The sequence below is a fragment of the Atractosteus spatula genome, chromosome 6, assembly GCF_055471065.1.
Source record: "Atractosteus spatula isolate fAtrSpa1 chromosome 6, fAtrSpa1.hap1, whole genome shotgun sequence".
Lineage (NCBI taxonomy): Eukaryota > Metazoa > Chordata > Actinopteri > Semionotiformes > Lepisosteidae > Atractosteus > Atractosteus spatula.
In genome coordinates, this window is record NC_142711.1 from 13760976 (window position 1) to 14216193 (window position 455218).

General features: G+C 41.4%; 8 protein-coding genes and 4 non-coding genes across 29 annotated transcripts; 5 read left to right on the top strand and 7 right to left on the bottom strand.

The window, feature by feature from the left end:
* Positions 1-11237: 11237 nt before the first annotated feature.
* Positions 11238-27872, bottom strand: ube2v2 (ubiquitin-conjugating enzyme E2 variant 2). Its single transcript, XM_088918564.1, has 4 exons — positions 27802-27872; positions 21943-22091; positions 15544-15669; positions 11238-12845 (listed from the first exon to the last, which is right to left on the bottom strand). Exons 1-4 carry the CDS (start codon positions 27815-27817, stop codon positions 12699-12701), a joined length of 438 nt encoding a protein of 145 aa, XP_088774690.1. The 5' UTR covers positions 27818-27872; the 3' UTR covers positions 11238-12698.
* A 2886-nt stretch (positions 27873-30758) lies between these two features.
* On the top strand, positions 30759-30831 carry trnaa-agc (transfer RNA alanine (anticodon AGC)). Its single transcript has one exon. It is a non-coding gene; the product is annotated as a tRNA-Ala (tRNA).
* A 676-nt stretch (positions 30832-31507) lies between these two features.
* Positions 31508-31595, top strand: trnay-gua (transfer RNA tyrosine (anticodon GUA)). The gene is given in 2 exon segments: positions 31508-31544; positions 31560-31595. It is a non-coding gene; the product is annotated as a tRNA-Tyr (tRNA).
* A 165-nt stretch (positions 31596-31760) lies between these two features.
* trnaa-agc (transfer RNA alanine (anticodon AGC)) lies at positions 31761-31833 on the bottom strand. Its single transcript has one exon. It is a non-coding gene; the product is annotated as a tRNA-Ala (tRNA).
* Positions 31834-32018: 185 nt separating this feature from the next.
* trnay-gua (transfer RNA tyrosine (anticodon GUA)) lies at positions 32019-32106 on the bottom strand. Its single transcript is given in 2 exon segments — positions 32019-32054; positions 32070-32106. It is a non-coding gene; the product is annotated as a tRNA-Tyr (tRNA).
* Positions 32107-34849: 2743 nt separating this feature from the next.
* mcm4 (minichromosome maintenance complex component 4) lies at positions 34850-47426 on the bottom strand. Its single transcript, XM_088918175.1, has 17 exons — positions 47375-47426; positions 46585-46657; positions 44862-45023; positions 44394-44557; positions 44202-44303; positions 43692-43787; positions 43492-43587; positions 43014-43152; positions 42579-42799; positions 42252-42372; positions 41553-41812; positions 39407-39772; positions 38365-38492; positions 37936-38143; positions 37284-37512; positions 36188-36321; positions 34850-35427 (listed from the first exon to the last, which is right to left on the bottom strand). The coding sequence occupies exons 2-17, from the start codon at positions 46649-46651 to the stop codon at positions 35335-35337; spliced, it is 2586 nt and encodes an 861-aa protein (XP_088774301.1). The 5' UTR covers positions 46652-46657; positions 47375-47426; the 3' UTR covers positions 34850-35334.
* Positions 47427-48199: 773 nt separating this feature from the next.
* Positions 48200-115583, top strand: prkdc (protein kinase, DNA-activated, catalytic subunit). The gene is made up of 86 exons (XM_088919280.1): positions 48200-48380; positions 48873-48949; positions 49056-49160; positions 49670-49744; positions 50512-50620; positions 51867-51979; positions 52999-53098; positions 53559-53614; positions 53700-53730; positions 54012-54169; positions 54860-55006; positions 55761-55925; positions 57018-57186; positions 58385-58434; positions 59341-59478; positions 60158-60307; positions 60478-60593; positions 61412-61571; positions 61891-61977; positions 62173-62292; positions 62804-62963; positions 63338-63444; positions 64467-64557; positions 64981-65144; positions 66699-66851; positions 67053-67160; positions 68471-68697; positions 69166-69260; positions 69353-69452; positions 69738-69871; positions 70034-70288; positions 70392-70618; positions 71174-71382; positions 72093-72225; positions 72610-72768; positions 73372-73575; positions 73857-74045; positions 74323-74427; positions 74653-74820; positions 75523-75650; positions 76425-76632; positions 76997-77178; positions 78540-78708; positions 79394-79459; positions 79668-79740; positions 80311-80459; positions 80919-81056; positions 81541-81660; positions 82298-82441; positions 82730-82881; positions 83382-83513; positions 83744-83855; positions 83935-84059; positions 84736-84885; positions 85488-85661; positions 85781-85879; positions 87966-88176; positions 88419-88608; positions 89360-89578; positions 91213-91328; positions 91848-91979; positions 93206-93385; positions 94070-94278; positions 94730-94868; positions 95264-95452; positions 95901-96125; positions 96531-96639; positions 96737-96839; positions 97638-97824; positions 98474-98648; positions 99915-100105; positions 101368-101548; positions 101871-102031; positions 102131-102342; positions 103031-103118; positions 103206-103349; positions 104100-104313; positions 106034-106101; positions 108700-108920; positions 109281-109373; positions 109732-109815; positions 110803-110874; positions 111638-111839; positions 112531-112719; positions 113348-113487; positions 114635-115583. Exons 1-86 carry the CDS (start codon positions 48227-48229, stop codon positions 114837-114839), a joined length of 12438 nt encoding a protein of 4145 aa, XP_088775406.1. The 5' UTR covers positions 48200-48226; the 3' UTR covers positions 114840-115583.
* Positions 115584-121593: 6010 nt separating this feature from the next.
* On the top strand, positions 121594-123330 carry cebpd (CCAAT enhancer binding protein delta). The gene has a single exon (XM_088918180.1). It carries the CDS (start codon positions 121991-121993, stop codon positions 122888-122890), a length of 900 nt encoding a protein of 299 aa, XP_088774306.1. The 5' UTR covers positions 121594-121990; the 3' UTR covers positions 122891-123330.
* A 2111-nt stretch (positions 123331-125441) lies between these two features.
* spidr (scaffold protein involved in DNA repair) lies at positions 125442-242708 on the bottom strand. Of its 3 annotated transcripts, none has more exons than XM_088918178.1 (20): positions 242551-242708; positions 241795-241959; positions 241191-241260; positions 239179-239358; positions 238706-238860; positions 218190-218416; positions 211519-211619; positions 204212-204431; positions 177700-177910; positions 176463-176698; positions 158945-159106; positions 147532-147619; positions 144945-145088; positions 142531-142590; positions 139833-140034; positions 138846-139004; positions 136158-136251; positions 134363-134477; positions 129214-129267; positions 125442-126286 (listed from the first exon to the last, which is right to left on the bottom strand). In XM_088918178.1, exons 1-20 carry the CDS (start codon positions 242566-242568, stop codon positions 126164-126166), a joined length of 2784 nt encoding a protein of 927 aa, XP_088774304.1. In that variant the 5' UTR covers positions 242569-242708; the 3' UTR covers positions 125442-126163. The 3 variants fall into 3 exon arrangements, with proteins under 3 accessions (XP_088774304.1, XP_088774303.1, XP_088774305.1); XM_088918177.1 differs by having other exon boundaries at positions 176463-176701; XM_088918179.1 differs by lacking the exon at positions 129214-129267 and having other exon boundaries at positions 176463-176701.
* A 3910-nt stretch (positions 242709-246618) lies between these two features.
* LOC148831856 (ethanolaminephosphotransferase 1-like) lies at positions 246619-265489 on the top strand. Of its 2 annotated transcripts, none has more exons than XM_088919296.1 (10): positions 246619-246931; positions 249181-249249; positions 251075-251183; positions 253021-253095; positions 253780-254045; positions 257051-257159; positions 259521-259569; positions 260151-260331; positions 260599-260781; positions 263585-265489. In XM_088919296.1, the coding sequence occupies exons 1-10, from the start codon at positions 246875-246877 to the stop codon at positions 263657-263659; spliced, it is 1173 nt and encodes a 390-aa protein (XP_088775422.1). In that variant the 5' UTR covers positions 246619-246874; the 3' UTR covers positions 263660-265489. The 2 variants fall into 2 exon arrangements, with proteins under 2 accessions (XP_088775422.1, XP_088775423.1); XM_088919297.1 differs by lacking the exon at positions 246619-246931 and adding an exon at positions 247953-248165.
* Positions 265490-267044: 1555 nt separating this feature from the next.
* On the bottom strand, positions 267045-320877 carry mapre2 (microtubule-associated protein, RP/EB family, member 2). 5 transcript variants are annotated; one of them, XM_088919300.1, is made up of 8 exons: positions 320780-320877; positions 308896-308951; positions 283722-283849; positions 277915-278060; positions 277108-277321; positions 273691-273830; positions 272912-273070; positions 267045-268309 (listed from the first exon to the last, which is right to left on the bottom strand). In XM_088919300.1, exons 3-8 carry the CDS (start codon positions 283840-283842, stop codon positions 268223-268225), a joined length of 867 nt encoding a protein of 288 aa, XP_088775426.1. In that variant the 5' UTR covers positions 283843-283849; positions 308896-308951; positions 320780-320877; the 3' UTR covers positions 267045-268222. The 5 variants fall into 5 exon arrangements, with proteins under 5 accessions (XP_088775426.1, XP_088775427.1, XP_088775428.1 ...); XM_088919301.1 differs by lacking the exon at positions 320780-320877 and adding an exon at positions 319530-319622; XM_088919302.1 differs by lacking the exon at positions 320780-320877 and adding an exon at positions 318765-318952.
* Positions 320878-328415: 7538 nt separating this feature from the next.
* On the bottom strand, positions 328416-443501 carry dtna (dystrobrevin, alpha). 11 transcript variants are annotated; one of them, XM_088918687.1, is made up of 23 exons: positions 417676-417853; positions 391604-391671; positions 389315-389395; positions 385336-385549; positions 384021-384106; positions 380679-380833; positions 378738-378843; positions 377599-377765; positions 375168-375292; positions 371498-371581; positions 366593-366673; positions 361090-361182; positions 358848-358935; positions 357463-357563; positions 356644-356757; positions 350771-350867; positions 347481-347501; positions 345005-345164; positions 341709-341798; positions 336767-336935; positions 336004-336136; positions 334807-334845; positions 328416-333415 (listed from the first exon to the last, which is right to left on the bottom strand). In XM_088918687.1, the coding sequence occupies exons 1-22, from the start codon at positions 417690-417692 to the stop codon at positions 334828-334830; spliced, it is 2268 nt and encodes a 755-aa protein (XP_088774813.1). In that variant the 5' UTR covers positions 417693-417853; the 3' UTR covers positions 328416-333415; positions 334807-334827. The 11 variants fall into 11 exon arrangements, with proteins under 11 accessions (XP_088774813.1, XP_088774809.1, XP_088774806.1 ...); XM_088918683.1 differs by lacking the exons at positions 334807-334845; positions 417676-417853 and adding an exon at positions 443365-443501; XM_088918680.1 differs by lacking the exon at positions 334807-334845.
* Positions 443502-455218: the final 11717 nt, after the last annotated feature.

Below are 455218 nucleotides of genomic sequence, written 5' to 3' on the forward strand. Positions count from 1 at the left end.
ATATGATAAAGTCAAACTGCTGGTGCAATGAATCTAGATATTGTTGATTTTTTACTTTGCTGCATTAATGCTGCTGGCTTACTGTGACCCCAAAGAGTCGTATGAATTTAATTTAGAATGTTGCAGCACCTTTCAATGTAAGTGAAATGTTTAGGTTAATTGAGTATTGCAAGATTTGAACCTATACTCAGTTTGCAACTAGCATTTAAAATACTTTAGTATCATTGTAAATGCACTTACCATACAGGGAATATTAGCAGATATCGGCAGGATGCCATTTGTTTTTACTTGTATAATGGAGCCTATGCTTTAAAGCCAGAAAGGTCAGACAGAAGGGAAATGCAGAAGTATATGACAGAGTCTCCACTTTTCCACATAACACATTTAAAATAAAAAAAATGTAGAATATCAATGCTTTCTATTTAAGATAAGAGTTAAACTTATGAAATTAGAAACAACGATTATCTAAAAATAAAAGAAATGAAATTTTAGTGATGGAGGTTGCATTTACACAACTAACTCCTATTTCAATGAAAGGTAAAGTGTGCTGCATTGACAAAGACAGATTATGGAGAAAAGACCTGATAAACTCAATATTAGCTTACTCAAGGTTTTTGTCATGTAATGAATGTCCAGTAAATTATATATACATTATCCAGGCAGGAACCCCTCTGAGAAGCTACAGACAGGAGCACAGCAATTCTGACACTGAAGAGAGAGTTAATAAACCTTAGCTATACTATCCCAGAGAAAAAAATTCTAAGCAAATAATGAGATCAGCTACAGTACCTTCTCCCTGGAAATGAGTGACTAATCAATGAGATAAACGCATAATAGTCCCTATAGGAAAATTGCTCTAAATTGGAGCTGCCTTAATTTTACATTTTAGTGCAGCACATCCAGTGATGCTATTCAACCTGAAATGTGTAAATCTGTTTTTATCAAAGAGTGTGAAAAAAATGTTTACCTATAAAGTGTCTTTCAAACATTTTCACACAGATGCAACAATGAAACATTTTGATGAATTACAGACATGTTTTCAAAGTTGTCTCTCTATTTCTGTATATGTTTAGAAATATAATGTTAATGGATTTTCCATATTAATTAAATATTTTAGGTGTCATTTAAATGTATTGATCATAACTGACTGTGACACTCAAGTGACTTTGTTGTATCAGCACTAAAGCACCCTCACCTCATCAGTGAGCAAGTGGATTGGGCACAGGTGATGAGGCGATTTCACTTGTTGAATGTCGAGTCTGGTCTAAAAAACAAGAAAGAAAAACCACGAACCCTCGTATCAAGAAATTAACATCTTTGTGCCATCGATATGTAAGATGCTGGAGCAAATCACCTCAACAGAACTCTTTGGCAGTCGTCTTTAGAGTTGAATCAAAGTTTTGTGTACACCACCCTCATGGACATCAGTGAGTGTGGGGCAGATGTGCAGAAATATACAGTAACTTGCATACACCAGTCCAATCACTGGGGAGGTCTTAGTGTAGTAGTGTGAGAAGGAGTGTCTAGCTTTTACAAAACTCCACAGTGATTGATGGCAATATGACAGATCTACCTCTCCTCAGATAGCTTGTGAGACATGAGCAAGAAAGAAAATACTGGGCACGGAGGTTTTATGCTAAAGCTCTTCGATATACAAAGGCAAATACCTACTCTAACAAACCAGTACCATCTATCACCATAAATTCCTTTATATAGCACATTATTCTAGATTAATGTGGGAATGTGACTCCCAACGTTTCACCAATTATCCAATTAATTAACTAATTCAGCACATGTGAATTGTATTGTATTTACACAATAGAGGCTTAAACAGTCTTCAGTGGCACTGATAGCTGGTGTGTGGCTGCTGTCGTATCATCCAGGTGGGGCTGCACACTGGTGTGCACACAAGTGTAAGGATTTTTTTTAAGGAATAAGGAATTCATAATGTTTGCTTGCCACAGGCAACCTGACTGAAGACCATCAGTGGTGTTTAGCTATAGACCTTCATGGGAATGAACTGGAGTCAGTTACAGACCTGCATGGATTAATCTGTCACATGGTGGTACAGGTGTAGCACCAGGGAGTTGGGCTGAAACTGAAACTGAAAAAGCAGGGAAATAACTGATGTTACAGAGACTGAAAAGAAAGTGTCAGAGCTTCCTTAGTTTATTTCTGGGTGGTGCGTCTGGAGCTGACTTTGTTACTCTTCCCTTGTACATAGTCTGTGCAACTTTGCGAAACATTTTTGTCATATACAGTCCTTAGGAAAATAGTTCCATGCTGTTGAAATGGATTCAGTTGGATCTTTCAGTAAAGGGCAGAATGATATACTTGGATCAGTAAACAGCTAGCTACTAGTGACCAACCGATGTGGGCACAATAGATTCCTTGTGACGTTTTTACGTTCTTATGTATCTGCAAAGCATCATCCAATCTGTGCAACTATATTCACTCTTATGGTGACGAAATGTGGTGGTCATCTAACATGGAATGTTTTCTTAATTTTGGATGGGAGCCAGTCCTGTCAACACGTTACATACATTAAGTTATACAGAAGTATTTTTCTGATAAAGCTATTTAAATTGTGAATGTTTTGTTCTTACTTTCTTTGTTCTTGATTTTATATGTAAGGAGTGTTTTGCCTTAAGCTGGCTCTGGATTGAAAGGGTTCTTTCCATTTCTTTCATTTAAAGAAATTCACAGCCTGGCTGGATGCTGATGAAATGGGAACTTAACACAATTAGAACACATTACTCTCTTTGCTAACATTCTGCTGCTTTGTTCTAAGCTGGTCATTATATGCTTCTTTATTATTCTGAAATGGATTGCCTGCTACCTGGAAAAGAGTTTTTAAGACAAAAGCAGCTGCAAGGAGCAACAGAAAAAAATCTAACATACAAAGCATTAATAAAACCTTTGCAAACTAGGGGAACATGTTATAAGGTGTCCCTTTTCTTCAGAAAAGTGCTAAATGAATAACAGCAGGTTTGCACTTAATGTGGCAGTCTTTGTTTATCTGGTGCGTTAACCTTTCTTGGAATTTGAGTTCATTTGGCTTCATTGTAAACTTTTATTGTTATTTCAATGGTGCACCGGCTGAACTCTATTTACACAAAACCTTCCTGAACGTCATTTCAATGACTGATATTTTGTGTGTATTTCTGTATATATATATATGTTGAGACAGACTGCCTCCAGTCACAGTTACTGTAAAAGTACCCAAAAAGATTTTTCTAATGAGTTTTAGTTTATTTACTTAATACTTTGAAGTCTCAGCAATTTAGCTTCAAGACGAATTGACTTCGGTAGTTTAAGGTGTGTGGAATGCACAGTGGCACAGAGATTAGCATTTACTGCCTCACAGCACTGGGGACATGGGCTAATATCCTGGGGCTATCTGTGTGGAATTTGTATGTTCTCATCATGTACAGGTATGTGTGGGTTTCCTCCCACAGTCTAAAAACATACTAGTGATTTCTGGGTGGTTAGAAAATGGATGGTTGGATTTTAAGGTACTCTTATCAAATGCATACAAGAAATATCTGCAAAATATATGCTTTACATATTATCGGCAAATGCTTTATGCTTTATATAATATCGGCAAAATATATGTTTGGACAGTGATGTACCCGAATATACCCGAATATATCTTTAAAAATGAGAATTTGCAAACTGGTTTGATAAAGGACTATTGTTACTACCACTGCATTATTAGTGCATTCAACCTCTGGTTTACTTATAGCATCCCTGTTTGGCCAAAGCATTATGTGAAAATTATCTGTACCTGTTAGCAGGTTACTAAACTTTATTTTGTTTGGGGTTGTTTTTAAAGTTTAGTTTACAGTGGCTGGCCCTCTTTATGAAATTAAAGACGATAACAGGTATTATTATAATAATAATGGCTTGACATGCATTCTTTACTTAGAAAAAGTCCCCTCTAATTTCCTCAGTGAAACAATGTTATTTAGTTCAATGACTAAATGAGAATCTTATGCATACCTATGCCAAAGGTGATGTTTAAGAAAAAATGAAAGATCAAGCTAGTTTCAGCACAGAGGTCTGCTTCGTGGCATTAGAGTGAACAAAGTAGCAGCAAGAGTATTATTTAATAACAGAGGCTTGTACTCATTTGTTGCCCAGTCTAACATTGCTTACATTTCCAAATGCCTTTTTATAAATTAGTCACACTTGTTTCAGTTCACCTGAATTTTGTGGTTTCGTGGTTTCCACACAATTATTAAAATCAGTAATTTTACTCAAGTTCTTTAAATAGAATGGTTTCAAAAGAATTTAAAATGCCATTGCTAGCACACTCTTTTACAGATGCACTACAGAAAGCACACTGACAGGTTTCATCACAGTGTGGTATGGCAACTGCAGTATTGCAAACCGCAAAGCCCTACAGTGTGAGGTGAAAACTGCCCAGTCCATCACTGGGGCTGCCCTCCCATCCATCCAGGAGATTTATGACAGACAGTGCTTGAGGAAAGCTCTAAGCATCATCAAAGACCCACACACCCCAGCTACAGACTGTTCAACCCATCTACCATCTGGAGCATTCGGGCCTGGACTACCAGACTCAGAGACAGTTTTTACCCCCACGCTATCAAACTATTAAACTCCCAGCCTCTCTCACCTACGATCTGAACCCTTACACTGCCTTCTCTCTTAGTCAGAACTCAAACACACATTGAAATCTACCTCTACCTCACATGTCAAGAAGTTCGCTCTCCATAATTTTATTTCATTCTGTTGACGTACAGTATGATTTTGCACAACTGATGTTGTTTTGCACATTATCCGTTGTTGTTTTGCACATTGCCTGTTGTCTCTGTCTTTCTTTTCTTATTGAATTGTACGGTTGTTTTTTGTACTACTTACCATCTGAGAGCTACAGTAACTACAGTAAATAGCATTTCGTTATACCACATACCTGTGTATGAGTATAATGACAATAAACTTGAACTTGAACTTGAATCAGCTATATTGCCATATTTGAGGTACCAGTGCTCAATGCTAGCTTTTGAACATTTTCAGGAGTACCATACTACACACATCTCTGCAGAAACACTGAATGACTTAGAACAGAGGACAGATTACTCCACTCAGCTCAGTCTGGAGCCCTGTGGGTCACTGAAGGGCAAGAGGGCCTTGTACCAGAAATACTGACTGACCTTCAGATCTGCAAAGCAAGTCTCACACAGCACAATTCAAAATCTTTCATGAGACCTTTTCTAATAACACCTGGGGGCACAGATTACTATGGTACAAAAATATGTGAAGTTACATTATAGAGAAATAAATGATCTGTGGTGTGAATTGACATTGCATGACTCAGAGAAAATCATAAAGGTCCAGTGATGACACCTTGTGGATGTTCTAGAAATGTGTGTGGAATTTAAAATTCACTTAGGGCCCAGAAGGCTAATTCTTTTTTCATGTGCTTTACTTACTGTGATATTTGGGGAGATGCAAAACGCTCGCCAGTCCGGCCCGATTAATTCCATGATTGTTGAGTAGCTGTTGTCAACTTATGCTCTAGTCAGCATATGCTCTTAGAATCAAGTGCTCTAGTTCCACGTACCTATGGTGAATGACAAAGAGAGGAAGAATCATTCCAAACTACTTGTTATTAGAGATGAATACAGAATAAAGTGAGGATAATGCTGTAGTATACAGTCTGCCCTGGCAGATCAGCATAGAAGTTAGAAACAGCACAGTGCTTCTAAAGGCATTAGAAGCAAACACTGTGCAGCATTTGCATGAATCACAGTCCAGATTTTCTCATTCGTACCACAACTCTTTAAGTGGATCCCAGCAATACAAAATAAATGACAGACAAAATAAAACAAAACCATATGAAACTTATGATGGAAAAGTAATAATGCATCTGCAGAACTACTATAAATAATCAGCAAACAATCAGGAAGTAAGAGCACTATTTGAAAAAAAACAAATCTAAGTGACAGTCTATCCATGCACAAAGCCATTATAGTCTTCTCTTTTCTTACAAAGAGCTCAAAGCTTCCTTCCTCAGTCGCTGAGTAAGGACAGAGTTAGGGTGCAAAGCTGAGAAAATGCCAAGGTTCTGCAACAAGAAGACTTACATGTCTGTTAAATGAAGGAGAAACGGTCAAAAGAATGTGAAGTTTAATTATTGCAACATCCATATTTTTATTTCTAGTGAATTTTGTAATATTTAAAGACAAAAATACAAAACTCTTTGGGGGGGGGATACAAATGACTTCATCAAAGACTAATTTAATTTTGAGAATTTGATACCACAGAGGTTTAATATGTTTTCTATGCCATCTCTGTTTTTGTTCTGTACTGTAACTTCACTATTTGAAATATGAAACCCTGTAGTTTCTGTAGTTAGTGCTTAAGGCGGAAAGATAATTGTATTAGGGTATTCTGAGTTGGTTTAAGTTAAAATAAAAAATGGCAACATTCCCTAAAGATTAATGGGATTTTTTTGGTTGACAACACAATCCAAGCCAATATTTTTGGTTGACAACACAATCCAAGCTTTGACAACAAAAATCCCGACGCATTTCTAGTAACCTTTTTAACTAACTGAATCAGTACCTGATGTATGAGCTGCTTAAATATTAAACAGCAAAAACTATCAAGAATGCCTGACTGTCTTTGATTTACAAAATGAGGCAAAAGTAAAATCTACTTTACGTTTTAAATGTTTATGTTTAAATAGTGATGACAACATGGGGCATAACATAATATTTTCCATTCCCCTTTGCTCAGGACAGAGGCATGAAGAAACAGTATTGTATTTCTACATGTTATATTCCTAGATTACCAGTAGCATGGTCTATGTCAGTTTTCCAGTTTATCACCAGCACTGTCTTTGTCTCATTTCTGGCTTATTGCCAGCATTGTCTTTGTCAGATTTCTAGATTGTCACGGGCACCATCTTTGTCCGTTTTCTATTTTAATGTCTTTGTTCACCCGATTCACCCAATGCTGTATATTTTTTGGAAGACAGGGTTTTTGAGCAACATTTAAAAATTCAGATTTACCCTAAAACCTGACTAGCTTTCTTTTGTCATTGAGAATCCAAGAATGTGAGTATCTGAAGCAGAGTAAGACATTACAACACTAAAAGTTGGAATGGAATGCACAGTGTATTATCTTTTCAATGCACATAATCAGTGAGACAATTAAACTACAAAAAAATGTCTCTTTATAGACTTTGACCTTTTAACTACACTGGGTTTGTATACTGCCCAGAAAAGCAAAGAATTTCAGTTCCTTTTTAGAAGTTCACGAAACAAAAAAAAGCCTATTATGCTCTATTGGGATATATGCTTCACAGAAAATACCAAACATGCTTATTAACATATTTTTCAGTCTAAGAACAAACATTCCATTAACAGGAGGCAAGGGCTATGCAATTTATACTACTGTATATGCACATACTGCATACCCAAACAAGTGAAAAGTTTTACAGAAAGTAAACATATAGCTAAATGGCAAAATAAAAGAAAAAGTATGTTACACAACTTTGTGTACACTCGTGTTAGAAAGGATCAGGGCTTTTTGAAATCATTCCTAGTAATAACACATTATTCAAAGCAATACCATTGCTCTAAGAAGGAAAATGAATGAACTTTGTCAGTTTTCTAGATAATAACTAGCGCAGTCTTTGTCCAATTTCTAGATTATAACTAGCACAGTTTATGTCGATTTTCTAGATTATTGCTAGCACATAATCTATGATGATTTTGTACAATTAATTATCTTTTCACACACATTGGCACTCTGAAGGAAATTGTGAGAAGAGGCACTTTCACAAAGGGTACAATTAACAGATGCAGACAAATTGGTAGCTCCACAGATTGAAATGGCCAAGGCAGAAAGGGGTCAATTTCCTTGAGAAGGCAGAGAGTAAAGGTTTACTTTCCGAAACCTTGAGTTAACAGCCAACTTTAATTCCTCGTCAAATACTTCCATATAACAAGGAAACTAGAGAGATGCCAGTGAGACACAAGTGAGGTGGGAAGAGCTGCTGAGTAAATGGGGTACATTTGCAAAGGGATAATCATCATCATTCAATACCTTAAGACAAGAAAGAAAAGACGAAGGGCTGTTTTTAACATCATAATGACTCTGAACTCAACTTAAACAACATAAATCAGACCAAACAATGGGTTTTGAATGTGATCTCCACAGTGATGTTAACCCCTTTAAAATGTCAGGGGATGACAGAATAGTAGGGATGTACTTAGTTGTGCCATGTTAGATTTCCCAGAATGTGTCAATTATTTCTCCCCTAACGTTGTTTTAGGTGGGACTGCAAAAACATTAGCAGAAAGGGAACAGGTTTTTGGAGATTTGCCAGTCATTTTCGTCATCACATACAAAGTGGCAGAGCAGAACTGTATCCTGGCAAGGGGCTTTCTGAACAGAAGGACAAATTCTAAAAAAGTCTTTAATTTTATACATAAAACTATTATAGCAGAATTAAGAGTGCATTAACAATTCTAGGTTTGCTACCCCAGATGTGGCGACTTCACTACAAACCTCAACTGTAAAAGCACAAGTCCAGCTCACCAGTTTATCGGTTTTACATTAGGGCTGTAGAGAACAGAGATATCAAAAAACGTTCTCCAAGAGTGTATTCAGGATGGTAATTAACTTCCAGAGAATTACCCACCGCAAGAGACACCTTGTATATTGTAAAACCTTCAACACATCAACATGTTGAGCAAAGCAGCAGGACAAAATACAAACCTCTAAATCTCTAAAAGAATATTTACCTCTATTTTAAATTTAAAACAATTTCATTAACATAACCCAAACCTTTATCAAATATTTTAACCTGTGAATGTTTGTACCCAATCATATGAATATTCTTAGTCTTAATTCACAACATGCATTTGTCTCCTGATGGGTGATAAAAGTAGTCATTAAATGACTAGGTGAAAATGAATATAAATGTGTTTATTTTATTAACACCTTTCCTTGCCAAGTCTCCCAAATTTCCATCTCTTTAACCGCTCCCTACATATTTTCATTTGCTTACTTTTATCTGCCCCCTTGTTCTCCTACTCACCTGCAGAGGACTCCAAAGGGAAAAACGGTCTTCTCCTCTTGTCATACTGGACTTATCCTGTCATTGGTCCATTCATCCACTTTCCAACAGTACAGGGTCAGGGTCTCAGGGGAGCCGGAGCTTATCCCAGCTAGCAATGGGCACAAGGCAGGGTATACCCTGGACAGGATGCCAGTCCATCACAGGGCTCACACAGGCACAGACAGACAGACAGAAAAACTCAGTCACACCAGGGAAAACTTTCCCAGAAGCCAATTAATCTGCCAGCATGTCTTTGGATTGTGGGAGGAAGCTGGTGCTCTATCATTGTTCGTTAGCACTAAATGAGTACTGATTGGGTCCTGGTGATGAGCTGATTTACCCTGCTGAATGTTAAGCCTGGTGTAAATCAAGAAAAAATACACCCTACTTACTATGAGACATTCCCTTTCATCACTTCAAGTCAGAGTAACATCTCAGGTAGACTTCCCAGCAGAACTACATCCTCTTCAGTTATGAAGGAAGGTTCTGCATAGCCAAGTGTGACAGCGAGTGTGCAGATGTGCAGAACTGTATGCTGATAGTGTACAACAGAGCAGTCGATGCATGTAATGCCTGAGTGTGATGGTGTGGGCAGGAGTGTGTGTTCCTTACAAAACTCCATTTGTAGTTATAAGACTGCACAGCCAAGTCAACACAATGATATCTGAAAACTATTTAAAAAAATTGTCATTCTGGTGGTCTCAGCATTTTATGTCTAGCTTATAAAATTAGACTAGGCACTGTCTAATATCACCTCAAGACTGTTCAACAACAATTTGGGTGAAAATTATTCCCAGTGCTGGGTCTAGTTGTGAGACAGCTTAATAACCTAATGATGATGTGCTGTTGCGGGAATCCTGCTTCATACAAGTAATACAGTAATTTGGTGTTTGTGCTTGGCCTAAGGGGCAAAGCTACTATTCGTGGGATCATGACGGAATGCCTCAAAGTCACCATCCCTCCTTAGATTCAATATAAATGTAGAACAGGCACACAGCACTTATAAATATCTTTTTTCTAATACATTATGTTGCATAGAGGTACTTTTCAACTTCAGATGGTTAGCCCAAAGTACTTACGTAGCAAGCAAAGTCTTATTTCTGTCCAGACATTTTTGAGGCGGTCGAGCAAAGAACCCGGGAGACTTTGCATCGTTAAAGCAGTCACTGAAGAAGCTCCAATTCAGCTGCATTTTGTGGTCGCTCTCCCAAGAGCTTTGGTAAAGAGGGTTTTGAATCCCACCGTTCACACAAGCTCGCATGTCCTTCTACAAGCAGAGGATGAGAACAACAGGAGCCCCTGAGCAGCTGACCCAGAAAATGCTGTCGGAATGCTCGATATCCCAGGGTTCCACAGCTGAACTGTGGGGGTTGATGTCATTAATCGACCACAAACAATTCCCTTAGCGGAGATCTACCACTGTTTGAGCCAAATATCCCCAGGTTATTATATAATAGTGCTGTATATCACACAACAGTGATCCCAGTGACTTGCCTGCAGCTGGAGAACTGCCCCACTGCTAGTGAGATCCACATAATTAATACCAGGCACTGTATGTCTCTCAAAAAAGAGCAATAATGCTGTGTCGACACAAGGTAATCAGAGTCGATTAAAATTGGGGGAAATTTTGGACTGCAAAATAATTTTACAAATCTACTAAAAAATGTGAGTTATCAACCATTTAATCATTTACTACTGGGTAGCAATAAAAAAAAAAACACAGACTCAAAGTGCACATTCAGAGCCTTGGTAAGGATGAGAAAAGATTTTGAACAATTTATTTGAAATTAATTTGGCCCCAAAGTTAAAATTGTGATACACTGCACAGGAACACAAATAAAATGTAATACTATTAAAATTCTAATCCCGGCATTAAAAAGCAAATATAAAATTCAAAATAAAAACCAAAAGGTAGAACTTTAAAGCTAATTTAGGAATTGTGGTTGTTATAATGCTCTCTCCCAGAAATGATGAAAATGGGGTGACTCAACCAACATGAAGTTAAATGCCAACATTACATGGAAATCATTAAATTGACACCCACCTAATCTGGTTTGATGGTGTGCTTTAACCTCTTTTTCACATTCCAAAGCTCAGTGAATTTATGGCACGTTGTCTTTTAAAAAAAAACTATTACTGGTTTCAGTAACTACAGAAAGCTTTATTTTCCTCCCCAGGATTCAAGAGCAATGACCATTGTTTCAAGGATTCCAGGCACCTCACTGGTTTAGTGATTCACTCAACAGGGGGAACAATATCGCTAAGACGTATCAAACTGTAATGTATAGTCATATTTGCCCAGGCATTTCAAACAATAAGTCAATAAATGATTACCTAACATTAGCCATGGAAGCAGGGGAAAACAGCATTTCTTCAAACATTTACTACGATCTCTCTCTTGCCTTTTTTCAGAGACAGTGATTTTCATCATTAAACAGAAAATGCCAAAAGTCCTCAAGATGTTAAAATTGTTAACAGCACATAAAGACAACAAAACAGCAGTTTTTATAGGTCCTTGAAAACATTTTTGTTCTGTTTTAGAAAAAGGGTTTCTCTTACTAGACAACAAATTTCCTAACTTGAAACTCACATATTATTTTCTCCTGGCTAATGGTAATGCCTGTGCACAAATACTCATTTAAAATTGTTTATATTTGTTACAGATTGCCCACCTACCTGGAGTTAAACGTTTAAAGATTTAGATATCTACAGTACCGGATCAAATGGCTCTAAAGCTTTGTAGCTGAATTGACTCCCCTTTGTGCAATGCAAAATTATTTTGCAAGCCTCTTTCTAAAAGAAATATAAACTGTTTAAACCTGTTTTGAAGGGAAAAAAGGAAAAGTCCATACTTAAATCTCAGAGACTGGTTTTAATCTCAGAAAATCACATTTCCATACACCTATTGTCTTATTTTTTTCACTAAAAGTTAAATGCAAGTTTATTTTTTTTTAGTAGAACAAAGACTGTAAACAAATATCTGCAATGTCTGTTACATGTCACATATAAGAGCTGCTTTACAGAAATGATCGGTTTTTGTCATAAATACAGGTATCAAAAACAACCCTTAACACTCTGTGACACTACTAGTAGTCTACACCCACACTTGGAACTAATATTCATGAACAAAATTTGCAACATGAGTCAGTGTACCTGCTAGATTTCACTAACATAGAACTTAATTGCAGCTCTTTTAATAAGATGGGTTTTTTAAAGCATGCCATTATATACACATCCTATTTTTCTTATTGAGACCAGTATTTTTAACTTAACATATAGCTCTGCAATAACCTGACCTTTTTGTGTCATGCTTCTCTCCAAAATAAAAAGCCCAACTTTCACAATTCAAGCTTATGATCCAAAACAGTGTCTTGAATAAAGAAGAAAATAATTTTGTGCAGTTCTATTCTTTTTTTTATTATTATTTTAAACCGTGCCTCACATAATGGGCCAACATTTTGTTTTTACTTGACTAACAGAAATGTCCCAATCCTGCATCTGCCGATGAATTTCATTGTGTGGGTGGTAAGCATTGTGAAAATTTACAAGACATTTTAGGAGAATAAGGTTTAAGACAGAGGGTCGTAAGAATCTATTAGAATTAATTGCTGTAGGTCTGTCCTTCTGGCGGCTGTGGAAGCTTCATATTCTCTTTGGACATCATTAGACGCCGCAGCTCTTGAAGAACAACTTTAATGCTATAGGAATTTTGCCATTTAGCTAGAATTGGTATGCTACGAGCATCCACCTGCAATGGAAAGAAGAGAATATCAATCGCCAAATGAAATGCTTCAAAAACGTCAAATTAGTTGAGTGATTTTACAATAGAATTTAAATTTAAATTAATCTCTACTAATCTAGTTAAATCTCTCCTGTTTATCAAAGGTACTTTCCCTTGCTTCATAAAAGAAGCAGACAGATTGGGATATCAATGGAAAATATGATAGAGAGATAAAAAAACTAAATGAAAAAGTACACTTAAAATAAGTGAAAAGATAAGATAAAATAAGAATCTTAAAATAAGATTCAGAAAGCACATATAGTATACATAGTCTTCATATAATAGTGTGATATTCAGCTGAAAAAACATCATTCATGCTTTAACAGACATTCAGCAAATAACAGACACCTCTTCCCCTCCAGAGTTTTACTCTGTTAAACTGTTTCTTTTATCTTTTCCTCTGAGTTTCAAAGTAAAAGGTAGTCGCTTATCCATTCCACTTCAAAGTGACAAGTATTATATACTATAGCATGAGACCTCCTATATTACAATGCATGCATTAAACAATCATACACAAACAAGTGAACTACTTGCACCTACTGCAGGTGCTACAATATAACTGCATGTTTGACGTTGGGTTTCAGGCTGCCTCTAGTGTCGATGCTGCTGTAACAGCAGGCTGTGTCTGCGCTGCCTTCACCACTACTTTTACATGAACAGACTCTTACACTGATGAAAGTGGATAGTCAGCCAGGGTAGACTAATGGACAACTGTGTTGCAATACACATGAACAGAGCATTGCCAATGCATTAACTACAATATTTAAGTCAGTAATTTAGATATGTATTACATACTTTCACCATTTAAAATGTCTTAATGTCTTCATGACCTATTCCAGCCTATGAGGTAGCACAGAGCCCTATGCACAAGTACAGCAAATTAAACAGTACTTTTGGCAGATCCTCTGCTGAACACAATGAGGTAAAACTGCTAAAAGCAAAATAGTTTCCCAGCATCTGTCCATATACAGTGGTGTGAAAAAGTGTTTGCCCCCTTCCTGATTTCTTATTTTTTTGCATGTTTGTCACACTGAAATGTTTCAGATCATCAAACAAATTGAAATATTAGACAAACATAACACAAGTAAACACAAAATGCAGTTTTTAAATGAAGGTTTTTATTATTAAGGGAAAAAAAATCCAAACCTACATGGCCCTGTGTGAAAAAGTGATTGCCCCCTAAACCTAATAACTGGCTGGGCCACCCTTAGCAGCAACAACTGCAATCAAGCGTTTGCGATAACTGGCAATGAGTCTTTTACAGTGCTGTGGAGGAATTTTGGCCCACTCATCTTTGCAGAATTGTTGTAATTCAGCCACATTGGAGGGTTTTCAAGCCTTAACCGCTTTTTTAAGGTCATGACACAACATCTCAATGGGATTCAGGTCAGGACTTTGACTAGGCCACTCCAAAGTCTTCATTTTGTTTTTCTTAAGCCATTCAGAGGTGGACTTGCTGGTTTGTTTTGGATCATTGTCCTGCTGCAGAACCCAAGTGCGCTTCAGCTTGAGGTCACGAACAGATGGCCGGACATTCTCCTTCAGGATTTTTTGGTAGACAGCAGAATTCATGGTTCCATTTACCACAGCAAGTCTTCCAGGTCCTGAAGCAGCAAAACAGCCCCAGACCATCACACTACCACCACCATATTTTACTGTTGGTATGATGTTCCTTTTCTGAAATGCTGTGTTACTTTTATGCCAGATGTAATGGGACACACACCTTCCAAAAAGTTCAACTTTTGTCTCATCAGTCCACAGAGTATTTTCCCAAAAGTCTTGGGGATCATCAAGATGTTTTCTGGCAAAACTGAGACGAGCCTTTATGTTCTTTTTGGAACTCTGCCATGCAGGCCATTTTTGCCCAGTCTCTTTCTTATGGTGGAGTCATGAACACTGACCTTAACTGAGGCAAGTGAAGCCTGCAGTTCTTTGGATGTTGTTGTGGGTTTTTTTGTGACCTCTTGGATGAGTCGTCGCTGCGCTCTTGGGGTAATTTTGGTCAGCCGGCCACTCCTGGGAAGGTTCACCACTGTTCCATGTTTTCGCCATTTGTGGATAATGGCTCTCACTGTGGTTCGCTGGAGTCCCAAAGCTTTAGAAATGGCTTTATAACCTTTTCCAGACTGATAAATCTCAATTACTCTGTTTCTCATTTGTTCCTGAATTTCTTTGGATCGCAGCATGATGTCTAGCTTTTGAGGATCTTTTGGTCTACTTCACTTTGTCAGGAAGGTCCTATTTAAGTGATTTCTTGATTGAGAACAGGTGTGGCAGTAATCAGGCCTGGGTGTGGCTAGAGAAATTAAACTCAGCTTTCCAAAGATGTGATAAACCACAGTTGATTTATGTTTTAACAGGGGGGGGCAATCAGTTTTTCACACAGGGCCATGTAGGTTTGGATTTTTTTTTTCCCTTAATAATAAAAACTTTCATTTAAAAACTGCATTTTGTGTTTACTTGTATTATCTTTGTCTAATATTTCAATTTTTTTGATGATCTGAAACATTTCAGTGTGACAAACATGCAAAAAAATAAGAAATCAGGAAGGGGGCAAACACTTTTTCACACCACTGTACATGTGACCAGTCAAACAGTTTCCTTGCAAATACTTATTGAATCTTACATTTATGCTTTCTACTAATATAAAGAAATGTACACTTACCGTCCCATTGGAATTATTTATCCCATTCATACTAATTTTTGTTACAAATCTAACAGTTGGTGGTACTTCTGGATATTTAGGTCCACACTCTACTTTGAGACTGTATATTCTGTTTTCATAGTTAGTCTAGAGAAAAAAAGACAATATTGGGAGATTTAGGCACAGCTGTTCCCAAAGAAACACATTTTAATTCACATAGAACAAGAATATCATATGTTGCAAACTGCAATGAGCTTACACAAGTAAGCAAAGTGTTACACTAATACAGCATGGTTAAAAATACTCATCTCACAATGTAAAAACTATAGATGACAACAGTGTTTTCTTAGCCAACAAAACAGCATCAAAAACATTTGGATTTGAAATTTATTTTAGCGTACGTCCTGTTTGAGCACATAACCTTAACCAGATATCTTTTCGATACCTGCTCAACAGGTCAATGTCAAGTTTTTTTTTTCTCAATATGACTCTGGCTCATCAATCATGTGTCATACAAAGATAAGGGGCAAAATAACCCCCAGCTTTATCAAAGCCGAAGCTAACTTCAACCAATTGTAAACTGAAAAGGCCACTGAAGCTTCGGTTCAAGCAACCTCAAAGCCACTTCTAACATAGTAATAATAAATTGCATTAATATAGCACCTTTCATTCTAAAAAGATCCCAAGAGCTTTACATGTAGGAGGGGACCCCCTTTATTCACCACCCACCTGGGAGATGCACAGCAGCCATTCTGCGCAACACATTTGAAAGACAAGTGAGAAATTGCTTATCAAATGTATCAAGGGAGAACTGCCAAAGCAGGCCACACTGTTCAAGCCCAGAGTGGAATTTAGCGAGAAAACCAGGCTTCAAAAAGTGATCTTCAATGACCGAACAGTTAGAACCTCTCATCTCATCTCATCAGAGAGGTACAGTATATAGCAGAATACCCCTGTCCGTATACCGGGGTATTGTTTTTCTGAAATTCTGCTCCAGGAAAGAATAGTGACACCTACAGGTCCACTATAACCATGTAAAGCATAACATGTTTTGTCTTGGAGGCTGCACATCCCAGTACTGATCATATACAGTCTTGCTGGGTTCGGAGACGTGATGAGCTTGGCTTAGAGCTGCTGAAAGAAGCTAATCCATCACATTTACCTATCAAATCTAATTGAGACTCACGTGTAAGGTATTCCTTGTTATTGTTCATTCCTTTCTACACATCCATGAGCCCAAAAGGCTACTTTTATACTACAAAATACAGATCAGGTTTAAGTGTTATCTGAAAACCAAGCAGCTGAAATTTAAATAGATCTCCAATATAGGACTATTTTTGCATAAGTAAGTTAACAATGAAAACTTTTTTGCTTTTATGTAGCAATGTTTACTATAACTTCATAAGGACTGATCTTACTGAAATTAGAGTTTTTTTTTCCTCTTACAGCCATTGATTCCAGTGGCAACTGAACTTAATGGAGGGCAGCACTGTGATGATGTGGCATGTTGCCTTGAATGTTTTGTTGGGTATTTTCTGCAATCTTTCCAGAATCCACCCTCAACATGTTTACAGCAGAAAAAGCAGGCTGGATTCCTAATTTTCATCTGTTTGTTCAGAAAACAAACTCAGCTTTTGAGAGGATACAAGTATTTCTGGATGTGTACAGTAGCATTTACGGTAGAAGAGGCTGACTGGTATCCATCCTCAGTCACTCATTTAATGATATTTGACCTAGTGTAGATGTCTTAATATTAAAAAATATCAAATCACCAAGTTTTATTTCTTAAGTGCAGTGACTGTTGCTCACAGATAAAGTACTTAAACAACACAATCAAAATACTGCCTTTAAATTTTACACGCTTAGTAATAATTGTTTAAAATAATTTATGCTATTGGTGACATTGACAAACTGCAGTATATATGCCAGAAATTATACTGCAGCCTACAATGGGACCTGTGTTGCATTACTTGCTTTGCTATACAGCTGGACAGCTAACACCCACAGACTGGTGGAGATTTTCATAAGAAACTGCTTACATGCAGTATTGCAAATGTGTGCAAAATGTTTCCACTAATAAAATCTGCAAACTGCTTTACAAAATACACTACCAAGTATACTCTTGTTGTAGCATTTCAAACTGTCTAAACATTAGAAAATTCTCCCGAGCCTTTATCAGTCTCTAAAATTTGAAAATCTTACCAAATCTCAAAAACCTGACATTGTGATTTTAGTAAGCAATTATTGTGGACTTACTATCTTCTGTAGTATACTATATTTTAGACTATTACACTATAAAATATCTTCTATATGCACAAAAGGCAGCATTTTGTAAGATTATTTTACCGTTATTCCTAAAATACCATGCACTTGTAAGCTTGCGTTAATTAAAACAATTAATAGTAAAAAGGGCAATCTTTTTGTGACAAAAAATGTAAATCACAAACCTGACCTCTCCCAATACTTCTGAAATGCCTTCTTCATTTAAAAACTAATTTGGCAGAGTACCTACTTCCAGCTTATATACTTTATAAACTCCAGTTTAACATGAATGATATAAATCACAGATGAGCAGATTTGCTAATTTCTTGTTCCTTCAGAAGTTTTCTTGATGATACAGTTTTGGTGATGATAAACCATTTGTTTTGATTGCTCTATAACTTTGTTTTCTCACCCACAAACGTTTTGATGGCCTTGTCCTGAAATTGGCAAATTAAATTTTACCATAACAGATCAATCTTTCAGTCTTTTCAATTAACAACAATGAATTTTGTCTCATGTTCCATCATAAGCTCAGCTGTATTGTCTGTTCCTATCAACATCTCATTCAAGCATTTGATTGCAACTTGTATCATGCCAAACTAGCCTGGAAAACAGCCCAAGGAAAATGGCAAGACCAAAAATGGCTATTAATAATTGCATTAAAAAACAGGTGTGTGGTCTAACACTGAAATCATTTTACAAACAAGGGGACCCACACCTGTTGTTAATTATGTGCTTTTCTTAAAAGAAAATGCTTAACGAAAACATTTTTCATTTTTGGTCCTAGTAATCCATATGCAAATTCTGCTTGCTCTCCGAGCTAGTAGTTATGTTTTGGAAGGTAAGACAAAGTATAATTGTTGTGCTTAGAAAATTTAAAACTGACTACGTCATTAGCAAATTAAATTAACTGCTTATTTTTTAAGGTTTTGAAGCACTTTGCTTATTGCTGTTAAAGGCGCTATATATAATTATTGCAAACCAGATATGCACTGAAACAAAAACAAGCTGACAAACTGTATTAAAGTCAAATCATTTTTTTTTCTATGACTAGCTGTTTCTATCAGTATAAACTACCACAATAAAGGAACTCTACCCAAGGGATCTCTGTCTGGTCTAATTACAGTCGGTCTGTCATGAGGAGAATCAGTACTGGTGATTTTCCTTCCACTGAGCCACCACATGACTGTCATGCTCTCAGCTTTCCTGCTGGTGTGGCTCACAAAGCCTCCATTTCCCAGATGCCTGCACACCTTATGACACAATATACTGGGCCTGCAAGAGGTGCCACTGCAGACTTTGGTCCCTTGTTTTTTTTGGTCATCTGGCATACCTGCTATTCCCAGTAATGAAGTAATGAAGGGCATATTGTCAGCAGTTATTCCAATTTATGAGAAAAATCACAAATCAAGCAAAAATGTCCCAGTTAGAAACAGACAAAAATCAATGCCTGTGGCTGAACCTCACTTTCACAGGTTAGAAGCCACTTAAAAGAAATATAGGTTTATACATTGTTACTATATAAGGTGAAATGGTGTAAAGTCAGCTTTCCTTACGCAGGAAAAATTCAGAGGTAATTAATCAAATTACTGAATGCAGGCAGCCTACTTTGTGCTAATTAGCAAGCATTCTGTACATAGGTGATCAGTCAAAACACATTCACGCACAATCCTGAACAAACTAGATGAATGTATAAGGAAAAAACTTTGGCAAGTATTTCTTCCTGCACTAATAAAAAAAAAATCCCCTCAAATGGCTCTTAAGAAACATTTTACAGCAGAGAGATACAAAAATAGTACAAACTTGATGGAAATGCAGGCTTCAAAACCACTTAACCTTTTTCACAACAGCAAATGGTACCCAACCGCAAAAGCCAGACAGTATAATTTCACACATCAGCCTTTTCTAATATCAAACTAACAGAATGTGAAAGAATGACATTTCTTGCAAACTGAATGGCTATAAGTAAGTGTACAACCCATCAGCAACTACAATCAGTTGATTGCAGCCCTTCAACAAGTGGCATCCACATAATGAAGAATGGAACATGAAAACTAAATAAACAGTGTTGGCCAATCCCTTTCACGTAGTTCTAATAAACCACAATGCAGCTTTCTGTGCAACAGCACACAACTCCACCACAGGCCATTTACAATTAAGGAGTCCACATCTGGAGGTTTCAATTGTGTTCTAGGTGGTAATTACAAACCTGATCTCAATTTCAACAATGCCGTGAGGTAACTCAAAGTCACTTCAAAGCCAACTAGTTGACTTACTGTCCTATGTCCTTTTGATTGCTTAAAAAAAACAGAGGCCCTTATTATTGACCTCCAGGAATCTTCATGTGCACAGGAATCAAAAAGCCGCCTCTTAATACATTCTGCTACAGTATGAGACACAGTTAGGAGACCAAACAATGGAAACGCCTGTGTAAAAGACAGGTATCGGACAAGTAGAGTGGATATCAAAAGTTTACACAAGTTTCCGTAGTGTAATGGTTATCATGTTCGCCTCACATCCGAAAAGTCCCCAGTTCGAAACCGGGCAGTAACATCTCCGTTTAGGGGCGGTGTGGTGGCTCTGTGGCTCAGGATCTGCGCCTGTGCCTGGAAGGTTGCCGGTTCGTATCCCACGGCCGGCAGAGGAATCCTACTCCGTTGGGCCCCTGAGCAAGGCCCTTCACCCCAACTGCTCCAGGGGCGCCGTGTAAATGACTGACCCTGCGCTCTGACCCCAAGCTTCTCTCCCTGTCTGTGTGTCTCATGGAGAGCAAGTTGGGGTATGTGAAAAGACATATTCCTAATACAAGAAATTGTATCTGGCCAATAAAGTGATCTAAATTTACACTCTTATTGAAATTTCAGATTTTGTTGATTTAAAGGCTGAAATTAAGACAAATCAAGTCAGACCTTTTTTCACCTTTAATAAGGTCTTGTAACCAACAATATTTAAGTGGAAAAACAAATAGATCATTTTTTGGAAAAACAATTAAAAATAAAAAACAATGCCCAAGTGAGCATGTTCGATAACCAGGTTGACTGTAAATATGACTGGCATGTTTACAAAAAAAGATTTTGGTGGATTTAAAAGAGGGGTGATTGCTGAGGCACGTTTGTAAGAAATTTTAGTATCCAAGACAGCTCAACTTGCTGATGTTTCACAAACAGCAGTCACTGAAATTATGTCAGCATGAAACTCCAAAATGACAAAATCAGCAAAGGGCAACAGCAGGCAGAAGTGCATACTCCGGGCTCGTGATAGCTGTGCCTGAATTAAAAGCGCACTCTCAAACAATGTTAAGTAACTCTCTTAACTCCTGAAACACTACAGTACTGTCTTCTTTGTTGGCAATGTTTGTCTATCTGTGTTGTATTGCACTGTGCCTGAAAAACTAATTTCCCCCAGGGATAATAAAGCTTGAATTGAAAATAAAACAGGCAAGCAACTGCATATCAATTTACTGCAAATTTCAATCTGAGATGCGAGCAAACAGTTTAATGAAAAACAGTCCACAGAAGAACTCGAACGAGATACCACAGGACAGAAGAATGGACGTATGGTGCCAAGTGCCGATGTACCTAAAGTACTCTACAGTCCCGAGTGCTTGGATCAAACAGAGAACGGTTCTGGTGGCTCCATAATTCCATGGTTTGGGTGCGCTCATTCTCTTAGAAGTCAAGGTCAATACTAATCACTGCTTAATATTCCTGAGTGATCATCTCCATCCCATATTGCAGCTTCTTTCCTGCTGGGAGGGGTGTTTTCCAGGATGAATATGCTCCCATCCACAGCGCACATTTGGTTTCCCAGTGGTTTGAGGAGCGCGATTTCTCAGGCATCAGATCCGAACACAATTAAGGATTAATGAGATATGCTCAAACAATACCCACCTCCAGCAACGAGGCATGAGTAGTTTTTCTTGTGAAACAATGGTGCTGCATCCACCCTGCAGAATTCCTGACGCTGGTTGACACGCAAGCTGTACATGGTAACGCAAAGCCCTATAAAGTGTCTCCATTTTTTGTCCATTATGTGTATGTCAAGCTCTTACATGACCCTGCTTAAGGTGCTGGATAATTCAAGATTATCTATTTTGAATATATCTGCAAACTTTAAATGAAATTAAATCTCTCAGTGTTCTAACTCTTCAACACTTACCCTTGCCGGTCCAATGATCATGCCTGTCCATCTTGTGAGTGTCATGTCTTCATCATCTTCAAGACCCCAGCTGACAGTACCATCTCCTACTCCTTTCTGTCCCTCTTCAAGCTCTTCCAACAAGCGGAAATTACGAGGAACTTTGACTCCTACAGAAACAATACAACAATACATCCACTTAAATACTACAAGACGAAAATGAAGAATGCAAGCCTGACAACAGATACCAATAATACAATGCAGAAAATTATTCCTCTAAAACAGCAAATTTATAAATGCACAACTCGGTAAGTAAATGAAAAAAAATGGCATCAGTGTTACACCTGCTGATGAAGTTCTGATTAAAACTATTTTCCATTTCCTACTACTTCACTGGTTTGTCATATAACTGACTTGCAAGAGACAGCATTACAGTGCAAGACTAACTGCACTGAGACACTATGCCATCATCACAGCACTGCAGTCAATTACATGAATTTTTAAATAAGGTGAACTAACTAAACTAACAACTAACAAAAAAGCAAACAGCAAAAGTGCAAGGCTTCAGCAATTTTACATTAAAAATGCAGGAAATGCGAGTGCTGCATGAAATAGTGAAATTAAAACTTTAAAGCAGTAAAAGGAATGCTACAAAGTGTTATCTATTATCTTCACAGTACTACAAGCTAAATTCATTGTATTGGCACTCCATAAATTAAATGCTTTCAACCACTGAGTTGATAGACTAGCCTGTAATAATTGAAGAAATGTGAGAATGTTTTAAGCACCAGAGAAAGAAACACATTTTACATTATCTACTGTTAGGAATGAATTTCGTGGCTTGCCTATCACCGGTTCTATCACAATGGAACATGTACTGGCAACTTCCATGTTAAAAAGTAAAAACGTTACTTTTCAGTGTGTAAATAACCTCTGCCTGTTCCTTTGCAACTCCCATGCTGATACAGCTACACACTGTATTGACCATATTTGACAAACATTACTATTCAACTTTATTACAGACCTGAGATAACCTGCGGATGTGCATTGAAGACAATGACACATGATTTACAGACCAGCTGGTGTACATATCCTTGTTTACCTTAATACGAATATCAGTTTCACTCTTGACAAGGTTTATTCTCTAACCTTTTGAAGAATAAAATGTTGTAATCCAGTTCATTTATGCATTTAAACATCATACAGCTATAAAAGTTGAAATTCAACAAAATTAATGCTACTATAAATGGCACAAAATAAAATGCATCGAAACACTTTTGCATTGACTTTTAAACTAAATTTTAGATTATTAGCATTAAAAAGGGGACAGGAGTAATCAAAATCCTGTACAAAACAGCCTACATAATCTTCTAAAACATTAAAATTTAAATAATGGGAAACAAATTTCAGTCCTTGACAAGTTCAAAATGTTCTCGTAGTTCTATTTTATAAAGCAAGCACCTAGAAATAAACAGAATGATGAATTTATGAAGCTGTGAAAACATTTCATTCTTAAAATGCAGGTGATGGAACATAAGGTGCCAGATGTAATCATCCATCTAAAGAACAAAAAAAAACATAACAGAAATATTTACAGACTGGATAAAGTGGCTTGGTTTAAAAATCTAAAAGTGTTATACTGTAATCTTCATGGTTCTGCACAGAGAACTCCTAACTGTCATAAATAATTTAGGCCCCAAAAACACAACGGTGACTTTTACTGAAATTGCTGTACTCAGAATTGTGTAAAGCCTCCTCTGACAGGGATGATACCAGCAAGTATCTTCTGCAGTGTGCTGTGAGGTTCTGGCACTTTTGAGTCAGAAATCATGACCATTCCTCCAGGTTGCTCTAGGTCTAGATCCTCTGTTTCTATATAAGAACTGCCTTCTTGAGCTTCGACCCACAACCGTTCATCTGGACTGATGTCTGGGGATCGAGACGGTCTGCTGAGAACAGCACCAGGTGTTTGACCAAAATCTCCTCCTCTACATGCTGGGGTTTCCACAGATGGAAAACCGCCCCAGAACATTACGTGCCTGCCTTGAGATTTCACAGAGGGCTTGAGTATGTTCCCAACATGAACTTCATCTTTTCAATGCCAAGCATGTCCAAAAATATCTTCATTTTGTCTGACCATAAGGCATGGTTTCCACTGTCATTCAGATGTAGTCTGTCAAATTCAAGTTGCCTTTATTGTGAAGCACTTCAGAAGAGGGGTCTCCCTTGCAACCTGACCATTAGTGCAACTGTCCTATAGGCAGCATTAAATGGCAGTGTTCACTACTTTTCATCTTTAAGTTGTCAGTTTGTGTAGGAGATCTCCAGCTGTTGCCTTTGGATTTACAGTTGCCCCCCTAGTCACTGCCTGGAATGACAAGATACACTTGTGTCCCTTCCTGGCAGATTTGACACTATAATAATCTTACGTTTCCTAAAAAACAAACACTACACTAAAAACTGGGACATTTAATCTTTTGAAGAATCTTTTATAGCCATTTTCCAGCGTCTGCAGGTCAATAGCCAATTGTCCACTGTCTTTCAGTATCAAGATTCCATGATAGTGAGTAACCTTCAAGCCAAGTTCACAGATTGTACCAAATCAGGGGGATCAGTTAACAATTAGAAACTAGCAAATCTTAAAAGCTCCAAAGAACACCGAAAGATTCAGACAAAATTCAAGTAACCTGGCAGATATTCAATACCAACTAGTGCAGTTTTACATGCAGGTAGCATAAACTGCAAATATAAAATGGGAAACACTGAGACTGAAATAGAGTGAGGTGATTATGCTGACACATCATTTTCATCTCGTAGACAAGATGGGGAAGCAATAAAAAAGGCAAACAGAACATTTGGACACACCGTGTACAAGTGCAGAATTTAAATCCAGGGACGCTGCACTAAAATTGTCAAATGAACTAGAAGGACCTCATTTAAAACAGTGTTCAATTTTGGTTAAAAAGATGGACCAGAGGACACTATATATCAAAAAGTGTTAAAAAAATGGGAAAAAAACAAAAGCAGGAGTAACTTCTTCACTCCAGGTGTTGTGAGGTCTATGGAAAAATCTGCCCAGTCATGTTGCTGAAGGCAATACCCTGGTTTCTGTCACGAAACCTGTAAGGCTTGTGAATCAAACAACCATATGGGTTCCTCTCATTTGTAAAATATGCACACAAAAAAAGTCGACATCTAATGCACAGGTCATGTTTCTAACAATACATTAACCCATCTGCAGAATTATTCTGTCTATTAGACAAATTATTGTACAGCTACTGGAAACTGAAATGCACTTATAATAGAAACTAAGGACCAAGGTGGCCCTCTGGAAGCTTGCGTTTGGCTATCTTGATCTAACCCTGCCTTGAAAACAGTTTTCTTAAGGTGTGTCACTCTCTCCCTTAACCTGCGTCTCATCTCTCCGAAAATACATTTACACCTTGCAAAACCATGATCAATCATGTGTGTGCAGCCTAAGCAAATTTGACATTTCCCACATTTCCTGTGAAGTGCAAAAGTTAAGAATAAACAGTTTACCGCAATTCTCAAAGCTAAAGGCAAATAAATGTGGCCAAAGTGTCTCAATACACTTGCTTTTCATTTTAAAAAAGTGTTTTCCTCAATCTGAACATAAAAGACCAAACCCTGATCTTGTCTTCACATGCACTACTGCAGTATAAAAAGGGCTCTGATATTCACGTTACGAGTTTGTGGGAACTGAAGGAAGTCCTCTAAAGACTGCCCCTTGAAAAGAACACAGTTGTAGATGCATGCTGAAACGAGAATGTTGCAACCCTCTACCTGAACGTAGAGAATCTGAGAAGCTCATATAAGGAACTGCTATTTTTAGACGATTAGAAAGTAGAAAGCAGTAGTCCTGGCTTGTTAATGCAGACTCTCTAATTGACCTTGACAAATCTTAAGTGCATACCGCTCACTGGTACTAATGTCCAAACAACTTAAGAAACTCAAAGATAAAACACTTAGATAAATTCGAATAACGCCTGCTAATTATATGTAGCAGAGCATCTTTGCTTGATGACCTCCACCTACCCACCTGCTAGCATCTCTGTAATGCATGCACGTAGCCATCAATACTTTCGAACATAAACCAAACATCTTCAACATGCGATACAAAACTAGACAGATCTAGCTTTGTGAACTCCTGTCTTCCGTTTCACCTGAGCGCAGCGCTACTTGGAAATAAACAATTCTGCAACTCGGGGCACAGAACGCCCATAATTCTGTGGATATTACCCCGACAGACCAAAATGTCTAGCGGGATGACTGAACCACCAAAAAAGCAAGAATGTGTGAAGTCAGTTGTAACCGTTTTATTTATTCAGTATTCACTCAGGAATGGATGGTTTCTCTGTTCTGCAAAGTGCTTTAATACTGTTAAAGGCTAGAATAACCTTTTTTGCACTACTTTATGCAATATCCATACCACTTTAACTCTTCATGATGAGTACAAGAATAATGTATACAAGACTTTTAAAAGGGCTGCGTTTTTTACATGATAGGCGCATAGCTCAAAGCACCGCAGTGTTTACTGTTACTTTAACGACATTTTGATTATGTTTATCTGCTGAGGGGACTACATTGACTTTCAGAACGAAATAAAAACATCTCCTTTGCTCTTGTGCAGTGCACTTCTATGTTACGTATCCATGCAGTGTTTCCGAAAACAGATTTCTCTAAGGGGGGGGGGGGGCAACATCTTGTTTCGACAGTCATTCATCACTGAAAAGTATGAGTAAAATTGCTTTTATGTAACACTGGGCTGCACGGATCAGTGTAAGTGGAATCAAACGCATACCAATCACAGGAATTTAAGGTGCACCTTCTCACCTGTCGCTAATAAATCAATTACATAAGACTATTTAAATTGGATGCACCATTTCGCGCACGCATTCCAAGTATCATCGGGCTCACGGATCTAATTAAAAGGGGATTTATTTCTGTAGCACTTCCAAGGTTGCAAAACAATCGAATCTTTTACCGAAGCACGTCAGTGGCAAAATATGCTCACATTAACTCTACGAACACCGAACAACCTTAACCCTCGCAGGCACACCCACACTGAATGCAGAACGCAACACTTCCTGTACCATTTCTGAGTTTCTTGCTGTCCGCGGAGAATAAAATCGTCTCATCTGTCTCTTGCTCCTATTGAATGTGTTGTTTTTTGCAGGAGAGGTAGCGTGTTATCTTGTTCCTTTTTTTAAAAAATGAATGATTTCGGCCAGGCCTAAAGCAAATACAACTGCCACGGGAATAGCCAGTTTTAACTCGAAATCACTAACACACACGTCAAAGACGCCCTGTATTCGTCATTTAAAGACAGTTCTGCTCTCACGGTTGGCGTTACCGTGGTTAGGGGAAATCTGGACACACGCCCTCGTTAAAATACTTATTCGGCAATATACGTTTCAGCGTCAGGCCCGAGGAAATGCTACTTCCTGAACAAAACACAAGAGCCCGCAGCAGAGCACACACGGGCATGCACGCGTGGAGATTCTGAAGGAAATACCCAGTGAAACACGAATTATATATGTTTTGCTCAGTCCTCTTCCCTGCATTGCTACGCCAATCGGGCCTACAACCTTCCCCAATACCGATCCCCCCCCCCCAGTTCTGATCAACATTCACAGCATGATGAGTGACTGTGCATCGACAGACCTTCCTTCCTCTCTTGTTCGACAAGCAGAAATCCCGCAGTAACGCAACTCTCTCCCCCTCGCTCGACTTCGTCCCTCTTCCCGCTTAAGTCAAATTACGCGTTTCCCCCCGACCTGCTCGCGTCTGCGCGCCCACCCCGCGAGTAAGAATAATCGCATTTTTTGTCTCTAAAATAGCCCAGATTCTCACACAAACCTGTGGAGGCCGCCATCTTGTCCAGCCGAATCCAGAACCACACAAATCCGTGACATCACAGTCACCTGGCGCGCGCGTCACCACTGCACCGAGCCGCCGCCGCCGCCGCCGCTCACGTGACCTCTCGGTGCTTGTTGGTTTTTGTGTTTTTGTGGGTCATTCATCGAGTTAGTTTGAATGTGTCCAACGATTGAAAGATTTAGTTGTTTTACAGATACATCAACTTCAAAAACGGAAACCTACTCGAATCATGACTGGAATCCTTTATTACTACCATAGTTAGCTTTATTTATGTTCTCTTCTTTCATGTTTTATTAAATTACCCCCATTTTTACACGAATAAAGTATTTTGAATTGAAGTTATTGCGTTTATAAGATGTAAATTAATCAAACGGAAAACACTTCCTGTTACCATGTAACCCCCTCCCTAGTTTTTGGAGTTGTTGCAAAAGAAAACAGTATTGTGCTCACTGAGCGGTTAAAAGGCACTTCTGTTGTTTCGTATGTGATTTCATTATCTGCTTTTCATGTGTTACAGCGTGACAAAAGGAGTTGTGGGGCAAATGCATAGGGGCTATATACTTTATGCATATAATGGATTTTTTGTGGGTGGGGTTTCTCTTTGGGTCTGCTTTTCTCCTTTAATCAAGGTCTCCAAGCTTTTCCAGTGCAAGTCTGGCTGGTGACAATCAACAATGTTTCAATGACACACTGTCGCCTAGATGTCCATCAATCACCACACAGAGGTGACACATTAGGGTTGCTAGAGAGTCTGGACCAAAGGTGGTGCAGGGGCACAGAGGAAGCACAAAGGACAAGGGAAGGGACACTGTACCTCGACACCTGGTCAACTCCATAATTAGCCCCCACTCATAAGGTCAAACTACCATACAACACACACATACACACTCACTCACACTCTGTGCTGGTCTGGGAGTACATGGGTGGTTCTGGGGAGATACATCAAACCTGCTGTGGGGAGAAGGATTCAAACTTTCTTTTTCCCTGTGTTTTGGCTGAAGTTTCTGAAACGTTTATTTAAAAAAAAAGACTTGTTGGTTTTAAGCTGACGGCCGTGAAGGTGTAAAATAAACAGAGACATTCGGGAATATCAAAAACTTGATATGAAGGGTTCCATCATTTAAGTGTCAAAGGATTATTTTAACATGAACATTTTGTGGAATTTCTACCTCTGGTGCTGGGCTTTCTTGTGATCTTTTCCCTTTTTCTTTTACTAGGCTCATTCTTTCCTCTCCTATAAAAACGGGGTTGAGGGGGAACTGCAGTCTCTTCCTGTTTTGCCACATGTCCATCAACAGATGCCCTCCTCCTCTCTCTTAGGCCTTTCACATTTAAAGAACTTTATTGGCACGACCAATCCATTACAATTAACACAACATTTACAGACATTACAGACTTTAATAAGCATATTATTGGTATTGCATACAGTATATCATATAAAACATTGTTATGAGACAAGCTCACTGTCAGTTCCTCAGGCTTTGATGGGGCACAACATACTTGGGTTGCAGCTCTATTGAGTTTCCACACCCAGTAGGATCAGAAGAGTGTTTATCTAATCCCAGAGTATTTCTCCCAGTGCAGCAGAAAGTGTACCTGTGTCTTGGGTTTTCCCTGCTGGCAGCAGGAGCGCAGCCTGTCCTCTCTGGGCAGTCAGGTCTGCCTATGTCCAGTTTCTATGTCAAGGCTACAGTCGCTGAGCCTGTCCTTTCTGGGCAGTCATGTCTGTCTTTGCCTCCCAGTTTCTACAGCAGGGCTGTGGTCACTGAGCCGATCATTTCTGGACAGCCAGGTCTGCCTGTGTCCAGTTTCAATTGTCCTCAGTCTGGTCATAACACATAGCACCTTCCTTTTCTTGTCGTCTGACCAGTCCAAAACAATCATTGTCTTTGGAACTGACTCAAGCCTTCCAGCCTGTGAAAACTTTCTAACCCAAACCTTGTTAAAAAGAACTATTGCCTAATTATCTTTTTTAAAAGGAAGGGGGTAAATGAGTAAAGAGGATGGGGTTTAAGTGTGACTTTAATACTTTTTTTTTAAATGTAGAAAGGAATATTGGTAAATGTTTACATTCATTTTTAACATTGCTTGTTTTGTAATGTAGAATTTGTTTCATTTGTGAAATTTGGTTAATGATTAAATTAGGGGTATTTCATACTATGTCTTTATTAAGAGCACCTTTCAGGGTTACAGTGTTTTAAGAGAAGAAAGCAAACTCTATGAATTAGGGCACATAATATTAAGTTTTGCAGATTCACTATACTGTGAGACAAAATTGTCTGAACAGACTCAAAATTCGACTTTTCATTTATACAAAGTCAGCAATACAGTAGCTATTTTGCCCTAAATGTAACCAGCAGGGTTAACCAGTATTTCCCATGAAGTCTGCGTAAAGCGGCTCTCCGATATTGAAACACTTCCAGCCTGTAGACTTTCCGACCACAATCAAGCCCTCAAGTTCAAATACGAATATAGCACCACCCTTAACGAATAATAAAAAACCTTCTGTTGAAGTTGAAAGAAGGGCACTCTGAACTGGGGGTTGAAATGTATGGCTGTCCAGAACCCACACTTTTTAGATCATTATAACACGTCTAATCGTTCGTCGTTGTAATGGGTCACAAGGCAAGATTGCTTTTTATCGCCCCTGCTGTTTGACATTGCTCTACAGTCTCTAGCAATTAGCTATAATCCTAGTATATAATGTATTAACACAGCAGCCTGTATATCGATGTGTCCTGGCGATGTGCTCCTGTTTATTTCTGATTTTATATCTTGCCTATGTCATCTGAATTGTAAGACCTGAGATGACTTCTGCAAAGCAAATGTAACCAAGTGCTACGGTTTAAAGCCTCTCAAAACTTTAAGTATGCAACTTTATATATATAAATGGTTGTACGTTTTTAATGATACATCACAAATCACCAAGAAGAGCAGGGGAATTAGCTCAAATGGTAGAGCGCTCGCTTAGCATGCGAGAGGTAGCGGGATCGATGCCCGCATTCTCCAAACTTTTGCTTATGGATAGAAATATGCTCAGGGCACATGGAGTAAAAGGAAGACAGTTCCCCGAGTGTTAGAATTAGTAACCATTTTCTTGTTTTTCGGCAAAGGCGAAACGAAATTTCGCCGAAGGCGCAGCTCGGGAAAGACTCCTTCACCCCCTCCCCTGCGATTTTTCACCCAACGCCACGAACGTGCAGTTGGGATGTTTGTGTGCTGTGCTTTCGTTCGTGTTTGAAGTCTGGAGCTCTTTAGTTGTGAACAATAACAGCGGGGAACTCATCAAGATGTCAGAGAGAGAGGGCTAGAGGAACGAAGGGTGAACAAAACCCTGTGTTATAACCCCCATGTGTGTGTTAACGGCGTGTTATTGACAATCATTTGCAAGGGTAATCATATTCCTGGTAATTTAATGTAACAAAAACACGTTCTGGAGAAGGCGAACCGTACCACTAAAAAAAAAATTCACATAAAGTGGATGAATGTCCGGTATTAGACGGGGCTGTATAGTCAGACTGCTGGATAAGTAATAAATGCTTAAGGAAATACCTTGACTAAACACATTCTCCTCGTACGTAATTTATTAAAGACGTTGTTGTGGCGGTAGTCTGTCCTCTCACTGGAACCTTGCAGACCGGAAGCGCGCAATTACTTCCTGTGCAGGGCAAGAGCGTGTTGTGCCCCTTCGATAGCTCAGTTGGTAGAGCGGAGGACTGTAGTGGTAAAACCCGGTTATCCTTAGGTCGCTGGTTCGAATCCGGCTCGAAGGAGGTGAATTCCTTTTTTTTCTTCGCTTCAATTCGAGCTGCATTTTATGTACATTAGAATGTATACATTTCACTGAAACAATGATACAGTATTTAATGATATTCCCATCATGGTGATATTCCGAATGATACTGCCAACGTTGTCGTAAAAAAAGTAAATGCATAACTTGGAGAATGCGGGCATCGATCCCGCTACCTCTCGCATGCTAAGCGAGCGCTCTACCATTTGAGCTAATTCCCCTTCCCAGGCATCACTTTAAAAAAATACTTCATTAGAGACTATAAAATTATTTTTTTTAAAATCAATTCGTTGATTCATAACTAGTTAACAACAATTCATCTAAGAGGGATGATTTGGATTGTAAAAAAAAACTGTAGAGGGGACATTTTGAATTTCGATCCTGATGAAGGAGAGCAAAACGTCTGTCCTTCGAGCCGGATTCGAACCAGCGACCTAAGGATAACCAGGTTTTACCACTACAGTCCTCCGCTCTACCAACTGAGCTATCGAAGGGGCACAACACACTTCTGCTCAAGTATGTATAAATAAGTACATACATAAATAGTCTGAGTATGTATAAATATTACGGATTTCATTCGCCCTAGTACGCGAATCAAGAAATGGGTGTTTAATTCATCACATTCAAAAGGGTTTAAAAGTTTGTTGCCCAATTCAATTTTAAATGATTTTTTTAAACTAAGGACCACGTAAGGTTTTTTTTTTGGGGGGGGAAGTGTTTAATCCGATGAACGTTGCGAGGAACAGAGTCTTCCACCAAACGTAATATAGTAAATGAGAAACGACTCGACTCATTTTTTCCAGAAAATGTGTGTCAGCAAAAATAGACAAGATAGCACCCGAAGCCGGTCCAACTGTCTACCTATCCCTTAGCAGATAGCCGCTTCTCCACGAAGTACAGCGCACAAGTCGAGGTACAGATATCGGATATTGGGGTACCACCCCTGATGGTGTTTTCCAGTAATATTTTTTAACCTTGTTCACGGAAATGTATTGCTTTTGTACTGCTTTCATTGGTGAAGAGACACCAGTTTCCAAATTACCGCTGGTACAACACGACAGCCCATATTCCTATTTTAAGGAATTAGTTTCAAGATCGATAGAATTTAACATTAAAAAACAAAATTGAAAGCACGAGCATAATAATATAATGATCATAGACTTTACATTTCTATTCATTTTTAAAGTACAAAGCAGAAGGTGTTTCCCATTTCTTAAATATACGATTAAAAGTGTTCAAATACCATGTATTCATTGTTGGTTATTTTGTAAATATGTGAAGCATTTTAAAAATAAATTCTCCTTGATAGTAAACAAGCCGATCCACCTGCTAGCTTGAACAGCTCTCAGACCCGTGATTGGCTAAACCCCAGAAAAGGTCGGGCCGCGATTGGGTGAAGAGTGAGAATCGACACTCTGATTGGGTAAAGCGCCACAGCGGAAGTTCCGGGAACATGTAGATGCATAGGTGATGGATGTTCTTCTTGGTCCAATACTGTAGCCCCGGTTATCCGTGTGTGCTGTATGGACACGCTTGATATACAGTAACACATCCATTGGTTTCCAATTACTAATCAATCTAAGAGAAGTCCCACTGAGGTCAACACTGAATTGCATGTCACGACAGGAGTGCGCGCATCATCGACCACATCGCGATACACATTGCGACTGGCGCATCACTGTCATGGCGCCACTGTCGCAACATTAAGCCCATATATCGCGATATGACATACCCCCGACAAAACGCCCACCACCATGTCGCAACATGGAGTCCACATATCGCGATATGACAAACACCCCCACGCCCATGTCGCGACATGAAGCCCGCATATCGCGATATGACATCCCCCCGGCAAAAATGCCCCTCACCGTGTCGCGACATGAAAGGTTCTATATCGCGATATGACCGGCACGACCAAAACGCCCAACCCCCATATCGCGACATAGAGTCCATAAATTGCGATATGACAATAACTGTCAAGCCCATGTCGCGACATGAAAGGCCCTGTATCGCGATATGACATACCCCGACAAAATGCATGGACATGGAATCCATATGTTGCGATAGGACATACCCTGACAGGTTATGCTGACCCCATGTTGAGACACAAAGTCCATATATCGCGACACGTCCTATCTGGGTATATCATGTCCTGATATGAGACCTTTGTTGTGACAGCAGTGCCAGGGTGGCATGGAAGCAAGGCGCCAGTCGTGATATACACCACCGCGACATATATGGGGTCCCCTATCATGACATGCTGCGGAGGTCTTGTCGCTAAAGTATCCCACAGTTATGCATTTGGCAACAGCGTGTCACGGTAGGGAAAGGAAAGGAAAACGTGCCTAACGAATGAGACCGGTTTGGTTTCCTACGACATTGTAGGGGGGCTGAGTGACGTCACGACCCTGAAACGTATATCTCGGAAACGAAAGCAGCACAAACTCTACTTTTAACAGCACAAACCGGGAAATTTGGCCAGGACGCCGGGGTAACACCCCAGCTCTTTTCAAGAAACACTCTGGGATAGTGATGCACAGGTTGACTCACACCCACGGGTCGGGCGGGCTCGGGTTAAAAAAAAAATTAGATTGGGTCGGACCGGTGCGGCTTCGTTTCTCACAACCGCGGGTCAAAAAAACAAGCCGACCCGCGCATGACTACTCTGGGATTTTTTCATGACCAGAGAACGTCAGGCCATCGGTTTTACGTCTCATCCGTAGGACGGCGCCTTTCCTTTCAAATGTGAGAACGAGCTGCTTAATAAATATCGAGTAGGGAGCTGCGTCAGCATGCGTTTATTCCATGCTGAAAAGGAAAGACACACCGTTTCGGCTGTGGAGCTTTCTTCCGGTCAGAAAAAGATTAAAAATGTTATGTTGCACATTAAGGGCGCCTCCTCGGCGGCCGCCTAGTTCACCTAAGAACTTATTGAATTACTGTGTATGTTGACTGTATTGATTCGCAACATCATCCAAATACTGGTTTTACCCACCATGATAAATGAACAGTTCGATTAATATGCATATATGTGAAAAACTAGTAGTAATAGTAGTAGAACCAAATCAATAAAGTTTTAATGAACGAGGAGTATTCCTCAACACAAGCCACTATTGTACTCACAGATACATAAAAGCATTTAACGCAATTCATTTCGCACTTGGCGGATGTTCAGAATGAGTCTAATCACAGCAGAATTTATAATTGCTCACCTGTTTTCAGTATGAGAAGCCAAACTTTCTTGGAAAAGTTTTATTTAATTTTATTTTTAACCTATGATTCATTTAACAACACAGACTTATTACATTAATAGAAGTGAAACACCAGAAAAGTTAAACACGTTGAAGACAATAAGGAAAGAGCATTGTAATATAATAACATTTGTTCCCCTAATCACACTTTACAGAGGATGACTGGGCTTCAAGAAAGAAAACATTTTTTCCAAGGGGGGGGGGGGGGGAGGAAAACATGGAATTCAGCTATCCTGCAAACAAGAATTTTATTCCTTATGACAAATGCAAGTGAAATACAAAAATGTATTTTATTTACAACATCTTTCTTGCTGTATATTCACAACGGTGGCCAAGCTAGACATGAAAAGACAATCCGCAACGATTCCGAAACTATTTGGAAAAACAAAATTGAGACAGGTCAAAATTTGTATTTGTAATTGGTTAGAAAAAGCAGTAACCATTACTGCTGCGTGTGGCAAAACTAAACATTTAGAGCAGTCGGACAGTTTTTCCGGTGACAGTCAAAAAGTCCTCATCAGCCAAAGCACGAAGGGCTTCGTCAAACATATCTTTGGTAATGGCCTGCAAGAGAAATGAGAAGATAAGATTTTTATTGTCCCCTGAGGGAATTTTTTTATGGACACCCAGGACTCCCTGTACATTTAAATAGAATGCAAAAAAAAAAGAAAAACATTGCACATGACTCTATTGCACATGTACAGTATAAAACATACTATGTAACATTTATAACACATCACAAAATATATTGCACTCAAGTGGGTTGGAAAGAGTCAAAATTGTGTTTATCCTTGACATTTGGATCTCAAACTCTGATGACCAAGTTTCTTTGTTTCTTCCAAATTGTGAAGGACTGCTGAAACCCGCTGACTTGTTTCTCATCTTACGCATTCACATTTCCTTTTTGTTAATGTGTTCAACATGATGTTTAATGGATGGTTTGTTGTTTTATGCCTTTTACCTGCCTGCAAAGCACACTTCCCATCTGGGGCAACAAAGGAAGTACTTTTCTTGAAGGACAAATAACCTTAGATCCCATTTGGTTTTGATTGCTTAAACAGACCCTCAGCAGACGGGTAGAGGTTAAAATTGTCTAGTGCACAATCTTTGGCAGTGTGACATCACGCGTCTCCTCGTCTTGAAAATCTGGCTCAGTGGCCCCCCGTTCCCCTTTTAGGAGTGAGCTCCCACTCTCTGGATGTTCCCTTATTTTGTTTCTTGCATTATCGAATAGTCTTAAACTCTGAAAGCCTTAATGGAAGGGAAACGGTGTGCTGTGTGAATAATCAAGGCATAAGCAGTTCCAGCAGTTAGAGTAACTTACAACATCAGACTGTCCACGGAGATCATCAAACAGCTGCTGGTATTTCATGGCTGGGGTCTTGCCCTTGGACTGGATGAGCTTCTTCAAAACCTGAGCAAGCTCCTCCTTGCGTTTCCGGGCTGTCGCACTCATCCCTTCCAGGGAAGAGCAAAAAGAAAAGTTAAGAGGTCCAACAAGCTTAAATTTCTCTTTACCAAGACGTGGACATGTTAAAGGATCGTTCCATGATATTTCTGTATACACTCATACCCTGAGCAGACGAACCTTCGCTAATGGGAACATAAAGAATTTGTAACTTGCAATCCGTTACAAGAACGGACTTTTCCCTCATCTGAACGCCCGAGTTCGGAAGTGACCGACTTTGGCCGAGAGCCTTCTGCGGACATTTGAATTTGGCGCCACCGAACAGCTGCTTCTGCGCGGGCGCAAGGCATTATGGTTAAGGGTGCCACGAGGCTGCAGCACTTTATTTACCATTGCAATTAAAGCTTGTGCTCTCATTTTCAAAGTGTTTCTTCTGTTTGTTTTGTAGTTGTTTATTATGGGCCCTAAAACATATTTTATTTAATTCTGAGTAGGTTTTTTTGTTTTCCTGTCAATTTCTTTAGCGTAATAGTTGACAACACTATGAACATCGATTGGATAACAGATTGGATAGCGATCTTACTATGAAAGAATGAAAAATCTAAATATCATTAATTATTTTACAACTATAGGTGGCATATTTGAGTAGAACTGTGTTGTTCACTGAGCTTGCTTTAATGGTCTGTATGGTATTATACATTTAGGGTGGTTTTTGAGTGAATTTATCTTCGGTTTGGAATGGGGTAGAATTTTCCTCATAAGAAATAATGGAATTTTTATTTTCGATTTATGATCTCCCACCCTCCGAACAGATTTTCAAGAACGAATTAGGTTTGGAAACCGAGGTATGAGTGAATTTAGTTTAGAGAGAAAAAAAATCAGACAAAAAGCAAGGCAAAAGAAAACGCCTAAAAACTTAGCTTAACTACTGGATAAAAGAAAACAAATCAGAACCTGGCCTTTTCTTACTCTGGTGTTTTACGGGTTCCTACCAATGGCCTTAAAGCCGTACCTGTAGTCAGAATGGAGATGTCCACAAAGCCGGTCCTGGGGTCCGTGGCCGACTGCTTCAGAGCCTCACGGTGAAGCCTCTTGGCCTCCTCCACGTCGATGGTTTCCACCACCTCCGAGAAGCGCACCTTGGCGTGGGCTTCGGCCAGCCTGATCAGGGACTCCAGCTGGCGAGGGTAGGCCGAGACCATGCCCCTGCCGCTGCCTATCTTCCTCATGTCCACGTAGGCCTGCAAAAGAACACAGGCCTGCTTTCAACTGCGACGGACGGAGTCAAGAAAAAGGCATAGGAACTTGGAAACAAGAATTCGACTGGGCCTCCCAAGTTGCTCAACCGGCAAAGACGCTCGGTCATGTCTCTAGCCGACCGCGACAAGCATTTCCCAGACAGCCGATTGGCCAAGTGTTGCTGGGGGCAGGAGAGGGGATTGTGGGACATGCCTGTCCTCCAATCAGTGCTGTTCCTCTGGTTAAGGACTAGAGTATCTGGGAGGTGTTAAATGACTGACTCAAAGGCAGCTGGGTAGGCAGACTTCTCCAACATTTCCTAATTCTCTCCTGCATGCGGTCGCAGGGATGTGACTAACACTCCAAATGCAGGTGGGTAAAACAAAAATAGTTCTGAATGGTGGGGAAAAAAACCTAAGATTTACCTCAATGAGGGCCTGGCTGGCTTCCTCGCTGAGCCGCGGGTTAATATACGTGCGTGCGTAGGCAATGTAGTCTTTCAGCACTGCCATGTCCATGAACTCTTCCTCGATTTGCTCTTCGGTCTGGTAGTACAGCGACACCAAGTGGTGAGCCAGACGCCGGTCATAGGCATCGTCTTGGGGATCGAGCATCAGGAAGATGAGATCAAACCTGGCAAATGCATGCGCAATAGGGACAGGCTTCTGGTGAGTGCTGAACAGACATGCAGCTGTTAATCTTGGTGGTTTTGATATGCGTACAGATCAAAATGCTGAACACTGAAAAGTACTGTGCCATGCTATAAAGATAATTAAGCCAAAAGGGCAGAACTTTTTTTATTAAGGACTTCAAATGGACAGTCATCTCAACAATAGGGAGGCTTTCAAACATACCTTGATAACAGTGTGTGTGGGAGCTGGATGTTCTCAATAGTGGTCTTTTTGGGATTCCACTGAGACTCTACTGGATTAGCTGCAGCAAGGACTGATGTCCGGGCATTCAGTTGACAAATAATCCCAGCCTAGCAGAACAAAAACACACCAGTTTAATATTTTCCTAAATACCGGAACTTCATGGATAGTTACAGCTCCCATCAAGTTGCATTTTCACAGGTAAAGTAAGTGTGTCTTAGGCACCTTTTAAAACAGCTGCCACTAGGGTTAAAATCAAAGACCGTAACAAGAACAAAAACACGTGGATGTTAAGTGGGAAGGGTAATCTATACAGTAAAATCAACACCCAGGCTGTCTGGAAAAATATAACAGGCCATTATGAACAAGCTTCTAGAAAAAACTGATCGGTCCTAAGGCTAGCCAGCAGCTGTAACACTCTGCAGCTCACTGAAGCTCAGCAGGTATGAGCCTGATCAGTACCTGGATGGGAGACCTTCTGGGAAAAACTGAGGTTCCTGCAAGAATAGAAGTCAGTGGGACCAGTAGGGGGCGCTCACCTTGCAATCTGTGTGGGTCCTAATGCCCCAGTACAGTGACAGTGTATCACTGTGTATCCTTTTTTACAGTATTATGTATCACTCCTGTACAAGACTATTGTCCTTCAGATGAGAGGTAAAACCAAGGTCCTGACTCTGTGATCATTAAAAATTCCAGGTTGTTTCTCGAAAAGAGTAGGGGTGTTACCCCAGTGTCCTGGCCAAATTTCCCATTGGTCCTTACTAATCATGGCCTCCTAATAATCCCCATCTCTGAACTGGCTTCATCACTCTGTTCTCCTCCCCACTGATAGCTGGTGTGTGGTGAGTGTACTGGTGCACTATGGCTGCCGTCACATCACCCAGGTGGGGCTGCACACTAGTGGTGGTGAAGGGGAGTCCCCATTACCTGTAGAGCGCTTTGAGTGGAGTGTCCAGAAAAGCGCTATATAAGTGTGAGGAACAATTGCTCTCCATCAGAGAGGTGCACAGCTCGTGGCAGGTACCTTGGCGATGGAGAGAGTCTGCTGCTCCATCACCTCGTGCAGCACCGAGCGCGTGTTGTCGCTCATCTTGTCGAACTCGTCGATGCAGCAGATGCCGTTGTCGCTCAGCACGAGGGCGCCGGTCTGCAGCACCAGCTGGCGGGTCTCGGGGTCCTTGGTGACGTAGGCCGTGAGCCCCACTGCGCTGGAGCCCTTGCCCGAGGTGTACTGCCCGCGGGGCACCAGGTTGAAGACGTACTGCAGCAGCTGGGACTTGCTGGTGCCGGGGTCTCCACACAGCAGGATGTTGACCTCGGCGCGGAAGTTCCCTCTCCCGGTGTGGCTGAAGTCCTTGCGGGTGCCTCCAAACAGCTGCAGGAGAATTCCCTGGAAACAAACGATAATAAATACTCCTTACACTCACGGAATGCTTTTCCAGACTCCCCCCTAAAGAGCTTTACCAAAGTGCGCTCTCTGTTGTTGGTTTTTCAAAGGCAACTTCACATACGTCTTCAAACAGTTCACTGCAATCCACCTAGATCTGTGCTGCTTTTGGCCTTGATTCAATTCCAGCCTATCCTGTATAATTAAAGGCCGAGTACCATATTCTATTCACAGCGCACAGCTAACATCGTGGCCTCTGTTAAACACTCAGGACTTTACGAAAACTTCATTCCTCTAACTGCAGACATTGGGCTTAGCGTCATTCAGCTCACAGCTGGAGCATGTGAAGTTTGATTTTTTTCCCCCATATTTAAGCCTGGGTTATTCAGTGTCATGAGTCTCGGCTGGCTTTTAACTGGGGAAAATGAAAGCTGAAAAGATTGTTTCCACTCCTCCATGAACCTCGTAAATTACAGAGGTCCAAGGAGCAATACACCAAAAAAAAAACGGATCGCAAAAGAATGTAATTGTTTACCCACCTCCAAACAGAACAAAATAAGCAAAGGTCATGCTAGGAGGATTAACCATGTGGGAGCCTGAGTGACCACATCTTCAAGCCACTATCCTCTGACACAAGCTATTAACTGAGTCTTAAAAGCAACATGAGCACGAGAACAAACTCTTCCACATAGTGAAGAATTATTAGTAGTTTAGTTTGCACATCCTTGGCAGACTGCTGCATTTCACACTCACAAACCCCAGGATAGCTAGGAGCAAAACCACTGCCAGTGAAAACTGCTTCCTATCACATCCTCCAATTCTTCATGGGATCAGGCATTTGTAATATGGGGATGCGGAAATCATGAAGTGTCAACAATTTTTTAAAGCTTCCCACAGGGGGGAGAAGATTTAACATCCAGCTGAGGATTTTGACCGCAGCTCTGAAACAGAAATCCAGGGTGCATGCAGGTGCCTCTGTACAGGAGAGGGTCTCTGAATAAGTTCTAGGCCAGTGATCTCCAACCCTGGGAGACCTTGGTCTCTGCTGATTTTAGTTCCAACTCAGCTGTTAACGGATACATTTAATTGATGTACGTGATTACTTTAGAATTCAGTTGACCTATTTCTGCACACCTTCCTTGATTTAAAAATAGCCTACTTTTACATATTTATTGAGGGTTTATACCCTTATATCTCCCTAAACAGCTCTTATTAGAGAACAGTTTATGATGAACAGACAGGAGAGAATGGCAATGTATCAAATGCTCCAATTTAATCCGATTGTTTTTTTTTTTTACTTCTGATCCACCTGGTTACTTTTCTGCAAATATACCCCAACAAACAAAGCTCTAAAACTCAGAAACCAATACAGCGCCGACATCTTAAAAATGTACTGCTGAAGCAGCAAACGAAAATGAAACAGCCTGCGATGACACCATCTGCTTGGACAAAAAGCAGGATTTCCCAGGGGCTAGACGAACCGAAGGGCTTCCTTGTTCGTAACCCGTAAGGTCTTATTGCCAGTTTTAGTGGCTGCCAAGCTTTAGTAGTTTAGAGTCATTTGAATTCACAGGGACAGCACTGTGACAATGGCCCTCATTCTCTCTTTTACCAATTTGTAAAAGGAGTGAGAAAAAAAACACCAAGCGCAAAGGTTGGTCTGCAACCAGCTGGAACAGAAGCTAGACGAGACCGGGGATATCCCCAAGAGCGACGCTGGGTAACCACTGCTCTCAGAAAAGGCTTCTCGGGCCAGCCCCTCTGCCCGCGAGCGGCTCCCCACCTTCTTGATGTCCTCGTGCTCGTAGATGCTGGGGGCCAGGGCGGAGGAGAGCCGCTCGTAGACGTCGGGCTTGGCTGCCAGCTCCTTCAGCGTCTGCACCCGCTCCTCGGTGAAGAGCTTCTGCTCCAGCTCCTCGCCCAGCCCGTGCAGCCGCTTCTCGTCCGTCTTGCGGAAGTGGATGGCGTCGATGTGCGTCTTGTACACCGACTTCACGTTGCTCTGCCGCGGGTTCAGCCGCATGGGGACGGCCCTGTAAATGCCTGGGGAGGGCCGCGCAGGAGGACGACAAGGTCACGGAACCGCGAGACAGGGGGGCACTTCTCTACACAAAGAGTGGTGGGAGTGTGGAACATGTTGTTGAAGCGGATAACCTGGCCTCTTCCAGGAAACAGCTGGATGAAGCTCTTGGATCAATCAACAACTAACTAGCAAATGGTCTCCTCTTTGTTGTAAATCACTCTTTAAGTTCTAATAGTTTTTACTTACAAAGCCACCAAATTAAACTCCTCGTGGTTACAGACATTCTGCTTTTGCCATTCTCACAATAACAAACACCTTATAAATTTGCTTATATAAATGTGTATTTCTAAGAAGACATAAAAGGCATAGACAAACCAACAGTCTCTGGCATTCTGAAATAGGCTTACTAGGGAATCGAAGGCGTTAACAATCGAAACAATTTTAAAGAGGCCCCCCCACCTGTGATGTTCACTCTGTCTCCGGGCTGCACTTTGTCCACTAAGTCATTGTGAGCGTACAGCACAGTGGTGTGGGGCGTCTGTCCGGCTGGCATGTCCTCAGGGGACTCCTGCAGCTTGATCTGCAATCGGGGACACAAGGTTTTGGGGTTCTGGTTGAAGAGAAAGCCTATGCCGACGAACACACTGCTCCCTAGAGCAGCACGCCTCCGAGATTAAACAGGAATGGACGGACTTGGTCACGACAGAACGCGGGCATGTGACTAAGGACCTGGGCACGAAGGCACCGGAGGCAGTCGGGCATCGCCAGCCCGAAGGCACCTCTTACCATCTGCTTGTCCGAGAAGACGGAGCGATTGTGGATCAGCGCCAAGCTGTGGGTGGTGTTGCAGTTGCGGCACACGGCGGGCTCGGCGATGCGCCCGCGGTCCACCTCCACCCGCGTGCTGAAGGCGCACACCTGGCACCTGAAGAAAGCCTCCTGCATCTCGGGGATCAGCTGGGAGGTGCGGATCACCATACCGCTGATCGTGATCAGCTGGTCGATATCTAGAAGCAACACAGAAACCCCGTCAAAGCCCCTGGAGAAGAAGATCACTTCCCACAGCGTTTTTTTTTTAAACAGACTCTGACAAAGCAATCGCTTCAGATGTGAAGAGACGTGCACAACTTGATGTTTTGTTAATACGGAATCATCGGGTTTTTCTTGAACGACAAGCCAAGTTTTCAGCTGTAGCTGTGCGCTGTGAAGCGAGCCTCTTACCCTCTGGATTGAGACTCCTCATGTTCTTGGTTTTCTGAGCGTTGTAGGGCCGCACCTGAATCTGGTATTCCAAAATGGAGTCCGGGAAGCGCTCAAAGAAGGTCTCGTTCACAGCCATGTCAAAAGTAGGAATCACTTCCTGTGTCAAAGGGGTTAAACAATCTCGATCAATTCCAACCTTTTTTTTTTATAGTGCTGATCTCAAATCTCAATATTCCCCTTTTTAAACTGCTGATCTCCAAGGCAAACTGGCAAAACCCTAGCACTGTTTTAGAAACATACGGATCTTAAAAGCAGGTAGCTAAATCCGTTCAAAAAACTAAAACAAAGGTCATCTTATAAACCTGTGGCTACTGCAGAAGGTGAGCAAGAACTAGGAAATTTAATTCCGCCCAGAGACAATCATTCTGTTACTACAAGAAGAACAAGGGGCGTCCAAAGAGCAGTGGGGGCTCCATGCGCAGGGGGAGGGGGTTACCTGTGGATAGCAGACCAGCTGCCTGTACAAGTCCGCATCAAAGGACTGCAGGTGCGCACAGTTCACATTCAGCACCGGCTCTCCCACCACGTTGATCTTTGAGGGGAAAGAAAAACACAAAGCGCACAAGCCATCAGGTTGCAGGGCATCCACAGCGGACATCGAACGACAGCTCCCGCTCTCGTCCGTTCGGGTCTCACCTCTTCCAGTTTCTGCATGTAGAGGGGCTCATTTAAATCCAGGCCTGCATTTTCATCCTCTCGGGATGTCGGGTCAATAAAGCGCTGCAGGAACCTCTAAGATCACAACAAAACACTTCCGTCAAAACCGCAATCTGACGCTTTGATGAAGCCGTTTTTTACAGAAAAAAAACTCCAAGACAGATCAACACAGAAAAAGTCAGCAAAGATTTAGTGCGTTGTTGCTCATTTAACACTGGGCCTATTTCATGATACTAGCACACCAGGTACCGAGAGGTACAGAGTGGTGAGGATGTCTTCGAAAAAGTGAAACATTAGTTTTCTGACATTCATAATAAAAAATCAATCATTTTCTTCTTCCAATTTAGAACAGTTCACCTACATTAATTAGAATTAAACCTCTGTCTTTAACTATGTAATCTAAACATTAGATGTTTTGAAGTAAAATTGCCTATCTGGCAAAGACAGGAACTTGGCACATTTTTATGAGCTTTTTAAATATGCTCCTACCTTAAACTTCTCCTTGCACGTTGCTACGTTAACATCGGTGCCCCAGATCACCAGTTTCGGCCCGACCGACTGATCGCTGACCTCTGCATCCCCACCTGCCAGCTGGAAGAGAGAAGAGCCCCTGAGATCTCACGAGCGTCCCCCGCGCGGCGTTTCATCAGAGAGAGGGGGGAGCACCAGGCCGACACCCACCTGCTCCGAATGCAGATCCACCTGACGGGCCTTCCTGACAGAGCCCAGATCGGGGCGCTGCTTGGCAGGGGTCCCCCGGATTCCGCTGCGAGGGGTGCCCTCCACTCTGGAGCTGGGGGTGCCGTAGGTGAGGGGGGAGCTCATGTCAATCTCGCTGGGCGGGGCTGCAGGACACGGATCAAACTCAATGCAAAAGGCAACCTTTTCACGCATGGCTGAGGTGACTAAAGAAACCGAGCTGCACCACTGCGTAAGGGAGGGATCAAACAGGTGACCGTAAAGTGACTTTGCTGAACCTGCTTCACCATCAGACCACACACACAAAAAAGAAACAGAATGCAGGTGTCCCGAGTCTGTCAGCAGACTGAAAATAAGGCATGTTGACTTGCATTAGGCTCCCTGCTCTCTGGGAATCCCAAGAACGGCAGTGTTCTTCGAAACGAGGAGTAGCTGTAAGGTCAGGCGTACCAGACTGTCGTGACCGCGGGGGGCTCGAGAAGAGCGGCGCGTTGTTCTCGGCCGGGCTGCCCATCTCCGTGGCCGGGGAGGAGGGCATGGCCAGCAGGTCCGAGGAGGCCTCTTCGGTCCGCCGGCGCTGCGAGGGGGGGGATCGGGGGTCCCCGCTGCGAGCTGAGCACAAAAGGATCACTTCCTACAGCAGCTGGACTCCACACAACACTAAACACCACAAGGCACACCTGCAGCTTCCTGCCTGGGACCAGGCCAGAATCATGTCACACTTAGAGGGCAACTGCAGTCCCGGTTTCTCAGACCGCTTCGTAAATCTCGCGAACAAAATCCCTTCATACGACATTGCAAAAAAAAAAATAACAACTCCAAATTAAGCACAGGATTGTGAACTTTGTGAAGCTACTGTAAATCGCTATGCTGTCGTGCCACGGGTGCAAGTTCACACATATTGTGATGTGGCCCTTCCTGCTCACTAGTCGCTGTTAGGACTAAAGTAATGCGTATGAGTGAGTAACCACAGGTTGTGTCGCAAACATTTCACCACAGAAGTGTTCCAGCCTGATCTGCATGCGGAGTTAACAAGTAGGATTTGTCTCAAAACTGAAAGCAATATTTCTATTGGATTAAAAGAGATGTATTCACAAGCCTGCTTGTTTACAATGTCATAAGGCCGCAACACATCACTGGAAGCTTCGTTGCCTCGTTCTGAAATACAATGACAGCAATATGCACTGTGCATACCTGGAAATTTAGCCTATTTTGGAATGTTAACTGGAGGCTGCACACGTACATTTTACTATCATAGTGGCTTGAAATGCACTCATCAATGCTGATTCTAACCCAGAAATATAAAAATAGCGTTGCAGTTCCCCTTAGTGTGATTATAGAGACAGTACTGATGAGGCAGTCACTGAGGCTGTTACAGGGCTCTTGGGTCCAGGGCTCAGGTCTGGGCTAGGTCTCTGCTTCAGTCTCCCAGCATCATGCCGACAGGCTGGTTGGCTGTGCTCATTTGCCCAGTCCTCTTCCCCCAGTCACCAGCCCTGTCTGGCCATCCCTAACACAGATCAGGCCTCTTCCTGGAGAGCCCGTGTCTCTTTAAAGCGCCAGCGCCTGAAGAGCTGGTATAACCTTAAACAAGTCCCATTAAGCCAGTAAGGAGCGGATGAAGGTGTATTGAGAGGCGAGCTGGAGTGACACAGCAGCCCTGCAGGACCAGGACTGCCCACTCCTGGCTCCCAAGAACTCCAGAGAGAGCTGATGATGAAGCGATGAGGACAGCTCGGTTTAACAAACACTCATGCATTTGATCCACCCAGAGACACGAAAAGGTAAAAGGTTATATACCTTGTATACAACTGTGAAGAAACTGAACACTAAAGCCTGCCTGGCATGAGTGTGGAAGGTCGATGCCCAAGGTTTAGAAATGGCATTTTAGCAATGGTGTACCTGCCCTGCAATTACCCCAGAACACTGAGCAAGGGCACAGATTTCACATCAGAAAACCACACAACGACAGCAAGGTCTGCAGTTCTTTTGTCTCTTTCAAGGAATTAACGCATGGCATAAAAATAAGTGATTTTCACGCTGCCACTGGAGGTCACTGCGGACCCGGCAAGATTGAATTCTAACTAAAGATTAAAATCAAACTAAAAAAAAAACCTAATCCTTCAGCAAGAAAAAAAAAGGAACAGGCTACTCCCCCAACCCAGTAACTCACGAGTCGGCGGATTGCTGCCTCGTCCGCGCTTGCCTCGGCGACTCGGGGTGGACGCTGGTGATGACATCCTTAACTACCGGCAGAAAAAAGAAACAAGCACACGACCTCGTTGAGCTGTAAGATCTCAACACATCCTGCAGCGCCAAGCGAGCACCACACAATATGTACACGGCAGTCCGGTTACCCCCGAGAGCAAAATAATCAATCCTTAAAGCGTTTACATAAATACAATTGGGTACTTTCACCTTTTAATTAAAAAAAAATCAAGAAAAAAAAAGAATAAAGGTCAAATTATACTTAACATTACAGTAAAAGTTCAAAAAGGTTTAATTTTTTAAATTATAACTTTTAAAAAACCACATGCATTCTATCATTTCACAGTATTTCAAATCCACAAAGCGGAACCAAGATGGCTTTCCCTAAAATTATATCCTGAGCTACCGATTGAGAATTCTGGTAAGCAATCGCTTCAGACTCCTGTAATCAGTGTCTTGCCAGCTATATAAATTATATCAAGCAGACACTAAAAGCATTTTTCCGTGCTCCGCTTGACCAACTTCTCCGGCAGCAATGGCCCTGAACCGGACTGATTCTGCAACAACAGGCAGTCCCACATGGACTCCGACTTAAACTTTCGCATTTTCCTAATATAAAGTAATATAAAGCCAGTATACTTCTAACTAATATCAATACCTACACTAAGAAATTACGGCGTAATAACCCAAACAATCCTTATGTTGATTCTCTTTTAATCCAGAAAACAAGATATATCTAAAAATAAAAGCCTCACCTTTCTCAGTACAGCCTGTCTTCTGCAAAACCCAAAGCATCAGAGTTGGCGCGAAACCCCCCAGCTGACAGGATTTCGCGCGGTTTTTACACCAATAGCACTATACCACCAAGGTCAGGGTCTCTGCATGTTTTTTGCGGGGGGGGGGTACGATGTTTCCGACTGCGTGGCGTTTAGATGTTTTAAAATAAAACATCAAAAAATGAATATATATATAAATTATAAAACTTCATTAACACAACGGAAAATATAAAATATTTAGAAAAATATCAAAAGTCTCAGAATAATCAAACAGTTATAAATAAGCACCCCTACTCCTGGCTTTAGCTTGCAAAAGCCGACCATTCCGCGGCAAAAATGGAATATACCATTAGCATTATTTTATCGGCGTCTATGAATTATAAAATATACTTTTCAGTAACAGATAATGTCTTTAAATAGAGAGTTTTACTAAAAACAAATGATGATTGTATCTTTTTAAATGTTACGACTTTTAGATATGTAGATCAGTGCACCCCCATTTTTCCATTGTTTTGGTTTCTTGGTAACTGCTGACACCAAAGATTGAACCAATAATTCGGGGGAGGGGTTAAGACACAACTAAATAGTTTTATTCATGGAACTGGGTCTTAAAAATTCGCGGAGAATTTATTATAAGAAATTTAAAAATATTGTGAAGGGACCCGACACATTTACTGAGGTATGTCAGAAACGTTCGTGTGAAAGTACTCGAATTCCCTTCATGAGAGTTGGTCCATTCCCGGAAGTTAATCCGCACACGTGATTGGATTACGCTGTTGACGGCAGTTGCGCTCCTGCAGCTTCTGCAGGTGGGCTTATGCAGTTGTAGGCATGGCTGGTAGCGGCGGCGGGATTCAGGGCTATCTGCAGAAACTGCACTCGCTCTGCGGTGCAGGAGAAACAAAGCAAACTGCCCTTGAGTGCCACAACGTAATTGGTAATCTGGGGCAGGAGTGCCTGGTTGTAAGAAATGAAAACGAGCTGGGTGGGTATTAAATGAACAAAAGTCACGTCCTATTTTCACGACCTTAATATTTAATAAAGTTTAACTGTCTATAATAGTGTGCCTTATTTAACAGAAATAAATAGATTATCGAGCTGCAGCAAAGGTTTTGTGGGGACCAATCCACTATTGTATATGAAGAGTAGGAAGGGATTCTCGCCTCTTTGAACTACAATGGCTTCAGGGGCTCTAATAATAACAACAGGAAGCCATCAGTGATGCGCAGAAATGTCGTAGATTTTATGTTTTATGTCAGTAATTACACCTTATGCTATTAATTTTATTTAATGATTTTCATCAATTTCCCTACGGGATTAATAAAGTATTATCTATCTATCTAATCTAGTGATGTCTTGCGCTGATACATAAATTGCGATGCATTAAAATTAAATATCAGGTTCTACACCTTAAACAACTGAGGAATGAACTTGCACGTTTCAAGAAAAAAAAAACTTCATTTTTTCTCCTCCAAAGTTTTACGGACATCATTGCTATTTTCTAAAGAAGACGGGTTGTTGAGTTTTCTTCGGAAATCCCTCAACAGCGAAGATGTAAGTTACTCAGTTTCCCCACGCACCGGTTATACAGATGTTTACTGATTGCAAGATTGTGCTCAATGAGGGTTTACTGTTGGACAAATACCTTTGCTTTTCCCAGTTTCGCGACGTGAGAGAGGAGGTTTTGAAACTTCTGTCCACGTTCCTCCAGAGGATCACACAGAGTGTCAAAGGGTGGGAGAGGAACTATGCCGTGGATATCAAGGTGGTATAAACTGGCAAAATTCTTTCTTTACCCAAATGTATCTTAAACATCTATAAAGACATGTAAATGTGAGCATGGCACCTCAAAAGCAGAAGAATATGTCTTTGATGAAGTGGAAAAAGACTGCTTTGGCTTACTGTGTTTAGAAGCATTGTATTATTTGCACTGCATGCAGTTCCTGGAATGATGAATGATGCAGGAGACTTCAGCTGTAGAGTAGAGCTCTCCATTCCTTCTGCTCGAGAGCCCAATCCAATGTTTCACTGGTGGCCCTTAAGGTGTTTTGCACGTAAGCTTTGAGCTCACATTTACCGGAAACTTGTTTAATAAATGTCTGTTTTATCAAGTAGTGAGCCATTGATCCACTCTTTAATATCTGAAAGTTATTATTGTCGTAAATATGGAGTTTTGTTCAATCTGATCTAATTCGACAAACTTTCAGCTGCTTCTGTTGATCATACAGTGGAATAAATGTCTTACTTTATTTCTGTTTCTCCCTGATTTACCAGGAAACCTGTCTTGTTGTGTACACTAAGGACAAGGCTGCAAAATGCAGAGTTCCAGCTTTGAGTCTTCTGATCCAGGTAGACATATATCTGGAACAAGAGTGAAACACTGTAAAGTATAACTAATACAAAATTTTATTTTTTTGATATTTTTAAAAAAACATTTATAGATCATACATTCCTTCTAATCTAACTGGGCTTATGATTCCACATTCAAACAAATACACGCTCTCTGTAGCAGCAAAGTTTGGTGGTCTTGAGGAGCTAGAGAGAAACTTCCAACACCCTCCGCAGTGCCAATAATCCCCAGATCTAAATTTTGTTACAAGTTGGGGGACCCATTGAATATGTGCAGTTCAGTCTCGCACACCACCCTTAGCGCAGCCTCAAGTGCAGGAGATCCTGCTGGAAGCCCTGGGTAAAAATGTCAGCACCTTGAGGATCATGTAGCATGTCGTACTGGATGCCTAGAAGCCTTTTCAACTGGCTGTTTGAAGACCATGATCAGCATTAAGAAGTGGAAAAGGTGTGTAGAAGGGTCTAGTTTTCATTGCAGACGTACCATCAAACACAGCCCAACCCAGTGGTCAGCTGGTATGTTTCAAGACAAGTTCCTTGGGCCCAAGTAGTTTAAATGCACATGAGCACCCAAAAGAGTGATAGAACTCTTCCAAAAAGTTTCCTTTTTTTTTAGGTGTGGAAAAGAGATGCACTGAAGTTTAGTGTATCGCCAACATGTTTCAGGGTTACAGTTTAATTGTTCCAAAAGGCAGCTTATAAGTTTTTCTTTGGAAACCTTTGTGCTTTGTAGTTACAGAGGCCTGTGTGTTTCTTGTTTTGTGTAGTTGCTTCATGGTACCAAGAGTTCCGGCGTGGCTCAAGACTTCAGAGTTGGAGACATGTTCAATAAATTCTATGGAGAGCTCTCTCAGAAGAGTCGCATACCAGACACAGGTGGGTCAGAGAGCCCATCGACCCTTTCAGCACTGTACATGACATTCATTTAGACGAGTGGATTTCTGGAAAATAACTCCCTGACATATACGGTGGAAGATGATCTCAAAATGGTAGCGGACTGAGACATGATTTTTCGTGAAGTAGTTTCTTCCTTACAAGATGATGTTTAAATAAAGCTTAAGTAATTAGTGATTAGTGGAGACCATTGTGACGTATTTTGAATTAAGGGTACATTGGGTGCAGTCTGTCATGTAGCCCTTTATTTCTCCATGAACATAATCTAATTTTTACTTAGAAATACTTCTATGATGTTTCAGGAATATTTTATCTGATATTTTACAAAGATGATAGTGAATCCTACAATACTGGTGGGGAAATGGTTGGAGTTGTGATAAGGAAGTAAATTTAAATAGGGTTGTACTACTATTGTCTTAATTAATGTGCTCCCAGCGTAAAAAAAGCCAAATAGGTTTTATTAAGCCATGTTTAGTTTACAGTTCTATTTTAGGTATGCACTAAATTAACACAGCCCAGATTAAGAATCAGGACTCCAATTAAAAATAATAGCAAATGTGCCCGTTCACTACATTGAGAGCTGTTAAAAACACAACTGTGGCACCTGCAGGGTGTTTGCTTTGGAAAAAAAATGTATAAGGATGCAATAGCAATCTCTCTTGGGCTTCAAACTTGGGAAAGACACTCCCTTAAAACAAAAAAGGAATAATGACATAAATGAGCAAGACCCCCATCCTAATCCAGTCAGAAAGCACCACAATCAGAAAGGAACCCCATTTCCTACTTGGAAGGAGGAATGTAAGTGAAGGGTATTGCCCATATTTGACCATGAGAGTGTCCTTAGCTCTCCCATGTAGCGCATTTGACAGTCTTTGTCCTGAGAACCATGAGGCAAACTTCTGATTAAGCCACATTGTCCACCCATCCTGTATGGTTTACAGTACAGGGTCATCGGGGAGCCAAATCACAGGACACACCAGAGCTGGTTAACCTACCTGTAGGTCTTTGGACTGCAAGAGGAAACTGGAGCACCAGGAGGAAACCCACACAAACATGGGGAGAACATACAAACTCCACACAGACAGCACCCTGGGTCTGGAATTGAACTCGGGGCCCCAGCACTGCAAGGCAGCAATGCTAACCACTGCATCGCTGTGCCACCCAAGCCACGTTGTGAAAATATATATATATTTTTTTTTTATTTGTCTTCTGCATGCCCTCACTGCAGTGCTGGGAAACATCTATGAGCTGCTGGGAGTGCTGGCAGAGGTCCAGCCAAGTGACATGACTGATAACTCGGAGAAGCTGTATCGCGCCTATCTGGGAGAGCTCAAATCCCAGGTAGGATGACTCCAGTTCAGTGACGGCGCTTCTGTTTCAGTTTTATTTTTCAGTTATTTATACACAACATACTGAAACACCAAGGAAAAACTCACCGACATAATTCTTTGCAGAAACATGAAACCTTATTTGATAAACTGCTGTTTGAATTAATTCGAGAAAAAAAATGCAACAGCAATGTGTGAAGTTTCTGATGTAGCAAGCTAGCAGAAACCTCAAAACTGAACTCCCCATCTTTTCCCCTTTTGTGATGATTCTAAATCTAAAATAACATTTCTTTTATTGCAATTATAAGTGTAAGCAATTATAATTAATATTAATTATAATTAATTTTACTGACTAATTCTGGCATTGGAAGGTGAATTTCTAATTTCTAAAAAGACATTCCCCTACCGACCAGCAGGGGGCGTCCACCCTGCAGTCTGTGTGGGTCCTAATGTCCCGGTATGGTGGTGAAGACCCTATGGTTGTGGGCACCGTCTTTCGGATGAGACATTAAACCGAGGTCCTGACTCTCAGTGGTCATTAAAGATCCCTGGGCATTTCTCGATAAGAGTTATAAGAGTCCGGGCCAAATTTCTCCCCTCGGCCTTTACTGTGGCCTCCAAATTGTCCCCATGAATGATTGGCTTGCACCTGCCCTGCGATGGACTGTCCAGGGTGTACCCTGCCTTGCGCTCGTTGCTTGCCAGGTAGGCTCCGGCTTCCTGTGACACTATATGGTATAAAGTGGTTTGGCAAATGACATGACATTCCCCTACCTTGTTTTACAGTGTTAGTCAACATACAAAGGTGTGCAATGAAATTATTAACTGTATTATAGTGGTACGGCTTTAAAGCTAACTCTGGGGCTGAGGAAGAGCTCAGGAATAAGTGCTGTCATGGCTAATGCTTCTAAGACAATACAAAGACCTAAGAAAATGGTGCTGTCTGAGATATTCTAAAAAATGCTGCATGTCTTGCTTTAATGAGAATCGAAGAATATATTTTTAGATCTATTCCTAAACTTCATTTTTTAGATGACTTCCACTACAAGAGAACCGAAACTGCCTTTGGTTGCTGGATGTTTAAAGGGGATGACTGCGCTTCTGGTAAACTTTACTAAATCGATGTCTGAAGGTTTGTATTCTTATGTGTTTTAATCACCAACTTACACTGCTCTCCAGATGTATTGGGAAAGTAAAGTCCAGGCTTATTTTTGCTTTACAGTCAAAGATGATCTTTGATTGTCTTTGTGATCATGAGATTAATACGATTAATATACATTCTGTCTTTGGGTAATTATTTGCACACATTTGCTCACATTAGAACAAAAACAAACTTTAGAATCAACCCAGTGACTCCACGTGACCATAGATATCCACATTAAATATATTTTACAGACAGAAACTTGTTGCGTCACAGAACTGTTCATGTTGATGGGCACATAGAAATTATAATTGGATGACTATGAAACAAAAACAACAGTAGTGTAAAATATACAAACACTGTATGTATTCTAAATAATTAGCCTTTTCATTGTACGTTTTGAATTGCGTTTAATGAATTAATCATGATTGTAATGTTTTAATTCGTGTAGATCCAAAAACCTCGAAGGAAATATTTGATTATGCCCTGAAGTCTATCAGTCCACAGGTACGCATCTGTTTGTTGTAGTGGTTTACTAATCTTACAATGTATCTAAATATACTAACACCTCTTTCTTTTTATTTTTAAACAGACTGAATTTAAGAGATACGCTGTTCTGTTTGGTAAGATTCTGTTGTACGTTTTGAATAAATTGAATTAATGCTCCCTCTTATAGCCGGTCTGCGGGTAAATGTCTGTTTTAATATTACAGTACATGGTAAAACACTGAGCCACAAGCAAACCTTTTGTGCCATATAGTGCTTCATGCCAAATCACAGCATTTTGCAAAGAACGCATAACTAAATTACTGTGAAAATGTTAACATAATACAATATTTTAAATACATGTGTGGCGGATTACAATCCGTCGTTGCCTCACAACTAGTTTTTCTTTTTGTTTGTAGCTGGATTGAAACTGTTTGCACGACATGCCGAACAGTTCAGTAGCTGCCTCATAGACAACTACCGGTCAATATTTGAGGTCATGTCCAAGTGGTGTGGACACACCAATGCAGAGTTGAAAAGGGCAGGCCACTCTGCCCTGGAGTCCTTTCTGAAACAGGTAACCTGTTATTCTTCCCAGGTGCGTGCTGTGAATGAGAAGGTAGGAATAGATGTCGTGTATAGGGGTGGCACGGTGGTACAGAGTTTAGCATTGCTGCCTGGCAATGGACTGGGGCCCTTGGTTTATTTCGGGAATGGGGGCTCTATCTGGGTGGAGGTTGTAAATTCGCCCTGTGTTCGCATGGGTGTCCTCTGAGCACTCCACTCCCACAGCCCGGAGACATACTGGTATGTTAATTGGCTTCTGAGAAAATTGGCCCTGTTGTGAGTGTGCCTGCCATGCAGTGGACTGGCGTCCCATCCAGGGTGTATCCTGCCTTGCGCTTGTTGCTTGCAGGGATAGGCTCCGGCTCCTCCACAGCCCTGTATTGGGATTATGGGGATTAGGAAATGGATAGATGCCATGCCTAGAGACTCAAGTAGGTGGCAGCATCAGCACGCGCAGGCTGCAAAGGAACAGATAAAGGTTTATTCCATACCGAAAAGAAAAGAGACACAATGTTTCGGCTGGAGCCGTCAGGTGTCTGTTTTCTTGGTGGCATGGAATAAACCTTTACCTGTTCCGTTGCATGCCTGGAGGATGGAAAGAAGCAGTGCTGTATGGTTGTGTGGCATGACGTCACTGTACTTGTATGGCAGCAGAATGAGCTGGCTGTGTAAAAGGCCCTGAACGGTGCCTTTTCTGCAGGTGGCAGTTCTGGTGGCTGAGAATGCCGAGCTGCACAAGAGCAAGCTGAAGTTCTTCATGCAGCAGTTCTGCAGCATCATCAAGACCACCGATTCGACAAACAAGGAGCTCTCCATCGCCATCCGGGGATACGGACTCTTCGCCGCCGTACGTTTCTTCTTGTGTCTGTTGGAAAGTTTTCGTTTGGACGGGGGGCGAAGTCCGTTTTTTCTTAGGCTTTGTGAAGTTGCTGAGATATATACCGTGAGGCATTAAAATACGATCAGCGCTGTTCTGTCCAAAATAATTTGTGGAGTCTCTCTGTGTATTTGCTTAGGTTGTTAATAAAGTCAGAGATCAAAAGACTCATCACCCTTTATTTCAAAATGTGTTCATCCTGGGTAGCTGTAAAATGGGTAAATCTGCTTTTCTTTATCATTTTTGTAATGTTAAGAAAATAACGTTCTTTTTGTACATGCGAAAGTTTCCTATTTTATTAGCCTACAATAACGTATTAAAGTATGGACCATCATAACCATGTGATCTCTTATATACTGTATGTATATATATATTGGTTTTTAGTTTATTGTATACTGTAATTTGTCCTTATTTCATAGTTGACATTGGACTGTTTCCTGCTGAAGTGCTTAAAAACATGCAAATCTGGACTGGAAATTGGAGTAATTTCAATACTCCTAAAAATGTAATTTACAAAGTTTTACCTATAATAACTTAGTAATGATCATTAATCACAACGGTATGTGATTAAAATCAGCAGAAAGTATGTTTTTAAAGTCAGGTAATGGACAGGGGAGTAAGGCTCTGTTTTCCATCCGATTTGTAACCTTTCTTGCGTTTATTACCGTCCCGATTTCAGTGCTGCGCTGTGTTTAATACCGCTTTATTTTTCCTGGCGTCTCAGCCCTGTAAGGCGGTGTGCCCTCAGGATGTGGATTTCATGTACACCGAGCTCATCCAGCGCTGCAAGCAGATGTACCTGACCGAGACCGACACCGAGGACGACAACGTCTACCAGCTGCCCAGTTTCCTGGACTCCATCGCCAGCGTCCTCTTCCACCTTGACAGGGTACCTCTGGAAGCCTGCGCCGCTGTGTCTAGCTGTGTTTCTTTCTAGCTGCGGTGAAAGCACCTCCTCCGCTGGTGCTCATGTGTGTTTCTGGATGAAGTGCAGTTCAGGGATCACCACTGTGACTTCACTCTAATCATACAGTACTTCGAAGGTCAAAGACGTTTTGTACTGTTCTGCTCATCTCACTCTTTTTCCCTGTTTTATGCAGAAACCCATTTCGTGGAAAGCTTCTACAATGTTTTGGGGGGTTTAATCGTGCTAGATATGGGCAAATAGTTTAGGTTTAGGGATGGGTAGGGTTTAATCCTGCTAGATCTGTATTTTGAAGGGCAAATAGTGGTGTTTTGGGACAAGGATGTGGCTTGTGAATGACCCGACATTAAGTCATTTAATTTGATTGTGAAATATCATAGATTAAGGGCGACAGGGTGGTGCAGTGGTTGGCATTGCTGTGTAGCAGCGCTGGGGCCCTGGGTTCATTTCCGGTTGTGTGATCTTGCTGTGTTCGTGTGGGCTTCCTCTGGGTTCTCCGGTTTCCTCCCACTGTCCAAAGACATAGTGGTAGGTTACTTGGCTTTTGGGAAACTTGGCCATGGTATGCGTGTCTCTCTCTCTGTGTGTGTCTACGTGTCCCCTGTGATGGACTGTCATCCCGTAAAGAGTGTATCCTGCCTTGTACCTGTTGTTTGCCGTGTGAGGCTCTAGCTCCCCCGCAACCCTGCACTGGGTTAAGCGGTTTAGAAGATGGATGGATTGATGTAGTAGGTTAGCTATGGCAGCACTTCATATTGACAGGCTCACAGACAGTTTACCTTGAGCTCCTGTGATCCATTTTGTAAGGATTCTAACCAAAGTGAAGATTGGTAAAAGATCAACTTGGTTTCTTCTCACCCAAATTAAACTTTATTGATAACCTTAGGTGAAGATTAAAGTGAATTGAGCATGTATTGAAAGTCCTGATTGTGCTGAAGTGTTTTTCATACTGTAGCTGTGTAAATAAATGAGTAGTTTTAAGGATAGCATTTGCTCCCTCGCGGTGTCTTCTGTACATTTCCCGTCTCCGTTCACCGTGGCTGTGCCCTGTCCTAGATCCCGGAGGTGTACACGCCAGTGCTGGAGAGGCTGCTGGTGGTGCAGATCGACAGCTTCCCACAGTACAGCCAGAGGATGCAGCCGGCCTGCTGCCGCGCCATCGTCAAGGTGTTTGTTGCCATGGCGGGGAAGGGGCCGGCCCTCTGGAGCTTCATCAGCACCGTGGGTGAGTGTGACCACAGAGAAGCTCCTCACTTCACTGCCCCGAGCCCCTCTGGTCACCCAGCGTGCTACAGCTCGCTTGCTCGGTAACCGCTACGAGCTGGCAGCCGTAACATATCTTGTCTGGTGCGTCTGCGCAAGAATTTGCCCGCCCTTGGCGACATCTTGGTATTGGAAGCTTCTGCGTGGAAAAGCGAAACCGTGTAAGGCAGGGGGAGACCTGTACCTGAAAAAAAGACAGTGAAAATGTGTCAGGAGTCTGATCCCGGAAGCTAATAGGGGCTTTCCCTGAATAGCATTGGGGATGGGGGCCCTTCAGGGGAGAGCTATATCTGTGCTGCCGTTGGTTTTGGTGAACCATTAGGTGGCACTCTTACCCCCTGAACCACAATTCCCAAAACTCAATGCCCCAGGATGGTGGCTGCAGCTGATATGCTGTAGGGGGGGCTGTCCCTCAGATGAGGGACATTCAGTGAAGTATTTTCTCTCGCTTCTCTGCCTACTGTAAACTACAGTGCACTAGAACTGCTAGTGCGTAATAAAAGTGTGTCTCCTCCTATACTTAAAGTGCTTTGGAATGAGAAGTGCTCTATACAATAGGTGCAAAAAATTAAGTGTTGTTTATATTAGTTTCAGACTGGTATGGTGGGGCAGTGACTAGTATTGCTGTCTCACAGCGCTGGGGCCCTGGGTTCAGTTCTTGGGGTGCTCTCTGCTTGGCGTTTCCATGATCTTCTTGTGTTCCCATGGGTGGTGGTCAGTTAATTGGCTTTTGGGAAACCTGACCCTTGAGTGTGTGCCACTCTGACACTGAATAAGCGGTTATTGGAAGAGGCGTGATAGGAAATATTTTCTGTATGTATAGGAGAATATATTGACTCCTGGAGAAGGATCCACAGCTGAAACGTTGTGTCTCTTCTCTTTTGGAAGATATCTTTACTTGTTCCTTTGCAGCCGGCACATGCTAACACAGCTGCCTACTGTACATGAACTTCAACCCATAGGAGAATATATGTTTGGTTAACAAGTTCGTGTTTGTACAGACGTATTTCACAGTTGAGTTTCTTTAGCGCACAACTCCTTTTTAGAGTTACATTCAGCTTGTAAGAACCTGTTTGTTTACCATACTGTAAGTATCGTTATGAAAATGTACATTTTGTTTTCTGGCACAGGATTTGTTTGGCATGTGGTTTGTTTTTCAGTGCATCAGGGTGTGATCCGTGTGTGTTCAAAACCCGTACTCCTTACTGAGGTGAGGTCACGCTCAATCTCTTTAAAACAGAACATTGTGTCTTAGTCTTTTTTTAATATTATGTTTGTAACCTCAAGAGGCAGAACTTACGTTGTACTATTTGTGCTGATTGGAGGAGGTTAACCCTCCTGCCATATATTCTCTGTGTACCTTCTTATTAAAAATTCTATCCTTACAAAGTCTTTTAAAGCTGTCATTTTGATACATAAATCACACTAAAAAGTCCCAGTTACTCAAGCTTTTTAATTTTTTACCTCCTAACCAGAGGTTCAGGTTTTTGTTTTATAGTACTGTATATCTTTTTGATTTTAATTGGGGCGGTGCGGTGGCTCTGTGGCTAAGGATCTGCACCTGTGGCTGGAAGGTTGCCGGTTAGTATCCTGCAGCCGGCAGAGGAATCCTACTCCGTTGGGCCCCTGAGCAAGGCCCTTAACCCCAACTGCTCCAGGGGCGCCGTATAAATGGCTGACCCTGCGCTCCGACCCCAAGCTTCTCTCCCTGTCTGTGTGTCTCATGGAGAGCAAGCTGGGGTATGCGAAAAGATGAATTCCTAATGCAAGAAATTGTATATGGCCAATAAAGTGATTTATCTTAATGAGGGCTGCCTCATTGAATGCAAATGCTTAAATTCTGGTTTTAGCATATGGACGTTTTAAACGTTTTACAGGTATATATGAATGTAATTGGTCATTGCATTGATCCCAATCCCACAGGACAATATGGGGAACCATATCACAGAAATCCTGTTAATGTTGGGTCTGACTGCATGTTTTACTCATCTTCGGCTCGTGTTTCGGCAGATTAGAAAAGGCTTGCTCGTGTTTTGAAATGGCATGTTTGCGGGAGCGCGCCCCAGTCGCGCTGTGGGGTGCGGCCTGCTCTTGACCGACTGCTTGTGCTCTGAAGGAGGAGGGCGCTGCTCAGGGCGCTGAGGAGGACCGCTCGGCCGGCGCCGGCCAGGTTCGCACAGGGAAGTGGAAGGTGCCCTCCTACCGGGACTATCTGGACCTCTTCAGGAGTCTCCTGGACTGTGACCTGTTGAAGGTAGGGCCGTGCGAGTGGACACTTGTGTAAGTGTCGAGGATTGTCAACAGGTCATTGTTATTAACCTTATGGATAAGATTAGAGAGTACGCTCCCCACACACCAGCTCTCAGTGGGGAGGAGAGCAGAGTGATGAAGCCAGTTCATAGGGATTATTAGGAGGCCATGATTGTTCCTGTAAAAGCCAATGAGAACTTTGGCCAGGACACCAGGGTAACACCCCTACTCTTTTCGTGAAACACCCTGGGTTAGGGTTAGCGTTAGGGTTACATTTAATGACCTTGGAGAGTCAGGACCTCATCTTTTATGTCTCATCTGAAGGATGGTGCCTTTTTACACTATAGTGTCCCCTTCGCTATACTGGGGCATTAGGACCCACATAGATGACAGGGTGAGCGCCCCCTACTGGTCCCACTAACACCTCTTCCAGCAGCAACCTTAGCTTTCCCAGGAGGTCTCCCATCCAGGTGCTGACTAGGCTCACACCTGCTTAACTTCAGTGCCAGTTGGCATTTGAGTATTCACCTGTTCTTTGCCCATATAAGACAACAAGGGTGATGCCGATCTTAAATCAGACCTAGTTTTGTACATGAATTATTCTTCTTCCATGTTAAAAAAAAGAGGATTTTCTGGAGATTTATGGATTTTCTAAGAAGCCCTTTTTTGTTGTTGTGGTGCAGGACTTTGGCTTTCTCGAGGGGGTGTTTGAATCACAGAGTGCCTCCCTGCAGTCCCTCAACCGCCTGCTTTACGACGAGCTCGTCAAATCTGTTCTGAAAATCATTGAAAAACTGGATCTGTCTGTTCAGAAGCAGAACCCCGATGAACCGGTAAGGCTTTTAATGAACTTTTTTCGCGTGAAGTGTTCGTGTATTCTAATTTCTGACTTGATCTCGGGTGTAATCCGTGTCTGTTTTCCTGGGTGTATCGTGTGTAGTGGATGGTGCTTGTTCTTGGCTTATACCCAGTAAGGATTTTGACCACTGCATTCTCCTCGCAGGAAGAGAGTGATGTCAGCTCCGGCGTGGTCATTCCCTCCTCTGACCCAACGGCTCACCTCCTGCCCAGCAAACCTAAAGACTTCACTGCTTTTATCAACCTGGTGGAGTTCTGCAGGTAGATGGCCCGCTCAGCCAAAATCAGTCATGAGCATTTTCTCTGAAACAGTAGGCTATTGCAGATTAGTTGTAATGTATACTATCAGCTTTCCTTCCTTTCACAATATTTTACATGAAATATACAAAATCTATGGGTGGATGAAAATGTTCAGTTAATTTTCCAGAGAGGTATTTTCAGGTAGATTATATAGCATTCAGGGTAATCCAAATCCATTAACGAACAACAGTCTTGATTCACCAAGTGCAGGGGGAGTGAAAATAAGTGTAAACAGATCTCGGAGCTTGACAACAGTGAAGGAGGATGAAGAGGCTGTTCCTGGACATGTTACTGTGTGATGGGTTATCATATCTAAGGATCAGAAGGAGTACACCTTTGTCGAGACCTTTTGACTTGTGACTGAATCTCCTCATGGTAACAGAGCACGGGGCTGAAGGAGTAACTAGGTTTCACTGTAATTGTGAGTCTTCAATAACTGCATTAGGTGGAGGTGTATGTATTCTGTGGTGATTCAAAGTAACACAGAAAACGTGTAAGGATTTTGGTGCATGAAATTAGTATAGCTTAGGGATTTTGACCTGGCACGGAAAAGCCCCAACTTGTACAAAGAAATGAAACCTGTCTTATAAACATTCATATGATTCCTGGCAGTGTGGCCCAAGCGTTTACAAACCTGTCTTAACAAAAATGCGTAAATGATGGGCTCACTTTTCAAGGCTTAAACATCGATGCAGGATGTGTGTTGCACTACAGAAAGAACGGTTTTGGCGCGAGTCAGTCAGCAGCAATGTCTCGTGGGCTTTGTTTTCTTCCCGCAGCGAGCTGCTTTTGAAGAAGCACATCGAGTTCTTCGAGCAGTGGGTCTACCCACTCGGGCACGAGATCATTCTCCAGTCCACCAGATTCCCTCTGGTCAGTGGGTTCTACAAGCTGCTCTCTGTCGCCATGAAGATTGCGAAGAAGATCAAGTATTTCAAGGTATTTCCGTCACGCTTCATTGGTTAGTTCCAACAGGATAACATGGCCAGAAGAACCAAATCACTGAGACGCATATCGGATTATTGGCCTGTTTGTTGGAAGGATCTGTAAATCTTGTGCTGATTTGATGAGACTGCTGTTAATGCTGAGGAGGTAACAAACTGAGGGGGATAGAAGTGAACCGACTACTTGTATTTCATGCTGTATCCTGATAAATGTGTGAGGTGAATATATATATATATATTCTACTATGGTACACATTACACCTCTTGGGGATTGCTGGTTGTAATTAATGCTTTCCCTGTTTTGTGCCTGGCAGGGAGTGAGCCCCAAAAGCTTTCAACCGAACCCCCAGGACCCTGAGAAGTATGCTTGCTTCGCCCTCTTTGCAAAGTTTGGAAAGGAGGTAAGTCGGCCAATATTCAACCTTTTTCTGTTTTGTTTTCCCAGTCATGGTTTGGAAGTAGCGAACGTACAGTCCTGTTTAATGTTTACCCTCAGTCGGGGGGGGGGTGCTTCTAATGTGATGAAGCAGAGAAGTGAGGCAGGGTATGGGCGGGTTTTGAAGGCCAGCTCAGTGCGCGTTGTGACTCTCCTCCAGGTCTCGGTGAGGATGAAGCAGTACAAAGACGAGCTGCTCGCGTCCTGCCTGACCTTTGTGCTCTCCCTTCATCATGATATTGTGGCTCTCGACATCAAGGCCTACGTTCCTGCCCTGCAGGTGGGGGCTTTTTCTGCTAATGAAGCTTTCAGAAGTCAAGGGTTGGTATTGAGGTGGAAAAGGCAAAGATATCAAGTTCAAGTTTATTGCCATTATACTCATACACAGGTATATCGTATGACGAAATGCTATTTAGCTAGCTCTCATACGGTAAGTAGTACAAAAAACAACAATACAATTGTTTAAGAAAAGGAAGACGGAGATAACAGTGTGTAAGTTGTTATATACAAGTTTTTTCATGTAAGTTGTTTATAAGCATATAAGTTGTTTCTGATGGCTGATCTTGGATATAAGCGGCCATGTTCCTAAACCACGCTTGGTACACGCTTGTAACATCAGATCTTAGTAATTGCAAGACCCATTGGGGTTTTTTTCCCTAGAAGTAGGTATTAAAAATGTGTAACTCTGAAATGAATATGTTTTTGTTGTTTTTTTATGCAGTGAATATAGAGGTTTTGTGATCACCAGGAAAGAGGGTATTGGCTCATGGCTGTTTTTGTCTCCCACCCAGACGGCCCTGAAGCTGGGCCTGAGTCACACACCCCTAGCCAGCGCCGCCCTGGATGCCCTGGAAGAGTGGTCGTCGTGCATCTCCCAGCCTCTCATCCAGCCGCTTTACAGGGATGTGCTGCCCTGCCTGGACGGCTACCTGAAGACAGCCGCTTCCCACGGTGATCCAGCAGGGCCCCCGGTGTCAGCCAGGGCAGCGCCTCGCCTTCGGCTTTCTGTTGCGGAAGCTTTTTGTTGAAGTATCGTCGCTTCCCTGTGCTGCTCTTGCACTGGACTTGACTGCTCCAAAAGTCCCACTAATTGCTTAAGCTTCTAGTGTAATGTCCTAGGTCATGGTATAAGTAAACCTAAAGGGTGTTAAGACCTGCTTAACAGGTTTTGTTTCGTAAAATAATTCTTTTTTTTTTTGCGCCTTTTCCGTGACATTGAAATATGAATGTGTGAGATCATGAAGGAACCTCTGGTATCTCACCTCTGTGGGACCTGTGGCCCTGACAGACGGTGTGTAGGTAACTGAGAAGCTCTGTGATTGCAGGCAGTGACCAGAATACCTGGGAGGTGATGTGTCTGTCCAGTGGTGCGGAGAAAGGATATGGCAGAGTTCTTCTGAGGCTCCTGAAGAGATCCAAGCACCTTTCGATGGTAATGGTTGCACTGTAACAAATGGGAGAAAGACATTACATACTGTGTTTGGTAAATGTGCTGCAGTTACTGCTCCATTAGCAGTAATTTAATAGTTGGGAAACATTCAGTTTTTGTTTTCATCTGTCATTGTCTTTTGCAAATCAGTATATACGCAAATAATATACTGTGAAGTGTGATCAAGTTTGCTAGCTAGTATGTTTTTCTGGCCAGTGTCTGGCTTTGTCCATTGATGTAACCTTGGCTGTGATGGTACTTTTCCAAGATGGCAGATGTCCTGAAACCATATTGCATCGACGTTGCTTTTTGTTTTTAGAGCTGTTTTTGAAATGGTCACTAAAATGTAACCCATGAGAGTAGAATCTTCCACTGTTTGTTTTGGAGGGATTGTTGAAAGTTAGAGGCCAGTTATAGAAAGGGAGTAATTAGCAAAGCAGGGCTGTCTTTGGGGGAAATGCAGAGTTTCTGAAGCAAGCGAATAATATAAATATCATTCCCATGTGTAAACTGATGATCATGACTGTATTTGTAAATACGGGAATACAGATTCAGATGGGGTGGCATAGCGGTGCAGTGGTTTGTATTGCCCGGGCCCTGGGTTCTGGTCCGGACCTGGCATTCTGTCTGTGTGGAGTTTGTATGTTCTCCCCAGGTTTGCTCTGGTTTCCTTCCACAGTCCAAAGACATACAGGTAAGTTAATTGGCTTCTGGGAAAATCAGTCCTGGTTTGAGCCTGGGAATTTCTGTGTTTATGTCTGTGCTAGCCCTGAGATCGTGGTGTCCCCTCCAAAGCGTATCCTACCATTCTCCCCTCGCTTGGCCGGATAGGCGCCCCTGGGGCCCTGATCTAACCTCCAAGAGCTGGTGGGAAAAAATACTTCTGCTTAATGTATTTATTAAGCGAAGCCTGAATTAAAGACTCTTGCAGCAAGCCTCCGAGATTCTCAGCCATTCTTGTGTCAGCGCTGCTCTCTTGATCCAGTAACAGGATCCGAAATGACACTTTGCTCTGCTCCTCACAGGCTGAAGACTCGCCCAGCGCTGTAGTGAGGCGCAGAGTTGTGAGGCTGCTTGGGCACCTGGGTGGGCAGCTCAACAGGAGCCTCGTTACAGGTGAGTTACTTTTACCTGATTCTGCCGCCTGTCTCTCTGCACCCATTAAAACAGGTGTGACTGATGGCTCTCACTTTCACCCCTTTCAAAGGTGGAATTTTTGCAAGTGTTCTCCCCACGTCTGTGTGAGTTTCCTCCGGATGCTCCAGTTTCCACCCATAGTTCAAAGACGTACTGGTAGGCTAGTTGGACCTGCTATGAGGAGCATAAGTGTCTTTGTCAGTCTGCCCTGCAACAGACTGATGTCGTGTCCAGGGTGTACCCTGCCTTCAGCCCCTTTTCCTTCCTGAGATAATCCCCATCTCACCTGCTACCCTGAATTGAAGGATGCAGAAAATGGATGGATTATTCAGTATTTTGTATTTCATGGGGGAGAGGATAACTGTTTTCACAGTACATAGTAAAATATTCTTGTTGTTTTAGCTGCTTCTGCTGAAGAAATGATGAAGAAGTTCGTGGCATGGGATTCAGAGAAGCGCCTCACTTTTGCAGTGCCATTCGCAGATATGAAACCGGTCATCTACCTGGACGCTTTCCTACCTCGCATCACGGAACTGGCTCTCTCCACAAGCGACCGGCAGACAAAAGTACGGTATTACTCTTGGCTTCACCCTCAGGGATTAGAGAGCAAGGGAACACACTGCAAGTGTTGCCTTTCACTCAGCTTGAGCACTGTCTGTTCTGCGTGTCCATGCGTGGCCGTTTTGGTCAATTGATACACAACCTTATAATACACAACTGTAATGCTGCTGAAATTCAAAAGGAAAGTATTTGAGGGTTCCTGGCTTCCTTCATGAAAAATTGCATTTTAGCTTGCGTTATAATAAGAACAAAACTCTCTTTTTTATGGCTAATGACAAAACTTGTTTTTTGTCAAGTCGGTAGCTGCGTCAGCACGCAAAGGAAAAACTTCATTCCGTGCTGAAAGGTAAAGAGCAGAAACGCAAAGTTTCGGCTGTGGAGCCTTCTTCAGTTGCGAGGCAAAGAGGGAAAGTTGCAAAGGAGTTGCGTAGGAAAACAAACGTCAGAGTGGGTAAGAAGGGGCAGGGCGCAGCAGGGAAATGGGCATATTGTGAGTGTCCAAACTAAAGGAGAACAGGAGGAGTGGTGTGGGAAGGTGAAATCTGCAGGTGGAGAGATTTTAGAAGAAGATGAGTCAGTCATTGAAAGGAGAGGGGAGGTGTGATCCAAGTTTGAGGATAATTTTAGTTTCGGATGTTTCAAAACCCCTCTGGGGTTGTTTGTCATTTTTATTTGGTTGGGAGTTCTGCAACCCTCCGGTTAAAAGTCATTGACTTCCTGTGTAATGAAATTAAAAACGAACGAGCTAAATGAATCCATATATAAGTGATCTTGTAATATAGCAAACTGATTGTGAGCGAGTCTTCTAAAAGGCCGAAACTTCACAGGCTGCAACTTGAGATTTATAGTTCCCCAACAGAAAGCCCCGCAGGCAACAAAAACGTTTCACACCTGAGAAGATCATTTTTGTCCAGATGGTTTGGTAAAATATTCCAGAATTACCGCTCAATCCTAAAACCTGTTTTTTAGTGAAGCCATCTGTAATACGGTATTATATTTGATATTCCTTGAGTATTTTTTATATTTCTGTTAAAGGTGACAAAAGTACCTATTTCAATGCTCAAATCGTTTACCCTAATATCTATTTTATATCCTTCATTTCCTTCTAAAGGTTCCTAGTTTTATTTCTGTTTTCTAGTATATGAACCTGAAAAAGCATTTAATATCTCTGTTAAACTATTACCATTTTCTGCATTAAAGATCTTGTTTTACAATTGTAAGTTTTAAACAAGCAAAAACCTTGGAATTCATGAAACAACTAAGAAAATTCGTTTTTATGTTTTGGTTCAAATTTAATTGAATTTAACTGGAGAGAGTTTTGTTTATTCAAAATGAATGACTCACTAAATGGCCTCCCCTTGTTTGTTGGCTTTCCTATGTTCTTCTGTATCTCAGTTTTAGGGTGCTGTTTTTTAGGCACGTCACAGATTCTCTTAAAGATGAGACTTCATTTGCAGGCACTACATGCAGGTATTTGGTGGCTGTATGAAGATAGGATGTAAGAAGCCTATATAACGTGGTTGTGCTGGGTGACATGCAGTACCTCTGGTGCTCCACAGGTGGCAGCCTGCGAGCTCCTGCACAGCGTGGTTGTCTGTATGCTGGGGAAGGGCTCTCAGATCCCTGAGGGAGGGAAGTCCTCTCCTCCCATGTACAAGCTGCACAAGCGCATCTTCCCTGTACTGCTGCAGCTGGCCTGTGATGTCGACCAGGTAACTTACACTGAGCGAACTCAGCTGGTTTCTGTTCGAAATTAACAGCACAGTGCTATGTTAAAAATGCCCCCCTCCATCCCTTGCTTCAGCTGTGCATGATGTGTTTCATACAAGAGCTTTCAGTAATCCTGGTCAGAATGGGGATGTGCAAGTATATGTTCGAAGGTATCTGGGTGTCTCATGTGCGTTCTGCTCCAGGTGACAAGGCAGCTATACGAGCCCCTGGTCATGCAACTCATTCACTGGTTCACCAACAACAGGAAGTTTGAGAGCCAGGACACAGTGGCTATTCTGGAGGCCATTCTGGTAAGAAATTGTCTGGTGTTGAATACGACCACATTTCTTTGATTGACCTGTCAGTGTTTTGTGTGTGATGCAAAACGTGAATGCAGCGAATCCTCAGTTTAATGCACTAACTGTCGGAAAGGGGTGTCCATTATTGCTAAATATCCATTAAATCACAAATGTTGTTTTTTCAGTCCCAAAATATGCTATTATGTAAGAAGAAAACATACGCTATATTTTTTCTATATAATTGCTATATATCCTCTCTAGGTGTGTTAATACCTATCTGCACTATCAATATATTACTGCACTGTAAAGTTTATATAAATACATTGTATTGTATGGTATTACAGTACGTTATTCTCTCACTTTACCAGATTAACAGTGGAAAAAGGGATGTCCAGTATTGCCAGCTGTTCATTAAATTACTCTTGCGATATGTTAAGCTAAAAAAAAAAACGCTTTATTGGCAAGAAAAGGTGTCAGAAGTAAACCAAGCTTTAGTGCAATGGTAATAGAAAACTGGGAGCTCATTCATTATATTATTGATAACCCTCAGTCTCTGTCAGTTGCTGACAGATACAGGTGTCATGTCTGTGTAAGGTGTCAGCATTTGTACACGGAGTTCCTCTCCCTGCTGATTTCACGTCCTGGCGTCTAGTGCTGTATGCTCAAGTATTTTCTGGGAGCGGACCCAGAAGAGACAAGTCTTGTCGGCATTGTACATTTGGGATAATTTGCATTCATTTTGGATCAATTTATCCAATTTCTGACGGAACAGTTCCGTGTCTTCCGTAGGTTGACTTAAATCTTCACCCTATGTTCTTCTATTCACTCAACCGTGATGTTTAGAAAATATCCAAAGCCATCCATCACCGCATTCAAAATTCAGTTTTATTGTTTTGCCAGTGTATCGGCTGCAGATCACAACACAGCACTACCGACGTGCCTTTTTCGGACATAACCCCACTTTACCAGAGTTCGTCTATTAAATCCAAGAAGTCTGTTAAAGCAAGGAATTAGTGTAATGATGTGTCATTTGTCTTTGTGACTGGGTATTTTAATTTGTACTATTCTGTTTGTCTTGCACTTATCTGTATTGTAGGTTTGCACCCTATTTATGTGGCCCTGAATAATTGTGCCATCTAAGAAAATGAGACCAGGCATGTTGCATTTCAGTCCAGTTCTAAAGTGTTTCAGATTGCTACCACTTCCTTCTGAATTAGACACTTCTCCTTTGTAGTATTACCCCATATGTTATGCGAGACATTTTTGCACATTTTTTCTGGAGAGTGTTGCATTTTAATAAGCTCTCCTTGATTCACTGAAAGGATGGCATAGTGGATCCAGTGGACAGCACTTTGCGGGACTTCTGTGGTCAGTGCATTCAGGAGTTTCTGAAGTGGTCAATCAAGCAGACGACCCCAAAACAACAGGAGAAGAGCCCAGCGAACACCAAGTCTCTGTTCAAACGGCTCTATAGCCTTGCCCTGCATCCCAATGTCTTCAAGAGGCTGGGAGCTGCCCTGGCCTTTAATAACATCTACAAGCAGTTCAGGTTAAAACTAGCTCGTTTCCTACATTTCCTGTTTGGGAAAACGTCACATTACTGTATCTACTGATCTTTAGATCGTATGTTTTGTTTACTTTAATTGCCTTTGTTCATAGTTATTCTTAACTGGGGCTATAAAGATACAGTAATTCTGACTTATCGGATGGCAAATTTAATGGTAATAACCTTGAAAAAGAATAGATGCAATACAGTCGCTGTGAAAATGTGAGCTAATGGGGTAACCTTCAATGTTTATTTTCTCTAAAACAAGTACCAAAAAGTAGGGTTTGGGATTTTAGGAGAAACAAGACTGCCATGCCACTGTGCGGCCTTAACCTCTTACAAATATCAAATATATTTTCATATATTTCATTAAGTCATTTTTCATCATGACTTAATTTCAGCAGGGCACAAATTTAAGACATTGTTGAAGGTAAATGTCTTTAATTTTACAGCTTATCTGTTTCTTTGCAGAGAGGAGAGTTCTTTGGTGGACATGTTTGTCTTCGAAGCTCTGGTTATATTTGTGGAAAGCCTGGCTCTCGCGCATTCGGATGAGAAGTCTTTAGGTCAGTTGTTTTCCTGGTTTACTGTCTACGTGTTTCTGCTGAGCTGTGATAATATGTCTCATTTTACTGACCTGAATCTGTCCCTCCCCCAGGGACATTACAACAGTGCAGTGGTGCCATTGACCACCTGAAGAGAATCATCAAGCATAAGGCTGCAACGCTTAATAAGAGCTCAAGGAGACGTGTGCCCAGGTTTGCTGGTTTATTAGTCTTGTGAGCAGTGTGGTTAAATATTCTTTTATCCAGTGATGTATTAGACATTCCGCTAAACCACAACGAAGTTCTTGGGCAAGAATTAGTTTCTTATTTTTTATGTCAATAAAAAAATCTTTTGAAGTATTGTGCGATTACTAAAGCCCATTAAAAGATTAAAGGGAAAATATTAGCATGTAAAGTGAGTACTGTTACTTCTGCAATTTCCAAGATCGGGTTTGAAGTCTTTGCTCGTTACCTTGTGGCTTTTTCTTGTATTGCCAGGGGTTTCCCTCCAGACAAGCCCGTGAGTTTGACTGACGTAGTCATGTGGCTGCTGGTACAGTGCGGACGTCCTCAAACAGAGTGCAGGCACAAGTGCATGGAACTGTTTTATGAATTTGTGCCCTTGTTGCCAGGTAACTAACATGCTGCAGACGAGTGTGGTTTTATCATGCGCCGTTGGTGTCTCTCGGCACTGGACTTGTGGTTTTGACTGCAGACAATGTGCGGGAAATTTCCGCGGAAGCAATACGCAGTTCCCTCTTCATCCCTCGAAACCCGCTTCCCCGTTTGTGCAGGAGGCAAAAACCCCGCGGCGTGGCTGGAAGACATCCTCAAGGACGAGGGGGTGGGGTTCCTGATCCGCAGGTTCGAGGGCGCGGGGCGTTGTGACGGAGACTCGTCGGGCCTCCTCTCTCAGGCGACCCTGCGGGACCTGCAGGGCTCCTTCAGCGTCCGAGCCGCCCTGCAGTGGATGGACCTGCTGCTGGCCGCCCTCGACTGCTACAACACCTTCATCGGGCTGCACTTCGTCAAGCCCCAGCAGATACTGGGTGAGCAAAGCGCTTTCTCATCTCCTTCCGCTCTGTGTCCGCTTTCCTGGAGGTGCCGCTGCCATGATGTGTCCTTCTCCCTCGTCCCCCCCCCACCCCCCAGGCACGCAAGAGAAGTCCAGCTTCTTGAAAGCCATTGGGTTCTTCATAGCGGAGCTGACCATGCAGGACATCTCGGCTGCCGAGCGCTGTTTCTCGTCGGGGCCTAAGGGATCCCTGTTCAGCCCAAGGGAGAGGGAAGATTATAACTACTGTAAGGGGACAATCATAGTGCGCTTGATGGAATTTGTCACCATGGTCCTTGACAATTGTTCGCAGGATTTCTGGAAGGTAAAGAACAGATACAGGCAAATTCACCCAAATTATTTAGGTTTAAGGTAGTTTTGCCCCTAGCCCCCACCCCCAGATTTTCTCCCAGGGCACAAAAGATTTAAACATTTTTGGGGGCTTTGTTTTTCTCTTCACTAAAACAGGGGCTCTCCCTCCGTTCCCAAAGAACCCCATCACAACAGGTTGTGTGGGTCATCACTAAACCACAATCTCTAAAGACATGGGACAATCTAATTTAGATGGCAGTGGGAGCAGCAACTATTTTTATCATCAGTGCACCTCAAGGAACTTAATTATCCTCATAGAAAACACATTCGCTTTTCATTAATCAGTAGCTGACAAAAGTCTTTAGGGTAACCTGTAAGATTTAGATAGAGGAGGCTCCTCAAGACCAGCATTCTTTAAAATACGAATGCGTTTCTTGAAAGTAACTTATTGATAAACAGGAATGGAATCAGGAGATTTTTTTCTCGCTATGCAAACTATGCTCAATGTGTTTGCCTTCAAAATAGAATAAGTGTTCCAACCGTAGTTCACAGGTGTTTGCCTTTTCAGATTCTGGAAAGGGATATCCTACACCTGACCTTTTTTGAGCTCATAGCCACCACAGTATGTGAGCCGTCAAGGATTGGGTTTAACATGGCAGACGTGGAGGTGATGACTAATCTCCCAGAGGTCTGTGTGCGCATCCTGAAGGCTCTGCTGAAGTCTCCCTACAAAGCCCAGCTGGAACAGAGCATCGGGAGGAGAGTCTCCCAACAAAAGTTAGTGACATTTACTCCATCTTTTTAAGGACCTCAAAGAAGAAGAAAAAAGTGAATTGAGTCACGCTGAAAATGTTGAACTTTTATAATAATTTTGGTTCTGTGACTTTCACTTCAGAAGTTTTTTTTCTTTTTTTTTTCCTCCTAGGAATAAATAGAACCATATGGTATTAAATCTTTTGTACCATAAATCCAAAGCTTGGTTATAAACATGCTGCTTTAATGTAACAGGAATTTTTAGTTCATTTTTACAACAGATCAATTTTATTTATGATTACATTTATGACACAACCGACATTTATGAGGCTGTTTTTGTCATTTCTGAAATCCAAACTGTAGCAGATGAATACTCATCCCTGAAATTTCAGATGTGTTTAGGGTGATGTCACTGTGTTCTTTACATGTAAAAAACATGCTATCAGCAACATGGATTTGGACACTTCAGGCTAAAAGAACGTTTTAATTTGACCACTATTATTTGTAAATTTTTATCCTCAGTAATATGCTTATTCACAATCATATATTTCTGTTTTGCTCATAACTTAAGAAAGTGTGAGAATAAGTACAGACAGTATGATCTTTGAACCTGTAGCAGTTTTTAGTATTGTGTATGCTGTTGTTGCACACATGAAATTCTCTGCTTGATATGAGTCTCAGACCAGTTCTGTGTATATTTGAGTTCAAAGCTGATTTTTTCCGTCTTCCCCAAGTGTGGAGCAGCTGTGTGCTGTGGACCTGTACAGTTCTGAGGCCCGGTCTGAGCACGCCAGGCTGGCCTTGGTCCTCTCTGGCTGCAAGCAGCTTCACAGAGCTGGGCTGCTCAATTCCACCCTTCAGAGCCAGGTAAAGGTCCTCTTTGGAAACTACATTGTGCCCATGAAGGGAAGGGGGGGGTTTCATAGCAGCGTTCTTTATTGCAGTAAATGTTTTAGCACATTTAGTACTTAGATGGTTGATTTAATAGATAACGCTATGCAGTATGCAGTACCTTTAGGGGGATCTGGAAGTGTGGCCATCTGAGCAAAGAATTATTTTGCTTATTGCATGACCGACTCACCCTTAAATCATCCCAATAGGGAGCAGTGAATAGATTTTTTGTCCTTGGCCTGTTTCAGAATTATATCTGTAACCTCGGTCTAATATTTCATGGGTGATGTGCCAGGGCTGTATTTCTGTCAGCAGTTAGGCTGTCAGGAACCAGACTGTGCCATTTGTGCCTTCGAGCAGGCAGCCAGTTTTGGCCTGTCCCTGGGGTCCAAGCTGCTCTCGGTGGTGTACAAGGGGATCGCTCCAGGAGACGAGAAGAAGTCCCTCCCGTCCATGGACGTCAGCAGCCGCAGGCTGGCAGATGGGCTCCTCCAGCTGGCCTTTTCACTGGGAGGGCAGGTGGGGGTCTTCCTGTTACCTACTGCTCCCTGCCTTACGTTGGCCGTGTACTCATTTGTTTCATCCAAATATGAAGACAGCACGTAGACCCCACTCTCACTCAGACACTTTTTATTGTCCCGTCATGGATATCATACTCGATGTTTTCACACAAAGGAAGGTTATTGTCAGAAGCCTAATCCACTGTGTTGGCACCCGATGAGCTCCTCTTTACGGCTGCTGCATTTTCGTTAGTGGAGATTGTTTCTTATGTTAGAATGTGTTCTGTTCTTTTGGGATATATTTTAAGAAATGCTGTTAATATTCAGTATGATTGTCCACTACGTCTAAATTATTTTTCCAGTTTATGCAATATGTTATCAGGAACTTTGGCTGTTCCTGCTTACAATCAGCATATTTCCTGTTTAAAATGGCAAGTCTTTTCTTTTAACTGGTATTTCTCTGAGAATCTCAGGTCTCAGTATACTGTAATACCCTAAGTACAAACTGTAAGTATGTCTTAATTCTAATCTACTATGTAGAACAAATAGGACTTAGAAGGTTATTATGTGCATTACTAAGCTATATAAACTAATGCTGAATGCTGATTTGGATTCCTTTCAGAGTGAGCAATTGGTTAGCCTCCTATTGAATACCATCATGCTGTCGGTGCCACTCTCCGGAACATCAGATAAGAACTTCATCAGCTTTTCTCACGGAGAGTACTTCTACAGCCTCTTCCAGCAGACCATCAACATCGAGCTGCTCGAAAGTCTCGACTCCACTGTGCCTCAGCTTATGTCACTAGCAGCAGAAAATCCCAAAATGGTGAGATCCATTGTGTGAAATCAAGGCGTAAACACCAAAACACCAAAATCTTTTCTTTGCGCTGTGAGGTTCTCAAAGCTGAATTTTCATACTCGGTTTTTATCGAAAAGAGGGATTGCATTTCTAAACAGAACGGAGGGCAGATGGGCTCCTCCCTGTTGAAGACATTGCTTTTGAAATTCGCACTAGAAAAATACTGATGGTCTGACTTTCCAGAGTGAGGGTGGGGGAGCTCGTTTATGCGCGCTCTGTGATGTTCTGTCTGTTGCGCGGCTGAGCAGGTGAGCGCTGTCCTGAACGGCATGCTGGACCAGAGTTTTCGGGATCGCTCCGTGAGGGAAAGCCAAGGCCGCCAGCTGGTGAAGAGGGTGACGCAGGCCTGGAGCTCCCTGGGCTCCTGGTGGAGCAGCCCTGCCTCCACATCAGAAAGCAAAATGGCCACCCTGACTCTGCTGTCCAAAGTGCTGCAGGTACTGACTCCCGTGAACTGTATAACACAACCCGTGTTCAGCTGACACCCCTTGAAAAATATGCACTGATATTCAGCTGTTAAGAGGTAGAATAAGGAGTCATTTGTAATACTGTATCTGAATATTTCTTTCACTGCTTCTTTCACCAAAGTTTATCAAATCACTTACACATCTAACCTAACTTTTCTAGAATTGTAGAACTATGGTAAAGTTTTTAGAACTGTACTTTTGATTGCATTGTGGCTATTATTTTATTGTTGTTGTTTTTTTTGCACAGATCGATTCCTCTGTCTGTTTTAACGTGAACCATGAAGCTTTTGAAGCAGTGTTCACCACCTACACTGCCTTAATCACTGACTCTGCATTACCTTTAAATCTCAAGGTACAACATTCTGTTCTTTTGTCCTGTTCAGTTGTCATTGCTCTGGTGATTTTTATTTCTTGTTTTCAAATCTTGAAAGAGGGAAAAAAAAACAATAGAGTAAAAACCCAAGATAACCCTGCAACTTCATTTAGATCTGCGACTCTTGAAACCCATCGTTTAATGCACAGGAGTATCTACAATGTGCTCTCCACAAAATGTTATGATATTTATTATTTAATACAGAATCATGGTTTGATCATCCTCCCTTTCTTCACCAACCTGCCCGAGAGCACCCTGGCTGAACTTCAGAGAGCCCTGGAAGTGCTAGTCGCCTCTCACTTCCCCATTTCCTCTGATGAGTTCCCCAAGGGCACCCTGCGCTACAACAACTATGTCGACACAATTAAAAAGGTAACTCCTGTGCAACTGTTATGGGATCCTTTCCATTTCATCTGGATTAACAAAGAAGCAGCCTGCACTAATGTTTTGAAGTATTTTGAGGAAGAGACTTAAATCCAATCCCCAGTCATTCCCCCACCACACTGTCAGTCATGGAATCCCGTGATGGAAATTAAGAACCTGCAGTCCTGTTTGGATGATGTGAGGACAACAACATTGAATGCTTACAAAGACATGCATGTTCTCCTTTATGGAAAGATTGTTGCGTTTTAGTCATGCAATCAATCGCGAAAATGATTATGATTCAGGCAAAAATACCTCAATGTTGTATTCATAGCATCTGTGTGTAAATCTAATCGAATCGTTTTTCTTGGTCATTTGGAGCGGGGGTGTCCAATTCTGGTCCTGATATTAGGGCGTTGTGTCTGTAGGTCTTCACTCCTGCTCAACTAATGAGCCAAACCACCTGGTTCATAGTTACCTGGCCCACTTTAACAGATTCTCCTAGCACTTCAGTTGCTGCCGTTTTAAAGACACCTAGAAAACTTGCCGACATTTTGACCCTCCTTGACCAGGATTAAACATCCCAGATCTAGATCTTTTTCATTTGTTAGCACTTTATATGACCAGTATTTTAAGTCTGTAACTACTCACCGATGTGACCACTCATCTAGTGAATCTTACTTTTTACTGTTATTGTTTCTTCATATTTAGTTTTTAGATGCTTTGGAGCTGTCCCAGAATCCAATGCTTTTGAAGTTAATGGCGGAAATACTTTGCCGGGATAAGAAGCACGTCACAGAAGAACTTTTCCAGGCCTGTTTTAAGAGAATTGCAAGGAGGTGATGTCTGACGTATACTCAAATATCTCGCGAAGTCGCCTTTTGAATTTAACAAGCTATTACCAACATTTTGTAAGATATCTGTTTTAACACATCACAGACAGAGCAGCCAGATTCAGGCTCTGGCCTGAGAGGTGCCTGGGAGGCCATAGGAGTCACAGAGAGCCAGCAGAGCTCTGGCCCTCTAATTACACTCTAACCTCAATGACGCTCAGGTCAGTTGTACCCCATTTCCCGGGAAAGCCCAGTCACAATGAGCTAATGACATGACCTGGGCTCAGACCTGCAACCACAGAGCTCAGGAGAGCTCAACTACCGATTGCGGCATTCAAGAGGCCACCCGGAATATTCTTAATTCATATGACTTTTCACTGAGAGTAGGAATCCAGAATGTCCTTAATCTGTAACTTGTATTATCAGAGTATTCAGTGGCACATTACAGTAAACCAAAAGGTATTACTCTTATTATTTAAGGATACAGTTTAAAGTACCAGATTTTAAAACCTTTACAGATGTTGCTTTAAATGTCTTCAGTTTTTTATATATCTGAGCTTCAGCACAGAATCGCTGTGATGTCAAGGAAGTCTTGGGAAAAGCCACAGATCGGAAAAATCTGGGGGGGGATCGAGATGTAGTTTTCTTTTTTTCTGGACCTTCTAAATGATAGAGGCCATCTGCTGATGAACGTTTTGCTGCGCATCTCGGGCATTCTCGGCCCCCAGAACGCTGCCCTGATCGTGCCTGTCCTGAGGGTCTTGTTTTGTGCGCGTCCAGGTCCGGCTGCGAGCGGCAGGTGCTACTGCTGGAGACCGTGTACGAGATGTTCCAGGCCGGAGAGCTGGCCTCCGGCGCCATGCGTCAGGCAGCGCTGGACCGCGTGCTGCTGACCCTCATCCTGCACTGCAGCTCGGATGCGCTGCACGGCTTCTTCTGCAAGACCATCGCCAGCGTCATGGAAACGCTGCAGGCCAGGTTCACAAAGGTACAGAGAGCTACCCCAGCTTTGTTGTGCCAATCCAAATCGCAGTACATCTATTGAATGGCCTATTTTGTGGAGACCGTATTGTGTTGTGTAGCTGGGTGAATGTATTATGCAGTATGTCACTTTTTGTTTCCACCCTTTTTGTGAAGAAGGCTCACTTTTATTTCAGTGCAGTCTGTTTCAGATTTACAACTGTTATCGTTTGGCAGTGGGTTATAATTCCTATTAAAAGCAGTCATCTCGCATCTTGGAAGCCTGTTGTGGTATTGTTTCATTTGAATGGCCTACAACCAACATCCACTCAAGAACACCCCAGAATGTTTGCTCTGCTTTGATTAATCAGTGAGTGATTTCCACTTTCCAGTTAAATGAGGCGATGTTCGAGAGCCAGCTCATAAAGAAGAATGGCTGTTACAAGCTGCTGGAGGTTCTGTACTCACGCCTGCCAAAGGAAGAGGTTTACTCCAAGGAATCCAAGATCAACCAGGCCTTCTGTGGCCCCAGCAGAGCAGCTGAAGGGAATGAACTCTCAAAGACCCTCCTGAAGTAAGGATCGCAGTTTGCAGCAAATCGGCAAAAGGCTTCCAAGACAAAATCTTTTAAAGTTGTTTGAACGTTTTGTTGCCAGTGGAAGATAAGAGGCAGGTGTTGTCTAGTGTCATGACTGATAAACTCCTATTTTTTTTTGTCTTGCCGGCCTTTGGGTAGAGCAAATGACAAACTCGCCCTAGTGTCGCAGTGACATGCGATAACCTGCACGATCGTGACACTTTCACTAATCGTTTCACTATTAGACTTTATCTTATTAGAAAATTATGAATTAAATGCATCTATAAATGTTCAGTGGAATCTGGTGTTTGTGTTCATAAACACATAATATTTTTTTATCAGTTTCTGCAGTTAGACTAGGTAATTGCAGATGTAGGTAATGAGTGATTTTAGTGTCTATGATGCATTTGTAATTTCACATAACAAATAGTATGATCTAGGTTTTTTAGCTAAAATATTAAACTATAGTACTATTGCTTATACTATTCATTTATTAATAAGTAGTATTTATGAAGCATATTGTATATTCTTCAAAAGTTAAGAAAAACTATGTGAATGCCTAGCGTGAAGTTCTTCTGGGAAAGTTCTGGAAAGCAGTACCAACATTTCTTGCCACTAGGGGGCAGTATTGCTTTAACCCAATCTCTAATCGGCGTTTCTCATCCAGACCTTATGAGTGCCTGCGGACATTAATGGATGGGACACGATTTTAGAAAAGTCACATATGAGACAAAATAAAAAAAATAATTAAATCTTGTTTCTCTCATTTTGTGGAGTAACCAAAGTGTCATGTTGCATGTCTTGTGGTTACACACAAAACCGAGGCCATGCCCTAAGACTGTTCACACATTTCTTTCAAGTTTGATGTGCACAACTAAAATGGAAAACAGCTTAGACTGACTGAGGAAGAGCTATGTTTCACTGTCATGAAAAATTCCAGGTTGTTTCGCAAAAGGAATAGAGGTGCTACCCTGGCGTCCTGCCCAAATATCCCTTTGGCCTTTACCAGTCATGGCCTCCTAATAATCCCCATCTCTGAACTGGCTTCATTACTCCGTTCTCCTCCCCACTGAGAGCTGGTGTGTGGTGAGTGTACTGGTGCACTATGGCTGCTGTTGCATCATCCAGGTGGGGCTGCACATTAGTGGTGGTGGAGGGAAGTCCCCATTACTTGTAAAGTGCTTTGAGTTGAGTTTCTAGAAAAGGGCTATATAAATGTAAGGAATTATTGTTGTTATTATAATTCCATCATTTTCCATGGACTGAATGCTCAGTTTTTGAGCCTTCCATTGTTTACTGAGATCACAGGGAGTTGTATACACAGTACCCTGAGTATCGAGTACCATTGTGTTGCACAGGTCCTGCTTTGAGGCCTACACTGAGAACATGGCGGGAGAGACGCAGCTGCTGGAGGAAAGGAGACAGTACCACTGTGCCGCGTACAACTGTGCCATCGCCGTCATCAGCTGTAGCTTCAACGAGACCAAGTTCTACCAGGGCTTCCTCTTTACCGAGAAGCCAGAGAAGGTAGGACTGCTCTTCCAGCCTTGTGAGATAGGACATTAAGATTCACCCTTCGCTGTTGATTCCTTAAAGTTGCTGTTGTAACATCCAGTTTGAAATTGTTGTGCTAGACCCGAGTTAGAATTGATACATAGAAAAAGATTTAGTTTGGCTGTTGCTTATTCTAAGTGACGTTACTTTCATTCCTGCAGATTAGTATGTTACTGGATCAGGTGAGGTGAGGAACAGCTGCAGTATCGCACCTGGGATTTAAACTCGCAACCTTCCGATTACAAGTCCAGAACCCTGACCTCTAGGCCACACGCTTGCCCTTGAAACTTGAAGTTTTTGCTGTAGAAAAGTGAGAGAAGAATTCAGCTGAAACCAGCAGACGCAGTTGAATCGTTACAGGCATATACTCCTGTTCCTGTCCATCCATATTTGTAAATACAGAATATTTTGTATTAGAATCTCGTGTGTAACAGGTAGAACCCCTGTCCTGTTATTTACTTATTTGCCATTGTAAATGACAAAGCCAAGATGTGCTTTGTCATTTTTCATACTACTGCCCTGTCTAAACATTTGTGAATAGAACAAATTTAAAATGCAATATTCGTTGCATAAAAATGTATGATAAACATTTCATGATAAAGTGCTGCAAGTAAAATTAGGTTAATTAGGAAGATTCCTTTATCCTTTATATTTTCAGAATCAGTTTATTTTCGAGAACATCATAGATGCACAGCAGACCTACAGATTCCCTGTAGAGATAGAGGTAAGACTTTTTATTTTCAATATATATACGCAGTGCTGTCTTAATTAAATATCTGGGTAGTGTAATCAGAATGGGGAAATTCCTTTAATTAAGATGTCAATCTGTTAAGGTGTTCTGAACTGGGCTGGGCATATTTTACATCTTTAATAAGCTATATGTTGATGTTTTTTAATATAGAAATGTTATTAAGTGAAGTCTTTTACTTTAGGTTGCTCTTGAACGGAAAGCAAAGTATGTAGCTATTCGGAAAGAGGCAAGGGAGGCTGGTGATCGGGACGCAGGTGAGAATTGTTTTTTAGATACTTGAGTGATCTTTTAAGCAGTCACCAAATGTTGTTTTTTTCCCCAACAAAAATTTGACATCAAAGCCAATAAAGATTACTTGAAGTGCACTACTTGTTGTTGGGAATAATTATTTGATTTGAATTTGACACTGTTCACGTGGGTGTCCTCTGGGTGCTTCGGTTTCCTCCCACTGTCGAAAGACATACTGGTAGGTTAATTGGCTTCTGGGGAAAATTACCCTACTGTGTGTGTGTCAGTGTGTGTTTCCCTGTGATGGACTGGTGTCCCGTCCAGAGTGTATCCTGGCTTGTGTCCATTGCTTGCCAGGATCCTGAATTGGATGAAGCGGTTAGAAAATGGAGGGATGATTTATAAGATAATCTACAAGATGCTGCACAAATGGATGGATTGTTTATATGTTAATCTACAGGAACAACTACAAACTTTGAAACATTCATTTGAAAGTTAAAATACTCTTAATTACTCTGTAAAAGTGTGCCTTTCATTTCATGGATTCCATCTCAGGCGTTTCATGAGAGTCCTGGATCTCGTCTTGTCTTTCACAGAGGAGCCCCATTACTTGTCATCACAGTCCTACATGGCAGACAGCAGTCTCAGTGAGGAGATGAGCCAGTTCGATTTCTCCACGGGAGTCCAGAGCTTCAGCTACGGCTCTCAGGACCCCAGCACGAGGCCCGTGCCGAGCCGGAGGAGGGCGAGTCTACTTCCCCTTTCAGCTTCCTCTGTCACACAGTCTTGTTCTTGTTTGTCTTTCAGTCCCTTTTCTAACGATGCTTAATGTCCACCTTAGCCTAGTCTCGTCCTTATATTCCTGTCCTCAAAGCAGACCCTCTATTAAAATGTTGCTTTTACTTTAGTTGCACATGATTCTGAAGAACTCCAGAGCATTGTAGTTCTTCAAGATTTATCGTGCTTTTGCAGTTAAACCGTGCCTACTTGCAGGTTTGTGAAGGGGACCTGCCGTGGCCTGTCTCTGAAAGGCTTGTTACTGATTTGTTCCCCGTTTCATTCATTGTAATGAAGCCTCAACAAAGTCCCATTAAAGAGCTTGTATAAACTGCATTTATAAATTGATAAATAATGGCATATTAGCTTCAGCCCCAGGGGAGAAGTGTTGCTTTAGCAGTCAGCATGTGCATGTGTCTATCATTAGGACGGAGCAGAAGCGGCTCTGCAAGATGACGTTGTGGTACTGGAGATGGATGAGCTCAACCAGCATGAATGTATGGCCTCCATGACCGTCCTCATCAACCACATGCAGAGGAACAACATTACTCCTGAAGTGGAAGAGGTCTGGACAGGACGCTTACTGCTTGACTAGACTAGGAAGCGTTTGATGAAATATCTTCGCAGTTCAACATCCCATACTGGAAAACAGCCACAAGGAGCGTTGTGGTTCAAGGGAAAAATATAGCAAAAATGAAGAAGCAGCACCTGTTTTGAATTAGCCATTTGTTGGTCTCCCTCTTTCAATCAAACTGTGCTCTTATAGTTACACAGTGAGACCCACAGTTACCACTGTAGGGTTGGCATCAATGGCAGGAGTGAAGCTATTCCCTCACTGTCACTCAGGTAATCCCAGTCACAGTTGGCTGATGGCACCAGACTTTAATTGGAGATTTGGGTTGTACGACTCCATCAAATGGGAACAAGCGCCGTTGTTGGCAAAGCTTCTACAGAGCCCTGAAACAATGAGTTTCTGTTGGAGATTTAGTGTGATTAAGCTACTATAAACAACTTAAGTCAAAGTTGAAACTTCTCAATGTTCGTTTCAGGGCACGGTACCAAGTGACCTTCCGCCTTGGATGAAATTTCTTCAGGGGAAGCTGGGGAACCCCTCCACTCAGTTAAACATCCGTCTCTTCATTGCAAAACTGATCGTGAACAAGGAGGAGGTGAGGAGCAGAAAGTTTGTAAGACTCAAAGAGCTCCTACAGCCCAGGGGAATCTTCACGTTGGTCTCCTGTCATATTCTGAAATTAAGAACATGAAGAGAGGGGCCTGCCAACAGCGTAAGAATCGAGATTATAGCTGTGGCAGAGAGGCTCAATATTAAAAGCTAAGAGGTAGAAAAACTGGCAAGATTTAGAAAGGAAGGATAAAAAATAGAGCATTCAACAAACCAAATATTTGGGTTCATCTGGAATGGTGTTGGAACTGGTTTTAACAAAAAAAAACTAAAAATTGAACCAACAAAGAGCAGGTTGGTTACATTGAATGGGTGACGGTTGATATCAGGCGACTAAAGTATCTTTAAAGAGAAAACTGTACAAAAACTGCCTCAAAGACAATGACGTACAAGGCTGTGTTTTCCCAGAGAAGTCCTTGGATGTACAGTAGCTTTTAGAAACTTGCATACTGCAGAATGAGTCTGCCACATCTGGCTAACAAATGTCCTGTAGTAATTGCACACTGATGAGAGAAGAGAAGGATATCTGGAATGATCAGTGGTAATGTGTGTTGTTCCTAAGAACAGAGCTCTTAAGCTCTATATTATCCAGTCATGCCTGCTTACATTTTTTTTGGTGACAGGTCTTCCGTCCATATGCCAAACACTGGCTGGGGCCGCTTCTGCAGCTGGTAGTCTCTGGGAATAATGGGGGTGAAGGGATTCACTTCATGGTGGTGGAGATCGTTGTTACGGTTCTCTCCTGGGCCAGCGTCGCCACCCCCAAGGTACTCGAGGATATAACTGTGTTTACCCACCTTTCTGTTTCAAACCTAGTATTATTCTGTAAATCTGGGCTAACAAACAAAAAGCAAAAATATATTGCCAGTTTCATTATAAGTTACTCACTTGTCTATCAGGAAAGTGCCAAGTGGCAGCATATTTTGATCTGTAGTGTTAGTATGCATGTTCACCTCGGTAATGTCAAGGTGAAATGCTGTGCATTGTCAACAGCAGTGCAGAAGACATGGAACCGTGAACAGAACTTGTTCCGTTTCACTTTTTTTCCCACTAAGGGCGATACCAGAGATGAAGTTCTGGCTAATCGGCTGCTGGAGTTTTTAATGAGGAACGCCTTCCATGAAAAGAGAGCCGTCTTCAGACACAATCTTGAAATCATTAAAACGGTTGTGGAGTGCTGGAAGGACAGCCTCATGGTTCCTTATAGGTATGAATATGCAATTATGAGTCATCTTATTGCTTTCTGAAGGCACTTCATCTTTTAATTTAGATAAAAAAAATGCAATTCACTGTACTGTTGTGAATGTTGTACATGATGTTTATTTTTTATAGCTGTATTTCTTGTTTTTTGGTACTCAGTATTTAGGTTGTTATCCAGCCTAGTGTGTTTTTGTTTGCCTTTTTACATGTTTTCTTCATACCTGTAACAAAGTACAGCATAACTATAAATCCCTTTCAGATTAGCAGCATAGATGCTTGAAAGCACATTCACACTGTTGATGGCTTTTTCACACAACGTACATTTGCCACATGTCTGTTAAACACGTTGGACTCCTTTTACTGTTGTTTTCCTTGTATTTGTATTTAAATACTAAAATTGATTTTCAACAAAGCTGTAGTGTCTGCCTAATTCAACAGTCTCTTGCACTAGATAGCTCTGTTTGGGTGAAATGCTCGCATCTTGAATCGGCATTTTCCATCTTTCAGCCTGATATTCGATCGGTTTGCTGGGTCTGATCCCAACAGCAAGGACAATTCCGTGGGAATTCAGTTGCTTGGCATTGTGCTGGCAAATAATCTGCCGCCGTACGACCCCAGCTGTGGAATTGAACATGAAAGGTAATGTGGACACTTCTGTCTTCATCTCCATTTCTGGCAACAAAGGAGTAAATGAAAAATGATGCCATTATAGATAGCATTTCAAGTGATCTAAAATGCTTCATTCTACAAAAGAATAATCACAAACTACTAATATACATTTTGTTTAGAATTTGTATCTTTTATTAAGCAGGTACAGTGTCTTATTGCATCACGATTGTGATTACATTTGAAAGGCTCTTTCTTTACAGATATTTCAAGTCCTTGGCCAACAACATCTCCTTCGTAAGGTATAAAGACATACACGCGGCTGCTGCAGAAGTCATTGGGCTTGTTATGCAGTATATGGCTGAGAAGGAGAAGGTACGTGGAAGCCCTTAAATATTTATCATCCATTTTCTTCTCCACTTTGAGGAAGATTAACCACGTGTCTAATTATCAGCAATCGGAGGGCCCCATATTTGACTTCACGGCACATCACCTGAAGAAGCTGCAGAACGAGAAGGAAGATAAGTTTGTTGTGTGTCTAAGTAAAGTTGTGAAACACTTTCCACCATTTATGGACAGGTAAGAGGTTCATAGTCGTTTTACATGGTTGTTGTTTACGGAAAGTTTTTTTGTAAAGCTTTGAGACCTCTTTATGCAGTTCCACACAAGACGTTTCCATGGCCGAAACTGAAAAGGAATTCTCAGGGCCTTGACAAGAAGGATTATGTAATATTGTCTAACAAGTATGGCATATTTTACTTCTAACTTGGGTTGCCACTTGAGAACAGTTCCTTCAATCCATTACCATTGTGCCAAAGTTTGTGTACAGTATATCTTCAGGAAGCTTGGAAAGAAAATACTTGCCCTAAATCTGAACTAAAAAAATAGATGTAAAATGCAAAAGGAATTTTGAACAGGAGCATATATATTGCATTACCCATGTTGTGTTTTAAATAAACCTGTGTAATCTCCATTTGCACAGTTAGCAGTCCTTTGTTACCACCTAATTGTCCTTTTTAAGTCCTTTTTCTGAATCTCAGTATTTGAAGAAGGATGTTTACTTTCTTTCATTTTTGAAGTGCATGTTTTTATAAGTGTGAGAAGTTAGACAGGTTTAAAGTAATGTATAGCAATGGTTTTTCAATATCCTAATATAGGCTACTTAAGTTGTGATTCAGATTTGAGGTTCAGTTCATTACTGTATCAGTTAAAGCTTTCACATTGATGTCTAATTTTCACATCTGGGTTTTGAAAGGTTCGTGAATGCAGTTTTTTTCCTGTTGCCCAAAATGCACGGCGTGCTGAAGACGCACTGTCTGGAGTGCATCCTGAGCCGAGCTGAAGAGATCCCTGATGTATACTTGCAGCTCAAGAGCAAGGATTTCTCTCAGGTCATGAGCCATCGGTGAGCTGCCTGTGCTTGAAATACTGTATGAACTGGGGCTGGAGGAAACGCTTGGGTTTTGTCCTGTATTTGCAACTTTTTTTTCCATAATATTGACAACAGTCTTTTACCATTTGATTTTTTAATGGCACATTAAAGAAAGCATTTCAATGAAAAACGTACAAATATATTGACACCCAGAATCTGAAATAACCTTTTTTCTCGTTTTAGTTTAATAAATGCACTTGAGTAAATCCCTGTCACAGTCAATAAGGACATGACCCAGGCTCGAATCCACGATCATAGAGCTCAGCCCGTTCTCGGGTAAATCCCTGAGGTAGTGACATAGCCCAGACTTGAATCCACGATCGTAGAGATCAGCCTGCACCTGGGAAAATCCCAGTCTCCATCAGTATCATGACTCAGGTTCAAACCCTTGATAATAGAGCACTGACTGTGCCCAGCTGAATGAGCACCCTTACCAGCTGAGTCAGGAGACTCCTCAAACGACACTTGAAATAGTCTGAAGAATTCCATATAGTGTCAAAATGTGTTTTATATATGTGCTGTATAACTTTGCTTATTACTTACAGGCAAATACAGTATGTTTGTTCTTTTCACAGGGATGAGGCAAGGCAGAGAGTGTGTTTGGATATTATACACAAGATCATGGCTAAGCTGAAACCTGTTGAAATGCGAGAGATGTTAGGTGCAGTAACATCATTCATTACACACCCCTCTCCAGTGTGCAGAGAGAGGATGTACGACATCCTAATGTGGATTCATGACAACTACAGGTGAACCTCATCTCTTGACTTTTCACCACTATTGAAGTAATACTGTCTTAGCTGGCTGGTGGTGCATTTTAAGAAAGTACAATGTTGAATTTGTTTGAAATGTGGTCTGATGTTTTCAGGGACTCCGAGAGCCAGGCAGACAGCGACTCTTTGGAAATGTTAAATGTTTCAAAGGAGACACTGCTTCAGGGGCTTGTGGATGAAAACCAAGGTCTCCAGTAAGTTATGCCCTTGAGAAGCTTTTCTCTGGATGATAACAGGAGACTGCGTGATTGTCATCTTCACAAACAGTATTTTCAGTCACACTTTAATTCATTGACGTGGTAGTTTGGTTTCCCATGTATATAACCAGGAGGGCTGCTTTGATCATTAGTTAGAATTGAAGTCAGTGACAATTAAAATATTGCAGGAAACAGAGTAAGATGTCATCGAGTAGCCGAGTCTACTTGCAAGACTGCAGGATGCTGTATAGCAGTGGTTCTCAAACTGTGGTACGCGTACCGGCAGTGGTACGTGGGGTGCCGCCAGGTGGTACGCCAAATGACCCTGGAACTGTGTAGTGTGCGCTGAAAAATTTTGACGGGTTTTCATATTTTGTATTTTAATACGTGTCGAATACGCAGCCTACGTACTACGATACAGTGCTCGCTAATACTTCAGTGGACACAAGAGATACTCTGTAATTCTATACCACTCTATAGGAATGCGTGCTACGGATGCAAGTGACCAATTGTATTTAAAAAAAGCTACTTTATCTCCCGCAAATAGGGAGAAAGGAGAATGTGCGTGATTTTGGAACAATGCCAACATTGTAAACACAGGAATGCATAGAAATACGTGCTACGAACGCAGGTAATCTTGTGAGCACACGAAAGCGTGATAACAGAAAAATATTTAAGAACTGTTCTAATTTGAGAAAAATACACCGAGCGTCTCTGTTTCGCTCCCATGCGCATGAAATAAAAACTTTAAATAAATACGGAAATAAAAACGGAAACGCGGAAAAATGCAAGCTTGCGGATTGCTAAAGCAGGTAAGCCACACTATTTTTGAAGAACCTTATTTACCGTTGGCAAAAGAGCTGACACGTATTATGTGTAGAGAAAAAGCTGCTAAACAGCTCGACCTGCTGCCCCCCTCCCCCTGAAAGACACAGTCACTCATAGAATTATTGAAATGAAGGATTATATCAAAAGTACACTGATGGAGCGCGTTAAGATGAGCAGATGTTTTTCACTGTAATTAGATGAGTCTGTAGTCGATTTGGCCAATTTGCTCGTTTACGTTAGATACGAGTTTGAGGGCATGTCCCATGAAGACTTTCTGTTCTGTAAACCGCTACCAACAGGAACTACAGGAGAGCATATATTTCAACTTCTGAATGAATTTATCGAAGAGAATGGCCTCGACTTGATAAAATGCGTCTGAGTTTGTACAGACGGTGCTAGAGCAATGACAAGCCGACATAACGGTGTAGTTGCACGAATTGGATAGGTTGCTCCAGAAATTAATGTACGCATTACAACATCCACCGCGAGACCTTTGCCGTCAAGAAAATGCCTGACGATTTAATATCTGTTAGACTCTGTTGTGAATTGTATCAAGGCTCGAAAAATTAATTCACATCTCCTTTGCTCAACTAAACAGGCTCACCCCTCTCACTGAAATGGTGCTTTTTTATTAGTTGTTGTTAATGTTTTTTTTCTGTAAAACACTTTGAGAAGCCACCTTTAAAGGCGCTATATCAAATAAAGTTTATTATTATAATATTTATTATATGTATGTGCGAGTGTGTGTGCATGCGCGCTCATGTTGGTCATTGAGAATTTCTGGGGTTCCTATGAGATGATGACTTCTAGGTGGTACTTGGATGCTTTGGTTGGATTAGGGGTGGTACTTGGTCCAAAAAGTTTGAGAACCACTGCTGTATAGAATGCAGCGATGTCTAAATATTTACAGTTTTGCAGTAACCCTTGCCTTCAAGGGATAACTAGAACATAGACGTCTGATATTTCATTTAATTCTTTAATTTCTCATATCTCTAGTGGAATCTAAATTGCCCAAAGGAAAAGGTAAGAATGTTATCTGTAATCCAAGTATAGATTAAGACACTCTGGGTTTTGTTTGGGGACAAAAGAGCACTGGCAAGGATAAAGCCGAGAACAAGGCCGTACTTTATAAAAGTAGCTGACTCAGGGAGTGCTCCTTGAAGATTCAAAGGGGGTGCGTCAGTCAACAAGCAGAATAGGATTAAAACAGGTTTCCCAGGGGGGTTATAATCCGAGCTCTCGGTCCTCTCTGCAGGCTTTACGTTAGGAACTTCTGGAGCCACGAAACCCGTCTGCCTACAACAACCCTGGAGCGAATGTTGGTGATCCTGCGTTCCCTGTACTCCAGCAAGATAGAGGCTCAGTACCTCAGCCTGGCCACCAACCTGCTGCTGGAGATGACCAGCCGCAGCCCCGACTACAGTCGCGCCATATTCGAGTACCCCCTTTCTGAGTGCAAGTTCCACGTAAGCACAGGACCTCCCTACTGTTGGGCTCCCCCTCCCCCCCCCCCAGTTTGGGCTGTACTGTGGAGTAGTGGCTAAGCGCTGTGGAGAGCCGATGGCATTTGTGTCCTTTCCAGCCGTGTTCCCTTCAAAATTCACAAATTCCATGCTCCATGTGTACGCCATCTAGTTTCACATTCACAGTGGCAGATCCAGGGTTTGCTGTGTCCTAACAATGTGGGATCTCTCCCCCCCCCTCTTAGGATTACATCATCGATTCCTCCTGGCATCACCGGAACACAGTCCTCACCCCAATGTTCGTGGAAACCCAGGCCTCCCAGGGCAGCTCCCGTTACCAGCCTCGGGGTGGCTCCGCCTCGGCTCAGGGGTCCCTGGGGGGCCAGCTGAGGGCCACTCAGTCTGCGCTGGAGTTCACTCCCACACAGGACCCTGGTGAGCAAGCCGGCCTGCTGCAGCAAGGATAAATACTAAAGAAACGCAGCGCTGCTATCATGTGATAATGTTTATCACAGCACGGTTATAGCAGACAAGACGGTAAATTACTGAGACTCTGATCACTTCCTTCCCACTCCACCAACACACTCTCCTGCTCCTGCAAATTCTCTTTCTTCTTGTCTCTTTGCTTATATTTTCCACGAGACACTCAAGAAATGAGACTGTGGTAGCCTTGGGGACCACAAAGGAGTTTTTTGCTGTTGTTGTTTAATGGTTGTTTTATTTCTCAGCACAACACCGAGTCGCATGACTCTGATAACAGGTCTGTGCACAGCGCACAACTACCGCTTTCCTGGCGGAAACTGAATAAGGCATACTCTGTGAGGCCCTGCTGCACATTCGTGTCAGCTCTGTTAACCGAGCTGTGCCGTTGCGACAGAGACTGCCGCAGGTCGGGTGAAATAGATCCTCAAGATGCTGCGGAAGTGGGGGACAACATGTACTTCTTCCCCAAACAGGCGGCTTTAGTGGTCACTCGAAGGTGGTCCCTTAAAATTCTGCGCGACTAAGCAGAATCACACATATAGAACTGGCGTATGTTGAGGTTCTACTGGATAGAAGCATAATTTTAATTTTAAAAAAATCCTCCTTATATATTCATCGTTAAGCTCCATGGGTAACGGAGATAAAGGTTCTCTTGCCCGTTGCTGTGGAAGCTGCTGGCTGACGGGGCGCTGTGCTGTTTCAGGCAGGCGCGCCTCGTTTAACTGGCTGACTGGGAGCAGCGTGGACACTCTGTCGGAGTACGCGCTGCCTGCCGCCTCGGACTCCCTGTCCTCCTCCCTGCTCGTGTTTGGGAAGTGGGGCGAAAAGCAGCAGCGGCGGGGCCCCAAGAAACCGGTAGGGGCCGACTTCGGCAAGAAGCGCCTGGCCCTGCCGGGAGACGAGGTGGACAGCAGGAAGAAAGGTATTGTCCCCAGGGGGCTGGGCGGACCCCACCGACGTGTGACAGACATGGCTGTTCCTTCTGAATTACCGGTTAACCGTTTTGCGTCGCGGGCAACGTGCATGTCATGTCATATTTACCAAACCGCTTTATACCAGTACGGTGTTGCGGGAAGCTGGAGCCTACCTGGCAAGCAACGAGCGCAAGGCAGGGTACAGCCTGGACGGGGCGCCAGTTCATCACAGGGAAAGAGCAAGCCAATCATACATGGGGACAATTTGGAGGCCACAGTAAAGGCTGAGGGGGGGAAATTTGGCCCGGACACCTGGATAACTCCCTACTCTTATCAAGAAATGGCCGGGGTTCTTTAATGACCACTGAGAGTCAGGACCTCGGTTTAACATCTCATCCGAAAGACAGTGCATTTCACAACTAAACAGTCAAAATAACATTTTAAAACCGCCCCCCCCCAACAAAGCCTTTGTTTTTTAAACAAAGCAGGATAAGTCATTCCAGACAGCGATTAAAAAAAGATGCATAAATGAGTGTTTTTGAGTATTAGATTATTGCATACATTTTTTCAATAAAAAATAATGAAGTCATTTTCACATTTGAGACATTCCACTTGTTTTCTACACAGTATCTTTGTGAAACACTTGAGAAAGATGTGACCGATCAGTTAGTTTAAGTAAGAGCTCAATTTGAAAAAAGAATCAGATGGATTTCATTCATTTAGCAAATTCAGAAATTTGCCTTCTATGCATTTTTAGATGTGCTGTTAGTGTCATTTTGGAGGTTAAAATTATTATCCCTGATTTTTGAAAGAATGATTTTTATGGCTTTATGGGCAAACAGCTCACTGAATGTTCTTAACAGTTTTAAGAGAGTAAACGTATTTGTGAACTACAATCAGATCTGAAATTCCTGGAGTTATAGATTTGGGCTCTTCTTTATAGAAATTCCAGCTTGCTTTGTTAGCAGGAAAATATTGTATAAATCACTTTCTGTGTAAATACAGAGCAGATTTCAGAATAAAAGCAATAAAACTAAAAATATTACAGTGAAACAATACGATATACTTCATTAGGGAAAGAGTTGTCTCACTAGTACTGAGAGCAGTTGACAAGGACCAAGAATCTATTGAGTAAAGGAACAGCAGCTCTAAATGCAGACTGCAGCAGCTCTTGTTGCATAGGGAAGGTGCTTTTGACTGCAGGGGTTACATATATTAACTTTTGACTACTTCTGCTCCATAGAGAAAAAATTACCCAGAGATATTCTCAGTGTAGAAAATATGATTTCTAGCGAGGAAAACATGCTAGGAAGGTACCGTAGGTTAAAAATGTTACAAATGTTGCTCTTTTATTTTTTCATCTACTAAATTGTGACATATGTTCTTATACAACTCAACGTGTCCTAAAGACGTTTAAACACTTTTGTCATAGAGACCAGTAATATATAGTACATCAGGTGGGTAGCTGCGTCAGCATGCGTAGGCTGCAAAGGAACAAGTAATAGGTTTATTCCATGCTGAAAAAAAGAAGAAAGAGAACACAATTTCGGCCGTGGAGCCTTCTTCAGGTGTATAGTACATGACTAGTTTATGAACAGTTTAATCACTGATGAAAGTTTATCACGCCTGTTGGCTCTCACAGCAGTGAACGACCAACGGGCTGACATCCTCAGACTGAGGAGGAGGTTCCTAAAAGACCAGGAAAAAGTTAGCCTGCAGTTTGCCAGGAAGGGCATCCAAGCACAGCGACAAGAGAAGGTAATTGTACAAAAGCATGGGTATTTCTGAGATACTCGCCCATTATTTGCTTGGTCAACTCTCTTTGGGAAGAAACACAGGAAGCATAGTTCGTCTGAAGTTGTCAGGCAAATTCCGTTTTTCTAAGAATGCACAAATATACTTGTTGGTGCATAATAAATTATTGTAAATAATTGTTTTCCTCAATGTTTTTTTATCATCAAAAACCAAAAGAACATTGAAAACTAGTTTGCTTTGCAATTGGTATGTGTTCTTAGCCAAAGAGTAAACCTCTGGCTGAACTCAAGTCAAATTCGTTCATAAAAACATACATGGAATCCTAATGTTCTGTTCTTTTCCAGTCTCCAGAAAATGGTATTAGCTCTAACGTTCCCCATGGCTCCATGTCTGGTCCCTTGTTATTTTGTATTAATATCCTTGCCCTGTAGAACATTACGGCTCATAGTTCAGTGAGTGAAAGGCTCTGTCCTGCCAGCCCAGGTGTCCTCTGTGCCTGTGACTGATGAGTGTAACTTGCAGGAGCGGGCGGCCGAGCGGACGTTGAGGCGGGAGGCCCAGGTGACGCTGTACCGCAGATACAGACACGGAGACCTGCCGGACATACAGATTCCGTACAGCAGCCTGATTGCGCCCCTGCAAGCCCTGGCCCAGGTCTGTGACCTCTCGCCCGGAACCCAGCACAGCCTCCAGGCTGCTTCAGGATCCTCTGTAAAGAGAGTTGAAACCAGAATGTTTGTTTGTTTGTGTGTTTGTGTGTGTGTTTGTTTGTGTGTTTGTTTGTGTGTTTGTTTGTTTGTGTGTTTGTTTGTGTGTTTGTTTGTGTGTGTGTTTGTTTGTGTGTTTGTTTGTTTGTGTGTTTGTTTGTGTGTTTGTGTGTGTGTGTGTTTGTGTGTGTGTGTGTGTGTGTGTGTGTGTTGTGTGTGTGTGTGTGATAACCACCCGAGAGCTGGACGCAAGACCCAGATTTGTCTTGTTTTGTACTCCCAGCAAAAGCAAATTTCTTGCACAGGATCGTTGGATATAATTTGTGGCTAGCTTTACCATAATAACCAAACTTTGACCTTTCTTAATGTTGAGTAAATCTTTTTTTTCTAAGGATGGAATTACTAATCCTATCCACATTTCTCCCAGTATGGAGATGCCAAATGGTTATCAGCTCTTTTTATAGCTACATCCTTCGTACCCCATACCAACACTGTACACAGTAGAAATAATTCAACGTAATGTATCCTGTGAGCCCCACAAATATCTCTTTTTATGCCAGTACTTGTGGATAGGTAGTGGCAATCATTAAAGACATGATCTGGATTGGAATCAAAAAAGGCAAGAATAAAAGGTACACCCTGTACTCTAAACAAGTATGTGCACTTATTGTACTAATCAGGATCCCTCATTGGGTTTTTTTAGACACTGTGGTGAATATTTCATTGTGTGAGAAGGAAAACGCTGTAAGGTTTGCAACATTTTCACAGTGAAGCAGCAAGAGGTGCCCTTCCTTATCCAGTCCCTTGCAAAAGTATTCAACCCTTGCACAGTTTTCGCATTTTGTTGCTTTAAACAAGTTAAAATCTAAAAACAAGAATACGTAATATGAAAGAGAAATGTGATGATTGCTTAATGTGAACACAAAGATGTTTAAAAAGCCAATGTTGCCTCCACCACATACTGAATTCATGTGTCCAAGTACTTATGCAATCAACCTATTTCAGTTTTTCACTTACTGTAACCCCTTAGAAGCCTTTGGCTTGAGCAGTCAGGTTTTGCATAAAATCTGCAATTTCACAAAATGGGACATGGTAGGAAGGGTGCAAGTCACTTGATACTCAGGCAAGACACCATGTGTAGGACATGATTGTCGCTGTGATCCTGTTTTGCAGAGAGACTCCACTCTTGCCAAGCAGCTCCTCAGCACCCTGTTTTGTGGAATCTTGGCTCAAATGGAAGGGTCTAAGAACGAAGCAGAGAAGAGAAGGATCACCAAAGAGCTTCTACAGGACATGAACCACTTTCTGAACAAAAGCACATTATATTTCCCTCCCTTTGTTACATGTGTTCAGGTAGGAGTAAAACTATAATAATAGTACAATGCATTTAAGCAGCACAGGTTGTGGCAAACGTAATATGACTTACTGAAAAATAGCATCCCAGAACTGTGTGGGTAGCTCTGTAGCTGTTGAAAGAGAAGAATTTAGAGATGCATCTAGAAAATGTAGGGATGTCATGAAAACCCACAGTTCTTACTGTGATATATAATTGTGTTCCCCACATATCATTGAATTTCTTTTTGTACAAAAGGCTGGATTTTGGTCTTGCACAGTTTTCCCATTGGTGCTTTAAATTCTTTTTCAGAAAAGGAAACGTTTTTTTCTTTCCCATTCATGTGTGTTTCTGCCAACACAAGCACGGCATTAGCAGAGCTTGTTATCCCGAGTGTATCCAGGCAGATTTTGTAGTTCGAATGCGTCCGACTTGCCTGTCTGTGCGCTGGAGTCACTGTACTGCCAGTTTGCATCAGTACAGTTTGCGATGGACCAAAAGGCAAGTCTGAAGGCTGAGGAGGTGCCTGACTCATGGCGTTTATTTGGGTTGTTGCCACCGTGTCTTTACTCGGGTGTCTTGAAGCAGGCGATTAGTATACAATAAGAGATGTCTGAACAGCAGCGTATTCTTATTCTTTACTGTGGTTCCTATGTGGCCTTTGAGCAGTCGGTATTAAGACGGAAAAACCCGTCTGTCTCTAGGACATGAGTTACCAGTACAAGGAGCTTCTGAAGGTGGATCCAGGCGCCGTGAGCTCCAGCTGCCTGGCCAGTCTGCAGCAGCCGATGGGCATCCTGCTGTTGGAGGAGAGCCTGATCAGGGGGAGTGTCCTCGATGAGCCCCCCCCCAAGAGAGCCCGAGGACACAGGGAGCTGCCCCCTGACACCGAGCGCTGGATCCATCTGGCCAAGTGAGTTCACTGTAGGCCAGCTGGAGGACATTTTCCCCCTGGTCTTCTCTGTCATTTTGAGGTTCAGAGCCACGTGACATTGCACACAGTAACTTTTTTCAGTTACTGTTAAAACTGGACATCTATCACAGCATACATTACTTTATCTTAAAAAAATCCTTTTCTTCGTTTAAACTTGAGAAAGGGCAGTAGACCTCTTTCTACGACTTTAATTTGCCATTTCCAGTTCCCATTTCTCATGATTGTCTTAGACATGGTGGCTGGATATTTATAACACTGTTTAAAAATGTTTTAGTGACTTTAGCCGACCATTTTTAATCCTCAACTAATTTAGTAAAATATAAAATCACATCTCCTTGATATTCTGAACAGATTTATAGTGTGTGCTATCTACAGAGGAAAAATACAGCACAGAAATTAAAAACAAATCTATGAAATTGTTGTTTTTCAGGCTCTACAAGTCTCTAGGAGACTATGATGTCCTTAGGGGAATCTTCAGTGGCAGGATTGGAGCCAAACCTGTTACCAGCCTGGCACTTCAGGCAGAAGCAAAAAATGATTATTCTCAGGCTGTGAAGCTATATAATGAGGTAACAATTGATAACATAATTTAATCAACTTTTTTAGAAATGCTGACTGTTGTAACAGCTCTGTAAATATCCTATGCATTATTTTTCACTTTTGCTGGTTTACTTTCTTCCTTCAATTCCTAATTCATTCAAGTATGTTTCTACAGTTCTGGCCAACCCCTAAATTTGTATCCAGGTCTCTCAGCCTGCAAGTTTTTCACTTTGTAGTAAATCAAAACATTGGAAAGTTACTTGGGTAGCTCTGTGGCTATCGAGTGATTGATAAGAACCAGAAAGTAATTCTAGTTGCATCTCAGGGGTAATGTTTTTTTGTGCGTCACTAACAAGGACGTTTAACTCCATTTTGTTTTTCCGTTGTTAATTTAACATTCCTAAGTGCAGATTGTATTCGATAGGCTTTGAACACTGAGGAGTGGATGGATGAAGGGCCTACTGACACTGAGAAGGACTTCTGGGAGATTGCCGCTCTGGAGTGTTACAATCACCTGTCTGAATGGAAGTCCCTGCAGTACTGTGCTACCGTCAACATCGACGACAGCTCTCCGGTGGACCTGGAGAAGATGTGGAGCGATCCTTTCTATCAGGTCAATATGGAAGGGTCTACAGGGATGAGGAATGTCACGGGGTGGAGAGATTTTTTGCTGGAGAAGCCTTAACAGATGAAACATTGTGTTCTTTCTTATTTTTGCTTTCCAGCATGAAATTCACCTCTACTTGCTAATTCCTACTTTGCAACCAACTCACGCTGAGGCAGTTGCTTGCTCAAACCTCTGTATATTCTAGACAGATCAGAATGCGGCATTTTGTAGTCATTTGGGTTGCTGAATCTGTGAAAGTTATTGAAAATCAGTCTTATTCTTGACTGATGTTTTCAACATTTTACTGTGGCGATGACAAGTCTGGCAGTATAGCTACCTGGCCATCTGCTTCAGAAGGACGCGGCGCCTTGGCTAAGCAGGTGTGATGCCAGTCCTGTGTCCTTTCAAGTGGTGGTTTCTGGCGCTCTGTCTGACTGGACTGCTCGTCTCCCAGGAGGCCTACTTGCCGTACATGGTGCGCGGCATGGTGAAGCAGCTGCAGCTGGGGGAGCAGGACCAGTCCCTGCTGACCTTTGTGGACAACGCCATGAAGGTGGAGGAGAGGAAGAGCATCATGGAGACCAACTACAGCCAGGAGCTCAGCCTGCTTTACATCCTGCAGGACGACTACGACAGGGCCAGGTTCTACAGCAACAACAGCATGCAGGTCTTCATCCAGGTGAGCTCAGCCGGGGGGGCGGGGTCGGTGCGAACCGCCGGGGGGGCGGGGTCGGTGCGAACCGCCGGGGGGGCGGGGGCGGGGGCGGTGCGAACCGCCGGGGGGGCGGGGTCAGTGCAAACCTCTGGCAGTTTCTTTGCATCACAATGCATCTTTATGATCTGTTGTGCGTGAATATTAACAGTTCGATGGCTGGTGGTGAGACGAAAAAAACGTGTGAAAGTTTCTGTTCATGGAGGAACTCTTTGCATTTTTTTTCTTTTTTACCGTTATGATTTTAAAAATTGATGTTATGGTGACTGTTATGACTTAACAGCCAAACATAAAAATCTAAAAGTGGAGCTTTGTCCAGAAATGATCTTACTTTTCTTCAAAGCGAAACTTTATTCTTTTTTTTTTATGAAGAACTATTCGAACATTGATGCGCTGCTTTATGGAAGCCGTCTTGCCAAACTGCAGTCAGTACAGGCTTTAACAGAGATCCAGGACTTCCTCAATTTTATCACAAAAGATGGTAAGGGATGTTTTTCCAAAAATTGTCTAATTCCGTTCACTTTTTAGATATTGTATATCATCTGTTGTCTACTTATCTGTAATGTTTTATTTTCCAGTTTCCACTGTATCTCTTAACACCTTGATAAGAACTTGGACTCATCGATACCCTGACGACAGAATGGATCCAATGAACGTGTGGGATGATGTCATCACAAATCGGTAAACATATTCCACTATGTTGTAGTCATCAACACAACATTTATGTGCAGAAATGTTGTCACGAAAATGGTGGGTCATTAAATATAATAAAATCAGATTGTAATGTAAGCGTTCAATGCAACTAAATGATACAAATTAATAATTTCACCACTTAAAGTAAGGGATTACCGAGTCCGGAAGACATATGATTCCTGTCCTCTCTTACTTTCTTCCTTCCTGTATTTGAGTATCTGTGGTCTGTTCCTATGGAGGCGAGCGTAGGGATTTCACTAGGCCAAGTGGTTGTTGGCCTAGTCACTGTTGACTGCTTTAATATGTCAGTCTTAACCATTTATTGTGAAGTTAATGAACACGGGTAAATTCTAGGAACACCCTTGGATCATCTGGTCTAGGGTACCACAGAATGCATTGTTTCAGACCTTCTGAGTGATCAACGTGGGAAGTACACGTCGCTAAACCCCAAGTGAAACTCAGCTGCTTCCCTCCAGCCACAACATTAAATTCCCTTGTTTTCTAGCCTGACTGGTGGTAGTTATTGGTAAAAATTGTAGTAATATTAGTTTAGTTATTTTTGGTTTTGTCATACAGGTAATTCCTTTGTACAAGGCATTGAGCAAAACCTGTAAGTATTAAATGGAATGTGTCAAAGGTGTTGGGAGGGGAGATAAGCTAATTTAGGGAAACAGGCAATGAAAGCAATGCTTCTACTTGTCATGGTTTGTAGCTCATTTGCCAAATTCCTTTTTGAGTTCTGTGAAAAGCCCTAACCTGACGCTGAGTAACCCTCATGTTTTATAGATGTTTTTTCCTGGATAAGATCTCCGAGAAGCTTGTCAGCTCAGTTGCTGGTGACAGTATGGAAGTGGAGGAGGATGGAGACAAGGGAATAAAGACGGAAGCTGGAGAATGGGAAGACCCCGATTTTCTAATTAAAGACTGTAAAATCAGTATGAAACTGAAAATGGCCGAAAGTGCAAGGAAACAGGTGAAAACCCAAGAGTTGAAAACTCACTTTTTAGTGCAACCATCATAATTGTGATTTGAAATATTCGTGATTCAGCGACATTGTCTTGCTCAGAGTTGCCTTGTATGTTAAGATTGACGAGGTGGCCTTGAAGGACAAGATACAGAAAGTATTTGTCAAGTTGCTGCGATCTGTATTGAGCCGCCATGAGCAGCAGGTGTGCATTCCACAAGGTTGTGACACATCTGAAGCCCAGTCCCATCCCATTCTTACAATATGGTCCCCGTCAGGATAGTGGTGTGTGAGAATGAACTGCACATTCTGGTATTTCCACTGTTCTTTTTAATAGGACTCCAGTGTGCTCCTTATCCTCATGCTAAACCACCCCATCCTGCCATTGAATATGTTTGTTCCTTGAGAGCATAAGACTGCTAACAGTGGGAGCCTATTCTGCCCATCTATATAATTTTACTAGTAGTCATTCTTAAATAATTTACTAATTCTTAGTAAATCATCTGTCATTTGAAATGCCTGATCTTACCACCTTTAAGCATATTTCATATTTTGTTCGATTTCATTTAGATGAATAATGTAATATGTCTCTGCATTTCCTTTGAAAAATGTTAACAGCTCTTACAAAGGTGTGCTGTTTCTGCTGTTGGCATTGCAGAGGAACTTCTCTGTGGCCACCAAGCTGCTGAAGGCACTGCACAAAGAGTGTAAGGCGCGCAGCCACTGGAATCTCCGATGGGCTCACAGCTTCTGTCGCTTCAAGCACCGCTCCAGCCAGGCACAGGACAGCGCGGAGCAGATCCTCAACGTCCTCAAAACTGTCGACGTGTTAGGTATGGCCATGAGAACGAGTCTAACAGGGCTCCACTCCAGGGGTGCAGTTCCTTTGAGTCCCCTTGAGATGTTGATCATCCATAAGAACACAAGGAAGGTTATAAAGAGGCCCGTTTGGTAGCCAGTAGGTAATAGATCTGAGAATCTGCAGGTGTTTTGGAAGCTAGGACATGGGCTTCAACAGCATTGTTGGGTACACCCACAACCATTTAGGTACAGAAGTGCCTCCGGTTTTAAATATACTTTCATGTAGTTTCCACTCATGTGCCCTGATTCGAGGCTTGCTTCCGATTCTGAAGTCAGTACAGTAAACTTTAACTTTAACGGACTTTGGATTTAATGGACAGGCTCTGGTGAAGGGGGCTTTGTAAGAAAAGGGGGCATCCGTGTGTTGGAATCGCGATCTGCAGTCAATACACTGGCCAAACACATGAAACTGAATTTCCAAAGCGGTGACGGATGGTATAGAGAATTAAAGAACCTGTGGTGAAGCTTTGAGTTCACCCACTGAAGAGAGAGAAGCGTTACGTAAGAAATGTAATAAATTAATCCAAGATGAAGGCATCATAATATCCCAGCTGTACAATATGTTCAAGGCTGGTTCAAGGAAAGGAGCTCAGTGTTACTGTGTACAAATGCTGAAAGCTCACGCAGATATGACACCTATAGTTGTCAGGAAGCCACTGAGACTTAGGGTCCTCAAAGATATAACAGCTGGCAATACCCCTTTCCCCCTATTAATCTGGGTGCTCCACAAAGATCAATGAATTGGACAGCCAGTGTTTAAATGATATATAGTGTCCTTTAAGGGCAGACAGACCACAACCAGTGGGATCTCGATCACAGTACAAGCTTATTTTTATTTGAGCACAGGAAAAGAGTTCACAAAATGCCAATTACTGTATATATCATGTTTTTGTGCCTGATTTTCCACCTTTTCTCAGTTTTAAATGTTGAAAAAGAGATTGTCTCATATTTTTCTTAATTATTGTATTTCAGTCTTTTATAAAAACACATTCACTGTACATTTAGTATTTCTGCAAAAATATTTTATGTATCACGGTGAATAAATGTGTTTTAAAACTTAGGTGCAACATTTTTTTCACTTTTAAAAGGGCATATCTCAGTTCTTGTATCTGTACTTATCATATACAAGCCAGCATTGTAGATCAGTATATCCAGTAATCCTGTCTTTTTGACACAGATGTGTAGTGACTTCTGAGAGTTTAATTGAATTTAATTTCTTTTTGCCCCGCTTTCAACAGAGGACAGCAAAACTGATCCCGAGAAAGAGACGGCTCAAAATTTCAGGAACCAAAAGTTACTTTTGGGCACTACCTACCATATCATGGCCAGTGCGGTCAGCAGAGACCCCAGTGTGCTGGAGAAGATCGGGCCGGAGAAAGCAGGAAGGCTCCTGAAGCTGTCCGGAGCCTCATCGTCCAATCTTCACCAGGTAGGGAGTGCTTATGTCCAGGCATGGGTGCCTTTCATCTCTTTTTAGGAATGTGCTGTAAGGAGATGTCCATAGACTAATTAAAAAGAAAAAGGTAAGATGTAAACTGTAAATATCAAAGGCTGGCACCTCTGACAACACTGTAGCCTGTCTGAAAAAGGCATAGCAGCACCTCTGCTTTCTGCAGTGCCTGAAGAAATGCATTATGGGGAAGTAGCTATTCAGGAACGTTTACCACAGCACCATAAAAAGCGTCTTCACTAGCAGCATCACTGTATGGTATGGTAATACTACCTTACGTGACAAGGTTGCTCTACAGAGGGTTGTGGCGACAGCACGGAAGATTACAGGATGTGACCTGCCATCAATCTGTGAGAGCCACACCATCTGCTGTCGCAAATAAGCCCAGTCCATCAGTCAGGATCCCAACCATTCCGGCCACAAACTGTTCTCCCCCCTGCGCTTTGGCAAGCGGTACCACGCTGTTAAAGCAAGGACCACTAGACTCAGGAACAGCTTCTATTCTCCTGTAGTATGCATCCTCAACAGCTAACTGTTCAATGTCTCAGAATTCAACACACCTCTGCAGTCTGCACTTTGACGTTCTGCCACGTATTTATTATTCTGTTTGTATTTATCTCACTATTCGTTTATTGTCTGTACAGTACATTCTGTCACTATTTCTCATTTTCTGTTCTGTAATGTACTGTGTCTTTTGTGTGCTGTTTTTAGTTGTACTATGTTTGTCTCCTGTACTGTCATGTCCTGAGAGAACGGAGTGAACAACAATCCCATTGTACATGTTCTTATGGCAAATAAACTCCTCTATCTATCTATCTATCTCTATCTGTCTTCTTGTGTGGTGGGTGGTGCTGCTTCCTCACAGCAGTTGAGTTCTGGGAATAACTCCAGCCCACGGCACTTTCTGTGCGGTGTTTATTTGGCATTTCTAATTTGTCACCTTGAAATGTGTATGGGCATGTCCTACAATAGACTGGTGCCCTGTCCTGCACCTTTTGCCTGCTTTGTTAGACGTTTTTATTGAAAATGGAAGGATGGATGAATAACTTATACAGAGACGTTCTCAAAGGTATTTTACACATTTCAGTCCTGCGAAGATAATATATAACATGCATATTAACATACATAACTTCACAAGAAACCCCCCAAAATTCTAATGGCAAACAGCTGTGAACACAATAGTGCATGTGAATATAGAGAGGTGGTTGACTGAATCTAAACCTGGCTGAATCATTCCGCAGGTAACAGTGGGATTCCACAAAAGGGCTCTGGGGCTCATGCAGAGCGCCGTGAAGAAAGTCGAAGACGAAGTGCAGTCCCGTTCAGCCGCCCATGTGGACACCGCTGGAGCCATTGAGGCCCACATGACCCTGGCCAACTTCTGTGACAAACGCCTGAGGGAGGAGGAGGAAAATGACCAAGGTGAATTGACTGTCTACGCTCCAGAACAATAACAGAGTTGCATAAAACTACAAGAGCTGAAAACAGCCATCAGCCTAAAGCTCTTGTCCTGAACTCCACAATATAGGACTGTTAGAAGAATATTGGACCAATGGGTACTACAGAACTCCTCATATTACTCTTTAATCAAATGGATCTGTGATTATTAATTATACCTTCTTTCGAAGGGAAGGCTTTTTTAGTTTTTTTTTTAATTTTAATTCTGTTCTTAGATGGTTGACAGTGATTGTTGTGTTACTGCAAGTTATCAAGGTCACTCATCTATTATTTTTTATTTTTTTAGTTTCTGAATTCTCTGAGCTACCCACATTTCCTGCCATTGTGGTGGAGCAGGTGTTAAAAGCCTTAAAGCTGAACTCCAGCGAAGCTCGACTGAAGTTCCCCAGACTGCTGCAGATCGTCGAGTTGTATTCTGCCGAGACGTTGGACCTCATGATCAAAGAGGTCTGCATATTGGAATTCTTTAATGCAGGTTTACATTTTTTTAAAGCCTGTCTTAACTCTTCATAGTATTCACCATACAGCGTGATGCCTGATTTCCAGATGTCGTCAGTGCCCTGTTGGCAGCTGATCGGCTGGATCAGTCAGATGATGGCGCTCTTGGACAAGAAGGAGGCTGTGGCTGTGCAGCACGTCATCCAAGGGCTTGCCGAGTCCTACCCCCAGGCCATCGTCTACCCCTTCATGATCAGCAGCGAGACCTACCAGTTTGAGGACTCCGCCACCGGCCACAGAAACAAGGAGTTTGTCACAAGGTAGCCTAGTAACGCGTCTCTCCTGGGAACGCTGCACGGCTCTTTGTACTGTGTTCTGCAAGGGAGCACAATCCCTCTTCACTCGGGCACACTGCTATAAAATAATGAACAAACCACTGTTTGTCGCTGCTTGTTGGTGCTGTTCGTGTCACTTGCCTGCCACTTGCACTAATGAAAAGAGCATAAGGATGACAAATGAGTCGGTCTATTGGCCCATCTAGCCCATAATTGATCTTGGGATCTTAGCCAGATAATTTTTCCTGAATACTGCCTTCAGCTGCATGGCTGGGTAGCTTATTCCATACACTCACGACATGTAGATGAAGACCCCTCTAGTACTCCACTAATTCGTGTTTCTCTGAATGCCTACCTCCTGCAATTTTAGAATGAATCTTTTATGGGGAACAAGAACCTGACAATCTAAACCATAGTCTATGCCATGTCACATTTTTTCAACACTGTGGAACCTGCATTCAAATTTTTTAAATATCCATTGCTTTCATTTGAGCCCCTAAAATTATGTAAATTTAGAAACTGTTATGTTTTAAAAGCTAGCTTGAAGGATTAAAAAGGACAAATAATGAAAATGTATTCACAGTTTCTTAAACTACATTTAGAGGGATTTATGTTTTTTGTGGAGAAGAGACGTGTTGCTGATATCCTTTTACTTCTTTGTGTCAATCCCAAGGTTGAAGGACCAACTGGACAAAGGAGGAGTTGTCAAAGATTTTGTAGAAGCCTTGCAGCAGCTCTCAAATCCTGAAATGCTCTTTAAGGTATTGAAGACTTCTTCAGCTCAAGTTATTTCAGCACAGTGAAATGTTAGTCATTAAATATTTAATGTAACTTTTATGTTTTGGCAGGATTGGTTAGAGGATGCAAGAAATACATTAAGTAAACCAAAGACGGACAAAAAGGATGCTAAGAAAATGTATGAAGAGTTTATTTCTGTGCTTGGGAATGCAAAGGCAGCAGGAATTGGACCTTTTCGCAAGAAGTTTGTCGAGGTACTTGCTGTTTCTTCAGTTCTGGAAGTGCTTTCTGAGGAAAGAGAAAACATTTTGAAGATAAAGGAAACAATATTGATTTAAGTAACTGAAACAGATGGCGATCCTTCTCAAAACTAATGTTTTGGAAAAATGTCACCTTTTTGATATTAATGAAGTAAAAAATATCTGTGGAAAACACTGTATTAGAACTCCCGTGCATAAACTGTATATGTTGTACGTTTAATTGGGGAATCTGACGTTTATACTTTATGAAAAGTGAATGTGTATGCTTTTGTAAGCTTGATTCATTGTCAGGATAGAATAAAAGACACATTCAAGACATGAATTTACATACTTAACAAAAGGAAAGCTGGGATAATTAACTTTTGAAGTTGCTAAAATGCAGGACCATGGTTTGAGTAGGGAGCTATTTCAATGTGTGGGCTGCAAAAGAACAATTTGATATTAATTTCAGACTGAAGTAGAAAGAACCATGTCTCAGCTGTTGAGGCTTCTTCAGGCGTGGACACTTTTGCGTTTTGTTTTTTTCTTTTCAATATAGAATTAACCTCTGCTTTAGATCATGCGTTCGGTTTTTACATTAGTAAAATGCAAACCAGCTGCACTATAAGAACAGTTTTTGTAAATGAGCGCTACCAGCCGCAACCGAAGGGTTTCGCAGTGTCCACTTGGCCACGTCAGTTACACTTTTAGCTGTAGTTACTGGTTAAATCCTGCTCTCATGGCGTGGTGGTGTGTATTTTACAGAAACATGCCAAACGTATTGAAGAGATTGAAAAGGAACTGGGTAAGGATGGCTCCAAGTTGTGGGATAAGAGGAAAGATGAAAAGTTTTGGCAAAAACTGACAACATCGATCAGATCAATGGGTGCGATTGCGCTTCCGGGAAACCTGAAGGAGTACTCGTCCTGGCTGAGCAACTTCAGGCCAGAGACCCTGCGGAACGAGCTGGAGGTCCCAGGTATGTATGTGCACTCCCTCCGTGCTTGTGTGGAGGCTTGCAGACGGCGAACTCCTCAACACCACAGATCTGAGTTCCTGGAAGAGCTCCAGAGGACGCAGATGCATGTTGATGCACGTGTGTAAGTATAGTATATAGTGGGCAGTGCGGTGGCTCTGTGACTAAGGATCTGTGCCTGTGCCTGGAAGGTTGCCAGTTCGTATACTGCCTCCGGCAGAGGAATCCTACTCTGTTGGGCCCCTGAGCGAGGCCCTTAACCTAAGCTGCTCCAGGGGCGCCGTATAAATGGCTGACCCTGCGCTCTGACCCCCAGCTTCTCTCCCTGTCTGTGTGTCTCATGGAGAGCAAGCTGGGGTATGTGAAAAGACAAATTCTTAATACAAGAAATTGTATATGGCCAGTGCAGCGATCTTATCGCTTATCTTATCTAGTGTGTGAACATAAGAAAGGTTACAAATGAACGAAGGCAGTTCAGCTCATGAAGCCTGTTGGGTATAATTAGTAAGTAATTGATGCAAGGATTTCATCCAGCCATTCCTTGGAAATAGCCATGTTAACAGCTTCTCCAACATGACTGTGCAACTTGTTCCAGACTCCCGCAGCCCAAAGTTGTGTACATGGTGCCTTCCACAACTATTTGAACAGCTGATCGTGAGATTAATATGAATGATAAGCATAATACTCATTGTATTTGATGGTAATTACATGCATGCATTTAATCATATTAGAACACAAATTTTGTTTGATAAGGTAAGTCAGAATGTGGTTGAATATCCCTAAAAAATCCACCATTAAACTCTGTTGAGAACTTTTGAGGTGCTTTGCCAAGTCTCTTTCTTTGTTGCAGCTACTTTGAACTGTATTTTTAAGTATCAGCTGATTTTATTTGAATATGTCTAAATACTAAGTCCTTAATTTATAGATATAAACTAGAAACGGTATAAGTTTAAGTTTAATGTTACTCTGGTGTGTTCTGGCTTCAGGTTTTTCTTCAGCATTTCAAATGCGTGCTCAATTGGGTTTAAATCTGCAGATGATTATCTTTCTGTACAGTCTCTCCTCCAGTGTAGAACTGTTCCTCTGGTAACTGCCCTCTTCATAACATCACTCCAGATTCCTACAAGTGCTAATCCCTGGCAGAGACGTGATGGATTATTAAAAGAGAACTACAGTTTAATCATTTTGAATGTATGGCCGGACTATAAGAAGAGTGCTTAAAACATACCTTGAGTTCTGGTCATACAGTGCTCTGTGCTCCCAGATACAATAACGTTACAAGCACAAATAAATACACAGTAAAATATATGATAAATCCGTAACAATATTGCTATATATAATACTGTATATTTAAAGTGTATTCCACACTCTTAATATGTACAGAATTGGCACTGCCAAACTCTGTAGGACAGACCAGCAAACAGGCATTATGTTCTTCATTATGAGCGTTTGTGTACTTTACAGCACGTAGTCAGGAGTGCAGAACATTTTGTTTAACGTGTCTGTGCTTTGTAAATGTGTCGTCTTGGTAAACAAAATACTTGTTAATCCCTTGAACTACTTTTATACCACATTTTTAAGTGTCTAAAGATAGTTAAAGGAATTATGTGATAGTTGTCACTTATTATAGGTTATCTGTTAAGGTTTTAACTAAGTGCTTCAGTTGTGTGCTTTGCAGCTTTGCTTTGCTGTTGGTTTCAATACTTTAATCGACACCTTTCAGGGCAGTATGATGGCAGATCCAAACCTTTGCCAGAGTATCACGTGAAGATCACTGGTTTTGATGAAAGGGTATGTGCATTTTATCATCTTTCTGAGGTGACTCAACTCTTCTTTATATATGTTGTAGTGTTTGCCGATTATAAAAATATAATGGTAACATCTATGTGATGATAAAAATATCATTGAAAATAAAGTGATGAATGTCAATAATTTATTGTCATTAATCATTTAGAAGCGTTGCTTCGGTTACCTATGGATAACAACTTTTGTTTTCTTAAGAACAATTTGTAGGATACCATAAGGCCCTGGAGATTTTTAGAGTTTTTTAATCTTGAGTGCATTTAGTAACAAAATTACTTCTGCCTTTTCTGTGCTGATACTGTTTAATACAGAACTTTGTCTTTATTGACTTCTTCGTATTGAACACCTGAGCGAAATAGTCATTTAGTACTTATCAGCCATAGGCCCATTTTAACACCTTTAAACTCTGTCCCATTCCTTCAAAGTCTGCTTTCCTGAATCTGATTTTTTTTTATTTGGACTTAACCTGGACAGTTTCAAAGAATACTTGAGAGTAAAGTATGTTATTTTCAGCAATTTCCTGATGGTGCTTTCATCTCTGCTGGCCATCATTCTGTCTTCATTGTTTGAAAAGAGGAATCAGTCCAGGCATTTCCTCTTGTGTGTGCTCCAGCAAGCGGAGTAAGAGAGCAGTCATTAGCCATGTCTTCCACTTTTTCTGCTGCTGATAGGTTTTTCGGAGTATGACGTGAGGAAAGTTTAAATTTCCCATAAAGACCACTACTTTTGCACAAAAGGTCTTAATTTTGTTAAAGACTGCTGGATTATAATTAATATATACATTTGGTGTTCTATAGCATACTCCTAACATTGCACCCTTAGAATGCTTTGATGAAACTGAGCCCTATAGATTTAGCCATGTTTCTGTGATGATGATAACACCTTAATTGACCATTAACATGGTAGCTTCTGTTGTGTACGTTGGGTTTACCTGCTTGCTATAGACTGGGCAGCTATTTTGTGTTGCGTGTTAAGACCAAGTGAATAATAGTGTTGGCAGTTTTGTTAATCAAGCTGAGTTTTCACTGATTCCTGGTTCCCTATAGGACTAAGCATTACAAATGTAACAGCTTCTGTCTGTCCATGCATTGTGTCATTCTGTTTTTAATACACCTATAGTTGCACTTGTAGTAGTTATAAGGACTTACATGACTTATTGAAGAGAAGAGATAGCTGATGTAATGCCTTCGATTTTCAATAGTCATATCGAGCACTCCATTGATTCTGACTTATTCATATGCAGCATGTGCTGCAAAAATTATACTTTACACAAAAACGGGCTGCACTGAAGCAGTCAGCCAAGGCTTGCTGCTTGCTGTTTGTCTTGGGTTGAGCACCTGAGAGGTTGATGGTGAATGTTTTTCATACGGTTGCCACACCTCAGATTTGACCAAATATGTACTCTTTTTTGTTTCTTCAATGTCTGTGTGGGTGGAATTTTCAAATATCTTAGTATCTTCCCTTATTTTTTCTCCCCAAAGGTTTGCAAGTTGAAATGCTCACACAAATATCACCTGCAAACCCCACCCTGTTGACTTGAGTGAAAATGTAGATGTTCATGCACAGTTCCTCAAGATTTAACAGACACTTATACGAATATCTTCAGGAACAACCAAACCCCTGCCATCTCCCCCAATGTCCTCTTTCATGATGTCTTGCCTATTGTCTGTACCTATTGTTACAAACGAGGGGGTTACGAAAATGGTGAATAACAAACGGGAACTAACCGAGTGGACTAGTCAGTAAGTAAAATAAATTATCAGAGCCCCCAACCTGTGAGGAATTCTCCAAGAATATACCCGAGTGGTTGGTATAGTTAGAGGCACGTGAATTCCTTATTCTCTGCCACAGCTTTGGTTAAAAAAGTAATAATTCAGGCACACTTGGTTAAACCAATATTTATTAATAATGACAATACAAACACTCCACACAATATAAACCCACAACATACTGCAAACCCTAGACTGCTATGATGCATTTGACTCTTAAATAATGCCTACAGAGGACAAAATAAGAGATAAGCTGCCTTCTAACATAAATGCAGTACCACATACGATTATCTCTCTCTCTCTCTGCAAACACAGATGCCACAAAATAAATGGGAGTCTATCTCCCCGTTCTATAATGCACCCACAAAGCAGGAAAGGCTGTTGAACTGAGGGATTCTTCCCTAAAAACACAGAACAGCAAGCTCTTTTTTTCAGATTATCATGAAGTAGGGACTCTTGCCTGGCACAAGCTTCAAGTTTTTTCTCTTCTCTTCTCTTTTTCTCCTGTCTTGATGTGATATTTTGGTGTCTTGTTGGACTGTTCATTGACACACAATCATTTACCCAGAACTAAGGTGAACCAGAGGATTCTTTTGACCATTCTTTCTCAAACCCAGCACAACTAAGTAAACGCCCCTTGATGTGAGGCTCTAGGAAGTGGAAATATTGACACCTCTTAATGTCACCCATTGGGTCTAGATTCTCAGAGACGCCTCCACTGTCATTTTCCTCACCCTGTGCCAGTATCTGTACGTTGCCATTGGCGATGTACATGTCAGTGGCGCACACCACAGCGCATCTCTTGTTTGGTGTTCAGGTCCAATCGTTGCATTCCATTCGGAAACCCAAGCGCCTGATTATCCGAGGCAGTGACGAGAGGGACTATCCCTTCCTGGTGAAGGGGGGTGAGGACTTGCGACAGGACCAGCGCATCGAGCAGCTGTTCGGTGTCATGAACATCATCCTCTCGCAGGATGCGGCCTGCTCCCAGAGGAACCTGGGCCTCAGGACCTACCAGGTGATCCCCATGACAACCAGGTACTGTTTCAGCCCACTGTGACATTACAGGCTGTAGCACTTGTTTGAAATGCTATATAGAATATTGTTTTACAAGCATGTTGAAAAGGAAAAAAATTCACATTGAAAACAAAATCCCTAGGAAGCTGTTGTTAAATAGAATGATTGTGAATAGCATTTGTTTTTATTTTCATGGTATTTAAGGATAACATTTCAAATATGACAAGGAGAGAATTAAGGGGAGAATTACATTCTTTTTTGGCTGTTTAACAGCAAGTGTGCCCAATATAGGAAACGTATGCACATTCTCCATTTTAGTATATTCAAACCTGTGTTTAGCTGATAAAATCAGTGGGAAAAATTGCACTTTTTTCTGCTTAGGATTGGTTTGATTGAATGGCTGGAAAACACTTGCACATTAAAGGATTTCCTTGACAGCAGAAGGACTGAACCTGAAAAAAAAAGCTCTCCAAGGTAACACAAACTCTTTAGGTAACACAGCTCTTCAACGGTGCTCACACCTGAAGAAGGCTCCACGGCCGAAACGTTGCATTTTCTTTCTTCTCTCTTCAGCATGGAATAAACCTGTTACTTATTCCAAGGTAACACAAATCCTGGTAGGCTTAGAATTGTGAAATTCTAAAGCAATATATAAAAGTATAAAAGCCAATGCAGTTTGCTATTTTGTGTTTGTAGTGTCTATATTTTGTGGAATATAGAGCTGTATAAAATCTGTTCTATTTGCATCTCAGAGTAGATTAAGTTTAAATGTTAAATCCTTTGAATGTGTTTGTAGATCATTGATGTATTTGATATGATAAATCTCTTTCAGTCCTGGGGACATGTATAGTGCTTGGCTGGACAAAATATCAAGAAGGCCTAGGGGACTACCAGAGCAGTATCACGAAGTGTACAAGTAAGTATTCTCCCAGTGTCTGATTACTGGAATGTATTAACTCATTGTGTTAACTCTTGCAAATATTATGCTCAGTTTTATTTAGTAGTGTCTTTCCTCTCACAGATCCTAATACTTATTTAAACTTGAAAACTGGAAAAGCTTTTGGCATATTTAACATTTTTAAATTAACTGGTGGTTTCTGTGTCTTGGAAAATGAAGCCTATTTGAGCCTTGCTAAAGAGACACAAGCACATCTACTCTGTTTATTTACAAGACTCTTTAGGTTACTTTTTAAAGACAAAAGTCACAGCCTGACAGCTTTATTTTTAGTTGGCTCAGGCAGGGTCCATATGATATAAATGTTAATATGTTTGTAGTGTACCAGCAGTCAACCCTTTCTTACGTATTGTGGTTTGGCAAAATACATTGTTAAAACTGTCAGCTACAAATTGTATAACTTGCTCCTTTTGATGTAGATGTTCTTTTTAAGGCTATTAAATAAACATCTTTTTTTCATGATGTTTGATGTTTAACTGACAATTTGAATTTTGGGTGTTAATCAATGAACATCTTACACTAAACAAGGAACGTCCCAATCCTATTGTTTTCGTGTTCCCGATACAAAGCAGGAGAACAGGAGTTTTGGAACGTGGTCTTTCAATCATAGTCCTCCGTAGAATAGAGGTGTTTTTTGTGCTATTGGGTGTATTTTGAGATATTGTCTGATTCCAGCGTCCTCACTTTCCTTGGTTTGTTTTATGCGGTAGACCCTGCCCTTCCGCAGTTTCTGTGGGCTGCCCTGTCAGCTACAGGAGCTGCCAGTATGTCTGAACTTCCTGCTGCCCTTGTGGTCAAGTGCGGCTTCTCCCAACGGTGGTTTTGTAAGATTCCCCCCAATGTAACTAGGCAGCGAACGCTTGTTTTTTTCTCTCTTTCCGTTCCGAACTCTAGTGACATCGCAGCTGGTGTTGTCACGGCAACTGTTTGATCTAATTTCCTTTACAGGAAGGCAAGCAGAACAGAGACAGTTGCAAACTTCCAAAGCATTGAACAACTTGTACCACAAGACCTCCTTAGGTGGGTATTTTAAGTCAGTCCATCAGCGTGCATTCTCTGAGCTCAAAGACGAGTGATTTTGCTTTTACAGACACGACAGGAATCCACATGGCAATCGAAGTAGTGGGCCAAAAGTTACATCCCATAAATGTCTCTTCCCCTAGACAAGTGGCAGAGAGTGTGATGTATTCATCCCTTATTGTGATGAGAGTCTATGAATTAAAGCAGTTCATGTTTTCTTCTTTTAAATCCACAAAAGGCAATTTGCGCAATATATTGGCCAGCACACCTCAAAAAAAAAACTTTACAGCTTGTTGGGGTCACTAGCACAGCAAAGCATACTGCCAGTTTGGGGGGAAAAAGGTAACAGCTTAAATTTGAGCATTTCCATATAATAACACTGTGACAAATAAGAGGAGGCCATGCATCTCATCCAGCCTCGTTTGCTTGTTGATAACGAACTGATCTAAGGAACTCATCCGTCTGTTCCTTGAAAGAAGCCAGGGTATCAGTTTCGGCATAGCAGTGTAGCCTGATCCCGACCCCCACAACCCTGGAAGAAAGTGTCTTCTGCTTTCAGTTTCAAAATGCACCATATAGTCGTCTTAGTCCAGTACTCATGGCTGGCAGAACACACACCAGTCCCAAGCCAAAAGTGTGGAAATGAGCTCATGATGCTCTGCGGTTTGAATGATCTTCAAGTCCAGTAGAGCGACTTCTGATCTGCTCTAACTGGCTCAGATCATCTCCTATCCCTCACGTTGCCACCTGTCCCTGTGTTCAGGAGAGCCTTCATATCGCTGAGCACCACCCCCGAGTCCTTCCTGTCTCTGCGCAACCACTTCGCCAGCACCCACGCGCTCATATGCGTCAGCCACTGGATTCTGGGCATCGGCGACCGCCACCTCTCCAACTTCATGGTAAACACGGAGACGGGAGGCATGGTGGGCATTGACTTCGGACACGCCTTCGGTTCCGCAACACAGGTGCGTTTTCGATGACGGGCGGTGGGACACGGAACACAGCCTGGGACTGGACCAAGATTAGGAACGGAATAGGGCCCATTGTGAGAAGAATGTTGTCGAAATGTGACAAAGTAAAATGGGCGTGCCCTCTAACTAGAGCCTTCCTTAGAAAGCTTACATGTACAGTAGCTGAGAATTACTTTGAATTACAGTGTACATTGAATCCCCACTAAGTTGTATCTGAACCTTGAAATAGTTGCAAATGAAGCAGTAATTTATGTATTAATTAGGTTCATTGGCAGTAATGGCTTATACTGAAAGGCATTCAAAATGCAGCAAATGCTGTTAGATGCTACACTCTTTGGGGGCTTTGTTAAAGCCTCTCAGAATATTTTTGTTTTGTTTTATGAAACGTCTGTTCCAAGGGCATTAATGCCTTAGCTGTGTTACTGATGAAAACTCTCGTGCTGTTTTTCAATAGTTTGTCCTTTTGTGGTCACCTCTGCATGCAAACCAGCAGAGACGCTAAAGCTGTTGAGCAATGGTTGCAGCTGTTTTCCTCTGAATTCAGACTTCTCGTTACAGAGTTACTGTGGATGAATTCAGTGTTTGCTCCAGTAATGGCATAAAGAGGCTAAGTAGTGTCCTGATTGTTATAATGGCATATATAAGAGGCACCGTGACTGCAGCTGACCAGTGCTTGTCCACACAGTTTCTGCCAGTGCCCGAGCTCATGCCGTTCCGCCTGACACGCCAGTTCCTGAATCTCATGCTCCCCATGGGGGCGTCGGGCCTGATCTCCAGCGTCATGGCCCACGCTCTACAGGCGTACCGGGCAGAACCAGATCTTCTGCTCAACACTATGGACGTCTTCGTGAAGGAGCCGTCTTTAGACTGGAAGGTAAAGAGAGGTTAAGCTCATCCCTGCAGGTTACACGCTCTTTTCATATTGGTGATTATTTTATAATCATCTGGTGTGCCTTGGAAGGCTTGAGGCGGCAGCAGTGTGTTGCAAATTGAAAAGGTATGGCAAGCACCGTTTGTCTTATCTACCAGAAGATAACAAAACTTGTTGCAAATTGATACACCCGACATCCACTAGAAAAAAGGCCAAACCTGGAGGAATAACACTGGAGCTATGATTCAAGTCCAGTTACAAGGCTGAAAGATTAGAACAGTTAAGGACTGACTTTGGTTCCTGGATCCTCTTATCACTACGCAAATACTTGAGGAGAGGCCAGTTGAAATGTGCTTATTCGGGTAAGTATATAATAGTCATTGAAAGTTTTGTGTTTGGTTCCTTGTGACACATAGAACTATCAGAAATAACACATTTATTTCTGTATTGCCATGCTTCCTTTATACCACTCGCTTCACTTGCAGCGTCAGTAATACATTACAGTGATTGCATTGCCCTTGCTCTAGTAACCCAGCTACCTTGACAGGTTTTATATGGATTTGCTCACTTGCGTCCCTTGTGCATGACGTCAGGGAGTCAACAGAGGTGCAGTTAACTGCTTTGTTTCCAGAACTTTGAGCTAAAGCAGCTGAAGAAAGGAGGCACCTGGAAGGAGACTGTGAACACCAAAGAGATCGACTGGTACCCCAGGCAGAAGGTCCAGTTTGCCCAAAGGAAGCTGGAAGGAGCAAATCCTGCTGCCATAACCAGGTACTGCACCGCAGCATCACTGCCACGACCTGTGTTGCATGTCAACAGATCTTCCCAGGATCAGCACTCTGCTTCTGTCATAACTCCACATCTTAAGTATGAGGTCCGTTATGTCCACCATTATACAGAGAGGGTGCTCGTTGAACAGCAAATGACAAGAAAGATGGAGTTTTCCAGTTAAATAAAAGACATTGTGATGTTGACTTAACGTGCATGCCTGTCAAGCCAACAGACCTGTTCTCTGACATCTAGTCATTTCTTGAAGGAGGCCAGCATATTAGCCTCAACATCATGGCTATATAGCTGGGTTCAAATTCCAACTAAACCTTTTGCTAAAGAAGTAGTCCCCTTATCTCAGGTTTAAGCACACTTTCTATATAGTTTTACTTGTGCAATCTGTTCTCTTGATTCACTGGTCATTCTGAAGAAATCCATTGGCTTGGTTCTGTCAGTGCCTTTCAGATTTTTAAATAATTGGGTCAAGTCTCCAGTAGTCTTCTCTGTTCAAGACCAGAACATTTCAGTTCCTTCAGTGTATCAGTGTAGGTATTGAAGTAACTGCATATCAAGTTCTTAATGTTTACACCCCTCTGATTTTAGACATGAGGATATTAATATTGTTAATTCTAAATTCGTATTAATACTGCCTGCATCAGTTAAATTAATACCACTACAACTATTAGCCACACAAAATGGGTTGTGTGTTCGATTTGGCCTGATAAAGGTCCTTCTGTCTTCTGAGTTTCACAAGGCTGTTTTACATAGTTGTTAAAAGCATATAGTATGAATAAAATACATTTCAACACAACTGTGATTTATGTTAAAGCAGTAGCACCTCCCACTGTTGTAGGTTAATCTAAATTTGACACAGGAAAAAAATCCACACTGTAGTCTAGATGAGAAAATTAATATAACGGCATAATCAATAGGAGTACCCCATCAGTTTCTGTGATGTGTGTATCACGTATGCAGATTGAGATTAACAATCTAAAAAAAGTTACCCAAATTACATCCTGAGCTCCAGAAGATGCTTTTTGTAACAGCGGACTGCAGGCAGGCATGCCCCTTTGCTGCTTTCAGGCCCTGTTGTCTAATGGCTGAAGCTGACCCAGCTTTGCCCTCGATCTTGTTTTGTCCCTCGTTGCAGCGATGAGCTGAAGCTGGGCTTTGAGAAGGAGTCCTGGTGCAGGGGCGCGTTAGCCATGGCCCAGGGACAGCCGGGCCTCAATGTCCGTGCGTCGCAGGCGGCAGAGGGCCTGGCGGTCGAGATCCAGGTCGAGTGCCTCCTAGATCAGGCCACCGACCCCAACATCCTGGGCCGAGTCTACATGGGCTGGGAGCCCTGGATATAACACAGAGAAGCAGCCGCTGCCCCCCTCGGGGCCCAGCTCCAACCCTCTGTCCACTACAGAAGAACCCAGCAGGCTGCCGTCGGTCTTTCTGTAGCGGCTGGTTGACACGGAGTAACGCTTAGTACCTGGTTGTTCTGTAGTAGTCTAGAATGTAGTTGCATCGTTCAAATATTTGTGCCTAATACACACAGAAATGTTGTACCTTATAAACTGACACATGACATACAATAAAAGGCAGAGATGTGATAGTGCCTTTAACATGAGGACTGTACACTGTCAAGAGCAAGAAGGTGGAGCCCTTGAAGATCATCTTTTCATTTTCCTCTTGTTTGCCTTTAATGTTGCCATCAATACACATTTTGTATGAAGACGTAAAGGGTATGTAACAAGTAGCTAACTTGTTAGTTTTCTTTGTAATGCAATGGGATTACCCAGAAGATTGATTGTTTTTTTTACAATTGGCAGGCACTAAAATGACACTCTATGTGTAACAGTCCAGTTTTGCAGAGAATGTTGTTCACTTTCTTTGCTACTGCTTCCAAGCAACAGTTTTACCATTTTGTGTCAGACAGGATGTTTCTTCAAAATGTTTTGATAGGTAACATGTCATGCCCTCACAAAATAAATATACATCAGTGGTGTCATAGAAATGATGTCTTGAAATGTCCATTTTCTTGTGTTTAAATCACTGTAAAAGTTATTCTTTGTCAGTGTACTACTAATTAAATAAATTCTTTTTGTAAGACATTCGTAATCTTTATTTTTTCTACGCCTGTCATTTTCATCAAAATGCTGTTAACAGGAATGGTTTCCTGTCCACTTAGACCGGTTTGTGCTTCTAATTTAAAAAATAATAAATCATGGTTATTCTTTTCTGCTGAATAAACAAAATATTATTGCTTGCTTAGAGGCAGTCCTGGGCTTTTAAATTGCAACATCATTAGACGTCAGTTGGTAAACTGAAAGTTTAAATGCCATTTATCTCCTTCCCCTTTTAAGAGATTTTGAAATCCTTGAACAGATGGTTCATACTGCGATAGCCTGCTAAATTAGGGGGATTGTCTGGTCATACTTTTGAATTTACGGCGACAATACAGAGATTAAAGAAAGTGAATTAAGAACTACTTATGTGTTTCAGAAGTCATGAAGTTGTTACCTCCCCATTCTAGTCCTACATACATTATTTCAGTTAAGTGGGAATTTCTGGGATGCGTGTTACTCTTTGTACTAGATGAAGTACTAAAGACGCTTTGTACTAAACCCAACATTCATCAAATTGTGTAAAAAGAACCCTTCAGTTTCCTGCAAGTCTTTTTCCTCTTACATCTGTCTTTGTAATTACACTTCTCTAGCAGAAACACATAGACCACTACACGATGTATTATGGGAAAATCTTTGACCTTCATGAGTAATGACACGTGTGGAGGCCCGATCTCAGCTGCAAACCTGTAGCAGTGTTCTGGAGTGATTTTCTTGTGGTCTTCATGGACAACATACGTTTGCAAACATAAGATGGGGGTTTTACCCATCAGAATTTTTATAGACGTACCTCTTCCATTAAGAACCTCTTCAAGCCATTTCTCAAAAGGTCTTCAAACGACAACAAAGGCATCGGGAAAGGGCAATCTTTTTGTGTGGGGGTGCTATCAAAATTACACAGGCACACCACTTGTGCAGATGAGGATTTGTCATCTACTGGGCAAGACGCAGGCCAGTATTCCCCTTCCCTAGCAAGCTGCCACTGCACCAGCAGCACAAGGCCATGTGCTCCGCTTGAATGCTGTCGTGTCGGTATGAGGCCGCAGCGATGTGCGGCGTGTGTTTGCTGGTCGTGATCACTACTGTGCTCCTCACTCACTCCAAGTGCACTTGTGTAGGATCTTGGCACTCCTGCCCGGTCCATCACACTTGTACTGGGCCAATGACTGGCCCACTAGACACGGCATTATTAATAACCGTACATCAGCAATACAAAATGGGTTGTATGCTTGATTAGGCCTGATAAAGGTCATTCTGAGTTTCACAAGACTGTTTTACATAGTAGTTAAAAGCATATAGTGTGAATTAAATACAATTCAACACAACCGAGCATTACATTACAGCAGTAGCGCCTCCCGCTGTTGTAGATTAATGTAGGTTTGCCACAGAAAAAAGTGATTCTGCATATCTGTGCCGCCCTCACAGAGGGCCAGCAGAGTGGGCCTACATCAAGGAGGTCATCATCGCAGAATACGACTAGGTCCCAGTGCTGATGAGTCCAGCAACATATTCCAGCCTCAAACTGCGTGGTGGCATGAAGGTAATATTCTGTGTACATTGATTCAATAATAGTTCCTTTCCTGATATTCAGCTTGCTTGCCTGTGAGCCTGTCACCTCATCACCTGTGTCCAATCACGCTCACTAAATGAGGTGGGCAACAGTCATTTCAGTATTATGGCCATCCATTAAAAATCAAAATGAATTTATTGTTACACAAGAATGTGTGTATTTGTCTTCTAAAAAAAAAAAACATGCAAGCAAAGAGTGACATCTCGTCTGATGAGCAGTGAACAATGCTGTTAATGAGACCGAGGCAACTAAAAAAAATCTGACAAGAAACGTCAACCATCAGCTGGAGACATTCACACGTCTGACAGTTTGGGATTGTACAGACGACATGTCATGTACCCGTGTCAGGCTGAAAGCAAATGTACATTCTTTGCTGGGGAAAACACTGTAAAAAAAACAACAACCTGGTGCTCATTTTAATCTGGCAGAGCTGCTTGCACACGCATGCCCACGTCCACCCCTTGCTGAGACTGGTTTGCGACAGCAATTGGAAAGCGCTCTGCCTTTAAGATTACTCAGCAAAACTGTGCCGTCAGCTGCTGAAGGGCCTTGTTTACTTCGCTGGAAAGTTTCCCGCAGTTTCTGCGAGTCTGGTAAGCTCATCTGGGACACCACGCCTCCCTGCTCTATTGGTGAAAGACAGAGCCCACCCCTCACTGTACTAAGGCTGCAGCACCCCTCACCCAGAGGGGCTGTTACATAACCTGCAGTCCTGCTCCACAGGCTTGCGGAAATCAAGACCCCCTCATGAAAATTCTTCATCTCACTGTTGAATTCTTCAGCGGTGACTTGTTTTGGATTATTGATTTATTTAGCCTTGAGGCCTTGTCTTTTTTTTTTTTGCTTTTCTTTAAAGTCACTTTGCAGTGACCAAAAAAAAAAAGGCAGTTTCCCTCATCTACAATTGAAATGTGGGTCAGACACAGGGTACAATTATGTCTCTCGTTTCTTTAATGTAGGTGGTCATTCAATCGTTCTCATTGAAAATGGACGTACATGAATTTAGGAGGGTCAGTGTCCTCAGTTTACGGGCCAGGCATGTAAGTTCTCAGTAACTTTCTTTTGACACCAGATTTCTCTCTTCCTGTGCACTGTCATTTCCCTTTTGAAGTCAATGCAATAGCTCTAGAGGAAGAAAACCAAGAAGAAACCAGAAGTGATTTGATTGAGTTCACATCAGGTGAATACAAATGCTTACCTGTAATGTGAGACTGATGATGTCATTAAGTGACACTAGGGGCTGTAATATTGAATGGGATGTAAATAGGTGAAAAACGAACCCGCTTGAAAAGAAACCACACAATAGACCGGCACACTTTTTTCTCAGGCAATTTCTGGATTTCCTGAGGAACGGTTAGGTACTATTAGCTTCATCTAGCTTATTTTGTTGTTGATTCAAATAACTGGTCACTAAAACTGTAGAGTTACCACTGTGCAGCCTTTTGATGGACAAATAGGGGGTTCTCTCTTCTATATGTGCCAGGATTTCTAAAACAGAACCCTTATACGGTGACAACAGACATTGAGCTTAAGGAGGTGCTGCCCCGTGCATGACTGGGATTAAACTAGGGTCCTACCTGCTTGCTCACTAAAGACCCCCCAGAGTTCTTAAGAGTAGGGGCTTAACGAACTTGCTATAGTTTTTTTTAACAAACAAGCAGTGATGGGTACAGACAGGGCACACAATATAGTGAGAGGCTTTGATAACATTCCTCACAAATGATTAATTCTCAAATGGCAGGCTGCAGACATTCAAGATAATTGCATCACAAATTGGTTAATGGACGGGAAACGGTCCAGATGAGGGGTGAATGCACAAATCAGTGTGATGCAATAAGTGGAAAACCACTGGGATCTGTACTAGGGCCACTGCTCTTTCTACTTTACACCTATGATCTAGATTCTGTCATGGCTGTAAACTAGACAAGATGACAAAAACTAGATGCTGCAAAAAAAAATGTGAGGAGTTTCAGAGTTTCATAAGAAATTCAGAGCTTGGAAACGACAGATGATATTGTAGAGAAGTACAAGGTGTTGCATGTAGGCTGAGAAAAACATTCACTAGAAATATAAATTGCACTACTCGTGCTTAAAGAAGGAGGATAAAAGGACAGTTTACGTGTTCATGTACTGTATCTTCCAAGCAAATAAAGCAATATAATGTCAAATAAACGTTAGTATATGTTGTTAGAAGTCTAGAATTTAGATATTAAGTTGAAATTGCACAGTCTACTAGTAATACTTCATCTAGAACACTGTGTACAACTTTTTTTAATAAAATAGATACCGCCGCTCTTGAATCAGTTCGGAAAAGAGAAACCAGATCACTTGGCTCAAAGGAATGAACTTGCAGGAAAAACAAACGGAATATTATAGCTTTGAACACAGAAGACTATGTGGAGCCGATTCAAATATTCAGATTCTTCGAAGGCATCAAGAAAGTCAACCCGATGATTCTTCAGAAGCGATGATAAAACACAGACTAGAGGACACATGTAACAACTATAGGGAAGAGCACTGAAAACTGTGAACAGGAGACACGTCTTTACACAAAGGGTCGTGGGGGTCTGGAACAAGCTGCACACATGCTATTGAGGCTAATAGCCTGCCTTCTTTCAAGAGATGACGGATTGAGATCTTCGGATCAATTAGCTATTTAAACAAAAACTAATTAGGTGAGGTAAATGGCCGCCTCTCGTTTGTAACCATTGATATATTTTCATGGGAGTTAACCCCGGTGTCCTGTCTAAATTCCACCCTGGGCTTGCACAGTCTGACCTCCCTGAAATTCCCTTTTACTGTCTCATTTCTCCACCTCAACTTGTAACCGATGTGGATTCTGTACTTCCCTGGCGTGACTGGATTCCCTTCCACCCATAAAGCATTATGGGATCATTTGGGATGAAAATGGCATATCAATATAAGGAATTATTAATTCAAAAGGCACCTCTTTAGGGAACAACTGACTCCTCCAAAGGCTCAACTGGAATGCCTCAGCAACACGAAAACAAATTATGCAAAAGAAAATAGACATTTGCTCTTTAATCTAATGCAATTTTAAAATAATACATGTATATAAATTGCTGTAAGTCTATCATAATCAGACAACTTATCAAGATGTAACGTATTTTCTTTAGAACTATCGCTATATATGTTTTACTGGTATTTCACAAGTATTCAGTCTTTTTTAATTAAATATTCACCTGGACGATTTTCCCCCCTGTCAATTGCTCTTTACTTTTTGAAACACAAGAGGGCGCAAGAGAATGCCTTTCGATGCCAAAATACAGCGTTTCGTTTCCTAAGCCATGGGAAAGCGTGGATTTGAGTGTTGCCTTTTAAAACACGCAGCGCACATTTTCTACACGTATGTACATCATGAATATTTTAATAGGCAACAAAATCCCAAATGTATTGCACGCAGGTTAATATAATTCGCAGATGGGTACACGTGCAATGCAAATATGTTAAATCGATTTCACTGCTACCAGTAATTCTGCATTTAGATTTCGGCGAGTCATGAGCGGCTCCAGTACTGTAATCAACTTGCACCAGCGATGGTTAACTAAAGTCCAGTGTGGCACACTGGTCTTCTTCACATTTCTTGCATTTTATTTGTTTAAATGACTTCATACACACAACGCAGCAAGGACGTTCCTCTGCGTGCGCTGTTAACAGCGCTGTAGACGAGTACGAGTACAAGTCCAAGCTTCAGTTACGCAGTAAAATTGAACCATTGAAATGGTTCACCACTGAAAATGACTGACGCCATCTGTCCTCAGTACCCAATTCAAGTGGGCACATGAAATGAGAAAAAAAAACAAAAATGCCGTGTATTATGAAGGTCTTTTTTAAGGATCGAACACAGGCTCGTATGATGAGAACATGAAACTTCCACAAGGGCAGTGCATGGCTTTATTAAACATGACAGCTGTGCGGGGCTCATCTGAACTCAAAGAACTGTCAGCAAAGCTCGACATAACTCCAGAAGCGACGAGGTGAAAACGAGAATCCCCGGCGAACCTTCTAGCTCCGTGCAATATTACTATATGTCGCCCAGACTACCTTCATTAAAGACCTGGGGCAAGTAGTGAAATTGCACAGCGTCAGAAGAAAGGATAAAACGTTAGGCTTATACAAGCCATAACAAATTGGGAAAAGGTGGCCAAAAAAAAAAAAGTTCCCTTTTGGGGGGTTAAAAAAGAAAGGCTGCCCCCGTTCGGGCCAGCCGCTCGCCGTGAAGTGAGCGCCGGAGTGCGAGGAGCGGCGCCGGACCCCGCGCTGCCCCGGCAGGGGGGAGGAGCGAGCCCACCCCGCTCTCCTCAAATAGGAACTGGTCACTGCCGGCTCCCTCGGGGGGGAGGTGAGGCCGTGACGTCAGGCAGCGAGATAGATAAACACTGTGTGCGCACTTGGAAAGTTTCAGACAAGTGACAAGTGCTGCAGAGTGCTGGTCGGTCGTGGCTCGCTCGCTGCTCCTGTGACTGACTGCGCGATTCTGACCTTGGAAGTTAAAACCCCACGCCGCCTGCAAGCAGGGCGCCGAACGGACTGCTTACAGCTGAGCAAGGAGGAAAACTTTTCCTGGACAGTTTTCTGCACAGGTGTAACCCCTTATAATTAAAAAAGGGGGGTGGGGGGGTAACAAACCTGATCATTTATTGCGCGACTTTTTTTTTGTCAGTGCACGACTTTGTTGGGTTTTTTTTTATTGAGCGCACCTTTCCATTTTGCGAGGACTTGTTGCAAAACAAACCCCAAAAAAAAGACAGGTCAGCGCTCGACTAAGCCCAGACAAGAGAGCGAGATTAAAACTACGTTCATGAGTGTGATATACAGCCTGGATTCTCAGTGCGTCTCGCCACCATGCCCTATGAACTGGGCAATGGAGCCTGCCAACTTCTACGACAGTAAGGTTAGCGCCGCTCAGGGGATCTGCAAGCCCGGCCGCGGCGAGGAGAGCAGCCTGGCGGAGCTCAGCACCGCTCCGGCCATGTACGACGACGAGAGTGCCATCGACTTCAGCTCTTACATCGACTCCATGCCCTCCGTGCCAAACCTGGAGCTGTACAACGACGAGCTCTTCGCGGACCTCTTCAACAGCAGCGTGAAGCAGGAGAAAGCGGACTTCAACTACCTGCACGCTAACGCTGCGCCCGGCAACCTGCACGTCTCCTCCTCCTCCGCCGCCGCCGCCGCCTCCGTCTCCCCTGCCGCCGGCGTGGGCAGCCAGAAGGACTTCGGGGGCAAGCAGGATGGCAGCTTCCAGAAGGGGGTGTTCAGCGCCCCCATCAAACAGGAGTCGGACTGGAGTGACAGCGACATGTCCTCGTCCCTGCCCTCGCAGATCGAGACCTGCGCGCAGACCGCCGTGAGCCTGCACACGGGGCAGCCCACGCCGCCGACCACTCCGGAGCCCTCGTCGGTCCACCCCGCCTCCCGAAAGAGCGGCAAGGACAAGGGGAAAAAGGCTGTGGACAGGTACAGCCCGGAGTACCGCCAGAGGCGGGAGCGGAATAACATCGCCGTGCGGAAGAGCCGGGACAAAGCGAAGCAGCGCAATTTGGAAATGCAGCAGAAGATGATCGAGCTGAGCGCGGAGAATGAACGCTTGCACAAAACCATCGAGCAGCTCACCCGAGAGCTGACCAGCCTCCGAAATTTCTTCAAGCACCTTCCCAATTCCTCTTTCGTGGGCTCCACGAGTGCCGAGTGTCGGTGACAAGAACAAACTTGATCAAATGTTTAACGGACTTGATAAAAAGAAAAGACCTGATACCTCAAAGAGACTGCAAAGGAATTTGAACGAACCAGCTGTAGCAAAACTGTACTGTAAGCAGATAAACCAAACCAGCTATATATCTAAAGGGTTAAAAAGGGTTACAGAATGTTTCTATCTTAATTCAAATACAGAAATGTGATAAAACTGCCATAGTCCCTTTTATAAAGAAGCTGAACTATTTTCTATATTAAGTTATTTTATGTTTTTATATACATTTAAATGTATTAAAATAGTTCTACAGTTACGGTACATTTTTACAATTCCAAACTTTGTATTGTTGGCGTACAAAAAAAAAGCCTGAGCATGTTTGATTTTTTTATATATATATAAAGCTTGTAAATAATTTTGGATTTTTTTAAAATAAAATCTTTTTGAAACAACTCCTGGATTAAGAATGGGTGACTTGTGGGCGTGGTGCCACTAGGGCGAGCGGTAATAAGTGACAGCTGAGTTAATGACTGCCCTCGCCAGTAAAAACCAACAGAGTTGTTCTCAGTTGTAAATACGAGAGAACAAAAGGTCATAAGGTCTCTGCAGCAAGCTGTGTGAGCTGCGATTCTCACTCTGACTTAGCAGAAGTACAGTTTAGAGATGGAGTGTGTAAAATTCTCAAGAATGAATGTTGCCGTGACACCAATGAGAGAAGAATGAGTGGCTTGTAAAATATCCTTAGTCAGAAGCTAAGGTACAGTTTAATTTCTGAGAAAAGGTTGAAAAGGGATGAATACTTCCAGATATCTTCCTCAAACACTTTCTTAAAAATGACTTCTGGAGTTTACAGCTTCATGGATTAGAAGACAATGGATATAAGAATGTGATGCTGTTAGGCTACTTGTCTAAGGTATTAAGTACAATCTGAAATGTTGGCCTCAGTAAAATAATGGTACTTTAAAAGCTGTGAAGCATGTGCAAGTACTCAGGTGGTAATAATCATGTTTTAAACTCTGAAAGAACCAGGTACATTGGAAGAACTGGAATAAACAATACTTCCACTTGAACTGAACAATACAATTCAATTCCATGTTACTTTGATAGGGTTATTGTTACTGTAGTATGCTGTTTAAAATGGCATTAAAATTATGATTTGGAATTCTTACAGAGCATTCAATACCTCTCGCAAATACATAGTCAGAATGTAAAATGTATACAAACTGCAGTGTAGTTTTAGGGTAACCTTTAATATTCATTCAGTCGTCTACAACCAAACCTCAAAATGCAATTCAACAGACCCACAAACAGCAAAATTAATGTTTACACATTGCTGTGCACTGCAGATAAGGAGAAGCATTCAACTACACATACAGTAGAGTCTTGCACAGAATATTGAGCTGGGTGGTTTAAGTACTTAAGTTAAACATTATTGACTTCAAGACTCACATTTCTCTCCACAGAGCCAGCAAATCATTCAAAATGCTATAAAGATGGAAAGCAATAAAGATAATAATATGGAGATTTCTTAGTAAAGTGCTAGCATATTATCAAGTCTTAAAATCATGGACGTTTAATGGTCAGAATAAACTAACAGTGATGCTTATTTATTTCACTGGGTGAACGATGTAAACATTCAAAGTGCTCACAGGAGAGCTGAAATTGTGAGCTGAGCATCTCTTTCAGGGGTTATGGACTTACAGTACTCTCCACAGATTCTCCAAGAACAGACTCAGTGCATGTTGCTGGCAGACAAACTGACAACTAGCAGCTGCCAGATGAAACCCAATGACAAATCCCAGCTCCAAAATTCCTGCTGCCTGCATATTGGCATTCTTTGATCTGGAGAAAATCGATCAGAGAAGAGGAGGAATAACGAATAATGTCCTTACACTTATATAGCACTTTTCTGGACACTCCACTCAAAAGCGCTTTACAGGTACAGTAATGGGGACTCGTCTCCACCACCAGTGTGCAGCCCCACCTGGATGATGTGACAGCAGCCATAGTGCACCAATACTTTCACTACACACCAGCTCTCAGTGGGGAGGAGAACAGAGTGATGAAGCCAGTTCAGAGATGGGGATTATTAGGAGGCCATGACTGGTAAAGGCCAATGGGAAATTTGGCCAGGACACCAGGGTAACACCCCTACTCTTTCTGAGAAACACCCTGGGAGTTTTAATGACCACAGAGAGTCAGGACCTCAGTTTATATGTCTCATTCGAACGACGGTGCCTTTTTACAGTATAGTGTCTTCGTCACTACACTGGGCATTAGGATCCACACAGACTGCAGAGTGAGTGCCCCCTGCTGGCCCCATTAACATCTGTTCCAGCAGCAACCTTAGTTTTTCCCATCTAGGTACTGACCAGACTCACACCTGCTGAGCTTCCGTGGGTTGCCAGATGTGAGTTGAAGGGTGATATATTTGCTGGCACAAGATGTGCCAGCAGGTTATACACAAATTGTGCTAACAGGTTGTTCCTATGATATTGTTCCTAATAAATATTGCTATAAAACCAGGTTTAATTCATTTAATTAAAACACACCAAACATGAAGAGATACAAACATGTTTTATTTAAACTACTGTTTGCTAAAGCTACAAACCATGTTTTAAAGAAATACAGTACAATTCTCATGGAATATAAAAAAGAGTTATTTACACCTATTTGAAATTGCATTCTTTTCAATTCTTTACTGCACTACATCAGGGCTTTCCAATTCAGGTCCCCTGAACCCCCACATCTGAACCCCAATTTTGTTCCAGATTAAACTCTGACACAATACACTGGACCCAATACTTGAATGTAAGTTTATCAATTGCAATGCAAGGATTTCATCTAGTGGGAGTTAATAAGAACTTAACAATAAAGGAAACCACCAACATGTTTGCGTTAGTATTTAAGTGTCCGGACACATAACAGAGAATCAAGCTGGAACTTGGTCTGGTGGGCCTGCGATCTGAAGATCATGCTGTGCTGCACAGCCATGAGCGGGGCTGATGTCTCCTCTCCCGGTGCCGAATATGAGTGAGGTCGGTGCTCATCTAGACAGCAGGATGTTTTTACCTACAGAGCCTCAATTTATCCAGTGGCTTACCCTGGATGGGTTTTATTTCAGGACCACCTGCAAAGCTACATTTATATTATATAAACCCAAGTGCCATCAAACTGGCAAACAAACTTAATGACCAAACATGAACACTGAGGTAGTCTTAGGAGCCATAGGAGGGTATTTCTGAGCCTCTGAGACGTTCTGCCTTCTGGAGAAGGCCCTTTGGTTCAGCTTCCGCAGAAACTAATTTCTTCCAGTCCAATCCAGGCGGACGGTTTCTTTGTGACAATACGAACGTAACCAGTGAGGGGGCCCACGTCCTTCCCCAGCACACTCTCCACCTTGTAGCCCTGCAACAACACCACAGGGCCCAGTTAAAACCCTCACAGCAACGTGCACGGCCTTCGGAAAGGCAAGGAGATTCAGACAGCACACATATTGGCTTAAAATTGCTGCTTGTAGGAATTAATGTTTAAGTATAGGGATGTGGTAGCTCATTATTTATATTTTGTTTGAACTAATATGCACATTCTAAATTAACAGCTACATTTGCTACTCAATAAGGTGAAAAAGGAATCAATAAAATTTACCAGTTTCATTGATATATATATATAAAATGTTAGCATTTATTAAGCTAAGATCATTGAACACACTGTTCCAAGGAAAGACTGATGGTGCCAATACTGCCATGTAGTTTATTTCTGCTATCTCATATACAAGCTCTTCAAAGTTAATTATCAACAGCCAAATTGTGAGCTATTAACATTATTCACGAGCTTTAGAAGATCTCTGAAGAAGCCACAGATGCTGGTGTTTAAATCTTTTTAATTACGTCTAATTTTCATACTTGTAAGCATATTATTGAAGCCTAACTATTTAAGCCTAACACTAGCATGTTGCAAAGGAAATTACAGTACAATTCAGCATATACTGCAAATATGCAATTAATATCCTGTTCAATATATATTAAATCATTACTTTAACAGGCAACCAGTCTTTTGGAATCATTACCTCAGGGAGGTGAATGCTCTTGTTCATGGATCTAAAGAACAATGTGCATTATTTTTAACATGGCAGATGGGCACAGCTTGCTGAAGGAAGCACTGATCAGCATCCATTTTCAAGTGAGAGTAAAGAAAAGTACTCTGAGCGACAAAAGAAACCCATTAGACCTGCAGCTAACTTATGAAGTAATTACCAGGAAAATTATCATCTTTTCTGTAGCAGGTGCACAGACACGACAGAGGTAAATCTACTAAGCCCGATTAGCATTTCTCATCAAGAGGGCTGATCAACGTGGGGTCAGCAGGTGAATGTCATCCATGAGAAAAGCCGCAAACAAACGCCATCTGAGGTGACTTAGTCTATCTTCCATCATACCGAAAGCACAAAGGCATTCTTTTTTTCCATGAGTCTGACATTTGGATTCCTATGTGTTTCAGTTTTTTTTTTTCCCAAAGCTTTGACGTTTAGCAGGTTCAATCGCCACATCACCTCCGGCTAATCATCTCTCTTTATAATGAGGCGATTTAGTACTTATGCTGCAACACTCAAGGTCACCTCTGTGTATCATGGTCTGTCAATTAATTAACTTGATACCAAAAGCAATTAATCACTACTTAAAGTCCATAAACATTATTTTTATAAAACACACTTGCATAGACACAGCGAGTCTTCTCTTGATATAAACTCCATTCAAGCACATGAGTCAATGTTCTTGCTCAGATTTAGACATAATTATGGGAAAGATTAAAGTCAGCAACTCATAGTAAAGATTAACAAAACTGAAATCTTTGTGGATTAATTATTGTTACAGTTAATCAGATAAGCTTCACCTTATATCTGCCAATATTTCTTATCACAGTAACTATAGAAGAGAAGTCTACCACTGATAACAGGGGAAAATGTTCCAGTGATTAGAGTAACACAGCTATATCTGAGAGTTAAGTCCACACAGCTCATCTCTCAATTCAGTTTGTGAGGTAAAAACAAACAAAATCAACGTCTCTGAAGAATTCTAGTCATGGCATTACAAAGCAAGGCTTCCTCTACGCTCCTGTGAGAGCAGGAGAGACCTGTGTTAGAATGCTTCTCATAGCTCGAACACTTAAAATTACCTCTACCTACAGTCATTCTTCATTTCTTAACCACTACAATACACCTACACGACACATTCATTAAGCACAATGAAATGAAAAGACACAGAACTCCTTATGGCTCTCTAAATTACAATGTTCGAGCATTTGTTTTTCAGTTTACAGTGTGTTAATAAAGGAAAAATACATTCTGATATACTGTGTCTTGATTTCAGACTGTTACACCACAAAAATGTGTTACTTTGGTAAGGATGTGTAGACTTTCTATAGGCACTGTATATCTAGTGTACATTTTAAATACGTTGGATTGCTCTGCTAAAGCTGGCCAATTCAATAACAATCACTTATCAGTTGTCATAAACAGAGCCTGTTCCTATTATTTTCAAAACAGAACACAATAATGTCACCACTTAGCATGTTGATCCAGGCCAAAAGATGCTTCACTTTTTCTCTTGCAAAACAGAACTCTCTTTAAATCCCCAAAATGCTAAAATGAAGAACAAAACATTTCTAAATGTACATGGGGTCTACTTTGACATGAATCTGATAATCGTCCTGCAAATCAGGAGCATACTGGAGCAAAGTTCTGTGAAATCCCTGTTAAATCTATAAATTCTATGTTGGTTAGACAGATTATCACTGCGGTACCTGGAGAACATTCACAAAAACGAAATCAGTATTGCAGCCCTTTCCAACTGTTTCTGAAATTTGTAGGGTTAAAAACATTCATCTTACATACCACAGGTAAACAACAGCGTGTGTGCTAACCCTACTTGCAGTGAAGTATCACTGTCCGTAGGAGCCACAGTAAATATTTGTCAAAGTGTTCTGATTTTATAGCATAATACAATTTAACAAAAAAACTCAACATTGTTCTCTTTATTATGGAAGAAACATTGGGGTCTACAGTATATTAAAAACACTCAAGATGCTTACATCAGTTTTTATCACGATTTAAAGATAAAGTAAGGGCTTTTAATAGGGAGCACATACTGTTTAAAACTTTGTAACTTCGATTTTAGTTAGCCCCTTTGAGCATTTAAGTTAAGCCTTCTGTTCAACCATTTAAAAAAAAAATACTTTTTAATTTTTCAGAGCCAATAACTTGTTCTAGTTGTAAACAAAAACCTTAAACCAAAGACCTGCTTAAAAGTCCAGGCCTAACTGATGGGCACTCTTACCTCGCTGTCACTATCAGCCGACCTCAGTAGGGATTCGATCGTTTTTTGCAGAAGCTGAGAAAAAGACCACACAGAGAGAGAATGGAAGCTTACTTTAGCTGAATAATATGCTGTTTATCATATACAATACAGTACCTTGGTGTTTCTACCATGGAGTCACCAGAACAACTCAATTAAAAAAAAAACTGAATTCCAAGTTCAAATAATCCAGAAATTTCACTTCAGCAAATTACCAGCGTTTACTTAAAGAGCAGACTTCAGATTTCCTTGGTAAGACTAAGATACTAAAGAAATTTTATTGATTTATTTAGTAAACTGGGATGGGTTGGGAATGCGAACAGAAGAATTCAGAGACAGAAACTGCCTGGCTGCCTGTGTATCGCCCAAGCAACACTATTATCAGAGAGCAACTGGGTAAGCGCGGTTTATATCGTCTCGAACACTTTGTTTTTGGCATGTTAAATCAAAAACCCACGGGAGGAGAAAATGTAAATTTAAAAAATAATACCAAACATTTGTTCAATACTACAAGAGTATAGGAACATAATAAACATGATCTATGAATACTTAATGGAGGGCTTTGCAATATAAAATAAGGTTCAGCAGGGCAGTATTGGGCAATTTTAACATTAACACTGAAGGTCTATGATGGTAAAAAAAAGAAATCAACAAAGCCTCATGGTATTTTCAAATCTTAAAACGTCATTAACCCTACAATCATCTTTGATTTTCAAATGTAAAGGAAATGAAGAATGTTACTCACAGCTATTCAAAGCTAGTATACTTAAACTCACTTAGAAGAGGTGCTGATACTCATAGATTGGAGAATCTAGAAGTTGCACCAATTCATAAAACTGGAAACGAAAAACAACAGCAAACTAAAGTCTAATGAGTCTCACATCTGCAAAATGTAATCTGTATTCTGTAATCTTAGCTAGAGCTAAACTAGATGAGCTGAACTCTAGAGCTAAACTAGATGAATACTCAGAAAACAACAGCATCTTTAAGAATCGGGAAACATGGCTTTGGAAGGTACAGGTCTTGTTTATTATGCAAGAATTCTTTGTACAAACAGCAATTTAAATGGTACATTTCAATTTCCAGTAAGCTTTTCATAAGGTCTCTCATAAGGGGTTGATTCTCAAATGTAAAACAACAGGAAACCAAAGTAATGTCTGCACAAGAACTTACAACTAGTTAACAAACAGGAAAGAATAAATCGTTTTAAGGGTGCAACGTAGAATTGAGCAGACTGAAGCAGTGGTATGCCACAGGGATCTGTTTTAGGCACACTGCTCTTTCATTACCAGGCTAGTTATATTTTCACATGACACATAATTAGGGAGAAACCGACCAAGCACAAAGGAAATTACAAAAAGACTAAGACAAAATCCTAGTAGACTGAGTAGAAACTTGACAAATCAAACTTACTACTGTTAAATGCTAAGCGATTTCAAAAGATTGTGTGAACAAGCACTATACATACAGCATGGGATTTCTAAGGTGCATGAAGCTACACACAAAAGGTACTGTATGTGGGTGTTAATGTAGATTCTTCCACTTACAACTGGAAGCCAAAAGAGGGAATTCAATTAGGACAGAGAATAGGAAATCTGGATGCATAAAGTGGGTGTGAGTGCATTACAGGTTTCTAAACCAGGCATTTGAGATCCAATCCCAAGGATCTTTTAATGAACAGCTAGACTTTTAGATTAACTTTTGCTATTAAACCAAACAAGTAACATGGGACTTATATATGTATGGGTGTTTACAAGAGAATCAAGTCATTCTGACTTATCTGTACGCAGCAAAACTGAATGTGAATAAATCAACACTGATGAATTAAAAGAAATACAATTAAAAAAAGATATAAGCACACATTTATTACAGCAAGCTTTTAATTTGAACCTAACCTACTCTCCTTGCTGTATTCATATGTGCATCTGTATACAACGCACATCAACTGTGTTGTGTTCTCACACACGTTACTTCCGCAAAGTCAAAGCAGTACAACTGTTTCCTCTCTTTGATTCAAGATTACATTTCAAACTGTTAAAATAACAGTCTGCTTAATGCTAGTTATCCCTCCCCATTTACTGTAGTCAAGTGTTTAATAATAATTTGTTAATCTGACTTACAACATGCTTTCAAGCCTATTCTAGAGTGTATTTATTTCTACCATAGAATTACACTTAAGATCCAGTCCACCATAATCTTTTTATCAGCCCAATATAAGATAAATGCTACTGCTTAATAAAGACAATACAACTGAATTCTTATTAATTGCTAAATACTCACTGATTAACGGTTGAGATCCTTCCTGTCTACAACTGTGACTGTGCAGCTCAACCAGCCTAATGGTTTTTCATCATTACTAAGAAGACAGTGTTAACTATTGGAGGGGCGAACATTTTGGCATTCTGAAAACCCACACAATGCAAAGGTATTAAAAATCAAAATGTATACCAAACTAAAACTAGAACCAGTTCAAAGGCTGAAAGTACAGCAAGAACACATTGCAGCAAAGTAGTAAGCACACTGATAGCAGATTTTAGCTTAGAAAAATATTTTCATCTTGAGATGAGATTTCAGATGAGATGTCACACTACTGTTCAACAGTTCTGTCAGAATACTGACAGAGGAACTTGATTTAAGGTAAAGTGACTTTTTCTCTACAGTTTTGGTTATCACTTCACATTATGTTAATAAAGTTCTCATAAAAAGTAGCCTACTTTCCCTAATGTTCTGCACTTTTTCAGGTTTTTGCACCTCAAAAAGCAGCAGTGTGCAAATTCAACGCCTCAAAATACAGAATGGATTTATTCTCCTAAAGCAGATCTTCGTTTACAACATTTTTTTGAAAACCATCTTAGATAAAACTAAAAATCCAGTACAAAAAAATTGAACGCTTCTGGGGTTATCATTTATACTGGAACATGAAATTCTGACCAAGTGGCCACCTTCTCAAAACAAACAGATATACTGATATAGCACTGAGCAAGCACCGCTGCTATTGTAGGACTTACACTTAATTCCGCGGATTTTGTGAAGATATACAACATCAAGTTTCTAAAGAATTCTTTGCAATTTACCACTTTGGGTTACACCTTTCTTTTCACTGTCTACAATGAATTGCAAGTGTTACCAATTAAAGACATTAATAAAATCAAACATTTAAAAATGTACACACTCAGGACACAAGAGAACTTATAATGAAGGTGTGGTATCCTCTCCGTTTAGCTCGTTTGATAATAGTTGCAAGTAGCAAGTCCAGCTCTTTCTTGCAGGATTCCTGGGTACCTCGTTCAGACTCCAATAGCTCTTTCTAGAAGGAAGGGCTTCCTATTCACAGTGTTAAATGCATCTCCCCTCTTCTAGTTCAGTTTGAAACACTGCTGGACAGCTTTGCAGGGCTCATGTAGAGTGGTTTGATTTCTTATGCACAAATACTCATTAAAAGTACACACAAAGTGGAGCACCCGCAGAACACAAGTCGCCCTTGATTGCTAGTGCAACATAATTTGAGAAACTAAGGTAATTTTCTTTGAACTGGCTCTTATAAACAGTGTATCTGCTTACAGAGACTGCTCAGAAAACTCAGTGCAGATGTCAAGAACAGTGCATGCAAATTCCCATTATAAATGCTATTAAAGGTGATACTTCCTATGCAAAGATAGCATACAATCCAAGACCCATTAATGCAACACATACCATACGACAAAGAAATGTATCTTTCTTAATTCCACATTTGCAAGGAAAATAGTTGACTGAAATCAAACTGTCCCAGTGATCAGGTTAATGGATGTGCAGGACAGCTTTCAAAAGTTTCTGTTGTAGTGCAAAATGTGCTTTATTTTTTAATTACATTAAAGATAAAATTCCAGAAGGAATTGAATAAAGTATTTTTGCTCTTTTCCCACTGCTCTCTCCCGTGCAAGACTGGTCTCGTAACAAAAGTTGGTCTGTAGCGAAATTGTCCTGTAAATGTGGGGTTGCTACAAGGCACCAGAATTTCTAGACACTGAGCATTATGCTAACTCAATAAGGTTAATCCTAAACTGTAAACAGTAAGCATGGGTATACAGCATTAAACACTCGCTGAACTCTTGCGATTTAATCACTTAGAACAGGGCTTGCCTATCCTGATCCTGGAGGACTACACACCTCCCAGCTTCATCAGCTTTATCACCTTAATTGAATTAACAAGCTGCTTGTTTGAAATATTTGGGAGTTGTTTTTTGCTACTCAAAGGTTCGGGATTTTATTTTACTTCAATGATTAGTTCAGATTAATCATATTATGAATTAAAGGTTCAATTGTGTCACTGAGTACTTGGCTGAAACACAAAACAACAGGTCTGTGGACCCCCAAAACAAAGGTAGTATACACTTAGAACAACCAAACTTTTCACTATTTGCAAACTTTTCACTATTTGAAAAACATTTACAATCATAAACTTTTAATTCATAGCATGTCATTCTACATGCAAAGACTGAATGCACATCAAAAAAGGAAATATTGATTAATATGCATAGACCATCATCTGTACAATGTCATAATAGTTTAGCAATCGTAAATGTAATTTAAAAAATGATTAAATGCTCAAAATGATTTGTCAGATGTAATAAAGTGTCTCATTATATTATTATTAAAAATTATAATTTTTTAAATGATAAATTAAATTACATTATAATTTAAGAAAGGTTTAATGTCCACTTATCTGAGTATTATAACATGCAGTGTTTTGTGGAATTTTCTAAAATCCTATCCTGTCTAAACAGTGGAATGCAATAACTAAGCCACATTTTAGAAACCCATTAAAGAAATGTCACTGGGGTCACAGAAACAGTCATCCACTGGTTTTGGTTTCTGTAATTAAACGTTTCAGCTTCAGGGCATTCTGACAACAACTTTGCATTTTTACTTCTTTCTTTCTAGTTTTCAACACCGATTCAACTCTGCTGTTATCTAAAACATTTCAAGAAACACATCTTCATTTTTTAAATTAGAGAACAATAAAGCAGCATAATTTCTTATTACATCTGCAAAACCTGATGGCTGAAATTAAGCATTAAGCAAGACCCTTCAGCTCTTGACCGATATTTCTTTACCTCGGACGCTGGAATATACACAAGAACTTTTTCTTTACCTTAATTTTTACGGTGCACTGGCTGTGTGAAGCACAGTGTAGGAAGACTTCAAGGTGCATTCTCATGGCAGGTCTGTCCACTGTGGCTCTACAAAGATCACAGTAAACTGTTTGCCTGAAAAAATACAAACGGAATGATTACTTACATTACTTCATCAGAAAGACACAACATCCAGCTCGTGTCCTAGCATGCAAAACAACACATTTTTTTTAATTCCATATGGCGAAAAGTCTGGGTTTAGTAAAAGCACAATTGTATGCACATCCTGTGATTAACTCAAATTTATCCACAAACAACAAACAAAATGACCAATTTACATCTTGACAGAATTCTGTGATATTAAAATAAGGCTTTAATAACGTCAACTTTTAGAATAGCTCGCTTGTAAAGTCAAATTTACCACAACCAGACAGTAGTAACATGTGATCTTTAATTTGTCTTTTCGTTAGGTCGTGGAGTAATTAATCTGTTTTCGCTACCTGGAAATGTGCTGGTATTCACCAAGTTCTCTCTGACAACAATTAATTTTAAATTAGAAAATTCCGAGCAGCACTCTGAAATGATTAATATTTGATGTCTTTTTTACTTGTTTATTTATTCGGTTGGAAAATGATGGGTCACAAGATCACACTGTAAGTGCAAAAAGAACCATTTCCTGGAGACTGAAAATGGGGTTAACACTCTGTCTCAACTGACCAAAGTGAAACACAGTATCCGCTTTTGATTAAAAAAAAACATTATCCAACATAAAATCAGTTTTGCATTTTCAAATAAAAAATATTGATAACATTATATGTTTGATTAAAATGTTCTAAATAAAGACATTAATCAGATGTAAAAAAACATTTGAAATTGACGCAAAAGTTTTTATTTTTATTATTTTGAAATACAGAACTGAAACCTTTGGATGGACTCATGAAAAACATTTTATTTAAGCATTTGTAATTTGAACAGCCTGCATATTTAATAAATATTTTACATTTTTTCAAATAAGATGTGAGCTTCACTTCAGCAAGCACGTTAGATGGAAGGCAATATAGTACATTTAAACTCCAATGACGATATGATGTACTGTATGAGAAAACAGTTCCTATTATCTGAGTCTGGCATCAGTCAGTTGTTGCTAAATAATGCTAGTATATTCACATTTCAGCAACAGTCCATCCTTATAGAGAAACGGATGACTCTGAGTGTTCCTTCGGAGGTTACGGGATGGTTAACATTGAGAGCAGGCAGTTTTTTAATGCTGCTCTCCTGCACGGCACTGTGGAGCTCACAGGATAAACAGACTTGTGTCTGGACAGCTGGCTGGTGTCAAGCCCTGTCCTGGCGTGGTGACAAGTGTCATTCTAACTCAGGGGGTCCCAGAGACCCACATAACTCCAGGTTTTTATTCCTGCCAGGCTCTCAGGTACACTTTCAAACCCCTAAATGAATTAGCAATAGGCTGAATTTGAACTGTTTGATTGTGTTCAGCTCTAACACAAACTGTGAAAATGTGTTTCATCAGTGGCACAAACCTCTGAGCTTTTGAGGAGAAAGAGACCTTGCAATAGTTCTGATCAAGCAACATTTTAATTTAGTTGAGGCATCAATTAAATAAAGAGCTGAGCTGGAATCAAAACTGTTTGAACCTCCAAGACAAAGGACAGGAACGCCTTTTTATTATTACCAGCAAAGCTTTTGAAAATCCCCCAAAAATAATTTCTAGAAACATTGGAAACTACAGAAAAATAATGAACATACATTAGTCTTCAGTTGCTGAAATTTTGTTTTAAAAAATATTCTTCTTACTGTTCCATATCAGATGGTTTTAGCTTTTCATTTCCACACCAACTGCATGCAGGCCAAGAATAGGCTGTACTCTCATCAACCGCCGTCACAACTCCTGTAAAAATTAATTCGAAAAACAGAGAAATTCTTCTGTAAGGGGAAAAGTAGGGTGAAATCAGAAAGATTCTTGTTTTGCTGGTAGAGTCTTTGTTTGTATCACGTTGACATCAATCAATAAAATGTTTCATTCAAACACAAGTCCATTTTGTCAAGTCAAGGACACTGTTCTCTCAAGACATTTTCCCTGAACTGAAACAGAAATACCAAAAGATAAAACTTGTTTAATATGATAAAAAAGTCACAAATAAAAAGAAACCCATATGAAGTACCTCAATTGTCAACAATACAATTCTGTATTGTTCAAATACATTTTTTGAGTGTAGGAATTCAATGATTACTAACACCCCCCTATTCTGAATAAATGTGCATATATACAGTATATATAACATTAAATCAAGCTGGTACTGTTCTACTTGGTCCCTTTTGGGATATACAGTGAAATTGTGTGTCATTGTGTACTAATGAAATTGGTATTACAGATCAAGAGATTAATATGAGGCAAAAGTACAGAATTTCAGGTTTTATTTTTAGGTATTAAAACATACACACGTTTGGCCATGCTAGAACAATGTTTGTTCAATCCCCCTTTGCGAGGGAGCCTAAGAATTGGGGAAAATGGCTGACAGGTGTTTCCAACTGCTCAGGTGTCCCATGTTGTATTAACAGTGAAAACACAAAAGAGCTGTCTGTGAATGTACTGCCTTGGTTCCAGCCTTGGGAGTTCACATTTTGGGCCTGCCTCTTGAGTAAGAAGGCATACCAAGATGAAAATTAGAGAGGTGCCTACGATGAAGAAGCAAAAAAAAAAAACATTGTAAGAGTGAGAGCAAATTCCGATTAGAACCACTGCAGAGAGACTGCGCCTCTCAAAATCAATAATAAGGAATTTCCCGAAAAAGAAAAAATTACTGGAGAATTAAACAATCTGCAAAGACCGAGTCATCTAAGAAAGACCACCAGTGCTTTGAAAGAAACCCTAAAATAATATTCAGCTATTGTAGACCATCTGCAGAGTGCAGGAGTAGAAGCATCCCAATCCGTTATGTGCAAAAGACTTCAAAAGGAGAATTATAAAAGCTACACTGCAAGATGCAAACCTCTCATCAGCACTAAAAACAGAGAGGCCAGATTAGTACAAACACAAATATGAGCCGCACAAATGTATGGACAAATGAGATGAAGACAAAGCTTTATCGAAGTGTGGAGAAAAGAGAGGAGTGATCCTAATGATGTCAGGCACAACCACCCGTGTGTGAAGCGTGGTGGGGACAGCGTCATGGCTTGGGCATGCATGGCTGTCCTTGGACCACACTCGCCGTTTTTAATTGCTGAAAATCACGATAGCCGCAGAATGAAGTAGAAAGTGTAGAGAAACATCTTGTCTGCCCCGGTCCCCCCAAAAAATGCCTCCAAACTCAATGGGCGGCGATCCTCCCTGCAGCAAGACAATGACCCAAAACACAGTGTACACTTACCCGAGGAGGTCAGCGGGAAGAAGTGGCAACTCTTGAACTGGTCAAATAACTCTCCTGATTTGAATCCTATTGAGCTGCTTTTTACTTTTTGAAGCAGAAACTAAAGTCACAAACCTCCAGAAGCAACCAATATCTGAAAGTGGCAGCAGTTAAGGCCTGGAGAAGCACCTCAAAGGAACATACGGTATCAAGAGCCTGGAGACGTTGATGGGTCGCAGATGTGAAGCAGTCGCTGCAAGTAAAGTGTATGAGACCAAATATTGTATTGTATATTGTATTGTATATAATATACTAGCTTAATTTACTTCAAGTTAGTTCGAACCCAATACTTCTGCTGACCTGAAATTGCTTCATATTCATCTTTTGAGCTGAAATACAAATGTAAATAGCACATAGCAAAAATGACATATTTCACTTCTCTGTCCCAATACTTACACTTTTCCCAGTAAAGCTGCCTATTATAGTGTGCGGAGTTTACTTCCTGTTCTAACTAAGCATGCTTCACCATTGCATCCTGAAGGAAAATCTGCTGCTTTAGATTAGTTCGTCAAGACAAAGACGATAATTTATAAAGTACTTTGAAGGGTTTTTACGGGTAGTTCCAACAATGAACTTTGAAAGCAATTCATATTGGCTAAAACACATATTAATTCAGCAGAAAGTGACATATTCAGTTCTAGAATGTCTGTCTGCCATCATTCTGTCAATCAGAGGCAATAATACTACTCCTGTACAAACAAGCTTCAATTCTTCAGTATCACCACATCAGACTGTGGCTCAGGGAACACTTGCACTGTGCAAAAAGCAAGGCATTGCCCCCTGTGCAGAGCCAGATGAGCCTGGAGAAAAGGCTCTGGGGTTGAAGAAGGAGGGGTGGGAGGAGGAGAAAAGCTGCTTGGGAAAACTGTGGAATGAGTAACCTCAAGGAAAGACAATGGGCTTTTTTTCAGGGACTGCAAGCAGATCCCTCGCAAACCAATGAGTACAAAAAAGCCACAGCCAGAATAACAGTCGGGTTTCTATGTGGGGAAAAAAAATAGAAATGAGAAGTTTTGGTGTTCATGTGCGTGGGGGGGGGAAGATAGTCATTCCTGCAGTGCTAACGCAGACCAACCTTTCACCACACACAGAGAGTTGGCTTTAGTTGTCAGATCCAGTTCATCCAGTTTCACTGGTTCAGGCAGTTGACCTGGGCTCACCGTGCCATCAACACTCCCAAGAAGGGGCAGAGGCTCGAGCTGCAGCACTGTGCGTTCCACACACAAGATAGCATCTGGCAAAAAAAACACAGACCCCCGGTCAGTGAACGCATGGATGCACATAATAACAGTCACCACCAGATCTGAATACAAAACAAAACACTTAGTTAAAGGGGAACTGCAGTCCCAGTTTCTGAAACCGGTTATTAAATCTTGATAACAAATTAAATTCACTGACGTTATAGAAAAAATGGACAAATTTCCAATTAAACACAAAATTGAGAACTTGGTGCAAGTACTGTAAGCTGCCATGTTGTCACAAATTCACATTTGAGTTCCCACAAATTGTGATGTGATGTGGCCCTTCCTGCTCACTAGTCCCTGTAATGACTAGTGTAATGTGATGTACGAGCAAATAAGTACAGGTTGTGCAGCAGACATTTCACCGCAGAAATGTTCCAAAGTGATCTGTATACAGAGTTAACGAGTAAGCAGTATTTGTCGACAAAACCATCTTGAAATTAAGGGCAATATCGATTATTAAGATTATTGATTATTAAGAGATGTATTCACAAGCCTGCTTGTTTACAATGTAATAAGGACGCATCACTTCACAGGAGGTTTTGCCGCCTCGTTCGGAATCGCAGAATATGATGCTGCGCAGACCTGAAAACTTAATCTATTTTGTGATGCAAATTGGAGGTTTTACAAGTTACTGTCTACATTTGACTTTTATTGCGGTATGAAATGCATCCATCAATGGTGATTCTTTCTAACCCCGAAATCCCTTCCACAGAAAACATCTGCTTATAAAACCAATTTACATTCGTCAAAAGTTTTAAGATTTTACCTGAGGCGGGAAGACGGACAATCTCTGTCAAAACTCTTCTGAATGTACTCACCGCATTCTTTCACAGCATCTTTAAAGGTAAGTGTGCAGGCAGCGTCATTGTTTAGCACTTGTACCACAGCAGAGTCGAGCACGCAAGAAGTGGTCACACAGACCGGCACCGTTCTGCGACACCAAAGACCGTCTTCGACATCAGACTGCAGGCTGGCATCAGTCACGAACAGCCAGAAATCGCTCTGCCCCAGATCTGGGCTCTGTGAATTCATTCCACAGCACAGCTCAGTAACACATTCACATGCATATACTGCATTAAACACCCTTTATACTTCGTCCGAATAATGAAATCACAAAATGCAGGCACCCTGACAATCCATTACATGTGGTAATACGTTATACTTTCTTCCTTCTCATTCAGAGTACTAATTTACACAGAAAATAATACAGTGACCTGGACCTTATGGAAAGGGATGAAGCTAACTACTATTCCTTAACTATACAAAGGATATGATTTTACAGAAAAAGCATAAAATACCCAAAATGAGGAAACCCTACCAAGCCACATGCCAAAGTATTAAGAGGTGCTCCATCACGGGAGCGACAGCAAATGATTTTCCACAGTTCCAAAAAGCAAAAATCTAAAAACTTAGTTTTTTAGCCAAAAGAGGAGACTCGGGCTAGATTTTAACGCGAAACAAGACACTTCAGCAACCCCTCCAGCTCTTGCTTTAGAAACGAAGGTCGGTCTCCGTGTCCCAGTGGCGCTCTGACAGCTGTGCAGTCACTCCTGGCCAGTGCCGCGGCGCAGGCTTGAGCAGGCTCAGGCCTCGGGGGCTCAGCCTGCAAGCCGAACGAGCACCTTTACCGCTTGAGCCTGAAACTCTTCCCTCTCCTGACAGGATTTTACATTTTTTGGCGGGGTGGGGTTGGGAGAGTAGAGAAGGCTGTAAAAACTAAATCAAAAGAAAAGGGGGCTGAAAGCAAAGCATGTGGTCTGTAAAGACGGGGAGACAGGGGCAGGAGATTTCTATCTGAGAGTGACTCCCAGTCAACAATGGATTTAACAACCCCTACCAGCACCAACTGGGGCAGGAACAATTCCTCTCATATTCTCAGCGTGTTAATGCCACTGTGTGTTGGAGTTTTGGTCTTATCAGCTCCCCCCCCCCCCCTTCCTCTTTAAAGTTCCCCTCACATCTGTCTCTGTCACAAGCCCTCGTGTTCTGAAATAAAAAGCTGCTGGCAATATCGCAAGCAGCCAGGCAGTCCGAGCACAAACACAGAGCGGAGATCAGAGTGACCACAGCTCTGCCTGCTTTCCACAGAGAGAAAGAGAGTGTTTTTTTTTTCTTTTTAAAAAATCTATTAGGAATTAAGAATAGAACCAAAGACAAACAGCAGCAGGTTTTGGTTAGAATGGCATTTAAAAACATCCACACATATGGAAGAGATTTACTCGTTTCCTGATGTGACCAACATGATGTCCACGAAAAAAAAAGGCAGCAAATGTGCACAAACAAATAAAGATTTACCGAAAAATGTGACAAATGATAAAGTGGTAAAAAGTTGAATGACTGAAGAAAACAGATTTCTGCCTTCAGTCATATTTGACAATGGGAGTGAATGCTGGATTTATACTTCAAAGGAAAACTAAGAATTTACTATTCCTAAATCATTCTAGCCTTCCAAGAACACCCGTAAAGCCTGCCTGTGATAATAACTGGTGGGGATAAAGTATCGACAGCTTGAACCCCCCTATGTAACATCACGCCTCCACCAAGGAGCTCAGCAAACTCGTTCACACACTTCCTTTCTTGTTTTGCAAAATAAAGGTAAATGTTGACTAGCCATCAGCTCCAGAATCCTCCCCAATGAACACCGCGTTCCAAAGAGATCACTTTCAATTTTTGTACAATGGCCAAGCTTTCAGAAACAACCAAAAAATTCAAAATAAAACAACAGGAATGTGGTGTCCAGGTCAGATACCTTAGCTGGAAATGGAAGATTCTAAATAAATTACATTTTTCAAGGTGCTACACTCCCATGTTTTTTTTACATACATATACCGTAGTTTGTGTGTTATTTACAAGTAATACCTTATATGAAATGTTTCTTGTATAATACGTACAGTTTGTGCGCACACACAGACTTTTCCAAGATTTACAGGCTAGTCATGATTGGCTATAAGACACAAATATTGTCTCCTGCCCTGTTTTAATGGAAGTAATGTCTGGTCATTTCCGGAAATGGAAAAGTGGGGGAAGCAGTAAAAATCCTCTTTCAAACTTACTAACAATTTGTAACTCAGCCAAACGTTTCCAGAAATGTCCACACACTGCATCAACAGGACATTCTCCGTTTGCACCAACACAAGAATGAAATGAATGTTCTTTTCCATACAACCATTACCACTACACAGGAAGCATATGATTTCATACTTCAGATCCAACAACTCCCAGACTGTCATATCATCTTTCATATATGCGTGAAGTTAAAAATATTTAAATTTTTAATAAGAACATAAAAGTTAAATTGCGTTTGTACAGCTCTCACAAAGGATAAAATAATTACTGGCAGGAATAACAAAGCTGATTTTAAAAAATAAATATTAAAACTTTCCTTAAAATATGCATTCCACTGCTGGAAAGACCATGTCTTCAGGTTTTCCCACTCAGTTATCACGGTTCTTACTACCTGAAAGTGCCCTGTTTCTAAGAGAAAACCCTTCCTGGTACAAAATAAAAATGTCTTACCTGCAGTCTCTTGTATATTACAGTGGCAGAGAAAGTACATCGGTTGTTATCAGGGACACGCTAAAATTTGAAGGAAAAAAACAACATATTGCAACAATTAAATTCCCATTAACACAAATAACATTTCATTTTCCTGCAAATCTCCAAAGCACCTAATGTATTTTTAATATATTTACATACAGCTGGCCTCTAAAAGCTACAGTACGTGCTATTGCAAGAACTACACCCCTGACAAAAAGCACAAAAATCTTGTTCTTAGAAATCGCACTTAGAAATTCAAAAGTATCTAGCTCAGAAAGATCATTCTTTTTCAGCACAAAACACTGGATTCCACGATCAAATCAGACGCATGTGCAATTTTAAAATCCTGATTGTTCCTGGCAAATTTTATTCACCATCTTAACATGTAGAAATATCCAATTCCCAGTTTCAATTCACTTAGCTGAGCTTCTTTGTTGTTCGCAAAAGGGCTCTACATGTACAGGTAGAGGGAGTTTCTGAATTCCACAACTCAACTTTCTTTTTCATATACAGTCTTCTATTGCTTTCCAGTTTTGACACACTAAGGCTTTTTTTTATTTGATGTTGTGTTTTTTACATTACGCACACCTGCGTTGGGCATCACCAATTGTTTCTGAGTCACTAGGGAGAAAGTTGATGTGCTTCTCTAACCCAGCCAGCCACAAGAGCCATTTATCTGCTGACACACTGTGGGCTCTACTGTGCGTTAAGGAAGAATCAGCGCCAAGCTGGAAGTGTAATGCGCCGCTTGCCGACGGCACCAACAGCCTGCAGGTGCCCAGGAAGTTGCCGGAGCTGCTCTTCCACCAAGACTCACGTCAACACTCTGAGAAGAAAAAGTAGCAGGTAGCAGGAAAGGTAGCAGGTGTCCCTGCAGCGCAGAAGAAAGCTGCGTCGTGCTGAGGGGCGTGGGGAGGGTTGGAGGAGTCGCCTCGGGGAGGTTTTTGGAAATGCTGTCCTTTCCCGTGTACTCTGAAGCCCTCTGGCCTCTCTGGGTGTGTCTGGGATGGCAAGCTATGCGTCCCCCACCCAGCTGCAAGTGGGCAGAAACTAATATATTGTGAAGAACTGAACTCCTTTGCCGACGAACCGGTGAAAGAGGTGCAATGTAAGGCCTCCACAATCGGTGTCCTGCAGTCTGAACCGGTAGAGGGTGGCATGTAAGGTCTAACCCTAACACCACCGCCTAGAGCGCTCTGCCAGACGTATGCCACTGCTCGGGGAATCCCAGGCACAGCTGGCTGGCGAAGCGACAAAGGCTCCGACATGCCACATGTGGGCCACAGGGTTCAACCTGGTTCAGAGGGAAAGCCTGTACTGGTTGAACTGGTTGAACCACTCGGGAGCCCCCCCCCAGCTTGTAGCAAGGAAACCAGTAGCACCGGCAAGGAGGGTGGATTTAAACCACCGGACTCCTCGTCCTTAATGAAATCCACCTCCCGGTTTTTATAATGTACAGGTATACACCTGAACTACAAATAACATTTCTTACTGCTGGTAAGACTTGAGAGTGCGCCTGTTTAGAGTGGATATGGTGAAGCATGAGCATTCAGAATAAAAAGCACAAGTGAAAATCTCTAAGTGGCCAGGAAGAATCTCAGTGGGCTCAAGTCACATGAAAAAATACTTAAAAGAGCATCACTTTTCGCGATGGTGTCTGTTGTCCACAACGTGTGGTGTTTTGACATTCCTTTCATGAGCATAAGAAATGGTAAAGAAATGAAAAGTACGCCATCTTCCCTGTTTAATTAATTTAATTTCTAGCACCTTTTTTAAAATGCATTTTGAAGGACTCTTATGAATCTGCTTCTGCTACAGGGTTTGACAGATTTGTTTAAAGTACCCAAAACTCTTTCTGTAAAGTGTCTACATTCTGTCTAGGATACACTTTAAGTCATATTCTGTTTGCATGCTCTGATCTTAGCTTCCCTGCTGGGTTTGAAATACAGCTATTTATTTTATTACCCTTGTCAGCTCGTTTTAGAATTTGGGATTCCTTAATCACTCTGCTCAGAGGTACTGTAAGGTGATTGGGTACCTTTAAACCCTGAATATAACATCTTTCTATTAAGAAATTATTTTTCCAATAGTTTCCAATATTTGAACTGTTATATGCAAAAAATGTTTTTTGTTGCTAAGCTTGCTTATTTCCTTGTTTATTTTTGTTTCAGTTGCTTATTTCCCTTTATTTGAATTACACGCTGTGTACATTACATATTAAAGTGTGTTGCTTTACTTTACTGTTACTAATATCTAGTTAATTAGTTAATAGTGGTAGATCAAAACATGTTCAGAAATGGCCTCTTCCGAGTAATTTTTTCTTGCAATATTAAATACTTGGAATTTGTGAGTGCTCTGCAGGTGGAACATCTGTAGGCCTGGGGCCGGATTACCTGCAGAATCTCACAGAGAGTGTGCACTACTGGAGGCAGGTACAATCCAGGCACAGCCTCCTCCTGCATCGCCTCCACAGCGCCCTCCTCTCTCCAGCCCGACAGCACATAACAGAAACTGGGGGAAGGGAGATTTCTAGTGTCCTGCAAGATACAGTACGCCCGTGTCAAGACGCTTCCAGATCTCTACAAGAACAAATTCTGTAGCATTGCTGTTCAGTTGAACTATGCTGTTACACGGTAACACTAAGCTTGCTTCGGCATTTTAAGAAAAGTCAAACATTAACTAGGTAAAACACTAGGTAGGCTCCTTTTCTTTTCAACCCAGTAGAATATGTATAAACATCAGAGTATGTTCCAATACTGGCATAGCTATTACTTCAGATCAGAAAATAGCATACATCAATAATAAAATTAAGAGATTACGCAAGATATTTGACTTCATTTTTCGCCTAGTTCCAAAATATTTACCACCCACTTCATTGTATGCCAAGATGGAAGATTAATATTGGACCTTTTTGGATTTCAGATGACTGTAAATGACTTACAGCACTTTAAAGCAATAACAGTCATATTAATTACAATTAAAAAGAGAGAGGATCAACTGTGAAATGGGATGCTAGAACTGGAGATGAGTGACAAAATATTTTTTCCAAATATTCTATTGATTTAATATATAAAAATTCTAGAAAGACAATAGACCTTAATTTGAACGATTTATTCCATTCTACAAGACAACCACCAAAATTGTACACAAAATTCAAAATGTGGCTTTGCCTTTATATATATAACTATATATATATATGAACAAGTAATAGGTTTATTCCATGGAGAAAAGAGAAGAAAGAAAACACAACGTTTCGGCTATGGAGCCTTCTTGGAGAATGCTGACGCAGCCACCCACCTGAACTAAGTATATATACTGTATGTACAATTTTACAATTTAAATTATATATAATAACATTGTGTGTTCCTTTTTTATTGCTACCTCTCATTGTTTAGAATATATAAATGATGTACCAACAGAAACACCTAAGTCTTTTTGACAACTGACACCTTTTCATGCTCAGTGTTTCCCATTTTGTATCTATAGGTCATATTTTTGTTATCTGTTTTTGCAACCTGAATAATAATAATAATAATTGCTTACACTTATATAGCGCTTTTCTGGACACTCCACTCAAAGCGCTTCACAGGTAATGGGGACTCCCCTCCACCACCACCAATGTGCAGCCCCACCTGGATGATGTGACAGCAGCCATAGTGCGCCAGAACGCTCACCCCACACCAGCTCTCAGTGGGGAGGAGAGCAGAGTAATGAAGCCAATTCATAGATTGGGATTATCAGGAGGCCATGATTGGTAAGGGCCAATGGGAAATTTGGCCAGGACACCAGGGTTACACCCTACTCTTTTCGAGAAACGCTTTTAATGACCACAGAGAGTCAGGACCTCGGTTTTACATCTCATCCGAAGGACAGCGCCTGTTTACAGTATAGTGTCCCCGTCACTATACTGGGGCATTAGGACCCACATGGACCAAAGGGTGAGTGCCCCCTGCTGGCCCCACTAACACCTCTTCCAGCAGCAACCTTAGTTTTTCCCAGGAGGTCTCCCATCCAGGTACTGACCAGGCTCACACCCGCTTAGCTTCAGTGGGTTGCCAGTTTTGAGTTGCAGGGTAATATGGCTGCTGGCCAATGTAATACTCTGCACTATGATATACTTCATCTGCCAGGTGTTTTACCGTTTTGAAGTTTATCAACATCTTTTTGCATTTCTTTTGCCACTTTTACAGTGTTTGCTAATTCTCCTCTTTTGGCATTGTCTGCAAACATGACTGGATTTTCCACGATATTAGAATATATATCACTGAAATAAATTAAGAAGAGCAGCAGTCCTAGTACAGATGCCAGCAATACTCTACTAATTACATCACTGACATAATTAAAAGGTCAGTGGTCCTAGTAAAGATCCCTGCGGTACTCCACTAAGTACATCATTGATATAATTAAGGTGTTATGCTAATACAGAACCCTGCGGTATTCCATTAATTACATCACACCACTTGAGTATTCACATCCTATCTGTATTCAATGTTTTCTATACATTAAACAGTTCTCATTTCAAACACACGCATTACCTCAAATGTCTACAACCTATAATTTGAGTAAGAAGAGGAAAAAGAAATTCATTGTCAGCTATTATTGTTACTGAAAATTTACAGACAAGTCAACAGTATTACATCATAGTATAACACAGCATAAATTGTAAAGATATTTCTGACAAACATTTACCAGGACCAATATATTGAAAATATTCAAAACACACAATATTAGCGAACAGGAAAAGGACTGTAATCCTTTGTATGATTCATTTGCAAAATCTAAAACAAAGTGGCATTCATATGGAAAAGCTTTTTTTCAGTTTATAACTGATGAACCAATACCTTTTTGTCATTAAATTCTGAATTTAAAAATCTATATAATCTGTATAAACATCTACCAGGCCTTTGGTTGCTAAAATGAGAAAATGAATACATTATTAAGTCCTAAAGAGCTTAGAGGATAACAAAACCAAAACAGTACCTCTTGACTATCTTGGCTTTTTCCATGCACTTTCAGAGGTACCATTGGAGGCCACAGACTGTCAGTCAGATTAAAAAGCCATGTCGACCTGTAAATAAGAGAACACACCTTTAACAGTCATTGTCACTCATGCAGGGATTCAGAAAGTTCCAGTCTAGCTTCTTGTGAATCAGTACTCATGTACTGTATCTGTTCAGACAGCACTCTGTCGCACCCTTGAATAAACCTGTAAATGTTAATATTAAGGCGGGCATGCTGAGGCATGTTGACTATGCACATAACACAGCTTTTCATACAGGTTGCAAACTCATGCCTACAGTGGAGCACAAGTCTGAACGCCTATTACAAACAATAAGAAATGGCAATAATGGTGGCAAATGGTTCTGATTCACAACAGGTATCAACTTTGATTGGCGACAAATCAACTAACATTTGAGTACATAAAGAGCTCATCATAGATCTCTGCTTCTTTGTCAAAAGCCTGTTTCAACGTAGGGTGTGAAAAAGGGATTAGCTTTTGAAAAACCTTCTAAAAAAAGTTAACATTTTTTTACCTTTTATAAAAATTTTATTGTGTAAAAAGGTTTATAGAAATTGAAATAATTTATATATATACTCAGCTCATGCACTCTGCAACAAAGTCTAATCTCCTAACTGCTATGTTTTTTATATAGAAACACCAGGATGATAATAATTAATAATAATTGCTTACACTTACAGTATATAGCACTTTTCTGGACACTCCACTCAAAGCACTTTACAGGTAATGGGGACTAGGAGGCCATGATTGGTAAAGGCCAATGGGAAATTTGGCCAGGACGCCGGGACCCCTTCTCTTTTCGAGAAACACCCTGGGATTTTTAAATGACCACAGAGAGTCAGGACCTCGGTTTTACGTCTCATCTGAAGGATGGTGCCTTTTTTCACAGTATAGTGTCCCCATCACCATACTGGGGCATTAGGACCCATATAGACCACAGGGTGAGCACCCCCTGCTGGCCCCACTAACACCTCTTCAAGCAACAACCTTAGCTTTCCCAGGAGGTCTCCCATCCAGGTACTGGCCAGGCTCACACCTGCTGAGCCGCAGTGGGCTGCCAGTTGTGAGCTGCAGGGTGATATGGCTGCTGATGCATGGAAGCCAACAGCCGCACTACACAGTGAAAAACATCTCCTCCTGCTGAATTAAAAGAGAACTTTAGGCAGTCAGATTGTGCAAGCCCAGAGTGGATATGCTGTGGATTCGGAGATATCTGTATTAACACCCCAACTCTTACAAACGGTACCTTTGGCCCTTAATGACCAGAAATCAGGTCCTTGGGTTAACATCACATCAGAAGGTTTGCACCTCCTACATACTACAGTGACCCCCGTCATCTTCCTGGGGCATTGGTCTGGAAATTCGGACCCAGATGAAAGAGCGCCGCCTGCTGGAGCACAACCACCACTTCACTAACAAGCTGGTTTTTGTTGAGATTCTCACTGCGGACCACAACCAGCACTGTACAGTTTCTCTCAGGACGAGATCAGGCTATGAGCTAGGAATGCTGCAATCACAGTAAACTCGTATGAAACTAAAACAGAACAGCCACTTACAGCTTGAAGGTATTAAATAAAATGTGAATGACATCAGTCAACACTAGGTCCAATAGAGGTCATAAAAAGGAAACGCCTGCTTTGGCAATACTTGAAACAGTTCTCTGCAGTTTTATGAAGCCACCCCCAATTTGCAAAGAACAGCAATTCAATGTGATAAAATAGACTGATCTGGTACAAAGGGCATGAGCAAATCAATCTACATCAATGACACCATGTTTCACAGATAAGATGTACTGTACTTATCCATTTTCTTTGTCATGGATAAACAACTCATGAACAATGACCACAATATCTATCAATGATTTGCCAGTGGCTAATCAGATACACATGAAACTGCAACTTTTCTAAACGTTTGGCTGAAAAGTTACATATTAACCATGTTTACTTTATAGAACTAAATAATGAAATCTCAGGTATTTAAGGTTATTAAACTCTCTTAGCACATTTAGCCTGAGTAAAGGCTTACTCTTGATTATTTTTGAGCTTCCTGTCCTAGATCAATTTCTAATACACATTAATCAGAGGCCTGTCTGTGCTTCTAGACTGGAGCAAAGTAATGTCAAAAAGGTGTTAGTTATCATAAGAAGCATTCCTACAATACATGCATAATACTGTAGGTACATGAGTACCTATTTTTAGAAAAAAGACTTAAAGGGTTAAATGAAACTTTCTAAACAAAAAATATAGGTGATGACCTATCCCTAAGGAAAAGTCTGAGCTTTGCATTTTTCATTTGGGCTGTACTATCTGTAACTCACTGTTATCTTCTGCCTTTTCATTGAAACTAGCATTCAGTTTTATTTCAGTACATCCTGTATGTTTTGTATGTCAAGGTTAAGTAATAATGGTTTATAAAATTACTCCTGAAGCAGTGTGCTTTTGTATTATATTGTTGAATTTAAGGTTGGCATGGTGGTGGAGTAATTAGTATTTCTTCACTGGGTTCAGTTCCAGACCTAAGGTGCTGTCTGTGTGGAGTTTGTATGTTCTTTCCCATGTTCATGTAGGTTTCCTCTGGGTGCTCCGGTTTCCTCCCACAGCCCAACAGACATACTGGTAGGTTAACTGATTTCTGGGAAAACTGGTCCTAGGTGTAAGTGTGTGTGTGCGTGCGTGCGTGCGTGCGTGCGTGCGTGCGTGCGTGCGTGCGTGCCCTGTGAGGGACTGGCATCCCATCCAGGGTGTATCTTGCCTTTCACCCACTGGTCGCCGGGACCGGCTTTGGCTCCACTGTGACCCTGTTTTGGGTAAAATGGATACGAAAAGGATGGATGTCGTAATTATTTTGGCTCTAGAACGGCTCCATTTCACTAAGATCTTCCACTCTGAGGAAGAATAACATCCTGACGAGCCTTTTCACAAGTCCACCCTGTCACAACCCTTCTCCGTTTACAAACTCCAGTCTGGAATTCACCTGTATTTCAAGTTTTCAACATGTGCCTTTGAAGAAGAAAGGACTGACTGACAGATGCATAAATTCCATTTTAAATATAAGAACTTGAATTAAAAAAAAGAACAGTCCACATTCATGTAAGGAGTGGCAATATTAAAAATGGGAGCATATAGTACATACAGTACATTTCTTTTTTGTTGCTGGTTAAAAACAGATGTATGCTGGTGAATTACTGGATGAATGGCAATCAACCTTAACATGCTTTTCTAAATATAGGCAATGTTTAAATTACGGAACAGCCAACACTTGGAACAGACAATGCAATCGATCTGTATTTTGTCCCTGTCACATGCTGAGAAAGGTGTGCGTTTGAAATAGTTTAGGTCAGGTGATGATAGCCAAAGATTCCTCAAACACTGACTAACTCAGTTTTTAGTTCCTTCCTGAAATACAGACCAAACACAAATAGATCTGTCATGTTATTTCAAAAGGGGTGAATGTGTATTTAGTGAAGTGGGAAAATTATTTTGTCCAGTTTTTGTTTGTTTAAACACTTTAATGGGAGGTAAATGGAGGCACGATAGCATGGCTGACTGCACTGCCTTATAGCACTTTGGTCCTGGGTTCGATCTCACACTAAGGAGTTTGTCCTATATGGAGCCTATATGCTCTCCCTGGGATCACCATGAGTTTTTTCCCAGGTGCTCTACTTTCCTTTGGCACAGAAGACAAGCTGGCGGGATTATTTCTGGTTTCTAAAATGTCTCTTTGTGCTTCTGTGTGTGCACTGTGTTGCATTTGTGGCTGGTCGCTGTAAAGTAAACTGTCCCTTAGTTCAGCCTTATCATAGAAATGAAATCGGACTGAAGACACTGATTGCTCTGTGCTCAGCAAATATGTTTCGATTGTATCTCTTTAACGCAGTCGGGGTGTAGGGCACTACAAATACTTGTGAATATGTTTCTGAAATCAATTCTATAAGTAATTAAAAGTCCAGAAAATAGTTACAAAACGAATTTAAACACAAAAAATCACCATTTCACAAGTGACAAATATGGACTAAAAGCCACTCAATAATTGTGGAGGATTGTAGCTTCTTATCTCTTACAGCACAAAGAAGTGACTTGGTTATTATGACCATTGTTTTCTCTCTACTGTTTACTTACATAACCAACAGAAGGTTATTCACATTTGTTTGAAATGTACCCCAGCTTTCATCTCTAAGACAAGGATTACAGAAGGGTCGGTGCCATACTTATTTAAAATTTATGTCGAAAATGTACATACAGATTTATCAAACTATAATCTAGCCTTCAGTTTTCCTATTTAAAACATTTTTAAAAAGGGAAAAAAACTTGGCAAAAGCATCTGTAATGTGACAGCATATCATGGGTGTAAATGTTTAGCTTGCATGCCTGCCTTAAGATGTTTTAATGTATAAATTAGCAATAAAAAAAATTAAAAAGTACCGTTGGGTGTTTGCATCCCAGATGAGTGGTTATACTTACAAAAAGGACCAAATAAGTGCTGCTAATTTATTTTTACAGTTAACCACCTTGTGGCTAACCAGTAAGATGTTTTACATGAAACAGCTGTTTTCTGTTACACGTGGATGTCTCATGATTCCCACGGCAGATCCTGTAGATCTGGAAAGCTAATGACTGGATGAACTGTTTGGAGCGACAATATCATAGGGCCTACTCAAATAACTGCAAATCAGCTTTCTTCCAAGAACGTGTTCCCTGGTAATGTCCAAGAGACTAGCTGACACAGATGCACTGCTCTTAATGCTCTGTCATCTCGTTGCTGAGAAAAAAAGCAGATGAAGTGTAGTCCTAGGCTGACTGAAATGGCATGGAGGAGTTTTATTATGTGCTCATGACGATTTATGAGCTACAGGCATCAGGAACATTCCTCTCCGAGCTGCTGATGGGACCACATTACACGCAGACAGGACAAAATAACAAAGGCAGACAGAGCACCCACACAATGTCCTCCATCACCCATCGCCAATCAACAGAGAGGCGATCAATCAGCTGTCCCAAGTCTAAATCAATTTAATGTTTGCCTAATTCAATGATCACTTTACCCTGATAGAAACCAAAAATGCTATCAGCCTTCTTTGAAGCGACAGTGGTTCTGAGCTTCTAAACTTCGTCAGCAGAGATATGCAAAGTGGATCGCTCCTGCTTACCCAAGCGTTTTCAGTTAATGTGGAGCTAGGGAAGCCTACTCCAGGACCACAAGGATGTAGCTACCTCTGTGTAAGTAGAAAGGAAATGACAACCACAAAGTGTCTTCCTACTGTTAGTCACTAGTAAAGACCCTGTGTACAGCACATCAATCGGAAGTGAATTGCTGAAGCTCCAGGTCCACAGTGTGAGCCACTGCAGCTTCAGGAAAATCGGGCGAACCATCAATACAGTGTTTTCAGCTCATAGGAACAGCTACAAACAAGACGAGGCAATTCAGCCCCTCTACCTTGTTGAGGAGATAAGAGCTAAATGACCCCAGGAAATCACTGAAACATTTTTTTTAGGAAGCCAACATATCAGCTTCAACATCATGGCCGGGCAGCTCGCGCCACGTTCCCACAATCTTTTGGGTCAGGAAGTGCCTCCTGCTCTCAGTTTTAAATGCACTTCCGCGGGGTCCCCACTTGCGTCCCCTGGTCTGCAGGTCGCGCTCATTCTGAAGAGGTCTGCTGGAGGAATCTGAATACTTCCATCGGGCTCCCCTCCTCTTTTCTGTTTAAGACTAAAAATGTTGGGTTCCTGCAGCCCGTCAGTGGAGGAAACACGGTTACCTTCAGCCACAGAGTGTACAGTCCAGAGAAGAGCCACCAGGTACTGATTTCAGAACAGCACTCTCTTCTATAACGCAGTGACCAAAACTTTACACAGTATTCCAAACGAGGCCACAGTAGTGTGTTATACAACTTTGACACAACACCCCTTGATTAAAACCTATACTTTGAACAATTATGTGTTTTTTTTACCTTTTTAATTGCTTCCTCAGGTTGTATAAAAGCAGTAAATAACGTGTCGATATAAACACTGTAGTCTTTTTTTGGTAGACGGAGACAGAGCGAAGCCTCCTCTATCCCAGCGTTTCCCATTCTGTATTTAGTTTACATTTTGCGATCTGCATGCGAAACCTTATAACTATCTCCATTAAACACCATTTGTCAGGGGTGTGCACAGCCTCCATTTTAGAATTTCATTTACTGCTTCTACAGTGTTGGCTGATCTACAAATGTTATTGATTTTCTAGCTATACCAGAATCTAGATCACTGATATACTGTAAATTAGGAAGAGCAGTGGTCCTACAGATGCTTGTGATTCTCCACTAATGACATAACTGCAGCTCGTCAACTACAGGAGAAATGTCAAGAGCAAACCTGTGACCTCTGCTCTACTACAGCCTTGGCTGTAGGTGTGTGCAACACACCCTGGACAGCATACCGTCCATCAAAAGGCACACATAGACAGAAACAGACGCACACTCACACCAGGCCAATTTACACACAAGCTAATTAACATACCGGTATGTGTTTGGACTGCGGGAGGAAACTGCAGCACCCAGAGGAAACACACATGAACACAGGGATAACATACAAACTCCACATAGATGGCACACCAGGAATTGAACCCAGGACCCCAACAATGCAGCAATGTGAACCACTGCACCACAATAAGACAATGCAAGGCTCCAAAAGGTAGTAGTTAATTAATAATACAGAAAGTCTGACAGAAGATGAGGAGCAGAGAGGGGGTGATATGGGACTGAAGGCAGAAGCATATTGTTGAAGACAAAGACAGGAAAGATACTTTGGTCAGTAAGGCAGTGGTATGTGGTCTGTATTTTCCCAAACAGCAACAGACAGTGCAGATTTCTGTGGTTTTCAGCTAATCTTGACTGAAGAGCATCAACATCTGAAAAAGAAAGTTTGCTTTGTACTGTATGTTGCAGGCACTGATTACAACTGCATTCATTTTTGAAAAGGCTAAAATAAAAGTAAGAATCATTAAAATGGTTCCCAGTCATCAGCATGTTGTATTATTAAAAGCTGGTCAGTTCATATTGATAATAAAATTGTACTTTATTACTCAACATTTTATAATATTTGTAATACTTCAGATGCCACTTGGATTTAAGAAAAACTTTGAGAATCTACTGTATATCTATATGTTGTTACAGTAGTTTCTGTTATTCACCAAAGTGCAAATATCCTTATAAGAAATCCAGATCTAAGGTAGATAACCACTACGTTTCCCTTTGACAACAAAACATTTTAAAAATGCATTCACTGCACGGAAATGAAAAAAAAAACATGAGACCCTCAAGGGTTTAAGGTAAGATCATAAAATGTAAATCTTGAGATTTAAATTCATGTTGCATTTTTAAATTAGCACAAAGCAAAAAAAAACTAACACAGGAACTGTGAAAGTCTCCCCGGATATCAGAAAGGGCAAATACAGAACTTGTTAGAACAAGAAAAGGCTCTGCTGAGGTTATGAATTGCTGACTATGCATATGGTTAATTTGCAAAAACCTTCAGTTGTAATACATAAAACTGGGTTACTTCCTATGCAGTAAGCTTTATAACCCCCTTTTATTTGCTTCTTATTGACACATGGGCTTTTTAACTGCATTATGATTGATAAAATACATACTTCGAATTTTAAAGATAACTTTCACTGAAATCAACTAAGTGTGCTATATTCTAATAGCTACAGCAACTGTAAAAATACATAGAACATACTTTTATAATTCAGTTAATTCAGAGTGGCATACTTTAGAAAGGTGCTCAAATAAATTTGAAGCCTGTGGTGCGACCTGTGCTCGGATTTTCCTCATTAAAATGTTCTGCAGTTTAAATGACTACACAGCACCGGGAGTGGGCCAGTGGGCCAGGAGGACAGAGCAACCCAGCATCACTGCATTACCACGGTGCTGATCTTCCTCCTGTCCTGCAAGGTCGTTAACACCGAGCAGTGGCAGGGTTACTGTGTCATTGTCGTGCATTCTTCATAAATACAGTATATTCGACTTTGGCTTCCAAAAGATTACAACAGCAGGCAGTTTAAAATAAATGCGTTGGTAGCCATCTGCTTTAGGGGTCACCTGTAAGCCATGCATTTCTGTTTTATTATCAAAACACAGCTTGTGGAGTGATTGACGTATAGATGGGTAATGCACGCCTCACTAGTGAAGCTTGCAGAGAATGTATTATTTGCTAGTTACAAGTAGTAATAGGTACTTTGCTAGCCTTCACACAGGGACTTTTCATCACATGTTCACGAGAGCCAGTATGGCTATTCTCAGTAATAACTAACACAAGGTTTACACATGACTCCTAAACTAAAGCAGTGCTCAGTTCTGGACATTTGGCGTTTCTGCATGTTTTGAGGTCCTCCTCTGTAAATTGGACCTTCTTGCTCTCTTGCTCTGAAGACGTGGCAGCTGCTGCCAATATTCTTGGCATGAAGGCATTGTTTTCAAGGATGCAGTGTATTTCTAGAGCTCCAGGTCCATAGTCTTTCTTACTGCAGTTCCCTCCTGCTCTTCACATAAACACATTGGCCAGCCTGAAGTGGGTTAATACTTTTTGCTAAATTGCCAAACATTGCACCTAACAACAGTACTTGCATCTTTCAATCAGAACTATGAGTTTCTATCATCACAAACACATTAACCCATGTTTTTAACTAATAGGGTCATGCAATAATATAAAAAAACTCCAAAACAGGTTTGAAATTTACCTTCCATCACAGCTAAGCAATTGAGATGATTGGCAATTAGCGATCTGCCTTCCAGTAAGTAATTAAGAGTAACAGACCTGAGGCAAACTAACACAAAATGTTCCCCTTTTTGAAAAGAAGAACAGAATTATGAAGTGGCCAGGAGTGATTTTTTGTAGTTTAAATTAAAAGCAGGCATGCTGGCAGCATATGTACAGTGACTTCATATTTACTTCAGCAAATCCATGCCTACACTGCTTCCACGATCTATCGCCAGGTGGAAGAAACTGTAATTCGATGACACTGAAGGCATAAGCCGCTGGACTAACTGGTTGTGCTTGTTTTCACTTTCCTGACCCTTACCTGGACGTAGCGCCAGAGGTGGAGGAGGGGTGGGCTGCTGTCCAGACAAACCCCTCCCCAACTCTGAACCTACTGTACGGTCACCCCCTTTCTGTGTGCTTTTTACTTCTCACCATTTCTGCTTTATTGAATAATTACCGCAACAATACTGTAAGCAAAAACGTACTACCACACACAAGGAAAGACACTTCTGCTGTCACACAAATGCGAGACAAGTCTTTGTTTTATATTCACAATGAGCCTCTCTGTGACATGGGTTTACGATGTGTTAGACAATTAAAATTAGAACAGCGCCCAGTCTCCGGATGATATTGCATTGTTCATTATGAAACCTAATAACACCTCTGACATTGAACCAGAATAACCAGAATAACTGCTGTGACAATCCCACATGAGCACCAGTTATGGCTATATACTGTAGTTATTTCCAATCCAAATACTTTAGGTGGGTAATGTACGGTTACCCTAATGTATAATCTGTAAAAATAAACTAGTTCAAATAGTTGAAATATTTAAAAAATAAGAACGTAAATGGCATACTGTTTTACCAACAAAAAAAATGTATCATTGTCTTTTATAGTTAATATGTACTATTAGTTTTTGGCAAGTAAAGGATACCCGTAACAGCCAAATAGCTGAAATCATGGCATGTCTTTTAATTAAAAAATTAATTGGAATTGCTAATGATTTGTTTGCCCTGCCCCAGCAACCCTGAATTGTCACTGGTTAATCAGCTGGGATTTGAGACTACATCCAGCACATAAGGGGGGGGGTGCATCCCCTCCACCGCCAAACAAGCTCTCACAGCTCTCGCTGGCAACGCCTCAAGCCTGTGGCCACACGGGTCACTGCTGCGCAGCAGGCAGAGGACTCCTCGGCCAGCTCTAGAAATCAGCTGGAGCCCCATACCTTTCCTATTAAACTAAAGCACGAAACAGAGACGCGACCCTCCGACGATACAAGTTTTGCAAGCCTGTGCATGTTATTTCTCAGGCTTAGGGGAAGAGAGCGGCTCTGCAGTGCACTCACTCTAAGAAACGCTTTGTTTCCAATGGCACACGATGGTTTTGGGACACTATCGGAAATTTCACACAGTGATACTCTGTTGATTCCTGATGTAATTCTCAGGTTACTGGAAGACTAGGTTTCAAGGGAGAATAAGACTGTATTGTAAACACTAGTAGCCACTTTAACATCTTTATCTGTTCTGTTTATAATATTTGCAATTATATTAGATACATATACAGTGATATTTTAAATATAATATTAGATACAGTACATATACAAATTACAAATGTTTTAAAAATCTTGTAACCTGTACAAATCCCAATATTTCACAACTGCAAAACTATCTGAGTTCTTGTCTTAACCTGGAACAGCCCTGTAGCAATTTTTTTTAAAATAAGAACCTTAGGAATCTAATCCAATGGAAATCAAAATGATTTTCCAACTAAACACTTCACCACTGTATGATCCAAATGGTCTCACTTCCAAAAAACAGTAACTTAGATTTAATTAAAGATAAACAGCTCTCTAGGCTCTTAAAAACGTGTTAACAATTTGATTCCTAATGCAGTGATAAGGTACATTCTTTAAAACAGACAACAACAAAAATGAAAACGTGTCTCAGATCAAATACTGAAAAATGTGATGAAAGTGCTTCTTAATCTTTGATTCTTCCTCATTATTAACCTCCAGATGTGGCTGCTTGTGAAGGTGATGAAATCATAAAATAAATCAGATACCTAATCTTATTTAAATACTTTAAGAAACAGCAAAAATACCTTGTACAGATCCTGTACTATCAGATTATCCCAGAGATAAACAGGCCTTAAATATTCAGCATCAGTAAATTTGGATACAGATCAGTTAAATCCATGTAGAGATTTGGGAGTCCCTAATACAGGGTTTGTAAAATTTGGATTCCAAAAAACAGCCAAACGGGTATCTAAAGTTTCTTTTTATAGTATAAAAGATTGAATTTCACAAAAGACTTAAGAAATAAACATTACAAAAAATAAAGTGGATTTCAGTTCACCTAGATCACAAATATTGTTGTATCCACACTTTTTTTTTTACTGTAAGGTACGCATACTTGTAATTTACTTTGCATTACATGTAAATACACAGGAGTAAATGTGTGTAGCCTTGGACATCAGCCGAATAAAAAAAAAAGGCAGTAAGAGAGGAAAGAAATTAGAAAGCGAAGAAAAAACACCGAACCAAGCTTGAAGAACAATCAGCAGCCGACACCGTTTCTGTTTTGTCTTCCTTATTTTTAGTGCTGAATGAGCGTGTTTTCTGTTCCGTTACCTGCCCCGGGTCATCCTCTGCACCACCTTCACGCCCCTCAGGACGCAGGACCTGCCCTCCCACGCGCGGCCGCGGTCCCGGAGGCCTCCCCCCAGGGAGCGGAGGGGGCTCAGCTGCACCTCGCTGAAGGTCCCGTAGCCGTCCTGGACCAGGAGGCACAGCCTGCGGGGGAAGAGAGCAGACGCAGGGGTCGGCAGGTGTAGCCAGCGAAACCGATGATGAAGGCGCCTCCCCTCAGGCGATCAACGGCCGCCTTGCCACCGGACAGGACGTTGGCGTGCGGTTTCCAGGCCGTCCCTCTGAGAGGTTGTCGGCAGGGGGACGGTGCTGATGGCTGCCTCTCAGTCGGGCCCCCTGACCGCCCATGATCGACAAACGACAAGAGTTAACCGGGCAGCGATATTTGTTCCTGACACTAGCCACGCTTTTATCTGCGCCAGCCTGTCCTTTGAAAATACTTCTGCACTACACAATGGCGGCAGGAAACAGACTCCAAGGAGAATATAATAATAATGCGTACTTTCAAAGACTGTTTACAGATAAACAATGTTAGGTTCAGGTAAGGAGAACACGATTTTTGAACAAGGAGGTTAATTCTTCCAATAAGAATTGCTCAGATTCTGCAAACCTATTTAAACTTTGATTTTAGAAATATGAAATGATGGCATAATTAGTCTAAAGCATTTGCACAGCCCAGCGTGAAATTCCGATTCAACCCTAAATGGTGCTTCATGTCAAATTCATGTTAATAATTTTGAACATTAAATATTTAATTAAAAATTAAATCTTTTTTTAGTGATTTTTTTATGTGTTATTACACTGACAATGCAGGCTGGTTATTTACAGGTGTTTGTGTAAATTGAAAAAGAATCATTTTTCAAATTAAGCAACTCATACTTTAAGCACAAGCACCCTTTCTATGTGTAAAGTCCATCCTAGGTGTATTAAAAGGAGTAGAGTTTTAGTCACTGGTATTAGGAGGTCACTCTAATCATTTTTAATTAAATAAACTGCATATAGTTTGATTAAATATCTGTGTGTTGTTGAAAGCTACTAAGGATTTTCACATTGTGGTGTTATAATTATAATAATTGCTTACACTTATATAGCGCTTTTCTGGACACTCCACTCAAAGCGCTTTACAGGTAATGGGGACTCCCCTCCACCACCACCAATGTGCAGCCCCACCTGGATGATGTGACAGCAGCCATAGTGCGCCAGAACGCTCACGCCACACCAGCTCTCAGTGGGGAGGAGAGCAGAGTAATGAAGCCAATTCATAGATGGGGATTATTAGGAGGCCATGATGGTTAAGGGCCAATGGGAAATTTGGCCAGGACGCCGGGGTTACACCCTACTCTTTTCGAGAAACGCCCTGGGATTTTTAATGACCACAGAGAATCAGGACCTCAGTTTTACGTCTCATCGGAAGGACGGCGCCTGTTTACAGTATAGTGTCCCCGTCACTATACTGGGGGATTAGGACCCACATGGACCACAGGGTGAGTGCCCCCTGCTGGCCCCACTAACACCTCTTCCAGCAGCAACCTTAGTGTTTCCCAGGAGGTCTCCCATCCAGGTACTGACCAGGCTCACACCTGTGTTGCAGGTGTTTTGTTTAATTATATTTCGAATATCATATATTTACATTTTTTTTAAAGTAAAATGTTTAAAAATTCAGCTGCAATGCAAAACATGCAGGTTTGGGGAGGAAAATGTACACAGTACATCGCACTGCCGGGTACCAAATAATTACTGAAAACCAAACGGATATCCTGGCCAGAAGGCAGGTGGCTCTGGCGGACCATGACCTTTTCAATGAGAAGGCAAACGCCTGTCCAGAGAAACCCTCCTGACTGCTTCAGCCCAGAGCACAACATGACCTCCTGTGCAGTGCAAGTAAACAGAAGATAATGGTCACATGTGGACAGCTGGGAAAGGAAACCTGCACTGAGAGAACTGAGGGGGGGGGGGTGGGGGGAGTCCTCTGGTGTTACACACCATCAAGTCCAAAGCTGTTCTCACACATGCTTCCTAGAACTTGGGCAGTCTAGCCACCTGATTCCTGATATAAACTCCTGGCAAACACAGTAGATTACCTCCTGCTGCCTTCTAAATTCATTCTGTAAAACACAGAAAACACCATCTGAATGCTGAAAACTTCAAACAGCGTTTTCCATTCTGGGTCACCTCCTCACTGGGGCTTTAACAGCACTTGTTTGCTTTATACAAAAAAGTTACCAAATGCCGTTGATACATGAACTCCACCCTTACCACAGACAAGACAAAGGACTATAAAGCAATAGGGCTGCTATACGACTAGTAAACAAAGCTTCTGAGGTCATCATAGTGTTTATAAAATGTACACCAATCTAATGTCAACTTTGCCGCTGGAGCTGGGAGATGGCAGTGGAAATTAGGCAAAAATAAATGTATGAGGAAAAAATTGAAGGAGAACTCAATTGTAATCATTTTAGAATTGCATGGAGTGAAATAAAAAGTATGGTCAGGCTACAGGACAAAGGTAATTTCTCCAAAAACATGATCCGTATCAGGGGTTGTAATACAAACAAAAAGCTGGCTGGTGAACTCAACGATTTTTACCTTCAATTTAACAAGCATGACTTGAGTGGAGAAATCTGGGAACTTAAAGAGAAGTTCACTGCTACCCACCAGGCTGAATTTGATACTCAACGTGTTTCAAACATTTTCAAGTAAACAAAAGTCAGGAAAAGTCTTGGACACGATAACATCGGTGGGCAGGTACTGAGGTCTGAGCAGCTAACTGTTGATTATAAGCTCACCTTTAACACAAATATGGAAGCCATGTGTAAGAACAGCCAACACCATTTGTTCTACCTGAGAAAACGATGCTTTCTAAATGTTTACAGCACAATGATGACTCTATTCTACAATTTTTTTGTTACTGAATCTGTTCTAACTTTCACTCTGGTAGCCTGGTTTGGTAACCTGAACACACGCAGTTAAACAGACTGAGCAGGATAGTGAAGGTAGCCGGCAAAATTATCGGGGTCCAGCAGCTACAGCTGACAGACGTCTATACCAAACAAGCAGCGCAGGAGATCAACCACAGCCTAATCACTGTCTGTCATGACCACCCCTTGCAGTGAATCTGAGCTCCTACCATAAGGGCGTTGATTTAGACTACACAGTTTGAAGTGCAACAGAAATTAGTCATCTTTCATTCCCATTATTAAGCTGCCTAATTTAGACGTATGATTGTTATATTTTAATTTATTTTTCCATTATTCATGTATCTCACACACGAACCATTTTTCTCATCTTTATTAACAGTTAAGGATTAGTTAAAGCTGCTGACTTGGTTATCTTATTTTACGCATGTATGTTTTTTACTTGGTAACGGGTTCGCGTTGTGTTAAATGTGTGATGTACTGGGTTATGTCTTTTACTCCTTAAAAAGAAAATTTCCCACTACTACTACAAGGTGAAAAGGGGAAATCAAATCTGGAGCCTAGACCACAATGTTGTGTTTTTAATAGCAGAAAAGCATGAAAGGCCGTGCAATTTAACAAACTTCTCTTTATGATCTGTTCTTCCCAAGCCTAAAAAGAGACCATGTGCTCTTTTTTATTCAGCGGTCTTTTTTGCAAGTCCAACTGAGAGAGAAACTCAGTGGATACAATCACAGTTAAAAGTCAGGAAGACACAGCAAGACATGAACTACACAGTACAAAGAGGTCAGCAAGCTCAGATAATGCCACCTTTGAGCCGGGTTCTGTACATCTGGAGGTATTTCTAGAAACACTGAGAATTCCTACACTGTTGTACATCTTTGTGCATTTTGAGTTGCTCCTTGCAATAGGAATGAGCTCATTGCTCAGAGAATTGTATGGCTTAGTAATAAATGCAATAAAATTGTCACTTCAATAATAGCTAACTCCAAGATAAAAAAAGATTGTAATGTTAAATGTCAATAAATTCCTTTGTCCATTGAATATCTGATAACGAAACCACCCAGCCATTTGTATATAGTCGGTTTGTTCTGGTGTGGGTCATGACTGGTTTTTAATTATTAAATTATTAATAATTTACAGTTATTATTCTATTATCATCAGAATGCTTGTTTTTAAAACATTAAAGTATTATTTTGATCAGTACTGCGTATATTATTTCACACAGATGGAAAAACAGTTTCTGATTTCACATTAAAACCATTTGGAAATTGTCTTTTCCTCTAAACATATTTCTCACACCACAAAAAACCCATGTGTATGCAAATACCACATGTGCATCACAGCTATTGACAAAGTTAAAGTACTTTTTAAAATATAACAATATGTAACAAGCAAAAGACAAAATGTATATTATTGCAAACTGTGACTTGGCAACAGCAATCTAAAACTTCTATGTTTGGAAATCACTAACATTAATCATAAGAACATATCGGTTTTAGTCTGTCATTATGAAAACTATGCCTCACAGTGCTGGGACCCCTGGGTGCAATTCCTGGGGCACTATCTGTGTGGAGTTTGCAAGTTCTCCTCGTGTTTGCATGGGTTTTGTCCGGGGGCTCTGGTTTCCTCCCCCAGTCCAAAGACATACTGGTAGATTAATTGGCTTCTGGGAAAACTGGCGTGTGTGTTGGTGTCTGTGTATGTCCTGCGTGCGAATCTCACCTCCCACTCCACTGCGACCCTGAACTGGCTAAAGCAGTTAGAAAACAGACAGATGGGTAATGAAAAGTAATGCATTACAGAAATGTTACATCCTAACATTAAACTAACATAAAACACTCTCAAAATGAAGTTTAAGGCTACATCTTTTGATACAGTACATCCAAGACCAAATTCATAGAAAGGGCATTGTATAAAATACAGAAAAAAGGCACATTTCTCTAATCATATCTAGAATGTGTGCATGTTTAACTGCTACAGCAGCAGCAGTCAATCTCCAAAAGGAAGTGACCACTTGTCCTCTTTAAACGAACAAGCTCCTCATAAATACAGAAAATTCCCCAATAGTCATTGGAAGGAGAGATAAACAATGGCACTTCCCTCAGAAGAAGGGACAGGCAGGACCTTGACCTAATGTACCCACAGCATGAAGAGGGAAGAGGAGGGGAAAGAAAGACTACAAGATCAATGCAGCCTGTTCAAATTCTGCCTTTCTGTGGGGGTGACGTTGAGAACAACGTCCTTCTTAAGAGACTTTAAAAAAAAAGCTGGAAATTTCCAATTGCCCGGAGATTTTCCACACGGATACTGTAAGTGGCTGCTTTCTTCTTTATGGGCAGACATTTTTCAGCAGCGTGCTTTTTTAAAACTGAAGCAATTAAGCCACAAGGTCTCACCAAGAACACGTGCTGGGTTCATCGGCAGACGTGCTGGCAGTAATCCTTCGTGATGCACCTGAACGGTAGGGGCACTGCTGAAAAGGTGGCAGGCGTTTTTGTTTTTAATTCAAGGAGGTGGCCACATTTTCCTGCTTTCCAGATACTCAACAACACTGCGAAGGAAAACCAGTTTAATCAGTCTAAGGAGATTTTGCCCCAGAACATTATTTGTTTTCGTATAGAAGCAAAAACAACTCGGACCACCTTAGAAATTCTGTGAAGCAGAATCTGTGCTGCAGAAGGGGGTAAAGAGCTGCCAGAAGGAAAGGCCTTTTTCCACACATAGAGAATTCACCACCTCTGAAGACTCCATGGCCCCATAAACATTTAGGATCTGAATTAATGAATACGATGACCCTCTTGCTCTGATGTAAATAAGGAGAAACACATCAGCCTTTCAGTTTCATTTCTCATGTTTACTTTATTGACCCCTCTCCTTAATTCAGTTTCTACCAGAGCTGATTCGCACTCGGCAACAATGACCAAACAAAGCAATGTACAGTAAATACAAACATGCCTAATACCATAAAAAATAATAGACGAGTGGTCGTATTAGATTTTAAGCGAGAACATATTTTCCATTTAAATATCATAATATGTTCTGTTACAGCCAATTAAATCAAAGTGTAAAGTGAGGGTGAATTTCCGAACTGAAAAGTGAAGAATTGTGTGAATAATGTACGTAAACAAACACTGCAAGGGCTGTAGTGTTTAAATTATGGTGGAGATACGGTACCGTTGTTTATTCAAGGGGACATTTCCTTGAATTAATAGTGCTTGTTTAATCTTGAAGGTCCAAATGAAAGCAGACGGGGAAGGCAATATGCGGTAATTAATAGATCACGAGTCCAGGGACAAGACACGACTCCTGCCACCCCCATGGGAACTCGAAGCAGACGCGCGCCACAGCCACATTCCTCCTTCAGACAGCCAGTGTTTTTCCCCTCTCTTCGGAGTGCTTTTTTTTTTTAAACTTTAGCGCCCACCCCCTTCAAACAAAGCACCTTTACTCACTGGCTCTTTCCCATTGGTGCGCCGCACACCACTCATTTATGCAAGGATTTGTTATGGTGAGTAACAGCTGAAATTCTCAGCAGCTCTAGAGCGCTTCCTGGAACTGACTGCTATTTCGCTCCAGGTTGTTATATCATCTCGTGACAGGCCCGCTCTCTCACACCGAGAGGAACACGCTCTGACAACAACACTGTAGTGAGGCCTCAATGGGAGAGTCTGAGGAGGCGGAATGCCGTTCCCTCGTTCTCTCTACCAACCAGAGCACAAGGACTTATGATAAACAGCATACTTGTAACCAGACACCCACAGCACATTGTGTTCCTTCTCCCAGATGAAAACAACCAGCTCCTGCTCACTTCAAGTAAACAGTTAATCCTCTTGTTTACCCAATTTGGAACTCATTAGAACTGAAGGTCTTCGGAAGTGTTATTTTTTTCCCTCTTCTAAAATTGTATCTGAAAGCAGAATTATTATTATTATTATTATTATTATTTTTAAAAAGCGGTTTACTGGGAGACTTGTCTAAAAATATAATAAAATAAAAAAGATACAGGACCAAATGGCTTGGAGAGCAGCATCTTACTGAGTGGGGTTGACAGCCAAAGAGAGCTGGCATGCTTTCAGTGCAATGGGAGGTCACTGGCCCCCACTGCAGGGTTGTCAGGTGCAATTCTGTGAAGCCAGACATTCAGATATCATTCCCTGGTTCATAGTTGTCAGATCCACAGCTGCCTGAAGTTAGGCATGTGAGCCAAATCCCAGTTATATCAAGTTTTTAAGCATAGGACCTCTGTAGTCACATAGGATCCACTTTAAAAGACCCTTTCAAAGCTCTGGGACACACAGTGACAAAACTAATGATTAAAATTTAGTTACCAAATGTTTTGCTGGGATGTCATTAATATCGGCTATGTATACAAATCTGCATCCATGCTTTTTTGTTTGTCTGGTTGACCGTTTCGGGCAGCATGGTGGAACAGTGGTTAGCACTGCTGCCTCACAGCCTAACGGCACTGGGTTTCAACTCCTGGGATGCTTTCTGTGTGGAGTTTGCATGTTCTCCCCGTGTTCAGATGGTTTTCTTCCAGGTGCTCTGGCTTCCCACAGTCCGTAGACATGCTGGTAGGTTAATTGGCTCCTGCAAACTTGGCCCTAGGTTTATGTGCGTGCGTGTGTCTCTGTGTGTGTGCCTGCCCTGCAATGGACTGGCGTCCTGTCCATGGTGTGTCCTGCCTCGTGACCCTTGTTAGCTCCCCCTGCGACCCTGTACTGAATGGAGTGGTTAGCAAATGGGTGGTCGCGAGTTTCACTGCAGTGTTACAGCTTTTGGCCTGTGGATTCTAACGCAAATCCCCAACTGTTTTTCAAGCCCGTGAGCCAGACAAAGAGAAACGTTTTTCGAGGCGCTCTATGAGCAGCACTCGCCTTCACTAGGTGGTTCGCTCTGAGAGTCAGTGCGACGAGGGCCACTCTGAAACTTGTCGAGCTAGGCCATCAAGGTGAGCCACTTCTGCCTGATGCAGACCAGCTGAGGGCACGTCTATGTCCCAGGCTCACACTTCACTGATATTATCATTTCCTGTGCTGACTCCACGTGCTGCTCCACTTCAGATCTCACAATAATTTGAACTAAGACTTCTGAATAACATTGTTTTTTATTCGCAGGCCTTGCTTTTCCCTTTGCAAAACCTGGGCACTTTGCATGTGTTCCGATGGACTTTTAAGAAGATTACTTTCAAGCCCTTTAATAATCACACCAAAGGCAGATCTTTTTTTCATTAACATATTGTAAAAATAATAGTATACCCAGGTCTCAGGAAGTCATAGAATTAGAAGGATACTGAGTGTATACGAGGTTTGTGTGTAGCAGAACAGCACTTAATTTTCAGCAATGACATTTGAGGTAAATGACCTATTCCTTATAGGTTTAAGTACTAGTATCTTATATGTTTATTTTTATATGTTACTTTATCTAACAGCAGGATTATTTTACTTTCTTTGAAACAAATTGTATATAATTACACTGCCATCTTAGAAAAGTCTTATAAATATCAGATGTTACAATGTATATATGTTACTAGTGTCAACAGCTTACTCAAAGACTTCACTAGTGTTTTCTACTAGTGTAACAGTGTTTGCCTTGTTGTAAATACTTTTCTTTAATTCACAATCAGAATATGGAGAAGTCTGATCATAATTCAAGCCAAACTATATAAGCAAACAATATGAATTGCTACAGTAGCTACCTCATTACAGTTACAATTAGATCATTAACATAATTTGTTCCTCTCTAAAGCTAAGATTACTTTTTGGACTAAAAAAACAGATCTTTAAACAAAATAGCCTAAAATAATGAAATTCAGTAAAAGATCAACATAAAACTGTGGTGCTTAAAACCAATGTCCAGAGTGAAAAGAGCAGAACAATGCAAAATGTTAGAGACTTTTGAACAGCAATGTATATGTATTTATTCTTGTAACCTGACGTTTGTGCATTACAGACAGCCTATTTTCCTGTATTTAAGACTAAATAAGTCTGAGTTCATGAATTATATGTGAATTAGCTGTCATATTAAAGAATACTAGAGGTATGGACTATGCTATAGAACATTCCTGTTTAGGATTTTTGAGTGTTTCATGTCTCTCTTCTATTAAGCTGCAAAGAAATCTCTGATTCAGAACTGGCTGGGCAGAAAAGGCGTGTTTTGTTTTTTTTTTGTTTTCTCATCATTTCCCATCAGTTGCCCACTGTCCTCTGTTGGGGGGGGGGGGGTCTTGTGCTTTCCAAGTCAGGCTGGAGCCAGGGTACTACTCTAACCAGCTCCAGCTGGATCTGTGAACTAGGGGGAGGAAAAAAAAAAAGTTTCCTCCTCCGAGCGACAAGCGAGCATGCCGAGGCCTGTTCTGCTCCACCCCGCCGCAGTGCTGACGTCAAGGCCACGCAGAGGCAGGGCACTGACATCACTTCCTGCCCAGAGCCTGCCTGGGAGCCACAGTTAATGAATGAGAGGCTGCGAACCGGTTCGCTCTGCTTCCTCTCCGGGCGTTTGTTTACAGTACAGCGCGTGCCAGACCAGGCATCGGATTACACCAGGTCAGCTGACCCATCCCTCTCGCACACTCCCCGCGCATTCTTGTCCCGACCGCACAGCGTTTTTAATATTTTTTTATTTGATCACCGAGGAAAGGAAACAACAACAACACACAGCTCACCGTCAGTGGGATCAAAGCAATAGAATCACGCGCGCTGGTTTGGTTTTAGTTACAGTCTCGATGAAAATGAAAAAATACCATTACAGCAGAAGGAACCAATGGAAATTGTTAATCCCCTCAATTTAAGGACAGATTTTTAACCAATCCATGAAAACAGCTTTAAAAAAATCAAAGTGCCACTCGAATAAGAGCAATCATTCTCGCCTCAGTCAATCAGTTTTTCAGGTTGTGGAAATATTCATCTATTGATGATATCAATCCAAGTGCTCCAACCAGTCCACCCCCTCCGCCAAAATAAAGGGCCACAACATTTAGGTTTTTAACACTGACATTAAACAGGCATTATGGTAATTAAATTATAGAGCTCATGTATTATGCATACCACTGGTTATAATTACAGGTTCAGCTGGATCTGAACTACACCTAAGGAAGGATGATAATGTAACGGTAAATATTTCTCATCAAAATACCCCCCCTTGTCAGGAATCCGAGCTTCCCATCTTCAAGGTAGTGTATTAAAGACAGTTTGTCCATTCATCCCTTCCATCCTGCTCATCTCAGTGCAGAGGAACTGTGCCTCTTCTCTGCTAGCTTCAGCTCTTCTTTGTGAATGCCGAAAACGATCCCTAACGTTTCTGTTGCTACTTTCATGTTTAAGGCACCACGCAGAACATGGCAAAACAGTCACCTGCTTCTCTTCTCACAATGTTTTCCCTTCAAGCTCAGATCTCAGACACAGCGTGAGAACTTTCCAAAACACTCTCCTCTGTTGGTGCCGTGACCGATTCTGGAAGCTTTTGTGAGCACTGCTGTGATTTTCTTTCAAGGTGTGAATCTCCGCATGGTATCACAACCCCTAGAACGTCTCTCTCTATACGTCTCTCTCTCTACACTCGGACTTTTAAACACCCAGCCCATCCCCCTAGAACCTTTCAGGATTTTTTGCTAGGGCTGCTCTGTATGCAAAGCCCCCCCATGTTCCTACATTTGTTGGTTGCTGTTTTATCTCATTATTAGCACGGACTTTTCCCAGTTTCCTAACCTTTTTGTAAAAAGTTTATTAGAAGCAGGCAGCCATTACATTTTGTCAGCTTCCCTGAAGCCACGATATTATAACTCACTATACGACTCCTGCAAATACTGGAATTCTTTCAGTCTCCCAATTAAAAGGGAAACTGAGCAATCAGATCCTGTCTGGTTCAATGAGGACCGGTTTTGGAAAGCTACATGTAGCCTTCTGAGGGGGGAACGAGCCTCTGTCGACAATAATTTGTCGATTCAAAGAACGATATCGAATGGCAGTGATGTTTTTTTCAATGGATGATAAACATTTGCTTCTGCCAGCACCGTCGTCTTTTTTTTTTCCCCGACCATGTTTTCGTAGCTACAGGCGTTCCCCAAAATTGTAACTGCCAGAGCTCATAAACTCTTGTACACAACACACACAAGTAGAGTGTGAGACAGAGTGAGGAGCATCTCTTCTTGACCCACACTGCTTCAACAGTGAAGTCAAACAGAAGGAACCTCATCTGCAGATCACAGTACCCTCCCTATGGGCGCTGCCACATTCTTACTGGTTAATGATTAGAGCCCTGTCTCTTCTTCATGTTTACATAAACTTTTCCAACAGTATTTGTCCCTGGATTTAATTAGAAATGAGTGTGTTCTTGTCATGCAATACCACGTGTCACGAGAAGACATCAGCTCTCCTTGTGTTCAGTTAGCTATGCTCCTTAGTTACGGGCAACAGAGCCTAGAAAAACACTGTGAAACCAAGAGCAGGGTGGCGATACAGTAAGTAGGAACGTAGGTCATACAGTGGGGATCACACTGATCTAATGCAGAGCAACAACAGCAATTTGTATATCGTTTCAATAACAGGGGGTTTATTTCACAAAACATCTTTGCAAGGCAGTCAACCGAGACAGATAATCGTATATAAATAAAAATGCACGACAACACACCTCATGTTTTCACAGGTCTTTTTACAAAGCAAAATGTGAAGAGATTCAAGCGCAGCATATTTAATGAAGGGACAGGTAAAAAAAAAAAGTTTTCCTCAGGACTACTTGCATGTGCTCTTCAATGCAGGAAAAACTGCATTCGTGTCGGCAGCCTCATCTCCAGTGTTTTCAGTGCTGGGAAGGTTTTCTGTTCCGAGGTGCTTCAGCAGTGATGTAGCTGTTACAGCACAACACTGTGAAATCACCAATGCACCACACTAGGGTTATTCCACTAACAGAGCTGGAGCGGCAGAAATGCTTGCTCATACCCTATTTTGTTTTGTGAACTGCTTAAGGAAAACACAGTATCTCCTTTTCTAAAAATCAATGTAGATGTCAATAACCTCCTTATTCCCTGTGGCTTAAGTGCATTCATTTTATTTTCACTACTGTAATTGGCTTATATATACAGTATACAAGTATAATATTGTGAACCTAGGTCCATTAATGTTATGCTTTTCCTCCTGTTCAGAAAAAAACAGAGATTTGATTTTACAATGAGAGTCAGTTGTACATTGTGCTGGCAAATCTACTTCCTACCCATGGGACTGAGGACAAACACAGGAACTTGCTGATAGAAGAAAATAAAATGACTTCAGATCCGGACTAATAGACACATTTTACAGTAAAAATACGTTAAAAACTGTTTTATAGATTAAGAGCAGAAGAAAAGTTACAAATGAGAAATGGCCATGTGTCGCTTCTAGCCAAAGTCATAAAGTTTTGGCTTTAACTTGTAGTTCATATGAATCTGATCCTTACTGATTTCATGAAAAATATCGTATAGTGTCAAAGTCACCACTTTTCCTTAATTTCAAAGGTACTACTCTTCTCTAAAGTCAATGTTTTTAGAAACCATTCTGGAATCTCCAAATACTGACCTAGTCATTTCAAGTGACCAGATTATAATCAAGGAAGCAGATATGATAGAACGACTAGGAAATTATAACTATATATAGGGTACTGTATTTTATGTATACAGTATTTATGTATAATGTAAACCTATAAATAGTGAGTCTGATTTAAGGTTTATAATGTTATAAAAGCAGGCAATGAAGGAATGAGACAGATCCTACCAGCACTGAACTGAGAAGAGATGGATTCTTCATTGTAAGAAGGAAGGTTATACTTCAAAAACAATGTTAAAGGCTCAAAACAAACTGACACAGGTTCTACACAGGCCAGAGGGGTTCAAGATTAATACTTTTTTTTGTTTTATGTATAAATCATTTTACAATAAATCATTTGGGCTTTATTTCCCTTGCAGCATTCACAGTATTCTAGTATTTATCACCAGCTATATACTGTAAGCTGCACCTACAGTACATATAGGATCACTCCATATGGATCATGGAAATTACAGACTAGGGGGGTTAAGCACAGTAGAATCCCATTAAACAGTTAACCTGATTTCTTATTCTTTTATTTATCGAGGAATTTTCACAAATTCACTTCATTAAATGTGTTTTCAGTACCTTGCATAAGGTATCCACATTTTTACCTTAATATTTTATTCCAAACCTGAGTGCTCCAACGGAAGATTTCTAAGGGACAGATAAGTTACAGTAGATGTCAAAAAGAGAAAAACTGATTGATTTGATAAATGTGTTCAGACCTGTGGACTCAATATTGGGAAGAAGCACCTTCGGCAGCAATACAGACACTTTTTGTATAAGGCTTTGCCACCTTTGCACACCGGACTGGTGTAACGTGTGTTTGTTTTGCCCTCTTCTTGACAGATTTGCTCACACTTTCCTTGGTTTCTCTGTGGAGAGCACTTATGGCCAGCAGCTTCCCAGTCTTTCTACATATTCTCAAAAGGATTCAGGTCAGGACTTTGGCTGGGCCACTCAAGGACATTCACTTTCCTATTCTTAAGCCTTGTGCTCAGATCACTGTCCTGCTGAAAGGGCGATTTTTTGTCCCAGTTTCAGGACTGAAGCAGGTTTTACTCTAAGATTTGACAGTCGTTTCCTCCATCTATCAGTCTTGACAAGCCTCCCAGTCTCGACAGTTACTGCTTTATTGTGTTGTGTCTTTTATTTAGACCAAAAAGCTCCACTTTTTTTGCCACATGTAGGCAGTGTCATTTAGATGCTTTGTTGCAAACCGCATGCAGGATTTTAGATGTTTTTTTTTTTTAATGCCCTCTTTGTGGAGTGACAGGATCATTGCTGACAAGGATATTTTTTTCTATTTTTTCCATTCTTAAATTAAAAAAAAAATGAAAAGCCATAGGAATCCAATCCACATGAGTTAAGAACTGGTCAAGGAACAGTAAACGACAACATGTTAAGAGGCACAGCAGCATACTGGGCTGACATAAGAAGTGGTGTGCCATAGGGTTTCACTGAATGCCTTGATCTGTATTAGTAAGGTAGATTCAGTATCAAAGTGCAAACTAAATCAAATGTAATTATAAAAGAAGTAGAAAAAAAAACAGATATTGGTTTTCCAGTAGTTAAATGAAATAATTCTGAAAAGGACAAAATTCCACACAAGAACTAGGAGCATACATTATACACTGCACAGGTGATCCTGGGCTGCAGGAAGTCATGCATGATATGAATCCGGGTGTTCATGTAGATTCTTCTATGTCCTTGTAAAGACAATGTGGGGAAGCAATAAAAAAAGCCAACAATACTGCTGTATGTAGCAAAAGGTATGACATGTTAATCCAGGAAAGTTATGCTCAATCATTACTATGTTATAGTGAGGTCTCACTGAATACTTTGTGTTCAGTTTTGGTTTCCATGCCACTAAAAGGAGATGGTCTTAGAAAGTGTTCAAAAAAGAGAAGCGATAATGAATCCTGGTCTCAAGGGACTGTCAGACACCAACAGGTTAAAACACCTAAATCTCTTTTGTCTGAACAAAAAAAAACTAAGAGGAGAATGAATCCAACTGTATATACAATCCTGAGGACTACGGACAGGGCCAACCTCAGGAGAAAAGAGAGGACATTTGCTCACAATTGGTAACTGAAAGGGAACTCATTCAGGATGGAAAATAGGAAATGTTTCTTTATAGACAGGTCGTCTGGAACATGTTTCCTGGCCAGGTGTCTTAGTCCTCGTTCAAGTTTCATTCAGATGCTTCTTTAGGGTCACTTAGCTACTCAACTATCACACAAGCTATGGGCTGCCTCTGTTAGGTGATTTTAAATTACATAGGGCTCCACCGTTGAGAATAGTAAGATATGATAACTGTATAATGAGTGCAACAGAATTAGGGCATGACTTAAAAAACCACTAGCAAATAAACTGATGTAAAAAAAATCCCAAAAAACACATATATAGAAAAATTTTGTGAAACCCCCCAAAATTATCTGGTACAAAACATCTATATTAATGGTGCGAGTACAGAACAAAAGCAGTGAAAAAATAAGATCTAAATTAGTATCTGACGTTTATGCCACGAAAGTGAAACTAATCTGACGTTACTCATCACAAAGATAGAAGTGCTTAACCACAAGAGAAACCTCAAGTACAGAACATATGTCATAAAGCACAGATATATGCACATCTCCAATATATGAATAGTCCACAAAGTACTTATATTAGTACTTATTATATAGTCTTATTCTATGTTACTCTCAAAGCAAAAAGTAATCCATTATATTTAGAGGGAAATCATCAAAACCACGAAGGAAGTAAATGTCAACCAGGCACATTCAGGCATTCTGAATAATGAACCTCTAGAAATAGGACAGACAACTTTTCATTTTTAGTGGGTTTTCCCATAAAGGCAAAACTATAAAACTGACACTTGAGTAATAAACAAATCTCAATTTCCCACAGGTCTGACGGCATATCTTTAAGAGAATAACAATAACAAGGAAATAACCCCAAGCACGGTGTGGCTGGCCACAACACTTCTACACAGAGCGCGAGGAAGAAGAAAGATACAGATGAAGATGAAGGTTTCATGCAATACAAAAAATGACAGTAACAAAAAACAAAACATTAGTGAGTCTCCGGATAAAACTGAAAACATTTCAACCCAGGCTGAAGACTGTACCTAATATATTTTTCAATTTAAAAAATTGGAAAGTTTTTGAGGAGGTTCTGCCCAGTGCAGTGCAGTTTGTAATATTTCATTATTGCACAAAAAGCTAATTATTCTGCCTTTTTTTTAAGTCAGTATATAATGGTATAGGTCCGGGGTGCAACCGTTATCGTACATATGAAATGGACTCCTCTCGGCCTGGGAAAGTTTATTAACGAATGACAAAAATAATACAGCAAAGGATGGACTCATTTTTACATTTCTGAAATGTAAGTAATTGTAAGTGACTGTTAATATCACATATACAAACATAACATTGCAAAATGATTTATATCTCAAGGGTCCTTGCTGAGGGCAGCACAGTAGCGCAGTGGTTAGCATTGCTGGGGTCCTGGTTCAATTTGATCTGCGTGGAGGTTGTACTGTATGTTCTTTATGTGTTCATGTGGGTTTCCTCCAGCTGCTCTGGTTTCCTCCCACAGTCCAAAGACACACTGGTAGATTAATTGACCATGCATGAGTGGTGAGTGTGTGCGTGTTTGATAGGGTCTGGCTTCTCCGCCACCCTGAACTAGATGAAGCAATTAGAAAATGGAGGGATGGGTCCTTGTTGAAAGTAACTTTAAGAGTCACAGACAATTTGGGAACTTCTGAAATACAAGCATGCAAATCAGGCACAAGGAAATGTACTGTAGGTCTGAAAAGTGGGATCCTTCACAGTCTTGGAGGGTAACGGCAGAAGTGCCAGTCGCTGAAAGTTTGCCATTTTGCGCTGGCAAGTTAGCAAAACAGAGAGAGTCCAGTGATCAGAGACTGCAAGAAGCAATGCACAAGAAGAGTAAGTAATTGTGCTGGAGTTGAGCCATCATGGCTTTGATAGACGGCATGACTGTGACCTCACAAGGGACCTGGTGTGAAAGAGCTAGAACAGTGCCGACACACTCACCAGATTGAAGCCTGCGGCACCAGAACTAAAACAACCACTAACACAAATTATCAGACCTCCTTTATTATGCAGCCCAGCTAAAAGCGTCCTTCTGAAAAGTTAATTTCCTAACAAAATGCATGCTAATCCCAAAGATCGGACACCGTGCTTGTCTCAGTTTAAAAAGAAACACGTGACAATAAAGCTCCAAATGATAGCAGAGAGAAGATGCACAATTCTCGCTGCTAGTTTCTTAGGACTTAGTTGAGAAGAAGTGCTAATAAAATGCAGACAACTCAATTATCGTTCACTACATATGATATCATGTATGTTGTTGTTCTCTAGACCTCAGAAAGCTTCTAATTGCTTGAAGCCTGAGCATGCAAACATGGCTGTCTGCCAGATTCCCAGCAGGTTGGGATCAGTTACCAGCCAAAAACAACAGTGCCAGGCACTAGAAAGTTCCTGGAATAACACCTACAGTATCTTAAAAGCACAGTTAAGTCCAAGAAAAAAAATCAAAATCAAGTTGAAAATATACTATATAAACTACATTATACACTGACGTTGCAATCATTTAACATCTTTTGTAATTCTGTTATAAGTGCAAGTTTTAAGAAGATTTCATTGATATCTAGCACATGCAATAGCCTGTTTTGAAATGATAAAACTCATATTCAATTATTTTAAAGTAATTATTTGAAGATATTTTTTTCCACAAGCTCCTCCCAAAGTCTATTCTTTGATCCCAACAGAAACAGGAATATTGCCACCTGTGTGCAGTTTGAAAGCTACAAGTAATTATTTGAAGAAGACTAACAATCTTCCTGGGCAATAAAAGTGTTATTGAACATCTGAACATCTACTTCTTCACTTACAGTAAAGTACAAAGGCCATGATTGGAGCTCACCAGCAATACAGCTATAACAGAAGCACACTTCCACAAGGCAGGACCATGCTATACAGTAGCTCTGTCGCTTACCTGGCAGTGCGCTGATGAGGCCCTGAAGACAGGGCCTTGTCCTTGAGGAGCTGTGGGGTTGCAAGCTCTCTGAAGGGGAGCCAGTAGACTCTCTGGACCACTACAATGACGTCCATCCCCAGCCGTCCGGCTGCCCACTGGCCTTCGATCACGTCCAGCAGTGAGTCGGACACACCTGGATCACACTCCCTCTGGGACGCCGGAGAGGGCAGGGGCTTCGGGGAGGCCGGGGGCACCTGCTGATGAAACACCAAACTCAAAGCACGTCTTCCACGTTAAGCAATTGATTGAGTTCACTGCCATATGAACATGTCCAATGGAATTCTTATTGACGCCGACCTCACGGGACAGACACACCACACAATGTAGACGGTACATCTCAAACATAAGAAATAATAACAACAGTAACAATAAATATGTTGGGGGGCAATAAATATGTAGTAGTGAGAAAATACAGGGTAGACCATGCAACAAGTGCAAAGTGCAGATGTGTACTGAGTCTGAGGCATTGCGGTTAGCGGTTAAGGATGCACACTGCAGTGGGATAGAAGCTGTTTTTAAGTCTAGTGGTCTGAACTTTAATAGCGCGGTACTGCTTGCCAGAGCGCAGGGGGGAGAGCAGTTTGTGGCCGGGATGGTTGGGATCCTGACTGATGGATTGGGCTTTATTGCGACAGCGGATGGTGTGATCTCACCGATCGATGCCTCTATTCATTACAAGTGTGCTTGGGACATTACATACGTTGAGCTTTTCGCCTGTGATTTGTCCTATTAATTACATCCATCCGTCTGCCTGTCTTCATCGCCCGCTTAGTCCCACGCAGGACTGTCCCCCCGGCAGACACACAGGGCAGCTGTGGTGTGCAAGGCAAGCCACAGCATGGACGTGGGAAAGATGTCAGTCCATCACAAGGTGTGCTCGCATGCTGCTCACACACGATTACGGGGGGCAATTTAGAGATGCCAACTAAACCACAAGTCTCTGGACTGTAAGTGGAAATCACGGCAGATGGCAAAAACTCAGATGGTCGCTGGGGGAACCAGAAGACTCCCCAGGCCCAAATCAAAACCAGGAGCCAGGCAGCAGCCCCATCAGCCACGCCACCGTGCTGCGTCTATTCATCACAAAGCTGAAAAAAAAACAGCTTTTTTGGGGGGGGGGCTTTTCTGCTTAAAAATGTTGGCAAGCAACTAATGTCACTACTGAACATAGAGGAACAGGTTTTTCCAAACACACCTGCCTGCAGAAAAGGTCCCTTGTTGTCAGGTTTTCGCTCTCGTCTGTCAGGTTGAACACTCGTACTAAAGAGTAGGGAATGGGCTTTTCACTCAGGAATGTCTCTCTTTGCTTGGGCCTGTTCTCCCCCGTTTCCACTGAAACAACTTTCTGGCTGAAGTAAGTGTTGAGGATGACAGGATTTCTCTCCCCGTCAATCATCAGCTTCTGCCTAAAAAGAGGTAAAAAGAAGAACACATAAACGATAAATTTTTAACAATTCTCTAACAAATGGATTCTCTCCAATAAACCAGACAATATGTATTTAAACTGTCATAACTGTAGAAACAGTCTAGCGATTGGATTTTAAAGCACGCACATTTCATTTTGAATTTCTTAATAATATACCCGTCGACAGACTTTCCATTTTGCATGGGATAGCCATCATACTTGAATTCTTTACTAAGATGCCAATTAAAACGTGATTAACTGTGAAATATATAAGACAGAAGTGCAGGATAATGTCTCTAAATGAAATCACCATGAAAGGCTTCTTTAAATTAATTGTTTCATTAATGTGAACACAGGTCAGTGTGCGCACAAAATATGCACTGCACTTAAATCTGAAAACGGAACAATATTGTATAATGTTCAACATCATGCAGAACTCTCAGGAAAGCACATGAGCAGATCCCTCTTCTTTAACCACCCCAAAAACACAAGACATACTGTACTGAACTAAAGTACTTAAATCCAAAAAAGAAGTTTGTCCAATAAAAACGAGGCATTTGGGTGATCTAGATGGTTTTTAGATGCTAAGGGATATGAGGGTCTCATCCAATCCATTCTTTCTTTGAAAATAGCCAAGATATCAGTTTCAGCAACATGGCTTTGTGTAACTTGTTCCATGCTCCCGCTACCCTTTGTGTTAGAAGTGCCTCCTATTCTTCATTTTAAATGCACTTCCCCCGTCCAGTTCCAATTTTTGCGCCCTCTGATTCACTCTCGGTTCTGATGTCATCCAAAGGGCTGAAAGGGATTTGAAATTTATGAATTCACGTCCCTTTGACTGATCCCAAATGAAATACTATGACATGTGCTTTATATTACAGTAGAACAAAACAAAAAGTTCCAACAGTGTACATACTGTATGCTCTAGGAGAGAAACAGGACTAAGTGTAAAAAACAGATGATGAAAGAATGCTTTTTATGGCAAAACTGTATTTTCTTCTAAGGTTAACGCATTTTCAAGCAAAGCAACGGTTTACACTCATGCTTCCTAACTCAACTGCTTTTTACTAAGGCTGTAAACCCCCCCGTTTTTTACTGAGATTGCAGGCATATTTGTGTGCTGCATTCTGCTGAGTCAACGCTCCTGAGCCACTGCCCCCAGACCAGCTTCGAACTGAAAAGTCAAGTATACTTTGACCTGTTCTCGTACTGATTTTACTGACGAGCACAAGTCACGCCCGAAAGAGAAAACACTGCGGATGTCAGTCGATCATTTGAATTCCACGGTGCCTACATTGTGAGCCTGTTCTCCCCCCATTGAGAGCACTGTATTCTTTTAGTCGAAACACATTATACCTACAGTACGCTTGAGAACATGTTTGCTGAACTAGATCACAGTTGTGTCTATACGATTAGTTACATCCAAGAGACGTGATCAATTGGGTTACACTAGAAAAACAGCAATACAGTGAATTGTAGAGTCAAAGAATGTTAAGAACAAATATGTTTCTATTTACAAAACTTCATGAGACATCAGGAATACATCACATATCCTACAGTAACTGCCTAACTGCCTTCTTTATAAAATAGCAGCAATAGGGAATATTTTTCTATATGCTATTTTTCAGATGCATGCCACTTCTACATTTCTAGGTTTGGATATCTTAGGTCTTGCCATTCACTTTTTTTCTTTCATGTCCTGCTTTCATACTGGACGTTGACACATTAATATCTATTACTCATTAATGTGAAAATATTTGAAAAAGTAACAATGAGAAATTTAGAACTATCCTGAACTGAATTTCACACATATCACCATGCATTAAACTGCAGTAACTGCATTCCACAGTCCATCAGAATAAAATATTAGATTTCATACATACAGTTTCATACTTCATAGGTTCAGAAATAGTGAATCACCTCACGGAGTACATTCAGTCTCACCATAATGACTGTAGCACCACCATTGAAATGAGCATGACACAGTAAGGGCATCATTTTCATGTAAACAAATATGAAATAGATGCTCCGGGAAACCACTGAAGATTGAAATTATTCGGCATTTACAGGGTTGAATAAACACAGCTGAAGCAGCTCTGTTATAATTATTATTGTATATATTCCTCATTTCCAATACATGTTTGGGAAGGCATGCTGGTGTAGTGGTTAGCAGTGCTGGGGCCCTGCGTTCAATTCCTGGGGTGCTATTTAGATTGGATGTAGAGCTCGTAGTGTTCACGCGGGTTTCCTCCGGGTGCTCCGGTTTCCTCCCACTGTGGAAAGATATGTCGGAATGTTAATTGGCTTCAGGGAAAATCGGGCTTGGTGTGTGTTGTGTGTGTGTGTGTGTGTGTGTGTGTGTGTCTGCCCTGCAATGGACAGACACTCCCTCGAGGGTACATCTCTCCTTGCACTCATTGTTTGCTGTTTTGGGCTCCAGCTCCCATGCAACCCTGTACTGAATAAAGAGGTAAGAAAATGGATGGAATACACTTAGGAAATGGATGGATGGAATGCACATTTGCTCAAGATCTTGATCGTCAGCATCATAATTAACACTTGTGCTCTTCAAACTGTCCACCTTTTCAGCGTGAGTTGGCTGCAGCAATTAGTCACTCGCATTAAACGCAGCTCCGAGAAGCAGTAAATTATGGGGGAGAACATAGGAAGAGGCCTGTCTAAAAAGAGCTGAAAAGAATTTTGATGTATTTCTCTGTTCGCACACGCACAAAAAATATTAACACTGACTAATTATTTCAGCATTTGTAATGACCTGCTAGCTAACATCTTACCCTGTAATTCATGTGCATACGCTAAGAGCTATTCGTGCACCAAAATAATTTTCCAAGACAGACAGGGCTCCTTAGGGCAAGTCAAACAGAAACTAATGTAGCAAAATATTTCTTGAGGTTTTTCTAAGAAGTCTGATGAGGAAAATACCTGACTAGGTTAAATGCTTGTATGGGGGAAGAGGAAAAGCCTCTCTCAATGTGTCACACTTTTGTGTCAAGAAGTTAAATTCAGACATGCAGAGGTGCAAACAGGATGGAGGAGGCGCCGAGGAGGGAAAACCTTAATAAAAAAGCTTATTGGGATTCAACAGAGCATTCTAAAATAAAAAATAATATACAGGGCACAAATAATGAAAAAGACTACACAAGACAGCACTACAGAAACAGACCCGTGTGTTTGCAAACCAAAAAGATTTCTGTACATTAAACCATATTCAGATGTATGACAGCAGGGTCTCTTTAGTGCAGTGGTTCTCTACCTGCGGCCCGCCACACACGAAAGTGCGCCCTGCAACGTCCGACCCCTTTTCCCATCAATTATATTTGTTTGGAGTCAATTCCTTCGATAAAAAATAATAAAAAAATAAAAATAGGAAGAACTTGTAGTCCCACTAAGGGTGTGTTCTAGTCACATCAAACCCCGTTTCTGAATAGATTCGCCGGTAATCAGATTCGATTTCATTTATCTATAATTTCTTTACAGTGTTGCACGTAGGCTATAGCGCGTCACTAGAAGACACTTTCGTATCGCCTTCACGGCCCGCTCACGGCAGGGCTGCCTAGCCTAGTAGCCTGCTAGTTCGTAGAAAAAAAAAAATAAAGAAAAATGGATGTGTGTTGTAAGGGGTGAAAAACCACATGGGCCAGAGGAAGAAAATGTCAACGAAACCAAAACAGACAATGAAACGTGACAAGAGAAAAAAGAGTCGGAGCATCAGCGATGAGGGTAGGAAAGTACTGGAAGAATGGAGGAGCAGATTTGCCCTGATTGATCGAGATCGGCAGCCTTTCCGTTTGCTCTGTAGTAAAATTATTGGCGCTTGCAAAACGTACCATGTAAAAAGACATTTTGATACTACTCACAAGTATGTTGACAAGTAATACCCGCCTGATTCAAGTGACAGGTCTCTCAAGATAAGTCATCTCGAAAAACCTGCGTTTGGCGCGCAGAAAATCATGCGAGCTACTTTAAAAGCGTCCCAGGCGGCGACGCTAGCCACGTTCAAAATGTCACGGCTACTCGCTAAACATGGCAAACTATTCAGTGATGGCGATATATGTATTTAGAGAGAGAGAGATGTTGGAAAAGTTATGGTGTAGTACACAAGGTTTCTTGAGAAACCGGACGTTTCGGATGGAAGTCCTTCATTAGCTGTGCAACTTCACAAGCGCTTTGCTTATATATATACACACATACAAATGGTTAATAGCTATTATAAAATGATATATTACTACTAATATAATTACTATTATATATTATTATTAATATTATATTAACAGAATAGAATTGCCTAATTTGTAGTGTTTACAACAAATGCATATGCAGTAAATCTTAAAACTAGAGGTTCCCAAACAACTAGAAGTGAAGATTCCCCTCTCAGCTTACCAGGAATAAGTGGTTTTCTGAAAATTCTGATAATGTTTGGAGAATAACTCACAGTATATTCCTTTCAAAAGGCACAGCGCTGACAGCCTTTTATTTAAAACATTTATGTTATAACATTCTAGAATTCATTATTCTATTCTGCTATACCAAAGATATCAAAGTTTATTAAACACTGATTCATTCTGGCATTACTACCAGGGCTGTCAACACTTTTGACTACAGCTACTATATATACACAGATATATCCTATATATACAGTTTTTATAGGATTTCTAAGTGAATATTGGCTAATTTGAAATGTAAGGACTTTCTAAAACTACAAATCATAGATCTTTAGATTAAAATTGCCTTTTCAGAACTATTTGGATATATTGGAGGCAAATTAAAGTACTGATTCTTTAAGACACCTCTATCAGTGAGAGACGCAAGTTTTTCTAATGAAAAAGCACCACCCATCTAAATGACTGTGAGAAAGTTCTGTTCCAACAAGTCCTTATTTTAATAAGATTTGGTGTTTCAATATCCTTCAAGGAACAGTAAAACTGCAGAATGCAAACCATACATTCTGATTTTTTCCCAAATCTGTGTTTGATTTTGTTCTTTGAGTAGTAAATCCTTCCAATACCCGTTCGTAAGGTCTAAGAACATGAGAAAATATTTCCTTCATGTCTGCAATGAAGTCTCCAAAGTAAACATTACACTGCTGAATAACTGGAAGAAAATATAACCAATTTCCATTTTGTACGAAAGTGTTTCAGGCAGAAAGTTTCCTGTGACAAAGCAAATCTTCATCCAGCATCTAATCAAAACTCCCTTCAACAGTACAAGGTTTAGTTTTTTAATCAAGGTGAAATGACTGTACTTTTTCATTCATATAGCTTGAATTCGAAGTCTGGCCCACAAACTAACAAGATGCGAGTTTAGTATGGTGGAATTGAGGTCACCACTAACACATTATCTTCACACAGCTTGAGCAGGAAATGAAAGTGAAGTTTAAGTCTAAATTTATAGAGGAATTGCACACTATAACAAATACATTTTTAACATTTTTTTTTTAATTTTGTATCCCTCCACTTAAAAAATTGAAAGCTGAAGGACTTTTCAAATTCAGAAACAGTAAGTTTAACGACATTTAGTTTTGGAGATTGATAAAATACAGAAGGTACACAAGAATAGTTACCAATAACAAAATACTTTTCCCTCCACATGTGTCATTTGGTTGCTAATCTTTCCCAAAATCCCATTCAGCCATAATTTTAAGGATGCCAGAGTCAAGCACAGTAATATGGTTTGCTTCTTCAGACTCCCTTGCTGCCAAAAACATCCCTTATTTTCAGACCTTAATGCAATATTTCTTTAACTTCAACTTCTTCTCTCACATATTCATATATACAATAATAATTATAACAAAGCTGCTTCAGCTGTGTTTATTCAACCCTGTAAATGCCGAATAATTTCAATCTTCAGTGGTTTCCCGGAGCATCTATTTCATATTTGTTTACATGAAAATAATGCCCTTACTGTGTCATGCTCATTTCAATGGTGGTGCTACAGTCATTATGGTGAGACTGAATGTACACCGTGAGGTGATTCACTATTTCTGAACCTACACATAATCACTGATTTTCACATATTCTGCAAAAGTATGACATCTTCCGGAAGCAGATGAAGACCCAAAGAGTTCTCTCAGGAAACCTGATGGCATTCAGAGGTGAACAACTGGAAATGTTGAACTATAAACACCACGGGGCTGATATGGACACTGGAGATCCTTCTATGACACAAGGATTAAATCCGTAAATGAGATGGACATCAGTTAGCCTGGGGCTAATATCTGCAGAGCTATTTAAATTAAAACTTGCATGGAAGGAGGGAGAATCCAAAGACAGTAGGGAAGGGAAATACACAGGGCTTAGAGCCGAAGATTATGAGGAAGTCTGATTTAATATTGAAATGCTTGCTACACGGACTTGTTCAGAGTGAACAGAGAAACACAAACTAAAGGGCACAAATGGATACATGAGACCCTTGAATCACAAACCTTCTAAACATCAAACAAGGCAAATGGCCTTCTCCCAGCTAGAAACATCCTTATGTCCTTACAGTTTGTTGGGTTAGTTCCTTATTGAAAGTGACATGGGCAATAAAGAGATGTCTGCCCCTATGAATTCGAGACATCATATCTAATTTTACATCTGTCCCGACATGACATGACATCTGGTTTTGTAATTGTTCTTTGTTAATTTATCAATGACCTGTTTAAGTATAAATTACAAAAGGCATTTTCTTTATGCACAGATGACTTACGGATCTCTGCACCCAAGGATAAGCAACAAATTCACATTAGAAACATTAATTTTATTAATCTTATTTTTCTCTCTCCAGTCTACTTTTGTCACTATCACATCACCTCTTTCTAAACAATAACACATAATGTTAAAGAAGTTTCCGTACAGATTTGCAAGGCAATATGCACGCTTTTGTGTCATACTTCAAATATTACCTATGTGGCTTGCAAAAAAAAACTGCTCACATTTATTAGCATATCTGTCAGCTTTGACACAAATTTATTTTTTTGGGTGGCGTTTTAAAACACACGTCTTTGTGGTTTTAAGCATCTCACAAACAGATATCAATCTTTCTTAAACTACGTCCGTTTTAAAGTCAACAATGGTATAGGAGCCTCGATGGTTTTGTAAGTTACCACGTAAATTGAAACCACCAATGCATATTAAAAGCAAGTGGAAAAGGTCAGATAAATCTGACAGATAAGATGCTGGTGCTGCATGCTTATCACCTCACTGAGCCCCCTCTCTCTTACATAACTATAGAAAATGACTGGGACGTCTTAATTTATGAGCAGTGCGTCAAAATATAGACAAGTGCCATTTACCTCCCACACCATCACTTATATCCGTTTCATTGCCACAGTGGTCACAAAAGATCACCAGACAGATAAGCTGGTTTATCTCCTCCTAGTTCAGTGGAAAATAACTGATAAATACAAAGTCTTTCATGAACTGAGGTATTTTAATACATTTTCCACCTAAATGCGTTCACACAGAGGTAATTATCAAACTTCTGAAAACCTCAGCTAATCTTACATGATCACATTTTAGATGCAGGTGTTTCACTCAACTATTCTCCAAATTCCATCATTTCTAGGGCACAAAAATAAGGCTGCTGTATAACTGTATAAAAACTGCAACAGCTTATTCACACGATCAGAGCTCACTTCAAACTTTCTTCGTTTTTATGTGACGTAGGGCTCATTAAAAGATACACTCAATGCACTCACCATAATGTACACACAGGATGCCCATCCACAAGTCAGAGGATCAAAGCCATTTTTGTTTTTCTATATTCCCCATTAGTGAAACAAAAACATCCTGCTTAACACCTAGCATTCACGGGGTCTGCGGACTGACACGTCCTTGTAACCTGTCTAGTTTCACAAAATATCGTTCGATACCCTTCTGCTCGCTTCACAGTAACAATGAAATGTGCTAAAGGGCACAGACGCACAACGGCCAGAAACCTGGACTCTGAAAACCACTGCATGGAGTTTAACTCACACAGGCAGTGTGAATTGTGTTCTAGTTAATGGAAACAAAAACATTTACTAAACACTGCAACACCTCATTTACATACATGTATTTTTAGAAAGTTAACTGCTTATCTTCGGTGAGCAAAGCATCAGGAAAGTGTACCATGAAAAAGCAACCGATATTCATTTATTATTAATACTAACCAATTCATTACTAGAAGACTTGGCTTTTGGTAGGTCATTCTTAAGATATGGTTGAAAACAGTGAAAAGTGTGATATGCAGAACCATCCACAACACTGGTATTTGGATGTGTGCTGAATGAACCAACTATGTTCTTAACTAAAGAAATGCTTCAGATTCAGGGCTTGAAAACACCAGACACCAAACTGAAAAAATAACTGCGGCATACAGGCTAAACAAGCCTCACGGTCTACATCCCTGGTGTGTGCCCAGGTCACATAACTAGCCAGCTCTGACTGGGATTGCCCAAGCAGCAGCACCGCAGTGCAGGCTGGGTGTTAATCAAATTGCATAAAAATATAAATTTTATAAAATAAAATAAATGGTCTTTTTGTGAACTGAAGACTAAAGCCTTCCATTTTTCAGCAATGCATAATATCCCAGTCACTTAATGTCATTATGTTCAAAAAATAAAACACGTTTTGCACAAAACAATCAACCGACGTTTAACCACTTTTACACAAAATAGAAAGCTGATCAGAAAGATGACCTTAATTAGTATTTTTACTGCATCATTACAGAGCAGTGGTCAGATAAGTTCTTCAGCTCGCAGCCTCTAATACAAAAGATTCATACTGTACCACATACAGTATCTATCCGATTCTTCTTAGTGAAAACATCACTAAATGTACTGCACTGCACTGCACCTGAACCTAATATTTTTCTACCCTTTCAATCGGTCAGTGTAGCCGTTCGAAGCGGCGGTGCAGGCTGCCACGCCACCCTGTGACCTTTCCCACACTTCACACATCTCACGGCCTCCAGGGTTTTCCCCCCTTTGAGCTCCCTGCTCTGCCTCGCTGCGCAGGCAGCCAGCCAGAGCTGTCAAGCACACCGCGCCGCCCCAAGACAGCCCCGCCGGCCGCCTGTCACGCACTTCCAGGAAGCACGCTCTTCCTCCTACACACCGGCTGCGCTCAACGCACACCATATCCGCGGCTGCTCGAGCGATCCCCTCTCTGTGAAGAATCACTGCCTTTGTGCTGTCTTTTTCGGTAGTGAATCAGTGCAGAACGGGGAGAGTTGCACTGGGGCCTTTGTGCCTCTTTTTTTTTTTGTTTGCTTGTCTGTGCACGTGTTCAATTCCTGCGTTTTAAAAAGTGGCACAGAGACACAGTGCGGTACAGTACCTCCACACTGCTTTGTGTATGATGTGATCCAGTGAACACATTTTAAAACCTGCGCTCAGGACGGATTACAGGGGTTATCACAATACAATACAGTCCTGTCATTAATCTCAAAAGGAGAAGAAAAGACATGGTGTACAGAAACTCTGGAAAGACTCCTATCTTTTGGAGACTCAATGGCAGGTTCCAAAGGTTAGCCGAGATGAGGTGATGAGTTGTCCTTGCAGTAAATGCCATCACTATACAAATACAAGATGACGCATAAGATTGAAGCAGCCTGGAATTTCCAGATAGACAGTCTCCAGCAGGCAGGTGCGATCAGCCTACCTCTGCACAGGGAGTGGCAGCACAGTTCACCTCAGGGCTTGGGACTGAGGGAGAGAGGAGCTGCCTACCAAGATCTCAGATGAGGCTGAAAAAGCAAAGACCAGTGCCATTATGGTCTTTAAATCCTAGGATGTATGACACCAGGGGTTTCATGCAACCCCTAAATATTTAACCAGGAATTTCACATCTGCCCTGGGAATTGCTTGCCGAGATAGGCTCCAGCTTCCCTGTTACTCTGAATTGGATAAAGTGGTTAGAAAAATTGATGGATAGATTTCACATATGAACTAAAATCTTTAGGGATTTCATGAAATCCCACGTTTACGTATTGACTGTGACATACATATGAAGATGTATAAGTACTTACTACAACTTAGTGATACCGTACCTGCAGATTACTGTACATGTACACACATACACATGTAAATGTTTGCTGTTTTCCCATCTATACTAAATGTCAAGATAAAATACAATAAATAGGTCATTGTACTGTACTTTTCATAGGTCATTTAATTTTTCCTAAATAGGATAACCCAAGCATCCTTAAAAAACACTTACTTTACCATAATTCACTTACAGAAAAAAAATTATCTTCAAACAACTCTAAATCTTCCCCTCTTATCACCACATTCTAAAACAGTGAAAAAAAGTTCTGCTCAAGTAACGTGCCAATTAAATATTAAGCTGCATGTGTTTTCGATTTATCTGCTGGCGTCTGCCTCAGTCCAACCCCTCCGCTCCACAGCTATTATAAACTGTTCCCGAACATTTTGGAAACGAATCATTTTTTTCCCCTCTTCTTGCTGGAAGCCACCTGACCACTGCCAGGAAGAGGAATGCGAAACATTCCCAGGAGCAGCTGCTGACGTCGGCAACGCATTCCAGCCCCCTGTGGTCAAGCCTGCCTGGAAATTCCAGTGTCCGGCAGTACAAGCTCAATGTCAAAACAGCTGGAGTCTGTACTGCATCTCACTCACTGCGCTCGCCCGCCGCAGCTACTCTGACCGTATCAGCTCCGCAGCTCTTCCAGGCAACTACTGGAACGGGGAAAAAAAGGGGCTTTAAGACTTTCCAGATCTTATGGGCCCCCTCCCGCCCCCCCACCACAGCTACTACATGAACCGATATGCCTGAGTGCTAACATATTTATTTTTCGAGACAAAAAAAAAACAGAGGCCCCTTCAAGAAAATACACACTATACACTGAACTGGGAGAAAAAAAAAACGTCTTATACATCTTTAAAAAAAGCCAACTGGACAGGAAGTCACATCTTTCACTTTCCAGATCTTATGGGCCCCCTCCCGCCCCCCCACCACAGCTACTACATGAACCGATATGCCTGAGTGCTAACATTTTTATTTTTCGAGACAAAAAAAAAACAGAGGCCCCTTCAGGAAAATACACACTATACACTGAACTGGGAGAAAAAAAAACGTCTTATACATCTTTAAAAAAAGCCAACTGGACAGGAAGTCACATCTTTCACTTCTCTGCTGAAAACATGACGAGTGTTACTTCTACAGGGCGACCAGGCTATCAAGGACACTTATCTTTCAGGGCCATTCGATAAAGCCAGAAAATGTGAGAGCTCACCATTAAGATAAAAAGAACTGTCTTTTTTTTTTTTGCAGAGACACAACCATTTTGAAGCCGGCTGTAAAACTCAGACAATAAGAATTTCTCAATAGCCAGTTTTACCTGGCTTTTGGTGACATGGCCTCTGAGACCTGCTGCAGGCAACCGACAAGGAAGGGGTCGATACCGGCATGACCTTCCTGGTAACACACACAGAATGTGAAAGAAAATAGAAAAAAAAATCTCCCTTAACAGAGCTTTTCCATTTGAACAGGCAAAGGCATGATCATTCCTCTCCTGACAAATTTTAAAAGTGAACCTGTGGGAAATCGGTCAAAATGCACTGTATGGATCCATTATTAACCTTTTCTTATCAAAAGTATATTAAGGAACATGACAGATTCTTGTTTCCTTCACCTAAAAGTCTGTACCACCTGATTAAGTGTACTAAGACTCCAGTACTTTCACTCCAGTAAAAGGCTGGGTTAAATCAACACAGAACTCATCTAGCTCCTATTCTCTCTGGTGTAGAATATACTGTATTATTCGCTACAAGCTAAAATAAAACCTTACATTTTGCACATTGAACCAACAGTACACGAATGTGATCCCAGTGTCCTCATATGCAGTTCTGTTTAATTATGTAGATCACCATTTCTAGGCACAACATATCCATTACTGTAATTAAAAACAACTGCTTTAAAGCTCATACTCAAAATCTACTTCCATCATGCCCTAATCGTCAAATGTTGAGAAATAGTAAATTTAATAGTAAAGCACAAAAAAAGGAAAAGGATAACAGTTGCAAAGCATTGTAACTTTTAAAAACACAAAGATGTTTCTTCCACGAAATTGGCTGTATTAGAACATATAACCTCTGCCTGTGCATGCTGGAAATACTCTGTCTCAAAATGTTTAAAACAGTACAAGATGCAGCTGGATGAATGATCCCCTAATGGTGCACTTCTGCACTGACCTCGCACAAAACTGTGGACTCCAGGAACTTCCCCGTCACTTAAAGAAACACAGTGTGTACACCATAAAGCGGACTCTAACGCAGACATTGGCTACACCATAACAGGTATGAAGATTTGTCTTCCCTGTTTTTACCTAGATAGGGATTTCAGGGGAAGCTCAGTCGAAAAGAACATCCCTTCTGGGAAAGCAAAATAAGGACCATAGGTGATCCTTTAAAACAGTGAAAAGCAAGGATTTCCCAAAGCTAAAATGCTAGAAATGTTCTGCACGTAATTTATAATCTAATTTATAAATATACAGTACAAATCAGCATGCAGAACAATAACCAGCATTTGTGCAGTCAAGCATGAAAATAGTTTGTGTTCTTGCATACGACATGCAAAACAATATTCTACACCACTCACCACCTTTTACAGACAGAAAGACACAATTGAAAGACATTTAGAAATTATATTTAACATTACAGCCTTATATGAGATTACAGCCTCAGCGAGAAGTTAAAGGGGAGCAAAAAGAATGATTCTTGATCTAAGGAGACTGTTATATAAATACATTTTTAAGGAGATATATCTCTCCAGCTCATGGCAAAAAAAGAGACAGAGGGGAGACTTAATCCAGGTATACAAAATACTAGATCTACACTCAGAATCTATCCAAGAGGCTACTTAATTCACGGTAGCGACCGCAAAGGCTTACAAGTGAGAACTGAGAGGGAATATATCAGACAAGCGAGGCAGGTTACAAAACAAGAGGAGGCAGTTTGACTTCACTTACTGTATATAATACATGCAGTCCTGCAGAAGGGCTATACACCCTTTCCAAATAAATACATTTTGTGGCCTAACACCCTAAAACGAAGACATGATAAATCAGAATTAATTTGACCTTTATTTACACCCTGTAACACACAACCCCCAGGCGATCAAACATTCTGAAAAGTAATTATAAATGGAAAAGTAGAAAAATGGGTTGGATAAGTAAACACACCCCTTAGTAAAAGCAATTGTATATTTGCACTGTCTTCCAAATCACACAACAATCCTCCTAATTATCCTCCACTACAATGTTGAATTGTAGTGATTAAGGTGATTTCAGAATAAAATCAGCAGATCCTGTAGTTCTCCTCTGCTGGGTAGTGCATCTCAAAGTGAATATTCAGTAATGGGGAACAAGGCATAAGGTGTGTAAGGGTGTGTTGTAGACTTTCTATAGGCACTGTAAATACACTTAGGATTAAAAAAGAACTTCACTTACAAATGTAATAAATTCCCATAATTATGAGGATAATGAAATTATGCAGCAGGTGCCTTGAATTTTATTGAACAGACATGACAGGTAAATTCATTAGCCCGACTAACATTTATAATCAACAAGGCAGATCAACAGGGGGTCTACTGCACAAGTCACAGACGTGCACCATGTGCCGCTAAAAGATGGGAATCTTTCAGATGCTGAGAAGGGAATGGCCGATCAATCACATGAACATCTCACTCAGGTTTTGCACCAGGGAAGGAATAAACTCCGTATGTCTCAGCCTGAGGAAAGAAAGTTGCTTATTTAATATTAAATGTTACAGGTACCACTTGCACATAAGACGGTATTATGCGTATATCACTCCTGATGGTATTCTACCAACTGTACTTCAGGAAACATGAAATTGTTATTCATAGCATAGGCCTATAACAACACTCTTCCAGCTATGCCTCCCGACAGAAGAAATACCCACTAACTGGACAGTTGCTCATTTAGTGCCCAGCCAAGAAAATAGTGACAAACCTAAACCAAGTGATTGCAGACCAATACTGTATGTCTTACTGGTATTAAATACAAGGATTTCAAAACAATAATTAGGACTAAACGAGACCCTCAGCACTATTGCAGTAATATTCTAAAGGCTTAGTCAAGTTGGATTTAGAGATTTCCATAGGTCTTGATTAACTAACTTGTTCATTTCTTTGAACAAGCAACAGCAGAATGGACACAAACAGAGCAAATGATAGAGTATATGTAATTTTTAAAGGCTTTTGATAATGTTCCTCATAAAAGATTAATTGTAAAATTACAGGCAGAATGCATTGAAGATAATTCACATACATTGATTATAAATAGGTATAATCAACAGGAAACAAAAGTAGTAAATGCTCAAATTGGAGTGATGTTACTCATAAAGTATTACCAGGACCTCTGGTGGGACCTGTGTTCCCTCTAAGCTGTACTTGTTCTTGGCCACTCAGTAAACTTCAAGGCCAAACAATAATGTAGGCAAACAAAATACAGTTAGAAGCTCAAAATTTGAATCAAGGGATGTGATGTTAAAAATTCTACAATGCACTACGAAGATCTTAGAATCTTATGTACAATTGTGGACACGAAGATAGAAGAAAGATATTGTTGCTCTGAAATTAGTTCAGAGAAGAGCAACTAGATATATTCCTGGTTGCATTCAAAGTTATGTCCTATACTAATACTTCTCAACCCTGGTCCTGGAGGAACACTGTATCTATCCACTTTCATTCCAGCTGAGCTCTAAACCTCCAGCGGTGATTGATGAGTAAATGGTCCCAAGCCTCAGAAATACCCCACTTCAAGGCTACTACTTCCAACAGGTTCAACCGACAGAACGTTATACAGCTTCTCCTCAACAGGTCCAACTGTTACATTTCAGGCATGAACATACTGTACATGAATGAAACTTAGAAATTGGTACAAGGTTGATTCTACTTACAAATCACAGATACACTCCAAAGAGAAATCGGAAATCAAGGAGCCCGTGATTAAGAACACTGCTGAAGCAGACGGTGTTTCTCCAGGACCAAGATTGAGAAACTCTGCGCCACACTGCTAAAATAATTGAACTTGAAAAGAAGAGGCTACATGGGACCTCATTCAAAAACAGCAATACTTGGGATCCAGAGCAAGGAAAGCTCCTTCTGGAAACTTGCTAGGGAGTGTAACTGCTGACTGCCTTGAGGCATCAGGGACAACAAGGGGGTTAAAGAGTCGATTGAACTTATCAAATCATCCACGACCAGCAACAAAAGTTTTTGTGGGTGACCCACCTTCTGTTTTCCTGGTGAGATACATTTGGCCATCTCCTGTATGAGCACCTGACTGAGGGGCGGGTGGTGCCGAGACTGGTCCTCCATCCAAGCACACAGATACTTTTCCATTCAAACAAGTGGACGGAGCCAAACCCGAGCTATGGCCAAGCTATCACCAGCTCGCTGGGCTCCAGACATCTTAAGACTTGCATTTTCTCGTCAAGAAAGCGAGACAGTCCTTTACATAAAGGGTGATAAGTTGCACAACAACATTGCTGAAGTCAATGCAAACGGTTAGGTGATATCCTCAGATCAAATACCAGTGAGCTGGATGGGCCAAATGGCCTCTCTCCGAATCATAACCTTTCTTTGGCTTTTACATTGCAACTGGTAGAAGCAAGACAAGCTATTCGTCTGAGATATGTAGTTGCAAGAATTAGCAAAAATTCTGTCCCATTCCCCTTAAACAGCCTGGAAAAAAGTGTCTGTTCACTGGTCTCTGAGCTCTAGATATCACACATTTCCCCAGCAAATCCCACAAATGTTCAGTTTAGCACAGGTTTAGAAAGTAGGATATCCACAGAAAAATGGTTTCACAGACAGTGAACTTTGAATGGGAAAAAAAAATACTGCGTATAAGTACACGTAACTATCACTGAAGTCAGGGAATTTAAGATGGGTGTTGCCTTTCCTTATCTTTCATTTCTTACCACAATATTCAAAAGTTTGACCCTCAATATAATTTCTTCCAAAAATCATTTCCAGCAGATAACATTAAGGAAAACGTCAGACCCATTTTAGTCAGGAGCGGTTTCATTGGTTTAAAGCAGACAGCACCCATCATTTTATCTCAAAATGCTTTCAAAAAGGAATCATCAAGAACTTCAAAGTACTAAGCTAGTTAATTTTTTTTTTCCAGTAGCTTGATTAAATCACTTTTTTTCAAGCGTAACACACCTTAAATAGCTGTATCAAGGAGGAGATGCTTATCAGAGAATATATGCAATACATCTTTGACTGTAGACAATAAAAGGCTGCAAAGAAAACCTTCACCCCCACTCTGCAGTTCTGACGTCAGCAGGTACCTATTACAGGACAATCTGTCATTCTGAGTGACTGGTATTTCCGGCCTCATGTGAGACACACACACTGTAAACACTCACTACAAACAAAACCCCTAAGGCTCTGTTAGTTTACTCTCTTCACAGGAAAAAAAAAGAGCATGACACGAAAATTATAGAGGAAATTTTGTCTGGGCATGTAAAAAAAAACTCGCATGTACAAGTTATCCAGATAATCTTTTTCCAATTCTTTAAAACAAAAGGAAGAGATTACCAAATTGTTACCATTAAACTTACAGGTCACTGTCATAATCTTTTAAGTGTTTCCTTTCCTTACAGTGTTTACAGCGGATCAATTATACCTGAGCGTTTACTAAGGTGTGATGGGGGTAATGATTCATTTAAACATGAAGGTGCAAACCTAGCTGACTGAGTAAATACAGTGCCTATAGAACGTCTACACCCCCCTTTTCCGTTTTTTATTTTTAAGTAATTTAGTGAAATGTCTGGATTTATATTTTACTTTGACATTATAGAGTACTTTGTGTTGATGAGTGGCAAACATTCTCAATTAAATACATCATGGTTCCATGCTGTAACACAATGAAATATATAGAACATATGAATAATGATTTTTAAATGTTATTTATCATCCTTGAAGTCTTGTTTTTTCTCTGAATAAATAAGACTGATTTATGTTGATTAGTGAAGTTCCTGAAAGTATTTCCAAAAGAATTTAAAAAATAATTTATTTCAACGTTCAGTATTGATGCGTGTATGTTTTTAGGAAAACAAAGAGATGCTGAAATTCGATTACATGTTTTTGGAGTCCTTTTGATTCAGCAATTTTTAATGACTTAACACGATCCACTCAAGTGACTTTGAATGTTACGGAAATAGTCTATCAGCTCATTAGTGAGAGCATTGATAGGGCACAGGTGCTCAGGTGATTTAACTCTTTAAAGGTCAAGTCTAAAGAAAATCAAGTGGACTCCAACATGTCCTGCTGATTAATCCTGCCATTTTTGTTCAACACTATACTGCACACAAAAAATATTTTTCCTTTTAATAATTTTGTGAATTTTTTGGAGCAGTACAGTAAGTGATAAGTATATTTAACATCTTCTTAATGCTTTGTCAGCTGAAATATGACTCCCCTGCATTCAAAATGAAACTATATGTCACTAATCTTTCAAGCCAAAGAGCTTGTATGTGTTTCAAGAATGTGAATCCATTTTTGAAAAACCTGCAAACAACAACTACCGTTTGCGTTTTTCATTCATCGTATTTCTCATCTTTTCACCTTGATCATCTATGACCCGTGCTCCATCACAGGGAGTCTGAACAATACCTATGATCTCCTGACACGCCCACCTGCCTGAGAAGGAGTTCACACCAGCCGGAGGAGTTGGATGTCTCTCACTGACAACACAGCAAGGGACCCACCAAGCTCCAGACCATTAATCTCTCGGTTCTAATGTTTGTGACAAATGAATTCCTATTCATATTATGAATACACACAACTCTTATTGAATTTCTGAAATTCAAAAGAGCATGAAGGTAGGTTATCATTTGAAAAAAAACATGAGAGGTGATTCCATTTACATTAAAAATATAAGTCACTTTCTGTGTCAATAAGCAACAGGTACCAGAATCAGCTTGGCTCCAACACAGTGGTTATTGCTCTTTGATATTATGATACACAAATTTTTAGTCCACAACTTTGGATTCAGTAAAATGTTCTAATCTTAAATAGCTCATACAGTACAGGATCGAAGGCAGTGGTTTCCAGTCATGGTCCTGGTGGCTCACACACCTGTTGTTTTTTGTTCCAGCTGAGCCCTCTGTTACACAATCAAACCCTTTTTGGATCAATTAAGGCTTCAATTCTCTAATGGAGGTGAGATGGAATGAAAACCCACAGGTGGTTTTAAACAGGCCAGGAAATCTTCAGCTTGCCTTGCGGCTTGCAAGGCACATATGAGTTTACAGGGCTGTCACAGAGAGTCACAGGTGTCCGCCTTTAGGTCACACATCTACCGATGTGAGAAGCACTGATCTGTTTTATATTGCACACTTGGGAAGACGGACATACATTCGTGCTCATCGTTCCTGTGTTTTCAGAAAAATCACACAGGTGAGCTGATAGACTTTCGCTAACTGGCAGTAACAAATGGCAGAACATAAGAAAAATGGATTTTCAAATAACAAAAAATGTTTTTCTTTATTGCAAATGCTTTGTGTTTCACTCAGACATAGGCGGATTTTCCTTCATAAACTCTGCAGCTAATTAATAACTTCCATTTATTTGGGATGCAATAGACCCATTGTTATAACTGTACCCTTATTCAGTTGCTGTGCATCTTGAGGCTGTCTGCAAGCTCAAACAAGTGTGTGTTTCTGCTCCTTAACGCTCTGGTTAAACTTGTTAGATCAACGCGGCCGAGTGCGAACAAGGAAAAGGAAGTGAAACAACCTGATTCATGGGTTATCTATACATCTATATACCTGAGTTAACCTGATCGGTAGCGCCATGGGCTGTCCTGTCACGCCTTCAGCGGAGATATTCAAGTGTAGGGTGAGCATGGAGGTTACTGGTTCGAACCAGCACAGTCAGCCTGCAGCCGCCTGAAGTCGGGAGCTCCCAGATGGGGGCACACTTGTGGCCTTGCATTCTCTGCCGCCTGCCATCCTGTGTCGCAGCTCAAGAAGAAAACTATCCTTAGGACACAACGAGACTATGCACATACCGTATGCCGTCTTTGAACATTCTGCATATACTGTATGGACTGCGCCTAAATGACAGCCCTAAATGTTAGCCCGAGTTCAACAGTGTTAGACCCCTGACAAGTAATGGGTGTTTCAGGATTCAATTAATCAATTAAATCTGCAATTAACGCTCAGGGGGAGAGAAATTTGAAAAACAAAAATGTAACAAAAAAAACTCATTGTAGTCGGCCACTGCAGGGGAAAACTGTGGACGAATTTAATCCCTGCAAGATGAAAACGGTGATGTGCTGGCAGGATTAGCCTCTTTTGTTCCTTTTCGTGAAAGAACATTATGACACAGGAATCCAGTGTCAAATCAGGCTCAAAAGTAATTCTGACAAGAACTGTGTCCTCTTCTACTTCAGCTGCGAGGCACTGGCTTTTAACTGTGTAGCCCAGAGAGAAGAGCCCCACCTACTGGTCTGATATCACCACTTCTCTTATTTCCAATGTAGGCTGTGTCTGCCATCCCTGATATTAACAAAGTACAGCTTTGCTTAACTGAACTTCTGGCATCGAAAGAGATTTGATATTCGGATTTGAACTACTAGAAAAGAAGTACATTTTTTAAAATCCTCCCCCCCCCCCCACCATAACCATACCGAGCTATGTCATAATATCAAGTTATGCACTCGCTGGCCAAAATATTAGGATCCTCCTGTCAAATGGGGATCACTGGCTGACATTGTGTGACTGACTTGAGGAGCACATGACTCTGTTAACATTCCCAGTCCAGAACAGGAGCAGTTTCGTTCCCACACAGAACTACAGGTTCCTTCGCGGACACAGGTGAAGGCAATCCTTCTACAAGAGGGCAAAGGTACCGGACTGTCCAATATTTCGCACCCTTGTAGGAACACAACAGGAATATCCTGTTCCCGTATTTCAGTATTAAATGGTGGAGGCTCAACGCATTTATTTGCTGGAAGGATTTATTTTGAACGTTGAGTGCATTGCCTTTCCAAACTCTTGCAGAGTCATGAGGGTGCTGTCTTTCATTTTGAGCAGCCGCTACCCTCCACTTTTCTGACACAGGTTACTGACAAATAAGTCCTGAGGTGATCAGTCTCTATGTTTCTCCCACCTACTCCATGGGTTGCAGATACTGCCAATAAGAATGTGCAAAATGGCTCCTGCCTTATACTGTAGATGGCCACTCTTTATGACATTGTTCTGTAAGAGAATGAAGGGACAGTACACAGATATTTAAAAGATATTATAGATACCGTAGCAGAATTATCAATTTTACTTTGGTGACCTTAACAGGAAGCAGTACTGAAACCAGCCTGCAAAGCATAAGTGCAACTAACAGGCCACACAAGACATCCCTTCATAAAAAAGCTTTCTGTCATTGGCAGGCAAAATGTGTTTACAGACTGCAGAGTAAACACAGGAAATGGGAAAGTAGCTATTCTATTAAAAATTAACTAATAAATTAAATAGTAAGGGGTACTGGAAACAGCATCCTGTCATGACTTGTCTACTAATATGGATACCACAATATTAATTACGTTTGGTGTTATTGTCTCTCTCTCCAAATCATAAAAAGTGGATTTCCTTTTGAAGCATAAAATATGCCAGAATAAAGAACAGGAAAGGGGAAAGATTTTAACGTACATTTACACGCCTACAGTAAGGAACCTTACAGCTATCAAGTTTTTTGCTATTGATTCTAAGTAGGGTAACACAAAGGTGTGAAAAAATATCATAGGCCCAGACATCACAATTGCACAAGACAACGGAAGACAAATTTCTACATTTGTTTAAGTGGCTTAACATTTCTACTTTAGTTTTTTTGATTGTGTGTTTTAAACAAATGGAACTGAATTCTGATTAGTTAACATTTGAAGTTTAGCCATGTTACATTCACAGAATACAGGTGTTTGTTTACTTTTCCACACATCAAGCAAGATGGGGGTCCCGGGGCACCCCAATCCATCAGGATTTGTAAGTGACCTTTAATTCACCACATCCTAAAAATCTGAAACGATTTCACCACAACCACTTAAACAGGTGATTTGTTACATGAAGCAATTGAGAGATCATTTGGGACCAAAGCAACACTTTTCAGCCCACAGGGACCAGGGTTCACTCAACTGAACACATTATTTGCTCATTTCATCAACAGCTAATATCCGTTGCCAATCTTTAGAGGGAACTGACCTATAAGACTTATGACAGTAGGAGGGTCTCTAGGAACAAGGTTGCAGAACTCCGATTTGAGATACAAATTGAAAAATAAAACTCCATTACTGTCTACAACATAAGTTATTTTACAAAAAATCTTATTTTACTAAAAAAAACTCTGGTTATTTCAATTGGCTGTTATTTCAATTAGGACACTGTTTGCTTATTATTATTATTATTATTATTATTATTATTATTATTTTAATAGGAACGTGCCAATAAAGCTTCCAGTACTTTACTCGTTTAAAAAACAATATACACAGTCCAAATACACAGCATGTTAACGTAATTAATAAAATTAATACACTGATATAATAACACACTTTTTTAAAAGTTCACATTTGAAATTTGGGTAGCTTTCTGTTTGAAAAACCTCTGTATGCTGTAGACAATATGGAGTTGTATTTTCAATTTGCATGTTAAATCAGGGTTCTGCAACTCAACCCAGGTCCTGGAGAGCCTCACAGTCTAGTAGTAGTAAGTCACATGGGTCACAAGTTTATGTTATAATAATTATGATAACCCGATATTAATTGTATGGTTACATTTAGTTTTAGTACAGCTGCAGCAGTGCTGTTAACCCAGGTGTGACGGTGCTTCTGACTGGTAGGAACGGCATCGCAGGGAAACAGACTAGGGCAGAAAACAAAACAAAAATGGAGAGGGAATTCATTCTGCACAACGACACATCCTTCCCTTTGTGAGGTTAGTGGTGTGGGTAGATTACACTTGTCAGGTCTGATATGTGCAACGAGCACAGCTCCGCTCTGCTCCTGGCTCCCGCAGTTACTCACGGGCTCAGGGTTTACTCAGCCCCAGTCCCAAGGCAGCTGGGAACTCCGCCGCAATGAAAGACTGGGTTTTTCCACGGCAGAGTGCCACACTGAGCCCTGTTACATACAGTATACTGGCCGTGAGGTCCCGCCGGCCTTGGCAAAATAACCCACATTTCAAATGTGAACCTTTAAATAAACTAGTGCAGCTCGAGACCCAAAAGACATTGTTTGTTCTGCCTGTCAGTGCAGATTCTTCCTTTCAGTCTGGCCACACCAATTTCAGAGCAGCAATTTCTTTTGTGCACTTAAACTGTCATTCTAAATACGGCCTTTTTGAGACAGGTTTGATACAGGATTCCCGATTTCAGTTTGGCTCGCTGAACAATACATGCTTTTCACTTTTCACTTTTTTTTTTGTTCTTCCCCAGTATTCCTTGCAGTATCCTTCTCTCTCTCTCCATTTGACCTAATATCCTTTTCTGCCCACGGCTGGGTTCAGTTCTACTAATGTTCTGTAAAACGGATCTTCCTGATCCTGGGTTGACCCCCTGTGCTTTCTGGTCTTCCGCCCAACCCAGTTTATAAGCCAACAGGGCTAATCGATCCATTGCTGATTAAGACCCTTCCCAGCTGAAAAGAATTTGTATGGGGTGACAAATTAGTATTAAACCTGCACCCTCATCCCGGTATGTATTGGAAGTCACTAGACTTTCTTTGGTGGGGCGATTAACACGATGTCATTGATGTATGGTGTACGGACTTCCCTTTACAGACTTGGGCAGCTGGTGAGAACTGTTCAGACTGAGGGAAAAAAAAATACAAAACCACACAGTGCGCAACCTGAGAATGAAGTGAATCATCGGAGCTTTGTGTGCTGAAATTATCTGCGACACCTCACTGTAGCTACACCAACAGTATTTCTGAAACCAAATACAGAGGGCAGGAGCAGGTTGAAAATGTTTAATCAAGCAGAAAGCTAGAAGGATCAATTAGCTTACTTTTTGTCATTTTTTGATATGCCACGGTTCAACTACAGGTGAGTAGAAGCTAAACTTCCTTTTTGCGTGGGGACACAATTCTTCTATAAATAAGATTAAGATGATTAAGCAGCACGAGAAACAAAGTAAAACTGACTCATGCAAGGTAAGATGTTCAGGAACGTGGTACTCAAAGATGAAATTAATATATAACCAAATTGAAAATCTTGAAACAAAACGAATAGCTGGGGGATCAACTTGCCCATGGCTTACAATCTCCTTTTCATTTCACAACGAACAGCATATACTTCAATTGCATAGAAAAAGTATCATTTGTTATAATAACTATTTTTGAACTACTGGGTATTTACAGACACCTGTTTGAGCTTGTTATTAATCTGTCTTAAAAACATTTCCGTATTATATTACCTTTACTGTCGATTATATTAAACCTTTATTTTTTATGTCCGAAATAAAGTGTAATAACAGCGCAAATTTACAATTTTACCAATCAGAGGCTTTTTTACAAACTGAAGGGCAAAGGAAAGAAGCACTTTCTCACATGAAAGATGCACCTTGCAATGCACTATTTATATTTACATCAATTATCATCTAAAATAAGCTTCTGTACTTCCATGAGATATTTTTTCCTCCTCCTGGGCTTCGTCTGGGACACTCGTAGTATTTACAACGCAAATTTACACCTGTAAGTAATGTGACAGAGGACAGTGACACTTATGCTGAGTGCAGACTTTTTTTTCTGCTGGGTATTATTAATCCTCTTATTCAACCAGATAAGGAATTTGGTAACAACAACTTATTTTTACAGCTATGAACCTAAAGAGGACCCATTTATAAGCAAAACATTTACAGGAGCAAACTGAGCGAAGTACCTTCTCAAGGGTGCAAGAGAAGAGATCCACCCAGAACCTAATCCCACGACTCTGCGGTCAGGGAACCAGAGCCCTAACAACAAACCCACACTGGTGTCACGTTACCTGGTTGTGTCACTGTCAACATAAGAGCAAAGCACCCTGCAACATACACTCCCCTGGGACAGGTTACATGTTCTATAGCTCACCTCTCAAAGGTTAAAATTGATTTAAAAGAATTTCCCTTTACGTTAATGGAAACAATAGAGCAAGTACTACAAGAGAAACCCTACAGACTCCTTAAATCTGTACGTTTCAAGAAGTCATTACAGAATGTATAATTCTATACAAAAAGTTCAGATTACACATATTTGATGTTTTACTGTCCTCACTAATGAAATACAGTAAATAAAATTTGTAGTCTCAATATAATATAATGTGGTTACCTGTTACTCCTTATTTTCTTTATAGTGGAAACACACCACATACACATAATGTATAGATGCACCAATGTAGACCATTGCCCCAAACAAGAAATTATGTACAAGTAAGGTGAATTTATAAGCATATCATGCAGTTAATATCTGCCATTTGTATATTCAACGTACAGCAACTAATATATACACGTAATATATCGGAACATTGGAATGAATGGAATGTGGCAACTGCAGTGTTCAAAAATACCTAAAAAAATCTGAAATTTCTAACAAGTATTATGTACTGTAGTTTCGGGTGGCCAGCGCAGTAGATAGCATTGCTATTGCTAGGGAAGCACCACTGGCACACTACTATATGCTGAAACACCACAGATGATGAAGCCCTTCTGACGTAACAGCTAGGAGACACCTAACAGTCAAAGAATTCATCTGCCACGAATTAACGGGTTATGTGAACAAGGCTCTCACAACTGTGTATTGCACCCCCAGTGATGCTGGAGGGATCAAGAGCCTGAAGACCTCGGTGGTTGTGAAAGTACTGTACACGCTATTCTAGAAGTGCTTCATCTTTCCACATTTTAGTGCTCATTTAACAACAACAACAACACAATTTGTGATAGGAATGGTTACCAAATGAGAGGAAGCCGTTCGGCCGAATGAGCCCATTTGGTTGCATGCACTTGGCGAGGGGGGGAGGTGTATTTAATGGATTTTAGTGGACTTTTTGAATATTTCACTATTCACGGGCTCAGCAGAGGACTGCCTGCTCCTCCTCACTCTCCCACTCGTGAGGCGGCAGGGCTTGTCACCATGCCCAGATATGGAATAATTCAGCCAAACCCAGTGTTTCAACAAGAAAATTATTGGTGTGTCTTAGATATTAACAAAATAAAAGTGGACATGAAATAAAAAAAATTAGGTGTAAGTTTTTATTAAAATAAAGTAATGCAGGTTTTACTCCATTTTAGTCCACACGCAAGATTTTACTTCTTAAACGCACTTGAAGAGTGCATATTAACACTTTCAAAAAAAGGATCTTCAAAAACTTCTTTGTCGGGTACTTGGGTTTCTGTTAAGGGCATTAAAAAGTTAAAAACACTCAAAACACTTAATGACTGACAACTTTAAACTTGCATAGATTAGGTGCCAAAAAACTGTTTTGCCCTTGTTATCACTTTTATCTGTTTAAACAGTTTGTTCATCTTGCATTTTTATGGTGTTTGGATAAAAAAAGCAAAAGTAGAAGATTTCTAGCAGCTTTTGGCAGCGAAGAAAAACAAACAAAAGTCTGATCTTGTCACGCCAGCTCTCCACCGTTGAGTGTCAAATCTGTCATGCTCCATTCAGAGCTCTAGTGAAAACAGTTTTTTTCCACGAAGAATTAAAATGTAGAGATGTTGGTATATTTTCATTATTCAAAGAAATAACATCTTATAAACCAGGCTTTTTATGACAAGCAATTAATAAAACATTTTTATGACTTAATAAACCACTGAACCTTTGCCCATAACCAAATAAAACAGAATGTTTTGCTGGGGAATCAACATGAATAGCACTGCAGTTCCCCTTCTTAAGCCCCGCAGAAACTGTAAAGACAGCATGCCGTGTCTTGAGTCTGTTAAAAATGAGGATGACAACATTGGTTTAACTTCATTTTATAAATATATGCAACTGCCAAAAAAGGGATCACTGCTTTTTAAAAAAATAATTATATTTTTTGGCAATAGCCCATAGCTTACAATGACAAACACTTTCATCAAAGTACTAGGCTGGTTCAACAAGGGACACAAGAAGAAGTCTCCCGTCATAAACACAGGGGTATTACATGTTCGGCACCAACAGAGGGAGCCACTGGAAACAAACAAGCCATCATGAGACACTGTACAAAAAGTGCTTGGAATCGCCGTCCCCGAAGGAGCCCCCATGTGGATCTGATCTCTATCCCAGCGACTGCCGCGGGGTGGTCAACACGTTGCGCTGCACTCACCACGGGGGGAACACGCGCACGATGTCTCCGGGGCTCGGCGCCAGCCGGGCGGCCGTGTCCCGGCTGAAGAGGACCCGCAGGGGGGCCTCGCCGGCGGAAGGAGGGGCCGGGGACGCGCCCTCTGGGCTGGCTGGCTCCAACGGCTGGCAGAGGGCAACCTGCATGGAACACTGCTCCTGCGCCGTCAGCACCTCCAGGACCAGCACCCCGGGTCTGCAGGCTGTGGAGGGGAAAAAGGCAATGCCCCCTTCAGAACCGAGCGCACCGCCACGTCAAGTCCGGAGGCTCGAGGTTCAGTGGGTACGCTCACACGAGAGTCGATGAAGAGAAATGACATGAACGTGTGTGATGTTAATGTTCCTGGAGAAGCAGGACAACACGTGTTATGTAACAGAACGGAAGACAGCCCTTCGAACATTGCTGTACTATTGACGGGGCAGTGCCAAAGCCAACAACAGTCCTCAGGAAAACCCCACAGCCTGACCAATTACTGCATTTCACTTGTCTTCCCTTATCCGCCCCCGAGCGCCCTTTCTACTCCCACGGTCACCAAACACAATTTCTCCATTTTACTGACTGGCTCTGCAACTGGAACCTCTGTTTTCCAGGCCCACCAATGAGCCCATGCAGCAGACTTTAACGACCCATAAAAAGGTGAGTATCCTCAACAACGTATTTGTATTTCTTCAGCATAAGAGCAAGCGCACGGATTTTTCTAGATGCATTATTTTCGTTTCGGCCAGAAGCTCTTGCTAATACAGCCATGAGAAAGAGATGGCGTTTTTTTTAGGAGAACATGTCCCTCCTCGGGTATTTCCTTGGGATTCTGAACAGATGTCTGTACTACTATATGGGAAATATGAGAGAGGTGGTTCCATAGTTTTAAGAGGGAAAAACAAATAGCATTATAAACTCTTATAATATATGGAGGAATTCAGGAATATGAATAAAAAACTTTGTAGAAATATATAATTATAATTACACCTGACCTATTAAAAAGTTTCGTAGCCCTGATGGTAAAATAAACTAAATCATGTCAAGAATTATGTTCAAACCCTGCAGGGCAGAAACTGTAAACAGCAGCAAGTTTGTATCAGTTTACCTTTGCTAGTACTGGCACCAAGACGTAAACCACAGTCGGGACAATTTTACTATGCCCAAAAGCAATACACTGAGAACACATTGTTTTTCTTCAACAGTAGAACAATGTTTGGGCAAAAGCAGCAGTAATTATAGGGTTCCATCAAACTGAGTTGGTTCAGTGTTTGTAAACATTTTCTAGACCACTAAAATGGTGCACACAAAGGAAACAAGCGACTGACTTTCCTTACTATCCCCACAATCACTCAGCACTTGGCAAAAAAAAAAGGCTGGTATGTGTGTGAACTGGACCTTGCTGACCTCCAGAGTTTAGAATAAACACTGCTGCCCTTGACCTGACAATTAGTGTCTAAACAGCAATAATGCAACTGAAGGAGACAGTCAAAAAGACACCTGGCCTTGCGAGTGGCTCAAACAAGCAGGTTTAGCTCTGTCATCATAGGTTCGAGTCTGGGTCCAGTTAGAATCCCATACATTTATCCATTTTCTAACAGCTTAGTCCAATTCACGGTCACTGGATGAGCCTCTCCTGGCAAGCAGTGGGCGGGTCACACCCTGGACTGGACGCCAGTCCTTCACCAGGCACACACAGACACACACATGCACACACTCACTCCAGGGCCATTTAACCTACCAGTATGTCTTCGGACTGTGGGAGGAAACCAGTGCACCAAGGGTAACCCAACACGAACATGGGGAGAACATACAAACTTCACACGGAATTGAACCCAAGACCCCAGCACTGAGAAGGCAGCAATGCTAACCACTGCACCACTTTGCTGCCCTAGGTCAATGACATGGCTACACACTGCAGAGAGAAGGGTGAGATCACTCAGCCAGCACTCCCTTAACCTTCAGCAAGCACTGAGGCCTCCCAGGTGCTTACAGGATTCCTTATCGAATCAGCACTGAACCTGCAGTACGGGGGGCAGCTTAGCCAGTGACATTAGAAGACGAATGGTGCACACATAGCTGCACGCTAAGACTGATTCCAAAGCGGGTGGAGACAGGATAAAATAATTAATGATTCTAGGAAACTGAAAAAATACAATTACCTAAACAGCTAAGCAGCTTCTTTAATTGATTATCATCATGTATGGAAAACCAAGACTGTCAATTGTGAACTAAGACTTACAACTAGTACACTATTACACTATAGTACATCATAATCATTGTTTCAGTAAGGACAGCAATATTCTATCAAGTCTTCAATACAGTAACTTCAAAGCAATGCAATCTCATGCAGTTTCCTTGGAATGGACTTCAACATCGGTGTAATACTTCACAACCCTTTTCTCTTCCACAGAGTACTTGCACTATGTGAAAAACTACAAACTAGAAAAAGAGAATGGAACTGGCATGTTCAATAATACATACGTGACAGAAAAGCATCCCACTGATAACTACAGTACTTTCTATATTTTAATTATATTTACCATGAAGTGGGGAGGAAAATTATGCTTGTACAGCAGGATTTCATTTTTCAAAAGCCCTCAATTTCAAAGAAAAAATGTACTTGTTTTCTTGTGACTGTTTGTCAAATATGCGTGAGATGGTATATTAATCTTAAACGGCAGTACAAATACCATTTTGAGACTCAAAGAATAAGCGCTTATGATAAAGGTATGAAACGGTTATCTGTGGAAAAAGTGGGTTAAGCATGTCTTGCCGTTTCTTCAGTTTCCACCAACCTGTATCAGTACTTCTTATTTTGAAGTTTTCAGTACCAGCTGAAGCTATTCTAATGGTTCAACTGCTTGCAATGTTTTACAAAGAGAACTCAAAATAAGAAATAGCCATTTGCAGAACTCTTGTCTGATCATGTATGCACCAGTCTGTTGTAAAATGAGACTGCTATTTAGTTAAAAGATGGAAAACTTACCCACGCAAGCAGAAAGCTTCCTGTCGCCTACAGATGCATTCACTTTCCTCTCTTGGTAAACAGAAGCACTAATTCAAGTTGAGCTTGATCAACAAACAGTCTGCATTTCCTGAATGCACTCCTTCCACCACAACAGACCACAGAATTCTGAAAGCAAGTCTCACACTTAAAAGACTGAAGTGAATCAGTGCAGAAAGAAAAACTAGAGGTACGAGAATTTGTTTCCAAATCGCAAGACAGAATAACAGACTAAACTTCCACTGCTGGAAAAAAAGGTTTCTGGACAACTAATGCAATAGAAGGGTAATACATTACCCTTTTCCTCTCTCTGGCCCTTCTAAAGTTACTTAGGACCAAACAAAAATCATTAGAGTTGGTCTGTGTGTTTGTTGTTTGAATTTAAATGTATTTTCATTTCACTCAATATTGCAGTAGGCCACCAACTTCAAAATCACTACCAGCAGCAAAGGATGATAACACTTTGTTATCAGGAGGATCCTTTTCAAAGTCAGCAAAATGATCAACATCTATCCATACATCCGTTTTCTTTTCATTTCTCATATCTCAATACGTGATAAGATTTTAGAGCCTTTACAATATCTCTTGATAAAAATGACTGACCACAATGACTCCCCTCAACATATACATTCAAAAACCAACACTAAAATAAAAACTACTCTAGTGTTAAATATTCTTTTTAACAAAGAACAGGCCACAGTCACGGCATATACAGTGCTTTGTAAAAGTATTCAATCCCCTGCAAAGTTTCCACATTCTGTCACAGTCAGGATATGCAACCATGGCTCCAACAAAATTGGCCTTTATATTTAGCTAAATAAAACTGGCATAGGTAAAAATGCCAAGAGTATACATAAATTCAATTTCAAAGGAAAATTAATTGCATAAATATTCCATACCTTTGCTATGGCAACCATAAATGACATTAAGCTGTGAAAGAATAGTTTGAAAGTCCACAAAATTAGTGTAATGATCCCTATATGTGTGTAATCAATGTAAATGCATCTGTCTCTGCATGTTCTCTTAGACTGGTATTGAATTTTGAGCTTTATCTCACATAATAATATGACATATTGACCATGAAGATCAAGAAGCTTTCAAATCCAATCAGAGTTAAACTGGCAGGGAGGCCAGTTTAAAGATTAGGAAAACATTACTGTCCCTTGAACCTATGTCCATCTTTAAAAAGAGGAATGTGAATCATATCACCCAGATACTAACTGTAAACCACCTCTCTGAACTGAGCGATCGGGCAAGAAGAAAGCTGGTGAGGAGCAGTGCAAAAGTGAATTCAAGGTGGGAGTCGCTGTTCATATATGGAAAATATCTCAGTTCCTGTGCAAAGCTGGCCTCTATGGTTGAGTAGCCAGAAAGAAGCCTTTGCTGAAAACAAATCTCATATACTGTACATGCAGAAATACGCGAGAAGATTTTATGATGACAAGAATAAAAATTGAGCTTTCTGGTCTAATTTCAATCCTGTGCTACAACATGCTACGGGGACACTTCTCATCACCAGGGCAGTGAACCACCTTCACTACAACAGCGATCAGTATGATCATTAGCGATTCTGAATGGAAAAAAAAGTTAATTTGAAAAATGTATAAGTAGACACTAGCAATTAATTAAAATGCGATTTATTGGCAGGGGCTGAGCATTTTTGCAAGGCCCTCGAAATGTCACCCTAATATAAACCTGAGGATCCATATCCCCTCATCCTCAGCCTCTGAGAGGATCTGATTTTCAGGGTCCACCCAGTTTACCCACAGTGGGAGGCAGCCCTCACATCACTGAGGATCTGGGGTCTGGTAATCAATATCGGGGCAGCAGAGAACAGCCTCCAAACCCTGGCACTTTGGAGCCCCTTGGAATTTGCTTTAAAATGTATTTAATTCGACGAAAAACAGGTTCTTAACACAGCAGGATTTTCATGTGACCGATATTTCAGCTGTTCCTCTTGTGTACGTACACAACTAGTCTCGCCTTCACGGGAACAGAACCGGACCAAGGATCTCTGCAACAAAAATGATCTAACCCGCTTGGGAGAAAAAACAGAAAAGGGGAGACTTGGAGTAAGTGAGTTCCATACTACAAATATGACTTAACAACCCCCAACTATGAAAAGAAAATCAACAGAAATAAATCTGACATTTTTTGTAAATGACAACATAGGAATATGTAATTTGTGTCAATACCTTTCTGACAGAAGCATGCAAAACTGAGATTCCAAACTTTGTCCAGGGGAGACCATTAAAACGTTCCCCTTACAGGCTATATTTGGGAAAGGTCCCCGTTGAATACTCTAAATCTGGCTCCAATGACTTGCAGCTGTTAAAAGGCACACTCGAAAATCTTTGTAAAGAATCATCTTTGGTTTCCTTTAACCGGAAAGTTGTAAAAATAAGTTCAGATATACCTTTTCTTCTAAAAAGAAAAATATTCATTTTATCTCCTGATGGCTGTAAAAGTGAAATTAATTTTCTTTCTGTAATTTCAAAATAGCTTTTCATCATGTTTTATTGTTGTGATTTACCCAACAAGTCCAGACATTTTATTGAGACTATGCAGTCTGAAATCCAGGCATCTGCTATGCCTCTATTACTTCTCCTGCTGTTTACCGAAAGACTGAACATCTGTCAGGAATGTCTAGACTAAGTGAGACAGGACCAGAAAATGATGGTGAGTTTTTTGACTAATTATCCTTGTGCATAGAATTATATTAATTTTTAGTTTTCAGGTGAGAAAAACAAGACAATTTTAAAGGTAATTTCTGTTGCCCAAAAAACAAATGCACTAACTCCATTTTTTTTCTGAAAATTATGATGGATTGTTAGACAACAGTCCTTATCCTCTAGTTAGGTTCAACAGGCAAATTGAAATTATGATTTGGAGGTAAGCACTGACCTGCCTCCAATCTTTTTCACTTATAAGTAACTTTGCAAATGTTATCACTTATATATTTTCACCAAGGACAGTATAATAAAGGGCATGGTCACAAGAGTTGTTTTAAACGTGATTGAAAAATAAAAAGACCATCTCAAAAGCCAAAGGAAAGCCTGGATCTTTTTAAATAATCCCCAGATTGGACTGGAGACAGTAACAATCAAAAACCTCAAAAAAAAAGTTTTATAAAAAGACTGGGCCTTACCATGTGTGGCAAACAGAATGAGCAAACACAATGCAGGTTCAGATTTTGGAAGGTACTGTTAAAAACAAGTTATTTACTGTGCAAGAAGAGCCAAGATCCTATAATGGGGCCCTGATAAGGAAGCTTGCTGGCTTGGAATCCGAGGAACTAAAAATACAGCACTTCCTAAAAATGAAACTCGGACAATATATGAAGAGATTGAATTAAGATCTGGTATAAAACTGATGCTGTGCAGGTCAGGGAACTGATGGCCTCCTCTGTTTTGTCACCATTCTAATGCCCATCTTGACAGTGTATGTTTGTCCAGTTTCAGCCATTACAAAGTGAAAACCTCACCCACACACTTTGATCATTTTCATAATCAAGCAGGAAGTGTGACAGATCCTTCCCTGGGGCAGCGTAACTAGAAGGACCTGTGGACATAAATTCGTTGTTTTGGGTTTTTTTTATGTTAGAAGGGACTTACTCCAGCTCAGGGAGAACCAAGCCCATGTTCCTTAACGTGGTCCTTAACCCCCGCTTCACTTTTCTCACTCGCTTTTAAGTCCCGGAGTGGAATTTGGATTTTCGGCCGGTGGATGCTGTTTGTCCAGAGGTATATAACCGCTATCCCCGGCAATCTGACACAATAACCATCGGCTTCAGGAACGTACCTGCAGCCTGAAACTTGTATCCTACCTTGAACAGTAAGTACCTTTTAAACTTGTGCTGCACCTGCGCATTTACTGGTCAACAACATTGGATGAAAAGCAGGTGCTCTCTGTGAGATCTTACAGGCTTATAAAGGCAGAGGAATCCTTCATAAGCGAGTAAGCTAACTAAGCGGCCTACAGGCGCTTCTGATTTCTCTGTGTGGAAGGTGGTGGGTAACTCTGCGGGTCTCTGCAGTGATAGCGTGCCTTTTCCTGCGCTCTAATCTAACTTCATCAGTCCAGGCTCCTCTGCTTCCTCACGGAGGCTAGCTTGTAAGCACTAAGGGATCTTCCTCGCACCACTGCTCTTGCCGGCACCACTGGGATCCCAGGCAGGTGCTTAATTATCTAGAACTGAACCAGAACCAGCTTTGGAACACAGGGCCCAAGCTGCACACTGAGCAGATACAGTTCCTGCACCAGCTGGAGACACTGAATGGGGACAGTAAATCGGTGCACCGCTTACCTGCCGAGGTATCACTGCCCGAAGGTAAGTGATGCCTCCAGAAACTGACAGCAGACCTCTGTCTGCTCAGCAGCTGGTGAAGCCGCTCCGCCAGGCCTCCCCTGCAGAAGAGAAGGGAAAACATGCAGCCGTGAGGAGCTGTACAACACTAATCGCTTCGCAACACCGGGCGTGCACTTTTCTTTCTTCAAATAAGAAACTTCTTGGCAGTCTTATCCACCAACATCAGTCTCTGCTGAGCTTTTGTACTTTTACACGGTATCCTCGCATCTCATTTTTCCAGTTTAGCACTTCCCTTTGAAACTAGCAAGGCAAGCATCCCCATCTTCCCTTGGATCCCCTGCATTTCCCTCCACTCTACATGTTTTCCCCAGATATGGAACAGGCACGTGACAGGGAAGCAGCACGCACAGCGGGAAGCTCCTGCATCAGCTCTGCGATCTCATGCCATCTTCTCATCTGCTGGGCTCTCAGTTGAAAGAGGCAGCATAAGGGCAATAAGGTCGTGTGACCTCTATAGGCGTAGACAGCTTACACAGTAGTGGGTGGAATTAAAGCACTGTAAAGCTTTTGTGCATTAAACTGACAGTGATGCCTACCCACTCTGCAATGGTTTATTATTTCTAATCATTACAAACATTACAATCCTTGAAATATAAATGAAAATCCTCACACACATATTTTACGATTCACAGGCCCGGGATCCAAACCTTATTGGCTATTGCCATTTATGAATTCTTTAACGTATATGCATTACAAATTGTAAAGATGCATCCACTTTACTTATAATCTGTACATCTTAATTCTTCTTTCCTGAATTAGATCTTAATAAATCAGAAATACCCATTGTGGATGGATGTACTTTTTACATTTGCTAATAGGAAATTTTTCACAAAAGACTTTTTAATGGTTATCTATAAGAACGATGCAACACAATCAAACACTAAAGAGAACAGAATAAAAAGTTAATTAATATACTGTATGTGCATTTATACATCATAGATGCTTCTAAAATATACTACTAAAAATGAAAACGAAGTTGTACCAAATACACAAGATTGTCATGATTAAAAATAATTTGTTTCAGGACGTTTAAGTTAAAGCTCTCAAACATTCTCTTCTCAATATTAGCTGGTGTGTGGTGAGTGTACTGGTGCACTATGACAGCTGTCGCATCATCCAGGTGGGGCTGCACACTGGTGGTGGTGGAGGGGAGTCCCCATTACCTGTAAAGAGCTTTGAGTGGAGTGTCCAGAAAAGCGCTACAGTATATAAGTGTAAGCAAATTATTATTATTATTTAATAAAAAAAAGTTCCTCAAACTGGTTAGAATGAAATGTAACAAAAATGTAAAAAAAAACAATGTTTCGGCCATGGAGCTCCACGTTGTGTTTTCTTTCTTCTCTTTTCAGCATGGAATAAACCTATGACTTGTTCCTTTGCAGCCTACTATATTTTGTATTACGTTCAAATGTTTATTTTTCTGTAAGAAATGTCTCCAAAAAGGAAAAACAGAGAATGTAAGTTTTATTTTTTATCACACCTCTCCCCAAAAGTATTAAAGTCACTTAAAATAGATTCCCAAACAGTGCTGTCTACTTGTCAATACTCGTTGCACAGTGATACACAATGAATTTTTCAGATTCTAAGTGTTTAACGCCACATGTTTTTCATTATTTGTAGTAATAAGAATAAGATATCTAGAAAACTAAACAGAAAACACTGCCACATAAACCTGTTCATAGATCTATAGACATAGAATCCAAACCCCACTGATGCCCCCACAAAGGTGATCTCAGATTCTCTACAGCAGGAGAACAGAAATTTCAAAGTATCTGGAGAAAAAAAAAAATAAAGTATGTAACTGATCATTCAATAAGAAAGACTAACCTTTGAGACAACAAATAAATTGTCCTTCTCAATTTTTAAATATTTCCAATTTCTTAAAGGTCTCATGTGACCATTTTAAAATCAGGCCTCTGGAAGTGATTCCCAATCTTTCTGTTCGAGAGCAGAAGGGAACATTTACTGTCAATTTTCTGAAAACAAATGTCAAAGTTTAAAGATGAAGGACCCGGGAAGAGACAAACGTGTGTTAAACAAGAAGAATATAATTGTTTCATTTTTGTCTCTTTGCACATGGAGAAAAATGGAACAAATAGTGTCCTTGAGCAAAACCTTCAAAATCTGGAATTCTTAGTAAACCAGCATGGGTTTTTAACTTGTAAAAGATAACATTCTTAACAAAATATCTGTGGGCTGCTCTAGAACAGCACAGCTCAGTGGCTCATGTAGTGTCAGAATTACTTAAAATGCAATATTTTACATTACAAATGACCATAACTGCTTTTTAGAAAAGTCCAAAACATTTCAATGAGCACTGCGATGTGGCCATTCAGACCAGCTCATTTGATGGATGGGAGCAGAAGATGCAATTCCATCCAGGCACATATGAAGGAGTCAGGTTATCTACAGCGTGGTTAGTTAGCTCATTCCAGATTCCACAACCCTTTATTTAAACAAGTGCTTCCTGTCCTGACTGGAGGATCTCATCCAGCTGTTTCTTGAAAACATCAGGGTATCAATATGATTGGGCAGCTTGTTCCACATTCCCACCACCCTTTGTGTAACATGTCTCAGTCTCAGTTTTAAATAAACTTCTCATTAGTTTTGATTATGTCCTCCAACTTGTGTTATGCTACCGATTCTAAAGCAGTTCACAGGGACTGACTTGATCGATTTCCTTAGCAGTGCCTACAGAATTTGCTCATCTTCCTACTTCAGCATCATCTGCGAAACAGACTAGTTATTAACTATTCCGGAATCTGTAATTAAGTCACCCCATTTCGAACATCACCTGTAGTCTGTTTTCTAATCAGTTTATAATCCAAATCAAACATTTGCTTGAGCGACTACTGCCTGCAATTTGAGAATTAAACTTTTATAAGCCATATCAAAATCTTAATATAAATTATTATATTATTACATGCTCCGTATCCATTGCAGATGTTGCTTGTTTAAATACATTAAGCAAGACTTATCTTTCCAAAGTCCATGTTGACTAACCCCTAGAATCTAATTTCTATACAGATGATCATCGCGTTTCCACAGCCTTTCATGTAATGCTACGTTAGCAGGTTATCTAACATGAACAAATTTCCTGTTAATGGTCATCACCCTGTATACTGTATGTTGGAAGAACTTTGCTATCACAAGGAGAATAACATCCCATTTCTTTAATTATAACTTGTAAAATACCATCTGAGGTACCAGAGGTTTGTCTCAAGTGCTTCTAATACCAGTAACGCCTCTGCCTCTTCTAGGGGAATGCTGTTAAATAGACAAAGTTTGATTTCCACAGCTTTAGGAAAATTGTTGTTGTTGATTTTTTTTTTATTTGGTAAACATCTGGGTGAAATATTTAACACATCAGACACTTTGAAATGTTTTTTCTGTTCTGTAGTTGTATTGACACTGGAAAAAAAAAAGTTGGGTTCTACGGCAATTTTTCGCAAATCTCCCTCCTGGCCTTTCTTGTATCCTTTTATACCACTGCAAGTAGTTCATTATGGTCTTTAAACTAGAACCTGTTCTTTGCTAATCATTTTGTAAAATGATGTCTTTCTCCTTTTATTTTTCTTTAATAAGTATTTTTTTAGGAATTAAGAGATTCTTTTTTTTAATGCTACCCAGAGGGTTAGTGTTGTGTTTGCTGTTCCTTAACACTGTTTAAAGAAAAGCACGGCTATGAACTCACTTGATATGAATACATTGAAAAATGGTTACTGTTAACTCGTTTTAGATCTCTTTTTCAGAACAATCAACATCGAGAAAAAAAGCTTTATGATCAATAGCCTACAACTAGAGTACCAGTCTGAGCAGTCGTTTAAAAAAAGTGTATGTATTGTTACAGCACACACAGCTATTGCCACTACATAATGGTAGGTGTTATGCAGAAGATGATTAATGGTATGAAAAAAAAACCCAAAATAAACTGTTATCAGAATTTCTGAAATTTTAGTTTTACAAGCAAATGTCTTTTCAAGACGTTGCATCAGCTAAACCTCTTTTAGTGACTTCACTGGAGCATTTACGGTCAGGGTGGTAGGGTTTAACACTGGCAGCAAATCAAGGATGTTCTGACTTTTAACCTTTGTCCTGCTCATATCGGGTCTGTTCCAGTTCCATGTACTTTACATTTACATTGCTCACTGTGGTTTAAAGATAAATCCTGGCACTTTTTTCTAGTTTAGTTTGAGCTGCCTTTTAAATATGTGTATGGATTTTTCCTACAATGACATTCCTAAAACACAGACAGCTGTTGCCACTACAGAACTGTAGGCATTATGCAGTAGGAAATTAATGATATGAATGAAAAAAAACATCTAAAGGCTCTGTATTACAGAAAAAAATACTGTTTTGTTATTTTTGTTTATTATTCCTGTTATTTTTTCCACTAAACTTTCATTATACCATTTCTGCAAATCATGATTACACAATAATATCCTCTCGTAGTCAAACTCAAAATTAGTTTAAGTAACAACATTCAGAAAGTCAGTGAGCTTTTTTACACTCATACACTCAGGTGTTCAGCTATTTTTAGACTTCTCCTTTGCTCTAAATGACACGATGTTCAAGATGCCAAATTCTTGAATGAGTAAAACATTCTTGACTGAAGCAAAAGGAAAGAATGTTCTATCTGAATGTCATCAAGTTTCTGTAAATATTCCCTTTGACACAGATAAAAAAACTGAAACCTTCAATCACAGGTAAAAGATAAAGGCCAAATAAGGTACTGTGCTTACAGTATGTCCAGTGCTCCAAGTAACATCCCTAATAACTAAACTAGAAAAAAGTGCCAGGATTTATCTTTAAACCACAGTGAGCAATGTAAATGTAAAGTACATGGAACTGGAACAGACCCGATATGAGCAGGACAAAGGTTAAAAGTCAGAACATCCTTGATTTGCTGCCAGTGTTAAACCCTACCACCCTGACCGTAAATGCTCCAGTGAAGTCACTAAAAGAGGTTTAGCTGATGCAATTTCTTGAAAAGACATTTGCTTGTAAAACAGAAAGTTCAGAAGACCCTGATAACAGTTCATTTTAGGACTTTTATTTTTAAGAATAATTAACTTAAAGGACATTACTTAGAACTCAAAATAGACCTTCAAAGGGAATAAAACACAAATGAAATTCAGATTTTTTAGGGGTTAACCTTTCTGTTTCTATTTTTTGACCGTACAGATACTCAGATGTAATATGAGCATTTATACATTTTAAAACTGCCTGAGGAATATTTGAGGTCCATGAGAACTGCGGTTATAATCTTTTGGAACACAGTTAGAGCCATATAGCAGCCAAGTGCAGAGTCAGCAGGATTCTGCTACAGATGTAAATGTTAACACTCACATTTAAGTGTTGCAGCTAAAGCATTAAGAAATCCAAACAAGACCACAACTGCCAACAAACGTTTTCGCATTGGTGATATTATCCAATTAGAAAGGAAACAACAATTACAAATTAATAAATAAGTGAAGACATAAACTGGTACTCTAGTAGCATATTTATTAGTGGCATTATTTTCAACTTGTGGTCTAGTTTCCTTGAGCAGTGCAACATTTAAGGAAAATGTGAAAAGCCCTTCTTCACATTTCAGTCTATGCTGAAGAAGTTTCTTGGCCTTTCTTATTGCATTATCTTGGAGACGGAGATGTTGTGCCAATATAAATATCCAAGTCTTTTTCACATGTAGGGTCTTTAAGTTCAATGTTTTCCATTTTTTACCTAGTTTATATTTCTGCAGACTACATGTAATACTCTGCGTTTACCTACATTAAACATCAATGTCCATTTATTTGTCCAGTCTTGAATTTTTGCTAAATCTTTTTGCATTTCATATGCTTCCTCTACAGCGTTTGCTAATCCCCCTAGTTTGCTACTCTCTGCAATCTTGACAAGTTTTATTCATAATACCCGAATCCTATAATTAAGATTGGTGTAAATTAGCAAGAGTGGGATTCCTAATACAGATCGTTCTGGTACTCTATTAATTACAGACTGAGCATTTTGAGCTCACTCCTTATTTGTAGTCTGGTTTCTATCCATTCGCTAGTTCTCAAACCAAACACACACATTTGCCCATGAACCTAGACCCATTAAATTTAAGAAATAATCTTTTAATTTAAGTTTTAAGAGAAAGACACTAATGCACAATTATGCATTTCTATGAAATTAGCAAAGCTACTCTTTCAGCTTAAGAGAAGGAAGTATCTGCAGCTTATACTGAGTGAACTGCACACTGATTGATAAAGAACACCATCCTCTCCTCTTGGCATATTTTCAAGACATTCGATCGGGCAGCTGTTCATTATGTGGCTGCCCATGGCCTACTGTTTCTGTTTTGACGATTCCTATCTAGAAACACGATTTACAAGTCGGCCTTCGACGTGTGACGTGCGCTTTCAATTACAGACTCGCACACACCGAACAGCTGCTGGTGGTATCCAAGTGTCTACGGACCTCAGGAAAGGGGAAGAATCGGTGTCACCAGATTCACTGGCTCCAACGCAAACCTTTTACCAGCATCGGATATTTAAAACAAACAGCCTTGGGAAACGGCAAAGAGAAAACGACAGGCAAGATAATGTGGGAAGACAAAAGCCTCAAACCTTATAAATTTATTTTTCTTTTTGGCTGAATCTTCCGGGGTCTTGAAGCTTCTGCCCTCCTGTTTCTGAGGCGTCTGCAGCAGAGCCTGAACAGACCTGATCCAGGCGCTGGCCGACTTCCCGCCGCCCTGGCAGGGCTTCACCGGTGGGGGGGCTGGACCGGCATGCAGCTGGGACACCACACTCTCCCCATCGGAGGAATAATCAGAGATCTCGGCCTCAGCGACCTGCGGAACAAGACAGCGATCTCCAGCCAGCCCGTGCACAAATCCGGACCTCTCATCAATTTTCTGTCACCACGTTCATTTTTTTAACACTTCAGCAAAAGTAACAGCTCCTACTGTATGTGTAAAAATGGAAATCTCTTCTAAAGTTGAGCCACATTGGGAAATGGCCACTGAAACCCCTCCAGCTGTAAAACACTTTACGATACAGTGCCTTGCAAAAGTATCCATCCCCTTCCAACAATATCCCTTTTGGGGAAAAAAACGGCACTATTTCATGATTGTTTAAGTTTTGTCTTGCTATGCTATTGGAACCCTAAATAAATTCAAGTGCACAAAATTACTTTGACTAGTCATACAGTCAAGACCATGGCCTCTATCTGCGTGTAATAATAGCGGTTCACAGGATCTCAGATTAAATGTGTCTCCGTAAGGTTCCTGAATGAAAAGCAAAGACTGAGACCAAGGCGTTTTGAAAACGATTCAAGGGAGAGAAGCACAGATCAAGCGTTTCAATGATACTCAATTTCCATTTGAGCATGGTGAAGTCGATGATTGAGAAGCGAGAGGCTGTCCCCCCCCCCAGATTTAGCAGGTGGTCAGGGAGGAAGCTGGTGAGGGATGCCACTGTTTCTTATCAGAGAGGACTGGGAAGTGAATCAGGGTTTGCAGGAGGAATGGATGGAGGAAAGCCCAGGCAGCTCTCCAAGGAACACCTGCTTCAGTCTGCTAAAGACCAAAAAACCGGGGTGAAAAAAGACTGGGGTGAAAATTCATTTACGCGGGATGATGACCCAAAGCTACACTGGAACAGCTTGACACATACAAAGTGGATGACCTTGAGAGGCCCAGTCAAAGCCTTGACTAGACGTGCATGGGGAAATTGGTAGCAAGACATGAAAATCACTGTGCACCAATGATCTTATATCCACTTACCAGAGCATGAGTGAGTTTTCAAATAAAAATAGGCAGAATTTGCACCATCCCAGTATGCAAAGTTGAGAAAGAACTCATCCAAAAAGACTTTTAATTGCTACCAAAGGCTCTTCCACCACGCATTGACTCAAAGGGGTGAGAAATTAAGTAATTGGTATTTTAGTTTTTTTGTCTTTGCAATTTTCTGGCATTTAACTTCTTTTACTCATAAAAAAATGTCAGTTTCTGCATTCAGCTTTTGATTAAAATATTACCTTGTGTATAATGTGTATAAACTAAATGAGACATTGCAGGAAGAGTGTAATTAGTAAGGCACAATGTGTCTCTTAGCCAGAGTTTCTTCACTGTTGGAGAAAGCAAAGTATTTGCAGTTCTGCCCACGCTGTTTTTCATTGAGCTAAGGAAACAATTTTGGTTGGTATAAACAATAATGTGTACTACACTATGGGAATTATACTCATGCCACATGTATTGTTTGTTCAATTCCTCAGAAATTCTGTACAGTAATGTTTTTGGAGTGGGATTTTTAATATGTTAACAATTATTTCTTGAAATCTGGAACTGATTTTTTATTTTATTTGTTGGCACACATTGTGTGGTACTCTGTTACTATTCACAGGAATTTATTTTTAAAACCAAAAGCAGAACATTTAACCTTCTATTAGTTCAGATTCTAAAGCATTCCTTGGCTGAAAAAATACCATTTAAATCTATTGCAGGAAACGCAATAATTAAAAATCATAATATATAATACTTTTACTGTAGTTCAAAAGCACCTGCCTAACAGATAAAATATCATTAATCTCTTATGATGTTTTTAATTCATTCTATTTGGGAAATGACCTGTATAAATTCTGAATTCCTTTATAATAACTAAAAAGCAAAGAAATTCAAATGCAAGCACTTTTGCCGTTTTTGCTCTAGAGGTTGTTGATTTTTGATTAATGCAATATCTGCAAAACATCAGACATCTGTACAAGCATAAACAAAATCACGGTAACCAGCTTCAACACATGTTGTAAACAAGTCATGCTATCCTTCCACCACCGTAAATAAAAATTAAAACACAAGGAGGGTTTTAATTGTGATTCCACCCCCCTGACTCGATGTCCAACTCGGGCACGTTTCAAAGCCCAGCAAATGTGCAGCATCATCGTGAGGCTCCACCTGTCAGAACAAGGAAATCGGTTCCCATGGAAAAATCCAGACCGCCGCCTTCTCGTCATGTGAAGACAAGATCAACATTCCTCACCCAGCCTGCCTACGCTCTCTCCTGTTTGAATGAACTCGACCTCGCCGGGCGGCTCGCCAAGGGACAACGTCACATTCGAGCTAGCAGCAGAGAACACTATGTTCCTGGCTGCGACTCAAAAATGTGCTTGCTCTGCGCTGGGTGAATTGTTAGCATCTATCCTTTGCCTGTTAAATCTTTTCAATAGCCCGTTTTTTTTTATTGAACAAACAGTAGTAAAGTCAAGCTACGACAGAAGACGGGGCTCGGGACGATTCTAGCGATTACGTAAAGTGTACACATTTGTCTTGCAAATCTCTTACTATTACAGTAAGCCCAGCAGGTAGAGTCTACCGTCTCCCACCTGCCCTTTCCCAGAATCTACCTGCCGGCCGCTACAGCCAGGAAGTCCTGGTTCATAAAACTGCGTGACTCATTTCCGCCCATTTAAGGAACCTTTGTGAAGTAATGAACAAATAAGTTTAATTATTTACTTCCTGAACTCGGAACAGTATTACTCAGCACTTATCTGCTTAATCTAATTAAGCCGATAACACAATCTAATGACACAAGGAAAGCTATTGTTAAAAAAATAAAGAAAATCAACTATTTATAGCCTTGGCTTACCACCAATACAATGTTCAGACGGATATCGGGAACACATTAACTATTAGAAATTAGAGACGGCCACTGAACTCCCATGGCTCATTTGATGATTTTGAATCTTAAGCAAACGATGATCCCATCCAGCTGTTTCTTGAAGGGACAAAAAAACCAGTTTCAACAGCACAGCTGAGCAGGTGCAACAGTTCCACCACACCCCTTCATGTAAAGATGAGGCTCCCGTTCCCAATTCTGAATGCAGACCTTCCTAGTTGTGGATCTGAGCACGGAGATGTCGTTTCACTATTGGTCCTGAAAGTGTCCTGCGCAGTGGACTTTCGTCAATGCTTTACGCCTGCATGAATTCCACGAGTAGTCCTCTCCGCTTGAGACTAAAGGGTTTACGCTAACCTGCCTGTGAATGTCCCTCCTTCAAGACCAGGAACCCACCTTGCTGTCATTCTTTCAGTTGATTCCAGAGCTGCAATATCCTTTTTTGCAACATGGCACCTGATACGGTACACAGCATTTTAAAAAGGAATAGCTTTAATATAACCCCCCTTTGATTTAAAAATGACATTTTCACCTATTATCTTATTATAGGCTTTCTTGTTTCTACTCAGCAATGCCTGGATGAGGACACTGATGAGTCTACATCTAAACCCTTCTCAGAAGTGTCTTCTCCAAGTTATCACCCCTCTTGTCCTACTGTCCTTTTGTCAAGTGATTGTTGCTGTATTAATCTCTTTTAAATTTAATTTTTCAGGTGTCTGCACAGTCATGAGTCTGACTAAAGTGTCTGAGGCTTTTTGCAGTACTTCTGCCATTTCGGAAGTATTTATTACTTCCTCATGTTTTCATCAAATGTCAAATCGAGAATTTGTCTATTAGCTATATCAATATTCTGAGCGATTATGTCCCTCTAGTGCTCCATTACTTACCATACCTTAGTCTAGGTAGAGCTTTCTCCCTTGATCATAATCATCAATATCTACACTGATATGATGATGGTATTCTTTACTTGCTTTACTTCTTCTTTTACTATTATTTTGCAGTAATAGTGCTGGAAAAAAAACCTTTACCTTTTCTAACACCATTTTAACTTACCCACAACTCATCGTGCAAAAGTTATATGATACACTCCAGGGGTACTTCATTTAATTCATGTACAGATTCTATATGTCCAGGATTTATTTAATTTATCCTGCCTGTGATACCATGTTACACCAGCTCAATAAATTGTTGTTTGCGATAAGCAACAGTTACAGTAGGGGAAAGTACCAGCTTCATATTCAGGCTGCACTTGTTCTCTACATTTCTTCATCTTAGCTTTTACTTATCTTCAAAGTTAAATATATTTCATATGGGGAAAACATGACTAGCCACGCAATGATGACCCCATCCACAAAAATAAGCCACCCTAGATGTTTCATTGTGGAATAGTGCAAAACAGATATTAGTTAAAATAATATTTTATTCTGATAAGAAGTCTTTGAAATATCACTATCACGTAAATACCATTTCAGCTTCTATCCAATGAACTGTACGTAATTCTGAAATACCACAATGTAATTTGATATTGAGTACAGAATTCAGATGGAGTATGGAGTCAAAAATGAACCACAGTTTCTACAGTGCCTTGGGAACCAACAAAACAATTCGAAATTGACTTCGCAATTTGGGAAAGTGTATTTTAAAGAGTGCTCTTAAAAACCAATGCCTTTTACCATAGCGTACATTACCAGTGAATAGTAGAGTACTTTTTAACTTTGCATCATTACAAACCTAATAGATTAATAATATTCTAATTTGCATACTTCAATGCAAGAGGCTTCACACTTAATAGAGGAGGGGTACCTGTATTAGAAATGTATATCTACAACTGTCTACTTTTCTCCACAATCTGCACATCCATGCTCTCACCTATACTGACACACTTCCTGGAAATGTTGTGCAGAAGAAAACACTCCATTCCAGAACAGAACGTCTAAAGTTACATACAGTGTAACAGAGGTGGTATACACCAGCAAATTAAACATGTACACATTGCAAAACTGTAATGCAGCAAAAACATGCAGAGGCAGAATAAAGATGCTTAAGAAAACCTGAAATAGTTTGGACTCGCAAAACACTACAAGACTGGATTGATAAAGGGATTGGGTTTTTTTTTACCTCCAAACCTAACACTGAGTCAGGAGGGTGGCGTGCAGCCGATAAGACACCGACTCCGTTCTTCTAATGAGTAATTTTAATTAAGAGACAACCGCAAATCAATATGAACACCGATACGCGAGTTTTTTCAATGATCGTCTCTCCCCCACAGTGAGTACAATGCTGCACATCAGCCACAGAGCAGGCATGTACAGGATTTGTGACATCAGAGCTGGAAACAGACGATACCGCATTCCAGCCCAAACGTGTCACATGATTCTGTGACAAATTCGTTCTTACAGGACATCATTAATAATGCAATCATTTCACCGCTCTACAGGAAAATAACCAGTATTACACGTCAAGCCTAGATTCACACCACGACACAAATGAGAATTAAAACACCACCATAAATGGTATACTTAAGACAATTTTGTCACTTTCTGTATGCCTTATTATAAAGTTAATCTTTTGGAAATGTATGGGACACATTTGCAGGAATACATGGGTGTACATAAGTGTATAAACAATCGTATCACGTAACCAGAGGTCTTAGTTTTTATTGGCAATATCCCTAGTGTTCGAGGGCAGCATGAAAACACCAGACACCCTAACAAAAGCATTATGCACTGAACTTTCATCATTACTTCTTCCAAAACACCTGAAGAACAAGTAAACATAATTCACAGTGTTTAACGTAACAGAAAAACATACCTACATACACCAAAAAAATAAAACCTGATTCTGTGTGGGCACAATGTAAACTTTTTGTTTCAGTTGTTGTAAGAAGCAGAAGCGTAATTATGCTGGCTTGGGAACACTTAAGGGGTCGCCTTTTAAACAATGTCTGAAAACTGAGCCCATCAAAAGGCAACAAAGAACTATGCTCATGATGGTGCTGCTGGCTCTTGTTACCTGTACGTTTTCGACCAACTAGTCATTAAAAACCTGTTCCTCGGGTTGTCTCGTCATTTCTGCCTGCCTCTCCCTCATCCCGAGTTCCATCGGCCAGCGGTGATCCAGATGTCGCCCCCCATTCAGGGCAAGGTTCACCACGTGAACTTTCAAGACCTTCCACGGGGACGCCTTTTCCTGAAGCGGCACGAACACTCCTGTCTATGTTACCTGTCGCAGGTTTGCCCTCTTCCTCGTGTCTGCTGCGACCTCGGGTTAGAAACCAGCCCCACCACACATCCATGCACCGTTCAGCCGCCCCAGCATTGCTGTGTCTGAACCTCAGCGCATGTCTGTCTCTGGGGGCAGACTCTGGGAATGGCCTTACATCCCCCCAAACCTTTGTGTACTAGCTTTTTGAGAAGTGGAGGAAGGCCATGCCTTTGGATGTGGTGTAATTTTTTGCCAGGAACTGCAGTAAGAATCTCTTTTCACAGCACCTGCTTAATCGCCTTAGGAAAGGTGGATCATGTAGCCGGTAAAGGGGAGACACACAAGATAAGGCGTTGCCCACCCTTACCTCACCGATGTGCAGGGACAGTACATGAAGACACTGTTCTGCCCAGAATAGTAGGCAAGACAGTCTTCTGACCAGGGAAAGGAGTGGTGATTGAACACAGAGATGTGTGGACATCTGCCTGCAAGTTTCAAGTCAGACAGGACACATGAAACCATGGAACGAGTAAAGATCTATTCCATGCTGAAAAGAGAAGAAAAGAAACACAACGTTTTTTCTTGTCTTCTCTTTTCAGCATGGGATAAATCTTTACTCGTTCCTTTGCAGCCTACGCTTCCTGATGCAGCTACCCACTTGAACTACACATGAAAATATGGCCACTGTGGCCCAGCTGCCACTCTTGATATTAATGACATTAATACAAAACAAGGCGTGCACGTGGAAGTACAGAATGCAGTTAAGTATCTCAGTTAAATTGAGGAACCAGGGCTGTTAAATCAGGTGTGTGTATTTTTTGTGCTCCAAAAGTAAAACAGCATTTTGTAAGGGTTTTTTTTTTGTCCAAAGTCCAAAGTATGCCAAGTTTAGGCAAGGTGACGTATGGAGGCAGCACTGCACAACTTTTTGATACATTTCCAGCGGTGTCAGCAGAAAAACGCATGCATACATGTAAATAGCACTTTAGTGAATGAATTCAACTGAAGCAGAAACATCCATGTTTTTCCCACTGTACAGAAAGGACATGCGCCAACATAAACAATATAACCATAAATTGGGAACAGACATTCTGCCGCAAGTCTGTCAAATCAGCACTAGCAGAAGCAAAGCTTAATCAGGTTTTATCTAGAATTTGCCGTTTTGTTTTGTCAAATTGACCAAGTGTACATAGATACTATTTTACACCTCTGCCAATAATAATCATTGAATTTCAAAATGAAAAAATCTTGATGGGAAATTGTCTGTCACTGTGTAACTAATATGTCTGGCTTTATACAAATCTGTACAGAAAAATGCAACTTTTAACACATTATAGCTTACAGCCTACAAACTGGAAGCAGAAAGAGTACACGCCCTCTCCTCACCCACCCACCCCCCATGTTGTTAAATTAAGAACTGGCAGTTCCAAATTTGGGGTGGTGTATTAAAAAAAAAGTCAATTCTGAATTAAAAAAACTGCAGTGTTGGCAATTTCTCATTTCAAATCTGTTTTCCAACAAGACATTAACTAAAAAGACTGGATACATTTGTTTCCACTTCATGCCACGGCTCACACTGGTGTTTCAGCTTAACTCTGCTCATGTAAGAAACTCAGCTCTTTCACTCTCTTGCAGTGGGCTAACATCATAACTAAAATGGACCAAAATAAACTGGAGACCTGTCGAGTATCACGGCCACTTAATCCAGAGAGTGTTAAATTGTAGGCTGTTATGGACAGAGGCATTTACCAGAGAAGATGCTTGGAAATAATATTCTCACTTTTCTTAAACAGCAAATCCCGTACTTAATTCTTCAGTTTCTCTCCTATGATAGGTGACAGGTGTGTTGCATGTCAGCCTGCCTCTGGAAACAAAAGGCATTTTTTGCTACTGTATGTTCTCCCCCCTTCAAACACCTTTAAAACAGTGCCAGGATCTGCCAATACAAGAAAGACCAACTTTCAAAAATCAGCTCTGTGCTGCACAGAAGCCCAACTGCAATCTTCTACAGTAGCACTCGGTTCACCACACAGTATATTGTGAGCTCTGGTAAACCTGTAAACGCTCTAAACTAAAATCCATGAATTCAAAACCAACACCTGGTGCCTGGGGTGGACAGGAAACATCCAGGCAGTGTCCTGGTTTCTCTGGACTGGCCCACTCTAGAAGCCGACCTGGGTATGTGACACTCAAGAATAACCTTACCAGAAATAAGCATTGTGCCACATGAGGAAGCATTTTGTGCAGTTCTAATGCATGTGCAACGGTCACTTGTAAACACCCATTCATGGTAATAACAGAGGTGACCCCAGCTGTGCTCAGACTATAAAACGTCCTGCAAAACCAATTGGATTGAAGGCACCATGGGGGAGACACCTTGTATGTGCGTCTTATTTGGTGCATCCTCTGCACTGCTGATTGTCGTACAGTGAACTCCAGGTTTATTTTCATACCCGATGAAAAAAACACTTCAAAAAACATCATACAGTAATCGAAACAGTATTGTACAGAGCAAAGTCATATTCGTCATAAATAATTAAGTCCAGAAAACACAGGGGTAACATTTATTCACATCCCTGTGGTAATTTTTTTTAAATCCTCCACTGGCCTGGATTACACTGAAAAAAACGCCTCCCGTAGAGCGCTCTGATGTTCTGGCAATTCCATTACTCCAGAAAGAACTGCACTAGGTCCTCTCGTCCCTTCGGTTTCCGTTTGTGAACTGCCTTTAGAGTTCAAACGACAAAGATTTGACTGGACTAATGTATGGAAATTGACATAAGACCATTTGTCTTGTGTGCAGTTAATCATTTTTTTTATAGATGCATGCTTTGGATTTACCATAAAGCTAGAATGCCTTTTTTCAACCAAGCTTGAGCTATTTGGCAGAGGAGAACTAGTTGTTTGGCCAAAAAGGTAGCTATTGGCATTTATGATGCCCCCTATCTTAACAAGAGCGCCTAGACCCATGAAAAACAATCCAATACATGAAATGCCTCTGTTGTTTTTCACAGTGGGCATGGGTGTTTTCTCAAATGAGCACGTCCAAGAAGCTCGATGCTCAATTCATCCGATTTCAATTACTCAGATCTGAGTGGCCTCTTTGTGTGGTTCGCCCTCGGAAGAGGCTTCTTCCATGCAACCCGGCCACGAACGCCGACTTCATGCAAGCAGTATCAGATGAGAGTTCTGCGCTCTTAGCATGCCGTAGGTTCCAGGTCATTTTAACAGCAGCCATCTCTAACTGTGACCTCCTGGACCACTTGACTCACAACCCACGGTGGGCAAGATCAAGCCCTCTATACCTGCCTCTATACCAATAGGTCCACATTCTTAATAACGGGCACTACAGTGGAAAGCAGGACATTCAGCTTTTTTTAAAGCTACCTCCCCATTTCTGGAGGTCAAAGACCACTTACCTATGGTCAATGGAGAGCTCTGATCTGAGCCATGATGATACATGCCAATACTGAAATGCCTTGGAGGCCTCTATATAGTTTCAGGGACCTCCATTGCCTTAACATAGAGCAGAACATTATTGAAGACTTGTTGTTCTTGGATTTATTATATAGGTGTGTTTATATACAGTATGATCCTTCCTGGAATTCAAAAATTTAAGGCACATAGGACCTTGCCCTGTGCAAAGCAATTGTGAATAAAGTAGAACATTTAGATTTAAGCAAGACACATTACCCATTCCGTATCTCTTTGTTACATTTTTTGTTACGACTTTATAGGGGTATGAGTTAATCTGGAGGGGAGGAGGGCACTGTAACTGTTACTGAACTGTTCCAAATGTTTTAACACTACATTAATGCTCATTAATGGCTATTGATCGAATACAATCACAACATTGCACGCAATGTAGATTGTAAACAATATAAAATAAATTCTTATGTCAAATGTTAAAACATTCTTTTGTCCTCCGAAACCAAGAACAGAAAGTTAAGCAGCTTTTTTTCCATCAACCAAGAATGAAATAAATTCTAAAGCCCTGAACAGATTAGGTTCTTGCTGAATTACGAACTGTTCTTGGCAGTGAGATTTGAGCAAAGCCAGGTGTCCGTCACATAGAAAACTTGGCCCTGCTTCTCTGCTCCCAAATAACTCAGGCTCCATCACTGAACTCACCCTTCAGCCTTCAAAACAGAAGAATTTCTGCACAGGAAATCTATTGCTGTGTGCTTTGCAGTGATTTTTCCTGCGTGGTAAGGCCAGGAGGCAACTGGGTTCAAAGAAACCAGAACCGTCAAAGGCTACCGATCCACAAAGTCATCCCAGTGGCCCTCTGAACACTAGTGGAAACTACAGTGTGGGAAAGCAGACAGAATAGGTTGAACAAGAGGCACTTCCTTGCACAAAAGGTTGTGGGAGTCTGGAACAATGTTGAGGAGGACCTCAAATCAGTTAACATCTACCAACCAAACATGCCTGACATGCTAAGTATGATCCTCCCATTTGTAAGCTTTCTTAAGCTCTTACCTGGCTACGTACACATTTTTTATGTTTCTGGTGGCGGAAACCTTCAAAGTTCAGCACTGACAGATTCCCCAAACATTGCTCGGCTACATTTACAGCATGCCTAACTGTAGCTGCAATCCAGCGACATAAATTTAAAATGTATGCCTGTGATGTCACTGTTGTCACAATCAACTTTCCCTGTGTCTGGCATATTTCCAACCCTGAGCCTGACTCTTCAAACACAGCGATGCCAAATGTACATTCAGCACTGGTTTCTTTAAAAAGACAAATATGACCTAACACACATCATTCGCCTATTACCACTTTAACCAGCAGAATTTTCACGTTCTTTCGTCTGTCCTTTATTAACTCAGCTACCTGTAATAGTAACATATTTCAAGTGAAAAGCCATATAATCCGATTTACTTCTATGCCCGTTCCAGCCGATGAAAAAGTTGAAAGCATGCAGGCTCCTTGCACATACAGTAGGCAGTTCTGTAGAGGAAACCTGCCAAGACCGAATAACAAATACTATCTTACAACCCAGGGGGGGTCACAAAATAGTGCAAGCTCCGGGGACACTAAAGTATCTTAACTTTGCAAGCTCTGACTCACTGGGTTGCTTGCCAGACTTTTTAGCACTTCCAAGCCATATGTTAGCAAATTTCTAGAATGAGGGGTAAGAATAGCTCCCTATAAGAAAGACTTGACTAATACACTGATGCAACATTTTTTCAACAAATACACTAACTTTCCTTTGCCTAAAGGTTATCCAGGGATGATCCTGGTACAGTACATCACAGTTACACATACAGTACTTCAGACACTCAGTTAAATTATGGAGATACTCCTCCTAAAGTATTCTTCTTATCCAGATTTTATGCTTTTTACTGGCTGGCTGCTTTATTCCCTTATTGTTATTACACTATGAAAACACAACCTATCAAGACAGTAACCTTCCCTCTGCTTAGAAGAAAAACTAATGCATCATACTGTAACCTGCTTAGGCATGCATTTCTGCCACTTATTTACCAAGGGTTTTTAAATAAATAACTCCTAACCAAACACTGAAAACTCTAGCCACATATTAGACACACTAACGCCAAGTCAATTCTTTGTGGCTGACCTCAGTTGTAAAATAAACTCAAGTGCTCAGCAGTGGGCCACTTCTCTATAAAGACTGCTGCAGACACAGGAGGATAAAGAGGGCTGATAAAGAGAACTATCAAAAAGTTGACTCAGGAATTTCAGGGACTGAAGGGATTCGAAAGAAATTCCACATGAATTCCTTGTACGAACAACTAGGGCACTGGATGGGGTGTTACGGCTGCTGTACAAAGATACAGTTTGCCTTCACACAAGCAAGACTGTCACTCTCTAAAAGCTATAAAAAGAAAAACTTGAGAATGTGAAGCACATTGATGCATGTGCTTGTGAAAAACATCCTTCGCAACAATTTAATGATTCTCTTTTCAAATGTGTGTTTGCTTTAGAAAGAGTAGTAGTATGACTTTAAGAAGCACTCGAAAACGATCAATCTTAGCTACCAAGATCGGGTTAGCACAGTTTGTTCTGCAGTGTCTGATAAAGCACTCGGTTTCACAGAAAGGTGCCAAGGTTACTGTTCTGCAGTCCTAGATCCTATCTTGTAGTCCAGGTTTGTTGCAAAACCTGGGCACCTAGAGTTTGCTCCCACACGTTTTCTTAAACAACTGTGAAGAAAACACATACTTCACTATAAATGACTAGGTGTTCATTTTACCAACAATGCAGTCCATTCATGACCATTCAGGACATGAGATTCTCTGGGTAAACAAAATACATACACACCACATAAAGGGTGCTTGGGTTTTTTTTATTAAATAAAAGATACATCAATGAACTACAGTACGTGCTACATGTCGCACTCTGTGTTTCCAGTAAGAAGCTGGCACAGTCTGAAAGCACAAGGCTTTAGCCAGAGAAACTCGTTTTTCCTGGATGATGCTGGTCTGAAGGAATGCAGCCTTTAAGATTTTATCTATTTCAGTTTTTGTGAGCAAACAGTTCAGCAAATGGTACCATTAAAGAAAAGACCACAAGTCTGAAGTCAAAAACTTAAAAGGGTATTAATGAACACAGGACAACAGAGGCTTTAAAAACAGAACATAGCACCCTCTACCAGATGAGCCTCCAGTGTCTGGTTCCAATTTATACAGCCTGTTTGAACCTGGTGAACCCATTAGCTTATTAGAGCTTGCAGTATTCAAGATGTACAAAAACATATCATCCAGAGTCAAGCATTCAAGTACTTTTTATGAGATTTTTTTATTTCTCCATTTCCTGTTTTTTCTAACTGCACTTCCGAACTGTACAAATTGGTTTCCCAAACCTATAGACTTTCAGCTTGCCTACATCACGGCTGTGTCGCTCGAACTATGAAGTAAGGAATGATTTTCTCAGCCAACTGGGTTTGAAATCATCATCATTTCAACAAGGTTAAGAATCCTTCCACGCAGGAATGCTATATAACAATTAACATATACAATGAAAGAAAACTTTCTAGTGGCAATGGCCTGTTATGCGGTTTTGTGCTCCACGATGGTATTTCAGGTGTCATAAGGCCAGGATACGTCTCAGATGAAGCACCCTGCAGTGTGTGAGGAAAGGACATGGCTTGGCACTGATACTGAGTCCCTACTCCAGTCACTGGCACTCTACTAAAAATGGAATTTTCATTCCTTCCTTTGAAGCTTTCATTTCAATGAGGGGGAATATGCACTATAGGCAAATATGTATATGAATATATGCAATATGCACTGGAAACGCTGGAACATAGGACAACTGTATTCAATTCCCAAAGGGTCTAGTGACTAAACTGTTTTTGTTTTTATTCTATACATATCACACTTAGCGTTTTTCTTAAGGTCTTCAACACTTGCATCCTATAAACATTCACTTCATTAAAAGACAGCCACCTATAAAACTACTCGGAGTCGGGTTGGATGCATTACAGCTATGCTGTTAATTAAATGATTCCCCCCAACTATTTAACAGAGTGCGGGGGTAGAACTGAAACCAGAAGACTCTAGTCTCTCCAATAACTCACTGCTTGAAAGAAACTGTGCAGAGGAATCACTTCCCTGCTTTTGCTTTTGGTCTACAACCCACTCTATTCCTTCAGCCAGGTCATAGCATTTAGTGACTTAATCCTCACACATTTCTGTGAGATTCTGGATATGGGGCACGGCATTTCCTGAACAATTGAAAGGGACTTTGGATAATAAGTCAATTAAGGATCCCCATCGTACTGTATAACCGAGACAGACGCAAAACAGAGTGGAGGAAATTCCAGTGCCCAAATCCCCCCTTTTTAACGTAGAGTACTGCAACTCCATCTCTTTCGCCTTTCCACTTTGGAGCGCTGCAAAACGCAGAGACGCTATGTTTCCGCCGCCGCTGTGCCAGTTTGTAGAGATCATATGAGAAGCAACCACTGGCTGATGAAGTCATGTCTGAGAACCAGTCACTGCTGGATCACGAAAAGCCCAACCAAGCCAACAACTTCAAAACTGAACCTAAAGAAAGACAAAAGTCTGTCAGCTCATTGTTCTGTCCTCAAACCCCCCCATTAAAATTTGAAAATATACCATCAGCAGAGCAATCTGTGGTGCACTTCTCAGACTGTATTTAATCCGCTAACTGGAGATATCCCCACAGATCAGTCTCTGGATTACCAATACAGATGGTCATTACCGACCTGAGAACTAGTTATTACTGTACTAGCATTCCTACAGTGCTCCTGCCCTGCCTTGCACAAACACCACCACCAGAGTTATTGTAAGGAAGGAGATTAAGGCTATGACATCATGAAGCTTGCCTTTCTGAATCATAAGCCTGCTATTCACAACACAAACTATCCTGCACAAACTTGTTTTACCCTGTATTCAGTGCAGGCACGGTAAAGATGGTAATTAAGACACACCAGTCATGCTAAATGTGAGAAAAGACACTACCTGGCCACAAAAGCCCCAAGGGCTTTTATTTATTTAAAAAGGAGATTTGTATCTACTATTGAAGGGTAGGGCTGCACGGGAACCCTGTTCAAGTAGTTAGGCATAATCCAGCAGATCAAAGGAGAAGTGGAATGAGACTAGTCGTATAACTAATGCGTCTTTATTGTCTAATTCTGGATTTTATTATGCAACCTACTGGAGTAACTTTCCATTTCTGTCTCTAGTTATTCTTTCAAATATAATGCATGCCTTTTTGGGAAATTCACAGCACAGTTTTTTTTTTTAGCTTCATTACCAATATTAACCTCGTATGTTCTCAAATGCATGAAAATGGGAGTCATTTCCCGATTATAATTACTACCCCGTACGTTGCCACAATGGTCCATTTTACTGTGGATGTTGCCAATTTTCTTTAATACGTAGCGAAACTGATGCGCAAAGCAGGGCTCTCCGGGGATGTGAAGTCATCTGCTATGACTCGCAAGGGTGAAATTCTTAACATGCCATAGCTGTGCTCAGCCTGAAGTCTCTCTGAGGATTTCCAAGTTGTATCAGCACAAAATCAGTTTCACGAACACCACAACATCCTACTATGACTTATGATACAGGCACTCAAGATATTTACTACATATTTCTTTGTCAGACCTTTGAGTTTGTTGAAAAGCACCCAGAAATATGTTATATTATAACCTGTAACAGAATCTCATAATGCTTGAAACCTTCTATATCCCACATATTTCAGCAGCAGCACTCTTCACTTAACACTCACCACTAATCAAACAATGCATGGCACTCCTTTATTATTTTATTCTGTGCATTCTTAGTGATTAATAATGATTACGCTGGATACGACCAAGACAATACAGCACTAGTTTCCTTGGTGAAAAATGTGTTCTTAGACAACGGACAGATTCTTCAATACCCACTTATAGAGAATGTAATTTTTTCTCAAACAGTTATTTTAAATAATTTATTTCCTTACTTAATTAATAATGCATGAATTTGTTATTGAAAATATGACTAACTTTGGCATCTACGTGTATATGGGTATGAAATGTAATTATGTGCTGTTTTTTTACCCTGTAACAGCATGATACATTAAATGAATACAAATATAGAAGGAAAGAAGGAGATAAAAATCGCTCTTTTCCAACCCAGAACAACAAAATGGTAAAATAAAAATCCTCTAGAGCAGAGAATATATTTGCACATTGCACAAATGGTGAATGCAACAAACCTTTATCACTTTGTAAGGTGACTGATTCTTCAGAATGGCTCTGTGCATTCAGGAGTGACTTCTGAGCCACGGTTGACCTAATGAAATGAGACCAGTTTAGAACAGAAGTGCATTCCCGAATCAGTCACAGGACTGATACAGCTGTATTTAAGGCTGAAAATGATAACCTACTCTCACTGATCAACATCTCTTTAGCTCATCAATGTTCCCTGAAGTTCTCTTTGTATGCAGATTTGACCTTATGCTCCAAAGTGACCACAAGACTTTATAGCCACCCTGTACTGTTAGGTTTTTCAAACAATAAAATGATATTTCAACTGATTGGAGTGCCGACACAGCTTTTTAAGAGAGATGTGATTTTATATTTTATGTTCTGTATTGTGTACTGCCTCTCGTTGTCCTGTATTTTAATAATCTGTATTGTATATTGTGCATTCTGGTCCTGTATTTACATTCTGTGTGTTATTGTCAAACGTCAAATGTCTGTAGCAAAGCTGTACCAACAACAATTTCCACCAGCCTTGGTCATGTGGCAATAAAGATTCTATTCTATAAGCGGTTTGCAGTGCTGTAGGGACTCCAAGATGCCAACCACAACTTCACAATGAGGAACAAACGTGAGAAGAAAATGTTTCTGCAGCTTGCGTGAAGTTTGAAAATCAGCAAACACAGAAATTGCAAGGAGACCCTGAGAAAACTAGATGATCAAAGTATGAACAGTCATCATTATGACTTATTTAAGGACTCAGAAAGTACAGCACACCATTAATATGCAACTGGGATCACCCTCTCCAGAGCATTATGGCTCAGGCCTTTGACAGACCCAAGACCCACCTCTTCAAGTACTGGGGGTCTTCAAGGTTTAACCATGATGATACCTGAGGAACCCCGCGTTCTTACAGAAATAAATTCCCTTTCTTCTCCGATGCAACACCTGTCCAATAACACTAAGCACTCATGGTACAGAGACACTAATCCTGTAGTACAAATGACTTGCAGAGCTATCATAATGTCTCTGCAAGTCACTTTGGAATCTCTCCATACAGAAGACGTCTGACTGGGAATGAGCTTGCGGATTCTTTCTTTTTTTTTTTAACATGTATATATTTATACATAGACGCATTCACAAATATGAATAAATAAACCCAGGCAATTCCCATAAATACTCTGAAGGCATACAGATATGTAGGTGAGGCATTACATCTCTGACAATTATAATACAGTAAGAATGGGCTCCAGGTTTTTTTAGGAGATGCTCTGAATTTCTCCACTGTGGTGTAACCTGGAAGTACAGTGCGATATGGGTTGTTGAGGGCCGGAAGGTGGGTGGTAGACTGAAAGAGGTCTCCTTATAAACATGAGGAAGGCGAGACTGGACATGCTGTAGCCCACGGGTGTGGGTAGCGGTAAGCAAGCTTGAGGCTTCTACAGCAACCCACCAGCCAGCCGGAACAGAGAGCCGATAAGCCATCGCCTGGGTTCACAGTGCCGTTCTGCAAGACGGCAGGCCCAGCACACAGCGAAGTAACCCTCTTTACCCTTAACTGGAGGGACTCAGCCTCTAAGGCCGTGAAGGTGCTACAGTCTTCGGGTGTGCATATATCGCAAGATATCGCTACTGGCATCGACAAAATAATCAGTTTCTTGAGGGAGTAAAAGCCATTTCGTGTCAACAGAGGAAAAGGGGTCCCCAAAAAGCAGAACATGTAAAAGAGCAATTTATGGAAAAATAGGTGAAATATGTCCGGGACACATGCCAATACAAAATCCCACTCATTTATTTTTCTGTAATAAACATTTAACATAACTATTTTAAACGCCATTATTAGTATTTTTATTGCTACCACGCATTTAGTGGTTTACGTGCTCCCTCTAGTGGCTATATAGAGAACTCAGGACACGTGTTTGAAATGCCATTAGGAACGGAGCTCGTATCGGGGATTATCAAGCGGATTTTTTTTAAACTGTCATTTGATTAAATGAAGAAAGAACATGCTTTTTTCACATTAAATTTAAATTTGCCTAATGCTAAAGTCATTATGATCTTAGGACTGCTGATGTTAGGGGGGTTGACGTGGGGTACCGACATTCCATCTTCTCAAGTGGTTCCCAAAGAATGAACTTTACGCTCTCCAGTAAAGGCATTTTTTGGTTGATCGCTTGTATTTATGTTGTTGGGAGATGTTGGGATTCAGCAAAGAAAAGGTCACTCTAAGCCTAAAGCAACAAAATATGTGGTTTATTGCTTTGCACTACGTTCTTAATGGACGACACCCTCTCAATGTTCCAAGTTAAAGCATTTGCAGGAAATATGCAGAAAAGCCACCCCTGGTGAGTCGTGTTAGGCTCCTTCAGATCTCTGCAATCTCTCACACACACAGCAGTAAGAAGAGTCCAATCATAGGAGGGAACAAAGGCAGCCAATGGAGAAGAGCACCCAGACACCACTTACCGCAAGTAGCACAAACAGCCCGTCAGCATCTCTACTGCTAGCTCATTCCAGTCAGAGCACACGACAATCTCTTTCGCAAAGTCTATCCCCGAAATCTAAGGGTATCAGCCTTAAAAAAGCTGGTCACTGAAGAAACCAGATTTTCCTAACCACACTATGAAATAGTTAGTGCTACTGCCTGAAAAGCTCTTCGGTTCTGGGTTCGATTCTAGACTTTACGAGTTCTTTCTGAGGTGCTATTTTCGTGGATGTTTTATGTTCGTCCTGTGTTCGCGCAGGTTTCCTCCCACAGTCCATTGACTTATTGGTTAACTGTTAACTGTTATCTGTGAAAACTGGCCCTGATGCGAGTGTGTGTGTGTCTGTGTGTGCCCTGTGATGGACTGATGCTCCGTCAAGGGTGTATCCTGCCTTGTGCCTGTTGCTTGCCATCACAGACTCCGGATCCCCCATGACCATGACTTGGATAATACAGTTAGAAAAGGAATACCTACTAAATGCACCTACAGTATATTTACAACACAGCACATCGGCCCCACCTAGTGGTACAATGATGGCAATTTGATTATGTGGTGTTGAACGCTTCAAGAAGAGGCACGATTGTGGAGGACAGATGAACAAACTAATTTGACAGTCAGAATGCTGAATAGCATGGCAATCTATGTTTTTAATTCTGCTTAAGAGGCTCTGCAAAAATGCATCCGACCAACCCAGATCAAGAGAAGATTACAATACATCTAGACTACACTAGAGCAGCAGGGGTTTCAAGATCTGTCAAGAACGGCAGACAAGACCAGCAACAGCAGGTTGTGCGTTTTTCACGTCTCAGTTCTCAGCTACAAACCCCGTAAACTCACACAGAGGGAGAAAGAGAAAGTCCGGAAAGACACCTCTGACTTCACCTTTCCACATGCTCACATCTGAACAATCCTGTCATGATTTCTAACGGGCGGCCGATTATTAAACTCGTGGCTCTTCGCACATTTTAAGACGGAGGACAGGGTCAGAAAGTGCTGGCATGACTATCTGTATTCCTAAGGAGCCCCGTGTTGGAGAGCTGCTCACCACTCACTGCACAGCAACCTGATTGAATTCATGTTTAACAGGTTGTTACTGTGACACGACCCGGCAAGGACAGGCACCTGCAGGGCTCGGGGCAGCCGGAGCGGACTGGCGCTACCGCCCCCCAAAAACAGGGGCTCCTGGGAAGAGCTGCTTGGTCTCGGTCACGGCTGCCAGGACGCCCACCTGCCTCGGCCCAGAGAGTTAACAGCCCTCTCGGTGACACCATGCTGCGCCTGTTCAAACACTCGGGTGGCACATCTGCTCCTGAGTGGGCTGCCTTGGAGGAGTTAAGTCTCAGAGCCCCTTCGATTCCCATCGATTCCCATGATGGGCAACATTTCATGGGGAGCTTTGAACATGAGGTTTTCAGATAGGCTCCACCATTATGTAATGGAAACGAAACTCGTAGTAATGTTCGTAAAACTGTTTTTAAGCATATAAATATTCCACCCTTGATATTTATGAGTATTTCATAATGTCAGACTAGATTAAGTTTACATGAACGTGTACTGATAGGACATCACTACCAACAGTAGTGTATTAGGTATTAGTTTAGTACCAGGTACTGCTCTGTACTGAAACTGAACCAAGACCCAGAAAAGGAAGGAATGTTCCCAGCTCAGGAGTTATTGAGCACACAGCACAGCAATCACAGAGGTCACCTGTCTTCACTCCTGAGCCACTGGCTAGGACTCGGAGGTAGAATCCAGAGTTTTTATCACATGGACCCTTATGATCTTATCCCCAAAAATTAAAGCTATCGTTAATGAAGCCTTGTTTTGAGAGGCAAAAAGAGTATTTCAGAACTAGAGCTTAGACAGAATTTTCAGATTTAACAAGAAAACAAGAGATTTTAAATCAGCAGTTGAACCTAGACCATAAGAAGCTGCAAACCTGGTAATGAGCATGTCCAATTCATAAAATTGTACTAGAAGTCCATGATTATGTACAAACCTGGTAAACTCATGTTCACATATCCTTCAACCTATACCTGGAAAAGCATTAACGTAACAGTTTTGTGAATCAGACCACTTACAGTTAGTTCCCTACTCACCCCTGAAGGATGATCTTGACATTTGAGGACTGTAGGGACAGACTGCTCCCCAGAAATTGAATCACCATCTGATATTTCCGCAACATTTCCTTCTTCCACTCTACCGGCACACTCCTGGTCACTCTCAGTGTCCCAGTCAATATTATGAAGCTCATCTGCAAAGAAGAGAACTGTTTCACGCTACTTTAAAATAAGGGAAGAATTACAGTTCCTCACAAAGTGCCAACCAAGTAGACAGAAGGTAATCGTGAGCTACAATTTAAAAATTAAAACACCGTGTTCACTCCAAACATGGAATTAGCTCAACAGCAAGTACAAATAACGAAAGAGCCGCTGTTTTCCCTGATGCTCACAAGGCTGAAGAAGACACCTTTGTTCAACCACTTACGTTAAAATCCCGACTCCAGCTTTCAGGATTTCACCCGGACCGTTCCGGAAGGAAAAGCCAGGGAAGAGCAACAGGGGAAACGAACCTTCGAGAGGGCCTGCTGCTGCCGTGCGGACCGCGCGCAGGTATCTGTCATAGGCGTCGACGGCAGCGCGCACCCCCCCTGAGCGGTTTCGGGGCGCGGGCCGCGGGCTCTCCCCCTCGGATAGCTCACTGTCGCTGGAGCTCCACACAATATGCACGGGGTCCTCCGGCTGCGCTTGAGCTGCAGAGATGCGCAAGATATATTTTGCGAACACAATTAATCATTTTTCAACCAAAGCATACGTTGTGTTCAGTCCCCCCAACTTTAGGTTACCATAAGTGTTGGGACTCTTAACTAGCAAAGTAAAAAAGTGAAACGGTCAGTATTTTGTTGCAAATCCTTGGCTTGCAATAAGTGCGTCAAGCCTCCGTCCCACTGACGTCACCCGGCTCTTTGTTTCTTCACTTGCCTCAACAGAGGTCTGCATCAGAGAGGACTTCGCTGAAGGGAATTACCCCCAATTCCTTGCTGAATGGTGACATTTCATTTTAGGCGTTAGTAAAACTGAACTTTTTTACACCTTTAAAACTTATAATATTTTAGTTAAGACAGGATTTCATTAGGCAACTTTAGATTCATACTGTATGTATTCTAGGTATAAAGTCCTGACGTAAAGCCTTTATTTTGTCACCCCATTTCCACCGATAAATATTAGTTTACCTGCAATATATTTTGTACACGGGATATTTAATAGCACATGCATTAATAGTACAAAGCTTTGAAGTATTGCCAAGTTTAATATAGTTTACTTTGAACAAACGTGAATGGGCTCATTATGTTCACTGTACTGTCATTTTTTAAATGTATTTGTAGTAGTACACAGCTTTGAATAAACAGAGAGTGGTACTGAAAAGTTTTCCTTAGTTTACTTTGCCCGTTTTGAGCTTGCTTAACATGAACACGATGTGTCACTACTTTTGTGCAGGCATAGATGAGATGAAATTCAATTCAACAGAAAGCATTTTGACCGTGAGCTGTGAAACCACACTTCTTTACTCTTTTTATAATGATGCCCCCTCCAATCCTCGCACACTTGCTCTGTGTCACTGAAGTGTGGACTTGAAGGAAGGGCTTAGGGCAGAGGGCGAAAACTGGAAGGTGGCCCATGGGTAACAGCATCATTCATACCAAACTCTGAGGTGACTCGTGCAGTCTCTTCCAGAGGCATAAAGTAAAGTCCACCCGTAGCATCCCGGTAGTACAGCATCGCTTCTGATCTGTGTGTTTGAGAGTACTGGGGGTGTGAAACAAGCTACCTGCCAAGGTGCTGAAGCCAATATCCTGGCTTCTTTCCCCCGGTCACTCAGCTCTTAAAGTGCCGAAGAGACGGGCTGAACGGCCTCCTCTCATTCACTACTTTTCTCATGTTCCCTTGCTTTCAAAGTGGGCAGGTCGGTGGAGTCTGACTACATTTCCCAACTGCTATACCACCCTGCATCTCACAAGTGGCAGCCCACTGAAGCTCAGCAGGTGTGAGCCTGGTCAGTACCTGGATGGGAGACCTCCTGGGAAAAACTAAGGTTGCTGCTGGAAGAGGTGTTTGTGGGCCCAGCAGGGGGTGCTATGAATTGGCTTCATGACTCTGCTCTCCTCCCCACTGATAGCTGATGTGTGGTAAGCGTTCTTGCGCACTATGACTGCCGTCACATCATCCAGGTGGGGCTGCACACTGGTGGTGGTGGAGGGGAGTCCCCATTACCTGTAAAGCTCTTTGAGTGGAGTGGAGTGTCCAGAAAAGTGCTATATAAGTGTGAGGAATTATTCATATTAACAGCTGCAGTCTGAGACACAAAAAGCAACATTTACTATTCAAAATCAGGCGGAATACCGGTAAGTATTAGTTTCTCAAACAAAAATCACAGTTTCACCCAAACACCTGGTAACTGAAATTGACTGTGCACACAAAATACCCACAAGCATTCTGCAGGTTTCGGGGCTATAACAGATCCAAAAGACATTTTATTTTCAACTGACCTTCAAGAATTCGGCTTTGCTTCCGCCAATTCACTTACCTTTAGCTAAGAATGAAGAATGAACCAATTGCCTCACAGCTCTTAACTTCTTTTCAGAACTGCCCAGTTTCTGAAAATTAAACAGAAAGGGAGAGGGGCAATAGGGCAACCTATTACTCAGCGATAAAAAACATTTAAAAATGGCAGCAACTGGCACATTTAGAGTAGAAGCCTGGATCCAAGACCAAGACAGCAATGCTAAGGGCAGTGCGGTGGCTCTGTGGCTAAGGATCTGCGCCTGTGACTGGAAGGTTGCCGGTTCGTATCCCGCAGCCGGCAGAGGAATCCTACTCCGTTGGGCCCCTGAGCAAGGCCCTTCACCCCAACTGGTCCAGGGGCGCTGTATAAATGGCTGACCCTGCGCTCTGACCCCAAGCTTCTCTCCCTGTCTGTGTGTCCCTTTTAGAGCAAGTTGGTGTATGCGAAAAGACACATTGTATATGGCCAGTAAAGTGATCTTATCTTATGTGATAGGCCACCTTGCCTCTCTCTGCTTGTGCACATTTACTCATGATAAAGTGACAAGCCATATACACGGTGAGATTTTAAGCTATAGGCTGGGAGTAGGCATCGCCTTGTTCGTGATGAGTGTTGGGCTACGTACCTGTCCCTCGACAACAGGGCAGTCCCTGAATCCGTCCCCACGGCGCTCCCAGGACTTGGCAACAGAGGAGGGAGGACGTGTGCTCTCACTTCCCAGCGCTTGCAATCCGTCCTTGACATCGTCAGGAAAGACCGCGCGTCTAGCTTCTCTGGATCTCCTTTTCCTCTAACGAAATTCAAGCCAAAATGATAGCGCTTTACAATCCTTCGAGCACCGACCTGTTGTTGTTTTTTTTATTATAGCTGACTGGCACACGTCCTGCGCCCTAATTGAGCAGATTGATATATTGAAAGATCAACTGTTGTGGTTAAATACCCTTCAACGACGTTTTTTTTTGTTAAATACACAGTATAAGAACACGAAGGATTACAGTCTGGAATATTCGGTAAATATTATTAATTTAATAGCAGCTCATTAAAAGTTTCATAAGGGGCAATTGCCGCGGACATGCAGTAGCATTATAAGCAGGAAAACGGAGAAAAGTCACGAATATGATGCACAAATGCTGTTTTCGCTTTCAGCCGGTGGCTCTTGCTCTACCGCAGCTCAGCAATATCCAGCCGAGAGGAAGAGAGCGAGTTTCTGCCACGTTTCACTTGGCACGCCTCTCCAGAGGAGATAAAACAGCTCCATACCTGGGAACAGCGGTTTATAAAACTTAACAATGAGAAGAAACGTGGTTCTGCAACAAGGACTTCAGGCCACTCTGGTCACTAGCCACATTGCGCAGCCAAAGTTCATAAAAGCCTCACTTACCTTTGCAAAAAGAGACATGGCTGTTCCATTTACTAATGCATAATGTACAAACCCTGTCTTCAGCTACTTCGTCTGTTGTGACCGTGATTTGTGTTCATTGCTCTACAATGTGACAATAGTTATAATCCTCCCGTACTGTCTTTTTTTAACTATTTACCTTCCTGTGATGCTGTTACTTTCTCCTTGGCGCGCCACTTCACTGGCGTGGATGATTGGACAAACCGTCAAAAGAGGAAGTGTCGTCATAGGCTGCGCAATGTATTCTGGGGAATGTAGTACAATGTAGGGTTCATTCCCGGACGTCTATTTTAGCTGGTTCGAATAGTTTAGGTTGAACAACAATGATAAAAAACTTAAACGTCTTCATCTGGTTAGAAAAAAAGAAAGTGAGAATTTGGGACTGGTGTACACAAGCCTAAATTATTAGCAATACATCTACTACCTAGTTCATGTGGGTATCTGCGTCAGCATACGTAGGCTGCAAAGGAACAAGTAATAGGTTTACTCCATGCTGAAAAAAAGAAGAAAGAAAACACAACGTTTCGGCCGTGGAGCCTTCTTCAGGTGCGTGGCTCCACGGCCTTAACGTTGTGTTGTCTTTTTTCACCTAGTAAGGTGAAGGTCTTTCTTTCTTTTTTACATCTGGTAAATGTGGCAGATCTACATTTAATGTTCAGAAGCACAGTGTTACATGCAGTGACAGCAACATAAATCATGAACTGCAAGCAAGCCTCTGCTCGCCTGCTTTAACAGTGTGGGTGAACTAGTGGAGAATTAAAATGTACAGTGTTTCCTTACACAGTTGAATACCTACAGCCTGAAATTTGAGAATTCATCTTTGATGAGGAACTTTATCAGAAGCTTTCTGAAAATCTCAATATACCATACACCGAAGATTATATGGCAGATTATGAGTTTATTTGCCAAATAGTTTCTGAAGAAAGGCAGTTAGTGGTACTGGATACATTTCATTAAGCTGGTCATTATGGCAAAAACAAGTATTGTTGCTGCATATAAGACACAAGTCTGAAGCAGGTTTTCATACGATGGAATCTGCCAAGTTTTAAGTCAATAGCTGCAACACTTACTATGATTTGAGCAGTGTGAAGTTTGAGGCAAAAGGGCAGGTAGGCAGCCATACTATTTTAAGATAGATAATCTTATTATCACTAAAATGACACCAAATACCTGTATTTGTTTGGTGGCAACAGGCACAGTTTTTGTAAAAATTTGTGCACATCATTAACAGCTTTTCTTGTTCATGAAATCTTCCACGTTTCAAACGTAATCTGTGAAGTAGTTTCCAAGACAGACAGAGACAGTCTGAATTGTGAGAGCATGACGGTCCTGTGGCCATCTTGTTACACACAGCAATGACAGTGTGTGAGACTTTAATGCACCGCACAATGACATCATGCTTGGAGTTTTGGAGTTGTGGCAGCTATTATCATTAGACTTTGAATTAACTGCTCAGAAATTGCGCAATGTTTCTCTTGTCTTGATGGGAAAATTACCCTGGCACTACTTAACTACTTTAAGTCAGGTTCTTAGGAATACTGGGGAGATGGAGATGAGGGGCTGGCCGATAGGAAGGGCTGACTGGTTAATAGAAATCGGGACGTCATAAAGTGGACTCTTCTTCTCCATAATTTACAGTCTTCTTCTCCAAAAGAGGAGACATCTGACTTGAATCCCAGCTTGTGATCTGTTACAAATCCATTGTCAAGGCCAGAGTGATTCACCGAGGAGGAAGCTGCCCCATGACATGAACATTACGTCTGTTGATATCACAACCCATCTCTACCTGCAACGATGCACCTGGAAAGGCTCTACACAACAGTCTGAGAAGCCCTGTGACTCTTGAAACCTTGGCAACCTGACGGCTAACTAATCACTTGACTGCATCCACCATTGCTTGAACAACTGGAACAAACTTAGCTGAAAGTATCTGCCTGAATGAGAGACCTGTATAAACCTAATTCTATTCAAGACTTCATCTGCAACAACAGACATTTTTCCACAAGCTCCCAATTGTAGTTGTGCCTGATCAATGGAATAACACAGTCAAACTTTTGTCAGCACCACTGAATATCACAGAATATTCAGAATAGCAACTACTGATTACAGGCAAATGGGCTTTCTAATGTTCTTTCTATCTATGTCTCAATTGCCGCTGTACCCAAGTTCATTCACGTGCAATCTGAGGAGCCATCTTCAACATGAGGCCCTACTCAGCTGTCCCTGCTTCAGCTGGAACTCCTTCGGCACAGAGCTGAGGACAAGGAGTGGACAGCTGCAGCCAGATCCAGTTATAATGTTTAATAACGAAAATTAACCTGCTATTTCAAACATGATGCAATTCAATTCAACTGTATTTTTCATTATACTTACACAGGTGCATAGCATAATGAAAAGTGTTTCTCTCAGGTGCAGCACATATACGTAGAACAGCAGACAAGAAAATAGACAGAAAACACAATAACAATAACAGTGTAAACAACAGTATGGTACCAGTGCAGCAGTACCCATATCCGTTAAAAACTGTGCAAAAGTACATAAACAGAGCAAAACAGTGCAAAATAATATGGCGAATATCAATTAGAACAACAACAATTAAGTACAGTTTTAAGTTCAAATTCGGCTTATATTCAATTGTCGGAGGTATGGTGTATGTAGTGGTGTAGGAGCACAGTTGTAGTGGGTACAGGAAGAAGTTTGATCAAGTGGAATTCAGGAAAATAGTCTTAATGTGTGAATGTTGACGTAATCGTATTCACGAGGTAATGTAATCTAGACCTGCTATTTTCAGTATTTTGTAAACCCTGAACGATTGATCAATTGTGCGTATCATGGGAGATTGAATCATAAATATAACTATTTTATTGATTTATTTTGTATATTTATTGCTGTATTCATAATTTTGTTTGTCCCCATAAGGCAGTGGCTATAAGGTATGCCTTGAGTTCACTTTCCCAGTTCCTAATTATTTGAGTAAATTGAAACCATCGTAACACTACAGACTGAATTGGAAAATGTTTTTTCAACAGTGGGATTTAGTTTTACGGCTTGAAATCTCGAAATCCAGAAAAAGAAAATGGCTGCTAAGAGCCAGCTTTGTTTACACAGCTATCCATTATCACTTACAGTGTTCCAATTAGTGAGAGTTACGACTATAAAGTTTGCAGTTCAGTGCTCGGACAGCATTTTAGCAGAAGCTGCTTGTGTGAAGAGCTGCTTTTCTCAAAACGTTATAACCCATTATAGATAAAACTTACCATAACAATGTTTCTAAAGCATTTTTTCCCCAAATATTTGGTTGTTGATGAAGTCTGCTAAATGTCATTGTAACTACAGAAATGCAATGTTGTTTTGAGCTTTGAATTTGCAGGTCTGGTTTCCATCTTGGTTGACACTGAATTTGTTGTCACTAAGATAATGGCTTATATTTGTCTTTGTGAGCTCAAAGTTTCAGTATGGAGTTTCCAGGTTGTCTAGTCTTTAAAAACCGGAAGCCTAAAAATATTCACAATAACTACAGGTTTCCAAAACTAGTTATCTGTTACTGGGTCTCAGAACATTTGCAACTTAAAAGGAAGGAAGGAAAAAACTTTATATTCACCATAGACTTCTCCGACTCAGACTCACTGTAACAATACAAATCCTTACATCCATGATAAGTTTAGGAAACACTGATTCTGCTGCTGTGACAACCAATGACAGATGGTTTTATTTGTAAAAAAAACATCGTTGAATAAATTGCTTTTGATAATAATCTGTAACAATTATAGTAAATATTGATCCATAAAATACCATTTATCTGCTCAAAATGTTTTACACACAGTGTGTAAATGTTTTTTAATCGTTTGCTGAGCTTTCAGCTGTTATCCACCAATTCGTGGTGAAGAGGCGGATCATCAGACAGAAAATGTCTGTTTTTGGACGACAAAATAGACAAGGAGCCTGAGGCACCGCGGTCCGCAGTCATGATATACAGCTAAGCTCCGTCTCCCGGCGATGTCTCCATGAAGTGACCCGGTGCCGACGTGTTGGTGCCATCACGCATGACGCGACCACAGAAGACGCGGTCGCACAGCTGCCGCACAGGAGTGACAGCAGCATAAAAAACCCCAAATCCAGCTGGGGTGAGCAAGCCAGGGTTTTTTTCCACCTGGTTTCTCCTCAGGAAGTGACGCAGCCGATGCCTTAAGTTGATAGCTGCTGTGAGGTTGCAGGCAGCTGCGGTCCTGACAGCTTCAACTGTGGTGACGCTTCGCCAGGGTCGGAGATCCTGCTGGAAACTGGCGAGCTGCAAAGCGCAGGGATCATGTTTGACTACCATTATGTGTCGCCGCAGCAACTGGCCGGGTTCGACAAATATAAGGTAAAAGCATAACAAATCGGGGTACAATCTTGTTTGATTCAGAAACAGCGATCAGTTTTCATGCTGTTATGGTGTTCCCTAAAGACAAGATACAGAAATCGTGAAAAATCGTAGGAGCCAAGCTAACGCGCAATTAAACTGGATTGCGATATTGGAAATAGACATATATATATTTATTATTTCTATTTTATAAGGGCTGATTAAAAAATAAAAGCAAATCGGAGATAAAGAATGAATTGAACAGCTTAGACTGTAAGAATGGGCAATCCGAAAACATTGTGAGCGACGACTCAGAATATCCCTCTTTTATAATTAGCCGCCTCCGGTCTTTGGAAATGCTTTTGTGATCGTCCCGGGACATCTGTATTTCGGGATATAATAATTGTGGGTGTGGTAACTACGGCGCTGGATTGTCACACGTTTAAAATAAGACGTTAAGGGTCTACGTTAATAGTAATAGTAATTTTAATCATCTTTGGAAAGAATGTCATCGTACTGTACATTCCCTGAATTTTCACGCCACTTGACTTCCCCGGGCGACTGTCGGGCCATTGTGTCACCAATAACCGACATGTAAGCTTTTATTTCAAGTTACATGGAAATGCTTTCGCTTTTTAGTCCTTGTTGATTTCTAGTCATGTAAAGTGATAATACTGTGTAATCTGGGTGAAAGAGTAAGCATTTCACCACTGGATTGCACACAACACAACTACGAAAGGTAAAGACCACACTACCATGAGTTCTGTCAGCTCTCACATTCCCTAGAAATAAGTCTCAGGATGTCGGGTCAGTACTTAGTGCAGTGTTTCAAGTATTGACTTTTCAACCGGTAGTGCAAAATAATGTAGGCCACGTTCAGTATAATTGGTGGATCATTTTTTTTTCATTGTGTTGGTACTATTGGAGGTGGAAAAAGAAGAAAAAAAGAGAGCCTGCATTTATCTTCCGCAGGGCACACACAGACTCAGACACAGACACGCTGCCTCACCTGGGGTTGCTGTCTGTGTGGCGTTCCTGTGTTTTGCTCGTGTTTGTGTGGGTTTCCTCCCACAGCTAAAGACATACCGGTAGGTCAGTTGGCTCCTGGGAAGACTGGCCCGAGTATGACCGTGTGCGAGTCTGAGGTGTTGGTGCTTGTGTGTGTTCTGCGATGCACCGACGTCCCGTCCAGAGTCACACCCCGCCTTGCTGGGATAGGCTGTGGCTGCCTCGCCAGCCTGAACTGGATGAAGCGGTAAGAATACGCGCGGATGGATGTTGTGGTACTACCGACATCGCATCTTGACAATAGACGCACCCCCTTGTGGCCGCCGTGCGCTGTTTTTTTCTCTCTCTAGTCTGCTACAGATTTTTCCGTCGTGCCTGAATATTCTTGGTTGTTGGAGGCTGATGGGAGAAAACATAAAATTGAGAAAAGGCCAGGAAATATATTTGGAGACAGCCCTGCTCTTAATGCGCGTCCGATTTATTTCACAGAGCTATCAGAGCAAATCCTAGTGACCCTTCAGGACATTGTGTTTCTTATTTTATTTATTTTTTCCATCTGGTCAGTTTGGCTGGAAATTGCCGGGGGGGGGGTTTGGGGGATTAGGATTTGATGCCTGCTGTGTTGCAGCTGCTCCCCAGAGTCCCGGCTCAGCTCACTGGAGCTCAGTACTGAATGTTGGCGACAAGTGAGAAGATTTGTGGAAGGACAAGCCTTCGATGAACTGCGTCGTTTCAAATGCATTTGCTTTGTCATCAGTGCTAAAATATAGCCTGAGAAACTTCACTTCCATCCACCCGTTTTCTGAGCACTTCATCCAGTTCAGGACTACAGGGGGGAGCAGGAGTCTATCCCAGCAAGCAAGAGTTGTAAGGCAGGGTACACCCTGCAGGGCACGCACCCACAACTGGGCCAGTGTTCCCACGAGCCACTCCACCAGCCACTCTGTCTTTGGACTGTTGGGGGGCACCGGAGCTCCCCAGAGGAAACCTGTGGAGAACATGCGAGCTCCACACAGACAGCACCCCAGGTCCAGAATTGAACCCAGGGCCCTAGCGCTGCAAGGCAGCAGTGCTAACTGTGCCGCCCAACTTCGCTTCCGAGTTTTAAAAGGCTTCTCAGCTTTCTTCTAGAAAGGTTGGATAGCAGTAACTAACGCCTGCCTGCCTTGTTCAGAGGCGAAAGGACACAGAATGCAGAGCATTCCCCAGAGCTCTGGTATGTCGTGGCTTCAGACCAGTGGTGCCTGTTCTCTGTCTTACAGTACAGCGCTGTGGATACCAATCCTCTCTCAGTGTACATCATGCAGCACCTGTGGAACCGGATGGTGAAGGTAAGTCAGCTTTGTCCGACTTCAGCCTGAAACCCACTTATACAGTCACATTTTAGTACAAGTTTCTGCTACCAATAGAGGGCAGGGGTTCCCGCTGACCCATTTTGGTAATGGTGGTGAATTCATATGTGTTCAAGTCATCTGAATTGGTATTTTTGTGCCATCATCAAGAGGGCATTATTTAAAAAAAGGTTGTTTGGAGCACACAAAGTTTGTTAAATAATGAATTCAGGAAAAAAGAAAGTCAGTCTCCTAGGTGGTTCTCAAGATTGAAAAGGTGTCGGGTTAGAAACAGAAGTCATAAAATGGATAACAGGTTCAAGTGGAAAATGTAGGGGGGGGATTTTTAATGACTGCTGAATTATCATATTTTCTCTACAAAAAATAAAATATTTTCTAAATAAGATATTATTATATTTCCAGAGAACATAATAGTGCATAAATGATGATGATTATTTTATTGTTATACCTGCTATAATTATTGTAAGTTAAACAATTTCTCTAATCAGGCTAGGGTCAGACTTTCAGTCTTACACAGTATTTTACTCTACGTTTATTTTAATTGGCCAGAGACTCAGAAAGAAAGCATCCCCTTTAAATCCCTGTACATGCCAGTATCCACTTGGGTGGCCTGTGGAACACAGGTTCTATTATTGGAATACAAGTCACCTTCCATCTCAGTCCAAGGGCGACGAGTCGGGTGCCCAGTACACTGGTCAGGCAGATGTGGTATTTCTGTGGTTTTTAGTCTGGTTTCTTATGGTATGTGGGGCTGGAATGGCTAGAGGACCACAGATTCCTTCTGTGGAAGAGTGGCTTGTTCCTGTTTTTCACAGTTACTGAGAATCACTGCTATTACAATCTGATTAGATGAGCTCTTATGTACAATATTTGTATAAAGTATTTTTTTTTCCTTTTCCTTAGAATTCTGAGGATCAGAGACACCTTAATACCACTGAAATGAAATTATACTGTAGAACTGGTAAAAGGTTAATGATTCTAACCTTTTTCATAACAGGCTTCTTAAAAGCCATTTTAGAGGATAAGACATTTGAATCCAGAGAGAAGACCAAAGGTTTCTTAATTAATTTGATTTGATAGCCCTGAAAACAGTTGATTACAGATACAGTATTTCCTGAAGGATGCTACCTTTATGAATGTAATTCTGCATTCATAATCATCCCACACATTTAAATGAGCAGGGATATCGAGTTTTATTGTCAATGAGTTGGTAAACCAAGCTCTTGGGTCCACCAACAACTTTAAATTACAATTTTAGAAATGAAAAAAAAAAGGTTTGTTTTTCCGAAGAAGAATTTCCGATGTTGTCCAGTGTCTTAGAATGGGAGAGGAGAGGAAGGGACAGAGCTGAGCTTTGGTTCCAGTATTATTTCCGGTCTGTTTGAAGAGTATTGTAGGAGGTGTGATGTGTACACTGTCCGTAGCTCCTGTTACAAGGCAATGAGGACATTCACACATGACAGCTGTGTCTTTGCATTTCAGGTTTCTAAGTCATCGCCTACAAGAGCAAACGTCTGTAAGCTACAGTTAACAACAGTGCTCATTGTCAATACCGTGATTAAATAGCTGTAACATTGTGTTATACAAGTTTTAAAAAACACATTTGTGAATAAGCATTCTGTATAGATGTACAGTCTGGGGTTTAATTGGTGAATTCAGGCTCCTCTTCCAGTTATATAACCTTCCATTGTTTTTGTGAATGTCATTAAATTCTTCAGTGGAGATGGATGCTGTATTTTCCATCATGGTGTTGAAATTTAGGATGCAAGTCATGTGGTCTAATAACTGTTTCCATTTATTGCAGGCTGTACCTTTGTGGATTGCGCCTAATTTATTAACTTTCAGTGGATTTTTGCTGATTCTAATAAATTACTTCCTGTTGTGTTGTTATGACTGGGATTACAAAGCATCAGGTAAAGCAGCTCAGCCATTAATGTGTTATTTCTGCTGCTTAAAGGATTTTGTGTCGCAGTGTCTCATTTCATCGGCTGTGAACTATAATAGAGTCCAGAAATAATGTGACCATGTGTACTAGGTGTTTAAGCTCTTAGGTCACCAACAGGACAGTTTTAATATTATTTCCTAAAGTATGTAGGTCATCAAACAATAACTATTTCTGTTACAACATGTTTCTGCCGATTTTCAGCACAATTCCCCTCTCACAGTTACAGTATGTTTCACAGGCTCTTGCACTTCACATATTATAATAGTCAACTTTCTAAATCAAACAACAAGACATGTTTTGTTTTCAGTTTGTGAACAATGTGCCTGTGCAGTTTGCATGCTGCTGGCAGTGTTAAAAGCACGAGATCTGTCTCTTTCAGATGGTTTGAATACGGTGAGCAACTGTCAAAAGCTAGGAATGAGACAGATTTTGAAAGCCTTTTATGCTCTGGGGGGACAGAACTGAATAACTGTAAAATCTCAACTGAACAATTTCTATGCTACGTGTCTTGTTTCTTACCATTATATCTGACAAGTAATTCCTTACACTTGTATAGCACTTTTCTGGACCCTCCACTTAAAGCGCTTCACAGGTAATGGGGACTCCCCTCCTCCACCATCACCAGTGTGTAGCCCCACCTGGATGATGCGACAGCAGCCATTGTGCACCAGTACACTCACCACACACCAGCTCTCAGTGGGGAGAAGGACAGTGATTAAGCCAGTTCACAGATGGGGATTATTGGGAGGCCACGATTGGTAAAGGCCAGGAGGGAAATTTGACCAGATAACCGGGGTAACCGTAGGTAAATCCCTACTCTTTTCGAGAATGACCACAGAGAGCCAGGACCTCTGTTTTACATCTCATCTGAAGGACGGTGTCTTTTTACAGTATAGTGTCCCCCTCACTATACAGGGGCATTAGGACCCACACAGACCGTGGGGTGAGAGTTTTTCATTCTCAGGATCTCACAAAGTGGTAATGGAAAGCTATCTACAATATAAACTTTATTCTTATAGCACCTTTTATGTTGAGAAAGTCACAAAAATAAAGAATGATTAAAAAATGGCAAAGACAGAAAGAAAAGATATGCTACAAAATGTTTTAAACTGATTAAAACACTGGATACCACAGTAAAATAAAATATACAATTTTTACAATACAATGATAAATTATTTTCATAAAATTCAAACCTACATTATAAAAGCCACCGTGGATGAACCTATGGGATCTGGCAGATAATTCTACAAACTTGTACACAGTACACAAAAAGCTGTTGCAGTTGAAGTTTGTACAAACTGTTAATGTAAAAGTCTTCACTTGTAAGCCCAGCACAAAAAAAGGTCTTCATTAGGCCAGTCAGAGTGACATAGATCCATAAACTGTTTTCTCACCATCTGATTGAGGGCTAGTTTTGGCAATATCACATCAAATATAGTACTAATATCAAGAGCTGGGAGATAATGGAGAAAGAATTAATGAGACTCATGACATTTGTGATGGTTCACTCTGGCACATGGGATTTTAATGTGATTAAGTTCTCTGTGTTTAAAATGTTCTTCACATATTGACTGGCTTTTAATCCTTTATTTTATCTGAAGCCGTGTTGGAAGCCCTCTATCAAGGCATCTGTTTCCTTTCTGAATTGCAGTAGGGATAGGTACTTGATTGCAGCATTCTTCGGTGATTTTTGCTGGCTTGCAGTTAGTATTTATTAGCGCATTCCTTCATGATCTAGTGTAACAAATGTTTGACTGAACAAGTAACTGTAAAAAAGGACCATGCTAAAAGTATGTTATTTTCAGATCTCGGTTCACAACATATCCCAGGCTGGGTGTGGGGAGTGTCGGGCCTTACTACATTCTCTGCTTATGCTTTAGGTAAGGCGAATGACTACATGTGGAAATGTGGGCAAAACGAAAAGACGAAATGTGTGATTAATCACTGCCACTATTTTCCGTATAAATGTTTAGCTTTAAAAATACCCTAAAGGTTTTAAATGGATTGTCTGTCTCAAAGCTACCTGTACCAAGATGCTTTAAAATGTAAAATAAGATGGTAATTGACATGATATGGGAGGTTCAACAGACTATAACAGAACCAGACACACAGATGGAGCAGTGGTCATTCTAAAAACTAATTTTAAAGCAGTTCTTCCACAGTCACTCGAAGTGCATAATTACAGGGCAGTTACTGGCATGAATCCCTTTTCCTGTTTCCTGTGGTGGGGCAAAAGATGCTCAGGAAAAATAAATAGTCTGGACCGGCCTTCTTCCCTGATTACCTTTTAATGATTTATCCTTTTGTGCTGCATCAAGGAGATTATTGTTTTCAGACATCGCAACTTAATCAAATAGAACCGAATCAAATCCAAAACAAATTGAATTGCGAGAGCCCAGATCTCCATGGCGCGTCTATGTAGGCCTGCTGACATGTTCCAAGCGCCAGAGAGCTTTCGGAGTGCAGCCGACGGGGTCGGTTGGGAATATACTGTAATCACTGGAATGGCCTTGGGTTAGAGCTTGTGTTCCCGCTTGTGAGCAAGCTGTGTGCCTCCTCTTCAGATTCCATAGACGGGAAGCATGCCCGGAGAACCCAGTCCAGCAGCCCTCTGGGAGAGCTGTTTGACCACGGGCTGGACAGCTGGGCCACCTCCATCTTCACCCTGTCCCTGTTCTCCGTGTTCGGGATCAGTCCGGGAAGATCTGTGTCCGCCTACACCTTTTACTACGTGCTGTGGATCATCCTCTTCACCTTCTTGCTTTCTCACTGGGAGAAATACAACACTGGCGTGCTCTTCCTCCCCTGGGGATACGACATCAGTCAAGTGGTAAGCACCCAGGATCACTTCTTGTGGGGCTTCGGTTTTTGACGTTGGTAAAAATCATACAAAACCTCTACGATTTTTACGCTTGAACAATTCCTTTGAAATTCATCCATTGGCTGTGGTCACCCTGATCCAGACCAGACCGTATTTACACGTTCTGATCAAGAGAAAATGATTTGACGGTGCAACAATGAAATGGACGAAATGTGGGTCAGAGATTAACTTCGGCAAAGCAGGGCAGAAAATACAAGTTACTGTTTTTGCCGTGGACCCCCTTAGCATTCAGCCTCTTTAGCGGCGCCCATTTTGTCTCGTGTTTATAACGTGGTTTACATGCTTACCAACAGGTGTTAGCCTGTGTTTGCACGTACCAGGGAGGGCACAACACAGTCCATTATAGAACGTCTTCAAGTCCGTGAGGGTAATTGTATTGATAGACCGTTGGTCATTCACTCTGTAACGCATTAACCCCTCTTATGCAGTTAACGGTCTATGTGACCTTTTGACGGAGAGCTGGGACTGAATGGGACTGTGCTTGGACTTAGCTGTGGCCTGCTCTGACAAGCACTCTACCATTAAAAACTGTTTTCATTTCTGATGCCTACCCACTTCGAGCTAAAGCAGCTCAAACTCTAGCAGAGAATACTTGAATGAATTGACTTATCTTAGGATTACAGTTAAAAGTAAACGTTCAATTTTAATATTTATTTAATTTACATTTCCTAGCACATAAATCATTCACATCATAAAGTCCCTGGGTGGCGTGGTGGTGTGGTGGTTAGAATTACTGGCTCACAGTGCCGGGGCCCTGGGTTCAAGTCCTTGGGCACTATCTGTGATCTCTCTCTGTTCACATGGGTTTCCTCCCACAATCCAAAGACATACCTGTAGGTGAACTGGCTTCTGGGAAAACTGGTCCTAGTGTGAGTGTGTGCGAGTCTGTGTCTGTGTGTCTACTCTGTGATGGACTGGCATCCCATCCAGGGTGTATCCTTGCCATCCTGTGACCTCGTGCTGGGTAAAGTGGTTGGAAAGTGCATGGATGGATAAATAATGTTACCTGTACTTAAAGATACAACTGGTACATAAGCACAGAAAATGATTGCTAGAGTTCATTTTTGGGTATCAGTTATTTTGTATTCTATGTCTTTCACGGAACTCTTTTCATATGAAAATAGCAGTTGACAGAGTTATGAAAACCAGGCAGCCACTCATTTCTTAAGTTGCCTTAAATGAATGGAACAGCGCCTCCACATATATCCTAACAGGAAGGCATGTGGCTGATGGAAGCAAAAAGCTCCTTAATAAACAGACTGTTAGGGAATGAGAAGCAAGGCTGGTACAGCTTGTTTTCATGGGTTATGGTATTCCATGCCATGTTTCTTTTGAATGTCTCACTTTTCTGTACACAGTAGAATGATCTCTTTTACAAAGGTTATTTATATATATATTCATTTTTGAGTGAACATTTGAATATTTTTTATCAAAACGTGAATGCTCAAACTGAATCCATTTACTGATGAAAGAAGTTAAATGAAGTATTCACTCCTTTTGCTTTTACAAGCCTAAATTAATTTAAGTGCACAAAGTTACTTTGTCAAGCCACAGCATTCGCAGAATGGCTTTGGGCTGTGTACAGCAATAGTGTTTCACATAATTTCAAATAAATATACGGAACCTGTCTCCGAAAGGTCTTTCGGTCAGGTATAGAATTTCGAGCAAAGATTCAACATGAAGACCATGGCACAGAATGGCCCAGATCAAGAAAAGGGAATAAATACATTTCAAGGACCTTGAATATGCCTTTGGGAGTGAAGAAAGTTGATTAACCGAAGTATTAAACAGAAGTATTAAACCCCATTTAATGAAAATGTAAAGAAAATGCAATATTGAATTTTATAAGAAGCTAAAGGCAGAGCAAAGAAAAATGTTGTAGAATGCATTAAGTGGAAAGGTAATCTCTCTTCAATAGACTACAGTACCCTAATAATAAGAAGGAGAGGGTTGTCTCTGAATTATTTATTCAACATCTGTTTTTAGCTCATCACGCTTCACAGCTTAGCTTGTATTTAATGTGTATAATTCTTTTTGTATAAGTATTGAAATATGCTTTAATTGAATCCTATTCAAGAACTGGCAATCAAGCAGGGTTGATCTTTAAAAAAAAAGTGCATCCTTCTGCAAACACTGAGGTTCACCTCAAAAGGACATTTAATATCATGATTTGCATAGCGTTAGGGGATTACAACACACAAATGCAACTGTCTGTCAATTATCCATGAGCAACAACATAAAAAAAAATCCTACTGCTTTTATGTATATCTATTTAATAATAGCAGCCTACTCTTGATGTCTTATGGCAATACTTAAATGGATGTTTTGAGGTAAGTATGGCTGTAGGCTGTGAGGGCATATTTTAATAGCAGATACAGAAGTTGGTATGTTGATGGTTGAGCAATAGTTTGGATCATTTTACTTCATTGGCTGTAGCTTCATTGGCTGAAGTCTTAAAATACATCTTTAAATGTCATAGACTCAAACTTGTAAGTAAGCTCTGATACTTATATAGAAATGTCATGCTCAATCATTTAAGATACCACATGATAATCTGAGTGTACCAATAATTATAATAATTTTTGAGTGAGTCACTGTGGACAGATTAATTTAGATCGTACCTATTTGTACAGAATTTTACAGAGAGTTCAGAAAGGTCTTTGTACAGGAAGTTCTGAAAAACCAAGTATCGTCCTTTATAGTAGAGAGATCTGCCTACTGCTACACGCGCTCGATAGATGTTTGATTTCATAGAATGTGCTGTTGTGAGAGGCTCTAACAGAGCCTCATTTAAATTCACCTGGTTTGCAGAGCAGATAGAACTTTTCAAGAACCGCGATGTCTGTTCCGGGGGAAAAAAAAGCTCATGCAATGTTGGGGTTCCAGAAAGATTGTGCACGAATGACATGTCTGAGAATACAACCCTCTTGAAATTGTTTTTCTTCCCTCTGTAGACATTAACAGGGGTGTATCTGCTGACGGCTGTAGTTGGAGTAGAAGCATGGTATAGGCCATTACCCTTTGGGTATTTCTTTGCGGATATCCTAATAGCCATGGTCATAGGTAAGTCTCACTCTTCTGTCACTACGTCCTTTCTCTCTCTCTACTATTTTGGGTCTCATTTTATGTTCTGTTCTCTCTCTCTCTCTGCTGTATTCCTTGTTACTTTTTGTCAGCTAATGTTCAGGATATTATTCAATATTTCATGAATTTTTGGTTCTGGATTGAATTTAAAAACAGTGCAAAGAAAAAGCTTTATCCATAAAATTCGGGTATTTTACAATTCATTTAAAAGGAACTGGATAGCACAGAAGTGCAGTGGTTAGCATTGCTGCCTCACAGCGCGGGGGCGCTGTTTAATTCCTGGAGTGCTGTCTGGGTGGAGTTTGCATGTTCTCCCTGTGTTTGTGTGGGTTTCTTCCGGCTCCTCCGGTTTCCTCCCACAGTCCAAAAACACCCTGGTAGGCTGTGAGAAAACTGGCCCTGGTGTGAGGGTGTCTGTCTTTGTGTGTGTCTGGGCCTGTGCCTTGCAATGGACAGGCACCCCCATGCAGGGTGTAGGCACTGGCTCCCCCACAGTCCTGCTCGATGAGGAGGCTAGAAAACGGGAGGGTGAAAAGGAACTGGCCTGTATTGATGAGATGGCAATTCAGTTACAGCGCTGAACACCAGGTGGCATCATCAACTTCAAATCTGGTCTGAGGCACGAACAGACAACATCTGTTGAGGAAATTCCTTTTACTTTCACGCATGTTTTCTTGAACAAGCAATGACAAAATGATATTCTTTTTGATTTATGTCACAGCATAAGAACCAGAAGGTTTTTGTGCTGTGACATAAATCAAGATTGCATGCAGTTTAAACTTCAGTTTAAGTGTACTCCAAGATCATCAGTCCCCCCAGCGTGTTTAGACGCACTTGGAACGGTTACGGCTGTTGTTGTGAGATCCTGCAAACTCTTCAATTTTACTACAGGACAATCCTGACTTTTTTTGCTGATCACCTTCTTGGTGTGTCATAATGGAGTCATTAGTAGCCCCCATTTAAATTCCTGTCAAATTGTTCTGCGCCTGAAGCAAACTGTTTCTTTCAACAGGAAACTGAAGTCGAGCTCGTAGAAACGCTGTTTTCTCTGACGTCTGCTGAAATGAGAAGCAGCTGGCTTGGCTGTAGGAGCCACAGCTCTGAGCTCATCTGACTCGTATTAGCAGTTCCTCAGAGCTGGGTTATGTAACTCAGCAGCACATCAGCACGGCCCTTATTTTACAGAGCTGCTGCCTGATGTCAGTGTAGCCTGTGGCTTCTGGGAGAGAAGAGTAAAAGCTTTTAATATTTCAGTGCACTGTTGCCATTTCGGAATTAATTTTGTGTTTTTTCCAAGAGCAGGATTCCAAACTCGTTAGGAATACACTGATATGATGGCGTATTATTATATCCACCCACCCATTTTCTAAGCGCTTTATCTAGTATAGGTACAGGGTCGCAGAGCAGTCAGAGCCTGTCCCAGCAAGCAATGGGGGCAAGACAGGATACACCCTGATGGGACACCAGTCCATCGCAGGGCACACGCAGACACGGACAAAAAAACAGACACACCAGTGCCAATTTTCCCAGAAGCCAATTAACCTACCAGCATGTCTTTGGACTATGGGAGGAAAGCATCCAGAGGACACAAACACCACATAGATAGCTCCCCAGGAGCTGAACCCAGGGCCCCAGTGCTGTGAGCAGCAATGCTAACCACTGCGCCACTGTGCTGCCTATATTATATGTTATAATATAATATAACATATATGTTATAATATAATATAACAATATATGTTGCTGTCGCTGTCATTTTGTGATGTTAAGACAAAAAATATTTTTTTCAATTATGGAATGAAATTAATCTGAACCACGTAAAACGACATTCATCCTAAGAATTCACGTTACCCATTTGGTTGCAGTTGTGGAATATTCTCCGCTCACACCATCCTTGCACTTTAAAATAAGCAAGTTCTTTTGAGGTCAGATTAAGTTATGCTCTCTGGAGCATATCGTTTTGTCCTATGTACCCTTAATTCCACTTTTTTAAAGACTGTTCCTTAACTTAATCTTTTCTGCAAAATCCTTAAGTGTTTTCTAGAGTTCAAGAGTCAACTTCATTCTAATAGTACAGAAGAAATCCCTTAAATACAGAGACCAGATGTGTTTTCTTTTTAACTGTAGGTGTTATGAGCTTTACCTTTAAATGAAAGCTAAATGAAGATCCATGTACTGTTACCAGCCTTTTCTCTGATTTCTGGCAAGAGTTTTTGCAAGCCTGTAGCTGTCTTTAAGGACATTTGTCCGTGTCTAGGGAGCACCTCTGTGGCCAGCAAGAATCTCAGTGCCGTTAACTGTGAAGGTGTCCACTGATGGTAAGGGGCTTTGTCTCTTTTCCAGGCTGCAGTGCATTTCTCTCCATGCCACAGACTCTTTACAATATTTACCAGTGAGTATGATTTAAACAGTTCACTTTCCCAAAGAAAAGGTTTTCTGGAGTGGGTTCTACAGTACATTTCTGAACATGTTACTGCAGCTGCTGTGGTAAATCTGTTATTCTGCAGGTCTCTGTAGAGAGCTTTCTTTTGTTCATTTTAGAGCAGTTACTATGTTCCCTCACGTCTGTAAAGTACTTCATTAATCTATATTTCAGGCAGTTATACGGTGTACCCATGCAGATATCCTGTGTTCACATCATGGGGCTACAGAGTATAAAGTGACTCACCGTGAAGAAGCCTGTTGATCTGTCAGTCAATCCATAAAATAATCGCCATTCAAAGTCGACCACACAATCCCACTCCGGAACAGGGCTGGCATTGTAGTGGAGAGTTTATGATCCTTGCAGGGATCCTGACTTCGTAGGGCACTTCATTTCATCAAATAAGCCCAACAGGACAACATCCATGAAATCGGCCAGTTCCGGCATCCTTGAAAAACCCACAATTCACTGACCGAACGAACGCGGCCTCAAACACACCTTTCGAGCGAAGTCCGGTGCCAGGTTTCATGCAGGGTGCTGTGTATCTCCAGGGCACGCAAGAACCGGACGATTAAAAGGAGCTCCACCTACGAAGGCCTCCTCCCGCTGCTCTCCCCCTGCCTGCTCTTCGCCTTGCTCACCGCCTGGGTGATGGCTTCACCTGGCGATGTCCTGGCTCAACACCCCAGGCTGTTCCTGTGGATGACGGGAGTCGCCTTCTCCAATGTTACAGTAAGACGCGTCTCTTCCCCTTTGGGAAAACTGCGGACTTAGCCACCAACATACAGCAGCTCCAAAAAACAAAAAAACAAAGCAAGCTTTGGTGAATTTTTTTCCCCTACTTTCCTCGGGCTTTAGACGAACTTCTTGAGCAGAGTTGAAAACTTCCCAGTAGAAGATACTCCAGACACCAGGGTTGCACAGAATGATCACCAAATCTATGAGATTTAGCTTGCCATTTTTGGTTTACTTTGATACTGTTTTCTCTTTCCTTCACAGTGCAGACTTATTATCTGCCAGATGACAAGTACAAGATCAGAGGCCTTTCACTGGCTCTTGCTTCCCTTATCCGTGATCACCATTGGCGTGTCAACAGGACTTGTGGTGAAGAGCGAGATTCTTGTGCTTGTGGGCTACACTGTGCTAGTGACAGCAGCCCACGTCCACTATGGAGTGTGTGTGGTAAGTACGTGGATTGTCCTAGACAAGTACGTCTCCTATGCCTTCAGTGTCACTGTATTTGACATTTTACTATATAGTGCCCCTTTTCAAATACCCTTTGACAAATCGCATATAGCCATGACATAATTTCACTATAAAACCATGAACATATTAGATGGTTCTAAACTAAGATTATGTAGAGCATGAAGGATTTCTTACCCTAATTACAACATTGCATAGCCTGCTCTATTTTTATTTGCTAGTTCCCCCCAGAAAAAAACAGATTTCAAAAGAAAGTTTTCTAGTTTTTCTTATCTTTTCAGATTTCAGCTTGAAAGGCATGACTTGCATGGTTTTTGAATGTCTGATTAAAAGCACGTAGAAATTCGACACGCACGTTGGCTTACACTATGACAGTGCAGCACTGAGCCCCCGAGAGTTTGCACTAGGGAACAAAAAAATGAGTTTTTGTTCACAGCGCTTCTCTCTTCCACCGCAGGGAAAGTGCTTCCATATGTCCAAAGTGGAGGGTTATCGTAGAAATGTCCTCCCAGCAAGTCATCTTTCCCCCAGAATGTTTAATTAGTACGGTCTCTGGTCTTGTGAGGCAATGGCATCAATTATGTGGCAAAATGATCCACACAGTGTACATGACAGCACTAAATTACACACAACGCAAGCCCCGAGTCCTTCTGCTCGACAAAGAGAAAGTCCTGCCCTGTCAAGGCACAGGCCTCTGAAATCGGCGCTTGACCCACCATCGATCACACTGGTGACCTCATACCGGCTTATTTGTATTTTGAAACTGTAGAGGAACTGAGAGTCATAAAGCCAGTCCACGAAGTGGCAGAGAGAAGGAGCATCCCAGAATTACCGTCACTCAGTCACCGTAAAGGAACGTAGTGTCAGGAGATCAGAGAGGTGACAAGGGCCACTGTCGTGGAGGACTGGATAGGCTGGGTTCAGTCTGGTTTTCAGCAGCCACTGCAGATTAACTAGGCGTGGACAGTTGTAAGGCATTTCTGCCTCGTGATTAGCACCACATACTGTAGTCTTGCAGCGGCCAGCGTGCACAGTCAGGAGCCTGTCGATTGTATAGTAGGAGCCCAAAGTGCAGCACACAGTACAGCACGGGGGGGGATTCGCCTGTCCAGGTGTACAGACAGCCAGCAGCTGTTTCCGCATGAACAGTGAGGGCATGTTTGTGCGATTGTGCACTAAGAGCTTAGACCAAGCAGTTTTTTAATCTTAAAATAACAATAGGCTACAGCAAAAACAAAGATCAAGTAGAATTGGAAAGAAAAGCCAATGTATACAAAACCATTGTTGCTTGAAGTAATTCATCCTTCTGACGTTTTTTACTAACCTGGCCCATCTATGCCAGCAGCTATATCACTCTGCAACTCACACCTGGCAGCCCACTGAAGCTCAGCAGGTGTGAGCCTGGTCAGGATCTGGATGGGAGACCTCCTGGGAAAAACTAAGGTTGCTGCTGGAAGAGGTGTTAGTGGGACCAGTAGGGGGCGCTCACCCTGCAGTCTGTGTGGGTCCTAATGCCTCAGTATAGTGAGGGGGACACTATACCGTAAAAAAAGGCTCTGTCCTTCGGATGAAATGTAATACAATGTAATACAGTGATGCTTCATCCTCAAAGTCAAAAGGTCCTCAGACAGGGGGGAAGACACTGAGCTTCAGTCAATTACCTGAATGTGTTTTTTTAGGGAGGTGGGAAATAAGCCCAGAAGCAAAATGTAGGGAGGAGTGTACTGGCCTTTTCCGTTGTGACTCAGCTGAGATTGAACACTGCTGAATGCTCAGATGAACAGGGGGGCAGGGAAGGGGCTGCGCTGGTGTTTAAAGAAAGGAGACAAGCTGACAAGCTGGAAGAGCGGAGCGGCAGACACCACTGCTGCGACAGCACCCGGCTGCAGGAACCACGTGCTAGCAGGCACCTTGAGGTCTCAGCCTCGAGGGAAAACGGACTTTGCGCCGGCGAGACCCCGCTGGCCTGGTGCATCTGTCAGGCCGTGAGGCCTTTTTTAAAGTCCCAGCACCAGGAGAGCCGGAAAAAGCTGAACTGGAAGCAGTTAAGGGCACAGTGAGCTGATTTAAGCGATTACAAGCAGAGCCGGAGTGACAACCTGCAGGAACACGGGCCCTCCGAGCCGCGGGTGAGAGAACCATGTTTTAGGTCAGCGGTGTCAAACTTGCTGTTTTAAGGGACGGTGGTCCAGCTCCCCCCTACCGGAGAGCCCGTGGGTCAGCTGGCTGTCTTGTCTCTCTCAAGCACCTGAGGAGTCTGGAGCAGGTGGCAAACCGCCCCACTGAAGGCAGAAATGAGCTGGGCTGGACCAAAATACCCGCTGACACAGCAACCGTCCTGGGGGAGGAGGGGAGCCGTGGCCCAAGCTGACCTACAGCACTGCAGCCTCTCCTGGGTTTGCTCCAGCTGAGTGCGCCGTTTCTTTGGCAGCCTCATGCTGGATTCAGCCGGAGACAGAATTTAATCCCCCGCCCATGGGTTTCAAAATGCTAAAAATGCAGTATCGCCTGAATCACATGCATGCCTTTTTCAAGCCTTCATGAGAAAACTCCAACTGCCTTTCCAGTTGATCAATTATGCCAATTTAGTAATTGAGACCTTCTGGTCCAATGAAAACAAGACCCTGTGACCCCCTGAGGAGTAGAACCGGCTCTTGTCAGACCAAGCATCTCATGGAAACTTGGTGCACAATCAGTGTCATTACAATCATTTAGGCACAATGTTACTAAATGAAGTGTCATTTTTTTTAATAAGAGTATTAAGTGTTATTTCTGTTTGCAGGGCAAACAGTTGGGCGACCACTTGAACATCTATGTCTTCTCTCTGGAGAAACGTTATCAGAAGTCAGCACATTAATGGACTAACACAGGCACTGAAGATTCTTCCTTGCACTGATGCTACAGAGCTATAAACTGGAACACTTACTGACGCTGTTACGACCAAAGGGTTTACAAAAGAAAACGCAGATCTAGAATCCTTGTTTTTGTGGAGGAGGCATCCATGACAGCTGTTACTAGTTGTCTTGGGTGGAAAAGCATGGTTACTTCTCAGGTAAGCGAAATACAGATTCTAAAGTGAAAGTCTGTGAAGAGCATATGCGCTCTAACAGCCAGGAAAGAGTGTGCTCTCTGGGAAACATCTGTATTCCGTTAATAGTTTTAGAAATAATATTTACATAATGCTGCAAATAGATAATTTACGAATGAGTGCAAGTCAAGATCATGGCTTTTGGCAAGGGTAGTTTTCTCATTCCTAATAAGCAGCTACATTGTTGGCTGTGAACAGCATTCTACTGCCAACATCTGAGAAACGCATAGCACAGACGAGCTGAAACAACCCACACGAACTCCAGCTTCATGGGAACTTAAAAAAATGAGCTGAAGTGTATTTTTAGAGCAGAGACCTAGTTCTCATGAATTTCGTTTTAGCCATTTCATTTTGACTTATCGGCTACTTCCAGAACCCATTAGCATTCCCTGGAGACGATATTCCTTACTCCCGGTGAATAAGGCATGGCGATTCTTTTTAAAAAGGCACATTTAGGAATCATACTAGGCATTAGGTACGGGATTGTTTGACTTTGGAATATCTCTGCTTCATCCCATATTACTTTTAATTTGAAAAGATCAAGGCTATCAGAACGGGCACCAAACCTTCTGTTAGGTGCGGTTCCCTCCAGATGTTTCCTTAATAAGCCGCTTGAAATTAAATCAGTCCTACTGTACATCTCAAGATATTCACGCCATCCGAAAAGAAAAGTAGGAAGCAACATTTTGTGTCTTTAGGGATGTTTTTTTGCCAAAACATATTAACATCCAAAATTCGAGAAGGATTTCCCCCATCACTCAGATGAAGGAATTGTTGCTCTTGTTTAATTTTAAGTGTTATTTTTTTAGATAGCATAAAAAAAACAGTAGATGAATAATGAAGATTTTCTTATAATCTGGGGTGTCTGTGTGGATGTCCTTTGTCTTCTTACGCTCCGATGGGCTGGGAACAATCCATCCAAGCAAGACCAGGCCCAAATGTGTAGACAGGAAAAAAAAAAAAAGAACAAGACAGCTCTCCAGTACCTCCGTCTTCTTCAGCATAAGTAAACATACTGTACAAATCGATTATTAAATAATTTCAAGCCTTTCTCAGTACTGTGGTCATGATCTTTACGGAATGCAAATAAATCTGCACTTTCACAAAATACTACTTCCAAAACAGGAGGTGGCAAAAGGGATACCACTCTTATCTTGCATGGATTAGGACATTTTCTGAATGTAATGAAGTTTAAAGCATTGAGACAATATTACATGGCCAGTGGTTCTCTGCTACAGCACAAGGACATATGCACACTACATTTAATTTATTCTGGTAACAGGAACAGTAGTCTGGTTTTAGAACTGTAATAAAAAGGCATCTGTAAAAGTATTTATATTCCTCTGTCAATATAAAGTTAAGGCTTCCAGTCATTTTTGAGATGTGCAGTTTTCTTGCACTGATGTATAGAATACCTACACAATACATCTTTATTCTTCCTTAAAAAAATGTTTTACCCTGTAATATACATATATTCATAATTTTGGTAGTGGTGACAAGCTGTTTTACCCTATTTTTCCTTAAAAAAAAATTTGTTTCATGTTTTATGTAACTTAAAAGATGAAAGAAATGAAATATATAATAAAACGGTAAAAAATTGTCTTTGACTAAGTTTGGATTATTCTGTTTAATAAATTAGTAAGATCACAGGCACTATCCTGTGTTTGGCTTTAGTTACCGCACTACAAAAAAAGAGAAATAGTGCAGAGAAAATAAACTAGAATGATACTAGGATGGAAAGGTATATCATTTAGCGAAAGAAAATGAATCTTCCTAATCTGTAAGAAAGAAAAGTGTTTGTCTAAGCCAAGCCTTCAACAAACTCTAGACGCAGAGCAGGACCAGAGGACATACAGTAAATGGAAATGATGTGCCCCACCATTTAGGATAACAGGATATTGTTTTACTAACTCACAGTATAGTAGTAATAAACCTTTATTGAACTAGATAGGGCAATTATCAAACACATTCTCTTGTAAAAAAACAACCTGGTGAGTTAAACATGTCACTGAAGCAATCTGAGTGAGGTACTCTGCTACAACAGCAGTAACCAGGATTTGAACCCATGACTTCCTAATGATAAGGCCAGAGTAACTCCATATGTACGGAAAGAAACTAACATCCAGAATTTAGCATTTGGAGTTAATTGCAGCATTTAAATAGTCTGGAAAAGATGTCTGATAAGCATAATGGGTTAAATGCCTTCTTCCTTTTTTTCCTGACTCATCATATTTGCACAAAGGCTTGTAAACGCTGCACGTGGGAACACGGCAAAAAGCTACTTTCAACACCCTGGATCAGCTGCACAGCACTGAACGATAAATATTACCATGCAATAGAATACCATCTTTGTTTGAAATACTACTGTAGCTCCTGCTACCACTCCATCTTTATCACCTTATAGCACTTATAGCATGTCCTCTTAAGTTGCAGATGAAAACTGTTTCTGAAATATTGAGAGCAGAACTATCATGCTCATGCTGCTAACAGCTTTAAACAGCGATCTGGCAGTGACTACATGAATGAAGAGCGGCTCAGACATTAAAGAACAGATTTCAGATCTGCCAGAGGGTTCCTGAGGAAAAAAAATATCTGAAAATACCACTCTTCAAAGACGGTAATAGTGACACGTGTTGAACGCTGCCTCTTGGCACATTTAATTTCGAACAAAAAAAGGAATGTTTCTCAGGAATGTGCCCCTTACAAAAAGAAAACCGATAAAAGGCTTATTTTTTAAAGATATTATTGAATACACAAATAGCTTCAGCAATTTTGCAAAAAAATGTCATAAGTTATCTATATAGTTCATTATATAAAACACAAGTGTTGATTCAAAAGGTTTTTAGCCTTTTAATTATTTAGAGAAAAGGGTCATAACACACTTGAAAGAGATGATTTAATTGAAGGTTGTCTGTCTGCTGTGGTTAATGTATCATTGATTAGACGTATACCACTGAATTTATTGCTTATATTAATTACATAAATGACAAGAGTAATGCAAAATTCATCCAGATCTGCTAGGCCTTGAGAAAATGATCAAGAACTATACAGTACGGTAAGGTTCTTGTGTGATACAGTATGTAGAGAAAGGAAACCTTTCACAAATACCTGTATTCCAGTTTTGGAATGTATGCCATTTACAGAACACAAATCATTTAACATATAGTTTTTTATTAAATATGTAAAAAGATAAAAGCAGGTCAAGTTATTCACATAATCAAAGACAAAGAGTCTACCAATTCTACCATGCAACAAATTGTGGGTAACGTAAAATGAGATACATCTGAGTAAGACATCTCTTGCATCTAAGGGCTCCCCAATACTTTTTCTTCTTTGCTATTTATAACTATAAACAGTACATTTGTTTACATTCCTTTTCAGTTTACATGTAATATACTGTATAACCAAAGCATGATGGTGAGCTACTGAGTTAAAGTAACAGCAAATGCATACTTAGGAAAAACAAAATTAATAAAAAACAGTTTACTGGAATACTGTATTATGGTAAATCACCCAACGTGAACGTACTAGTAACATGACTTCCCTGGACCTGTGGTTACAAATTAAAATACATGTGGCTTTCTTATAAATGAATTTACAGGTTACATCCCGGAACTTGTGATTACAAAGTCTACAACAGTGAATCTCATACATCTTCATTTTGCTTCCTGATTGAAAGACTCGTGGCTGCAGTAGATTTATTCAGAGCGTGTATTTTATTTTCCCTCCTGTGAAACAAATTAAGTCACTTCTAATGATTAACATACACAACTTTCTGTATGCAAAGCTATTTTATTTGCAAATCTATGAGAGCATGGTTTTCCCGCAATTAAGCTTCTTGCAGTAGCTTCTCGAGGGAGACATAGATGAGTCAGAACTAGCCTTTTGGCCAGGCTTATTGCCTTTCATCAATAATATTAATGAACTGATATGTGAAAATGTAAAGAAAAAATGAAGGAGTGAATTTTATAGCTTACAGCAATGGATGACAAGCTAATAACGTCAACTAGCTGTCCTAAAGTCAATGTATCCCCTTACCTGAGCTCTGAACAAATCTTCTCCATGCTGCAGTGGCTGGACCACACAGCCCTGGAAGCATCCAGCATTGCTCAAAGCTGACTGCTGCTTCTTGACGAAGCGATCGGGGAAAAAAAACCAGATGCAGGCATTGAACCGACAGTCGCGGTAGCACATGAATGTTTGACGATGGGACCGAACTTAACCCTCTTCTCTCGAGGCCGCCTGTGTGCGCGTTCTTCAGGAGAAGACAAAAAAAAAAGCATAAAAAAGTTCTCACAAAATGCAGGGGGCGATGGTGGGGGGGGGCTGTGGTCAGTACTCCTCCTGCTCCTGCTCCTGCTGCTGCGCCTCCTCGTGGGGATGCTGATCCTGGTCTTCGTGATGCTCGCCTGCCGCCTCCTGCGGGAACAACAGCGAGCAGTCAAGCCGGACCGGGCCGAGCCGAGCCGAGCCGAGCCAAGGACAGAATTCAGCCTTCCCCACACGTACCAAAAATATCATCTTTGACGTGCCTGACGAGTTTGAAAAACGACCCCGAAACAATCCTTATTCTGTTACAGCGATTCCCCAGTGCTGGGCTCAGATTATAACTGCAATTACAAAATTCTCTCACTAGCTGACAGTATTGCCCCTCAGCTGCCCGTCCACTTACATAACTCATTTAACTTCCACCCGCCCGGGCCCTGTATGAAACCTACAGCACTGGAGCAGGACAAGGCAGAGCAGTGCAGTCTGCTTGCCTGTCAGCGCACGACTCTAAGCGACGGCAGCGCTGGAGTTCCGTGAGGAAACACAGACACTGGATTCTGCGCTGCACAGACACTCCATCGGTCCTGGGCTTTGCGCAATGCTTACACTTTTGACGCAAAGGGCTAGATTCAGGGACAAGTGGCTAATCAGACAACCTACTGGGAGAACATAATGCCATAATACCAGTTACCTACCTTTAAACGGGTTTATGTACTTCAGTAAGACAGCATATACAGTGGTGTGAAAAAGTGTTTGCCCCCTTCCTGATTTCTTATTTTTGTGCATGTTTGTCACACTGAAATGTTTCAGATCATCAAACAAATTGAAATATTAGACAAAGATAACACAAGTAAACACAAAATGCAGTTTTTAAATGGAGGTTTTTATTATTAAGGGAAAAAAAAAATCCAAACCTACATGGCCCTGTGTGAAAAAGTGATTGCCCCCTAAACCTAATAACTGGCTGGGCTACCCTTAGCAGCAACAACTGCAATCAAGCATTTGCAATAACTGGCAATGAGTCTTTTACAGCGCTGTGGAGGAATTTTGGCCCACTCATCTTTGCAGAATTGTTGTAATTCAGCCACATTGGAGGGTTTTCGAGCCTTAACTGCTTTTTTAAGGTCATGACACAACATCTCAATGGGATTCAGGTCAGGACTTTGACTAGGCCACTCCAAAGTCTTCATTTTGTTTTCTTAAGCCATTCAGAGGTGGACTTGCTGGTGTGTTTTGGATCATTGTCCTGCTGCAGAACCCAAGTGCGCTTCAGCTTGAGGTCACGAACAGACAGCCGGACATTCTCCTTCAGGATTTTTTGGTAGACAGCAGAATTCATGGTTCCATTTACCACAGCAAGTCTTTCAGGTCCTGAAGCAGCAAAACAGTCCCAGACCATCACACTACCACCACCACATTTTACTGTTGGTATGATGTTCCTTTTCTGAAATGCTGTGTCACTTTTACGCAAGATGTAATGGGACACACATCTTCCAAAAAGTTCAACTTTTGTCTCGTCAGTCCACAGAGTATTTTCCCCAAAAGTCTTGGGGATCATCAAGATGTTTTCTGGCAAAACTGAGACGAGCCTTTATGTTCTTTTTGCTCAGCAGTGGTTTTCGTCTTCGAACTCTGCCATGCAGGCCATTTTTGCCCAGTCTCTTTCTTATGGTGGAGTCATGAACACTAACCTTAACTGAGGCAAGTGAAGCCTGCAGTTATTTGGATGTTGTTGTGGGGTTTTTTGTGACCTCTTGGATGAGTCGTCGCTGCACTCTTGGGGTAATTTTGGTCGGCCTGCCACTCCTGGGAAGGTTCACCACTGTTCCATGTTTTCGCCATTTGTGGATAATGGCTCTCACTGTGGTTCGCTGGAGTCCCAAAGCTTTAGAAATGGCTTTAACCTTTTCCAGACTGATAAATCTCAATTACTCTGTTTCTCATTTGTTCCTGAATTTCTTTGGATCGCAGCATGATGTCTAGCTTTTGAGGATCTTTTGGTCTACTTCACTTTGTCAGGCAGGTCCTATTTAAGTGATTTCTTGATTGAGAACAGGTGTGGCAGTAATCAGGCCTGGGTGTGGCTAGAGAAATTAAACTCAGCTTTCCAAAGATGTGATAAACCACAGTTGATTTATGTTTTAACAGGGGGGCAATCACTTTTTCACACAGGGCCATGTAGGTTTGGATTTTTTTTCCCTTAATAATAAAAACCTTCATTTAAAAACTGCATTTTGTGTTTACTTGTGTTATCTTTGTCTAATATTTCAATTTGTTTGATGATCTGAAACATTTCAGTGTGACAAACATGCAAAAAAATTAGAAATCAGGAAGGGGGCAAACACTTTCTCACACCACTGTATGTGTACCAAAGATTGTGCTTCGTTTTTACACTAAGCCGTACAATGTTGACACTCGAAAATTTAAAGACAAATACAACGTATCCGTATTGGCAGGATCGGTATTTCTGTTTTTTATGCCTCTCAGCAGATCGGATTTTAAGAATTCATTCACTTGCTCTCTCAGGAAACTGCAGAACTTGGCTGCTCTGCAGGAGGAAAAAAGCATCTACTATAGTTCATTTTTATCACTTAAACTGGACATTGAAAGTCACTTGCATCATTTACAACAGATAAATAAAATGAGAAGATTCTGTTCTGGTGGATTTAATGACTACAGTGACATTTTGAAGTGTTATAAAATAATTCAAACTCTCAATCCAGCAACACAGACTTCCCCTGTCTTCCCTCTTAGTCTGCTACAAACTGTCATTCATGCTGAACAAACCCTGCAATGCATCCTTCCACCGGCTAGATGATAAACAGAATGGATGATAGACCAGAAATAGAATGCTCTTATTATTAGTTTTCCTTCTTCTTCCAAGAGCTTAAGGCTTTCGATATACAAGCAGAAGCTCAAGTAAGGCTCAAACAATCACATTTCTAGAATTAAAGTCAAAAGCATATATTTTCAGTATGTGCATACCACATCGCAGTTCTATGGGACACAACCGGTTCAGCCCAGTAATGTTTTGAAGTCGGCGTCAGACTGTCTTAAGACATGACACTTGACTTCAGCTTATCCAATTCAAACCCACTAAATAGTAGTTTACGACTAGTAGTACTATACTACATAGCACACTAGCACTGGCTTCTTGATTCGGTTTCTAAAGGTTTAAACTATGTTATATAAAAAAAAATTACAAACAAATCTAAAACTGGTGACAGACCAGATCAGGCTCCTGAACAGGGAAAAATCTAATCACCATCGACTCCGCAGCAAAAATACACATCTAGACAGAAATATGTGCCTTTATTTCTAAACGTACTACTGTCAGCAAAATTGATTTTGTTTCACATTTGATTCCTAACTGCATGAACTGCAAGGCTTTTATGGAATGAAATATGGACCATAGGTTGTGCAGATAAAGCTTTTGGCCTCTTTAAACTGAAGTTATGTAAATGCAGAACACATTGCTCTGAACCACAAGGGATCTGAAGGACAGACCTCCAAAGCTTTTGGATCCAAAAGCCCTTTCAATATTTAGACCTTAAAGCAAAATAACTACAACATATTTAGCTTTCAAAGCATCAATATTTTTATTATTTTCCAACTGCAAACAATTTAAGGCACCAAGCAACAAAAAACAACGAAGTTCCCAGACTAGCCAGTTTAACGGAACAGGAGTCCAAGCTGTGGTTTTCTGCTGTGTGGTTCGGGTGTAGAGCACATAATCTCATCTCTGAACACACATGCATCCTGACATGCAAAGCCACAGTTTACATCTACAACACAACATGCAGTCTGCCAACACAGGGAATGACTGTATGCCTTTTTTTCCAGCCCAACTCAAATCAGTCATGCTTAAAACGGTATAGTCTTTTTCACAGGCTGAGCTGGCGGAATGCAGCTGCTGCTGGTAAGGCATAACACCGTCACGGATACTCGTGTCGTGTTTTTCCCAATTCTAAATAGTAGAGCGCTATTGCCTTTTGTGTGCATCTAAACACATGCAGCACTATACACATATGGCCATTCCATATTTTACTTGAAATACTTTATGTTTACCTTTAAACGTTAGTACTGTACATTAAGCTTTGAATACAAATTTATAACAGATTCTTAAACCTAGTTCTGTTTGAGGATTTCCTCAACAGTTGCTTCCGATTACGATAGGTGAAGCCACAGACCACAAGATCATTATATGTTATCAGACAAGGGTACAGGAAATTTATGGAGAGTAACTTTCAGATTATTGTTAAATTAAAGGATTTTCCACTCATCAGGCGAGGTCCAGTGAGGACTCACCTCAGTTATTTTTAAATCCCGACTTGGCCCTCCGCCCTCCTGCTGTGGTTCGGAGAAACCCCCGCCATTTAATCCAAGTTTATCAGAGTGAAGCAGGAATTCAGACGCGTGCTCACTAGACTACAGGGGGAAACGTTGCCTAACAAGGGAAAGTTACATTGGTTTCTGTGCCGCGCGTCTTCCCTTTTAAAACTATCCTTCCAAAACCACAACAACAACAGGAAAAGTTGTGTGGTGAGCGTACTGGTGCACTACGGCTGCCGTCGCATCACCCAGGTGGGGCTGCACACTGGGGGGGGGGTGGAGGGGATCCCCATTACCTGTAAAGCGCTTTGAGTGGAGTGTCCAGAAAAGCGCTATATAAGTGTAAGGGATTATTAATCAATAATACAGCGGGGCGCCGCGTGCCAGAGGACCTCGGGCTAGCGCGACCGGGTGCCTGACCTGCTCGTCTGTGGCGTACAGGACCTCCATTAGCCGCTCCACGAACTGGGCGCTGTCCTGCCCCTGCTCCTGGCACAGCAGCTCGATCTCCCGCAGCTTCCCGAAGTAGAAATCCCGCTCCTTCTCCACCCCTTCCAGTGCCAGTTTTAACGAGTTCACCTGCCGGGGAGGAGGAGGAAAAATAACGGGTCACTCTTTCCCCCGCGAGACTGGAGACGTGAAAACGCACAAAAAAAAATCATTCACAATCACACCTTCTAATTACACAAAGATAAGATCACTTTATTGGCCACATACAATTTCTTGTATTAGGAATTTGTCTTTTCACATGCCCCAGCTTGCTCTCCATGAGACACACAGACAGGGAGAGAAGCTTGGGGTCAGAGCACAGGGTCAGCCATTTATACAGCGCCCCTGGAGCAGTTGGGGTTAAGGGCCTTGCTCAGGGGCCCAACGGAGTAGGATTCCTCTGCCGGCCGCGGGATACGAACCAGCAACCTTCCAGCCACAGGCGCAGATCCTCAACCACAGAGCCACCGCGCCACCCAAAGATCGATATCGTTAGGGAACATTTTTATGCAAATGTCCTTATTTTTACTGTGATGTGGGCAAAAATAAAACAATCTCAAGCACCAGCCTGAAGAGGGTAGAAGTGCAGGAAAATAACACCAGTCCTATACTCAGTAAAACACTGGAGCCCCATACACTACAGAGTACAGGACCCGCTCGTCGAGCTGTTAGACCTGCTCAGAGTACAGTACCTGCTCAGAGTACAGTACCTGCTCATTGAGCTGCTGGACCTGCGCTTCTAACTCCTTTTCCCCCTTGGCAGGAGTGGTTGCTGCAGGTGCCTTTTTAGCAGATGAGGGTCGGGACGACGGCGTTGAGGGTTTTGCGGCTGGACTTGACCTGGCAGCACCTGTGAATAAAGGGGGAAGTAATATTAGCAGTCAAAATGAAGATATCCATGATATGGTCAATAATTCACTCCTCAGTAAGTGCTTGGAGATCCTAAGGCATAAATCCAGTTGTTAAAAATTTAGTTAGTATAAAATGTCTTTTTATAGAAGATCATAAGAATATATAACCCTTATAACACTCCGATGACGCATGGCGCTTTATCAGATCCTTCAAGAAGACACAGCGGGACTATCGTACTGCAGAACCTGTTCACTGAGGCAAGGCGTCAGGAGTTACTCCTGACACTTTCGTCACAGAGATATGCACACAGGGCAGATTTCTAAATCTGTGGACTGGGAAAGGCGGCTTCAATTAGATGGGAGTTTATTTGCCATAGGTACCGATACGATAGTCAAGTTCTCTCAGGACATGACAGTACAGCAACCGACACAAAATACAAAAGACAACCCGACACTGCTGACACTGACCGTACTGTAGGCGGTACAGTACACAACAGTCAATAAATCAGTCGAGGCTCCTGGAGCCCAGCTGGAGTGAGCCGAGCTAGGGCAGCCCTCACACTCGCAAGTCCTTTAACACCAGGGCTCAGTGGGTTTTACATTCCTGTGAAATGCCAGAATGGTAGCACCCAAGGACGAGGATGATAACGTATCACTGAGAACGATCTCTGCCTGTAAGCCATGTCGGACTGCTCAGAAAAACAAAAGCCTTGCCAGAATGGAAGAACAAAGACCCGCGGAAACGAGCCATGTTTCACACAGGCTTCCCGGCGCTGGTTTTGGTTGCCAAGAATTGGTAGGGTATTTTAAGGCCTCCTTCAAGTGGGCGAGAAAACTCCGATTTTTTAAGTCGGGGAGGACCGAATTCTAAAGAAAAACCTAAAAATGTCTGATATTCACTCGGCACACAAATGTAGGTGGTACGGAGCCTAAAAACCATGACATCTCACCACCCTCCAGTGTACACAGCAGTCTGAGTCACACCCTCAGAGCTCTTGAAAAACAAAAACTAGAATACCCCCAAGTAACCCAAACAACTGCACGACAGAACCACAGAAGGAAGTCTAGAGAAAATTATTAAAGCCTGTATTTGCACCCAATGGAACCACAGATGAGGCCTCCCTAAGCCCTGAAAAGCTGTAAAATCTTCCGCGCTGTTCCAAGAGCTGCAGTCAGGCCACACGGCCCCTGAAGAGGCGGAGGGACTCGCGTCTCAGGGAACAGGGACTGACGTGTCATGGGCAGAAAGAGGAAACAACCCCAACAAACCACCGTATTTTATATACAATAATCACAACCCGCAGCACCTTAATGCAATTACTTTCTACAGAGACAGGAAATGTCAGCTAGGAGTCTAGGAAAACTGCAAAGGCCTAATTGTAGAAAAAGCCATGTTTCTGTAGCTCACTGTTTTAGAGAACATAAAGGTCTCTAATGAGCCACTGAGCCTCATTAGAGAGCTGGAGAGCTCAAGCAGCACAGTAATTATCTTTTAACGTTATAGGTTTCCTGTATAAATTCATATGAAATGCAGAGCACAGTGCCTGTACTTTCCTATTAAATTATGGAACAAAAAATTAAAGCTACTTTTCAAGTTCCTGGAAGTATCATGAGTATATATAGTATAAGTATTGGTTTTATATACTGTATATATACTTAAGCATACATTAGTAGTTGGTGAGTAATTCTCATTCTAGGGCAAGTTCTATAATTGTGCTCTCAGAAGTTGGGGATTATAGGGTGCATGTAGCTTGGTGTGGTACAGTACGGGCTGTCATATGTAGCCCACGCAAAGAAGGAATTTTTAATTATCACCTCCATGGTGCATTGAGCATTGCACCACAAGGCAGAAATTTGTATAACACGGTATATTACAGAAGAAGCTTCTACAATAATATGCTCACTTCAACTCACTTCCCTGCAATACAAGCACAGCCTAAATTCTAAAGATTAAAAATAAAAAAAAACACAACAACATCTTTCTTCCGCAGGATAAATGAAGGAATCCTGACAAAACAGTCTCGGAGCTGTGCAAGCTAAGCAATTTCCAAGTCCCGGCAGTCCTGGGCTCACAGAAGCTGGGAATGCAGGCTGAAATTCAGCACAGTGAGCTGAATGACTGCGATGCTCTTTTTCTGACTTCGCAGTGCTCAATACTGTGGAACACACCTTTCTCGTATCTCGCAGTACTTTGGTGAGGCAGATCACCATGTGGTAAACTACTGCTTTTCTCTCTCTCAAAGCTGCCCAGCTACAGTAAACGACTCCCACAGATCACCTATAAACTAAAGGAACTGCTCCAGCCTTGTCTGCAGTTTGTAAGCAGAGGAACTCACTTGGAATAGAGAAGCCATTGCTTTACGATGCCAGTCAAACAGAAAAGCAAGAACATTTCCTGTTGTAGCAAACCTTCTGTTCAGTTCCTGGAGCCCCCTACATTCACAGAGTATGTCCTGGAGGGAATGGGAATTTGGTAGACTGGCTTAATCCATAAATGTGAATTTGAAGTGAAACCCAATTCTCTGAATTTAGACATTTAGATGGAATCTGGACAACTAAAAACACGAACTAATCTTTTGTAACTGAGCATTGCATCAAAATGCCAAGACATTAGGGATATCAGAGAGTCACCCCCAAGGATATCAGAGAGTCACCTTCTCTAAACTCCTTCAAATCCAGACTCAAAACCCTCTTCTTCAGAAAAGCCTTTACTGAACTTGTTCCATTCTTCACCCCTCTGCCTTTCTTAGTACCACCATCCACGGTCTCCTCTATATATTGTAATTGTGTTTTATCTTGTGTATTCTTCTTATTTATTGTTGTCATCCTGTAAAGCACTTTGAGAAGCCACCTTTAAAGGCGCTATATAAAATAAAGTTTACTATTATTATTAGTGCCAGCACTACGCTTCATTGTGTATCCAACCCATTATCAACACAGCACCTTATTCATTTCTTTTTAACTTATTTAATTAAGTCAATTTAGTCGATGCGCCTAAATACACTCCTCCGGGCAGGCAAGAAACAGAAATTAGTCGATCGTAGTGAAACTTAAGATTTTGGATTTTAGACCTAAATGCAGCAACGTAATCAACAGCTGACGGCAACAACCACCAGACACGATTCCCAAAATACCACACTTTCTGTCAGAAAAGAACCGATAACTCCTTTTACAACCTTGAACTCCTTGAAGCCGCAGTCAACGGGCGCCGGTCCGAGGGGCCCGCCAGCGCATGTGACCAGGCTCTGCTGTCTGCTGGCTCCACTCCGGCCTTACCTGCGGTGGGGGAGCTTGCATGGTGAGACTTCTTGGGCAGGTTGAAGATCTGTTCGCCGGGGTCCGGGGGGGGGATGGCATCCTGCCCCTGCCTGGCTTGCACCGGGTCGTACTCCTTGCCGTCGTAATTGGCGTCGAAGAACTTCTTGAACCACTGGATGAAGTCGAGGTTGTCCTGGAACCGGCCCTTCACCAGTTTCTCCACCGGAATAATCTGGATCACAAGAAAGGCGAGAACAGACTTCAGGTGCAGGAGGGGCAATCTGGCAACACCAACCCTGAAAAAGTGTTGGTTACACTTAGCACCTTCATGTTGGTGTTTCACACACACTTTGTGCTTATTACGCGTTACTTTCAATTACACAGGCTTTACAAGGAGACATGGCTAGTTGACTTTATTGGCCATATACAATTTCTTGTATTAAGAATTTGTCTTTTCGCCTACTCCAACTTGCTCTCCGTGAGACACACAGACAAGGAGACAAGCTTGGGGTCAGAGCGCAGGGTCAGCCATTTATACGGCGCCCCTGGAGCAGTTGGGGTGAAGGGCCTTGCTCAGGGGCCCAACGGAGTAGGATTCCTCTGCCGGCCGTGGGATACGAACCGGCAACCTTCCAGCCACAGGCGCAGATCCTGAGCCACAGAGCCAGGGCATCGCTTCTGACTATGCTAAGGTCAACTTGACAGCCGTGCACTAGATAGACAATCTGAATGGAAACTGCACATTGCAAATAAAATGAACACACCTGCGGGCCTTGTCACGTAACCACGATGAAAGAGCAACAGAACGTGGTGCGACTCGCTCACCTTGTCGACGTTCATCCTTTTGAAGGACGCCTGCAGAAGCTTGAAGTTGTGAATGTACTCGTGCTCCAGCTTGGCCTGGAATTTGACTTTCTTCAGGCTGATGCAGCCAGGGAAGAGCATGTCCATGAACTGGCAGTAGGCTGCGCCTGCAGAGGGGACAAGTGCGGCACGGTTACACCGCAGCTAGGACATCGCTGAGCTCTCCGAGCTCTGGGCTCTGGGCCATCAGCCAATATTGGCACCCCGGGAGCTTGACAGCACGGAGACGCCGATGGGGCACGTTTTGGACTAAACCTTTTATCATCAAAAAGCATTAAAAGGAACAAATGCTAAACGGACTTTTGTTCTTCCAGACGCAATTTGAAGTTTTATTAATTAATACAGGAACCCTTTCCATAGCATCAGAGATACAGTGTTTGGCAATGTATCCTGCCAGCATGATTAGACCAGCCAGTCCAAGCATTTTTAATCCTTTATATAGTATAAATCTGCTATTATAGTCACACTACGGAATACCTTTTTATTGTGCCATTTTCATTTAAACTTCCCAGTGTCCCAGATAGATTTCCCAGCACTTAATGCAGGTGTCAAATAAGACTCTTAAAACCTAAAGCTGTCCTTGCTTGCTTTAACTTTGCACTTAGGAGAATGTTATTGCAGGTCACAATCCCATTTTGATTTTTCCCACGCATAAAGGACAGCCTGATTCATTAGACATTGATAGTCTGAAAACTACAGTACTGTAAAGCACCTGGTTACAGTCCCTTGCTACAGCAATCAAATTGTGTGTTTGTTACTTACTGAAAGTTAAGAAAAAATCACTTGGAGCCTAGCTGAATTTGCCCCAAATTCTTTTAATTCACTATAAAGAAAAAGGTCATGTTTCTTTTACAAGACTGTAGTAGAATGCTGAGGGCATGAAGAACACCAACAGCTTTAAACTATGGTTTTGTGGTCCACATATCAAAAAGACTGACAACACTCAAAAAGAAATACCGTGAAGGCAAAGAAAGAAGACTTTGTCCGTCCTGCTGGCTCGTGGTTTTGTCAGTTGCTCTTGCCACTGGATCTTAAACGGGCCCTTGGAAGGGAGAAATCGCCAGAACGAATCAAACACGCAGCACAGCCTCAACGACGCTGGCTCTGCCTACTGCACGGTTTCGTCCGTCGCGTTTCCAAGGCCCCCCAAACGTCATGCACAAACCCCACCCCCCAGAAAAATGACAAGTCGCATTAAAACCTCTTGCTGGGTGGATGGGTTTCCTGCTTGCCACATAATAAATGTGGTTACATAAAAGCAAAAGTCTCAATGGTGCAAAAGCCAAGCTGCTGCCTGCATGTCTGTCTTTCAGACCCTAACACAGTTAAAGAGAGACTGGCACAGCTAACTGTTCTTGGCCAAGCAGCTCCAGGCCTGCATCAGCTCTGGGTAGCCTTTAGTGATGCATAAAATTAGTGCTATATCAGCAATGTGCAGAAGGAACAGGGCTGACAACCTAAAACACATGAGCCTTCTCTCTAACTGGACTACTGTCTTGTCCTCTGGTCCGAGTTCCGGCCCCCCCTTGACCTTGGTTAAAGCCGTTAAGACACTGGATGAATGAAAATGTTATGGATTGACAAAAGTTTCTTTTCAAGCCTTCCTTGTCACACAAAGAAAGATCACATCCTTAAGTCCTACGCCCAGACACATTCACAGGCTACGGAGAACGACAAGGGTCTGCTCCGCTCTGGTGAGTGCGTTCTGCCATGCTGAGGGACCATCGTGTGTATGTAAACAGACAGGTTTTAATGGAGTGCTGTTTAACGTGAATTTCTCCCTTCAGAGAAATCTGGTCTATAGGAAACGTGCTGCCAGACAACTAGACCTTGACAACATAGCAGGGGCTTTCCATCTGCAAAACGCCTGGCTCTGGGTCAGAGCCTTCCCTTGTGCGGAAACTGCAAAACAGACAACAACATCTGAGGACAAACTAGTACAGCAGCACTCACAGAACAATCTGTCAACCACTGATTTGAACCTTGGGAAAAACACAAATGCACCCACCAAACAACAGTATTGTTACAGGTGAATTACTCATCTGAGGACAACATGAAGATTTCAAAAACATGGAAAATGTATACATAATTCAGAATAAAATGTTCTCTCCAATTCTGAACTTTTTTTTGCTTTAGATTACAGCAAACGCCTGGGCAGTCGTGATTTATAGGAAATAATTTATATTCCTACCACATTGATGATGAGATCAATTTATTATATCATGAGTGCTATATAAAAATATACAAAATACTAAAAATTATCAGCAAAATAATTATATATTAAATAATGTATACAAGTATGCAATGCCTTAATACAACTAAAATAAACAACTGAAAATACCTCAATTCCATTGAAAAGTTAACATGGAACTAAATTCTAAATGCCACTAAAGAAAGAAATGTTAAGAATTCACACACTTAGAGCACAAGCCTAGATTATTATGACTCAGAGATTGAGGGTTTCTTACAACACAGTCAGACATCCAAAGATTTCAAAGAAACCAGATCAAGGCACAAACGAGAAAAGTAATCGTTGGATGAAATAACCAGGGGGAATATCCATTATCAAGCCCTAGCACCATGAGAAAAATACCGTCTTGATTCTTAACAGATAAACTGCTCCCAGAAACACAATGCTAGGCTGACTTTTGAAGAAAACAAAGCAACAGACATTGAAACAGCGCCATCAAGGAATGAGTAAAAATTGCAATTCTAGAAGTAAACAAAATGCCTTTTTTGGAGGAAATTTTGCTACATGTTGCAACAGATGAGGTTAACCTTTAGCATTGAACCACAGGGCTGGATCTGAGATCATTCAGGGAATTCTCTCATTAAAAAGGATTAGAGTAGACCAGAGAGCATACTAACACAGGAAACGTACGGGTATATTCTACATCATGCAATTACATCAAGGAATTATCTCATGGGGAAGGGATTAATTTCTCAGCATGACAGGGGATTCGGATGTACAGCAAGCGCAGCTACAGACTTGTAAACCAAATTTGAAATGAAAATCATTAAATACTCCAAAAGCTTTTGCACAGTGCTTGTATTTTCAATGCCCAGCTATTCCTCACTTAATAGCATACTGTAGGTATTCTTTGAAAAATGAAATTTTAAGCAGAAATGTTAAGTGTACCCAATGTCCCCATCATCATTAATGGTGAGTGGGACTGCATGCAGGGATTTCTTTTGTGAGACAAAACAGTATATACATACACTACATAAATGTTCAATAATTTTAATTCAATACTATAGTCTCCAATAATGACTGCACAAATCTTGATTGTGCTGGCAAATTGCTTTCACAGTGGACAGAGTAAAACCAAGAGCCATGTACAGGAATGCCTATGTCCCACACACATATCTGCACCAAAAACACTTTAAAACCGGGAGCTCTCACCTGCTGCTTTTCAATCCCACCCAGTTTAATCACCTGATCGAGGCCTCAATGGAACTAGGAAGACTGATATATTTTCCAAGATCTTGAGCAGAACAAAACTTGCATTTTGTTTTACTTAAGCAACGCAATAGTTCAAAGCTGAAAAGGTAATCGGTAAAACACCCAGAAAATCTGAGAATAAATCATCTCAATGCAGTTCAAATTAATCCGAGTATAATGTTAATTACAAGTTCAATTGTGTAACCGAGACCTTGGCTGGTACATAAACTAGCAGGTGTGTGGTTCTCCAGTCCCAGGAGTGGGAGACCCAGGCTTTAAAAAACTACTTTAAGACTCAAATGAGCACTTTCCTGGTGTCGCTTGGCTTATTCCACAAAGCCATTTACTAGGAAGAGGCAGCCTAACAACTTTCTAACCAAAAAATGAGTGACTTTAAGGGAGTATGTTCTCTAACAGTTCACCAGCATGATAAGGAAATGTTAACTGGGACAAAGTTAAGTAAGAGGTATAAGTTTACTCTTACAAACTGCTCTTGATACAGCAAATTCCAGTAAAACCTTGCTGTTCCCTCTTTTGAGGATTGGGAATTTCAGCCTAGCACGGTCGAGTGACTGAGGACTATTTTGAGGATAATGGGGTCATGTTTCACCATTTTCTGGGGTACCGTGCATGCAGAAATACAGACATCTATTTTAAGAGGGTTGCAGAGTAGCGTCTTGGCGGATGAAAACCAAACAAAGGCAGCACTGAGGTTGCTGTTCCCTGTGACCTATCCCTATTGCGGTGCTAGTGGCTTTCTCTTCCTTTCTGGGCAACTTTGTGCCCTTAGCTAATTAAAAATTGTATACATTTAAATGTGCAGTGAAGTCAAGTGTGCAATCGATACACAATTCTCGATAACACAATGCAAATTAATCTAAATCTTAAAACTTGTCTCTGCATGTAAGGTTCAGGCTGATTTCATCCATCCACTGTCTAACTGCTCCTTCCAATTTAGGGTGGCAGGGGAGCCGGAGCCTATCCCAGCAAGCAACAGGCGCAAGGCAGGGTACACCTTGGACAGGACGCCAGTCCATCGCAGGGCCCACACAGACACAAACAGACACGCACACCAGGGCCAGTTAACCTGCCCGTGTGTCGTTGGACTGTGGGAGGACACCCGCATGAACACAGGGAGAACATACAAGCTCCACGCAGATAGTTCGCCAGGTCCCCAGTGATATGACGCAGCAACGTTACCCACTGTGCCACCACGCCACCTCAGGCCCTTTCAAGTTGATCTAAATACACAAGCTCAACAAATTTGTTCTGCTATTCAGAGATAAACTAGGGAATACGACACGGACTCAAATCTCAAATGGAAATACTACGCTCTGCTTTTTTGGCAGAATAAGTATACTGGAGAGAGACAGTCTGTTGGTATGGAAAAAATTCACACAGGAAGGCTATACATCATTGAACTGCTTTTAAAATGGACGAGGCATTTTATACCTGCTTATACATACTTTCACCAACCAAGTTATGAATGAACTGCAAATATACCTGAGAGAAAAACACGAACATTTTGCCATTTTACAACAAAAATACATCATAGGACCATAAGCAAGGCAGATATATTTCTTTGCACATGCAGCAATGATGGGGACAAATAGGCCAGCACTGACCCATTCAGCATTTGACTGAGAACTGTATCCCCTGGGCGCAGATTATTAGTGCTAATACTCAGGACTCAGGCAAACCAGACAAATTGTGGCATATTTACCATGTTCAAGTAAAAGCTAATATGTCACTTTAACATGCCATTAAGAAATGTGTCACAGAAAATTAGACTATATCCTAGAAATAATCACATCTTATGCGACTGATACATTTCTCATGGTTACTTTATGGTTTAAAATGACAAAAATAACCTTGTTAAACTAAATCAAATCATTATGTGTTCTTGCCCAAATGTTAAGACTGTGCGAATCCTGGCCTACTTAGCCACGCTACAACAAACACACCTTAGATCATTTAATTATTAAATGAAAAAAAAATCAAACTAAAGCAGCAGACCATGGATAATTTCCAAACCGCTAACAACTGAGGTTTCTAACAACCACGTATAAACGTGATGATTAAGCCATGATGATTACAATCTAGCAGACACACAGACTGTCCTTTTATCATTGGTAACTCCTCCAGCATACTGAGGTACAGTAGTTGCTCTTGTGGTTGCCAAGTTAGTGGGTCATACGACGGAGTGACCTCCAATTTTTGGAAAATCTTGGGGTGAAAAATATCACACTTCCAGATGGAAGACTACTCTACTGCTTCAGTTCAACAAAAAAGCAAAAAAGGATGCTGTAAGGAGGGAATGTCTTACCTGAAGAGAGCTGTTCAACTTTTGTGTAGTTTAAACAGAGTATGTCGTTAACCCAGGCAGTGATGTCATGCCTGCTCATCGTCTCCTGGGTTATTGAGGTAGAATACACGTTGACCGCCATCCCCCAGCTGCAAACACACAGAAAAAAAAAGAGATGAACTTAAAAGGAAACCCTTCTGATCAGCTGCACAAATTCAGACAGAAATTACTGGTTAGGAAGCATAATCCTAGTGGCCTCCTGGGTGGCCCAACTGGTGAAGATGCTCACCAAAGCTACAGTTGCAGGTTCAAGCCTAGATTGTGTCACTAGCCAACTGTGTCTAAGATTTACCTGAACACAGAGTAAGAATGTAACCGTGGCAGAGATCTACGATCGCAGGGGCCTGGGTCATGTCACTAGCCGACTGTGACCAGGATTTACCCTAGCTGCATGGGGTGAGCTCTACGATTACGGGTTCAAGCCTCGGTTATGTCACTAGCCGACTGTGACCAGGATTTACCTGAGCACTCTACGATCACAGGTTCGAGCCTGGCTAATGACACTAACCGATTGTCACCAGGATTTACCCTAGCTGCAAGGGGTGAGCTCCGCTATTATGGTTACAAGCCTGGGTCATGTCACTTAGCCAGCAGATCCTGTCCTTTCAATGAAACATTAACTTGGAGTCCTGATTACTTGATTACTAAAGATGCCACGGCATTTCGCAGAGCAGCAGAAGCGTCCACTTTGTTGTCCCGGCTAACATACACATAGGGTTCGCCCAGTCGATCCTTCCTCCCATTTCCCCCTTAATTTGATGGGTAAAGGACTGACCCACCTCTCTGCCTATCGGCTGCCGTTACCCAGTCTGACAAGCGGTTGCTGTACTTCAGCAGAGGATTAAATCAGTCTCCTACTATACGAGACACACTAAGAGATCCTTTGGGATGAAAAGTGTTCAATAGATGCAAGGAATTATGAGGCTTCATTTTCAGGAATTCCTTCACTCCAGCACACAAGTACGCTGGTGCTCTCTGCTCCCTGTGGCGGGAGCTGTGGATTCAGAGCAGGAGACGCAGATGGCTTGCTGGAGAGCACTACACTTCCCATTGCAGGCACCAGAGCTCCCTCCAGGTGCTGTCGACACAATGCAACACAATCAACACACTCGAAAACCCAGGAAGCCCTACACCATTTCCTTCAAAGTGGTGATTTCTATCTTGTCTCATCCATCTAGCCACCGTAAATCAGACTTTTAAGCTCTTTAGATTTTTTTTTTCCCCATACACAGCGTTTGTTCAAAGATTCCAATTTATGTATATTACACTGTTCAGCAACCTTTCAAACATTTGTGTTTGGAGAAAAACAAAAGAAAAACAATTGTATTTACAGTGCCTATAGAAAGTCTATACATCCTTTCCAAACTAACTCATTTTGAGGCCCAACAGTCTTAAATCAGAAATTATTTTAGCTTTAGTTACTACTTCTAATAATTATTCTTTACACTTACAAAGCGCTTTTTCTGGACACTCCACTCAAAGCTTTACAGGTAATGGGGACTCCCCTCCACCACCACCAGTGTGCAGCTCCACCTGGATGGTGCGACGGCAGCCATAGTGCACCAGTACACTCACCACACACCAGCTCTCAGTGGGGAGGAGAACAGAGTGATGAAGCCAGTTCATAGACGGGGATTATGAGGAGGCCATGATTGGTAAAGGCCAATGGGTAACCACGGTTACACCCCTACTCTTTTCAAAAAACACCCAAGGATTTTTATGACCACAGAGAGTCAGACCATCGGTTTTATGTCTCATTCGAAGGACACCGCCCTTTTACAGTATATTGTCCCCATCACTATACTGGGGCATTAGGACCCACACAGACCGCAGTTCAGCACCCCCTGCTACCCCCACTAACACCTCTTCCAGCACCAACCTTAGTTTTTTCCATGAGGTCCCCCATCCAGGTACTGACCAGGCTCACACCTGCTCAGCTGCAGGGTGATATAGCTGCTGGCCTAATGCCTGTTAGGTGCTGTGCATGTTTCAGTATGCTCGGACAAGTTTAATATTTCTCAGTTACATTCTAACTTTGTGAGGTCTGGTGTACACGTGTTAGCTCGACAGCTGTTGCAGCTCCCAAGACAAAAAACACGAGAGGTTTTGTAATTTTCAAAAGCCTGGTGGTGCAGTCTAGCCTACATAAATGAAGTACACTTCTCTTCGGGCTCCATTACGGTGGCGAGCTGCAGCCAGGAAAAAACAGATCGGTCACTCAGTGCTATGATTTAATGGAAAGAGATTTGTCACTATAAGAGAGAAAAAAGCTTCTGTATTTAGTCAAAGTCTTCTCTCAATTATCAGCCAGAACTCGTGGTAAACCTGTGGTGATGTGATAAACAAACAAAAAAACATGGATATAAATTCCTTATATAAAATTCCAGAAGTTCTCTATTCAAATCTGGTGAATTATACCCAGATATGGAGCCTGCATAATGTGTGGATGTCTGCCTCAAACTATCACAGTACACCCCCACTCGGAAAAGAGTGGATGTGGTCTGTTTGGTAATACAATTACTATGATGACAACCATTTTGATTGTCACTGTTGCTATGGCTACCAGGCATAACAGCAGATACGTCTGTCTGGGCGCGAAATGCTAACGAGGACTGATTTCCTATGGTTGTTTCTCCCATTGTTATGTCAGCGTACTTCAGCCTTCTAAAAGTAGACAAATTTTATCTCAAAAACAGGAAAAGGCCTTTACTGCAGGCAAGCCAAGGGTTCTGGTATTAGCAACGCAGTCTAATTACCATTTCCTTTGCCTTTAAAACATTTAGCACATTTATGAAGTGCCACACAATACCGGCCCTTAAAAAATGGACTAGAAGGCAGCATGGTATCTTCTTTATTGATAAAATTGGATTTCTAAAAAGATATTAAAAAAAACTTTGGTTCAGGACTATCTTAAAATCGAGAACCCTTCACTAAAGCTCCATCCTTGTTGATAATTCCCAACAGCATTTTTTAGAGGATTTTGCTTTATCTTCTAAGACAGTATATGGATTTTTTTTTATTCAGCTTACAATCTCTGCAAAGACATTTCACATCTTACCAATCAACTGTGTGTAATCAGAAAAGAAATTGTAACAGGGTAAAATTTAAGTACTGATGCAGAAAGAGGGACTGACAGATTGATGGGTGAAAAAAACAAAACCGAGGCCTACTCTAAAGCACAGCCCAAACTCAAGGCCCTGACATCGCCACGGTTACACCCCTGTCCCACGAGGCCCTCCCCCTTGTTCCACCTCCTTTGTGTTCCACTCTTGTACTTTCACACACAAACCACTGTGGTCTTGTGATTCTGTTGTGCAGCAATTGTGGTCTCTCCGTCTGCTGGCAGTTAGCGTGATGAGAGTTTTTTATTGCTAAAGTATATATTTATAGTTTATGAGAAGACCCAAACGTGCCATCATATGTTATTAATTTATGGGGAGGGGGAATGTTAAGTTTCCGTCTATCTAGAGATCAACACATCTTTCACCGGCCTAGTATGAACATTACAGGGTGTGAAAGGATGGTTTAGTTAAAGGGCAGGTCCTGAAAGATTTTACATAATTTAATACTGGCCATATACTGTACACGCCTATACGTGTAAAACAGAAATCTAAAACATTATAAAAGAAAATAGTTATTTCTTGAGAAATTGTGGCAAAAATTACCCACATGCATCACCGTCTTGAGCTATGAATTAAGCCCTTCTTAATTAGAAAATAAGAAAACGGCAATGACAAAAAAAGGCATAAATACAGGCTTATACAGGCCTCTTGAGACAATGATCGTTTATTTTCACTTATGTTATTTTGTCCTTGGGGCCTTGTTACATTTTGCAGGCACTGTGGCATGGCCATAAAAAGCACACAAAGACAGCACCATAGCTCTCTGATATTAGTTTACTGATGGCAAGGGTATGTGAAATACACTGTATAAAACCTAATGGATTTTAACATATAATTAATGGGGGACTACCGTAAGCAGTTATAAGCCATTTGGTTCATAGGCCTAGAGGGCAAGAGCAGACTGAAAACAGTCCATAAATCAAACCAAGCTTAACCCTTTTTTAACCCTCATCAGGCCCGCGTTGACAGTTACAGATGACATCTGCTTTCCTTGGCGTTCTTGTCTCCTGTTTGCACTGCGGCTTTAATTAAAGCAGTGCTTCGGGTGCACTGTGCACCACAAATCACAGCAAAGGTTACTAATGAGGGAAGGCAACAAATTTGGTTTCGCGTGCCGTGTTGGACTGGAATCACAACACAAAAACTGAAAAGTGAAACGAGCCACCACTCTTGCTGTGAAATGTTAAGAATACGAAATAATTTAAAAAGTTAAATGTTTAATAAAAAAAGAATGCTGAATGCATCGTCTGTGTTTACTGTTTCGTCTGGGCAAGAATTTGCACAATGTCTAGTTTCTCAAGGTTGGATCATAATATCAAGAGCAGCGAGCTCCAGACAAAAGGGGCAGATCCATCTGTTAAACGTTTATACGAGTAAAGATATAGACAATCGTACGCTGAAGAGAACTATAAAATCACAGTGGCACAGCTAGACTGAAAGATGGCATGTTCGGCTAGATAATTCTTAATTCCATGAAATTTTATTTCAAAAATCGAGAATAAATGTATAAAGTGAAAACAAAAGTTACTATTTTACTTCTTATTTCAAGCGAAAAAAAGTGTTACTCTGAAGACTGGCGTCTTCATACAAGCAGCCAATAAATGCAATAAACCTACTGGATGAAAATTGACTACGAAGAGTAGTCTGACTCTCTATTTGCAATAGCATTTGCAGGAAACAATTTGCAAGTTGCGATTTCTCTTTACCATTGTGAGTTTAATAGGAATTAGATGACAGAGGAACCTGGCGTCTGTGTGTAAATGCTTCAGACTCCTTTCTTACCCTAGTTTTTTTTTTTTACCCGTCAGCCTCTGTGTTTCACCTGAGGCATTTTAGAATATTTTTAGCTACTTCGCTCTTATTAACCCCTTAATTTTTTCACACAAAGACGGTTTCTGTTGCAAAATATGCGGGCAATAGGTATCAAACTGTACTTTTGATGGCGTGGCGCTTTCTTTCCTGGCTAGGGCTTCGCGACTGGCTTCGCGGGAGGCAGGTGTGAGAGCTACTACAACCCCCGTCAAGCTCAGTCGCTGGACCTGTACAGATCCAGTGCCCCGCTGAGCACCCAGAGGCTGCAATAAAGACGTCAGAAGACCCACCGCCAGCGCCTCCAGCTCTTTGTGGGTAACCGTGAGGCCACCCTGTGCACTCAGCTAGTGATACACCTTGCTAAGGTCTAGTCCAGTGCTCCTGGAGTAGAGATGAAATGTTTTTCAGTTTGACTGCCCTAAAATATGCAAATGATCTCCGTCTTCACCTGCTTCACAGCTGCAGACAAGCACTGCCAGTCAAGGCGGCTCACAATGCCACACTGCTCAAGCTCTTCGACTTCGGCCACTATAATTCCGGGACACGGCCAGTTTTTTTTAAACACAGGATTTTTAAAACCCATTATTATTCATACACAGGATGCTTTGAAAGTTTGATCACAGGCCAGTAACACACCATGAGAGAGCCTGAGCCTATCCCAGCAAACTGCAGGCACAAAGCGGGACAGACGCCGGACAGGACGCCAGTCCACAACAGAGCGCAAACAGACGGAAACACACACACACACACACACACACACCAGGGTCAATTTATACCTGAAGCCACTTAACCTGCTAGTATGTCTTTGGACTGTGGGAGGCAACTGGAGCACCCAGAGGAAAACCACACGAAGGGCATGAGGAGAACATACAAACTGCACGCTGACAGCACCCCAGGAATTTAACCCGGGACCCCAGCACTTTGAGGCAGCAATGCCAACCAATGCACCACTGTGGCACCACAGATATTAATCTGTTTGAAACGGAGAAGACAAATAAAATGAATCTATCTTTCTTGTTATAAGGATCTTAAGGTTTCAATCTAAGAGTCCTTTTCAATATCCAGATTTGTCTGTTAGTCTCACACTAGTCTATCAGCGGATATGCAGAAAAATCTCGATAATCACCTATGTGCACAAGACTTTTAGTGATCACTTTTTCACATTCGTGGACCAAATTTGCTCGTTCGCAGGTACAGTAGGAGATTAAATGCAGGCACTCACCCGCGGCATTTTCTTCTTGCAGATCTGCTTCACCTGACCTCTGGAGCAGAGGCACAGAGTTAACATGACTGTGCAGCACTGCATCATGGGTTATGTAGTTTCTTTCAGGAAAGCATGCCCTGCACGTTGTGTATAGACCTGTTATCGGAGTAATGCCTGCATGTGACCGAGTGTTGCGTTGCAAAATGAGAGAAGCGTTAAAATACCAAAAATAAAAATTCCTCGGGCCCCTTAGCTATCATAGTATCTCAGTTCTCATGTTTCTCCCACGATAAGAAACAAATGAAAAACAATTAAACAGATCACAGGAGCAGGAGAGTGAGTCGGATGAGTGGGAAAGGAGTAAGAAACTTAAACCACTTTCTCCACTGTTATTACTGTGCTGTAACAAACTCTTACAGTACAGTAGCACTGCATTTATAATATGATAATAAAAAGATGTGAAAAGTACAGGCAACATGCTCTACTAAGAAGGAAGTAAAACAAACTCTAACAGGGTAAGCTACATCATATGTGAACTAATTTGTTTGCACGTGCAATAACCTGAATTATAGGGGGGAAACCATGCTTTTCTGAGCTTCCAGTAATGCATTTTCCCTATAAATTCTTCCTGCCGATAATTACTAGTATTTTGGAAAGAGCTCACAGTTAAAACAAAAACCTTGCTACAGAAAAGTGTTTTCCCGAGCCACAGAGCCTTATTTTCCCCATAAGGTATTAAGTTCCATATTCGGAAACTCTCCATCCACAGAGGCTTCAAGGTAGCTAACCCGGGCAAATACTGAGGTTTTGCCATCAAGCCTTCTCCAGTCTTGGACAAGGACAAGAGCACACAAACTCCCGGCTATTTTCACAACCGCAGCCAATACAGTATTACTACATTGGACACATCCTGAAAGGCAGCAGGCGGCAGTTTTCAAGAGAATCCTAGAGGCCCTCTTCAGCTCCATTGAGAACACAGCCTGTGTTAGCTCAAACAGACCATTCATTCATGAGTTGAGGGAGTCTCTTCTACCTCGCGTGCCTTTAAAGAACCCTCATTTACTTGGTCCTTGTTGTCTCAAGGCAAACCTGATCAGTTTCCATCTTCCCCCCCCCCACCCCATCCAAAGCGAGCAAAGGATTGCTTCTCGATACTTTAATCTGCTCTGAAACATCACAACATCACTGTCCAGAGATCATTTTTGAGCAAACCCTGAAATAGTCTGTAAACTGTAATTTATCTGAAAGCTATTGCTGGATACAACCAATTGGGTTTAGTTAAAATCCTGCTCTAAAAGATGAATGACTTCACAAATAATAAATCTTCCTTTTTGGTTAAACAGAATTCCACTGTAAAATTATTCTGGTCACTTTTTCTATTTTATAGCAATGCTAAATATAAAAATGCATTTTACATCACATACAATGACAATTAATGCAGCACATGTGACCGTCAGCCTGATAACCTAAAAGCAGAATAAACGTTCCAGCACAGAGGGGACAATTGCAGCAATAAGGCTATTTTTAACCAGTTAACTCTGTTCAGTTCAATATTCAGGCCACCAAGAAACTGCTCTAACAGGCACAAAGGATGCTCTTCGGCAGGGAAAAAGACAGGAAATTCAAGGAGTCGCTGGGAATTACCCTGCCAGCATGAAAAAGCCACAGACCGGCAAAGCCAGCCATAGTCATGCGTCTCCAACGATTCCCACGCATTCCAGCAGAGCTCTGCGGTCGACACGATGAAGGAACCGTTTCTAAGGTGAATAAATATTTTGCTGACGTGGGGCAAGCAGTCATACACTGTAACAGGCTGTGGGTGTCTGCCACTAAGTAGCACAAAATAAACATCTCTTGGATACCGACCAGATTTGACAGGGCAAAAGGGGATTCCTTCTCCCCCCCCCCCAAATACTTCCTCATCGGAGAGAACGTCAGCTCCTCAGGTGAGCCCCTGGCAGGCCAGTCTGTATATTACAGCATCTCCCGGAAGTACGGGTCTCTCAAGCAGGACGTGTTGAAAGGGGAGCTGCAGTCCTCATTTCTCTCACCAGATATTAAATCTTGGTAACAAAATCTGTTCACTGATAATCACAAAACGTTACACATTCCGAATTGAACACAAAATCGTGAACTCTGTGGAAGTACTATATAGTCGCCGTGTTCTCATTTCTAGTATAGTCTCAATTCTTGAAGCTCATGCGAATTGTGATGCGGTGCCGCCCTTCCTGCTCACTAGTCACTGTTATGACTAATGTAATTCTATATATGAGGGGAAAAAGTATATTTTGGTGCAGCAGACATTTCACCGCAATGTTCCAATGGGATCTGCATGCAGGATTAACAAGTAGTCTGTCGGCAAAACCTTCTAGAAGTTGAGAGCAATATTTCTACTGAAATAAAGAGATGTACGCACAAGCCTGCTTGATTACAATGTCATAGGGCTGCTTCACCACATTCTGTGCCTCTATCTAAATCATAGAATATCATGCTGCACTAACTGGATATTTTGTATATTTGCCGTGATGTAAATTTGAGGTTTTGCACGTTACCGTGTACATTTTACCTTCCTTGTGGTTTGAAATGCACTCGGCGATAATGATTCTAACCCCAGGTACCTCTGCAGTTCCCCTTTGACTTCAGCTTTTGAGCCTTCCACAGTCAGGCCTGAGGCTCATTTAAAATGCATTTAAAAGTACAAATAAAGACAGGAGACAGGAGAGCTAATGCTTTAAAGGCCCGAGCACAAACCTCTCAAGCAGACCCCATGTTCGCTGTAGGAGTGGACATACCTTAGCATATAAAGTCAATAACCCAAATACCACTGCTCACGACTCAAACTACTGTTTCATATTATAAACAAAGGAGGCTGCCAAAAAAATGCCTGTGCAGGAAAATGGGTCTTTATAAACCTGAATCATACATGGAATTAGAGCATGAAGTAAACACTCAGTGAAGAGACTCCGGAGAGGACAGAGTTTTACTTGCAGGCTATATTTAGCCACCTCTGGACTGTCTCACGTTAGAACCTGAGGAAGGATGTGAAGCAGTCGAACTTCGAAAGATACCCTTCTCCAACAGAAGTGCCGGGATATGTGCAGTACTACAATTCCAAGGATAGGAGAACATGCAAGGATCAGGAATTACGTACCACTGCTACAACAGCTTCAGTATCAAATGAAATCAGACAGCAAAGACAGACGTCAAAACCTAAGAACTAGGAACTAACAGACATGTGTGGTTTAAAAAAAATGCATCAAAAGGGGGGGAAAATTAAATCCTGTCAAAAAGCATACAATTAACACTATGAATAAAGTGACAGATGTGCTTTCTGCATTCCACACAATGCCTAACAAACTATTCCTAGGTTTTGGCAGATGAAATCAGACGTCAGCTTAGACTGAAAAACAACAAAAAAAAAGTTGAAACCGGACTCCCAAACCAAACATCTGCAAATTCGGACATTTTTTTTTCTTATTTGGATGTTTGAACTACTCGGTAAGAACCTCACTCCATGGTGAACCTCATTTTTAATTTGATTTTTGCGGCTCTATAAAATGTTTTATAACAAGGCACTCAAAGGGCTTACAACGCTACATTAAAATGAATGAACTTCAGCAACACAGTTGCTCTTCCCGAAATAAACAAAACAAAACCCCTCTCTCCTACAGGAAAAGCAGCATTTGGTTCATACAAATGCGCCATAAAAGTCCCACATCACAGCATCCCAAATGTAAACTGGGAAAACTAAATATAGGTGTTTTTCTCAGCACCTCTTTATAAACACGTCTGGGACCAGGAGTCTTGCCACTCAGAATTACAGACCTAGGTCACTGAAAAGTTGCCACCATTCCAACCCACAGAACTCTAATTTTATCTGCTGCTTATTTCCTGTTTGGAAAAGAAAAACAAAATTGTGTATTGCACACCACAGGAAAAACACTACCAATACTACCGCTGGGAAATATCCAGCTTCTGAGCATATTAGGTGGAGTTTTTTTTTTAGAGGGAACAATTCATGGTATGATCTTTTTTTATACATGTGTATACATACATGATTCATTTAGTATTCTCAAATATGGAGATAAATGTTTTCAAGATACTGAGACAACTTTTAATTCCTCTACCGCTTAAACAAAGGACCCTGGGAAAATGCAAAGATATAATTCCATGTCCTGTCGGCAACGTAACATTTGCCCCCATCATTTGCATGCCTGCTTCAATATGAAGATCGTAAAGAGGTCCAACTGAAGGCAAGGTATATATATGGTCAGTCGATGTCGGTGAGCAGGAAAGATTTTTCCTAGTGTTCCACTACAGGCGTAGTAGTGTAGTCAATGCTACATCAATAACAGAACAACAGCATCAAATCAAGAGTCATCAGCTAACAGGACCTCCTGCCTGCACTTACACCGGTCCAAGCACACAGATTTTGCAAAGTTTCATCCAGCTGTTACAGGACTTGCTCCTCCTTCAAAGGGAGTGGTCAGCTTTGCCCGTCTTTGTCTTTTACGGGAGTGCAAAATGAGAACTGTGTAGCAGCTGGGCACAATATTTGAAGATCTGACACAACAGAAAGCTTCTCCATCTACAGCAAACTGTCAGTACCAGTTCCAAAATGTCTGAAAGTGAAAATGGGAGTGCTTTTAATTTCCTGCTACCCTTCGTTGGTAGCATGAAAACATCACACTTCAAACTAATGCAGTTAGAAACAAACACAACATTAAAATCTTAAGCAGCTGCTTCTTAACAGCTATAACAATTCAAATATATGGACCGAGATCTATACAGAAGTACAAGCAAGCATATCTAGGACAGTAGTTCAAGTAGGTATCTGGATCAGCATGGGTAGGCTGCAAAGGAACAAGTACAGGTTTATTCCATGCTGACAAGAGAAGAAAAGAAACAACGTTTCGGCTGTGGAGCCTTCTTCCTGGTCCTACAACGTTGCTCTAAGACATGTATTCAAAGCCTAGACAAGAAGCAGAAAAGAAAATATTCCAAATTAAATTATACTACTAATATGTAAGCGTTACATAAGTATTTTCAAGTGTGGAAACATCAGATGAGCTTTATTTCCAGTAGAGCTCCAGTCAGTTCCTAGGCCACACAATGTGAGCAGAGAAGGAGCACAGAACTGCCACTACCTGAGGTTGATTACGTTGATTAAAGCAACTGAGAACTGCAAAATCGGCAAATCTTGTGACAGACAAGCCTTTTCCCTGTTCAGTGTAAAGTTTTACATTGGGAAAAAAAACAGTTTTTGTAACACTTGCTGTACATCTGCCACCTCTGCTTCGCACCTGCTTGCAGATAAAGTCTTGTGGGATTCTGTCCCTTTCCTCTGCAAGCGTCAGGACAAGCCTGCGTCTGTTCGCTGGGCTCCGAGTCCCAGTGCTTCCCATCAATGTTCACCGCAGCTGAAGACTGGCCAGTTGGGCCTCCACAGAGCAACTGTGGCCTTCTCACCTCCCGAGCTAAGCCACTGGGACACGAGCTCAGTCCTGCTAGACCGCTGTCATGCCAGGATGAGTCCCCAGGAAGAGCAGCAAGTGAAGAGCCAGGACTTGGTCGCAGTAATGCACAGTGCTCTGGTTGCCATCAGTCACTGCAAGAGGTTTTCAGGAGCAACAAGACCCTCCCGCTTAGATCATCCCACATGGACCAGCCCGTCAATCTCCATGAGGTACTGGGACTTTCAGTCCCTCACATCATGGTCTCTCTTTGACAGACTCAGATCCTGGCCTTGACTTAAATTGCTGGCCTTGAACAAGTGGTGAGCAACAGTGATCCGAGTTAGTCCAACTTGCAACAAACTGATGCCACAATACAAATAGTATTTAGCAGTTATCATTAAGATGTCTTACAATGGCTTTGATGTTTTTTTTTAGATATGGACTGATATTGAAATCTTATCCCTGCCATCTTAATTTCTGTTTGAAACAGAAACATACATCATGGAAAAATAACATGGAAGCCTAGTTCAAAAGAAACTATCAACACGGCCACAAAAATACTAAAGCACTGCTTTGTATGTGTTTTGCAGGATAACAAGAGGGTGCAAGCAGCTTTTACTACCTTTCAGGATAAAGAGGGTGATCCAAAGACGTCGTTCCCTTGACAAGCAGACTTTTTGACTCCTTTGTGCGTTCTTCCTTCATCACACTGATCTGACTTGACATTCAGCATCCCGAATCTCCTCCTCACCTGATCCCAATCAGCCCTCTCCCTGCCAAGATGATTACGTGTTTATGCACCAGTCAAAATCAATCGAGTGTCGATCAATTTGGACCTGTGCTGTAAACAACTTAACTTCCGATATGCTCAGCTATCTGCTCCCTTCCTTTTAAACATTCATAGATCACCTTTCACAACATCATCCAGGCATTTTACATTAAAAGCGAAATTATTAGAAGCACGAATACGTTTTTAAATGCGGTGAACTAAACCGAATGAAAAGCTACAGTATAAAAGTCAGTTTCGAGATGGGGGGACGGACTTGCTAGAGGCCATAGCAATCTGCAGCCTGGGAACCATGGAGTAGAAGGCATTTGTGCCCAGGTTTCAGAGCCTAGTTCTGGAAACTGAAGGAAAACCGTTCCTTCATTATATACCTAAGGGTGTATAATGAGGGTATATGCAGAGAGAACAGTTCACAGATGTTGAACTGATGTGATGCCCAAGGGAAGGTCAAAGGCAAAGGTGTCCATATGCATTGAAATCAAGAGAAACTACACTGAAAAATGATACAGACACTTTGGGTCTTGAAACATTTTAAGTACCCTCTCCTAGGGACTTACTGACCCACCCACAGATCATGAAATCAACAATGATGAGATCCAGACCTGGAGAAAGAGTAACAACCTGCCCTTTTTTTTTTTGTTTCAAAAAAAATTTTTTTTTTAACTAAACGTTCAGAAAAACACACCAAGATTGCGTCCTGAGTGGTTTCAAGAACCCCAGCCCGGTTTTGATTTAAATATGAATGCATTTAATTACACGAAAGTGTCCGCTTGAATAAGAGCTGAGCATGTGTAAAAGGAATGTGAACACATGGAACCAATACGTTCACAAGTCGGGCAGGCTAAAATCCCAATAGGCAGGGTTTTTCTTGGCCTGCGTTGGCTGGAGTTCCTGGTTGGAAACGTGTATTGTGCCGTTCCCAAAGGAGCGATTCAAAGCTCTGAGGTCGTCCTGAATGGGCTCGGTCTGGTGGTCTTCTCAGCTCACGTGCGACTGGAGCACCGAGATGCGCTCTTTTCGTCCTATCTGATACTGAGGAAAGCGGAAATCAGCAGGAATTTCCTGTGGCGGGACCGGGAATAATAAATACGCTGCCTTTCCAGTCGTGGTTCGGTGCATCTCGCCAGCCCGCTGCACAAGCAGATGGCACTTACATAACCTGCAAGGCAACTCAACACTGCCAAGCCCTCGGTGAACAGGGCGGGGGTGGTGGGGCCGAAGCCCACCCAGGCAAACGACAAGAGCAAGGTGGGACCCACCCTGAACGGGCCACCGGGCCACTGAGGGCACAAACACATCGCAAAATACAACAATGCACACCCACATGATGAAAACCGTTATAACTAAAACCATCTCACCCGACAATTCACACCTGGCAGCCCACTGCAGCTCAGCAGGTGTGAGCCTGGTCAGTACCTGGATGGGAGACCTCCTGGGAAAGCTGAGGTTGCTGCTGGAAGAGGTGTTAGTGGGGCCAGCAGGGGGCGCTCACCCTGCGGTCTGTGTGGGTCCTACTGCCCCTGTATAGTGATGGGGGACACTATACTGTAAAAAGGTTCCGTCCTTCAGATGAGACGTGAAACCGAGGTCCTGTCTGTAGTCATTAAAAATCCCAGGGCGTTTCTCGAGAAGAAAAGAGGTGTTATCTTTATTAAAAAATATAAAGGCAGAATATTCACATGCTGTTTAAAAACCTGTCACAACAACTGAAATAAAATAGACAATAGAAACTGTATTTAGCAGTCATCATTAAGATGTCTTACAATGGCTTTGATGTTTTTTTAGACATGGACTGATATTGAAATCTTATCCTGCCATCTTAATTTCTGTTTGAAACAAGCGACACCACAGACAAAAAAAATTCAACACACGACCACAAATATACTAAAGCACTGCTTTGTATGCGTTTTGCAGAATGACAAGAGGGTGCAAGCAGCTTTTACTACCTTTCAGGAGAAAGGGTGTGATCTGGAAAAATCTGGAAAAAAAGAGGAAGTCTGGCTACAGTGACAGTGGCTGAGGTGGAACACACAGAAATGCAAAGTTGGAAAGCATGTTCAAGTGCTACAGGAAAAAAAAAAAGTTCAGCAGTATCTGTCTCCTGAGAATGATAACAGAAAAAACGCATGTAGTGGAACTCTACAATGTCAAGTGTTCTATCAATAGCTCGGGATATTCTGTAGTCTGCAGCACAAAACATCACAGAAGTGATTTATCCTTGGCACCTTACCATAAGAGCCCCCTTTTCACACATTTTTCAAATTTATATTTGCAATTCAAGGCAATGTTCTCCCAATTTTAAGTAAAAAAACTATTTTCATTTTCTCCCCCACCCTCTTTAGAGTTTTCAGAGAGGCACAGACATTTAGTATGCAAACTAAGCACAACAACTTTCCAAAGCTAGTAATTTTCTTGTCAACTCCAGTTCGCCAGCTTAAGCTGTATATCTGACTATAAAACAAAAAGTGCTTGTTTATTCCTCAAAGTCTACACAAAATACCACAAAACTATTTTTTAACAGACGTGAAGAGGCAAGGTTGAATTCTACACATTTTGCTTCTATGTGCAATGTGGAAATTTAGATTTAAACAATGAACTGTGGCAGGCATATAACCATCACTAAGTGCAGCTGTGACAGCCAGACTACAAAGGTGGCACCAAAACCCATTCCATATACATGTTATTTTCTGAAGGGTTGAAAACTCCTTGTGCCCGCACACACTGTGTACCAGTATGTAGGACCAAAGAGGACTTGCAGCTCAAAATTATTATTTATTTTGCAATCATCAAATAAAAGTGGGAGAGGCCAGTAGTTACATGAAACAATCTGCATGCCAACTCATAGAACCTACAAACACAACAAAGAATGTTAACTATTCCCCACCAGCCATTCACCTGAACAAGTCCGAAAAAATATACAGTCTGTTCCCCTAAGATTTGCCAGATTCTGCACATTCTCCTTTAGTCACACTGTGACGGTTCTATCAAGACGTTTATGCACGTTTTCATGACTAGGCTTATACTTTCACTTCTAACTTACCAATACATTCCAAAGGTACAACAATCATAACCTAAACCACACTGGGCAAACGCCTGAGGTTACAGAAGGCGTTAAAGAGGGCACTGGCTATGCTTATAGCCCTAGATTACCACTGCTTGTAAAACTCCTGGAGACGCTGCCTCCAACATCTTCCAGGCTGTGGAAACTCCAGCTCTTTGTTCATTACCCCTACAGTAAAAACAAAACACTGGCGATGTGCAATTTAAGCAGTATATCTGCCACCTTTGAGCCATCCGGACACAAAACATATTAAGGCAGGCTTGATATTTCGCAGCATCTTGATATTTCTTATCAAGATGCTGCGTGGAAACAAGTCTCGGAAGGATAATGAATTAGTTCCCCTGAGATTAGATACCACACTTCCTTTTCCTCCTCCTGCATAATAATCACACATGATGGAGCCAGAGAGGAGTTTTTACATTATTACCAGCTGGCCCTCCTGAGATTTTGTGTGTAACATGCTAGACTGACAAAGAATGAAGTGCATGTCATACACTGAATGAAAAGCTCTCCACTTACTCCCTCGGAGCAAGAATTTAGTGGGGGAAATGGCTCTATGGAGGACTTTTTTTTTTTAAGACTCATTACTCTTAAGAACAGTTAAAATGAAGCAACACACAATGAAAGATCCCCCCCCCCCGTGTACTGTCTACATGAAAACGCAGGTCATTAGGGAGCTGTGGAGCCTGGAGTTTGCCAGCAGCTTTGATCCCGTGCAAATGAGCAAGACGAAACACTCACGCAGACCGCAGAGGAACCGTAACTGCCTTGCAGCCGCGGGATCACCAGGAGGGGGTTAAACACAGCAGCTCGCCTACGAGGCCAGACAGAAACGGGGTCTGCTGTACAGAGCAGGGGGCAAAGGCACTGCCCTCTCGATACTTGTAACAAAAGGCACCCCCTCATTATCTCCCAGAGGCCTGCTTCCGCTCGGCTGAATACCCGCACTGTACCACACAGCACAAACCTTGTTCGGCGGGTTGTGCAGAAAAGTGCCTTTCTAATAATAAATGCCACAATACTAACGCAGCCATCGCAGAACAGATGCGGCGTTTACACACAAACACGATCACAGCTGAAACACGGAGCAGCTGCTGGAAAAAACGCCGAGACGATTGCGTTCAGACAAAAAAGGGCGCTGCTTAGAAGCGATCTCCAGGCGGCGCGCACCTACAGAAGCGTACAGGACGGGCCGGCGACGGGGGTCGTCTCGAGCTGCGATTTACGTCCGCAGCTTTTGTGTTGCTGCCTAGTCCCTGAAACCCTGAAGCCTGAGGCAGCCAACCATCTCAAGGCCAGGAGCTGGGCTGGGCACTGTTCCGCTCTGATTAAGGCACAAACACATTGGTGACTGTCCTCCGGACAGCTTTACACCGGCAACCAAGCCGACACGACCCGCCTTTTTTTAAAAAAAAAAAAGTCATATTGGCCGTTTTTTTTTTTTACTTCCCGTTTCCACTGCACAATGAAATTCTTCAATGGCTCGTGGAGCTGAGATGAAACTGAAAGGCTGTACAGTGGTACAGTGACTTTTCATCTGACATAAAAAAAGAAAGAACAGTCTCAGCCCTACTCTGCATGTCACCACTGTGCATAACTGCCATGTTTCATGCAACAAAGGACTCCTTTCTTAACCCTTTTTGAAACTGCAGATCATTTCTAGGAAAACAGATCATTTCAGTTGGAAGCGGCACAGATTTTGATCGGCTTTTAACCGCTGATCCAACGGGATTAGCACTAAGCCCGCCGCACTGATCATTTCTGGGGGCAGTACAAGATCAAATTTCAAAACAGGGATAACTTGCAATGTTATGAGCTCTCTTAGTATTGAGGATACTTAAAAACGTGTCCAATTCACCTTTATCTATACCTGGAAACATGCAAAAATGTTTTTTTTTCAGTACATGGGAGTTTGCATCACATAAATCAGAGCATGGAGCATCCAGCGTGGATTTAAACTCATACCAACTCTGTTATATTACTTTAGACATTATTAATTAGTCATCGGTCAGGAGGCTCGTAAGTGGGACACTTCTTTTGAAGTGTCCTCAGCGTGGAACTTGTTATAGGTCTCTCTTGACAAGCCTCCAGCAGAGGAAACTACAAGTCATAATGTCACTGCGGACGCTGGATGAAGAGATGCCTTGTTTCAGAGAAGACGCCTGAATTATCTGACAGTAACTGCAACATTACTTTCACATTTGTACAGAACAGCCAGATGGAAACACTTCTCCCCCCTCAATCTGTAAAATGTACCTAAAGCCAGGGTACAGCGTGTATAAACCTCTTTCTATACAGTCACTTCAGTCTGCAGGCTGGAATCAGAAAAGCTAAGACCCACAACAACAACAACAACAACAACAAATTCAGCGCAGTTAGCAAAGAGGTTCAGACAGAAGCATATGAGTGTGTAAGACTTATTACTAAAAGGACCCAGGTGGCTTGGGGTCAACCCTATTTTTGTAATCCCACTGAGTGTGAAATCCTAACTCATATTTCACAATAAGAGGATTGCTGAGTAGCAATACCTAGGTGTCTTGTGGCTTTCAGAGATATACAGCACATACCTTCAAAACTGGATTAATGTATATTCTCAACGTTAGACTGTAACGGATAAGCATACAACAACAAAAACACGTTCGCCTCTGACAAATACTGTATATAAAGATCTGCTCTCGGGTATGAACAACGGTGTGTGGGAAGAAAAAAACCCACCATCAGCACACGAACCAGCCCAGTCAGAGAACACGGTTCAAATACTGACGAGTCACGGAAAAACGAGACTTGTGAGTGTTGCTAATTGGCGTTCATTAGCTTTCCGAAGGAGATCTCGCATTGTCCTCTAGACCACTTAAAATCGGTTGTGAGCAATAATTAATGCCAAAACAACTGCCAGCGTACACAACAGTAAACTACACAACCGTACAGAAGCAACATTTCAATCAAGAGATTTAAGAGCGTGAATTTATTTGCCGGCATTTTACTATCTTCTGAAATGCTCTTTTAAAAAGGAGATTAAATGGGCGGTAAAGGGACTTGGAGGTAAATTCAAAAAATGAACTCGGCAGAAGGGGGCAAGGAAGGTCGGGAAGCGGACAATAAAACGCTGAGTCGACAACGTGATGATCGACTGACTCCACAGAGATATGGATTTGACACCGAAACACTGCTTCTCGGAGGGGAGTATTTCACCTGAATCATGAGGGTCGTTTATTGTTCTGAAATGTAAGGTTACAGCAGTGTACAGCTTTATAAATACACTTCTTATCGATACAGTGGTACCTTCATACGCTTGCATATTCAGTGGCTAAGTGAGGGAACCAGTTGTTTCTCAGCGGGCAAAACTTTTCCATTTCCCAGTCATTTCTACGGACAACTGCGCTGATAACATTCAAATTCAGAACCGTCAGTTTTAGGTTTATAGCCATTTAAAGCAGTTATGCATTTTAGCGTCACATGTTGAAACGCATCAGACCCCAAAGAACACAGTAAAAAGTCTGTTACTCCATATTGTGCTAAATACCTTTAAGGTCAGAAAGAACGCCGCATTTAGCTTAACAGTTATCTGCTTGGAGTAATGCCAACTATTTTAATTCCCTTATCAGACACTACTTGATAACGGCTACTCTACTTAGCACGGAAGGTTAGTTCCCTAGTAAATTCCATCTCTAAAGGTACATCTTTTTCTTTTCTTTTGAGTGGAACATGATCACAGGTATCATTTCCTGCGTGTGCGGATACACACCACCTCACAAGAGGCTTACAAATCCTTAACCCCCCGCCGCGCACGGCACACCGAAACGAGTCGTCAAATACCATGCCCTAAATGCATTTTGTGCGCTGCCACGCCGCGAAAAGAAAAGAAAAAAAAAGAACCAAAATGGACTTTTTTTTCCGACGTAAACATCAGCTGATGGGAGGAAAAAGGGAGAGAAACACCCGTCTCCAGCAGAAAAGGGAGGCGATCTCTCTCCCCCCCCCCGTGATCTCTGCTGTCAAGCAATCGCGGGCCAGCCTGCGCACATAACAGCATCAATGTTGCGATTTCGTGCTACAGACTACAGGAGGATACCATTTCCTCTCCACTTCACCGTTACCTACTCGCCTCCCGGCTGCATTCCTAGGAAACGGGAACATTTGCAAGTGTTAACGCACATCTTTAAAACCCCCCTCTGAGCCGAGCTGAGCCAGTCCCCTCTTCACGGTCCGCTTTCGTCGACCAAGTAAACACGCACCGAAGGAGCAGCAGCAGCAGCAGCAGCAGCAGCTACGTCCAGTGCGAACATGACAGACAAAAAAAAAACCAACTAGCTTGCGTCCAAGAAAACGCGATCGTCGGATGAAAATACAAGCACCGACGCCATCAGAGGCTTTGCCGGGGGGTGGGGGGGGGGGGAAGAGATCCGCACAGTCCCGCTGCAGCCATTTCAACATAAAAAAAACGAATAAATAAGCATTAGGCATGTTATGTAATCCTCCGCATTTCCCGACTCGACCGCAGCCCCGCTCCCAGCTGACCGCCCCGGGCTCGGAAGAGCACCAGCTTACCTGTAGGCGCGCTCCCCTCGCACCGTGTGCTTCCTGAAGGGGATGATGTTCGTGCCGTTGTCCTGGATGATGTCGTTGTTATTCTCTCCATTGGGGGACAGTGCTTGGGTGGGACCGGGCATTGGGGCTACCCCGAACTGAACAGAATCTCTGTTCCCTCTTGCGTGCGGAAAGGAGGCTGGTGTGCGAGTCGCCTCTGCTCGCTGCCTGCTTTCTCTCTCTCGCCCTCGCGCGCGCGCGCACGCACGCACGCTCACACACACACGGGCTGGCTCTCCTCTCCCGTGACGTCAGGCGCAGCCCCGGAGGAGCAAGAGCAGCGGCGGCGGCAGCAGCAGCAGCATCCTGGTCATGTGACGCCAGGAGCCACAGGCGAAGGGGGTGGGGTGGAAGTCGTCTTCGCTATGGTAACCGGCGACCTCCCCGGGGCCGCTGAACGCAACCCGAGGAGAACAGCAGCGACGCAGCCCCCCCCCCCACGTCTGTCCACCGTTATGTATCTCGCATAATGGCGTGGGGAGGCAGGTCTAATGGTATCTGCTTGTGCGGCAGCGTACACTACCCCCTCCTCCTCAGCACCACCTCCCCCCTCTCCACGCCGTTATCTGTCTCTTCCTTCTGGAAGACATCCTTTGCCTTTGTCACTTCCTTTTTGAAGGCTTGCCTCGGTTATGACCATTTTCAACCTGCCACTACTGATGCTGATAAACTGCGTTATTAAAAATACTGTTCATTACTTAACAGAATAGTACACTTCAGGTATAATAACAACATAAAATAATTTGTCAGAAAGCTTGGGCCTATTTCCTTCACTTGACGGTGTAGTTACTGTATAATGGATTCGTTCGCAAAGGATTACTGGTCTTTTGGCACTTAAAAACTGCTTAAACCAAAGACTATAGATTAACAAACAGCTAACGGAAATGTATACTCTTGTAGTTTCAAATGCCCAACCTCACAATGTTACACATATTGATAAACACTACAGCGTCCAGGAACGACGTTACTTAAAATGGTGGCACACCAAACAAGACACAAAATAGGCTACAGTATTTTAATCTTAAAAACCTGAAGCATTTTGCTGCTGAAACAACTTTAATTATATGCAGTCTCTGAAATGGCCTTTACAATTGATAGCACATAGGGAAATAAAAAAAACCAACAGGAAGTTGAACTTATATTACTATTTTTTTTCTTAATATGATTCAGAAAAAAATGCGCGAAACAGTATTTTACAATAATAATATAAATATTCAATCTAAAAAAAAACTTTATATTATTGGCCACATGGTATGTTTTGCCCGGTATATTGATAAACAGTAGACACGCAGCACGTCATCGGCCCTTTCAGTGCTGGGATGTACAGGATAAACTTTTCATCTTTTGCGCTTTGAGACAAAATACAGTTACAGTAAGGAGTTGCAACGGCTTGCTGGTAAAGACGAAAACGTAAAGAGAAATCCGATACACAACCGAGCCTATAGCTTAATGTATACAGACAAAAACTCACGGCCACTGCTTAGTACAGTTACAGTTCAAATGGCACCTCGGGTATCAACTGAGTCAGCATGCTCAAGATATTTTAGTGATGCGATTTCGCTATTTTAGCAACAAAGCGTTAACGAGGACACTGCATATGAAGCAACGCTTACGATGCATTTTTGCAATATATAACAATCTTTTTTCTTTAGGTCAAATGCAGTCAAATTATGAAAATAAATTCACACGGGACCTTAAGCTAGAATTTACTGGAACTGGAATTTATTGGTATTTGAATTTAACCCCCAACGTGTGTATTCAATGGTTTTGATGTACTTGTGTAGTCCTTGAGATTTACAGGAAACACATTTAACTATGTTTTCTATTATAGTCAGTACCTTCATTATTCCAATATTTTAGTCGTTTATAACATAGCTTTTCATATGGTTCCCACACTACCATGTTTTGCCACACAAATTTCACACTCTATTCAGTAGTAATTATGTCCACGGTATACCACTGCCAGTTTTTATAAGGTTTTCTAAAGGTGAGATGTTGTCCACTGCCACGGTGCACTCGTGAATCTTTTAAAAATACTATTACATAGACATCACCACGGAGCTGGAATATATAGGGCTTTACCCTTGCGATCCATCACACCTGTATATCTCCTAAAACTACATATTAGTTCCGACGTTTACGAGGGAAAAGGCTTATATTAATAACAGGAAAGCCTTTTTCAACAAGCTCACTGGCGCCATCGTGCGTTGAGAAAATTCCATGCACACAGAGTTCAATGAGCCACCACTGGGAGAGCCATGATTGTATATTCACCTCACTCAGATCATACCTAGCCCTTTTTAAACATAACATTTATGTTGTTATTGAACGTAAGGTGTAATCAATAATCTTTACCAAGAAGAGAAAACTGAAAACGGAAACATGGGACAAAACTCCAAACTGCACATTTCGAAACGAATACAATTTAACTTCTATATTCTTAAACATAACCCTTTTGTAGAAAAATGTCAGTTATTAAAAAGCACCATAAAACCTTGTAAATCTGCAATACAAACCCGTTTCCATAACAATTTAAAAAAAACAAAAACGCTACCAGAGTCTTCTCTGCCAAGACAAAACGAATACTTCAGTAGGACTGTTGAAGTACACGACGTTTGGAACATGAGCCAAAAACGGACGAAGCCGCTTCAAGAAAACGAAAATGGAGAGAAAAAGCAGGAATGTTCTCTCAGCGTTTTGTCACTTCAGTATGGAAAACCCCCGCCGACGCGGCCACCAACATCTCAGACTTTCTAAGTAAAAAAGATCTTTCATATCCCTCACTCACAGGGCCACGCTTTCTCGATTACATACCAGTTACTCTGAAAAGGCTCATTTCTTGCGGCAATACTCAAAATGTAACCTTCCCGACAAATTTCAGCTAAACCGCTACCAAAATTACATCGAGGTTCTCTAGATAATTAAACTGACTGGAAGGCAGTAGTGTTGTAATAGACCAGCCTGCCATTTTCATAGGTTAGAGTTAATATTTAATTCACAATTTCTTCATGTTACAAGTCAAGGAAAGTTTTAGTTTTTTTTTTTAAAAAAGCCGGTAGAACAAATTAACAACGCCGACAGCGTTGCAAGACTGATCATGCTTTTCATAGCTACGCAATCATCATTCTACCCTTTTGGACAGAATGATTGGGTTGTATTATAGAATGTCTTAACAATGATAAATAAAATACAGAATTTGTAGGTTTTGAAAAGTAGCCCTTGTCAAGTGCTTATTTACTCCGAATGGAGCTTCAGGGTAGTACACCGCATTCAGATTGAGACCAATTCTGCAAGCCCTGGTTCAATGGCTCACTAACATGTACTAATTAAGTAGGCATTTATTAAGCCTGTGGGCATCACGGTGGTGCTGTTGTTAGTATAGCAGCGCAGAGGGGCCTGGGTCCAATTCCATACCTGTGGTGCTATCTGTGTGAAGTTTGTACTGTATGCTCTTTCTGCATTTGTATGGGTTTCCTCCGGGTGCTCTGGTTTCCTCCCACAGTCCAAAGGCATAATGGCAGGTTTATTGGCTTCTAGGAAAATTGGCCCTGGTGTGAGTGTGTGTTCGTTTGTGTCTGTGTCCGTGTGTGCCCTCTGATGGACTGGTGTTCTGTCCAGTGTGTACCCTGCCTTGTGCCCTTTGCTTGGTATAGTGGTATATCCATGGTGTAGGCTCCACCTCTCCCGCAGCCCTGTATTGAATAAAGTGATTGATGGTTTATGCCTCAAAAACTGTTCATAAGGTGGAAATTTGGAAACTGAAAACAAAACCCCCATTACTTTGCATGTTATCCCTTCCAATCTGTTCCCCAGGTTTAGAAAATCAGCCAGCATCAATTGTTTTCATCCTAACAACGCCCTGAATTCTCAAAGTAAGGACATTATTGCTTTTTTCATGATAATTACCCTATTTACCCTGGTACAGTGGTTAAAGCAAAAAAAAAATTGTGAAGAACGTTTAAAAATGCAGTTGCACTGAGGTCCTGAGTTGTAGCTCAAATCTAACTGCGAATTAAGAACGGAATGAAAATGCACGCCTAAGAACGAAAATTCATAAACTCATTTAATTCAGAAATTAAAGGGCAGGTGTAAATGCAAGGTCTTTTGTGCTACTTTACCAGCATTGTAATAAATAATAATGCCACTTCCCTCATTTTGGCAGTAAACCGAAACACCTCTTACTGAAGTTCCAATGACATCAGAGAGTGCTAACCCATGACAGCTTTATGCCAATGAATATTAATTAGCATAACAATATGAAGAAATGCTGGATTGCCACAAACTGGGGTTACCGGTGATGTATATACAATTAGTAACTAGAGCTACTGTATTACTATAAAGCATAGGACATAGCATGGGATATAGTAACATATAACTGAACCTTATACTATATAGCATGAAAAAACGAGTATAGTGCTTCATCTACCTTAATATCTGGAATTCCAGGAAGTTATTAGATGAAGGTTACTATTTGTTTATTTTACCAGTTACGATAGTTATGAGCTCTACTGCAAAATCTACACTTCCAATTAAAATAAAACAGTCCTAGCGGACACAAAAGCACACAGCAGAAATTACCGTCGAGAGACCATGCTGACATTTGAGCCGGCGCTCCTGCGTTTTGATATTTTTCACAAATTCTATTAGATCTGAAAACTGGAGCTGGCAGCCTGCTTACAGCTGAAATCCAAACACATTTTGGCAGCGTTTTACAGAGTATATCACTTTGCGAGTCCAGTGCAGTTTCTCTCTCCATTTTCTAAGTGCTTTATCCAATGCAGGATCGCTGGGGAGCCAGAGCCTATCCTGGCAAGCAATGGGCACAAGGCAGGGTACACCCGGTGCAGTTTATATTTCCATTAATTTTATGGATCACAAAATTCCAAAGCTGCTTCACAACAGTTTCTCCCCGAACCCACCACTGCACACAGATCTGTAGCACAGGACCGGCAAGGAAGATGGCACCCCCTCTCTGTTCCATGACACAACGCAACAGCAGGGCGAACAAACTGAACCCCGAAGGCAGGGTTCTGACAAGACCTCCCTCGATCCATCTTGGCTTCTTTCTTTCGCTGAACACTGCAGAACGTAAGACCGCACACTTACCTTTTTCATGCAGTCCAGCCAAATACTGAATGTGTTGTCAGCAGTCCTTAGCTGATCTAAGAAAAGAAAAAGACAAACCTCAGCTGGATAAAAGGATACAATGACTCGAATCTGGGGATGCTAACTGGGAATAAGTGGTGCCCTTAGGAACAGTAGTTCTATTCAACAATGAACACAATAGCAATCTGTTGAGGGTGTGTTTGCGGCCAACAGATGTGACTCCCATGACTGCAGGATGAGGTGGTACCACAATGCGAGCATTGCAGTTGATTGTGTTGCTTTCAGTAGCTACTTTTCTGTCCCATTAAATCTGTTGAAGCAAAGTGGTCTCTACACACAGCGACATTCTAAAAGACAACCCTTTGTGTCGTTTCCTATCGCTTGTCAGCGGTTAAAATAATTATTTTTTTCCCCACCAAGAGTAATGCTAACAATCAGGCTCTTGAGTAAAGACAAATAACAGTTTACAAAGAATAATGGGACTTATTTAAATATCCTACTACCACTTTGGCCTTATTGTACTTACATAATTCTCTTGACTGAGGGTTGGTGTTCTACAATAGAGGACATGGATATAATTATACGTCACTTAATTTGCTAGGCGTAATGAAAAATTAGTCCTCTGTATTACAGAGAGTAGCTGGATTGCAAAAAGGTCAAATTGCTGTCTTCATCAAAACTTTGTCCCAGGCATATGAGCTCAGCCTGTAGCATAGCCACTCCTATTTGGCGGAAAATTAGCTACTGTACATCACCCAGCCCTCCTCTCCACTCAATGAATGGATATATTAGATTAGCCAATTAACGGACTATTCGAGATTGGGGGAGGAAACTGGTGAACCCTTACCACCAGGGAGATAATAAGTCAATTCTGCTGAGGTAGGTGCCCCAGGCAGCATACAACTGTGTCCACCCCTGCCTCAGACAAAAGAACCAATTTGACTAAAACAATAAAAAAATCAATACTCCTGCTGGGTTAAGATGCGTCAGCCTCAGTGTTGAAGTTGTCTCTAGCTTGAAAAAACAGGGACTTCAGCAGTGTTGAAGGACACAGTCGAGCAAGACAGAAATCACAAGCTTGGCACCTGAAGACTACCAAATTCTAGCAGGCTCTTTTTTAAAACTCACATGTGGATCGATACAATTAATTTGCAAAAGAAGGCACAGATCAAACAGCAACAAAATAACCTAAAAGAACAAAGTAGATCTAATGAAAAGAAGTGTGGTTGTGTTTCGCCTGCTTCTTAGGGAGGTTTCAGGCGCGATTTTTGTCTCTACTGGAATGAAAACACACAAAGATAATACACGTACAGTGGCAATCACTGATTACAGGATCAGCAGAGTACAACTGAGTTGGGTATCGGCAATATCAATCGCCAAGCCTCCTCCGTCGCTGCCCCTCCAGGTGTTACCACAGCTGTTCTGTCACATACTACCCCCTCCTAGAGTGGACGCATGGCCTAACCAGACCCGTGGAAGAGTCGGCAGAATGATTGCAGGGTAAGATACCAACAAGTGGTCAAGTGGTTGGAATCCTCTCTGTAATGGAGCCACTGTAGTGGGGTGTGATCTGTCAATGCAAATGGGGAACCCAGGAAACAGTAATGAGAGTGTTTCTTCAGCTCACAAGATGGGAAGTCACCTCTTTCAGGCAGTGGAGCACTTTAGCATTTATTTGCTTAGCACACGCATCTCCGTCTGTGGAATTGCGTGTTCCACCCCAGTAAACGAATGGGACCCAACGCAAGCACCCGAGTTTGACTTCAAAGTAAACAAGGAACGGAAAAACGAGAGCCAATCGCGACAGAGTTCCAGCAGAACTGGGTCTTAACTTCCTGTAAGGCAGCCTGACATTGCTCCATCGCCTGGGCCATATTCTGGAGTGCTCTCTTCATTCTGTTCAATCAAGGGAGGCGAAAGCCAAGGTGAGAGACACCCTGCCAATCCCAAGAAAGGTCTAGTCTGGCCTCCCATCAGGACTTGGGAAAAGGATGGCAGGCAATCCCTTGCCTTTGATCTTATTTTTTCGGGAATATGTCCTCTTCCTTTCCAAGAGGTCACCCAGATCTTTAGTTTCCTCTCGCACAGTCAAGCCCACCTTTGTGCAGGAAAAAGAGGATGGGCAAGATGTGCTTCAGGCGATGCCCACAGATGTTCACCTACAGTAAATAAGCACAGGTGTAACCTCTGCTGGGCCTCTGTCCTTTCTTAGGCTTTAAAATATAACACAGACTGAAACAGGGAGAAACATGGAAAAGGCCTGGAGAGGTGGAGAAGAGGACTGGGCCGCTCTGTTAAACCCAGTGTTGTGAACAAACAAGAGGATTCCAGCCGACCCAACAATTCATCCCCCTGGACTGTGGGGTGGCTGTCCAACTTTGACACAGGATTGAGTTCACTGAAATCAATACATCATCATCTGCTACTTGGTTACCAGGAGTACACAAGAGCCCTGACTTTTCAATTACTCTGTCCCTTGGCATTTCTCCGTCTCTGAAATGCCAATCTATTTCTGTCGTGATGGGCTAGCCGTTTAGGTTTCAACCATACCTGTGTGCCAGCAGCTGTGCCCATGCAGGGATCAATGGGATGGGTATGACCAGGAAGCTTTTTAAATCTACAACCTTAATGGGCTTTAAGCAGGTGTGACAGAGCATCCAGCACATACAGTACTATACTACAGCTGAAAGAGAAGCCGATTCCCCCCCCCCGACTCTTCCTTAGTTAAATCAAGGACTCTGTGAGGCTGTCTCCTGTACAGTATCTCCAAAAGAGAGATACCTGGCGATTCTCTAGTGTAGCAAACAATGGGGATTAATGTGCCCCAGTTGAAACAGCTGTTCTCACAAATTTGCAGACAATGCTTTAACAGGGTTTTTTTTAACTGCTTTACAAGATGTGTCAGAGGGTGGAACTTATTTTCAGCAACGTACAGACGCCCTGGAGGTCAAGAAAGGAGTACCATGATCTGCCGGGCTCTGGGATCCCCTCCCTTGTGAAAACGGTGTCTAACTCCATGGATACCCAACAAGACGACATGGTGTGAAGTGAAGTCACCTATGGGTCTCGTGTTGCGTAGTTAACGATGGCTAACACAATCAATGTCCCGAGTCTAAGTTGATGCCAAAGGCCGATATGCTCCAACGAAGCCTCTGTAAGAGGTAACAGCACTCACATTTAGCTTTGACACTTGGGACAGGTGGCACACCTCCTAGCAGTGTTAAGGACTGAAAGCCCACCAGGTGTGCAGACAGAACCCATCCAGATACAATCGGGTAGGAGGAGGAACACATTTGTATTCGATTTGCTCTCATGTCGGCAGTAACAGTGAGGGCAATTGTGCACTGTGAAATGGAGATTGGGGATAAAAAACTTGCTACCACAGAAACTGTAATTAATGGACAGACAGCAGACTGTTGGCAATGACTACTTGGGACTAGTCATAGAGAAAAACCTAGGATGGGACAAACGTGACATAATTTATAAAAACAAAAGGCTAATAGAGACTTTTTTTCTTAGGAAACTCAACTACTTCCAGGTAGAAATATATTAACTCTTTTCCACTGTAAAAATCAATAATTAAAACCGTTGTAATATATGGTCTCATTTTGTGGTTTGACATTAATTGTAATAGCTTGGGAAAATTCGTAAAGATAAGCAGCAAACTCAAGTGACTATACACTACAGCCATCTGGGAGACGCCTGTTCGTCACCAGGCATAATGTTAATAAACTCAGAGAACCTTTCATCCCCTCTGAAATCTCACTCTGTGCGTGTACGATCGCTCTCATAGCATGTAGAGCTGTTTTCCTGTATTCTTTGCCAGTGGTGTTTCTCTGTCCTTGTTCTTTCGTTGTATTGGACAGTGTCAACAATTTCCCTCAGGGGATAATAAAGCTTAAATTGAACTGAAACATACAGTAGGAAAGAAACTAAACCGCAAATACAAATGAAAGGATATTGTCAGAGTAGGAAATTCATCTGTGCAAAAAGGTAACCTACACTGTGACTTACTCCACTGCCATGAGTCAAAAACCATACTCAAACAAAAGACGCTGCCGTTGAGGATCCCCCAGTCCATACTATCCTGTATTTGTGCTCCTTCATCGAGAATGGTCAATTTACTTATGTTGATAAAGTAAAACAGAATCCAACAAGCGAGAGAACCAGCAGCAGAGAAAGAAATAAAATTTCTCACCAGTACCTCCACACAGACATTTCCGAATGGAAAAGGAATCGGAAACGGAATAAAAAGAGGACCCAATTTAAACAAGAACTTGCTCTAAAAGATTCTGCAAAATAAGAAATACATGTTTCGTGGGATATGGCAACCTAATTGTAGCGTTTTCATTTTTACTTGAAACTTTCCGCTTCAACAGCTGTAACCTCAGCAGGCACGACAGATAAGTCTATTTTGCCCAGGGCTGCACTTCTGGAGCTACATTTCGGGGGAAAAAAAGGCCTTGTTTGCCGATCCTATCATCTATCATGGCCTGCTCGTGGGAGGGATATGTTCTGATGCTTCTAGAGAGGTTCTTGGCAGCAGACTTACTGATCTCCAGGAGAAAAGCTCCTCCCCAAAGCCTTGTCGTTTCTCGTTACAATCGATATGGAATAAAGCGATATGCCACAGACATCTTAGCTCCTTTTCATGTTGTTGACGGGAGGAGCAGGCTAAATCAGGAATGACTTGCCCAGCGCGTTTATTTTTAACCCAGCTGCTGTGCGGTCTCCTCTAGCTCACACTGTCCCGTGACACGCCGTGGCCTCCAGAGTCAGGCGCGACAGCTCGTGAAAGGGAATCCTTGCCTGTGTGGACACAACACAAAACGTGGTGGAACTCCATGAAACAGCCACTGGAGAGGCTCCAGCGGGTCTCGGCTTACGCTGTCCTAGGGGTGCTGGCCGAATCGGCCTCACGCGGCCGGAAACGTGCGGAGGGATTCGATGGCGAGGACACCAGACACCAGCTGAGGAATGACGTGACGGATAGCTACCATTTAGGGCAGTGGCTCCCGGTTCTGGTGCTGGTGACCCACACATTCCCTTCCACCTCCATCTTCATTGAGTGATTGAAGCGTGACTTGATCCGAGAAGCTGCTTCGCTGGAACGTTTGCATTTTGCTTCTAGTCGCAAGGTTGGGATTTCATTTCACGGTTAAAGCTCCAACATGTCCCAAGAGCTGGGAGCAAACAGTTCACATTCATCTTAATAATATTAAGGGTTTGGTTGTGTAACAGGGCACAAAAAAAACAACAGGTGTGTGAGTCACCAGGACCAGGACTTATGAAGCCGTAAGAAAATGGATGGATGGATCTGGACTCAGAAACTCACAAGTATGATTATTAATCCGAAACCCTACAGTATAAAAACAACTAGAAGTGATGCAATTCTAAAAGAACAAAACTCCAACTTCCCCGAATAATTAAACATGTTTAGGAAGCTGTAGTTTCAGGAGGACACGGATAGCGTAGAAACTTGATATGAACTCTTTGGACAACAAATAGTGAACCTGAAATAAAAGTTCACAGAGCAGTAGCAAAGTCCTGAACCAGATAATGATTCAAGTTACAACAATTATTATGGGTTCAGAAGGCTGACATGATGCGTGATGTAATGACGAAATACATCTGAAAATACAACCTGAGACGTGGCTGTCGACAGAACAAATTAAGATGAAGGCAATGCCAACTCCGAGCACTTTTAAAATCTCAGTATTTTCACACCGATCATCGCCTAGCATGAGGCCATAATGAAGCAAACGGCAGAGAGAGCTCATTAAGAACATTAATCTTTTGATAAACCAGCCCTTGATTTGATCATTCTTCGGGGACTTTATTGTACTTACACTGCTCAGCAAAAGCCACATTCAGGTAGCTCCCTTTACTCTCACACACACTGTCACCATGGTATACTATAATCAGAAACTCTCGCGTGAAATCAAAGTGAACGTCTTGAAGCACATACTGTCCAGCTGAATCAAGGTGAGGTTCTGGAATGTATTTAGACTGATTTTATCCCCCAGAACTGAGATACTGCAGGCTAATGGCATTGAATACTGGTGATGGAGGTCAACTATGACTTCTAGTTTTTATTACAACTGAGTCTTCAATCAAACAGACTTCTCTCTTCTTGGCTACTAAGTCCTTCCCTTAAACTCTCCTGTTAGGGTGTAAGGAATTTAAACCACTTTAAAAAGTGAGTGTTAAATGCAGTGTCAATCCCACCTTTGTCTCGGCTAATAAGGGTTATTCAGAAAGCAATAAAGGAGTAACAACTTAATAGAGGACAGATCAAACAACAATATCGACACACACAAACACAACATAAACTGGAATGCTACGGGACCATTAATAGACAATATATGCTATCTGAATATTTGACCATGTTCAGAAGCAACAAAGAGAAACAGACCCTGAGGAAGTACAGGCTCAGTGACCACAATCTGGCCACAGAATCTGGCCATAGACAGATCTGGCTGCCCAGAGAAGACAGCCTGTCCTCCCACTACCAGCAGAGAGAAGCAGAGACAGAGGTGCAGTTTCTGCTGCACAGGGAGGAATGCTCTGGGATTAGATGAACATTCTTCCCAAAAATAACAATCCTAACCCCAGAATTAGAATAGCTCCCAATCCAGCTAGGAGAGGGGGTAGGGAACTCAACTGAGCTGGCAGCCCAGAACGTGATCATCTCCTGTCACAGCCTGAGGGACAGTGAGCCTGTCTCTCAATAATGTTCTGTGTGGTGCATGTGTATAGAAATGTCCTATGATGCGTTTGTGCTGTAAATGTCTGTAGATGTTGCGTTAACTGTACACGTCGGCAACACTGTATTTCATCGGTCATGAATCGAATTGAACCGATCTGAAAAGCACTCTGCATTTGCTAGATGTCCAGGGAACAAACCACCATCAGATGCGTATTTTTAAACCCAGGCTAGAGGGCAGAAACAGGCAAAACAGGTTAAATCGCTGGGTGCTCCCGAGTGACTCAACCACCGATGGCACCCGCCTGGGGCTCAGACGGAGCCAATTGGCCGGGCTGTTGCTAGGCAGCGCCTGTGCCATGTTGTCGCTAGCCGACGGGGACCAGTGCTCCTCAGGGGAAGGCAAGCGATTGGAGCGGCATCGGGGTAGGCTGGCAATTAGTCGGACTGGGCCGCTCTGGCTGTCCTGCGAAGAGCGACTCCCGTGACGGGTCAGGCACTCGCAGGCCTGCGGCTGAACGCTCCTCCAGTTCGGCTTTCCTGTTGGGGTCTGCGGAGTCTGCAGCACGTCAAACGGCGGAAAGACCCTACAGCGCTAGCGCGTACACGAGTCGTTGCCAGAGAACTGACTCTTAAAACAGTTTGGGAATCCAAATTAGATCGATATATGATTGAAAAAAAGGCCCACAAAAATCAACGTAGCACGCAGTTTGGTTAAAGGGCTCAAATAATCTAAGCAATAGACTGACATTCCTGGTGCTTGATTGTCAGGTTCCTGTTGGTTTTAGTGGCTAAAGATCAAGATCAAGAAGACCAGGAAAACGCATGTGATTTGACTTCCTATTCACTCAATTGGTTCAATTAAGTCATTAATGTCTGAAAATCAGAAACAAATGTGGTATTCAAGCACTAGTGTTGCCCAACCCTGATCTGAAGTGATTACGATCACCGCTCGAACAGAAATCAGAAGAGTCAGATCCTCCAGGAGTTCAACCACTTACTGCAGTGGTCGGATCTGTGAAAACTCAAACTTTCCCCTCGGGCATGCATAAAATAGAAAGAAGTTGTTCAGTTCTACAGGAAGATCTGGTTTTCTCAGAGATCCAATTTTGAAGGAGACAAGAAATGAATGTGTATTGTTGTCAATTTGAACTGAACCACTAAATGTTTGGTCCAAGTTTCCCTAGAAGAATTAAATGCTTAGAAATGTTCCAGACTCCCACAGTCCTCTGGGTAAAAAGAGTGCCTTCTGTTCTCACTCTTAAAGGCACATCCACAGAGTTTTCACTGCATCCACTTGTTAATAATTAACTGTTCACTCCAATCCACTGGGTTGACTGTATCAACCCCTTTGAAGATTTTAAATATTTATATCAGGTCTCTCCACTGGCTTCTCTATTCAAAACTATACAGGCTGTTCTTTTCTGGGCTGAATCCAGCGCAGCAATATCTTTTCAATAGCGCGGTGACTAAAACTGTACACAAAATTTGAAATGAGGCCTTACTACTGCGACACATTTTAACATACAATAACATTCCTTCACTTAAATTCTACTCTTTTAAATACAGGGAAAAGCATATTGGGACAGTGGAGTGAAATGCATCACTGTTGCTTTGTCCTGATGAGATCTGTATTTCAGATCAAAAGATTAATATGAGCCAAAAGCACCCGAATAGCAGCTGTGGTTTCTGTGTATTTTGCAGACATGTTTGGCCAAGTTAGAACAACATCATTTGTTGTGCTCAATTCTCCCCATTTCAGGTACGTGCACGGCAAGACTCAGGACATGTTCCATGTCTTTATCAACTGATGATTTTAGGTTGATCTATAAGCCTTACAGACGGGGGTTTTCCAGGCCCAGATTTGGCCACCCCTGCCCTAGAAAGTTTAAGAAAATCCCACAGGATCTCCAGGGCTGCCACTGCATGGAAGCACTACTGAACACGAGCTCATAAAGTCATAGAACATTAAGCATTAACACCAACCACTCCAGTTCCATTCCTTTGTGAGAATTAATAGCATTTTCCTTGGATGTGCTGAACTGTGGAGCTCTTTTTTAAAAAAAAAATAATTAGAAGTTTAAAAGCATCCAATGATGGGAGACCCTGGTCGGGTCCGCGGGTTTCCTGAACGACGTCACTGTCAGGACGGTAAGAATTTGCTCCGCCACCACACAGATCACCTCTTCCTCTCTCTCTTACCAGTCTAGCGATTAATCACTAGGAACTCAGCTCCATGATACCAAACTGCACACAGAATGGGACACTGATACTCATTTTAGTTTTACGATAAGGTGCTCAGTTAAACCTTTAATAGAGGTCTAGGAACACTGGTTATTTTAACTGGGAGATGGGAATTTGGGAACTTCGCACTACAGCAGGGATGAGCCACTCTAGTCCTAGAGAAGCAGAAATCCTACTACTTTTCAATGAGCAACAGATTCAAATCATCGAAAAAGGAGATCTGACTTCCAATTTAAATAGTTCATTTGTTGCGTTGTGATCATAACTGGCATGAAAACTTTGAAGACTGGTGTTTCCCCATTAAGAAGGAGATTAACCACAACAAAATTTATTTTGAACTAAACAGAATTTCAATGTGCAGGATTAAATGTAAAACCAAGTTCAACAACTTCCATTCTAACGTCAATGAAGACGTTAATTGCCAAATCTGAGATGTCTTGAATATCAATTCACCTCACCAACAGGCAGAGAAAAGAGTGAGTGTACTGTATGTTTTCTTCAGACTTCCTAAGGAGATCAATCAAGACAATTTTATTGATTTTGAAAGAGCCTTCCTTGACCTGACCTATGGTTAATCCTGTTGGGAAAACTCCATATTGCTTGAGGAGCAAACCAAAACAGCCTCTTTTATGGCCTTCCAGGGGATTTCCACTGATTGGTGCCATCATCATTTCACAGAGAAGAGCACCACGCTAAGAATATCCCCTCCAGTTTGGAAAACACAAGCATATGTAGCAGACATATCATCATAAAGAGTGGGCAGTTTTTTCTACACCCTTTTGAATTTTAAGACAATTTGAAAGACAAAAGAGCCGGGGGACTCGATAGATGCAGAAAAAATATAATTTACATACCTAACCGATTCAAGTTCTATTATTCCGTAAACATTGTACAGAATAGTGTAGCTAATAATACTTACGATATAGGTTCCTCACAGGGACCAAACGTCGGTAAGGGAGCGCCAGAGCCAGTCAGCTCTTGCCCAGTTAAAGAAGTGTTCAGTCCCTGTCGCTCCCTCATCGAGACGCAACGGGGACTGAACCCCAGAAATCTCTTCCGAGCTCGGAGAAAAGACACTGATTCTTCCTTTATGCTGTATAAAGCACTATACTTGAGTATTGATCATGTTGGGAAATAAAAGAGAAAGAATACACACACGTTGTGAACTAGGTCACAGCACATACAGGCAAGTGTATAAAGTTTCCGAGGCTGAGTGCCAACCGAAGTACCACCTTTTTGGTTGGTATGATTTAAAGAAACGTACGTAATTTTAGCCTCCAATGTACTGAAATACGTAAGATACGCACTAACCTCGGAACGCTTATTAAGTTATACCGGCATTAACAACATAACATAATTAAATGCTGTTAAATCGACGCAATTGTAGGGGAAATCAATTGCTTCAACGTCCTAACGCCCGCACCACCTGAAAATACAGAATTTCAGTCATATAGTAATACTGTTACTATTATTACTATTACAAATAGCCGCGCCCTTCGTAAAGCGGTGCACAGGGCAGTCAGGGCGTGTCATCACCTACCTCAGGCGTGAACAGCCCTGGAGAAGATCTCATTCAATCAACTCCACACACTTCCGGGATGTGTCATAAATGTGCACGTTAATTCAAAATGCAACACGGCAATAAACAAATTGGGCCAACCGCGATTAACAGCAAAAAACTGACCTTTTAAAAAGAAAATAAATCCCAGCTGTATGTCTAGTCATTCGGTTTACAGCAGCGAATAATCCAAGCTCCACTACAAACTGTGATGGTTGCTGGAAAAAAAACAAACACTTCACACACATCGGAGTAAAAGGAACTACGGAGCGCTCGGTAACTTCTACACAGAAACTTAAAACCACATTGAAATACTATGAGGGAAGACGAGCCCTTTCGGACGTAGTTTTTATTGTAGTTTAAATGCTTTTGCAAAAACTGTGATTATCAGAAGCATTTTATACAATAATGCAACTGCTTTGCTATTTTTAAGGCGGAAAAACAAATTACATACACGGTCTATCAAAGTCTTTGTGTACAGTAAACAAATATAAGCAGATTATGGAGAACTAGACAGTACGGACTGTATTACACCCATTTTGCTTTCATTTTCGATAAAATGTATCCACCTCCCAGCCAACGCCGCGCCTAGTCGCTTACGTCTCGGCCTATCTTAAAGGAATATTGCGAACATGTTTTCTACAAAAGAGAATACTACGATGAGGCTTATAGTAAGGCTAAAATAGAAACGAGGCACTGCACAGGCAGTAAATCTAGTATTTAGGATACAAACCTTAAGCATCTGCAGGTGCACGCTAATGAATGGAATAATCACGCACTGTATCTCTCTCATTCATCATTTAAATTATACTCAAGATGCAAACGTGCATTCCCCATACATGTATATCCTACCAATCGCATAGCCGGCGGGTTCCACATCTGTCTTTCATTCTAGATAAACTTTGCCTTTTGATCTCGTATTTGAAAATCAACCCGCAAACCCAGAGAGTTGTTTCAAAACGTCTCCCCTCTTAAGAGGCATAGATATACAGCAACTTCACCATGAAGAGTCTCCGACACTGCTGCTCTTACACGCTACACTACAGGCAAACTGCGTGGATTCACCTGATAGAGCCCGGGCGGGCATGTGCAAGGCTCGTAGCGCACGAAATCCTTAAGACAGTCCGTCCTGTCAACTTTACCGTGCGCTTCATGCATGACACAAAACCATACCTCCCACACCGGGCAGACCGGTCCCTAACGCATGCACCCCACTATCTGTTTTTTTTTTTCAAAGCAGGCACTGACGGAAACGTCGAGACCGGTAAGGCGAAGACAGACGCCCGAGAAAGTCCAGCTGTTCGGCAGCCGGGCCGACCCGCTCTGAAACATGACTGCAATGGGGGAGAGTGCATCTTTAAATCCACTTGACTCACCCGCTCGCGCTCCCTCCGCTGCCGTGTGTGCGGGTGACAAGCGGCTCCTTTCTTCATTCACCCCACCCTCGCTCGCGCTCGCCCTGCCCCACGTGACCGCGCCGAGCGGGGGGGGGGGGCTGGCCGGCCCCCTCTGCTCCAGACGGCGGAATGAATGAGACCCGGGCTCAATGGCCAGCCCCGACTCCTTTTAGCTAATTGGTTTCTCTGCAGGGCTGTCTCCGTTCGCCTCTGAATTGATTGAGTTTTCTTTTTTACTGCCGTTCTACGTCTGCATAAACACGGCGAAATTCCCGCGCCGTTATCTGTCAGCTGTGACATGGAAATGACATAATACGTTGGCGATTTGGGGGAATTACTCAAGAGCAATAGCTGCGCGTACCGGTGCTAATTTCTAGCTCTTCAGCGCTAAGCGCTCATCCCACGCTTACAACGATTTAAACGTACACTGTAGTACTAGGAGTTCCTGGTAGCTCACAACCTAAGCTTTCGCAGTCGTTTATTTTCAAGCGGCAGAAATGTCACCCCGATAGCAGGAGCTCGCTCTATAAGGAAAAGGTCCGTCTTTTTCCAGAGGCCTCTGCCGGCTATGACCCACGGCATTATCTTCATTCTCCTCCTGGCCAGATCACCACAAATACCACAGTGTGTTTTTTTTTAATTATTTCCCCCTCCCCGAAACATGAGAAGGAAAGAAAAAATCGAGAGTCAACAAAATACAGTACTGGAGATATGACAAGGGATGGAAAAAACCGTTTTTTGTTGGACGTGGTCGCAGGTACTGGTTTTAGGAGAACTTGTGTACAACCAAGGATATTTTAAAGCTTTTTTTTAATTAAAAAGTTAAAAGGTCTTAAATAAAAAACAAAAAACATGCCTGAAAACCCCCACGCCCCTAAACGACAGCAGATGCGGACATGTGAGAACTATGGCGTGCCTAACGTGTCCCAGGCAGGGTCTCCTGGTGTTCAAGAGCTGCTGTTCCTCTCTGATTATCGGCGCAGAAGGGGGTCAGAAGGGGCACCCCACTGCGCGGCCTTTGTGTTGGTGGCGCTCGTCTGCCTGGCACCCTGTGCCAGTTCTACCTGTGTTCTCTGGGCAATGGGGGAGCCGGGCTGCGTCACCCGTCAGAGTGATGCAGTGATGCAGTCAGAGCCGACTCTATTTTCTTAGGAGGCCCGGGTCCTTTGGTGTGTGTGGAACACTGCTACACATTTTTCATGAATCAGTGGTGGCAGCGGCCATCTTCTACGCTGTTGTGTGCTGGGGCAGCAGCATCATGACAAGAGATGCAGATAGGCTCAATAAACTCATCAAGAAGGCTGGCTCTGTGTTGGGGCTGAGCCTTGACCCCCTGGAGGTGGCGGCTGAGAGGAGAATGCTGACCAAGCTCACAGCCATCATGAACAACGCCTCTCATCCGCTTCATGGGACTGTTACTGGGCAGCGGAGCACTTTTAGCAACAGACTGCTCCAGCTACGGTGTCCAAGGGAACGTTTCCGCAGGTCTTTCCTCCCGACGGCTGTCAGGGTGTATAACGCTGCCCTAGGCTCGGACTGTTAGCCCTTCATGTGCTCGTCTATGGACAGCATGTTTCTCCATTGTACTTTTTGGACAATCAATCTGTATAAACCTACGCACATTTTGCACATATTTTATTGTTTTTACAGTGACTATGATCAGCATTTTTTGCACACACCTATGTATTTATTTATGTTATATAACTTTGTCTATTCTGATGTCTGTTTTTGCTTGTCTTGGACCGGACTGCTGTAACACATCAATTTCCCTACGGGATCAATAAAGTCTTATCTATATATCTATCACCTGTATCGGGCCCATACACCAGACAGACCCCCCCCAACCCAGAGAGCCCTGTTCTCTTTGTGTCTGTGACCTCCTGGGTGAAGACGTGAGGGGTCTCGAATCGCAGACGGCTGTGCTTTAATTATGCAAAGACGTCCCAGGGAGCAAAGGAGCTGCATCTGAGCAAAAAACAATTACTCAGGATTCGAGGCCGCAGTTTTAATATAGAAAACCTTTTTTTTTTAATTTGATTGCTCAGTGTTTTTCTCAGGATTTATCTTTAAAATAAATAAATAAAGTATCATACGACGAGGAGTTTCGCGAGACATGACAAAAGCCAACACCGTTGAGTGAAATTTCCTTATGTCTATGTTTTGACATCTTTATTATGTATAATGTGCCTCAGTTAAAAAGGTGCCCAACAAGTACATTAATAATTAAAGCAGAAATAATGTTTTGAGCTCTGAGAAAGTTAACGCTGCCAACAGACAGTAGGATGCTTTTCAGAATATTAATAAAACATCACATTTTTATAAAAGATTTATGAGCACGGAATTACATGTAAATAAAAATGGCAGAATTTATCTATATAATATTATCAGTTCTCTTTTTCCAAATGCTACATTTTCCTGTTCTGTAAATGACATTTTGTTAGCTTATTTATCAAGGCAACTAACCATCTGTGATGACTTATTAAAAAAAAATTAGGCCAAAGAAAAAAATACAGAAACTATCAAAAACAGACAATGGAAGAATTTATAGAAATGTTTATTTTTTCACAGTGATAATAATAGCGTAATGTGATATTCAAACATATTCCAATGGTAATAGCAATGTCCAGAAAAAAAAGATTTGGGGGCTTAAATTGCTGAAGGAAGACATTGTAATCAGACTTCTACTGTACATCTTCTGATATAATCCTCATACACTTGTAGGTTTCCATAAGCCTTTACTGATACTCACACACTCCAGAATTCAATCAAAGGTGCTGGATTTTCTCAGGAATACCTTTTCTTTTTTTTTCGTTTGTAGGCAATGCCAATGAGAGGGAAATACTTGTTCACCTTAATGAATCATCCAGGAAGTGTCAGCTGCATTTCTTGAAGGGAGCCAAGAGATTTTTCTCGCCTCAAGAGATCATAAAAGATAAAAGCATTAAATGTTTCACCTATTTAAAGGATACTGGGGCCCTGGGTTCAATTCCTGGGGTGCTATCTACTGTATGTCCCACAGTCCAACAACATAGGGGAAGGTTAATTGGGAATTAACCTACCAGTATGTGGCACATTCATTGGCTTCTGGGAAAACTGGGCCTGCTGTGAGTGTGTGCACGCGTCTGTGTGTCTCCCCTGTCATGGACCAGTACCCCTCTGGTGCACCTGTTGCATGCTGGGATAGGCACCGGCTCTCCCGTGACCTTGAATTGGAAGAAGCGATAAGAAAATGGAGGGATTTACTTAACACTTGATTTTCTATGCAAATATGGATGCGTGTTGTTGTTGTTGTTGTTGTTGTCGTCGTGTTTTTTTTCCGTCCGCATGCCAACTCCTGCTGTAAAATCAAACTGCCCCCTTGGGGTTCATGAAGACTCGCTCTCGCCTATGGGCGGCGGCGGTGGTGCGGTGGTTAGTATTGCAGTGTTGGGGCCCGGGGTCCAGTTCCTGGGGTGCTATCTGTGTGGGGTTTGTATGTTCTCCCCTTGTGCTCTGGTTTCCTCCCACAATTCAAAGAAACGCTGGCAGGTTAGTTGGCCTCTGGGAAAACTGCACCTCATGTGGGTGTGTGAGTGCCAGAGCTGGCTTCTCGCCCAGGGCGAATCCTGCCTTGCGCCTGCTGCTTGCTGGGATAGTGCTTCAGCTCCCCTGTGACGCTGTACTGGATAAAGCTGTTAGCAAAGGGATGCTTAGGTGGATGAATGGACTGGATTTATAACTGATTGGGTAGATTATCGCGTGCAGAGAGACACAAATCCATTGCAATAGATGCAGCGTGTAGGATAGGCCTGGCTGAACGATACTTCAGCCTAGCAGAATGAGTCATTTTAAAGAAGCTGGAAATGTACACCTAAGCTTTATATAGATATTTTACCATCTATGGGTTACATCTTACTTACAGTAGGTTGCTGTTTATTTTTCTTGGCTTGTCATAACCTTCTGGTAGGGCTGGCCCTCACGTTTGGGAGCACAAGGCAAGATCTCCCTATTTGCACATACACTACTATTATCAGCTCCGACCCCAAACTAACTGTACTGTTCAGAACAATTAGATACATGAATTATACAACTAGAAAACTTTTATTAACCAGCTTTGAATATCACATAATGATTTACAATCAAGAACGAGAAGCACACGTTTAACAAGGATAACATATTTTAACATTGAAAGTCATGAATAGGAACATCAATCACAATAAATATCGATAATCAGGATCTCTGTTTCTTCAAAATGATAGCAAATCCTGACTTACAAAATATCGTATTGAAAACTCTGTAGAAAGGAATTGTAGAGGTGAATATGTTATAAAGTAAGAAATAAGTGCACTAAGTAACAAGGGAGGTGAGATCAGTAAATTTTTGCAGATGGGAACATCATATTAAAAAAAAACGTTAAAAAATCAATTCGCCTGGACTTCTGGAGGCAATATCACCATTTACATTTTCATATCATGGCCGATGCTCACCATGGCCAGGCCACTGAGACGGTGTCTTTTGTCAGGGCCGACCTCAGGTGTGTTTTAATCCACTTGAGCTCTGAAAAGCTCCTCTCTGCTCCTGCCGCTGTCACTGGGAGGGCGACTGCAATCCGAAGGGCTACAGGTTGTGTTCACCAAACCCCCCCCCCCCCCCATTTAATAAAATACAGGAGAAACCGCAAGGAAAACAATGCGCTTTAATGCCGATTACGTATAATTGCTAAGCAGTGTTTATGTGCTCCACATTTGCTTCACGCTTTTGTGTGGCGGAGCAGCGCTGATTTTAAGCAGGGAAACGCGTTCAGTTCTAGTAAAAGACCACCAGTAGTCTACGTGTCCAGCTCGACATCGTGGCTTGTCTACCGTTCGCTAGTTACGTGGATCCGACGGGCACCAAACCAGATGAAATACAAATGCATCATCACAGTGACTTGATGTGACGTACCCGTTTCGAGATATCATATTCCGCTCTTCTTTTCTGCGCTTCCGAAACATATTACGTACTCGATTACTGATTGGCCATTTTTGACCGGGCTTTCACTAGGGTAATCCACAACAGCAACGGAAAAAGACGCGATACGGAAATTTTCGCTCACAGATGAACGTGGCTAAGAAAACAAGCTCCCATGTTCAGTTTTGCACTTCACCTGTTTGAGCAGCGGTTATTTGACAGCTCCTGATGCACACTGCAGCTTGTTTTCCTTGCTGTGTAGCAAGTGCTAGGCCCATCTGTTTTGATCCTTGTCAGAGGCTCATCACAGGACTTTCTCTGCAGCTGATGACCTGTGTTTTTTCTCCCAAGACTCAGCGCCCAGTGGGTTCCCAGTCCTGATCCTGGAAGACTACACACCTCCTGGTTTTTGTTCCAGCCCAACCCTCAGTGACACAACCATACCCCTTAACTGACTTAATAACACACACCCGAAGGAGGCTCCACAGCCGAAACGTGTTTTCTCCCTTATCTTTTCAGCATGGGATAAACCTATTACTTGTTCCTTTGACTTAATGACAGCTTTATTTTAACCTTTAACTTTTTCCACTCTTTCTAGCTCTTAAACATGTTGGATGTTGCCTTTTCACTAAAGCATTTCAGAAGTAAAATAAAATCCCAACCCTTTAAAAGCAGAGCAAAAAAGCTATCCAATCCAAACCAACTACGCATCTTGTGAGCTCAATCATGGCTTCAACTAAGTAATTAAGACAGGCAGGAATGCAATCCAGCAGGTGTGTGTGTGAGACTCCAGGATCAGGTATTGGGAACTCCTGGCTTCAGTTTCCATATAAACTGGTGGGGAAACAGACCTTTTCAGTCCAGGTTCTAACTGTCTAGGTATTTCAATTTTAAATGCCGCAAAGAGCCGTGGCACAAATTCAGAAAGCTGTTTAGTTGCCTTGGATGTGCACTCTATGTTTCCTCCGTGTTGTGAACATCGTATAAAAAGGGTTGAACTTTAACTGGATGGATCTATGAAGAAACACAAAACAAAGGTGATCTGTGCTTTTAAATGTTCACAGGCTTACAGTTCTTAGCCTTCATTGTAAAATAGTGCTCCTGTGATCAGTGAGGGTGGGGGTGAGGAATTCCACTACCACAGACACTCAGGTAACTCATCATATAAACTATCGCCCTTCAGATGAGATGTAAAACCAAGGTCCTGACTCTCTATGGTCATTAAAAATCCCAGGGTGTTTCTTGAAAAGAGTAGGGGTGTAACCCCGGCATCCTGGCCAAATTTCCCCCTGGCCTTTACCAGTCATGGCCTCCTAATAATCCCCCTCTATGAATTGGCTACATTACTCTGCTCTCCTCCCCACTGAGAGCTGGTGTGTGGGGAGCGTTCTGGCGCACTATGGCTGCCGTCGCATCATCCAGGTGGGGCTGCACACTGGTGGTGGAGGGGAGTCCCCATTACCTGTAAAGCGCTTTGAGTGGAGTGTCCAGAAAAGCGCTATATAAGTGTGAGGAATCATTATTACTTTTATACGGTTTCTTTTATTACAACAAAGTGTGGTCAAATACCTGGAGGACAATTGTGGAGAATCTCTGTCTCTGAGACATCTTAAAACACAATACATTAAGTCCACAAGGATATTGGCATTTGATTTCTGAAACCTTCCGACAGAAAATTGTGAAACAGAATGCTAGCAAATATTCCAAAATTGTGCCACATTCTGAAACCTTTAAAAAGACATTAAGAGTCAGTTATTACAAGGCTTTACTATTTTAATTCTCCCCAATGTTGTGATCTTCCCTTACCTTCATAAGTCGGACTTCACTGTAAATGTGCGAAGCAGCAAATTCTCTCTCCATTTCATTGTCATCTTTCTGTTGAGGAGAAGGACGTTCTTCCCTTTCGCAGTTTTAAACAGTGAAATTAGCGGAGCGGTGGCTCTGTGGCTGAGGATCTGCGCCTGTGGCTGGAAGGTTGCTGGTTCAAATCCCGTGGCCGGCAGAGGAATCCTACTCTGTTGGGCCCCTGAGCAAGGCCCTTAACCCCACCTAGTCCAGGGGTGCTGTACAATGGCAGACCCTGTGTTCTGACCCCAAGCTTCTCTCCCTGTCTGTATCTCATGGAGAAAAGCTGGGGTATGTGAAAAGATGAATTCCTAATGCAAGAAATTGTATAGGGCTAAAAAAGAAGTATTATTAATGATTATAACCAACAAGTACTGTACTGATTGCTCAGTGCGTTTTAAATTTCCTGAGGAAGAGAGACACCTAGTGGCAAGCAGTAAAATTAATATTCAATGTATTAATTTTTGTAGACCTTTTTTTTCCCCCAAAATAATGTTCTAGACCAGGGCTGTCCCATCATATCCGTGTGTTTGCAGGATTTCAGTCACTCTTAAACTCAACTTCAGTCAACTGAAGAAATGAAAAATGAAAAAGGATAACAAACATCAGTCAGTATTAGATTAAACATATATTTTCTTCAGAAAAGGCGACCATGCTGTAAGTTACTTTTCTCTTAGTTGAGTGCTTCACCTGGTATGTTTCATTACAGTTCTAATGTACAGAAATTATTTTTTTAAACTGAATCTGATTTTTTTCTGAGTGGAGTCCTGAAGTAATGTTGCAGGTTACTTAATTGAGAGGTGGGGTGGAAGGTGAGGGATACTTTAATAAAGCATGCTTAGGTTTTTAAAAATCCTCTTTTTAATGAAGTAATAATTCCATTCCAAAATACAGACACACAGTTAAATATTTTAATCACTTCAAAATATAACATGTCCCAGTTGTTTCCAACACACAAAAAAACAATACTTAACAACAATACAAAACAGACATCAGTAGTTCTATTACAATACCAATGAATGATGTGAAATCAGAATTATTTAGTGTTTCCACACTCAGTATATTACTTCTAGTGGTGTCAAGTACAGTAGTAACGTTAAAAGTTTTCGTATAGTTAGTCATGGTGACTGGACAGTTTTTACATTTTTGGTTCAGAATACAATGCCCTTAATATTCAGGACAAAGGCGGTTTCGTACATACAGCTTATTTCAGCTGAGTGAACCATATTTTTATCAGTAAGCTTTTTTTTTTTCCATTCCTGCAACCATGATTCGCAGTATTTACACAACAAAACTACAGGCGTGATCTTATGAAAAACGGGGAGAAAGAAAACACAGAAAATAAATAAGGGGTCTGGCCTCCGAGTCAGGGAGACCTAGACATGGCCACAGTGAACTGAGAGATGGGCAGAGCCAGGCTTTGTGCAGAAAGTTCCCATCTGCTCCCCGCTTCCAAAGGATAAGAGCCTCCCTGGACACAGCTACTTGTCTGTGGTTCCAAATAGACTCTCAGCCTTTCGTACTGTAAGATAAGTCGTACCATTCTCAACAAAGACTCAGTCGCCACAGCCCTGCGGCAGGAGTGTCCAGTTCTGGTCCTGCAGGGCCAATGGCTCTATAGGCTTTCAAGGTCTCTGAACGCAGCAGAACCTAGAGCTTGGACACGCCGTTCAACTGGTCTAGTTAGGCCAACAAGCAGTTGAGTTTAGCTTATTAGGAGCTGAGTTGGGATGAGAACCTGCACACACTGGTCCCCCCCCCGTCCCAGCACAGGACACCCCTGCTCTGAAACCCCTTCTCGAGCAGACGGCACACAGCAGGAAACCCTGTTCAGGGTGACAGAAACGTTCATTTGAAAGACTTATTGAACTGCGCATGTGAAAACTGTGCATTTGTATTTGCGTTTGTTACCCGATTCGGGGATATGGGCTCTCCGTATTCATCTGATACATGCAGGACCGAACACACAAGGTTATCACTTTAAAAGGCAACCGACTCCCGTTAAGAGGAATTTTCCATATTTGAAAGCGTATGAAATTGCATCCAATAAAAGAAGAACCTGAAAACGTCTCTACATATCTGATCTGAATGAATTACATTCCAGGACACCCTGCCACACACGGTGCATATATTGTCTCCTGCCTGGTAAGCTGTTTAACAAACTGAGCTCTTCATCAAATGAACTCCATATCCATGTCACCCTTGTGTCATTTCCTTCTACGAGAAAGTCAACCTTGAACATAACCAGTGGTGAAAGTCCCTAATTTAGCTCTCTAAGTATATTTCTAATCATCGGTTTAAACTGGAACTAGCTGTTGCTTACATAGTGAAAGCTTTGGAGTCTTCGTATGGCTAATTGTGTTTGCAACCAAAAGAACTGTGGGCGACAGAAAGACAGTGCCTTTGAACAATCGTCCCTGACCATATATTTGAAATTCCAAACACCCAGTCCTTTGCTGACAGGGCACAGAAAGGGCAAGAGAGATGAACAGAGTCCCATCTCCAGTCACACCCTGAGCAGGACATCAGGCTGCTGCAGGCGTGAATATACAGTACATCGGCAGAAATGCAAGTGTAACAGGCTGAATGTCAAACTACCTGGCAGCTCCCTATTACACACTCCTCCTGCACTCTAGTCCAGGGAGCTGTCAAAAAGATCCTTTTATCCTAAAATGACAACAAGGTGTTGCTGTGAGGCCCAATACTGTTGTTGCAATACCAATAGCTACTGTTGTCCTAGGGGGTCTCGATTAGAAAGATTTCCTTTACCTATTTACAGCTATAGACAGTGAAAGTTTCTATACCCGTTACAGAAATTTGTCCTTGGACTTTCGATTGATTTTTTCAAATATGCATAAACATCAGTTTGTTTGCTTTACGCGCATCGTCACTGTTATTATTTATTAACCAGAGAATGAACATTTTCTCATTATTTACAAGGGATGTGCAAACTTCAGCCAGTGTGTACATATCTGTACATGTGTAAGGTTGTACGATAGAAACTCTTCTGTATTTTCTGAGATTTTTCTTTTGCTTTGTACAAAAGACTCTTGGAGGACAAAGAAAAGAAAGGCATAATTCAGTGAACAGATGAAATCGAAGGTCATTATTTTTACCCTTCTCCTTCTCTATGAGTGAGAATGGTGCTGTAACTGACAACAGGTAACTGAAAGAAATGTACATACTTATATGCTGGAAACGTACTTCAATACTACAACATACAATTACGTCAGAGCAATTATAAATGTCGTTTTCCTCTGCTGCTGCTTCAAAATATGTTACAGTCTAACAAAAAAAAGTTAAGAAATAAACATCCATGCAAGGTGAGGAAATTCTTTTTAAACTGATTTAGCTATATATGCTGTGGGTATTTATCCTGAGTCAACTGCTATCATATTCCTGTGCTATCTTTCCATTTAAGTTTTACTAACTCACAAGTGCCCTGCTCTGTGTAGCAACACAATAATGAAATTTAAGGCTGAACTGTAGAGTGAGGGTTGCAAAATGGCACATATAGTATTGGAACATGCCCAACTGCGCAGGTTCCATTTCTGTAAGAGAATAGATTCGTACAGCTGCTTAGGCCCTTGGCTTTGCAAGGAAGAAGTGAAGTTCAATTTTAACTGGGTCAGAAGCACACCTCTATTTAAATACAAACCAAACACAGAAACCAAAAACATTCAACAATCCTCTTATTTTAGCACACCGAGACATTGGTGACGTACAACAAAGTGATTTAAATGCTGAATGTGGAGGCTCCGCTTCAGATGAGCTTGAACAAGCACTTCTGTATCCAATAAAATATCTTCGTTTAGTCTCCTCACTCAGGAGAGTAAGTTGGAAGTTAAAGGTCTGCATCTCAATCAAGTGGAAAAAAATGGTTTGGTAAGAAAACTGTGTGCGTCATGTCCAAGTTATGTTTGAGAAAATGTAACCTCTATGAAACCATCACTAAAGCAGTCAGAGTGTCTTGTCACAGTTTTTAGATTATAAGAGCTTTTTTCCTATAAATACTATATGTTAACTCTATATGACCACCAATTACCATAATGTGGAAATAGTGTGCCTCTAGTTCAAGCCCATATTCTGAAGTATAGTAGTTACTTGTGATCATTTTGTGAAGAGTACCCTTGAAAACAGACTCAGCACTATTTGTCAACCAAAGACATCACTAAAACAAAATTCAGATATTCATTCAGGTTTCTAACAATCCAGTAACTCATTTTAAGAGCATTCTTCCAGAGGTTACCATAAAAGCACTTACAGAACACTGTTGCTCTTGTTTACTGAAAAAAAGTCAAGATCAGATGCATTTCAAATGTAAAGAACTTCCAGTGCCGTCAACACACACAACATCTGTATTCTCTGTCACTGTTCAAAGTGGCATACGACTATCAGTACCAACAATCCAACCTCGAAACCTGTAAAGACAATTTGAAATTCTGTGTTCAAATTTCTCTGCTCAAATTAAAAAAAGAATGAACGTGAACTGTTATTTAATGTCTTCTTCAGAGATGCAGTGAAATGAAGAACTGAAAAGACCCGTTTCAATGCCTTGAATACCATTTCCAATATCTCCATGGCTTTAAAAAGCTTATTAAATCAGTGGGGTATTTTAAATGTCAGCTCTTATAATCTTATAGTTATACTTCTATTGTTACCTTTGCTTCTTTTGGCTAGTCCAAACTCCCATGAGCAACTGTGCAATATCGCACAGTGAAGAACATGCAGGGCCCTATGGGAATCGTAGGCAGTGCACACAGTTGAAAATAAAAAAAAAACAGAACAGCAAGTTCACTTTTACACTCAAAAATAAAGCTGTATGCTTCAAAACAATGTACGTCTAATATCTATTATCCCCTTTTCTTTACACATGCTTGGATCAACAATAAAAAACACCAACCCAAAAGACAAAATGGAAGATTGAACACTAATTCTCAAAGTCAATTTGATTTTATGGCACCTGTGGTATATAGACAGCTCTGTTATTGAGATTCTCCAGACTGGTTCACAGTTTTCACTTCGATATGTTGTGGATTAAAAACTAGATTTTTACATATATAATTTATTTTTAGCAGTGTCACTAGTTCATGTTTGAAATTCTGTATCAGGCAAAAATATATATATTTACAAGAACAATATGGCTGAGTAGCTGTAATAAAAACGGTTCTATTCTAAATTCTCGATTGGGTCCTTGGTTATAGTTTTAACTATCTTAGGCAAAGAGTCTTGTGATGTAATGTAAAGAAAAGCTTTTTACTTGAACTGTGTTGTGTAGTTTTGGATCTGAAATGTGCAGACGGATGATTTTTTAAGTGTACCTACTGTAAGTATTACAACTTGTTCTATTGAAAAAAAAAATAAAAAAACTTTTCTATTTGGAAAGGATACTAGTGTTTCAGATGTAAACCAAGCATTGATTGTATACAGTGTGTGCAAAATAACTAAGTACTAATCTGAAGAGTAACTGTAATAGCAACCATTATAACAATTATAATAATACTGCTATTGTTTAAAACAACAGCACCTGACCTGCTCTTTTGTGTTTCTTGTCCTGTTGGCTTGAATGAATGATGATACTGAAGATGCTGTTATTAAAAAGGAACAGCGTTAAAAGAAAAGCTTCGATTTGTTTAAAACACACAACTAACTACAATCTTGAGAAGTTACAGTGCTCTAGTTGTCCGAGCTGCTGCAGGCTCTGCTTTTCAAGAGGCGGCGCATGTGTTCATTCCACTCCTCGCTTTGGGCCAGCAGCCCCTCTTCGTCGTCCGTGCGGATACAGCTCTCCTCGTCGTCCGTCCTCACGTAGCTCTCCTCGTCGGTTTGGCTGTAGCTCACCTACGAAGAAGGAAAGATGTTTGTGGGGGCAAAAAGAAAAATCGGCCTGCTTTTTGGTTTCCTCCAGAAGACAACTTACAACTGTATTTGTTGTGGCAGCCCCGCGAAAAGCAAAGTCAAGAATTTTCTACAAGTGTGCGTGTCAGACCTGGACTAGAAATCCCTCTCTCCATGCTTTCCCGTTGGCTGTCCCTTGTGCGCGAGGATAACCGCCTGACATGAATCCAAAGCCTAATTCGGGACCCACACCCTCACCAATAGAGCAAGCTGGTGTTGGCAGGAGAGATCTGGAATTTAACGCTCTCAGTTCTCCTTCCTCTTTCTGTCACCTTTGAGTCTCAAAGTGCTGGGCTTCTTCCTAGATCTTCTTACTCCATCTGGGTCAGGGAGGAGCCGCGATCTCCCAGGAGCTGATACTGACGTTAAGCTTCAATCATATCTTTAAGACACTTCTTCTGGATTCCTCTGGTGCGACTGTCTTGGCCAAGCTGGGAGATGAAAACCTTCTTCGACCAACCCAATGGAACTGATGGTGGATGAACACGGGTTCAATGCTTGTGGTGCCCACCTGGGAGAGATCACTGCTGGTGCTGTACCAGTCCTCCCACTGGATGATTATTAAGAAGTATTATTATTAGAATTCTTTCTGGCTATCACTTTTATCCAATCAACATTTGTGCCCATTTATACAGCACAGTATTTTACTGGAGCAATCGGAGTGCTCAAGGGTACAACAGCTCACAAAAGCAGAGTTTCGACACATAAAATCTTCCAGTGTTGACATTACGACTTTGGATTTTTAAGCATTTGTGGTATGTCTCTATTTCAGCCTTTACTGTAGAAATAATGACTGCAAGGCAGACCACTGGTTTGGTTCCGGTTTCGACGTCATGACCTTCAAACACCTGCTTCCTCAGATGGCCAAAGGCTGCACATGTGACTTCAGGTGATGCTGGATTTCTTCATCAATATCAGCCTTCTGTGAATCATCTCCCCCAAGACAGGGGAAGTGGTTTATGTTCTCCAGACGCTCATTGTGAATCCCATTTCATAGCTATTGAATCCAAGTCCCATCTTCTCTCATGCCACAGGAGATATGTCTGGAGTTCAGGCACACCTGTACATTTCTGGGTCTAATTTCATGGATGTTTTAAAGTCTGATAAAACAAAGACAAAACAAAAATATCTACAGAATGCGATTCTAATTTTTTTATATAGGATAATGAAGATTTCCAAAGTCCTGCATCAAGAGAACCTTGCAACCCTGAAGATGAATATACCCAGAAAGTCTCTGCAATGGAACCACAGTGAAAATGTCAAGTCAGACACCAGGCAAAGCAGGGGAGAGAGAGACAGGACACACAAGGCTGGTAGACCAGAAAGGTACTTACTTGAAAAGAGAAAAAACGTGATCATTCCTGCAAAGTGACCTAGAAGCATCAGAGTGTACCACGGACAAGAAAAGAACATACAGAATAGAAAAAAAAGTTTAGAAATTTTAACAAACAAGCACAAAAAAGTTAAAGAAAGCAGTGTTATCTTATAGTAGAAAGGCAAGCTTAGGTTAAAAGTTAAATATGAGCAAACAGAAATGAAAAACACAAGCTTAGAGGCAGCTTTCTGCACACAGCCTTCTTGACGGTTTTCTCCTATTTTGTGAAGATTTATACTGACCGCCTTGAAACTCTTTTTTTCCAACTGCAAGTACACAGTGGGTTAACTGCTAAAAAGTACTGTCATACCCCCATCCGTGATTACTACATTATTCTTACAGCTTCTCTACTTGTCGGGTCAAAGACATGACGGTGGAGTGTTTCTTGGATGCTTATGAAAAACGTGTGCAGTCCATTGGTTGTATAATAAAGATAACACAGCAAAAAAAACACTCCAAAGACTCATTTGTACTGTATAAGCTATTTCTTTCCAGTTTTTTTCTTATTACGATAATATTGGAAAAAATCATGCAACACCAGAATACTGAGTATTCCGTATTTCAGACAACCTCTGATACAAACTGAAATGAAGGACCACTGAGAAAGAAGAAAAAGGGTTGGGACAGGGGAGAGCTGATTTCTGACTGCAAACAGAATTAAACATGCAAGGCCTTCATCGATCCTCTGCCTGGCTGAATGGATGTTTTGACAGCTGTGGAGGAGTACAGATCTCTAATGAGGGTGTAACTACGGCTGCGCTGGCCTGTATCTTAATCAGGTTCAACAAAGGCCTGATTGTAACAATACGTGCAAGTGTTGCTGTTCAGATCTTTGCCATCCTCATGAATTCATGGAGAACTGAACTGTCTTTAGATCCGCAGTACAGATCTGCAGGTTGATTACGTTTGTTACCATAAGTTTTACTGCACTTTCTGGGCTTCTGCTAATTCCTTAAGAGCCACGTGCGATGTAACTGTCCCCTCCTCTGTTATAGAACCCACTGCTATATTCAAGTGCTGGGCTAGGGTTAAAGTCTCTCCTGCTGGTGGTTTCATGACTTGACGATATCCTAAGAAAATGTTTCCCTTCTCTTTCTCGGTAACTTGTAGTTGATGGCCTTTTCTGGCCAGCCCCCCACGCCCACTCTGATCTCACCATGTAGGCTTTCTCCTGCCGGCTCTGTTTCAGGTACTCCTCCATCTTCAGCTCGTTCTCCAGCTGGCGCACCGAGTCGTTCTCGTAGCTCTCGTCCTCCGTCCGCACGAAGGAGTCTCCGTCTTCGGCGCCACTGTCGGACACAGAGGCACCGGGAAGCGTTTATCTGCGAGAGGCCCGTCTCAGTCCCGAAGCGGCGGCAGCGAAATCGCTCTAGATTCACGGTAGTAGTTGCCAAATGTGTGACTTCTGTTGTTTTGTTGTTGTAAAGTCCTTTGAAAAGCCACTTTTAAAGATACTGTATAAAAATCAAGTTTAATAATAACAACATATTATTACTACATATTTAATACTTGATAATACAGAATGGATGAGATGTTTTTGGTAAACAATCATGCTGAACTTCAAGTAGTTAGCTACGGCATCAGCATGCGAAGGCTGCAAAGGAACGAGTACAGGTTTATTCCATGCTGAAAAGAGTAGAAAAGAAACACAATGTTTTGGCTGTGGAGCCTTCTTTTGGTGTCAACACCCACACCTGAAGAAGGCCCCACAGCTGAAACGTCGCTTCTTTTCTTCTCTTTTCAGAATGGAATAAACCTGTACTTGTTCTTATGCGGAACTTCATTCTCCTACTCCTTTTACACGCTACGTGATCTCTGTTATTTCTTATTGGATTATTTCTGTCGACTGCTTGGTTTTCTGCGCGCACTGTATTCTCCAGATGCTCGGTGCGACTCGGGACAGGGAGAGGCGTATTTACATATCGCTGCGGATGGTGCTCGCTGCCGTGGTGCTGGGGTGGTACCCTGGTTTTCTGGCGTGAATCTGTGCAAGGAAGGCCTTCTCCGAGGTGGGCGAGGGCACCAGATCATCCAGGGGCGTGCGCCCGAATTCGGAGTCCACGTTGCTCTCCGTCTCGCTGCCGGCCTCTGAGGAACAGACAAGCTCATCAGGCTCCCAGCTTTTTCCCCTCATCCCGAATCTGGACTGATTTTACGAGCAGAAAGCAAAACAGTCGCTGAAAGAGGCAAACAAGCATGAAACGGCAGAGAACCGATCATGCCAGCAGCCATATCACTCTGCAACTCACAACTGGCAGCCCACTGAAGCTCAGCAGGTGTGAGCCTGGTCAGTACCTGGATGGAGGACCTCCTGGGAAAAGCTAAAGTTGCTGCTGGAAGACATGTTAGTGGGGCCAGCAGGGGGCGCTCACCCTACGGTCAGTGTGGGTCCTAATGCCCCAGTATAGCAACAGGGACACTAAACCGTAAAACAGGTGCCGTCCTTCGGATGAGACGTAAAACCGAGGTCCTGACTCTCTGTGGTCATTAAAAATCCCAGGGCGTTTCTCGAAAAGAGTAGGGGCGTAACCCCGGCATCCTGGCCAAATTTCTCATTGGCCCTTACCAATCATGGCCTCCTAATAATCCCCCTCTATGAACTGGCTACATTACTCTGCTCTCCCCCCCACTGAGAGCTGGTGTGTGGTGAGTGTTCTGGTGCACTATGGCTGCTGTCACATCATCCAGGTGGATGCCGCACATTGATAGTGGTGGAGGGGAGTCCCCATTACCTGTAAAGCGCTTTGAGTGGAGTGACCAGAAAAGCGCTATATAAGTGTAAGCAATTATAATTATTTTTATTATTACTATACGTTTTTCACATTTATCTTTCCTTCCACGGATGAATGGTGTCGCGCTCATGCAAACACAAAAAACAAAGAGGTAACTCACATTCCGCCAGCCTTTATCCACCAGCTGACTGACCAATGCAGTATGCCTCGAGACAGAATTAATAAGTCCTTACACTTGTATAGCACTTTTCTGGTCACTCCACTCAAAGCACTTTACAGGTAATGGGGACTCCCCTCCACCACCACCAGTGTGCAGCCCCACCTGGGTGATGCAACGGCATAGTGCGCAAGAACGCTCACCACACACCAACTATCAGTGGGGAGGAGAGCAGAGTGATGAAGCCAGTTCAGAGATGGGGATTATTAGGAGGCCATGATTGGTAAAGGCCAGGGGGAAATGTGGCCAGGACTTCGGGGTTACACCCCTACTCATTTCGAGAAACGCCCTGGGGTTTTTAATGACCACAGAGAGTCAGGACCTCGGTTTCATGTCTCATCTGAAGGACGGCGCCTTTCTACAATATAGTATCCCCATCGCTATACTGGGGCATTAGGACCCACACAGGCCACAGGGTGAGCGTCCCCTGCTGGCCCCATTAACACCTCTTCCAGCAGCAACCTTAGCTTTTCCAGGGAGGTCTCCCATCCAGGTACAGACCAGACTCTCACCTGCTGAGCTCCAGTGGTTTGTCAGGTGATCTCCTTCCTCCAGCAAATATCCAGCTATTCATTTTCTAACTGCTTTATCTAGTACAGCGCCACTGGGGAGCTGGAGCCTATCTGGGCAAGCAGCGGGCGCAAGGCAGGGTACCCTCTGGACGGGACTCCAGTTTTCCCAGAAGCCAACTCACCAGCCAGCATGTCTGCGGACTGTGGGAGGACACCCACACGAACACGGGAAGAACACACAAGCTCCACGCAGGCAGCACCCGCAAGAACTGAGACAGTTAAGCTGGAGATCCTTCTCTAAAGCAGGCGGGAACCTGTTTATGCTATCCAGCTGGCTCTTTGCCCGCTGAAACGAGACAAGTACTCCCCCAGCCACCGAGCCGCGCCCAGTCCCATCAGCGCCAGGTCACCTGGGTCTCCGAGTCACAACCCGCAAGTGCTGTAGCCTCCATTCCTCCTTGCCGTTAGCAGGCTAGAGTGCTCCCCTTGTGCTCTGAGTGAGGTGTTCTACTACGTGAATATCCTGGGAGCTAATTAAAGTGTTATTTTTAACCACTGGTGTGATCTTTGAGCTCAACAATTGACACGGATATTTGACCAAGTCTGCTGAGGACGTTTTCCACACAAAATCAAAAAGCAGAAACAAAATTAAGTTACACAGTGGTTACTGCTATTCAATTTTCCACAGCTATTAATAGCAAACTAAGATTAAGATCACTTTATTGGACATATCCAATTTCTTGTATTAGGAATTTGTCTTTTCATATACCCCAGCTTGCTCTCCATGAAACACACAGACAGGGAGAGAAGCTTGGGGTCAGAGCGCAGGGTCAGCCATTTATACAGCACCCCTGGAGCACTTGAGGCTAAGGGCTTTGCTCAGGGGCCCAATGGAGTAGGATTTTTCTGCCAGCCATGGGATACGAACCAGCAACCTTCCAGCCACAGAGCCACCGCACTGCCTAAATGTTAAATATTAAAGGTTTGCTGTCTGCAAGCACAATGACTGTTCAGAAGACTTGATGTTGTACAACGCTAGTGAAAAATCCTTCAGTTTACTCAAACACTGAGTTATTAATTTACTTGTATAAACTACCTATTGGGTCAGATATCACCTGACAAAATCACTTTTTTATGAAGAGAAAAAAATATGCTCTTTAAATCAGACCATGGTGCAGATGCAGATTTGCTTTTTGTAAAAGACTATAAAAGATTTCGATTCCTCTGGGAGAGAAAAGTTTTTTTTAAAGATTTTACAGTTGCATAGATGAAATTAAAAGCCAGTAGGCCCTTTCATTACCTCCCAGATCTGGTTTTGTTCTACTGACCGAAGCTGAATTTCTTCTGCTTCCAGTCAGGCAAATTAGATTCTACAAATGTGCCTGTTTGAAAACACGAGCAACAGTACTGAACTGTTTAAAGTGCACCTCAGTTCTAATATTCAGGAATTGTGATTGTGATTGTAGATAAACAAGTTTGTACAATAAAGTACTTAAAGTAGCTCTTTACCACTTGTCAATCTCTTAACTTCAATGCATGGGGTCCATTTCTTCCAACTCCTATTCCTCTAAAAAAGTCACAGCCCCACCCCCACCTCACTACCCCTTGGTTGGTTTCACTCGGCCCCTAACATTCTTGTCCCTCGGCCAAGTGGGTTAAACTAAAGCTAAAGCCTAGCATTTTCAATACACTTTCAGAACGCATTTTCTGACGGCATCAATATTCCTCATTAAAAACCACAATGGTCAAAAGGTATACAGTGCCTACAGAAAGTCTCCAACCCCTTTCGAAAGTAACACATTGTGAACCACTGAGCGCAGGTGGTGGCTAATTAGCTTGTTGTTGGATTTGGCAGGTAAGTGGTTAGACCAGAGCTAATTTACTAGTGCTATTCCTCAGGGGTGTGTACACCTGTTTCTCTACGTTTTTGTTCGTAATTACTATTCAGAATGGCTGAGCAGCCGTTGTTCTCTTGAAGGCTGTGCGTTACAACCTGTAAATAAAAGTAAAATAGATTCCGATATAATGTCTTTCGATTTCAGGCTGTTCGGACACAAAATGCGTGTAGGAAAGGGTGAGCAGACTTTCTACAGGCACTGTAGATTATGACACTTTGTGCACTGGTGACAGCCAGCACAGGATGCACGCTCTCTGTCAGGAGAGGACAGGAGGAGTGACCAGAAGACAAAGCAGGATGAAGGTGTCCACGTTTAACCTCCTCATTACATAACCGAGCGATAACTGACTTGTTTCACAATACTGCCACTTTACTTGAAGCGTTTCTGCTGGAGCAAGACCAATTCAATTCAGTTGATTTTTATATAGCGCCTTTCACAACAAGGTTGCCCCAAGGCACTTAACAAAGCAGTGTGAGAATACATGACATCACAGAAAGAGAAAAAGAAAAGGCCCAGAAGACAACAGAGGAGAGGAACCAAAAACTCCTCTCTAAGGAGAAAAAAAACCTTTAGGGGTCCAAGGTCAACTGGCTGCCCAACCCCTCTGGGCATGCTAAGATTATACCATTCTAAAAAAATACTAAATGTGGAGTATTAGGTCTTCCATCGTGTCCTTCTGTGTGCCAGTACTCCATGCAGATCTCTGAAGACCAGCAAATGTCCAGGAATTGTAATTCCCATCTTGACTGTGAGTGTGAGTAATTACTCATTAGCCTGCAGGGCAGCTCTGAGGAAGCCCCTTGTGACTTCAAAAGGGAAAAACGACTGCAAAGCTGCAACCTTGAGTTTTGACATCTGGATCATCAAGTCAGGACAAACAAGTGCTTATGTGCCACAAAGCCAGCAGCCATAATGCCCTGTAACTCACAACTGGCAGCCCACTAAAGCTCAGCAGGTGTGTTCTTGGCCAGTACCTGGATGGTACTGGAAAACTAAGGGTGCTGCTGGAAGAGGTGTTAGTGGGACCACTAGGGGGCGCTAAATAGGCGCTGTCCTTCGGATGAGATGTAAAACCAAGGTCCTGACTCTCTGAGGTCATAAAAAATTCCAGGGTGTTTCTTGAAAAGAATAGGGGTGTAACCCCAGAATTCTGGCCAAATTTCCTCCTGGCCTTTACCAATCATGGCCTCCTAATAATCCCCATTTCTGAACTGGTTTCATCACTCTCTTCCCCACTGATAGCTGGTGTGTGGTGAGCGTATTGGCACACTATGGATGCTGTCACATCATCCAGGTGGGCCTGCACACTGGTGGTGGTGGAGGGGAGTCCCCATTACCTGTAAAGCGCTTTGAGTGGAGTGTCCAGAAAAACGCTATACACGTTTAAGGAATTATTATTATTAGTTTTACACGAAACTAAACTGCTCACACAAGAGACCCAGTAGAAAAGTTCCATTTATCAGCCCACACCACATCAGGCCTGGTTCCTGCGAGGCTCTTACCCGAGTGCAGCTCCTTGACAAGAGACGACATGGTGTTGGTGATGGAGTCGGCTGCCACCAGCAGGTCATTTCTCAAGTTCCTCCTGGAGCCTGTAGGAAACGGGGGCCGTGGTGAGAACGAGCTTGGAGCCACGAAAGCTTTGTTCTGCCTAGGACCCTGTCACAGTGATTTCTCCCAGTTTCTTGTTGCCTGGCAACACCGGGGCCATAAGCGAGCTTTCAGAATTTGAATGTAAATGATCATATAAGCCGCCAAGGGCGCAACTGCCCTTTCCAGATAAATGCAGGCCTGGCGTTCAGCGCCGTGTGTACTGTGTTTTATACGGAGATCAGTCAGAAGATTTCAGACCAATATTTGCTTACATCCTGTCACTACAATTTTGACACACACCTTGAAATGTGGTTCTACACCCTATACGATTAAACGAAACCAAAAGGTTCCAGCCTTTCAATTGATTCTAAGCTTAATTATTCTTATGTTCGTCATTCACAAAATTAAAGCAAACATTCATACTTGGCACGTATATAGCATATATAAGGACAAACTACCAAAGCCCGCTTATTCTAGACAGCCCAAGAAATAAATTTACTGAGGGGATAGTTTATTGATCTTTAGAAAAGAGCAATCTTCTAAATCAATGTGTTTCAGACTCAGACTATATGTGAAAACTGTTAGCTTTTCTGTCTGAAGCTCAAGACTGGAGCAAAGATTCAGGCTAAAGGATCAAATCAACCAGACTGACAAACCCGGATTTGTTTCTACTGCTCCACTACACTTCTGAGGTGTCTGACACGAGATGCCTGCCTACGAACTCACAAAACTGTGTTTTAAAAGAAAAAAAATCGCCTTCAGCTGCCCACCAGGTACAATAATGCATTCAGCAGGCATTTGTCTCTGCAAGGAATCAATTCCATTTGGAGCTGAGGATCTCCAGCCGTTTGCCAAAGTTTAATACGACAATAACAATAATCGTTCTCCACGGCAAGCACTGCTAGTATTGACTTTTGCCTTTTCAAAATATTGTCTCTTCCCTTCCACGGGACAGGACTGCATTGTCAGACAGAAGAGAGCATCAACGTAAGACATGCAAGCCCCACTGTCACACACAAGGGGGCACTGCAGACAAAGGCTTGCGTCTCCACACAGCATGACATCATTTCATCTGCAGAGACCTTGTCCTCAGATAAATAAAATGCACAAGCACATATTCACGTACTATTAATAGTAATTGTAATTTGGTGAGAATTTTCATTACCAAGGAATAAAAGGGTGGGATTCAAAAAACACACAAAACGCTTCGTGGCTGAAGGTCATTTGCATTCCATCATTCTCGTTGGTCGTGATTATTATTGATTTAATTTGCTGACATATTTATTGGAATAGCTTAAACAATAAATTGAAGCCATCAACTCAAAGAGAGCCCAAGAATAAAAGCAGGATCCTTAAAGAGAGCAGAGGCACATAATTACAGCCATTTTAATAGCGAATATTGAAGAGCTTAAGAAATAACATCCACCATTGTCTGTACCATTGATGGAGCACTGATTGCGGCACAACATATACTGTATTAAGCCTGGTTTTAGCATATATTGTATCTGTGACTATAACATTTTCGTTGCCCTTACTCAGTTCTCTAAATGTCCTTTGTTCTTGCTTTTTAAAAATAAGACCTGTTCTCTGTATTCTGGAGTCATGAGTTAATCTGTTCCCATTTCCTGTATCGTTGTCTGTGCTCCAGAGCTCTTCTCCTTCTGCCTTCTCATCACACTGGGGCACAGGACTCCACGTCCCATTGCTCTGGGTTGTTTATTGCTGTACCTCTGCCTGAGCAGATGGCAGCTTCACGAGCTGTCCCTGGTGTCACTGAGCAAACCAGCTAATTAGGGCTTCTGCGAACAGCAGGCTCTCGGAGGCGGCGCACAAAGCTCAGGCTGCCTACCACCCAGGCTCGTGCCCCAGAGCCCACTGCTGAGGTGGGACTGTCCTCCACCTGTGGGGGATTTTCTGTGACGGTGATGATCTGATTTAAAAAAAAAATGATCTCCCACCCAGTCTGGATCCATACTGCTGCTCCAGTAAGGTTTGAGTGTGACAAGCATCGTCCGCAGGTGACAAAGCTCCTACAGCTTTCAGGACAGCCTGATTACTGTAGGCGACACGAGTTCATTTATCTCTGACTTTCTGAGGAAACAGCTCGAATAGGTGCTCTGATGAATGTTACTGGCTTGGCCTGAAATAATTTTTTTTCCCCCTTTGGTAAAAGGTCACTTTTGGAGAATGTGGGCTGCATTGATCTACAGTTTGTTCAAATACACATGAAAGATCTCACTTGCCCAGTACTGCTTTCTCAACACATCCCAAGGAAGTGACCGTAAGGCATGAAATCATTTATAAGTTGATAAATTGTTCTACTCTCATTCATTCTTAAATGTGGGTTTTATCCAAGTCTGAAAAAAAATGATCCACGTAGCCTCTGGATAACTATGGCACAATCTGAGGTTTTCCGAAGTTTTATGTTACAGTCACACCTGCAAACCAATTTCATTTTTAACCATCGGATTTCCCTCATGTGCATGGAGATAAAATACGTATACAGTATATAGAGATGTACTACATGTCTTTAAAAAGTAATAGGTGACTACAGAATTTAAAGATACAGAACTAGACTTTAAGCAATATAATATCTCACCCGTAATGTAAACCAGGACCTGATAAGCCAGTAAATAGGAGAAGCTTTGGTTATATGAAACGTACTCTTCTGCATTTCCGCATCAAGAATGTCTTTTGCTACTGACTGGGAGAAGGGTCTGAGCAGCGGCTGGTGGTCAAAGGAGTGAGCCAGCGACAGTGCTGGATCAACACCTCTAACACCACCCTCACTCTTAAAAACACCCAGGTCAACTCGTACAGTAACATCACCGGTCTCAAATGCCGAGGACTCCACCTCTGACTCTGAAACACTGACACTGTCAACGACAGGTGAAGGTTCGTTCCTCGCTGAAGAGTAAGAAAAGAAACACAACGTTTCGGCCCGTGGAGCCCTCTTCAGGTGTGAGGGAGAGAGGGAAAGCAGCGGATAAATCAGGCGCAGGAGAACACGAGACGGAGTGGGAGAGAAGGGGAGAGGAGCAGGGGGAACTGAGCAGAAAGCAGGTGAGAATGAGACTACTGTACATAACAATAGAGTTAAACACGTATCCTTTCACATCGCGCTGCCGGGCGCTCACAGACCGCTGCGTCCTGTCGCGTGACCCGGGGTCCGGGACAAGGAGCCCCGAACGGGACGCCATCCTACCCTGAGCAAAGGCCTCCTGCACGTCCCCTCCTACGCCGGTGAGGGAGTCCTGAGGCGTGTGGGTCGGCGTGGAGCAGGCCGAGGAGGAGCGCACCGGCATGGGGATGGGCCTGCTGACGGTGTGGCTGGGCGAGGAGCGCGGCGAGCCGGCGCCCTGGGTCTGGAAGGAGAGAGCCAGCAGCCGTTAGCGTCCAGGCGGCCCCACTGCCGAGCCGGGGCCACGCCCGGCCCCCGTCGGCCTTTCCAACAACACAAGCGAGCATCCCTCTGCCTGCCCCGGGCAGAGGCAAAAACAAACGGCTCCATTTCGGGGGCCTTTGTATCATACATCTGTCTGGTTTAAAACTACATCTCCTTTAGATCAGACCACCGTACCAAACAAGAGCAAGGTCTGATGAAGACGGATACCTCAGGTACAATTACGACGAGAGGATCCGATTCAGGCCAGAGTGCTTCCGAAATGGAGTGCAGTCATTGCTAACCACTGCAGACAGGCCACTGCGCCGTGTGGGCTGGTTTAGAAGCATTTCACAAAATTATCGAAACCCGTGAAGAGACCATGCAGTTAGTCACAAGGCCCACCCTTCACATTTCATCTCAAGGCAGCACAAGCTCGGACAGGATCAGCGCAAGGCAAAGCCAGAAGACGAAAAAAAATGCAAAATTCACGAGACCGTTAATTGCACTCTAAATGTGACATGGCAATTAAAATTACAGCGAGGAAATTATGGAGTGAGAATTATACTCCCGACAAAAATACAGAAAAAAACAAGATAAAAATAAAAGTTATATTTACTTGGGGGTAGAAAGATCACATTAGTGAACATTCTAGAAAGGATTATTACAAATGCACAGCTTGTTTTAGCATACTGCTATAATCTATACAATTCCACAGAAATATGCTTTTGCTTCATAATACGTATTAAATTTATTCAATTTTATTCATATTATCATATTAAATAAGCATAAAAGTGAAATATTCATTAATATTTCATAACACAATAATACTTAATATGTAGTCGCAGAACCTAAATGTGTTATTTCTGATATGATTCTATATTTTATAACCTGCCTTTAGAAGCAGTTTTACCGTGCACAGTATGTTGCAGTAAATACCACATACACGGTACCACACATGAATAAATCACAAGGATACAAAAAAGCAACGGAGCAGAGTTGATGAAGTGAGTTCATAAGCGGCGCAGTGAATTTTAAACAGTTCATTCTCAGGCCTCCTTATCAGATTTTTATCCTACTGCAAATTACAAACTACTTTACAAATGAAATCCGGAATACCCTGCGGCTTGTTTTTCTATTTCTGTATTCCATTTAGTTGCAATGTGTGAAAACAGCAGAAATACGTCTAGAGCTAGAAATAGCCTTCGTATACAATACCATGTTCTTTCAGAAACTTGCTGGAGAACTGGGTCTTTATAAAGACCAAATATATTGTAACACTACAGGGTTCATGGGGTGCCCTCACCACCACCACATCAGGTCAGCCCCCCACCATCAGGGACTCAAACCCAGGCCTCCGGTGTCTCTCAACAGGGACCCAGCCTCTTGAGCCACTCAATGGTGGGCGCATGCGTTACACTATATTGACGGGGAAGTTTTTTTATCTAAAGTCCATAAAACGACTCAAAACAGCTCTTCTCCTGCTAGCAAATACACGGATACACGGATAACTTCTAAAAGACTTAATGAGTCTTTCATTCTGAAAACGAACAAAATAAAATGAGGATACTTCCACAGTGTGTTTTCTGTACAGTGCATAAAAACAGGAGAAGGCTCTTACTGAACTTGAAGGGCTATGACCAAATAAAAAAAACAATTAATTAATTAAACAATTAATTATGACCAAATTAAAAAAAAGTGTTGCTCTGACAGCAGTGTACGGCACCTAGAACGCTGGACATCTCTCTTTTGAAGCATTTTGCCATCACAAACCTAACAATGGGGAGAACGGGACTGTATGAACACTGACTAGTGTGTTCACAAGCCAGCAGGATCTTCCTCTCAAGTTTGGCTTGCCGGCAGTTCTTCTCTTTTCAATGAATTAAAAAGCACAGAACAAATAAAATAGAAAACCAAACAGGCAATACTAAAAAGGCAGTTATCTGTTGGCTAAAACATGATACTGCTCTGCTCTGTCACTACGTAACATCTAGAGAGAATCACAAGGCCACAGGGATGCGTGGTTGTGTGGTTAATTCAGTCGGTGTTAGCTTGCATGGGTGGTATTACAAACTGTTTTGCAAATGAATGTTATTATTTTTGGTTTTAGCATTCTGCTTTTTTCCAAGCCATTTCAATGGATTATTTCAGAATGATTTTAATCCTCTTGACAAAAAAACCCCATGAAATCTCAAGTCCAAGGCCTTGTATGACAGGAATAAAGATATAAAGGGAATAACTTCCTTGAACCAGCAATCCCACTGTTTTAGTGCAATGTTAGACTACTTTGCAGACTTACAGTTTGCTTCATCTCTTCCTCCTGTTGAAAAAGGTTTATCAGAAAAACAAATGTAAACTTATAATAAGAGAACAGGCTTGGCAATTTTTTCTGTATTTAATATCATGCATTAAGGTTTTGTTTTCCTATCTCACAAAGACCCAATTAAAGTAGATCATTAACAGGAAATAGGTATGTATACCCCCGATAATTTCAATCCTGTTCAGCTCCAAAGAGAATGGGTTATTTTTAGAACAGCTCATAAACTCACATACACCTCAAACAAAGAAACCTGTACTTCGAGCTCGGTCCCACCCTACCCCTCCAAAAAGACTAAACTAATTATTAGAGATACAAAAGGCGCCTAAAAATTAACATAATATAATATGTTTGAATTCTATATTTGAGAATCAACCCCACTGCTGGGCATGTAAATCTCTTTCCTGTTGTGGAGAATATACTGGTAAAGATCCTGCACAGTCAGGCTCTTCTGGATAACAAGTACAGCTTCTACTGCAAAACCCCTGACAGAATACCTTACTTCATCATACATTATCATTCTGTTCCATTTCCCTTCAGAAATGAAAACTGGATATTACCCAAAATTAAACAGTCTCATAATATGAAGAAATCCAGTAACACATAATTATCCTTAAAAAACAAAAACAAAAAACACAGAAGATTATGTTAAAACAGTCTCTATCAATCCTTTATCAAAACCGGCTATAAAAACAGTATGCTGCTAATGTTTGTAGCTATTGATTTTTACAAAGTGAGTAGTCATGGAAACTTCCAAATCTTAAGACTGTAGTGGAGGAACCTTTTCTGTTTTCCTAGACAACAGCAGATATAACAACATTTACTTTAGTTAATTTTAGTGCTTTCAATCAGCTGTTTTAACAAAATCAATTACAGCAGATAAACGAATGAGATTCTGGCATTCAGTAATAATGTCAGACTATACATGTAGAAATTACAGAGCCTGGCAAAAGTATTCAGACCCTTGCACAGTTCTAACTTTGTGTTGTTTTAAAGCTTGCTGTTTCGACACATTAAAGAAGCAATTAACAGTTGTTATATACACAACCAACAAGGCACGTTCAAAGCTAAAAGCAAAAAGAAAGACATAAAACATAATATGAAAGAAAAACGGACAAGTCTTGACTGGATATAAATTCCAACCCTTTTCTGTGGTGAACATAAATTAATTTAGATGCACAGAATTCTTTTAACAGAGCACACGGTTAACTGTGTGCCTTCTGCCTGTATACAACAATTGTTGTTTTCAAATGTCTTTTTAAGGTTCTTCAATCAGGCAGTTGTTTCAAGCAAAGATTCAACTATAAAGACTAAGGAGCTTTCCAGCCATCTCAGGGACCAAGCTGTAGAAAGGCACAGATCCAGAGAAGTGTATAAAAACATTTCAAAGGCACTGAACATCCCTCTGAGCAGGGTGAAGTCCATCACTAGCTGTAGAAGGTGTATCTTGCCTGGATCAGACATCCCTCCATAGTGAGCAGCCAGGCAAGGAGTAAACTAGTAAGGACTGCCAGCGTGATGCTTCCACGACTTTGAAAAAGCTATCCCTCAGTTCAATGACTGAGGCGGAAGAAATTGTATACAGATCAAAGCTGGCCAGTGGCAAATCTTGAAAAAAAAAAAAACACCCTGCATGGGGTAAAACATTTAAGGGATTCTGCAAAAGTGATAAAACTTTTTTTTTTTGGCAGATGAGACAGAACAAAAACCTTTCTGGTCTAAACGCAAACTGTAACAGCACATCTCCTGCTCACCACCACCTCTACTGTCAAGCATGCTGGTGGCAGGTTCATGTTATTTGGCTGCTTCCCATCAGCGGGAACTGAAAAGCTTGCCATGTCTGAGGGCAAAACGGATGGAGCAAAGTACCGGCAAATCCTAGAGGAAATCCTGCTTCAGTCTGCTAAAGACCGAAAACTGGGACAAAAAGTCACCTTTCAGGAGAAAACCCCAAAGCTCCACACTATTCGCTTCAAAATAAGAAAGCGAATGTCCTTGAATGGCCCAGTCAAAGTCCTGACTTGAATCCTAGTTAGAATCTATGGAGACACTTGGAAAACTGCTGTGCATAAGGGATCTCCAATCATCTTTGCGCAAACAAATGCTGCAAGTGTTGGGAGAGACTTATCCAAAAAGACGTTGCGCTGCAATTGCAACTAAATATGCTTCCACTAAATATCGAGTTTACGGCTCTGAATACTTCTGCAATCAACATGACTAATTTTTTTTCTTACGTTTTGTTGACATTTACTGTAACTTATCTTACCCTTAGGTGTCTGAGCATTCAGGTTAAAATAGAAAGTTTAAAAAGTGTGCATGAAAAATGTGGCACCAAAGGAAGGATCTGCATAGTTTTGCAAGGCACTGTATAGTTTAGTAGCACTTGAGATGAGGCGCTAAAATTCTCATTTACAAATGCGTTTTAAGAGACATACACGGTTTCAAAAACATAAATGAAGACAAAAAAGTAATGAATTATCCTCCATAGAACTGCACATCAGTAACAAGCACTGATCCTGACCAGTGCCTGGACCATGCCCAGACACAGGTTACACATGTAATCAGTTTTGTATACAATCCCAGTAAAAACAGAGACCTAAAGTGAGAACTATATTTTAGTTTAACAGCAATATGCCTGCTTCAGCACATAAACAAGATTGTCTTTCCCTTGCAGAAAGAAGGAGACGGTCTTTCCTTCTGCAGTTCAAAAGAACTCTTCTGCCCTTGAGTGTGCTACTGCTCTCCATAATTTCCATCTACAGTACCTTAACCATGGAAAAAAACGGAATGTGTTGCCTTTTACAGACCAATGAGTCTGTAGCTCAACAACTGATGCCTAGATGATGAACTGAAAGCGGAAGACTGCCAAAACGGGCAGAATTAATTTCTTGCTCTTATCAGATGAACATGCAAAATTCTTTCATTTGCTGTTCATCTAGTCTGTGAGGGAGTTCAGCAGCAGAGCTGTCCATCTTTAGCAGCTCAACAGCTTAGCTCCCACCCCTTAATGGGTTAAACAAGTACAAGGGCTTAATGTTGAGCAGTTGAGCAAAGTGTCAGCTTCATCAGAATGCTAAGGAAGGGGTGTACCTGTAGGTGTTAAGAATGGTTCTCACCTACAGTGTCTTTGGCAGAATAAACAGAGAGCTGTGCAGGCATTAGCAGAATACTGTATAATAGAAGTGGCTGGATTGGGCCCTCTGTTAAGAGGGCTTTGCACCTCTTTCCTCAGGATTTTAATCACGTAGCGGCTGTGAAGAACGGCCTCGCACCTTCAGCAGTTTCATCAGCCCCTCAAGCTGCACCATGAGCTCTCGGCGGCTCTCCTGCAGAGCGGACATCCTCTGCTCCAGCTCGTCCTTGCGCTGCCTGCGAGGAGAGGAAACCGATTACTGAGTGCCGGCAGCCCATAAACTCACCACGGAGTCCGTAACACGAACCGGGCTGCCAATCGCTTTTAGGGGCCCGTCCCATCTTTCCACCTGCCTCTGCCCTGATGACTTTGCAGACAGGTCTATTCTGACTTTTTTTTTGCAACTTAATTTTGATCGTTTTCCCATCTTTCCATGCACAAGCCCACCCCCGAAAAACAATAAGTCACCCAAGAGGTTTCTCAAACATTCCCATGTACATAGACTCACATCAGATTCCTGTATGTGTCCATTTTTACTAGAGATACAAAAATAGCGTTTATCACCATTCAGTTATATTACAAACAAAACAAATGATTGAAACAAACAAAACATGGATATGCATGCAAGATGGTGAGCTGGGTGAGCTTAGTGACACTGCTGTGAACTACAGGAGTCTTATTTTCACACAATTACTTTCATATTTCTGTTAACTTGGGGGGAGTACAGTTTCATACATTTGGATGATTTCTACAATTTCTCATCAAGACTTAATTACACTAATTTGGCACACGGTCCCTCTACCTTGTCTAGAAAAGGCTTCCATGTTACAGAGAAAATCTTCATCTGCAGTCTCAACAGAAAGGTAATCTTTCCCATCGCATAAACGTCTTTTATTACTGTCGGCCTTTGATGACTTTTTCAGGGTGAGTCCTGCTTACAGATTTCCTGCCTGTGCATTTCGGAGTGAAAGAAAGATTGTGCCTCATTTTCCAATGTCATGTCCAGGGCAGACGTTCACAGAATTTGTATCCAGCACATCTACCAATAACAGTCAAATAACAGTCAAAATAGATGGAATCATAACATCTTTTTCGATTGATCATCATTTGTTTTACTCTACAAACCTGATTCAGCATTAATTATCAAAGCATACAAATGGAGCAATTCTTTCCGATGACCTCGCTATGTAATTATATGCCTTGTTCAGCAAAATCAAGTTCAATTAATTTGGAACAAATTAATTTTATTTAGAAATCAAATCGAAGAGGACAGATAGTCGGTATATTAAAATATTAGAAATCAGCCTATAAATATGTTATACTACTGTTCTATTTTTTACAATCTGTTAAACTCAGCAAATGGGCATTAACATGTGCAGAAATATGTCAATTTTTAAGTTTGTACCCTGCAGAGGTTGTGTTCTTTTCCACTTAGAGATTCCGTGAAATGTGCAATTTGCCCAGGGGTGCCCAAACGTTTGCGTACAATTCTATTCTTATCTTCTGATACACACACATTTCACAATCACCAAATGTGTCATTACACCTTGGCTCACAGCAATGGCTCCATTGCCCACACTGGGAGAAGGAGCTCTGCAGCAATGAATGGGCAGGGCAACGCAAGTCTAAAGGAAGTCATTGTTTTCCTGGGAGCTGAGAGAGCACTGGTTGATTAATGGCCAAATGACCCCAACCCAGCCACTGGTTGAGCTGCTTGGGACATCCATATTGTGGCCATCCAGCGACATGACTCCAGCTGGCATCTGCATCATGGAGCTCAGCCTGTAAAGGACGCTAATGGTATACGTACAGGCTTCTCTCACAGCATGCCGCTTTTGCCATGAATACCCAGGGATGTGGGAAATGTGAGCACCTTTACCATTCCTAATTCCTACTGAATACATTAAACTTCATGTCCGTTCCCGAAGTTTGACCAGGATTTGGGCCTTTCTCGTTTTCACAGCGACTTTACAGAGTGATCAAGTGCATAATGAGATCCGCACTGCTCGGAAAGACAAAGATTAAGAAGTGAAGCTTTTGTTTGGTGTCCATAAATAAAGCTAACTGATTCAAACCTTCAACCATAGTGGTTATGCAGTGAGTTCCATTACTGTATAGTGCTTTATTATTAGGAGTAGTTTTTCTAATACTTGGTCTCGATGAAATAAAAGTAATTTACAAAACTCTAAGTGATATGACGACCAGTAAAGGACTAGACAGTTTTTGAATAACTATTCCAAAATGCACAGTGCAGCTTTCCACCAATAAAACAGCAGTTGGCCCAGACAATTCATTTAGGGTACTTGACAACATTTTAGCCCGCATCAGGCAAAGAGCATGAAACCTAATGGAAAAAAAAACCCAGCATCTGCACTTGTAATACTAAAGCAGATAGATGCTGTAACATCTAGATATCTATTAGCAACCTTGCTTTTAGTTTGAGAAATTGCTTACAGAGTGAGTGGGCATCAGTTGTGCAGGATCAAAGACTGAGTCTAGTGCTTCTGTACGTGAAAAGAAATGAAAACTGATAGACATTGCTGCCACAGCAAACATGAGAATCGGATTAAAGTAAGAGCGATTTCCGAGACTGTCAGGTATGTTCATTTCTATACTGACAGGAGTGCTTTAATCCAATATTCAGAAAACCGATCATGGTTCTTTGATAAAAAACAAGAATGCCGCTGTTTGTCAATATAATATCATGTTATAAGCTTATGTTGACAGCACACTAACCTTCCAAAATCCCAAACCTGGCCTGTTTTACTTTTTACTTTAATTCAAATAATTGTGTTAAAAATAAATGAACAGGCTAAATAAATATTCACCTCTGAAGCTCGTGTATATGGTGTATGCTGGTGTAGAATAAACTATTTTTCTGGTGTACACAGACAGTATGAAAGTCTCATACTGCTCACAAGTGAGTCACGAGACAATAGTCACAAGCATAACTGTTGTCAAGGCAACAAAACAATAAGTCTTGCTTTCTTCTGAATGGTATTCAAGGTATTATTTTAAGGAAGTTAATGAAAGTCATATTTTTCTACAAAGGCTTTTAGTGCTGTTAACAAGCAGCACCACTTAAAGCAAGAATTTCTCCACTTCTTTTAAAGGCGGCCTAAAGACACAGAAGAGCTCTCTAAACTGTACATGGGTGGTATTTTTATCAACAATATGTTCAATATACTTTCCTCCATCTTGTGATGTATTTAACCCTTGTTTCATAAAAGGTTATTTAGAGTAATTCAAAGATACCATTATATCCAAGGTCTTGGTTTATTATTTATCCTCTACACAGCTTTTGCAGTGGTCACTGGAAAAGAGTTATAGATCCAGCCATTACTGCTACAGTATAATGGAATAGACAAGTTCCTTCAAAACACTTGATTTACAGAAAATAGTGTTATACAAACCATTGGTTCAATAGGAATTAAGGGGTTATTCGCAATAACATAGCTATGTGTTCTATAGAATTGGTCATATTATTAGTCTGAGTGTCTTACTTCTGCAAATACAGTACGTGTTTTTAATTATTACATTAAATAAAAAAACAGCGACAAAATAGATAAAATAAGGAAAAACATGCATCAGTGTTAACATCTCCAAGAGATGAGAAATTGTGCAGTGGAGGAGGGCGAGACAATATTATTCATAAGAAACTTAACAAAACTTAACCAGACACACTACTAAGCCCTTTTGTGCTAATGCTATCATGTTCTTTCGTTTCTCTCGTATTACTTTATTACATTAAGCTTCTGCTCCCAAAGAATCACTTTCGTTTTCTTCACACACACACACAGACACACACACTAGCAGAACACTTCATACAATATTTATTTAAATCAATGTTTCCGAAGAATGATAATGTACTAGCCAAGCACAGATACACAATTTTGACACATACGCAGGTTGGACAAAGACCGACACCGGTGTGTGAGAGAAAAACGCCAGCATCCCCCATGTGTGTTGAAAGTGAAAGTGCCCTCACTTACAAAGGTAACTTTACATTTAAATTAAATTTAATCTAAAGATGATTCCAGTCATCAGCGACCACAAATTGAAATGGTTCGTGCTCAGAAAAGTTGATTGCTGCAAGTTCAATCGGATAGAATTATTACATCTTAAACTGGAAGACGGCTTGGAGATCAGCAATAAATGCTGAAGACTTGAAGGCAATTTCCCAATTAAAAGTGTGTAAATTAATTTAACCGGTGAAGCATTCTTCTACTAGGCAGAGAGGGGCAATCAATCACAGTTTAAAGATCGTAATGATGAGTTTGATAGGGGGCACCAGTGATAAATCATACAGCATTTAATCATAATGATATAAGACATCAAGTTTCCCAATTACAGCTTTATAGGCTAAACAACATCATCATCATAATCCAAGTGGCAAAACTGGCTCCTGGTGTTTGTATGTCAGCAGGTCGGAGTGCCATGTTGGAAAACCTGGAATTATTTTTTGAGAATGTGGAGTAACATGTAAGGGAGTTTTCAGGAGATAAGATCCCCAAAAAAAACCCATGAACTGCATATCCATGAAGTACACAGGTGACAGTTAAATGGCAAGTTAGGGTTAAGGACCTTAACTCTGAAATGCGTCCCCCTTCTCTGCCATAATGTATATACACAATAATTATTATTTAATATTTAACCTCTATTAAATACCGAGGGTTATGAGAGACTCACAAAAGACAATTCAACTCTTGCAGAATATCTAGTCTTTATTTTGCCTTCACCTTTTCTTTAAATACTTTAAAGTCGACTAGTCGGTTCCCCGCCCAACGGAAGTGAAGCTCTCTCGTCTCGGGAACCTATCCAGTAAATCCACTTTATCCATTAAAGGCGTCAAGTTTTCTCTGACGATCACTTTTCACTTAGATGACAGGGGCACAACTTATTGTAAATAAGGTCAAGGGAAAAAAGAATTTCACAGGACTGGAATGCAAAATGAGGATGCAATAAGAGAGTGGGGTGGAAAAACTTAGTGTAACTTTGTATGCCAACACTTCTGCTGACTCATGGTTACTGTTGGTCAGCCATTGGCAAAGGCTTGCCTCAATATACAGAAGTCTCAGAGTTTAAGCAAACTGGAACAGGGGAAGCCTGCAAGCTCCATGAGTCTGTTCTGTCCACAGATGCCAATGAAATAATCAGCTGTAAGATGTAGCTATCATAGTCCCTTCATAATATCATCATATCATCATCCACTGGATGAGCTCTGCTCAACAGGTGTGGCGGTGAATATTAGAATATTTGCCCACCATACAATATAGTAGGATAAGTCTTTTAAGAACTCTTCTTCGGTGAGAAAGTAAAAAGCCAAAATGAGACCTCTCATATATAAAGACCAATGCCAGTCTCCTACAACCAAGATCTGACAACCTGAAATACACTATGAAGTGAGCCTATAATGGGTAACACCTGGCTAGTGTCAAGATTAATTAATTAAGTTCTCGGGACACGATCAATGTCGATCAGGAGCAGGACATAAAAGAGGGAAAGAGACCACAAGGTCAGGGATGGTAAAGGAAGAGGAAGAGAAAGATATCGAAGGCGAGATCTCCTTGTTCAGGTCACTGCAAAAACCAGACTGGAGCTAAGTATCCGAAACTTGTTCAGAGAGAGTGCTACTCTGTTGTTAGGAACTTTGATGTCCTTTGTAAAGAATCCCCCGGTTAAAAATGTCCTCTCCTGAAACTACCAAATGATCTAGACGGGGAAAGTGCAGTGGCTTAGGTTAAGGGCCAGACTAGGGTGGGAAGGTTAGAAACACCACGAATGGTCTGTCCTCAGCCCATTAACTACTTTCCTGTATCCTCAAGAAAAGAAAGTTTGATGTATGTGGGGCCCCTCCAGACCGCGCTACCTGAGTGGAGCACCTGCTAGAGTGCATAGCGGTGAGCCTGTGATGCAGTGCTGGAGAGCCACCATGTGAATGGTATTAAAACTATACAAACACAGCACGTCTGTCTACGGAGTGGAAGAAGAACTCCTAACCAGCGCCTGTACCTGAGGAGCCGCAGCTCAGCCAGAAGGGTAGGGTTCTGCTGGGCCTTCTCTGGCGTGGGCTGAGAGGCCTGCTCATGTTCCAGACGCAGCCGCTGGATCTCCTGCAGTATCTCCCTGGCAAGGAAAAGCACAGAGCCCGGCCCGTCACTGGAACGCCTTCGCTTGAAACGAACATCCAGGATTTCCCCGAACAGGGCGTCCTCTAAAATCTAGGTACGTATCAGGTCTGTTCCACAGGGTCTCCTAGACCAGCGACAGGAAAAACTCTCCAGAAGCAGCAGACTCGCAATCCCTCATGATACGAGCTGAACTCGTTCCTCGAAAAAGTGCTCGTAAGGTGAAAACTCGTATAACATGTTATAATCTCCAATTGGTTAAAGAACTTGCAAAATGTGCCCTTAAACACCCAAACTTCACCTTAATACAGTGCAGAACAATATCTAAGTATAAAAACAGTAACATTCCTGGTTAATTATGAGACAATGATGCTTAAACAATAGTAAGGAAAGCATTCCTACTCATTTAAGGTACAGTGCAGTAGTTACATCCTTACAGTTGTTAGCAAATGCATACACAATTGTTACTATCCTGTATGCACTTAGCACACACAAGACTTTTTTATAATAAAGCTAATTTGTTATAAAAAAATGAACATGAAATTAAAGTATCTGAGAAGATGCGTGAAAAGAACAATCTAAATTTAATTTATGCTTAAATTAAAAAAAAAACAGGCAGGAATGACTGAATGCCACACAAATAAAAACGTGTAAAACGAGGGCTCGCTGTGCACACTTCGACACGTGAACGAAGCTGTCTCACCTGTTCTTGTTTTCCAGTTCCGCAATGAGCTGCCGTTGCTGTTTGTTCGCATCAAGGGTGAAGGCAATTTCCGACGCAGCCTTTTGCTGTTGAGCTTGTTGCTGAGGGGGGCGAAAAGAACGAAATTTGACGGGTTTCCGTAACGATCGACAGAAGTACAATTTTCACAATGTTGTGTTTCACTGCAAAAGACTCCAGGGGAGATGGTAATAATAAAGAATTGAAACCAAGTAATTTTTTAGTAATGTGCTAAACCACTGTTGAAATACGAAACGTGGTACAAAAATGTTTGGCCTATTGAGCTTTACAGTTGACTTATACTGACCTCTACTTTTATACTGCTGAAACTAACGTCTAACTCTAAATCTGCAGCTTAAAGTACATTTACTGAATGTCCCTCCCTCTGTACCAGAGACTTGAAACTGATCTAAATTCTCACATTACAAGCACTGGAATTATCGATCCAATTTCTACTTCAAAGGCCCTAATTATATCAGGCGAATACACTTATCCAGCTTGATGTCTAACCACCAGTTAATGGGTTTAAAATATCAACAGTGTTGTGGTCAGACTCTCTCGAGCCTAAGCAGCACATACAGTACAGCATGAGTACAGCAATCTCTTCCAACACTGTATCTCTACATTGTCATATTTATCATAGCCTTCTTATCAAGACAGGTCCGCAACGTTCAAACATCTCGCAAACTGTACTGTATATCAGAAATTCTGATGACAGATTAGAATTTATTTTAAAGATGATTTATTTTTTAAGAGATATTCGCAAGTTCACAAACCCGAGTAAAATTATGGTCATTTCATCCTCAACAATATGTTAATTTACACATCAGAATAAAAGTGGGATATTTTAAGGCTAGAATTAACAGCAGGAGAAATGAAATGCACAGTATTTGGAGTGAACAGAGTAAATCTTTGAAAAAAGTATTTAACTAATAATAATGCACAAATATCACGTTTTTGCTTTTATCATTACAAAATCATCATAGGATCCTTCTTTTAAAAGTAGCGTTTGCAGAAAGCAAATCACAACATGTACCCTTTAAATTGCCTATCCAATATTCTTTTAGCTTCTGCTTGGAATTAAAATGTATGATTTAAATCCTCTTTCATTACTTTTTAAACCACAGTTATATATATTTTTTTCCACTTTTGACACATTGTCCCGATTCCATCAACTGAAGATTAAATACGGGCGTTTTTGTTGAACGATTTCCAGGCAAAGAGTAGCTGGCGGACAAAAGAGACTGCAGGTTCGTTCTCAGTCAAAGGGATTCTCCTTTGGCTTTAGCTCATGGCTTTCCCTGCCCATGACACCACGGCTAAGGTGTCTTCACGAAAGCGCCCTGCCCTCGTCCTGCGTCTCTCACCGATGAGGCGGCGTCCGCGGCGAGCCGAGCGGCGTATCGCGCGATGAGCCTGTGTTCCTCGTCCAGGCGGCTGGAGCCCTCCAGCATGCTGCCAGACACAGGGGGAGAAGACCACGGTCACCAGCACAAACCCGCAAGTCGGGCCTCGGCCCCCTTCCCTCCAGCGCGCACGGAAACGAGTCGCAATTATCAATGACTTTAAAGCGAGGAGACACGCGTTTTAAAATACAGAGCAAGTTTTACGCAGATAGAGAAGATACAACACATTAAACATTTGAAACATAGGGCGAATTCTGATTTAAAAAATAAATACATCACCTTTTAAAACAATCTGGCATTTTTTAATGTTAATGTCAGTTGCGAAACGCGTCTGATAATGCTGTCTGTGGAATTCACTCCCGAAAACATCGATACAGAAAACGCTAGGAAACAGTGTGAACTAATTTAAAAATTAAAATTAAATACATTTCTTAATACTTAGCAGGGTACAAATACATAGTAATGTGTTCTGCCTTTTCACACAGAAGACCAACCATAATAAACTGTGCGGCTGTAACAGTTAATGTGGTGGAATGACCTTAGATAAAATTACGAAGTCACAACCACTTGTTGACGATAAATGTGGAGGTGTACCTGTATTCCATCCAATAGTTATTAAAATACAGTATGTCATCTGAGTGGAAGAGGAACTCCTAATCAGAGTTAATGAACTGTAAGTGTAACTAACAATGCACAGTAATTACTGTAATAACATTCATGTATACATTATACACAGCAATATAACTTTTTAAAAATAGTTGGAAGCTCTATATTTACAGAACAACCACAAAACTATTTCATTTGAATTACTGGTAAGCATAAAACTTCATATTTATCAAGCTTTATTTGGATATTCCTGCACTAGAATCACAATTTTCGCAGATATTTCACAGCCTTTTGTCAGAAAACGGCAGCACATAAAAAAGAGCAGCGTATTGTAAACAGAAAAAACAGATCAATAATGCTGTTCTGCGGTGCAATTTTTAAAATACAAACATCTTTTTAAAAAATACAGAAGATTTAAGATAACAGTCCCCCAAGAGCTTTTGTATTCAACAAAAGCTTGGTGTTCCGACAAGCTGTGAGATTATTGAAAACGTGTCAGAGCCGTATTATTTTATAATTTAGAAGTTCACCAAGTTCATTTGAAAACCGTTGATACTTTTTATTTTTAGCAACACTGTCCATACTAAATTTGAAATTTTTCTAAAAAATCAAACTTCTCAAGTAAAAATCCATGAAGTTATCGTAAAATAATACAAACCACCTATAACAAAAAAAAAAAAAAGGATGATGCACTACCTACAATAACTACACTTAATTCCTTACACTTATATAGCACCTTTCTGGAAACTCCACTCAAAGAATATTACAGATAACGGGGACTCCCCTCCACCGCCACCAGTGCATAGCCCACACCTGGATGATCTGACGGCAGCCAAAGCGCACCAGTACACTCACCACACACCAGCTACCAGTTCAGAGATGGAGATTATTAGGAGACCATAATTGGTAAAGGCCAGGGGGAAATTTGGCCAGGACACTGGGGTTAACAACCCTACACTTCTCGAGAAACGCCCTGGGATTTTCAATAACCACGTAGAGTCAGGATCTTGATTTTACTTCATATCCAAAGGAAGGTGCCATTTTTTTACAGTATAATGTCCCCCATCACTATACTGGGGCATTAGGACCCACACAGACCACAGGGTGAGCGCCCCCCACTGGTCCCACTAACACCACTTCCAGCAGCAACCTTAGCTTTCCCAGGAGGTCTCCCATCCAGGTACTGACTAGGCTCACACCTGCTGAGGTTTCAGGTTAAAGTTGCAGGGTGATAAGATGCTGGCTGTATCTTATGGAGGAGAGGACAATGACCATACAAATAACTAAAAAAAGCAACAAATAATGAAAGCTCTATTACTCGCACTTGGATGAAGAAAACAAAAAACTAAGTCAACTCTACAATTTGAAGCACCTAGTACAATAAACCAAAATTATGATTAAAAAAATTAGAGATGACAGCCTTGGTTTTTAAAATTAGCATATACAGTACAGTTGCCCTAAATCCTTAACTCGGTCAGATGTGGTCAGCTCATGCAGTGCACAGGGAAATATCCTGCAAGAGTGAAAAGCAGGCTCAGTCATTGAATCAGTTCGGCTGTACAGGGGTGCTGTTACCAGCTGGGAAACCTGCACTCACTGTGTGGGGTTTCTGTGGAGCAGATTGACATACAGCCCGATGAGCACATGTTCATCAGCCAGTCTATCGGCAACATCTAGGCTGTAGTTTAACCTAGAACAATGTGGGTATCCAGACAGACATGGAAATAAAAAGAAAAAGCAAGAGCTTTATGAGAAAATGACAACAGAAAAAGGGAATGTAACTGCATGCAAGAACGTATTCAGAACGAAAAACCGTGGAAAGTGAAAACACGCAGAACAACATGATCCATATTGCGGTTTATGCAGTGCTATACAGTAAATCTTTGTCAGCACGTCTTGCCTGGGTCTTGAATGAAAGTTTGTCGTTGCCCTGCAGTGTATGAGTCTTAATCTGGGCTTCCAGCTCTGGCCTGATGACTACCCCCGAAAAGGAAGCAACGTTAGTGTCTCTGAAGACATCCACCTACCCTGCTTAACGAAAGACAGCACATCTGGCTCAGTGTGGCAACACACAATATACTGCTTGATGAACAAAGCAGAAGTCCATAATGAAATACACTGCTTGTAAATGTTATGGAAAATACTCCTGACCACGCTGTAATGACTTAGAATAGAAGCTTGGGCTTGGTTAAACAGAATGTATGTGGTTTATTATAAATTGAGTCTGGGGTCTTTTTGCCCCATCCAGTTTTAGAAATGGGGTTCAGAATTACATTAACAGTTATTAGTATTGGGTTATATGCACAGGCTAGTATACAATAGTCAATCCTGGAAACTGTACGGTGTTAACCACTTCAGAGCAAAGCATTTTAAGAATGACCACCATTTAAAGCTTCTAATTTGATAATGAACTAAGAATGTACATTTTCCCATCTGTACTAAGAATGTAATCAAGCCAAAATATGTCATTAAGTACTGGGATTGTGGCTTGTGACTGAAGGGTTTGTTTGACTGACAGAACTCAAAACCAAAACGTCTGCAAACAAAGACCAAACAAAACACACACCTAGTCTTGTATTTATGCACACGCATTTAAAGGAAGTGGACAAATCAAATGGAAACACCAATGTAAGCACAATTTATAGGACATTGGGGCCACCATATGTGGCCAGTATGTGGCATAGTGTCTACCAGTGTCTACAATTCTGCAGAACCATTCTTCCATGAGAAAGTAAATGAACACGTCTGATTGGCCCAGGAGGCGGAAAATGTTGCCTTTTTGTCATTCCCGAATATCTCAATGGGGGTGTTGCTATCCTGGAAGAACCCCTCCGGCCTACTATGAAGTAAGGATTAGCATAGATCTTGCCTTCGCAGGGAGTGAGTGCACCCAAACGATGCCAGAAACTGTGCCACCCATCAGTACAGAACCAAACACTCTTGGATGTAGTTAGTTATGAGGGCGCCACATCTGCATTTACCAGTTTGTCAAGATTATGGTGAGGGATGATTCATCTGGTCTTATAAATGACACTCACCCTTGTATAAATAAAAGTACAACTAGCCGTGTGTAGTACGGTAGGTGCCATTACATATACTATTGTTCCCATTCTAAACAGATGGGCTGAAGAACCTGCATTTGTAAGTTATATGCCCCTGTTGAGCATCTGAAGAGGTATGCTTAGATTGCTCTGCTGGATATTGAATTAAGGTAGACATTTAAATGAGAACTACATTTTTCCACTGCTCAGGCTACTGCCTGTGCTTTTTGCACCACTGGACTCCCAAGGTGCATTGGGAGGGGTGTAGAGAGGTTTCTGCACTGCGACCTGACTAGGGTGTCCTGCTCTGAATTTTGCTGTTCGTGCCCCAGAATGAAATTTGCAAAGATATTGAATTGATAAGCAGTTGCTCTCCAGTTTCACCCCTCTTTCAAAGGTACTGAGGTCTTCTCTTGTAGCAATAATCACAGACAACTAGGCCTGTGCAGCACTGTTACCCATAACCCTAAGCATGCTGGGGTGTTATTTTCTTAAAGAGGTACTGCAGTTCCAATTTCTCAGACCGATTTTTCATTCTCAGCAACAAAATTAATTTATTGACGTTATAGAAAAAATGTACAAATTTTGAATTAAGCGTAAAATTGTGAACTTTGTGAAAGTACTGTAAGTCGCCATGTTGTCACAAACTCGCATTCAAGTTCCCACGAATTGCGACGTGATGCGGCCCTTCCTGCTCACTAGTCACTGTAATGACTAGTGTAATGTGATGTACAAGCGAATAAATAAAGGTTGAGCAGCAGACATTTCACCACACAGCAATGTTCCAACGTGATCTGCATGCAGAATAAATAAATAAGTGTTATCTGTCGGCAAAACTGTCTCGAAATCAAAAGCAATATTTCCATTTGATTAAAAGAGATGACTCACAAGCAGGCTTATCTACAATGTCATAGGGCCACTTGTCACTGCAATATTTGTTGCCACGTTCTGAATTGCAGAACATGGCTCTGCCCATAGCCGGAATTGCCGTCTATTTTGTGATGTTTTACGAGTTACTGTATATATTTTACTTTTATTGCGGTATGAAATGCACTCATCAATGCTGACTCTTTCTCACCCCCAAATACGAAGATAGTGCTGCAGTTCCCCTTTCACTGACGCACGTGCCTCACCTGTGTGCAAGCCCTTGCTTTCAATATAGCCGGCATCCCTCACTTACCCAGGTGTTTCCATGTTTTTGTCCCCTACCATTATTTTTAAAGAGAAGATTAGTAACAGGCAATCTGATGACATTTCCCAGTCGGACTGACCTGATAATCTGTCTGCTCACAACAGCAGAACAGGGAGCAGTCTGGCCTATTGGCCATTATTACTATGAATTATCCAGTTATTTGTCAATACTGAATGGAGGACTTGATACAGAAGGAATAACTTACTCTGCACTCAAAATATCTTATTTTGCTCTTTGAAACTATGTCGAGGCTTTATTAAATATTTAAGAAAATATAAATATTTGAACTGTGTGCTTTGGAAACAAATGTTAGAGTGAATGTTTTGACATCCAGCAGATGTTTTCTGGTTCATTCTGATGTTCCATTGGTTTATTCCAGGTTTGAAGTTTTTGCATGGCATTTTTGATTGCCTGGGTGTGTTATACTGTACAATATCCCAGTTTAATCAGAAACTCCTTGGAACAGCTAGTCAAATTCAAACTTGCGAATGAAAATTCTTCTATTAAACGTGAACATGATTGTTGAGGAAAGATAATGTGTTTGGAAAAATACCTGTTCACAAGTACAGTAGAGGTTGGAGACTGCTAATATCCTTTAATCCTCCCAAAATGACATTTCCATAAAAAATAATCATTTTTAATGTGTATTAAATTTGTAGTTTGGAAAGAACTGTACTGTAGCCGCACCAACGGCAGTGCAATTGTTCTTAAAAATGAGCAATACAGTTATTGTCAGCATTATGAATATACTACGTGGTTGTTGAATCTGGAAGCGATGCATTTTAGCAAACCAGCTAGACTGTTTCACAAATTACAAATCATTCATAGAGTTATAAAAATAAAGCATAAAGAATCACATTTACCCTTGTATAGACAAGTACAATTAGTAGTGTGTAGTAAAGTATGTGCCATTACATATCATTCTCATTATAAATAGATGGGCATAAGCACCTGCAATTGTAAATTATATGCCCCTGTTTAACCGCCTGAGAAGGTTTGCTTAGATTGCTCTGCTGGGAATTGAATTAAGGCAGACATTTAAATGAGAACTACAATCATTATTTTCTGTAACTGAGTTTAGACAAGATTAAAAAAAAATCAATAACATTCTGCAACTATATGAATTTGTCAGGGCTTCAAGATCCTTAGTAAAATAATTTGGAAATGCCAGTGTTATAAATTTCAAACTGTGAGGTAAGGCAATGCTTTTAATTTGCTACGGTTGTGGTCAAGGGTGTACTTAGAAAGGACAGAGTGATTAGCTAAAGGTTACATAAGGTACTTTCTGTAAAGGATGTTAAACGTTCACTGTTGTGTGTTATCAATCTGATAACATTTTCAGTGTCCAGTTTTCAGGAAAAGTCAAGGAGTCGAGATTCACAGTTGTGGGACTTCAGAAGCTGTGTTGAGGAGTGCCCGACCCAAAACCAGCCCAAGGATGTACTCACTCTCGGATCAACAGGCCGAGCAAGCTGTAGACCTCATGAGCAGGCCCGGGCGACACCTACAGAATCTCTTTTACTAATTGCAGCGAAAAATTTCAATGAAAGTCTTTGTAGGAAAAAAACAACATTTTATGTCAAAGCCAGATTGGACTTCTTAAAATAACAATAATATGAAATGTTGCAGAAGGCAACATTTTGTGTCAGCTGATCTCCCTGTAACAAGCCATGAGCTCACTGCCACCTAGCTTGAAGAAATTACACAGGTGCAGCTTCCATTATCTTCATTAAAAAACATTTAATAACAATAATTAAAGAATAAAATATCAGAAAAAATAAAATACTTCCTTTCATGTTTAAATCTATCGAAATGTACCGTAAATTATTAGTATTTTCAGAGAATTCAGTTTAACCCAGTTTAAATTAATAATTTTATTAGCGATTTATTAAAGTGATTCCAAACAGTGACCTGTAATCACAAAATACTCTTAAAGCATACTTAAGATGATAAGGTGCATACGCATACACTGGGACGTCTATTCTAAAGCTGTGTATTTGCTGATATATGATTTACTTTCTCTTCATAAGGTAGGCTCCTAATCTTAATGGGGCAGCCATCCAGTTGCCAACGCATAACAAAATTGCTCTGCACTCTGCAGAGTAAAATTGGAACTAAAACAGGCCTATTCTCATGCCTGTCTTGAAGAAATCATTTGGTTGCTGTCCATTTAATATACTGTATTTGATTTGAGCAGTTCAGTCTCTAATTTTTTTTTAACAGGAGGTTATGAAGATCATATCAAATCAATCTGCGTTAGTTTTCCGGAAAGAGGAAACTATGACGACAATATTCAACGTCTGGGTTTAATACGGTATAAGGGTGACATGAAAAGCAATACACTTATATTTTTAAGCTACTTTGTAAGACTCTATTTAAAATGCATCATTAGTTTGTTTGCTAGTAGCTTACTATTGTTATTAACCATAATTGGAAATGGAGTGTAATTTATTGTGTCAAATCTGGTCTGTGCTTGATATCAGTGTGGAGCCTGACAGAAGGTACTGCTGTCATAGCAACCAGTAATGCAGATGGCAGGAGTGTGTCCATACACACCTGTAGTGGTATTACATGGACTTTCATGGTTCTAGGATTGAGACAGTTCGCTGTAGTACTAGTGTTTTAATCAATGGTAAAGTGTGACGCTGCCTAATATTTTATCTTGCACATGTGGTAAACAAGCATTGAATTCTGTGGAAATTCTGCATTGTTTTCATTTTCCACAGGGCTGACGCATATTCCGCCTGGCCCTGCCGACTGGTTAACTGGAGTTAGAAATTGCGGCTTTGTTCCGTCTCACTGCACTCAGGGGGTTACACAGGAGCACTATGCACCCGCACAAACAGACGGGCACCTTTGTCACTTACCCCTTCCCCTTCAGCAGAGACGGGGCAGCTCTGACCAAGAGTTTGCTCTGCTCTACTTCGTCGTTCTTGGTGTAAGGTAAGCTTTTGAAACGAAAAAAAATAAAAGAGAGGCAAACAGGAGCAAATAAAGAGAGTGACCAAACTCCACAGGGAAGCCGAGAGCACGCAGAAACAATAAGCATAAAGGAAAAGAGGTGAAAAGGTGGAAAGAAAGAAAGAGTAAATTAAAAAGGTGGAGCCAAGTGGTTTCTGGGTGAGAGCTGCTGCTTGTTAGCAGACAGCAACAGGACAGTCTGGCTACCTTCAAGTCTCAGAACAGAAAAGGCAGTTTAAAATTCCCGTGCAGGAAGATGAGAAAGATTTAAAGTATGCCTACAGACACTCGCTGGGTTTGGAGATTTTCCACATATTTCACAAATACACAAAGAGAGGCGATGAGCGAACTTGCAATTCCGCAAGAGCGAAAAGCCAAAAAGCCGTTGGAGGGCGTCTCCTTTTTGTAGGTTCTCGCCACAGTACAATTGGTACCGAGGCACAAGAAACATGCCCACAAAAAATGCTGAGAAGACCATGATGGAAGAGAGCTAGAGAGCGATGGCCATGCTTCATGACAAGTGAAGACATGAACCATACTTGGGAGGATTAACGTGAATGGGGCCCGAGCCCCTAATCTGATATCAGACCAGCAACATGTACCCTTGCATATTACAGAAAAAAAAATAGAGGACAAAGACTTGACCTATTCACAATTGGCCTGCAGATTCAGTAAAAATGCTCACCTTATAACAGGAAAAAAAAGGTTTATATTGCAATATGAGTATATGACAGTCAATATGACTGTGAAAGAGCAGTAAACCTCATTTGTGGATGACACACAAGGAACAGGAAAAGAGAATACTCTGACTAAGAGCTTGCAAAACAGTCATTAATGCCACCAGAACCCAGAAACAATCCCACAAATCTACAGATGCAAAGTGACACTAGATGGGAGGGTGCTTCTATAGTGAAAAAAGCTTTTATTAGTAAAAAGGGACCGCTGGCACTGGAGACAAGTTAGATGAGAGTTTCCTGCACATGCAAAGCTCTACACTAAATGAGTTTCGTTAGATTTGTCAAGACGGAAATGTATTCACTAGAAAGATCCGCTACGAGTAGAATATACTACAGCAGTTCACATCACCTTACACTTACACCAGCCACTTAAATTAGTAGCCTCTTTTTTCCTCATAGACATAGAAGATCAGATAGTTGTAGTTGCATGTTACAACCAAATTCACAATGGAAAATGTGGTGTCTAAAAGGAAAAAAAAGGATCAAAATGGTTTTGCTGTCTAGAGTGACTCTACAATGAAAAAGTGGATACATACGGTAGCTGGATACAGTAACAGACGTTTATCACGACCCTTTGCAGGAAACAAAGTGGTTAAGCTGCACTAGACAGCACAAGGGTTAATGGGCATGAGCTAATGCTTTAGTACAGTACTCCTACTACATTACTACACGTATCGTGTTTCCCGGATACTGACCGTGAGTCGCTGGTTAGCTGACTTACATACAGGTTTATTAGAGCATGCTCATCACCATCTGCTTCATCAGTCACGGGACTGGAGTGGTTTGCACCCTCACACCTAAATAATTCAAGCATTGAGGCTGTTATTAGGCAGCAAAGTGTCATCAAAGACACAGAAAAGAGTATTATCACACGGCCCAAACTTTCACTATTGCAGAGCTTGAAACGACAGAAGAATACATTCAAATATCATTCGCCCATTGAGCACGTTTGCTATAAGCATCATATCAATAACTGCTGTAAGCCCTTAATAAAAGATTTTTGAAAAAAAATCAAGCTTACAAATGTGAATATCTCACCCTCTTCAAAGTACACTTTGCTGTACTACAGAACAGTAGTTAACAAAAATAGAAATTTATTTTTTTGAGTTTCAAGAGACGCAGAGTGCTGTACTAAAGCACCCATTTATTTTACTTCTTTGGTGCATCATATGGAAGTTTGAAAATAAAGCACAGCAAACTGATACAGTGAAACCAAGAGCAAAACTAAACTGTAAGATATATATTAGAGGCTTCAGTGAAAATATAGGTGTCTAAGCCAGATTTCAAAATGTAGTCTCCAACTGATTTGCAGAAGGTACTCCACAGACATGCAGTAGTTTTGCACGTGAGAAGACTCACTGCACAGGGCCTGTCTTTGACAGAGTAAGAAAGCCTAAATCAGCAGATGTCACATTTCTGGCCTGTACTCTTGCAATAAGTGCTTAAAATAATCCGGGGCTAGACTATTCAGCGCCTTATACACAAGCAGGTGAAACTTAGTCTGTTTTAAACTTCACTGGGAGTAAGTGCAAGTTAGAGGGGGTGGGAGTTAAGCGCTGGTGCAGGGTGGACTTGAGGACCCCCTGAAGGCTATGTAGCACTTTCGAAAACACAGCAGTACAGTGTCACTCATCCTGCTGCTTCTCAGCTAGTCAGTCTTTCGGTCTTTTATACAACTTTGCAAACTGCACAAGCACATTTTGTGACCATTCTCAAGGGCATAAAAGAGGCTTCAAAGGGCTGGGAATGTCAACCTGTTGAAAAGTTAAAAAAAAAACAGCCCCTAATTATTTCAGGGAAATGTGAGAAATATGGGCTGTCCTTCTTTTATGCTTCACTAAATTAGTCACGGTTCCATGTTTCTGAGGTTGTGACCAGGTAAGAGCGAACTGCTACTGCTAATCCTCTGACAATTTGTTTTAGTCCTTTCGAGCTGTGCTGTTTTCATCTTCTCTGAGAGCAACAGCTTCCAACAGCCTGTCCACTGTCTAGTGGACACCTTCTCCAGTTTTTACCCCCGGCCACCGCAGGGCAGCACGCTGTGTCCCCCACGCTGTCTGCATCCTCAGATAGTGAGGCACCCTCAGCAGGGCCCTGACCGCCTGGGTCCCAGGATGCTGCCAGCCTCATCGCTCCAGGCGTGTGGCGAGTGGCGACCCTTTACTTCCAGAGTGCCTCCAACTTCGCCGTGTAAAAAATCTGTCGACTCAAGATTTCAAATGACACGGGAGACTTTTCTCTTAAACACTCGGAACACCTCGGAAGGGCGAGTTCAGAGCACAGCGTTATCGGCGTTATTCTTTTTATCTTGAAAAGATCACGTGGAGACCACCATCACTCAGTTCAGGTGGAGATCATTCAGACTGATGATGAATGTCACAGAAACTTTCACAACCACGGCATTACGTGCATACATAATATTATTATCTGTATATGGATATTTATTATGGACAGTTTATTTAGCATTTACTAATGTGTATATACTGTATGTATGGGGTTATCACATGCAGGTAGAGTTCTGACACATTCTTGAAGTGCAATATATATTTTTTCTTTAACTTCCTAAATGTATATCGTGTTTTATGTGTCTATGTACAGTATATATGGTATGTCTGTATGTGTAAAGTGTATGAGCAACTCACCAAGTCAAATTCCTTGTCAGTGAAAACTTACTTATTTGGCCAATAAAGTGATCTATCTCTGATACCCTGACCGTCTTAGTTCTGCCATGCTGCCTAACGTGTAATGAGGTGCCTAAGAGAATGTCAGCTCTAATCCTTTGGCTGGCAAACTCTGCCCTTATCCCCAAACTATTTTATCCCTTTTTTCTGTTCCAAGTTCATCCCAAACAGATCTATGGCTTTTCCTTTATCTGCTCCCCCTTATCCCTGTAAGAGCTGTGTTAATAGTTACCATCATGTAACTGACGTTTTCTGATGTCGTCGAAAGCCATCACTCAATCTGTGCAATGTTACCCCCTTTTCCGTTTTGCTAGCATTGCTGGCATTTTTGTAATAACACAAATTTTGCTTTGAGGCAAGTCTTTTGTCTATGATGTGTAATGTGTTTTTTAATCTTGTGTCCCATCAGAATATTCGTTAAACACTCACCGGTGAACGTTTTTTTTAATTTGCCAAATACGAGCACCTCTGATGGGCGAGTTCAGAGCACAGAGTTATCGGAATTATTTTTTTATATCTTGAAAAGATCATGTGGAGACCATCATCACTCAGTCCAGGCTGAGATCATTCAGATTGACGATGAATGTCACAGAATCCTGGAACTGGTAAAAATCCAAAAAGTTTTTTGGGGATCTTTGGTTCTGAAAACTAGCTTTGACCACAGACTTCTTGACATGTTAAACTTAATTCTTGGAAACATTTAAAAAACATCCCTTGCTTTAGAAAATTACCAATTGAAATGATCTACTTTATTTCCCATAGAAAAGTACCATCCTTTATAATAATAAAAACTATACTGAGTTAAATCTCACAGTAACTATAAAAATTGTATAGCCCAGTTAGTGTCGCAGAAATTCAGACAGTGCTTAGCATGAAAATGCCTGTGTATAACAGCTGGTTTATTCCATTTTTTGTCCTTCAAACATTAAATTTAGGCTTCTTCACGCTCAGTAAACTGCCTCAGCTATTTTATTTTTAGTAATTGCACTTTGAAACAGTCCCCACTGTATGCACGTCAACAGCACAGAACCATTTATACGACACTGATATTAACTCATCTGTGGCACCACTCCATCCCACTGAGCTTCTGCGTCATGCAAAATGCACACAATTCCTTCTGCACAAACCTAATAGCAAGTACTTTAGTTACAAATGAATTAGTTTTCAACCCCAGCCTAACCTGGCATTGCATTCACCAATTACAGTAAGAGCATAAAGGAACACTTTGCTTAGAACACTGGGCTTCTGGAAAAAAAAAAGCCTGGTCTTTAGTTATTTAATTAAAACACAGTGGATAAAGTGATTTTATTTGATGCTTCCAGATGAAAGGGTTCACACTCTTTAAGCTCCCTTGCCTCACAGGCTGCAGTGTTCTAACGAAACCGTTGCTCACCTTTTACTTGTGAAAGGGCTTCCTGAGGTGGGAACTGAGTGAGAGAACATGGAGTCATTCATGCTGTTTACGGGTCTCGGCGGCCTAGTGGGGAGAAAGACATCATCGTTTCTTTAATTGTAAACCTGCCAGACTGACGTCTCCCTCAGCCTTTTTAAACCTGCCCTGTGAGACCCGCTTTTAAAACAACGCTGACGCACTGCCAGGCTGTATGTTCCTTCTCCAGCGAGAACTGTGTGGGGTTTGGGAAAGGAGATAGCTTCTATCTCCAGTGGCACAATTTAGTACACTGTTCCCTTATACCCTGATGGGTAAAAAAGGCGAATTAATCGCATATATAAATGCAAAACATATATGTTATAGAAGTTTTGCATTTATATGTGTGCATGTTTAATATATATGTATCCAGAATATAACATTGAGCCTCATACAAAAGCGATATATATATATATTTCCAACAGTCTTACCATAAAATAACAACTCATCTTCCCTCCACATTCATTAAGCATTTGGAAATAATTTAAAACAAGAATGTCATAGTGTGACAAGCTGGACTATCTGAACCACGCAGGTGGCAGAAGCAGGATATCGAAGTGGAACTTATTCCGTATTCCTTAACCACAGTACATTTAAAAAACAACAAGAAAAGAATAAGAAATTTCCAGGCCTCAGTGTTTCCTTTTCCTTTCCAGTGTTTTCTCCAGCAGCGAGTCTGTACTAATCAGTGCTCAGTTATGACTGACTTGTCACCTTTCGGGAGCCCTTTTCTACTAACTAAATCAGAGCATTAGCAGATCAGCTCGTCTTAATTAGCCATCAGAGAACAGGGGCGAACCTTACAGTTCGAATCATATGGCCGCCAGCCCACGTGATGACAGGGTGACCATCCGATCACCATACCTTTCCACTGAGAGTGCAGGCATATTACATCACACAGTTCATCAGCTTTTCTAATGTATTACAATAGAGGGGGAAAAAATGGACCAATATAGTTGGAATACCAGGCACGTTTCCTCGCTCGAATAGTCTTTATGACATTCACACCCATCCTACTCCCCTCCATTTTGTTTTACCAGTTCCTTGCACCTCCAAAAGCGAGGTTTAGTGACCCGGTGCTGGAGTACGGTTTCAGGTCTTCTGCTGCTATACGCTGCAGAGAAAACCAGACCTAACTGCTGCAGCGCAGAGGAGCTACAGCCAGCGCCTTGGACATAACTTCTGTAAGCCACTCGCGCGGCAGACAGCTTCATCCTGTTTCACTCTGAACAAAACTGCAGTAAAATTAACAAAAGATAAAACCCTATTATAAAAAAGGCACGAACAAGCATTTTGCTGTACTGCAATCTGTTCTCTTGATTTTTTTTGTTGCTTTTCCCCCATTATTCAAGGCCATTATCAAAAGCACATTTTAAAACCCAGCAAAGTCACGAGAATTCTCACGTTTACTGAGTGCAGGGGCAAAATTGTGAAATGACTTCATTTCTGATTATGTGCCAAAAAGGGTTAAAAGCAAAGGGAGTTTTAATTTTACTTTCCAAAAATCCCAGCTTTCAAACTGCAGTTTTCAAGAAAGCTTAGAGCACTTACCAAGTATCGCTTTTGTCCAGCAATGAAAAAGCATAAACACAATTTTGTTAAAGTCAAATATTTCATCAAACCATTTAATACAGTCCTACTGTAAGTGAAATTATTTTACTGTAACAGCAGGAAAAAACAAAAGCCCAATAAGTATTAAATCTAGAATAATAATAATAACAATGGGGACGGTGTGGTGGCTCTGTGGCTAAGGCTCTGCGCCTGTGGCTGGAAGGTTGCCGGTTCGTATCCTGCAGCTGGCAGAGGAATCCTACTCCGTTGGGCCCCTGAGCAAGGCCCTTAACCCCAAATGCTCCAGGGGCGCCGTATAAATGGCTGACCCTGCGCTCTGATCTCAAGCTTCTCCACCTGTCTGTGTGTCTCATGGAGAGCAAGCTGGGGTATGTGAAAAGACAAATTCTTAATATAAGAAATTGTATATGGCCAATAAAGTGATCTTATCTTATCATATAGTGCAAATACCTGAAAAGGATAAGAACTGTAATTGTTCTGGATATAAAGATTCATGACAAATCATCCGCTGCTTTAATTTCAACACTTTGAATAGGACTGCTTGTGATAATCACTGGTGAAAACATCCCTGTCTCTTAATTAAAAGATTGATTTCTGTGGATCTCCTCGGTGGCTCAACTGATAAATGAGCTTGGTCCAAACAGATGCTGAGCTTTATGACCAGGTCACAGGTCATGCCTGGGTCATGTCACTAGCTGACTGGGACTAGAATTTCCTGAGATCTATTATTAGCTACTGGTGGTAGAGCTGGATTTAGGCTCCTAGTGAAACGCAATTCCCTGTATCTTCCTAGGCACTGGCAAGCACAGTGCAGTGCAAGACTCCTCCAGCAGGCAGTGAACCTCCTGGAGATCTCTGCAAAGCTTGCAGCATGTCGAACGACGAATGCAGAGAGAACAGGTCAGAAGAGCTGTGTCTGCCGTTCCTCATTCTGCCCACGGGGGTATGGCAGTAAGCCAAATAATGGCAGATTCTTAAATAAAAAATCTAGATTAACTGTAAAATCATTGTGCCGTGCTGGAGGAGCCAAGTCTCCCCCAGAAGGGAGCATCCAGTGAAATGGGACAGATCTCATAGATCTAGACTACTGTTTTAGGTACAGATCAGAGACCGGCTTGCCAGTCTCGCTGACAGGTAGTCATGAAGAATATCTTTAAGTGGAGTTCTTCCACTGACGCTCGACTGAGCCACCAATGATCCTCATCTACAGCAATTTGATCAGACTACATTTGCATTGTTAAATATTTCAAGTATTATTTTTTGGGAGAAAATTAGGATTTATTCTAGTGTTTCTGGTAACTGGTTTGTCTACATCCATTCTCCCATCCATTTTCAGAAACACGAGACACACAGCGAGGCTGGACAGCAAGTTTTTGGACTGGGGGGAGAAAACTGGAGAGAAGGTGCCACAGGCCAGCCCTGAGCCCAGAACCCAGGACCTGTGAGGCGGCAGAGTGAATTGCGAGGTGGCGCGGCCCTACCAGTCGATATATCAACAAAACAAAGGCTGCAAAGGCCAGGAGGTTCCACAGGATTCCGGAAGGGGCATTCTAAGGTAATTCTAAGGTTGCAACAGAAGAGGACAGGGTGTCTCAGCAGGTAAGGTTCAGTATGAACCATGAGTACCTTCAGATAAACCAGCCATCCTCAGAGCAGGCCCAGGTACAAAGCCACCAACGTCTCACACACGCGGGGTTGTTTGTAATATCCCAGTGTTTGCTCTTAAGCACGCATCTGACAATGTCCCTCCACTGTCTCAAAAAAGCCAGACTAGAATGGCAGATGAAATGCAGGACGTGAGTTGAAATCCAACTCCCATCACAACCACCCCGTGACACCCTCCCAAAATAATTTGGAGATCTCTCATTTTCCTTATAGAATTCTGCATTAAGGTTGTTATCCAATTGTAGTCCTACAATTTAACACACTGGCTGTCTAGATGAGCACTATATTTACAGGTGCTTTCATAAGATGCACAGGGAAATGGTTCGTGTCTAATTAGAAATCAAAGCAAACAACCAAAGACAGTTGAAGGCAGGCAGGCTCCGATATGGATACTTACACAATGTGGGCCAGGTTTAGAGGTTTCTCAGGCTGGTCAGGGAACATTGGGTGCAAAGGCTCACGACTGGAAGCACAGCTTAGGGACTTGCTAAGTGCGTTAGTTAGCTTCTTAGCAGGAGATTTCTAGGAGGAACAAGGAAGCTATGGGTGAGTTTGGGCGGAAGAAGCAGAGCTACAGTAAACATCCTGACGAGCACAACAATGACGAGTAATCTAACGCAATGGCCAATTTTTAGTTTAAATATAAAAACAGTGATCAAATACACATGAAAAAACAGTCTTGTCAAACGAAATTGAAAAAAATTAAATGCTACATGCATTCTTGATTATGTTTGCTATAAGATGGATCTGCTACTGTGAAAATATTTTTTGCCAATTTTATAATTTATCTTTAAGAGCAATAATCCTATTGTGGGGAATCAGAAACTACATTACGTAATACTTAATAGCATAATGATATTTATGTTATCAGGACTGATATCGTTAAATTCTTTTGCTACAGCATAAGATGTTCATCTATCTTTAAAGCAGACTATTAGATTACATTAGTCTGTATTAGAATTAATGACTGAAGTAATGATGAACGTGCAGTTGCACAACAGCTCCCTCCATGAGAGACCTTAGTCTTTCATTACCCACAACTCTTGGATGCATTTGACATTTTTTGAGCTTCCTTGGATATTGTCGTAACCTTTAAGACAAAGGTTATTGCGAAGACTTAAAAAAATGTCATTTTCTGCTTCAGCTGTTACAATCGGCACGTGAGTAATTTAATGCTTCCTTCCACACAAAATAAATGGACAGAGGCGGTCATCTTCATGGTGGGGTGGAAGTCAACACGCATCTTACTGTTCGATAGGCTTCTTCTTCACCACATTCTGCATGGAAAAAGACACTGGACTGTTTCGACTGTGGTGCATGTCAGCCCCGGCCTGTGCATCAGAGGCAGAATCCCTCGCTGTAGAGAGTGCCGACAGAGGAGTTCACACCCTACCAAAACCACCGCAGGAATACGGCTGGGTCCGCCCACTCTATTAAAACCAGTTTTCACTGTTGCCGACGTGCGTGCAAAACATCAACGAGGGCACATACAACGACGCATGCAATAAAAACCGTTCTGAAGAAAACCGCGCTGAAGGCATTTTGAAGGTCTGCGGAGTTCCCATTTTGATGAAGAGCGTTAGGGTATTGCCAAGGATCAAGGCTGTGGCCATCCCATTTAAACAGAGCAGAAGAAAGGGCAAAACCGCATTTTTAAAAAAGTATTTGTAGCAATATTACAAGAAATCTATGTATAAAGCATGTAAAGAATTACATTTTTATATTGTTCAATATGAAATCTTAGGATGTGATTTAGACCTATAATGCATATTCCTTATTTTATGTGGTTTATGCAGGAGTGTGCAAGATTGGCTTAATCTACTGAATTTAAATTCTCTTCAGGCAATTTATACAACATGGTGCGAGATTTGGATTTAACAGTTGTCAGTGTGGTGACATGATTTACGTGAATTCTGCATTAACTGGTTAATGATATGAAAATACATTAGAACTAACAAAAGTTTGCAAAAGGCAGGGAGACCTGGGAGGTCTAAAGCAGGAATTTTCCTTTTTTACAAGAATATAACATATTGACACGAGTTTCTCGGTTCATAGACTGTATGTTCTGAGGTAATAATTTTCGATACTAGAGAAGTACAAAATTGTAACCCTTGTTGAACTTGCATCCACAGTATGTGTGCTAGTATTTATACTACAAAACTCTATAAAAGTAACCATTATAAAGGAAGGCTACATGACAGAATAAATTAACAATATCTATGTTGAATATAAAGCCTATTTTAAACAACCAGGTGACTGAATGTTGTATGATGACCAATTATTACAGAAAGCCTAGTTTTCAAACAACCAGATTATACAAATGAAGACTGTCTATTTTAATGCAATGTCTATTTAATCCAAATTTGCATATATCACATAAAATAAGGCAACAAATAAAACAACAAATCGCCGTCAACCAGCCATCAGCAGAACGGGTGCTTTAAGAAAGAGGGTGGAAAAGAAACAGTTTGCCCAAATGCTGGCCCTCAATTCAATCAGATCGATTTTCCGGTGGTGAACGGTTAAGAAACAGTAAGTGGCCTCATTAACTTCCCATTTCCAATCAGATTCTTATTGACCGAGCGTGCGAGGGCAAAAAACCACCAGCCTTCCCCTCCTCTCTGAAGCTGAGCAGGAGAATCCAACCGATCCTCGAGTGATCTTTCATTTCCAAAGGTGACTTTAAACTAAAAAAAAAACCCTTTGAAAACAACGGGGATTTTTATTCCAGGTCACTGACCCGACCGCAAAACAACAACACGCCGCATTCTGATGCGCAGGAGGGCCCTGCAAGCCAGGCAGAGGCAGAGGCAGCCCTGAATTCTTACCCATGATGTGTACTCCTTCATTTGGTGCTGGTTGCTATGGGAACCACTCGCATGGCCCCTCCAGAAACAGTCCTGACAAAGCTGGTAATTATGACACTGCTGGCACCGATAGCGGAACCCCATCATACTCTCACTGTGGCAGTACGAGCACTCCACGGGGTGAAAGACTGCAGGGTGGGGGGGGTGGCAGAGAGAGAAAGAGAAAAGGCTGTCAAGAGTCGCGTTTGTGTACCAGGAAAACAAGCAGGAATCTGTCAGGTCTCTGCGTCTGCAGCTGGGTAACTTTGGCACAGAGCGGTAGCTTTTTTTTTCACAAAACAAAAAACCCAAAGCATCTCCCCCCTATAATGGCAGATTTGTGTAAGTCCGACTCCTGCCATCCAACTGTAAAATGGCAAAGGCGTCAGATCGACTGCTGGCTAAGTACCAAATATCCTCTCTCCCGTAATGGCGTGGGTAACGGAATCGGGGGTTGGAGATGATCTGGCAGGCCAGTCATCAGGCCAGTCAACACAATCTGATGCGTGTTTCCAAAATGTGGTTTAATGCCTGATGTTCAATGTCGCAACTGATAAATCATACACTTCAGCACCGTGCCAAAGACAGATTCGGCATGTTTTGATAGAAATGTTTTAAAGCACTCTGCAGATGCACTCAAGACACCTTGTATAATCTTGCTCATTAACCATGATTTAACAGACTCCATCATTAAATCATTTAAATTGCAATATCATGTCATTAAAATTGATGTTCAGTGTTCACAATCTGATGATGTATTACAATAAAGATTTAATTAGAAATCAAACTGCTAGAAATTATTACCGATTCTTCCAAATGTGAGAAGGATCTTACAATTTTGTCATTTTACTTAAACCTCTTACCTCTTTTTCCTGCTAACCTTGCATTTCACATCCTGCTTCATCCACAATTCCCAATTTGGGATTTTATTTTTCCTTAATTCTGTCCAGGATTCAGACCGTTAAGAAATTCATGTTTTTCTAAAAAGAGGAGTTAACTGAGCAGTTGCACTTGCTTTTAAATGCTGAGGTTTAAGTCAAGCTTGGTGTGTTATTCAGAATTTTGTCTATTAGCATTGCTTGCAAGCTGCCCAAAAAATTGCTTTTACATATAAAGCTCACCATTTTCTACATTTGCCAGTCGATGCATGAGTGGTAGCCAGACCAGACACTGAGGAGGTGGATCAGACACAACTGAGTCCAGGAAAACGTTGAGGGTAACCCTTTTCTGGGAATACGCAAGAACGAAAAAAGCGTGTTATACACTTCCATGCAGATACATACTGTAGACAAGGGAATGTTCTAGTTTTGAACAAAAAAATATTTTACTTGCAACAAATCGGCAAAAAAGCAAAACTGATTCAAGGTTAAAAATCCACTAGGAGCTTGCAATTGTATAACGTGCTGCTAAGAACGTGGCTGACGGCTGTGAACAGACCCCACCGATCAAGAATCTGCTGATCCTGAAAAAAAATAACGGTATGATCTAGAAATAGAGAATGGAATCTATGTCATTCACTCATCATTCACTCTTTAACAAAAGAGAAGCAGTTAACATCATCCAGTAATTGCCTAAATTTCTTCTTTAAAATCAAGAGAGAATATTGAATGGCATCAGCAAGCCCATAACGGACTGGTGACCTCAAATGTTCTGTCAGGGCTAATACATTAAAACTTTTAATACTGGACAACACTGAAATAACACCAGAAAGCCAGGAAATGGGTTCGGGTCCATGCTCGTGAATATGCTTGTAATTGTAACCCAAACAGAATTCTGCTTCTGATTCATTAACTTTCTTAATTTTCTTTTTAACTGTACAGATACAGAGATTCTATGGATGGGCCCTTAAAATGCTAAAACATTACTCTCATTAAGCAAATAAGTCAGACATAAACGTTATTTTGTTATGAGATAATAAATGAAAAAAAAATCCTTGCCTTAGCAGAACTTACACATAGTAGCATGTGCAAAGCAAGTAAGATCAAGGTGCCACAACGTCAAACTGTTCACTGCAATAAGTCATAGCTCCCCTCAAAAAACGGAGTCAAGAGTTTGGTCGGGCCAAACAAAGAAACCCTTGGAAGGACCACTTTAATGACCTCTTCCATCCAACAGGGGGCAGGGTTGTATTGTTGGGCCCAGCAGGAGGAACCATTTGCCAAGCGCTGACTGAAGAACTAAATCAGGGCTTTTTGTTTAAGAACAAAACAGGATCTCCTGCCGCTGACTTGCTGTCTATGACATTTGAGCAATTGTACATTTGTGTTGTGTAATTGTTCTCACTGCCACCCCTTAAAAAAAACCCAACACTTACTTGTTAAAGACTACCAGAACAAAAAAACGTCTTTTACTTAGTCACAGAACAGGCAAGTCTGTACTTCTATTTTTATTTTCTTTCCAGAAGGGGACCCTAAAACCACAGAATATCCCTGAAGAGCTGAAGTATTTTAGGGGGGATTACTCTCACCGTCCTTGTCTTTGTATACAGAGCAATATCCTCACCCCTGGGAGAGGTGGCTGGGGTAGGGGAGGTGATAATTCAGTCTTTCGAACAATATCTGGGTACTTCCAAAACAGAAAGAAAGGAGGCATTCCCTAACTCCTCTTCAAAACGAATACAATTTCTTAACCGTGCCACTCTTATCTCTGTCCTTCCTAAAGGCTGGTTAACGACAGTCTATTAATTGTTGCAAAACGTCTGCTAAAAGTAACCGTAGATGGCAAGAGGAGAAGGCACGTGTGGATCAGAGGATCTAAATCAAGCAATGACTAATTCCTGATATCCTGCAGAGAGGGAGGAGTCTGGTCATCTACAGCCTCGAAAATAGGACATTTCAGCACCATGAGGCCAACCGCGAATTTTCGTCCAAATCAAAGCGATCTTGGTTCAGAAACCCCTAAAGCAGTTTCGGAGAGTGAACAGCGAGACTTGATCACCAGCAGATATGCAGAGCGGGACTGGGACAGCCCAGGCGCAGCGCTGGAGAGAATCAGTCTGCATGAATGACGGACACCCCACACTGACAGCAATCAATGAATATTAAACAGCAGGCCAGACTCACCTGCTGTGCAAAGCAGGACCTGGCAGCCTGTTCAGTGTAACCAAAGGAAGGTCCCTCAAAGACTGTGGTGGGCAGTTTCAGCACCTCCCTCAAGAACAGGTCAAACTTCGAACATATCATTGCCCCTCCAGCATCAGCAATGTGTGGGAAAATATCTGAAAACAGAATAAGGAAGCACCTAGTACGGCTGAAACAAAGTGCCCAACTTTTTGCAAACAGAAAGAAGGCATTTGCGTCACAAAGAAATGTAAACCAGTGACATTATGGCTTCCATCATCCGGATCGCAGCTAATGACCTTATCAGCACATTTGTTGGTGCATCTCCCTGTAATTTAATTCAAGCTGAGATCTGACAAGTGATATATTTTTATTCACAATTCATCTCTGCCCTGCTGGCTTTTTCACTCAACGTGGAAACCAGAATAAAGAGCACCAGACTGCAAGGCGAGTTAATGATTTTTGCAGGAACAACAGTAGTCATTAGAGAATACTGACTGACCAGGATACTACTGACAAGCAAGAAATCAAAAAGTCACGGGGCAGAGTTCTGTGAACCTTTTTCCTCATCTTATCTTGTGTCATCTCAGAGTTTATAACTGCCCCTATTTTGGTGATGAGTATCCAGGCCCGTACAGAGAAAACCTTGGTGCTATAGAAATACGTATTCCTGCCCTGTGTGTGAAATATTTCACTTAACACTTGAACTACAACTATCAGTGTTAACCATAGTTTAACAAATAACAAAGGATTCATAGCAGTGGTATGAGCATACATGAGGAATGTACTGGACATGTACTGGACAGGTTAGTCAAACAGGTTTGTCCAGCAAATACTTCTTGCTGTTAAACTTGCTGATATACAGTATTTCTTACAACCATGTCACAGAGGATGTGGTAAGAAGTGACAGATGTTTTGTAGGATTCAGGACCGGTGGTACGAATTAGTGAATAAGCTCAGCTGGAGAGATACTGTAGGGTTCTAACAATTTGGTCAGCAACTGTATCTGATTCAGACTGTACCATGTACCAAGGATTTTGAATAATAATCATATTAGAGTGCCATGTTCTTGCCTGATGTCTCTTTTTTTCTCCAGTAGCAAGAGGATGAAACAGCTTTAGCCCAAAATCAGAGAGATGCATAAAACGCGATAATTGTAGAACATAAAAAGGCTGTAAATAACTTAAAGCTTGAAAAAAAGGTGGCCTATTATTTACAACAGAGCATAGTGAAGTGCAAAGGTTACAGTGAAAAGCAGAGACTGGTAATGTCCTGGCAGAAAACTGTACAGTGCAAATTTACTAGTCCATGAAGTTCACTGGTAACCTGGGGTGTTTCAGAAGCCCGTGGAGATCAAATGATAATGCCCTGATAATGTATGGTAAACAGTATGCAATCATGAACATGCCACATGTTAAGATAAGATCACTTTATTGGCCATATACAATTTCTCGCATTTGGAATTTGTCTTTTTGCATACCCTGACATACTGTACAGACAGGGAGAGAAGCTTGGGGTCAGAGCGCAGGGTCAGCCATTTATACAGCGCCCCTGGACCAGTTGGGGTGAAAGGCCTTGCTCAGGGGCCCAACGGAGTAGGATTCCTCTGCCGGCTGCGGGATTTGAGCCGGCAACCTTCCAGTCACAGGCGCAGATCCTTAGCCACAGAGCCACCACTCCGCCCTGAGACTTGTACATTATGAATTTGTTTCAATTCATATAAACAGAGAAAAGTTGTGAGATACCCACATTTTAAACCAAACTGATGATAATCCTAGCCACACAGATCAATCTTAAACCAATTTGATCATCTTGTTTTAAAGTACATAGCCTCTTGGAAGCAGTTTTTTCAAATATGTTATTTTTTTTAAATCTTAGGCATTTCACGCAGCTCTGATAGAGTAGGGAGTCACGTCCTGCATGAAGAGGGCTTCATATAATAGCTACACTGATCTCTCAAAACATTAAATTTAAATATTTATATGAAATGGAAAGAATAAACTGAAACTTTAAATCTTCAAATCGAAAAAAATTATAGTGACCTCTGTTTTCCAGACACAAATCTTACAAATTGTTTCAGAATTACAATATAACCCAGATTTCATGGAAACGAAGTATTTTTGAAATTTTTGTTTAAATCAAACTCAGCTGCAATATGCACTTGCACTTAAAATACTTGCAGTGAGAAATAATGGGCCAACTGACAAGGGGGTTCAAATGTATTGCACAATGGAACACGCTGGAAACCTCCAAAGGCAAAATCCCTTTAACAATGCGTAAATAATTCAACTGGCAGCACAAGAGGGCAAAATACTACCGGTACAGTCACAGAAATTAACATAACAATTAACAGAAAAGGGGCTAAAAATGAAAAAAATATCATAATGAGTAAACAGACTGATATGACTGTACTTGTTATGACTATCTCTCTGGGAACCTGCAGATCGGTTGTATAAAGTTCAGTTCATAACTGGATAGGGTGAACTCCAGGACTTCGGATTCAATGGGAAAAATCTGCTAAGGAGGAATTGTGTCTGTTTAACTATAAATACCGGACTTTCACTGTAATAACAAATCACTTACAATGGCTGTTGTTTGTGTTTCGTATGTTTTAGCGAATTTTGTGTAAAATGACATTTTAAAAAAATACACTGAAATGCAAACAATATGTAAAAAAGCTCTGCCAAATATGCAAATAATAGCACAGGGTAAAAAGAAATACTGCATAAAATTCGGGCATATCAACGTTCTCCTGCAGGGGTAGGGCAGTTCCTTACGATAGGTGTTGTTTGTTTTCATGTGCTTGGCTAAATTTTATACAGTATGAAATAATGAACTGGTATATTTATGATAAAAAGGCAAGTGAATACATTTTCATTGACTGTGTTGATTGCAATTGTTAAAAAATAAGTCAAAAGATACAGAAAGCTTATATATACACAATATATAGTGTGTATACAGTATATATACTGTACGCATTTCTCATGTAATAGTGTATTTTGGGCTGAAAAACTATTTGAGATTTAACAAACAGCAATAACAGACACTGATATTAGTCCCTTAAACTGAGGGTTTACTGTCAAACTGAATTTCCTGTGCATACAATTCTATAAGAGATTCAGTGACCAAGTTCTCTCTCAGCACTGAGATGCCGTAAGTCATGCTGGGTGATATTTATAGGTGGTTTATGTCTCTTTAGTCAGATTTAAGCAAATGAGTTCCACAAATAAGCGCTCATGACCAGCAAGAACCCAGTTTCTTGTATCCTGAGAAGCATGAGGTCATTTTTGAAACTACAATAACTGATTTAAACCCCAAAGTGCGAAAAGGTGATGGACAACTTACACCTTAATTTGTCTAATATCTTTCCTCCACAAATTGTTCCCAAAGCCATCTTCACAGCGAAGACTGAGATTTTGCCATGGCCTTCCCTGGATTAAGACAAAAAGTGAAGACAAAAGTCAGGCTCACTGACTGCAGCCCAAGATCTTCAAACCCCTTCTTCTTATAGTGTCCATTAGGACTGATTAGACTAATCTAACCTGTTTAGAGAGGAGGCTCAGAAAGCAATTAGCCTAAATGGGCTCTGAAGAGATCGCATGCTTTGTTTACCTTTCTGTGCAAATGTCAACCCCAATGTGAACCTGTGAATCCCGCAGACAGGAGGTAATGATCTCCTGTCACTCAGCCCTGTCAAGAGCCAACCACATTTCCCCCCATTAAAAGTACTGCCGCAGCCTCATTAGCTCTTATTTATACCTGTTTCCGCTGCAGATGTAGCTCGTAACACTGCGGCAGCTTAACCAAGAGACACGACAGAGAAAATAACGCCCCAATTTAAGATAGTGCTGCCAATTGTGGGCATTAAACAATCCTGTGGCACTGTTCATAAGCGCTACATGAGTATGAACTCCAATGTCTCAGCTGCTAAAGTGGCTACATTCTTCTCTTGTCTGGCACCATGTGACGTTCCCAGATTTCCACTTCCATTCAACTGGTGAGGAAATGTCTCGCCCCTGTGCAGGGCCGGTGCTGATGCACAACGGCTACCGCGCCCCACCCTGGTGGGCGGTGTACTCCAGTGTCGGATGAGACGTTTTCCCTTACTGTGACTGAAGCTTCCTGGGATCAGAAAACACTACGCAAATCCAAGCAGCAATGATGACTGGTCAGCAAATGGTGAACAAGGCCCCTTTCAGAGAGTGAGCCCAACACATCCCTTACAAACTAAACTCTGTCACTGCTTTCAGACGGGGCTAAATGGTAAACAACGAAGCTGTTGAGAAGTAATTTCAGGAACTTAAAGCCAAGTGAGTGGTTGGTCTTCTGTCTGCTTTTAAAGGAGATTTTAGGAAGCAGCAGTTCTCATCAAAAACACTAAAATCTTTAACTGGTTACCTTAAATGGGTTTTCATGGCATATTAAGTGGATAAAAAAACATTTCATTTGCCCACGGAAAATCCAGAATGGCTGTCAATACATTTACAGTAAATCTCTCTCTGAAACACAGTTGCAAAATCAAGAACAGAGTTCCAGCTCATTTGTTAATTTTCCTGTCCCTGAGATCACAGACACATGCCGACAAATGTCCTTGCCGCGTCGCTCAGGAAGCAAACCGAGCGGCGAGGCACGGGGTGTCCCGACCAGCCCCCAGACTTACGGGTCGTACGCTGCCAGCAGGAAGTTGAGCAGCAGGCTAATGGACTGCTCCACGTTGATCTGGTGAGTGGTCGGCATGCGCTTGTTCAGCTGGTAGAAAATGGTGGACAGTATTGCTTCCAGGCGAGCCACAGTGATCTCCGCGTTGGGATCCATTGTGTTCAGACCATTTTCTCGGAAGGCCTCGATAACATTCCAAACGTCAACCAGGTGTACTGCGCGAGACAGAAGAAGAATGGAACACATCGATTAGGGTACCACTATCAACCATATAAATATATTTAAATCCAAAAATGTACATCATCAATGACGTCCAGAAACTGTTCTTATTTTCAGCTACCACATGTTTTTTTAGTTACACGACTCCATATGTATATTCCCTATTAAGCATAAAGTAATGCAACTTTTGTTTTACAACAATAATGACAGGAAGTATTCATAGAAAAGGTTAAAACATTATAGGGTTTTATAAAGTATATAAACTTTATACGGGTAGAATGAGAACACCAAAACTTTTCCAGAATAACCACAGTAAGTGACCACGTTTTGATGCTTAAAATGTTTATAAAGAAGGTGGAATACCGTTGCGTACTTTTTAAGCTACCACTAACAGCCACATACAGTATGTATAATAAATGTATATGCCCAAATTCATATAGTTTATGATGTTCAGAGATCTATTATTTTTATTGTCAGCTACCAAAATTTCCCTTTACTTACAAAAGTCCGTATTATCATTCCACGTTAAGCGCATTTAAAGTTGATAAACAGTAGGGAAACTGATTAAATGAAGCAATTGTTTCACTAACATCTAACACACCACAAGTGCAGCCTATCGATCGTCTTTGGCCAGTGAATCGCACAATGTGCAGCGCCGTGGTGCAGGCAACACGTGACTAAGAACTGGCGCGTGTTCTGAATGGCTGCATCTGTCAGAACGAGCACAACTCCGTCTGACTTGCTCATTCCAGTTGCGAGGCGCAGACTTCCAAGTTAGCATATACTGTACACTGTAACGAGACAGCTGAACGCTCACAACAAAGGGAGCAGAACACAGTTCAAGTCTCTTTTAAAAAACGATCAGTCGCTATTCAGGTTAATACAGCAGGGTAGACCTGTAAAATCGGGAAAGGTGAGAAAACATGTATTTCCACTTAAAAGTAAAGTTCCTAACAGTTCACAGCTGCGATTACCTCCAATAAAAAGGCCCCCGATTGGCAGGCGCAGGTCGCCAACAGCAAAACCAACAATTTCTCCAAACGCAGCGACTGGAGACAAACTTTCCAACATTCCTCCAGCTGCTGTGTGACACACATTTGCTCTTGCCTGCTTGTTTCAACCATTTCTACAGTATACAGTATGAGGAGCCTGTTCTCTTGTTGTTCTGTTGCTCTCGATGTCTGACCTCTTTCTGAAGTTTGTTTTCTAGCAGGAGTGCAAGATGTTGAAGTGCAGTATCACCCAATTTTTGTACATTTTCGTGTTAAATAACAAGAGTAAAATTATTAGGCACATCATTAATGTTGTTGCTGTTAAAATGATCAGGGTCACAAAAATTCAGTCAAATGTTTAAGACTGAAGCAGACTGAGCGATTTTTTACCTTCAGGTGCTAAAAAAAAAGTTTCCTCAAGACAAGAATACCCGTTTAGACATATGCGGGGGAAACCAGGATCAATTTGATCATCATTATTATTAAAAAACAATTCAGACATTTTCCATTAATTTAATATTTACTGTGTTTATATTTACCATGTGTACAGTATACCCTTATTCATTCTAAACGGGAAAAAAAAAAGATTCTAAACATTTTTCTAAAGAGATGACTTGCAAGTAACTGTCAAACACGAGACCCTTTAGTTAAGCCAACTTTCTGGAGGAGTCAAGACATCACTCACTTTGAGAAGGAACCAACAGCAAACACAAACAAAGTGCATAAATAAAACAAACTTCAATGCGTACAAATACAGCTGTATTAGAATTACTGGGTCTGGCATTGAGAGCAAGTTAATTTGTCAATTCTACCAACAAAGACAGTCATACATGTCAAGAAAAATAAATCTGGCCTGTTCCTCAGACTGTGTGATACCAAGTGGAAGTGGGGAAAAAAACATAGATCCTTAAAGTAGCCAAGTATAAGAGATCTTTACACTGGGTTACACTGTTACTCACATGGTAACATGAGCAGCTACTGTATTAGCTCCTCTGTTAGTATCACACAGACTTCACAACAATTCGTCCTCTCCTTTGAGAGAACTGGGCTATTTTTCTGCCGTCACACAAATGCTTTTCTTGGGAGGTAAAAACTGAATGAAAGAAAATGCACCAGAAGAAAGAAGGAAAAGGTCAGGCTGGCAAAATGAATAGCTCTCGCAGATTGAAAAGATATCGAGAAAAATAAAAGACTGGCAGAGCCAAGTTACAGTAACCTTACTTTACTTTTGTGTGTGATAAAGCCTCTGCCCACAGGGACAGAAGCAGGGGTTACCCATTTTGCAACGTTACTCGTCAAACTATTCAACCTCGATTAATATAATAGGAAGTCAATCATCAAGTCTGGTTTATTATACTGTAGGTGTCTATAGGATTATTATTAGTTATTACATAATACACATCTCTAAAGGAGAAAATGAATAACTGTTCAAAGGAAATTTCAAAAGTAAGCTTAACCTTAAAGTGTCATACTGTATAAGACTGATTAATAACCAATAAAAAGACAGGTCTGATTTTGGAAGAGTAAGCTTGTAATTTAAAGGAAATTTCTTGTGGTTTCCAAACATATGGTCACATTCACTGCTAGGAGTGTGGCTGTAAATTATCTATAATAATTATTTTCATTTCTATCACATAAGCAACATTACAACAAAGACTTAACCTCCACTGAAAATTGTTATTCTGGGATAACAATTCTTTTTTTTCAGGTAAAAACTGTAAAATGTCAATGGCGATCATGATTCAAGGTGCCATACAGAAGTCAGATCTCATGATCTTGTAAATTTTTTTTGTAGTATGTAGTCAAAATACTGTCATGTTAACAGATTATACCATATTAGAGGATTGCCAAATACTGCTGAAGCAGCAAATGAAATTGAAAAAGATTGAGAAATTTCACAACTGGACAAACACCTGGCACTTGTGCAGATAACAAAAACAGGAACTTGAAATACACGCTGCAAAATGCCGAGCTAGAAGAGGCCAGCTATGAAAAAGACTTGGGCATTATGTGTTTATGCTGACAGATTCTTTACAGTACGTCTTCTAGGCAATGTAAGGAAGGGAATAAAGGATAAAATGATAGGATTTACAGTTAAAAGTTTAATTTGAATCAAAGGATACTGTGTTAAAACTGTATAACACCCTTTAGAATACTGTGTACACCTTTGGTCACCTCATTAGTTAAAAGGCATTGCTGTTCTGAAATCAATCCAAATACTTTCTGGGGCTGATTGTTGGTACTTCATCACTTTCCTCTTTTTAAATACAGTGACAAATCGGAGCACCTGTAGTTCAGGTTTCTATGCAACTCGAACAGAGAGGCACATAGCCGCAACACTGTAGCCAAGCAATCACCGATGCCGTGCTTCAATAACCAGGCCGACTCAAGGTCTCTATCTGGGAATAATGTGTAAAAAATTCACAGCGCAGGTGCTAAAGCACTTTCAGTCTTGGACTTTTGTTGCCTCCCGAGAAGGTAGAATTTTTGACAGAGCAAACGCATTTTTTCTTTCGGCAAAGATTTCATTCTAATCACATTGCAGAGTGTAAATTGCCCATGAAAGGCTTGCTACAGGCCACAGAGCGTTGTCTCACATACAGTCCTGCACCTTTCTCAGGCTCTCTGCCATCACATGCTCTACAGGTAGAGCGATTAAGAAATGTTATTGGCTCCAATACTTATTGCATTTTTAATACCTCTCATTATAGCGGAACTTTCCTGAAACTTAACAAGAGGCACCCAGGCGAGTTCATTCATGTTACTCACAGTTGCATTTCTTTTGAACAAATCTGAGCTTGCACGCTGTTCTGTAGGTTGATAATCGAATGCGATCCAAATCTTGTGCTCCTGAATAGAAAAGAAAAAATATAGTTATACACCTTCTCACAAAGACCCAATATACTTATCCAGTGCAGAAAGGTGTCTTTTTCTGCAAGGTACATTGCTTCACCTAACATGTTATAATAAACATATTTTATTTTAAATAATAAAAACTGTTGACTATTTTTTCAATCTGTTGAAATGTAATATGCCATGTTGATGTCTAACTGAAAATATATATATGTTAGTGGGGAATCACTGATCCTATAATTTTTTTCTGAAGTGTTACTTATTCACAGACACTTATCTAGGATAAGTGTACTCTCACTACGGATGGAAGTTGGAACTACAGAGTGGAGAATTGTAAATGCTGTATCAGTTCATTAATGAGTAAGTATGTCCTTTTTCAGGCTTTCAAGGCACATGGGGGAATGGGGGGCAAGGGCCACCATTTTTCTTGACCATCCGACACTGGAGGTGGAGGTGATGTGGTCAGCATCACGCTCATCAGCTCATTAATAGGGGGACAAAAATAAACCAGGAAACTATAAACCATCAGTCTGTTACTGATAAAGTTGTGGAAATTTAAGGTGAGAGCTACACCTGATGAAGGCTTGCAAAACAAACAGCCAACATGGATTGAAAGGAAAGATCTTGTTTTACTTACTGCAACTCGGCAGATAACAGCAAAACACCCAACATGGATAAATTAGAATTTCAAGAAAGAGTTTTAATAAGGCCCATCACGAAAAGGTTAATTCTTGAATCAGAGCTGTGGCGTTACAATATGAAGAAAAGGAAACAACTTGTCATCTTAAGGGACAAATTCTAATTAGACAGATGTAAGCCGTGGAGTGACATTTTCTAGGAATCAATAATAGGCCCGTTGCTTTTTTGGACTACTGTATAAAAGAAGTTTTCCATTCTGGTATAAGCAGCAAACAAGTAAAATTACCAGAACATAAAAAAATAATGGGAGATATTGGCAGGAGAGTTACAAAAAGTCACAAAACCCACAGAGTGGTCTTGACAAATGAAATTTGAGAGCAAAGTGATCCAGACAGGAAGTAGGGACACACACCATGCATGTGGCTTGAGAAAATCTGAGCTGCATGAATGAGTGCTTATGCAGATTCGTCTGTGTCCTCATCAAGGCAATGCGGTTAAAAAACATTGTATACCACATTTCTACCATATATGGTAGGTGAATTGGCTTCTGGGAAAACTGGCCCAAAGCGCGAGTGTGGGTGTCTGTGTCTACGTGTCTGCCCTGCGATGGACAGGGTGCATGCTGGGTTGTTCCTGTTGCTTGCTGGGATAGGCTCCAGCTCCCCCTTGTCCCTGAGCTGGAAGAAGCAGTCAGAAAATGGATGGATGTGTTGATTGCAACTGTTAAAAAAAAAAAAAACTCAAAAGATCCAAAAAGCGTATATACAGTACAGTATATACAGATTTTTCTCACATAATAGTGTCTGTGTGTTGCGGGTGGCTGACAAAATATTATGTGACAATGAAGGACACACCTCCTGCATTTACTCTGTTAAATCAAGGGTTTACTGACCAACAAGCATGAGAATGTGGATGTACACCTCCTCATTCTCTCCTGCTGGGCAGAAGGTAGATACTGAGGTGGCAGCCTTTGTAATACTGTCAGTACCTCCTCAGGAACTGGAGAATGAGAGGCTCTTGCTTGAGCTCTGCTGAGTGACATTCACTTTGAAGAGTAGAGTTATTGTGCTTTCATTCTGGGTTTTCTCCCCATCTGTGTTTTTCACCTCTTTGTATATTTGTTTTTGTTATTACAAAAAAAAAACCCCACCACTCACACCACTGCGACAGAAGGGAGATTTTGAATGCAGTGAGTTGAAATTCTAAAAAGAGACTAAAAAGAGTTCTAAAAAAAATGTTGTGTGTATGACGGACTTGGAAAGCACTGTTTTGGAAAACAAAATAATCGACTACTTGACATTTCATCTCTTGTCTCAGTCCGATTCCTTCAATTCCACCTTACCAAAGCTTCTGAAACACAGGCCATGCCCCAACGATGTTAGATACACAGTATACACCTGGAGCAGCCCTGAAACCATTTACTGAAAAACTGCAGTCCACTTTACTGGCACACTGGAATTTCCAAGAAGGTGTATTTAATTAGGACATGCCAGATGAGAGGGGCTTATATACAATTTAAACGTTGTGTGCCATCTGATGGGATGATGAATATCCTTCAACACTCACGCATTTCTGCAAACAGCTGTCTTCTGTCTGCCATGGTATTGCCCCTTCGTCCACGGTCCTCAATCATTCTGAGAAGGAAGAAAACAAATCGGTTGGGCGCATACTCGCACACCTTAAACTGTCTCGCAAGCAACAGCGCGAATGAAAGTGGTTTTCGGAATGGTACTGTAAAGATGCATCCCTGAAGTTATTACATAAATTTTAACAACAACAGTGAGCTGTATTAATAGCCAAGAAACCCAGTTCTGTAGCCACTGTCACATCTTGAATTGAACGTCTTCAATTTAGAAAAGAAGCATCTTTCACGAACAAGTGGGCAGAGTGATAAATGAGCGAATGTACCCAAATTAGGAAATAAGTTTTTCAAAGACCTTTCTTCTATTTTTCATTTTATGCCTATGGATATCACTACCGAACAAAATAATCATCCCCGACCTCTTTCTCGTTTCCCCTCTCCTTTTTCCTTAGACTTTCCTTCTCTCACATTGAAACCTCAGGTTGTTGCTTCCTGGTCACTGAGATTGGCCCTCTCACACAGCTCCCCCTGGGCAGGGTCTGTGAAATGTCTGTGACAGATTCTGTCCTCTACCTCTGACCAGGAGGACACCACTTTCACTGCAGTCGACAACGAGACTTTGTTTCTGAAGTACTGACACAGTAAACGGCTAAACAAGAAAGAATAACCAGGTAGAGGAAAACGGCAGATGTCGAAGTGAAAGATCAAAGTTTTATCTGCTGCACAAATGCAGATTTGTTTCTATTTCTGAGGTGACACAGTGCAGTCTCTGAGCAGATCACTCCTTTAGCTCACCATGACTTACTTGTGGTTGAATGTTATTCTTTCCAACAGAGTGTTCTTACTTTTGGGACAGCAGGTTACTGTCTGTGACGGATTCAACGCAAACCCTATATCCAGACTTCAGGAAAAAAAAGTTTGTCTTTTATCAAGCCAAGAGGTGTCATAAGGCAAGTCACACCACTGCCACTATAAAGAATCGTACAGTATGTGAAAGACCTGATGTGTTTTTTTTCAGTAAACCTCACAAAATGTTAAGCTTTGTCAGGAAAGGGTTTTGGGAGATTTCTATGCTGTAACACATGCTTCCCAACATTCAATTTCCTTCAAAGTTAAGAACAGAAACAACAAATACATATCAGTTTGACTGTTTAGAAATCAAATGGATCAAAAGATAAGCACTTCTACTTGTAAAATAATATTGAGGTAAAATTGGTAAACAAGGCAGATATCACTGACACTAAAACAAAGTAGCTTGGAAATACAAACTCCTAAGAGCATGTTTTAAGCCCTCTCTTAATTATTTTTTGTGTGATTTTGTGGTCTATTGATTACTCAGTGTTTTAGATTTTGTTCAATTTGGAACAATACCTGATGTCTTGACTTCCCACTAATTACTTGTGGGTTTTATTAGATGGGAGGGGTTAAAGTTAAGGAAGGTATAATGTTCCTTCTTTAATGGAAATGCTCCTCTGGTCTGTATGTTAGCTGGTTTTTACTTTTACATTGGCTCCACGCCTAATCCAGCCTGCTTATCTGCTTTTCCAGGTCTGTGATTACTGCCTTTGCGATGATGAGATCAGCTGGGAAATCCCGCAGGTTTTAAAAGCCTGTTTCTCGTCTCCAGTCACGATGTACAAACGCCCTGGGATCCCTAATTTACGCTCTTGAGCGTGGCTTTCCCTTCACTTCTAATAGTATCCATTTGTCTGCCTCAGCTCAGCGATAGTGCCGGTGATAAGCCGCACTGACTGGTCGAAAACAATAGCTAGTTTGCATTGCAGAAACAAAACGGCTCGTCACATCACTCTGTTTCTCTCTGCACTGAAACTACTGGTTCTTCAAAGTCAGTCTGCAAAAACAAACTGGAATTCACACGCACACAAGCACGTACTTCGGATTTTTAAAATGGAATCAGGCTCAAGCAAACCGAAACACAGCCATTACATTCCGATTACAGCAGTATTAAAATGTTTTCCTAAACACCAGATCAAGGTAAAACAATTAATCAGTAAAGTTTTACTGGAAACATCAGTAGGACATTCTACTGGAAACATCGCTTATGATCAACTTGTCCAACCAAAGAAGTATAATACTGTGGGTTTTTCAGGACAGAGGTAGTTTAATGAAGCCTGAACACTATAATAAAGTCTCTTCAACAGGGCTTTAGGTAGATTCAAGTGTCTTGTGAAAATCTATATTACCTGGAAATCATAATAAATCGAGGTAAATAAATCATAAGCAAACCAAAAGGTAATTTACTTTATATTCGAGTAACACCTGCCACCTGCTGCTCTTTCCTGGACATAACAAAAACCAATGTCCCAGCATGACAACTGTGGACACTGTGCTGTGGGCGACGCCGTTCTTCGGCTGAAACATCAAACCAAGAACACACTACTTGGTTGTCAAAGATCCCACAACACTGTTCAAACGGGAAGGAGTGTTAACTCTAGTATTTTGGCTAAATTCCACTCCGTACCCACACAGCCTAAAATTCCCCCTTGATTCAAGTGGTGAAGAAACACGTCACTGCTCTGCCTCATATTCTGTGCAGTGGGGTTACCGACATATAATTATGCGCAACCGATTGACGAATTTGTGCTAAAACGAAGCGTGCGAATCTTTACTGATTCTGTGACAAAAACAAACATGTTTTTGCTATAACAAACAAAATTCCTTTCTCGGTGAGCATCCTACTGAAGGTGAAGGAATACACTTGTACCGTCTGTACCGGAGGTCCAAGCACCCTAGATCGTCCACTACATTCCTATTACAATTTGTCATTGATTTAATTAATTCTTAAAGTTTTTACATGACTAATTAAGGTTTTGCATCGTATGGGCATTGCATGTTTAGATAGTTTTCACTTTAAATACCACAAGTACTGCACAATGTTACGATCATTTAACATAATTAGCGTAAAAAAGTAATACCGTTATCATTGTAAAGTTCTTGTAGTACACAAAAAAAACCTGTGATTTGTGTGAGATTTGGGAACCAACTGGAGGAATTTACATCTAACCTTATAGGAATTCATTTTCGATTTAGAGATTTTAGCTTTACAAACAGTTTTAATGGAACGAATTACAAGTGTAAATCGAGGGATTCCTGAAGATGTCAGTATCACCATTTCAGAGTTTGAATAGGAATAAGATTTCCGTTGCACGTTGCCCAGGTGGTGGATGGAGTCAGCCCCTTCCTATATGTGGGGAGCACTGGGATCTTGAGCTGTGCTATTATAATTGTAAGGAATTATAAGGAAAGATAACAATGAACAAGAATTGCCAGATGTGATTTGGACTGTTTCGAAGTCATTAGAAGGGAAACTGAACAGTAATTGCTAATTGCATTTCACTTCACATTTTTTTAATTGGTGCTTTCTCCTGCAGTAGGGGGACCTTCACTCTGCATTAGGATCAGCTTGCGAGTGGTTTGTTACACCGCACATCAGTTTAACTGCAAGCGTCTGCTTCAGCCCTTTTCCACTTCTCCCACAAGGTTTTCCATAATCCGTCCTTAGGTCCACCTGTTTTTTTCCTTCCTCCTGGACTGGAGGTGTCTGCTTGAAAGGATGATCAATGATTGGTGATGTAAATGACATAACATGTGGGTAAGAGGTCCTGACACTGGTCTGACCAAGGGCTAGAAATTCTGCTAAAACAAACGTCATGATCTCTTATACACATTATGTCATTTGTGCATGAATCAATAAAGTGTTGTGCGTGTGAGTATAACAGCTTGTGCAGCAGTAATGAAGAGATTGTGAAGCCATTATGCAGCAACACTGAAACAAAGCTTTACCAAAATCTCATTACCAATCACTTCTACCAAAAGCATAATCAAAATCTTTAATTGTGTACTGAAGACGCCTAAAAAGCTTGTCAGCTGTGATTTGGATTTCATTGTTTTTGGTTAAAAACAAAGCACTTGACAACTGACAAGGGTTTACAAGGGTTGTATTAAACCTAAACATATGTTCAGCAGCTTGTGAAAGCTTACATTAAGTTTATATTAGACCAGCCAACCATGTGAGAGATTACGTAAATTGACATACAGTATCTCAATAACAGCATTACATTTAGGACTGTAAAGTATTTGTAAAGTTCTTAAAGTAGCTGTAGGTTTAAAGCCACCAAACATAAACATGTACCAGATCTTTCCATTTTACAAGATATCCTGTATAATGTGCTTTTATGTTTATAATGCTGGTCAGTAAACTGAGGCTTGATTTTCAAGTGCATTAAGAAGAACAGTTTAGTGGTCTCTCGAGGTGGAAGTGGGTATCTTTGCTTGCATGCACATAATCGATGCAGCCATTTAAGTGTTCATGAGTCATGATGAGGACGAGAACCTCTAAAACAGTGTTTCTTAACCTGTCCTGCAGCCTGCACCCCTTTGAGTCTCAAAATATGTTCTTGTACCCCTTATCAAAAATCGCTGAAGTGGGTCAGTTCTTTAAACCTAAGATACATCATAACTTTAGAATGAAAGGCACGGGATTGTGTATTTTAATGTAGCAGTAAAATTACGAATACATGAAAAATGACACCTTTTTTTACATTAACCTTACAAAACCCGGGTTTGATGAAACTGTAGTTACATGCCTCCGCTTAATTTGTGTTTTTAACCTCCAAAAAAACCCTGGCCTGTCCTGCCCCGCCATGTGGGGAATGTGGGCCCCCAGGTTTAGGACCACTGCTTTAAGGGACTGACAACTGGCATGAGCTCATCTCACGCAAACAGACTGCGTAACAAAATGAATCCAGGGAAGGTATTTCTTTTGTCCACACGGAGAGCAAAAATGTTTCTAGAAGCGGGGCAGTGCCTGAATAATTGCTGCAGACACCGCGTGTGATCTGAGCTACATTCCAAGTGACATCACTGGCCCTTCCGGTGGCGGTGCCCTTTAAAGACTCTGGCCTCCAGCGTGTCTCCCGCTGGAGACGGGTGCTGAACACGGCTGTCCCCTAATTGTTTTTGTCTTCGGCATCCCTTTGGGGGGATTCCTGGAAGCATAGCAGCCACACCACATCAAATTCAAGCCTGTACTTAATAATAAAATGTTTGAGGGTGCGCATGGTCTAGTGGCTTCATTAGGAGGCACACCGGCCTTTTGATTTACTGTATGTCCGTTGGCTACATATTGTTGGCTACCCATACAGAAGTGACCTCTGGACAGCGACAAGTTGATGAGGAATGCAAGCTCGCGCATTGCAATTTGCAGCTATCTGCCAGCTCCTTTACAGAACACCACTACCCTTCCCCAACTTTGGCTTTCCTTTCTTCAGTTTTGGTTCCTTACAAACAAGAACAACAAAGAAAACACTCATGAGACAATAATACTCAACATGAAACTTTCACGCTGATTATTACCTCACTAAAACTGACCGCTCTTATACTTCAGAACATTCGGTCATACTCCACTTGGTAAATTTACATTTAATCTAATAGAGAGGTTTTGGCTCTAAAACATATTTTTGGAATACTTAGATATGCTTCTCGACTGAAACATTTGTTAACTGGAATAATATCAGAGCCTGGTCAACTGGACAGCAGTGTCTTGAAAGTAATGTTTTAACCTCAGACTGTGGAATGATGGGAGCCAAGAATTACTTATCTTCACTTTAGCTCAATGACAGTTGTTCAGTTCAATCTTAATCACAGGCAATTTGCTGCTTTCTTTGATCTCTTGACACAACATGGGCCTTTCTTATTGGAAAATTCTTTGCTGAATATTTATCTCCCTCATTAAATTTGTATTCCTCATGATTCAAAATATTTTCAAAGAGAACATACTGTAACGTCAGGCATAATGTGACCCGATTTCCCCCTTATACAGGAGATCTGCACCTTGCATTTATTGACAGGAGGTCCAGAAAGGCCCTCTAGAATGTACAGTATGCAGGATTTCACAGAACTGCCTCAAACCACCTCTTTAAAGGAGGTTACACACAGCTATCATCCCTCCTTCTACTACATATAGGTGAAAGAAGGTAAAGATGCTGATTCACTATGTTTTACACTGAGAGAATGTGTTGGGCCAACAGGATCACTGCATTCATTGCCCAGTGATTTGCACAGCTCTGTCTACAGTGCTGTACCCGGCACTGAGGCATTTCTATGAAAACCTTTCTCACAAGACCAGTGCTGTCCATAATTCTTGACTCCTGTTTGATTCCTTTAAATAATGAGCAGCTTATCTTCTTCAAAGTTTCGTGTCGTTGGTAAATGACATAAATTGAATTGGGATTTATGAATCCGGAGCTGAATATAATGCATAACACTGGAAGCTTTGCTGTGATGGTGCAAGCTTCGGTTAAGTTTAGTTTATTGTCATACACACATCTGCAACGAAATGCTTATTTGCATGTGTGCTCCAATACAAAGACATTAAGGAAACACCAAAAACATTAACACAGACAGCAGCAGCAACAACGAGTTAAATAACATATAACTTTAAAAAAAAGCTTAGGCTTGGTCACAGCCTCCTTCTGCCTTAGAGTAAACTGGACATGCCTCACATATCCCACTACCGACACCATGAATGTGAGGGTGATGTCCCCCAACAAAGGCTGATCATGATATGCTGGCTCTGAGCTGTATATTGTGGCCCAGGGGCTGCTGATATAAGCAAATGCATAATTAACTGTGATTCCATAATAAGAATACTGCACATTCATGCAGCAGGCAAAATGGTAGATTGAAAGCTACAGTATGTTGTTGAAATAAATTATGTTAATAATTTAGGGTGACTTTACATTAATAATGTCATACTCTAGGCTATACTTAGCATAATTTAACATAGACCACAAGTCAATATGTATGATAATAACAATCATAAAAATATTCATAATTAATCTTAATCATAACTCTGGAGCATTTGTAAATTAATTTTATCTGCATCCTCAAACCTCTCTCTACTTAACTACTGAGTAATTGAAGATGTTTAGTTTATGCCAAGAAGCGACCAGGAAGGAGCAAGAGGTGCCCTTCTGGAAACAAAAGGATATTAAAGAAATTGCACATCTGCCATCTGCATTTTCCTTTTGCTTTCTTTGAGCTGATTTGCGTATAAGCACAGAAAAAATGAAGTGGTGCAAGCACAAAAAAATACATTATATCAAACGAGATTTTTAAAAGAAAAGCAAAGGATTTGGTGATGCCCTTTGTAAAAGGCAGGGTTCATGTCTGTTTGCTGCTATCATCAAAGACTAGGATTTTCAAAACTCCTAATAATACTGACAGATGACAAGTGTAAATACACTGTGGTATCATCATTACATGTGGGCCTGAACTACTCCCCTACTGTTGTACACTGGCTAATACCATGAGTCGTTCACCATTCAGCACTGAAGACATGTCCACCTTTTCACTGCAAGTCTGAGTGATGCATCTAGTTCATCATATACGTACAATACACTCACTTGCAACGCAGAGGACGAGGAAAATCGGTGGAAGGAAAGAAAGATCCAGGTGAAACAGAAGTGACTTCTCAAATACATCAGTGTCCACTGCCCTGTGGACACTGACGCCTACTGGTGAAACTAATTTTGTTGTTTCTGTATTGGCTGTATTGGCTAGGCTTCAGGTTGAATTTTTACCATTATTCAGTACATCATGTAATTACAGATTTCAAGCACTGTAGTTTTGTGTGTTTGCCAGATGCTACATTAGCTTGGCAGGAGAATAAAGTATGAATACATTTTGTTAGGGCCTATACTTGGCCACTAGTAAATATTTACAAGAACTTATCGCCAAAAATCTCCTACAACACTCCCTTGTTTAGCACAATGTCACATTACCAACCTGTGCAACTTTATCTTTAAGCCATAAAAATCACCAGTTATCAAAATAAGATAACAGACTGCTTCAAGATACTGTACCAGCTCTTGTCACTGACACAAACCACACAATCCTTGTCCTAAGAGTGTGTAATCTCATTAAACTTGTTCCTATCGTTACAGATTTTATCATTACCACAATAACATCAGAATAATTGATAAAATCACCCTTTTCCTTCCACTATTGCTTCATCCAAAACGTATTTACTATTTTAGAAAAATCAAGTACAATAGCACAGCATCGGGGCACTTCCATTCATTTTTAAGCACAGATAAGGAGATCTGTTGTTACAAGTCTGTTGCTTTTAAAAAATGTTTTTAACTATCACACCACCACTAAATTCGAAAGAAAAGCAGCTTGTTTCATTTGGATAAAAAAAGCAATTTCATTCAGAAAGTTTGCAGAGGGTGTGAATCTCAGAGGCTCTGCGCAATGCTTGGTCAAAGACAGGCAGCCAGCAGCCATATCTCCCTGCAACTCACAACCGGCAGCCCACTGAAGCTCAGCAGGTGGGAGCCTGGTCACCATGTGTACTGAGGGAGAACCTTAGGCCAGGATGTATTAACCCAAAGTGTAATCTGAAGACAAAACATGCTATGAGACTAGAACAAACTATAGTAAAGTGAAAGCAACTTTGGAAATCTGACAAAACATGGTGCACATAAGATAAGATAAGATCACTTTATTGGCCATATACAATTTCTTGTATTAGGAATTTGTCTTTTCACATACCCCAGCTTGCTCTCCATGAGACACACAGACAGGGAGAGAAGCTTGGGGTCAGAGCGCAGGGTCAGCCATTTATACGGCCCCTGGAGCAGTTGGGGTTAAGGGCCTTGCTCAGGGGCCCAACGGAGTAGGATTCCTTTGCCGGCTGCGGGATACGAACCGGCAACCTTCCAGCCACAGGCACAGATCCTTAGCCACAGAGCCTCACAGAAGATTTAATCAGGAAATCCTACAGACTTTCCAGCAAAAATATTCTTCCCCGCACTGATCGATGTGAATTTAAAAAGGAAGGATACAGATTGAGAAGGTGCAGTTACAACAGCTTCAGCAGAGGCTTAAGCTATGAGAAACAGGAATCTATGACTTTCTGCCTCATCTTTGGAGCTGTTGGCTGCGTACGTTTATCCCAGAGCAAGGGGCCTCACTTTAACATTTTACGTTCGGTTACTCATCACCTGCAGCCGGGCTACTGAGCTGAGAAAGACCAGGAGCTGCTCTGCCAAGAATAAAGCCCTGACACACAGCTACAAGTACCAGAATAATTAATATAACGAACGGGTGAAAAATAACACTCCTTACAAAGCAGTGAAGATCAAAAAGAATACAACAGCCATAAGCTTGCTATTCTGGCTTTAGCTTGAACGTCATGAACGTCAGACAACTATTATGCACATGGTATGAAACAGTGTGGACAGGGTTTCTCATGCACTTGTTACTTATTCCACAGCAAAATAAATCTGGAAGTCAAAGAAGGGAAATCTAGTCAATGAGTAACGAAAGAACTGCACAGCTGTCTGCTCTGTTAGTTTTGTACAGAAGCTGGCTCATTCCCCAGTGTGCTATAGCCATATTCTACAGACCCTTAGTGATACAAACTACACACAGGGCAGACTTGCTGTATACAACTAAAATACAACTAAAAACTTGCTGTATACAAGTAAAAGCACATTATATTCCCAAGAAAAGCCAATAAACCGTAAAATACAATCAGTCCGGTGTTTGTCAGCCTCCAGAAACTTTTTTCAGGCTGCCACACCTTCTGTCTTGAAGCAGGCTAATCTGAGAGGTGGCACCAAAGTTGCCAACAGCAGCCTGAAATGTGAATCTGATTTTGTTTTCTAGCATCATATGAAAAAAATATAGCCTGTGGCGGTCACCAGGTATCCCGGCTTTATCTATTTTTAAGACTTTCTGCACAGTATTGGCATGGGCTGGGTTGGAGACTCAGAGGAACTAAAGAATAGGATATTGCAAAGATGAAACCAATTTTACCGAAATTAATGTTTTGGTAAAACAGGAAAAAAAAACAATTTAACCTCAATAACACAATAAGAGAGAAAGCGATCTCAAGAAGAACAAAAATATATAGTCCTCACCTGAAGGAATCCCTCTGGGACTGCAGAGACTGGGCAGTTTTAATTATAACAGGGGAGATGGTCTGAAGTCTGAGCAGTTAACTTCAGTTTATTAAGAAAGTCCAGAGAAACTCGGGTGAACCCAGAATTTGAGCAGGAGGCAGGGTATGCTCTCTGTCTATGCCTCAGCGCACTCTGTCCCAGGCAATCCAATACACTCATCATGTGGTCTGTTGCCATGGCAGCAGTGAACCCAGCAGCTCCATTGTAAAAGGCAGAGTAAAAGTTTTTTTTTCTCTCTCTCACTCTTCATGGGAAAGAAAGAAAGGGGAACAAGGTTTCGCTGCAACCTACTTTGCACAGTGTACCACAAACCTTTGGTTCCTGTTAAACTCTAGTAGGAACGGTAAAATGGATGACCATTTTTTTAAGGATTCTGGACTAAAAAAATAAAATCATTTTACAAATGTGAGATGACGGACCCATGTCCTATGGTAACTGGATTGCAGTGTAAAGAGGAACAGCAGAAGAAAGCCTTTTGGCTTAATGTACACGAAGAGGAATCCTTTTCATACAGTAGCAAGTGTTAGAGCAGGTTTCTATAAAAAGACATGAGGCTGTAGCCAAGACTGCTGCCTGATAGCGGGGAGAAACCAGCTCGATTGATTTATCCCATCAGTAACTGTCACTCTCACTCCTTCAATTTGCAGCTGTTAAGCTCAGGGGTGCTTCTTCTTTCTTACATTCTCACAGATATTCCTATTTTTTATTGGACTTTGAGATTTAATTAATATTGAAATCAATATGCGTAACCTTGCTCAGGGAGGTGGACAGTGCCACTTCTAAATTCCAATAAAAAGTAACATTAACAAAAGGTAAAAGATGTGTAGTTTGGTGCTAACAGCTTGCCAGTCACGCAAACAGAAATGGTTGCTTTAAACCTACAAACTGATCTTTTACCAGGTTATCTTACAGCACACTTCTAATCACATAAAAAACTAATAAACAGAGAAACTGGCACTTGATGATTTGCAGATGGCACCAAAAGAGTAGATTTGCACACCTGCAGGAACTGCAACCAATATTTATCCACCTGGACTAATGTGGACTCTAATAGTTCATCACCAAGGGAACCCCGCAGAACACATTTCCTGAAAGATACCCCATCGTCCCTTTGTGGACAGCACACAACAATATACAGCTTGTACAACAAAACAAGAAAAACACACTTTAAACACAGAAAAATAAACATCTACTACGGCGAAACTATTTGGCAGTAACACCAAGCAGACTCCATACTGAGTTTACAGGGCCTTTAATGTTGTCTGATGTCTTGCCAAAAATACTTTACTTATTAGTTCCTTAGAGCTCAAAGTTGCATTGTCATGGAAAAACTACACTGCACTCACTGTAAAACTTCAGAGAGATCACAAAAGTCCGCTTTTACAACAGCTTAAGCAATATCACACTATCAATACATGCCTTTCTTAAAGTGACTGCGCGTTGGCAAACCAGGTGATTTCTGTGCCGATTCACGCCGAGAATGGAAGAGAAGGAAGCACTGTGGATTCGCAGGTGTTGAACGCGTCATCGTGATGGCCAGCCCACGTCTAATGAAAGTTCAAGGGAAGCCGCTTCATAGAAATGCTGGTGCGGACCCAAGAGCTCTGCGTGTGAGCTAAATGTCATCTGTTGTCTGAAGAGCTGAAGAGGCACCCTTCACATCGAGCTGCGTTAGTCTGCACGTTACTGTTACATGACAGCAGGTCAATGCTCCGCCATACAGAGAGCAACAGGTGTTCATGGCTTCCAAGGGAGGACTCGGACAAGGGGGGTACAGCACAACAAAGAGGCAATATCGAGAGTGATGAAGCCAAGAAGGAATTTCAGCGCAGGCTCATAAAGCTAGCGAACAGTGCTGACACTTTGTAAGGAGTAACTGCAGGAATGTTGACATGCATTGTAACAGTCGAGGACAGGGCAAGTTTAATACTGCTGTATCGGGGCTGCACCAACTACTGTGCACATACAGCACACCGGAATAAAAACAAATTCATTTGCAGTACGAACTGGATATTTAATTTTGCAAACGTACAAATGTGATCATGTAAACATCTCTTTCTGGGAGTGTGTCTAAGGGCATTATCTGCTAGAAGCCTGAAAATATACCCGGTGAGGTGCAACACCGAGATAACACGGATGTCTCATACATCTGAAATGTACTGTATACTTCTGAGTCTCTTATCTCTTTCCAATTAAAAGCATTAAAACCGGCAATAAAATTAAGCCGACCATAATTTGCATATTTTTGCAATTTCACAGCGATTTCAGATTTTCACTTTGTATTTCTGCACTCGACTATGAAATTACCACGAGTTGCCATAGAACATATTTCTAAAGGAAGAATAACACAGCACTTCAAAAATACTGTGATACTGAATCGGAACATTATCACAGCACAGAAATGCACAGTGAATGATTAGGATTGAATCCCAGAAAAGAATAGTGAAAATAAAGTGAACTACAATAAAAGCACCAAAAGTGTGCACATTCAAAGGTTTGTAAGAGAATCACGTTAGCTACACATTCATGCAGTAATTACAATTAAATGAATGAATGAGAACCAGGAAATTTTAAACTCTTCACAAAATAAAACAAAGAGACAAGCAGTAAAACTTTTTAAAAAATGTCCACTGATTACATTCCTGATTAAAACCTTCGGTCCAGGGATTGTTTGCAAGTGACACTTTAATGACAAGACATGAATTGTACGCGTGTGCAGTCATGTGTTGTAAAGGATTTGCTTTGTTTTTTTCCCCAGTTTTCCTGTACACGGGGTTAAATAGAATATCCAAGTAGCAGAAATTCATCAAAAACATAAAACCAAAATCCGCTTACCAAAACGGACACCCACTGACTTGACAAACAGCTTTGTTTTTTCCACAAAATATCTGTTACTGGAGAAAACAAGACATTGCACTCATGGCAAAAAAGAAGCCTTTGACAACCACTCAACATTAAAACAAACGCCTTTACCAGAAAACTTCTCAGATGTGAAAAGGCGGAAATAGTACCCTCTAGAGAACGATATTGTGCACAAAACACTGAAAGGACACTAAAAGTAACAAGCTTTGTGGGCACGTTCTATGGTAAAGCAAACATATTTTAGGGTGATGAGGCCACATCTACAGTACAGTGGGGAGGCTTAGCAACAGAAATAAAATGTTCTTGAGAAGCCCACTCACGGTCCTGACTTAAGGGCTATCGCTTCCACCAAATACTGAGTTCACAAATTTGAATACTTATGCAATTTACAGTTTTTCCGATTTTTTTCTGTTTAGATTTTGCTGACATTTACTTATCTTGTGTTACGCTACTGTATTTTATCTTTAATGATCTTATCCAGCGTCTTCAGTTGCAGCATTAGCGTTCATGATTTGAATAAAATATTACATTTAAAAAATATGCACGCATCGTTTTGTAGGTTCACAAAATAAGACGCCATAGGAAGGCTCTGTATTTTCAGTCATATACTGACATTTAGTTAACGTTGTGTTCTAATGGCTTTTCAAATCAATGTTTTTTATTCTAAGCTACTCCTTTACATCTAATCAATTCCATAAAGAGTCTAAGGGCTTATAAGAGTTAATTCCAGGAGTAGGTGAATATCTGAAGGGCTATTGACAACTGAATTTTGAAAACAAAAACTAAAAAATGGAAATTTTATAAAGATACTGTAAGTTAAACACAGGCAAAATGTCACTACATAAAACTGCAGTACGTACTGGATGTCTGAACTTCACAAAGCGAATGACAAACTAAGAAGGCAGAACAGCCAGACACTGTTCCTGGCTTCAGTCTTGTTTTGATGAAGATATTACAGGCTGTCAGCAAAAAGTAGCTGAAAGAATGCTGCTGTTATTATAGTTAGCCTCTAATGCTGACAGTACTAATAACAGCTTCTGGACACAAGTGCAGTCTGCCAACTCATGACTGACCTTCCCAGCCTCCTGCTTATAAGAAAAAGTATCTTCTTCACATTTATTTACTAATGAATAAACTCAGCAACATGCATAAAAGAGATTAAAATAATTCTGATTTTAGGAATATTGAGTCTATTTCTCTATTAATCTATACACGAGATGTATATATAGGGATATTAAAAAACAATGTTAGGGAAAAAATACAGCAAAAATAGTGTTTTAAAGCTAAACACTGAATAAGGAGTTGCTCAAAGTGTTTATGCAATATGTCGTGACATGTCATCAGCAGCACAGAGAAGACAAAACTGGGAATTATGTTAACAGCTACCATACCGTTAAGCATGGTGGTGACAGCGTGCTGTTATAGACCTGCTCCTCATCAGCAGGGACCGGGAAGCTTGTCAAGACAGATGGAAACATAGATGGAGCAAAGTACTGGCAAATCGCAGAGGAAGACTGATCTGGCACACAGATTTGCCTTTCTGTGGGACGATGATCCCAAGCGCAAGGAAAAGCTATACAGCTATGCAGTAGCTGAACAGTAAGAAAGTGAATGTCCTTGAGTGGCCCCATCAAAGTATGCTGCAGTGGCTCTGTGGCTAAGGATTTGCGCCTGTGGCTGGAAGGTTGCTGGTTCAAATCCCGCGGCTGGCAGAGGAATCCTACTCCGTTGGGCCCCTGAGCAAGGCCCTTCACCCCAACTACTCCAGGGGCGCCGTATAAATGGCTGACCCTGCGCTCTGACCCCAAGTTTCTCTCCCTGTCTCATGGAGAGCAAGCTGGGGGTCTGTGAAAAGATGAATTCCTAATGCAAGAAATTGTATAGGGCCAATAAAGTGATCTTATCTTAAGTCCTGACTGCAGGTAAAGCTCACGTTGGCGAAACAGCCACTCACTATGAAAGCTGGGGGGGAGTCGGTGGCGCTTTGCGAGTTCTGGAGGCCTCGTGGGGGCGAGCGGAATCGTGAACTCCCAACGCGCAGCAGCCAGTATAGACCAAACGCCTGGCTCCAGGTTTCTGCCAAGAAGCTCAAGCCGTCTGGACATGCCTGCACGACTGTGCTCCAGAGCATACTGTACACATCCAAACCAAAACGCCTGAGCGCCAGCAAACGAAATGGTCTCGCATGGTCAACTCGTAGCTCTCGCTGCGGGAGGCGTACGGTTAGCGCAATCCAGGCACGACAAAACTACGGAGATGTGAATAAAAGTGACCCTCGTGTTTTCTGGATTTCAATGCACCGTGTCTGACAATTACGACCCCCTTGCGTGCCGTGCTGTAACAACTGAAGTGCAACATTTGTAGAGCTGCTTAAAGCAAGATGTAAGAGAAGCTGTAAATCTTTGCTCTATAATGCGTGCTCCGATTTCATCACGGCTACGAATAAACGTGGAGCACATCTGCTGCAATCATAATAACTGTTCATCTTTTTTACAAACATTGTAAAAACATTACGATGTTCAGCTTTAACAAAAGCGTTGAGCACAAGCAATCACACAGCTTTTACAATGAGGTTTTACTTGTTGAGTCAGTGCAGAAATGTGATGAGGTTGAATTTTTTTTTTCTTGTCATTTGGCCTGTGATGGTGGGGGGAGATTTAATTATTCTCATTCCCTGTGGTCCACAAGTGCTGTTACAACATGTCCGGGCTGTTCCCTCTCCTAGCTTTCTCCTGCATCCACCTCTCTTCATATTGTTTTCCGTTTCCCGTCTGTATACGAGAGCAACAACCTTCCTTCATGTGTCACTGCCTCTTCACTCAAATTGCTACCATAAATGTCCTGCTGTCTGAACGGTTACTCTTCGGATCTTCTTTGGATGTGAGGGTGCGCTCCCAATTGATTAATTTAAAGATAAAAAACGCTAATAAAAAGTAAACATCGCTTCAGTGACCTGCAGGGTCGTTTTGTGAACCCTCTGCAAGCGCACGGCGAAGTGTTTAGTTCTGAGCTGAGTTAATTCAGCGCAAGGAAACTCATCTAATTCCCTGCCTTGGTGTGATAGATTATTTAATTACTCTTGAATACTCCAAATGCTTTACTGCATTTTTCCTTGGTCACGGTGTCATGCTCAGTGAAATAATTACCTGTTCGCTCACCTCTGACCAGTTATTATGCCACCCACAGATTTTCATGTGTCTACAGATAACTGTAGCCACAAAACTCTGCAATAATTAAATCCAGAAGGCTTGCCTTTGTGAAGAAAGAGACAACACAACCCTGATGTCGTTTCTGAAATTCACTTTTGCAGATTCTTCGGGGCAGCTAAATAACATACCGTCAACTGATGGGGTAAAATTAGCCACTTAAATGCTGTTATCCTGCACATTCACTGTATGTTTGTTGCATATCTTTAAGAAGGACAAAAAACAAAAAAATAAATAAAACACATATTGGGAAAATGGTATTTTATGCATTGATCAGTTTACACAGAGAAGTACAATTTTTACGGACGAGCAAAAGACACTCTTACATGACTCTGAAGACGCACACACAATTCTCTTAATCGTCTTCTGAAAATGAAATATTTCATCTACAGCCCAAAACATACTGTATTCTTCTCTGGATCTTAACATCACAACTCCTAAAAATCTGATACTCACAAAATAGTAATAGGGTGATTTTTTTTTAAAAAGGAAAAGATGCACACGTTCTGAAGACTGACAAAAATGTCTCGCTCTAAATAATTACGATCTAATGAACTGTTTTTCTTGAATGTCCCTTTATTTAAATGTAGTTTATTTAAGCTCTTAATAGCTCCCAGGATCATCATCTAGAGGTCTTTGATTTAGCTCGTGATGTCTGTTAAATGACTTACACAACCCAGGACTTGACAGTCTAGGGAGACTAGAAACATCACGCTAAACCGTGACACCACCTGAACTCAAGCAAGGCCCGGTCCAGTCTGTAACTGGTGCTGGTGGAGTGGAAAATGCACTTTTCACTCTGGACAAGAACTCCCTAAAGCAACGGACCGTGGGGTGACAGACTACTCTGTGCTTTACGAGCTACCATCCTTTGGACAAGAAATCAAGCAGAGGTCCTGCCTACTTTGACATTAAAGATACGGTTGGGCTGTTCGTAAGAGTAGCTAGTTCCTGGCTAAATTCCACTCTGGAATGCACAATCAGACATCCCTACATTTACCCCTTAATTCAATTTCTAAGTAAATTCTCCCTCCTCCATCTGATGTGCTGAGCAATGGGGCTGCTGGTTCATAGTGGCTGCTATGGGTCATCCAGGTGGGGGCCTGCTCTTCAGTGGTAGATGAAGAGTGTCACTTGCCTGTATGTAAAGTGCTTTCTGATTCTTCAGTAATTAAGTGCTATTCATTAAGTCAAAATATCACAACAGTGATATAATGAATCCAAGTTAGACCAAATGGAAAACATATAGAATTTTCACAAAGCAAAGTCATTTTACTGTTTCCTATTCCTCCAAAGTTTATATTATATCTAGAACAAATTCAATTAAATATCTAGGAAACAGATTAACACTATTTGGCAAGAAAATCAAATGTTGGAGGACAGAGCTATATAAATTGTCAATAATAGGAAAATGCTGAAAAGCTAAAAAAAAAAGGCACATTAGAGCCAGGACCCGAGAATATGAAGTAGCTTCTTAATTATCATTCAGGTGTTTATGCCACCTAAACTATTTCCTCCCCATTAATATCTCTTGCTTACTGGGAGTCAGCTGCCCCTACATTGTGGGTAATGGTCCGTGTTATCTGAGAGTGCCAGTTCTGCTATGCAGTCTGTGTTCTGAAGTATTGGTTTACCTTCTGTATAGAAGCACTTTAATTAAACTATAACAATATCCTAAGTATGACACTAACTCCAAGACAACAAAAGCATTATTAAGAGTAACTTAAAAAGAATTTAAAAAATACGTTTATACAAAAATTAATGGCACTGCTGTTAAGAAATAAAATGTACATCCGAGGACACTTTTGGCAAAAAACGCATGTTATTGAGTAATATGCACCTGGATCATTCAAGAACCACACAGAGTTGGATTCATTGTCTGGAAGTTTCATTCTTTTCCTGTGAGAATGCATCTTTTTCAAGTGTGGAAATACTTTCTGAGTTGACCCTTCTCTTGTCACAGGCAACTTCCAGCTCCCTCTGTGAAACATAACTACAAAGAGACTACAGTACTTCTCGCATTTTGTGTGGACACCTTGACTACCACACGGACTCCCACTTCGGAGAATGATCAGAAATTTAAAGAGGGCAGATCTTTCAGCAGAAAAGCTTTAGACCTAAAAATGACGACTGCTCGAGACAGCATCTGCCCGGCCAAACAGGGTGGTGAAGTAACAAGAGACAGCCTCCAGTGACATGGCGGATGTCTACAGACAGAAATAGAAAGAGTAACAAAAGAGTTAAAAGCCAGAAGCCTCCTGTCCTTCACCAGGGAAGCTTGAATGCAGGGTGAAGGAGCCGAGTGTCTACTCAAGAAAGATAAGAGACTCACGCCTGTAAAGGAGCTAAGAAGGCTTTATCCCCACAGCACTGATGAAGGCCACATCGCTCTCTGCAAACTGTATGAATAAACTGTATAAATAAATGGGGGCTCACAAAAATAACTCTACTGGACTTCACAGTTTGTGCTCCAGGCCCGTTTTCGCCCATTCTTAAAGGATTTAAAGGCTTTGTGTTCCTAATAAAATTCAGTAAAAAAAAAACACGGTGTCAAAATTGGGAAAACAAGGCTTCTAAGAAAACATATTGTTTACCACTTACGAACACTTCAGCTACAGTATGTATATACTGTATACGTATATCAGTCAGTGACTGAACCAGCCCCTTTAAGCAAGCAGCTGCTTACCAAAAGTTACCATGCTGTTTTTCTTTCCTATTTACAATGGTTAAATGTTCCAACCAAAGCATATTCAGTGGTTTTCAAAAGAACATGTACAACAAGTTTGGAGATATTTGATTCCAGCTGTTTTTTTCCCCCCCAAGAGGTATCAAACAGGGATTTTACCCTGCACACAACTTTTTCTTCCAGAAATTATAACCATTCTCCACAAACAACCTTTTCAACTCATACCTTATTTGGAAATGTTCTGCAGCTCCACACAGAGTTACATCAACAGTAAGAGAAGCCTGACATACTGTAAGTGCTTTTGAGGATTTTTTCTTTTCGGCCTGGATGTTTCGATTTTGTTTGAACACAACATTGTAATGTAACTACTGAGTCATGAGGATAAATACAACTGCTTACACTACAGCCAAAAACATCCCAGACACAATGAAGCACAAGTACTTGTCGAGAGTCGAGAGGCAGACTAATACACACGCTGAGTTGCTTGATTCCAACGATGTAGAGACTGCACTGCGTCAGATGGCTTGTGACACAGGATCTGTCCTATACCACGCAGAGAGGCCACCTCTTCCAAGACTCTAATGAAATGCTGAATGTACACTTTAGAAAAAGAAACTTCTACTGTATATTGAGAAAAAGGTCCAGTGTGCCTTGAGGATGGAGGATGTGAAGAGCTTGCTTGTTACCAGCGCTCATGGGCAGCTGTTTCGCTCCCCAGCTCCGTGACCTGAACTGAACAGCGACATTAACCTGGCAGGCTGCTAGCATTCCTTTCAAACTCACAACACCGCTACACGGTTCGGAACTGCGCTTTCACAGAGCTTAACCTAACAGTCACTGAAAGGAAAACATTACTGAAAATCTACCCACAGTATTCAGACAGGAGTCTGGAAAAAGGAAACTTTTGAAAAATGTAGCCATTTACAGCAATTCCCTGGAAAACAACAGGAATGAAAGAAACGAAAAATGTTGTAAGGCAGCCTTTTATCTGGTCTGCCTGGTGGGTTTCCAAACATTTGAACATTTCTGCTCAGATGTAACGAGAAGGAACCTTGAGCATTTGGTACTGTAGCACTTGCAAGTCGCACACAGCTCAGAAGTACTGTACATAGCAGTAGTGTGCAAAATGCACGCTGTGCCACTTTCTTTACCAAGCAAAGCACACTGCCCTTTTGCACACAAACTGAATTTACAGCTCCAACTATGTGCTTCAGATAATTCTGAATTTTCTTGGAATACAACACTTAGCCAGTTCTTCCTTGCTAAATATGGTAAATCCAGAAAAGTTAATGAAAGAGTGGGACAAATGTTCACTATAAATATACTTTGAAACCATGTGTGGAGTTAACAAAAACAGCATGCTACGTGGTGTTAAGAGCCTTTGCTCTCCTCAAATGCAGTTAATGAGTTTTTAATGCACATAGCTGGTTGATGAAAAAGCGAAACTTTCGCCAAGTCTTGTTTGCTGATCTCAAACAAGTTTTGGCGACACGGATTGTCATGAATCCAGTGTAAAAAGGAGTTGTTGTAATCCTGTACAATGCCCCTGGATTAATACAGTATATATGCACTGTATGTCAGAGGACACCTCTTTGGGCTGTTTGTGCAAGTGTGATTTGTCTGGTCTTAATTAATGATAATAATAATAATAATAATAATAGCTTACACTTATATAGCACTTTTCTGGACACTCCACTCAAAGCGCTTTACAGATAATGGGGTCTCCCCTCCACCACCACCAGTGTGCAGCCCCACCTGGATGATGTGACAGCAGCCATAGTGTGCCAGAACGCTCACCCCACACCAGCTCTCAGTGGGGAGGAGAGCAGAGTAATGAAGCCAATTCATAGATGGGGATTATTAGGAGGCCATGACTGGTAAGGGCCAATGGGAAATTTGGCCAGGTTGCTGGGGCCATATCAGACTCCAGGACGTCTTGATATGTAAATATTTCATGAGGGTCTCAAAGAAGAAACACTTGTGTTTCAGAATATACCCAGATATTCACTGAGTGGTCCTATCAGGGGTGTACTGTAACTTACCACGCATTTCAGCCATTCTGAAATATTTACAATCACTACATGCATAAGTAATAAAGTAATATATACTGTACACAGCACTGCAGTCAATGTTACATCCATCCATCTATTATCAGAAAGCTGCTTATTCCTGCTGAGGGCTCCAGCAACCTGAAGCCCACTGTGAATGCACAGGGTGCAAGAGACACCAGCCCAATGCCCATGCATGCGGACCCATTTAGAGACCCCTTGCTGCAGCATTTCTTTCCTGCTGGGAGGGGTTGTCTTCCAGGATGACAGTGCTCCCACCCACAGAGCTCGTGTGATCTCCCAGTGGTGTGATGAGCCTGACACTCGTATTGTCTGCACGTCATTCGCCACAGCTGAGCCCAAACAAGCATTTATGGGCTATTCTGGAACAACACCTCAACACCTGAGACAGCGTTTTCCCCACTTTCATCAGCCCAATGTGAGTCGATTGACTTTCTTGTGGAAGAATGATGCTGTATCCCTCCTACAGCATTCTAGACACTGGTCAATATGGTAGACTGTATGCCAGGGAGCAGAAAGGCTGTACTGGCCACACATTGTGGCACAATACCTTTTTACTTGATTTTCAATTGATACTGTACTTCCATTTGTGTGTTCACCACTTCACCAAGCCACACGCATAAGCCATTAGAATGATCACAGCCCAGAATGATCTGTTCCCAGTCGGCTGAGGACCCACTGACCATCTTCACCACAAGCAGAGCCAAGCAGAGGTAAAGAAATCGCAATCCACCCAGCGTGAGGCCTTGGACTACCAACCCAGCTGCCTCCATGGTCAGCAGACTCATCTCTGTCTTCCCAATGGAACAGCTTCTACTGCAGGACTCAGCTAGGAATGTTCACACATTTACTGCACATCTCGGCAGACCCATTCTGCTAAGCTGCTCTAAGAGATGTATTCAAAGCCTGGACAAGAAGCCTGGACAATATTCCAAATTAAATTATACTACTAATATTTAAGCGTTACATAAGTATTTTAAAGTGTGGAAACATCAGATGAGCTTTATTTCCAGTAGAGCTCCAGTCAGTTCCTAGGCCACACAATGTGAGCAGAGAAGGAGCACAGAACTGCCACTACCTGAGGTTGATTATGTTGATTAAAGCAACTGAGAACTGCAAAATCGGCAAATATTGTGACAGACAAGCCTTTTCCCTGTTCAGTGTAAAGTTTTACATGGGGAAAAAAAACAGTTTTTGTAACACTTGCTGTACATCTACCACGTCTGCTTCGCACCTGCTTGCAGATAAAGTCTTGTGGGATTCTGTCCCTTTCCTCTGCAAGCGTCAGGACAAGCCTGCGTCTGTCCGCTGGGCTCCGAGTCCCAGTGCTTCCCATCAATGTTCACCGCAGCTGAAGACTGGCCAGTTGGGCCTCCACAGAGGAACTGTGGCCTTCTCATCTCCCAAGCTAAGCCACTGGGACACGAGCTCAGTCCTGCTAGACCGCTGTCATGCCAGGATGAGTCCCCAGGAAGAGCAGCAAGTGAAGAGCCAGGACTTAATCAGTGTAGCACAGAGCTACACTCACTAAAATCACTACCAATGTAGCCCTGTAGGGACTAGACATCCCTGCCTAGACCATCCATGGGCTCCCCATAGAACGGTCTGTCGTACACAACCCATAATTTATCTCTGTGCACACCTGAGCCACACGCTCTGACATCCTCCAGAGCTGTCAACACAAATCTTCGACCAGAGAGGACGGGGCTCCACTGCTGGTGAGTCCACAGGGGTGGTGCCCTAGCACAAAGGCTCTCTTGATAAGTGGATCATATTGGTTCCTTCCTGCATTTTATTATTTTCACTGGGCTTCACAATCAACTACGAAATGTTTACTACTTGGAGAACCTTGGATCTTCAGCAACAAAAATGGGTGGATTCTTCCAAGGACTTGCTTTATTTTTTTTAAATGACATGTCTGTAGTGAACGAATAATAGAAATAGAATAGAAACAATAACAGAAATAGAAACCCTAACAAAATATTAGGGTTAGAATAATGTGCCCAGTTAACTAATGTTAATGTTTCTTTATTAACCCTATACAATTTCTTGCATTAGGAATTCGTCTTTTCGCATACCCCAGCTTTTCTGACAAGGAGAGAGAAGCTTGGGGTCAGAGCGCAGGGTCAGCCATTATACGGCGCCCCTGGAGCAGTTGGGGTTAAGGGCCTTGCTCAGGGGCCCAACGGAGTAGGATGCCTCTGCCGGCTGCGGGATTTGAACCGGCAACCTTCCAAGCACAGGCGCAGATCCTAAGCCACAGAGCTACCACTCCGCCCCTCTCTCACTAATCAAGTTTTTGGAGACTACGCAACAGTTAATCATGTAGATCAAAATGACAGCATAAGAGCATCAACCAACAATCCAAAATCTGTATACCTACACTATATAATCCTAAAACTACATTTTGTACTCTTTTTATGTATATTTTGATTCTAAGTATACATATTGGTCAAACTGTATTATTTTTAGAAAGGGATTATAATACAATTATGTTAAAACAAAATAGTGAAATATTCTTTTGACACAGGAATTGGATCATTTGCCCTGATCCATCGCACAGAGGTGCGTTCAGATGGACAGAAAAATATTTCGCTTAGATCAAAGTCTGTTCATGTATATCTGACAGAAAGGGTTAGTTCTCTGTCTTGTGCAGGAGGAAGAGAAGAGTCATTGGTAGAAAAATGGAAAAACTAGCTAGGAGGTACAGCAGGGTACGCTACACTGCAAAACTAAAAGTTAATTTTACTTTAAGCAGTCTAACACAATCTGTCACGGTGAGGGATTTACTTGAAATATAGCACCGAATACACCAGGTATGCGTGTGTAACTGAGGACCCCACTTACCATACAAATGCTCCTCAAATGTTCTAGAAAACTGCACGGAAATTCGCAGACATTACTAACCTCCCAAAAAATCAGGGTGCGCGGTCAACTTCGAACACAGCTTGTAGCTTGTATGAAATCACTCCCTGACCAATCCAAGCTGCCTGGCTGACAGGAGGAAAAGACTGACGGTCAAGGAGACACAAGCCCACTGGCGTGGGATGAGAAATCCTAAAGTGGGACGCATTCTTCCATTGTCCCCAAGAGCAGCCGAGTTAACAGCTTGTCTGTACGAAGCCAGGGCATTTTAAAATGTCATAATTACCCATTCCTCACTACAGCGTACCAGCGACACAGGTGAAAAAAAATGTCCTTTATCTGTTCTAAAGTTACCTGATTCCATCCATCCATTCATTCATTTTCCTACCACTTGATCCAGTGCAGGGTCAACAAAGCCTGTCCCGACCAGCAACAGGCACAAGTCAGGATCTGCGTGGGCAGACGGACGCAGACACGCACACTCTAGCGCCAGCGCCTATTTGACAGACATCCGTCAACCTTTCAGAACCTGCATGCCTTTGGACTGTGGGAGGAAACCTTCACAAACCCTGAGGGAACATACAAACTCCACGCAGACAGCAAACCAGGTATTGCACTGCACCATCGTGCTGCCCATAACCCTTTCTCAACTACCCCAAAACAGTAGGTTCCCTGCAGTAATGTGTGACCGATTGCAGAAGGCTGCTTCTTATATTACAAGCTCCTGAAGGGACAGGCTGTATAATGCAGTAGAACCATATCAATAAACAAGATTACTTATCCTGATGACCTTTGCACTGACCGCCTACTGTGTTTGATGTCTTCAGCAACATCTCAAGTGCAGTCAAATGTATTTTTATATTGTGCTCATCACATTAGAGCACGGCACAGAACCCAAATAAATCTTTTGGAATCCTTTGGAGTCTCTGAGGTAGGAGTCCTGCACACACAGATCATAATTCTTTTTTTACTCCTGTGTAATCCAGGCTTGGCTTGGTCTTGGGGAAAAAAAAAACGTGAGATCTTCAATAAAACCACGTTTTTTAAAGAAACTAGACCAGAAAGTACTCTTGTAATACAAATGGCTTAGCATTACTCCAAAATATAACAAAACTGAAAAGAAAAAAAATATATACAGGTTTATTTCATACAAAAAAAATGCTTTCCAAGCTAATTGAAAAGCACTACCAATTCAGAGTGGCTTTACTGTGTAAAGGCACATGGCTTTTAATGACAACTCTGTATAACCACCTTTTTCAAAATCTGGGCAAAAGACCAGACAAAATAGGTTTATCTAAAAAATAAGTTTATCTCGCATTTTTCCAGGACTAAGTCTCTTCGGAGACGATAACTGAGTACATCAAAACTCCAAGCGTGGGAAAGTGCAGCTGAAACACAATTCGGCAGTTGTAACAAACAGCAATAAAAAAAAAAGAACTGGATTCCCATGCACGCAGCAATGGATACTCCTTTTGAGTGCATTATATTCGATTTAACGTCTCTTCACATTTGGCAAACAACTTTAATCGTACTGCGTCAACATATAGCAGATTAAGAAAAGTACAATTTTAATCTGGATTATTCATTTCATTCCACTCTCTGGCACCAAATCAGAGTACTAAACGCGCGTGGTTACGATCGGCTTGTTTGATCCGTGTTTCCTCGCTATTCCTGGTTTTATTTGGATCTCATCTACCTCCCGAGAACCTAAAACTGCACCCATACAAGGAATCTGTCAAGTGGTACGCGAATCAGAAAACAACAACGGACTCCCATCAGATTTCAATTCGGCTAAAAGAGGAGACAGCAACTCTTTCTTACGGACAGCATATCGCAGAACAGCTCGTCAGAATCGTCTGGAACCCCGTTGCCGGATCAAGAAAAAAAACAAGTATCACAAAAAAAAGAGCATGCACCTGTTTTGAGAGTTAACGTGGGTGTTTCCGCTGGCTTCACGGTGTTTGTCAGCGCACGGGTCTGTCCTAGGATTAGATAGAGACAAAACACTGCCCAAACCCTTTCCCGAGAATGATAACCCCCCCCCCCCAAAAAAAAGGCAGCTGTTATTGCATCTCGGATAACATTAAATCACTTTGCTCTTTATATGCCTACTGAACTGTTTCAGCTTGCCGAAGCACCGTTACGCACAGGCACTTAACAACCCCCGCAAACTTACTGCCGTCTTGTAATTGAATTTACAAAGCAGGTCTAAATCTTACTTCGCAGGACGTGCCCGGCTTGCAGAACAAGCGCTACCAACGCAGCCCCGGCATCTCGCAGGCAGAAGAGCGGCGCGTCGCTACCCGTGCCCACTGAATCACTCTGCCAGAAGACCCGAAGTGCACATTCCTTCAAACTTTCTCCATCTGAACTTACCCCACGGTGTGGACCATCCTACGTCCGTCTCTTGGCGTATCCCCGCGACCCACTGAGCAAGTACTGTAGGTTTACGACCTTTGTTATTTTATTCTATTAATAATCCCACACAGCCATGCTAGTAAGCACGAGAGAATCAAGTCAGAGAGGGGGGGGGGGGGGAATAAAAAGGGATTCACAAAAAAAAACTGGAGAAGGCTATAGCAGGGATATGAAATTAGAAACTGGCTGGAGACGCAGCCCTGCACTGCCTCTATCTTTGACTTCAAATGACTGGGTTCCACATTCCTGCACAGCGCTGCTGGCGGGTGTCTGCGCCTGTGCTCGCCAATCACAGCGCTGCCTCTCCTCGGCGCTTTGGCCTTTTCCCAAAGCCGGGGAAATAAATCACTTTCGCTGTCAGCCTGTCTGTCCTTGACAGAATGGTTACACAATCGGGTTTCCTCTTTTTATACAGTATATATATATGTGTGTGTGTGCAGTACGTTCCAATCCCAAGATGGGCAATAAACAGTAAAGCCGCTATTAAAAGATAAAAAGGGTAATCATTATTCCAAACTTAACACCCATCTAGAGTCAAGATCATCCAAACCCTCTTTCAGACTTTTTTTTTTTTGGGGGGGGGGGTCCATAAAATATTTATCATAATGGGCAAATGGACCATGAAGTACCTTTATTGGAACACCTCTACTGTCGCCCGTGACATTACATTAACACACTGTACGGTACGTAGTCACTGAGGTGAACCTGCTTTGCAGGAGCGCGATCTCATGTCCTTATTTGTCTTGTATTTATATTTCACGGCTTTTATTTTTACACAGTGAAAAACGGAGCACGGGGCTGCGTGCTGAACGCGGGCCAAGCGGCGCGGAGAAGCCGGCCGAGCGATTTTCTGGGAGGCGCTGCTGGAATGCCGTGGGCCCGGGCTGTCACGCAGCCGCCGGAGAGGGGGAGCCCTGTTCTGCACAGAGCGCCCCTCTCCGACATCGATGTGCTCAGCGTCTCAGGTAATACCTGCATGCTTACAAAATGCCTATCGTTCAACCTGTTAAAAAAAAAAACCCGACTTGAAACGGCAAATACAGCGGTATTTTATTTGTCACAAAGCTTTCAGCGATTTGGCTTGGCTCTACATCAGCTCAGGGCCGATATTATAGCTTAGACACCAGCAATACAAAATCCAGAAGTTAATCCAAATGTCTGACTAAATTCATTGCCTACGAACTATATTTAAAGATCAGACGTTTCAAATTAAGAAATGCTGAAAACGCATTTACTGTATGAATGAAGAATTTGTCAGTGGGAGGCATGGAGGCAGAGTGGTTAGCATTACTACCTCCCAACGCTGGGTTTCTGGGTTCAATTCCTGGGGTGCTGTCTGTGTGGAGCTTGTATGTTCTCCCCATGTTTAAGTGGATTTGCCTCAGCTTTTGGGGTTTCCTCCCACAGTAGATCAATTGATGTCTGGGGAAACTGAAACTGGTGTGAGTGTGTGCATGTTTGCGTTTTTGTGTCTCTCCTGTGACCCCGAGTTGGATCAAGTGGTTAGAAAGTGAAAGGATGGAATCTGTCAGCAATGGACTGCTCTCTTATACCCTTTATAAATCTGGCTTGTAATCAGATTCCAATTTGCCATTGTGGTATCTCATCTGAACCTTGTAAAGTACTTTTGATCGATATTATATCTACAGTATAAGAATGATTTAAGCACAAAGCTTTTTACTGCACTGCCTCTGCTTTTGTTTTAGCGGGAGAGCAGTTTTGTGGTGTTCTGGTAACTGTAAGGACTTTGTCAAACCACCGGTTTCTTTCACCCTTAAGTCACAGAAAGCACCTTGCATTGCATTTGTGTCAGGGCCGATACAGACACACGCACACAGGCCCTTGAATCAGTCTGGAAATTAACAGTAAACTCAAAGCCTCAGGGCCCATCCTGCTGGAGACTTCTATTACAGTACACGAGCTATTTAGGAGACTAAAAGCCATAAAGTGTTTAACATTCTGCGCAAAAAAAGACAAGTCTTGATTGGATTACTGCTTAATTAATACATCTTTTGAGCTTCATTGGAAATTACATTTAGAAACATCTACCGTATGTCATATTTCAACTGATTTGGCTGAATCCCTCTCAAGAAGTACTGTACTTTGTGGGAATAGAAAATGATATACATTATAGGCAGATTAACTGGAATGCAAGATGTATCTTATTCTCAAGGAGGGAAAGTATCGGTTATCGGAAAAGAAATGAGTTTTTTTTTTCTGAGGTTACAAGATTTAATCAATACCCTTAAAAAGTATGCGTGTGTAGAAGAAAAAATTAGGTAAAATTTCAGTGGAAATCCTGTCTAAAAAGGTTTTTGTGCATTTATTTGAAAAGATCCCTTGTTCTCATTAAGTTTGCCATGCCGGACAGTATCTTCTGCACACCATCAGTACAATGGGCTTCCCTGGAGCCTTGCTTCTCTAAGTGAGAGCTGTATGATTTAGCTACTGTACACACAAAAAAAAATCCTACTTCTCCTTTCGCAGGGAAAAGTCATTCATTCTGCTCTGTGCTCGACTGCGTAACTGCTTTGCAGTAACTCTTGCAAATGACAAAAAAGCCCAAGTCATTCAATGCTTTCAAAAATCCTAACAACCAACTAATTCATTTTAAAGTACTGTATGCCACAGAGCCTACTGCACACCCCACAAGTCATACTGTGTGGGAACTGCCCCATACTCTGTAAGCAAACTTTGTATTCTGAATTTACAGTACCTGGCACTTCTATGCATACTGTATGTTTTGCGAGTGCACAGAGGTTAATTGCTTTTGGGGTCACTTGATAATCTGAACTGTCCAGAATGATTGGAAGAAACAGACCACTCCATCCAGCTGTGTCACTACTCATCGAGGACCCATGACTTCAACTACAGGCGTGTCAATGGAAAATCGGGCTCGCTGGCTTGACTGCAGGAAAGCAGCTGATAGCGCAGTGCTGCCTCCCTCCTCAAAGCCTGCCAGTTCAGTGGTGGTCATACTTCAGAGACACTGTGATACTGGAGCATGATACCACCAGAGTAAAGGTAACGAATACGCCCCTGTGTATAACGGGGATCTAAGCCGCCCAGGCTGGGGGAGTTCTCCTTTAGCTCAGCTGGTAAGTTCCCTGTTGCGTGACGCCGGAGACCCGGGCGTGCGCCCAGGCAGTGAGGGGCGAACTGGCAGGGCAGGAGCAGCAGGGACGGAGACCCCCAGACCTGGTACACAAACACAAGGCTGGCGACCCCACTCTGAAGATCTGGAGCAGAGCCCCCACAAGAATGAATGAAAGACGGGCGCAGATCCGATTGGCGCGGGGTCTGGGTAGGGGGGGACCTGTTAAACTTCTTGCATATCTTATTGTTCTGAAGTTCCCTGATAACATGAAAATAAAAAAAAAACTTGATCTAAAAACAACATCATTCGAAATGTGTAAAAAGATGAGATGTGAGGGTTTATAGAGGACTGACTACACCTTTAAACCCTTTCAAAGACAGAAATTGGAACTTCCCTCCGGATATGTCTTTTGAACTGTATACATTTGCGGTCTAAGTAGTAATAGTCTGCCACATAATCTTCTTTGTATTTCTTTATTCCAATATTTTTATACCACCTACTAATGTAATGCGATTCGTAACTACAGTAATTTTAGCAAGTAATAAAAATTTCACTTGGCAGAAATCATATTTGCTTCACATAAATGCAATCAATGCAGATCTTGCACACTATTGTTTAGAATTAATTTAATTTTCCATCACGAACCATATGTTGGGGGGAATTAAATAATATTGATAATTTAGCAGCCTGGGTGAATAATGAAGTGCAATATTCTATTTGTCTGCTTTTGTCTGGACCTCAAGCAACATGGAAGGGCATTAGCTTTATTGAAAATTAAATTTAGACTTGCATTACTAAATCAAAGATAACAGAATTCCAAGGACCTGTTACCATGCAGATCAAAGAAAAAAATATCTGGTGAGAAGAGATGGTAGAAAGTATATTTGAAAGCTGATACAGGTACTTGGAAAACATTTACTGTATGAGACAGCAGGCTGCCCACTGTCTATCCACGATTAGAAGTTGGGCTGTAAGACAAGGGTCTCGAACTCATCGGCTGTGGTGGACCTGATTTGATTTAAATGTACTTCAGATGGACTAGGCATACTATACATTACTGAAATACTATGCACTGCCATTACATAACAATATTTTGTAGTATTTTGTGTTTATTTTAGAACTAAATATGTTTTTAAATTACAATTTTAAAGTCATTGCATTTTCATTAAATGCCAGCATGGCAAATTTACCGATTACTCTTATAAACATCCTTTAATTTCTTGTAAGGTCCAGGTTTATATAAGCCATCGACATTTCAAAACACTGCAGTTTCTCTTCACAATAACTCTATAGTCACCTGTATGCCGAAACCGGTTTTGCTATATATAGCTTTTTATTTTCAAAAGTAAAGAAGGTACAGTAGGTACACTTTGCCTTTTTTGAAGCAGGTACTGTATTTCTTAACTAGACTGGTGATTTGTCTACCAAAAAACAGTAACACAGATCCAAACTATGGGCTGGGTGCCATTTGATGTGCACCTTTGGCACATCTTGTTGTTTTCAAGCTGCATTCAGAACTATCCACACAAGTAAACCAGTGAAGGACATTTTCCATCATTATGAAATCTCTACACTGTAGAAGGCAGCATTGTATGCTTAAAGGTGTTACAGAGAATGACAACTGGGATTGAGGAGCACTGCTGGCATATTGCAGATGTGGGTCAAATGTTTAAAACTACCAGTTTGAAATGTTTGAATTACCAGAAGTTTTGTTGCCTCGTACTGAATGACGCAGAGAATGACAGTAACATGGCACTGCTCATAACTGGAAATGTGATGTAAATTGAAGGTTTTACACGTTAATGTGTACATTTTACTTTCATTGTGGTTTGGAATTCACTCATCAAAGCCGATTCTCTCTGACCCTGAAATATATGAATAGCGTTGCAGTCCCCCTTCAGAGAGAGTCTCGTAGAGTCAGAGGAGGCAGGCAGGCAGGCAGGCAGGCACAGGAATACGCCTTGCTGTGTCCTGGTCAGAATGTGAACGAATCATCTCTCGGTGGCAGGTGGGCAGTACTGAGTCTGAAGAACTGAGCTGCTCCCTGGAAGGAAATAGCACGTCTAATGCTCTTTTTTTAGCTGGAGTTTCCATGGGCTCGAACATCCTGCTGAAGGTGAAGGTGAGGTTTCATAAGCTCGGCGGTAACGTTTTCCTTCTCTGTGTTGATAACCTATACTAATCTGCAGTGCAGATCCAAGCCCGAGGCTATTTTCTGCAATTATTTTCCCTCCTCGAAAGACAAATGCCTCTCCATCGATACTTTCATGCTGTTGATGAGCTCTTCATTGCACAACGGCACGTGCAAAAACGCCAGTGAAGATTGCAAAGCCTCCTACCGCATCCGATAACGCAGCTGGCTATAACAGGATCTCGACTTTGAAATGGGTAGAGATATGGACAATATCGCCAACCATGGATGGATAGCTGGGTGACTGGCAACTCGTCAAGCTTCATTTCTGTCAGCTTTGAAATCGGAGAGAATGTATTTTCAGCATCAGTCTCCTCCCCCTCCCAGAGATCCTGTGCAAGAGAGGACTTGTGGCAGTGGGAGACTATGCTGCCTTGCACTGTATGTCAACACGTTTTTGAAGGGGAGCTGTGTTCTGCGAAACACCTTTCGAGCTGAGGAAAGCACCCTTCAACGGGATACAGACGTCACTCTTCTTCATCACCAGTATTGTCTTGTGGGCAGACAAGCTGTCTTCTCGCAATTTGAAGGCAGCCACCCTGTTGCTCGTGTTGCATTCAGCCTCTGACGAGGATAAGCGACACTGTCTTTCTTGCGTCTGACAACACCAGACAGCGTAGATGACTGTTGCTTTTGAGGCCTGGACATAATAGGACTGAGGAAGCTGAAGCAATTGATCCCAAAAATAAAATTAGAAATACAAAGTGTAACTGACCATCCACATGGGATTTTATGTTTTGCAATGTAATATCAAAGTTAAATTTTGGAGATGTAAAAACATACTCAAACTTTATCAAAGCAGGACCACCAGGATTGTACTGCAAAAACTGAAGGCAAAAGAAAGCTGTCCTTTCACAGACGTGACCACACTTTGCCATAAAGACCTTGTTAGCTCTCTCATGTGGCTCACAAACACTCTCGGAACAGGTTGATGCAACTCAGGAGCAAAAGCTTCCTGTTCCCTCTGGTCCTCTGCCCTCTGCTTCCTCCCAAACACAGGCACAAGCCAAACGAGGCTCTTACTTCAGCATAGCAAACACGCCAAAACCAGAGACTCACGGCACGGAGTCATCCATTTTCAACTCTTTACTGAACCTTCAAGAGTGAGTGAGTTCTTAAATATTAGCACAGCACGTACACAGAGCACCAGTGAATGAATATAAGTATACCGTAGCAGAAACGGAATGCAGCACTGTAACGTGAAACATGAGAAATGAAAATTCCAACAGAGGTCTTCAGCTTCACCATACATTAGTGGCAGATCAGGGTTTGGTTAGAAATTAACAAGCTAAAAATTAAAGTATACACTAAAGTAGAAGCAGACTGTTTCTGGAATATTTAAATATTGTTTTCTTTCTCAATAATGTTTAAAATTATTTTCTGAAAAGCAGGCTGAAAAAAATACCTTGTATATACTCAGCAGCACAAGAAATGCTTGATATAAAACAGCAGTAATCTCTAAAAAGCTGAAGAACAAATTAGAAATAACTTTAGTAAGCGAAGCAGAATCAATTCTGATCACAAAATCTATCATTCTATATAAAGAGTCGGGGAATTCTACTTTCAAAAAAGCTTACATGACGCCAGTCACATTTGGGCAAAGGTAAGCTTCTGCAGGAAAAGACAGCCGTGTCACCCAAGGAAGTACTAAGGAAAGACACTACATCACGAACGCTCTTGAAGAACCCAGTGTTAATAACCATCATCCAAGAGCACTGCTCTGGACAATGACGATGTGATATTAAACCAGCTTCAGCAGGCAGGGAAGATGTTATCTGTCACAGGCGAAGATTTACTGAGCCATACATCAAAATCAGTTTACTAGACCACAGATTACTGCTCAGATTTCTTCTTATTGCAACCCTGAATTGACAGTGGTGCCAGCACCCTCTAGTCTTCCCCAAGCACTGCTTGCCATATGTGCACTTGATTTCCACTAATGCCCTCCACTCCAAATGACTAAATAAAAGGACCAGGCTATCTAACACAGAACAAAAAGGCACACAGCACACCACTTAGTCATGCTGCTGAACTACTTTGGTACAATACATCAAAATAACTGTCAAAACGAGGGGGAGTTTCCACATCCTCACAACCTACAGCGAATCAAAAAGTGCTGTTATTATTCATACCACTGAAACTGTTATAAAACATCATGTCCTTTGTTTGTGCTTCAAAACAGCAGTCTGTGTAATAATGCAGAAAAAATAAGTATCACTTTTTTAACAAGCGGTTTATCGTTTATCACAGCTAAAAAAGGGAAACCTTTTTCATAAGATTTTAGACACTTTATTCTGCTGTCATGTGCATCAGCATTTTGTTTTCAAACTTAAAAGCTTAACCCCTTCATTTGTTTGAAGAGTTAAGTATCTTTTGCAAAGTAAATAGAATATGGAGTTGATCAACAGCAAACCGTTTCTTTACTAAATTCAATTCAATTGCGTGGTTCTTGTGCAAGGTTTCTTTCACCCGGCTGTCATATTTCACCTTTGATTTTGACTTGTGCCACTTTGATTGCCAGCTCGTGCTGTAGTTTCAAAAGCTTCAACTAAAAAGGTGTCGATGCAGGGTTTTTAAGAGAAACTGACAACATTGCAACACCCTACTGTGGTGGCCTATGTAGAAGCTGGACCTCCACACTACAGTATATAAGTAGATTATCAGACAAATTCTGAAGTATTTTTGTCCAAAAAAAAAAACAATTTTACAATCCATTTAATCAATTTCGTTGTCTCAAAATGTGAAAAACCACATAACAAATACGTTTCCCTTCGCATACTGTACAATAATATACTGTTCTTTGAACTTTAACATTAAAACTTCAATTTACAGTGAAGTCCGGAGGGTACCGTCAAATACCGTGAAATGTTCGTAACTGAAGAGGAATTCTCACACAGTTAACGCAGGGAATGGCAAGAAAACCCACAGAGCTGCAGAATGACATTTCTTTTTTACTGCTGGAGTGACGGCGCCCGTATCTAACGGCAACAACCCTGATAAATGACAAACTGACTACGGCTGGGAACGTGTGTTCAGGTGATGCTGGCGAACACAGACGTGCAGTACTGTCTGTGGGAGAGATAAGATGAGGGATAGGGGTTTAATAGTTTTCTGTCTGACAATGTGATCTTATCTCAGACCACTGGAAGACACAGTTACCCATGCATCGCACTTCCCTAAGAAGTACACTGCAATCTTACAATAGTCTTTTAGCCCAAGGGATTTACCTAAGGAGTGATGGCAACCACTATGCAACCATGAGTGTTACTCTCATGATCATAATCACTATAAAATCCTGGAATTTTAAGTATAGGTATGCATTGGTTTCTGTTTAAATTATGTTACTTTTCTCCAGTACTCTAAGGTTTATTTTTGAGTCTGTGTTCCTGCTAAAAAAAACATGTAGTCAACAGATTTTAAAACACACTGTAGTAGAAAACAGCGTTTTTTGAGATAAATAAAATAAATAGCCTCGATTGCTGGTAGAATCATGAAGTCACTCTGTATAAAATGTAATTCTTGTATGACTTTTACATTTAAAAATGAAAATTTACATTTCACAACTGAAGCTCAGCAGGACATAGCCTGGTCAGTACCTGGATGGGAGACCTCCTGGGAAAAACTAAGGTTGCTGCTGGATGTGGTGTTATCGGGACCAGTAGGGGGCGCTCACCCCACGGTCCATGTGGGTCCTAATACCCCAGTATAGTGACGGGGACTATACTGTAAAAAGGCGATTAAAAGATGTAAATGTTTAAACATGAACAAGTCTCTTTCATAAGAATCCTCTCTTATGATAGGACCTCTAAGTACAACCCATTCTGTATTTATAATATTATATTTTTTTTTTATCCTATAGCATTATCACTTCCTTGTCTTAAAGATAATGTATCAGGAAGCAGAGCTGGAGGTTCCACCTCATTTGATATGAAGACATTTTATTTAATAATGTCATACAATTAATCTTTCTTAGCAGTGTCCTCATACACTTTCACTTAAGCATCATCAAAACATCTCACCTTAAAATGACCATCACCTGACAAGACAGAAAGAGCACATTAAAGAGAATGCCCAATCACTGAACAAAATGAAATTCATCAACATTTCAGAAAACACACAGGTTTTTTTTTTCTTGAAACACACATTTAAAACAGGACCTGTTAAGAGTTAACGTTTGGTGGAGGGTTAAGAATAGCACAGTGTGCATATTTCATGAGTCACTGTATTCATGATATTTGGCGACTCGTTGCAGAGAGGAGATGTCTATACCACTACTGATCTCTAGTAAAGGAAGGCAAGGAAAACAAGTGTGGGGGTTGGGCTCGTGTACTGTACTTGCAATTTCCCAGAAGATGCAACACCATTAATGACGCAGCACAGTGAGCTGCTGCTGACGGGTTTGCCTTAAAGCCAGTTTAAACCAGGCAAGGGAACGGATCTAAAAATAAATGCACATGTCCTTAACCCTTTACCCAGAGAATGAGCCACAGGACAGTGGGATCCGGCGTGGCCTGAGACTCAGTGTTAGCAGCTAAGAGTTAAGCACCACCAGAATCGCCAATTCATAACGGATTCTTGGCAGAACAAGTCAAGACTGAAAGCAACAGGAATCAGATATCACTCTTCATTAGGAGTACATCACACCCCACTCCTCACCACAGAACACAAAAGTCAACAAATGGAATAGAAACTCTTTAGATCATATCGTATCTATTTTAGGTTGGCAGCTCTAAACAGCGGGAGTGAAACAAAGGTGTGAAATGTAGCAGAAAACCATCTGTTCAGGGAAATTGCCTGTACGGCTCTGGTTCCGAGCTCTGAAAGTTTCATTCATTTAGGAGAATTTCCCAGGTACAGTGGCTGCTGCGTATGTAAAAAAAATAAAGATACACACCTGCTAGTCAATGTATGAGCAAAAAATGACAAAAAAATAAATAAATGATTAGAGTGGGGAGCTGCGTCAGCGTGCGAGCTGTGCAGGAACAAGGAGAGATTCATTCCATGAGGAAGTGTAAAAGAAAGAGCAAATCGTATTGTTTTAGCTGTGGGGCCTTCTTCATGTGTCTGAAATCATTTTAACGTTTGAACTAAACAGCCTACAGTGCTCGAGGCAGTGCTATGTGAACTCGCGGTTTATAAAAGCCTATTGCATCCCACGCACGACGTAAAAGACGCCGCAGGGGCAGAAAATTGCTCGCGATCGACAAACAGCTAGTGTGTGCTGCGTTGACGTTCACTATTGGTAACTGCTTATCATGACCTATGTCATTCTGGCCAAGGGGATAATTTGGGCCGTTGTAAGAGAAGGAAAGGAATGTTTCCTTCTGTTCCACTCATCAGGACTCCCCCAGAAGAACTAGTGCTCTTCTGTCAATAATCACCTGTCCACCCCAGGCAGTGTTATGGTTCAAGTTGCTTCGCAGGCATTTTATGTGAATGTGTAACCCTACCGCTGTAATCCTGAGAGTGTCTTATGTACGAAATAAACATCATTTACTTTTTGGAGTGGTCTAAACTTACAGTAGGAGAGATCAGCTGATCAGATGTCCGTTCTCAGACGCCTGGATTTTGACAGTCTAGGAGAAATCACAGCAGGAAGCGATGAGCGGGGTCAAGACCGACAGAGCTTCCCGGTGCTTCAGGCTCGAGCAGTGTCCTCCACAGGAGTGTTCATCTGAACTCAAGACAAGCTAAAATGTGAACTGGCTCACGAGCGATTCCCTCGTGCGTTACATGGTCAGTAGTTCAAGGTGACAGATCCCTTTTCTTTCCACGGTGTGTGCCCCTGGAGAATAATAATAATAATAATAATAATAATTGCTTACACTTATATAGCGCTTTTCTGGACACTCCACTCAAAGCGCTTTACAGGTAATGGGGATCCCCTCCACCACCACCAGTGTGCAGCCCCACCTGGATAATGTGACAGCAGCCATAGTGCGCCAGAACGCTCACCACACACCAGCTCTCAGTGGGGAGGAGAGCAGAGTAATGAAGCCAGTTCATAGAGGGGGATTATTAGGAGGCCATTAAGCTTCAGAAAAGCTCGAGAACTCTTTTATTTTTTTTGGCCAAAGCTGAAAGGGCCCATTTGGAGAAACGTGACCCAGAATATTTACAGGACAGGGCTCTGGTACGTCTTGAAGTAGATAGATAGCAGTGCCCATAAAAAGTCTACACACCCTTTAAAAATCTAGGTGTGGTAAGCTGGTGCCGACCTATCCAAACAGAATTATGACCGTGACTCAAGCTCCACCAGGTTCTAACTCAGGAGCAGGGACACTTATCCAACCCAGTTTTTCTACATTTTTATTTGTAATTACTTTCCAGAACATTTGGACTCTTGGTTTTCACTTGTAGTTTGTGTGTTACTAAGGCTAAGGATGTCTGTGGCTAAGGATGTGCGCCTGTGGCTGGAAGGTTGCCGGTTCGTATCCCGCGGCCGGCAGATGAATCCTACTCCGTTGGGCCCCTGAGCAAGGCCCTTCACCCCAACTGCTCCAGGGGTGCTGTATAAATGGCTGACCCTGTGCTCTGACCCCCAGCTTCTCTCCCTGTCTGTGTGTCTCATGGAGAGCAAGCTGGGGTATGTGAAAAGACAAATTCCTAATACAAGAAATTGTATATGGCCAATAAAGTGATCTTATCTTATCCGTTTTGAAAAAAAACATTGCTGCAAGACTTGAAGAAAGAATTACACAATTTCTGGTGATTGAACATGATGAAAGTTACTGACATGATCAGCAATTTCCAACTTTAAAACATACGTAACAAAAATCATTTAAATCTCATTCTGTCCTGGTGACAACCAAACATAGTTAAAATACAGGCAGAACATTCTCATTTGATTTTTTTAGTAACTTTATTAACTTTATACAGGGCATTTTTGAAGCAATTAGCATTTTTATTAAAGATCCTTTATAGAGTTGATTGCTGTTGTTGCCCCTTTGTGAACCAAAAGATTTTACTTTGCACAGCACTTGGTACTGTACATAAAATGTGCGTATCTATTAAATCAAACTGCACTGGGGCTCTTGTCAGAGAGAGAGAGAAGTGGAACTGAAGGGGATATACTGTATCAGGTCTGCAGTGGAAACTGGTTGTGGTTGTACTGTATGAAGTACTCCTTTTAATACTTCATCTTTTGTAATGAATGCAAAGCCTTACCTAATGACAGACATTTTGTATACCTCATAGTCCATCTATGAAGGACTGCTTGCTGCACAGCCTATGAAAGCAAACTGATTTTGGTGTAACTTTTTCTTCAATCCTGAAATGGAGTCCAAAGCCAGCTTCGAAAGCAAAAGAAATATTAAACAACTTTCGAGCTTACTAATTTCCTACTGTTAATATGCGTGCATTGCCAGTATCAGAAGTCTCAGAATGGACATTTTCAAAGGTTAGGCAATTTCTGAGCTAAAGGTGTTTGAAGGACTTGTTGCAGAATTAAGCAAAAAAGCACATCTAATTAGTTTTGTCTGGTTAGTTAGAATTGGTTAAAAAGTACACGGTAATGAAGAATTCCAGTACTTTTGCTTCATTTTTTTTTCCTTGACAGCAGAACTATTTCAGGAGACTAAGCTCTCTAAGTAGGATAATGCAGCCCCCTTTGTCATGTTGCTGCATTGAAACGTTTTTCAACAGCAACAACAAGGTGGGAATCTGTTAGTTTACCACTGTTTGACAGTGTTCTGTGGTAGAATTCATAGGAAACTAAGAATCGGTCTATTTCCCACGCACAAAAGCAGCAGGTCATGAATATATTGCTTTACACTGCCTTACACTGCCTTGCATTTCTCCTTCTGTAAAAAATACACTGTTCCCAAAAGACCTAAACAAATGCTAACAATGTCTGGTTAAGTGCCTTGGTTTTATTCATGGAAGTTATTAACCGAATTATTATTGTGTCATATTATTTTATTTTTGTGGAATGGCCCATTTGTGTTAAGCACAAAATAAATGACGTGTGTCTGCAGTTTTCTATGCAGAATGGATTTCTTCTACCACAACATAACTGTAGCGTGGTTTCATTGGTATGTAAACAATACAATTTAAGCAAATTAAGAATTCCATTTGTTATACTGATAGTGTTGGTTTCTTTGTGCATTTTCCATCATTTTCTTCAGCGATTTACCAAAGGTTTTCACTGTTTATACAGAATAAACATATCTGACTTGGAGTCCTTATTTTGTGGACTGAACAGCTAACACTGCTGATTATTCCAGTAAATCTCCTGAAAACGACACAAAATTATTCGTGAAATACACCAGTTGATTACAATGTGTCCTTACGGTATAAAGTAGTGCTTTATATTCACTGACATTAAAAAGAAGACAGAAAAAATCAGATTACACTGTTAGCAATGAAAATAACCTTTTGCATTTCAGAAAGTACCTCATGAATACAATAAAGTTTTCTCCTAAGATATTTATATATGGATTAAATTTATTGGTCTGTTGCATCAGGATCATAAATTTCAGGGTCTTTTTTCCCCAATAGCATTGGGAATAGATATCCAATGAGAATTCCCAAGGTCATTGTAAGAGTTATTGAGCTTGCTGAACTGAACCTCTTTAAAGTACAAGTATTAATGAAAACCATAAAACTCTGACCTCCTGCCTTTAAACAACAGAGACTGGATCACTTTCACCTTGCGTTTTAGCATTTGCTTGACTTCTGCAACCTAAGAATAAACAAATACAACATTCTAGCACATTTCCCACACTTTCATGCCTGAAACGATGTATGAAATACATTTGCCAATGTTCACTTTAAACAGTAACAGCAGGATAGGACTGGATCATTACAAGTTGAAAAAAGAAAGCTTTCAAGAGTGGCTTACTGTGAAACTAAGTTCAGATCAACTTTTCACAATATTCTGTATTTTCCCAGCAGTCAGATTTGTCTCTGAGATCTGCAATTATCCACAAATCTATCAAAAAGTGATCATTTTAGACTGGGTTAAAGCATAGGTAAAATTGATGATGTATGATCTTTGTCCTAAAAAGATTAGGATGACAACAACACAATCAATATTGTTACCCATTTAATGAATGATATCATATCCACAGTCTGTTAGTTTCCTGATCTGTGCATTGATGACATGAAGTGAAAAATTTGCCACACTAAAAGCAGAAATAATTTAGTATTGACCAGTTGTACCATTTCTTTAAAACTTGGAACATTTTCAGCGAGTTGATTTATTGCATCAGTGAAGAAACACATAAAAAGCTTCTGAAGGGAATCTAGTTTTCCCCCATAAGACTTGTCCCAATATTCACAGAATTGTTTTTCCATCTCACAGCAAATTTTAAGTGACAGGGATGCACAAGTCCAGTCACAATGGGAAGAGGATTTCTGCCGTTATTTCCACTAAGCCCTAATAGTAATTGAACATTAACAATTGATCTCTAATAATAATGTAATAATAACACCTTAATAACAAAGCCCTAATAGTAACTGAATCATTGACTAATTTGAGAAGCTGAGGCCCTACTGCTCTGATACAGTACATTTAAAATCAGGTCATCATTAAAATATCCCCACTATTATAATGCCAATACAGGTATTGGTTTTCACAGAATAGGAGCTACTAAGGGATTTAGGAGTTCAAAGATTCCTGATCATCTGATACTACACTTCCAATCTGAAAATGCAAGAGAGAGTACAATGTCCTACTCAGATTCTTATACAGGGTTAGTCGAAATGTTTCCGACAAGTATAAATGCCAATTGTTTTACTAAAGTTTTGTTTTCTCCTCCACAGATGGCGAAGGAGTACAATGTAACTGTTAGAAACTTGGATATTTATGCTTCTGTTTGAAACCCTTTTTTTGTCACGGTAACCCATGTAATTAATTTGTAATAAACTGTCAAAGTCGTCGACAGCATTTGGACCCACCCTGTATACTGAACACGAAGGCATACTGAACATTAGAACAGGCTGCAACCAAAGGGGGGGTTCGGATCTTGTGGAGGGTTAGGGAGCATGGCTTAATTTATTATCCAACTCAATATAAAAGACTTTAAGGGAGCTTATTGGAATCTAACATCCAAGCAGTTTAAAAATAACAAAACCTGTCTTTTTTTGCCACTGGACTGTGGTACGAATCTGCTTCTAGTGAACACTGTTCCGTCTCGATAAATGGCTGTTCATGGTTAATGTTGTTTTGTTCTGAATTGGTGCCTGGGGGCCACACTTGATTCACTAGTTGTTTTTTTTTTGCGGGGGGGGGGGTGGGAACTTCGCCCTCAAACCAAGTGTTTAACGTTCAAACTGAGCTGGAAAAATGCTCCGTGTTCTTTGACGTCGCAGCCTTGAATCTAAATCGCAGCTGCCCAGTGCTGTTCCTTTGTAAGATTCATCTCTGTTTCCGTTTATGGGATGCGCATCCTCTCAAGTGAAATATATAATGGCGCATGTCACCCGGTTATGAAAACGAAAAGTGTCCACACTCAGCCAACGATGATCTTAAAAAAAAATGTAAACTCTTCACTTCGGGATATATCTGACCCCAGGGGGCTGTGACTAACACTCACTTGCTGTCCTTGCTCTTTCATTACTCTTTCCTGTCCATCAAGCCGCACAGAAACTTATTAGCACTTTGCAACATCGATGCTACACTTACACTGCACTTATCTGTGCCTTTACTGCCGTTTTATGCTTCAGTTATTTGCACCACTTGCGTCTCCACCAGATGCGATTGCAAGTCACATCGGACAGAAGTGTGGCCAACGAATAGATGTACAGTGGGTATCAAGAGTCTCCACACCCCTATGGAAATTTCAGCTTTTGTTGAAATTAAAGTGTAAAGAACAGTAAAATGTGAGAACTCAGGGCCAGTTATTAACAAGAATCTTTGATCTTTGAGCTCCTGGAGATAACCCACACGAGCCCGGGAAGAACATACAAACTCCACACACACAGCATCCCAGGAATTGAATCTAGGGCCCCAGCACAGCAATGAAACAGCACAAACCACTGTGCCACCGTGACGCCCAACTTTAGTCGTGTCAGATATGATACATTTTGACAGTCATGTCTATCCTATTCCTTTTTTTCATATTTCGACACTATCATTCTACCGCTTTTTCTTCAGACAGACTGTGAAAAAAGCTGTCTAATTCAGAGCATACTTAGAGCAAGGAGAATTATTAAATGAAGGGCTCACATCAAAATGTCACAGTGGGTGTGAAACAAACAGGAAGCTGAGACCACCGTTTTCTTCCAATTTTATTTGGTTTTTGCCACAGCAACACACTCGAGCTCCCAGTCTCCCTCTGCCTTTTCCTCCCTCCTGCTCGGTGCCCAGGATATACCCTCATGTACTCAAAATCCTGCTAATTATCCCGATGTGAAAATTCCAACAATTCCACAGATGAGCTCCCACAGTTGAGCTCCAGTGCCATATTTGCGAGATGAACTGGTGTGAAATGTAGCCGCTGAGGCTCAGAGACCAGTGAGCAGGCACGTGCTTGTCCAGGCTGTGTGAGACAAATTGGACAGAAACCCACAAGACAGCATCTTCAGCCTGGTGCAAATTATGTGTCACAGATGCACAGTTTCTATTGCTTCCAGTGGTGGCCCCACACATTTGTAAGTTGAGACGTTCCCAGTAGACCCCCCTGTTGATGACAAATGTTTATCAGCATAATGAATTTATCTGCGTCACGTCTGTTTAATAAAATGTTGGTGCACCTGCTACAAAAAGCTCAAAGTTGATATCTTGTGAAAATAACGGTGAAGCTGTCGCAGATATAACTCATCATTTTTATTATTATATTTTTGAATTCATATATAATCATCATTATTAAAAATAATACAGTACACAACACAGCCGGTTTAACAACCAGTTATTACAACGAAAACCAAATAATGAAGGCTTGTGCTTTCATTCCATCTCCGACTACACCTGCTCATTAACTAGCACACAATAGTAGGCTGGAAGAGGGCAGACGAAGGATTTTCCCAGAATGGGAACAATCCAGTCCTCAGGGAATAATGATCTGGAGTATAAAGGGGATGGCCTGGTAGAATTCAAGCACTGGACGTCTTTTGTTTGAGTGTATCACAGGCCCTGGACAGATGGGAGACTAATAAACTGAAGCAATCCATCTATGTGCAGGGCTGTAAAATTTAACAGACCCTGTAACTGCCAGCTTAGTGAAAAACGGAGTACTATGAAATAGGTTTGTATGTGTGGTTATCTGACATGTAAAATATGGTCAAGATCATAATTAAACAGTGTTTCTATGGAAAGCAAAATGGTACAGCAAAAAAAATATTAAATGACATCCACTATCTATCCACCCATTTTATAACCGCTTATCCAATTTAGGGTCATGGATGAACCAGATCCTATGCCAGCATGCAACAGGAGCAAGGCAGGCTACACCCTGGGTGGGATGCCACTGACACAGACACACACACCAGGGCCAATGTTCCCAGAAGCCAATTAATCTACCAGTATGTTTTTGGTCTGTGGGAGGAAAACAAAAGCACCCAGAGGAAAATCCACACGAACATGAGGTGAACATACAAACTCCACACGGATAGTACCCCAGGTCCAGAAGTGCACCCAGGGTCAGAAATGCTAACCACTGCGCCACTATGATCCCCTATGACATATACTATTACTAACATAAAAGCACACATTACTTTGACAAGGAAGATATCTGATATTGGCATTTAAGGTTGAACAAATTCTACTCGTGTCTACTACTCATTCATACCAAACTAATCTGGCCTAAACATATAATTTGTGGACTTTTGTCGGAAGAGCTCATCACTCTTTGATGCTGTAATTTATTCCACTGACATGCTATCTTTAGAGAAACCATAATAGCCTGATCAAGCTTAACGCCTAATACAGGAACAACTATGGGAACGCCAAGCTCCTGTCTGGTACTGTACATGGGTGAGGTCTAATCGCACAGAACACTGAGCCCTGAGAGTGTAACAGCATCTGTAGCCAGCTACAGACAGAAACACGTGGTTATTCCCCTAGTGCACGTATCGCCATTATCCTCATATAATTTAGAACCCTTTTACTCATGTATTGATCAGCAACCAGTCTTCACACGACTGGAATGCAGATACTGGTATCAAGTCTTTTATTGTAGGTATTCGGACAGTTGTGTACGCATTTCCAGCTAAGTTGGAAATGCAAAAACATACCTTGTGCTTCGATAGGAGAAAGCTATTCAACTATGGAGTGAGTTCAACAGAAGACGGGGGGAGGGGGAGTTCAAGAATAGTTTAAAAGGGAATTCGTGCACTTTAGTATTATTTTACAAATTCAGTCCTACATACTTTGGCGTGCATGATTAAAGACGCTGCATGCAATGTCCGGGTTCTCACAGGCCACAGTGAAACAGTGTATTAACGCTCATGTGCGTCACCTGTTATGACCTGCAGCCTCCTTACTATAATTCCGTTTTCAGCAGGATCAGCTGATCGATGGACCCAAAACACTTCAAAAGGCCTTGTGTTCTGTCAGAAACGGCTACACTTTCCTTTATCTTTAAGTCACAAGTTATTTTCCTTCCCCAAAGCTAATCTTCTCTTTATTAATTCATTTTCCCTTAATGTTAGTGCATAATTGTTCCCTGTACTCACAGTTAATATAAATTTTCTATATGGGACGTAGCGCAGGATAAGGGCATCTGCGAAGCGAATGAACGACAATAATACGCAATGTGACAGATCGGCAGATCTCCAATCCGAGTACAGTCACGCAAGGGGTGAGGGATTTTGAGGAGCGTGAAGCCAAATTTGCAGATAGTCAAATTGTACGCTATAATCCCTTATAAACCCCCCTACGATAACACAAGATATTCAATATCAGTATAAAAGCGTACATAAAAGTAAATAAGACAGCTGTAGAGGCTCACTAACTAACTCTCTTAGGCGATCTTGACGAATTTTTCAGAGAATAAAGCATTTGTTCAATATTTTTTTTTATTTTTCCGGAGCCGATCTTCGTGAGCGAGAGCGTGTCAGTTGTGAGTCTGCTGTACTGACCTCGAAACCATTCCCATCAAAACAAAGTAGTTTTTCTTGATGTATTGCAACACATTACATCACTTTCCAAAACTGCTTTATCCAATACAAGGTCACAGGGGAGCTGGAGCCTATCCTGGCAAGCAACGGGCACAAGGCAGGGTACACCCTGGGCAGGACACCAGTCCGTCACAGAGCACACACAGACAGAAACACACACCAGGGCCAATATTCCCAGAAGCCAATAAGCCTACAGGCAGGCCTTTGGACTGTGGGAGGAAACTGGGGAAGCTGGAGGAAACCCACTTGAACACAGGGAGAACATACACTCCCTGAAGATAGCAGCCCAATTTTGGAATTGAACCCTAGTACTATACTTACAATTGTACTATACGTGATCTGTATTCATCTGCATTTCAATACTATCTGAACATACAGTACTTCAACCACTTCATACTACCTACTGTATGTTCTTACAAACATGCTAGGTACTTCTATCTAGGGTCACTAGAATGGAGTACAGTATATACAGTAACTGTATGAGTTCACAGTTTTGTTTCCACGGCGACGCATTCTTTTGCTGGGTTAAGTAGGTATTTTAGAATGAATCACTAGTCAGCCTATAGCTACATTTACTGCTTTTCGGTATTTCTACCCTTTCCTAAATTGTTCATCGGAAACCTGTTAACTATCCAACACTTCACAAGTAATCACCCATCAGAATCACTTTATAATTTCCAATTTGTTTCTCAGACGCAGAAAATGATGGATATCTTTACATTTACAGGTGCTGGAATAAGCTTATACCAAGTGCTTTAAGAGCTTAGCTCTGATTATTACTGTTCTCAAACTAACAACAAAAATCAACAACGCTACTTATAATGGGATTACATTTGGACTCAGAATGAAACAAGTTAAGCTCTTCAATCAAATCAGCATTTATCTTTCTTCTGCTTCAACAATACCTACTATACATCTTCTTCTGGAACTTTTTATACAGTCAATGTCCTTTCCTACTAGAGCTGAAAACCTGTGACATACAAACACAAATATGTTAAACATATATGCATCCCAAACAAAATACTGCACAATTTAAACAGTAAAATTTAACTAACTCACTAATGGAAAGAATACAAGAAGATAGAAAATGTTAAGAAACAGACTGAAAATCACAGATATATTTAAGAGGCCTAAGAGAATCAGTTGGTGATTAAGGCATTCCAAGCCAGCAGACTGGACAAAGTAAGGTGTGCAGAATAATTGTGGGATGTCTGAGTAATATTTGTGTTGTTTTCAAACTTGACGAATACAAACACATTCATGTAAAGTTTAGAATCTATTTAAAGGCTTTATAATTCTGGGGTAAAGGTTTATTCCGTGCTGAAAAGAGACACAACGTTCTCAGAGCTGAAGAAACCTTTACTTGGTCAAACCTTTACTTGTTCCTTTGCATGCTGACGCACCTACCTACCTGAACTTCCGTAAATTATCAACAGTTTTAAAAAGTGAGGAAATTTTCTTAAATGCTCATCAAGAGTGACAAGAGACTCAGCTTACGTAAATTCGACTTTACATAAAAAAACCGTACGTCCGTTAACCGTATGGTCCCGTTAAGGAGGTTATTTCGCCTGTGTGAAGAGCCAGCAGGGCAGCAGGCTCCTTCTGTGGAGTGAGAGCAAGGTGACTCCTCCTGGGCTGTTTTACACTCAGTCTCGCTCTGTTTGCGCACCCCTGGGGTGACCTCTGTGGACCACCTCACGCCTCCTCACTGCAACCCCTACAGCAATCACGCCAGCCATGCACCTAAGCGATTTTATTATTTTTATTATTTACTGTATTTTGTTTTTAGTTACTAAAACAGTACAGTGCCAGGTAATGAAATGTACAGCCTTTTTTGTAAATGCGTGAAAAGGCACTTCTAATTCATTTTCTGCCTACATTTTTAAGTGCATGCTTCATATGGTGTTTAATTATTCTTAATTGTAAGGTTTTCAAATATTTATTTTTTTGATTCGTGATTATTTCATTTCTCTTCCCCTCTATAAACTGGGAAATGTGTCTTTGACTCTCATGGACTGCTGCTGCTACATTCTCTCTCTTGCTCTCTACTCCCCTCTGTGCTCAGTACACACACCTGTGAACCTTTAAACGACCATAAATCCTGGTGAACCTGTAGCTCTGCCCTCCTGTCCCTTCTTCCTCACTGGCTGACACAGCTAGAACAAAGAAGCCCGGATCGCCGCAATGTCATGGGTGGTAATTCACATACATGTTCAATATAACGAAGGGCGATTCTACAGGTAATTTCCAAAATAAAGGAAACGACAACATAAAGTGTCTTGATAGGGAATTAATTAACTGGACCACCATGAGCCTCTAGACCAGCTTCATCGTGGCTTGGCAGAGATTCTACAAGTGTCTGGAAATCAACTAGAGGGATTTGTCACCATTTTTCCACAAGAAATTCCATCATCTGGGGTTTCTGTTGAAGGTGATGGAAAACGCTGTTTCGGCGCCGCTCCAGGATCTCCCAGTAAGTGTTCCACTGGGTTGAGATTTGGTGACTGGGACAGCCATGGCACGTGAGTTACATTGTTTTCATGCTCTTCAAACCATTCAGTGACCACTCCTGTCATGTGGATGGGGGCGCTGTTGTCCTGGAAGAGTCCACTCCCACCAGGACAGAAACGCTTCACCTCACGATGAACATGATAACTCAGAATGGCTTTCTACTTACTGGCATTTACCTTCCCCTCTAAGGGACTGAGAGGGCCTAAACCATGTACACAGCATGCCAGGAAAATGCACCACACACCAAAACAGAACCCTTCACCCTGGGAATTAAGCACTTGAACCTGGAGGCTTCTTTTGACTCATTTGACCAGATGACTTTTTTCCGCTGCTCAATAGACCACTGCCTGTGTTCTTTGCACCACTTGAACACAAAAGCGTATTTCATAGGTGTACTAAGGGGTTTATGCACTGCAACCTGGCCATAGTATCTCTCTCTGTGAAATTCGGGACGGACTGGACTTGATAAAACTGCCTGCTCACACATTAGAGGGACATTTGCAGTCGACCGATACAGGGTTACACGTCTCTCTTGCCTCGCATCTTGAACCAGTGCACCGACACCACGGTCGAGGAGTATGCAGTTGCGTCCACAGTTGCCTCTAGACGATGACGACTTTCCCTCAGGCTTCAATGCCACCAGCACCTTAGCCACTGCTTCTCCTGAAAGATCAGCACGTTGAGTAGACTTCACCACTGAAGCGCCTGCAAACAATCACCACTCTCTCAGAATCACTGAGATCTCTTCTTCTAGCTTCAGCTGGGCCTGCTTGGCATTTTTATATTGACCATAATCAAAGGATATTTAAGTGGATTCATGTTCCGATTGATAAGGTCCCTGCTTTGTGAAGAAAACCTAATAACTGAATGCTGATGTCTTGTGTTTCACAACTGGTCCTTAATAACACTATACCTCCATATGTACCCTATGAATATTTCTTAATATGGCGTAAATGTTCGTGTTCCATCTCAGCGACTAGAAAGGGGTTAAAGAATTAAATTTCATGCAATTAAAAAAATTAGTTTTCATCCCTATGAAATCATGTTTGAAGCTGTCGCATGAAAGACGATCATCTCAAGGCTAGCTAACTGCTGTAGCCTACAGTTCATCTTACAATCTGCTCTGTTTTTTTGAGTAGGAGAGCAATGCCATTATTTTTCACCGCAATTAAACCAAAAACAAGGATGATCTGTAGTGGCCGTTCTTTTAAAAACAACCGAAAATAAAGCCAAAACAGCTGTTATTTAAAAAAAAACATCCTGCATTCCTACATTTAAGGGCAAAGATGGCACAGTTATTTAACCACATATTTTTTTCATATATCATAAAAAAATATAATCAAATTAATATTTTAAAAGAAAGGGACTTACTCAGATAAAGAACTCATAATAAACCAGCAATGAACTGAAAGTTAAAAGACACAATGGGAATGTTACAAGACCCATTCATTTCCAGAAAAAAAAGCTAATTTCAGAACATAGTATATCAGCCCACGTTCCAACTGTCAATGCCTACTAGAGTAAGGCCTTTGCCGGTTCCTGTGTAACTCTTGATTAACCTGGTGCCTGCTGTCTGAAATGTGTGCTGATATATGCGTAGTACAACCAAAAGACCTACACATGTACAGAAAATTAATACTCTTATTTACAAACTAAATAATGTAATGTGTAGCACACCAGCATCATAACTGTAAAGACAGAAATAACAGTCAAGTACTGCAAAAAAGGATTTATAAATTCTTCTGGGTGTGCCCTCTCAGGGTCATGCAGCACATTAGGATTAACATATTAATTATGTGGCCTGTGACCCTCAGGGGTTACACACTATAATCCCATCCAAATACCTAAATGACACAATGGATTGTCACCTTTGACCATACATATGATAAACCTGGATTAAATTAGAGATCCATATTGCACATGGTGCCTGGAGGTGAATGATTAAATTATGTTAACAGGTTAAAAATAATTTTACATCTAAAACCGCATGTTTGTGTAAGTGAAACTGGTCTTGATATAAAACACTTCAACAACAACAGCTTGTAAATGCAAAAATCAGGAAGACCTGAGTGATTCCATTTTTACACTACACAACAAAAGCAGTATCTATTTCTAGACACATTAAAAGCTTTCAGAACGAAATGTAAAAAATTGAGTTGGTCACAGACTTGCACTTTTCAACTCCTCCCGTTGCCATGAGAAATTTATTTCACCTTTGCTAGGCTCAGGTTTGTGCTTACTGTTGTACTTCTCCGGTACACAAAAGAGAAATCCTGCTTAAAAAACAATTTTAGGCACTCCACATTATGCTGGCATCAAATACATTTAAGCAACACTACTAACCAAACAAAGCTCATTTAAAAATAATTAACTAAATTATTTAATGGCAGGATTATTTGATGTGTCCAATTTTCCGTCTCAGACCTATTTCAGCTACTGTATATCACCCTACAACTCACAACTGGCAGCCTACTGGTGAGCCTGGTCGGTACCTGGCTGAGAGACCTCCTGGGAAAAACTAAGGTTAGATAGATACTTTATTAATCCCATAAGGGAAACTGCAGTGCAACAGCAGCTAGGCACAATCAACACAGCACAGTACAACATAATAATACAACAATAAATACAGTCAGTTGCTGCTGGAAGAGGTGTTAGTGGGACCAGTAGGGGGCGCTCACCCTGCAGTCTGTGTGGGTCCTAATGCCCCAGTATAGTAACGGGGACTCTGTACTGTAAAAAGTGCACTGTCCTTCAACTGAGACGTTAAACTGAGGTCCTGACTCTCTGTGGTCATTTAAACTCCCAGGGCGTTTCTGAAAAAGTGTAGGGGTAATTCCCTGGTGTCTTGGCTAAATTTCCCCCTGGCCTTTACCAATCATGGCATCCTATTAATCCTCATCTATGAACTGGCTTCATCACTCTGTTCTCCTCGCCATTGCATCATCCATATTATTATTATTATTATTATTTTTCTAAGGGCTTGCTGAGAATAAAAAGCAGTGAAAATGTGGTTTGAAGCTGCAGTGCCAATACCATGACAGAAAACATGACCCGAAAGCCCACTGGATCCCAATGTCTTCTGATTGAGAACATTTCCACAGACCTTCAACAAACACGGCATTCCATGAACGTCTCCACCAGACTCACAAAACACAAAGTCAACGGGAAATGAACTAGAGTGGAACTTGTGAAATGTTTAATGTTAACCAATTCAGGAAATGCAGGGTCATGTAGGGGAGCCGGAGCCTAACCTGACAAGCAACGGGCGTAAAGCAGGACACACCCTGGACAGGAGGCCAGTCCATCGCAGGGCACATACAGTACAGACACAAAAACCGGAAAACCCGCAGGCAACCCCACGCAAACACGCGACGAACACGCACACTCCACACAGACAGCACCTCATGTCCAAAGGCAGCACTGACAGGTAGCGATGCTAACCAGTGCGCCGCTGTGCCGCCCATAAAACGTATCTTCCCTAACCATTATTTTTCTTCACCAGGTTACCAAATGCCATTAAACGCCTCAGTAGAGGATGTACTATCTGATGTACTATGAATTTGTCTTCAAAAAAACAAACAAAAGACAAACACTAAACTAAAATTGTTGGGGTACTGTCCAATAAAACAACAGTCAACAAAAGCAATATAATGAGCTGAATGCCCACACTCTACTCAAAAATAAAAATATCTTAAACACAGAATCCTATTCTGTAAGGAAAGCTAGGAAAAGACAGTGACAAAGTCAACCCAGTGAACGTCTTCAGAACCAACAGCGAAATACAAACCAGATGCCACATGTGGAAGCTCCTTGGAAATGCATTCAGAGCTGAGAACCGGGGGCACATTTTTCACCACGGGGGCAGTCTGAGCACCCACTAGCTACCCAGCCATGTCACTGAGTTCATCCTTGACTTCGTTCAAGAAACAGCTGGATGAGATCCTTGCATCAATTAACTACCAAGGGGGCCTGTTGGCCTGCTCTTGTTTGTAGCCTTTCTTATGTCCTGTAAGAGGGTGAAAGGGGGAGACAAAATGGAGATTCTTATCTAAACTAAATTCCACAGTAAACTGTGGAGAATGACCTGCTGTCCTTGGTTATGTCAACAAACAGCTAAAGACTATTGGTCAGTTGATGCTTTAGAATCAGAAAGCAGAGGCTTCCAGTGAGATTCAAACTCTGCTGCCTGTGAAGCTAGGAAGCTAGCAGAGCCTCAGACACATGCTGCAATTCTATGGACACTAGTTTTTGGAATTTTGGAAAAGACGCTTTTTTTGTAGAAGCCGATATGCAACATATTGGCCCCGTTGTTTAGACAGGGAAACTCAAAAGTAGTGTAGCTAGGATTCAGACAGAAGCCATGTTTTGTATTATGTCTAATACTGTGTAATAATATATATAGAGAATATTCTGTACTTACAGACTATTTTATATTCTATATAAGTATATAAGTAGTCTGCTAGTACTGGGGATAAAAAAATGGTCTTTCTTCTTCATATAAAGTAAGCACAGAGTGTACATGCTTCCAAAAAAAAGAATCCATGTCTGATCTGGAATGCTCTCTTGGCTGAGTCTCTGGTGATTGCTGAGAACAGCCCGCAAACCAAAAGTAGATCCTGTTAATGCCACCCTTCTCATCCCTACTATGGTAATGAGCTTAACTCCCTCTGATGTCAAGAATGTTATACCACACAGGGAAGTATTAATCTCAATAGTGGGAAATCACCCTAGTTAATACATAACACCAGCCCTTTTCCAGCAGGCTTTCCAGTAAATTGTGCAGGACAGATGACTGAGTCAATGGGAAAATTGATTTAAACTCACATCTACTGCACCACAGGGCTTTGGTTTATGTCTGACCTGGTGATGTGGTGATCAAACTCCATTTGGGTTTTCTTATAGGCTTCTGAGTTGTGCAGTTCAGCAATGTAAGCATTAACAATAGTGAGCTGTGAACAAGACATTAGCTGGAGTGTGAGAGACATTTTCACAGACAGGGAAACACATTTAAGAATGAGATTTTCTGTGAAGAACAATGCCCTATTTAGTCCGGCAATACTTTAAAGGCAGTTGAAATCAGGTCTACACCAGCCGTTTCATTCTCCTATTTATATGCACAATATCTGAAATGAGTTGGGACCCAAGGCTTGATAAGGCCCAGATGTGATATGCTCATAACACATCTGAGAAATGTACAGTGATGTGCAAAGTGTAATAGCCAATCAAATGTGAATCAAGATATAGTGTGGGTTGTGTTGCCGTCAAGATCTACAAATCCTGCGATTTCTGTAAATAGCTCAACAACTGCAGCATTTGGCAAACCAGTATCCTGCTTAGATTCTCTGGTAAATGAAGCCCATAAGTAGATAGTTGATGGCTCTGTGTTTCTGCAGAAATCGGATTCTAATTTTCAAATGCTGACTGACTGACTGCCTGCCTGCCTGCCTGCCTAATCTTTGAAGAACACAAGGCAGGAGGGTTCACGTCGCCTTCGTTCGTTCCACCTGCTGTATGTTCACAATGTCCCCCCAGCTTGGACCTCTTGGAGGAACCCCAACAAGGATCTCGGCCTGCCGGGTTTCACTGCACTAAAAAAGGCTGCTCATCCTTCTGTGACAGGGCCGGAGAATTTGCATTTGAATGTCTCCGATGAACATAGCTGGGATGCAATAAAAATTAACAAGCTGCACTGGAAGGCCCTCAGATTGATCGGGTAATAATGCCTTTAGTGTACTGTGAAATGTGCACCGTGTTGGAGTGCAAATGTTGCAGCTGACAGATTTCGACACGCATACACACTTGTACGGTACGGAGGGTATATTGCAGTCGGCTGGTACGTGGTTAAGCAGGAAAATACTAATCGCACGAAACTGCCAGGCCAACAAAAGCCATTTTCCCCTTCTGCATTGTTAAAAGAGAAGAGCAGTGATCAATAAAAAAACTATTAAGCCAGCACCTTCCTTAAAAGAAATAGATTATTTTGTGCATGGTTACAGCCTATAAGGAGAAAGTCTTATGAAAAGCAGAATCACTTCCTTTATGTTTACAGTCACTGGATTTTCCAGGTCTTCATTTTCCAAGAGGGACAATTCCACTCGTATCCCATGGTCATCCCACAGGACGCTAAAAATAGTTCACAAATGCCTTGGATGCTAAAGATGGTATTACAGGATCTTATGATAGGATGATATCCTCTTTCCTGTGCAGGGCACTGGACGCTGTATATTGACCTCTCTGCTTTATGTTCTTGACTTTTCAGTAGTGTCAAAATGAGCTCAGCTAATGACTGTTGTATACAATTAATTCATATATTTATTTGACTTATTTTGGGCGGAACAGTGGTGCAGAGATGACCTGCAGAGCTGAGGCCCTGGGTTCAATTCCAGACCTGCAGTGCTGTCTGTGTGGAGTTTGCACGTTCTCCCTGAGTTTCCCTGGGTTTGCTCTGGGTGCTCCAGTTTCCTCCCACAGTCCAGAGACATACTGGTAGGATAACCTGCTTCTGTAAAATTGATGCTGGTGCGACTTTGTGAGTGTTTGTGTCTGTGTGTCCGCTGCATGGTGGATTGGCACCCCATCCAGGGAGTGCCCTGCCTTGTTTCTGCTGCTTGGCAGGACAGGCTCCAGCTCCCCCTCGACCCTGAACTGGATGGGTAAGATAAGACTTCATTGATCCCGAAGGGAAATTGAGGATGGGTTATAATTATTGTGCATATACATTACTAAACCTCAGTCTTCAGTGTTTTTCAGGTAACCATTTTGTTCAGTGAAACCTAGTCTCATACTGCTCAAACAGTAATCAGAAACGCTTACCAAAACACTGCTTTTGCATAATAAAAAATAAATGCATAAAAGCCCTTTTCGTTTTGCACATCACGTTTAAATGTTCAAAATCAAATCCCAGGACAGACTATTTATCCCCACATCTGCACTTACGCTAACTGATATAGTAATTATGGTGAAAAGAAAAAAAAAGTAAATGGCTTTCAGAATGAAGGTTCATTTTCTGCCATTTGGGATTACATTTAACAGACAAGCGCGCAAGAGCATAATTCCACCCGTTGTAGTATTTCTGCTCTGTTCAAAACACCCCTGCTTCTCCCCTAACGTCAACGTTCTTCCATCAGACTGTGAAACTTCAAAGATCAACAAACTTTTAAAGAAAAGCATTCTTATACTGTGAAACACATTCGAAGTGGGTACTTCTTAAAAGAAATGTCTTTGAAGGACTTGAAGAATTGCATCAGTTTCTTTTTTTACTAGTACAATGGAGGGCGGCCCGGTGGCGCAGTGGTTAGCATTAGTGCTTCGCCGTGCTGGGGCCCCGCGTTCATTTCCTGGGTGCTGTCTGTGTGGAGTTTGCATGTTCTTCTCAGGTTCATATGGGTTTCCCCTAGGTGCTCCGGTTTCCTCCAGCAGTCCACAGACATGCTGGCAGGTTCACTGGATTCTGTAAAACTGGCCCTGGTGTCCCTGCTTGTGTGGCGTGTGTGACTGGAGTCAGATCCAGAGTGTATCCTGCCTTGCGCCCAGCGTTTCCTGGGATGAGCTCCTGAATTGGACAAGCGGTTACTGACAGCGACGTGATGCAATATAGAATGGAACAAATATTTACAATGAATACGTGAATGATTTTGTTGTTGTGAGCTTTTTCCCTTCATTTCTTTACCTAGCATTGACCTGAAATGACAAATTTGGCAAAGGGAAAACACGTGTTCAAGTTATACGCAGTATTTCAGTATGGCTACTCATTTTAACAAGCTAATTCCTACTATATTGTTACTGTGCATCTTTTCACATAGCAGGCAACTACAGTGTGAGGCAGTCCCCAGTGAACAGCTATTCCTGGAAGATCACACCACACAAGGTAGCCTGTTTTTACACAGCCCAGAGTGCCTCTCTGTTATGCAGGCAGATGAGGAGAAGTTAAAGTAATTATTTACTCCAAACCTCATTATTACACCATGAAAAGCCCCAGAATGACCATTATTCCAGAGTTCCTGCCAGGAGGATGCACTACGCTGGAATCAACGGTACAAAGTACTACTTGAGGAAGACACTGAAAGCATGTAACATGGTAACACACTGTTGCATAACTGAAATGGTATGATTATAAGGGAAGCACACTCTTTTGCAGTCCTTGGGTTATTATATACAGTAGAAAAACCTCAGAAACGTTACAAACGAGAGGAGACAAGTCGGCCCATCTAGACTGGTTGTAAAATAGTATGATCGAATGTGACCAAGAGGGCACAATCAGAAAACAGTCAGACCTTTTCAGAAGGAGACTTTATTCCTAGAACACATTTGGCAAAAAGGAAAATGACAGGAACATCTTAAGGTCTGCGAATACAAGTTATTTTGGTTAATAGAAAGGGTACTCTAAAGACGAAAATAATAGTTGAAATAATTGTTGCAAATGCTAATTTAATTGTCTTAGCAGATACCTAGAAATGTACAAATGAAGACCATTTTTTACTGAAACTACTGAATTTATTTTCATTAATAAATCCTGATTTGGCCTAATTGACTACAGAATGGCTGCCTTACAAAAAAGCAGCTTCCCAACACTCTGTGTAGTTTCCAATCCAATTTCAAATTGCTTTTAGAGGAAGCCCTACAGCGGTTCAAAAACACTGACAGCAAAGTGCCATCTATTCAGCCCAGCCGACATTATAGATATTACCATTCAGTGGTGTACTCTTGTAGGGTACTGTCTCCAGAACCAGAAACTCATGATGGAGATAGCTCGGGTTACATAACAAAAGAATAATTTCAGAAGAACAGTTAAAAACAAAGAAAAATTTCACATTATTTCCCTGACTTCATCGTAAAGACAAAGAAAGCCTTATTGATTGGTTTCTCTGGGCATTTCGTGCACTTGCACCTTTTGCAATGCGTAAGAGCTACAGCCTCTTCAGCATGAATTACTCTAGCCCTAAAAATGGAAGTTGTAAAGGTAGATTTGAGATCCTTCCCACACAGTGCATGTCCACAGCTTTAGAAACAGCATTTACTGTCTATACCACTGGGCTATGTTTAGTATTAAGTTTTAGACTTCTGAATTCCATTACATCAACATAGCGGGGAAAAAATCAAATTTAACTCTTAAAATAATAATTCAAAGGATCTCACACATTATCTCTGGCATACACTTTTTCCTAACCGAAAAACACTTTTTGTGTGTGTGTGTTGCAATTTTTCAACCTTGAAATGCGGTGTAATCATGTTTCTTTTTTTCAACCCTATACTGTACAGCCCTTTTTTCCCCGGTTGCACAACGGATACCTGAAATTACTCTCGTGGACTGTTCAGACTTTTCTTTCAAAGCTGATGAAATGAATCTAAGCAAATAATTATATACGTGCCCTTAAACGTACCCACAATAACGATGAATACGTATTCACTGACATATACTGTATGGACGAGAGCTTCGGGATTGCTTTCAGTTATGATTTACGCAGAGCAGTGTTTTAATTATTCTAAATGAATAAAGAATAAAAAAAATATAATTGGTGCATGATTAGCGGCGAATCCAATTCTGCCATTAGCTTCACGTTTTGCGACTAAAAAATGCAATGTTTAAATATTCAAATGCTGTTTTTTTAAAATACAATCTTGCATAGTATATCACCTCAGCGCTGTGCACGGACGCTTCAGTGTGTAAAAAGGATAAAAAAAAATGCTAACCATAACGTCATAGTAGTGGACTGCAGCCAGACCCTCTGAACACAAGCACAGCGAGTGGTCATGCCCCTTCTTATCAATACTACTTCATTTCTGCCGAACTCGCATCCAAGCATCAGTGAGAAAACCATCGGGGTCCAAAAGGGGCAACGCGGTACCGAGCCGAAAAATACAGAACCGCTTTCATATTCACACCGCACTACCCTGCTACAGCAGCAATCATGCCAGAGAAATCTGACCACAAAAGCAAAACGCCTGACAAGGGTCCAAACACCAGCTTCTTGAATTCGCGCAGTTCGGACGAAATGATCCAACGCCAAAACATTCTAGCCGACCAGATATAAAGATAAGCAGGAGATAGCACCGACGCGCATTTTCACATATTCGAGCTGTCAGCGGGATCAGCTGATATTTACCTGTGAGGTAATGCACAGTGTATAAGGTCATTTAACCCCAAACGTTGCAATGCACTTGTGCGACTCACCAGAACGGTTCTCGCAGGGCAAGCTCTGCGTCTGCTCCTCGCTCATGCTTCACGTCGTTTTTGTTTGTTTTTTTTCTCCCTTTTTTCCTCCCGAAATCCGAGAGCGGCGTCAGGAAGCAGGCGTTTTTCGAGGTTTTTATTTTGCCTTTTGCATTGCCCTCCCCACTACTGGTTCTGCGTCTCCCGGCGCCGCTGTGTGTACGTAATGCTAATGAATGCGGCCGCACCTCTCCATTCACCGGGGCGCCTACGCCAATGACGTAGCGTGGAATCTCTCCCAGGCAGGAGCGGGACCGGAGTGGGTGATATTACAACACCATGGATCCCTGCTGGGTTGGAGAGACGCACGATGCTTTTAGAGCTATTCAGGATCTGATGTAGAAACTCTCAAAGAAAACCGCGGTGACTGTTATTCGGCATGGAGGCTAATATTACGTATAGCTGCGTAAAGACGCGAAGCAAAGTCGCCAAGTTGCAGAAGAATGAAAAACCTTACAAACAGCCCACACACCACTACCACCACCACCACTCTTTTATAACTCTGCTATACCCTTTGTACTTCTATGGAAATACTAGAAAGCAAAACATCGCTTTGAAGGTAAAAATAAAATCCACATATTAAGTAAATATTTCTCTATATATTTTATTCGCACCCACTCTTTTTTCAGTGTTTTATTCATACAGACACTCACACCAGGGCCAGTGTTTCTACAAGCCAATTAACCTGCCGTCTTTCCTCTCTTGTGGGAGGATACCAGAGCACCCAGACGACACCAATGCCAACACAGGGAGAACATACAAACTCCACACAGACAGCACTCCAGGAACTGAACCAGGGACCCAGTGCTGTGAGGCAGCAGTACTTACCATTGTGCCACCCAAATGAGAAAATGTTAGATATACAGTAATTCTCAAAATACTGAGTTATTTGCACGAACGCAAATTGAAGTCGGTAGAGCAACCAAATGTTGTGAATCTCCAATAATTCTACAATTCTTTCTTTGGAGAGAAAAGTTCTTCCTTGGATTAAGTCCAAAGCAGAGTTTTTTCGAGCTAATGTAGATTTTAAACTTCTTTCTCTCCAGATTACGAGGAAATGAAATAATAATCAGTTGTTATCATTGTGTGTTAACAGTTTGCGCTCCTTAATAATGCATTTCTGGTAGTTGCTTGGGTATTTACACCTTTTCAGTACTGTGGGACATGTCTTTTACGGGTTATGTGCAGTTAACAGCTTACTGTGATTTGGTCTCATATGCCAAAAAACATTTTAGAGCCTCCATTAAATGTCAAAATGTAGCATTTGAAAGAACTGATGCCAAGAACAAAGAACATGTTTTTTTATTACAGCTACTGTACTAATAATGAAATGCTTACATGGGTCAATAGGCTTTCTGCTAGGTCTGCAGTGGTAATTTTGCTTGTTAGCTAAGCAGAGAATCTCAATCTATTCCAAAACTACTGGGATCATTAGCTAATGGAAGAGTTCAGTTGGACAAATTACAGCAGTTGCTGCTTTGCTGTCAGTGTTTGTGAAGTGCCACGATTTGATATGCTTTAAGGAAATAATAAGAATTCCTGCCGCTTGAAGTAAACTTTCAGCAAAAACACAGAAAACCACATGGACCTAAAATTCATCATCATGGGGCGTTTTCCCTTATAGCCCTGTATTTTTTATGTGTTTTATAATAATAAAACTATTTTAATAATGTGCTGTTCACAAACACTTATCTCAAAGCACTGTACAATAAATAAAGCCTCAGTTATTTATTAAACTTGAAATATATGCAAAAGAATAAGTCAGCACTGTGGCATCTGTTGCAGAAAGAGTTCCTCTCTTTATTTAGTGGAAGTTGCAGGAGGCTGGAGGTCTGCTGTCAGGGGATCTGGCTGTGTGATGCACTTTCCACGTGGATATATCCCACTTTTTCCTCTCCTGGCCGTGATTGCATGGATTCTTCTGTGTGCATTCATGAGGACTCTGTCTCCTACTCCAGGAAGGCAACATTGTCCTTAAACTCACATCTTCCCCCAATTTTCAATGATAAACTGATTTCTTTCTGAATTTAAGACTAAGATTATTGGCCATAAACAATTTCTTGTATTAGGAATGTGTCTTTTCACATACCCCAGCTTGCTCTCCATGAGACACACATACAGGGAGAGAAGCTTGGGGTCTGAGCACAGGGTCAGCCATTTATACAACACCCCTGGAGCAGTTGGGGTGTTGGGAAAGAGCCAAGTGGAGTAGGATTCCTCTGCCAGCCGCGGGATACGAACCAGCAACCTTCCAGCCACAGGCGCAGATCCTTAGCCACAGAGCCACCACACCCTCCCAAATCTCCATTCATTTACAGATTTCTGCTTTTCCTGACTTTTTCCGGGACGGTTCCTCCCAGATGTCCATCTCTTCAGACCCCTCCCCTATTTCCCCTTCCTTCTGTCCATTTTTACATTGTTTTACATCCTTATTCTGGATGTCCTTGCCCTTCTGCCCCTGCTCTGTCCTCTATCCCCTCTGCCCCCCCCCGAACACGCCCAGACTGGAAGGAGAGTGGTTGTTCTCCTCCTCTCAGAGTGGAATTAACCTCGACGTGTCCAGACAGGCGGGTCTGAAGAGGAGATGTGGAAACAAGCAGAGGCTCATCACTCCTCACTTCACTGGGCAGAGTTTTCCACAGCCTAGGTGCACCGCAGTCAAACAGAACTCAGAGACCAGAGGCCAGAGGACCAGAGAGTGCCGTTAAGGGTGAAATTTAGCGGGAGGTCAGAAATATAAGAGCTAGAGATTCTCTTCATGGCCTTTAAAAACAACAGTAATACACCAATGTCGATTCCAAAAGCAACAGGAAGTCCGTACAAGGCTTTTACGACAGGGTTCTACAGTTTTGCTTATCTCTCATTATAATCTTCCCTGTTGCGAACGGCACATTGGGTAGAATTTAGCTTGTATTGCTTTCTTTTCTATTTCTTAGTTTATCTGTGAAAAAAAGTTGAAGAGCAAAACACTAAACCAAGGTTTACCTTTCCTGCCTACAAGGGTTCGGTAAATACTGTATGTTATGTTCCTGTTATACTGCAGGTGAAATAATGAGGATTTCATCACCAAAGACACTCGCGCTGCAAACTTCACCTGATGTCCCCCTTCGCCTTGCAGCCTCTAAATCTCGCAGTAAACTGATGAGCAAGAAGAGTGTTTAGTGCAGCGCAAAGGCGCAGTGGTTCGCATAGCTACCTTGCAGTTCTCCATTTCTGGGTGTTGTCTGTGTGGAGTTTGCATGTTCTCCTTAGCTTTGTATGGGTTTTCTCTGGGTATAGACATGCCGGTAGGTTACTTGGCGTCCGGAAGTGTGTGTATGGGTGTACCGTGCAATGGACTGGTGTTCTGTTCAGGGTGTGTTCTGGTCTGAGCCTGTTGCTGGTCAGGTTAGGCTCTGGCTCCCCCACGATCTTGTAAATAAAGGGATAAGTAAATGGATGGTATTTCTAAATTTCACAGAGTATTGAACACCAGTACTGGATATTCTGCTAAGACAGTAAATCATCCAATTATCCATCAGAAAATGAAGTTTGATTGGCATGAGATGTGACAGCCCAGAGGCTAGGTTTTAAGAACATTAACTTTACAGGGCTTTTGGGACATTTGGCTGTCTGTAGCAAATTCATCGAAAGGTCTCATCCAGGCATTTCTCTGCTGGAGACGCCAGGGTTGCAGCTCTGATACCCAGTTCCAGACTCCCACAGACCTTTGTGTAAAGAAGTGCTCTCGTTATCAGGTTTTCCGTTTACTTCATCTCAGCTATCTCAGAAGGGAGCAAGTCAGAACTACAACCTCCTGGTCTACTGTGGGGCACACAAGGACAGTTTAAAGACTCAACAGATCGTCTGTTTTCCAAACGCAGTTGAACACTTCAATGCAAATGATATTTTTTTTATGCACAGTAACATTACAAAATTGACTGGAATATCACTTTATTTCTGTAGTTTTACTTAGCTGAGTACATCAAATACAACTACTATAATCACAATCCAGGAAATGTATGAGAAATTGGTAACTGATCTAATTTCATTTCTGGCAATAATACCACTCAGCGCACATGACACGCAGTGTACATGTCAGGCTGTAACTGGATTAGGCCGAGCTCACTTGTCTAAGCAGATTATTTGTAACACATCTCTCAAATCCTCAGAATAAGGATTTGCGGAGGTTGTAGTCCACTACATCTGCGATACATTACATATCTATAAAGACACAAGCATGTTCTTCAAAAGAAATCCTTTGGTGGAGCTTGAGGAGGCTACTGATAAAAAAGGCTGAGGTGTTTATGTTGACCCATGTGGGGTAGCAATATAAAAAGCAAGGAAAATGTTAGGATAACATTTCAATAAAATCATGCAGAGTGTAGAATTTAAATCTTGGGATGTTATGTTAAATTTGTGCAATACGCTAGAAATACCTCTTTGAGAATATTGTGTATTTTTTGGTCACGATGTTAAAAAAAAGGATTCCGGTCCAGAGAAGAGCAAAACCTGGCTTCTTAATTAGGGGTAACAGTAGTTACAGTATAGCAATAACAGTGGTACTCATGCTCTGTTTATTATAATCCAATAACTACGGTTACAATTCCCCTATTACTTTGTTCAAAAGTGGCTCCGCTCCCTAAATGTGACATAAAATCTGCATGAAACAAAACCTGTTCAGCATTCAGAAAATCTTCAGCTGATCTGGGCAATTAACAAGCCTGTCAAATGTTGGTGCAGCATGTTTGAATTCACCCACCCAACCAGCAGCCAGCTGTGAAAATGAAATAAAGTAATAAATAATGGTACCCAGAGGCGCTCAGCCATGCACTCAGACAGTGCATCTTAAGAGAAATACTTGTACATGTACAAGAGCCAGATGTCTTCTGGAGTCAGAAGACGTCAGCTAATTAAAATAATATGATCCCTACCATACTGTACCCCCGGAGTAGGTCTTCTCAGTATAGGTACTCACAATCTCAGTGGCGATTTGTTAGTTGTTAGTTTTTTTATTCATTACTTGTTACAGCTGAGCTCTTGATCATTTAATTGAGTCCCAAATTAAACTTACAGTTTACTAATTTGACGCTTTCTGACTGCCCTCGGTACGGCACCCGACAAAAATTTTAATCCCCACAAAATTCCCAAGCAACATCAAAACTGCAACTTTTTAGGAGCGGACAGTCATTGTAAGGGCCTAATTACACTGTGTGTTCGAGGGCACGACTGGAAAAAACAAAACAGTGGACAGTGAGGTCAAGGGAGCCAGGACTGGGCAGTCCAGCTCGAGAGCAGCGACAATAATTAAAAGCTGGGACAGAGTACCGTCTTCAGGGAGTGATCTGTCGTTTACCGCAGGGTGAGGCTCTGCTCACGAGCTGCCTTGAGTTTTAGCTACAACTTGATTTGAAAGCTATCGAACTCAGCATTACTGGTCATTATACAGATC

Bases quoted from the DNA above. Each gene is read 5' to 3' on its own strand.
- LOC148831856 (XM_088919297.1), top strand. From the start codon at position 248,082: ATGCACCGACGTCCCGTCCAGAGTCACACCCCGCCTTGCTGGGATAGG. The intron at 248,166-249,180 runs GTAAGAATACGC...TCTGTCTTACAG, and splicing joins AGCCTGAACTGGATGAAGCG to TACAGCGCTGTGGATACCAA. The intron at 254,046-257,050 runs GTAAGCACCCAG...TTCCCTCTGTAG, and splicing joins GATACGACATCAGTCAAGTG to ACATTAACAGGGGTGTATCT.
- cebpd (XM_088918180.1), top strand. From the start codon at position 121,991: ATGAGTGTGATATACAGCCTGGATTCTCAGTGCGTCTCGCCACCATGC.
- ube2v2 (XM_088918564.1), bottom strand. The intron at 15,670-21,942 runs GTAAGTGTTGAA...TTTTTTCTCTAG, and splicing joins TGATCATTGGACCGGCAAGG to ACTAACTATGAAAACAGAAT. The intron at 12,846-15,543 runs GTAAGTGTACAT...TTTCCATTGCAG, and splicing joins TAAATAATTCCAATGGGACG to GTGGATGCTCGTAGCATACC.
- mcm4 (XM_088918175.1), bottom strand. From the start codon at position 46,651: ATGTCATCACCAGCGTCCACCCCGAGTCGCCGAGGCAAGCGCGGACGA. The intron at 42,373-42,578 runs GTAAGAGGTGCC...CCCCGATTGCAG, and splicing joins TCTTCTCGGACAAGCAGATG to ATCAAGCTGCAGGAGTCCCC. The intron at 41,813-42,251 runs GTGGGGGGGCCT...GGCCCTCCCCAG, and splicing joins AGACAGAGTGAACATCACAG to GCATTTACAGGGCCGTCCCC.
- dtna (XM_088918680.1), bottom strand. The intron at 384,107-385,335 runs GTAAGTCTGGGG...GTCTTAATCCAG, and splicing joins CTGCTGGCAGCGTACGACCC to GGAAGGCCATGGCAAAATCT. The intron at 358,936-361,089 runs GTGAGTGCAGGT...TGTGTCTGGCAG, and splicing joins CTCCACAGAAACCCCACACA to CATGCTGGAGGGCTCCAGCC.
- prkdc (XM_088919280.1), top strand. From the start codon at position 48,227: ATGGCTGGTAGCGGCGGCGGGATTCAGGGCTATCTGCAGAAACTGCAC. The intron at 58,435-59,340 runs GTGAGGTCACGC...TGTGCTCTGAAG, and splicing joins AACCCGTACTCCTTACTGAG to GAGGAGGGCGCTGCTCAGGG. The intron at 83,514-83,743 runs GTAATGTGGACA...CTTTCTTTACAG, and splicing joins TGTGGAATTGAACATGAAAG to ATATTTCAAGTCCTTGGCCA.
- mapre2 (XM_088919299.1), bottom strand. From the start codon at position 303,872: ATGCCCGGTCCCACCCAAGCACTGTCCCCCAATGGAGAGAATAACAAC. The intron at 278,061-283,721 runs GTAAGACATTCC...TCCCCTCTGCAG, and splicing joins AGTTGAACAGCTCTCTTCAG to GCGCAGCCTACTGCCAGTTC. The intron at 273,071-273,690 runs GTACTGTACTCT...CCTCCCCGGCAG, and splicing joins TCCAGCAGCTCAATGAGCAG to GTGAACTCGTTAAAACTGGC.
- spidr (XM_088918177.1), bottom strand. The intron at 204,432-211,518 runs GTAAGCGGTGCA...TCCCCTCCACAG, and splicing joins GGGCAGTGATACCTCGGCAG to CCTGCAGACCCGGGGTGCTG. The intron at 145,089-147,531 runs GTACTGTTTTGG...TGTATCTTGCAG, and splicing joins AAAGCCAAGATAGTCAAGAG to GACACTAGAAATCTCCCTTC.